General features: G+C 41.6%; 21 protein-coding genes, 4 long non-coding RNA genes and 3 other non-coding genes across 50 annotated transcripts; 14 read left to right on the top strand and 14 right to left on the bottom strand.

Annotated features, from left to right (window-relative positions):
* The first annotated feature begins 440 nt into the window (after nucleotides 1–440).
* LOC143420228 (kinesin-like protein KIF1B) lies at nucleotides 441–7,984 on the top strand. Its single transcript, XM_076887968.1, has 5 exons — nucleotides 441–512; nucleotides 606–759; nucleotides 986–1,178; nucleotides 1,336–1,454; nucleotides 5,296–7,984. Exons 2-5 carry the CDS (start codon nucleotides 749–751, stop codon nucleotides 5,498–5,500), a joined length of 528 nt encoding a protein of 175 aa, XP_076744083.1. The 5' UTR covers nucleotides 441–512; nucleotides 606–748; the 3' UTR covers nucleotides 5,501–7,984.
* On the bottom strand, nucleotides 6,461–6,532 carry trnap-ugg (transfer RNA proline (anticodon UGG)). Its single transcript has one exon. It is a non-coding gene; the product is annotated as a tRNA-Pro (tRNA).
* Nucleotides 7,985–8,567: 583 nt separating the features above from the next.
* LOC143420473 (uncharacterized) lies at nucleotides 8,568–10,618 on the top strand. Of its 2 annotated transcripts, none has more exons than XR_013100302.1 (3): nucleotides 8,568–8,775; nucleotides 9,577–9,943; nucleotides 10,116–10,618. It is a non-coding gene; the product is annotated as an uncharacterized LOC143420473 (long non-coding RNA). The 2 variants fall into 2 exon arrangements; XR_013100303.1 differs by lacking the exon at nucleotides 8,568–8,775 and having other exon boundaries at nucleotides 9,127–9,695; nucleotides 9,890–9,943.
* A 14,810-nt stretch (nucleotides 10,619–25,428) lies between these two features.
* Nucleotides 25,429–34,102, bottom strand: LOC143420472 (uncharacterized). Of its 2 annotated transcripts, none has more exons than XM_076888686.1 (4): nucleotides 33,797–34,102; nucleotides 32,370–32,474; nucleotides 26,664–27,260; nucleotides 25,429–26,312 (listed from the first exon to the last, which is right to left on the bottom strand). In XM_076888686.1, exons 2-4 carry the CDS (start codon nucleotides 32,385–32,387, stop codon nucleotides 25,632–25,634), a joined length of 1,296 nt encoding a protein of 431 aa, XP_076744801.1. In that variant the 5' UTR covers nucleotides 32,388–32,474; nucleotides 33,797–34,102; the 3' UTR covers nucleotides 25,429–25,631. The 2 variants fall into 2 exon arrangements, with proteins under 2 accessions (XP_076744801.1, XP_076744802.1); XM_076888687.1 differs by having other exon boundaries at nucleotides 25,429–26,309.
* Nucleotides 34,103–34,420: 318 nt separating this feature from the next.
* Nucleotides 34,421–44,202, top strand: LOC112433750 (transcription factor 7-like 1-B). 4 transcript variants are annotated; one of them, XM_076887967.1, is made up of 5 exons: nucleotides 34,421–34,584; nucleotides 34,747–34,804; nucleotides 35,745–35,926; nucleotides 43,687–43,843; nucleotides 43,979–44,202. In XM_076887967.1, exons 2-5 carry the CDS (start codon nucleotides 34,775–34,777, stop codon nucleotides 44,111–44,113), a joined length of 504 nt encoding a protein of 167 aa, XP_076744082.1. In that variant the 5' UTR covers nucleotides 34,421–34,584; nucleotides 34,747–34,774; the 3' UTR covers nucleotides 44,114–44,202. The 4 variants fall into 4 exon arrangements, with proteins under 4 accessions (XP_076744082.1, XP_076744080.1, XP_076744081.1 ...); XM_076887965.1 differs by having other exon boundaries at nucleotides 34,532–34,584; nucleotides 34,692–34,804; XM_076887966.1 differs by lacking the exon at nucleotides 34,421–34,584 and having other exon boundaries at nucleotides 34,608–34,804.
* LOC112433749 (serine/threonine-protein kinase pim-1-like) lies at nucleotides 38,645–42,518 on the bottom strand. The gene is made up of 9 exons (XM_024801766.2): nucleotides 42,338–42,518; nucleotides 41,692–41,934; nucleotides 41,405–41,557; nucleotides 41,189–41,283; nucleotides 41,004–41,051; nucleotides 40,682–40,900; nucleotides 39,486–39,666; nucleotides 39,229–39,399; nucleotides 38,645–39,139 (listed from the first exon to the last, which is right to left on the bottom strand). The coding sequence occupies exons 1-9, from the start codon at nucleotides 42,396–42,398 to the stop codon at nucleotides 39,048–39,050; spliced, it is 1,263 nt and encodes a 420-aa protein (XP_024657534.1). The 5' UTR covers nucleotides 42,399–42,518; the 3' UTR covers nucleotides 38,645–39,047.
* Nucleotides 44,203–44,820: 618 nt separating the features above from the next.
* Nucleotides 44,821–52,713, bottom strand: LOC112429945 (leukocyte elastase inhibitor). The gene is made up of 10 exons (XM_076888740.1): nucleotides 52,648–52,713; nucleotides 52,233–52,391; nucleotides 51,824–51,945; nucleotides 51,619–51,730; nucleotides 49,114–49,231; nucleotides 46,232–46,374; nucleotides 45,774–45,851; nucleotides 45,539–45,628; nucleotides 45,287–45,467; nucleotides 44,821–45,159 (listed from the first exon to the last, which is right to left on the bottom strand). Exons 1-10 carry the CDS (start codon nucleotides 52,711–52,713, stop codon nucleotides 44,933–44,935), a joined length of 1,296 nt encoding a protein of 431 aa, XP_076744855.1. The 3' UTR covers nucleotides 44,821–44,932.
* Nucleotides 52,572–56,692, bottom strand: LOC112435331 (leucine-rich repeat-containing protein 31-like). Its single transcript, XM_076888739.1, has 6 exons — nucleotides 56,687–56,692; nucleotides 56,216–56,377; nucleotides 54,985–55,087; nucleotides 54,495–54,659; nucleotides 54,223–54,378; nucleotides 52,572–53,949 (listed from the first exon to the last, which is right to left on the bottom strand). The coding sequence occupies exons 1-6, from the start codon at nucleotides 56,690–56,692 to the stop codon at nucleotides 53,492–53,494; spliced, it is 1,050 nt and encodes a 349-aa protein (XP_076744854.1). The 3' UTR covers nucleotides 52,572–53,491.
* A 585-nt stretch (nucleotides 56,693–57,277) lies between these two features.
* On the top strand, nucleotides 57,278–63,397 carry LOC143420548 (DIS3-like exonuclease 1). The gene is made up of 7 exons (XM_076888738.1): nucleotides 57,278–57,291; nucleotides 57,470–57,733; nucleotides 58,918–59,072; nucleotides 59,248–59,426; nucleotides 59,517–59,662; nucleotides 60,326–60,497; nucleotides 62,066–63,397. Exons 1-7 carry the CDS (start codon nucleotides 57,278–57,280, stop codon nucleotides 62,381–62,383), a joined length of 1,248 nt encoding a protein of 415 aa, XP_076744853.1. The 3' UTR covers nucleotides 62,384–63,397.
* Nucleotides 63,398–68,848: 5,451 nt separating this feature from the next.
* Nucleotides 68,849–71,840, bottom strand: LOC143420471 (uncharacterized). Its single transcript, XR_013100301.1, has 3 exons — nucleotides 71,446–71,840; nucleotides 70,150–70,297; nucleotides 68,849–69,691 (listed from the first exon to the last, which is right to left on the bottom strand). It is a non-coding gene; the product is annotated as an uncharacterized LOC143420471 (long non-coding RNA).
* A 15,993-nt stretch (nucleotides 71,841–87,833) lies between these two features.
* LOC143420547 (DIS3-like exonuclease 1) lies at nucleotides 87,834–96,018 on the bottom strand. Its single transcript, XM_076888737.1, has 7 exons — nucleotides 95,990–96,018; nucleotides 93,499–93,762; nucleotides 92,160–92,314; nucleotides 91,806–91,984; nucleotides 91,570–91,715; nucleotides 90,735–90,906; nucleotides 87,834–89,166 (listed from the first exon to the last, which is right to left on the bottom strand). The coding sequence occupies exons 1-7, from the start codon at nucleotides 96,016–96,018 to the stop codon at nucleotides 88,849–88,851; spliced, it is 1,263 nt and encodes a 420-aa protein (XP_076744852.1). The 3' UTR covers nucleotides 87,834–88,848.
* Nucleotides 96,019–96,042: 24 nt separating this feature from the next.
* Nucleotides 96,043–100,592, top strand: LOC112435319 (leucine-rich repeat-containing protein 31-like). 2 transcript variants are annotated; one of them, XM_076887964.1, is made up of 4 exons: nucleotides 96,043–96,136; nucleotides 96,462–96,626; nucleotides 96,781–96,936; nucleotides 97,210–99,472. In XM_076887964.1, exons 1-4 carry the CDS (start codon nucleotides 96,082–96,084, stop codon nucleotides 97,665–97,667), a joined length of 834 nt encoding a protein of 277 aa, XP_076744079.1. In that variant the 5' UTR covers nucleotides 96,043–96,081; the 3' UTR covers nucleotides 97,668–99,472. The 2 variants fall into 2 exon arrangements, 1 of the variants encoding a protein (XP_076744079.1); XR_013100064.1 differs by lacking the exons at nucleotides 96,043–96,136; nucleotides 96,462–96,626 and adding an exon at nucleotides 100,449–100,592 and having other exon boundaries at nucleotides 96,728–96,936; nucleotides 97,210–100,354.
* Nucleotides 100,593–104,321: 3,729 nt separating this feature from the next.
* Nucleotides 104,322–108,972, bottom strand: LOC143420470 (uncharacterized). The gene is made up of 4 exons (XM_076888685.1): nucleotides 108,875–108,972; nucleotides 107,355–107,458; nucleotides 105,780–106,376; nucleotides 104,322–105,428 (listed from the first exon to the last, which is right to left on the bottom strand). Exons 2-4 carry the CDS (start codon nucleotides 107,370–107,372, stop codon nucleotides 104,751–104,753), a joined length of 1,293 nt encoding a protein of 430 aa, XP_076744800.1. The 5' UTR covers nucleotides 107,373–107,458; nucleotides 108,875–108,972; the 3' UTR covers nucleotides 104,322–104,750.
* Nucleotides 108,973–116,105: 7,133 nt separating this feature from the next.
* trnas-cga (transfer RNA serine (anticodon CGA)) lies at nucleotides 116,106–116,187 on the bottom strand. The gene has a single exon. It is a non-coding gene; the product is annotated as a tRNA-Ser (tRNA).
* A 575-nt stretch (nucleotides 116,188–116,762) lies between these two features.
* trnag-ucc (transfer RNA glycine (anticodon UCC)) lies at nucleotides 116,763–116,834 on the bottom strand. Its single transcript has one exon. It is a non-coding gene; the product is annotated as a tRNA-Gly (tRNA).
* Nucleotides 116,835–118,929: 2,095 nt separating this feature from the next.
* Nucleotides 118,930–125,835, top strand: LOC143420227 (uncharacterized). Its single transcript, XR_013100063.1, has 2 exons — nucleotides 118,930–119,927; nucleotides 123,745–125,835. It is a non-coding gene; the product is annotated as an uncharacterized LOC143420227 (long non-coding RNA).
* Nucleotides 125,836–127,787: 1,952 nt separating this feature from the next.
* On the bottom strand, nucleotides 127,788–146,405 carry LOC101478285 (leukocyte elastase inhibitor). The gene is made up of 11 exons (XM_024803686.2): nucleotides 146,340–146,405; nucleotides 146,196–146,222; nucleotides 145,308–145,489; nucleotides 132,797–132,982; nucleotides 132,163–132,303; nucleotides 131,231–131,348; nucleotides 129,199–129,341; nucleotides 128,741–128,818; nucleotides 128,506–128,595; nucleotides 128,254–128,434; nucleotides 127,788–128,126 (listed from the first exon to the last, which is right to left on the bottom strand). Exons 3-11 carry the CDS (start codon nucleotides 145,482–145,484, stop codon nucleotides 127,900–127,902), a joined length of 1,341 nt encoding a protein of 446 aa, XP_024659454.2. The 5' UTR covers nucleotides 145,485–145,489; nucleotides 146,196–146,222; nucleotides 146,340–146,405; the 3' UTR covers nucleotides 127,788–127,899.
* Nucleotides 146,406–148,043: 1,638 nt separating this feature from the next.
* On the top strand, nucleotides 148,044–161,567 carry snx16 (sorting nexin 16). 5 transcript variants are annotated; one of them, XM_012923928.3, is made up of 9 exons: nucleotides 148,044–148,200; nucleotides 149,464–150,020; nucleotides 150,149–150,235; nucleotides 152,809–152,957; nucleotides 153,179–153,248; nucleotides 156,123–156,259; nucleotides 156,365–156,481; nucleotides 157,911–157,947; nucleotides 159,057–161,567. In XM_012923928.3, exons 2-8 carry the CDS (start codon nucleotides 149,604–149,606, stop codon nucleotides 157,924–157,926), a joined length of 993 nt encoding a protein of 330 aa, XP_012779382.1. In that variant the 5' UTR covers nucleotides 148,044–148,200; nucleotides 149,464–149,603; the 3' UTR covers nucleotides 157,927–157,947; nucleotides 159,057–161,567. The 5 variants fall into 5 exon arrangements, with proteins under 5 accessions (XP_012779382.1, XP_012779381.1, XP_012779380.1 ...); XM_012923927.2 differs by having other exon boundaries at nucleotides 157,911–157,952; XM_012923926.3 differs by having other exon boundaries at nucleotides 157,908–157,947.
* A 7,675-nt stretch (nucleotides 161,568–169,242) lies between these two features.
* LOC101467659 (uncharacterized) lies at nucleotides 169,243–173,158 on the top strand. The gene is made up of 3 exons (XM_004568474.3): nucleotides 169,243–169,477; nucleotides 172,237–172,313; nucleotides 172,561–173,158. Exons 1-3 carry the CDS (start codon nucleotides 169,339–169,341, stop codon nucleotides 172,831–172,833), a joined length of 489 nt encoding a protein of 162 aa, XP_004568531.2. The 5' UTR covers nucleotides 169,243–169,338; the 3' UTR covers nucleotides 172,834–173,158.
* A 5,525-nt stretch (nucleotides 173,159–178,683) lies between these two features.
* On the top strand, nucleotides 178,684–208,390 carry wwp1 (WW domain containing E3 ubiquitin protein ligase 1). Of its 2 annotated transcripts, XM_076887962.1 has the most exons (26): nucleotides 178,684–178,893; nucleotides 182,496–182,607; nucleotides 183,805–183,861; nucleotides 184,523–184,614; nucleotides 184,836–184,977; nucleotides 186,351–186,475; nucleotides 186,816–186,992; nucleotides 187,164–187,236; nucleotides 192,125–192,306; nucleotides 193,154–193,565; nucleotides 193,751–193,846; nucleotides 194,335–194,509; nucleotides 196,517–196,571; nucleotides 197,260–197,344; nucleotides 199,428–199,556; nucleotides 199,963–200,035; nucleotides 200,143–200,214; nucleotides 200,712–200,800; nucleotides 200,916–201,075; nucleotides 201,394–201,527; nucleotides 202,935–203,075; nucleotides 203,167–203,287; nucleotides 203,498–203,602; nucleotides 203,856–203,952; nucleotides 204,049–204,121; nucleotides 204,894–208,390. In XM_076887962.1, the coding sequence occupies exons 4-26, from the start codon at nucleotides 184,545–184,547 to the stop codon at nucleotides 204,991–204,993; spliced, it is 2,886 nt and encodes a 961-aa protein (XP_076744077.1). In that variant the 5' UTR covers nucleotides 178,684–178,893; nucleotides 182,496–182,607; nucleotides 183,805–183,861; nucleotides 184,523–184,544; the 3' UTR covers nucleotides 204,994–208,390. The 2 variants fall into 2 exon arrangements, with proteins under 2 accessions (XP_076744077.1, XP_004568532.3); XM_004568475.4 differs by lacking the exon at nucleotides 182,496–182,607.
* Nucleotides 208,391–210,520: 2,130 nt separating this feature from the next.
* Nucleotides 210,521–213,837, bottom strand: rmdn1 (regulator of microtubule dynamics 1). The gene is made up of 10 exons (XM_004568481.4): nucleotides 213,611–213,837; nucleotides 213,026–213,131; nucleotides 212,837–212,921; nucleotides 212,482–212,641; nucleotides 212,294–212,383; nucleotides 212,149–212,204; nucleotides 211,228–211,315; nucleotides 211,115–211,145; nucleotides 210,850–210,983; nucleotides 210,521–210,732 (listed from the first exon to the last, which is right to left on the bottom strand). The coding sequence occupies exons 1-10, from the start codon at nucleotides 213,743–213,745 to the stop codon at nucleotides 210,691–210,693; spliced, it is 927 nt and encodes a 308-aa protein (XP_004568538.1). The 5' UTR covers nucleotides 213,746–213,837; the 3' UTR covers nucleotides 210,521–210,690.
* Nucleotides 213,838–215,584: 1,747 nt separating this feature from the next.
* LOC101468454 (copine-3) lies at nucleotides 215,585–225,146 on the top strand. 3 transcript variants are annotated; one of them, XM_076887961.1, is made up of 16 exons: nucleotides 215,585–215,749; nucleotides 217,348–217,517; nucleotides 217,653–217,832; nucleotides 217,924–217,998; nucleotides 218,658–218,729; nucleotides 218,813–218,890; nucleotides 218,974–219,063; nucleotides 219,667–219,765; nucleotides 219,850–219,933; nucleotides 220,054–220,113; nucleotides 220,298–220,431; nucleotides 220,753–220,807; nucleotides 222,348–222,399; nucleotides 222,499–222,632; nucleotides 223,351–223,584; nucleotides 223,701–225,146. In XM_076887961.1, exons 2-16 carry the CDS (start codon nucleotides 217,359–217,361, stop codon nucleotides 223,818–223,820), a joined length of 1,626 nt encoding a protein of 541 aa, XP_076744076.1. In that variant the 5' UTR covers nucleotides 215,585–215,749; nucleotides 217,348–217,358; the 3' UTR covers nucleotides 223,821–225,146. The 3 variants fall into 3 exon arrangements, with proteins under 3 accessions (XP_076744076.1, XP_004568534.1, XP_076744075.1); XM_004568477.6 differs by lacking the exon at nucleotides 215,585–215,749 and adding an exon at nucleotides 215,763–215,915 and having other exon boundaries at nucleotides 223,701–225,145; XM_076887960.1 differs by lacking the exon at nucleotides 215,585–215,749 and adding an exon at nucleotides 215,923–215,944.
* Nucleotides 225,147–228,342: 3,196 nt separating this feature from the next.
* LOC101469615 (copine-3) lies at nucleotides 228,343–241,826 on the top strand. Of its 2 annotated transcripts, none has more exons than XM_012923922.5 (16): nucleotides 228,343–228,456; nucleotides 231,892–232,080; nucleotides 232,222–232,401; nucleotides 232,523–232,597; nucleotides 232,691–232,762; nucleotides 234,160–234,240; nucleotides 234,357–234,446; nucleotides 236,461–236,559; nucleotides 236,712–236,798; nucleotides 236,962–237,021; nucleotides 237,177–237,310; nucleotides 238,223–238,277; nucleotides 238,402–238,453; nucleotides 239,403–239,536; nucleotides 239,638–239,874; nucleotides 240,510–241,826. In XM_012923922.5, exons 2-16 carry the CDS (start codon nucleotides 231,922–231,924, stop codon nucleotides 240,651–240,653), a joined length of 1,659 nt encoding a protein of 552 aa, XP_012779376.3. In that variant the 5' UTR covers nucleotides 228,343–228,456; nucleotides 231,892–231,921; the 3' UTR covers nucleotides 240,654–241,826. The 2 variants fall into 2 exon arrangements, with proteins under 2 accessions (XP_012779376.3, XP_004568539.3); XM_004568482.6 differs by having other exon boundaries at nucleotides 239,969–240,651.
* A 2,531-nt stretch (nucleotides 241,827–244,357) lies between these two features.
* LOC101469901 (copine-3) lies at nucleotides 244,358–254,537 on the top strand. Of its 2 annotated transcripts, XM_004568484.3 has the most exons (17): nucleotides 244,358–244,494; nucleotides 245,092–245,240; nucleotides 245,597–245,776; nucleotides 246,167–246,241; nucleotides 246,328–246,399; nucleotides 246,490–246,570; nucleotides 248,413–248,502; nucleotides 249,225–249,323; nucleotides 249,454–249,540; nucleotides 249,622–249,681; nucleotides 249,774–249,907; nucleotides 250,088–250,142; nucleotides 250,311–250,362; nucleotides 250,488–250,621; nucleotides 251,514–251,750; nucleotides 252,496–252,608; nucleotides 253,151–253,290. In XM_004568484.3, the coding sequence occupies exons 2-16, from the start codon at nucleotides 245,109–245,111 to the stop codon at nucleotides 252,604–252,606; spliced, it is 1,599 nt and encodes a 532-aa protein (XP_004568541.1). In that variant the 5' UTR covers nucleotides 244,358–244,494; nucleotides 245,092–245,108; the 3' UTR covers nucleotides 252,607–252,608; nucleotides 253,151–253,290. The 2 variants fall into 2 exon arrangements, with proteins under 2 accessions (XP_004568541.1, XP_004568540.1); XM_004568483.5 differs by lacking the exon at nucleotides 252,496–252,608 and having other exon boundaries at nucleotides 253,151–254,537.
* Nucleotides 254,538–256,220: 1,683 nt separating this feature from the next.
* idi1 (isopentenyl-diphosphate delta isomerase 1) lies at nucleotides 256,221–262,097 on the bottom strand. Of its 3 annotated transcripts, none has more exons than XM_004568490.3 (7): nucleotides 262,068–262,097; nucleotides 260,263–260,417; nucleotides 259,410–259,582; nucleotides 259,234–259,326; nucleotides 258,985–259,115; nucleotides 258,776–258,880; nucleotides 256,221–256,993 (listed from the first exon to the last, which is right to left on the bottom strand). In XM_004568490.3, exons 1-7 carry the CDS (start codon nucleotides 262,080–262,082, stop codon nucleotides 256,781–256,783), a joined length of 885 nt encoding a protein of 294 aa, XP_004568547.1. In that variant the 5' UTR covers nucleotides 262,083–262,097; the 3' UTR covers nucleotides 256,221–256,780. The 3 variants fall into 3 exon arrangements, with proteins under 3 accessions (XP_004568547.1, XP_076744073.1, XP_076744074.1); XM_076887958.1 differs by having other exon boundaries at nucleotides 261,963–262,079; XM_076887959.1 differs by lacking the exon at nucleotides 262,068–262,097 and adding an exon at nucleotides 262,006–262,064.
* Nucleotides 261,796–285,346, top strand: LOC101470374 (WD repeat-containing protein 37). Of its 5 annotated transcripts, none has more exons than XM_004568485.6 (15): nucleotides 261,796–261,900; nucleotides 263,084–263,350; nucleotides 265,269–265,365; nucleotides 265,461–265,556; nucleotides 267,813–267,877; nucleotides 268,220–268,285; nucleotides 271,359–271,497; nucleotides 271,959–272,030; nucleotides 272,318–272,362; nucleotides 272,541–272,617; nucleotides 272,739–272,973; nucleotides 274,410–274,551; nucleotides 280,700–280,834; nucleotides 282,912–283,026; nucleotides 283,139–285,346. In XM_004568485.6, exons 2-15 carry the CDS (start codon nucleotides 263,198–263,200, stop codon nucleotides 283,268–283,270), a joined length of 1,569 nt encoding a protein of 522 aa, XP_004568542.1. In that variant the 5' UTR covers nucleotides 261,796–261,900; nucleotides 263,084–263,197; the 3' UTR covers nucleotides 283,271–285,346. The 5 variants fall into 5 exon arrangements, with proteins under 5 accessions (XP_004568542.1, XP_004568545.1, XP_004568544.1 ...); XM_004568487.6 differs by lacking the exon at nucleotides 261,796–261,900 and adding an exon at nucleotides 262,268–262,462; XM_004568486.6 differs by lacking the exon at nucleotides 261,796–261,900 and adding an exon at nucleotides 262,268–262,474.
* Nucleotides 285,347–287,348: 2,002 nt separating this feature from the next.
* adarb2 (adenosine deaminase RNA specific B2 (inactive)) lies at nucleotides 287,349–505,681 on the bottom strand. 2 transcript variants are annotated; one of them, XM_076887957.1, is made up of 11 exons: nucleotides 504,864–505,681; nucleotides 495,160–495,249; nucleotides 374,332–374,418; nucleotides 372,498–373,432; nucleotides 335,527–335,641; nucleotides 321,475–321,643; nucleotides 312,142–312,293; nucleotides 308,870–309,038; nucleotides 302,913–303,094; nucleotides 293,907–294,088; nucleotides 287,349–291,810 (listed from the first exon to the last, which is right to left on the bottom strand). In XM_076887957.1, exons 1-11 carry the CDS (start codon nucleotides 504,964–504,966, stop codon nucleotides 291,634–291,636), a joined length of 2,361 nt encoding a protein of 786 aa, XP_076744072.1. In that variant the 5' UTR covers nucleotides 504,967–505,681; the 3' UTR covers nucleotides 287,349–291,633. The 2 variants fall into 2 exon arrangements, with proteins under 2 accessions (XP_076744072.1, XP_004568550.2); XM_004568493.5 differs by lacking the exon at nucleotides 495,160–495,249 and having other exon boundaries at nucleotides 504,864–505,680.
* LOC143420226 (uncharacterized) lies at nucleotides 349,953–352,004 on the top strand. The gene is made up of 3 exons (XR_013100062.1): nucleotides 349,953–350,090; nucleotides 350,196–350,321; nucleotides 351,440–352,004. It is a non-coding gene; the product is annotated as an uncharacterized LOC143420226 (long non-coding RNA).
* Nucleotides 505,682–554,571: the final 48,890 nt, after the last annotated feature.

The raw sequence follows: 554,571 nt of genomic DNA, 5'->3' as shown, positions 1-554,571 counted from the left end.
CACCAAGTCCCTGAGTGAGTCTCTGTCCCCCAGCGTGAGCTCCGGCACTCTGTCCACATCCACCTCCGTCTCCTCGCAGATCTCCAGCACCACCTTTGAAAGCGTGAGAAGGAGCTGGCCACCAAGGTGAGAAAAACGTGGGCTTAGTGGGCGTTCTTGTTGCTGCCTTCTTCCTTCTCTGCTCGGAGCTGATCGGTCTTGTTCCTGTTGTGTTGTAGTGCCTGCGCCTTCTGACACACACCTTCAATACTGAATACAAGCAGCTGGTGAACAGCATCAGTGACTGCAAGGTGAGAAATAATACAAAGAAATAAAAAAATAGCCTTTCTGTGTCACATCAGGGAGTTCCTATATTGACGTCTACCTCATCCTGCTGTTGTTTCACTTCAGCTTTCTCTCATCTCACCGATCGGACGTGATCCATCCGTGACGAGCTTCAGCAGTGCCACCCTCACCCCTTCCTCTACCTCCCCCTCTCTGTCGGACTCCCGCTGTGGCTCCATGGGCCAGAAGTAAACATATTTTTAGGAACATTGACCTCGATCTGCAAACGGTTATTGACAGGTTATCTATTTGATTCTAACTTGGTGTGATTTGTGTTAAAGGACCCCTGAGAACAGATCACGTGCCTCCAGTCCCTCCTGCTCAGACTGTGAAAACTTCCCGATGGTTCCCACTCTGGAGACCTCCTACCTTGCGCGGGCTGCAAAAGAACGAGTTCCTGAACTTGGTGCCTGATATTGAAGAAATGCGACCAGGGTGAGTAATGCCATATTAACCCAAATACTGTCACTATGACATGTGTCTCACAGACCAAATGTAAGTCGACACTCATGTTCTCTAGTTCAAGCAGAAATGATGTGGATCGATTCAAATTCCTGAGCCTGGATGATTTCAGCTGGAAACAAACCAACTCTGCTTCTTCCTCAGAAAAACAAGCGCTCTCTTAAAAAATAAATAAATGAATAAAATCTCTTCTTTTCAGATCTGTTGTGTCCAAGAAGGGTTTTCTAAGCTTCGTGGAGCCTCGCTCTAACTCATGGGGGAAGCATTTTGTGGTTGTTCGCCGGCCCTACGACTTCATCTACAACAGCGACCAGGACCCCGTGGAGCGAGGCGTCCTCAACCTCTCCACAGCACAGGTGGAATACAGCGAAGACCAGCAGGCCATGCTTAAGGTTTGAGGCAGGATAGAGAAAGGCTGGATGTAACACGTTTGTCTTTTAATGAGAATTCATTCAAATTGTTTTGGTGCACGTTGATTGATGAAATGGCAAATGGACTGGGATTTATCATTTGAATGAACATGAATATAATGTGATGTTTTCTTTTCAGACGCCCAACACATTTGCAGTGTGCACAAAACATGGAGGCATCCTCCTGCAGGCCACCAACGAGAACGACATGAACGACTGGCTGTACGCTTTTAATCCTCTGCTAGCAGGAACGATAAGGTACACACACACAGACACACACGCTCCTCTCACACCACAGTCAAACGTGCAGCTTCTGCACCCTTCAAAAACATTCCCTTCTTCTCACAACGTAAAAATCTCCCTGCAGATCTAAGCTGGCGAGGCGGCGCAGCCTTCCTCCAGCAACCCCGCTGCCAGCTCAGCTTTCCTCCTCTCTATTCCCTCCCCTCAGCTTTTTGTGTTTTTGTTTCGATGACAATGTTTGGGTCTAATCTTGTTCCGCTTAGTTGTCATTCCCAAACTCTCCTAACTAAGTAGCATGTTGTAGTAGTCTACTTGTGTGTGCACGACTCTTTAGAAACTTTCCGTTTGCCCGTCATCTGTACAAAAAAAATGTCTCTATCAGTGCTATTTGTCTCCTGAAATGAGTTTCATTCTATTTTGGGGGTTTTTGCTGTTGGTTTTTTAATAAATTAACATGCTCGCATGATACCTGCAGCAGTCCTCAGGAGAAGACCAGGTTTGCTCAGTTTAAAACAAAAAAACAAAAATGAACCAAATCAGCCAGCTTACATTTGAAACCATGAAGGAAAAATCTACAGTTATCTCCAAGTGACGTGTTAGTTTATGCTCTGTGTTACGACCCGGCTCAGCGGACGTAACATAAACGAGCCCAGAGACTAGGGGGTTAGATAAAAAGAAAAACATAAGGTTTATTAACACAACTGAAAACCGTTAGTGAAACAACTCACTAGGCAATAGAGTGATTTTAAACAAACATAACAACTCCAGTAACACCAATAACACCAGTAGAACACTACTCATCTAAACATCTCACAGGAGGCAACTCAAAACAAAGGCTCAAATGGCAGCAGTGCAAAGGCAGGAGGGACCGTCTCCACAGTCTGTTCAAATCAACAAGTCCCTCCACGAATGAAGAATCCTCAGCCTTTTATCTTCTCAGGTGATTGCAGGCAGCTGTGTCATTGGTCTGTCGTACTCAAGGCTCCCTCAGCAGCCAATGGTGTGAGTGGTCTGGCACGCTCTGACCTGAATGAAGGTGGGGCGGGCATAGGTCCGGGCCAGCCAATCCCCCGTGAGTCCTGGAACACTTTGATTTCCATAGAGGAAGGCGGGGCCACCCCTCCCCTTAAAGTACCACCTATGTTGGGCAGAAGCAGACATTAAAGAGTGTGAACAAAAACAAAGAACAAACACAGCAAAACATGTTTACAAGCGGGACAGACCATCAGCTAAAACATTTTCAGACCCCTTCTTATGGTGAATACTTAAGTTGTATTCCTGCAACAACAGAGCCCAGCGCATAAGGCGCTGGTTATGATTAAACATGCGAGTAAGGAACACAAGTGGGTTGTGGTCGGTGTACACAACAAGAGGTAACATGCTGGACCCCAGGTATACGTGAAAGTGCTGAAGAGCCAACAACAAAGCCAGGGTCTCCTTTTCAATGGTGGAGTAGTTTAACTGATTTTTATTGAACTTGCGGGAAAAGTAACAAACGGGGTGGTTCAAACCCTGCAAGTCTTCTTGCAACAGCACTGCCCCAGCCCCGACAGCACTGGCATCAACCTCCAGTTTGAATGGTCGTGTCAAATCAGGTGCAGCTAACACAGGAGTGTGGCAGAGGAGGGCTTTCGCACTCTCAAAAGCATCTTGACACTCACTTGACCATATAAACTCAACTTTTGGGCTGAGTAGGTCAGTCAATGGCTTGACTACTGAGGAGAAATTTTTACAAAGGTTTCTGTAGTAGCCCACCATCCCTAGAAACCTACTCAACTCACGCCTGGTGGTAGGTGTGGGAAACTCTTTAATCACTGCCACTTTGGCATCTATGGGCCGGACCTGTCCACGTCCCACCTCCCTGCCTAAGTACATCACTATAGCTTTGGCAAACTCACACTTAGCTAAGTTGAGAGTCAGAGTAGCTTGAGCCAAACGGTGAAATACCTGCTGTAACGTTTCCAAATGATCTTGCCATGTTTCAGTATAAATTACTAGATCATCTACGTAGGCACTGCAGTTGGACAGGCCACGGAGGACTTTATTTACCAGCCTCTGGAAGGTGGCAGGAGCGTTACACATGCTGAAAGCCATGACTGCGTATTGTAGAAAATCATCAGGTGTAACAAAGGCAGAGATGTTAGAGGCACGTTCAGTTAAAGGGACCTGCCAGTAACCATTAAGAAGATCTAATTTAGTGACATACTGAGCAGTCCAATACTGTCCACACAATCCTCAACTCTTGGGAGAGGATGTGAGTCAGCCACAGTCACAGAGTTCACCTTCCGGAAGTCTGTAATAAAACGGGGCGAGCCATCTGGCTTAGATTCCACTATACAAGGCGAGCTCCAGGGGCTTTGACTGGGCTTCGCTAAGCCATGTTGCAGCAGATAGTCAGCCTCCTGTTTCATGAGCAAGCGCTTATGGGGGCTGGCTCGATAAGGATGCTGCTTAATAGGTTTAGCTCCCTGGACATCAATATCATGCTCTAGCACCGTGGTGCAAGTTGGCACATCCCCGAGTAAACAGGTGTATTCCTTAATCAAGACAGTAACACAGAGACAGAGGGGTCAGAGTCAGGAGCTGTGATAAGAGGCCTGGTGGTGCCGACCTTTTCAATAAAAGGTGATCATCATGTCTGGCGATTATACCTCAGCAGAGACTTTGTTTGGTGAATGACACAGGTCAGAAATAATAGAAACAAACTTCAGAGTGACAGACGAGCAACCACACACAGCAGCGCCATCTTGTTACCAGTCAGGTGTGAAGAGCAGTTAGACCAAAGGTTCATTCAAGACTTTTTATGTGAAGGGAAGGATTTTAAACTGGATTCTGGATTTATCAGAAAATCAGTTCAGCTCGATCTGTTTCAGGATGGCTGAGTGGTCTAAGGTGCTGTGTTTAGTGCTCACTCTCCCCTGGAGGTGTGGGTTTGAATCCCACTCTTAGCAGTTTCTGCTTCATTGTCTTTCTCGGTGTTCACATCTCCTCATTCCTGAAATGGTCTGCTCACATTCACGTCCAGTCCAAAAAGGCTAGGCAAGCGCCTGTACCGTCTCCGACAACTCAGGAAGTTAGCAGGTTTTTCCAGTGGTCCTCAGAACTTTCTATTCAGGCGCTGTGGAGAGCATCCTCACACAGAACATCACTTCCTGGTGTGGGAATAACTGTGTCCAGGATTGAGAAGCAGAGTGATCCGTGCGTCAGAACGCTGCTGCGTTACAAATGCAAATACAGTATGATCCACAAATATAACTTCCCTACAGGACATTTACACCAGGAGATGTTGGTCCAGAGCATCTCAGATATTAAAGGACTGGTCCCATCCCAGTAACAAAATGTTTCGACTTCTGCAATCAGGCAGAAGGTTCCACACCATCGGGGCCAAAACAGACACTCGAGGAGGAGCTTCTCTCCTCAGGCCGTACGAGTCCTAAACCAGAACACGCCCCCACTCCCCTCATAGCATCAATAAGTGACTGAAACAGGACCTTATATCAATCTGTTCACACTACCCTGGTCGCATTACTGTTTACACTTCTCTGGTCACTCAGTTGAATTACTCTGTTTATATTACTCTGGTCACTTGTTTACTTGCACAGCTCTGTCAATACGTTGCTGTGCTAATATGGCACAAGACACTTTAACACTCCATTTGCACAAAGTACATTTTCAGATTTTTGATTTAAAATTTCCAGACTTTTAAAATCTATTTACTTATTGTATGTAATGTCTTTTTTTGTACAGTCAAAGGAGCAGTTCAGGAGACATTTCACTGTTTGTTTTGTAATTTAATGACTATGCATGTGACAAATAAAAAATCTTCAGTCTTGAACGTTATGCTCTCTCTTTCTAGGCCCTGCCAGTACTCTCGCTCCAGCATTTTGGATCAGCTGAAGGCTTTTGAGGGAGTTTTTATGACATCTGAAAATAGCAAATTACAGTTTCCCAGGACTTGCATGAACAGTTCAACAGCAAAGCCCCAAAAACCAAACAGGCTCATCAGGGATTTGAACCCAGGACCGCTTACACCCAAAGTGAAAAGGGAAAAGCTTCCTTAGGCATTTTCCAGGTCACAGCAGAGGTGTGCTTGCAGGCGGAGGAGGAGTGAGGTGCTGAGGCTGCTCCTGCTGCCCTCCAGCGAAGCCCAGGTGGCTGCTCTCAAACCTGCCCACAGCAAAGAGGAGCAGCTTCAATTACATGTTTCTTAGATTGTCACAAATAAGCTTTCGTCTAATTTTCAGATGATCACTTTTAATTTTAAATTAAGAACCAATTTAGGTGGGTTATTTAGAGCTTCCAATGAGGTGCATGTGTTTAGATCATGGCGGACAAAAAAAGAGTACCTGAAGAAAAACCCTGCAACATGGAGCATGCACCCACCTGCAATCAACACAGTGGCATGAGCATATAGTCATACAGATGAGCATGACAGCGTCAAGCTTCATAACCAGAAACCTTACACCACAAATTAAGTCACATTTTGACCCTAAAATCTGAATTTTGCAGTTAAAATCATCACATAATTTTCATCTGTAATATTTTATTTCACTTGGTACATAAGTTACATGTGTGCATAATGCACTGAAAGAGATTCCTTCGTGGTACTGAAGTACTAATGTTTACTGATGTTTATTTTTGGCCCTTTTGTGTATCAGTAAAACTGATGTGCGTTCTTCCACATGCATATTGTTAAAGTCGTGTGAGAGAGTTACACATTTATAATATATGATACATAACTGTGTATTGTAGTAGTTCTGTGTACAAGTTTGAATTGAATTCTCTTATTTAATCTAAAATAAAACTCTGTGTTATCTTGAATAACAAATAATTACCTTAGAAAAACTTTTTGGAGAATTTAAATGGTAAACAATAAGAACAAGGCCAACAACATCCTTCATATCAGATCTGTTAGCTGTCCCTGTATGAGGGACTATGGGAACATGTGTGCAGCTGCAGAGATTCTTTCAAATGGAGCCTAAACAGCATGTGGCAGCTGAGAGGCTCTATAGACAACACGTGGGCTCGTCCAGGATTTGAACCCGGGACCTCTCACACCCAAAGTGAGAATCATACCCCTAGACCAACGAGCCACACAAACAGTCCAGCAAGTCTTTTTTCACAAAGTCACACATCAGAGCAACTAGATGAAGAAGAATGTGTGAAAGATTGTCTTGAACGCTCAGAGAATCATCTGTTTGTGTGCTTGATTCTAGATTTTATTCTAGGATTAATTCAGTAGAGATTTATTGGACATACTATAAGGACACATTCTATTTAACTTGAATTCTCAACAACAACAATGAGGGCTGGCCCTAAATAAATAAAGTTAAAATAAATCATATCACACTAACTGCTCTGTGTGTACTTTTTAAAAGAATCTTCTATCATTTGAATATAGCAGACATGCTTTATAAAAGCCTAGTATATATTATTTTCTTTCTTCCCTTAAACTGAAAGAATTACAAGTATGTAACTAGTATAGCAAGTTGAGAGTCATACTGTACCAAAAGAAAACAAACCTCTTCTGCCAAAGAGGAGGAGTGTAGAGATTAGAATATTATTTTACTGTTACTATTCATAACATTATCATTACTGTTGCATTACGTATCATTTATCATTATCATTTCATTAGAGCATTTATTGAAACTGTTGATGTTACATTAAAGTTTGTATTTCAGGTGTGAGCATAATTACATAATAATCTTTCATTGCAGGTGCAACTGTAACCATGTTATCCATATTGCATTTTGTGCTAATTAAAGAGTTGAAGCTCGGTCAAGTTAATTAATGGTCTGAAGCTTCGGTCAGCGCGACGTCTGGCCGATCAATAGGAAGTTAAGGTGACCTGGAGCCATGAAAGAATTGCATACATGCTTACAATACAATACACTACATATAACCTGTAAACAGAATAGAGGCCTGTGTGTGTTCAGCAGCCTGCTGCATTGGAGTTTGCCTAGTAACAGATGACTCGAACGGAGTCAGGAAGTATACTTCTAAGATGTCTTTGTTTGTCGAGTGAGGTCATGCACTGAGGTCAAGACACATAGTCTGCCTGAACACACATACACAGTATATAGACTTGTTTTGCTCGAAACTGCAAAGTTGTTTTACCTGCATACGTGACAGTTTAGTTCCACAAATAAGTGAAGTGCAGTAAGTGAAATAACAGGAAGCATCTGGCGGTGGCGGAGGAACAGAGGAAGGAACTGTTCTTTTTTAGAATATGTCCAAGGTCGGAATTACTGGAACTGATGCATGTTTCTTATCTGCTTTGACGCATGATGCTTGTCATCGACTATGTTATATATATGACTGCTCGTTTACTGTTCTGGGGAGATCGAGGCTGATGTTTTGCAGAGCTCATCTTTCCCACACACGTGTGTGCTTTAATAAAATCATTGTTTTGACGCACAATGGACCTCCAGTCGTTTGTCTCTTACCTCAAATACGAAATCAGGACACTTCTTAAACACTAATAAAAATATATAACATAATTCACAATCCACTTATGACACGTTTTATGAAGTGTCAAACTGAAAGAAAAGCGTGTTTTGTCATGGTATGTCATAACAATAGCTGATGGGCTTCTATTCCTATAAAGCAGACTAGACAAACAGAAACCATCTGTCACGGTCCCCGTGTCTCTCTGGTTGGCCCACGCTCGCTACAGGTTTTGTTGTTGTTAGTTTTGGTTTTTTTGTCTCTCCTCCTCCTCTCTGCCTGGGTGGAGCTCATTACGGGCTCTCACTCTTGGCCCACGCACCCCTGTGGATGGTGTCCACCTGCGGCTGATCCGGCTGATTTCCCCAGCTGCTATTTAAGGCAGTGGCACAGAGCAGCTCACCGCTGGAACGTCGAACCACCTGAGTTCGTGCTCGCGGCATATTCAAAGAAGAATCGCTTACACGTGTTTTATGTTGTGGAACTAACCTTGACCTTCTGTCTGTAGATTCTGGACCGAATTACCGGACCTGTCCAAGTGGGGCAGTGTGTGGAGTGTTGGAGCGAGTGCGGCTGAAGAGGAGTGCGTGTGTGCGGAGGAACGGTGGCGGTGACTGAGTGGAAGAGGAAGCGTGTGTGTGGATTCCGCCCCCCCCCCCCCCCCCCCCCCCTTCTCTCCCTGGAGCCCTGGACCCCCTCCCAACTCACTGTACATATATTTTGCACTAAGGTGATCCCTATTGTAAATAAATCCCCTTTTTGTTTCGTTGAAAGAACTGTCTGCGCGTGGGTCCGTTCAGTAGCCATGACACCATCCATCCATCCATTCGCTTCAGCTTATCCTGTTCAGAGTCGCGGGGGCGCTGGAGCCTATCCCAGCTATCATAGGGTGAGAGGCGGGGTACACCCTGGACAGAAACACTTTGTTGAAAACAAAAGTGAAAGGGCGACTCACATCTGACTGTGTTCCCTGTGGGTTGAGTCACTTTGTATATAAAGCATTTGCAGCATTTTTAAAAATCTATTGTTCCAAATTTCTCTGTTTTCTCAACTTTTTCTCAAGCTGAGCACTTGGTCCACTTTTACAAGCGATGGCAGCAGCAGCAGCCTTTTCCAGAGGTTTTAGTTTTAGTTTTATGTGCAATAAACATTCATTGTGTCATTTATTAATTCATCCTTTTTTTATTTTCACTTTTTAAAAATCCACTACATGTTGTGTTGTGTTTAGTTGTGTTTAGTGCCGATGTGGGACAGTTTCCAATTCCATTGTACTATTGTACCAAATATGAATGTGCAATGACAATAACGAGTTATTCTTATCTTATCTTATCTTATATCTGATCTCAGATGCACTCCCTGATGTACCCACAGTGTCTGTGCATTTAGGATACACAGACAGCTAGTATAAATCCATGCACGCACATGCATATTCTGAATATAGTCTCTGTTTCGTTTTGTTCACTGTGGAAGGTCTTTCAAGGTCACAGTAGTTCATGTAAAAGAAGCTGATATTTTCATGTAAGCAGAACGTGACTTTTTGGAATTCAAATGAAAGAGGTGCTTTGACTCAAAACATATTGCAGGCAGATTTTCATGCAACATCTCTTAAACTTAGAAAGTTCTCTTTGTACATTTCTTTACAAATCTTTATTTCCTTAAATCCTTATTGATACTTTCTCATGTGTTTCAGAAACTTTGATGGCAGCGGCACAGTTGACCATGAGTGGTGTCACAACTACCGAAGGCTTAGTTAGGATTTTGCTGTGTCTGCTCCATCTTTCAAGTTCACTGATAAACAAGGGCGAACTGGTAAACTGACTGTTAACTTTCTTTTTGTTGTTGTTGTTTTAATAAAGAATGTAACTTTTAATTAACCACCTTTACCATTAAATCATGACCGTCCGATCACTGGTTAAGCTTTTCTCCTTACTTTTAAAATGCTCATTTTGTCCCAGTTACATGTTTCGCACGCATGTTTGTTGACGTTCTTTCTGGTTTTGCAGGAGGAGCTGAAAGGAAACGTTGAAAAATTACAAAAGGAAACAGCAAGAAGGAAGGTGAGTCTGTCAATGACATGGATGTTGACAGACTCCAAACAGAAAAACATGCTTTGCTATGACAACTAAAACAAAAAACAATTTCCCATCATACAAAAGTCTGTTTGCACTCTTTACACTACATACTTTTGTATATTTTGTTACATTAATTTGGTTTATTTTTGTCCTCCAGGCTGAAAATAATTTAGACAAAGCCTATGTTCCTGCTGTCCTTGATGATGTTAAACGTCTCATGGATCCTTTGTACGAACTTTTGAAGTCAGTGAAACGTTTTACATCACTGCTTACACCAGTGCTGGATTTAATGGATGACCTACAGACTTTCGTGGGAGCCGGCAAGGAGTACATGAATAAGTACTTTGAGACAACAGCTGCAGAAATCAATCACAATGAAGAGAACCTACGCAGAGTTATGGCAACACTAACACAACTAGAAAAGAATAAAGATGAACTGTAGCATATTAGTCAGCGTCTGTCTCTGGTAAATGTTCTGTGAAACATCTCTTTCATACTGCGCTGCTTCTAAATCAAAGCTAACTGTACACTTGATTTATAAACTTTGATGAGAAAAAAATCTTTTCTTTCTTTCTTTCTTTTCTTTGTTATATCAGGTCTAATGCGAACACAAAACACAAAGCTGAGATTTTCTCTGTTTAGAAATCACATTAAATCTGACAGTTGTTAATGATTCATATGTAGAAACACTTTCATGTGAATAAAAACATTCAAACTGTTATTATTGCAAATTGTGACGTTTGTAAGAATAGAAGCGGTGGCTGATTGTTCTCTAGTGTTTGTGTGTGGATCAGTGTTGTTCAAGTTACTTGGAAAAAAGTAATTAGTTACTTATTACTGATTACTTCTCAAAAAATGTTATATCGTTACATTACTGATTACTTAATTTCAAAAGTAATTATTTACTTATTACTTAGTTACTTTTTGGTACACACCTGAATACTTAATAAAGCAATAGACCTTTCAGCCCAGTTCTATTTTTATGCATAATCCATCATATAAAAATTCAGTCAAATGGAAAAGTCTCTTTTTAAAAATTGTTTTATTATTTTTAATCTCTTAATTTTAGGGAAATCGCATCAAGCAAAAATGTAATTCTATACAACAGTTTTTAAAAAAAAACTATGTGAAAAAATCTATTTTCACCTGTTTAGCAGGAGTGGGGCCGGTGGTCATATCAGTGGGGGATCTGGTGGTTTCTCTGTGAATTTCCGTTCCCATGGTAGCGTGCTAGGTGCTTGTTCAGATTTGAAGTGTAATTTTTCGCAGAGTGTACAACGGACGCTAATGTTTTTGCCACTTTTTACAGAATAACACTTGAAGTAATATAAGTACTTCCACGCTTTTAACGCTGCATGGTCGTACTCTCTCCTGCACTCCATATTACCCATTGTTGATCTACGCACGTCTGCTGTTGCCACGTATATGAACACGCATGATCAGCACAGCGCACCAGGTAGAATCCAGTTTTCAGGCCCCTCTTCTGTGGAATCAGCTTCCAGTTTGGATTCAGGAGACAGACACTATCGCTACTGTTAGGTCTGCACTCGCAGGCTCCACTAGTTCAGAGATTTATCACCATGAACGAATCAAGACGATCAGAGCTCGATCGGTTTTAAACTTGCAAGGGAAGTGTCGGATCAGGATCTTGGAGCTACAAGCTCCTCACATGATCCCAGACAACTCCAAAAATCCAGCGTCCCCAAGCAGGCTTTTATTCAGTGACAATAGTTACACAAACACCCATGGTAAAACCCTATTGTAATAATTTGTGATAAATAAAAGTAGAGTCTGGGGAATATTTGATGAAAGCTTATTGTGATTAATGCTGGGGTGAATTTCAAAGTTGATGTGACGTCTGTTTGAAGTTGGTGTGTTATGTGTGTGAATGTGTTACGTCAGCCAAGAAACGAGATTAGATTAGGACATTTGGATAGGGGATTTTATTCCCACATTGATTAGCAGGGTTGGACTCGGGAACCAGATAATTTAACTGTGGAATCGACAGTGGTGCTTTTAAATTTATTTAAATTATTTAGGACGGGGACGGTAATCCCTAGGAGCGCGGTTGCTCAGCGTGTGGCATCGACTCCTGATCACAGATGCGTGGTCAGGCCTGGCGGCGTCCAGTTAGCCCGAGTGGCGCCCGCGGGACTTCGGGAACCCATTAAAAACCAAGTGGTCAAGGACCACTTCTTTACCGTGCTGTTTGAGTAAAGAGCGGGCCTCAGGCGTGACCATTTCAACGTGGCTGACAGGTAAGCTTTAAGTAAAGCTTAAAGTGGGATATTTAGGACTTCCGGTCAGCATGCGACCCGAATAGACGCAGGAACGAGCTGCTGTGGTGAACTTAACTCCGCTTTGACCAGTTTCACCCCTTCAACTGCCACCTTTAAGTCGCTTACACTCGTAACTACTTTTCTAGTGTTTTGAACACTTTTGACCCTTTCCAATGGCTGCTAAGAGTGCAAAAGCGAACAAAAAGGAGGACGCTAGCTTAACACTGGAGGCTATCACCACGCTGCTCCAGCAGCACCGAGAGTTGGCATCTGAATTTAAGACCTCATTTAACGCCCTCGATTCAAAACTGGACCAGGTACGACAAGCCCAAGAGGAACAGGCCGAGAGAGTTTCATCCTTGGAGCTTGCAACTGAAGACCTGAGCCAACGTGTCGCTGACCTTGAAAACACGTGTGCCGCTCTTCGCGAAGACAACAACCAGCTAAAGAACAAAGTCACTGACCTGGAGAGCCGTAGCAGGCGTCAGAACATCCGCGTCCTTGGACTGCCTGAAGACACTGAAAGTGGGCGCCCCACTCACTTCTTTTCCAACCTTCTCTGTGAGTTATTGGGCAAAGAAATACTTCAGTCTCCACCGGAGCTCGATAGAGCGCACCGCTCCCTCGCAGCGAAGCCGCCCGTGGGACGCCCACCTCGCCCGGTGATCATCCGCCTGCACCGATACCAGATCAAGGACCTCATCATCCGAGAAGCTAGGAGGAGAGGGAAATTCGACTACCGAGGCGTGCCTATCCGAATTGTGGAAGACTACAGCCCCGAGGTCCTCAATCAGCGGGCGCAGTACAAGGACATTATGTCGGAGCTCTACGGGCGAGGCCTGAGGCCGGCTCTCCTCTTCCCAGCACGGCTTCGCATAACGCAGGCCAGAGGCGCCAGAAAGTTTTTCAGCTCCGTGGACCAGGCTCAACAGTACATTGAGAGGCTCCCAAAGGCTCCGGAAGCCCCGTGAAGAATTATTACTGATAAAACAATGGCACCAAATGCAGGTACCAAACATTCCATATAGGTATGGAGGCGCAGTCGGGATCCACGTAAGACGTTGCTTTTCCTCTCCGAGTGTAGCGATGTAGTCTGAGTGCTATAGCACTGAAATGCTGATTATTACTTTAATTTAACTCGATAATCTTATTTTGTTTTCTTTGTTAAATAAGGAGACAACCTCATTGACTTCTACCCGTTGGCTAATGACGTAATACCTGTTGCACGGAGACGGGGAGTTTTGTTATCTACTCGTAGCCTTCTGTCTGTTCTTATTCAATAATTCAGTTATAACGGTAGTACTTATTGAACTACATCATCTTTTTGTGTTTGGTTGTTTGTTTACATACTTGGACTCTGCTTTGAAACACTCCAGCAATTACATTTGGACTTGGTGGCTGATACAGTTTCGAAACTTAACAGTATTATAAGGGGTTTCAGCTTACTATGCTATGGCCACCGGAGCAGTGGTTCGACTGCTTCAATACCTAGGTTATTGGTATCATAGACAGGAGGAGTAACACTCTAAATATGTTAAGTTTGAAGAGCTCGCTGCTTGTTCTTGTTCTTTTTTTTGGCAGCCATTTTCTGTTGTGGGGAGGGTTTGGGGAGGGTAAGGGTCACTGCTTTGAACCTCATACACTGTTCTTTTTTTTAACCTGTTCTGAACTAATTTCCACCCACTGTAAAGTTATTCTGTTCTTATCATCTAAGGCCAGTGTGCATAGTTTCTTTGCTCTACAAATCAGATGAGTCTGCAATTGAACTTTCTAAGCTGGAATGTTAAAGGTCTAAATCATCCAGTCAAGAGACGGAGGGTTTTGTCACATGTTAAACACCGTAACACTGACGTGGCTTTCCTGCAGGAGACCCACGTCAGGGCCTCTGATAATGTCCGTCTCTTCTCCCGTTGGAGGGGCCAGTGTTTTCACTCACTTTTCCAAGCTAGGGCACGTGGGGTCTCTATATTGGTCAGGCAGAACATTCCCTTTGAGGCCCACAATGTCATAGCAGACAAATATGGTAGATATGTCATAGTCATAGTCCTCAACATGAAGAAGAAGGCTTTCAGGAGCAAAGTGAAGGAGGAGATGAAAGCAGCACAGCGGGAGGTGAAACGCTGCCTGAGGGAAGCAAAGGACACCTACAGGAGGAAGGTGGAGCAGAAGTTGGAGAGGAACAATATGAGGGAGGTCTGGAATGGTGTGAAAACCATCACAGGCCACAACACCAAGAAAAGCACAGTGGGGGGGACTGTGGAGAAGGCAAACGAACTCAACAACTTCTTCAACAGGTTTGACCAGCCCACAACCCCCCCACCCTCACCCTCACCTTCACTACAGAGTCCTCTCCCCACTCTCCTGCCTCCCTCGCTTCCCCCCCTTCCTGACACCATGACACCCTTCCTCCAATCCCTCTCTCAGCAGCAAGACATCTCCCCCCCTCCCCTCCTCCCAAACACCTCCCAGTGTCACAGTGGATCAGGTCAGGAGGCAACTGAGGAAGCTTCGCCCCAGAAAGGCAGCAGGCCCAGACAAGGTGTGTCCTAGGATGCTTAAGGCGTGTGCTGCTGAACTTGGGGAGCCGCTACAACGAGTCTTCAACCTCAGTCTGCGACTGGGGAGAGTGCCCGCCCTATGGAAGACATCCTGCATCGTCCCGGTCCCCAAAAAGAACCGGCCCAATGAGCTGAATGACTTCCGACCGGTGGCACTGACGTCACATCTTATGAAGACTCTAGAGCGGCTCTTCCTCAACCTCCTCCGACCACAGGTACAACATGCCCAGGACCCACTACAGTTTGCATACAAGGCGGGTGTCGGAGTGGAGGATGCCATCCTGTACCTCCTACACAGAGCCCACTCACACCTGGATGGGGGAAAAGGCATGGTCAGGATCCTGTTTCTTGACTTTTCCAGTGCCTTTAATACCATCCGGCCCTGTATGCTTCAGGAAAAACTGAACAGGATGGAGGTGGACCCCTGCCTGGTGGCTTGGATCTCCGACTACCTCACCGACAGACCACAGTACGTCAGGCTGAAGGACATCACGTCTGACACTGTGGTCAGCAGCACAGGAGCACCACAGGGAACTGTGCTGTCCCCTCTTCTCTTCACCCTGTACACCTCTGACTTCTGCTACAACTCTGAATTATGCCACATTCAGAAGTTTGCAGACGACACAGCCATCATGGGGTGTATCTGGGATGATCAGGAAGAGGAGTACAGAAGTCTGGTGAGGAACTTTGTCGCATGGAGTCACACAAACCACCTGCAACTCAACACCTCAAAGACTAAGGAACTGGTTGTGGACTTCGGGAGGTCCAGAGAAGGTCCACTGCCAGTTCAGATAGAGGGGGAGGAGGTGGAGGTGGTCAACAAGTACAAGTACCTCGGGCTGTGGGTGGACAATAAACTGGACTGGTCATGCAACACAGAGCACCTGTATAAAAAAGCCCAAAGCCGACTGTACTTCCTCAGGAGGCTGAGGTCTTTTAACATCTGCAGGAAGCTCCTGAGGATGTTTTACCAGTCGGTGGTTTCTGGAGTACTTTTCTATGCTGTGGTGTGCTGGGGGAGCAGCACAACAAAGAGGGACTCATCCAGGCTGGAGAAACTGATCAGGAAGGCTAGCTCTGTGGTCGGCATGAAGCTGGACACTCTGGTGACAGTGGCAGAGAAAAGGACATTAAAGAAACTGCTGGACATTATGGACAATGCCAGGCATCCTCTGCACACGGCCATAAACAATCAGAAGAGTCTGTTCAGTGACAGGTTGCTTCTCCCCAAGACAAGAACTAACAGACTTAAAAACTCCTTTGTCCCACACGCCATCAGACTGTTTAACTCCTCTCTGGAGGGGAGAGGGAGGGGAAACAGGAGGACAAAGGAGGGGGGAACAACTAAGCTGTAGTGCCTCTTCACCTCACTGTACAATACCTTGTGCAATACTTTTTGTAAATAGTCAACAGTGCAATAGACTCAATACTTGAAATGTGCAATTCACTTGTATTTTTATTTTTTATTCCTATTTATTCTATTTATCCCCTTTGTATATTTTATTTATATTTGTCTCTGTATTTATATATGTGTGTGTGTGTGTGTGTGTGTGTGTGTGTGTGTGTGTGTGTGTGTGTGTGTGTGTGTGTGTGTGTGTGTGTGTGTATATATATATATAACAATTCTGTAACTGTAACTTCGGTCGTTGCTGTGCTTTTTTTGGAAGTCGAATTTCCCAGAGGAACCCACCCGAGGGATTAATAAAGTTCTATCTTATCTTATCTTATCTTGTCAGTGGGAAACTGTATAACAGTCTTGTTGCTCTAGTAAATGTGTATGCTCCTAATACAGATGACGAGAATTTCTTTAAACAACTATTCTCCTCTTTGCCCGACTTAAATGTCTACTCTCTTTTTCTGGGGGGTGATTTTAACTGCTGGTTAGACCCAGCCCTGGATCGCTCATCCACTAAGAGCAATGTTTTAAGCAAATCTGCATCTGTCATTCATGCCTTTCTATCAGAATATGGAATGTGTGATGTTTGGCGTACTCTAAATCCTCATAAAAGAGATTACTCCTATTTTTCACATGTGCACCATACATATTCAAGAATTGATTACTTTATCATTGACACTAATTGTCTGCAGCAGGTCCACTCCTGTGCCTACCATAGCATAGTTATTTCAGATCACGCCCCTCTTACTTTGTCTCTGTCTCTTCCACATCCTCCTGTTAAAGCTGCACAATGGCGTTTCAACTCGACCCTCCTGTCGGATGAAAATTTTGTAAAGTTTATCCAGGATGAGATACGCTTTTACTTTGCCACCAACTCTTCCCCAGAGACTTCCAGCCTTGTCGTATGGGATGCCTTTAAGGCGTATATCAGAGGCCAGATTATTGCTTATTCGGCAAGAATTAAAAAACAGTCCACCCATGAAAGGAACAAGTTAATGCAACAGATTGAGGAGACTGATGAACAGTATGCTCTCAAACAGAGTCATGAAATATTTAAAAAGCGTGTAGAACTTAAAACAAGACTTGACCTACTCACAACGTACTCGACTGAACGTTTACTCTTACATGACAAATCCAAATTTTATATGCATGGTGACAAACCTGATAAATTACTGGCGAGCCTTCTAAAAGGTTCTCGGGCAAGGCAAAGTATTCTTAAAATTCGACAACAAATTCAAATTCAAATTTTATTTGTCACACACACACAACCATACACAGTATGACATGGGGGTGAAATGCTTGTAGCTGTACAATGCCCGACCATTAAATGACAGAAGAAAAGTTTTACAATATTTACAATTTACTACAAAAATTTACAAATTAACTTAGGAATTTACAGTAAAAATGTGCAAATAGCAGAAGAGATTATAAAGATAAGGATTGTAAATTATAGGAATTATAGGATTATAGGAAATGTGTGGTGGTGCGTGTGGTGACGTGTGTGAGAGTCCAGTCTTATAGTGACGTGTTTGGGAGAGTCCAGTCCTACACCTGGTTCAGGGCCCGAATAGCCTGGGGGAAGAAGCTCCTCCTCATTCTCTCTGTTTTGGCCTTAAGGGAGCGGAAGCGCTTCCCAGACCTCAACAGTGAGAAGAGTCCATTGTTGGGATGGGAGAGGTCCATCATAATCTTCCTAGCTTTGGACTTGCACCGCTTGGTGTAGATGGACAGCAGGTCAGGGAGCTCTGATTGAATGATGCGTTCTGCCGAGCGCACCACCCTTTGCAGATCTCGTCTGTCCTGCTTGGTGCTGTTCCCAAACCAGGTGCAGATGTTTGACGTCAGGACGCTCTCGATGGTGCAGGAGTAGAAGTTCTTGAGCACAAGATGGCAACATAGTCACAGATCATGAAAAAATCAATGAAGTGTTCAGGGATTTTTACTCACAGCTTTACACCTCAGAGTCCCAAACTGACTGTAATGCAATTAATGAGTTTTTAGCTAAACTTAACATTCCTGAAATTCCAACAGAACTTAAAACAAGGCTGGATGAACCCATCTCCCAGTTAGAAGTTTCCTTGGCTATAGCTTCGATGCATTCTGGTAAGTGTCCAGGTCCGGATGGCTTTCCGTCAGAATTTTTCAAACACTTCTCTTCATTACTGTCCACGCAGCTTAGTGCAACCCTCACGGACTGCAAGGAACAAGGATCTCTTCCTCGATCATTCTATGAAGCCTGTATTACACTTATTAAAAAGAAAGGAAAAGATCCGTTGGAATGTGCCTCCTATAGACCCATTTCTCTACTGAACACAGACGCTAAAATATTAGCCAAGATACTTGCCCGTAGACTAGAAATAGTTCTTCCAAAAATTATTTCGAAAGACCAGACAGGCTTCATTAAAGGTCGTTATTCATATTTTAACATAAGGAGGCTATTTAACATAGTCTACTCCAGCTCTACAGACTCTGATGAATGTGTGGTCTCGCTTGACGCTGAAAAGGCCTTTGATCGAGTTGAGTTTGATTATCTCTTTGCAGTCCTTGATAGATTTGGCTTTGGAGCGAAATTTACTTCATGGATCAAATTACTCTATTCTCAACCATCTGCTACAATACGAACTAACCTCCAATTGTCAAAACCCTTCAAACTTCACAGAGGCACACGCCAGGGATGTCCTCTCAGCCCCCTGCTTTTTGATCTGGCCATAGAACCCCTTGCCATTGCGTTCCGCAGTTGCAAAGAGGTACACGGCATTTGGAGAAACAATACAGAACATAAGGTCTCGCTCTATGCAGATGATCTCCTGCTCTTTATTTCTAAGCCCTTAGCCTCACTACCATCTGCATTGAATCTGCTTAGTCAATTTGGTCAGATTTCAGGGTATAAACTGAACCTTAATAAAAGTGAGCTCTTCCCGCTAAGTAGCAAAGCCAGTATGTTAGACTTCACCTGCTTGCCCTTCAGAGTTGAAAGGACAAAAATTACATATTTGGGAATCACAGTGACAAAAAAACATAAAAACCTTTTCACAGAAAATGTGAGTGCATTGCTGAACCAAGTGAAGCGGTCCCTTACCCACTGGACACCACTCTCTATGTCTCTGGTAGGACGTATCAATTCAATTAAAATGACCATTCTACCCAAATTTCTATACCTTTTCCAGGCCATACCCATTTTCATTCCCAACACTTTTTTCAATAAGCTGGACTCTGTCATCTCATCTTATCTATGGCAGGGTAAACGCCCAAGGCTCAATAAGATGCATCTTCAAAAATCTAAAATTGAGGGTGGGTTTGCACTTCCCAACTTTCGTTTTTATTATTGGGCTGCTAACATACGATGTTTGGTGTTTTGGTATTTTTACCATAATCGGAGTGGTTGTCCTGACTGGGTCACTATGGAATTGCATAGTGACAACAGTATATCCTTACTAGCTGCACTTTGTTCTCCACTCCCATCCTCTTCATTCAACTTCATTCCCAACCCTGTAGTGGTGCACTCATTAAAAATATGGGGCCAGTTTAGGAAATATTTTAAACTTTGTGACTTCTCCCTCCTCAGCCCCATTGCATCTAACCATTTCTTTAAACCTTCTACCCAGGACGGTGGGTTTGCGGAGTGGCACAGAAGTGGAATAACTTGCTTTAAGGACCTATTCATAGCCAACAAACTAGCATCATTTGAACAACTTGCTAATAAATATATTCTTCCACCATCACACTTTTTCAGATACTTGCAAGTCAGGCACTTTATTTGTTCCCAGATTTCAGGCTCAAGCCCTCCACCAGAGCCTACACTACTAGAAACTATTCTACAACTCAATCCAACCAATAGAGGGCTGATTTCCTTGCTTTACAATAAAATGTTAAATTTGACACATACCTCTTCATCCAAGCTCAAGACACTGTGGGAAGAAGACTTAAACATGACAACCTCTGATGAAACATGGGCCTCTATACTCAAACATGTCAACACTACATCACTATGTGCCCGCCATTGTTTAATCCAGTTCAAAGTGGTGCATAGAGCCCATTTCTCAAAATCCAGATTATCCCGTATCTACCCTGAAATCACTCCATACTGTGACAGATGCAAAACTGCTGAAGCCTCACTGGTCCACATGTACTGGTCTTGTCCCAATCTCACTCAGTTCTGGTCAGAGGTTTTTCGTACCCTGTCCAGAATTCTCAGTGTGACGCTGGCCCCCGGCCCCCTTCTTGCTCTGTTTGGCATCAGTGGGAATGAGGTGCTTCTACCGGCCTCTAAAAAACAGGCATTATCATTCTGTTCCCTGTTGGCCAGAAGGGCAATCCTACTGAGGTGGTGGGACACTGCCCCTCCCACTCACAAACAGTGGTTATATGACCTCATGGCCTGTCTAAAACTGGAAAAGATAAGACACTCACTTCAGAACTCCACTGGGAAATTTCAAGACATGTGGGGACCCTTCCTTGATGCTTTTCAAAATCTATAAGAATTTTTCAGCGAACTCTCTTAAGTCAGGTGTGGAAATACAGTGTGCGGGTGCAGGCAGTGACCTGGGTGGGAATGAATGGGATTGTTTTGCAGGGATTATGTTACTTTGGGATATATTATACATTTGTTTATATTCTTTTTTTTTCTCTTTCTTTCCCTTTTTTCTTTTTCTTTTTTTTTCTTTTATTTCACAGCCGAAGATACATTTTTGGACTCATTTCACAGCTTAAATGTACTACTTAACCTTAATGTACAGACCACCTGGGTCTGGGTGCAGTTCCCCCCTCCAGGGGCAAGGGTACCTAGACCCGGTTCGTAGAGTACGCTTGGGGAGTGTGATCGTGTGTACAGCGTCTCTTTATGTCTGTCTCCACGTTGGTTGAGTGTGGAGTAAGTGCATATGAGAGCATGAGGGTGGGAATGGATGTTTGTGTCTATATGTCAGGTTGGGTATCAGACGCCACCTCTCTGGGGACATCTCAGGCCCTCCAAGGTTTGGAGGCCTATCTCCACCCACCACCACTTCCCCTGCCAGTGGCGGACTCCCTCAGGTGTCGGTGCGTTGGTGGTTCTTTGTGTCTGGGGGTGGGCGTCCGGGTACACACCGGCTCACTCCTTGGTGGCCGCTTATCGGGGCCTGGAGCCTGGGGCTCGCTCGGGCCACTTCGGAGGTGGGGTGCCCCCGGCCTCTCGGCCTGGGGCTCGGTCACTCAGGCACAGCTGGCTGCCGGCGGAGCTCACGGGCGCGTCACTGCAACTCCCCCTGGCTTCTGCTCCGTGGCTGCTGAGTGAGCCCTCATCTGGGACTCTCCTCAGCTCTTACTGGGACAGTGGCGCGGCTGCCCCTCTGTTGGTCTTCCTTGGTCTGTTGTGTTCTGGGGGCCTCTGGATGTCTGGAGTTTTGTTCTCCTCCATACCTGCTTCATGCCCTGGTGGACGGGGCTGTGGCCCCCCCACACCCTCTAGCAGATCATTACATGGAGAAACCTTTGGAATGCAAGCATGCTGATCCACACAGGTATGCACACAGGTGTACACACGGATATTCACAGACGCGGACTACAGCTTTCTTGGCTGCTGCCTCAAAGCACATTGTGCTGCACAATATCGTTTATTATTTAGTATCAACTGATATCTACTGCTAGCTAGTTTATTGTGATGGTGCCGTTTTTTTTATTATGTTGCTCTTTGTTGTTTGCTTTCTCTTCTGTTTTTTTTCTCCATACAGGTGACCCAGGTGTTTTTTTGTTTTTTTTGTTTGTTTTTTTTCTTTCTTCCCCCCCTTCTCACCGTCTCTTCTCCCCTTTGGTTTTCTTTCTCTCCCTCTCTTTCTTTCATTCTTTCTCCCTGTCCTATCCCCCAGTCATGTCTGTCCCGTTTGTAGCAACTGTAAATAAAATAAATTCATAATTATAATAAAGGTCAATCAAATGGACCAATATCGCAAGGCCATGATGATCCACTTGGTAAAATAAATCCGCTTGGCATCTTTCTTGGCCTTAAGACAACAATTCTGATGGCTATAGATCCAAACGGGACACAAAAAAAAAAAAAACCCTTAATGTACAGATCATCTGTAATCCTTCTCTTTTCTTTCTGTCTATATGTATAATATATATGTTGATGTTTATGTGTACAAAAGGAAACCTCTTAATAAAAAAGACATTGTTTAAAAAAAAAGTGGGATACTTAGACGCCGGTTAAGTGGAGCTTCCTGTTAAGCTGCGGGAAGCGCTTATAAATTAACATAAGACTTAGAAATCGGGCCGCTGTCCTGGACAGAGAACGGTCAATTGAACAGCAAGGTGGGCAAACCTGGGCTTAGAGGCTTTTAAATCTGTCGAAAAGGTAGGATGACCGATATCGGAGGCAGAGGAAGTGACGTTGAAAATGTTTGTTTTCTCTTTGATCTTTTAGTAGAATAAGCGGTTATAATGCACACTTTCTTACACATACTGAAAAAGTGCTCATGAAGAGATGATCTGTTGTGAAAGGTGACTTAGAGTGCAGTAAAAGGTCAATGCATGCACGCTTATGGTCACAGATATTACGTAGATTTATTTCTAGGGTAGAGGTGAAACATTTTGCTTTGTCTTTGCTTAGCAAGTAGTGATGCAGAAGGTGTTAAAGATATTCATGCCATGAATAAGTCGACAGGAAACATATGGAGAGTGAGACACCTACAGTGGGGCAAAAAAGTATTTAGTCAGCCACCGATTGTGCAAGTTCCCCCACCTAAAATGATGACAGAGGTCAGTAATTTGCACCAGAGGTACACTTCAACTGTGAGAGACAGAATGTGAAAAAAAAATCCATGAATCCACATGGTAGGATTTGTAAAGAATTTATTCGTAAATCAGGGTGGAAAATAAGTATTTGGTCAATAAGAAAAATACAACTCAATACTTTGTAACATAACCTTTGTTGGCAATAACAGAGGTCAAACGTTTACTATAGGTCTTTACCAGGTTTGCACACACAGTAGCTGGTATTTTGGCCCATTCCTCCATGCAGATCTTCTCGAGAGCAGTGATGTTTTGGGGCTGTCGCCGAGCAACACGGACTTTCAACTCCCGCCACAGATTTTCTATGGGGTTGAGGTCTGGAGACTGGCTAGGCCACTCCAGGACTTTCAAATGCTTCTTACGGAGCCACTCCTTTGTTGCCCGTGCGGTGTGTTTTGGATCATTGTCATGTTGGAAGACCCAGCCTCGTTTCATCTTCAAAGTTCTCACTGATGGAAGGAGGTTTTGGCTCAAAATCTCACGATACATGGCCCCATTCATTCTGTCCTTAACACGGATCAGTCGTCCTGTCCCCTTGGCAGAAAAACAGCCCCATAGCATGATGTTTCCACCCCCATGCTTCACAGTAGGTATGGTGTTCTTGGGATGCAACTCAGTATTCTTCTTCCTCCAAACACGACGAGTGGAGTTTATACCAAAAAGTTCTACTTTGGTTTCATCTGACCACATGACATTCTCCCAATCCTCTGCTGTATCATCCATGTGCTCTCTGGCAAACTTCAGACGGGCCTGGACATGCACTGGCTTCAGCAGCGGAACACGTCTGGCACTGCGGGATTTGATTCCCTGCCGTTGTAGTGTGTTACTGATGGTGACCTTTGTTACTTTGGTCCCAGCTCTCTGCAGGTCATTCACCAGGTCCCCCCGTGTGGTTCTGGGATCTTTGCTCACCGTTCTCATGATCATTTTGACCCCACGGGATGAGATCTTGCGTGGAGCCCCAGATCGAGGGAGATTATCAGTGGTCTTGTATGTCTTCCATTTTCTGATGATTGCTCCCACAGTTGATTTTTTCACACCAAGCTGCTTGCCTATTGTAGATTCACTCTTCCCAGTCTGGTGCAGGTCTACAATACTTTTCCTGGTGTCCTTCGAAAGCTCTTTGGTCTTGGCCATGGCGGAGTTTGGAGTCTGACTGTTTGAGGCTGTGGACAGGTGTCTTTTATACAGATGATGAGTTCAAACAGGTGCCATTCATACAGGTAACGAGTGGGGGACAGAAAAGCTTCTTACAGAAGACGTTGCAGGTCTGTGAGAGCCAGAGATTTTCCTTGTTTGAGGTGACCAAATACTTATTTTCCACCCTGATTTACGAATAAATTCTTTACAAATCCTACCATGTGGATTCATGGATTTTTTTTTTCACATTCTGTCTCTCACAGTTGAAGTGTACCTCTGGTGCAAATTACTGACCTCTGTCATCATTTTAGGTGGGGGAACTTGCACAATCGGTGGCTGACTAAATACTTTTTTGCCCCACTGTATATAGGGCAAAATGTGGTTGAGCTTGTAACTGAATGTGTGCCTGCAAAAGTAACAGTGTTGTACAAGACGTGCTCGAGATGATCAGATAAGAGAAGAAGAGAGCGAGCAACAGGAAACAGCTGGAGGGAAGACGGTGAAAGCGGCTCTTTAAGTGTGTTAAAGGTTGTCAAAAATATCGCTTACACAAATAAATAAAATTGAAGATTAAATACATAAAGGATAGAACCCAGAACATGATAAGTTGAACCAACTTTGAATAATTAAGAGAACAATTGATGAATACATTAGATTACTGAGGCGTAGCAGGGGGAGGAGTTTTTTTTTATACTTTACAGCAGCGGTCCCCAACCTTTTTTGCGCCACGGACCGGTTTATGCCCAACAATATTTTCACGGACCGGCCTTTAAGGTGTTGCGGATAAATTCAACAAAATAAAACTAGTACCGATACCGAAAAAAAGAAGATTTATTCATAACACACGTGAAAAGACCCAGGAAAACCGAGTTAACGATAAAAACACTAACAAAATAACACTGAAAACCGATAAAAACCCTGAAAACCATACATTTCACACCTGAGCCTCAACTCTCGCGGCCCGGTACCAAACGACTCACGGACCGGTACCGGTCATGTTAAAAGAATGTTGGAAATTTGATCAGAATACGGTGAAAATGAGAGAAACAGATATTTTTCTCAGATCATTGTGTTAAATTGTCATAATCGCCATGTTCTCTTTAAGACTATCAGCTCTACTCTAAACAACCCTGAAAGCCTCTGCTGACACATGTCATCAGTTCCTTTCTTTCTTTGTAAACAAGGTCGAGTCTGTCAGGTCAGCAATAGTACTTCCTACAGATGACCCATCAGTGTTTATTCCATGACTGTAAACATGTTTCCATTCGTCACTTCAGTCTTTACTCTGAAATACAGGAAATGACATCATGGCTCAAAATCTTTGTCGTTCAAACAATTCTTTATTTAACATTTTTTTAACTTTATTTAACAAAATACATTCAATAAAAACTTCAACTGAAACTGATTTTTAATCCAACCACTGAAAAAAAAGGTAACGACTGAACACAAACACTACAGAAGAACAATTTATAAAGATTAACATTGAACTATAGGAACAGTTTGATTCATAGCCTCATTTGAACTTTAACTTAAACTTAAGGAGAGCCGACCTGAGCTCTGTGGAGCCTGATCTCCAGGGTTTTAAGTTGGACTCTGAAACCAGAAGAGGATGTTTCTCTCTCTTCAGATTCGATGTCGTCCTGTGATGGGAACGGTTTTAGCCCTGCGTGATCGCGCTGATGTTTGCACAGAGCAGATAATGAAGTGAATGTTTTGGCACAGTGGTAACAGTGAAACAGTTTATTAGTAACGTGGGATCGTTTGTGTGCAGAGTATGAACTGAGATTACTGAAGCTCTTGTCACACTGCTCACAGCTGTAGTTTCCTTCCATGTGTGTACGTTCATGCTCGTTACGACTACCTGAATGTGAGAAGCTTTTGTCACAGTGTCTGCACTTGTATGGTTTCGCTCCTGTGTGGACTCGTTTGTGTGTTTTAAGGTCACCTGCAGTGGTGAAGGATGACCCACACTGATCACAGAGGTGCTTTTTGACCCCACTGTGAAAGAGTTCATGTTGTTTTAAGTCACTTGATGTGGGGAAGCTTCTCCCACATTCTTTGCAGTATTTCAGTTTGTCTCCAGTGTGTTTACGTTGATGTATTTTTAGGCTGGCTTGGTGACTGAAAGTTTTTCCACAGATGTCACAACGAAAGTCTTTCCCACCACCACAGCGATGACAGGGTTGAGAAGTGGATCCATCTGTGTCGCTCTGCTTCTAAACAAAGACACAAAGACAGTGTAAGTCAGTCCTTCAACACTTTTATCCTGAAAGTCGCCTGAAATAAAGAGCATCTCTGCAGACGTCCAATTACATTTTACTGTTTCGATTAACACACTCAGTTTACTGGGCTACAATAACTACAATACTACCACCATAATACTACAGCAATACTTATTTAATATTACAGTAACATCTGACTTACACTTAAATGAAATGAAAACCTGAGTAATGGCTCAGAGCTACTCTTCGGTGCAGCAGAAGTGCTAACATGCTAACACAATTTAATGAGCAGACTTGTTCCAAACAGTCAGACTGAACTTACAAGAATAAAATAAAAATACAAACCTCACAGTAACTGCACTTGTAGAGTCTCTTTCTGGTGTGGATCTGTTGGTGTTTTCTCAGGTACTGTGGAGTTTTAAAAGTCTTCTCACACAGGTCACATTGATAAGGTCTCTCCTCAGTGTGGGTAAACATGTGGCTTTGTAAGTGTGCGTCTGTTGTAAAGTATTTGCCACACTGATCACACCAGTACACATCTTCTCCGGTGTGAATGCGTAGGTGTATATTTCGGTACCCTAGCTGGCTGAATGTTTTTCCACAGATGTCACAGCTGTATGCCTTAATTCCAGAGTGGGTAACTAGATGTCTCTGTAAGTGGCTACTGTGAATAAAAGCTCTGCCACACTGATCACAGCTGTAAGCTTTAACTCCACTGTGGACGACTTGGTGTCTTTTCAGGGAATTCTTCCAGGAAAACGACTTTCCACACAAGTCACAGCTGAACGGTCTCTCTCCAGTGTGGATGAGCTGATGTTGTTTTAGTTTAAACTTCCAGGTAAAATCCTTCCCACACTCGTCACAGGTGTTTTTTTTCTCTCTCTTTCTTCTGTGAGGTTTGTCGGCCTCCTGAGAGCGCTGACTTCTCGGTCCACGTTGGTCCTGCAGTGACAGAGATACAAACAGAGGCAGTGAGTGAAATGCAGTCATTAAACAAACTGAAGCTTCAAACTCCCTCCATTAACATTAGTTTTAAACCTGAAGGTGGAGTGTGGCACCAAACACCTTAAAGGTCTCTTATCCCCACCTACTGGTAGTAGTAACACATTACATCCAACCTGCTGTTAAAGATAATTAATCATTGTTCAAACACTCTAAAATCATGCCCATCCCTCCTGCTTGTACACAAATATTAATGCTAACACACTCAGAATAGTAATAAATGTTTACCAGGTCTGTACTTTTTTATATTTCCTGTTTGTTTCCTATTATATATTTCTATAATTGTATAATTTATTCGATAATAATAAATCATATGTAACAGTTTATGCTCAAAAGTGTTGAATTGTATGGAATAAAAGATTGTTGATTGAGCATTTATACACCGAGTATTGTCCTTCCTTCAGCCCAAAGATCAAAAGAATTGGGAGATTTAACAATGGACATGGCATGTATGATGCAGTGAAGGCATTTCAAGTGAAGCTGTCACAAATGCACCAGTGCAACCTGTCTCACTTTCCCTGTTGCCAAGTAATGTTGAACCAAGTCGGCGCACTTTGCTGATAAACTGAGCGCACTGAGTTCGCGGCGCTTTGGTGACTGTGAAGCACAAAAAGAGAATTTCAAGCTTCTTCTTTACGTGGAAACTGCACCTGTGCAGATTCAGATGGAGCTGCAGTGTAATGGTACACTCAAGGCAAAGTACGACACTGAATGGCCTGCACAGTTTATTAGTTCCATTCCTGCAGCAATGCCCCAGCTCCGTCTACATGCAGCTCCAACCTTGTGTATGTTTTCATTTATTTTTTCTGGGGTTTTTGCAGCATGTTCATATTTCTAACTTGCATAATTTTGACAGGATATATTTTTATGAAGATCAAAACATTTAAAGTTAAAGTTGATTTTTTAAGTTTATTTATTCTGGAATAAAATTCCTGTCTGTTTTTATTCATATTTCTATTTAAAAACATGGTTTTAGTGTGTTCAATAAATGTTTATCTTGTTTGGCCCGCGACCTAAAGTGTGCCTTGAGTTTTGCTCCCTGTGCAGTTGAGTTTGACACCCCTGGTGTAGAGGATGGAAATCAGCCAGGACAACTCATGAAACATCTGCAGACATCTGGTTGAATTCAGTTGTGTACATCCACAGAGAGCAGCAGGTCAGCTGATCACAGCCTGTACATTAAGAACATCGACTGGAGCTCTCAATAGAAATGATTGTGAGCTGTGACTCTTTTCCCCACACTGAGCCACTACAGCTGATTTTAGGGTTGAATCCTGCTGAATCCCACTTTAACCTCTTCCCTGCCCATTTTCCTCTTTAGAGGCAAAGTCACCCTCTACAATGTAGGCATTGTATTATTACATGAATATTACATTACATTAATATAGCACAAGGTTCAGTTAGTTTTGCATAAAATATATATCAGTACTTCATCTTTTACCCCTTTAAGACCTACCATAGAACCAAGAGCTTATGTTTATATTTTTACTAGAGATGGCACGATACCACTTTTTTATGTCCGATACCATAAATTTGGATATCTGCCAATACCGATATGAATCTGTATTTTTTAATCAACAGAACTGTTTTTTTTTAATATCTTGCTGTTTTTGTATAAGTTCATACTCAAGTTAAAAAACAAAACACTAAAGCTATTCTGTTATACCTGTATGCAAAAAATACACAGCACCCAAATATTTCATAGTTCAGTAATAGTGATCAATCTAATACACTTAATCCTACTCCATCCTCCCTATTCTGGTATTTTAAGGAGTAAGTAACCTAAATAATAGGGCTCTAAAACTCCCAGCAAAAAAAAAAAATAGATAGGGAATCACCCACCCTCCACTTCATGATGCTTAATCAACATAATCAACTTTAATTTGATGCAGTGTGAAAAAAGATTCACAGAAATCAATTATTTTTCAAGAATAATTAAATAGATTCAACATCTTTCTTCAACAGAATTGCAGACTGCACAGATGGTACCTTCCCAAAGGAAAAAGTAGTAAAGCTTACTAGGGTATATTAGGCTTAGTTACTATATACAGTCATGGACTTCTATACATTTTACATCAGATTAAAACTTTGGGTGTAAGATTCAGATAATTATTTATTAAAATCTAGACATTTTAAATGAGAATAAGAAAGAAAAGGATGTCTTTGTGCCCCCTTTTCCCTGTTAATGCCCTATCGGCCACCCTGGCTAAACTTTGCTAGATCCGCCCCTGCACAGTTACCAGCCGTCAGCTAGAAAAGGATCCTGGTGTAGAAAGTAATATTAAATAAATTGTAACAACAGCTTATCAAGGTTAAACGTGCTGCTGTTGTTCAGCTGCTGGTTTCCTCTTTCTGGCGTGAAGTGGGCAATAAACAAACAAGAGAGACGGACTCGCGACAGAAAAGCCGATCAGCTGATCATGATTTCATGACTGAAGTAGCAGCAGGAGGGGGAGGGGGAGAGAAGAGGCAGTCGCTCCATATATGTTCCATCGTGGGAATGCTTTACAAACATTCAGAGACGAACTTACACACTTGCTTTACTTCTCTCTGGGATAACTTCCTCGGAGATGAAATGCCGGATTGGTAGCGAGGCTACAAATACACATAGCCGCTCTATCACGTGAGCACACTGCTCCGACGTGCTACGGTTATGAGCCGAGTTACGCCATGTCGCAAGTTTTGTGAGGTGCTTTTTTGAAATTTAATGGATCGGATTACATTTTTTATTTCTCTCCGATATCAGATCCAGTAATTTACGTCAGTATCGAACCGATACGATACGTGATATCGGATCGGTCCATCTCTAATTTTTACATGCCCTTAATGCAGGGCTCTAGAGTGCGACCAATTTGGTCGCAAATGCGACCAAATTTTTCAGTGGTGCGACTAAAAAATATATTTGCTTGCACCTGTGCGACCAAATGTTCGGGTAGCAAAAAAATAAAAAATAAAAAATCTGCAACCTTCCCTGTGGTCAACAACAGACACACATTATGCCCCTATCGTGGACTAAACCAATCAGAGATAGTAAGGGGCGGGACCTCTCTGATTGGCCGTGGTCCAGTTGAAAGTGCAGGTGGAAGTGGGAGGTGAGTAGCTTGAATAAAGCGATATCAATTCATTAAATCCTGAATCGACTTTTAAATATAACTGTGTTTTGCCAGAAACGCCAGATTCTCAGATTAAAGCTCACAAAACCATTTCAACAACAACCAAACAGCAAATGAGAGCAGGTACACGGACTCCACACAAAGACGTAAACACAGAGCCAACGCATCAGAATCAGCTTTGTCTTTCTCGGCTTTCTCAGCTTAGCGATCCTGATGCGTCCGGTCCACGCTGTGATTACGTCTTTTTGCGCTGATTCTGAGCTGCAGGTTTTGTCTCTCTCCAACCAAAATTCACTGAGCCAGCAGCAAAAGAAGCAGCAAACTGCGCTTCACATTTGATCAATGTCGTCATGAATTTTGCTGTTTTGCTTCCACGACTATTAAAATCACACTTCATGCACAGCTAGCTCTCTCTCTCTCTCTCTGTACTTCAAGAACAGTTTCCCGTCTCCAATCTCTGTTTTCTGTATTATTCATTCGCTTATTACCCACCAGTCTACCGCTGTTTACGGCGCTGTGGCTGCTGTCTTTTTCTATTCTTTTTTTCACTTAAATGACCTCGGACAAGAAAGCCTATTTTTTCTGTTGTTCAATACTGAAGAAATTTAAACTTTATATGCAGAACATTGTAGAATATTTTGAAGGTTATCTGCTATAAAAAGCCAGACAAGGAAAATCTCCTTCATGTTTTTCTGTGTTTTATTCTCAGTTACTTTCACACAAAGGCATCTGCTGTGATGTTCACAATTCTGAAGAAGTCAGTACTGATAAATGATCAGAATTATAATATTTCTGACTGTCTGAGGCTAAGTTGAATCGAATCGGGACTTTGAAAACCGGAATCGAATGGATTATAGAAATCAGTGATGATACCCAGCCCTAGTGAGCAGCCTAGGCACGACAGAAGTGGATGTAGCTGTAATAGGAAAAGAACTATTGCTAACTTTTCTGTTAAGTTAAGGCCTGATCCTTCTGAAATTCATAGCCAGTGCTCTGACACGGTGTCATCAATCTTTGAATGCTGAAAAAGCACAGTGTATCCAGAAAAACACATTATATTATATAAATTATTATAAAATTTGTGTGCGCCTAACTTTTGTGCTGGTACACCTAACTTTTTAAAGTTAGGCGTACCGGCAAAAAGTTAGTCTAGAGCCCTGCCTTAATGCCATTTTGGGGAGCATTTCAAGTTGCTATACATCAATATGACCATTATATCCCAAATGTTAATAATATCTATGCATTAAGTCCATAGTAACTACATAAAGTGCAAAAAAACTGCAATAAAATACAAAAAAATTTAAATTGTTTTTGTTTTGTTTTTTACACATATTTGTAGTTAGAAAATTGTATCCCTCAAAACTGTAAATTTAAAAAAGTTGCACATTGTTTCCAACCACAGGAAATTTGTTTTTGAGCATTTTTGAGGAAAAACAAAAATAAATATTATAATGCAAATTTGCAAACAAACAGCATGTGCATCAAAATAAACTATTACCAACAGTGCAGTTTGAGTTCTAAGCATCCCAGAAACAATACAGAAAAGAATAAAGTCAAACATGACTTTTAAAAACACCAGTATAGGTGTCGCTGAAGGCAGGTTTTGGCAGGTAAAGTTGGACATGTGATAGTTCGCGCTGGCATCTATTCCAACATAGGAAGTGCTATGAACAGCAAAGCGTGTTTCTGGTATATTATGTTTTTTTGCTGCAAGTGCTTTTTATGCAATTTCTGCAAATACATATGTGGAAGGAAACGTGACCTAGGGCAAGCTGATGGCATAAGATGTAAGTACAACTATTCCTAAATAAAATAATTGTGTTAGCTTAAGTGCAGTTCTACCGGGATTTTAAAATTGTTACGCAAAACGGAGCATTCCTGCTCCAATAGGCCTTAAAGGGTTAATGGAGTATTTCTTAACACTAGTATCTGTCACCTTCTTTGTCGAACTCATTGTTTTCTCTGCAGTGGCTGAGCTGAGTCCAAGTAGCGTAAATGTTCCCCTGCTGCTCCGTCAGACTCTTCTCCTCCTGCTGATCAGCTGGGACACAAAACAGAACTTTGTTAGGCTCCACACTGCACTGAAGAGTCAAAGTGTCTCATATGTTCATCTGAGAGCACAAACAACAAATTTTAGCTTCCCTGGGTGAGCAACTTGTTTAAAACATACACAAAAGGTTTGAGCACCGATACTAAATTCAGCAGTATGGCACACCAGTACCAGGAGAGCAATTCCTCTTTAAAAAAAGCCCTGGCAAAGAACAAAAACAGAACAATCGATGGACCTGCATAAACGAGTACAGTGTTTCCCAACCACTGTGCCGCGGCATATATACGTGTGCCGTGAGAACTGATCAGGTGTGCCGTGGAAGATTATCCTATCTGAGTGGGTGTAGAAATCTGAGCCATGATCTGAGTAACCCTCATCACTCAGTCACACTCCGATTCTCTACTTATATCAAGTCCATTGCACTACTTTCAAGCATTCTGCAACCTGTCCTCTAATTTATTCTTACTGTCTTACTGTTTATATTGTTTTCCATGCACGGTTGGTGTGGAGCACCCACAATTTAGTTGAATATGTACAAAGACAATAAAAGACTATTCTATTCTATTTTAAAAACTCTGCAGTACTTTTAAAACACAGATCCCCTCTTGGGGTTCGAGGCTGTATTTGTTTTAAAAATGAATCTCTGGTATCTCTGGCCTATCATTATTATTTTGCTAACAGTTAATCAGGCTCATTTACTGAATACTGATCAGAATTTATCAAATTATCTTTGAAATGATTCTAACAACAGGCCTCTCAGGGTGAGGCCAGTTTTTACAATCACATGCCCTGTGGGCTGACACAACTTTGCTGATAAGACAAAGGCAGCTGTGTTTTAGTCTGGAATACATTTATTTTTTACCTTTCTTTTAAATTGATTTCATTATAGCACTTTTACCGCCAACATATTTGGATTTTTTGGCGCTGGAAGTGACCTTATATTGATGATGGCTGGCGTTAGCTAGCTAGCTAGCTAGCTTGGATAGCACGCTGCATTCAAAAACTATGCAGGTGCCACACAGTGACAGAGATGCTAACTAGCGCTTAGTAACAGACTAATAAAATAATAGAAACTCTGATTACACTTAGCTAATTTAAAAGCTTTCTTCTAATAATAACACTGTTTTCTTCTCTGTGTTTCATTAGCATTTGTTAATATTTTCTTGTAAATTAGTTTATAGCAGCTTGACTTGATGTAGAGGCTTTTTCTTTCAACTGGTTCACAAATAACTGACAACAGAGACCGAGGAGAGCAACAGAAAACTTCACTCAGGAGCTAAATTCAAGATTGACTGAACTCAGATCAAAGTTACCTTAGTGCTTCACTTTAGATGAGGAAGAAAAATAAACTAAAACACAAACGCAATGAAGCGGGAACTTCGCGGCTTCTTCTTCTTTGGGGTTTTTCTTTGGCGGTTAGAGCTTTAAGGTGCATTACCGCCACCTGCTGGACTAGATGGTTCTTAAACTAAAACTAGACATTTAAAAGTATTTTAATAAACAATAAAAACAAAGACAAAATGTTTCAGTGTGTTATATTCATGAACATAAACATCAGATGGCTTCAGCTTACGCTTACCCCCATTTATTTAAGAGATTTTGCTCTCTGCAGGCGAGGATTTTTTGTTTAGAGGATCTTTGTAAGCCTGTATTTACTTTAAAAGAAGGGAAGCACTTCTTCATTCTACAGAAAAGGTGACACATTACAGATGATTTCATAAAAAGTGTCTCTGTCACTCTTTCAAGGCTCTGTCATATGGAAGAAATATAGTATCATCAGAATTCAAGTATTTTTAGACATTGAATTTATGACACTGAATTTTTATCCTCCAAATTTCCCTGCAAAAATATTCACCTGCAAAAATTCACCTGCAAAAATTCACCTGAAAAAAATTCACCTGCAAAAATTCACCTGAAAAAAATTCACCTGCAAAAATTCACCTGCAAAAATTCAACTGCAAAAGTGATGAACTTTAATGACCCAAGCCAGAGCAATCAGCACCAGATCGAGTCGAGTGGCTCTCAGCCAATTAAATTACGCTGTTTGATCACATGACACCGTTAGCCAGCAGTGTGTCTCCTAAAAGAGAGCTGTTTAAAGGTGAGTGATTAAGTTTTTCTCCTAAATAGAGATCATTACAGAACGCCTAGTCCTACTTAAAATCCCATTTATTATTATTATTTTTTTTATCATCTACTCGAACTAAGGAAAACGTTTGACTAACTCAAAGACAATTTCCACGCCTCCCCTGCCTGACTGCAGAGGCAGTTTTGAATTTAGGAGCGCCAAGATGGCAGCGGCAAACCCTGGCGGCTCTCCGGTGAGTATATATATATTTTTTTATCTTCAAGTTTGTCTTTTGAAACCTTAATTTTATTTAAATCCGTTGCTCACGTATAAAGTACACAGACGGGGTCTTTGCTCAACTCGTCTGAGGCGTGTCTCACTAAGCGCTACATGCTAGCATCCTGCTAACCGAGCTACCCTTTACATGCTGTGCTTTAGAAAATAGGATACTCGTTAAAAAAAATACTCCGCAGATATTGATTGATAGATAGACGAACACTGCAAATATAATGTTGGAAACGAGAACGGCCTTTGGTGAAGGGGTAAAATACACCATGAATAAAGCCATAGAGTGAATGGCTGCCATGGTTGCAGAACAGCCTGATTTAATGACAAGAATGGGGAAGAGTGAGGTGAAGTGAACCACAGCCACAAAACACGGTCAGACAAGGCGGCAAAAGGGCAGTGATCTGTCCGTCAGTATGAAGTTGGTGTGTGCTTTGGTGAACAAAAACTCCAGACTGGTAGCAGGAAGATGGGAGACTCGTGTTTCACTGGAATAGTGGTGAATTAAAACATCCTTTGTTGGGGACATTTCGGTGTAAATGCATCCATACAGGCAAGACAGAGGCAGACCAGACAGTGAAGAAAACAAGGCAAACATTAGAAATATAAAAACGGAAATATAGGATGAGTCGGGGATGAGTTCCTGCCCCAAGTGGAGGAGTTCAAGTATCTCGGGGTCTTGTTCGCGAGTGATGGGAGAAGGGAGCCGGAGATCGACAGACGGATTGGGGCTGCAGCTGCAGTAATGCGGACGCTGCACCGGTCCGTCGTGGTGAAGAGGGAGCTGAGTGTAAAAGCGAAGCTCTCAATTTACCGGTCGATCTACGTCCCTACCCTCACCTATGGCCTTTACATGACTAACGTCCCCTCTTCTCCCTACCTCACATTGGCCCCCATCTTTCTTCCAGGTGGAAAAGACCCGTCACCTTCTGGGAGTGGCGGCTCCCGTGGGAACAGCTCCCACCACCAAGTCCCTGAGTGAGTCTCTGTCCCCCAGCGTGAGCTCCAGCACTCTGTCCACGTCCACCTCCGCCTCCTCGCAGATCTCCAGCACCACCTTTGAAAGCGTGAGAAGGAGCTGGCCACCAAGGTGAGAAAAACGTGGGCTTAGTGGGCGTTCTTGTTGCTGCCTTCTTCCTTCTCTGCTCGGTCTTGTTCCTGTTGTGTTGTAGTGCCTGCGCCTTCTGACACACACCTTCAATACTGAATACAACCAGCTGGTGAACAGCATCAGTGACTGCAAGGTGAGAAATAATACAAAGAAATTAAAAAATAGCCTTTCTGTGTCACATCAGGGAGTTCCTATATTGACGTCTACCTCATCCTGCTGTTGTTTCACTTCAGCTTTCTCTCATCTCACCGATCGGACGTGATCCATCCGTGACGAGCTTCAGCAGTGCCACCCTCACCCCTTCCTCTACCTGCCCCTCTCTCTCGGACTCGCGCTGTGGCTCCATGGGCCAGAAGTAAACATATTTTTAGGAACATTGACCTCGATCTGCAAACGGTTATTGACAGGTTATCCATTTGATTCTAACTTGGTGTGATTTGTGTTAAAGGACCCCTGAGAACAGCTCACGTGCCTCCAGTCCCTCCTGCTCAGACTGTGAAAACTTCCCGATGGTTCCCACTCTGGAGACCTCCTACCTTGCGCGGGCTGCAAAGAACGAGTTCCTGAACTTGGTGCCTGATATTGAAGAAATGCGACCAGGGTGAGTAATGCCATATTAACCCAAATACTGTCACTATGACATGTGTCTCACAGACCAAATGTAAGTCGACACTCATGTTCTCTAGTTCAAGCAGAAATGATGTGGATCGATTCAAATTCCTGAGCCTGGATGATTTCAGCTGGAAACAAACCAACTCTGCTTCTTCCTCAGATAATTCAATTCAATTTTATTTATATAGCGCCAAATCACAACAAAAGTCGCCTCAAGGCGCTTCATAGATACAGAGAAAAACCCAACAATCATATGACCCCCTATGAGCAAGCACTTTGGCGACAGTGGGAAGGAAAAACTCCCTTTTAACAGGAAGAAACCTCCAGCAGAACCAGGCTCAGGGAGGGGCGGGACCATCTTCTGCGACCGGTTGGGGTGAGAGAAGGAAGATGGGATAAAGACATGCTGTGGAAGAGAGACAGAGGTTAATAACAGATATGATTCAATGCAGAGAGGTCTATTAATACATAGTGAGTGAGAAAGGAGACTGGAAAGGAAAAACTCAATGCATCATGGGAATCCCCGGCAGCCTACGTCTATTGCAGCATAACTAAGGGAGGATTCAGGGTCACCTGGTCCAGCCCTAACTATATGCTTTAGCAAAAAGGAAAGTTTTAAGCCTAATCTTAAAAGTAGAGATAGTGTCTGTCTCCTGAATCCAAACTGGAAGCTGGTTCCACAGAAGAGGGGCCTGAAAACTGAAGGCTCTCCCTCCCATTCTACTTTTAAATACTCTAGGAACAACAAGTAGGCCTGCAGAGCGAGAGCGAAGTGCTCTAATAGGGTGATATGGTACTACAAGGTCATTAAGATAAGATGGGGCCTGATTATTTAAGACCTTGTATGTGAGGAGCAGGATTTTGAATTCAATTCTGGATTTAACAGGAGAAATCTGCTCTCTCTTTCTAGTCCCTGTCAGGACTCTTGCTGCAGCATTTTGGATCAGCTGAAGGCTTTTCAGTGAGTTTTTTGGACATCCTGATAATAATGAATTACAGTCGTCCAGCCTGGAAGTAATAAATGGTAAATGCCCTGTATTTATATAGCGCTTTACTAGTCCCTAAGGACCCCAAAGCGCTTTACATATCCAGTCATCCACCCATTCACACACACATTCACACAATAAATGCATGAACTAGTTTTTCAGCGTCACTCTGAGACAGGATATTTCTAATTTTAGAGATGTTGCGCAAATGGAAGAACGCAGTCTTACATATTTGTTTAATATGTGCGTTGAAGGACATGTCCTGGTCAAAAATGACTCCAAGGTTCCTCACAGCGTTACTGGAGGCCAAGGTAATGCCATCCAGAGTAAGAATCTGGTTAGATACCATATTTCTAAACTTTTCAGGGACGAGTACAATAACCTCAGTTTGATCTGAATTAAGAAGCAGAAAGTTAGCGGCCATCCAGGTCTTTAAGTCTTTAAGACATTCCTGCAGTGTAACTCATTGGTGTGTGTTATCTGGCTTCATGGACAGATAGAGCTGGGTGTCATCTGCATAGCAGTGAAAATTTATGCTATGTCTTCTAATGATGCTGCCTAGGGGAAACATGTATAATGTAAACAGAATTGGTCCTAGCACTGAACCCTGTGGAACTCCATAATTAACCTCAGTGTGTGAAGAGGACTCTCCATTTACATGCACAAATTGGAGTCTATTAGATAGATATGTCACAAACCAAACTGTACACTGGTAAACTGTTACAATAAAAAAAGACCGTAATTTTCTTTACTCTTCTTTATTTATGTAACTTTTGTTTTCACTGGCAATTTAGTATTAGGTTAGGACAAAAAACAAATTAGGAAGGTTAAAGACAGAACATTACTAGATTGTGGTTTTAATTAAAATGTAGCCTTTGACAATGCTGAACACATGAGAAGCTACTTTAAGGCATATCACCCAATTTGTAATATTGCTAAACATTTCTTAAGGCAGACGAGTCATGCTGGCTGGGTCAGTGTCATTTTTGTTGTAATTGATGTCTGGTTTGTTCTGTTCCCTAGTGATGGGTAGGGATGGGTACCAGTATCCGGTGTTCTGACATAATCCTTGAAATAGTAATAACACAGTATCCTCAGCAAAGATGAATTAAACAAGTTTTATTTTAATGGAAGTTTACTTCAAGTCTTCAGATTTTTACTGTCTTTTATTTGATTACTTTAAAGTATATGATTACATTAGAGTAATTAAATAAAGACAGTTTTGATGGAGCTCCTGAGCCAGCCCAAGCTCTCTATGAAGACGAGGAAAAACTCCCCTGGGGGGGCCAGACTGACGGGAAGAAACCTCGGGAAAGCCCATTCAAAGAGAGATCCCCTTTCCTGGGATGGCTGGGGGGGGGTTACAGGAATTCCAAAACACTGAAATTTAAAGTGGGCCAATTTAAAAAAAATTATTTCCTGAAAAAAAGAAAGGTAATTCATACATCACACATAAATGATAACGTCTGAATTGTGTGTGTTTGTGTGTGTGTGTGATAGGCTTATCTCAGCCAAGTGTGATGCTGTAGCTCCTCCAGCGTCGGCCGCGTCTCCGGGACTTTGGTTAAACACGCGTCCAAGAAATCCCGGCAGTCTGGAAAGAAAGGAAAGAGAAAAAACATGAAGATGATAGTTCCAGTGGTCCAAGCCATCAGTCAGTCTTGAAGTGTGACGTTTTCTTACTTTTGGACAGATGTCTTTTGAATTTCAGGCGCTTTTTGAGGAAGCTCGTGGTGTTAAAGTCCCCGGCATGAAGCGCTTCGTACAGAACCACTCCCATTTGCCATACCGTGGTGGGTCCACACCTGTAGCAACTGCGCCCGTACCACTCGGGAGGGGAGTAAATTTCTGTACCTAATAAACAGACACAATTGCAATTTCTTCTAAAACAAAAGGCGAAAATTGTGACATCTGTGAAGAGCAAGAGCAGAATATGTTACCATAGAAGACGCGGTACTGCGACTGCTCCTTAACAAAGCAGCTCAGTCCAAAGTCGATGATACGAACACGCGGTACATCTGAGCCGGTCTCAATTAGAATGTTCTCACTCTTGATGTCCCGGTGAAAGATGTGTTTATCCTCCAGGTGCTTCGCAGCATCAACCAGCTGCTTCAGAATGACCTGGAAATAGAGCAGGGCGATATGACCAAAAATATTTATCACGATATACATTTGAAAAGTTGTGATAACGATATAACTGACGATATAACTGACACTAGACAAAATACTTTACAACGCCACAACTTTATTAGTGCAAAAAACCCCATAAATGTATTTTCACTTAAACAAGCAGCTGTTTTTTTATGTGCATTAAAGTTATATAAAAATGTAACAGTGCAAATGCAAATTCCTCGCTGACAGTTTAACCAAAAGGCATTTCCAGTGGAAATTGGCCGACATATCCTCAGCATAACCATGTAAAATATCCACAAAGCTTAAAAAGAGGTTATACACACACAATACGGTAATATCACGTTGAGGTGCAGTACGTATCACTCCGCGAGGCGCCTGCCTACGATAGCCGTAATGCTCCGACAATCCATCGAGCGGTGCGGCTTTGTAGCTTAGCAAAGTCGCCGTGTACATAAAATCGTTTTGAGGTCAGTAAACACAACCAGAATTCATACATAAGGCACACGGGATTATAAGGGGCACTGTCGAGTTTCAGAAAAATCAAAGGATTGATTTTAAGTGTGCCGTATTTTCCAAACAACACGGTAATAACGGCGGCCCGCTAGCATGCGCTACCAAAAATCGTGCTTTGTTGTGTATCTGACGGACGAAAGCTAAACCAGTTCCACACCACTAAAGTTGCAGCATTTTTACAAACCAGTTCTGGTTCATCCGTTTCATTCAACGATCCACTTTTGCTCTTCTCTTTCTGCGTCACCGCCATCTGCGTATGTAAACATAGGCACTGCGCATGCGCGTTTTACCTATTCTAGCGCGATATTTCATTTTCCTATCGTTGCCCAAAATTACACCGGTATTACCGTGAATGGTATGATATAGCCCAGCCCTACCTGGAAACGATGAAAAAGACAATAATCAATCAATGGGTTAATGTTTCTCTAATACTCTGTGCTTTGATTGAATGATGTACAGTCTAAGACTCTTCTAAGGCAAGTCAACTTGCCTTGGCCTTGTCCTCTGGCAAAAATCCTCCATTTTCTTCTATGTATTTATCCAGGTCCACAGCGGGGACAGGTCTCTCCATCACCAGGATCAGCTCTCTGCCAAAGTCAAACCACTCCAACAGAGACACTGGGGCTGATGTTTCCACTGATCCATCTGCTTCAGCTGCAAGCTTCAGCATGATGGCAACTTCCACTGACACATTCTTCCCGTTATCATCCTGAAATATTTCAACAAAGTGGATGATGAGGCACAGACGTTCCACAGGTGAACGCTGCATGCAATCCACTAATGTAAAAACAATTCAAGTCTTGCACATTTACCTTCACTTTGCAGTACACTTTCCCCTTTGGGATGTGTTTGATGGCCACCTAAAAGACACAGGGCATTGATGAGCATTTCCTCAGTATGACATCATTAAAGGTGTAAAACAGCATACATCTCAGCTTACGATATTATCCCTTATCTGCATTACTGCCTGTCTTACTACCACCATCTGAACACTTACTGGTAAATGATCCTTTATGCGGTAGCCAGCAAACACTGCTCCACAGCCTCCTTCTCCAAGCCGGTGCTCCTCCACGTATCTTGCTTGGAAGTCACCTAAACAGACAAACACAAATTGGGTTTTACTACAGCTGTCACACAAATTACTCTCTGCTGTACCCTAAATGTTCATTTTGCTCTTCACCTGAATATAAAAGCTAAGCTGCTTGCTACTTACGTTTCTGTTCAGCCACTGACTTTTTGGCAACGGTTTTGGTTTTGTCCTGGTCCACGTTCTTTTTCTTAGGTGGGTCCCTGGTGTCTCCCGCAGCTTTCCTTTTGCCAGCCTTTTTGTTTTTACTGCAGCTCTCTGAAATCTCTATGCTGCAGTCTGCAGATGTGGAAAACACCAAAAGCACATCAGCTTATTAGATAATAGACACAAATATCTCCCAAACACTAATATCTTCAAACTAGCAACCAGATGTACACTTAATCTACCCCTCACTCAACTAATTAGCCTACCTTTACCAGTGTCCAACCAGGAAGATGCCTGCCCCTTGTCACCGCTCACATGCTCAAGAAGTTTACGCTTTTTTGCTGTATTGGTTGTCCCCGCTTCATCTTGTTGGACCTTTCGCTTGACTCCCCCGACCACATGAGCATCTGAGCTGGTGGAAGGACCAGCCTGCTCAGTGACCCTCCTTCTTTTTATGGGGGTCGTTTTTTCAGGACTGGCCTTTCTTTTAGCCATCCTGCTCTTACAATCTATAAACAACAACAACACATTAGTGAAAAAGAGCGCTCGACATCAGGACTAGAAGGATTTTGATGTCATTGAATTTTAAATTAGTATTGCTTACAATATAATAACAAGTTTATCCTTTTGATAAAAAACACACCAACACCATACTAGGTCTACTAAGTCTAGATACTGATGACACTTGTTGCTCTGTTTTCACTGCTCAGTCCAAGAATAAACTTGTCACATTATTTTACCAAAAGACAAAGTGCCCCAGTAACCTTTCTTTGATTAGACATGTTGCACTCAGGTTAGTTTCAATCAAAACCAGGATTTAAATCCTCTAAAAATGAATCATTTTATACACAGAGCCTCAACATTGTTAGAAATGTACATTCTGTTATTTAGGGGATTTTATTTTTTACTTACTTTGATCTCCTGGATCTTTCTTATCTGCCTCAGTCGTAACTTTTCTTGTTTCCTTTTTCATCTTAATTTTTAAAATAGAAAATGTCACCTTAATGAGTGAATAGTCCTTCAAATGTCTGGATGCTTGACTTTTCTAACTAAGCTGTATAAGTCAGTTCTGTAAGTGAGCTTTAAAAGTAAACTCCGGAGTCTATGGCAACACAACATTAGAACCTTGCCTTTTAGTGACATCACTAAAAGGCAGTGTCCCAAGTAGTTTAAAGAAAAACACTCTGGCATTTCATATAATTCAGTAATTTCACATTAAACTTTCTTTCATTATCCTTTCATTATTTGTTTAAAGACTTGATGTGTGGATGCTACTATGAAGACTTCTAGTTGAGCAAACACTAATAAACACTGACTAGTTTATCTGAGATAAAATATAACACTTTTTTATTAAGTCAGTGTTAACTCTGTTTTTTTCTGTTAGGATCATTCAATAGTATCAGAAGAGAAAAGAAAAGTATGTTTTGTTTTGTTTTTTTTCTTCAAGATCTGTTCACATGTACTTTAGCAAGAGTGAGTACACAGCGTTAAAAAATGGTACTTAGTGTAGTGAGGAAGGCGAAAAGCAAAGAGAGCATATGAAGGTAATATTGAAGAAGGCGCAGTTTTGAAGTGGTGAAAGGCAAAGGCATGAGTGCAAGCGTAATAAAAGGTAATAGGAGAGATGTCGAGCAGGCGGAGGACTTGGCTGGAGCAGGAAAAGGCAAAAGGGGAAACGCGAGTGCACGTCTGAAACTTCTTCACTGTCAGTGAATCCTAATTCTTAAGACTAACTAAGAAGAATAAATCTATGTATGAATGTCGTTTTGAGCACATCTCCTCTTTCTACTGATCAATTCTTCCACCTAGTGGATAGATGATAGTATTGCAGCTTGTCTCGTCACCTGTTGTGTGTTTTGTGTGCTCCAGAACCTGCGTCCTGTTGGAGTACTGTACGTAAAACACACAAACACTGGAGTGAACACAGCTGCTGAACATCTCTATATTCATAACTTCTTCCTGTTATCTCATATCTGTCTCCCTTCATCTGTGTAGGAACGGTGTACAGATGTATGATTATGTCACTCCTGCTCCTCCACCTAACACCTCCACTCCAAACTAAGTTTGCTCGGCTGCTTTGGTTCACTGATCTGCAAGTATCTGTCATTTGTTTGCAGATGTCTGCAGGAATTATTGTAATGATCCATTAATGGTGCCTGATTTCATTCAGTTTTACAGCTTGTCTCGTGTTTTTGAACTGCTTCCCTCACAGTTGTACACAGTGCTAACATGTGCTCTTACTCTGTGTTTTATTCCTGAAGAAAAAGAAAGTGCCCAGCCCAGCAGGATGAAGATGGGCCATACGTCAAGAAGCCTCCAAATGCCTTCATGCTCTATCTCAAAGAGCAGAGGCCAAAGGTCATTGCTGAACTCAACATCCCTGGAAATGCAGCCGTAAATGCAGTGGTGGGACAGAGAGTAAGTGTGTAACTCTGCATACATTTATGCATCTGTTAATGTTGTCTGCTCATGTTTTTGCATGTGTCCCAGCTGTCCTGTAGTTATGTGTAGTAGCAGTGCTCACAGTGTGTTCTTATGATCTTCTGTCCACAGTGGAAGTCGCTTTCAAACGACCAGAAAGCCAGATATTTCAAGCAGGCTGAAACAGAAAGACAGAATCATGCCAAAGAGCATCCAGCCTGGTCGACCAAAGAAAACTATGTATGTCCAACAATAATTTCATTATAGACGATTGGACTGATTTCAATTGAATTAAACTGTTACTCCTGTTATTTCAACATCTGTCTTTGTGTAAATAAATGAAAAAACAAACAAAAGATGCTTCTGTCATAAGTTACAGCAGGATGAAACAACCTTCATGTAGTTCTTGTTTTTAACACTGCAAACCTTCTTTAGTTCTTTTGTTTCCTTTCATATTCAGCACACATCTGTCAGTGTCCACTAACTGTCAGGGAAAAGCCAGATAAAAACACTGTGGGGTCTTTTGGGACACGTGCTCGTTGGGTTTACTCATAGATATCAGAAATGATCTGTTCTGTATTCAAAGGATACACGAAGGACGTTTGTATTAAATGCAATATAGCGACTGATCATATGCTGCTTTCTTTGGGGGCTTTTCACCACCATGTTACACAAATCCAGTTTCTAACTGAAAAGAAAATCCTTCACCATTTTCTAATCAAATTCCCTGGTTTCCCATGTCAGAGATGTCATGGCTGAAAGGATCATCGCATATTGAGCTCAAAGCTAAACTCTTGTGTAGGGCCTCTTTCCATGTTGTACCATTCATTTTAAAAAGTCCTGGTAACAAGAGACAGAGGTGACTTGATGTATTACAGTTACTTCCCAATTTACAGAAATGATGTGACTTCTGACATTTTCCTAGCAGGAAATGTGCTACTGTGGGACACTGAAAGAATAAACAGCAAGGCACGTTTTGTTTTAATAACTTTTCTTTACTTCATTTGTATGAACTAGGTTTACCTTACAAAATCTTATACTGTATATAATGTTTTATGTTTAATTCATGTCAATGTCAGCTCGTGTTTACTCGGGTGAGCAGTACCGGCCCACAAAGAGAATGCTCTTGGTGGGTTTATGTCGGATGAAGAAGATGAAGTGATGGTCGGCAACAAACTCAGCGGGAATCGTTATAGAGCGGACTTCCATGTCAACCCCAGTGGCAGCAGCAGCCTCAGTTCCTTCTTCATTTACATCCACCAAAGCCTTGTGGACAACTTTGGACACTATCAGGTCATTTGCTGGAGACATTCCTAGTAGATGAAGAGCCCAGAAATCAGTTGTGTTTTATTCTTTACCAGATGATGTTTTGCAGTTTTTGTGCTCTCAATATAACTGTATAATTGATTCAGTGTGTCTCATTGGTGCAATATTTCTCACCAGAGAAGTCTCTCTTGTAGATGTCAAAAGCGTTCTCCATTCCCATGTTGGTCAGGATTTTCTCCAAGTCATACTTCTCCTCCATCTTAAATCGAGGGAGCTTGACATCAACCTCGTTGGGGCTCATCATGTCTGGGCGAGTCCAGTCCACAAAGTTCTGATAGGTCAGCTCCTTCTCCAGCTGTGTGGATACAGTGTCACTAGCTTGTCTGATTGAAACTGGACATTAAAGTACTGGTAAGTGCATCTTACCTTTTCCAAGCCTGTGGTATCATCTTCTATGTCATTAGGCAGGAATATGAGCATGCTGAGGTCATTTCCTTTATACGGCATCTCAAGAATCTGTCCAGAAACATTGTTTTTATTTATTACTCCATCAAAGATGATCTGACTTCCTAATCTAGAAATTTAGGCTGATATTTGTAAAAGACAAGTTTTAGATCATGCTGGTGAAATCCTGTAATAAGCTGAAAGTGATGGATGTTACCTTGCAGTTGGCCTCAGGAATGGTCGCAAAAGGAAATTTACTTTTCTGCTGCATCATCTTCACCGGCTTAGTGTCGTTCTGAAAAATAGGGGAGACAAGAGAAATGTTTTTTGTGTTTAGTCTCAAAATGATCTCAAAAAGTTCTGTCATGGTTTTATTCCAGCCATTGAGTGGATTTGGATGTAGAGCACACGTCACAACACAATTTGTTCTTGTTAGCCGAAGTTTGTGATGTGCTGTTGTTTGAGATTTATTTGAGAACTTATTGGATATTACATGAATAATAAACTGCATTGCATAACTGCATAAAGTTGGAAAGTGATCGTCCTAAAAGCACGATTTTATCCCCTCAGAGCTCCAGGCTTTATGTTCTCATTCAGCAAAGTCCACAGCTCGTTTGTAGTATGACAGATCAAAGTATAACTGCACCATCCTATGCTGCCTTTCTGCACTGTTACCTTGTTCAGTCGAAACTGCGCATCAGCAGTCTTCTCCTCCTTAAACTGCGTGTTCCAGCTGCCCTTGAAGTAAATGGCATTCACGAGAACCAGCTTCGTCAGGCTACCCACTGCATCCTGGCTTAGCAAGTCCTTGATTTTATCTGGTAAAAAGAATTTATGAAAACTATTAACTATTACCAAAGATGCACTAGTTACTGTACAACATCTTCAGCTATAAAATCAGAAAACAGGGCAACAGCAAGATGGTTTTTATTTTTAAAAAAGGGGGAAAAAGCTTTATGATCAGTATAACAGGGAACAAAAAACAAAAATTCAAGTGTAGGCTTGAACAAAATTCAAGCCTACGCTTGAAGCCACTGAGGCACAGCTGGCTGCCGGCAGAGCCGGCGGGCACGCCGGTGCAGCCCCCTCTAGCTTCTGCTCGGTGGCTACTGGGTGACGCCTCGTCTGGGGATCCTCAGCCCTTCCCATGAGGGTGGCACGGATGCCCCTCCGGTGGTCCTCCTTGGGCTCTCGCACTCTGGGGCCTCTGGATGTCTGGGGCCTGGATCTCCTCCATGCCTGCTTCATGGCCTGGGGGACGGGGCTATGGCTCGCTACATCCTCTTGCAGACCATTACATGTGGAAACCATTTGAATACAAGCGCGCTGATCCACACAGGTGTGCACACGGGTGTTCACTGCTCGTAGACTTAAATTACACCTTTCTTGGCTGCTACTTCAAAGCACATTGTGTGCTGTCTGTCCTGCGTGCTGCACAACAACATTGAATATTTAGTATTTACTGCTGTTTACACTTAGCTAGATTAATGCGATGGTGTTGTGTTTAGAAAGTTGCTTTGGTTTTTTTTGCTTGTTTTCTATTCTTTCTCTCTCAACAGGTGATCCAGGAGATTTTATTTATTTATTTATTTTCCCCCTTTCTCACTGTCCCTCTCCCCTTCTGTTTTTCTTTTCCTTCCTCTTTCTTTCTCCCTTTCCTGTCCCTCACTCATGTCTGTCCCGTCTGTAACAACTGAAAATGAAATAAAATAAATAATAAAAACAAAGGTCGATCAAATGGACCAATACGGCAATGCCGCGATGATCCATTTGGCAAAATAAATCCATTGGGTATCCTTGTTGGTCTTCAGACAAATATTCTGACGGCTAAAGAACCAAATGGGACAGGCAAAAAAAAAAAAGAAAGAAGCCACTGAGGTGGTTGTTAGCGGGGGTGACGCGATGCTTCTGGTATGCATGAATTAATTAAACAGTCCAATAACTCCAGCAGTACTTATCTTGTCCTTTTTGGTCTTTGTTCCAAACATTTTAAGATAAAAGCGCAGCGGTCACAAACGTTTTGCCTTCTTATGATTAACAACACACCTGACGCTGATTACGTGCGTCCACCTTAAATACCTTACATAAACCTACCATACAGGAACTTAAAAAGGTGGAATCCTCAGTGGTGCTTGGTGCCACACCCTCAGGGACTTTAATGTTATATAAAAACACTGACAGCTCAATATCTGCCTCAGTCACTCTCCCTGATCCAGCTGAGTCACCAATAGGAAAAATCTGCTTTTCACAGGAACTTGGTAACAGCAATAAGAGAATACGTAGTTTATTCCAAGAAGATATCGTCTCTCTCCCATATATAACATCTTATTGGAACCGATATGTTCCAGATATCAAGTGGAAGACAGTCTGGATGGTCCCCCATAAATATTTGATTGTAAATAAGGTGAAAGAAGTCTCATTTAAAATTCTACATAAATGTTATCCAGCCAGTCACTACATGGTCAAATGTAAAAGGGACATAAATACTAATTGTACTTTCTGTGGGGATCATCCAGAAACTGTGACGCATCTTTTTTGGTACTGTTCTTTTACACAGAGATTCTGGAAGGAATTTAGCAGGTTTGTTATTGTCCATATTTTAAGGGAGTTTTCTTTACGATGGGAAAATGTTTTATTCTGTTTGTTTAAGTTCCCCAAGAAGTATGATAAAATTTTTTTATGATGAATTTGTTCATACTTTTAGCTACATTTTTTATCCATAAATGTAAGTTTACTAACAAAACACCATATTTCTGTCATTATTTTAAGGATGTGGAAATGTACATACAATCAATATCAGACTCCACCAACACAAAGGCTCTCAAAACAATACATGTATGTGTATTCTTATAATTGTTACCTTTTTCTTTTACTCTTGGCTTTTTGTGTTCATGTTCTGTTGTTTTGTATACTTCATCTGTTCGTATGTTGTATACTCATTGTTTATTAAATAAAGTTTAAAAAAAAGAAACTTAAAAAGGTTACCTCTAGCGGCAACATGAGGTATCAACCCAAAAATGGCTCCTACAAAAATAATGGGATTAAGATTGTCTCATTTCCAGCAGGTGGCACCACAGTCCTATAACCCTCATAGAAAGTCCTTGTATCCTATTATTATAGATGGTAGATTTATAAATGGCCTGTATTTGTATCGCGCTTTTATAAAAACAATGAATGAATTTCCTGCTGCACTTAAGATAATATAAAGATATAGAATCAATAGCAGCCAATCCTAAATGGGCCTGAAAAATAAAAATATGTTAAAGACACAAGTGATCAAAGTAGAAGTACCCATCACATAATATAATAAGAATAGAAGAATTGGCCTGCTATTTACAGCAACATACTGCTGTGATGGTTTTATTAATAGCATGAAACCAAACAGTAAAACCCAGAGATAGTGCTGCTTAATACTGAATAGAAATTAGACTGGAAGAACTGGAAACAGAAAATAATGTGGACGGTGGACAATCCGGTAATAATGTCTCAACTGAACACAACACAACTGATCCCCAAGGATTTACAGTGGAGATCATTTAAAGTTACATTATGCTTACCTTGTGTCTGCTTCTCCACCCAGCTGTTGATGTGGACCCTGGCCTCCTCTGCATTTCCTTTGAAGTCCACAGACTCGAGCTCAGCGTTGTAATGCTTTTTGGTGCCTTTTAAAAATTCCTGGAATTGTGAAAATAAGTCACTCGAAACAGATTCAACAAACTACGGAGACTTCAATCAAGTTCAGTCACTGTGTTAAAACATTTTCAGTCCTTTGGATGCAGTTGAAGCTTGAACTAACCAGTCAGCCTTTGTCTAATAAAAGATTAAAGCAAATAGCTTGTTGGATGCCAATTTAAGTAGCCAGCATAGAAAAATACACAGATTGTGGGTAAGCTGGTTTGTAACGTTTCGGTTCAGATGGCAGCAGTTTTTGCTGACAAATGTAAGTTTTAGTATTTCTAAGTATTAATAAATTACTGTTTTACTTCTTTATATATTTCTTTATACTATTTGCAAATATTTTAAAAGTTTAATCTGCTGTGATGACTGGAACACAAAGGAGAGAAATGGTGCCTTGTCTCTTGTTATGAACTGTAAATAGCTAAGTGCTTAGAGCAGCTGGTCCTAGCACACTTCAAATCCTGTCTCCCCCCCACCCTGGACCCCCACCAATTTGCATACCGCCAGAACAGGAGCACAGAGGATGCAGTCTCCATCGCACTGCACTCTGTCCTCTCACACCTGGACAACAACAACACCTACGCCAGAATGCTGTTTATAGACTTCAGTTCAGCATTCAATACAATCCACCCCTCACAACTCATCAGGAAACTGACAGACCTGGGCATCAGTTCCCTCATCTGCAAATGGTTACTGGACTTCCTGACCAACCGCCCCCAACATGTCCGGCTGGATAACCGCTGCTCATCTACCATCACAATGAACACCGGTGTACCACAAGGCTGTGTGATGAGCCCTTTCCTCTACTCCCTCTTCACCCACGACTGCAGACCTGCTGATGGTTCCAACACCATCATTAAGTTTGCAGATGACACCACGGTGATTGGCCTCATCAGTGACAACGATGAGGCCGCCTACAGGGAGGAGGTGGATCGTCTGGCTGAGTGGTGCGACACAAACAACCTGCTGCTTAACACCGAGAAGACCAAGGAGCTCATCGTGGACTACAGGAGGAATGCTGACCCACATCCACCCATCCACATTAAGGGGACGGCTGTGGAGCGTGTGAGCAGCTTCAAGTTCCTGGGAGTCCACATCTCCGAGGATCTCACCTGGACGACCAACTGCTCCAAGCTGGTCAAGAAGGCTCACCAGCGCCTCTTCTTCTTGAGGACTCTGAGGAAGAACCACCTGTCCTCAGACATCCTGGTGAACTTCTATCGCTGCACCATCGAGAGCATCCTGACCAACTGTATAACAGTCTGGTACGGGAACTGCTCTGCCTCGGACCGGAAGGCGTTGCAGAGGGTCGTGAAAACTGCCCAGCGCATCGCCGGAGCACCACTTCCTGCCATAAAGGACATCTACAGGAAGCGGTGTCTGAAAAGGGCTGGGAAAATCATCAAAGACCCCAGTCACCCATCACATGGACTCTTCACCCTCCTGCCCTCTGGGAGGCGCCACAGGAGCCTCCGGACTAAGACCACCAGGTACCGGAACAGCTACTTCCCCACAGCTGTCAGACTCCTGAACTCTGCCTCCTGACATCTGACCCACGTTAAACTCATGCACTGAACATACACACCCCCACAATGGACAACTGTACCCTCAAACACACAATAATAACATGGAGTGAACCACCACTCACAACCACTAGCACTTTATATAGCCTCTGTAGAAACTATCTACACCCTCACTTATCTTAACTGCACTACTGTATAGCTCTGTGTAAATAATCATTCTGTACATTCAATAATCTTTAATCCTACAACTGTTTACAACTTGCATAGTTGCCGGGGATTCCCATGATGCATTGAGTTTTTCCTTTCCAGTCTCCTTTCTCACTCAGTATGAGTTAATAGACGTCTCTGCATTGAATCATATCTGTTATTAACCTCTGTCTCTCTTCCACAGCAGGTCTTTTATCCTGTCTTCCTTCTCTCACCCCAACCGGTCACAGAAGATGGCCCCGCCCCTCCCTGAGCCTGGTTCTGCTGGAGGTTTCTTCCTGTTAAAAGGGAGTTTTTACTTCCCACTGTCGCCAAAGTGCTTGCTCATAAGGGGTCATATGATTGTTGGGTTTTTCTCTGTATCTATGAAGCGCCTTGAGGTGACTTTTGTTGTGATTTGGCGCTATATAAATAAAATTGAATTGAATTGAATTGAATTATCTGAGGAAGAAGCAGAGTTGGTTTGTTTCCAGCTGAAATCATCCAGGCTCAGGAATTTGAATCGATCCACATCACTTCTGCTTGAACTAGAGAACATGAGTGTCGACTTACATTTGGTCTGTGAGACACATGTCATAGTGACAGTATTTGGGTTAATATGGCATTACTCACCCTGGTCGCATTTCTTCAATATCAGGCACCAAGTTCAGGAACTCGTTCTTTTGCAGCCCGCGCAAGGTAGGAGGTCTCCAGAGTGGGAACCATCGGGAAGTTTTCACAGTCTGAGCAGGAGGGACTGGAGGCACGTGAGCTGTTCTCAGGGGTCCTTTAACACAAATCACACCAAGTTAGAATCAAATAGATAACCTGTCAATAACCGTTTGCAGATCGAGGTCAATGTTCCTAAAAATATGTTTACTTCTGGCCCATGGAGCCACAGCGGGAGTCCGACAGAGAGGAGCAGGTAGAGGAAGGGGTGAGGGTGGCACTGCTGAAGCTCGTCACGGATGGATCACGTCCGATCGGTGAGATGAGAGAAAGCTGAAGTGAAACAACAGCAGGATGAGGTAGACGTCAATATAGGAACTCCCTGATGTGACACAGAAAGGCTATTTTTTTATTTCTTTGTATTATTTCTCACCTTGCAGTCACTGATGCTGTTCACCAGCTGCTTGTATTCAGTATTGAAGGTGTGTGTCAGAAGGCGCAGGCACTACAACACAACAGGAACAAGACCGATCAGCTCCGAGCAGAGAAGGAAGAAGGCAGCAACAAGAACGCCCACTAAGCCCACGTTTTTCTCACCTTGGTGGCCAGCTCCTTCTCACGCTTTCAAAGGTGGTGCTGGAGATCTGCGAGGAGACGGAGGTGGACGTGGACAGAGTGCCGGAGCTCACGCTGGGGGACAGAGACTCACTCAGGGACTTGGTGGTGGGAGCTGTTCCCACGGGAGCCGCCTCTCCCAGAAGGTGACGGGTCTTTTCCACCTGGACGAAAGATGGGGGCGAATGTGAGGTGGGGAGAAGAGGGGAGGTTAGTCATGTAAAGTCTGTACTCTAAGAAAAAACTTTTTAGAATAGCACTTTGGTCTTTGAGCTGAAAAGTCATTTTTCCCTCAATGATATTAAACAGATTTATTTCTTTATGAATCTTTTAAGGCCCCACCTCCTGCAGCTGCTCCATCTTCTCCAGCTCCCACTGGTGCTCTAGGATGAGGCTATCTCCTCTGGGCCTCCAGCCGGCCAGGTTCTCCTCTCCACGCACATAAGCCACTGATGTGTCCAGGACCTTCCTCCTCCTCCTCTGCATCCCTGACTGGACTGAAAAAGAGTGAAAAAGCAGCTAACGTCCAAAAATAAGAAAACTTTGAAAGAACTCCAAAAAAACCTGGAGAACTTTTGCTCAAAAAACAGTTTTGTTTTTTTTAAATTACAAGGCAATCTGACAAAATGTCATCAAATGAGACTCAAGACTTCTGCAGGTCTCTGCCATGACTCAATTTTTTTTTCTTAACGGCAGAAACAATTGTTCCTTTTTTACTTTGTTTCTATTTTCTCTTTTTGTTTTTATCTGTTGAACAACAAACAACATTCATGCTGATTCACATAATATCCTGTCTCTAATCTCTGGGATTTCCTCGTAGCTCTTTGATGCAAAGAACATCCATCAAATGCTCCAGCTTGTGCTCAACATCATCGTGAACGGTGAAGGTACTCTGACGAGAAAATACTCAGTCGACCTTTTGGTTGATTTGTTAAAGAACCCCAAAATAGCTGATTACCTAACAAGGTATGCAGATAATTCACAGCTCTTTTCCTGAATAGCTGCTTTAAAACTCTGCTGAAAGCCTTTGTCCATTTCCAGGTATCCCCACTTCTCGGCATGTGTGTCTCAAGTGTTAGGACTGCTGCATTGGAAAGACCCAGACCCTGCAGCCAAGGTGAGAGACGACAAATATGATAACCCACACCAGCTGTGCTTAACTCTGTAAGTTCCCAGTATTCCCTGAAACCATCACGTGTGACACAGTTTACATCAGACGTGATGCAGCTGACGTCAACACTGACCTTCTTGTGGTAACAGAGACTTAAAAAAATAATAATAAAGCAACAAAGTGGGTCGCTCTTTGACAGTAAATTCCAGTGCGGTCCGCTCCAATCTCCTCAGGCTGACTCTCTTCTAGGCTCTCCTGACTGTTCCCTTTACATGTTGATGATGTGTCTTGTAAATCTGGATCCCTTTCCAGCAGGACGCTCCTCTTTTTCAGACAGTACCTCAGCTGCTCTCTCTCCTGACAGTCAGCTGTCCACCTCTGCATGGCCAGTCGAGCCAGCGCCGGCATTTGAGGCAGAGCTCGGAGCAGAGCGGGCAGCCAGGCTGAGCACGGAGCAGAGGTTGAAGGTCGCAAACTGACATCCACGTCTTCCAGAGAGCCCAGACCTCCTGCTGCAAACAGACTGCACCAACCGTTGTCTCCCACCAAGCTGTTGTAGGACAGATCCAGTGCACGGAGTGAGGAGAGACAGCCCCGTCTGCACACGGCAGCTGCACAGAGGAAGAGGACCCATTGATAACTGATCACTTTATGCCTGTTCACTTTACTGTTTTGTTCACAATGTTTCTGATGGAGACAAAAATAACACCGAATACTTTCATTGTTTTGTTTTATACGACAGCTACAGATGCTGGCAGCATGAAATAAATGAAAGAAATATCAATTTCCTTCAGGCTTTACTTGTCTTAATATACATTTATGCAGCCTAATGATCCACTACAGACCAAAAAAGAAAAAGTATAATGTCATTGTGTGTTAGTTACCCAGATGTTGCATGTCATCAGTGGTGAGCTCGCAGCTGCAAAGACGGAGCTCGCTGACGACTGATGGCTGCAGAGCATCCAGCAGGAGCGCCAAGTGACCGCCAACCACTTTACACCAGGAAATATCCACCGTGCGCAGATAGGACACCGCCAGGGCTGATGCATAAACACAAAGTTTTCACCATTTCAGGCTAGAGGGTGGAAGAGGTATTCAGGGAGAATGACTTGAAGGAAAACTTCTATAAATAAACAAGTGTGTGTGTGTGTGTTACCCAGAGCAGTGAAGGACTCGTTGCTCATGTAGCAGCTGTTGAATGGCAGCCTCCTCATTTGTGTCGCAGGGAGGGCGGAGACCAGCAGGTGGACCACACCTCCCACTTCCTTATTGGATGACACATCAAGCTCGGTCAGTGCAGTGAGAGAGGGCAGCACCTGGACTGAAAAACAACGAGTCACATGACTGCTGCAGCGAGCATGCGATTAGTGTCCGGCGTGTGAGATTGGTAGCAACTGACTCAGAGCCTCTAGATCATCTCGCGTGAGGCAACACAGGTGGAGGTCGAGTCTCTCCAGGTGTGTGACGTGAGCCAGGTGAAAGGTGAGGCGGCTCAGTCCACCAGCTAGAAGCAGCTTTACAGTATATTAATCAGAACAGTGCTGCTCTCTAATGTATCTTGGTAAAGCGCAGAAAAATCTAATGTTTTATATGATACAGTGTGATTTCAGTAACATATCATAATGGAGGCTTCAGCAAGTACTTACGAAGGAAATCTTTCCTCTGCTCTTCAGTTAGTTCATCAAATACCTCCCAAAACATCTGTATGGTGGGGTGGCGGTCATGATATCTCCAACCATAACTTGTGTTCTGAAAACAGTGAAAATGACTGTTATAATCATAGAGTTTGTAAGGTCAGGCATACACTATGTTGCCAAAAGTATTCCCTAACACATCCAAATCATTCAATTAATGTGTTCCAATCACTTCCATGGACACAGGTGTATTAAATCAAGCACCTAGGCATGCAGACTACTTCTACAAACATGTGTGAAAGGACGAGTCGCTCTCAGGAACTGAATGAATTCCAGCATGGTAATGTGATAGGATGCACCAGTGCAACAAGTCCAGTCATGAAATTTCCTCGCTATTAAATATTCCATAGTCAGCTGTTAGTGATATTATAACAAAGTGGAAGTAATTGGAAATGACAGCGAGTCAGCTGATGCTAAGGCTCATAGTGCACTTAAGTCACCAATATCTGCAGTCTGCTGTTGTTACAGATGTCCAAACTTCATTGGTTTCCATGGCTGAGCAGCTGCATCCCAGCCTTACACTGACAAACACAATGCAAAGCGTCAGATGGAGTGATTTAAGCATCTCAACACTGGACTCTAAAGCAGTGGAGATGTGTTTACTGGAGTGACGAATCACACTTCTCTGACTGGCAATCCGATGGATGTGTCAGGGTTTGGTGGTTGCCAGAAGTACTTGTCTGACTGCACTGTGCCAAGTGTAAAGTGTGGGCATGTGTGCACATGGCTGGGCACCAGTGCACAATACAAGGTCCATAAAGACATGGATGAGTGAGTTTGGTGTAGAAGAACTGGACTAGCCTGCACAGAGTCCTGACCTCAACCTGATAGAACATCTTTGGGATGAATTAGAGCAGCAACTGTGAGCCAGGCCTTCTCCTCCAACGTCAGTGTCTGACACCATAAATGCACCTCTGGAAGAATAGTCAAAAAATTCCCATAAACACACCTAAACCTTGTGGAAAGCTTTCCCAGAAGAGTGGAAGCAGTTATAGCTGCGAAGGGTGGGCTGACTATTATATTATACTATCATACAAAAGTCTGGATTAAGACTGAGATGTGACTCAAGGTCATATTTGTGTTAAAGCAGCCGACTGAATGCTTTTGACAGTATGCAGTACACAGTTATTGTGCTACAGGACAGCTGTGAAACTACAGCCTGTGTCTGTTTGGCTGACTGTACCTGTTTGAACTTTTCCCAGTCATGCACGTCCTGGCCGACCAGCACTCCCTGCAGCTCCTCTGGTCGAAACAGCCTCACCAAATCCTGCTCACACACCAGGAAGAAGCCTCGCTTGAACTCCTGGAACAGATTCTCCACTGATGTGTTGAAGATACCATATTTCTAACATGTTCAGGACTCAGTACAATAACTGAATGAATTTAGACGCAGGAGTCTTCCAGGTCTTTATGTTTAGTTTGGTTTTTTGCTGTGTTATTTACAGAATTACAGATGGATACCATATATTTCTTTTCATCAATAACAAATTATAGTACGGTCTAATAGAGACGTTATTTTTAAAATCAGGCGTCTAAGCAGAACACGTTCCTCAGCAGAAAACATTTTATCAGAAAGTCATTTCAGTGAGAATATTGGAATAAAGAAACCAAGCACTCCACTGTGAAACCACTGACAGTTTTCACATTAGATCACAGCCATTTATCTACAGCGGCTGGTCGGCCATCTGTTAAAACCTCATATGGACAATTCCTGTTGTTCTATAAGATGCTCTCTAATAGGATGTCTTGGATTTATTTATTATTCAGTTATTGCATTCCTGTTATGGCTGTACGCACACAGAATATTGATATGAAGTAAAAATGATTCTCTCGGGTTGCTTCTGGGATAGTGGAAAAACCAATATATTTCTAAAAGTGTGTTTAATGATTGAGCTGCCACCCAAAAATCAAGTTCTTATCTTGACAAAGCTGGATTATTGACCGCTGGTGAAACATCTGTTGTCCTGAAGGATAAGGACAACAGATGTTTCATCTTGATCTATTATATAAAACGGCCAAAACTGTGTTCAAATCCAAACTTTCTGGCTTCTTTTGGTTCCTGCTGAAGTGCTTTGGGTCCCCTCAGTTCATCCTTAGTCTGAGAAAAGTTTTGTTCTCTCTTTAAGGCACATTTCCTTTGAGCTAACTTAAACTCTGATTGGCTGTCCACTATAAACAAAAAGCATGAACAGCAGATCGGTGGAGTTTCTGTGCCCATGAGCAGAGCTGTGTGCCTGTTAGGGATATGTGTTCTTACTGGTATGATAGAGAGCTGAACGTAGGAAAGACAGTAGACTGTTTTCAGGTTGAGATTCATTCACATTTGGTTCTCCGTGCAGCATTTGTTCCGGTGGAATGGTGCATGTTCAACTGAGTTAAAGTAAACTGTAGTAAAATGTGGCCCACTGATGCATTTTCATATTCTTTTTCATTGAAGTCACGTTAGAAGCATTTTCCCTTTTCAGGTGGGTGCCCAGCTGGATGAGGAGAGGAACATTACGGCCCTGGTCCCTCGTCAGCCCCTGGAGGTCCATGAGACCGTGGCAGAGTGCATGATTTACGCCAACCACTGGGTGGCCCGCAAGATCCAGGAAGCTTTCCCCAACCAGGCCCTTCTAAGGTGTCACCCACCACCACAACAGGAGCTATTCAACCAGCTGGTGGACACTGCAAAGGCCAAAGGTTTCACCATTGACACCAGGTAATGTTTTTGACTGTTCAGTATAGAAACTGAGGAAATGCATATTGTAGTCCAACGCACATCATGTTCAGACACACAAGTGTGTGAACCTGAAATGTTTGATAACACGGGGACACACTCAGGTGTCACATGAGCAGTCAGACAAGAAGAAGACATGTTCCTTCAGCTCAGGTTGAGGTTGAAGCCAAATATGCTTCCAAACCAAAGACTACAACATATGATGAAGCATATCTTGCCTTTGGCTTCAGCTTCACAACAGCTGTCGTGGCAAGGTCGGTCTCCCCGACAGAATTAGTTTCCCCTGCGTCGGGAGCACACGCTGGGCTGTCCAAATCACGGACAAACAGGATCCCACATTCTTGATTTTCAGTTCACAAACACTTCTTATAACGACTAACTACTCCTGAAACTTTGGAGGTTTTAGCTCTTTACACAGTAAAGTTACAGGATAAATATAATTATCAGGCAAAATGTCCTTCGTTTGTTAAAATAATCCCGTCTGATACCACGAGAGGACAATAAATATTTCATTTTCTGTTGTAACCCTTAAACTGAATGGTAATGTAACGACACTCAGGTTTCACTTTTTTACAAAACTAAAACATCACTACTTCCACGTCTGACTGTTTGTAATGGAGGCGGCGTAACCTGGATCCACACTCCGTGCCCAGCGAACGCTCGCCACGCAGGGGGAACACATGCTGTCGGCGATGCCGACCTCGGCACAACGCTGATCCTGCCGCAGTTTGTTCCCCGGTTCAAATCCCGGACAAACAGGATCCCACAGCTGTTTATGCTTTTAAACCCGTTTTGCACAGAGAGCAGTGTTGAATATTCTCACACGGGAACAAAACAAACAACTCAAATAATTAAAGATGGTTTGTTTTTCTGTTTTTTAAAAGAGGCAGTGATTTATTTAATTACAACCTGTAATCTATTACAGTTAACTTTTATTTGTTTAACTGTTTACAAAAGGTCTGAGGATCTGAGGCGTGGAATGAACTGCAATGGAGTTTGAAAACAAAATATGAATGTGCGGTTGGAGGATTGTGGGGGGGGGGGGGTTAAACCAACAGCAGAACCGGTCCCAGGACAAGAGACATGGTGATGCAAGTAGCTTTGTGTCACTGACTGCTGAGATGAGAGGCCTCACTCATCCCTGGTTTCTGGCTCTGTTCCTTCAGGTCCAACAAGGCTTTAGCTGCCTCACTGGACCGAGCTGTGGACCCACAGGACCCCTTGGTGAACAGGTTGTTCAGAATGATGGCCACCACTGCTATGTCACAGGCTCTGTACTTCTCCACTGGTGCTCATCCTCAAGACCAATACTACCATTATGGTACGATACCGCTGCACAGCTTTTATTGGCTGCACTAGAGTTTCAGTGTGACTGTGGGTCAGTCCATCCATCACACGTCTGCACACACTTGTCCAACGTCTGTTGTTTGTGAAGAATTATTCGACTGAGAACTAGAAAGAAGGCTAACGTGCTGATATTTGCTTCGTTGTCGTAGGTCTGGCTCTGGATCGCTACACACACTTTACCTCACCCATCCGTCGGTACGCAGACATTGTCGTGCACCGCCTTCTTACCGCAGCCCTGCACATGCAGAGGGGCGTTGTATCTGGTAAAGCACCAGCCAGTAACAAAGAAGTGGAGGAAATGGCTCACCATGTCAACAGCAAGAACAGGGTCAGGGGTGTTTTATTGTTTGTGTTTTTCAATGATTCACCTCTTACTCTATTAACAGAAGCTGTGCTGACGTCTGTGTTTCATTTGCAGGCAGCACAGGCAGCCCAAATGCGATCCACAGCACTGTTTCAGTGTCTGTTTTTCAGAGAACGAGACCCTCAGACAGACCCGTGCTGTGTGGCTGACGCTGTTGTCTACTCCATTCGAGACAACGGTGTCTTGGTGTTTATCCCAGAGTAAGAACCTTCAGTCCTGTGTTTTGTTCTGCAGTCTTCTTCTTTTCCTTTGTTTAATGGAGCTGTACAGCAGCTCACAGACGGCCAACCACTCGTGTATTTTTAATAGACGAATTCAAAGTTTATGACAATGAATGAATTTGTTGGAAGATGTAATTGCACGCTAATCAATGTATATTTAACAGTATACACGCTAGTTTTATTTTCTCTTAAAAAACCTCAAAATGAGTTTTAAATTGTATAAATTTACTAAACTAATTCCTTAAACATTTATTGTGAGCAGGGAAAATCGGCTAAAACCCCGAATCTTTTCTCTACCAGGCTTTAAATAAGTTAATTGCATTGCTGAAGTTGAGTCTGTGGGGAGGGACGGTGCTTTGGAGCCAGCCTTGTGTTTGTGGCACTTCTACGTTAGCTTAGCTAACCTCTGGAGGTTGCTGCTTGTTTATTGCAAGGAAAGTGTAATTTAATAACATCAGTGTTCTCCATGCTTGTGGTGTTACAGGGATATGCAATATTAACAGTTTATTAAAATGTAACCTGTGGTCATTTTGAGAAGGCTGTAGAATCCATGTAATGATTAAAATCACAGGGCGCAAAGCAGGTTGAGTAATATCACTGAGTAAGTAAGGCTGCCTCTGACCACAGCCATGTTGTTCACAGGTATGGTGTGAGGGGGCCTGTGTATCTGAAGAACAAAGAGGGCCTGGTGGTGGTAGCGGGACAGGACGGCAGCTGTGATTGGCAGGGTGGCACTGTGCGAAAATACCCGGACCGCATTACCACCACCTCCAGCTGTGGCACCTCCACCTTCAAACTGTTTGACCACATCACCGTAAGTCACAGAAAACGCTAATCAATCATTTTAGAAGGTTTCCAGCAATGCAGCGCCTAAAGGCGACGATTCCAAATATATATGCATGAGTGTATATGAATCACAGGTTCATACGACTACTGGATCTTTTGTGGTCCAACATTAAGAGACGTTTTATGATCTTGTTGTGATAAAGTGTTGTGTGGTTGCTGCTTTGTTAGCTAATCTCAAGGTAACAAAACGTCAGTAAGATGAATGAGACGAAAATGATTCCTGAAAATAAATCATTTAAAGTTATTCAGTTTATTGTTTTTAAATATTATATGAAAACAAAAACATAAGTGTGGGGGGGGGGAGGCTCTCCTCCAAGACAAGAAATGTAATGCTTCCAGTTTGTGGCGTTTCTACACAAACCTTTTTGTAAAGGGAGATAAAAAATGACAGTGGGCGGTAATTGTTTTCACATAAACGCCTTTAAACGCTGCACGGTCGCACTCTCTCTCTCGCACTCGATAAATGATCCATTGTTGCTCTGCACACGTTTGTTACCACAAACGTCGCATGCACTTATGTCATTGTCATGAGACACTCTTGCAAACAAACTCACGGTTTAGTAACACAGTAGAGCAGCGTGTTTACGGGACAGTAACAGTAATCTAATTACCTTTTTTGCAACAGTAATCCCTTACTTTACTCGTTACTTGAAAAAAGTAATCTAATTATGCATTGCTGCCCATCACTGGCGTCAAGTTATATTAAGTTCAGGCATGTTACACACGATGATTGTGAGGAATAAGTGCATGTGATTTAAGCAAAAAGAGCAGGAAACATTACCCTAAGGTTAGCTAACAAAAAGAAACTGAAGTAACGGTGTGTTATTCTCACATCTTTGGCTTTAAGACATGAAAAAGTGACAGAGTACTGCTGCTTCCACTGTTATCAACATCTTTTCTTTCTTTCATGGACTTATCCTGGGGTCATAAATGTCAAAGGGCAAAGGCAATGCTAACAACATAGCTTACTGATGGATGATGATGGATGACACATGTGGCCAAAACAAGATAGAAAGAAACATTAGCCCAAACACAAGTTGTCCACCACAGCATTGACTGCTGTCAAGCTATGATCATATCAAACAAAGAGATGATGATGATATTCAACAAACAAATCAACAAAACAACAACCTCACTGTGACACTTGACCGAGGTCACAGTGTTAATGAATGTTTTTCTCCCCCTCTGCTCCAGTCTCCACGTCGTGTGAATGTTAGAAAGCACAGTAAAGAAAGTTCGTGTACGGATGGATGAACGTTTGTTACATTGGATACGTGTGTGTAACATACGTATCCAATTTATCCTATTTATGAACAAAATTGTGGCACAGTCGGAAACTTCTCCACTCTACACCACTGTCTACTTAGCTGTGACGCTGCGCACAGTGCTGAGAGGACTGCTGTTATATATTACGTCACAAACCTTAAGTGGGCCTGTCTTTGCATAGCATTCCATTAGACTATTTTCAGTAGGTGCCATTACTGTGTAGTGATCGAACTGAGGAATACTGTGACTTACGTTCTCTGCTCTCTTCAGGTTCGTATTTCTGTCCACTCTTCAACTTGCCACGCTGACCGTCTAAACCTCGAGGTCATCAGCAACAAGCCTCACCACAGTGCCAAGTCCCAGCAGCCCAGCCCTCAGGGCCGCAGTCAGCTGGTCAAAGAGGTGGTGCGTCAGAATGAAGAGGCGCTGGCTCAGGAGAAGACAGCCCGGCGCCCCAAACTCTCCAAAGAGGAAAGAGAGTTTCGTCAGAGCAAAACTCCCAGTCTGTACTCTATTCTGGAAGAAATCAGAGAGTTGGCTCTGATGGATCTGGAAAGGGCTTCACGCCTCCCGGCAACAACAGCATAGAAACGCTGTAGCCCAGCTTTACCTCCAAGCAGACACTTGTGAGAACTGCACGCTGTGCGCTAACAGAACGGTGATCATTGAAGATCACTCGTGCTGAGTCATCCAGGTCATTCTTGTAGCTCCAGATTGTGTGTGGACAAACCACACGAGTGTGTGAAGTCACAGGAAAGCAAACACAATATTAAGTAAAAACATGTCCCGCCATCTTTTTAGAAACCAGAGTCAAACCGAATCAGTGGATACGTTTTGTAAAAGTTAGTTTTTAAAATCACATCAAGTTAAACTTAGTTGTAAGGAGGATAGGGAACGTGTTAATGCCAGTGAAGTGTCAGCAGTTACTTTGACAAGACCTAGTACTCACTGCAAATGTGGTTCAATCCTGCAGGAAACTAGTCAACTGCAGCAGGTTAAAGAAGTCTGGTAACAAAAGGCTTTTCTCTCAGCACCAGTGATCTCAATATCTCACTGGTGGGATCAATGTCTTGTGTAAATTAAATGTCTTGTGTTATAGAACCATTTTTGGTGAGTTCACACATATTGTACTACCTGTGACCACTTCATACAAAACCCAGCACGAGTATTGTTCTGGAGATGATAAAACGTCCACTCGTCCATTTTCTTCTGCACGTCCTGGAATCTGTCCCAGCTGTCATAGGGTGAGAGGCAGGATACGCCCTGGACAGGTCACCGGACTGATAAAACTTCATGTCACTCATTAGCAGACTTTAAAATAAACCCGTAGAGTAATGAACACACCTGAGGTTGGTTGTGTTGGAAGTGATGTATAAAACTAGGATGTATTTATCTTATAGTTTGTATATCAAGAGCCTGTATAGAAGACACCAACACCAAGGACATTTTTATTGTTTGAACTGGTAAATAATCAGAAGCGTTTTTTGGTTTGTGGATTTTAAGATTGTTTTCTAGAACTACCAACAGAAATATGAACTGTACATAACTATTTCAATATGTGTGCAGTGGCCTGTAATTAAAAATGGTGTTTTCATTAGCGCAGATGGAGCCACTTCATCGTGTTGCGTTTCATGTCCCTGCAGTAGCTTAAGAAAGAACTGTTCATAATTGAACGAGCACTTAATGCTTGGAAGAGGGTGATGGTCAGTTGACAGCTCACATACTACACACACACAGAGGCCTTTTATAGAAACATGTTTGCAACCAAAATTCTGCCAATAGTGAAACTGGAGAAAGAAGATGCATCAGAGCAGGAACTGTGGATCAGTTCAAATATTTTTCTGTAACAGATACCAACACATGGTAAATACGTTTAGGATTTGGACTTTTAAAAATAAGAAAAACATTTATTTCCATTGATTATAAATGTCTTTGCTAACCCAAAGCTGACGTCACAGTAGGAACATGTGCTCAAGATATAAACCACCAGAAATGCACAACATTACTCGAATGAGCAGGCACGAACATTGGGAAACCTTTAAATCTGCTCACTGCCAAAGCTTTTCAGCAGAAACTGCTGCACGTGAACTTTAATCCCCCTCTACACAGTCGTTGCTGAGCTGTTGCTCAGGGCTGAGGCCGGTCTCAGCCTCAGCGGGCTCAGAGTCTTTGGGGGGAAGCGGGCTGGTTTGTTGCGTGGAGGTGTTGTTGGAAGGCTCGAGGTCAGGATCTTCTACAGTTTCATCTCCATCAGTAGAACCTTTGATGACATTTGGTGAGGATGCAGCTGGAGGTTTGTCTCCTAACATGTCAGCAGTCTGAGAGGCTGAAGGGCCTGAAAGGGTTGAGAATTAGAAACAGTGATGGTTTCAGTCAACACAGACACACTCAGTCTACTACGATTTATAAAAGACAGGCAAAGCTGAGATAATGAAAAATGAAACTGTAAACTGCAGGGTTCAAACTCATTGTTCAGGGTCAAATTTAAGCACTTTAAGCACTTTCAAGGTCCATTATCAAGCTTTTCCAGCACATTACCAAAAAAACAGTTTGCATGTTCCACTTTGCATCACCTCAGTAAGACCATGTAAAAATTAAAACAAATCGTCTTAGGTTGACTTAAATGTTCTTTGTTCCTCTTTTGTTAAAACAGAGAAAAATGCACCACACAAAAATACTGAAAAAGGAAATGGTTGTCTTATATGCATATAGTGCACAAACTCAAAAAACTCATTTCTCTCAAAAATGCAGATGTGCAAATGTGAACAAATCAACTTGTTAGAGATGCTCATCTCCACTTGGAAAAAACAACCACACAAAAGAAGAAATCTGCACAAATGAACAAGTCTGCTCATCAGATATTGATGCTTCTTTCCTACGTGACACAACAACAGGAGACAGATGTTTGGTACTTTAACTAGTTAAGCACCCACACCACCAAAAATGGGGGAAAAGAGAGGAGATCACATTTAATCGGTTATAACACGAGGTCAGAAATATAAGTGCAGACATGAGTGTCCACAGAAGCCTCTGAATCTCAGCTGTAAACCATTTCTACAAACACCAAACAGTTAAAAGAGCAGTTACATCACCATGAATCTGTGGACAGGTAACATCCATATTTTGATTTATGATTTTCTGGAGTTAAATGTGACCCAAAGTATATTTTATAGCATATAAGCTATAAAATACTTTTAAAAATTAGGTGAGGGAAATAATCATTTTTTTCTATGTTTGAGTCCCAGTAACTTTGACATAGTAACATCTGCAGTAATATTTACCCCTCTGATGACAGCTCACAAGCGTTAGCTTTATTTTGATACCAAGACTGTTTACACAGAGTTTGTAATTGCAGAGAAATACTCCATTTATTTTGGCCTCTTCATTTTCGAGCAGGAAGCTCAGAAAAGCCCTGGGGGCCTAACAGGTCAAAGTTCATTCCCAATAAAACTAACTGTGAGATGTTTGACTACATTGCTCTCTGGATTATTGTTACAGTCCTAAATGATCAGCTTTAAAGTGTTTGTGCTAATAACACCATGTACAGTAAGACAGGCATGGAGAACAGCACTGACGGGAGGCTTTGAACAGATGACACACTCAGTTCAATTCAACATATAAGACTTTAAAAAGGCACAAACATCGACCTAAAATCTATTTATTCAGTCCATCACCTGTCATAGAATTATGTCAAATAATAATGTATTGTTCATCTCCCTTAAATAAACAGGCAGCCTTAAAGTATGAAACATTCATTCATTAAAACACTAAAATGTGTCTGTCGTCTCCGTGGCTGATAGAGCCCCACAGGCATCAATGTGAGCTTAAAGCCATTTATAATTTTTAAATGGTTTAATGTGTCGGTGCTCACGATAAACACATTTTGAATGAAAGCCAGGGAACTTCAGCAGCACAAGAAATGGCTTCTTTGTGCCCACATGCATCAGTCCCTCTTTTTACCAGTTTTTCTTTAAGGCTTAAGTTGGCTAGTTAAGTGTCGGACTAACGATTAAAGCTTTCACTTGAGTGAAGTCACTAATATTACTGCTACTGCTAAGTAATGTTAGCCAAGTTTAAAGCACACTGCATAAATCACCATGCCATAACTAACTGCTGTGCTAGCACTGCCGTACTCTATCACACTCAGTGCATTTCAATCATTTCTCCAGATAGTTTGATAGCTAGCAAAATAATAATCATAGTTTTAAACATTAGCCTGTGTTATGTACACATACTCGAAATTATTTACTGTCATGTGACTCAAGAGTACAAATTCCTTCAGTGTCGTTTTCCATCGAACACTCATTAAAACAGCACGAACCCTGAAACTGCTTATTAAAATAATATGTATGTAAATAATAGTATGTTGCATTATAAAAAATTAAGCTTTTGACTGCCCTCCAGAGTTCACGTTAACTTCAGATCTCTGGAAGCTACACTACCCGAATGATGTCAGCTGTTTAGTTTCTATACTGGACAGAAAAAAAAAAAGGGGGGGGGGGGGGTGGATTGGCTCCTCTTAAGGAGGACTAATGACTAAAATGTGAAAGTTTAAAGTCGATGAGTAAATCATGCTCGGGTAATACAATGGAAACGGTCTCATATCACCATCTAGTGTTATAAACTGTAAACACATTTTTATGGGTGAAGGCTCATAATAGAGACCGATCAACAGGTCATTTTCTTTTCTATGGGTCTCATTTAAATCACATTACATCATTTCTGCGGTAAATGAGGACCCTGAAGAACGATTTAATGTCACTGTTAAAGATTTGTAGACAATAGATCGCAGACAGCTGGCTCCGCTTTAACTAAAGAGGAAGTAAAAACAGTTTGGATCACAAGTGTAAGGCAAAAACAAAAATACTACGCCTAATTGAAGCTGACATCAGACAGGCAGTAAAGAAATCAATGTTTTCTACATGCTTTGCCTCTTATTACCAAACTCCACACTAATGTGAGGAATCTCTGGTGGTTTGGACGAACTGTGCAATACGGGAACTCGTCACTCGACCTTCAGGGTTTCTGGTGGATATATACACTAGATCCACTTCACTATATTGTAAGGAGTATTCACTCACCACCCATCATCCAAATCATTGAATTCAGGTGATCCAGTAACTTCCACAGCTGTATAGAATCAAGCACCTAGGCATGCAGACTGCTGCTACTAAGTGGAAGTGTTTGGGAACGACAGCAACTCAGCCATCAAGTGGTGGATCACGTAAAATCCCAGAGTGGGGGTCAGTGGATACTGAGGCGCACAGAGGTTGCTAATTTTCTGTGGAGTCCATCGCTCCAAACTTCACGTGGTCTCCAGATTAGCTAAAGAACAGTGCACAGAGAGCTTCGTGGAATCCATTTCCATGGCCGAGCAGCTGTAGTCCAAGCCTTACATCACAGAGTGCAACGCAAAGCAATGGGACACAGCGGTGTAAAGCACGCCGCCACTGGACTCTAGAACAGGAGAGATGCAGTCTATGGAGCGACGGATCACAGTTCTCAATCTGGAAAGCCGATAGACAAGTCAACTTAGCAGTTGCCAGGACAACAGAGCTCCAGGTTTGGTGGCAGGGGGATTTCGGTGCGGGGTTGTTTTTCAGAAGTTGGGCTCAGTCTCTTCGTTCCAGTGAAAGGAACTCTTAATGCTTCAGCATGCAAAGACATTTTGGCTCCCGACTTTAAGGGAACAGTTTGGGGATGGCTTCTTCCTGTTCCAGCATGACTGGGCACCAGTGCACAAAGCAAGGTCCACAAAGACATGAACTCTGGCATGGGAGTCCTGACCAGAACACCACTGGGATGAATGAGAGCAGAGACTTGGAGCCAGGCCTTCAACATCAGTGTCTGACCTTACAAATGGTCATAAACTCCCATAAACACTCCCAGAAGAGTTGAAGCTGATATAGCTGCACAGGCGGACGTCGTGAATGGGATGTCACTCGAGTTCATATGAGTGTGGGGGCAGATGAGCAAACACTTTTGGCAATATACTGTACATTCAATGTTTTGCTTTTTGTATTTTCATATAAAGTTAATACACCAATGAAGCTAGATGATCCTTATGAACCTTCGCTGGATGTTTTGTAGCAGAATCATTAATTATTTCTGTTATATTGTGTCCCAGCTGTATGATACATTTTTGCCATTCTTACCAATTTGCTGCTGGCGTGCGCGCCTCTTTTCCAGGGCCCGCTGTCTGTTCAGCTCAATACGTTTCTGCTGCTCTTCGGTCAGAGAGGGAGTAGGTGGGGGAGCGAGGGCTTCGGCAATCTGCCCTTGGGGAGCATTAATAAAACTCTCTCTGCTGAACAGATCAGGATCCCCAAATGTTTCCAGTTCACGTTGTACCTCTTCGTCACCAGCACCTGAACACAATTTCAAGCAGTCCTGATAATTAAGTCCTGTGGAATATGGCAAGTATTTCCTATGTGCACCTGCAGGTGTGAATCCACCGTAGGGCTGTTCGATACAACGATATATACAAAAACGTCTATTTCATTTTACGCTATCGTTTGTTTCGTGGTGTCGCAAAATAAACTGTTTACGGCAATATTTCTTCATGGTTCTGATGTCACTGTAGTAAAGTTCTCTCTTTCTCTTATATATAACCACACTACGGACGGACAAGCGCCTGTTTTTATGCGTTGTCGTTAGCAACAACGACGGTAAAACCATCGCGTGTCCACTTGTTTATGTTCCACTGAAGCCCATCCCAGCAGCCAGGTCGCCAGCCTGTCACAGGGCCAACACAGACAGACCCTCTGAATGGAAATGTCAGTGCCTTCAGATGTACCATGTTCAGAAGGCAGTAGCTTGTTGGGGGGGGGGGGGGGGGGGGGGGGGGTAGGGTGTTTGGTTTTCAGGGTGCCCACAACCTTTCTTTTCCTACCTGTTTGTACATAAGGCAGTATAATGAGAAATAGTCAAATTTCTCCATCTAAAAATAAAAAATAAAAAATTGCTATATATATATATATATTTATAGCAAAGTTGCAATTAATTTGAATATTTTATCAAATGAAAATCTATGTTTTTCTTTAATACAGCTTGCAAGTTTTATCCTAAGTATAATCGACGTTCTTACTTAAAAGCTTATTTAACATCCTTTGATTTAGTATAACTTAGTTCTGTCCAGGAACATTGTGAACAGAACAGTAACAGAGGAGTGCCACTGGGACACCCACTGGGAGACTACTGGGAACGAGCCTGACTTATGGTTGGCAATACTAACCAGGTTCACACTATAGGTGTACAGAGACTGGAAACATCTTTCTCACACACATCCAGGGATGTCTCCAACGCTCTGACAATTTTCAGTCTGGGAATTTTGCCCATCCAAATGATGAAAACAACAATGGTATTAGAGTCTTTCTTCTTTAAATGACTGGCAGAGTGAAGCTGCACCATCATCACACAGATGCAGTCATTTGTACCCGCCGCTAAAGCGTAAGAAGACGCTGCAGTACTCTGCGAAACGACAGGTGTCGCCACTCAGATAATATCACATCACTTTTTTTGTGCAAAGTTCTTTCCACAAACTTACGTTTTCAAACATTTGCAACAACTCTGTGTGTCAGTGTGTCTCTGAGCCTCTGTGCACGATTATTAGTGAAACGGTGATAAAAACCAGTGCAGTCACAGACTCGTGTTCAACCTGGCTGCAACACTGACAGTCTGCACACGTCAATCAATGATTTTGGCCTCCTTGTGTCCCAGCTCACACAAGATGACATCAAATTCCTATTTAAATGCGCATTTTAATGCATTTCAACCCTCTGTCGTGATATAAATGTCTTTGCTACCTGTGGGAGTCCAGCTTGGGTTGGGGTCTCTTCACGCCTCTCCTTTTAGCAGTAGGGACATCAGCCAGCTGTGATACCTCACCTTCATCTCCTGCATTGAAAACACATGACAACAGGATGTGTTTCTAACTCATTCTGTTGGCAGCGTGGCAAACTTCAAGCTTATCTTTAAATCCAGACAAATTATAGACTGGAGGTTACAGAAGAAATGTGCTGGTTTGAACAGTATCTGATAGGTTTCATTTGCTCACGCAAACAAAAACATGTGTGTTGTTATTGTTAGAAACATCCAGTCTCAGAGAGATGCTGAAAAACCAGTTCATGCATTTGTTAATTCTAGGCTGAACTAACAAATTCATTATTATCAAGCTGTTCCAAAAAGCTTTGTGGAAGGACTATGAGAGGTTGTATTTCTCCCACATTAGCCTTTTTTCCTGAATCTTATTTTTCTATGATTCTTCATTAAACCATGAATTTAAAATACAAAGTTCTGAATCATCACATCTTAAAGACCTCATAGTAATCCTGTAAGAGCACAGCAGCATCTACCATCTGCAAAAGGGTCTCCTTCCTCCTGGCCTCCCCGGCCTGGGGAGTGTGGTGGTGGGAGTGGGGGGAAAGCTTCATCCTCTATGCCGTCATAGTCAGGAATGTCCTGCGGGCTATTTTCCTGTGGGTCAACCATGGTGAGTCGGTCCTGGAGACAAAGTAAAAGACGTGTGAGCCCCAGTCGTCAACAGCATCAGCATTAAGTTACATGAATTTAACTGCAAGTTGAAAAAATGACATTTATTTCTGTAAGAGTAATTCTTTACTGTGTTACAACATCAACATGAAAACCTAAAAAAAACTGGCATTTACTTTTTTCTTTTTTTACATCAACAGGAGGAGCTGTACAGACACTCATCCCACCTGGAATTATACCCCAAATTCAGAAATGTACTATTATGATACATTAATGGTCCATTATGTTTGTTTCACAGTTATATACATAATACAATTTATAGATTTGTATATATTTACATTCTATCAGGGATGAACTGGTTGTGAACCTTTGGGCTGATAATGACATTTAAAAGTTACAATTTGGATGAATTATTACTGCGATACTTCTTTTGGACTCTGTAGTACCACAGAAATATCATTAAAGTAACAGGTTTGTTTTAAAGTCTTTCAGCTGTTCCGTAAGCATCATCGTCATCATCATTTATATAGCACTTTAAAAACACACCTGGCAGACCGAAGTGCTGCACAATACAAATGTAGTAATAAAATAGCAAAAAACAAACATAGCAATAAAGTAAACTCTTGAGCCAAAATGATGTGACACAACTAGGGCTGCCACAAACGATTATTTTGATAGTCGACTAGTCACCGATTATTTATGCGATTAGTCGACTAATCAGATCATCATCCACTGGACGTAAAACTACAGCTTATTGCACCATGCAGCATATGCTCTTATATAACTATCATTAGCTTATAGCTTTAAGCTTTTAAGGTGCTAACTAAAAATAAAGACAAGATGATAGTTTATTCAATTTTAATGAAATTTGCAGATTGTTTCGGTGAAGTTTAATAAACTCCTTGCTATCTAAAATATAACAGGACACCATCTCACACTTCTGATAATCAGCTGTCTGCTTGACGTTTATTCAGCTGTGTAAAAACTATAACTTTAATCTCAGACAAACCGATTTACTCAGGAACAAATAAAATACTAAAAAAAAAAAAAGCCAAACAACAACATTTTTAATTTATCTAAGTGACTCATATATATTTAACCTGAGTAGCGAAAGACGGCGGTGGGTTTGAAAACAATTTGCCTGGAGTCCGTGTTCTCACCGTGCTAGTGACCTAGCCCCCGGCTAGCTATCGAGCTAGTGGGTAACAGACGTCTCTGAAAACGTCGGAGCGCTTTTGAAAATATGTGGTGTCCTGATAAACTGAGCCGATATTTGAGGTTTACACAGCTACATTCTCGGCTGAAACGTTTATTTTGTGACCCAGAAAGAATAATAAGAGTAATATTAAAACTAACTAGCTGCCGCCATTGTTGGAAACTGAGCTGGGCCGCGCTATGAATTCTGGGACACAGCTGCTTCTTCTTCTTCTTCTTCTTCTTCTTCTTCGGGGTTTAACGGCAGCTGGCATCCTTGTACATGCAGTGCTGCCATCTTCTGTTTCAGTCCGTTATTACACTCTTAAATCCTGCTACTTATTCCTGCGTCTTTTGGGATCTTACAAAGCTTCAAACGACGCGTCGACTATTAAATCAGTCGTCGACGATTTTGTGAACACTGTCTCCAGGTGGAAAACAGAATGAGCGATACACCTGCTGTCAGGCCTGCAGGGTTTCTCCCTGTGATGTTCTTCTCTGTCTTGTGGTTGACATTTTTTTTTTTTTTACTGGCACAAATAATTTGTGGGGCGTCTTATTGTGACACCTGATTGTTGTAGTATTTTTAAAATGGCTGTGCAAAAAAATAAAAATAAGAACCCCAGATGCATTGCCTGCATTTTTAGATGAATAGTTGTATATAACTTTATTATTTACAAAATTTTTGTTTAATTTTAATTTAAAAAAATTACCACTTATATTTGCATTTCAAGTTATGAAAATAATTTACTAAACATGTCTGTGGTTTTTATAGTAAAGAGAAAACATAACTACTACTAGGGTTTTATGTGTTTGTGTGATTTCAGACCAGTTGTTTTAATAACTGTAAATTTGGACGTGTGAGGTTGTGCTGAAAAGAATGATACCAAGAAAGACAAGGTAAAAAAACAACAACAATCAAAAGCAGCCAAAAATGGCCAATTATATTTTGGACCTCAGAATATTGACCCAACAAATCATGAAAAATGAGGTTTCAATAATTGTTTGTGACAGTGCAGCTTTCTGGCAGTAGTAGTAGTCAGTACAATTTGATTTTTTTCTAACAAAAACAGTATGAAACTTAAGTTAGACTTGTGTTTGGAAATGAGCCCCCGCCCAGTGTTGTGTAGCTTTCTGGATTTTATACTTATTGGTTACATATTTATTTATTATACAGGCTATACAGTACACACATTTTATGTAACTGAAATGTTTAATTATGTGGGCTATAGAAAATAATTAAGTTATAGACCATATTTATATGAAACATATGCTTAATGTATATTAATCATATGTAACACCTGCATATGTCTTTAAAACAAGGCTTTGATTTTGCCACCCCATTTGATTTCCATGCCAGCCTGGAAAAATTTCTCTAGATCCGCCCCTGGACCTGTCCTGGACCAGCAACACCAAATCAGTGACTAAAAGAGCTCAGCAGCGACTGCATTTTAAGAGACGACTGAAGAAGGTGCACATCCCCAAACCCATCTTTAATACTTTCTACAGAGGTACCATGCAGAGCATCCTAACCCGCTGCATCACAGTCTGGTATGAAAACTGTCATGCGTCCAATCGCAGAGCCCTCCAGAGGATTGTGTGGACCGCACAGCGTGTTATTGGCAGCTCTCTACCCAGTCTACAGGATATTTACACCTCACTGGGAAAGCCACTAGCATCATGGCTGACCCGCATCACCCTTCCCATCAACTGTTTACCACACTTCCCTCCAGAAGACGACTGCGTCATCAGGAGCAGGTCGGCAAGATTGTGCAATAGCATTTTCCCCCAAAGCAGTTTGGCTCCTGAACACCATGGTTCCCTCCTCCGCACTGAAAACTTCTCCACACACTTCTTGGACTACATAATACTCTCCTCTAATTATTATTACTATTATGATGTGAACATTTTGTGCACTTAAATCTTACTGTGCTAATGACCCCTGCATCAGCACCTTGTTTGGAATAGCAGTGGAGAAGACATAGATTCAATGCTGCAGACGTCTGAGCAAAGAAAGCTTCTAGAAGAGTAAAGACTAGCTAGAAGAATGAAGATTCACAGAGTAAATGTGAAAATTCATCACAGGGCTCTATGCACTTGATTAACTGACCATGAGCAAGTTTGCTAGTCTGGAGCATTCAGATCCACCACAAAGACTGTTCAGTGCTCACAGAAACTGCACAATACCCAAGAGCTGCATCTGAGCCTCTACAGGCCTTAAACAGCATGTTAATGTTCAAGACAGTTTAATTAGAAAAAGACAAAACAAGTATGGTTGGTCTGGAAGGGCCGCCAGGAGAAAGCTTCTTGTCTCTAAAGAGAACACAACAACTCAGTTGAGGTTTGCAAATTTGCCCTTGAAAGCTTCTGGAGCAACATATTTTTAAAAGATGAGACTAAAGTGGAGGTTTGGTCATAATGCACAGCAGTAACTTCAGCAAAAATCAAACACAGCACAAACACCTCAAATCCACTGTCAAGTACGCTGGTTCAATTGTGGTGATTTGAGCTTGTTCTGCAGACACAAGCAATAAGCACCTTGCAGTCCACGAACTCCTCTGTATGCCAAAGTTTTCTAGAGTCAAATGTGAGGCCGTCTGTCCAACAGCTAAAGCTTCTCCTAAATTAGGCCATGCAACAGGATAATGAGCCCAAGCACAGCAGCAAATCTACTGCATGGAAGTCCAGACCTCAACCTGACAGAAATGCTGTGTATAAAGAAATGCTTGCAAATGTTGATGAATTGAAGTTATTGCTGCTAACTGCTGCTTCTGTAACCGACTCAATCATAGAATGATTATGATATTGAAAAAGACAAATGCCTGAATCCTAAATTGTGGATATCCTTTTGTTGTGATCTAAAATGTAACACTAAATGTGATTAAAACACTAAAAATCTGGACTCTTGGGCTCAACAACTGCAAGGATCACCAGCCCGAGGAAAACACAAAATACACATGACCCCGTGACAAAGACAATTCATTCTTGAATGAAGACATTGATCTGACTTTTTAAAATTTTGCCAATTGTGTTTATTATTAAATTATTGAGGAAATAGAAAGGGGGGGAGGGGTTGTAAAGAAGAAGGTAAAGGAAAGGGATAGAAAGGAGGAAAGAGATAGAGGAGAGAAAACCCCAACAATCCCCTCTGAGCAAGCACTAGGTGCGACAGTGGATAGGAAAAACTCCCTTTAAAGGAAGAAACCTATGACAGAACCAGGCTCTAGAGGGGGCAGTCAACTGTCGGGACTGGTTGGGGGGTGAGGGTGAAAAGAGAGAGGGGGGGGGGGGGGGGAGGAGATGGGACAGGTGATAGGAGTTAAAGGGAGACAGGGGAGGGAGAGGTGTCAGGAGAGAAAGGGAGAGAAAGAGAGAGGAGAGGTGAAAATTAAGATGGAACAGACGAGGTGACATTAGCAGTAGAAAAAGTAGAAAAAGTAGAAAAAGCAGGAGTGTCCCTCCTCCAGAAGAAGCGGAAGCGTTTTTTCTTCTTTTCCATGAGCTTTTCCACGAGCACTTTTTTCTCTAGGATGAGGGTTCTCAACTGATCGATTGTTTCTGCATTCTCCTGCTCAAGTCTCTTGCATGTTTTCTCCACTTCTTCTAATTTGGCTTGTTTGTCTTCGAGCCTTTCTTTCATTTCTTTAGATGTTGCCTCCTGCATTAGCTTTGCCTCGTGCAGCTCTGTATAACTCTGTTGTAATTTGTTGTGCGTGTCTTCCAACTGCTGACTTCTGCTCTCGATTTCTTGAAGTGAACACTGCAGGTCTTCGTTTGTTTTCTCTAGTTGTTGCTTTAGCACCTGCATCTCAGTGTTTTTGCACTTCACGTTGTCTGAAAGTTCCTCGACTTCTGTGTTTTTTCTCAGCATGTCATTGAGCTTACTCTGCATCTCTGAGCATTGGTTTTGCAGTTTTTCCTTTTCCTCTTCCAGTTCAGTTGTTTTGTAGTTCAGTTTGTTATAAAGTTCTTGCAGGTTTTGGTTTTTCCTCTCAAAGTCCTGGAGAATTTCTTTGTCTTCTTTCTGCTTTATTTCCTGTTGTTCTTGGTCTTGAAGCAGCTCTTGATATTTGTGCAGTGTTTCATCAAGCTTTACCTGCAGCGCTCCGTATTGTTCCTGCACACCTTGGAGTTGGCACTGCGTGTCTCTCTGGTCCAGTTTTTCTTTCTCTTCAAGGATTTCTTTATTCTTTTGCAGAGCTTCATCAAGCATTACTTGCGAGCCTTCGTTGTGTTTCTCGATGTTCTGAAGTTTGCAATCCAGATGTTTCTGTTTCATGTCTTGCTGTTCTTTCTCTTGAAGGAAATCTTTATTTCTTTGCAGTGCTTTATCAAGTTTCATTTTCAGCGCTGTGTATTTTTCCTGCACGTCTTCAAGCTTGCAGTCCGTTTGTTTCTGTTTAATTTCTTGTTGCTTTTGTTCTTGAAGCAACTCTTTATTTTTGTTCAGTGTTTTATCAAGCTTTACCTGAAGCGCTTTGTATTTTTCCTCCATGCCTTGGAGTTTGCACTGCTTCATGTCCTGTTGTTATTTTTCTTGGAGGAGTTCTTTCATTTTTTTGCAGAGCTTCATTAAGCTTGATTTGCAAGCCTTTGTTGTGTTTCTCCAGGTCCTGGAGCTTGAAATCCATTTCCTTCTGTTTTATCTCCTGTAGCCTTTTTTCTTGAAGAAACTCTTCATTTGTGTGCGGTCTTTCATCAAGCTTTACTTGCAGCTCCTGATTCTTTTTGTCCTTCAGCACTAGTTTTTCTAGTGCTTTATCAAGCTTTGCTTGGAGCTCAAAGTTTCTTCCCTGCATGTCTAGGAGTTCCATTTCTTTCAACTTTTGAATATCTTCCTTTTCTAGAAGCTGGTTGAATGATTTGTCTACTTGATCAGGAAGTTGAATTTTGTCTTCCTGATCACAAAGAGGAGAGTTGGGCTTTACTGTTTTTTTCTGTTTTCTCTGAGACATGTTTGAATCTGTAAACTGTCACTCTGTTTATATCTGAATTAACTAATTTCAAGAAACTGTTGCAATTACCTGGACTGCCTCAGCCCAGGTGATGTAACATTAGCAGACAGAGGGTTTGATGTTGCAGAATCTTTGGAGCTGTGCCATGCTGAACTGAAGAGCCCAGCTTTCACCAAAAGGAAGAACTAACTGGGCCCTAGATTGCCCAATCAAACCTCTTAATGCCACCTGCCCTCTCCTACATTAACTGTGGGCTCACCTTGTAGAACAGAGTTGAGTGTGGAAGAAATGGCAAAAATATGGAGCTGAAAAGCTGAGAGAGAAAAAGAAATGATAAATAAATCAATGTGTCAAATTAACTGACATGTTAGCTGGTGGAGTGCCCACTGCATTATATATATATCATCTCTTTTTTATAATAAATAATCAAAAACTTTATTTAAACTAAGATTTTAAAAAATATGTGCCGTGATTGATGTGCTCTCAGACATGTGCTTCAATCCACACACAAATACAAAACAATCTGACCACACGTACAACTGTTTCACAAACTCTATAAAGCATTCACACTCCAATGGATGCATCAGAAAGCAGCTTGGGATTACAATCTTGTCCAAGGATATTTCGCCTGCAGACTGGAGCAGCCAGGGATCAAACCAGAAAACTTTCTGATCAAAAGCTGACTTGTACTAAATGCTGAACGGCAGCCAACCCATTTTAGCCATTTAATGAATGTGCCATTTAATCTTGGCTGCAGCCAAGATTAAATGGCACATTCATTAATTACAGAGTTACGGATTGTTACATGGAACTCAAAAGAAATAATGAACCCATCTCGTGTCCTGTGTCTTCTATAGCTGTCTGTACTTTTACTTCCAAAGTTCATCAGCAAACAGTTTGCAGGCCTCTAATTATCAGGCTGTACTCAAGCGCTTGAATTCAACCTAAAAGCTGTGCTGTCATACAGAACCAAGTACCCTCCGCGGAAACTATAGCTAATGTCACAACTGGATCTGATGAGACAACATCAGTTTGTTTGTTTTGCTTTCATAACAAATAGTTTGAGCCATATACAAATACAGAAGTGACAAAAGGAAACATATTTACAATCCAAAGTCAGACTAACAGTTTTCAGTAGCACAGTCTTTTATTTACAGTCTGCTTCTCCTGGTGGTAAACCTCTATCACATGTTTGGATTAAAAATTAGGCCTATATAGCTGCTGGTTCCAGTTTAAGCAATATGTTAAAAATACTAAATTCTTCATTGATTTGAGCTGTGGGGTTTGCTATACACTGGCAGAAAATTGTAGAGTAAATGGTGAAAACGAACAAACCAAATAACAAGATCCTTGAATTCCATCTTTTTTATTAACAGAAACTCCAACAAATTTATGCCCAATTGATGATGTTTGGGACATGAAAAGTCCAGTCCAGCAGGTGGCGGTAATGCGCCTTAAAGCTTTAACCGCCAAAAAATACAAGAGCAGAAGAAGAAGAAGCCGAGTTCCCGCTTTATGGCGTTTTTCTCTCCGATTATTGTCAAGACTGATTTAACACTTAAAGGTAAGTATCGAGCTAATATTAATCCGAGTCTAGTTAATCTTGAGTTTAGCTCCTGAATGAGGCTTTCTGTTGCTCTCCTCGGTGTCTCTTCTCAAGTTTTTGTGAACAAGTTGGAAAAAAAAATCTGACTAAATTGACTCAAGCTGCTTTAAACTAATTCACAGAAAGATATCAGCAAAAGGTTGTGAAACACAGAGAAGAAAAGAATTTTATTAGAAGAAAGCTTTTAAATGAGCTCATTGTAATCAGAGTTTGTGTTGTTTTATTAGTCTGTTATTAAGGCTACTTAGCATCTCTGTGGCACCTGCACAGCTTATGAATGCAGCTTGCTAGCTAAGCTAGCTAGCGCCACCCTTCTTCCATATAAGGTCACTTCCGGCTCCAAAAGACCCAACATGTTGGCGGTAAAAGTGCTATAATGAAATACATTTATGAGAAATGTAAAAATAAATGTGTTCCAGGCTAAAACACAGCTGCCTTTATCAGCGCAAAGTTGTGATGAGGCTTACTCAGATGATGGCTCAGATTTCTACACCCACTCGGATATACAGATGAAATCAAGACAAGTACATCAATACAAAAATTCACACGACTGTTCAAAAAATAATAAATTGCATGAATATAGGAAATCTTCCTCTCAGTGACTGAGTTGTCTCATTGTGTCCTCATTTTTTATAAATCAAGGCCTGAGTAACCCAACCTTAAGTGTTCATTAAGGTTTTTGTCACATAGATAGAAAATAAACTCAGAGATTAAGCGGCTGTTATAAACAGAGTGATTAGTTGTTCTGGTTTACGTGCTGAAAATGGTTTTATTTGTGTATGTTCAATGTGTTAGACTTGTACATAGTTAAATATATGATCAAATAATGTTGAATCCTGGATATGGATTTGTAAGCAATGAAATTTGAAATAAGGGGGTAGGAACAAGAAAACTTCATCCTACTCCTTTTCGAGCACACACATTCTGTAGACATAGATATTTACATGAAAACTTGATGATTTTTAAGTTTTGTTATTTTTATTTTTTTCTGTTGTTATTTCAATTATATTTGCATGTTTGAAATAAATTTTATCTATCTATCTATCTATCTATCTATCTATCTATCTATCTATCTATCTATCTATATCATTTCTCACGGCACACGTATATTGTCGGGTTTTTTCTTGGCCAGGGCATATTTTAAAGAGGAATTGCTCTCCTGGTACTGGTGTGCCATACTGCTGAATTTGGTATCGGTGCTCAAACCTTTTGTGTTTGTTTCAAACAAGTTGTCCACCCAAGGAAGCTAAAATGTGTTCTGTGTGTTCTCAGATGAACATATGAGACACTTTGACTCTTCAGTGCAGTGTGGAGCTTAACAAAGTTCTGTTTTGTGTCCCAGCTGATCAGGAGGAGGAGAAGAGTCTGACGGAGCAGCAGAGGAAATTTCAGCTACTTGGACTCAGCTCAGCCACTGCAGAGAAAACAATGAGCTCAACACAGAAGGTGACAGATACTAGTGTTAAGAAATACTCCATTAAAAGCTGAAGTACTGATATGTATATTTTATGCTAAACTAAATGAACCTTGTGCAATATTAATGTAATGTAGAAATAATGTATACAATGTATACAATGCCTACATCTTAGACGGTGACGTTGCCTCTAAACATCAAAATGAGCAGGAAGATGTTAAAGTGGGATTCAGCAGGATTCAACCCTAACATCAGCTGTAGTGGCTCAGTGTGGGGAAAAGGGTCACAGCTCACAATCATTTCTATTGAGAGCTCCAGTAGATTTTTTTAATGTACAGGCTGTGATCAGCTGACCTGCTGCTCTCTGTGAATTCATCCAGATGTCTGCAGATGTTTCATGAGTTGTCCTGGCTGATTTCCTTTCTCTACACTGACAGTACACTGTCTTTATATTATACACTAAACTGTTGGTATGTGGGTGGAGCTCAGTGAATGAATGTCAGCATCATGAGCTTAAGTTTAAGTTAATCTCTGCTACACTTGATGTAATCTAACTCTGACATGAGCACCACAGTCACTGTGCACCAGTCACACACTGTTCTTTACTTAAATCCATCACATTACAGTAAACTTGCCTGCTTATCCTGCACTAACCTGCAGAGGATTTTACTTGTATCCTCCTGTGGATACAAACCAGCAAGAACTCATCAGATCTCTGTCACTTACCATTAATGAAGTTTGGCTTTTATTAATAAACAGAGAGCACGGATCCGTGCACAGGAGGATACAAGCAGTTGCTTCTGTTTGCAGTCACCGTGCACCAGTGTTGTGTTTAATTGTGTCAGTGTTCATTTTTAAACACGTTTTTTAAATCAAATGTTTATGTATACATCAAGATTAATGTTCCAAACAAATGACACTGTACAGCAAATACATACATAGACATGTGCAGCAAAAGGAATCCGAGAAGATGTTTAACTTCTAAATGTTTAAATTGTTTGTTTTATATCCAAAGTCTGTCAGTTTGTCATTCCCTGTTATTGCTGCTGACTAATCACTCAAAGTGACACAACATGACCGTGGGTCTGATTTTTCTGGTAAACTTGTTTAGCAGCCCACTGGAGACGGATACCCTGTTCTTTGAACTTTAATACTGGACAGAAAATCGTCTCCTTCCAGAAACAAAGGGTAGCATTAGAACTTGTGTGAACAGCAAAACAATGTAGAAGATTTCCTTTTGTGTCTGTGTTGTGTCTAGGGCTGCCACGATTTGTCGACTAGTCACGATTACGTCGACTATCAAAATCGTCGACGACTGATTTAAAAGTCGACGCGTCGTTTGAAGCTTTGTAAGATCCCAAAAGACGCAGGAATAAGTAGCAGGATTTAAGAGTGTAATAACGGACTGAAACAGAAGATGGCAGCACTGCATGTACAAGGATGCCAGCTGCCGTTAAACCCCGAAGAAGAAGAAGAAGAAGAAGAAGAAGAAGAAGCAGCTGTGTCCCAGAATTCATAGCGCGGCCCAGCTCAGTTTCCAACAATGGCGGCAGCTAGTTAGTTTTAATATTACTCTTATTATTCTTTCTGGGTCACAAAATAAACGTTTAACATATTTTCAGCCGAGAATGTAGCTGTGTAAACCTCAAATATCGGCTCAGTTTATCAGGACACCACATATTTTCAAAAGCGCTCCGACGTTTTCAGAGACGTCTGTTACCCACTAGCTCGATAGCTAGCCGGGGGCTAGGTCACTAGCACGGTGAGAACACCGGACTCCAGGCAAATTGTTTTCAAACCCACCGCCGTCTTTCGCTACTCAGGTTAAATATATATGAGTCACTTAGATAAATTAAAAATGTTGTTGTTTGGCTTTTTTTTTTTTTAGTATTTTATTTGTTCCTGAGTAAATCGGTTTGTCTGAGATTAAAGTTATAGTTTTTACACAGCTGAATAAACGTCAAGCAGACAGCTGATTATCAGAAGTGTGAGATGCTGGAGAATATACTCCGTTGTCCTGTTATATTTTAGATAGCAAGGAGTTTATTAAACTTCACCGAAACAATCTGCAAATTTCATTAAAATTGAATAAACTATCATCTTGTCTTTATTTTTAGTTAGCACCTTAAAAGCTTAAAGCTGTAAGCTAATGATAGTTATATAAGAGCATATGCTGCATGGTGCAATAAGCTATAGTTTTACGTCCAGTGGATGATGATCTGATTAGTCGACTAATCGCATAAATAATCGGTGACTAGTCGACTATCAAAATAATCGTTTGTGGCAGCCCTAGTTGTGTCACATCATTTTGGCTCAAGAGTTTACTTTATTGCTATGTTTGTTTTTTGCTATTTTATTACTACATTTGTATTGTGCAGCACTTCGGTCTGCCAGGTGTGTTTTTAAAGTGCTATATAAATGATGATGACGATGATGCTTACGGAACAGCTGAAAGACTTTAAAACAAACCTGTTACTTTAATGATATTTCTGTGGTACTACAGAGTCCAAAAGAAGTATCGCAGTAATAATTCATCCAAATTGTAACTTTTAAATGTCATTATCAGCCCAAAGGTTCACAACCAGTTCATCCCTGATAGAATGTAAATATATACAAATCTATAAATTGTATTATGTATATAACTGTGAAACAAACATAATGGACCATTAATGTATCATAATAGTACATTTCTGAATTTGGGGTATAATTCCAGGTGGGATGAGTGTCTGTACAGCTCCTCCTGTTGATGTAAAAAAAGAAAAAAGTAAATGCCAGTTTTTTTAGGTTTTCATGTTGATGTTGTAACACAGTAAAGAATTACTCTTACAGAAATAAATGTCATTTTTTCAACTTGCAGTTAAATTCATGTAACTTAATGCTGATGCTGTTGACGACTGGGGCTCACACGTCTTTTACTTTGTCTCCAGGACTGACTCACCATGGTTGACCCACAGGAAAATAGCCCGCAGCACATTCCTGACTATGACGGCATAGAGGATGAAGCTTTCCCCCCACTCCCACCACCACACTCCCCAGGCCGGGGAGGCCAGGAGGAAGGAGACCCTTTTGCAGATGGTAGATGCTGCTGTGCTCTTACAGGATTACTATGAGGTCTTTAAGATGTGATGATTCAGAACTTTGTATTTTAAATTCATGGTTTAATGAAGAATCATAGAAAAATAAGATTCAGGAAAAAAGGCTAATGTGGGAGAAATACAACCTCTCATAGTCCTTCCACAAAGCTTTTTGGAACAGCTTGATAATAATGAATTTGTTAGTTCAGCCTAGAATTAACAAATGCATGAACTGGTTTTTCAGCATCTCTCTGAGACTGGATGTTTCTAACAATAACAACACACATGTTTTTGTTTGTGTGAGCAAATGAAACCTATCAGATACTGTTCAAACCAGCACATTTCTTCTGTAACCTCCAGTCTATAATTTGTCTGGATTTAAAGATAAGCTTGAAGTTTGCCACGCTGCCAACAGAATGAGTTAGAAACACATCCTGTTGTCATGTGTTTTCAATGCAGGAGATGAAGGTGAGGTATCACAGCTGGCTGATGTCCCTACTGCTAAAAGGAGAGGCGTGAAGAGACCCCAACCCAAGCTGGACTCCCACAGGTAGCAAAGACATTTATATCACGACAGAGGGTTGAAATGCATTAAAATGCGCATTTAAATAGGAATTTGATGTCATCTTGTGTGAGCTGGGACACAAGGAGGCCAAAATCATTGATTGACGTGTGCAGACTGTCAGTGTTGCAGCCAGGTTGAACACGAGTCTGTGACTGCACTGGTTTTTATCACCGTTTCACTAATAATCGTGCACAGAGGCTCAGAGACACACTGACACACAGACTTGTTGCAAATGTTTGAAAACGTAAGTTTGTGGAAAGAACTTTGCACAAAAAAAGTGATGTGATATTATCTGAGTGGCGACACCTGTCGTTTCGCAGAGTACTGCAGCGTCTTCTTACGCTTTAGCGGCGGGTACAAATGACTGCATCTGTGTGATGATGGTGCAGCTTCACTCTGCCAGTCATTTAAAGAAGAAAGACTCTAATACCATTGTTGTTTTCATCATTTGGATGGGCAAAATTCCCAGACTGAAAATTGTCAGAGCGTTGGAGACATCCCTGGATGTGTGTGAGAAAGATGTTTCCAGTCTCTGTACACCTATAGTGTGAACCTGGTTAGTATTGCCAACCATAAGTCAGGCTCGTTCCCAGTAGTCTCCCAGTGGGTGTTCCAGTGGCACTCCTCTGTTACTGTTCTGTTCACAATGTTCCTGGACAGAACTAAGTTATACTAAATCAAAGGATGTTAAATAAGCTTTTAAGTAAGAACGTCGATTATACTTAGGATAAAACTTGCAAGCTGTATTAAAGAAAAACATAGATTTTCATTTGATAAAATATTCAAATTAATTGCAACTTTGCTATATATATATATATATAGCAATTTTTTATTTTTAGATGGAGAAATTTGACTATTTCTGGACTAGACTGCATCTCTCCTGTTCTAGAGTCCAGTGGCGGCGTGCTTTACACCGCTGTGTCCCATTGCTTTGCGTTGCACTCTGTGATGTAAGGCTTGGACTACAGCTGCTCGGCCATGGAAATGGATTCCACGAAGCTCTCTGTGCACTGTTCTTTAGCTAATCTGGAGACCACGTGAAGTTTGGAGCGATGGACTCCACAGAAAATTAGCAACCTCTGTGCGCCTCAGTATCCACTGACCCCCACTCTGGGATTTTACGTGATCCACCACTTGATGGCTGAGTTGCTGTCGTTCCCAAACACTTCCACTTAGTAGCAGCAGTCTGCATGCCTAGGTGCTTGATTCTATACAGCTGTGGAAGTTACTGGATCACCTGAATTCAATGATTTGGATGATGGGTGGTGAGTGAATACTCCTTACAATATAGTGAAGTGGATCTAGTGTATATATCCACCAGAAACCCTGAAGGTCGAGTGACGAGTTCCCGTATTGCACAGTTCGTCCAAACCACCAGAGATTCCTCACATTAGTGTGGAGTTTGGTAATAAGAGGCAAAGCATGTAGAAAACATTGATTTCTTTACTGCCTGTCTGATGTCAGCTTCAATTAGGCGTAGTATTTTTGTTTTTGCCTTACACTTGTGATCCAAACTGTTTTTACTTCCTCTTTAGTTAAAGCGGAGCCAGCTGTCTGCGATCTATTGTCTACAAATCTTTAACAGTGACATTAAATCGTTCTTCAGGGTCCTCATTTACCGCAGAAATGATGTAATGTGATTTAAATGAGACCCATAGAAAAGAAAATGACCTGTTGATCGGTCTCTATTATGAGCCTTCACCCATAAAAATGTGTTTACAGTTTATAACACTAGATGGTGATATGAGACCGTTTCCATTGTATTACCCGAGCATGATTTACTCATCGACTTTAAACTTTCACATTTTAGTCATTAGTCCTCCTTAAGAGGAGCCAATCCACCCCCCCCCCCTTTTTTTTTTCTGTCCAGTATAGAAACTAAACAGCTGACATCGTTCGGGTAGTGTAGCTTCCAGAGATCTGAAGTTAACGTGAACTCTGGAGGGCAGTCAAAAGCTTAATTTTTTATAATGCAACATACTATTATTTACATACATATTATTTTAATAAGCAGTTTCAGGGTTCGTGCTGTTTTAATGAGTGTTCGATGGAAAACGACACTGAAGGAATTTGTACTCTTGAGTCACATGACAGTAAATAATTTCGAGTATGTGTACATAACACAGGCTAATGTTTAAAACTATGATTATTATTTTGCTAGCTATCAAACTTGCTGGAGAAATGATTGAAATGCACTGAGTGTGATAGAGTACGGCAGTGCTAGCACAGCAGTTAGTTATGGCATGGTGATTTATGCAGTGTGCTTTAAACTTGGCTAACATTACTTAGCAGTAGCAGTAATATTAGTGACTTCACTCAAGTGAAAGCTTTAATCGTTAGTCCGACACTTAACTAGCCAACTTAAGCCTTAAAGAAAAACTGGTAAAAAGAGGGACTGATGCATGTGGGCACAAAGAAGCCATTTCTTGTGCTGCTGAAGTTCCCTGGCTTTCATTCAAAATGTGTTTATCGTGAGCACCGACACATTAAACCATTTAAAAATTATAAATGGCTTTAAGCTCACATTGATGCCTGTGGGGCTCTATCAGCCACGGAGACGACAGACACATTTTAGTGTTTTAATGAATGAATGTTTCATACTTTAAGGCTGCCTGTTTATTTAAGGGAGATGAACAATACATTATTATTTGACATAATTCTATGACAGGTGATGGACTGAATAAATAGATTTTAGGTCGATGTTTGTGCGTTTTTAAAGTCTTATATGTTGAATTGAACTGAGTGTGTCATCTGTTCAAAGCCTCCCGTCAGTGCTGTTCTCCATGCCTGTCTTACTGTACATGGTGTTATTAGCACAAACACTTTAAAGCTGATCATTTAGGACTGTAACAATAATCCAGAGAGCAATGTAGTCAAACATCTCACAGTTAGTTTTATTGGGAATGAACTTTGACCTGTTAGGCCCCCAGGGCTTTTCTGAGCTTCCTGCTCGAAAATGAAGAGGCCAAAATAAATGGAGTATTTCTCTGCAATTACAAACTCTGTGTAAACAGTCTTGGTATCAAAATAAAGCTAACGCTTGTGAGCTGTCATCAGAGGGGTAAATATTACTGCAGATGTTACTATGTCAAAGTTACTGGGACTCAAACATAGAAAAAAATGATTATTTCCCTCACCTAATTTTTAAAAGTATTTTATAGCTTATATGCTATAAAATATACTTTGGGTCACATTTAACTCCAGAAAATCATAAATCAAAATATGGATGTTACCTGTCCACAGATTCATGGTGATGTAACTGCTCTTTTAACTGTTTGGTGTTTGTAGAAATGGTTTACAGCTGAGATTCAGAGGCTTCTGTGGACACTCATGTCTGCACTTATATTTCTGACCTCGTGTTATAACCGATTAAATGTGATCTCCTCTCTTTTCCCCCATTTTTGGTGGTGTGGGTGCTTAACTAGTTAAAGTACCAAACATCTGTCTCCTGTTGTTGTGTCACGTAGGAAAGAAGCATCAATATCTGATGAGCAGACTTGTTCATTTGTGCAGATTTCTTCTTTTGTGTGGTTGTTTTTTCCAAGTGGAGATGAGCATCTCTAACAAGTTGATTTGTTCACATTTGCACATCTGCATTTTTGAGAGAAATGAGTTTTTTGAGTTTGTGCACTATATGCATATAAGACAACCATTTCCTTTTTCAGTATTTTTGTGTGGTGCATTTTTCTCTGTTTTAACAAAAGAGGAACAAAGAACATTTAAGTCAACCTAAGACGATTTGTTTTAATTTTTACATGGTCTTACTGAGGTGATGCAAAGTGGAACATGCAAACTGTTTTTTTGGTAATGTGCTGGAAAAGCTTGATAATGGACCTTGAAAGTGCTTAAAGTGCTTAAATTTGACCCTGAACAATGAGTTTGAACCCTGCAGTTTACAGTTTCATTTTTCATTATCTCAGCTTTGCCTGTCTTTTATAAATCGTAGTAGACTGAGTGTGTCTGTGTTGACTGAAACCATCACTGTTTCTAATTCTCAACCCTTTCAGGCCCTTCAGCCTCTCAGACTGCTGACATGTTAGGAGACAAACCTCCAGCTGCATCCTCACCAAATGTCATCAAAGGTTCTACTGATGGAGATGAAACTGTAGAAGATCCTGACCTCGAGCCTTCCAACAACACCTCCACGCAACAAACCAGCCCGCTTCCCCCCAAAGACTCTGAGCCCGCTGAGGCTGAGACCGGCCTCAGCCCTGAGCAACAGCTCAGCAACGACTGTGTAGAGGGGGATTAAAGTTCACGTGCAGCAGTTTCTGCTGAAAAGCTTTGGCAGTGAGCAGATTTAAAGGTTTCCCAATGTTCGTGCCTGCTCATTCGAGTAATGTTGTGCATTTCTGGTGGTTTATATCTTGAGCACATGTTCCTACTGTGACGTCAGCTTTGGGTTAGCAAAGACATTTATAATCAATGGAAATAAATGTTTTTCTTATTTTTAAAAGTCCAAATCCTAAACGTATTTACCATGTGTTGGTATCTGTTACAGAAAAATATTTGAACTGATCCACAGTTCCTGCTCTGATGCATCTTCTTTCTCCAGTTTCACTATTGGCAGAATTTTGGTTGCAAACATGTTTCTATAAAAGGCCTCTGTGTGTGTGTAGTATGTGAGCTGTCAACTGACCATCACCCTCTTCCAAGCATTAAGTGCTCGTTCAATTATGAACAGTTCTTTCTTAAGCTACTGCAGGGACATGAAACGCAACACGATGAAGTGGCTCCATCTGCGCTAATGAAAACACCATTTTTAATTACAGGCCACTGCACACATATTGAAATAGTTATGTACAGTTCATATTTCTGTTGGTAGTTCTAGAAAACAATCTTAAAATCCACAAACCAAAAAACGCTTCTGATTATTTACCAGTTCAAACAATAAAAATGTCCTTGGTGTTGGTGTCTTCTATACAGGCTCTTGATATACAAACTATAAGATAAATACATCCTAGTTTTATACATCACTTCCAACACAACCAACCTCAGGTGTATTTCATTACTCTACGGGTTTATTTTAAAGTCTGCTAATGAGTGACATGAAGTTTTATCAGTCCGGTGACCTGTCCAGGGCGTATCCTGCCTCTCACCCTATGACAGCTGGGACAGATTCCAGGACGTGCAGAAGAAAATGGACGAGTGGACGTTTTATCATCTCCAGAACAATACTCGTGCTGGGTTTTGTATGAAGTGGTCACAGGTAGTACAATATGTGTGAACTCACCAAAAATGGTTCTATAACACAAGACATTTAATTTACACAAGACATTGATCCCACCAGTGAGATATTGAGATCACTGGTGCTGAGAGAAAAGCCTTTTGTTACCAGACTTCTTTAACCTGCTGCAGTTGACTAGTTTCCTGCAGGATTGAACCACATTTGCAGTGAGTACTAGGTCTTGTCAAAGTAACTGCTGACACTTCACTGGCATTAACACGTTCCCTATCCTCCTTACAACTAAGTTTAACTTGATGTGATTTTAAAAACTAACTTTTACAAAACGTATCCACTGATTCGGTTTGACTCTGGTTTCTAAAAAGATGGCGGGACATGTTTTTACTTAATATTGTGTTTGCTTTCCTGTGACTTCACACACTCGTGTGGTTTGTCCACACACAATCTGGAGCTACAAGAATGACCTGGATGACTCAGCACGAGTGATCTTCAATGATCACCGTTCTGTTAGCGCACAGCGTGCAGTTCTCACAAGTGTCTGCTTGGAGGTAAAGCTGGGCTACAGCGTTTCTATGCTGTTGTTGCCGGGAGGCGTGAAGCCCTTTCCAGATCCATCAGAGCCAACTCTCTGATTTCTTCCAGAATAGAGTACAGACTGGGAGTTTTGCTCTGACGAAACTCTCTTTCCTCTTTGGAGAGTTTGGGGCGCCGGGCTGTCTTCTCCTGAGCCAGCGCCTCTTCATTCTGACGCACCACCTCTTTGACCAGCTGACTGCGGCCCTGAGGGCTGGGCTGCTGGGACTTGGCACTGTGGTGAGGCTTGTTGCTGATGACCTCGAGGTTTAGACGGTCAGCGTGGCAAGTTGAAGAGTGGACAGAAATACGAACCTGAAGAGAGCAGAGAACGTAAGTCACAGTATTCCTCAGTTCGATCACTACACAGTAATGGCACCTACTGAAAATAGTCTAATGGAATGCTATGCAAAGACAGGCCCACTTAAGGTTTGTGACGTAATATATAACAGCAGTCCTCTCAGCACTGTGCGCAGCGTCACAGCTAAGTAGACAGTGGTGTAGAGTGGAGAAGTTTCCGACTGTGCCACAATTTTGTTCATAAATAGGATAAATTGGATACGTATGTTACACACACGTATCCAATGTAACAAACGTTCATCCATCCGTACACGAACTTTCTTTACTGTGCTTTCTAACATTCACACGACGTGGAGACTGGAGCAGAGGGGGAGAAAAACATTCATTAACACTGTGACCTCGGTCAAGTGTCACAGTGAGGTTGTTGTTTTGTTGATTTGTTTGTTGAATATCATCATCATCTCTTTGTTTGATATGATCATAGCTTGACAGCAGTCAATGCTGTGGTGGACAACTTGTGTTTGGGCTAATGTTTCTTTCTATCTTGTTTTGGCCACATGTGTCATCCATCATCATCCATCAGTAAGCTATGTTGTTAGCATTGCCTTTGCCCTTTGACATTTATGACCCCAGGATAAGTCCATGAAAGAAAGAAAAGATGTTGATAACAGTGGAAGCAGCAGTACTCTGTCACTTTTTCATGTCTTAAAGCCAAAGATGTGAGAATAACACACCGTTACTTCAGTTTCTTTTTGTTAGCTAACCTTAGGGTAATGTTTCCTGCTCTTTTTGCTTAAATCACATGCACTTATTCCTCACAATCATCGTGTGTAACATGCCTGAACTTAATATAACTTGACGCCAGTGATGGGCAGCAATGCATAATTAGATTACTTTTTTCAAGTAACGAGTAAAGTAAGGGATTACTGTTGCAAAAAAGGTAATTAGATTACTGTTACTGTCCCGTAAACACGCTGCTCTACTGTGTTACTAAACCGTGAGTTTGTTTGCAAGAGTGTCTCATGACAATGACATAAGTGCATGCGACGTTTGTGGTAACAAACGTGTGCAGAGCAACAATGGATCATTTATCGAGTGCGAGAGAGAGAGTGCGACCGTGCAGCGTTTAAAGGCGTTTATGTGAAAACAATTACCGCCCACTGTCATTTTTTATCTCCCTTTACAAAAAGGTTTGTGTAGAAACGCCACAAACTGGAAGCATTACATTTCTTGTCTTGGAGGAGAGCCTCCCCCCCCCCACACTTATGTTTTTGTTTTCATATAATATTTAAAAACAATAAACTGAATAACTTTAAATGATTTATTTTCAGGAATCATTTTCGTCTCATTCATCTTACTGACGTTTTGTTACCTTGAGATTAGCTAACAAAGCAGCAACCACACAACACTTTATCACAACAAGATCATAAAACGTCTCTTAATGTTGGACCACAAAAGATCCAGTAGTCGTATGAACCTGTGATTCATATACACTCATGCATATATATTTGGAATCGTCGCCTTTAGGCGCTGCATTGCTGGAAACCTTCTAAAATGATTGATTAGCGTTTTCTGTGACTTACGGTGATGTGGTCAAACAGTTTGAAGGTGGAGGTGCCACAGCTGGAGGTGGTGGTAATGCGGTCCGGGTATTTTCGCACAGTGCCACCCTGCCAATCACAGCTGCCGTCCTGTCCCGCTACCACCACCAGGCCCTCTTTGTTCTTCAGATACACAGGCCCCCTCACACCATACCTGTGAACAACATGGCTGTGGTCAGAGGCAGCCTTACTTACTCAGTGATATTACTCAACCTGCTTTGCGCCCTGTGATTTTAATCATTACATGGATTCTACAGCCTTCTCAAAATGACCACAGGTTACATTTTAATAAACTGTTAATATTGCATATCCCTGTAACACCACAAGCATGGAGAACACTGATGTTATTAAATTACACTTTCCTTGCAATAAACAAGCAGCAACCTCCAGAGGTTAGCTAAGCTAACGTAGAAGTGCCACAAACACAAGGCTGGCTCCAAAGCACCGTCCCTCCCCACAGACTCAACTTCAGCAATGCAATTAACTTATTTAAAGCCTGGTAGAGAAAAGATTCGGGGTTTTAGCCGATTTTCCCTGCTCACAATAAATGTTTAAGGAATTAGTTTAGTAAATTTATACAATTTAAAACTCATTTTGAGGTTTTTTAAGAGAAAATAAAACTAGCGTGTATACTGTTAAATATACATTGATTAGCGTGCAATTACATCTTCCAACAAATTCATTCATTGTCATAAACTTTGAATTCGTCTATTAAAAATACACGAGTGGTTGGCCGTCTGTGAGCTGCTGTACAGCTCCATTAAACAAAGGAAAAGAAGAAGACTGCAGAACAAAACACAGGACTGAAGGTTCTTACTCTGGGATAAACACCAAGACACCGTTGTCTCGAATGGAGTAGACAACAGCGTCAGCCACACAGCACGGGTCTGTCTGAGGGTCTCGTTCTCTGAAAAACAGACACTGAAACAGTGCTGTGGATCGCATTTGGGCTGCCTGTGCTGCCTGCAAATGAAACACAGACGTCAGCACAGCTTCTGTTAATAGAGTAAGAGGTGAATCATTGAAAAACACAAACAATAAAACACCCCTGACCCTGTTCTTGCTGTTGACATGGTGAGCCATTTCCTCCACTTCTTTGTTACTGGCTGGTGCTTTACCAGATACAACGCCCCTCTGCATGTGCAGGGCTGCGGTAAGAAGGCGGTGCACGACAATGTCTGCGTACCGACGGATGGGTGAGGTAAAGTGTGTGTAGCGATCCAGAGCCAGACCTACGACAACGAAGCAAATATCAGCACGTTAGCCTTCTTTCTAGTTCTCAGTCGAATAATTCTTCACAAACAACAGACGTTGGACAAGTGTGTGCAGACGTGTGATGGATGGACTGACCCACAGTCACACTGAAACTCTAGTGCAGCCAATAAAAGCTGTGCAGCGGTATCGTACCATAATGGTAGTATTGGTCTTGAGGATGAGCACCAGTGGAGAAGTACAGAGCCTGTGACATAGCAGTGGTGGCCATCATTCTGAACAACCTGTTCACCAAGGGGTCCTGTGGGTCCACAGCTCGGTCCAGTGAGGCAGCTAAAGCCTTGTTGGACCTGAAGGAACAGAGCCAGAAACCAGGGATGAGTGAGGCCTCTCATCTCAGCAGTCAGTGACACAAAGCTACTTGCATCACCATGTCTCTTGTCCTGGGACCGGTTCTGCTGTTGGTTTAACCCCCCCCCCCCCACAATCCTCCAACCGCACATTCATATTTTGTTTTCAAACTCCATTGCAGTTCATTCCACGCCTCAGATCCTCAGACCTTTTGTAAACAGTTAAACAAATAAAAGTTAACTGTAATAGATTACAGGTTGTAATTAAATAAATCACTGCCTCTTTTAAAAAACAGAAAAACAAACCATCTTTAATTATTTGAGTTGTTTGTTTTGTTCCCGTGTGAGAATATTCAACACTGCTCTCTGTGCAAAACGGGTTTAAAAGCATAAACAGCTGTGGGATCCTGTTTGTCCGGGATTTGAACCGGGGAACAAACTGCGGCAGGATCAGCGTTGTGCCGAGGTCGGCATCGCCGACAGCATGTGTTTCCCCTGCGTGGCGAGCGTTCGCTGGGCACGGAGTGTGGATCCAGGTTACGCCGCCTCCATTACAAACAGTCAGACGTGGAAGTAGTGATGTTTTAGTTTTGTAAAAAAGTGAAACCTGAGTGTCGTTACATTACCATTCAGTTTAAGGGTTACAACAGAAAATGAAATATTTATTGTCCTCTCGTGGTATCAGACGGGATTATTTTAACAAACGAAGGACATTTTGCCTGATAATTATATTTATCCTGTAACTTTACTGTGTAAAGAGCTAAAACCTCCAAAGTTTCAGGAGTAGTTAGTCGTTATAAGAAGTGTTTGTGAACTGAAAATCAAGAATGTGGGATCCTGTTTGTCCGTGATTTGGACAGCCCAGCGTGTGCTCCCGACGCAGGGGAAACTAATTCTGTCGGGGAGACCGACCTTGCCACGACAGCTGTTGTGAAGCTGAAGCCAAAGGCAAGATATGCTTCATCATATGTTCTAGTCTTTGGTTTGGAAGCATATTTGGCTTCAACCTCAACCTGAGCTGAAGGAACATGTCTTCTTCTTGTCTGACTGCTCATGTGACACCTGAGTGTGTCCCCGTGTTATCAAACATTTCAGGTTCACACACTTGTGTGTCTGAACATGATGTGCGTTGGACTACAATATGCATTTCCTCAGTTTCTATACTGAACAGTCAAAAACATTACCTGGTGTCAATGGTGAAACCTTTGGCCTTTGCAGTGTCCACCAGCTGGTTGAATAGCTCCTGTTGTGGTGGTGGGTGACACCTTAGAAGGGCCTGGTTGGGGAAAGCTTCCTGGATCTTGCGGGCCACCCAGTGGTTGGCGTAAATCATGCACTCTGCCACGGTCTCATGGACCTCCAGGGGCTGACGAGGGACCAGGGCCGTAATGTTCCTCTCCTCATCCAGCTGGGCACCCACCTGAAAAGGGAAAATGCTTCTAACGTGACTTCAATGAAAAAGAATATGAAAATGCATCAGTGGGCCACATTTTACTACAGTTTACTTTAACTCAGTTGAACATGCACCATTCCACCGGAACAAATGCTGCACGGAGAACCAAATGTGAATGAATCTCAACCTGAAAACAGTCTACTGTCTTTCCTACGTTCAGCTCTCTATCATACCAGTAAGAACACATATCCCTAACAGGCACACAGCTCTGCTCATGGGCACAGAAACTCCACCGATCTGCTGTTCATGCTTTTTGTTTATAGTGGACAGCCAATCAGAGTTTAAGTTAGCTCAAAGGAAATGTGCCTTAAAGAGAGAACAAAACTTTTCTCAGACTAAGGATGAACTGAGGGGACCCAAAGCACTTCAGCAGGAACCAAAAGAAGCCAGAAAGTTTGGATTTGAACACAGTTTTGGCCGTTTTATATAATAGATCAAGATGAAACATCTGTTGTCCTTATCCTTCAGGACAACAGATGTTTCACCAGCGGTCAATAATCCAGCTTTGTCAAGATAAGAACTTGATTTTTGGGTGGCAGCTCAATCATTAAACACACTTTTAGAAATATATTGGTTTTTCCACTATCCCAGAAGCAACCCGAGAGAATCATTTTTACTTCATATCAATATTCTGTGTGCGTACAGCCATAACAGGAATGCAATAACTGAATAATAAATAAATCCAAGACATCCTATTAGAGAGCATCTTATAGAACAACAGGAATTGTCCATATGAGGTTTTAACAGATGGCCGACCAGCCGCTGTAGATAAATGGCTGTGATCTAATGTGAAAACTGTCAGTGGTTTCACAGTGGAGTGCTTGGTTTCTTTATTCCAATATTCTCACTGAAATGACTTTCTGATAAAATGTTTTCTGCTGAGGAACGTGTTCTGCTTAGACGCCTGATTTTAAAAATAACGTCTCTATTAGACCGTACTATAATTTATTATCGATGAAAAGAAATATATGGTATCCATCTGTAATTCTGTAAATAACACAGCAAAAAACCAAACTAAACATAAAGACCTGGAAGACTCCTGCGTCTAAATTCATTCAGTTATTGTACTGAGTCCTGAACATGTTAGAAATATGGTATCTTCAACACATCAGTGGAGAATCTGTTCCAGGAGTTCAAGCGAGGCTTCTTCCTGGTGTGTGAGCAGGATTTGGTGAGGCTGTTTCGACCAGAGGAGCTGCAGGGAGTGCTGGTCGGCAAGGACGTGCATGACTGGGAAAAGTTCAAACAGGTACAGTCAGCCAAACAGACACAGGCTGTAGTTTCACAGCTGTCCTGTAGCACAATAACTGTGTACTGCATACTGTCAAAAGCATTCAGTCGGCTGCTTTAACACAAATATGAACTTGTGTCACATCTCAGTCTTAATCCAGACTTTTGTATGATAGTATAATATAATAGTCAGCCCACCCTTCGCAGCTATAACTGCTTCCACTCTTCTGGAAAAGCTTCTAATTCATCCCAAAGATGTTCTATCTGGTTGAGGTCAGGACTCTGTGCAGGCTAGTCCAGTTCTTCTACACCAAACTCACTCATCCATGTCTTTATGGACCTTGTATTGTGCACTGGTGCCCAGCCATGTGCACACATGCCCACACTTTACACTTGGCACAGTGCAGTCAGACAAGTACTTCTGGCAACCACCAAACCCTGACACATCCATCGGATTGCCAGTCAGAGAAGTGTGATTCGTCACTCCAGTAAACACATCTCCACTGCTTTAGAGTCCAGTGTTGAGATGCTTAAATCACTCCATCTGACGCTTTGCATTGTGTTTGTCAGTGTAAGGCTGGGATGCAGCTGCTCAGCCATGGAAACCAATGAAGTTTGGACATCTGTAACAACAGCAGACTGCAGATATTGGTGACTTAAGTGCACTATGAGCCTTAGCATCAGCTGACTCGCTGTCATTTCCAATTACTTCCACTTTGTTATAATATCACTAACAGCTGACTATGGAATATTTAATAGCGAGGAAATTTCATGACTGGACTTGTTGCACTGGTGCATCCTATCACATTACCATGCTGGAATTCATTCAGTTCCTGAGAGCGACTCGTCCTTTCACACATGTTTGTAGAAGTAGTCTGCATGCCTAGGTGCTTGATTTAATACACCTGTGTCCATGGAAGTGATTGGAACACATTAATTGAATGATTTGGATGTGTTAGGGAATACTTTTGGCAACATAGTGTATGCCTGACCTTACAAACTCTATGATTATAACAGTCATTTTCACTGTTTTCAGAACACAAGTTATGGTTGGAGATATCATGACCGCCACCCCACCATACAGATGTTTTGGGAGGTATTTGATGAACTAACTGAAGAGCAGAGGAAAGATTTCCTTCGTAAGTACTTGCTGAAGCCTCCATTATGATATGTTACTGAAATCACACTGTATCATATAAAACATTAGATTTTTCTGCGCTTTACCAAGATACATTAGAGAGCAGCATTGTTCTGATTAATATACTGTAAAGCTGCTTCTAGCTGGTGGACTGAGCCGCCTCACCTTTCACCTGGCTCACGTCACACACCTGGAGAGACTCGACCTCCACCTGTGTTGCCTCACGCGAGATGATCTAGAGGCTCTGAGTCAGTTGCTACCAATCTCACACGCCGGACACTAATCGCATGCTCGCTGCAGCAGTCATGTGACTCGTTGTTTTTCAGTCCAGGTGCTGCCCTCTCTCACTGCACTGACCGAGCTTGATGTGTCATCCAATAAGGAAGTGGGAGGTGTGGTCCACCTGCTGGTCTCCGCCCTCCCTGCGACACAAATGAGGAGGCTGCCATTCAACAGCTGCTACATGAGCAACGAGTCCTTCACTGCTCTGGGTAACACACACACACACACACACACACACACACACACACACACACACACACACACACTTGTTTATTTATAGAAGTTTTCCTTCAAGTCATTCTCCCTGAATACCTCTTCCACCCTCTAGCCTGAAATGGTGAAAACTTTGTGTTTATGCATCAGCCCTGGCGGTGTCCTATCTGCGCACGGTGGATATTTCCTGGTGTAAAGTGGTTGGCGGTCACTTGGCGCTCCTGCTGGATGCTCTGCAGCCATCAGTCGTCAGCGAGCTCCGTCTTTGCAGCTGCGAGCTCACCACTGATGACATGCAACATCTGGGTAACTAACACACAATGACATTATACTTTTTCTTTTTTGGTCTGTAGTGGATCATCAGGCTGCATAAATGTATATTAAGACAAGTAAAGCCTGAAGGAAATTGATATTTCTTTCATTTATTTCATGCTGCCAGCATCTGTAGCTGTCGTATAAAACAAAACAATGAAACTATTCGGTGTTATTTTTGTCTCCATCAGAAACATTGTGAACAAAACAGTAAAGTGAACAGGCATAAAGTGATCAGTTATCAATGGGTCCTCTTCCTCTGTGCAGCTGCCGTGTGCAGACGGGGCTGTCTCTCCTCACTCCGTGCACTGGATCTGTCCTACAACAGCTTGGTGGGAGACAACGGTTGGTGCAGTCTGTTTGCAGCAGGAGGTCTGGGCTCTCTGGAAGACGTGGATGTCAGTTTGCGACCTTCAACCTCTGCTCCGTGCTCAGCCTGGCTGCCCGCTCTGCTCCGAGCTCTGCCTCAAATTTCGGCGCTGGCTCGACTGGCCATGCAGAGGTGGACAGCTGACTGTCAGGAGAGAGAGCAGCTCAGGTACTGTCTGAAAAAGAGGAGCGTCCTGCTGGAAAGGGATCCAGATTTACAAGACACATCATCAGCATGTAAAGGGAACAGTCAGGAGAGCCTAGAAGAGAGTCAGCCTGAGGAGATTGGAGCGGACCGCACTGGAATTTACTGTCAAAGAGCGACCCACTTTGTTGCTTTATTATTATTTTTTTAAGTCTCTGTTACCACAAGAAGGTCAGTGTTGACGTCAGCTGCATCACGTCTGATGTAAACTGTGTCACACGTGATGGTTTCAGGGAATACTGGGAACTTACAGAGTTAAGCACAGCTGGTGTGGGTTATCATATTTGTCGTCTCTCACCTTGGCTGCAGGGTCTGGGTCTTTCCAATGCAGCAGTCCTAACACTTGAGACACACATGCCGAGAAGTGGGGATACCTGGAAATGGACAAAGGCTTTCAGCAGAGTTTTAAAGCAGCTATTCAGGAAAAGAGCTGTGAATTATCTGCATACCTTGTTAGGTAATCAGCTATTTTGGGGTTCTTTAACAAATCAACCAAAAGGTCGACTGAGTATTTTCTCGTCAGAGTACCTTCACCGTTCACGATGATGTTGAGCACAAGCTGGAGCGTTTGATGGATGTTCTTTGCATCAAAGAGCTACGAGGAAATCCCAGAGATTAGAGACAGGATATTATGTGAATCAGCATGAATGTTGTTTGTTGTTCAACAGATAAAAACAAGAAGAGAAAATAGAAACAAAGTAAAAAAGGAACAATTGTTTCTGCCGTTAAGAAAAAAAAATTGAGTCATGGCAGAGACCTGCAGAAGTCTTGAGTCTCATTTGATGACATTTTGTCAGATTGCCTTGTAATTTAAAAAAAACAAAACTGTTTTTTGAGCAAAAGTTCTCCAGGTTTTTTTGGAGTTCTTTCAAAGTTTTCTTATTTTTGGACGTTAGCTGCTTTTTCACTCTTTTTCAGTCCAGTCTGTGCATCTGAACATTTACAGAAAGATTTCTTTGTTTCGTCTTTAGACACTTTGTTAAACGCAGATCCCAGCAGAGTTCGCCTACCTTCTCTCCAACCTTCTCAGGTTTTGTGGATATTATACATGGTTATGCTGAGAATATGTCGGCTACTTTCCACTGGAAATGCCTTTTGGTTAAACTGTCAGCGAGGAATTTGCACTGTTACATTTTTATATAACTTTAATGCAAAAAAAACAGCTGCTTGTTTAAGTGAAAATACACTGATGGGGTTTTTTTCTATTCATGAAACAGGAGTGTGATCAGTTTAATAAAAGAAAAAATAACCATAACCAAGATATGAGGGGAAATCTTGGACAAATACAAGCAGACTGGAGCAGCCAGCGTTCAAAACACCGACGTTCAAGGTAACAGAAGGTTCCCGAGCCACATCCACCCAGCTGGTTTCTGTGTTTCTTGTGTATTTGTGTACACTGTGACTTCATGGCTGTCTTGGGCTCCAGCTCTTGTTTTGGTGTCTCATTAATTTGATTTAATGTCCTGCTTAGTGATAACATCACTCTTGGCCTCCCTGCACTGGCTTCCAATTGAATTTAGGATTCATTTTCAAGTTCTTTTATTGGTTTTTAAATCTTTAAATGGTCTGGCACCTGCTGAAGCCCTATGTCCCCACTCGTTCGCTCCGGTCAGCTGAGCAGCTGTTGCTCTCAGTCCCCAAATCACGGCTGAAACTGAGAGGAGACCGAGCGTTCTCTATCGTGGCTCCTAAGCTTTGGAATAATCTTCCTCTTCACATTAGGCAATCGACATCAGTGCTGGTTTTTAAATCCAGATTGAAAAAGCATTTTTATTCACTGGCTTTTGACTCAGTGGTTGACTGACTTGTATTTTATTGTTTTTCGCTATGTTTATTATTGTATCGTATTTATTATTCTTATGGTATCTATTATGTTTCTATTGTTCAGCAGTTTGGTCAGCCTTGTGTGTTTTTAAAGTGCTATATAAATAAACAATGATGATGATGATGAACATAGTAACGTGTGTTGGGTTGCTCTGTCTTCAGACTCACTGTCAGACTGATTAGACAGTGAGTCTGAAGGTGAGAGTCCTCACTGCCCACGCCTGTCTTTGGGTCTGACCAACACCGTTTCCTGTGTGTCATTCCCCCCTCGCCTTCCCCCCATCCGTCCTGTCTGCACTGACCTCTCCAATAAAGACAAAAGGCCTCATTTTCTGAAACTCTTCCTATCCCATCACCTTGCGAAGAATCACTTCACCATGTTGATTAATAAGGACGGTGGGAATGGTTTGAAGTCTCGTCACAGAAAATGTGCCAAAGGCAAAGAATCTGAGCTTGAAATAAAATGAAATGAAAGATCAGCCCCACACAGGGGTTAAATTCAGATGGAAACTCTTATCACACAAAGAGAACAAGCGAATAAATATATCTGAGTGTGGCCCCTCGACTGTCACAGTGTAGCTGACATTTGATCTTATCATGTGTTAAAGCTATTTTAATTACTGAAGAGAACCAGTGTCAAACTCAGCCCAAGTATGGTTGTACGTTAATCCTTAAAGCAACAACGTTTTTAAAGTTGCAGCGTCATTTTTACACCACACCTAAAATCCCACTAATCGTCCGGGCTCTTCACCCTATGACCACACGCTGGGGTATCTAACACCACATGACCCAAATGGAAACTATGTCAGCTGAAAGAAACCCATCGAAATGTGCAACACTTAAAACTTTGCCTGATTGGAGCATGGCTTCAAATACAGCCCTGAAAACAGACAGGCGGTCGTTGGCATTTCGTTACAAAGTTTCCTTGTTCAAAACTTCTGCTTCATTATAGCAACCGAGTGACTGGGATCTACGAGCTGAGCTTGTGTAAGATGTCTGACACTGGAAGCCCAGGTGAGCGGCCATGAAACATGTTTAAAGAACGGCAGCTGTTTTATCATAATTCTGTGGAGAGCTTCATCCTAATGAGGGCTCATGTCCTGAGCAGGGATGCAGAGGAGGAGGAGGAAGGTCCTGGACACATCAGTGGCTTATGTGCGTGGAGAGGAGAACCTGGCCGGCTGGAGGCCCAGAGGAGATAGCCTCATCCTAGAGCACCAGTGGGAGCTGGAGAAGATGGAGCAGCTGCAGGAGGTGGGGCCTTAAAAGATTCATAAAGAAATAAATCTGTTTAATATCGTAGAGGGAAAAATGACTTTTCAGCTCAAAGACCAAAGTGCTATTCTAAAAAGTTTTTTCTTAGAGTACAGACTTTACATGACTAACCTCCCCTCTTCTCCCCACCTCACATTCGCCCCCATCTTTCGTCCAGGTGGAAAAGACCCGTCACCTTCTGGGAGAGGCGGCTCCCGTGGGAACAGCTCCCACCACCAAGTCCCTGAGTGAGTCTCTGTCCCCCAGCGTGAGCTCCGGCACTCTGTCCACATCCACCTCCGTCTCCTCGCAGATCTCCAGCACCACCTTTGAAAGCGTGAGAAGGAGCTGGCCACCAAGGTGAGAAAAACGTGGGCTTAGTGGGCGTTCTTGTTGCTGCCTTCTTCCTTCTCTGCTCGGAGCTGATCGGTCTTGTTCCTGTTGTGTTGTAGTGCCTGCGCCTTCTGACACACACCTTCAATACTGAATACAAGCAGCTGGTGAACAGCATCAGTGACTGCAAGGTGAGAAATAATACAAAGAAATAAAAAAATAGCCTTTCTGTGTCACATCAGGGAGTTCCTATATTGACGTCTACCTCATCCTGCTGTTGTTTCACTTCAGCTTTCTCTCATCTCACCGATCGGACGTGATCCATCCGTGACGAGCTTCAGCAGTGCCACCCTCACCCCTTCCTCTACCTGCCCCTCTCTCTCGGACTCGCGCTGTGGCTCCATGGGCCAGAAGTAAACATATTTTTAGGAACATTGACCTCGATCTGCAAACGGTTATTGACAGGTTATCTATTTGATTCTAACTTGGTGTGATTTGTGTTAAAGGACCCCTGAGAACAGATCACGTGCCTCCAGTCCCTCCTGCTCAGACTGTGAAAACTTCCCGATGGTTCCCACTCTGGAGACCTCCTACCTTGCGCGGGCTGCAAAGAACGAGTTCCTGAACTTGGTGCCTGATATTGAAGAAATGCGACCAGGGTGAGTAATGCCATATTAACCCAAATACTGTCACTATGACATGTGTCTCACAGACCAAATGTAAGTCGACACTCATGTTCTCTAGTTCAAGCAGAAGTGATGTGGATCGATTCAAATTCCTGAGCCTGGATGATTTCAGCTGGAAACAAACCAACTCTGCTTCTTCCTCAGATAATTCAATTCAATTCAATTTTATTTATATAGCGCCAAATCACAACAAAAGTCGCCTCAAGGCGCTTCATAGATACAGAGAAAAACCCAACAATCATATGACCCCCTATGAGCAAGCACTTTGGCGACAGTGGGAAGGAAAAACTCCCTTTTAACAGGAAGAAACCTCCTCAGGGAGGGGCGGGGCCATCTTCTGCGACTGGTTGGGGTGAGAGAAGGAAGACAGGATAAAAGACCTGCTGTGGAAGAGAGACAGAGGTTAATAACAGATATGATTCAATGCAGAGAGGTCTATTAACTCATACTGAGTGAGAAAGGAGACTGGAAAGGAAAAACTCAATGCATCATGGGAATCCCCGGCAGGCTACATCTATTGCAGCATAACTAAGGGAGGATTCAAGGTCACCTGGTCCAGCCCTAAATATATACTTTACCAAAGAGGAAAGTTTTAAGCCTAATCTTGAAATCTTGTCTTCTGAATCCAAACTGGAAGCTGGTTCCACAGAAGAGGGGCCTGAAAACTGAATGTGTTCACTGACCGGTGTTGCCAGCTTTGGTGGCTCGTCTCCCGCTCGAAGAGGACCAAAAAGAGAACAATACAGTGTTCAGCTGCCTGGCTGTGCTCTACACACACAGCCCTGCTCTGGTACAGTAAAAACCACATTTACATTTGTTTACATTTCCAATGTAGAGGATGAGTTTAGATCACTGTGGTCCAAGCTTGTCGTCAGTTATAGAAACTGGATGTTGCACAGGAAAGTGTGTTTCCTTACATTTATTTTGTGTTGACAGAAGTCTTTGATTCATATTGATTATTAAAGCGGGCTTTAACCTGTGGAGAAACGCGTGTGTTCTTGCTCCTTCAAACGGTTTTCTTCAGAGATTTCTCACTGTTTGTACACATGCTGAGTGGCTAGTTTTGAAAACACTTACTTTACCTTTACTACTCTGCTCAGAAATGCAACCTGTGACCTTACACAGCCCAAAAACTTATCCTAAAACATAAATTAACAAGGACAGAAGCTTTTTACAAATGCTTCAACAGTGTAATTCTAACAAGGTATGCAATACATCTAATGTCAGTTCAGAGGTATGAAGTGATGACACTTTGACATCACTGAATAAAAGCAGTCTTGTCATAATAAGCTTTGCTGTGGACAGTTGGCGCGTTCATGTTAAACTTTTTCTTACAAATAAAAAAGGTAATCAGATGTTAAGTTTGTTCAGTTTTAGTTGTTCTCATCGTGTTGCTCCTCAGATCTCCCGTTGTCCCTGAGCCTGACTAAAGCCCGGCAGCTTGTTTTCAGGGCATGGCAATGCAGATATGAGCTAAATGTGACACAGCAAAGAAAAATCAGAATCAAGAAACCCTGAGCTGACTTTCATGGCTGCAGACGTGACATTAAGAGCCTCACAGATCAAAAAAGTATGGGATTTAAACTGCTTCTAGACCTGCACACGTCTGTTTCCAGGGCAGGATATCCATTCCAGTGCAGCAGAAGGAGCGGTCAGTGTGGACCTCGGTGCTGTACAGGACCTCCTGGAGCTGCTTGTCTCCTGGCATCTGGGCTTTCACTCGTATCTGAAGGACAAAATAGGAAAATCAAGTTGCTCTCACTGTCACCTGATTTCCACAGACTGCCATCTGACCACATCCCTGCAGTTGGATCCCACCGCCGTACCTCTAGGATGGGTCTTCTTGTTGTCAACCCAAACCACCCTCTCCTTCAGCTCTGAGCTGAATATATACACATGATTGCTTCTTAAAAAACAAACAAAAACAAAAAAACGTCCCCACACGGAGTGAGACTCAGTCTTGGATGCCCAGATCAGCCAGTGTGGTGTCCAAGAAAGGGAAGGGTTGGTTTGCCAAGTTGGGCTGTACCTCGATGGGCAGTGTCACCAACATGGGGATATCCTGCTCCAGTCTGACGCGCAACATCTTGTTGTGGGACCCCGGGAGCTTCCTGTCTGCCGATCCGCCTCTCCGTCGGCCTGCTCCACAGTCGCCGCCTCCTCCAGAGAGCGTTTTGTGTCGTCTGCTGCCAGCTTGACTTGCTGATCTTTATCTCAGGAGGCAGTGGGTTTTTACCCTCTCCCCCTTTGATCCTGTGCGTTATCGTTTAAAACTCGCTATCTGCATCTTTTGGCTCCAGCACGTCTTTATTGTTAGAGTTGTTGCTTGCTGTGTTCTTCTGCAGGGTGCTGATGATTCATTGTTCTGCTTCTTCTGATGGTAAACGCCTCTGGAAAGCCTGAATATGTGAGCGCGTCTGATTCATACAGAGTTCTGCTCTGCCCCCCCGGACTGATATATGCAGCCAGTGTGAATGTGTGTTATGTATCACTCACATGTTAGGTTCATTAGACTGACACAAGAGTGATGCACAGATGTTGGTGTTTTTAGGGCCAAGTGTGAAAGTGGAAGAAAGACAATTTGCAGGTTTCTTTTGAAATGTTAAAAGAATGTTGGAAATTTGATCAGAATACAGTAAAAATGAAAGAAACAGATATTTTTCTCAGATCATTGTGTTAAATTGTCATAATCGCCGTGTTCTCTTTAAGACTATCAGCTCTACTCTAAACAACCCTGAAAGCCTCTGCTGACACATGTCATCAGTTCCTTTCTTTCTTTGTAAACAAGGTCGAGTCTGTCAGGTCAGCAATAGAACTTCCTACAGATGACCCATCAGTGTTTATTCCATGACTGTAAACATGTTTCCATTTGTCACTTCAGTCTTTACTCTGAAATACAGGAAATGACATCATGGCTCAAAATCTTTGTCGTTCAAACAATTCTTTATTTAACAATATTTTAACTTTATTTAACAAAATACATTCAATAAAAACTTAAACAACAGAAAACTGATTTTTAATCCAACCACTGAAAAAAAAAGGTAACGACTGAACACAAACAGAAGAACAATTTATAAAGATTAACATGGAACTACAGGAAGTTTGATTCACAGCCTCATTTGAACTTAAACTTAAACTTAAGGAGAGCCGACCTGAGCTCTGTGGAGCCTGATCTCCAGGGTTTTAAGTTGGACTCTGAAACCAGAGGATGTTTCTCTCTCTTCAGATTCACTCTGATCCTGTGATGGGAACGATTTTAGCCCTGCGTGATCGCGCTGATGTTTGCACAGAGCAGATGATGAAGTGAATGTTTTGGCACATTGGTAACAGTGAAACAGTTTATTAGTAACGTGGGATCGTTTGTGTGCAGAGTATGAACTGAGATTACTGAAGCTCTTGTCACACTGCTCACAGCTGTAGTTTCCTTCCATGTGTGTACGTTCATGCTCGTTACGACTACCTGAATGTGAGAAGCTTTTGTCACAGTGTCTGCACTTGTATGGTTTCGCTCCTGTGTGGACTCGTTTGTGTCTTTTAAGGTGACCTGCAGTGGTGAAGGATGACCCACACTGATCACAGAGGTGCTTTTTGACCCCACTGTGAAAGAGTTCATGTTGTTTTAACTCAGCTGATGTGGGGAAGCTTCTCCCACATTCTTTGCAGTATTTCAGTTTGTCTCCAGTGTGTTTACGTTGATGTATTTTTAGGCTGGCTTGGTGACTGAAAGTTTTTCCACAGATGTCACAACGAAAGTCTTTCCCACCACCACAGCGATGACAGGGTTGAGAAGTGGATCCATCTGTGTCGCTCTGCTTCTAAACAAAGACACAAAGACAGTGTAAGTCAGTCCTTCAACACTTTTATCCTGAAAGTCGCCTGAAATAAAGAGCATCTCTGCAGACGTCCAATTACATTTTACTGTTTCGATTAACACACTCAGTTTACTGGGCTACAATAACTACAATACTACCACCATAATACTACAGCAATACTTATTTAATATTACAGTAACATCTGACTTACACTTAAATGAAATGAAAACCTGAATAATGGCTCAGAGCTACTCTTCGGTGCAGTAGAAGTGCTAACATGCTAACACAATTTAATGAGCAGACTTGTTCCAAACAGTCAGACTGAACTTACAAGAATAAAATAAAAATACAAACCTCACAGTAACTGCACTTGTAGAGTCTCTTTCTGGTGTGGATCTGTTGGTGTTCTCTCAGGTACTGTGGAGTTTTAAAAGTCTTCTCACACAGGTCACATTGATAAGGTCTCTCCTCAGTGTGGGTAAACATGTGGTGTTGTAACTGTGCGTCTGTTGTAAAGTATTTACCACACTGATCACACCAGTACACATCTTCTCCGGAGTGAATGCGTAGGTGTATATTTCGGTACCCTAGCTGGCTGAAGGTTTTTCCACAGATGTCACAGCTGTATGCCTTAACTCCAGAGTGGGTAACTAGATGTCTCTGCAAGTGGCTACTTCGAGTAAAAGCTCTGCCACACTGATCACAGCTGTAAGCTTTAACTCCACTGTGGACGACTTGGTGTCTTTTCAGGGAATTCTTCCAGGAAAACGACTTTCCACACAAGTCACAGCTGAACGGTCTCTCTCCAGTGTGGATGAGCTGATGTTGTTTTAGTTTAAACTTCCAGGTAAAATCCTTCCCACACTCGTCACAGGTGTATTTTTTCTCTCTCTTGCTTCTGTGAGGTTTGTCGGCCTCCTGAGAGTGCTGACTTCTCGGTCCATGTTGGTCCTGCAGTGACAGAGATACAGAGTCAGTGAGTGAAATGCAGTCATTGAACAAACTGAAGCTTCAAACTCCCTCCATTAACACTAGTTTTAAACCTGAAGGTGGAGTGTGGCACCAAACACCACCAGAACCTGAACGACTGCAGGTGCTGATAAGTTGCGGTCGCGGTATTTCAACATCTAGTTAGCAATACAGAAGACGAGCGAGAATAAATGGAGTAATATTTTTTACGTGGCAGGTAATTTCAAATGCAGCGATTCTATCAGCCCAACAAACATCAGTAAACACACAAACTGTTTGTGTGCAGTTTGTCTCACAATGTGATGTAAAGACTGCAGTAAAATCCTCTGCAGGTTAGTGCAGGATAAGCAGGCAAGTTTACTGTAATGTGATGGATTTAAGTAAAGAACAGTGTGTGACTGGTGCACAGTGACTGTGGTGCTCATGTCAGAGTTAGATTACATCAAGTGTAGCAGAGATTAACTTAAACTTAAGCTCATGATGCTGACATTCATTCACTGAGCTCCACCCACATACCAACAGTATAGTGTATAATATAAAGACAGTGTACTGTCAGTGTAGAGAAAGGAAATCAGCCAGGACAACTCGTGAAACATCTGCTGACATCTGGTTGAATTCACAGAGAGCAGCAGGTCAGCTGATCACAGCCTGTACATTAAAAAAAATCTACTGGAGCTCTCAATAGAAATGATTGTGAGCTGTGACCCTTTTCCCCACACTGAGCCACTACAGCTGATTTTAGGGTTGAATCCTGCTGAATCCCACTTTAACATCTTCCTGCTCATTTTGATGTTTAGAGGCAACGTCACCGTCTAAGATGTAGGCATTGTATACATTGTATACATTATTTCTACATTACATTAATATTGCACAAGGTTCACTTAGTTTAGCATAAAATATACATACTGTATCAGTACTTCAGCTTTTAATGGAGTATTTCTTAACACTAGTATCTGTCACCTTCTGTGTTGAGCTCATTGTTTTCTCTGCAGTGGCTGAGCTGAGTCCAAGTAGCTGAAATTTCCTCTGCTGCTCCGTCAGACTCTTCTCCTCCTCCTGATCAGCTGGGACACAAAACAGAACTTTGTTAAGCTCCACACTGCACTGAAGAGTCAAAGTGTCTCATATGTTCATCTGAGAACACACAGAACACATTTTAGCTTCCTTGGGTGGACAACTTGTTTGAAACAAACACAAAAGGTTTGAACACCGATACCAAATTCAGCAGTATGGCACACCAGTACCAGGAGAGCAATTCCTCTTTAAAATATGCCCTGGCCAAGAAAAAACCCGACAATATACGTGTGCCGTGAGAAATGATAGATAGATAGATAGATAGATAGATAGATAGATAGATAGATAGATAGATAGATAGATAGATAAAATTTATTTCAAACATGCAAATATAATTGAAATAACAACAGAAAAAAATAAAAATAACAAAACTTAAAAATCATCAAGTTTTCATGTAAATATCTATGTCTACAGAATGTGTGTGCTCGAAAAGGAGTAGGATGAAGTTTTCTTGTTCCTACCCCCTTATTTCAAATTTCATTGCTTACAAATCCATATCCAGGATTCAACATTATTTGATCATATATTTAACTATGTACAAGTCTAACACATTGAACATACACAAATAAAACCATTTTCAGCACGTAAACCAGAACAACAACAAACTACATTTTTTACATAAACTAATCACTCTGTTTATAACAGCCGCTTAATCTCTGAGTTTATTTTCTATCTATGTGACAAAAACCTTAATGAACACTTAAGGTTGGGTTACTCAGGCCTTGATTTATAAAAAATGAGGACACAATGAGACAACTCAGTCACTGAGAGGAAGATTTCCTATATTCATGCAATTTATTATTTTTTGAACAATCCTGTGAATTTTTGTATTGATGTACTTGTCTTGATTTCATCTGTATATCCGAGTGGGTGTAGAAATCTGAGCCATCATCTGAGTAAGCCTCATCACAACTTTGCGCTGATAAAGGCAGCTGTGTTTTAGCCTGGAACACATTTATTTTTACATTTCTCATAAATGTATTTCATTATAGCACTTTTACCGCCAACATGTTGGGTCTTTTGGAGCCGGAAGTGACCTTATATGGAAGAAGGGTGGCGCTAGCTAGCTTAGTTAGCAAGCTGCATTCATAAGCTGTGCAGGTGCCACAGAGATGCTAAGTAGCCTTAATAACAGACTAATAAAACAACAGAAACTCTGATTACAATGAGCTCATTTAAAAGCTTTCTTCTAATAAAATTATTTTCTTCTCTGTGTTTCACAACCTTTTGCTGATATCTTTCTGTAAATTAGTTTAAAGCAGCTTGAGTCAATTTAGTCAGATTTTTTTTTTCCAACTTGTTCACAAAAACTTGAGAAGAGACACCGAGGAGAGCAACAGAAAGCCTCATTCAGGAGCTAAACTCAAGATTAACTAGACTCGGATTAATATTAGCTCGGTGCTTACCTTTAAATCAGTCTTGACAATAATCGGAGAGAAAAACACCATAAAGCGGGAACTCGGCTTCTTCTTCTTCTGCTCTTGTATGTTTTGGCGGTTAAAGCTTTAAGGCGCATTACCGCCACCTGCTGGACTGGACTTTTCATGTCCCAAACATCATCAATTGGGCACAAATTTGTTGGAGTTTCTGTTAATAAAAAAGATGGAATTCAAGGATCTTGTTATTTGGTTTGTTCGTTTTCACCATTTACTCTACAATTTTCTGCCAGTGTATAGCAAACCCCACAGCTCAAATCAATGAAGAATTTAGTATTTTTAACATATTGCTTAAGCTGGAACCAGCAGCTATATAGGCCTAATTTTTAATCCAAACATGTGATAGAGGTTTACCACCAGGAGAAGCAGACTGTAAATAAAAGACTGTGCTACTGAAAACTGTTAGTCTGACTTTGGATTGTAAATATGTTTCCATTTGTCACTTCTGTATTTGTATATGGCTCAAACTATTTGTTATGAAAGCAAAACAAACAAACTGATGTTGTATAAATTGATTCAGGATTATTTACTTCGAGTCCAGAAATCATAGCTGTCTCATCAGATCCAGTTGTGACATTAGCTATAGTTTCCGCGGAGGGTACTTGGTTCTGTATGACAGCACAGCTTTTAGGTTGAATTCAAGCGCTTGAGTACAGCCTGATAATTAGAGGCCTGCAAACATGTTTGCTGATGAACTTTGGAAGTAAAAGTACAGACAGCTATAGAAGACACAGGACACGAGATGGGTTCATTATTTCTTTTGAGTTCCATGTAACAATCCGTAACTCTGTAATTAATGAATGTGCCATTTAATCTTGGCTGCAGCCAAGATTAAATGGCACATTCATTAAATGGCTAAAATGGGTTGGCTGCCGTTCAGCATTTAGTACAAGTCAGCTTTTGATCAGAAAGTTTTCTGGTTTGATCCCTGGCTGCTCCAGTCTGCAGGCGAAATATCCTTGGACAAGATTGTAATCCCAAGCTGCTTTCTGATGCATCCATTGGAGTGTGAATGCTTTATAGAGTTTGTGAAACAGTTGTACGTGTGGTCAGATTGTTTTGTATTTGTGTGTGGATTGAAGCACATGTCTGAGAGCACATCAATCACTGCACATATTTTTTAAAATCTTAGTTTAAATAAAGTTTTTGATTATTTATTATAAAAAAGAGATGATATATATATAATGCAGTGGGCACTCTACCAGCTAACATGTCAGTTAATTTGACACATTGATTTATTTATCATTTCTTTTTCTCTCTCAGCTTTTCAGCTCCATATTTTTGCCATTTCTTCCACACTCAACTCTGTTCTACAAGGTGAGCCCACAGTTAATGTAGGAGAGGGCAGGTGGCATTAAGAGATTTGATTGGGCAATCTAGGGCCCAGTTAGTTCTTCCTTTTGGTGAAAGCTGGGCTCTTCAGTTCAGCATGGTACAGCTCCAAAGATTCTGCAACATCAAACCCTCTGTCTGCTAATGTTACATCACCTGGGCTGAGGCAGTCCAGGTAATTGCAACAGTTTCTTGAAATTAGTTAATTCAGATATAAACAGAGTGACAGTTTACAGATTCAAACATGTCTCAGAGAAAACAGAAAAAAACAGTAAAGCCCAACTCTCCTCTTTGTGATCAGGAAGACAAAATTCAACTTCCTGATCAAGTAGACAAATCATTCAACCAGCTTCTAGAAAAGGAAGATATTCAAAAGTTGAAAGAAATGGAACTCCTAGACATGCAGGGAAGAAACTTTGAGCTCCAAGCAAAGCTTGATAAAGCACTAGAAAAACTAGTGCTGAAGGACAAAAAGAATCAGGAGCTGCAAGTAAAGCTTGATGAAAGACCGCACACAAATGAAGAGTTTCTTCAAGAAAAAAGGCTACAGGAGATAAAACAGAAGGAAATGGATTTCAAGCTCCAGGACATGGAGAAACACAACAAAGGCTTGCAAATCAAGCTTAATGAAGCTCTGCAAAAAAAATTAAGAACTCCTCCAAGAAAAACAACAACAGGACATGAAGCAGTGCAAACTCCAAGGCATGGAGGAAAAATACAAAGCGCTTCAGGTAAAGCTTGATAAAACACTGAACAAAAATAAAGAGTTGCTTCAAGAACAAAAGCAACAAGAAATTAAACAGAAACAAACGGACTGCAAGCTTGAAGACGTGCAGGAAAAATACACAGCGCTGAAAATAAAACTTGATAAAGCCAGAGGTGGGACCAAGTCATTGTTTTGCAAGTCTCAAGTAAGTCTCAAGTCTTTATCCTCAAGTCTCAAGTCAAGTCTCAAGTAATGTCAGGCAAGTCAGAGTCGAGTCTCAAGTCACTGGTGTAAAAGTCCGAGTAAAGTCACAAGTCTGAAATTTTGAATTTCAAGTCCTTTCGAGTCTTTAAAAAGAAAAAAACGAAAAAATAATGTTGCAGTTATGCTAAATGTAAATATTAGACCATGTAATTTTTAAATCTGTGTTTTTCTCAACACATGACAAAATAGTGAACGTAGAAAATATACACAAATTGTGAAATTGCACCTCTTTAAAATGCAGCTCAATTAAACCTAGCTCCAAGGATAATTTTCACCGACAGTTCTGAGATAAGCTGCATGTTATTCTTGGATGCGGTTGTAGGACCGGTGTCGTGCCAAAGTAGGTATCCCCGACAGAATTTGTTTCCCCTGTGCTGGGAGCATGCAGGAAGTACTGATGTTTTCATTTTGTGAAAAATTAGTATCGTTACATTACCATTCAGTTTGAGGGTTACAACAGAAAATTATATATTTATTGCTCACGGGGTATCAGATGGGATTATTTTAATAAACCATAAACATTTTGGCTAATAACTATTTTTATTCTCCTGTAACTTTATTATATAAAGAGCTAAATCCTCCAAAGTTTCAGGAGAAATGCGTCATAATAAGAAGTGTTTGTGAACGAAAAATCAGCAATGTGGGATACTGTTTGTCCGTGATTTACACAGGGGGAACAAATTGTGGCAGGACCAGCCTGATATTATTTGTATCCCACTATAACTTCGTTGTATAAAGAGCTAAGATCTCAAAAATGTCAGGAGTAGTCAGTCATTATAAGAAGTGTTTGTAAACTAAAAATCAACAATGTGGGATACTGTTTGTCCGTGATTTGGACAGTCCAGCGTGTGCTCCCGACGCAGGGGAAACAAATTCTGTCGGGGATACCTAGTTTGGCACGATAGTAACTTCAGGTCACTGCAACAAGCCCAGGTACAGTTTACCGACGGATGGGTGCAGGACCTTGAAATGCACCGTGTAGAACGAAAGACCATCGTACGTATCATAAGTTTACCAGTCTCACAAATTGTCGTCATAAATACACATTCCTTAACCGTTTATTAATAGGACCTTTGAGCTCAACGGTAATTAATTAGCAGTGGAAATAATTTCTGGTACGCGTTACAGAAATGTAGCAGTGACAATAATACTGTATGCTGTAATCGTACTGGACAATTAGTGATACAAAAAACCTGTTTTATCCTGTGAATAAAAGTATATGTTTTTGTCAATGTACCAAAATAACAGAAGCGAAACGCAATATTGTGTCAGGACAATTCACTATTTATGCACAACAAACAAAGGAGCGACAATTTCTGTTCAGCGCCAGACTTGCTTGTAACCTATATCACCAATTATGTTATGAAAATGACGCATTAACTACAACAGCAGACTGACCTTTGTGGGAATGCTTGGAGCAGACTAACCTGTGAGCTGGAGTGTTCTGGGACGTTATATTTGGTCTTTGAATGGCTGCAATCCAGGCCACCCGTCGCCTCTTTGTTACTTCGGAAACATGGCTCGAACAATTTCTCTTCAACAACGTAATCCGATAACAACCGATCTCTTTACCCGTCGGCTTCCCGTGGCTGTCATGCGACCGGCTATTGCAGTTAATAATACAACAGCTTCTTGCCATTTTTGTGTTTCTTTTTTATCGCTGTGATTTCAATTGAAAGCCTGCGTGCGCTAGTACCTCTTGCCACGAGTTCCCAGAATCCTTTGCGGTTTTACCCCTGAATGACGTCACATTTTCAATCTCTATATAATATGTATGTTAAATTTTATATTTGGGGTGAAATATCAAGTCTTTTCAAGTAAACCGGTTCAAGTCCAATTCAAGTCCCAAGTCATTGGTGTAAAAGTCCAAGTCAAGTCACAAGTCTTAGAACATTTTTTCAAGTCAAGTCTAAAGTCATAAAATTAATGACTCGAGTCTGACTCGAGTCCAAGTCATGTGACTCGAGTCCACACCTCTGGTTGTTTATGATCAGTAAAAAATAAAACAAACAGTGGGACACAGAGTTTTCTTAAAAATAAACACATGAAAAAAGTCTTTGGTATATTATCTTAATTGCCTCTAGATGCTCCCAGGGCTAGGACTCAGCTATCTCCAGCATGGACTGCAGGATGGAAGCAACAACAATAAAGAGGATGATAGAGAGGAGGAAGGCTCTGTGGATGACCTGCAGCTCAATGAGGCCAGTTTGGACAGCAAGGATTAGCAAGGTGATCCCTTCAGTCATCCCCCTGCACAGAGAGGAAGCAACCTATTATGCTACAATATAGTCTTTGTGCCAGCGAGGCTTGTACTTGACGCGTGGCAGTCTTCTGGCAGTAGGTGAGCCAGTCTGAGTGTGGTGCAGCCTAGCAGTGTCAGCGTTCTTTTCAGTCACTGGGCGACAGCGTGCTAGATGAGTGGCATTCCAACTCTTTCCATCACTCAGCAAGAAGGCATTCAAGCCTTTGGCTTTTGTTACTGTTACAGGAGGGGTAAATCTGGGATGTCCTTTGGGAACATGGTGGGGTTTCCTTATCCTCACACTCTCTCCTGGTAGAAAAGAAGGTTTCCGTGCGTGACGCCTACCATCAGTGTAACGTTGCATTTTCAACTGATATTTCTGAACTGAGTGACGTGCAACGTATCCAGTGGAGACACAGCAGGAGGCAAAGGGAGTACATCCAGTATAGTACGCATCTTCCTGCCACACAGGAGTTCTTAGGGAGAGGGAAGTAGAGGGAAGTAGTTGCATGCGGTGTTGCACAGTAAACTTGAAGCCAATCCAGCACAGTCGCCTTCCATGGTTTCGACTGCTGGATTGATGTCTGGATACAGGTGCGGAGGGCACGATGAAACCGTTCGATTGCTCCGTTTGCAGCTGGGTAGTAGACAGATGTTCTGCTGTGGGAGATGCCTCTATTCTGGAGGAATGAGGTGAACATTACAGAGGTGAACTGTGCACCATTGTCAGTTATGATGTTCTCTGGGTTGCCATGACGACTAAAGACAGATGAGAGGAACTGAATGACATCATCAGTAGTAGCATAAGGTGAAAAGGCAAGCTCAGGCCATTTGGAGTAGTAGTCAGTCAATGTTATGACGTATCTACAAGCAGGTATTGCAGTATCAAAAGGCCCAACAATGTCAAGACCAAGTTTTTTCCACGGTCCATCAGGCAGTGGGACGGGTTGGAGAGGAGCAGGATTAGTATGTGCAGTTTTGTCATTGGACTGGCAAAGGAGGCATGAGGTTATGGCAGACTGAACTTGCGAGTCCATTTTTGGCCACCAGTAGAGATCTCTTAATCTTTGTTTTGTGCGCACAATGGTGACTTTCATGTGCCAGTGCAATCAGTTTAGGTCTCACTGAAAGTGGTGCAATGAGCCTTGAGCCTCTGAGAACATAATCACTTAGGGTTGAGAGTTCATTACGGATTTTGTAGTAAGGTGCAAGCGTGACATCAAGTGCTTTGATTGAGGCAGGCCAGCCACTTTGTATTTGTGAACGCAAAGCAACCAGTTCAGGGCAAGTTGAACAGGCAGAGTCAAAGCCCGCAACTGGAAGTGAGGACATGGCAGCAGAAACTTGGGCTACCATTTCATGATCTGAATCTGATGTGGAATGGGAAGAAACGGGCAGGGGCAGGCGAGAGAGACAGTCAGCTGTATAGTTCTGAGAACCTGGGCGGTAAATAACATCATAGTCAAAACACAGGAGGCGGGCAGACCAGCGGGCGATGCGCATGCCAACCCTATTAAACCCTTTGGTGCTCAGCAGCGTTGTCAGAGCTTGGTGGTCTGTCCGCAGAGTGAAACGTCGGCCCCACAAATACGTTCTCCATTTCTCTGCAGCCCACACACAAGCATAAGCTTCTTTTTCAACAGTTGAGTACTTTTGATCTGTTGCAGGCAGTGTGCAGGTAGCAAACGCCACAGGTTTTTCTGTGCCATCAGGTTGCACTTGAGCAAATACAGCACCAAGCCCATAGTCACTTGCATCAGTAGAGATCACAACACGCAAGGCAGGGTCAAACAGTGCCAGTGCAGGACTATTCACCAGGAGTTTTTTTACTTCTTCAAAGCTCGCTTGTGCACCTGAAGTCCATGTGAAAGTGTTCTTGTCGTTAGCACAGCCACACATAGGGGCTGCAACAGTTGCAAAGTTTGGCAAAACTTGGAGTACCATGACACCAAGTCCAAGAAGGATCTCAAACTGAGGGAACTGGGGAGGATTAAAGGGGCAGCACAGCAGCGTTTTGGAAAACAGTGTAAAGGCTTTTCAGGAAGCTTTTAGGACGCTGTGAAAATACTGAATTTGAATAGTGGAGGCTAGAAGTAGTGAATGTATCCTTCCTCTCTATCATTAGATGGAGAGAGTGTACAAAGGCCGGCATAGTGGGTCTGTGGCCACTCTTGCTTGCACTTTTGCGTGTCCGTCAGCCAGCTGTGGAGAAGAGCAAAGTTTTTACATGCAAAGAGCTGTAGTGAAAAGCAGTGCTCCAAACAATGAAATGTGTCCACTCTTTGTGCTTTTCATGCAGTAATGTTTGATGTTTGAAGCTATTTCTGCTGTTGTCCCATTCCCGGTGAAATCCGCTGTCCCTCCAATCCCGATCCTCTTGCAAAGCAATCAGCATTTGTCAGACGCATCAGTCATTGGCGGTACTCAGACAGGATCCTGGATGACTACACGTCTGGGGTGCCTAAGAGAGCAATTGAAGGATGCCATGTTTACTGAATATGTGCCTAATTTTGTCAGGACATAGCTGGGTCCATTGCTTCTGCGTGCTCTATTTTCACAAGCAAAGGCCTGGCTCTTTCTCCTGGCACCTTCTCAGGTGATCTCCATGCCGTGGCTTCTTCTCAAATCAACGTCTGGACTGCCGCAAAACAGCTGACCGTTGTCGACAGGATTCGAACCTGTGCGGGGAGACCCCAATGGATTTCGAGTCCATCGCCTTGACCGCTCGGCCACAACAACCACATTTGGTTTTGGAGCTACATACTTGAAAGACATACGTCTTCCAAGTCCTACGCCACACGTCTTTCAAGTAGGATGTGCACAACAACGGCCACGCTGGATTGTAAATGCGGTAGCTGCATGACTTTGGTGAGAAAGCTTGTGGTTTTGCAGTTCCGTGAGATCGGTGCAGCACAGCTGCGGTTGAAGCTAGCTGGCTGACATTAGCTTGCTTGTTTGCATGAACAGTAACACACACAGCTGATGATTTTGCCACCGCAAAGAGCTGATCAGTACATGGTTAGTAAAATGTTATCTTCATTCCAAACATTCAGCACAATATTTAAAGTGGGACTGGGTGTCTTTATGAAGAAGTAGCGTGTCCAATCACAGTGTCATGTAAGAAGGTATATGTATGAAGTGATGAGAACTCAAAGCCTGTGTGAACAGTGTCTTTCCACAGCAAACGGTAGCAGCGAGGCCGATGAAGAATGCACCTGGCCTGACATTGTAAGCCTTTGCAGAAAGAGCGGAGAACGTTTTTACTGTAAAACAGTACACAGCCCACATGCTTGAACAGCACTGCGAGAAGCAACTGCGATGGCCGGGAATCGAACCCGGGTCAACTGCTTGGAAGGCAGCTATGCTCGCCACTATACCACCATCGCTGTGAAAAACTGCAACATCACTGAGTCATTGTCCGGCTTATGAAGCTTTCAGGACAATTAACAAGGTGGGCATTGTGATTACTCGCTTGTCAGGTTCTAAACTGGTCAAAAGGTAGATCACTAAAAAGACTAGTGCTCTCATGCAACTGCACATTTAATCTCATCAGCTAAGCTTCTTTGCTACTCAAGTGTGGCCTCTCACGCATTTAAACTCTTGTGTGATTTTTAGCACCTTGAGAGTCGCAATGGTCACGCGAGTTCTTCAGGTCACAGCAGACAAGGTGCGAATAGGTGTGAATCTGTCTTGGGACGAATCTGGGACGAGGACGTCTTTGGCTCCTCTCTCAAGTTATTGGACTTTGGCAAAAAGGTTTCACGCTTAATTAAAAAATGAGAGCAAGTGTCTGTGTCCCGAATACAAAGTGGGAGCTGGTTCCACAGAGAGGGGCCTGAAAAGTGATGGCTCTGCCTTCCATTGTACTTTTAAATCCCCTCGGAAGCCAGCAGTCTGAGAGCAAAGCACTCTGTTGGGATGATATGGCACTGTGAGATCTTGTAGACAAAATTGGGGGTGATTATTCAAGACCTTGTGTGTGTGAGGGCAAGTATTTGGATTTTTATTTGGGATTTAATTGGGAGCCAATGAAGAGAGAAGTCCATATGGGGGAAATCTACTCTCTCCTTCCAGTCCCTGACTGTGCTCTGGATGCAGCGTTTTGGAAAATAGTGTAAAGGCTTTTCAGGAAGCTTTTAGGACACTGTGAAAATACTCAATTTGAATAGTGGAGGCTAGAAGTAGTGAATGTATCCTTCCTCTCTATCATTAGATGGAGAGAGTGTACAAAGGCCGGCATAGTGGGTGTACCAGAGCAGGGCTGTGTGTAAAGCACAGCCAGGCAGCTGAACACTGTATTGTTCTCTATTTTGTCCTCTTTGAGCGCGAGACAAGCCACCACAGCTGGCAACACCTGTCAGTGAACACATTCAGGATGAAGATGGGCCATACGTCACGAAGCTGCCAAATGCCTTCATGCTCTATCTCAAAGAGCAGAGGCCAAAGGTCATTGCTGAACTCAACATCCCTGGAAGTGCAGCCGTAAATGCAGTGGTGGGACAGAGAGTAAGTGTGTAACTCTGCATACATTTATGCATCTGTTAATGTTGTCTGCTCATGTTTTTGCATGTGTCCCAGCTGTCCTGTAGTTATGTGTAGTAGCAGTGCTCACAGTGTGTTCTTATGATCTTCTGTCCATAGTGGAAGTCGCTTTCAAACGACCAGAAAGCCAGATATTTCAAGCAGGCTGAAACAGAAAGACAGAATCATGCCAAAGAGCATCCAGCCTGGTCGACCAAAGAAAACTATGTATGTCCAAAGTGCCAACATGCAGTTCCTACTGTTATGATATTTTGATACCACGGTAAGCATTTACAGGATATTGTTTTATACAGGAAAACTGTTACTCAATAAGGCCAATCTACTAGTTGTTTTTCTCTTTCTCTGTGACCCAAGAATTAATGTGAGACTCACAAGCTGGTACCTCAAGGTCGAAAACACCACAGAGATGAGACCACTTCCTTACTCCCATCCTCCCTTTTTCTTTATCTCCTGGAAAAGGCTCGTTAAAGGCTAGGTGGTTCGTTTCAGAATTCACTAATGAAAGAACTCTGTATTCTATGTCTAGGAGTGTATTTTGCTGGGATGATCATAAATTGTAGCTGAACTGATAAACTACACAAGGGATACTTTGCTCAGAAGGCAGGAAGACGTTTCCTTATTTGGTCTGTACCGGTTTGAACTGGGAAAGCTGACACACGAACCTTTTTTCATCTATATAAACTGCTGTGTATCAAATAAACCTTTGAGTCGATTTGGGAAGACAACCTGAAGCAGTCTGTGTTTCCTTGTTCTCCCAAGCTGCTCCCGACGTCGTAACTAACCCAGCTGAATGGCATACCTGAGTGTTACTTTAAATAATTAGGAATCTTATAAGGAAAGGACAGAACTCTGCTTATCGCTCACGCCACGGAGGAAACCCGGGAAGGCAATTTCCTTCAATCTTGGTGTCAGAAGTGGGATTACTGACAGAAGGTAAATATGCGTCTTTCATATTTATATAAAGACCTATTATACCTCTCTCAGTGATCGATCCATAAAAAAAACGGGATATGCTGACGAAGTTTCACTTAGTGATCCAGAGAGATACACTGACTGACTTCCTCAGTCCCCGAATAAAGAAACGGGATATGCTGACGAAGTTTCACTTAGTGATCCAGAGAGATACACTGACTGACTTCCTCAGTCCCCGAATAAAGTAAATTAACCCTTGTGTGGTGTTGGTGGACACAGGAAGTTGCCTGTTGTCTTGAATATTTTAATTTTGTTTAAGTTGCTCACTCAGAAAGAGTGACACAGGAAGTTGCCTGTTGTCTTAAATACTTCTCGTTAAGTGAGAAGTTGCTCACCAAAGAGTGACACAGGAAGTTGCCTGTTGTCTTAAATACTTCTCGTTAAGTGAGAAGTTGCTCACCAAAGAGTGACACAGGGAGAAGTTGAACGGGTCTCACAGACCCGATTACCATACAAGGGTTAAAAGCAGTAAATTAAAAGCAGAAAGACACAGGAAGTTGCCTGTTGTTTTACGAGAAGTTGCTCGTTAAGCGAGAAGTTGCTCGCTAAGTGAGAGTTGCTCACACAAACAAAAAATTGCTAGCAATAAATTTAAAGTGACCTCAGCTGTGCCGCAGCGAAAATACTAACCTAAATCCTCCTAGCGTGTAAACCCCTCTGGAAATCACTGAACATGGGTCAGAATTATTCAAAGACCACAGACAGGTCCGATAAAAAAAATCTAAAGTACCTGTAAAACCAAAAATTAATAAAATACAAAATAAAGTCTCAAATAACGGCTCAGTATAACTCCCATTTCCGGTTACGTGTAACCTACGTCCACGAATCGGTGAAGACGTCCATGATCACGTATCCAGAACATGCGGGAGTGCTTATGTGACTGACTTTGTTTACAACTTAAGAAGTTCAATGCATTCTAATTTATTTCCGGAGCCTTATCCCGAACGATTATCGCCAGAAAACAGGTCAGTAGAAATGTTGAATATCATTTGTGATAAGAAAAGTAGTCTGCTTAAAAAGTCCTGTAGAAAATACATGACAGAATGCCGCGACGTGATACATCAAATGTTACCACTATGGACAAAAGGACCGGAACCAGGTGTAGATACTTTTACATCAAATAAAACTAGTGCAGGCTCCAGCATAGAAAATAAATCTGCTGCGGGAAAAGCTAGTCTTGCATGCTCAGCCATTCAGCCCACAGCCCCGCCGCCTTACGAAGATGAGACCGAATTAATAGTTGCTGCAGCAGCTGCACGCAAACAATGTCAGCATTCTGATCCAACCAGCTCAAAAGAAAGCGACAAAAAACCTGAATCACATGCAACGGATCTTAGCCATCTCTTTAAACAGGATCAGGAAAAACAATATATACGCCGCGAGGAAGAATTAGCAGAACATAGAAAGAGAGAAAAACGTTTGAAAGAAGAATGTGAGGAACTTATGAAAAACAATTTAGACGTCTATGAAGAAAAACTTTTGCATCAGGCAGTGTCCACAATAGACACCCACATGAAACGCCACGATATCGTAGCTAGAGGTTTAGAGGTAGCTAAAGAAATACCTGTTACCCGAACTTTAATAAAGACTTATCTAAAAGGAAAAAAGGAAAAACAAAGCCGGAATGACAAAGGTCCTCACGCCAACACTCGCGGTAGTAAACAAACAGACCCAAAGCATGATAAAGCATCCACAACTGCAGAGTTTTTGTGGGTAAATAATGACAAAATCACCAATTTCTTTAAGAATCTAAAGAAATTCCTGCTAACAATGTCCAGAGACAAAAGTGACTTAAATGCAGTAACTATGTGTAAACAGAAGCCTGATGAATCTATCCTAGTATTCATAAAACGCTTTATGCACTGTTGGACAAGCTAGAGGTGCAAATTTAGCTCAGTTTTCCAGCAGCCGCAGACACCCAAGGCAAAAATGAATTTGTGTATTTAATTTAACATAAAGGGTGAAATGTTTGCTGACACTGATAACAGCTTATGTTTTCTCTGCCCTATGTACCGACATGATGGAGAAGGAACATCCTCTGTGTCAGCTGGACCCTCAGCAGAGAATGAACTCAACATCCTTTTTGTCCGGTACTCTATGTCACACACTGTGCCAAAAAAAAAAAAACGTGTACAGACGCCACTAACAGGTAATCCCATGACTGGGAGCCACACTTTTGTTTCTCTCACACTGTTCAACAACATGATAACTGCTCACACAAGTGAAGGTCAAACAGTGATTTTGTTACATAACTCAGACATAGGTTACGAAATATGTCGACACATAGATCTAACCTACCCTATCCACTGTACTATTTCTGCAGTTACATTGCCAGCTGAATACCAGAATATGACATTGTGGTCTAAAAGTGAGAATGATATAGGATTTATTGACTGTACACTTTATCACGTACACCTATTAAAACACAACAAGCTAGTATATGTCAAGCAACATCCCCTCTCCACGGAAAAAGCCGCAGCCCTAGATGTCATGATAGGAGATTTATTGACTACAGGAGTAATAAAGCCCACACTCCTGTCAATCCTGTGCCAAAGCCTAACAAACCTGGCGTATGGCGTTTCATACAAGACTTGAGGCAAATTAATGCAGTCAACATTCCTCTGCCACCTCTCGTTTCAGATGTTCACAGCATATTGACATGCATTGCATACACATTTTACCGTGGTGGATTTATGCTCCACTCCTTTTTCTCAGTACCTGTGACACACAGCCGTTATTTGCATTCACACATAGAAATAAGCAGTACACTTGGACTCGTTTGCCCCAAGGCATGATGGACAGCTCTGCTGCTTTCTCAGTGGTGCTTCACTCCTCCAGGGCTGCACCCTGATCCACATGTGGATGACCTCCTCCTCTGTGCTGAAAGTGAAAAACTATGTCAAACTGCTACACACATGCTTCTCCAGCACCTCCAAAAGACTGGCCACAAAGCATCTGCAAAGAAAATGCAGTACTGTCAGACTTCTGTTCAATATTTGGGATTCACACTGTCTCACGGAAAACGTTCCATGACTGCAGACAGGGTCAAAGCTGTGACCTCCGTCCCTCGTCCCACTACACAGAAGGAAATGTTGTCCTTCCTAGGCATGGTGAACTATTGCAGACAGTGGATACCAGACTGTTCTTTTCATGACCACATTCTGCGTGACTGTTGTAAAAAAAGACAAGCCTCCTCGAATACTGTGGTCCACAGAAATGACTGCCTCTTTCAATGCATTACAGGGAGTGCTGACCTCCGCCACTCAAAGGTGCTGCCTGAATTGTTCAGGAATGCCGGCCTGCCTGAGGGCAGTAGCAGCTTGCTCTATCATGATAAGGGACTGCGGGAAGCTCACACTCTCACATGACACTATTCTACACACCAATCACAAGGTCACGACCATTGTAGCAAACATAACTAAACAACATATGCAAATCTCACTATAAAAGCGAGCAGCACACCTGATTCGCCAGCACATTTATTGATCCTATGCTGTGTTCTTCTGACCGACAGGATGGCTCAGACAGGCTTGACGTTCATGACTGCATGACACGTATACAGGAATCCACAGCACCACGTCCAGATTTAGAGCAAACACCTATCCCAGACTCAGCCACGGTTTATGTGGACGGGTCCTGTTCAAGGCCGAATGACAACTCATTTCTTTGTGGCTATTCAGTGGTAACAGTGCCTGACATCATACTAGAGGCTCACTCATTACCATTTCACTCAGCACAAAAAGCAGAGCTCATGGCTTTAATACGCGCCTGTGAGCTACATTTGGATAAGCATGTGACGATTTACGCAGACAGCCGCTATGCATTTGGCGTTGTGCATGACTTTGGCACATTGTGGAGACAGAGAGGATTTAGATCTGCTGATGTAAAATAAATTGCTAAATTGTGATTTTGTTCAAAGACTTTTTCAGGCTATACAGCTGCCATCGGCCGTTGCAGTTGTAAAAACGAAAGGACACAGTACAGCTGACACAGACGAAGCAACAGGTAATGCCTTAGCAGACGTGACAGCCAAGGCTGCAGCTGCATCACAGCTCCCACCTCCGCAGGAAGTATTATCTGTGCCCCTACAGCTGCCACTTGTTACACTCCCAGACTATTTAGACACAAATGTTGATTTAAAATTTATACAAGAGCGAGCCTCTGCATAGAATAATGACTGTACCTTAGATGACAGAGATGGCTTATACAAAATCTTAAGGGTTTGATTGCCCTCGCATATTCCCTGATGCCAGTCCTTGCCCGACATTTTCACTGTGTGAGTCATGTCGGACAAAGAGGGGTAATAGGGGCAATAAAATCAAGATTTGTAATTGAGAAAACATGACATGCAGTAAAAAGCATATTAGCAACCTGTCTAACATGTGCGCGAACTAATGTAGGTAGCTCAAAAGCAAAACATCAGCATTTACCACAACCAGATTTTCCATTTCATACATTACAAATTGATTTTATACATATGCCAGCGCAAGGAAGCATCAAGTACTTACTGGTAATAGTGGATCAATTTAGTAAATGAGTAGAAGCTTATCCAACCTCAAAAGAAACTGCAGAAGTAGTCTGTCAAAAGTTGAGCAATGAAATAATACCCAGATTCGGAATACCTCACCAAATTAACAGTGATAGAGGACCTTCATTCACATGAGAAGTAATTAAAAAATGTGCTAAAACTTTAATGACCTGGGTCAAATTACTTACTCAAGTCCTGTGTGAGATTAGAATGACTCAATCTGCAGTAACCAAATTATCTCCATTTGAAATAAGACTATTTCCAAGACCATGGTCAGCTTCCAGAGGGGCACCGCTAGTAGAAGGTGATGTATATTGCATTGTCCACTGATGTTCACAACCTGGTAGAAAAACTGAATAATAACTATCAGAAAGTTTGTCTCTCTCAGCTTTTCCCCTCCACAGTTCCACCAGTGGAGACAAGGAGACGCATGTTGGAGAAGCCACTAAAACCAAGGACACTCTGGGAGGCCGCGTTTTCCAGCCCCCAGGCTTTACTGGCAGTGACGAAGAACCAGCATCCTCACAGACGGACAACCTCAGTGGATTCATGCCAGCAGGGTTAAGACCAGCCCAATCGGACCATCTCAGGCGTCGGATCAAGCAGACGACATCTCCGGCGAGCCAGCGCCCGGAACTAGAGCAAATAAACACACGGGTAGATGACATCTCCGGCGAGCCAGCGCCAGGATCCAATTTACACACACACACAATCACTGATTAAGACACAACGTCTGAAAGAACAACAACAAGGTACTCAAACATCCAGCAGGAACAGAAAGCCAAAAGTACCACATGATGTCTAACCTGATAAAGCTAGACTCATTTCATCCTGATAATGGAGAAAATGAAATGCCCATTGTCATCATACGACGCTTATTCAATGTCTCTCGAACCTGGGACCAGGCCAGGAGACAACTGAAGAACTGTTTTTCTTATATACTTTCTTATATATTTAGGTTATTTATTATATCTATCGCATTAACCTTAGGATTTCTCTTTGCTATTTTGTATTGTAAACTGCAACCATGTTCACATTTCTGCAGGTCATATTTTGCTGACTATACCTCATGCTCCATTTTGCAAGACACCTACTTAATGCACTCCTCACGTTCCCTAAAATCAGTAAATAGCAACATAGACGCCACTAATAAACCATCTTATGCGCCCTCTAGAACAGGAGCTAACGCCTGGTATGAAAATGCCAGAACAGCCACTCGTGATTTAGGAAACAGTAACTGTTATGTCTGTTCAAAGGCTAATCCAGAACAGGTAATAGTAGGATACCCCATATCCGGTTTCCCCCTCACTGAGGGACTAGAGAAAATCAGCGGAAATAATGCTCTCTTTAAAAACGCTTTACAGTTGACTCTGAGCCCTCTCGACTGCCTACTTAGACACACACACACACCAACTAACCCTGAGACTCCATTAGGCGAATTATTGAAGTTATCTAATGACACCGCAGGGACCTGCGCCCCAATGAAACGCCCTAAGAATAGGTTAAAGCCCTCACTGCCCTTAGGACAGATCCCTCTCCATTTTAATACTAGTATGATATGTCTGCGCAGACTAAAGTTAACTGGCCCAGACACACACATAGATTATACAAAGGATAACTATACATTCTTCTCTGACTCCCCAGGTGCACGCTGTAATGAGACATGGCTAGCTGTCTCTGTGGCTGAAGTTGTATCATATCTGGAGGAACACACACACAGTTCAAGTTCGAGCAGAGAATCGATCATTGTTCCCCCAGAGGGTGTCTTAAATGATACTGACTGGGGGGAGTTAGTTAAATCACACATGGTCACGCGCCTAACTAGACCAATCCCACGTGCTTATTGGATGTGCAATAATACTCTTAGATTAGCTTTACCTGTTAATTGGACCGGTACCTGTGGTTTAGTAACCGTTGATGTATGCTGTACTTTCATTCCCAATAATACCGCCCCTAACGGTCCATTCACACAAGCTATGAATAGACTTGAAGCATTGAAGATAGAACTAATTGCCAATACAGGTCACGGTCAGTGGCTACATAAGTGGCTACAGGACACGTTTGGAAGATGGAAGGAACTAATTGTAGCCTTTGTAACCGTTGCAGCATGTTTTTGATGATTATTGTCTGTTGTGTGGTACCCTGTGTACGTTCAATGATAACCCGTATAGCTACTAGTACAGCTACTTCAATGTATTTGCAATTGGCACAAATTGACCCAGATTATGTGTCAGATGTCATCAATGATGTTCCTGATGTGTATATTGAACATTAGGTTGTGAACTATTACATTTTATGATTTGCTTTTTATATTATGTTATTACATTTGTGATTTTTCCTTTCTATTTGAGTTATTATTTTTAAAATAATAAAAGAGGGGAACTGTTATGATATTTTGATACCACGGTAAGCATTTACAGGATATTGTTTTATACAGGAAAACTGTTACTCAATAAGGCCAATCTACTAGTTGTTTTTCTCTTTCTCTGTGACCCAAGAATTAATGTGAGACTCACAAGCTGGTACCTCAAGGTCGAAAACACCACAGAGATGAGACCACTTCCTTACTCCCATCCTCCCTTTTTCTTTATCTCCTGGAAAAGGCTCGTTAAAGGCTAGGTGGTTCGTTTCAGAATTCACTAATGAAAGAACTCTGTATTCTATGTCTAGGAGTGTATTTTGCTGGGATGATCATAAATTGTAGCTGAACTGATAAACTACACAAGGGATACTTTGCTCAGAAGGCAGGAAGACGTTTCCTTATTTGGTCTGTACCGGTTTGAACTGGGAAAGCTGACACACGAACCTTTTTTCCTCTATATAAACTGCTGTGTATCAAATAAACCTTTGAGTCGATTTGGGAAGACAACCTGAAGCAGTCTGTGTTTCCTTGTTCTCCCAAGCTGCTCCCGACGTCGTAACTAACCCAGCTGAATGGCATACCTGAGTGTTACTTTAAATAATTAGGAATCTTATAAGGAAAGGACAGAACTCTGCTTATCGCTCACGCCACGGAGGAAACCCGGGAAGGCAATTTCCTTCACCTACATGTGTGCATCACTGCACTGAATGATGAAACAGTCACTGCACAGAGTTTGTATCAGCTAATGAAAACTCTGTGTTTGTTTTCCTCATTGGACTCCCCTGTTGCAGCCCTTCAGTTCCAGACAGAGGAAGCCTTTGTCGCAGACAGTGAGGAAGAACTGCTGTCAGTGCTGGAAGAGCTCGACCCCCTCCCCATCACTGCGCAGTCTCAGCAGCCCTCACCCACCCCTGCCTCTCCTGTAGATGCCTCTCAAACTGCATCAGTTCAACCCCGAGTTGAATTATTCCAAGACCGAGATGAGCCCATCTGTTTTGCTGAAATCCAAGAAGACATGTGGTCAGTGCTTGACTACCTCCCCGTCTCTCAGCAGTCTAATGTGCTCTCCTCTCCTCATTCACACAACTACTCGACTCCTAAACAAAATCTCATCTGTCCTGCTGATTCCCCTCCATCCAAACTGGCGTCCTCCCCTGTTGCATTCACTGAATTGCCGTCAACAACCCCCATCTTTTGCCAACTAATGAAAAACAATAATTTCATTATAGACGATTGGACCGATTTCAATTGAATTAAACTGTTACTCCTGTTATTTCAACATCTGTCTTTGTGTAAATAAATGAAAAAACAAACAAAAGATGCTTCTGTCATAAGTTACAGCAGGATGAAACAACCTTCATGTAGTTCTTGTTTTTAACACTGCAAACCTTCTTTAGTTCTTTTGTTTCCTTTCATATTCAGCACACATCTGTCAGTGTCCACTAACTGTCAGGGAAAAGCCAGATAAAAACACTGTGGGGTCTTTTGGGACACGTGCTCGTTGGGTTTACTCATAGATATCAGAAATGATCTGTTCTGTATTCAAAGGATACACGAAGGACGTTTGTATTAAATGCAATATAGCGACTGATCATATGCTGGTTTCTTTGGGGGCTTTTCACCAACATGTTACACAAATCCAGTTTCTAACTGAAAAGAAAATCCTTCACCATTTTCTAATCAAATTCCCTGGTTTCCCATGTCAGAGATGTCATGGCTGAAAGGATCATCGCATATTGAGCTCAAAGCTAAACTCTTGTGTAGGGCCTCTTTCCATGTTGTACCATTCATTTTAAAAGTCCTGGTAACAAGAGACAGAGGTGACTTGATATATTACAGTTACTTCCCAATTTACAGAAATGATGTGACTTCTGACATTTTCCTAGCAGGAAATGTGCTACTGTGGGACACTGAAAGAATAAACAGCAAGGCACGTTTTGTTTTAATAACTTTTCTTTACTTCATTTGTATGAACTAGGTTTACCTTACAAAATCTTATACTGTATATAATGTTTTATGTTTAATTCATGTCAATGTCAGCTCGTGTTTACTCGGGTGAGCAGTACCGGCCCACAAAGAGAATGCTCTTGGTGGGTTTATGTCGGATGAAGAAGATGAAGGGATGGTCGGCAACAAACTCAGCGGGAATCGTTATAGAGCGGACTTCCATGTCAACCCCAGTGGCAGCAGCAGCCTCAGTTCCTTCTTCATTTACATCCACGAAAGCCTTGTGGACAACTTTGGACACTATCAGGTCATTTGCTGGAGACATTCCTAGTAGATGAAGAGCCCAGAAATCAGTTGTGTTTTATTCTTTACCAGATGATGTTTTGCAGTTTTTGTGCTCTCAATATAACTGTATAATTGATTCAGTGTGTCTCATTGGTGCAATATTTCTCACCAGAGAAGTCTCTCTTGTAGATGTCAAAAGCGTTCTCCATTCCCATGTTGGTCAGGATTTTCTCCAAGTCATACTTCTCCTCCATCTTAAATCGAGGGAGCTTGACATCAACCTCGTTGGGGCTCATCATGTCTGGGCGAGTCCAGTCCACAAAGTTCTGATAGGTCAGCTCCTTCTCCAGCTGTGTGGATACAGTGTCACTAGCTTGTCTGATTGAAACTGGACATTAAAGTACTGGTAAGTGCATCTTACCTTTTCCAAGCCTGTGGTATCATCTTCTATGTCATTAGGCAGGAATATGAGCATGCTGAGGTCATTTCCTTTATACGGCATCTCAAGAATCTGTCCAGAAACATTGTTTTTATTTATTACTCCATCAAAGATGATCTGACTTCCTAATCTAGAAATTTAGGCTGATATTTGTAAAAGACAAGTTTTAGATCATGCTGGTGAAATCCTGTAATAAGCTGAAAGTGATGGATGTTACCTTGCAGTTGGCCTCAGGAATGGTCGCAAAAGGAAATTTACTTTTCTGCTGCATCATCTTCACCGGCTTAGTGTCGTTCTGAAAAATAGGGGAGACAAGAGAAATGTTTTTTGTGTTTAGTCTCAAAATGATCTCAAAAAGTTCTGTCATGGTTTTATTCCAGCCATTGAGTGGATTTGGATGTAGAGCACACGTCACAACACAACTTGTTCTTGTTAGTCGAAGTTTGTGATGTGCTGTTGTTTGAGATTTATTTGAGAACTTATTGGATATTACATGAATAATAAACTGCATTGCATAACTGCATAAAGTTGGAAAGTGATCGTCCTAAAAGCACGATTTTATCCCCTCAGAGCTCCAGGCTTTATGTTCTCATTCAGCAAAGTCCACAGCTCGTTTGTAGTATGACAGATCAAAGTATAACTGCACCATCCTATGCTGCCTTTCTGCACTGTTACCTTGTTCAGTCGAAAATGCACATCAGCAGTCTTCTCCTCCTTAAACTGCGTGTTCCAGCTGCCCTTGAAGTAAATGGCATTCACGAGAACCAGCTTCGTCAGGCTACCCACTGCATCCTGGCTTAGCAAGTCCTTGATTTTATCTGGTAAAAAGAATTTATGAAAACTATTAACTATTACCAAAGATGCACTAGTTACTGTACAACATCTTCAGCTATAAAATCAGAAAACAGGGCAACAGCAAGATGGTTTTTATTTTAAAAAAGGGGGGAAAAGCTTTATGATCAGTATAACAGGGAACAAAAAACAAAAATTCAAGCGTAGGCTTGAAGCCACTGAGGTGGTTGTTAGCGGGGGTGACGCGATGCTTCTGGTATGCATGAATTAATTAAACAGTCCAATAACTCCAGCAGTACTTATCTTGTCCTTTTTGGTCTTTGTTCCAAACATTTTAAGATAAAAGCGCAGCGGTCACAAACGTTTTGCCTTCTTATGATTAACAACACACCTGACGCTGATTACGTGCGTCCACCTTAAATACCTTACATAAACCTACCATACAGGAACTTAAAAAGGTGGAATCCTCAGTGGTGCTTGGTGCCACACCCTCAGGGACTTTAATGTTATATAAAAACACTGACAGCTCAATATCTGCCTCAGTCACTCTCCCCGATCCAGCTGAGTCACCAATAGGAAAAATCTGCTTTTCACAGGAACTTGGTAACAGCAATAAGAGAATACGTAGTTTATTCCAAGAAGATATCGTCTCTCTCCCATATATAACATCTTATTGGAACCGATATGTTCCAGATATCAAGTGGAAGACAGTCTGGATGGTCCCCCATAAATATTTGATTGTAAATAAGGTGAAAGAAGTCTCATTTAAAACTCTACATAAATGTTATCCAGCCAGTCACTACATGGTCAAATGTAAAAGGGACATAAATACTAATTGTACTTTCTGTGGGGATCATCCAGAAACTGTGACACATCTTTTTTGGTACTGTTCTTTTACACAGAGATTCTGGAAGGAATTTAGCAGGTTTGTTATTGTCCATATTTTAAGGGAGTTTTCTTTACGATGGGAAAATGTTTTATTCTGTTTGTTTAAGTTCCCCAAGAAGTATGAGAAATGTTTTTTATGATAAATTTGTTCATACTTTTAGCTACATTTTTTATCCATAAATGTAAGTTTACTAACAAAACACCATATTTCTGTCATTATTTTAAGGATGTGGAAATGTACATACAATCAATATCAGACTCCACCAACACAAAGGCTCTCAAAACAATACATGTATGTGTATTCTTATAATTGTTACCTTTTTCTTTTACTCTTGGCTTTTTGTGTTCATGTTCTGTTGTTTTGTATACTTCATCTGTTCGTATGTTGTATACTCATTGTTTATTAAATAAAGTTTAAAAAAAAGAAACTTAAAAAGGTTACCTCTAGCGGCAACATAAGGTATCAACCCAAAAATGGCTCCTACAAAAATAATGTCTTCTTTCAACTGGGATTAAGATGTCTCATTTCCAGCAGGTGGCACCACAGTCCTATAACCCTCATAGAAAGTCCTTGTATCCTATTATTATAGATGGTAGATTTATAAATGGCCTGTATTTGTATCGCGCTTTTATAAAAACAATGAATGAATTTCCTGCTGCACTTAAGATAATATAAAGATATAGAATCAATAGCAGCCAATCCTAAATGGGCCTGAAAAATAAAAATATGTTAAAGACACAAGTGATCAAAGTAGAAGTACCCATCACATAATATAATAAGAATAGAAGAATTGGCCTGCTATTTACAGCAACATACTGCTGTGATGGTTTTATTAATAGCATGAAACCAAACAGTAAAACCCAGAGATAGTGCTGCTTAATACTGAATAGAAATTAGACTGGAAGAACTGGAAACAGAAAATAATGTGGACGGTGGACAATCCGGTAATAATGTCTCAACTGAACACAACACAACTGATCCCCAAGGATTTACAGTGGAGATCATTTAAAGTTACATTATGCTTACCTTGTGTCTGCTTCTCCACCCAGCTGTTGATGTGGACCCTGGCCTCCTCTGCATTTCCTTTGAAGTCCACAGACTCGAGCTCAGCGTTGTAATGCTTTTTGGTGCCTTTTAAAAATTCCTGGAATTGTGGAAATAAGTCACTCGAAACAGATTCAACAAACTACGGAGACTTCAATCAAGTTCAGTCACTGTGTTAAAACATTTTCAGTCCTTTGGATGCAGTTGAAGCTTGAACTAACCAGTCAGCCTTTGTCTAATAAAAGATTAAAGCAAATAGCTTGTTGGATGCCAATTTAAGTAGCCAGCATAGAAAAATACACAGATTGTGGGTAAGCTGGTTTGTAACGTTTCGGTTCAGATGGCAGCAGTTTTTGCTGACAAATGTAAGTTTTAGTATTTCTAAGTATTAATAAATTAGTGTTTTACTTCTTTATATATTTCTTTATACTATTTGCAAATGTTTTAAAAGTTTAATCTGCTGTGATGACTGGAACACAAAGGAGAGAAATGGTGCCTTGTCTCTTGTTATGAACTGTAAATAAATAAAACTGTAAAATGATTATATTTCATTTTTGTTTTATCTGTTTAGTTCTATTTTTTCAGTTTTACTGTTTTTGTGTCATTTAGTTTTAATGCAAATGTTTCTATTTTATTGCTGTGTTTTATGAAGACTTGTCTGTTTTTTATCATAGAACATATTCTTGTGAAATGTTTCCAGTAAATACAGTGAACTTGTACTACCACTACTACTGACTAGATGTAGCCAACTTCATGGTATTAAATTAGCATTACTGTCCTAAACTTTGTGTAAGTGAAAATCCAGGGAGCAGGGAGAAACGTGCACAGCTTTGGTCTCATGACTTATAACAGGGCTCACTGCACAGGTTAGTCATTTATTGTAAGTCTAAGTAACAACAGGTTTCCTCTCACACCTCGAGAAACGTGTAGGACCGATCCCCGTAAAGTCTGTTGGCAAGACTGAGGGAGTATGGAGCATCAGCCTTGTTCAGATCAGTTAGTAGTTTGGCAAACTTGGCGTGGACATCATCCTCGTCGGTCTGGGGTTTCAGACACTGTGAACAGCCAGAGAAGACTTACGTGTTATAAAGCCACGATGAACAAAAGACAGATGAAAGACAGTTAATATGGCTAACATAACTCTGCATTGGCCTTTTTGAATGTATCAATGTTAGTTTATTTTCATTTGGTAATAGCTTTCTCATCACTAACATCCACTGAATGATTGGATTCAAAGTCTTAAGGAACTGAAGAGCTCAGTAGTAATCTGTATTTACAAGGCCTCCTGCATCTTTTGGAAAGAATACAGAAAAAGCACAAACAGACGCAACAAACGCTCAAATATGTTAAACATTTAGAACATGTATGATGTTACGCTTTTGTTGACAATGAACTTTTCACCTGCTGCATAAATCTGCTTTCTACTAATTCTGTTTTAAGGTGTTAGCTATGTGTTGGATATATGTGGTGGGAAGTTTGGTGTGAGATACTCTGGAGCTAAAACCTTGAATTTCCCTGTCAGATCACAGTTATTCGCTTTGTTACCACCTTGCGCAGGTAGCCCGGCAGTCTGGTTTGCTGCTGAATCTGCGTCTGCATCTGCGTCCGCGTCTGCATCCGTGTCTGCATCAGGGTCTGCATTGGCGTCTGTAGCGACGACGACGTTTCTGACTGTGTTTGTGTCGGTTTCTCTTCTGCCGGCTTTAGTTTTTCAACCTCAGTAAAGCCGAGGACCTGTGAGGGAGGAATCACTGTTGACATTTTCATAGTTTGTTTGTGTGTGAATATGTGAATGCATGCATGCATTACACATGTTATTTGGATATAAATATGTTTGAGCAGACATTCTGTGGTGACCTGCTTCCCTTTTGGAAATAAAAAAATAAATCCACATGACAAAAAGTCTCAAATTTAAGGTTAAAGAAATATGGAGGGTTATGGACACATTTCACCTCTCCTCTATGTTATATATGGTAATGAAAGTATTCGGCAGCCTAGAAGCCATGCATGTACATATTCTGCACCAAACCAAAAACTCTCAGGTAGAAATACATTATTATATTCATACAGTATTGTACTGGACGTTGACACATACTTAACAAGCCATGTGATCACAGACTTGGCCATTGAAGAATATCCCATTTCTTGTCTTGAGAAACTCTCTGGTTTATTTTGCAACAGTTTTTAGTTTATTTCCATTTGAACTGTGAAGCTTTGTCTAAATGGTTTAGCTGAATCACCATAATAGCTTATTATTGTAATATTGGGTTTCTGGGCTTTATTCTGTGGTAAAATATTAACGACTACTGTTATTAAAGCCACAAATTTTCCCCTTGCTTTGGCAAAGATCATCTGCTTTTATTTGCACTTTCAATATCTACTTATATTCCACATATAATACTGATAGGAGCAAAACCAGCCTTTGTACACAAATCATGATCTGTTTGCCAGATATGTAGTGAAATGACATGATTGATGTAATCATTCTGTAATCCATACTCCTGTATAACCATCAGCAGTTTTGTTTGTTTGTTTGTTTTGTTTTGTTTGTTTTTTTGGGGGGGGGCTTTGTTTCTTTTGTCGGTTGCACGGACCAATACTGTAACAGTTTACCAGTGTACAGTTTGGTTTGTATCATATCTATCTTATAGACTCCAATTTGTACATGTAAATGGAGAGTCCTCTTCACACACTGAGGTTAATTATGGAGTTCCACAGGGTTCAGTGCTAGGACCAATTCTGTTTACATTATACATGTTTCCCTCAGGCAGCATCATTAGAAGACATAGCATAAATTTTCACTGCTATGCAGATGACACCCAGCTCTATCTATCCATGAAGCCAGGTAGCACACACCAATTAGTTAAACTGCAGGAATGTCTTAAAGACATAAAGACCTGGATGGCTGCTAACTTTCTGCTTCTTAATTCAGATCAAACTGAGGTTATTGTACTCGGCCCTGAAAATCTTAGAAATATGGTATCTAACCAGATTCTTACTCTGGATGGTGTTACCTTGGCCTCCAGTAACGCTGTGAGGAACCTTGCAGTCGTATAGTACCATATCACCCTATTAGAGCACTTCGCTCTCGCTCTGCAGGCCTACTTGTTGTTCCTAGAGTATTTAAAAGTAGAATAGGAGGGAGAGCCTTCAGTTTTAATGCCCCTCTTCTGTGGAACCAGCTTCCAGTTTGGATTCGGGAGACAGAAACTATCTCTACTTTCAAAATTAGGCTTAAAACTTTCCTTTTTGCTAAAGCATATAGTTAGGGCTGGAGCAGGTGACCCTGAATCCTCCCTTAGTTATGCTGCAATAGACATAGGCTGCCGGGGATTCCCATGATGCATTGAGTTTTTCCTTTCCAGTCACCTTTCTCACTCACTATGTATTAATAGACCTCTCTGCATTGAATCATATCTGTTATTAACCTCTGTCTCTCTTCCACAGCATGTCTTTATCCTGTCTTCCTTCTCTCACCCCAACCAGTCGCAGCAGATGGCCCCGCCCCTCCCTGAGCCTGGTTCTGCCGGAGGTTTCTTCCTGTTAAAAGGGAGTTTTTCCTTCCCACTGTCGCCAAAGTGCTTGCTCATAGGGGGTCATATGATTGTTGGGTTTTTCTCTGTATCTATGAAGCACCTTGAGGCGACTTTTGTTGTGATTTGGTGCTATATAAATAAAATTGAATTGAATTGAATTACAGTTCACTTCTTCAGTAAATAGCAGCACTGTGCAGTAGAAATATATCATTATGAGTAAAACCTCTGCCTTTAAATGTTACTAAGGAGTACAAGGCTGTAAAAATATATATTGTTTCTCTATGTGGAACATTATATATTATTGTCACAGTTGGGCGGAAGCTGACTGTGTGGAGTGAGGAGGAGAATCCAAATGCAGACACGCAAAAACAAAACTTGATTCTAACAGAAAAAGCGCCATTTATTATGGCTGATTAAGCAGTACAAAAATAAAAAGGCGAAATCAATTCAAAGCTAAACAATAACCTGAACCGGGGAAAACTAGAAAGAAAACACAAAATATCCTAAACATAAAAAAATGTGACGTGGAGAAAATAAACATGAAAAACCTTTAAAAGTGGATGAGGCATGAAAGCGCACAGATTGGCTGTATCCCAATTCAGGGTCTGCAGCCTTAAAGGCCGCATTTTAAGGCCGATTACGTCACCGCGACGCGACGAAGGCTGTCCCAATTCGAAGGCTGCTCGAAATGCGGCCCTCAAATGCGTCCGTCATTTCCCTGAATTTTAAGGACGTGGCGGTGTAGACTTCGTGGCCCAACATATCCCAGAATGCATAACGCGGCGGTGGGTATGGATAATTTTGCCGAAAAAAACGGCGGATGAGGGGCGGCCGAAGAGTAGACTTTAAGTACTGAATATTATGTCACTTATTTATGTGCAGATGTTTAATAATGAAGAACATTAAAACATTACTGTTGGCCACATGTCGGCAAAGTTATGTAACATTAGTGACGTTTGTACTAACTTGGTTTTAAAGCCTTTACTTTAAAATATACGCCGTTCAATAGCTGAGCTTAATCTTACAGAGAATGATCAAAGCTCTTGTAGAAACAAACAAACAAATGAACAAAAGATTTTCTCCTTCATTTCTGTCAAACAAAGTTGTATGACACGTTTCCAGCTGTTAGTATCATGGTTGCTAGGCAACCTGGGCAGCGCAACGGCGGCTAGACCGTCCCATTTCACAAGCCTCGCACTTCCGGCCTTAGCGGTCTTTAAGTATGCGGCCCTTGAGGATCGTTGAGGCTGCGTACTTTAAGGCTGCAGACCTTGAATTGGGATACAGCCATTAAGTGCACACAGGAGGTGATCAGGGGAAGCGGAAACACACGGGGAAACAGCTGATTAGAATGAATATAATGATGCCACACGGGAAGTGAAACTAAACACAATGAACATGGGACACCCGATCTCTTCAAAATAAAACAGGAAACATAACAGGATGGAGATATGACACGAACTTGACAACACAGGACATGCAGACAAGAAACACGACAAGTTAAGACACGCAGACTCAACATGACAAACCTAGGAGGGAGACTTAAACAGAGAGGGTGATGAAACAAAGAGATCTAAGAAACACTGAACTAAAACAGCAACCTAGGCAAAATAGAATGAGCTTAATTCATTAAGATAAGTAAACTTGTCGAAATGGTTGAAACTCATTTACCTTATAATGCCGAGTTGTTTATTCAGTACAATATATTTTATTAGTTCATCAAATTTGTGCAATGCTAGGTCTAAATCTGACAAGTGGGATGGAACTACAGATAATATTAAAATATTCAAACAAGAATGTTGAGCTTAAAAATGGGACGTAGTGGGACTTCCGGTTTATGTGACTATGGCGTAGGTCGCACCGAGCGTAGCTCCTGCAGAGTCTAGTTATTATCTAGCATTTCCAGGCACATTTTGACGGGTTTTTTCTTTTTGTTCAGTTCCGAGACAAGACTGTTTTTGCTTTTTGTGTTTACAATGTCGCGTAAGGTTAATAAGAGCGCAAGCACCTCTCAGCCAAACTTGCGGCCTGCTGCTAACACTGCATCCCCGCCTCGTGGTAAAACTTCGCCACTGCCTGGGTCACCCGACACGCCGCTCGTCGATACGGAAAAATTCACGAAGGCTGAACTCCTCTCTGAACTTAGTGAAGAAATTTCAGCACTGTTTAAAAAGGAACTGACGACAGCGTTTGCGGAGAATCTCACGTCTATCAGGTCCGACATACAGCAACTAAAAACGGACCTTTCCTCAGATATAACTACCATGCGGCAGGAATTCGCTGGCCTCAGAAGCACAGTTACGGAGATGGAACAGTCTCTCTCCACATGCACGGATGATATTGTCCACCTCCAAGCCAAAGTGGATGCGATGTCAAAGGAGTTGGCCAAATTGGAGAATAAATGCGAGGATTTGGAGTCCAGGTCTCGCCGCAATAATATACGCATTGTTGGTGTGCCAGAGGAGAACGTCCTGTCCGCTACAGATGTGTCCGTGCTGTTGATGGAGGCATTTCAGCTTGGGAAGGAGCCGCTTGTAGACAGAGCCCACCGAACTTTGGCCCCCAAACCTAACACCGGTGAACGCCCCCGTGCTATGGTTGTGAAGCTGCACTATTACGCTGACTGTGCTAGGATTCTCCAGAAGGCCAGGGAGCTGCAGAGGGTGCAGATAAATAATATGACCATTTCTGTGTTCCCCGACCACACCGCTAAGACAGCGCGGGCCCGTGCGGCTTTCAATGAGGTCCGTCGCCAGCTTCGCGGCATCCAGGGAGTCCGATTTGGGATCCTCTATCCGGCAAGACTACGGATCACTTATCAAGGAATGCAGCGCGACTTCGTCTCGCCAGATGAGGCCAAGGAATATATTAAGACAATAACCACGCGATAAAAAATATAGCGGGACAATGTTTGTTTGTTTGAAATAGCGCATGATCCAAATCCAAACATCATTGTGGTAAGCTAAGTTTGTTACTCTGCCAAACACTTGTTTTGTTTTACCTGTCTAATAGTAAAGTATAATTGGGTTATTTTTATTTTATTTGTGCCTTTTAATCTATTGAGAAATGACTCTGTTGGAGCTTTGGTTTGACACGGTTCGTTTCGTAGTCGGGAGCGTTTTTGTTCAGATTGCTCCGGGTGGGAGCGTGCACTGCCGTCTCCATCGTTTGGGGATGGGGGCTTTTGCTGTGCAGGGGGGAGGCGGGAGGGTGCATTTGACGTGTTATTATTATTTTTATTCTGAAGCTGTACTTCTGTTGTTGTGGGTTTGCGTTGTGTGTTTGTGTGAGTGTGTTTTTCCCACTTGTTCTTTCTTTGGGGGTGAAGAAATAAGTATTTTCTCTTTTATCTTTCTGCAATGACCAGTACTTCAGGTCAGTCCTTAGGCAATAGTGGTATTAGATTTTTAACTTGGAATGTCAAAGGTACAATTAAAACCCAGGAGGGCATGGAGCTACCTGCCAGGGAGCAGCAGGTAAGCGCATAGTCCCTCCTGATAGCCCTTAATGTCTAAGTGTATTTAAAATTGAGAGGTGGGCAACGACGCCAGGGGTGAGGTATACACCCTGATGGTAATTTGGACTCCGTGATTGTGCCCACCCCCAAGATCCTATATGTATGTGTAATGAGAGTGTGAATAATGTGAATGTCTAAGTTGTGGGATAAAATTGAGGCAGAGGCAGCCAGAAGGGGACGGGGGGACGGGGGGGGGGGGGGGGGACGGGGGGGGTAGCCTCCTCTGCACCCTGGTGACATACCCCTACTCCAAGGCCCTGCATGTGTGGGTGGTTGTGGTGGAGCTGGAAGAGGGAGGCAGCTGGAGATGGGGAGGGAAGGAAGGGAGGGGCAGGTAACCCCTCCCTGGGGCCAGCTCCCCCGCTGACCCCAGTAGGCACTCCCATACTCCGCGACCCGCCAGGGAAAGGGGGCCCAGGCCCATCCAGACCGAGGCCCAGTGCAGCAGCGCCCCCCGGCCCCACAGAGCCCGGGACAGTCCACCCAACCCCACCACAGAGAAAACTGCACCCACCCCACCATCCACTCATCTTCCAGACTACATAAGACAGTAAACGCCCAGGCTGAGATCTTCCTCCACCTCTCCTGTATCTCCCCCTCCTGCAGAGAGAGTTCCTGAAGAGAGGAGAGCTCCTGCAAGATGTGACCATCTCCCCCACCAGTTGAAGATTGCACCTTAGAACACACATGCATCAACACTACAATGAGCGGGTGGAGGGAGGTTTGGAGTCTTCTCCCACCCCCGTTCTCTGCGGCCTGCTGGAGCGGGAGGGCTAAGAGGAGTTGGCCGTCCGACTGCGGTCTGGGGTGTGGGGCCTCCCTGCTGCTACGGAGTCGGGGTGGTCTGCCTCTCCCCACCGCAGGGAAAAGGGTAACACCACCTGGGTCTGGGTGCAGTTCCCCCCTCCAGGGGCAAGGGTACCTAGACCCGGTTTGTAGAGTATGCTTGGGGAGTGTGATCGTGTGTACAGCGTCTCTTTATGTCTGTCTCCACGTTGGTTGAGTGTGGAGTAAGTGCACATGAGAGCATGAGGGTGGGAATGGATGTTTGTGTCTGTGTGTGCCTGTATGTCTGTGTCTATATGTCAGGTTGGGTATCAGACGCCACCTCTTTGGGGACATCTCAGGCCCTCCAAGGTTTGGAGGCCTATCTCCACCCACCACCACTTCCCCTGCCGGTGGCGGACTCCCTCAGGTGTCGGTGCGTTGGTGGTTCTTTGTGTCTGGGGGTGGGCGTCCGGGTACACACCGGCTCACTCCTTGGCGGCCGCTTATTGGGGCCTGGAGCCTGGGGCTCGCTCGGGCCCCTTCGGAGGTGGGGTGCCCCCGGCCTCTCGGCCTGGGGCTCGGTCACTCAGGCACAGCTGGGGGCCGGCAGAGCTCATGGGCGCGTCACTGCAACCCCCCCTGGCTTCTGCTCCGCGGCTGCTGAGTGAACCCTCATCTGGGACTCTCCTCAGCTCTTACTGGAACAGTGGCGCGGCTGCCCCTCTGTTGGTCTTCCATGGTCTCTTGTGTTCTGGGGGCCTCTGGATGTCTGGAGTTTTGATCTCCTCCATACCCGCTTCACACCCTGGAGGACGGGGCTGTGGCCCCCCCACACTCCCTAGCAGATCGTTACATGGAGAAACCTTCGGAATACAAGCGCGCTGATCCACACAGGTATGCACACGGGTGTTCACTGCTCGTAGACCCAAATTACACCTTTCTTGGCCGCTACTTCGAAGCACATCTGTCCTGCGTGCTGCACAACAACATTGAATATTTAGTATTTACTGCTGTTTACACTTAGCTAGATTAATGCGGTGGTGTTGTGTTTAGTATGTTGCTTTGTTTTTTTTTTGCTTGTTTTCTATTTTTCTCTCAACAGGTGATCCAGGAGATTTTTATTTTTTTTTCTCCCCCCCTTTCTCACTGTCCCTCTCCCCTTCTGTTTTCCCTTTCCTTCCTCTTTCTTTCTCCCTTTCCTATCCCTCACTCATGTCTGTCCCGTCTGTAACATCTGAAAATAAAATATAATAAATAATAAAAACAAAGATCGACCAAATGGACCAATACGGCAATGCCACGATGATCCATTTGGCAAACTAAATCCATTGGGTATCCTTGTTGGTCTTCAGACAACAATTCTGATGGCTAAAGAACCAAATGGGACAGGCAAAAAAAAAAAAAAAAGAAAAAAAAGAGGAATGTCAAAGGTATGAATAGCCCAATTAAACGATCTAAAATATTCTCGCCTCTTAAACGTTTAAAGAGTGATCTAATGTTTTTGCAAGAGACCCATTTGCGAAATCGGGATCATCTTAGGCTCAGGTGCCCATGGGTGGGTCATACTTTCCATTCAATGTTTAATTCAAAAGCCAGGGGGGTGGCGATCTTAATAAACAGAAGGGTACAGTTTACAGCCTCTGAGATTAAAGCTGACAAAAACGGGGGATATTTGGTTGTTGTAGGCACCATGTACAATGTACCCGTCCTCTTAGTCAATGTGTATGCGCCAAATTTTGATAATCCAGGTTTTACAGATGATGCTATTTTTGAGTAGTCTCCCTTCCCTTGATACTCATCTTTTGATATTGGGTGGTGACTTAAACTGTGTTATTGATCCTGCCTTAGATCGCTCGAATCCTCGGACCCTGACCCAATCCTCTATGTCCAAGTCTATTTCGGAGTTTATGTTTCAGAATGGTTTTGTAGATCCCTGGAGGTTTTCTAACCCTACCACCAGAGCGTACTCTTTCTTTTCTCAGGTACATCAGTCCTTTTCGCGGATTGATTATTTTTTTGTGGACGGTTCCCTTATTCCAAAAGTACTGTCATCTACGTATCATCCTATTGTCATTTCCGATCACGCACCACTTAGCGTTGACATCAAGCTCATAGCCCAGTCCTCTTTTTCCTCACCCTGGAGATTTAACTCTTTGTTGCTTTCGGATGAGGGGTTTGTTACCATTATCAAATCTGCAATTGATGAATTTATGGTGTTTAACGACAGCGATACTGTTATGAGGTCATTGCTTTGGGAATCTCTCAAGGCATATGTGCGCGGGCAAATAATTTCTTTCTCTGCCCATTCCACTAAAAGCCACAAAGCCAAACTTCAAACTTTGACTACACGAATTTGTGACATAGATAGACAGGTTGTTGACAGTCCCACTCCTGATTTGCATAAAAGACGACTTGACTTGCAGACCGAATTTGATTTACTTTCTACAGCAGATGCTGAACGACTCTTACTTCGTGCGCGTGCGACTTATTATGAACATGGTGATAAGCCCAGAAGGCTTTTGGCCCATCAGTTAAAACGTCAGGCCTCTTCTCGATTAATTTCTCAAATTAAAGATGCGGCAGGCAACTTGGTCTCTGATTCAAAGGAAGTAAATGAGGTGTTTAAGACGTATTATTCCTCCCTATATGAATCTGAATCTGCTGCTGACGCCTCTGAGATGGATTCTTTTTTTAACGGTCTTATAATGCCCACTGTCGATCCTGTTATAGCTGAACAATTAGATGCCCCTTTTAGGTTGGATGAAATTGTGCATGCAATCAAGACCATGCACAATAGTAAGGCACCAGGACCTGACGCGTTTTCAGTTGAATTTTTAAAAACATTTATAGACAAGTTAGCCCCACTACTTCTTTCAGTGTATAATGAATCTTTTGAACGTGGTCTATTGCCCCCTACATTGTCTCAAGCACTAATTACTGTTCTCTTAAAGAAGGGTAAGGATCCTACGTCTTGCACCTCGTATAGGCCTATTTCACTGCTGAATGTTGATGTTAAAGTCTTGGCTAAAATTTTAGCAATTCGCCTTGAAAAGGTTCTTCCTACTATTATTTCAGATGAACAGAATGGCTTTATTAAAGGCCGCCAGCTGTTCTTTAATGTCCGCACGCTTTTGAATGTCATTCTTTCCCAACACTCGACCACTAATTCAGAAGTAGTTATCTCACTTGATGCTGAGAAAGCTTTCGATCGTGTGGAGTGGAGCTTTCTCTTTGCGGTCTTACAAAGATTTGGTTTCAAGGACAGATTCATTTCATGGATTCGACTGTTGTACAAGGCACCCCAAGCCAGTGTATAGACAAATGGTGTTTCCTCTGGCTACTTCTCATTGTCACGCGGCACGAGATAGGGTTGCCCCCTGTCCCACCTACTTTTTGCTATTGTAATTGAACCCCTATCTATAGCTTTGAAGGCCCTTCCTCATTTTCGTGGTATTTCCCGGTCAGGCCTTGACGTAAAATTGTCTTTGTATGCAGATGACCTGCTTCTATATGTTTCTGCTCCCTTATCTAGCATACCATCGATTGTGTCTCTATTAAACAAGTTCGGCTCTCTGTCAGGTTACAAAATAAATCTTCTTAAAAGTGAATGTTTCCCCATAAATTCTTTAAGTCTTACACTTAAACAATCTGACATTCCTTTTAGACTTAGCCCTGCCGGCTTTAAATATTTGGGAGTTAACGTGACTCGTACTTTGTCTTCTCTATACTCTTCCAATTTCTCCCCTTTAATGACTCAAATTCAATCAGATTTTCAGAGATGGAATTCACTACCTTTGTCACTAATTGGTCAGATCAATGCTGTAAAGATGAACATTTTGCCTCGATTGTTATTTCTGTTTCAGAATATTCCTATATTTTTACCTAAAGCTTTTTTCAAAAAGTTAGACCAGCTAGTTACATCGTTTTTGTGGGGAGGGAAACATCCCAGGGTGAGGAAATCATTATTGCAGAGACTGATGTTTGATGGTGGTCTTGCCTTGCCTAACTTTTTATTTTACTATTGGTCCTCTCATATTCACAAATTGACCCATTAGCTTCAATCTCAAGAACTGCTGTGGTGTAAACTGGAACGCCTGTTGTGCACTTCCTCATCCTTAGAAGCTTTATTGTTCTCTCCACTACCACTTAAGCCTTCTCATTTCACCCAAAATCCCGTGGTACAGTCTAGTCTAAGGGTCTGGTCACAACTCAGGAGTCATTTTAAGTACATCTCTGCGTCAGTACACATGCCCATCACGCAGAACCATCTGTTTACTCCTGGCCTCATTGATGGTACCTATGTACAGTGGAAGCATCATGGTATTAATACCTTTAAGGATCTCTATAAAGATGGCACTTTCTTAACTTTTTTAGACCTGTGTTCAGAAACAAATCTTCCGGCTACCAATCTATTCCGTTATTTTCAGGCACGGCATTGCACTTCTGCTCTCTTCCCCTCCTACCCTCTTCTTCCTAATGTCCAACCATGGGAGGAATTCTTATCCCTTAAACCCAATAAGAATTCAATTATATCTTTAATATATGAACAACTTATGGATTTAAATGTCCATTCAGTTGCTAAAATTAGGGGGGCTTGGGAGCGGGAGTTAGGAGTAATTTTTTCGGATCAGCAATGGGAGAAAGCAGTATCCAATGTCCGTTATAGTATGTCCTGTGCCAGGTTACAACTTATCCAGTTCAAGGTATTGTACAGGGTTTACTATTCAAAGTCTCGTCTGTCTGAGATTTACCCACAAGTGATGGATCAGTGTGAGAGATGTCATGCCACCCCATGTGACCTAGGCCATATGTTCTTTCTGTGCCCAAGACTCCATGGCTTCTGGAGTCAGTATTCAGTTATTCTTTCCAAGGCTCTTGGGACCCAAATCTGCATGGACCCTTTTCTAGCTGTTTTTGGGCTTCCAGTCAACACTGGTCTAACCGACCCTACACATTTCAAAATTTTAGCCTTTACATCACTTTTGGCTAGACGTTGCATCTTACTCCTTTGGAAATCTTCAAAGCCACCTTCAGTTTCTTTTTGGTTTAGAGATGTGATGTCATTTCTTAAATTGCAAAAGATAGGCCTTGTGGCGAAGGGCAAATACAGAGAATTTTATCATATCTGGGGCCCCTTCGTAGACTATTGCAAGTCATTAAATGCTCTACCTGCTGATTAATATCATATCTCTCCCCCCCCCCCCTTTTTTTTTTTTTTGTGTTTGTTTTGGGGTTTGTTGTTTGTGTTTGTTTTGGGTTTCTTATTAGGTTTTGTTTTGTTTGTTTATTTAAGTGTGTGTGTGTGTGTGTGTGTGTGTGTGTGTGTGTGTGTGTGTGTGTGTGTGTGTGTGTGTGTGTGTGTGTGTGTGTGTGTGTGTTATCGTATCTGTTCATGTAAGAAAAACTAAAAAAATATGTGAGGGGAACAGATTGTATTGTCATTGTAAACCACTGTACACTTGTCTCTCAATAAAAATATGAAAAAGAAAAATGGGACGTAGTGTAAAGCAGGGCAGGGTAAAGGCTGATCATTTTTGTCATTTACACAGTAAAAAACATAAAGGTTGAAAATGTATTATAGTTTAACAACTTTGGTTGAGAAGTTAACAATTATATTTTATGTTTGTCAATTTTTTTGTCCATATCAACTTGTGTTTAAGTCGCAAACACTAACAGGGGAAAAAAAAGCCTGCCTGGGCTTGTTCTTGTCTAATTCCAGTAGCTAATCGGGAACTTGTCCTGACTGAAATTCAAAGTCTCCTGTTTGATGTCATGCTTCACAGTGCAGTGGAATTCATTATTCCTTTCCTGAACCTCAGCCAACACAAGCATTCCCTACCTGTTTTGCTGACACTGGGAAACCAAGTGAGTAATGAATGCCTGCACAGACACTTTCTCCTGTCACACCCCACTCTGCCTGCTGGGTTAAAAAAAATTCCACTAGAAACCCTCCTCAGACCTTCCCATTATCCCCATTATAAAAATGTATTAAAATATATTTGTGATCTCCTATTATTATCTCCTTTCAATACAAAATAACCTGCTTTTACTCTCCTTTAAATCCTTCATACATCACTGTACTGTGCACTCAGTTACCCGAACACCTGAAACCACACCTTCCTCTTTTTATCTTGATGAGACAGATTCACACACACTTCCCATAATATTTGAAAGCAGACGCTCTGATCCCAATGGGTGCCACAACATGTATGTATTTTACAACATGTGCATATTCTACCTCTGACATCTGTGTGGCTGTGCTGCCCCTCGCCCCCAGCATCAGCATGGCGAGGGCTGCAGAGACGCTGAGACCAGAGTAGAAGATGTTTCCAGTGCTGTCCTCCTCACTCAACGTTTTGAGCATAGCCAGAGAGAAGGCAGTGCTAGCTTTGGATACAGGGACTGATGATGCCATTGTATCTAAAAATAAATAAATAAATAAATATTAAACTGATGTCATATATCAACGTGTTGATACAGGTTGCCACTTTTTTCTGCCACTATTTTTTATATAGTAATAAACAATCAAGCTTTTAATAAAGTTCAAAGACTTACAGCAAATGTATGCACAGCATTTAAAGAACAGACACTTCTTTATAAATTCTGCATTTCTTCCTGGTATCCTGAATTTTAGCTTCTGGGCAAAATCCTGCCTGATTGTGATCTGTTTAAGGAATGTCCTCAAAAACCAACAATCCAGGAGCAATTTGGTGGCAATCTGTGTGTTTTCCAGTGTGATGACGCAAAAGGCAAAGTGATAACAATGCAGCTTGGAGATAATCAAATTAATATTTTGGATCCAGGAAACTCTTTAGATCTTAGTCTGATCTATAATCTATGATCAATCCTTAAAAGTGCAGTGATGAGGCAGGGATGGGTCCTCATCAGTCAGGATATAGCCCAGACGCTTGTGCCAGGAAGAATTTCAGAAGATAAGAAGGGTCACATTTGATTTGTTTCCCAATAAAAGAAACTTATGAAATGTTTATGATTCTCCATCAGAAACATGTAGAGAATAAGCTGAATAAAAAGGGAACATGTATGAAACACAAAATTTGCACCATTCCCAAAGTTTTTGTCAATGACTTTGGACAAAACTTATTTTCCTCATGATCTCTTCACTTACCTTTAAATCTCTGTTGATCCCGATAAACTGTATCAGAAGGTATGAAAGAAGAGCTGTTAGTCGAGTAAAGTCTGACCGTTACCTTTCTCTGTTACCTTTCTTATCCTCACGCTCCAGTAACAATGATTGACATCCTCTACTTACTGACATAAAATCTTCCTCTGACTCAAGGAATGATCCAGACTGTTTCAGTTAAATGACGCAGTTTTTAAGCCTTCTCTGACACACCCAGGCTCATGTAGGTGGCTTCAGCTTGAGAAATGATTAAGAGCTCACACCCATTAGTGAAACATGCACCCACCCTGATGGGTGCACATCTAGTGCCAATGGGTGTGTCTTGGACCCGTTTCCTCAAGTTACCCTGAAAAGAAAAAACTCATACAGAAAAGGGATGAATGGATAAATGGATGCTAAGAAGAAGACAAAGTGCAAGTAATAGTTGATAGTTTATTTAATAATCTTCAGAAGCAGCTCCATACAAATTGTTCTTTGTTTACGATGTTTATATGTGAGGTGTGTTTGAGATGCTGTGCAAATGAGTCACATTTTCCACATGCAGGAGTCTGTCTGGTGGGTAGGTGCGTGATGACCAATCATACAAAGAGATCATTACTAAAGAAGACATTGAAAGGGAAGCTCTTTAAAATTTTCCTCGTTTAAATTAATCACAGAATGACTGATCCAAAAAAAAAAGAAGAAGAAAGACTGGAAGCGCTCCAGTAGGTGCCATTTGAAAGGACTCTTTTGTCCATTTACACTGAAAATATTTGGATAATGTTTGATGTATTCTAAACCATATTTGCACACATTTTTTTCTCCCTCTACTACATGATGACAAAAATGACAAAGTGCAAAATGTCTTTGCGGTTATTCACCACAGTACTCTGATTTATTTCAGAATTCAAAAACATCCTTACCCATAACCAACCACACTGATTTGCATAACATAATCTGTTATGGTGCAAGCTTTAGAAAAATAAGTTTGTGTGTGTGCATGTGTGTGTGTGTGTGTGTGTGTGTGTGTGGCGTGTGTGTGATTTTGCTACATGATAAGTCAAAGTGGACTTGGAGAGTTCATTCTCTGTGTCAACCTATGTGGCACGTTCAATGACATTGAAAAAACAGCCATGTGGTCATTCAGCTCGTTCCAGGAATCAGGTATTTCTATGGAATGATTCTTCACAGGTTTAAATTATTGACACACACACACACACACGGAGGGGGAGGGAGGGAGGGAGAGAGAATGCTTTCAGAAATATAAATGATTGTTTATTGGTCCAAAATGTATTCTGCAGCAGGACAATGACCCTAACATACAGCCAAAGCCATTAAGAACTATCCTCAGTGTAAAGAAGAAGAACAAGTACTGGTCTGGCCCCCACAGAGCCCTGATCTCAACATCATCAAGTGTGTCTGGGATTACATGAAGAGACAGAGGGATGTGAGGAAGCCTACATCTACGGAAGATCTGTGGTTAGTTCTGCAGGACGTTTGGAACAACCTACCAGCCGAGTTCCTTCAAAAGATGTGTGCAAGTGTACCTAGAAGAACTGATACTGTTTCGAAGGCAAAGGTTGGTCACACCAAATATTGAGCTGATTTAGATTTCTCGTTTGTTCATTCACTGCATTTTGTTGATTGATGAAAATAAATGATTAACACAAAGCATTCCTTGTTTACAGCATTTTCCCTACCTGCCTAAAACCTTTGTGTGTGTGTCTGTGCGTGTTTTCTGATAGTACCTGTTTCAAATCCCTTTAAGTCTTGTGTCTACTTTTTTGCTGAGGAATTACATTTTCTATATAGTATTAAGCGTGTTACTGCGCACTCTACTGGTTATGCAAAGGTACTGCCGTCATTGTGGTCAGAGTTCCAGCATGCTAACATGAAAACACAGAGGGAGGAGATACGGCGGCGGGTAAACAGCAACGGGGCAACTACACATTTGGCTCTATGTCTGTAGTAAACATATTTTCGGACAGAGAAGGATATCTGGACTCCTACGGTAAGCGAAAGACCTTTTCACTCGGGGTCGTCTTAGCTCGCTAGCTAACCTGAATGTAATGTGATACATGCCCGGTTCTTTCAGTGGGATGGGGGACGCACCAAACACGGTTTAAAACCGGGCTATTTAACTGTTGGTTTGTTTATTATTGGGAAAAATGCTACCAGGAGAATAAAAACAGATATCCGACGCAGTATTGGTAATTCTTGCTGCATTCGGCATTCAATTGTTGTTGTAAACAGCTATTATATCAGTAAAATTGTTGTTAGCGTACTTTGTATTGTAGTGAAACTAACTAGTGTTAGCTCATGTTAAAGTGTAGCTAACTTTGACGGTGAGAACGGTAACGTTTTATAAACTGTACTCTTGTGGTTTTCTGATAGTAGTTCTCTAAACTGAAAGGCGGGTTAACACTATTACACGACCATGTTTTGTTAATGAAGTTCTCAGAGCTCAGAAAGGACGTCGTGAATCGTAGTGAATGCGGTTAGCTTGCTTGCTAAAATAACATAGAGGGTAGCTATATCGTTAGCGACTTGGTCTAAAAATGGCATTTATGTTTACGAAGCAGGGCAATTACATTAGAAAGCCCGTGTTTTGTTGTAACGCTGGCTGCCGTCCCAGAGTTTTCGCCGTGTTTCACCAAAATAGCAGCAGGACCTTGTCAATTAGTGAGAGCCATAAATGACATGTCTCATTGTGTTTACTTCTTACATCTATCCTTTCATCCTCTTTCTGCTGCTGAGTTATTTTTTCCCCACTTTTGCCTGCCAGATTTTATTTATAATCGCTATATTTTTACAGCGTATATTCCCATTACGAGTACGTCAGTAGTATTCTTAAACGCTCTTCATTTGTACTCCTATGGAGTGGATTGACTGGTTTCTGAGCAGCTCTGAAGCTGAATTAACACGAACAAAATAGACAGGTAGCTGCTGATTTCTCTGGCCTCTCTCTTTCATGAAAACCAACATGCAGCTCTGTTTCATTCAAGTTGACATGTGAATCTAATCTTTACAGGCTTTTACCGTAATGAATTTTACACATAATACACAAATTCATAAATTATAAATCATATGGGGCTCGTGTCAATAATTCACGTGCCCTGGGTTTGTGAGGTACTTGACAGATTGTGCCACATTTATGTAGACTCAGGGCGAATTAAGTAGATTAGGTTTTAAATACAGATTATTTAGAGGCAGTGTAATGATCCTCCATATAATGTTACACCTAATAACTCCTGTTGTTGTTGTTTTTCTATAGAGTCTTCAATGTCAGCCCTTCAGGCTCAGAATTGCTGCTAGACTTCATCCTCACACAACACTACTGTACCAAGACAAGCTTGGTGTGAAAAGCTTTATTGACTTCTATGGTGGTGTGGCAGGAGTACACAACTCAGGAAGATGGCATCACCTTTTGTGCCTGTTCCTGTGCCCATGGACAGAGCCTTGTCCCGTGGTAGCAACAAGCTGAGACGGGCGCAGCGAGCTTCATCGCTAGGAAGTGTCTCCAGCAGCTCAGAGTCTTCGTCTTCAATCGCCAGGATGGCTGGGGAGGAACATGGGGGAGTCGGATGCGGAGAATTAGATTCCCAACATCAGTCTCGCTGTGCGGACAGGGGTGGCCGCAGCCGAACGCCCCCACCCCTTCAGAGCCCTGTGACACGGGCTAAGTTGAACGGGACTCTGGAACCATCTGTCGAATACTCGAGCTGTCCGCGGTCTATATCGGATCCTAGTGGTAGCCAGCAAGCTGAGGAGAGGCCTATCACCCCCACTGTGCTGGGGTATGAGGTCATGGAGGAGAGGGCCAAGTTCACGGTAGGAATCCAGAAAATTAGTTAGCATGGCAACCGCTGTCTGTGCTAGATTTAGTCTGTATTTATTAGTGACTAAACACTAAAGCAAACATGGTGAGCAGTTATTAACATCTGCCTTCTCTACTGCAGGTGTATAAGATCCTGGTGAGAAAGACTCTAGATGAGAGCTGGGTTGTTTTCAGAAGATACGCTGACTTCTCAAGACTCAATGACAAGGTGTGTTTGGGTGTGTTGTCTGTGCATGGGATTAAATGAGCCGTCCCAAACTGGAAAACTACATGAGGGTAAACCTTATTATAATCCTGCCACAACTGAAGCAACTGGTTTCGACTATCAATCCCTCTGCTTTCAGCAAGCTTTCTTTAGTTGTTGAATGCTCAGTGAACATGATTCGAGCTACACAAAGAAGCCTACTGTTCCCAAACAGCCAGCGGGCCTGAGCCAACTAGGAGCTCTGGTCTCTTGTGGTTTTCAGAGTATATAATCACAGTTAACAGAGGAGACATACTATTATATGAGAATACTATATGGATGGAGAAATCATGTAAAAGGTGTAAGGTTTGAAGAATTTAAGCCTATTAAAAGCAGCTCACAGTAATCATCAGTGGATGTCTCATTGAGAACATGTTTGTATCAATGAGACTGATCACAGTTTGGAAATCTGTCAGTATGAAGTGTGTTTTGATTATTCTGTTAGGATTAAATTTTTTAGCTCTACCTTGGAAAGGTTACAGGGATGAGAGTACTTGGCTGCCGTGAGTGAACGCTTCAGAGGGACCAGCAAATACAAGGCAGAAATACCTAGCATGATCTGTATAGTATGGTTTGTATAATAGAGCACTGACTCTGTACAGGGTGGTTCATCACAAACATTATTTTGAGGTTCAGACCTCAGTCAGCATAGCTTCACTGTGAAGTTTAATCGCATGGTGAAAGCAGACAGGTTTGCATACATGTTTACACACCCCAGGCCACCTCCCTCTGAGTAAATTGACACTGGGACCACATATTAACACAATGTCTCCTAAACCTCTCTACATACAGTCAAAAATATCACCAGACTTGTCCTAAATGTTGAATGCTCTTTGACTTCAATAGAGGGACTTTAGCACGATACAGTGAGGTTGTATGTTTATTCAGCAGAAACATTTGGCAACATGTTGTCATTTTTCTTGAAATCAATAGGCAGAACCTTTTATAGAAACCGTTATATACTCCAAAGAAAGTAGGCAGTCCTAGGTGACAGTGAGGATCTCAGGCTACGTCCACACTAATGCATCGTTTTCTCTCCATTTTGGCCTCCCGTCCACACTGAGGCAGCGTTTTCAAAACGCTCTCGAAAACGCATACATTTCAAAACAGTGTTTTCGCATCGCAGTGTTGACAGCAAAAACGGAGACGCATGTTAGTCATATGATGCAGTCATGTGACCAATTAAACAAAGAGTTCTAAACAAATGTCTGTCCTCCTCCAGAAAATCTTATGTACGCAAACGCACGTTGTAACTTATCTGGTTCGCGTCTTTTATTTTGACAGCGCACCTGCGGACCACTTATGTGCACCCCTGATTATACAGCAGTTGTTTTGTTTGCTCTCAATTTTGACAGCCCTATTAAAGATATATAAAGATATATCCAGATAGCTTTTTCAAATTCTTTAATTCTCACTCGCTTTTGCAACTTTGTACTTTTGTGTTACTCGCAGCAACAACTCCACTTCATTGTTAGTCCATTTAAAAAACTCGGTGCTTTTTCTCAACATTTTGGTGCAACTTTTCAAAGAGCCGGAAAGTAAATAAACAGCTGACAGAAATGAGGCAGGTCGAATCTTCTAGCCTCAGAAATACCAACCTGGCAACATGTATGGGAAACACCTTGCGTAACCACAGCAAAACCCATGTGCTTTCTATTTGTATACTAATGTTTCAGACAGTCACACTTGTATACATACCTATTGTGTCCAGGCTATATTAAACCTCACACAACAAGTTTTCATGTAAAACTCTTCCAGCCTCCTACTCACTATGCAGCTATGAACATTTTACAAACAGTCTGGTTTTGCATGTAAACACTTTGCATATATCCTATCAAAGCTTAAGCTCAGAATGAAGCTGGAATAATAGGTTTATTAATAGAGGTACGTCTCACCACCCGTGACCATGGGAACAGTTTGTGAGGAAAGCATTTCTGCTGAATGAAGCCAAGTTTACTACAAGAAAGAATTCATGTTGGATTTAACACAGTGGTAAGTAACACATTAAGAAATGTGTAGTTGCACCAAAAATGCATGAGGTCTGTAATATGACACCAGCATAGCGCAGAACACTAATCTGGACTTTCACCTGTGTGATTAAAAAAGCTCATGAGATTTAAAGCTCATTTTGAAATTTTGTTTTTTTTTTGGGGGGGGGTTAAGGGTTTTTGGATGTATGGTTGTATCTTGAATGCACGTGAAATAAAAATGTGACAATCTGATGACAGACTATTATGAAAAACATTTTTGATTATGACATTTCTGTGATTTGGTTATTTAGTAAGGTATATAGATCAGAAAGTAGCAGACCTGTGCTCTTTTGTTTGGATGCAGGTTTGATCCGAGCACAAAATCTAGACGAAGAGTGTGTTTGCTTTGTGGGCTGGAAGCGTTTTTCTTGGCCCGCCACCAACTTTATTACTTTTATCTCTGCATGATGTCTACACGGCCCTTACATGACTGTCTTTGCCCCTACAGCCTGTAGCTGAATGTAAGGGCAATCATTCACTGTGTGTGTCTGTGTGTATTTGTTTCAGCTGAAGGAGACGTTTCCAGGCTTCCGCCTCTCACTGCCTCCTAAGCGCTGGTTCAAAGACAACTATGACAGTAACTTCCTGGAAGACAGACAGTTAGGACTGCAAGCTTTTTTGCAAAACTTGGTTGCACACAAGGACATCGCCAACTGGTATGAGCCTATTATGTTTAATAATAAAAATGTTACTGGGCCATATTTTATGTCATGCTGGGTCATTATTGCAGACAAACCTTGCCGTAACTCTTAGTTTGTGTTGGCTGCATCAGAGCTATGTGGAAAATACATGCATAGCTAAAAAGATAACTGATATCAGTGTGAGCTGACCTGTTTTCTAATCTTTCTAATCTTACATCATTTATTGTTCTTGACAGCCTGCCGGTGAGAGAGTTTCTGTGTCTCGATGATCCACCTGGGCCTTTTGACAGTCTGGAGGAGAGCAGGGTGAGTGTGCATTTAGAGTATGTGTAAGTTGGATGCTGAAGCTTTTGAGCATCAGTTACTTCTACTCCTCCTCCACATCTTGTCCCAGGATAGACACAGGACATGTAGCTGTCCTCTGCCTTTTAAGTTAATCATTACCTCTGGTGTTATTCAAATTTAGAAGGACGGGATTCCTCCCAGTTGAATCAGTGCATTCTTAGTTTTAAAGCTGTTTTGCAATTTGTTTATCCCTGCCATTAAGGAATATATTAAGGAAAACTACATCTGGCAACTGAAAATCTCATATGAAAGAACCGGAAAGCAGCTAACAGACTGAGCACTGTTCTTGGACTTTGCAGCAAACAGAGCCAACATGGAAAGTTATGGAAAGGAAACCCTTAATCTCATTACAAAAGACAGTGCAGTGAGATGTCAGGTGCCTAAACCATGATGGTATATGTCGTCTAGAGATGGCACGATACCACTTTTATGTCCGATACCGATATCGTAAATTTGGATATCTGCCAATACGATATGAATCCGATATAGTGTATTTTTTTGTTTTTTTATTATCTTGCTGCATTTTTTTATAAGTTCAAACTCAAGTTTAAAAAAACCAAAACACTAAAGCTATTCTATTAAACCTGTATGTAAAAAAAAAAAAAAAAAAAAAAAAAAAATACACTGCACCTAAAATATTTGATAGTTCGGTAATACTGATCAATCTAATAAACTTAAACCTAGTCTATCCTCCCAATTCTGGTATTTTAAAGAGTACTTAGTGGAAATATTAAGCAACCTAACTAATAGGGTTGCAAACTCCCAGCAAAAAAAAAAAAAATAGGGAACCACCCCCCACCCTCCACCTCGTGATGCTTAATCGATGTAATCAACTTTAATTTAATGCACAAAAAAATGCACAGAAGTCAATTATTTTTCCACAATAATTAAATAGATTCAACATCTTTCTTCAACAGAATTGCAGACTGCACAGATGGTACCTTCCCAAAGGAAAAAGTAGTAAAGCTTACTAGAGATGGCACGATACCACTTTTTTATGTCCGATACCGATATCATAAATTTGGATATCTGCCGATACCGATATGAATCCGATATAGTGTTTTTTAATCAACAAAACTGTTTTTTTTTAAATATCTTGCTGCATTTTGTATAAGTTCATACTCAAGTTTAAAACAACAACTACACTTAAGCTATTCTGTTATACCTATATGCAAAAAAAAAAAAAATTTCATAGTTCAGCAATACTGATCAATCTAATAAACTTAAACCTACACCATCCTCCCTATTCTGGTATTTTAAAGAGTGCTTAGCATAAATATTAAGCAACCTAACTAATGGGGTTCCAACTCCCAGCAACAACAAAAATAAATAAATAAAAAATAGGGAACCACCCCTCACGCTCCACCTCATGATGCTTAATCGACGTAATCAACCTTAATTTGATGCAGTGTGAAAAAAAAAATGCACAGAAATCAATTATTTTTCAAGAAATATTAAATAGATTCAACATCTTTCTTCAACAAAATTGCAGACTGCACAGATGGTACCTTCCCAAAGTAAAAAGTACTATAACTTACTAGGGTATATATATTAGACTTAATAGTTACTATATACAGTAATTGACTTCTATTCATTTTACATCAAATTAAAACTTTGGGTGTAAGATTCGGATAATTATTTATTAAAAGCTCGACATTTTAAATGAGAATAAGAAAGAAAAGGATGTCTTTGTGCCCCCTTTTCCCTGTTAATGCCCTATCGGCCCCCCTGGCTAAACTTTGCTAGATCCGCCCCTGCACAGTTACCAGCCGTCAGCTACGTAGAAAAAGATCCTGGTGTAGAAAGTAATAATAAATAAATTCTAACAACAGATTATCAAGCTTAAACGTGCTGCTGTTGTTCAGCCGCTGGTTTCCTCTTTCTGGTGCAAAGTGGGCCAAAAACAAACCAGAGAGACGGACTCGCGACAGAAAAGCCGATCAGCTGATCATTAAGCAGTTTCATGATTGAAGTAGCAGCAAGAAGAGGCAGTCGCTCCATATATCGCTTGGCAAGCTTAACGCAGGAATGCTTTACAAACATTCAGAGATGGACTTACACACTTGCTTTACTTCTCTCGGGATAACTTTGTCGGAGATGAAATGCCGGGTTGCTAGCGAAGCTCCACATGCTATCCAGACCACCGACAGGTCCTGCATGCCACAGCCGCTCTATAACGTGATGCATACTGCTCCGACGTGCTAACGTTCTGAGGTGAGTTACGGCGTGTTGCAAGTTTTGTGAGGTGCTTTCGTGATATTTAATGGATCGGATTACATTTTTTATTTTTCTCCGATATCCGATCCAGTAATTTAGGTGAGTATCGGACCGATACCGATATGTAATATCGGTCCATCTCTAAAGCTTACTAGGGTTTATTAGACTTAATAGTTACTATATACAGTAATTGACTTCTATTCATTTTACATCAAATTAAAACTTTGGGTGTAAGATTCAGATAATTATTTATTAAAAGCTAGACATTTTAAATGAGAATAAGAAAGAAAAGGATGTCTTTGTGCCCCCTTTCCCCTGTTCATGCCCTATCGGCCCCCCTGGCTAAACTTTGCTAGATCCGCCCCTGCACAGTTACCAGCCGTCAGCTAGAAAAGGATCCTGGTGTAGAAAGTAATATTAAAAAAATTCTAACAACAGCTTATCAAGGTTAAATGTGCATCAAATGCATGCTGAAGCTTTTGGCACAGACCTCACAGCCCGCTGGGCCTTTTCAATTCACGAACTTCTGAAGAAAACCCCATTGTTGTTATCTATATGGTATTTTGACCATGTAAAGATGTAAATATTTTCTGCTCCTCATTTCCCCCCTTCTTCTAGGCGTTCTGTGAGACTCTGGAGGAGAGCAACTATCGTCTTCAGAAGGAGCTGCTAGAGAAGCAAAAGGAGATTGCCTCCCTAAAGAGGAGACTGGAGGAGAGGGAGCAAGCCATCCTACTACTGGAAAAGCATATCAAGTCAGTAGATAAACACAACCGTATGCATCCTTAGAGAGATTCACAAAAGTCTCACATGTGAGAGGAGAATGACCTTTTGGATGTGTGTGTGAATCTCTGTTGCAGCGATGAGTGTGTTAGTCCAGAGTCTCCATGTCGACTGTCAGCTCAGGGCAGTGAGAGCAGTGCAGATGTGGAGTCATCTGCTGCAGAGGCCGATCAGGACATCCCTGAAGACACCGGGTAAGAGACGCTCGCATAAACCACAAATGGCAACGATAAAACAAGGAGTAGGTTTGATCTACTACTCCTCTAATGTGCTCCTGACACCAACCAAAGTTCATGTGATTTCCACAGAATTATATCTGTTTATGCTGCCACAACATCGAAGTTAAAGCAGATTTTCCATTTATTTTAAAAGTGGATCAAAGGTCGAGGGGCAAGGTTCATTTGTGAATTTAAACCACCTTAAGGAGCATTCTCGTAAGGTTAACAGGCTTTCTTGCAAGGCATTTCAGTCCATTTGATTTTGTCCGTCTTGCACAAAACTTGCATGTTTTTTGTCTTTCGTGATAATCTGGAGTTAATAAAACCCCACATAAGACCATCAGGAAAGTTAAAGGCATCACGGCTCATAAACTGCTGGAAGCCTTGAAGCCAAATGAATAAATGATGTGTTGGATTTACAACTGCAGTTAATGTAGTAAACTGGAGATGACTGAAAATCTCAAAAGCTCATTATTAAAACCACTGTTTTACCAAGAGGTAAAGCAGTGGGAAAGTAGAATTTGTCTTATCTGAGGACGTGCAGTTTTCTGCGACTGATTAGGGTGAAAACGGTTTGCACAGCAGAGAACTTGATTTATAGGCCCTGAAGAATGTGCACCTCTCTTACTTCATCCTCTACAACCTAATTTAATTAAATGACAGTATTTACTGATCTCATAGGAGTAAGACTCACAGAGTGCAAGGTTCGGTGTATCTTTCCTCCTCATGGAAAAGGTTTTCACATTTTTAAGCAAGTAGAAAACCGTTTTAATATCAGAATTTAAAAAATGTTCTTTACTGTCAGTAGAAGAGTTAAATTTCGAACATGTAAATAGACAGAAAACAAAAAAGTAAAGACATCAAGTTGTCATAAATATCTCTAAATCTACACAATGTTTATGCTCAAAAAGGAGTGATGTTTACACTTTTAAAGAAACACGAAAAATAAAAATCAACATCACGCAGAAAGGAAGTTGTTCAGTTGTTGGGAATGAATACTGAAATCGACTCTGGTGTTTGCACGGTTTTCTCACTACAATGGGCGTTGTGGGTTTGAACTGTGGTTCTCATCACTGCCCAGATGTTGTTTTTTATTCCAGGATTGGACATTATTTACCAAATACTGGCTGTTGTTATGTTTCTGGTATTTTGAAATCAAGAAATACAAATGTCAACGTTTCAGTGATGAGTTTCAGACCCACACGAGAGTCATAAAGACGGCACACACTAGTGTGTAAATGTAGTTATGGTAATAAAAAAAAAATGGCGTATGCATGTCTGTGAAGATGTTTCTGGTTTAAGGAGAAGATAATTATCATTAATATTCTAAACCTTGTTCCACTTTCTCCTTTTCTTTTTTTAAAATATGTTTTCACTTGTTTTTCACTCTCATATTTCACAGCAGTGCTGCCCCAATGTGAAAATAAAGAGCCCCATAACATGTGAGGTACTTTCAATTGCAGCTCAGCAGGCTAACACTGTGGCATACTGTTTCCTCCCCCCACTCTGTTCTTCTTTCCAATAACATGCATCCCACTGCTAACTGCACAGTAAAGATGTCATGTTTAATGATGTTGGCATGTTTAAGGATGGGTTCGGATTGCTTTCAAGTCGGTCTAAGTGCAGCGCTCACATGGTAAATGTGCGTTTAATTCCCGTGTTCCCCGGAGCTGCACACATTACATGTAAGTGCTGTATTAAGATTTATTTGAAAAATAAACAAACCTGTCTTTAAAGTGCTCGGAGTCGGGATGTTTCTCCGGATTGGGGTGATTTCACTTTCAGTAAAACTAGTTCAGAAAAATGTCTCCTGATCAAAGTCCGGTCTTAACAAACCACATATTGATTTAAACCTGTCACAGGATTATGCTTTTTAAGGGACAACTATCTGAGTTAAAGGATGTGTTTAAAAATAGTCTAGTTTTAAAGCAAGTGACCTGAAATTGATTTTGCCCCAGCTGTGGTGTGTATTTGTTGTACTCCAACGTCCTGTCCTCTCTTCTGTCTGTGCTGCACTGCACTCCTGCATCACATATGACTAACAAATGGTGTTTGTGCCTCCTTTTCACGTGGTGATGTATGTTCATTACATGACCATTGTAGGTGTTTGGATTTGAGGGAGTGCAGGTTTTTCTTTCTTCCTATTCTCGTCTGTTGGATTGACAGCTTCTATAAAAGTACTACTGTATATAATGCTTTGTGAGTGCACGTGATGTTTGAGGATGTAGACGGGACGTAAACAGTCCTGATGCCCTTATCTGTTATCACTTGTGTTTTAACAGATGCTATATAGAGTTGGATAGCAAGCCTGTCTCGCTGTGTTCTCAGGGGACCTGTACGTGCAGTATTCTGGTGCTGCGGCATCAATAACTTGATGTCTCGGTCTCCCCACATCAATGCCTCACACTTTGAGCTATTCTAGTCTCTCGCATCTGCATTTCCTCTTTGGATCTTTGTCTGTCTGTCTTTGTGTTGCCTGATGTTCTCTCGTCCCGTTACCTTCTGTCACGTGCTCAGTGTATTTCTTCTGCTCTGACTTCCCTCTCTCCAGTGGCAGGTGTGAGGTGCAGCCTGTGCGATCCTCTGCCTGTTGGTGCGGTCCGTCGCTCAGCGTCTCTCCTCCCGTCATCCAGGTCACTCAGCTCTACCACAAGAACTCAGAACACTAACAATAAACCCGGGTCTTCCTCGCCATCTCTTTTTGTTCTCCCTGCCTTCTTTTCCTCCTCCTCACTGCAGCATTAGTCCACATGTTTGTTTGGGTTGTTTGTTTTTTAGTTTTTCTTGTGTTCTTATTTGTACTTTGCCTTTACCACGTCCTTTCACATCTCATCTTACTACCTGTCAGAGGGCAAGTGATGTTTCATTGTCCAGTCATGGAGTTGGATGATACCTCAAGATCTGGACTTAAAAGAGAATGGTTGTATACTAAAAGCAACAAACCATGGGAAATTTTATCCGGCACCTACAGAGGATGTTGAACACCTTGTTGGGACTTTGGACTAAATGGATCTGTCTGACAGTGTGTTTGGATTTCTTGGTCCTGATGATTCACTTTTGAACCCAGTGTGTATCCACAAGACCTCATGAGTTAGAGCCCAAAGCCAAAGTCTGAATTTTTGACCAAAAAGGAGAAAAGGGCAGATTTCACAATTGTGACAATCTATATGAAATCTGAATTATAATCTCAATAGTTTTCGCTGCAGTCCTTTGCCTTATGGTATCTTAGTTGTTATGAGAGGCCCTCTTTATAAACCAGGGAAACGACACCCCCGTGTGGCTGTTCAAATAAAAGTCTGACTCAGGATAAGCAGGTAACAGGTGTGTTTGACAGAGGATTGGTAACGATTGGTCTGCAGGTACTTCATCTCATTGCAGTGTACTGCCATTTACTGTTATTGTGGTAGACGGTCCTTCCGTCTTGAAAATTGCCATTGTGTCTCCACTTTCCGGTGCATCTAAAAGCTACATTCCACCCTGTTTTAGTGCCATGTGTCATAAATCATGTCCTGATGGGGGCATTTAGTCTGTACCATACTGTGTCAAAGCCAAGGAATGTAAAGGTCGACATGTATACTAATCGTGTCGTTACCAAGAAACATTCCTGCATATATGCATAAACATTTGAAGGCATTAATTTTCCAGGTGAAGGTCATTTCACAAATCTTTACACCAGACCTCTCCTGGCACTTCTTCTGGATTTCCTTTTTTTTTTTTTTTTCAAGGCCTACTGTGGCGTGATTAAAGGACAAGAATGGCATTTTTGCTCACATATGTAGGAATGAGGATTTGGTTTTAGCTGCTGTGGATTTTAAGATATCAGATCTAACAGCTACTTCTTCGTATTTTGATAATCCACGTAGGACGTTGTCGATTGTTTTGTTTTTTTTCTACTGGCATTGCAGTTACAGCAATAGTCACGTTAGTCATGTTTTGGGGCATCCTAGGAAACCTCGACAGAATTTTTATTTCAGATGTTTCAAAATCCCAGCTGATAAAACTATCGACCAGGTGAGATACTCAGGAGTATAATTATAGAATTATAACTATATAATTTGGGTGAAAGACACAAAGAGGTGAAAGCTCCTCAAGTATACAGTGGTGCTATTCTTTTTACCTGAAAAATCCTAAAGTTTAAGACCTGACGGGCTGGAAAAAGAGGGAAAACAAGGCCAACGTAGTCATCGTTTCAAAGCCTTCAAAGCTTGTTAGGATGCAAAACCATCGGGCTGGTATTTGAGGAAGAAGTGAATGCCACAGGCAACTAATAAACTCACAGTTTAGCTTTGTTGGCTCTTTATCTGCATCAAGACTGTTATTCATTAAATCATCCACTAAAGCCATATTTTTACACTTAAGAGCACTTGAGAGGCAGACGTTTCACGTGTGATCGAGTGTGCTGAGCAGCTGTTGTTTTCACTCTTTCATGATGACTACGAAGGATATAATGGCTACGGGGGATGTTGACTTGTCTCAAACTAGGCCTGGAACAGGTCATGTGATGCACTTTATGGATGAATGGCAACACGCAATGTTTGCTAGGATATTGTTTTTACTATTATAACACAGAAATATGCCTTTTAGCTCACCTGATCTGTCCTGGCTCCCAACTGTATATGAAATGTCACAGCTTGGTTAACTTGTATTTAGTTCTGTTTGTCTGTAAATTCATTTGTTGTATAATTCTAAGTGCCTTGAATATTTCCACTCGGCTCTTTTTTTTTTTTTTTATATGTTGGAATAGCTTTATAGGTTTGTGTACAACGTGTGACATATCCACTACATCCCCCTGATGGAACTAATGTTTTAAAAACACTTCTGTGTATATGTGAAAGAGATGCTTTTGTTATATTACATGAACTGATATGGAAATTTAGTTCAGATATACACTTGTAGTTGCACTATAAAAATTGACATAATCTGTAATGTCCCCAATTGAAAGGGTTTATTCACTGAGTAATCTGAAATGTATGCTGTAGATATTGTTACACATGCTATAGCAAAAATGTTTATCAGAAATATTTAATTCACATGCAATTAAACACGGAGTGATATATTGAAAGCATGTGTTTCCTGTGTCCTCACATTTAAAGCCTTCACTGTGTTTTCAGACAAGCTATAACATAACTGCAGAAGTTCATACTTCCATAAAGAAACAAATCTGTCCAAACCATCATTTTGTCTTTACTTTACTAACCCCCCACAACCTTTTTAATACGCAGCTTTATGGAGGAACTCCCTTGATCACTGTACGTATGCTGTCCAAACAGTAAGTACTTGCAGCGCCCACATGGAAGTAATTTTATTCCGGCACGGTGTAACACTCGAGGAGGCTGACTTTAAAAGGTGCTGTGGCTTTTCCACAGGCTTTCCTTACCTCAGCTGCATAATGGGTGACCGGAGACAGTTATAATCGTATCTCTATGAAACGCCGCCGCCATTGTCTCAAGGCACAGGGCAAAGTACAAGTGTAGATTTCCATTGCTGAATGCAGTGCAGTACTGTCTTTTGTCCAGAACATTAATGTTAAAATTGAAATATACATGAATTTCTTGATTAAAGACGAGTTTCATTGTAAGCAGGTGGTTTCATGTGCTGAGTTGCCTAATACACCATTAATCTCTCACATGTAGAAATGTGAAAACTAATATGCACTTGAGTACATAGTTTATATCATATAATGTTCTAGGATTGAAGCCAGAGAAGTTTGAAGGAAAAATCAGTGATCCATGTGCATCGTGCTGAAATAAGACAGTTTATTTATAGCTGGTTAATCCTGGTGGTTATAGTTAGAAAACATGTGTTTGCAGATTTCTTCTAATCTAACCCTGTTTGTCTGCAAGCCTCTTATTTGTATCTAAACATCACGTGACCACCGACTGCTGATTAATTTTCACTCTCATGTAAGGATCATTAGAAAACCTTGATCTTTTTTCATAAGGATTTTACTCCATTTATCTGCATTACTGTGAGTGTTTCACATCCCTGGGGAGGAAATTTATCTCACTTAATAAATGAAATTGTCAATTTAAAAACTGCATTTTTGTATTTACTCAGGATCTCTTTGTCTAATATTTAGTGTTTGATCTTAAATCTGTAAACGTCAGAAAAAACTAAGAAATCAGAAGGGGGGCAACTACTTTTTCACAGTATGTCTGTTTATCACTGAAACTAGTGGCTACAGCTGAACATGGGTCAAACTGGCTGTAAGACAGTGGCATAGAGAGCATACCTGAAGCGATTCTTAGTGGAGAGCGCTGAACTTACATTTTTGAAAAGGAAATTGTGTTTTTAGGAGAGACAAACGAGTACAGGTCAGCATTAATACTCCACACATGGACAAAAAAGACATTCAAAGACAGTCTGAAAATGTTTATGATATCAGTGAATATGGGTTATTGGCCAAACCAGTATGTATGTACATAAATGATCTTTGATATCCAGTTAGCCAAGAGGATGATTATCTCCAGGCGCTGTTGGGCCAGGGCTTCATGTGCTGCAGAGATCAACCGAGGTTTTTAACACAATCTGAGAAATGTGTTGTTGAATGACCAAGTTAAGTGTGTTTTTCTGTTTCCTAGATTTTAATTGCAAACATATGACAATTCCTCAAACATGTCAAGTTGTTTTCCACCCGCTAGATGGATACCAAGTGGTGCAGTGGTTCACACTGTTTCCTCACAGCAAGAAGGCTCTAAACTTGAATCTGCCGGCTGGCTGGGAGCCTTCCTCTGTGGGGTTCACGTGTTCTCCCTGTGACTGTGTGGGTTTGCTCTGACAGTCTTATTTAATACTGGTGATGGGATGTGGGTTCAGACTGAGGTATAACGTCAGGGAGAGCCAAGGCCAACATAACAAACAAAACATCCCTGATGTAGAAATAAAAGAAACTTACCTAACTCCAAAGAAACAAAATATACAACCTCTAACCATAACCTACCTAACAACACATAAACAGGAGAAAACAGGGTGTCAAAACAAAAGGCAGCTCTCCCCTACAAGCAGTCTGAACATGAAAACAACAATGCTCATACAAGATACAAAGGCATGCAAGCCTGCACAGGTATGGCAACCAAAATGGCCAGAGGGCACAGAAGCACAGCTCCACAGGCCTTAAATAGTGCTCTGCTGATTACCAATTAGCCGGACTCTGCGCAGCATCCAATCAGGACAGAGGAGGTGGAGCCTGGACAAAACAAAGGGTAAGGAGAAGAGACATCCTCCTGGGGGATGTAACAGTCTGTTATTCAACACTTGTGAGTACCTGTGTCTGTGGTTCCTATTTTTAGTTTACAACACTGCACTCCACCTTGTACTTGTTTGCAAAGGTGTCAGGAGAAAGTAAATATAAAACGAAAACATGGCAGCACAGCTCAGGTTTGCAAAGCTGTATCTGAACAAACCTCAGGGCTTCTGGAACAGCGTCCTTTGGACAGAGGATACAAAAGTGATGGCGACTGGCCATAACACAGCATCATGTTGGGTGAAATCCAAAAAAGAATAATGGCACAAACACCTCATACAAGCACAGTGGTGGAGGGGTGATGATTTGGGCTTGTTATGCAGCCACATGACCTGGACGCTCATTTTTCTGGAGTCTTGGCTGAAACTCCACACACGGGCCACCCAACAGGACAATGATTCCAAGCAAAACTGCAAAAATATGCCAGAAGGACTGAAAAAGCAAAGAATCAAGGTGTTGCAAGGGCCCGGTCAAAGTCCAGAACTCAACACCATTAAAATAATGCAAACTTTAGAGCGCTGCGTATAAACCGAGGCCAGCAAACCTCAATAAACTGAATCAATGCTGTGAAGGAAAGTGGGCCAAAATTCCTGAATGATGTGAGAAACTGATAGTCATACAGAAAACAGTTGCTTTGAGTTATTGCTGCTGAAGGTGGTTCTTCAGCTTTGACACGTTACAAGGAAGGAACTCTGCCAGGCTCTTTTTAAATGCATATATACACATAGTTTAAATAGTGTAATCTTTCATATATGGTGGGCCCTTGTTTATCGCTGGAGTTACGTTCTAATAACCCGCGATAGGTGAAATACACGAAGTAGCAACTTTGTTTTTTTACAGTTATTATAGATGTTGTGAGGCTGTAAAACACTACACACTTTATACACTTTTCTCAGACAGGCATGGACATTTTCACACTTTTCTCTCTTGTTTAAACACTCTCAAAGTTCAAACCTTCGTAGAAAAATAAGTCCAGTATTATAGAAGGAAACCAAAGATTAAACCCTGTTTTCAGGTCCAGAACATGGGAATAGAGCAGCTGCCAGAAAACTCAACATTAATGAATCGATGGTACGGACGTGGAGGAAGCAAGAAGAATGAGTTGAGTAAAGTTTGACTTATCTGACTGTTTTGTTTCGCTTAACGCGCCTTATAATCCGGAAAATACGGTAACTTCTACTTTCCTTTAGCATGTCCAGAAGTCCAACTTTCTGTGCAATTGTTAGCATCTTCCTCTGCCTTTTGGATGCTACCTCAGGTGCCTTTGATGGTGCGAAACATCGACGTTGTTGTGTTTGTTGGGGAGAAAACTTACAAACATACAGTGCAGCACTTCTGAGTCACACTGCCAGCGATCGAAAATTTATGTAAATTTGACAAGCTGAACACAGTCTGTACTGTACGGGAGACACTGCAAGGAGGAGATTTATTGACGATGGTCTACAGCCAATCAGGACGCAGAACATAATGCGGCGTTAAAAAAAAAAAGCATGCAAAATTGCACAAAAAAAAAAATCCATGAAACAGCGAGGCCGCGAAAGGTGAACCGCGTTATAGCGAGGGACGACTGTACTGTAAAGACATAATTTTGCCTCTGCTGACCTGCAGAGTGCACCTTCTAATCATTTTATTACTCCCTCTGTTCTGGTTTCAGTCCCACTACCACCCTTTTAGTAACAACACTGACTTAAGTAAAGATGCAAAGTATATTAGTTACCATCAGTGCCCGCTCTTTATGTGATGCCACTTTCGTTTGGGTTTTGACATTTCTACTCTCAGCTTTTGAGTTGTGATGTTGTATGTCTCCTTTTCCTGTGTTGACTCACAGTTTCAAGTGGAGGACACAGACACCAGCTCTCCTCCCATGTGTCTCAAGTGGGAAGTTCTTCTGAACGTTTTCAAGGAACCAGTTAAAGACCCTTCAGGGACTTTCCCCATGAACTGCTTTTTATAAGATTGGTTTTGTGGCAGGTTTCAAGCTCAATAAAGAGAATAATTTGTGTGCCCTCTGCTCCCTGAAGATGTTTGCATATTCCCGGTTAAAATAATAAAAGATGGATGACATCCATAGCGCCATGGCAGCTCACTGTCGATCTTTTCTGGCCTACTGAGCCTTTTTAAAAACAAAAACAACAACATCTGACAGTGACGGAGGCGCTGAGTCTGGTTTTCATATCCTGGCGCATATAGAATTTTTCTTTGATGCTCTTAGTTGCACAGAACCATCTGGGTCATATTTTTCTTGACAGATTGAAATAAAGTAACGGCTTTTTTTAACGGCTTCTTAGGTTTCCATTAAAAGTCGTCATTCATTAAATGCAAGTCATCTTAAATTATCTGTTTGGAAGCTGCCACTGAAAACCTTAAGGCCTTTTTTCCTCGCAATATACTGCTGTTCATTTCTACATATTTAAAAAAAAAAAGGGGGGGAAATAGGTGACGTGACTTAATAAAGGAGAATAAAAACTTTACTTCGGTTTAAATTTTAATTCCAATAAATGTATTCTGCTTGAAGCATATAAGCAGAAAATGAGCAGAGAAAAAGAAAGAAAAATATCTCTATTTTCTCTTGTCTCTATTACAAACTTTGCCTCTTAACAGAGAATGAGTGCGCTCAGGGGTGGAACCCTAAAAATCGGTTCTATTGGCTCAACGTGGGGAAAAGAATCCCAATTTCTATTGTGGGCTTCAGTAGATTTTTTCCATGTACAGGCTGTGATCAGCTGATCTGGGCTACTGCTGCTCTGAGGTTTACTCCTCTTTGAGGATTTACACAACGGCATTCAACAAATGTAAGCAGGTGTTTTATGAGTTGTCCTGTTTATGCTCTCTTTATACTGAAGGTGGAATTCAATAAATAAATCTAAGTATCATCAGCTTAACATTTAAATTCCTGTCTTTCTTATCTTTCTCCATCTCTGAGTGAAGTTAGCTCTCTTTCTTTTCTCTCCCTGTGAAAAACTAGCAACACACTGGGAGACAAACACACATTATTACTGAAAACTTCACTGCATTTGAAATTACCTTTTATTTAAAGAGCATTACCCCTCAGCCCTCTTTTGTAGCACTACCTACATGCTGAAATAAATACTCGTGGGCATCTGCTCTCGTCCCGGTGTTGCTCCAGGGAAAAAACTGGCCCCACTTTAACCCCTGACAACATGACATGGTTTTGCCTCTTTCATCTCTTTTTAAGTGACATGCTCTGGTGATTAATACACGAGTAGGACTTCCGCTCACGTGTTACCGTTTAGCCTCAATTCGGTTTTAAGTTTGAATGCTCATAGTGACGTGAAATAATAATTCCTCTCAAATAGGTTAAAGCAAAAGTATTGAGGCCGTTTTGAAAATGTAAGGAGTGGAAAGTACAGATATTTGTTTAAAGTTAGGCGTGAAAGTTAAAAGTTGTCAGAAAAAAAACAACTCAAGTAAAGATACCTGAAAATTCTACAAAGTACTATTACTTCGTTACGTCCCACCTCTGATGGTGTTGAATAGTGGAACAAAATCTACTTCTCTGCCTCTGTAATTCATCAGTTTTAACTAGATCCCAACACCACTGGCTGAAACCACAGAGCTTCCTCCATGTTTTACAAATGGTTGTAGACACTCGCCACAACTTCTGACCTCCTCTTTTCATACGACAATTTTTTGAACCAGAAATGTTTCATTGGGATTCATTACTCCATCAGACCTGTTGCCACCAATTTTCAGTCCAGTTCTTGTGTACCTTTACGTACCACAGCTAGTAACAAAATGCCTAAAGACACAATTTAAAATCATGCTTTGCTAAGTTGAGCTGTTATTTGTAGACACAGCATTGGTTCATACACTCAGTGCCTTTTTATGCTTGAACAATTCATGAGTCAGTGTTAAATGGCTTGCAAACAATAACATCAAGAACCTGTACCTGACCATTGTCAGAGGGAAATGATCAGGTACAAGGACTGAACTAAAAATGAGTGAAAGAGCAGCCAAAGAGCCAAGGAAAAAACTGAAACAGCTCCAGAAACCCTGGAGGAAAAAAGAGAATCTGGCTACCAGGAAAAACAATACAGAGAAATGAAGGGTGTCTTAAGAACTGCACAGTCCTGTCAATCATCTTGCATAAGAGTCAAGAATTATCTGCTTAAGCAACTCCAAAAGAGACAAACTGTCATGGAAACTCAAAACATTTAGGTAAGTATGTTTTTTTTTTAAGATCTGCTTGATTGATTGATTTCTTTGAACTCTTGAGCTCATAATGTGCTCAAGTTGAAATATCTTTGCTCGCTATACAACTCAGCACAAACTGCAACAGAACTGTGAGCATCGATTACCTATTAGAAGATAATCAGTTGCAGGATCTCCCCACAGACCTTTCAGAGCTCGGAGGCCACGGTTTTTAAGGGGAGGGGTTGGTGATTGAATGGATTTTAAGCAACAATAGAGTCTCTCTGATAATAAAACGCTTTATCAGACTCATTATTCACCAAGTCAAAGATTTTATTGTGGCTGTATTAACATGTGGATGCCAGATGAAGCTCTTATTATGTACATGAGACTGAAAATGTAGCTCTTGTGTCTTATAAATGTATCCATGGGTTTAACGCTTTCTTTATAACCAGCGGGCACACAGGGAGTATAAGTCACAAAGTACAGCTAAATATATATTTTGATAAAGTCCTGACCAAGAATCCCCACCAAGCAGACAAACACATATCTACTGCAGCTATATAAGAGTGCAATGTGGAGCTTAAGGCCAAGCTGCTGCCTTTCATTTCTGACTCGCTTTGTCAGCATGGAAAGGAGATATTGTTACATGTCCTTTAAATCCGCTGCCAATCATTTTAAACACGTTTCAAATTAAAAGCTTCTTTGATATTATGACTGAACTTTCTTCCTTCGTGAAGTGTTGTTGTATAATAATTGAATGTCACGTACAGTTTGCAGGTTTCCGTCGTGTGTGCTTTCTTCAACCTACAAAAGGCAAGGTTCACTGAAGAAGTTTGAACTTTTTATATCCTCGTTCATGTCTCAAGGCTTCAGGGGAAGGCAACAGGAATACAATTAGATAAATTCCACATGGACAAAGTTATCACATAAAAACATCCGTCACAGGTTGCCAGTCTGTGTTCTGTCTCACAGCTTAATCATGTTCTCTAAATTCAGCTCTTGGACTTCAGATAAAATCCAAATAAAGACACACTAGTAACTTCTTTCAGATTATTAGGAACAACATTTCATCCTGTTACATGTGCATGAATAAATCTGCTCTCTTTATGTTGTGAAGTGGCTAATAAATGTTTTTTCTATTTGCGTAAGAGCCGTTATCTTATTTATTTTTTTATATAAAGGCAGAACAAATCTATTTGTTTAAAGTGAATAAAGGGACTCCGTCGGTCACTGTGGTTTGAAGGCGCTGAGACAAAGTGGGGTGTGTACCATGCGTGTGTGAGCCTGCCTCCTTAATATATTAAAGTTGGAGAGGAGTGAGAAGCGGACACAGAGAACAGGCCAGCCAAGTAACAGGTTGGGTTTGAAGGCTTCAGCTGGCATCGCAACACAAGGAAGGCCTTTCCCGTCAGGGGTCCTGTGTGTCAAGAGGGAGATGAAGCTTAGAGTCGGGATGAAGCTGGCACTGCTGTGTCTGTGCATTGTGCAGCTGGCCTTCGGAAGTCGTCGAATCAACGACCGTGAAGCCGCTGCCCGCGGGGATGTGCCGCTGAGGAAGGCCTCTCATGGCACAGGTGAGTGTGTGGGATAACACTTTATAATTTACCACGAGGTCGCTGCTGGTTTACAAGCCAGCAGAAACAGCAGACTGTAATAATGGCTGGACCTCATTAAAGTAATAACCGATAACTTCGTTTTTGGCTATTATAAAAATAAAAAATAATAACACAAAATAAATAAAATGTATTTATTTAAAAAGAATTGCACAAGTCTGCTGTATAGGGTGAGGGACAAAAAGTATAGTAGGACTGACGTAATACCACCTTAAGTGGCCACCTTTATATCACGCTGCTGTTGTGCGCTTAAACAGTCTCAGAGTAAAGCTGGGGGTGGTTTAAATGTGATTTGTCAGGATGAATTGATAAGAAAAAAAAATGGCGTTGCTGAAATTAACCTGCAGTCTCACATAATGTGAGGATTAGTGTGAGTCCTGGGAGTGCTTAGAGGATATGGGACAGCTGCTGGGTTCATTTTGATGTCACATTTGTGACAAAAATGTGTTACAAATGGTGGTGAGACACCAAGTTTCATGAACAGAACAGAACATTTGTGTCTTTCTATCTTTTTGGCTGTGTTCATCCCTGAAGTCAAAACAGCCTTTAGTAAAGTAGAGGTGGGGAATAAATTTTCCCAGTGGCCCACGTGAGAAACCGGGGCCTTTATAAACTTATAAAGAGATAAAAAAATGAATATTGAGCAAAACTGAGTTCAGCTGATTGATGTGGCCCTCAGATACCGGAAAGTTCTACTTGAGCACAGAAGTATGTGTACTTCGTTACCTCCCACCTCTGATGGTATTGCACAGTGAAACAAATAGTACTTTCATTTGATTCCCCATTGGGAAAATGAATTGCACATGCCTGCTTTAAAGGCTGTAAAAAGCACTCACTTTATATGTGTCTTGATCTCCGAGCCATTATCCTCTGTAAACGACACCTTGGTATATGAAATGGCTCTGAATACGCTATCCTACACACAGTGCGATCAAACCTTTACCCACCACCACTTCTGTGCTGTATTTCCACACACTCCAAAGCTGACTGTAAAAATTCAATTGTCTGCACATAGTTAAAGCAGCAAAGAGCATGACAAGCATATTTAGTAGCAGTGGGGACGTGTCACTTTCTGATATATCACTTAGGTCAGATTTACAAGTGTTTAAAGTTAGAGTATTTGAGTTCGCTATCTTTTTTATTGTGACTGATTTATGTGCGTTCAGATTTACTGCTGTGTAATTTTAGCAAAGTTAGACAAGTCTTACTGTTAACTGCAGAAGTGCGCTCTGCTAGGATTACAGTCGGGGATCAAAGCACCACCAAACGTTTTCCACTTAAAGAGTTTAAAGGGTGTTTAAAACGTCAGGCATCTCCCATGATTCATCAGCACAACATGAGCCGCAGAGGAGGAGGCCCACTCCTCGTAGCGCATAACGGTACAGCTGGCATCACCTATGAAAGCGTATATCAACATGACAACACTTTATGGGAGTCTTCAATAATAATAACAATAATATTAATCTTATTTGTGCAATTTCCTGCTGATTGATCAAGTTTTAATATCAAGTGGTTAAAGCATTTTGTTTTTGGGGGGTTATACATTTTACATCCGTGTTATTATTCATGTTATTAAAACATAAATCAGGATTTCACATAAGAAGGGGAAGACACGCGGCAGTAAAAGCTCCGGGCACCTCTATCACCTGTCTAGAACTGACAGCTTGTGGGCGAATAAATCACCTTGTCAGTCTCAGAGTGTGCTGCTAAGCAGGGTGTGAGGTTGCTGCGGCTGCTTATCTATAGAGATCCACCAGTGTCTAGGCAAATCTTGTCTCATCTATTTGAGGAGTGATTTATTACTGCCATAAAATTATATGAGCTGCAAATTGAGAGTTGACCTGTCTCTATAGCAGTATACATTCATGCACTGTCATATACCCCTGGTGTGAACCGTTTTACATTTTTTCAGCAGTCTCAGATATGTGACCTCGGGCCTATGTCACTAAATGTTTTCAGTTACAGTTTTGGAGGAATTTATGGGCCTGCCTGCTCAGCTCTTGGGTATCCAGATATCTCGTGCGTGTGTGTCTAATTAAATAAATCGGAGATGATTTGCAGCTCTTTAGTGGGAAAAAGATTTAGACGTCTAACTTAGAGGATCACATTGAGGCCCTCTGGTGGCCAAAGAGGTGACAAATTACATGGATTAAAACAAATTTACAGAATATTTTTTATCTCATATGATATTAATAAAACCAGATTTATTTTCTATGTTGATATATTTTTTCCCGAGGTGCCCTAATCCTCATCTGTAGCTTTGCCGTTAATAAGTTATAGAACAGAACAGTAACTTTGCTGCGCCAGTGCTTCGTGACTTAAACAAATTATTATAAAAATGCACTTTGTGTGACATGAAACAAACTCTAGAAGTTGTACTTTCATTTATGTGCGTACATTTTGATTCTGTTGTATTATTTTACTCTTTTCTGAACAAAAAACTTGCCTTTTCCTGATTCAGAACTTTAAAAAATCAACAATTTAAAGAAACGTTTGTTGATCAGAGTTCATCATCAAGTCAGTTAAACTTTGGGGATATTGATGTGTTGAGTTAAGTAGCAGAGGGGCATTGTTCATCAGTTTTTGCTGATTTGGTGTTAAGGAAATTAACAACAGGTGCACTACAGGGGCAAAAATGAGACAACCCTCAAAACAGGAAAGTAAAGAGAAGGTTTGTTGATCTTCTTAAGTAAGAAAATAGTTTGATGTTGTTTCAACAGGGTCTACGAATGAAATCAGGGTGAGGCCTCTGTTTGCCAGGAGAGGACATTATGAACGACAGAGGATTCTTGTGCCAGTAAGTTCAAGATCTGTGCTGTTAATCTGTAAGTCTAACAAAACATATACATGTTCATGTTTTAGTCATACGTTATTTCAATCAATCCTTAAAATGGTCAAAAATGTTTAGCATTTACTGTGTGCTGTGGGTACCCACAGTCAAAGCTTTCAGTCTTTGGAGGCAGTATTACTATAAGGATCCAGAGGAGTCAGATGGCTTTTCTGATGCTCTCGCCATCTGTTTTGTTTTTCTCCCCACCTCACAGAAGCCCAGAGGCGGTCCTACTGCTCAAAATGAGATTTGTCCTCCTGCTAAAGTGAGGCCAAATCCTGTGAAGATCAAATGCTCCCAGCTCGCTCAAAGCTGTTTGCCTCAGTCCGGTTGCTGTGACTCGTGTGCAACATGCCACTGCCGCTTCTTCAATGCCATCTGCTTCTGTCGCAAGACAAAATCGCAATCTGAGAAAAACAGACAAAAGGAAACACCCCATCACATCACATCAGAGACGAAAAGTCCAACACACGCTACAGGCCATTGATCCTGCTACAGTGGTATCACACCAACCACTTCAATAGTGATAAAATGACAGGCACATGTCACAGTGCCAGCATCTTGAGTCAGTAAACAGATTTACTACAGTCTACATGACTTTGATACCTCGTATGAAAGGCAGCTGCTTCAACAAATTATTCATCCTAAACATTTATGTTAATGTGAATTTCTACAAATAACTTAGAATGCATATTATTTTGTTTGTAATATCAATTACATTGTTGTTGCATTTTACCTTTAAAAAACAGAGCCTGGTGAATGTATACATGTGTTATTGTTGGTGCCGGTTTTTTGGTAATATTAATACGAATATTACGTTCACAGAATTGCATGAGAAAGCTTTATCTGATTAAAGACTATTCATTTTTTAATCAAGTTTTCACAGTAATCGGTGAGTTATTTAACAACAAGGTTACAGCAGAAACTGAGAAAATGTTTTTACAACCATCTATTGTCCAGATGGTTGTGGAGAAAACCTAACATAGGACATGTAAGAAAGCTGTCCTTCAAAGTAAAACAGGAAGTAATCAAAGGAGACTCATACAGGTATGAATACTAACAGATTTTCAATCACAAAAAACTCTGAAAAAATAAAACAACACAAAAAATTAACTAATGCTCAAATATATTAACTAAGAATAAAAAACTAGAAAACTAAGCCTCACACAACGACACTGCTGTGATAGTTATCCTAAATTTGTGTCATATCCTGAATTTATCAATTTGCTTTCTCTACAATTTTTCATTTTTTATGTTTTTTATTTTTATTTTGCAGTCAGCCACGGCTTATACACCTAGAACAGGATTCAGTGATATGCATTCGGTTTAGGAATCCAGCAACCAGACCAGACAGACAGGCCGAAGTAGCTATTTAGCTACTATAGCTATTTATAGGCATATTAGAACAATGTTTGTAGCCCAGTTAAACAAATACTTCATCCCTGCTACAGAGGAGGGAGGAGCAGTTGGTAGCTTTCTGAAGCAGATGCACGGCCATGCAGTACTCTTCTTCCAAACCAGCCAACTGTATTGCCAACTGCCAATTAGGCAGTTTGTTTGCCATATTAGTGTCCTGCTGCTCAATGTACTCAAAGGAGAACCCGTCATTAGATCATTAACAGCAGGAAAAGCAAAAACATGAATGTTTCACACAATAAGAGCAGGAAAAACGATATTAACAGCAGCTTTCTGTAGGCATGTGGTCATTAGAATCAATAATTGCTCAGCAATTTCCCTTTCATGAAGGGAGATCACTGCATCATGGGGAGTTATGGGAGACAACTCCCCATGATGCAGTGCAACATGAGTTAGACTGTGTGGGTGAGTTGAAGGGACAGGAAGCAATTGCAGATAGGCAATATGTTTATAATATACAATTGCTATGGGTAACTATGCCTTTAGGAGCAAGGAGATAATATCTAACCCCAGAGCAGCTCAAGCTGATGGACGAGGCACAAAGTGATCAGTATTGGTTATTTACAGAATTCCTAGCTGGTCTCTTGATCAGCTGAATTTGATGAGCTGAAGTAACTTGTGGTCTTGTTCACAGACAGGCTGGAATAGCATCTGATGTAATCTCGCTGCTCTATTGGTCTGTTGTGATAAAGAAAGAGCTGAGCGTTAATGCAAAGCTGTCACATTACTAAACAATGCATTCCTACCCTCAACTATAGCCACAAACTACAGATACTACCAGAAAGAATATAATCTTGGATACAATGTACAGAAATGAACTTCCTCTGAAGGGTATCTCGTTCACGGTTAGAGAGAGGACAAAGATTTTGGTTAATTGTGAGGGGCTCAGAGCTGCTGTACCTCCACATTTCAAAGAGCCAGTTGATGTGGTTCAGATATCAGACCAGGATGTCTGGACTATCTATATACTATACACTGGAGCGATTATGTGTCTCCCTCGTGAAGAGGTGTAGATGGTGGCTAGGGGGAGGGTCTGGGTATCTGTGCTTAGATCCAGAGAAGTAACAGAGGATGAAGATGGATGGATGGATGGATGGATGGATGGATGGATGGATGGATGGATGGATGGATGGATGGATGATATCTGATATCCCTTCAAAAATCACATTCACATTATCAATAGAAACACAGATCCACTGCCATAAATGCCCATGCCATAAGTTCACCAGATGATATGAAAGTTAATGTGGTATGCTGCAGATCATGAGTTGTTTCCCTCTGTCTCTGTGCTTTGCTTCTCCTGCCATTCTGCTACAAGTTAAGCTGTTTTTCTTCTGTACAAATATTTTTTGTCCAAACTGTGCACTCATTTAGATGTTTTCTGACAAAGGTCAAACTGTCCTTCTTGAGTGTAACCAGGCGTTTGCACTTTGTGATAAATCCTATACATATCTCCAATCATGAAATTGCCTCTTGATTGTAGATCAAGTTTTCTTAGATTGCTTAGCTTACCCTGTCAAGTTCACATGGGTTCACCTTTTCTGGAACTGCATATTTTGTTGTCTGTTGAAAATAAGTGCAGTGGCGTGCATCCAGGAACATTTCCATGTTCTGAGGAATTATTTATTTCATTATTTTTGTGGGCCCAGTATAACAATTTCCCAAACTATTACACGTGTGAAGTTTTTGTGCCTTTGTGGCACCGCTGTGCTCTTTTAGTGATAATGTGTGTAATGACAGTAGACTGACTAAATGCATTAAAAAATTTACATTAATCAAATTTTAAGAGTGTAAAACCTTTTTTTAAAAGACTTCACTTTTTATTAACAGTTGTGTAAATGTATGATTCATTCAAGTTTTAAGACTGCAGTTGTTCTTGTCCATCCATCCATCCATCCATCTTCATCCGCTTTATCCGAGGCCGGGTCGCGGGGGCAGCAGCCTAAGCAGAGAGGCCCAGACCTCCCTTTCCCCAGCCACCTCCTCCAGCTTATCCGGGGGAACACCAAGGCGTTCCCAGGCCAGCCGAGAGATATAATCTCTCCAGCGTGTCCTGGGTCTGCCCCGGGGCCTCCTCCCGGTGGGACATGGCCGGAACACCTCACCCAGGAGGCGCCCAGGAGGCATCCTTGTCAGATGCCCGAACCAACTCAGCTGGCTCCTTTCGATGTTGTTGACTAAAAGTCATTTTTTAAATAGGTTAGACAGTGATTTTACTCACTGAGCCATTTGCGATATTTTTTCTATGTATTTCATTTAAACTGACGTACTCACCTGCAAATAATTCATGCAAGGTTACAGAGTTTTCTGTGGCCTGATCTCTGGCCTCTAGCTCACCAACAAATGAGGGTCACAAATGTAGTAACCCTGGAAGGTTTTGGACCTGTCATTGTAATAAGTCTCCATTATTTTTTGCAGACTGAGATGAGCTGTTCGCTTGAGAGATGGATGTGTGATGATGACAGCTCTGATGATTCTCAGTCCATCATAACATCATTTATTCAGTTTAAATGTCATCCACACCAGGAGTCCAGCATGCACCATACCAGGACCACACAATTTAATAACAGTGTCATCAATTACATCTGCACTCTTCCTGGAATTACACCCATCTGCCTGCCACAGAACCACAGTTTTTATCTCAGGATTATTTGTTAGTTAGTCAATCATTTTAAGCTCAAAAGCATCCCCTTGACTCAAATGCTATTCTAAATTAGGAAATAGATAATTAGGATTTTTACTTCCATGTGCCTACTAACAAAAAACAGTACAGACTGAGGTTTATTATAATAGTTGATCAATAATACTGGGCGACCACCAACACAATATCATCTTTAATAATAATTCTGAAAACTGATAAAAGTTGTTTGGCAAAAAAAACCACACCCCTTCAGGTTCATGTCCTCCAAATACTTCCCTAAAAAAGAAATTGTAAAAACTTAAACATTGAGACGTATTTTTTAATTCAAACTTTTATTTTTAGCCAAATGAAGAATCTTTTTTCCAAAAGTAACTTCACCACTAATTTGGGTCCTGTATCTTTATTTTAATTCATGTCTACATTTTGGAGTTCAAGGCTTTCAAAACTTCCTTTTACCATAATTTTAAAGGCAGCCTTGCTTTAATTTGCTTTAAAATGTTAATATTGACTACATTATTTGACATTATTTGCGCAAATTAACAGTTGTAATCTTTGGTATAGACAAAAGGCAACAGATCTTAGGAGAAGACCTGTTATTAAGTGTATTAAGCAGGGTGCTGAGATCTGTCGTCGTTTTAGGTTTGGAGTCAATTCTGCATCATATCAAAAGGGGAATAGTCAATTTAAATCCCAAGAAAACTTTCACAAATCTTGTAACAAATGTTCTTAAGAAGAGTCTGAAAATTTGAAATCAGAGACTCCAAGACAAGTGCACATACCAACTAGTTAAACCCACAGAATACTTTTACAGCTACTCAAATTTCTGTTGGATAACAAAGCTTTTTAAAAGCCCAGTTTACCATCTGTATCTGTGGACTGTTCAAAGTGGGTAACTTCGATACACAAACATAACTGACAAAAGCTTTTATGATTCTTGTATGTGCATTTTGTGTTATCTACCCTGTGAGCTGTTGTTCCTGTATAATGACTGTAAGCTTTTCTGAATTTTATTTCATTTTATTGTATTTTATTTTTACTTTTTTGTGCTCCAAACATTTAGTAAAAAAGAGACCTCAATCCCACGAGACGTCCCATTCAACAACCATTACCTCTATGTAAAAGATTACCAGAAACTTTTGATTTTTCCAGACAATTTAATGTAATATTCATTACTATAAGATTTTTTAAATCATCAACCACACACATGAAAAAGAGCAGCAGATCCTCTGAAAACAACACCAGCAAGGGTCTGAAATGTGTCTGTATGTTTCTCTTTAATATGTGGAAAATAAAGTGTTAAATATAAGTCACTGCAGTATTTTTGTTTTGTTTTGTTTTTTACAAAATAAAGCTGGCTCCAAAATCTGGATGTACTCTGTATTTTAAAATGATAAAAAATAAGCATCAGGACACACTGGCAGGAAGAACTAGGCACTGAGCATGTGTGGGGGAAATGTTTCTTCATTGAGGTTTTTAATTTGGAGTGCCCCTTTGCCCCTCTTAAAGCATTATTTGGGGTGGTAGACTCAAGCAGGTTATACATCATGAAGAAGCTCTATCCACAGTGTTTGCAGGAAAAATTCTGCTCCAGTCTAGGAAATCTGAGACAAACCCATTGTTTGATAAGTGGCTGAAAGAATTAGGAAATTTGCTACACCTGGGGAAAAATATGGAAAGTTAGATACAGTATATCAGACAAAATGAGTCTCTTTCAGAAAATCTAGAATCACAAGTTGAAATCAATCTCTAATGGTCTTACAGATCAACAACAAGGCAGGTAAGTAAAGTGAACACTAGTAACACATAAAATCATATATTTTTTCTTCTTTCTTCTAAATATTTGTATTTTCTAAACCTTTAAAACTACAAATATATTTTTAAAAAGTATCAGGTAATAAGAGGTTACATTACATCAACATATTCAGTTACGACAAATCGGCCTAGTTTTCTTTCCTAATGTATCGGTGCCCGCAAGATTTATCGGGGACCTGTGTAGGGACGCACACCCCCTACACTATTTCTCTGGTAAAATTGGTTAAGTAAACGGGACTTTCAGTCAACAATGCTTACAACGTTCAGTAACGTGAAACGTAAAAATAAAGAAATTTTGAGATTAAACAAAGAAAGAGTGTTTTAAAAGGAAAAACAAAAGTTTGGATTTTATTAATAAATTGGATAATGACGGACCGAATACTTTAGTTAAGGGTTTCCGTTTAGACTACATAAAAGTAATAAATGTGCAGTGTATAGCAGTAAGCCTGTTTCGTGTTCCGACTTATTACACAGCAGTATTACCCCTTTTCCACTAGTATCTACTGGGGTGGCGCGCCTGTCGCCCGTGTGTTTTGCTAGTCATAGGCTTCTGTACAGAGATGGCAAGAGAGCCTTAGCAGACTGAGGGGCCTGCTCGGCTAAGGATTTTACTGACACCGTTGCGTTAGCACACAGCCAAGACACAGAGTGTAGGAAAGTAGAGGAACAGCGAGCAAGGTAAAACACCCCTGCTAATGTCACTTAAAGCATTTAGAAAGACTTTCTCCGAGTGTTTAAATAGTATTTCTTGATAAGCCTGTATTTTATATGCAGCCGAACTGGCTAGCTTTGTGATGGCGGACAATTAGCCAAGATGCTAAGTAAGTTAGTCAGATAGCCGGCTAGCGAGCAGCTAACTTGGCTCACCTAGCTAGCGTCTGCTGTAACGTTATAACAATATGCAGATGTAGATTAAGCAAACACGCTACATTTTTAGTTATGTGCCCATTATCACCCTTTGGTTTGTCAGATGGATATTCTACACACAGTAGAAAGGATAGTCACCTAGCGTTAAGCTACTTTCACAAGACTAAAATTGTTTTGCTTTTTTATCTGTAGCTAGCTGGCTACCTTATTGATAGCTAGCTGTGTAGCTTTAGTTACAGACTAGTACTACTACACATTTAAAGGTTGTCACCGGGAGTATCTGCACATATTGTACGTATGTGTGTTGTAAATAGATTTAGGAGGTTAAGTGTCCGAAGGCCAGTAGCTGCCTATTAAGTTACACTTTGTAAGCTAATGCTAGCAGTCAGTAGATTACCCCAAAGTTAGCCGCTGTTCGGTAACTGTACCGGAGTTTGTGTGTTATGATCAGTATTTAATATGTAAATTAAGCATTGCTAGCGTATGGCCTGCGAATTGTGCCTAAGTGGAATCAATCTTCTGCTTTATTACCCATTGATCCATGTGACTGATTACTAAAGATTTTCTCATGAAAGGAAACGATGTGTTACTCTTTAACTTTTAAACGTGTTGACATTTCTAGTCTGGGTGTTTCTCGGGTCGTAGACAGTGCTTAACACAGGTGAATGTGAGCTTGAGCCACAGCTGTTTATTTCAGTGTTGCTCCAACTTGAGTTATCCTATGAATAGTGAGCATAACATGTAACACTTTCAGGGTCTCTAGCTTTAAAGACGAAATTCTGAGCAGAGACAAAGTAAGAGAGACCATATTTATGTGGGCTCCGCTAACACCTGATGAGAATCCCTGTCAGTACTGATTAGGCCTAGTTGCCTTACATTTCCCTTTTCTGGACAGGCTTGGTCTCAGAGAAATGGTCTTTCATGGCTGTGTTTGTTTGAGTGGCTGATGCAGGTTTATGTTTATACAGTATCTGCTATTGTATTTCAGGATTCTTAGTGTCTTGCTGTCTCTCTGTCATGAACAGTGGTTTAGTATTTGGGCTATCACATGCTGTGTATGCTAGTGCCACATTGGAAGGAAATTACTTAGAGAAAAGTGTCTTATTTGTCTGCTGGCTCTAAAATATGCTTGTTTTTGTGCTCTCACTCACTTGCAAAGACACTGAACTTTTGAAAAGCAGGAAAGCAGCTGTGGGTGAAATTAGGAGTTGTAGCCTGCTACCATTGTGTAAAGCTTGTGTGTTTTGCCCATGTGAGAATCTTTTTTTTTAAAGTCTGGCAAAATAAAAGAGAGGTGGACTAAAAAAAAAGCTTTTACGGTATGGGGTAGTGTAAGAATAATCACAGTCTCGTTATTTTGGATAAAGATGAGATTTACTGTATTTGTCTTAAAGTTAGGAAATTCCTGCCACATTAGTTAAAAATAAAAATAAACAGAACAAACATAAAAATAACCCAAGTAAGTAATAAATTAAAAAATAACCATGTCAGTCGGTGTCAGGTTAAAAACAATAGGTATTCAGCATCAGGACTTTTAAACATTTAAATATACTTTATAAGCATCTATGCTTCATTCCTGCTCATGGTCTGCCCGGATGTGTTCTATAGACAGCTGTAGTACAGCGGGCATGTGTGTCTATGTATAAACTGTTATGTGCGTCATTAGGTCACAGGAAGACAGACAGTGCATTAGAACAGACAGCAAAGCTTGTTTGACAGGTGGTGTGAGAAAGGATTTGTCTTGGCTTTTTACACACAAAGGTGTACATTTAGAGAAACAAGGGAAGTTGTCTGCTGTCAAGCTGATTTTTTTTGTTAGCCAGACTCTCCTTTGAAACCTTTGGATTAAGCAGGAACATGATCAGACAATCTTCACAAAATACAAAATGCACGTCCAGCAGTAAGCATGTTACTCTTGTTTTGTAGGCAAATCTAACCTTGTGCTAACCCTGCTGGCAGCTAGCATATTAAAACGGATAAGTAGTCCTCGAGCAAAACAAAGAAAACTGAATTGAACCTAAGATTAAAGTTCCTGTGTTTTCTATGGTTCTATAGGGGTTTTTTAATAACTGAATTCATCTGGTGTTACCCAAGAATCCAGATCCTACAAATAAAGTATTAATTGTCCCCTAGACTTGCTGTTAAACCTCTCCAAGCAGGTATTGAACAGGTTCAAAACGGGTATCTTTAAACACCATAAGCCAAAGTCCTTGGGTGTGTATTAATTGGGCAATTAACAATTTTCAGATTGTCAATATCTCTGAGCTCTTAAAATGTTTAAGTTGTATTTCAGAAAACAAATTTAATTGCAATATTAAATCAGCTATTGAGTTATGATCCTCTTTCAACCCTGGTGATTAGGAGTCAAACACCGCTGTATAAATACCACTCTGTTTCCATATTTCTTGCTCAGAGATGCTGTTTAGTAGTAACCCTCACAGGTCCCACTTTAATCAATACCTGACATAACCCCTGACTTGGGCTGTATCTCAGGAGGTAGGGTAGGTCATCTACTGATCAGAAGGTTGGTGGTTCGATCCCTGGCTCCTCCCCTGCATGCCAAATGTCCTTGGGCAAGATATTAACCCCAAGTTGCTCTCCGATGCATCCATTGGATGTGTGTGAATGGTAGTTAGAAAGCACACAAGCACATGTTTGTGTGAATGTGGCATGTTGTACAGAGTGCTCTGAGTACTCAGAGAGAGCTATATAAGATATATATATATATATATATATATATATATATATATATATATATATGTGTGTGAATTAAGAGAATAGAATTGGCTTGCATGACTTTTAACTCATTCACTGCCATTGACGTCTATAGACGTCAATTGAAAAACTTACGTTGACCGCCATTGACGTCTATAGACGTCAGTTACGTTTTTCAATGGGAGGGGGCAGGTGTGGGATTTGAAGGGGAAGGTGACTGGAAAGGCAGAAAAACCCCAAGGGCACCTTACAACACCGACCCTGATAGCAGGCTAGATGGTGACCTAGGCAGGCACCAACTTGAAAAACTGAAGCCCACCAGCAGTAAAAGTAGACCTGCAAGGAGGTGCAGGGTTTGCGCACGTAAGGGATTGCGCAGTGAGACAAAAATGTGGTGCAAGTCTTGTTGTGTGCCCTTGCATCCCGGAAAGTGTTATAATGATTACCACACAAAAGTGAATTATTCATTGTGAATAAATGTTTCACTATGTACATTTTATTTTTTCATATATTTGTAAATAAATTGTTTTGATAAAACATAACCTTTCTCAGTGTTATTTCTGTTTTATAGAAGTGAAAAACTATTTTATATGTTAGAGGTGTCACAAAGCAAGAAATATTAGTGTCAAAGGCACTTTTCTGCTTGAAATGTATTTTTCACAAAAAGCTCGTTTTCTCCCTTTTTTTGGTCAAAACAGGCATTTTTGGTGGAACCCACCTCTCTTCTACAGCTGATTACTAAAGAATGGAAAATGGTAGAAACAAGCTTTTTTTTTTTGGATGAAAGAAGAGAGTCTGTTCTTCATTTTGGTAGGTTCAGTGTTTATATGCTCATAACACACAGTTTTCTGTGGCTCTTCAAAAATGAGTAAAAATGCTCAAAAACCCTGGCAGTGGGGAGTTACCTGATTTGAAAATGGCTGGCAGTGAATGAGTTAAAGTAGTCATTGTAAACCACACATGATATGAAAAGCTGATGACTAGTTGATGACTTGGAAGAATGGTTGAATTTCCTCATATACTTATTTAGTATATTTTTCCCATCTGACTGAGGCTGTAATAGGTTGTGGATTTGCTCTGTGTTACTTGATGGATGCTGTCTTTTGCAAGAAGCTGTGTCTGACTAATGTGCTGACAGTGGTTTAGTGTCCAGAAGCCTTAACATCAGTTGACTCTTCACTAAGCCCCACACGAGCATTATAACTATGGATGGGAGGCTTGTCAGGCCTTTGGAAATGTTGCAGTAACTAAAGTAAATTGTTAGTGGTTGCCACAGATTTGAATTGTATTTGTGGCACACTAAAAATTTATAAGGTGCTACTTGGAAAATGTTTTAAGTACCAACTATTTTGAGACAAATAAATAACAGAGCAGTATAATCAAATGCCTCTCCAGTGAGTCTCTCATCCTACTAGACTCCAACCAACCAGTCTTAATTTTTTTGGGCTGCTCTGCAACCTCAGTGAGCTGAAGGGTTCAGCTCACAGTGGGTCTCCAAGCAGAACAAAGACTCCCGTCTCCAGCTGCAGTCCAACGTGGAGTCTTGGAGTCTGTGTTTACATGATAAGACACTCTGGAGAAACAGCTTAGTGACAGTGGTCTCTGCAGTGATGTGGTCAGTGAGATGGCTGGTAAGAAAACATGAGCTGGGATGTGTGGGGGACCTGAACTTTCAAAATATGGGCAAGGGCATATCTGCTAGTTAACTGATTGCAGATGTAGTCATTGTCTTGTAACAATAAAGAAATAAAGCCAGAATGAGTTGCCAAATATACTTGAGCAGACATAAACGTGCTTAGATGGCCCACCCAAGTTACACAAGATACTCAGCTTTAGTTCTGTTAACCTGAAGCGCTTCAGCACTTAGTGTCCTTACAGTTTGATTATTGTGGTTGAAATAAATACATATCAAGTCGTAACTATATATTTGTTATCTTAATCAGGTCAGAGGTCAGACCTTTCTACCAGCTAAATCTTATCCTAAAAACCTGTGCTCTTCTGTTTCAGTGGCACCATGGGACACGGAGTAGGCTGAACCAGATGGTCTAGCAGCACACACCAGTTGTGAGTATACGTGATTTTTGTTTTTTTATTTTTCTGGAATTTCTGTGGAGAATTACAGTTATTGGGTACTATTCATATCTGAAGAGATAGAATAATATAAGAATAAAACTGTAACTCCATGTATAAAATAAATAATTCCAAACCATCAACATTTGTGTTTATCTGAAGCACTTTACACTCCACAGAAAGTAAAAGTTCTCCCAAATCTGTCCTGGTACTTCTGTGGCATAGCAAGAGAATGCTGTCTTGTATAATTTGAAGAGAAATATTCTCTTATTAAACCCTGGCCAAGTTTGAATTTTAGATTAGAGTATTTTAAAATTCATTTCCTGTTTCAAGTGTAGCCATAGTTGCAACTGCTTTTGACTCAACATTTCCCTGACTGTGCTGGATTTAAAAAAACAAAAAACAAACAAACTGCACGGGTAACATGGTCTCGCTTTCTCACTCTGGTGAAAGAGAATATAAAAGTGAAGGCTGCTTACAGAGGATGTTGATTAACTTTGAGGCGCTGTTAGCTGGTTAGACCTCAGTTACAAACCTGTCATTCACAATATGCAGCTTTTTTGATTTCTCTGTATTCTTATTGAGAAATATTGGCGCTCACGTTTCTTTTGTGAATTGACTCGGTCATTTGTGTGTAATGTTTGCGGGTTTAAAGGTTTTCCACTGTGGTGTATGACATGGCCACGGCCTCATCTAGAGCAGAGACTAGCCATAACCACAGAGGAACGTCACAACTCTATGCCATTGGTGAGTAAAACACTGTAGGCTACGATGTGTAAAAGTGTCAGTCGCCTCAGGGTGTTGCCACTCCCACAAAAAGCTTATGTTGAAGCACTCTGTGTACATTTTCTATGTGAATACTCATGTATCACACTTTATGACCTAAATGTCAGAGTTAGTGTCACTTTTTCTGCTGTAAATATAATGTAATTGAGTTTAAATGGTGTCTTTCATTTTCTCTCCATCAGTGTCCTGTGCCAAACTCAAGAGGAAGAAGAGTTCCCTGTTTGGGACTGCCATTTATGTGGAGGTGACAGCTGAGGGGGAGACGCGGCGCACTACAAAATCTCATAGCTCCTCCAATCCTAAATGGGACGAGAGGCTCACTTTGTAAGTGTGCTGTGTACAACTGGCTGACAGCGTTCAACAGGCTGTGTGTTGAAGCATGTCATTTTATTTAATGTCAGTGGCTGTTTCTTTCATCTTTATTTATTTAACAGCTAAGTTTGTGGAGACGAGACACGCGCACACACACACACACACACACACACACACACACAAACAAGCAAAAAGGTATGACGTTTCCAGAAGCTGTTCTGCAGTATTATGTGTTGACATTAAAAGCTGTTGACAGAGAGTTTCTGTGGTGCTTTGTTTTTTGTTTGGTTCAGCAGTCTTATACAGTATTTAATCCAAGAGTGGTTGTTGAATCTTATTAGGCAATCATAAGAGCAGGAGAACCCTCAGATGGCTGATTTTATAAGTATTAAACTAAGGGAAAAGTTGTATGATAATATACAAAACTCTTTGTATCATTTAAAAGCCCGCAGTTCTTTGAGTGGTCAGACTGGACTAGAAAAGTTCTGTAAATGGTGTTTTTTAATGGAGCCATCATCCTGAACATGGCAGACGTTTGCAGCTCTCTGGCTTCCGACTGGCTCAGCCATATGTCAGAAGCATGTCGTTGGAAATGCTAATTGGCTGGATGGGGTCATTATTGCTGACAAGACAGAGCGCTGCTTGTTTGTGGTCTCGTGTTTACACAATGGATGTTTTGCAAGCTGTTATGGGTGCTACACAAAGGCTTTAATATTCAGTGTTTTTCTTTAGGCTGATATTCAGAGACCTAAATGTAGTTACTGTGCTGCATAGTGTTCATTTTGAAGATGGAAATCAAAGGGTAGTGGTATCATGTGTGCTTGGTACATTGGTTACCCAGGATAAATAACAAGTTATTGGTGCTCTGAGGGGATGAAGGTGTTGAAAAATAGAGAAACTAGAAGAATGCAAAGCTTCAAAATATTTTTTTTTCTGTTTGTTGTTATACTTTCCTGAGGTGGGGAATAACTGTTGAGAGGGGGACCTGTTGAATCATAGTTACATGTCATATCAATTCAGTGTGTTCCCTTTGCTCGCCTTACCAATAAGTTTATTCACTGATTCACACACAAATGCTTTATAAAAGTTCTAGAGTTGCTCTTAAATCTCAGTGTATTTGAAATATAAGTCTGTGTGAGTATTGCAGAGCGTTTCAACAATAAGAGCCTTTTATTCCTTAGTTGAGTCATCCTAGAGTAAAAAGAAGATTAAAATACTGCCAGTTTTGTTTTTGTTTTTTTAACTTTAAAAAACTAAAAGTACAGTTTTAACTGCTGCTCTTCCTTTTTGTGATAGCATAAATCTATTTGAATTGTTTAAAAAGATTTTGGGGGGAATTTCAAGAATTACACATATTTTGTGCGTGTTTGTTTATGATTCTCTAGGAATGTAACTCCAAACACACAGGTGGATTTCAAAGTTTGGAGCCACCACACCCTGAAAGCAGATGCTCTGCTGGGCAAAGCCACGCTGGACCTCACTCGAACCTTGGAAGACCATGGCAGAAAATGTAACTTTTTTGTTACAGAAAGTAGCAAATGATACATGTGGAAAGTGTAGGTTGTAATTTGTCTAACTGTTTAGTAAATATACGGTTAGGACAGCATCAAAACAGGGTTTTTCCCAGCTCAAAAAATGTTTGTATTCAGGAGAAACCCAACAGAAAACCACTTCATTATGGATTGTTTAAATCAGGCTCACTAGTACTATGTGTTGCATGACCCCGATAATATCCTCCAAAGATGCAGAAGCATAGTGTCATGTAATTTTAGGGTTGTTTTTTTTTTTTTAAACGTTATTTGTAATTATTATTTGCTGTTTCTAATACTGTCCTTGCTTTGAATCCACAGTAGAGAATGTGAAGGAAGTGCTGAAGCTGAGTGCGGAGCAGAAGGGGGTGACAGTGCCCATGGGGGAGCTGACCGTGTACCTTGATGGACTCACTGTCACCGACCAGGAGGAACTGGCACCACTTACCAACGGCAATGCACCAAATGGCTCCAGTGAGCTCAGTGTTTATGTCAGGGGTGGGTGATTTATTTTCTTTTTTCTTTTTCTAAGGGAGAGGAGGGGCGGAGGGGTCTTTCATCTGTATTAACAGTATGTGAATGGATTGTGCATACAGATTGAGTTGAATGAATTCCCAGCATACATAATCCCGTTATCTCTAGGCTAACATTGGTTTCTTAAATCTTCAGAGGTCCAACAGAATGGTGACGCCATCCATGAAAACGGAGATTCATCTTCCTCATCCTCAAGGGCTGCCAACAGGTAAAACTGAAAAGGCAAACTAACCCTTTTTGGGACATTTTATGTTCGCTCGCATAGTTCCCCCCCCCCCCCCGCGCAAAGCAAATTTCTATCTACTTAAGAATTACTGCTTCAAACCAGGGAGCATGCTTATTCTCAAGTTAAAGAATGCTAACAGGCTGATAAGTGTGTTAGCCTTGTTTCAATGCAATAAGTTGTGCTGGAATACACGAAGCCATATTTTTCCATTGCTGTTTATACTCATGTCCTGTTTTTTGCTAGCCCCGTGAGGTCTGTGTCTTGTCTTTCTCTGTCTTGCTACTTCTCAGTTAAGACCGTCGTCCCCTTTGTGTTTTAATTTCTCACGCTAGCTGCTTGTGCCAGTCTTATCTGTCACAAGTGCCCTTCAGTGAGCTGTACTGGCTTCTATTGAAGAGCCACAAAAAAAAATACTCTTCACAGCAGATGGGGGGTGGTTATGAGGGTTGTGGCTGCTTGGCTCCTCTCTGCATTGCAGCTACTGAGAAGACTGCAAGACACAAACAGTAGGATATTTAAAGCTGTTTCCACTTCCTGGGAGTTCCAGAAATGTGCAAGTGCACAGACAGATTGCAAACACGGCCAGCCGAAGGACAATTGTGGCGGGCAGACATAATTTTCCCCATGTCATTGTTACCTAAACATTGAAACCCTAAACACACATCTTGAATGCAAGACAGTTAAAGCAGCAAATATATGCACATGAATCCATCTCTCTAAACAATAGTCTGTGAACAAATCCCCTTTAAACCTTTTAAGAAATGTATAAACAGGAATAAGCATAAAATAATGACTCATTTTGAAATCATTTTTACATAACATTAATAAACAAAGTGAGGATGCTCTGAGATGCCACAAGAAACTGTGCCTTAGTGCTTGCTTGAACTTTAAATGCTACTACATTAAATTTTCCCTAAATTGTTGTGAACATAAAATGTTTGTGTGTTTGAATAACTAAATAGTTGGAACCTATTAAAAACCCAACTTCATTGTGGTTTTACAAAGGTAGTTAGCAGTCTCGCAAACTGTATTGAATTTTTAGTTGCAGATAAACTGAGATTCTTGCATAGACGTATATGACATGTCACCCGCTGCTTTAACATCCTAGACAGTATAAAACATGGACGGAGCTTCTGGGTGGAAAAGTAAAGGTAATGTGGCTTAATTCTGTCTCTTGGTCACCAGGGCCCTATTTCAGGAAGCCGGTTTAGAAAACTCAGAGTGAAAAACGATACTCAGGGTTGAGTAACCCCGAACTGTCCAACTCGGAATATTCGGTTTCAGAAAGGCTGATAACAAGTAGTTCAATCAACGTGGAGTTGCTTTAACCCCAAGTTAAGCGCGCGCACGAGGATACATAAAGCCCTGATTAGTGGAGCACAGATTAAGCGAGTCACCATGGAGACGGAGGGAAAGAAGGCGCGGTCAATGTATTTTACAGCGCTTGAGGCCGAAATTCTGATGGCAGTATAGGGCTTTGGAGCGTGATGTCACGGGGGTGGGCGATAACATGCAAATTTTGCGGGACAAAAGTAACACAGCCTCAGCTACAAAAGAAAGGGAGCATGCATGGCAAAACATGGCCGACAGAGTCAATGCATGAGTGTTAATTTAAACATTGATCTAGGGATTTCCACCCATTTAACACTTATTTTATTATATTTTATTTTATTTTTTATTTCATACATTTTATTTTGTGATGTGATGTGAGCGCAGGTGCAACCCAACAGGCCCCAAATGTTCCTGGCAGCAAGTAAAAATGAAATATAAAAATATAGTCCAAAAAGGTAAGGTGTAATTGTATTATGAGCCATAGTGCTTGGTCTGTTTGTCCTATATAAATCAATTGCAGTTAGAGGCTACATTAATTTTCTTTCTGTAAGCACTTATTGAAATTATCTGAGCACATTACAAGTACATATTTGCTTACTCTGTATGCTCAAATGTGACCCGTTATAGCCAACAGAAAAAAAGCGGAGGCCTGAAAAACAGGTGGGGGTCCTCCACCACCACCACTCACAGAGGCTGAGCAGTTGGCTTCCACATTTGTGATAATGTTGGCAGCATCACATATGATCTTCACAGTGCAGAGAACACAAATTAGCATCCATTACTATAATGAAATAATTTGTTAGTTTGAAATGCTACAGGGAACTATGTACCTGTACATTAATGCTGTGGAAAGACTTCCTGTTCACATAGTCTCCTTCATTTACTGAAGGAGCAATGATTGGAATGTGAGTGCCATCTATACAGCCAATCACGCCTGGGAACCGTGAGAATAAATGTAAAATTTAAGTAGTAGTTCAAGTATCACCACATCATGAATTAAGTTTCGTTCATCCTGATACCTGCAATTTTGTGGCATCCCTCTTTGATAAATCTTGTGGGTCTGTGACCGGGGAACACCACAAACGAGTGCAGGAGACGTTTCAGTGCAACTGTAACATTCCTGACTGCCCGACAAACGGTAGCCTTGGAAACGTGCTCAGCGTCACCAATATTATACAGAAAGCTCCCGTTTGCAAAAAACCGAAGTGCGATACGAATAATATGTACAGAACTGAGAGGATGTCCGCGATGTGTCACATGAGCAATATTAGGCCTGAGGATGTTATTCAAATAAATTATAGATTGTGCTGAAAAACGGTAACGTTCACACAGGAAATCATCAGGAAATGATAAAATGTCCAAACGCGCTCTAATCACTCTCTCCCGGCGGAGAGCTCTGCGGAGAATTTGGGCTTCAACATCTACTGGCTCTTCAAGGAAGGGACACGCCATGTCTGACACTTCCTACAGTCAGGTTTCCGACAAAGAGGCGGAGAAAGTTAGGGTTAGTTGAAGTAAACCTGCTAGGGGGCAGGTTAGCTTCACGGAGTGTGTTGTCATAGTAACTCGCTCAGAATTAATCTAAACTCGCTTTGTGAAACTGAAAACCCAGAGTTTTCGTTAACTCAGGGTATACTTACTCAGATTTTGCTCTAAACCGGCTTCCTGAAATAGGGCCCAGGTAGTCGGGATGGCAAACGCATTTCCAGTCCTACAGAATGTTATGAAAAATGGCTTGCTGTCGTGACCTATGTACACAATTTCCTGCTATATTAATGGACTCGGTCATTTATTTATCCATTTATATGCTGAATAATAAATCTTGATCATGCAGTATTTCAAAATGCATTCATTATCCAGGGCATCTTCATTGCCTAATGACATGTGAATGATAAGCAAGTAGATTCACAGTTAGACCCGCCCCTGCTCATCACATCTGGGTTTTTGTTTTTTTGTTTTGTTTTTTCCCTTAAACCAAGATGGCGATCATGAATACACCTTCTGAAGGCTTCAAAACAGAAATTGAGAAACCAGTGGATGATGTCACAGTTAGCTACAGCTCTCTTTTATAGTGTCCATGCAACCTACATTTTTGTGTTATTATTTTAGTGTTTTTTTGTTAACACCTGCAGTGAGTTCACTTACTTAAAACCTTCAGTGCTCAGCAAAACCTGGCTCTAAATTATTGTTGTTACTGTTAAGTGATCTGTATCGTTTCACACAGGAGGCCTTTTTCTCCCTTTGTAATGCCTGTGCCTTGATTTCTGTCTTCTGTTTATTCCTCTTTGATTTGTTGCGTTTCCTTCTTTTTGCCGCCTGTCCCGTTTGGTTCTTTTGCCATCAGAATTATTGTCTGAAGGCAAAGAGAGAAGCCAAACGGAATTACTTTACCAAGTGGACCATACCTGCCTTACCGTATTGGTCCATTTAATTGACCTTTGTTGTTATTAATATTTATTTTATTTTCAGTTGTTACAGACGGGGAAGACATGACCGGGGAGAGGGAGGGGAAACAAAGACGGAGGGGGAAGAGGAATACTGATGAAGGGCAAAGAAAGGGGGGGGGGGGGGCAAAAAATACATATCACCTGGATCACCTGTTGAGGGGGGGGGGGGGAGAGAAAACAAGCAAATTAAAAAAACAGCAATATAATAAACACAACACCATCGTGATACTCTGTGTGTGTGTGTATATAGCAGTAAATATTAAATATTATTATGCAGCACATAAGATTTACAGCGCACAGTGTGCGTTCAGGTAGGAGCCAAAAAGGGTGCAGTTTGTGTCTATGAGCACCCGTGTGTACACCTGTGAGCATGAGCGCACTTGTATTTAAAGTTTTGTTGCATTTCCTTTGTTCTTTCCCCTCAGTTTGTGTTTCCAGTTTTAAATGGTCAAGTAAAGGAACCTTTCTGTGGATCTAGCAGGTTTTATAACCTGTCAAACCACATGATAAAGCCTGTAGGCCTGTGATGCATTTTTGTCTTCAAACTGTGCATGTTTTTCTGTTTTTGTAATTGGTACCCTGTCTTTTGTCTCAGCATCACATCAACTCGCCTTAAGCAGGTCCACCTGGGTTTGACTCAGTGTTTGAAAATCTGTTGGCATCACTTCCTGTGCACAGCATCTTAACAGCTTTTGAGTCGTAATTATAGGGAGAGCTTTTATGGCTTGTAAATATGCTGACTAGTAAAAAAACTCATTAATGTGAGTTATCTGTATTTGCCATCTCTTTTGGGTTTTCCTAATCACACAGAGAACCCACCTCTCACAAAGACAAAGGTTGGCCTTGACAGCAGGTTTTGCGATGGTCTCTTTCTGTCAGCTCACAAAGGAGCCTCTTTAGTTGTACTCATTACATCACCGTACTATCCTATTATAGCCTGTTTTCCTCTACAAAACAATCAGTTCAGTGTTATAACTCAGATCCGATGGCCATGGAGGCAGTGAAGTAGCACACAGTTGCTTGTTCTCATGAGCAATTCAGATTTGAATTAAAAAATAAAAAGATGAAATCTCCTGTATTTTATCTTCAAGCACAGTGAATGGTACAGACTTGGGCCCAAGGTCAGGTTCCTGTTCAGCCTCCAGTGGTGCGGATGGTCAGGTGCCTTCAAGCTCCTGCAGCCCTGCTCTTGGTCATGTCGTCAACGGAGACTCCACAACCAACTCCACCCCTGTCCACCAACCCTCAGACAGTGATAATGAGAGTAGGATGGGTGAGTTTGCACATGCTGTAATGTCTACTTTACAGTACACATTACAAAACTCATTTATCGTTGTTTTTTGTTTTGTTTTTAGTTTTTTATTTTAGACAAAAAATAACTTGATTTGGATAAGACTGAATATTATTAGAGCACCCTGGTAACATTTATATGTTATAGTGCCTTGGATGGTCTCAAACCACCTCAGGTTTATGCTCTCCATGGTCGATGTGAACCTAGTGAAGAGTAGAGAAGAGGAGTAATTACATTAAGGGAAGCCTTTAATCTCTGCTGCTCTCAGCACCTCTATCCAATCTCCTTGGAAAGAAAAGCGAAGTGAAAGCAGAGTGCACTTAAACTCGGAGGACAGGCCACATTGAGCTGAGATTCATGACAGAATATAAATTTTTTAATAGCATTGCATATAAAGAACACACACACAGTTAGAGCAAATGGAAACTGGCTGTGTGGGGTTATCAGAATACCAAACTGGTACCTGGTAAGAGTTCCATAGGCTAACTTTGGTGCATGAAAAGTAGCTCAAGTAGACAGTTTTCACCTTCTAAAAATTTGGGTTCAATTAATAATCTTATCATTCATTTTGTTCTCATAAATTCCAACGTAATAGATGTATTTGCCTTCACAGAGATCCTTGCTGATAAGCCGGTTTCTATCACTTTATCCATGTTCTGTGGACATATGCAGACTCCTAGACTGTTACACTAAAAGTCGGTTGTTGCAGACAACAGCTTAAAAGACTGATTTATTTATTTATTTATTGAGGCATTGAGGCATTACTGACATCAATGGATTGAGTTATACAAGTAAACGGCACTCCGGTCTTATTGTGACTTGCCTGCAGTCAATGGGGAGTCCTGTGATGCTGCTGAAGGGCAGTCATCTGCGACAAGAAGTGATGTGCTGCCCTCTGGAAGTGACCACGAGGACTGCATTCAGGATGCTGCCCTGCCAGACTCTGACACAGCACCAAATAGCACATCTCAACCCCCGCCTGCTTCCACATCATCGTCAACCTCTTCTGTTGCTGCTAATTCTGCCACTGCCGTTGCTGCATCCTCTTCTTCCTCCACATTCACCTCTCCAAACCAGGGGGTCACCACGTCCTCGTCGTCATCCTCCCCGGCGCCTGCTGAAACAAATGCTTCAGGAAGTGGAGGTGGTAGTAATAGTAGCAGTGCAACAGTAACTACAGATGGGGCCAAGCCCAGGCAGCAGGTCCCCAATACTGGAGCCTCAGATCCTCTTCCACCAGGGTAAAAAAAAAACACAAAAACAACCCCTGCTGCTCATTTACTGATCAGTATTACTGTATTTATTTTGATTTATTTCTGTTTTCAAATTACCTAAACACCAGTGCGCACACAAATATGACAACAGTAGAGTGACGTTGACCAGAATTTTTCATCCTTTGTTTGTTGTTTAATTTTGCATCTTTTAGGTGGGAGCAGAGAAAAGACCCACACGGGAGAACGTACTATGTAGACCACAACACCAGGACGACTACTTGGGAAAGACCACAGCCGCTACCACCAGGGTGAGGGTCTCACCTTTGTCTTATGTTGTTGTCACACTTGGTGTGTTTAGTCTGTTTAAATCAAACATGAACACAATAAGCACTCAGGGGCAGACTGAAACAACAGTTCCAAATGAACTCCAGAGCAGTGCATTTACGTTGTGAGCATGATCCAACCTTGATCCAAACCAACTACCAGATGCACGTTGCAAGTCTGGGCCAACAAAATTCCCTTAGACACGTATGCTTTGCATTCTGGGATCCACCAAAATATTATAGTGCAGGTCTATACGGGCTAGCAACTAGCTGTGAATTGAATGTAAATACTCCATGTTCTCCTATAGTCCAGAATACAGCACCTTCTTTCTATATTTACTTTTGTTGTTTGCAGGTGTAAGTAGTTATTTCAGTCTTTTTGTTTAATCACCTACATGTCAGTTTCTGGCATTGAAATGTACTTTCATGTGTATTTCTCTATTTTTACCATCCCATCTCATTCCTTCTACCAGTTGGGAACGTCGAGTGGATGACCGGGGTAGGATCTATTATGTGGACCACAACACCCGCACCACCACATGGCAGCGTCCCACTATGGAATCGGTGCGCAATTTTGAGCAGTGGCAGAGCCAGCGCAGCCAGCTGCAGGGAGCTATGCACCAGTTTAACCAGAGATACCTCTACTCTGTAAGACACATCACCACACTCGCTCTTCTGCCTAATTACTTGTTTTCATATTTATACATATAAATAAGTAACTTACATGCTGCCCGTTTAAAAGAGAGGCTCTAATACAATCTAAAATAGTGTTATTTTGATTGCATTATTATTAGTATGTAGACCAAGCCATATCCCTTTTTCTTTTAGAAGTCAAGGTCCTCATCAAAAAGAAGCCCTGAAGCCCTAATGACTGAAAAATTTGCACTCTTTTCACTTGTTTTTATAACAAGTGCCCTGTAAATAAACTCAGAGCAAAAACCACATTTTGCTGACTGAAATGCTGCTATCTGCTAGGGCTGCACGATTAATCGTTAGAAAATCGTGATCTCGATTCATATTTATGTGCGATCTCATTTCCAAATGACAACGATTTAATAAAAAAATTAAAAAAAAAAAAAAAAAGACGACGATTGTACCGCATTTTGATCCGGGACGTACTCTGCATGAAAACAAGCGCTCACTCTTCCTGCTCAACAAATGACAAGGGCGGAGCCTTATACCACGTGATACAGAAGCTGTGCCGTGTGATGCTAAAATTAGCAGGGAAAAAACAACGGAGAGCACGTCAGGGATGACGAGAAAGTGACAGGAGAAAATCCGTTCCGGTCAACCACCCAAACATCAATAACGGGAACCTTATACAGCGCTTCCCTACACCCGTCGAACTCCCGCAGGCACAAAGAAACTACGGAGGCTATCACTTATCACCTGACCAAAGATATGGCTCCCAGCAACACCCTAGACAAATGCTACACAGTGCCGTCCCACAACTATTTTTCTATTGTTGCACTACCTGCTCTATACACGCAGCGTCGAGCAACGGTGGAGACGGAATTTCAAGCAGTTCAACATTTTGCGGCAACAACAAAACGTGAGACATTTGTTGTTTTTATGTTTATTTATTGTTTTTATGTTCAGTCTCAACTGTTACGAAGTTGATGTGCAGTTAATAAGTGCAATAAATATTTATACTGGAAATATTTATACTGGAATTTATACTGGAATTTATACTGTATACTGGAATAATTATACTGGAATAATTATACTGGAATTTATACTGTATACAATAAATATTTATACTGGAAAAGAAAATCGTGAGAGAATCGTGATCTCAATTCTAAGCCAAAAAATCGTGATTCTCATTTTATGCAAAATCGTGCAGCCCTACTATCTGCCGTCCTTTGATCTTTCACTCTATGTAATCTGTGCATTACTGACTCAGCAGACTAAGTGGATACACACAGCTTTCAGGGTTTATCAGCTTGTTACTTATCCAGCACTACAGAAAATGGCAGACATCAGTGTCTCTGACCACTTTAGATTAGCTGTAGCATGAATGTAGAAATATGTTACCAAGTTTAAGCCAACTTTCGTTTTTTCCAAAATGATTTTCATCCAGTAGAATGAATCTCATCAAATTTCATTTGTAAAAATACAGAGCTTAGAGATTAACTCAGCTGTGGTTTCAGTCATTTTCACCACCAATTTTACAATCTCCCGTAGCCGCCTCAGTAAACAGGTTGTCGTCAGTCTTATCATCATGATGAGCTCAGACATTCAAAGGACCAGCTGTTGATGGTCATTTTTCTTTCCACCCTTAATCTCGTCTCGTTGTCTCGGGACTTTTGTTTTGTAAACCCACTTACTAAATATACTGTTGGCACCCAGCCCAGCTCATTTAGCCCAAAGGTGAGAAACAGAACTTAATATATGAGAGGCGGTCTTTTATCAGTGATGTCGTCTTCACATCTTCATGATTAGTTTACAGCATAAATAAAAAGGCAAGTAGGTGTTAAGCTTCTACCAGTAGGCAGCTACAAAGACCACTTCACATCAAGTACTATTCGACAAATAGTTTTTGAACAATTTATTTTTTATTTTTTATTTATTTTGCTTTTGGGGCTTTTGTGACTAGATTTGCACCTTCCTGGTGTTTCCCCAATGAGTGTCCATCTGTGTATCCCTTGTTTGCAGGCATCCATGATGTCTGCTGAAAATGATCCTCTTGGCCCACTGCCTCCTGGTTGGGGTGAGTTGACATTCATTTTTCTCTAAAAGCTGTGCTTGCTTTTTCTGGTGTCAGTACTTTGTGTTCTATACTTAAAAAGTGGAGCTAGGAGTACATCAGCAGTTCTTAATAAGGTAAGCAATCGTGCTAGGTTTCTACACGTGCAGAGAGGGAACAACACACCTGGAAGGTAGATTGTTCCTTCTGTTCTTGCTAGAGTCCTTTAGAGGTCACACCATTGCTCACAGGTCCTTGTTTGTTTTGTTGCTGGATAGTTGGTCAGGAAAAATGGATGCATGTTTTCGGTCTTTGTTATAGTGCAGAATACGTTTGGACCAATCAGTCTCCTCCCCTTTGGTGTTTTATGCTGGATTGTATTGTGTGGCTTTATTTTGAACCTGTTAAAATAATATAACAACAATAAAGAAAAGAAAGGGGGAAAACGCATTTAGTGTTACCAAAACTTTTGCAAAGGGCTGTACATATGACCTATTTCTATGCCAGATTCTGATATACGTATAGTATATGCATATTCTGAATATATATCCCCAATATGTTTTAAAGTTAAATGTCAGCATTCTGCTCTGCTTAATGATTAAAAGGATTCATTAATTAACAGCTTTTTCTGTGTACTGATATGTAGGACCAAGTGTCTCTTATGTCTGTTGCTACGCTACAGATTTCTTGTGTTTATTTGAATAAATTTCAGAGAGGCGTGTTGACTCCAATGATCGAGTGTACTTTGTCAACCATAACACAAAGACAACACAGTGGGAAGACCCTCGAACCCAAGGGTGAGTGGCAGAAAAACACTACAGACAAACTCTGCCAGTGTGGCCTTTTGGATGTAAACCATTAACTTCACTGTGCGGTGCTACTTTGTAGAGCTGGGCGATAGAACGATAACGATATGTATCGCGATATAACTTTTACTCGATAGAGAAATTAAGCTATCGCGATAGACCTCGCCGCTCTTGTCCTCAAAAAAAAAAAAAAAAAGGTCAGCCAATCCAAATTAAGTAGCGCAGAGCCGAACCAATCACAGCCGCAGCGTCACGTCGCGTGACTTGTTACGTACAGCACAAGTGCCAAGCCGCACGTGTGTTTGTTTGGGAAGCAGCCAGCGGGTAATGGAGGAAATGAGTGTGCCGACTAGAAAAATCAACCGAGCGTGACCGAAGAGAAAACAGATGATGGTTCCAATGCCGGAGAGATTGTCGAACGGAAGAGCCATAGAAGTTCCGTAGTGTGAAGGTATTTCGGCTATTTCAAGTCTGACAAAAAACAGAGTAGCGTGCACTGTAAATTGTGCCGAAAGCAAGTCTGGAAATACAATAAACTGGTGCATGAGTCACACTGTGCGCCACGTTATTGTTTCGGTGAAATGAATTTCTACAATACTGTTACTGTTAATTCTACTCTCTGCAGTGTTTAAATGCTTACATATACACACAGTTACTGTCCCTCCACACATACGACTCGGTTCTGCTTCTATGCCCCAGCTTTGTTTACTTTTTCCCACCGAGGCTTCTAGACTTCTGATTGGCCAACATTTCTGCACGGTTAGGAATCTAGCGCCACCTGCTGCTTTGGCATGTTCATAGCAGCGTTTTCCTTCATTTCTGCCTTTATGTGTGGACGGGATTATTTTTTAAAACGAAAACGGAAAATCTCCGTTTTCAAAAATACCCGTGTACGTGTGGACGTAGCCTCAGTCTCTGACTGGAAGCGCTAATTCGTCATTCGGCTTTTGTCAGACTAAAGTAACTGTTAAAACTGTTAGAAAAGCTCAGCTATACAACAAGGAGAGATTGAGAATTTCCTTTTAGTTCTCAGTTTATTTGATATTGACAAAAGTTAGTCAGTTTTGTCTGTTCTTCTGTAACACAAGCTAAGATTTATTTTTAGAATTAATATTTTGTTTCTAAGTGGAATTGACAATTTAGTCTGTTTCGTTTGTTCTATTTTGAAACTTAAACGCTTTAGCGGCTGCCTTTTGTGTAGTTTGCAATATTTGCCTTTATTTATCTGAAAAAGTCTCATGTTCCTTAAGTACATCTACCCTGTTGAACTTATTATGGGAAATAAATATTTAAATAAAAACAAGCTGCTGATTATTTCACATTTTACTTGTGAGCAACGGCACATTTAAATCTTACAAATATAGTTATTTGGCTTATATCGTGATAGATATCGTTATCGCCTGAAATGAAAAAAACATATCGTGATATGAAAAAATCTCATATCGCCCAGCTCTACTACTTTGTGTTAACTTTACTAGTAGCCACACAGTAACTTCACCATTTTTCTTGAACAGCATGCAGGAGTGTATGGTCAGATGGGACAGATCAAACTATTGCAATCTTGACCTACTTTACTGTCAGTACCTGGAACCCTCTCGTTTCCTTATTTTTCTGTCATGAAACCTGCTAAATTTATTTTTAAAGCTGCGAGAAGCTACAACTCCCTGTGTGTCTTCATCTAATCTTAATGTACTATAACCATGGCAGGTTTTGCAGAACCAGTATGTTCTTCAGCCAATAAAGTTGAGCAAAAAAACAAGGAAACCCAAAGGAATTCAGTTAAATTAGCCATTATAATTTGATTCAGTGCAGTAAAGTAAATAGCTGAAAAGGTTTAAACACAAAACTTTCTGCTGTTCATTTGATGGTTTAGAGTTTGACTCTTTAAAAGGAATATTAACATTTTATTACATTTTATTGTTTTGCCTTTGGTTTATGCTAACTTGTTTTCTATTACTCTTTAGTAGTGAAGTAAAGTGCTGCCAGATATTTTCAATTTGGACTTTGTCCTTGTAGGTAATGTCTGTGTTCAGCAGCTACAAACCTACATAACACTTTGTCTGTGTGCCTGCAGGCTACAGAATGAGGATCCTCTGCCTGAAGGTTGGGAGATCCGGTACACAAGGGAAGGGGTTCGCTACTTCGTGGATCACAACACCCGAACCACAACTTTCAGCGACCCCCGCACTGGAAAGTCTTCTGTGTAAGAACACCTTTCAAATCAATTTATGCACCAGGTGTCTGAAGACCTGCATCTTTAGGTGCTTATGTAAAGTTTAAGGGGCCATGTTTAATGAGGCCAGCTGGAGTTATTTTGAGATTTAATTTAGCTGATATGCTGTACATATAGCATTAAGCTGGGTAAGAAGAAAAAAGGATGTGGATTCAAAAGAAGCACTTCCCACTGGTGTTCAGTTTTATGGTTTTATTTCACACCGGGCCTTTGAGGAAACCTTGTAATTTCTTTTTGAACTCCAAATGTATGCCTAGAGCACATTTTCCATGCAGGGCAAACACTGAAAAACATAAATGGATGTAACTATTTACAGTGGCTCGCAAAAGTATTCGGCCCCCTTGAACACATTTTCTAAATCTTCTTTTCTCCTCAGCACCAAAGGCCCTCAGATTGCATACGAGCGCAGCTTTCGATGGAAGCTTGCCCATTTCCGCTACTTGTGCCAGGTTTGTGTTTCCTCTCACTTAACGAATTAAAGACGGTGAGAGATTAACTTGATCTTCCAATTTCCTAATCCCACTCTAATACCTTTTTTGTTCTTGTCTCCACTTAGTCTAATGCTCTCCCAAGCCATGTGAAGATCACTGTCTCCAGGCAGACGCTGTTTGAAGACTCCTTTCAGCAAGTAAGTGCGTCCTTTTCCTTTTGTCATCTTTGTGTTTAAGATGATGTTTACAGCATAAGGTAGTACCTTAGTGCAGTGGTTCCCAAACTTTTTTTGCTAGGCCCCCCGTTGTTTTACAAGAAAATATTTGAAAATCTGCTTTGGTGCAAAGTGACAATGGGTGTAGTGGAATTAAGACAACCCCCAAACACTAAGTGGGTTTGCAGGCAGTGCCCCGTGAACCATTACTCTCTCCTTATCCCTCTGACTGACTGGGGGTCTGTTTTGGGGGTTGTCTTTCAAGTGCACCCGTTGTCACTTTGATTTGCACAAAGCAGCTAAAATGGATTCACAGTGACTGCTGCTTCCTAGCTGGGCACAATGATATCCCTGAAGTTGAACAGACTTTGTGTTATACTTTAACGACCAAGCGTTCTTTATTTATTTTTGTACAATCTGTATTCACAACTGTGCACTCATCACTTGCTGATGTTGTGTGTGTGCTAACTGTCTCTTAGATTATGGCCCTGAAGCCTTACGACTTGAGGAGGCGATTGTACGTCATCTTCAGAGGCGAGGAGGGTCTGGATTACGGTGGCCTGGCCCGGTAATAAAGACACTGAAATATAATTTTAACTTTAAAGAATTCCAAAGAATATTTGTGTATAAAGAGTAAATGAAAATGTGCAGCTCATGGCCCTCCATCTCCTTCTTCTCTTCAGAGAGTGGTTCTTCTTGTTGTCCCATGAAGTGCTGAACCCCATGTACTGTCTGTTTGAATACGCTGGAAAAAGCAACTATTGTCTGCAGATCAACCCAGCGTCAGCCATCAACCCCGACCACCTCTCCTACTTCTGCTTCATAGGCCGCTTTATTGCAATGGTACATTCACTTGATTCTCGCACACATTAAAACCATCATGACAACACAGATGGTTGTGTTACAGTAGATTACACATGATTTGTCAACCAGTGTCTCACATCCAGTCTTTTTTTTAAGACAAGTCATATTTTGGATAAAGTTATTTCAAAATCATAAGAGCTCAAGAGAAAAAGTGTTCAGTGTTGTTTTACACTTCCCAATATTTACTTATTTTGTTAATATGCAATTACACTGTGAGACTGTCTGCAATCTCTTTATCTTGATGCTTTCTGATTGACCAGCAGTTAAAGAACCTTATCTCCTCTTGATTACCCACAGGCACTTTTCCATGGCAAGTTCATTGACACAGGCTTCTCTCTGCCTTTCTACAAACGCATGCTGAACAAGAAGCTAATACTCAAAGACCTTGAGTCCATTGACCCAGAGTTCTACAACTCACTCATATGGATCAGGTAATCGATCTCTCATGTGTTAGTCCTACCATATTGTATTCATTTGAGAAGAGGGCATGGCTAGAAAATTAATTTCACTGCACTTATTACTGAGTTGACTTTTGGTTAAAGAGCCACAGAGTGTACTCTTAATTTGATTGTTTAGAAAGTTTCTCTTTGCTTGACTTTGCTTAGAATAACTTTCAAGGTCTCTTGACCGTTATTAAGGAACTTTTGTTATTGGGTGCTTTTCAAGCAAATTTGTTGATAGAACAAATTGTGCAGTTTATTTAGGCTTTATTTATAATGGAGGTCATATCAAAGTGTTGCTCTTGGAATGCTGTGTACAAATAAGGCTTATCAAATATATCTGTATCATTTCTCAAACTATTGCTGAGTCAAGACTCTGCATAATTGCATAATTGGAAAACTGCATAATTGTTTTGTTTTTGGTCCCGAGTACAATGAACACACTGTAAATGACACCTGGAGTCAAGTCGGTTCATTTATGCAGTCCACTATATGTTGCGGTAGGTTTTATAGTGCATAACATACAACACTCTGGTTTTTGTCCACTTATTTGGCTAAGAACACCCCATAAAATCAACTACTTAAAGAAGTGAGAGACCTCAAGGAAAACATGTGTCCCTTTCCCACTGCTCACAAACATGTTGTGTTTTATATTGAATCCTCAAAATAGCTTTTATGAAAGCTTTGTAAAATTTGGAAGTGTCTTGACCACCTGTGATGGTTTCCATTTAATCTCTGGCTCACTAGGCTTTTTAATAACGTGGTCATTTTGTCAGGATGTTGTTTTCATACAGGAAACGACCTGTTCCGCTAATCTTATATTAGCAAGAACTACTGAACTTAGTTTTGAACGTTTTTTTCGTACGGTTTCACCTGTATGTCTTCAAGTGTTTCTCCTCAATGACATCTTCAAGTACAAATGCAGTTTGATTAATCAGTGTGCTTTGCAGCTGGTTCATGCGGTGTGCAGCATTACAGAGCAGTGACCTAACGCAGCTGTTTAAAAGAATGAAAGAGTTAGGTGGAAAAGTTGGCAGCTTTGAAGAAACTAAAATGCAGACCATGTTTTGATTGAATTAACAATAAAGTAAAAGCTGGGAATGGCTGACAGTGAAGAAAGCCAGACAACATCTTGTAATGGGGTTATTTATAGTAGCTTTGCCCCTGCTTGCTTTTTACTCATTCTTAACTAAACTTAACCTCCTGCATTAGAAGTCAGAAAACCCTTTTACCGCAGAAGTATGGAAAGAGCAAAGGCTATCCACGTACAAAAAGGTCAACTTAAGAATATCTCAGAGATAAAAATCCAGAGCGTTTGAAGCAAACACAGTTCCCTGTGCGTCTCCGTGATGTGTTAAAAATTGGTTGTACTTTGGCAACATCTGAGTCTTTCCTCAGGGACAACAACATCGAGGAATGCGGTCTGGAGATGTTCTTCTCCGTGGACATGGAGATCTTGGGGAAGATCACCTCTCATGACCTCAAACCCAATGGTGCCAACATCCAAGTCACTGAAGAGAACAAGGAGGAGTACATCAGGTTCACAGTCTTTGTTTTATCAAAAAAAAACTCACCTCTGAATATCATTTAAAGTACATATTAAAGAAGATTTGTACTGTTTGGCTTGCAGTCTAATGGCAGAGTGGAGGTTCTCTCGTGGGGTGGAAGGTCAAACCAAAGCTTTTCTCGACGGCTTCAATGAGGTGGTTCCACTTCAGTGGCTCCAGTACTTTGATGAAAAGGAGCTTGAGGTGAGCACCATTTTTGATCTATTTTAATGACTTCCGTTGTCTGTTTAAATGTAATACTAACTTGTACCTAATAATAATTTAATAACCAACTTACTACATGCCACAGAATTATTTTTGTTTGAATTAAACCTGGAAATCAAAGCATACACAACTACAGTGGAATGATGTTGGTTTATATCCTCTGTGTTTGTGTGTATGTGTTTAAACCAGGTGATGCTGTGTGGCATGCAGGAAGTAGACTTGCAGGACTGGCAGAGAAACACTGTGTATCGTCACTACACCAGGAACAGCAAACAGATCATCTGGTTCTGGCAGGTACAGAAATGCACAGCCTCACAGTTTGTTCTGTTTGCTCAGTTTGTGCTTTCTTTCCCTCCAAGTAGCAGTAAAACAAGCTCTTAGTGCAGGATTTGATAAAATAATTGAACTTCAAGAAATAGCGTTTGTTTTTTTTCTTAATGTGTCTCATATTGCCGTAAATTCCCCGTATAACCTACGTGGATGAAGGTCCTTGACGAGTCGTAGAAAGTCAGTGATGAATGTTCTGGCGTCATTTCCTTCCCTGCAGCTGGTAAAAGAGGTCGACAATGAGGTGCGACTACGGCTCATGCAGTTTGTCACTGGAACCTGCAGGCTTCCTCTGGGCGGCTTTGCTGAGCTCATGGGTCAGTGAGAGACGAGCATGCTTACTAAACATACTATTTATATTTCCTTAATGCTTTCATTTTTTTTCTTAAGCCTCTTTCTCCTTTGCATTGCAGGAAGTAACGGACCGCAGAAGTTCTGCATTGAGAAGGTGGGGAAAGACACGTGGCTTCCTCGCAGCCACACGTGGTGAGTGCTTGACCTTTGACCTCTCTACTTGACCACTATGTCTTGTAATGTTGTGCACAGAATTTTACATCAGTATACTTTAGTACAGTTTTGGTGGAGTCCCACAGGCTGTCTGACTGCAGGATAAATGATATCAAGGACCACCAGAGTAGCAACCTGGCCAGCAAACCAGCTAGTAGCAGAAAACACAAGAAGGCTTGTTAGGAATATTCAAAATAACAGCAGAATTATTTACAAATTAAACAAATCCCCAAGTATCTCTGGGTAGCCTGCCTAAGTATCCTCTCCAGTGACAGGCCGGTGAAAAGGTTTTACATCTTGAATTGGATAGAAGAGGCCTGAGAGAGTCTCATTCAGTTTTCTAGACTGAAAAGACATTTTACCTGTCTTCCATTATGTTAACCAGTCGGTGCTTTAAAGGTGTCAAATGATGAAGCTGTGAGAGCAGCTGTATTCGAAGTATAGTCATAACCATGTTTTTGTGCTGATGTTAAAGCTAGAGGAGGTTTGGAGCTCAGTTAATGAGTCAGCAGTGACTTGGCGACCCTGCTCTGTGACTGCATGCTTGCTTCTTGCAATGGTGACATAACGCTAGAGGACCACACTGGAACTCAGTGAGGTCTTTAGAACGACCCACTCTCTCTTTCACTCAGGATCGACTGACTTTTATACTCTTGGGTAATGGGATTGATTTTTTCCCAACCTATTTCAGATCTGATAAACACAGTTTAAAAATGTCTTTGTTTGTTTGTCTCCGTTTTTGTCTTTTCAGTTTCAACCGTCTGGACTTGCCTCCTTACAAGAGTTACGAACAGCTGAAAGAGAAGCTGCTCTTTGCCATCGAGGAAACAGAAGGATTTGGCCAAGAATAGAGGGAGGAGTCCTCTTCTAGTTCCCTTCCTCTCCCATCGCTGTTTATTCAGCCAAGAAAAACAAACTTAAAAAAATTGCACAAGATAACCACCACTGTATATAAGCTATTTTGTCATTTCAAACCAAATCCTAATTTGCTGCATAATTGTTGCTGCAGCCCTCTTCCCCCAGTCCCTATATATCTAAATATATATCTATATAATACACCTTCATGAAATATGCAAGCGTTACAGCATTTTGCTCTTTGTTCAAAAACAGAAATCACTGATAGTTTTGGGTTTTTGGGTTTTTGACACTTCCTCCACCACTGCTGACTGGCTTTTAAAAAGACATTTAAATTGTTTTTGAGAGGATTTTATAAAGTGCAGTCTCCTTTTAAAGCTCTAGTTCTATAGGGCTTTTAAAAGGCTAGAGTAGAAGTATCGGGGTCTGGTGCCTGAAATTGTTGCTCCTGTCGGACTCATAGTAATTTTGCAATTTTGGTGCACTTGCATGCTGCCTCTAAAGATGAGAAGACTGCTATGCCCACCCTCCACCGCACACATAGTTTTTAGCATGGATCTCTCCGTTTCTAAATAAGCTCATTGCTACCATTAAAAAAAAAATGTAGCACTGCAATTGGACTGATTGGAAGCACAGAAACACCCAGTGTTGTTTTGTTCTAGTGTTTTTGCTTTTTTCCCTCAATGAAATTCTGGGCACCGGCCCAGAGACAGAACATGTTTGGGGAAACAAAAGAGTGATTTTTTTTTTTTTTTTTTTTTTTTTTTTTTTTAAACGCACACACGTGAGTGTGACGATGGAGGGAACTTCATGGATTAAAGTTTCAAGCTAGAGATCCCACATGAGATGTTGCAGATTGCCTATGCTGCAGTCTGCTTGCACACTGTGAAGCTACAAGAGCAAAGCTGGTTACTCTAACCTAAATAATGAGCTACAGACAGGTGTCAAACTAAAGGAGAATAAAGTGTCTTTAAAGATATTGGGCCACCAGTTCTTAGAGTTTTTCCGCAAGACGCTTGCTATTCCAGGTCCTCTGTGTTGGCCAAAATCTCCACATTTCCACCCTCAGCCCCTCCCATTGTCATTCCTCTCCAGCCAGATTTGTTTTTGTAACTGAACATTTTTAGCCCTCAGCTGTAAAAGGCTGATAAGTCAAGGTCACTGAAATTCAAACTCGAGAGGTCAGGTTTTCTGAAAACCTGTGAAAGATGTCGTCTAGGATCATCTACAATCCTCAGATGAGTTCAAATCTCAGTGACCTTGATGAGGTATTGTTGTCACCCCACCAGGTGGGAAAAGTCACACCCAACTTTGAACATGAGAGTGAGGTGACCTAGGATTTTCAAATTTATACCCTACGTGTATCTACTATAAACCTCGGACAAGTTCAAATCTTGGTGACTTTGACCTCGCGTTCGAGGTTCTTTAATGTGTCATGTTTCATTCATCATAAAAGAATCTGACACATAGACATGAAGCCACTCAGGTCTTAGTGTTAATAGCAATTAAAATAGGTAATCCATCTGATTTAAATGTAATAATATAACAGTAAAAATATACAGTCAGAGGGGAAGTCAGAGCCAGAGGCCTAAGATTTCAAATTGATACTTAATGGTATTAATTTGACTTCGAATCTCAGTGACTTCTACCTCAAAGTCAACATCAGAGGTCAAGTTTTCTGAAAATCTTATGAATGAAATAACCCAAGAAGGGATTTTCAAATTAACACCATAAGTGCAGCTGCTAGCACAGCTGGCTGTCAGTGTTTTAAATCAATTACAAACTGAGTCAGTCATGTCAGCAAATTGTCAGATCCTAACAGAACCAGACGCACTCGCTGTAGAGGGAAAGAGTTCAAGGCTTTTGTCTTGGTGTAAAGCACACATGTGCCCCCTACAGACCATCGTAGGTGCAGTCACCTCTGTAATGAGGGCTCTCCTATGATTTCCTCTCAGACTGTTGTTGGCGCTGTCTGTTTACATCCTGCATTGACATTCTCAGTCACCCCCCCACCCCACCCTTACATCACACTGATGCCATTTTTCTTGCCAGCTTCATACAAGCACAGATCCACTTAAAAAGAGCGCGTTTGCTTAGCTGGCTTTCTTCTGCCTCTTTGAGTTATCTCAAACTGGCGTGTGCTATAAAGCCGTCATGTTTCAGAGGACGGCGGGTATTATCGTTGTTCTTGAGTGACAGGCATCACACCTAACCAACATAATGCACAACAAATAAATCAGATTTGTCCATATCGTGTCACAGTGAGGTTCAAAAAAACAGTTGCACCCCAAGAAGGCAACTACATTTCATCTACACAAAATGACGACCTGACCCAAGCATTCGGGTCTTAACCACATGATACAATCTCATTTATTTACCTCCGTATTTAGACTGATGTCCTTAAATTAAAAATAATCTTTTGTGGCAACTCCTCAGCATCTTAGGCCCTAATGCAGCATCAGCCTGATGACACACTGCTTTGTTGTGTGTTTTTATCTTTACACCCCCAATTTCCCCTGGTCCTTTTTGTTTCTTTAACTGCCTCGCTGTTATGTTGAAACTCCATTGTTTGTAAATGACAACTCTGGTGCTTACTCTCAGTCAGTGGTCTAAATGCAGGAAAAAAAAAAGAAAATAACTCAGCCAGTGGCAGGCCGTTCTCCTCATCTTTGGTGTGTGGGGTTTGTTTATTTTGTTTTATTTAAAGACCACTGCAAACAGCAGCAAGCTGATTTAGACTTTGATTCCTCTGAGGAGCTCGTGATTTAGTAAAACGATCGGTGGTGTATATAACTTGTTCGGCTCTCTGAGATGAAGCGCTGAAACGAGGGACAACAACATGAAGAGATGCATTGCTCTGTAGCAAAAGGAGCCGACTTTTAAGAGACGTTAAAACTGCATAACTGTGCTTCCTTTTGAACAGAAACCTCTAATCAAAGAAAATCAACTGTATGTGAATATTCATTGTAAAAAAGAGACAGTAAATGAAGTACTTAAATATTATAATTACTTACACAGAGCCGCCGCGCCATTGATGGAAATCTGTGATGCCTTTGTTCTTATCAGAAGTAGATGGACGTTTCAGATCGCCTTCATCACAGCCAGTAACTCGCCGAAGTATCACGTGAATATCGGAAACAAAGAGTTGAGTAACGATGCTGTATATCAACTTAATGCAGCGGGGAAGTTGCTGCGGTTTAGGCGATCTGAAATGCATCCAAACTTGTAACATATCGCGTGTAGATACACACTGTAAACACAAACTACACTGTACAGAATGCCCCTTTACTGGAGAAGATGTGTATAGAAGTTTCATTTTTAATCTGCTTTCACCCATTTTCAATAGAGAGAGAATGATTTATGAGATACAAATAAATAAGTGAATAAACCCCCGCATTGATTCATGTTTTCATTCTTTTTTTGTGTGTGTCCTGTGACTTTGGGGCATTATATACAGAGGAGAAAAATAAAACAAGGTTTGGAAATGACACTGATGTGACTTAAAGAATCTGTTGGGATTATTTCTACATGACAAAAATTTAATTTTGGTCTTTAAGGGATTTGGTCCAACAGTAATTTAACAAACTAACATACATCTCAACTTAGGCGTTGTTTGAAAACTTGGATGAAAGTCCTGTGAGGCAGGTGACTGGAGTCCACAACTCATGGACATCACCGAATGCTGCGTTTCCTCCACTGAGATGCTCTGCCAGGCCTTCACTGCAGTCATCTTCAGATGCTGCTTGTTGCTTGAGATCAGGTGACTGACTTGGATGTTAAAAAATAACCCATTTCTTTGCTTTGAGAAACTGAGTTGCTTTTACAGTTTGTTTTGCGTCATTATCCATTTGAAATGTGAAGCACCAGCTGATCAGTTTTGCAGAAATTGGCTGAATCTAAGCAGAGAGTACAGCCCTGTACGCTTCACAATCCTCCCTGCTGCTTCTACCAGCAGCCTCATCATCAGTAAACGTAGTGTAAAGCACTTTGGGGTCCTTAGGGACTAAGTAAAGCGCTATACAAGTACAGACCATTTACAATCATCAGTAAACACATTAACAGCACAGTTACACTGGAAGCCATACATGCCAATAACATTCAGTCTTCATGTTTGACAGGAGACATGATATGCATTCTTTTCTTTTGGATGTAGACTGGCAGAGAGTCTAATCTGGCAATCAGTGGTTTGCACCTTATTGTAAACCCACTGTATTCACATTTATGAAGCCATTTTTTGATCGTAGACATTGACAATAGTACACCTTAACAATTCTTGACTTGGATAGATGTTTTGAGGGAAATTGTAAGGGAGTGCTTACATAATTAAAACAAGGAAGCGTAAATAGAGAAGTAGATATGGTCAAGGAAACCCAGGATTTCTGTATTAGTGGTGGGTGTAAAGATCAAGGTATCAATAGTATTAATACCAACGCGGATAATGGTATTGGATCAATTCTAACATGACGGGATTGATACTTTGTTTCTATCCTCTGAGTTCAGTATGTAACCCACTGAATTGTGTTCATTTGTTTTATGGAAATAAAAAACATACATTTAAACAACAGAAGCTGACCCAAAGTGCTTTAATGTTGTGCACAGTTACATTCCAGGTTTTAAAATAACTTTTGCTTTTTATGTATTTTGAAAAAAGCATTTTTTATTGTATTAACTCATTCTCATGGAAGAGTAAGAATAACAGTTATTTAGTTGTCATTACGAATTTACAAGTTGATGATTCCTCTCATAAATCATGAGACAGTTACCTCAAGGCGCTATATATTGTGATTTAAAGACCCTACAGTAATACACAGAAAAAAACCCCTAAATAAATGTAAAAAAAAAAATACTATTAGAAAACTTTAAATCTGCCTTTTTTTTTAGGATTCACCTCAGTGGCATTCATAATACTCGTTTTTTGTTTTGATGGGAATGAATTCATGAATCCAAAAAGAAGTACTGTTCTGAAGAATGTGTGCGAGCGTGACTCGATTAGTAAGCACTCACGGTGCCAACACTTGAATAGCTCAGCTCACCCTGTGCTGGTAAACATGGATGTCACAAAGATGTCTCTCTTGGTTCTGCAAAAACACAACTTGAACTCTCCATGGAAATCCTCTGTGGAAAGTAAAAGGTTCACGCAGAGTTCATTTGTTTTTAATCTGGAAAGAAGCAAATGGAAACACCTTGCTGATGCCAGAGGTCAGAGATGAATGGGCAAAAATGCATTGAACTAATAGGAAGGCAACAGGAACTCAAGTAACCATTCATTACGTCCAAGATATGCGGAAGAGCATCTCTGAATGCACAACTTGTCAAACCTAGAAGCAGATGACTACACGGGGTGCCACTCCTGTCAGCTAAGAACGGGAAACTGAAGCTACGGTCCAACTGGACAACAGAAAATTGGAAAATTGTTGTCAGGCCCGGGGAAGTCTCGCTTTCTGCTGCAATATTCAGATGGTGAATTTAGAACTCTGAAGTTTGGATAAAATGAGATGAAATACACGACGCAACATACAAAACTACTAACGACAGGACATTGTTTTATTATTTCTTGAAGGCATGTGTGATTTCTGTGTGCGAAGCCGGCAACTGTTCGGTTTTTATAGTTAATAATGAAGTAGAAAATCTTTAGGAAACAGTCTTGTTAGCAGCTGTTAAGGGTCCAGAGGGGCGTCATGTTTCACCGAGCTTCATCCCAGCTTCTTCAGGAGATCCACAGCTTCCTTGTGGACCTGCAGAGGAAGAGGAGCATGCACTGATTAAGTTAAACAGTTCCACTGATATACAGTTAAACTGAAATATACAAAAACAGAATAAATCATAAGTCTGGAGTCAGGGTGTGTGTGTACCTCTTTGTCTTCCAGCGTGTGAGCAGGGTATTCCTTTGTTTTGGTCAGCCACAGCAGTGCTTTCTCCTTGTCTTTCATGGCTAAATAAGTCTTCCCGAGCATCAGCAGGTTCTTGCTGTAGAAGTTTGGATCGACTGGGAAAAACGAGAGACAAATGTTTGTCGGCTGACTGCTTTTTTTTTTTTTTTTTTTTTTTTTTTTAACTCACAGACACATGTTTGTCTGTGATTATTTTTAAAGAACCGTGTTGGTGACAGTACTCTACCTTCCTCAGCTTTTAGGAAAAATGCCAAAGCCTGAAAGACACAGAAAAACAAAACTCACTGTGCAGCTAGTAAGAAAGCAAAGGATGTCAGATTCAGACTGGGCGGTGCTCACCTCCTCGTATGTAGACTCGGGTGGTGATGAGAATATTACAGCTGCCACCTTGCGCTGATACCACGGCAGCTCAGCAAAAGCGAAGCACCTGAGAGACAAAGGACAGCATATGTTAGGTGCCATCCATGTGGATGTTACTTGTTGCACACATATACACCCTTTCATGCAAACGGCGCTCCCTCATGGCTGTGGCCTCTTTCAGCAGGTTACTGCACCCTGCCTCAAAGCAAAAATGGTTCAGGGATGATTCGAGGAGCACAACAATGAGTTTGAGGTCCAAGCTTGGCCTCTAAATTCCCCAGATCTCAATTCAATCAAGTAATTGCAGGATGTGATGGACAAACAAGTCCAATCCACCTCACAATTTAGAGAACTTTAAGGATTGGTTGCTAACATCTTGGTGCAGATGCTCCAGCACACCTTCAGGCGTCTAGTGGAGTCCATGCCTCGACGAATCAGGACTGTTTTGAAAGAAAAGGGGGACCAATGCAATATTAGGAGGGTGGTCATAATGTTATGCCTGATCAGTGTATATATTCTGGGATTTGCACATAGAAAGTTGCTTCAAGGGCTTTTTAGTCATTTATCTTATTAATCATGTTGGTTGAAATCCAGACACTGATCCAGCTTTACCAAATGAACGTATGGTAAAGATTTTAATCTTAAAGTTTCATCCAACACATTTAGTCGACATCTATTTCATTTTACATTCCTTGGGCCGCAGAGAGTCACAACTGCATTGTTTATTTTTTTCTAAATTTACTCCAATTCCAGCTGCACTCCCATGAAAGTTGTGGAAGAAACACTCCCGTAGGTGTGAGAGTTCAACCACACAGAGCTAGTTTGAGAGAGGGGAGCCCTCCTTTCACTCACAGTGTTAAAAAGCAAAAAACCACCCACGAAAACAAAAAGCAGTCTCACCAGTAACCCAAAATGTGTATGGAGGTGGCGTCTTTAGGGTTGAGCTCGATGGCTCTCTAAGAGGAAAGAAAAAAAATCAGTGTTCCGATGTTAAATATGACGGTGTGATTTTGGTCACATGACTTCCATCTTAAGGTCCTCTCACCTCTAGATGATCCCTGATGATGTACGAATTTCCAATTTTAACCTTGACACCCTCATAATCCCCGACGTCGCTGAGACACACGCCGTACCACTGTGTGACGAGCGGACGAAAAAGAAAAGAAACCTGTTAAAACTCGTAATCAACATCCTGTGAGTGTCGAGTTGGCCTCGGAGAAACCACAATCGCACCTTGTGAGCTGCAGAGCACAGGTCATCTTTCTCCAGGGCCTTTTTGGCGTACTCAAAGGCCTCAAACGTGAGCTGCTTCTTCCGCCCGGCCTCGATGTTGGGTAGGAGGGACAGGTCCCGAGAAGCCCGGGCCAATCTCCACAGGAACTCTGCATCGTTGCTACACACACACAAAGAGAGTCATTATTGTCCAACTAAATTCAGACTGAATGAAAACACAAACCATAACTTTACACCCAGTGGATGGTAAAACACTTTGCTTTGGTGGCATGTGGTTGTTGTATTACAAAACACACACAAAGACAAAAAAACCAAAGATCAAATAGAATAAATAAACCCTCTGAACTCTCCTTACCTGTCTTTGTACTGCACCAGCAGCTGGTAGAGTTTCTCTGTCTCTGCACAGCTGTACAGGTAGTCAGCCTGCTCCAAAACCTCCCCTAGACAGACACAAAACCCACTAGTTCAGCCATAAAGCCCAGCTGACATTCACTAGATCAAACCTAATAAAAAGCACATGTTCGTATTTGAGTTTGCCATCTACCTCTATCTAAAGCGCAGACCACAGCTGAACTCTGCACCTTGCGATAAGCTGCATAGCCGAGGCACGACAGCGCAGGGAGCCCCAACAGGAATGCAGCCCGTCCACTCTGTGCACAAGTGAGGAAGTGACACAAAAACACACTTGTGAATGCAAGCGCTAGGCAAGAACAGACTGTCTCCCATTCAAAGTCATTCTTGGCGTCTGTGCTGACCCTGAGTAACCTGAACCCAGAGCTGGACTGTGAAGCCATGGGGTCAATGCATTCTTCAGTCCACACGGGAACGTTACAGGAAGTTCTAGGTGAAACTAACGCTGAGATCCAGTTTAATTATACAGCCAGCTGACACGCATAGCAGCATCATTCCTATACAGTACTGGTAGTTCTCTTCCTGCATGGATAAGCAGCTCTGACAGCATTTACAAACCCGTTGCCCTTCACCTATATATCAAATATGAAGCTCTGAGGAAGTGGCACCACTGACCTTCCTGAGCGCAAATCACGGAGCTCGCATAAAGATAAAGAAAGCAGTGTGATAATGAATGAAGCAGGGTTATTTTGGATGAGAAAGAAGCATCGTTATTTACAGTCAGAGCGGTGGAAGTCCTTCGTAGAGCAGTCCAGTAGTTTCGGTTTGTCCCTCTGCTTTTTACGCAGTTTGCGCCAGACCCAAACTCCACTAAAGCCCTGCTCACACACCGTGTTATAATCCTCCCAGCCATCTTATCACAGGTCCACACTATCAGTGATCACTCATCACACTGACAAACTTACAACCTCTCGGTGAGAGTCCCCGGAGCGGGGGGATGGTGCGTTCAAGAGCACAAATTAAACACGTTGCAAAATAAATAAATGAATGACTAAGTCGTGGATTTTTAGAGCAGATAAAAGTCAGTTTTGTAAATACTTTGAAGCCGGAACAAAATATCCTTACTTTAAAATAAAAATGTATTCTACCCAATGCAAATGTGCCTATTTTTCTCTTTATATGTTCAAACATTTACAGTGGAAAAAAACAAAACATGAAATACTCTTTTATTCATGCTTCACCAGGATAAATTTGTTATTAACGTCATATTTATTACAACATGCTTGTATAAAAGCATGTATAAATTATTTGCTGTATGTATTAAATCCCAAACCTTTAATTATCTTGTCTCTGAAAATCGACTGAGTGGTGTTTTGTCAGCAGAAAAGTTATAGTTTAATAAACAACAGAATTAAATAAATATTCAAGGATATCCTTCCAGTTAGTGGTGAGTGTTGTAAGGGATTACTATTGCAAAAACGGTAATTAGATTACCTTTACTTTCCCGTAGGAACGCTGCGTTACTGCGTTACTAAAACCGTGATTTTTTTGCGAGAATGTCTCATGACAGTGACGTAAGCGAGTGCCACGTTGGTGACAACAGCTGTGTGCAGATCAACAATGGATCATGGATAATATATCGAGTGCGGGAGAGAGTATGAGCGTGCAGCGTTTAAATCGTGGAAGTACTGACCTTATTTTGAGTTTGATTCCATAAAAAGTGACAAAAGCATTAGCCTCCGTAGTGCGTGGGAAGAAAACTTCTTTTTACAGCGAAGAAAAACCCCTAAACTTCTGAGCAAGCACCAAGTGCCCAAAGACGTAATGGGAAACTCACAGAGAAACTCGTGGATTCTTCCACTGACCGCTGCAGCACACCTGCACCAGGGTAAACCTCCGCCTACCCTACTCCTGCTTCACAGGTGAAAATAGAGCAAAAGGACCGCAAGTTTTACTTGTTTTACTTGCATCTATTTGAAAGAGTGAGTGTAAACACAAAACATATATTAATTTTAATGCTGGAATGTGCAGAAAATAGGTTTAAATATTAAACAAATTTCTTCCAGTCAGAGAATGTTGCATATAATTAAATTTTTGCTTGATGCATAAAGTTAAAAGATTAAAACTAATAAAACACGTTTTAAAAGGGGGCCTTTCCATTTGATTACATTTTTTATGATGGATTATGTAGAAAAAGTAGAATTGAGCTGAAAGATCTATCACTTTATTACCTATTCAGGTTGTAAATCGTGTTTTTAAAAAAGTAACTAAGTAACTAAGTAATTAATTACTTTTGAAAATAAGTAATCAGTAAAGTGACGGGATTACTTTTTTGGGGAAGTAATTAGTTTCTGATTACTTTTTTCAAGTAACTTGACCAACACTGGTGTTCAAAAGTTTAAGAAGCTAGCCTTTTACCTTAGCATTACTAGGTATTATAGAAAACGCTAAACGGAAAAGCTCTTCTCTGAATATTATTAGACAAAACGATGCAGTCGTTTGGATTGAGAACAGCTCAAAATTAGACATATCAGGTGTCTGTTTATTGGCCAACACTGGTTTGAAAACAACACAGCAGCTCTTCTATAAGCTAAATGAATATCTACTCACAGTCCGTCCAGAGAAAAGTCTCCCAGAGCTTTTAACTAGATGGTACCTGGTCGCATCACCAACAGCAGCTTAAATTGGTGTTCAGCACAGCTGCAAAACACTTTTCTTGAATGCACCCCGGACAACGCTGTACCGCTTTGTTATCGACTCGACGAGAAACAGAGAAACAACAGAAACACAAGAACGTTCCGGCATAATATGAAGCGCCTATCGTACAGTAATGTTACAACAGCGTGTTTGTTAATATAATGTTGTCCAGGTGAAGCAGACACACCAAACAGGCATTTACACAAAACTTCAACTTCAGGTAAAAGTAGTTGTAAAATTAGTGGAAGTTGTGAAGCGAGCAGAACACTGGGCAGGGCAGAGTGTGGGCTCCACCCAGTGCGACAACACAGCTGTTGCCGTCAGATTAACGTTACGCGTTCAGAACAGAGGCAGAAAAAAGTGTATATTTGTCAACAATTACACAGGTAAATGATCCAGTAAGCATTATGAAAAGGTAACGTAGTGTGAAAGGGAGAAGTGGTGTGGTTGTTAGAGCTCCACCTAACTGTCACTGCCTGCATGTGTTAGCTCGAGTAACGGTAACTTACATTATTCGGTGGTGGTACTACAAAGCTAGAAATCTAGGGGAAAGTCATCACAGCAAAATTAAATATATGTCTATTGTGTGTGTGTGTGTGTGTGTGTGTGTGTGTGTGTGTGTGTGTGTGTGTGTGTGTGTGTGTGTGTGTGTGAGAGAGAGAGATCCAGATTTTTAAACACGAACAGTTGATTTATTTACTTATTTTTAACTATGACATAAAGTCTGTCAGTAAAGATTGATTGACTGATTGATTGATTGATTGATTGACGGTGTTCTAACATTTCGCTCGAAGCTCTGAAATTACAGTCACGTGATCAGTTACAACTCACCCATACTTTCACTTCTGTCCCTTTAAACGTGACTTTTCCTGCACTTCTGATAGATCCATAAATGTGTGTGCAGTTTTGTGTGTAAATCAAGGGTTTGTGTAGCCTAAGCTCCGGCTTCCAGATGCTGTGCCAAAAAGTGATCGCCTGCCAAAAAACTGATTTGTTTCTGTGTTGTTTTTTTTATGTCTAATATCTTTACGAATGTTGGTAAATAGACTTGGGTGAACAGGGTTTACAAAGGGGTAAAATAGAATTTAAAAAAAAAATTACCAGTTTTTCAAGTATCTTTATAAGTCTCTGTTATTGTACATACATTATAACCAATCCGGTTCTTTTTTTCCACTCAAAATATGTTTACATAACTATTGTTATATTTGTTGCAATTTCTGCTTCCTCTTGGCCAGATTACTCTTAAAAGAAGACATTTTTGATGTCAACAAGATTTTTTTTAACTGGATAAATAAAGGTCACTACCATTATTATTTTTCTTTTTATGTTCTGTTTTGTTGTTGCCCTCTAATGTTTAAAGAAAAACAATAAAAAGAAAGTATAAAAAAAAGTCACTGCCAAAAACTGTTTGCGGCTTCTACCTTGTGACAAGAATGTTGTTTGTGGCTCAAGATGACTTGATATCATTCATGAGGGTACATTTGACATATCTATCATATTATAGACCAACAAGTTCTTTATAGCAGTTTAAATTGGCAGACGATCATTTGTTGGCACACTGCCTCTAGGACTGTGCTTGTTCTTAAATTGCTGTGGACATACCACCAGGTGGCGTAGTATTCAGCGATTTATGTGTGAACTTAGTGGCCTGGTTGTGGTGGCATTTGACCATCTGAGCCTGCCTTACTTTGGACAACCACCACTACCACCTGACTAAAGTCATGACTGAAGATTGAGTAATATGTAGTAACAAGTCAAGAGAGCATTTTGAGAAGATGGAAGTGCTCTGAAGACATTTCTGTGGTTTATCTTTTTCAGGAACAGCTGCAATGGCCTCAGGTGGGGCCCCACTGCCCACAGCCACCCAATGTGCCACTAAGGTGGAGCTGAGCATCTCCTGTGAAAACCTAATGGACATGGACGTCTTCTCCAAGTCTGACCCTCTGTGTGCTTTGTACATCAACACATCAGATTCTCAGTGGTATGAGGTATGTAATTGGTAGTGGTACGAGATTTTTGCATATAACAGTTAAGACTGCAAATCTATGGCTGGCATTAAATAATATGTTCTAACCTAAGTCATGTGACTTACGTTACACATCTTTTTTTACTTTGTGAATTAGTTTGGCCGCACGGAGATGATCTTGAACTGCCTGAATCCGAAGTTTGCTAAGAGGTTTGTGATCGATTACTATTTCGAGACGGTGCAGAGGCTGAAGTTCTGCGTGTATGATATCGACAACGATACCTACGACCTGAGTGACGATGATTTCCTTGGAGAGCTTGAATGCACCCTCGGGCAGGTAAGTTTCCCCTTTATCAGGTTGCTCTTTAAACACTGGTCGTTCGCCCACTGCTTTAGCGCTCCTTGTTGTTTCCATCATTTGTGTCCAGGTCGTTTCTAATAAGCAGATGACGCGGCCGTTGTTGCTGAAGAACAGGAGGCCGGCAGGCCGTGGGACCATCACAGTGAGCTGACTCTTTTGTCTGTGTGAACTTAGTTTCTCCAGTTTGTCCTTCTGTATGCATCTATGTGTGTAAAAATAAGAATATGCTTAGCTTGTAGGGTTGATTTTGCTCATATTTTGCTAGAATTAGTCATTTTAGCAAGCTACAAACAAATGCTGTGGAACCCTTGTAGTGATTGATTGGCTTCCTGTAGTTTAATATAAGTGTCAGGGCTCATGGCTGGGTTTGTAAGTGTAAAATTGCAGTTTACTTGTGCTAATTTCTAACCAAGTGATGGATATGACTGTTACTGTCCTGCTTTGTCTACTGTTTTGTGATAAATGAAACCATAGTGTACAAAATGAACACCATGCTGTAATAATTAAGAAGTAAAACTATCATTTTAGACCATAAACCTACTGGGAAAATATTACTAAGGTAATTCATGAAGGGAGAAATTGTTTGATTTTCTCATAGATTTCTGTACAATCAGACTTCTTTTTAAAACTAGAGAAAGCTGCCCCCTGCTGGCCATCAGAAAGAATGCAATTGCACTTTTAAATTGGCTTCATTTTTTTTGTATATAGCTGAGGTTATGTTAATCTTTTACATAAAAGAAAACCACTGTGAACCTCAGTATAAAACTGCACAAATCTTTATGTTTTTCTCCTTTTTGATAGATCTGTGCTGAAGAAATCACAGACACCAGGGTAGCAAACTTTGAAGTGTCTGCCCGCAGGCTGGACAAAAAGGTAATGAAAGTTGCTTCAGGGTTTTTTAATAAAGTTCATTAAATGTAAGTTCTGTGAATGACTAACTGGGAATGGTTTGTCAGTATCTGTGGTGGTCCGACCCTTTCCTGGAATTCTACAAGCAGACAGAAACTGGATGGCAGCTGGCTCACAGGACAGAGGTACACACATTTACCATCAGGTCCTTCATCGGCGTGCACTAAATTCCCGTGGACTCGTTACTCACGGTAACCTGTTTATGCAGGTTGTGTACAACAACCTGAATCCAATATGGAGGCCGTTCCGCATCTCATTGCGAACTCTTTGTGGAGGAGATGTGGAGAAGCCTATTAAGGTAATTCTATTCAGTGAACCTGCACAATAAAATGCACCCAATTAACAAAACCTGTAAGCACCTCTTAAGTAACATTCCAATGGGTGAAACAGTGGATTTCATCCCCCTCCCTCACTTTTTAAAATTTTCGAATTGGCTTTATTGACCACACTGCTGACTAATAACTAATCTTGTAATTGCAATTCTCTTATTATCTTACAAATCTCCCAAACATAAAGGGAGTGCTTGTGACCCAGTTGGATAAGCGCTACATGCATGTATGCACGATTCATGACATCACCAGGTGAGGCTTTCTTCCTCTTTGTTTACTCACTTGACTTACTGCATTAGCTTTTGCATTTATACTGATAACTGTTTGCACTCTTTCCATATGTCAGGTGTTCAGAATATGATGACACTTCGTCACTGACTGTAAATAGTGAATGATTAGTGGGGGTTTTGGCAGCAGTCTAAAAAAAAGACGTAATTTTCACACCTTGACCAAGAACTTCATCATCAACCATGGTTTACTCTTTCTCTCCTCCTGTATGATCCGAACTGTTCATGCAGTAGTTTTTACGTGGTCCCCCGTTAGAGAAAACTCTTCTTGTTTTGCGTCCTCAGGTTGACTGTTACGACCATCACAGCAGCGGCTCCCATGATCTCATTGGGAGCTTTAAAACCACACTAGCAGAGATGCAAACGGGGACGCACATCTCCCCGGTGAGGCCCTTTATGTTTTGTGTGTGTGTCTCGTGTGTGTTATAGTGTTTATGTTACACTGACATTAACACGGTCTCGTTTCAGGCTGAATTCGAATGTATTAACCCCAAAAAGTCAATGAAGAAAAGCTATAAAAACTCCGGGGTCGTTTGCATCCGGCAGTGCCAGGTAAGGAATTAAAACTGTTACTCTGCCTCGATTTTACAACATATGTCCCACCAGGTTTGTTTTGGATCTCTGTACATTGTGCATTGCTGCACGTTGTTAGCGTACTCTTTACTTTTACAGATAGTGAGGGAATACACCTTCCTGGATTATATCATGGGTGGATGCCAAATCAACTTCACTGTGAGTGTGGAAATATTTTTATTGTTAAAGTAAATAAATTGTTTGGTAAGATTTGTAACATTTCTAAATTGACTGTCACATTGCACGGCACTCTGAAACTCGCAGAATACATATGAAGTATGTCAGACGTTTACCTGGTGACTGAAAAGCTCTCTGTATGTTGACCCGTATCCTCTCGGTCCAGATCGCCATTGACTTCACGGGCTCTAACGGGGATCCGGGGTCTCCTCAGTCCCTCCACTACATCAGCCCAGAGGGCTACAATGAGTACCTGGCAGCCATCTGGTCAGTGGGCAATGTCATCCAGGACTACGACAGGTGAACCCAAGCATCCTACATCATCCCACCATCTAAAGTAATGATATCAGAGGAAGAAACAGATACTAAAAAAACAACATGTTAAGCCAGAGTTGAGCAGAATGAAAGAGTCTTATCACCAACTTACACCAACCCCTCCCCCCCCCCCCCCAGAAATTATTAACCTTTTTGCTACTTACAGTGTTAATATTAAAAATCTTTAGCGGCAGCATCCTTGATAATCACCTACTAACATTTTCCCTGGAACTAGTTTCTGTTCAAACTTGGGGCCCACTGATCTACCGCTCGATGAGCTCATGAGTTTGTTCTGTCTCTGTGTAGTAAGAAGATGTTTCCTGTGTTTGGTTTTGGAGCCCAGCTCCCTCCATCCTGGCAGGTATGAAATATTCATTAAAGAAACAGCATCATTGAGCCATATGTGTGACACAAAGTTGTTATTTCGATATCACTGAGTTATTAAGGTGCTTTATTGTGTTCATCCTCTCTCTCTTGGCTGGAATTGTGGGTATTGAAAAGCACTGGAAATTTGCAGTGTCTCAAAGGACCAGTGCTGCGGCATTTCCACTCGTTACTTGGATGTGACTGCTGAATTCAGAGCGCACTCACATGATGGTGTGGTTTTGGGGCTGTTGAGTGTCCCGTTGTGTATGAAAGGCAGTTTGCTCTGACTGGTAATGCTCAATGAACAGTAGGGTGGTGGAGCGTAGCTCAGCTGCTGAGGCACGGCAGTAGAAGGCGTGATGCTGTGAGCCTGATGAACAATTGAATGATCCCTCATTAGGGAGCTGATGCAGCAGTTTGTAACATCAGCTTCTTTATTATTGTTCTTTTTTCTCTGTGTCCTGACGTGTCTGGAAACGTTTGCAATCAGAATTATGATCTTTATGCTGGGTTGTGGCTCTTGTTCACATGTTTCATTATGAGTGTTATTTCAGTTATTACATTATATGTAAAATGGGCAGCACGGTGGCAAGCTAAGAGGCAGAAGGGGAAAAAACAACCTTTTTTTTGTCGACCTCTGCATCTGTAAGACAACACAAGTACAGTGCCTGAACAAAAATACAAAGATGCACAGATTTGCAAATCAGCAGAGTATGTGGAGAGTATGTGAGCAAGAGAGTGAGTGTCTTTGTCACAAAATGTACGTGACAATGAGGGTGGGAGGCTGGGATAACGCCCCCCATCCGCAGCCCCCAAGAGTACCAAAGACCTGAGGCCACACATCACCGCAGCATCTGCAGCAGGAGAACAAGCGAAGCTCCAGATAGGCCGCTCACGGCTATAGAGCGAGAGTCCCACCAAGAGCTTTTCATATTCAAAGTTGTGCTTTAGGAAGATATCTGCTTGGGTTAACTTTGCATTAGCTTCAGATCATTCGGGGAACCCGCCTGCTAGTTTGCTAGCACCGGCTAGGTTAAATGGCCAATTATTCAGGGCTTCCATTATAATCAAAGCCAGTCAAATATGCGTGCAGCTTACACTATATGTTTATTTCACCTGACATTTATGATCTCTTCCAATCTTACTGATCACTCAAAGCGCTTTAGACTGGAAGTTCCCATTTTTTTACCACATTGCCTGACATCCATGACCAATTTCGATTCACTGACTAACCTAACATGCATGTTGTTGGACTGTGGGAGGCAGTTGGAGTACCCAGAGAAAACCCACCCAGGTACAGGGACAGCGTGCACCCAGAAAGGCTCCAGCTAGGACTCAAACTAGGAACCATCTTGCTGTGAGGCATCAATTCCAACTGCGACATATGTATATTCTTATACAAACACACTGTGCTTGCTTCTTATCGTTCATGTACCCCCCCCCCCCCCCCCCCCCCCTCGCCCCCGTGTTGTGTCATGTCAAACACAGGTCCCTTGAACAGTCGTCTAAAGCTTTTGTTGATTTTACTCCTACAGGTGTCCCATGAGTTTCCTGTCAATTTCAATCCAGCAAATCCCTTCTGTTCAGGCAGGTTTAAACTTCTCACAAAGCTGTGTTTGGTTCTTGAAAGTTGCCCATGGATGCTGTAATGGTGAACCACTGTACCTGTGGATGTGTGTGCCGCAGGCATAGAGGGCGTGGTGGATGCCTACAGACACTGTCTGCCTCAGCTGAAGCTCTGGGGTCCCACCAACTTTTCCCCGATCATCAACCATGTGGCCCGCTTCGCCAGACAAGCTCTCCAGCAGCACATGGCTTCAGTAAGGAAGCAGGAAGTGTTTAGACACTCACTGCTTACAAACACTTCAGTCACCCTTCTGCTGTTTTGCTCCCATGACATTGTTGTGCGAGCTTCTGTTTTCTCATCTGCATAATATGCTAAACTGTATGTGTTTCCCCAACTGTGTCCAAATCTTTATTTTACAACAATTAGCTACTTTACACAACTTGGCTTTTTCTGTGATATACACCTGATGAACACCTGCTTTGTCTAACTTTCTGGGCTTTCTTCTCAAATTTTAGCATCCAACATTTTTATGGCTCATTATGACAGATTTATGCCAGCCTAAAGGTAAAAACAATTAATCTGCTTGACATTTTTATGACTTTAAGAGCAGTTTTACCTGCAAATTAAGATATAATTTGTATCACTTGGGGATTTCTACAACTTTGGACAGTTTGAACTTTTAGAGTGACTAACCATATGTTACAGCTTTTCTCAATAGGCCATAAAACTGTCAAAGTTAAATTAAATCCCAAAATAACCACCGTGCATCAACAGGTGCTCATACAAAAAAGTGCAGACTTACGATATAAATGTAGATAATACTTGACCAAAGTATATGAACCACAAATAATTTGAGTATATGGGTCAAATGCTTAACATTGGTATATAGTGTATACAAGTATATGTGTTTCAGAATATATATGTGCCATCTAATCCCCAACTCTGTAATCTACTTTTCTGTCATCGTGCAGAATTACTTTGTGCTGCTTATCATCACGGATGGAGTGATCACAGACATGGACCATACACGTGCCGCTATCGTGGAGGCCTCTCGTCTGCCCATGTCTATCATCATAGTGGGTGTTGGCGGGGCAGACTTCAGCGCCATGGAGTTTCTGGACAGCGATGACAAACTGCTGCAGGCGCCCAGCGGGGTCGTCGCCTCCAGAGACATCGTGCAGTTTGTGCCCTTCAGAAATTTCCAGGTAGGCAGCAGCTCCGAGGCTTTAGACAGCCAGCCTTCCTCTGCTCAGCACACACGCGCAAACCTGAGTGCTGCTGAACAAGCCGGCTTCTCATTCTTGTGAATTTATGTTTGCAGAGAAACAGCGTGGCCCTGGCGCAGAGCGTGCTGGCAGAGCTTCCCGATCAAGTCGCATCCTTCTTCAATGCCTACAAGCTGAAACCACCTAATCTTTTTAATGTTCCTGAGCCGTCCTAGTAAAGCAGGTTAAATGTACTCGAGTATCTCCAATGCACTTCCTGTTTGTCTCTCTTTCTACATTCAGTGCATAGAGGGGTGTCAATCCGTGTTGGGCAAACCTTTTGAGATTTACAGATTAATGATTGCTTCACACTGGAACACTGGAAAGCAGCAAATCAACTCTGAGGTGAAATCTACAATGGTAAACTGGAACAACTCAGAAAGCAGTTAATGCTATTTAAAATCACATGCCATCCGAAAAAATACATTAACCAATAAATAAATAAATAAATAATAATAATTTAATATTTGTATACAATGACGATCAGTTTCAGCTTGCATGGCTCACAAATAAAATCCAGAGCAGGACATCGTTATGGCTGCGGAAATGCTTCCTCAGGCTAAAATTTGGGATTCTTCTCCATGATGTCATCACTGTGTGGGTGGTTGAGCAACAGTCACCGTTTTGCAAAAGCTCTAAACAAGTGGTTGCATGACAGCTGCCTAAGGTGTAGCATCACAGTGGTCAGGATGAAAGGAAACAGGAAGTGGCTTTGAACAAGCGTGCAAGCCAACCTTATCCTTTTAATCGCTCAGAAATCAGTTTCTGTTACAATTAACAAAGAGCACCCAAATGGCCTTAAACAGCAAGTTTAATGTTGTGCAGTTGACTTTTTCACAACATCTATGTAAATCACTAGTATTACAGTTTCTCTAACAAGCTGAGTGACTGAGGTGTTTTCCATGTGATTTGAGACCCTCCAGCTTGTTCACTGCATGTAATTAATAAGAAATCGTAATAACAGGAAACAATAACAGTGTACTCTGTGCATCTTCACACGTGGCTTTGCTGATTAAATGCTATATTTGTTGCATAAACGAATGGCACCTTATTTGTTGTGTGATCATAACATAAAAGGAAACGGTGGATATCTGCTGAGACAAAGCTCAGAGTCTACATTGTTACACTGGATGTTCCCAGCTAGCAACCTGACTCCTGCTACCTTAATTAAAGATTATGACATGTAACCTTGTTTGCTAACAAGATTTTATACGTTGTGAACATTTATTGTTGTTTATAATGGTTGGAAATGATTTTGACTCCCGTGTGGCCCACAGTGGTTGCTTCCGACAGTCTTTTCCCAAATTAAATAAAGGAACTGCCATCTGGCGGCAAAAGTGAATTAGTAACCATGGTTATTAACTAGATTAAGTACCACAGTGTGTATACACATTTCCATGAGGATTTATATCCTCATGATTGATGCAGAAACATGTGTTCATACTTACTGTATATTATAGTAGTGTATAGGGTATATACATTTTAGACTGCAGATAATGTAAAATAAATTTCTAGTAACAAATAAATGTAATAAACTATTCTCCTCCATCATAATTTTGGGCATGTCAAACATAAGGCCTGGGGGCCAGAAGTGGCCCTCCAAAGTCTTCAATCTGGCCCATTGGGTGGCTTTGGAAAATGTGAAGGAGGGCATACATTTCAGACTTTTAACTGTATGCTGACAGATTTATTTCAGTTACTACAGCAGGGTTTCTTTATCGTGCAGCTAAACATGCTGTGTAAATTACACTTCTTTTTTTATATTTAAATGTCTTATTGTAGCTAAATGTCTGTACAATGACAGAAAAGGAAGTTTCACACAAGATCAACATACGTGGCTCACGATGTAAAATGATGCAACGAACAGAACACAGATTTAAAGCTGGTACAGTGGGCCCTCGTTTGTCACGGGAGTTACTTTCCAAAAATAACCCACGATAGGTGAAATCTGCAAAGTAGCCAACTTTATTTTTTACAGTTATTATAGATGTTTAAGGCTGTAAAACCCCTCACTACACACTTTTTACACTTTTCAGGCATGAACATTTTCACACTTTCATCTCTTGTTTAAACACTCTTAAAGTTCAAACTTTCATAGAAAAATAAGTCCAGTATTATAGAATGAAACCAAAGGCACCCGCAGGTGCAAAATGTTTCGTCGATATTGTTACAAACTTACAAACATACAGTACAGCACTTCAGAGTCACACTGCTGGCAATCAAGCTGAATGCATTCTGTACTGTACAGGAGACATGGCACAAAATTGATTGACAGTGGTCTACAGCCAATCAGGATGCAGGACACAATGGGCTGTAAAAAAAACACACACAAAAAAACCCATGCAAAATTGCACAAAAAAAATCCGCGAAACAGCAAGGGCACAAAAGGTGAACCGCGTTATACTGTACTTGAAGTTTTGGTGCTACAAGCTGCTGGATCATGGAGTGCACTTAGTTTTTGTTAAATAAATGTCATGTGTTGTTGTTATTAATGTCAGGACATAATCATTTTTTATCAGGTCCCAATATGTAAAACATATTGTGAAAGGGAGCATGCTCTCGTTTCAACACGCATGTTGGTAGGACTCGATTGGTTTGTTCTGTGAGAAAGCTGTATTGAGGACTACAGTTGTCACAGAAGTATTTAAACATTTCCTTAACTAAGAACTAACTGCACAGGAAAAAGACAAATGTGGAGAGATCTTTTGAGGCATTTGTAAATACTGTAGTTTTTTTTTTATGATTATTAAAAAGGGATTTACAAAAACAAACACTCAACTTGAGAATAGGGGATTTTCCTATAAGCTTTTGAATTTGTAGTCATTTAGTTTTCCTTTCAGTTCACATGCACTAAAATGGAAATTCAGTTAACCTGCAGTTTAATCTGACATTTTAAGGCAGCATGAATTAGCTAGGCAACTAAAGGGTTCAAACCCCTCTTGGCAACCCTGAGATGTAATACCACCTCACATAACATGTCATAACATGGTAATACTGTAGCTAAATAAAGACTGCATTCATTCTCCTTTAAACAGAGCAAGTTCCTCTCCTAACTAAGTGCTTTAGGGTGCTGAGGCTTATAAAAAAAACAATTAAAAAAAATTAGCACACCCTAAAAAAATGATAAATGAGAATATAAGTTTCAATCTCTCTAAGATCTCTAAGCTAAAAGGTAGAAGGAGTGGAGTGGGTGTAGGTGGTAGGAGGCAGAGATGGGTTTTTCTGTTTTTTTCTTGCTTTTTATTCTTTTAGATATCCTCAGCCACCTTCTCACTGTTTTGCTGTGAATCTTTCCTTCCTCTTCCTCCCATTTCTTGTAAATTTTGTTTGTTATAAATGCAAGCTCATATAAAGACAGGCTGTATTCTACATCCTACAGTCTATTATATCTTGGAAGGATCAGAAAAACAAACTCAATAAACATGACCAGTAATGTTGTGGGGATGAAGCTGGACTCCCTTAAGTTGGTTTCAGAGAGGCGGATGTTGTCCAAGATAAGGATAGTGCTGGACCTCCCACCCACTCCATGACATGCTGGCCAGTCACAGGAGGACGCTCACTGATAGAGTGAGATTACTCAAATGCACCACTGAAAGACACAGGAAGTCATTCCTGCCTGTGGATATCTCTCTGTACAAGTCCTCCATTTAATGCACAAATACAGATGCTGGTTGTTGGAAAACAGACGTCTTACAAGTCAGGCTACTTTATTAAATGACACCAAAACAGCAATACTTGTTTTTGAAGGGACCACTACACACTATAAACATTTTTGGGCTTTCCCACACATTAATGGTCCTCACTGTTTTTCATAACAAGAACTGAGGAGTTTTAGAATTTCTTTTTTTTCGGAGAGGTATTTTGAAGATTTTGTCCAGTTTCCAGCTGTGTTAGCATGATGCCTTTTATGGAAAGTTTGGGGCAGATGTTAAAATCATTTTACACTGATGACTACATATAACCCACTATGATCTTAAGTAGGCAGGGCAAGGGAAAATCTTAATAAGAGTTAAGGATGTGCAATTTCAATAACACATCTCAGTTTTCTGCATGATAAATATATAAAATTACTGAAAACGTTCTGGTAGCTCACCAGACTGTCCTATATCTAAAAATCATTACATTTTTGTTGATTCACAACTTACAATCTTTAAACTGAAATTTCTGTAGTAGACAGTTAAGAAATGGGAACTTTTCTGCCATTTAATTGTTTAACTTACATACTTAAACTACAGTTAAAAGTCCAAACATGTATACTTTCCTACATATTTTCCAAAGCTGTCAAGAAGGCCAGATTGGAGTCTTTGCCGGGCCGATTGTGGCCCCCGGGCTTTATGTTTGACATCCGTGTTAGCTGCTAAGAATGGGCTCAACGATCACGTGAACACGAAGTAGTGAGCTGGTTGGTAATTTACTTAAATTATGGTGTCACTTTAATTCTAAATAAATGTACGAATTCATGTGTTTTTATCGTTTACTATTAAATAAAATAGGTCATTGTCATTTCCGCGACACTAATAGTCCTCCATACACCACCCGCATGGCTATTATAAGCTTTTGGGCTGACTTCGTAATGGCAAAAGTTGTGTCCTTGTTTATTATTTTTACAGTATATGTGTTTGTGTGTGAGTTTTATACCTTTTGGTCTCATGTAGTTCGTACAGTTGATTTGGGAGGTCGTGTTTGCGGTCGGTACGTGAAGTGAGCGCACTGGACTCCGCCCACCACCACCGAGCTAGCTGTGCTGTTGCTGCAGCAGCTGGAAACAAACCACAGCACCGCAGCAGTGTCGCTAGCAAGCAGGCTTACGAGGTAAGCTACCACCGCGCTAGTCTTGACATTTGTTCAAGAGTTTAAGCGCTGCTGATGAATTCCCACAGAGTGTGTATATACTTTTTCTCGCGTCATGTGACTGTCGCTGATAATAAACCCATTCAACTTAACGACAGAGTTCGTAGGTGTGGCTTTTCGCGTGGTGTTTATGTGAACAGCCACAACCTTTCTGTGTTTCTTTAGAGAAGTTTTTAGGCAACTAAATCTAATATTGTAACGTTAATTAAGGTTTATTTACTATGTAATAATGTTTGTCAGTTGTCTCTGATGGATTGACTTCTTGTTCTATAATCTGGGAAATGTGTGTCAAACATATCTCGTGAATGATATCGAGACATTTTTAAGATAGAAAGGATATTTCTGTCACGAGATGGAAGCTTCAGCCTTTTTTTTGGCAAAGCAACTTTGATAAATTCTTTATTTATCAGTGTAAAAGTCTCATTGACATTTAAAACGTCTTTTTCAAGAAAGGTCAGGCCAAGAAGGCAGCAGAAGTCCCAACAAATATACGCTGACAGTTATATAAAGATGTTTTAAGTGACCAAAAAGGATTAGTTTTATTATATTGTAGAACACGGAGTATGAACAATAACACAAAGATAGTTGCAAAATACATGGAAACACGTGTTGAGGGGAGTATCGGCATAGATATTTTGATATAACGGATATGATTCATTCTCTATGCTGGTATTTCCCTGCTGGTCACCTCCTCCACTGCTTCATGGTGGTTGGTTTTTATGTAAATGATCAACCCAAATCCAAATGTAATATGTACATTAAAATACAATGTATAACATATCATGTATATAAAAGCATCTTCCACTGACTGTGCATTATTATTAGTACATCTGTAATTTCTAAATTGCTTTGAATGAGAACATTAACTAGAAAGCTAACAGATATTACACTAAAATACTAATCATGTGTTTTAATATAATGTAATAGATCAATAATATGGTGACTGATTATTTGGCTGACAAATAATCTGTGCAAAAGTCTTGAGTCATCACTGATTTCTTTATTTTTCGCTTCCAAGCAGCCACACATTTATGTAGGTTCTTGAGCAATCGTTCACCAGGCTTTCTCTTTGGACATTGACCACTCCTCAGTCCGGTCCTTGTACCTGACCATTTTCGCAGGAATGTTTTGTGTTTGTTAAGCCATTTAACACTGACCTGTGAACCATTCAAACAAAACAATAAAAAAGAAAGAAAGAAAGCATCTAAAACAGCCTTTAAAAAAAGAAAACAGCTGTGGCAAAACAGCAATACTGCGGTAGCTGGAGCGCCTGAAAAAATACCATGAAATCATGGAAATATACAATCATGACATAATGAAAACTTTCTGTAGTTAAAACAGGGAAATACAGATGTTAGAAAAAAGAGGTTTTTGACATTAAATATAGACTTTATTCTTCCTCAGTCAAACAGCAGCACTCATGCGATTGTTTTGCCCCTGAGCTCCAGGTGTTGTGCCAAAAAGAAATTACCGCCCGCGGGAGCGCCCGAAGCTGCTTAAAGCTGTAGCGCCCAGATTACTTTATTTACTTTATTTATACTTAATTTTATTATGTGACTTTAAGGTAAAAATCTGGGGCTTTTATTGCATAATTAATGTAATAATATGTTATATCACCCATTTAAAATGAGATTTGTTTTACAATGACAAATCCTGTGGCTGAACATTTAATTCTGTTAACAAGTAGACAACATCAGAAAGCTTCTAACAATTTTACATAAAAAATAAAAGTCTGCTATTCAAATAGTTTTTTATGAGCCATAAAAACAAAACAATTAAAATTAAAAAAAAAAACATCTAGCAGCTGAACCAAGGGTACCCTAAACTTACAGTCACACTGAACGTGACAGGTTCCCCCGGTACTGCAGACGCCTAAAGGTTTTTGGACACATGTAAACAGCAAAGTTATGTTTCAGTCTAGGTGCAGGTGACAGCAAGTACAGTTTATGTGCATTTAAACAATTACATTAGAAACCAGGAGGTTTAACCCCCCCCCCCAAAAAACCTAGCCTTTAATTTGCATGTGTGTGTAGCTAGTCTGGCCTTCAACTCTATGTTGCTGCAATCCGCGTTGTGTGGTGTGAATTAAGTGTTTTAATTGAGTTGGTTGTTCCTTTGCCAGCTGAAGTGGGTTTATTCCGCCAAAGCTGTTTACATAAAACAGAAATTCTGTGCAGTTACTTCACATGAAGTAACTGCACAGTTACTTCTCCATGCACATCGTCAAGAGAGAGGGAAGAGCAGCAGAGAAAACAACTGGCTGCAGATGGCTGCCCCTCCTCGAGCTAGGTTCTTCTGGAGATTTCTTCCAGTTAAAAGGAAGTTTTTCCTTCCCACTGTCACCAAAGCCCTTACTCATTGGGAGTCATATGATTGGGGTTTTCTCTCTGCTTTGTATTAGTAAAGGGTCTTTACCTTACAATAGTGCCTTGAGGCAACTGTTGTTGTGATTTGGTGCTTTATAAATAAATAAAATTTAAGTGAATTGACTTGAATGAGAAACCACCTGCACGCTCGCACAGCAACTGTCTAAATTATAAAACAATAAAAATAAAAAACCAGAGGAGGTCAGGAGAGAGGTGTGTGTTTATAGCCATGGATAAAATATTGTGGATGTATTGGAGATTTTCTCAAAATCAATGGAATTATGAATGCAGAAGAGGATTTTGATCCACCTTACCTGTAGCATCTGTAAAGCGTCTGATTGGCAGTGGCTTCATTTTTCAGCCTGAAAATAATCCCAAACACACTGCCAAATAACTAAAAACATACCCGGGTAAAAAACACACACACAAAGGAACCATATCAGTCATGGATTGGCCTCCGCCTGTTAGATTTGAACATAATAATAATAATAATAATGGATTGGATTTATATAGCGCTTTTCAAGGCACCCAAAGCGCTTTACAATGCCACTATTCAGTCACTCTCACATTCATACACTGGTGGAGGCAAGCTACAGTTGTAGCCACAGCTGCCCTGGGGCAGACTGACAGAAGCGAGGCTGCCATATCACGCCATCGGCCCCTCTGGCCATCACCAGAGGGGCCGATGGAAGCAGTTGGGATCATCTCAACAAAGAACAGAACAAAAGGAGACAAAATCGGAGAAAAGCTTTAAAAGTCCTGCCTGGAAAGCCTGGAGAATTGTTCCTGAAGATCACAGAAATTACTATAGAGCTTGCCTAAGAGAGTTCTGACTCCATTGAGGCATAAAGGCAGTAATTCCAGACACTGACTTCCAAGTTCATTTGAATTTATGTATCTTTGCATCTTTCAGTAAATTGCTGCACCTATTTTAAATGAAACGTTTAAGGGGGGCACAAGACTTTTGCACAATACTGTATTCTATGTTCTCCATGTTCATTTTCTGTTTACCCACATTTATGGTTATCAGCTCTTGTGAGTTGAGCGTTTCCGGGCTGCGATGGCGGCAGTTGGAGTCCAGCAGACGAGGGTCGCAGACTGTGTGACCAAGGTGTCGCTGAGCATCTCCTGTGACCATCTGCTCGACATGGATGCATTCTCAAAGTCCGACCCTCTATGCGTGCTTTTCATGAACTCCTCTGGAAACCACTGGTTTGAGGTAAGTAGGTTTTTGTTGTGTGGATTTGAAAGGCCTTACTCTTAAAAAAATTAGAGTTATCAATTTCCAGTTTTAGGGCAACAGCTCAACTTTAAAAGTTCCTAAAAGAAAATCCCTGACTGTGAAACGTGTTTGTGTTAGGTTGGTCGCACGGAGAAAATCGAGAACTGCCTCAGTCCCAAGTTTTCCAAGCCTATTGTCCTCGACTACTACTTTGAGATGGTGCAGAAGTTGAGGTTTGAAGTGCACGATATTGATACTGAAAACTGCAGTCTGCAAGAGGCTGACTTCCTGGGACAGCTGGAGTGTACCTTGGGACAGGTTTGCCATCTTTGATTTTCATTACAAGCCATTTGTCTATATATATACTGAAAGAGCTATAAGTGGTGGGAAGTGGTATTGGCGTTGTTTAGTGATGACTAAGATGTGTCTTTCTGTTCAGATCGTGTCCTCAAGAAAACTAACAAAACCACTTGTTAAGAAGGACAAGATGCCTGCAGGAAAGGGAACCATTACTGTGAGTTTCTTTGAGTGAGGGACGCAGTGATTTGGTGAAATCTGAGTGAACTTATTTCACATTTTTAATGCAAAACTGCTTCTTGCTCTCTAGATATGTGCAGAAGAAATGACTGACAACAGAGTGGTGGCATTTGAAGTCGCAGCAAGAAAACTGGACAAGAAGGTGTCTTAGACTAGAAGGAATTATGTTCCTGTAATCAGAAATCTTTACGCGGATGATTTGACTGAAGTTACTGACTCTTACTGGTCACAGTTTATGATTAGAAAAACATTTAACACCACTCATCAAAAGTTTGTGCCACTTTGAAAGGTTTTTTTTTTATATTTAAAGAAAAGCACTTGAACTGATTAAAATTGTTTTGGGTGAGAATCAGTGGTCGTAGGCACACATTTGCAGTGTTTCCAATGAAAAGCTTTGTTTCAGTGACACATTTTTTGGATTACACAACCAACAATTTAGTTAGTTAAGAGTTGAAATCATAGCAATTGGGAAGTTGAATTCATAGGGAAGCATGTACCAGTTTCCTCACAAACCACCATAATCTGTTGTACTGGGAAACTTTTCATGAAGCTGCAAGTGTATTGTGTTAAAAGGCCAGAAAATTAGCCAGACTGTTCTTCCTTTTAAAACAAGGATTGCCACTCCATGCAGGCATTTCTCAATGATTTCACACAGTGGTGAGAGTTTGCAGAGAACAATGCTCTTCCCAGAATAGAAGGACAGATATGGTAAATGGACTGATTCTTATATAGCACTTTTCTACTCACCCAGAGCACTCAAAGTGCTTTATACAACATGCCACATTCACCTTCAACCATCCTTTGAAGTGCTTTCTATTCATACTGTGACAGATGCATCAGAGAGCAACTTAGAATTAGTATCTTGCCCCTAGATGCATCACAGAGGGGGAGACAGGGATCGAACCACCAACCTTCCCACCAGCACATGACCTCATGAGCTACAGTCACCCTAGAATAGGAACCAGAGTACAATTTAGCAAGTGGGGGGAAAAGAGACCTTACAGATCGTTGGTCGGCCTCTGGATTCTGAGAGACAGATTGTCCGGGTTCAGATGTGTTTGATCCATTAGGTGTGCATTAGGTAACACAATGTGCACCTACAGAATGTGGATCTTTTCAAAATGATTTTTGATGAATGTCTCCGTTAACCTTTAATTGTCACTGATAGCATTTCTGATCAATTCAAAGTTCTATTAAATGCAAAAATACAAATGTCTTTCTTTCCCAAACGAAGACATTTCCACGTGAAGCCAAACTTTTTAAGTGTCAGGGATGTGACAGCTAAGATTATTGAATCTGAAAATTCTCTGAAATGTGATTGGACAACTCGAGCTGTGCCTGTTTAGTAAGTTTAGTTTAGTAATGACTCTTGGACACAGTTAGCTGGACGTAACTCCAGGTGAAAAAGGGTAAAGGCAGCTGATGAGCAGTGATCGATATCGTGTTATGGTGGTATAAAACATGTCATCACTTTATCCTCACTTTAGAATTTACAGTGTAATCTGTGTTTGCCTGCTTTTTCCTCCCTTTTATCTCCAGGATTTTTTTGGCAAATCCGACCCTTTCTTGGAATTCTACAAGCAGACAGAAACTGGATGGCAGCTGGCTCACAGGACAGAGGTAAACCTGCACTCATTGTGTTTGAGGCTTTCTGGCGCACGGGGAAAAGTGTTTTACGTTTGTACAGTTACATCTCCCAACAGAGGAAGTCTTTCTGTATCTGTGTTGTTGTGCAGGTGGTGAAAAATAACCTAAATCCTGTTTGGAGACCATTCCAAATCCCAATTCAGTCACTTTGTGCAGGCGATGTTGAGAAACCTATCAAGGTACGCACACTCATACACACATAAAGTATGCTGGTTTCTTTTTTTCCTAACTGTCTGCAGAGCTGAATGATGTGAAGCAGCCAGTAAAACTGGAAAGTTGTTATGCACTAATTGTGAAATTCTGGAGTGGTGCTGATGTTTAAAACACCACATTGGCTGATAGCCAGTGTAGCAGGGAGACAACATAGGCATCGTTAGAAAGTTGTTTTTTTTTTTTTACACATATATCCTAAAAACAAACATTATGACTACTGAAGCTTTTATCTTCACCGTTTTTCATCTCGAAAGATTTGAACCGTAAACGTCCTCTGTTGTCTCCCTCTTGCATAACTTGCATATCCTTGATCTTACTGCCACTAAAGATTTGTTGTGAGTATTCGTTTATGTTGTTTCCATCCTCTAACTCTTATTAAGGCAAACTTATCAGGAAGAGATGCTTTCCAGTCAGCAGTACACGTGAGGTAACTGTCGACAGTGTCAACATGGAATGCTGTTAATGTGAAGGATGCAGGGTCTGTGACAGGACCGGCTCAAGTCCTGGATGCATCTACATCTATCTTAAAGGAACGCACACTTTCAAGGAGTTTGGCCCATTGGTTAAATTTACCTGATCGTTTACTGACACAGTCTGGGAGCGCCTTTAATCAAATGTAATTAACAACACTTTATGTCCAAAAATGATCTCTGATTACAAAAACAGCTGACAAAAGCATCTTTTTGAACCTTCAAATATTCCTGTTAAACAGGATATGAAGCTTATTTATGAAGTTTACTGGTGATTGTATTTGGTGGCTCCACACTATATCCCATTTTGATCCTGGGAGGAGACACAAAGCCGTTGAGGGTTGTGTCAGGAAGAGCAAAAAATTTGCCAAATCAAACATACAGAGCTATCTGCTGTGGCGACCCCTGTGAATAAGGGAGAAGCTCAAAGTAGCCCACTGATTCTATTTAATTTGATATAAAGGTTTAGGTAAGCTAACCAAGGGGTCAGTTTTCCAAATGGGACAAGTTTTCCATTAAGATGGATCCATTGTTTTACTTACCCATTAGCTTTCATAGCTGTTGAAGAGTCACCAGTGTGAAATTAGTTGTAAAGAGGAATACGGTGCTGCATAACAATCCTTGCGATCGCTTTGGTTGCTAGCGGGTTGCTGCAGTTGCCACTTCACTGAATGGAAGATGCAGATGTGTCTGCAAACACAAGCTATTCTCTTAAAGGCAGTGGAATATGCAAACTGGAAACAGGGACTGTTCACCTTCAAAGTGAAAGTTGTGCCGATTGAAGAGTGTCAGTGCAGTGCTAAAGCACAACGTTAGCTTTGGGAGTGACAATCCGCGTTTCCTTTTTCAAATGTTCAATGAAGCTTTTTCAAGTTTCACTACAGATTGGAGAACAAATAGCACGTGTTTGCAGACAAATTTGCATCTTCCACACCAACTGCTTGCCACAGACGGGGAGGTTTTTGGTGTAGCTCCATCTTTGCAACTGATTTTACGTAGCGACATCCAGCAACCTTCAGTAACCACTTGCCACCCGGTCTGGGAATTTAGATTTTTCCTAGTCAACAGAGGTTACTGAGGGGTCACCGACAGACTGGTTTATAGGCCCGTGTGACTGAGGCCTAAGATGTCCATGCTGTGTATGGAGCTGTTTGTGTTTTCTGTGTTCTCTCAATGCCGAAAGTGTTACAGAATCTACTGTGTGTGACTGTGAGCAGGTCCTGCAATCGCTCTAAAGGAGGAACTCTGTCACCCCATTTGCCAGCTTAGATGGCCTCTGTGTGTGTGTGTGTGTGTGTGTGTGTGTGTGTGTGTGTGTGTGTGTGTGTGTGTGTGTGTGTGTGTGTGTTTCTGGTTGACGTTTTAGTATCATGAAGTCGCCTTACATTTGAAGCTTCACACCCACCATGCTTTTGCCTCACCTACTTTGATTTCCAAGCGCCGCTGATCATTTCGGTGCAAAATTTGGTGATTCCAAGTCTCACCTCTCCTCGCTGTCTCTGTTCGCTAGATTGACTGTTATGACCACAACAACAGTGGCGATCACGACTTCATTGGAACATTTCAGACCTCGCTCAGTCAAATCCAGCAGGCAACAGAAACATTTGCGGTGAGTTCATGTGTGTGTGTGTGTGTGTGTGTGTGTGTGTGTGTGTGTGTGTGTGTGTGTGTGTGTTTGCCAGTTTGAACATTTTGCTTAAGAGTAAGCAGAGGGGGGAAGTACATCCTGACACCTGTATGCTGTGTTTCTCTTCTTCACAGGCGGAATTTGATTGCATCAACAGCAAAAAAAAAGAGAAGAAGAAAGGATATAAAAACTCTGGCATCATCGTCATAAAAAAAAGCAAGGTACTCTGGTTTTAGATGTTTTTAATATGTGTTTGATATGTTTTCTTATGTTTTTAGATATATCATTCGTCCTGTTGTTTATCTGCTGGAGCACAAAACACAACATGTTTACCCTTCTTAATAGATAAGTACTACTGCACAGTAACTCTTGTGGTGTTTACAGATAGTGAGGCAGTACACGTTTCTGGATTACATAATGGGAGGCTGTCAGATTAACTTCACTGTGAGTTTCACATTTATTTGTTAATCCGAATCCTTCCAGTTATCATTTGGAGACACACCTGAAATATTTAACTGACGTTGACATTTTATGATTCATTCATAATTAACTGACGTTTATTAAAAAAAATGCAACACATCCCTCTGGGGGCGGCGCAGATTGCAATTGACTTCACAGGCTCCAATGGGGATCCCAAATTCCCCCAGTCACTCCACTACATCAACCCTCAGGGCTACAATGAGTACCTGGCAGCCATCTGGGCAGTTGGTAATGTCATCCAGGACTACGACAGGTAAATACATACATAAAGGATTATGCAGGTGCAGAAAGTAAGTCTGTTTTCCTTCATTCAGAAAAATTATAAGTCAGACCGATTTAAAAACAAGCTCCACCGTAACTTTTTCTTTTCTAGTCTTAAAGGTTTCTGTGCACTTCATCAGTTCATCTGCAGTAATTTCAATGCAATTTAACATGTCGTTTGTAAGTCTTAATATGCACCTCGCCTTTGGCAAACTCACAATCATTCTTACAAGCCTTGAAAGACCTAATATATCACAGTACTAGTTGCCCACATTCAACAAGTTTCAAATAATGAGGTCAGTGTGTGGGCATGTAATCCCTTGTGAGCCAAAAGCTCCAGCTTCAGACTGTTTTACTCGTGGCTGTGTGAACACTACCAACTCAGCACAGGAACCCACCTTCCTCCTGTTCAAGTTAATGAGAGAGTCAGTCAGGAGAAAGGTGGCTCAAACAGAGGGGAGGGGGCTAGCAGCAAAGGTGGCCCATGGTGAATATGCTGCTGGGAATGAATATAATAGATCTCTGCTCTCACCATGATAGTAGCAGCAAAATACTAATAATCTGACCAGTACTTATCTGTTATTTTGAGCGTTCATTCCTAATGCATGGATAACCGAATTCCCAGCAAACCACTTAATGCAGCATGTCAGCTGACAGGCATTAAGCCAGAGCACCAGCTTATCATCCTGATATTCACTAGTTTTCTTGCACTACAGGAAAATAAATGATTAACAAAGTGAAAACATAACAGCGTGAGAAGCAAGGCCAGGATGTCTTGTTTAAATAGAACCATGAAGAACATTAATGTAAAGAGTCTGACGAAAAGACTTAATTTTAAATGTTCACTGGTCTTTACAAACTGACATTAACAGTCTTTATTTTTGTATTGCTTCCTTTTGCACAGTGATAAGATGTTCCCTGCTTTTGGTTTTGGAGCACAGATTCCTCCTGCATGGCAGGTGATTGTTGCACTTTTGATGTTTGCGTACATGTGACACGCGGCAGAAAGATTGTTTGTGTTGTAGGTAAGTGTAAGCCATTGCAGATACGATCATTTGGGATCTGGGTTGTTTATGTGTGCAGGTCAACCACGAGTTTCCCATCAACTTCAACCCATCCAATCCATTCTGTGCAGGTAATAACAGACTGAATGTAATGTGAGATTTGTATAAACATTAGCAGTTATTTAGCACAGTGGAGGTCAGTCTATGTTCAGATTTGCCAGTGTGCAGAACAGCTGCAACACGGGGAAAACAATTATATGTTTTACACTAAATAAGAGATATTTTAATTTTAACATATTAGTAGATTTATTTTTGCATCTTGTTCTTCTCATAATTTAATTTCTATGTTGTGACCTATTGCTTAATAAACATGGACGTACCTTTGGGTATAAAATTCAATTCAATACAGTTTTATGTATACAGTGCCAAATCACAACAACAGTTGCCTTAAGGTGCTTTGTATTGTAAGGTAAAGACCCTGCAGTGTTAGAGAGAAAAGTCCAACAATCAGATGACCCTCTTTTGAGCAAGCACTTGGCGACAGTGGGAAGGAAAAACTCCCTTTTAACAGGAAGAAACCTCCAGCAGAACCAGGCTCAGTGAGTGGTAGTGATCTGCCCTGAGCAGCTGGGGCTGAGGGGAAGAAGACGAAGATGAATTATAACTAATAATTAAATGCAGAGTGGTGAATTAACACATGGAGAGTCTAAAGAGGTGCGTGAAGAAGAAACACAGTGCATCATGGGAAGCCCTCAGTGGCCTGTTCCAGTGTAAATAAGGGAGGATTCAGGTTCACCTGATCCAGCTGTAACTTTATTAAAAGACATCATTTTAAGGCTGATTTTAAAAGAAGAAAGGTTTTCTGTCTCCTGAATCCAAACTGGGAGCTGTTTGCACATAAAACAGACCTGAAAGCTGAAGGCTCTGCCTCCTGTTCTACTTTTAAATATCCTAGAAACCACAACTACAGTAAACCTGCAGTCTGAGCAACGTGCTTTAGTGCGGTGATACGGTACATTTCATCCACCTTCATGTAACTGTGACCCATGACTTTATGATGGTTTTTTGTGTGTGTTTCAGGTGTAGAGGGTGTGGTTGCTGCCTACCAGCAGTGTCTGCCTCAGGTGAAGCTTTACGGCCCAACAAACTTTTCCCCAATCATCAACCACGTCGCCCAATTTGGAAGACAGGCGCTGCAGCAGCAAACTGCATCTGTGAGTCACAGAAAGTTTGGAATCAATCAAAGCAGTCCTAATGTCAACTGACTGCTCCACTCTGCTGCTTTTTTTGTTCCTGTTGTCCTGATGATTCACAGCAATACTTTGTTCTCCTGATCATCACTGATGGAGTAATCACGGACATGGACGAGACGCGCAACGCCATCGTCAACGCCTCTCGTCTGCCCATGTCTATCATCATCGTCGGGGTCGGAGGGGCGGACTTCAGTGCCATGGAGTTCCTGGATGGAGACGATGGAGTTTTGCGTTCGACAACAGGAGAGAACGCCATGCGGGACATCGTGCAGTTTGTGCCATTCCGGAAGTTCCAAAATGTAAGCCTAGCTTGCCACGGCATACATAAAGCACACTCTTTGTCCAGATGCACCAACACCACCAACATTTGAATGTTTGCACATCTTATTTCAGGCGGGCAGTGCAGCCCTTGCACAAAGTGTACTGGCAGAGTTGCCTGACCAACTGGCCTCCTTCTTCAAGTTATTTGAGCTGAAGCCCCCCACTGAACCGAGTCCTACCTAAAATGTGCAGGAGTACCCCAACCAACACGCTGATCGTGCCCCTCATCCTTCCCTTCATTTGATCCGAGCTGCAATCAGGATTTATAAATATCATAGTAACCTTGCTTTTTCAAGGTTATGTCATGCCTTGATTGTTCACAGTACGTGGTGCATTAAGTCATCATATACTGTAGGTTTGTATGAGCACAAAACGGTAACTTAATGATGCACGACTCTGTCGAAGCCATGTGAAGTTTTCTAGCTTTTCTAGTTCTGGTTTTATTGGCTGTAAGAACATGTGACTAGCTTAAACTTTAAACACCTTCTCTTGGTGCTATGCTCAAATTACAGCTGCAGCTCTGCAACCTCCCTGCTTTCTTTTCTAACTGCATGTTTCTGTGTGTGTGTTTGGCACACTTTCACTGTTGCTCTGTCTCTGCCCTTTGTCTCAGTGTCCTAAAGAACTGCTTGCTCAGAGCGTCCTGGCAGAAATCCCAGATCAGGTGTCTGGCTTCTTCAACACCTTCAATTTGAAGCCGCTTGAGAGCTGCACACCTACTTCTGACCTCTCAGCATCTGCGCCACCCCTTCTGTGATTTATTCTGAAAACTATCTTTCCTTCTTAATGTCTTACCTACAAATGTCTTGTGATTCCTCACCTGGAATTTTTTAGGAAAACTTCCTGCAGCTACAGGGTAAAGCCATACTGCATTAATGTTATCAAAGATTTCCTAATATTTGCTAATATGTGGAAATTTATGTCAGTTAAGTGCCAGATATAAATGTTGCTTTTATTTTATTACCTTTATTAAAGGATTTATTGTAACTGTGTTGTATTGGGTGAGTTGTTGACTGTTAGTCACATGACAGGGCCTGGAGTATTTAACTGGGTACTCCAAGTTTGTGCTGATATCATCTCCTCTGTATTACAGCCATAACTTCTTTGTTGGTTTTCACATTTCATGTTGTAATGGAAAATATACATTTCAGTTTAATACATTTCAATTTAATATTTCCAGCAGATTTCAGGTGTGATGCAGTAAGTTTTACAAAATGAATCCATATGTACTGATCCCGATGTTCAAAATAATACATTTGTTGTTCTGTTTTTATAGACTTTTTTACAGTTATGTGATTTTGATTAAAAATACTAAATGTGCTTGCATGTCTTAACCAAAAAGAATCAAAGTGATTAAGAAAATCCTTTTTTTACACAGTGTACTTTTTTGATTTTTACTTTGTCTTAAGAGGAAGTAGCAAAAAATGTACTTCAACATTTATTAAATCCCCCGATACATTTCCCTTGGTGTATGTGTAAATTCATTGTTGATATTTGGAGCTGTTTACACTGATGACTGTGGCGTTGCCTTATGCACTATACATGTCTTTGTAATGGACGCTAACTTTGTCAGTATTTTACTTTGATATAAAACACAGTGGAAGGAAAAATACCAGGAGTTATCCTTCTGCATTCTTGTCATGGTGAAAAATACTGCAACAGCCAGTTTCGCATGTTGTTCTTTGTGTCTGTGTGTAACCCAGTTCAAGAAATATTTCTTAGCTTTACAGGTGAGACTTCAACTCACTGGTGCAACTAAAGCAAAATCTCTTCCCTGTCAGTTTTGGTATAAATCTATATTTAAAAAAAAATGAATTTTTGGTGTTTTTTTTTATTCAATGCTATTTATATTCCTTATTATTCTGTTTTATTTTCTCTTTATATATATTTTTGCAGGTAATACAATAAAAGTAACAATAATAAATATAAATATATTGAAGTGTGTCTCGTATGCTTTTATTTTCCAGTAATACCTACAAAATAAATCATTAGATACTGCGACAGAATGAAATGCCATGACTGCAAACTTGGAAGAACGCTGACCTAGAAAGAGCAATGATATATATTAAGGCAGCATCATTTTCAAAAGTCCGGAGGCAGATATGACTCAATGATGTGATAATGCGATTGGGCTTGAGTACTGTTATTTTTCATTAACATGAGATTAGAGCAAGCGTTTAACCAGTAGGAATGTCACTAATTACATTTACTACTTTAATCCACTATTACTTCATTTAGGTATTTCTATATTGTGCTCATTTGTGTTGCACCCGTGTTGTAGAGTGCTGCTTTTAAAATACTTGCTTGTTTGTCCAAAAGCCTCTTATACCCTTTAAGTTAAATTTTAATTCACTAAAATTAAATAATTGTAAATATAATCTTAGGTCTCTGAAAAACAAATGCTCACGCGATGGTCTGCAACGCAGCGGAGTGAAGCCACTGAGCAGCCCAACTTTCTCCAGGTGAAATCAGTTTCTCCTGGTGATGTTTTAACACAAAACGTTTAAGACAAATAAGTTTGTAATGAATTAAATGTCTGCTGAAGGTTATGGATGGTTTAGTACATACATTAATCACATGCAGTAGTGCGGCCACATTTAAAAATATTACCCAAAACACTTCACGGAGCAACAAAAACAAGTTTCCTCAGTGAGTGGTAGAAATGGTACAAACAGTAAGTTATTAAAAATCAGAATTATATTCAAACTCTGACTGAAATTTGACAGCCACTCAAAACCTTTCTGAACATGGCCATGATGAAACAGAAACCTCACAAAACCAGAGAAATGTCCTTAAGATCTTAGATCTAATAAGCAAACATGATGCATTAGTGAAAAGACGACTGTCACAAGGTCCCACAAACGCAAAATATATCAGCAAAAGCACTCAAAAGGAGATTCTGGGATGTTTAGCTGAAGTGGTGAGTGAGGAAATCCTCAAGAATGTTAAAGAAAGTTAACATTTTTCTATTTTGACACATGAGACAAAGGACATAAAAAACAAAAACTGAGCAGTCGTCTCTAGTTGTAAGATATTATTATGATGGTGCGACTCAGGAGAGCTTCCTTGAATACCAAAGAGCAGAACAATTGGATGCTTCCAGTTTAAGAGAGAAGATCATTTGATGTCTGGAGAAGTCAGAGATGTAATATAAAGAGAACGTGGTGCTGACTCTGTGAAAGATGTCGCAGAAGCTGCATGTTTTTTCACTGCTGGAAAGACTGTATACATTCATGTCAGGCTCACATCACAATAATCAGATTAATATTCAAAAAGAAATGTTCGGTATGCCAGCACAAGAATGACCAAAACTGAGTGACCCTAGGTGGTCCTGTTGCTTTGCTACGCATAAAACCCTTCCTGGCAGGTTGTCTGCAGTAATGAGAGCGCTGGAGGAAAATCCACAAAATGCTGTAGATGCAAGAGGATTACGCTCTCAGACTGACTCCACGGGACTCCTTATGGTCTTCAGAAAATTTCTACGTGAAACAAAGATTTTGTCTGAGAAGCTCCAGTCAATAAATATGGACCCTGCCAAAGCAGCCGACCTTAATGAAGCCTCCGACAGACGTTTGAAGACTGCCTCAAAGAGGAAAGCTTTGATGAGCTGTGGCGTATAGCCACTGAAACATGCAGTAGTTGCCATCTTTCTACCATTGCCAAATCAAAAAGACCAAAACAAACATCTAGCAGACTGTCTGATAGTCTTAGTCTTATCTACATTTGGACAGAAAACAAATGTCAACAGCAAAGATGCCTTTACAGTCTCTATATTCCTTCCCATTATAGATAGGTGAGATCATTTCTCCATATATGACTCTGAATTGCAAGACTTACAAACTGAGATGTGCCATACAATACGACTTCTTGAAAGAAACAAAGCAAATGGCAGAGAGTGCCCATCCAGTTTGTGACATTCCTGGAACCTTGGAAGGAGGTCTTCTTGGAATTATTTTGCTTGTGCAATTGTCTGTGTTTCCTTAGAAGAGGTAATGATGCAATTAATAGTTTTAAAGCATTTTTGTGGATATTTTGTTGACTCCATTTACACATAGGGGATTTACACATACATCACTGAAGATGTGCCACCCTGCCGAGATCTCTTGCCCCTCCTTTGCCACCCCAATGTAAAATTTTCTAGATCCGCCACTGCTGAAGTAAAAAGTGAGTTTTTTTCCCCATATTTTGCAAAACCATTATCCAACACTAAAGTATGTTTAAACTCTTGTGCAGCTCCACTTTTCACGTAATAGATCATTAGCAGGACAAAATACTGCATATAAGTTTGAAAACTGTACCCAGTGTTTTGTTTTTTGGCTTTACTCGAGTTTAAAGTAGTTTACACTGGTTTTATATCAGATTGATCATATATCCCCCTCTTGCCCTTAGCCCCCCACCCAGCCACCCGCACACACAGATTCCTGGTGACGCCCCTGTTCGTTTAAAGTGGTGGGCGTGGTTTCGTGCTTTCCAGATTAAGCGGACGGGAGCTACTTTTCCTTACAAGAGCACTGTGCCAAGGGAGTGTTACCAGTGTCGGTTATAGTAGCCAATATTTTCTTTCCGTGAGTCCCATAACGCGTCTCACACTTTCAAAGGTAAGCCTGAATTTAAACTAGCTATTACTAATTTTGCGGAAGTTGACGTGGTATACCAGCTAACCTAGTTAGTTGTCAGTTTATTAGCCCTGTGAGCCTACGAGCAGTCTTTTTTTTTAAGTGCTCTTTAGCTTTTCTGCTCCACACCCACTGCACGGCATTAATGGTTGTGTCACATTTTCCAAGACACTGTGCAGCAGAGAAGCATTGTACGTAAGTGAATTCATTGGCTACCTTAGTCATAACGGGATAGTGTAACGTTAGCACCCCTAATGTAGTGTAACGTTAGACCGCTAATAGTTAAACGTAATGTCGAAGCAAAAAAATCCTCCCGAAAACAAAAAACAAAACAAACCCGTCTGTGTGTTAGAACAACATCACTGCCTAGCTGCACGACTGGTTTCGTTTAGAGGGAGGCTGGGAGGGCTAACAGTAGCGTCACAATTGTATACCTACGTAAACAAACGCAAAAATGTCAGTATTTCAGGACGATCTTCACTAAACATTACCACAGCCACTTACTGTTAAATCAGGGCTCATAGTACTGTGTAGTGCAATGTCTGTTTTTTTAACATCTCTATGTTGTTGTCTTCCCAGTTTATTACCAGTCAGACATGGCTGCCCAGTGTGTAACCAAGGTGGAGCTGACTGTGTCCTGTGAGAACCTCCTGGACAAAGACGTCGGCTCAAAGTCAGACCCCCTGTGTGTCCTGTTAATGAACAGCTCTGATTCTCAGTGGTATGAGGTCAGTGTGTTTAGCAGGTCTAAATGATTTGAGTGTCAAACCCACCATCATGAGCCTGTATTCCATACCAACTTTGAAAGGAACAGATAGATTCCTAAGAGTCTCTCCCTACACTGGAAAGCTGATAAGACAGGATATTGGAAAGCCCACATGTTCTCTAGGTGCAATCGGTTATATCACTGTAGTAGGAGAAAAGCTACAGTTCAGTGTTAATTGTTAACAGTGTTAAAAGCCCCCTGAAGGGATAGTTTCCATTTCCTGTTTCCTCACTGTGTGTCTCAATATTAACTACTGCTTTGTGAAGAGTTCACAGCACTAATTTCTCTCTGACTAACTGATGCAATCTTTTCTAACAGGTGGGTCGCACAGAGAAAGTCCAGAATTGTCTCAGCCCAAAGTTTGCAAAGAAGTTTGTCGTTGACTACTACTTTGAAATAGTGCAAAAGCTGAAGTTTGGAGTTTATGACATTGACAACAAGACAATTGACCTGACTGACGATGACTTCCTGGGTGAACTAGAATGCACCCTGGGCCAAGTAAGGTTTCCTTCTCTTTTCCTCTTTCTGCAAGGCTGAAGGTTTTCAGTGTTCAACATTTCAGAATTAATTTCTGTTAAATGAAGTAAACAAGATTTTGCAGGTGCAAAACTGGTAGGACTTATACTTTGCTGTAAGAGGACACTACAGTGTTACCATGTTGCAGATGAAGCATTAACATCCCTGATAAGCAGTTGCTGGTTCGACTCTTATCAGTGTAATGTGACCTCATGTGTTCATTATGCCCGATTTGTCATTTGCTTAATGGTCTGCAGGCTGCTGTGTATTACTCATTTATTCTCTTGTCTTCATTCTGAGCCTATTCATTCAAATTATTTTGCTGTGGCTAATTGTCTTTGTCAAAGTGCATGCTTTTTTGCTTGCTTTTAGGTTGTATCTAGTAAGAAACTGACCCGACCGCTTGTGTTGAAGAACAAATCACCAGCAGGGAAAGGGACCATCACAGTGAGTGATGCAGAAAGCTGCAGATAAACAGTTGGATGGTGTTGTTTTGCTTTTGTCTCAGTCATTTATCTTTAATTGTGTTATAGATCAATGCAGAGGAAATAAAAGACAATAGGGTGGTGAATTTTGAAGTGGCAGCAAGAAAACTAGACAACAAGGTATGGCTGATACAGCGTTTTTAACTTAAATTCATTCTTTCATTTTTAGGTATTATTGACCTCATTCCCTTTATTCATTTTCGTACACAGGATTTGTTTGGAAAGTCCGACCCCTACCTGGAGTTCTACAAGCAGACAGAAACAGGCTGGCAGCTGGCTCACAGAACAGAGGTGAACACAAAGCTTTTACACTGCTCCTGCCTATCCAAAAGATACCAAATAACAGAACTAAAAGTTGTAACTAGATACACAGTGACCATCAAAACGATGAAACAATATTGCCGTAAACAGTTTATTTTGCGACACCACGAAACAAACGATAGCATAAAATGAAACGATAGACGTTTTTATATCGTCATCTGATATATATCGTCATATCGAACAGCCCTACTTCTAAAGAAAACTAATATATTTAGAAGACACATTATTTCTATTTGCACACAATAACAAAATTACTCCAGAAAAATGACCGGGGTCAATATTATTAGTACCCTGATAAACGGACCTTTTCATTGAGCTGTAGCACAGACCATTGCTGTGCAATGATGTGATTTAGCTATTTAATGTTCAGAGGTTGTAAAATGAAGAGGGGAAGACTATCTTTAAATTTACACATACTATAAAAACATCAGGAGAGGTTTGAGCTGTCACTGGAGAAAGCGTCATGCCAAAAATGAAAGCAATCAGTTTAGACTTGAGAAAAGAATTGTTGATGCTCACAGAGGAGGAGATGGATGTGCAAAGTTATCACAGCATTTCTGAGTGTCAAGAGCTACAGCGAGAAGTATCAATTCAATATTGTTATGATTGGAGAAAGAATGGAGAGGCGTACAACCCAAAGATCATCATCATCTCCACAGTGAAACATGGTGGTGGGAATATTATGCTGGCGGATGCTTCAGTGTGTCTGAAACTGGGAATCTCATCAAGGTGGATGAAATCATGAAGAAAGAACGATATGGGAAGTAAAGCAATGACCCATCAATTATGGCAGTCATGGCGAAAAACTCTCTGCAGAAGACCAAATTTTCTCCTTATCTCTAACTTTTCTCTGATGGAGGAACAGTGATTTTTCTCTTCACCCTCAATATTCAGGGTGAAAAGAGGAACTTATGATGGTGTAACTGTTAAACACAGCTTTTGCACAATTATTATTAGCTAACACTAGCTTAGTTAGCAACTGCTCAGACACACATAGCTGCTAATTATCGGTGAATTACATACATCTCTCTCTTGGCAGTGTGTACCTCACAACAGGATGTATTATTTATCTGATAATACAATTACAATGTTCCATAAGGCACTAACAGCAGAACATTCTAGTTTAGTGACTGGATTTGGTGGAGGTGAGGCGTAGCAGATGGCTTTAGGCTGTCTCTTCTCATCTACCTGTCAAAGAGGCCACACCCTAACTTTAAGTCTTAACCAAACAGGTGAGTGATTATAAAAGCTAGAGAGCCTGATACAAACAGTTTTCCGTACCAGGTTGTAAACCTGTTAATTTAAATTTTGAAGTTTGGCATTTTGAGAAGGGGGTTGACTCTGTTTTAGAGTCAGGCTCCAGACTCTATATTGTTGTTGTTCAGTGAGTCATGGCATTAACTTAAGCCTGTGCTTTGTTTCTCAAATACTGAAAACCGGTTTTGATCCAAATGTGAGGGTGTATTTATAGCTTTTCTTTCTTGGAAGGACTGGGCTCTTGTTTGAGACCAAATAAGCTCCAGAGGGGAAAAAACATTTTTTCTCCTCCATGTGGTGCTCCCCAGCACCTGATCAAGAACTCTGTATGTCTGATACTAAAATTTCCTTTGTTGGATAACAAACTGTAGCTGTAGCTTTTGCGTTGTTGTTATTAGGTGGGCCGCCTACCAGTTGGTGACACAGCATCAACAAACCACAGATGAGATAAAAGGAGCATATTTGACATTTTCTCCAGTGACATGTTGACTAAACCAGACCGACTGGACTTGTAGTATCCTGCAGTATCTGATTGTGATGAACTGTTTTTCTCAGGTGGTGAAGAACAACTTGAATCCAACATGGAGGCCGTTTCGAATCCCTCTGCAGTCTCTCTGTGGAGGAGACATGGAGAAGCCAATAAAAGTAAGTAAATGATTTCAATCCACTGGGCACCTACAATCACTCTGATTTTTCTTGTTGAGTTCAAATTCGCTGTTCTGCTTTAGAGCTGTCGGAGTAAGTGGTACTTCAAAACATACAAAGTAACTAGCATGTTACAAATTAGCTTGATGATATTTTTTTTAACCTCTGAAGCAAACATGTCAGGAAGGAAGCACTTTCCCACCATAGAGGACAAGTGAGTTATTTGTGAATCAAAGTATTTGTATTTTTACATCTCTCCATCATTTCCTGTGTGATGTGTGCGTGAAAGGATCACATTGGGAACAAGGCGGGGTCTCTGCAAGGTGCTCGCCACTTTTATCAAGTTTACCATTCGTAAAAAGCAACACATACAAGTCCAGTCATTTTACTGTCCGCCTCTCTTCAAGAACACGTGGAGTACAAAGTGTTCATTTGAGTGTTTCCTTTGCATGTTGTTTGTTTCTTCTGTTTTGTTTGTCTGCAGAGAGGAACTTCACCAAACCTTTTCTCATTTGTCTATAATGGCATCCAGCACTGCGGATATTTTTAGTTTTTATTCGTAGCCCTCCTAGTTACTGAGAATAATCCCATTTCCATAGAGAAAGTATTCTTAGCAAAGTCTGGTTATTTATTACGTCTGCTTTGGGTGAACTGACCCTTAATGGAAGATTTTCCCCTCCAGTTTAACTCGATCACGACCAAATGTTTTTGCCCGTTTTCAGGTTGAGTGTTACGACTACGACAATGACGGGTCACATGATCTTATTGGCGTCTTTGAGACGACAATGAAACGCCTCCAGGAAGCCTCACACACTTCTCCGGTATGAGAGTACTGCAATATGTGGGCAGCTCAAACATTTCTGCACTGTGTTTGAGTTGATGGCTAAAACTGCCCTTTGGTCTCTGACATTGCAACAGAATGTGGCCTTTACTGTGGTTTTATTCTTGCAGGCAGAGTTTGAATGCATCAACAGTAAAAAGAAACAGAAGAAGAAAAGCTACAAGAACTCTGGTGTTGTGAGCGTAAAGCTTTGCCAGGTGTGGTACTGATTTTTGTTGTTGTTTTGTTTTTGCTTTTTGCTATTTAAACTGACTTGATGACCAGTATACTTGTTCCAGGTGGTGAAGGAGTATACATTCTTGGATTATATTATGGGAGGCTGTCAGATTAACTTCACTGTGAGTCTCGTCTTCTCTGTTTCTTTTCCGTTTTCATTCATTCATCTTTGCAGTAAGGTTTTCTATAGCTTCACCTGTATGTTTGCCAATAGGTGGCCGTTGACTTCACAGGTTCCAACGGGGATCCTCGGTCACCCCAGTCTCTGCATTACATTAGTCCCCAGGGTGTTAATGAGTATCTCACTGCAATCTGGTCAGTGGGTAATGTCATCCAGGACTATGACAGGTAGGAATATATTTCACATACCTGGTATTATTAGTGTAAACTATGAGATATTTAAAGCTACTTAAGTAGAGTTGTATGATAGGGACTCATTTAACTTGGCTGATAACTGTATCAACTTATTGGCAATGCAATCTATGGCTCATAATTCAAATAAGCTTTTGGTTTGTCTTTCATGTTTAGTGATAAGATGTTTCCTGCATTTGGCTTTGGAGCCCAGATTCCACCCACATGGCAGGTAAAGCTTCTGTTTATATGAAATGAGACATTTCCACACCACATAAGACAGTTTTTTGTTTGTTACCATACTGTAGATTGTGCTTTGACATTGTTAGATCACACTGTGAACCTGTGATGTTTGCTCTAATTTGCTGATTTTTCTCTGTTATAATCTATTGTGTTACAGGTTTCCCATGAGTTTCCGCTCAATTTCAACCCATCAAATCCATTTTGTGCAGGTGTGTTTACAGATAAATGCACTGGAGCTGATGTTTCATTACTTACTATACACATGCACCCTAGTACACTGTAGTTCTCAGTTTGTAGTGTGTTTAATCAATGGTGTCTGTATGGGTGTGTGTAGGTGTTGAAGGTGTGGTTGAAGCCTACAGAAGCTGCCTGCCTCAAGTCAAACTGTACGGTCCCACCAATTTCTCCCCGATTATCAACCACGTGGCCTGCTTTGCAAAGCAAGCCCTCCAGCAGACCACTGCAGCTGTGAGTATTTCACCTCTTCAGCTCACTCACTGTAGGCAAGGGCTTTCAGTTTCATATTTGAAATTTAATTTAATGCTTTAACATGCGGACCATCTACAATTGACAAAATAAGAGATTGATGCATGCTTAACATACAACCCCACCCAGTGGATGAACTGAGGGACTGCACCAAGGGCTGGTATAAGGTAAATAAGGGTTGTTCAATGCTGTGAATAATGCAAACTCCAACATTATGGAGTAGAAGGATATGAGCCTAGTAGGTTATCTTTTACTCTACAACTCTGTGAGCATTTGCAATATTCCAGCCTGCACTGAAGAGTAAGAGATATTAGTAATGTCATGAGTAGTGCAGTCTACAAATTCATATGTTTAGTCATCGGTTCTAGTAAGATCATAGTGTGTCTTAGCACTCAACTTGAAAACCTTGCAAAAACATTTGCTTTTGGAGCGAGCAAACTCAAAAATGTTTTTTGTACATCCCAAATCCAAAACTAAAAAACTGCAAGTGTTTGCAATATCTCTTGGAATTTGTGAGCCATTATTGGATACTGTATTTGGGAAAATAATTAATCTTACATTATGGCCACATATGCTGTCCTGTTAATAAGGAAAAAGTGGGTTATGAATTCACTACCTCATTTATACTCTCAGTAAACATTTGGTTCAGGCAGTCCTGTCAGTGTAATGGTTGTATAATCTTCACATTGAAGCAGGTGATTTAATAATAGCTTGATCCAAAGCTACAGGATAACAGGGGATGGGGCTTTCTGATGCTCGAGGGGCACTAAGCAGTAGAACTGAGCAAATATCAGAGTTTTGATGAGGATTCAAAAGCTTCTTGCTTACATGTTGCTGTAATAGTTGTGTTTTTGTTGTTGTTGTCTTCTTGTAGCAATATTTTGTTCTGCTGATCATCACTGATGGAGTGATCACGGACATGGACGAGACGCGCAACGCTATCGTCAACGCATCTCGCCTGCCCATGTCTATCATCATCGTCGGGGTCGGAGGGGCGGACTTCAGTGCCATGGAGTTCCTGGATGGAGACGATGGTCGTTTGCGCTCTCTCACTGGCGAGGCTGCCATGAGAGACATTGTCCAGTTTGTACCATTCAGGCAGTTTCAAAATGTAAGTGACAGTAAAAACATCAAGTTTTTGTTGTTTTTGTTTTATATCTATATGTACCAGGTTTCTGGATGCTGTTAGCTTTGGGTGTCCCCCTGATTTTTCTGTCCACATTGCATGTACTTTGTTTTTTGTTTTTTTTCTAAGCTGACATTAAAATTACAAACTAAACGGAGCAGAGTGTTTCTCGAGCCAATACCAGTTAATCATATATATCCAAAGTGAGGGATTGCCTGCGCCTCAGCCTAAAAATCATCTAAGCTGTTTTCACACATGAAATGTTGCGGGAAACATGTTAGGACAACCAGAGAATGTCCCTTCTCACATTTTCCACATCCCAAGAACAATGCCCATGTGGGCCCACAGTGGGAAAGTGTGGGTGAACTGTGGGGTTGTGTAAGCGGGGCAAACCCACACTTACACCATGTAAGTCCCAAGTTGGGTGTGCTAATGCTGGGTCTCTGCTTCGTGTAGTCCACTCTATGGGCTGCCTCACTGGAGCCTTACATTTCATGCCAGTGAAATATGCTGTTTGGTGTAGGAGAGGAGGTTTCATGGGCTCTTCCCACATGAGTGCGTTGTTAAAAGAGAGCCAGGAGGCTGACGGCCGTTTAATGTCCAGTCTGACTGAGACTGACAGATGCATTACCACAACCTGTGTAATGTCTGGAAACATGCAGAGCTACAGCGCATGTGTGGAAACAGCTTTAGCTTATCTCTTTGCTTTGTTTTATCCATTTCTTTTCAGGCGCCCAGCCAGGCTCTTGCCCAAAGCGTATTGGCCGAGTTACCTCAGCAAGTGACCTCCTTCTTCAGTTCATTGAAACTGAAGCCTCCCCAAGATCCTAGTCCTTCATAGGGGTACCTCAGAAATATTAAGTCATAAACCCTGCTTTCATCTAACTTCTCCTTCACCTGCACGAAAAACTGCAGCAATGAATCACTGCATGCGATTCATCATCAGTCTGGTACAACAAAGTCTGTCGTACTGTCTGACTGAGTATCTGTGGCTCTGGTTAAAGGCACTGGTGGCACTCTGACTTATATTAAAGGAAAATTCCTCTATTTACGTAACGCTGTTAAAGCGGCACTTTGTTGTTAAAGTGATAAGCAGTTGAGCACATCTTTGATCGGTCCAGGAGTTTTGATTAATGTTAGCCTACCACCGGCCTCAAAAGTATAATCATCTCTGCTGGAGTGTGACGTAATTACAGCCTCAGAAAGTGTCAAGATAACATCTGAAATCCAATGTTTATTAAAGTGTGTGGAATTTTCCTTTAAGCTCTCTTCATTTCCATCACTCTCTCCTTGCTGTGTTCAATACTCGTGCAAGGAATCAGTTAAAAACATGTAGAATTATTTTCCTCTTCACTGTTTTTGACTTGACTCTTTTTGCTCTTCAGGCACCGAAGGAAGCGCTGGCAAAGACCGTGCTGGCTGAAGTACCAGGTCAGCTGGTGGATTTTTTTAATACCATGAAACTGAGTCCACCCAACTCCAACCCTGCAACCAACCCTGCAGGCACTGTGTAGCAGACTCATCTCATCTCCAGCAACTATAGATCACCTCATAGCTTCCTCACATTATGCAATCACCACACTGAGATAATAGAAAACACATCCTACACAATCACTCTCCTCGGTTGAATAATCTGTTATTGCTTTTAGATGCTAAAACAGGCTTGGTGCTTTTGAGATTACAGTGAATTCTAAAGCAACTGCAAAATAACCCACACTAAGATTTAAGGCTTTAGTGTTAATGTAATATTTACTGAATAACAGGATATTCAGATTTACAAGATAAAACACTGCAAAGCAGTGTGATTAATTTTTTTTTAATGCGTGTTTGTTGGCTCCAGGTAAAATGTAGACTAGGGAGTTCTGGGCTTCTCTGCTTAGGCTGCTGCCCCCACGAGCCGGCCCCAGATAAGCGGGAAAAAAATGGATGGATGGAGGTAAAATGTAAAATAATAAAGATTATCTTTTGATAGCATCATACCACATGTTTATTCTTGTTGTTTTTGGCACGTGGAGCTTCTTCTAAAAGCTGTGGCATTATTGCACATTTATAGCAAAACATTATATTATTCTGTTTAGTTAGAATGAAATGCCAAACCCAGAGTATTATTCTGAAATGATGTTGTGATAACTGGAATGTATAATGCCAGTTTCTAGTTTTGTGTCAGCTACATTTAGATACTTTATCACTTGGATGAAGATTAGCAAAGTTACCACGGGATCATTTCTTCAACTGGACCAACAACTAAGAGGAACATAAATCAGTATTAAACATGCTGGCACAGTAGAAACCAAACTCAGGACTGATCGTTAGTCATATATAGAGTCTAAATGATACCGTAGTTTTTAAGATCGATAATGATATTTGGTGAGTTTAATAATCTGATACTTTGATATATAGGCAGACTTTTGTTTTTTTTCTTCTCTTACCTTGTTTACTCTGCCCACCTTTGCTTGTTTTGTGGCTTTCCAAACATACATGCTGCCAACAGGGAAGCTGCATGTTTCAAGGGCATATCTACCGTAACTTCTTTACCTGATACTGAAGGATTGGCAAACAGCTAACATTGTTCGGGTGATAAATGGATCAGGTCCTAGTCATGTACATTTATGGGTTTTTTTTGTTTGTTTTTACCTTTTTGTTTTTATATGGTTTTACAATGAAACGAATGTATCACGTTTCATCTGCTTTGTGGTCTGAAAGAAGTGGGAACTGTGCCTTCATTGTACATTAAGCATGCAAATAAAGCCTATTTTATTCAAACAAATTAAATCAGAGCGTCATTTACCCCTTACAAAGAACTAGAAACTGTTTATTTCTCATGCACACAGTAAAGTTGAAGCCATTTCTGTTGCTACTAATGTTAGTGTTATGTTAATTCCACAGCTTAGTTTAGGATGTTGATCCACTGCTGGTCTTGAGTGTAAGGATTTGTGGATACAGTCATGTACGGTATTTAAAAGACAGACGAGGCTTTCAACTCTGCAAACTAAAGCCAGTGCGGAAGTGCCCTGAAAATGCATTCTTTCTAATGCCCACAGTATACATGTGTATACTGAAGAAATATGTTCATAAATGCAGGGTGTGTGCGTGTGCACAGGCACATATGTATGTTTATATTTGAGAATGTATTCATGTATATACATATAAATGCAAATGTGTCCATGTTTCTGTTTGTTTGCAGCTGAACATATATATCAGGATAAAGTTTATTGCTATCAATTTTCCATTGACTGCACGTCAGTACCTAGCTGTCGATGCCCCATCTATTCTGTCCTTTACAGCTTTACAGTCCTGTCTTTCTTGTTATGTCTCATGTGAATGTTCCTCTGTACAAAAAACAAAACTTAGAAAAACCATTCAAGCCAAGACATCGTGCTATTCAGCTTGAGTTTATTTTCAATATCTTTTATCATTTTTCTTCAGTTCCAGTTTAAGATTCATGCTTTTCCCCCCACCCAATTTAGAGCTTATAATGAGTGTCTGTATGGCCTTTGTGACGCTGGTGGAGAGTTGCTCAGACTCTAGGAGGCCATGCTGAAGAGAGGGCGAGGAGGAAGCTCCAGCTGCAGGATGCAGGGAACTACCTGTCACCACTTCCTGTGTGGTGAGGATTTCGGAGCTATGCGTTACCTGCTGCTTCTCTTTAAGAGTTTGAATGTAACTTCTCACCATGCGGAGGAGTTTAGGTGTTTTGTAGAATAAAGTTATAAGAATGATCTTTTAAGCCTATTTAAAGAATCACAGAAATATTGAGTGATGTTACATTAGACTGTTTTTTTGCTGCTCTTTGACTTCAGCAGGAGGAGGTGAACCTACAGCTGGGAGCGATTCCCTGGTGGGTGTGAGGATCGTATTTCTGTTATTCCTGGTCTGTACCTCAGACAAGAACTGAGTCAGCTTTTTGAAGTTTTCCTACAGAAAGAGGACTAAGACGGCAACACACTCCTAATGATTTGTCTTCTCAGTGTTGCCATAATGTTTTCAGTTGTTAAATACTAAACTAAAAGCAGATAATTCAGTGTTGAAATATTCCACAAAAGTTCCACATTAAGAAAAGTGACCCCAGACAGTCTACGAAGGTGTTTTTCTGTCCACAAAGTAAACATGATTCAAGAATCACCAATTACACGATTTCAGCTAAAAAAAAAAATTCACATATCAGCTTTCTCTAGATTTAAGTCTTAATGAATAATATGTTCATTTTGTGAGTTACATCCCCCCCGTGAGGCAAAGAAACGATAAAGCAAAGTATACTTAAGGGCAGACCTCCCATGATATTGCCAAATCACCACCATATAATCTCTCCCTTGGCCTCTCAGTTGAGGTCTGGTTTCAAAAAGCTCGACTTGATATAAGATGTACAACTTACCGAAATTATTACCACAAAAATCAAGGTATTATTCAGCTAGTAGTGAATCAATTGAATCTAAAATTCAAAAATAAATGCTCGTGCAAAGTTCACACAAATTCTTTATTGTGTAAAAGTGTACAAAGATACAGCTTGTTCACTGATGTCACTGTCAACAATGCAGAGTGATAGCAGTTGTGACTTAGAGATACTAATCCCCTCAGGCTAACGACCTATAATCAGGCACTTCACATTATTATATAAAAATAGGTTGCTGCCTTTGTGGAGCTGTTCTTATTTAGTGTCACATTTCCTGCTAACATCACCTTCTGCTCAGGCTGTGAACCCAGCTCATCCGAACTATTGCCTGAAAGATGACACGTGAGCACTACAGCAAACGTCTGATCTACAGTGAAGATGGATGCATCTCAGTGCTACAAACCTACATAAATCACCTTATAGATCACATGACTAAGACATTCTTTACTTTGCGTTACAGTGCTGAAGCTCTACACCTTCTCCAAAGTAGCTAGTGGAAACCTCACATCTTGAGTGGAGGTTTATTTTCAGTTCTCCAGCAGCTCAGCCGACTGTATTTTTATGTCAGTTCTGCATAAATCAAAGAGCTTGAAATGCTGGAAGAGGAGCCGGATCCTGGATAGAATTACATGCGGTGGATTTTGTGGTGATCCATGAACTGTTTGAGGTTCTGCAGGTTGTCCCACCACGTGAAGAGGAAGGTCTCTGCAATGAGACTGAACCAGGGCGTGATCTCCAGTTCTTTGCGCTTGGCCTTCTCCAACATCTCCTTCAGCTCCTCTTTGCTCACATAACAGTGGCTTTTGATCTCATTGGGGTCTGGATTCAAGTCCACGTCCTGTGGAGAGGCATAAGAAAGTCATGCATCAAAGACAATCCTAATAGACAAAAGGCAGACTCGCAGACAAATGAAATCCAGATATACGTTACATCAAGATAAATGAAAACAGCTGTCTGTAGAGTTAATTTGCTCAGGAGTAATCATGTTTTTTGCTCCATTCCTGCTTCCTCTAAGCCGGTACTCTCTCATATTGTCTGCACCTTGTAAACATGAGGCCTCTGTGCTCATACCCAGAGCTGTATGCCTTTGAGACCACATTAGGGACGCTCTCTATATGATACAGAGTCATGAGCCATTACTTGCACATACGCTGACCTCATTATAGGAAAAACTGGACATGTTTAATGTGGGCTGTCACAGTTTGCATGCTTAACTTTAAATCATCATGGAATTGTATCTGTAGAACACCTTAAAATTTAAGGTGATAATATTCAGTTGTATGATTGTGGTCAGTGACTCACTGAGCTAACATGCACCTAATATATGTGCATTTTAATTTTTGCATGCCAGTCACAAACACACACATTAGAGCAGTTTCACCTGAGGCAGGTCCACCTCACATCAGTGTCCTGCAGAGTGACCACAAGTTAGTTTGAAGAGCTTAATGATTACATCCTGTGTACATGAAGCATATTCCTAAATGAAGCTATTCTTTTAAATCCACAGAACTCATGTACTCAGAGGTAAACTCAGGCCAAGGGTTGTTATTTACACGGGTGAAATGAAGCTGTCACATCAAGCCTGCACACTGTGTAAGGTAGATTTAGCCTTTCAGGTTAAAACAAAAATCACTGAGTACAGTGGATATAAAAGTGTACACATCCCTGTTAAAATGCCAGGTTTTTATGATGTTAAAAAAAAAACAAGACCACAAAAAATTATTTCAACTCTTTTCCCACCATTAACATGAACTTTGACCTCTGCACAATTCATCTGAAAACCAAACAGATCTGTTGTGGGCAAAAATATGAATAATTAAAAACGTACAATAAGGGAGGCTGCCAAGATACCTACAGCAATACTGAAGGATGTGCAGGTATATTCGGCATGTACTGGTTGTGTGCTACATATGACAACATCCTGTATGTTGTCACATGTGTGGACTATGGGGCAGGGTTTCAAGACGGAAGCCTTCTCTGACAAAGAAAGACATCCAAGCCCAGGCACAATTTGCAAAAAAAATGCTAAAGTCTCTCAAAAGCATGTTACCATCCCCATGGTGAGCCATGGTGGTGGCGGTATCATGCTTTGAAGTTGATTTTTATCAGCTGGAGCTTTAGTCGAGGTGGAGGGAATTATGAACACCAGTCGCTTTTGGCTCAAAACCTTCAGTCATCTGCTTGAAAGCTGAAGATGAAGAGGAATTTCACCTCCAATGACCCCAAGCATATATCCAGATCAAGATAGGAAATATTTTCTTTTAGTGAAAGTTTTGCACAGGAGATGACCTCACAATCTGACAGCTGGAGCACTTTTACAAGGAAGAGTGGGCAAATGTATCCAAGTCAAGATGTGCCATGCTGATGGATTTTTACCCAAAAAGGGTAAATGCTGTAATTAAATAAAAAGTTGCTTCAACAAAGTTCTAGTTTAAATGTGTGCATGCTTATGCAAGCAGCCTATTGTCCATTTTTTGTCTTTTAGATTTTTCCCATAACAGATTTGAATGTTTTTCAACTGAACTATGCAGGTTGTAACACAAGGGAAAAGCTTTGAGGGTCATGCACACCATTTATATCCACTGCATACATTTGTATCTAACAGATACTACAGCACTACCTTCTGCACAAAAAGGATGTAGTCAATCTCATGTTCTCCCCAAACCCCATCGGACTGGGCCTTGTAATGGATTCTTGTTAGGTATGTCATTTCATCTGGAGTCACCTGAGGAGAAACAGGAAAGCGGAGATCACACACAAGCGAAGATTTGCCACAATCCTTAGTAATCCTCTTCCAGTGTGGGTAGAAGTCGGAACTGAAACACACACCTGCTCCATGGGAATACCCAGCTCTGCGCCGAGTCTCCTCTGAGCAGCTCTCCTCACCCCCAACGCATCCTTCTCCTCCAGCTCACTGTCTGTGTGTAGAGGATGACTACAGCATGTGTTTGTGAAGCAGCCTGCGCAAAAAACACACACAGAGACACAGAGGATTGTTAAAACCTATAAATATTGCTTAGCCTCGATAAAGCAGCCTCTGAGGGGACCGCAGGAGAATTTAAAAGTAGTGAGACTGACCTGGAAAAGTGATTTTGGCGTCAGACCTCTGCTGTAAAAGCAGCTTCTCCTCGCTGTTGAAAATAAAGACGCTGAAGGCTCTGTGCAGCAAACCTGTTCGCAAGAACAAACAACATGCATAGAAATGAGTGATGCAGAACAATACCTGTGTGGATACTAATGTGGAAGACAGGCACCTTTGTCGATGTTGGAGTTGAGGTGGCAGTTTTTCTTAGTGTCCGCTCCGATCTTGAGGTCGTTCTCGTCGATGAGGATGCACATCTCGGACAGAAGCTGCACCTGCTTCTCATCCAGGTGATCGGTGGTTACTTCGGGCATTCTGGCTGCAGACTGCAGGTGTCTGACTTCACTGCAGCGCACAGGGTAGCAAACAGTTCATGATTCACCAATTTATCAGTGTTGGCTTTTAAATGGCACTTTTCATTTGAATGACAGGCTTCACCGTTGTATTTTTTTCTGTAGTTTTACAGTAGATGAAAAAATGATTATTGTGAGGTGCTTCTGAAAGCTCTAGAAAGTGGACCTTGCGTTTTATTCCAAGTTTAGGATTCAATATTCACACTCAAGGAATATTGTATAGCAATAACACTGAAAATCCAAAATCAAGAGACTCCGTGAAATGATCAAGAAACCCTCTTTGAAACACATGAAACGTTGGTATCTTGCTAGTTCTGTATAGCTTTTATATTAAGACAAAAGTTTACTAAATACACCTGCTACAACATATAAAGCATGCCGTACTGGCGACAATATACTGAGGATTTGAGCCACGACCATAACAGTGTGTTCTTTAACCCTCATGTAAAGCTATGTCAAGTGCAAGACTTTGTTTTAGACAGAATTTGGCCTGAGTTTTGTTGGTAGCTGTGATAACCCGGAGCATACAAACAAACGCGCTGCGGCACTCAGCTACCAATAGCCCAAAAAACAGCGTTACTTCCTGTTTACGGCTAATAAGCTTAACCGTTAGCTGGCTTTTAAACTCAGTATTTTGGGCCTGTTTCAGAAACCTACGTCCTTCCATCTTACCTGGATATCGCTCTGCCGCAGGTAGTAACAGCTGCGCACGCAGGTCTGGATCGCCGCAAAGCTCCTGTGGTGGCACAAGGTGCGTTTGATTTCAGCACAGCGGCTCCCTCCCTGGATAGCATCCGGAGGACCGCCCACACAGCCCGCGCCATGGCCTGAGAGAAACAGAAAACCAATCACGGGGACCGGGGGTGTGGCTGTCGGTAAAAAAACGGCCAGGATCGCAGTGGGTCGGGATCGGAAGGTTAAATCACGCTTCTTGACAAGGTTATTCTGCCAGATTACCACCACTCTATAATTCAGATATATTTAATTTACAATGACACAAGAGAGAGAGAGAGCTCGGCTGTTCAAACACTCGATTTTTTTTAGCATTAAGGTTCCTGTTTTAGATCAAGTGCAGTTCATGTTACATCCATATAGGAAAGCCATAGAACTTAATACAGGGTGCAGGCTCGCTTATCAAGCCCACTATGTCCCTTCAACTGAATTCTACTGATCTGTTTTGACTGTAAGTTACACTAATTCATACAATTCGGTAGTGAAACTCTCAAACACCTATATTTCCGGCAAGTTAATGCAGTTCAAGCTCCATTAATCATTCACATGACTGCTTCTGCAACAATCACGGTAACCAGGAGGACACTGAGCCGATACGGTCAGATTTTGGGAAGCATCTTTCATGTCTCTTTGAAACCAGTACAAGGTGATTCACCAGGTATACAGCTAGCTTTAAAGCATGGCTCTACTCAACAATGGCAAAACAAATAAAATGAAAATGTGATGAGGCTATTGTGCTAGTGATCCACTTCACCCAGGAAAATGCCTCTCTTGTTTTGCCTCTGCAATCTAACAGAGACATTTTTGCACTTTTATAACTGTGGCTACACCTCTCCATAAGTGTACTATGCATATATGCTTATAAATATGCAGACAGCCATCTACAGTCTGGCCCTGCATTTATAATGGCACTGCATCATATTACATATATTTAATTTAGTGAGGAGGACATATTTCGATGATGCAACTTTGATAAAAAAAATACAAATAAATAAATAAATTAAATAAAAAAATATATATATATACACATATATATATATATATATATATATATATATATATATATATATATATATATATTAGGAACATTGTATAGGAGTTTACGCAAACACAAGTATGATTGCGTTATATTAATCAAGTGTAGTTATGTATTAATAAAACATTAAAGCTACTTATTTTAAATTTTCATCGTCAAAACCTTCCTTACCTATTTACCAAAGCTATCTAGAGAAGGTGAAGAAAGAAGGGCAATACCAAGTTGTACCACAAGATGGTGCAATGAATCCATCTAACATTTATTCTACCTGGTAACTCATATTTTTAATAGTGGCCACACAAAATAAAAGGAATAAGGGAGCAAACAAGAAGTGAAGTACAAATCCAAATCCAAACACTCCAAGTTAAAATGCAATTGCATAAAACAACTTTAAGGTCTAAGCTGAAAATGGTAACGACTCTCAACAGCTCCGTTCCCGTAGACTCTGCTTCATGTTTTCCTCCAAGCCCCGACTGTCAACACGCCATCGGACCACTGCACAGCACATCTGCGCCACCCAGGCTTCTGTCAACTGAACATAAGTATGCACCGGCTGTTGTATATACACGCTACGGAGAAAGCGACAAAGCATTCAATTACTCACGAAAGCTGTACTTTCTTTACGGTTTGCAAATCACGTCTTTTACCGTGTTTCAACGGTGTTTTAGGGCGCAGTCTGTCGGAACGACTAGCGCTTCCAGTTACTAACCTCACGGTTTTTCATTCGTTGTCCTCCCAGCCGCGTGACAGCTCATTGGCTAACAAAGTGCAAACACGGTCTACGTTACACGGAAGTAGAGTGCACAAATAATATACGTCATGTGTCAAAATTTTCTAATAAAAATCTGATACTTTTTGTAATAAAAGTATAATTTATCACCCATTTTCCAAACTAATGAGTCACAGCCTTGTCAAAAAATGCAAACTTGTTAGCGTACACGAGCTCGTGCGACGTTAGAGATGATATAACCCGTCGTGTCCTTTAGCTGCTGTGCGCTGTTTGGTCTAAGATGCCGCGAGGAAGCTGATATGTGGCAGTTAGCTCGTGCTAGCGTTTAGCTCTAGTAATTTCTCGGGCTGCTTGGCGTGTATAGATTCAGTCAGGTAATGACAGTGGTGAGTGTCGTCTTGTTTCGTGTACCTGTATATCAAAATGATGTCAAATTACCTTTTAATTTTTCATAGGTAGTTAATAGACGTACTGTTTTATGAATCGACGCGTTCAGGCGTTTTTACCGTTTCCAGTCTCAGTTTCACTTATATATAACGAGCGAGCTAATATTTATTACACATCATTGCCTGCCCTATAAAATTTCTGTTGGCTTATATTTATTACCCGTTGTCCTCTGGCTTACTATCATACTGCGCTATAATAACGGAAGCAGCGGACATACAGCGCTGCAGAACTTCAATAACATCCTGTAATTAATGTGGTAATATCTGCTGGCAAAGAAATGTACGATTTAGAAGATGATCGGGTCTTTCAGGCTTTACTGGCTGTCTATTGTAAATTCAGGCGACACCATTTACCTCGGGACTCTTTATTAATTGGACAAAAGGTCTAAATGCACTTTCTATATCTATTATTTCCCTGTGTAAAAGAATAACGTGAACACATAGTTAAATTGTTGGGATTTTTGAATGGATTTAGAATTTAGGTTGTTTTACCTTAAAGAATTCATGTAATGGGGCTAAACCTGCATTTTCCTTTCTTTTCACTGACAGACAGGTGGCGATAACTGAAAGCCTGAACCAGCCAACCAGAAAGTCCAGCCAGTGTTTACCTGTTTCTCAGGTAGGGTGTGAACAGGGGGCAGGGCCACCCACGAGGTAGGAGGGATGCCTGTGGAGGGCGGAAGCAGCAGCGGCTCTGCTTCAGCTGCCCGTCACCCCAAGCAGAAGCGCAAGGCTCACAGTTTGTCTATCAGGCGCACCAACAGCACAGAGGAGAGGCCGGGAGGCATCCAAAGAGGAGACATGCTGGATGGACAGGTGAGGGGGAAATACACAAAGACATGGATCCATGGGTTTTCTCATTTACACACAAGCAAATCGACAACAGCAGACAAGCAATCTATGTTAACTTGAAGTTTTGAAGACAGCGTAATAACATATGTTAGGTGTAAAACACACAGAGTTTCACTTTAAAACACAGAGCAGGCTGTTCTCGCATAAGTAGCATTTTTATTGTTAGGCTGTTTTGGTGCGAGGCTGGTTCTTTCATTCACAAGAGTACAGTATGAGCCGGTTAAGCAGCATTTCTTTTATTTTGTACTTGCAACATCAACAACGCCACGCTTTCACGTGTTTATGAGTTTCTTCCTTGTTGTGAAACAGTAGCTGCAGTTTCTCGGGCAGATATTTCTTAGTCAAAAAGTTAATGCTGTCTCTGTCCTCTGTGGGTTTAGACTTTGGTTACTCATTTCTTTGTTTTAAAACAAAGTACTCGCCTGTGTCTCTGGTATCAAGTTGGTTATTAACTTTCTCCAAACACGGTTCTCTAAATTAGTTCTACAATTGATTTATTTCTTCCAGAAAAGGGAAGAGTGGGAACCTGTTCACGAGCAGCCATTTCCTGGTGCAGACCAGTTGCTTCTTCCCTTCTGAGATAATAAAAACTGTTTCTGTTTGATCAAGAATATCTTGGTTGTTAACTTTTGGGAGTTGGCTTTACAGCGACCTTATTGAAAGTCATCTCCCAGATAAGACCAACAGATGGTTTGTGAGTGTTTCACATTGTATTGACAGGTTTCTCGTATTGGGGGAGATGATAGACAACGTGTAGGGTTAAAATGAAAAACACGTTGGATGACCTACTTATCAGTCGCTCTCAAAAATGGGATGGTTGAATTTGTCAGTTTGCCAGACCATGGAAATCCTTTGCCTTTTACTTTCTGCGCTTTGTCAGCCACTAAAACTAGAGCTCAGCTTGCACTCGCCTGTTGTCTCATCAAGTTTTAATATGGGCCGCTTGTTCAGGTCTGATTAGTCTTTTCAACAGTCCTTTTTTGTTTATTGCCAAGACTGGCTGGCGCTGTGGATGTACCTCCTCTATTCCCTGCAGCACTGGCTACACATACACAGACAGTTTTATGGACCCATATTTTACACAGAACAGATATTCTTCCTCACTTTTAACGCTGCCGGCTTTGGCCTGAGCAAGCTGCAGGTTTAAGTGCCACTACTAAAGCAGCTTTAAATTCACAAGGCCTGCCTGTTACTTCTTAAATGACCTTTATTTATTTGTTTGGGCTTTTTTTTGATAAAGTGTGTGAACGTGGTGATGACAGAATGGTCATGCAGCTAACGTCATTGTGCCAAGCGGTTGGTTTTTTTAACACGTGCCTCAGCTGAAGGGTGACAAGTGAAGTGTTTGGTATCGTTGTCTTTTGGACGGCTGAAGGACTGAGCAGCAGCGCTCAGGGAGCTGTGAGACGCAGCCTTCTGAATCTAGTGTTTTCATGGCAGCTTTTATGTGTCTTCACATGCTAGTCTGGTGGAGATTGGCGGTCAGCTGGTAACTGGGTACATCTAGGACTGCACCATGGAGGTAAGTTAGTAGAGGCTGGTTGGACACTCCTGTTGTGTAGTTATTTGTTTTTAGCTTGTAGCTCTGTAGCTCAAACTGTGGCCAAGAGTTCGCACAAGTTCATCTGCTGCCCGATTAAATCGCGTAAACACGTGTGTTCAGTTAAACGTTTTACCTTTAAGAGTCACAAACTTCACTTCCGACTGTAATAACAGAACATGTTGTTGTTATACAGTTCTGCATTTTTGGCATAGCATTATGCTACATTATGTTACGCCACACTTGAGGAGGATGTGGAGCGAATTCCTGCTCTACATTCCTGACCTTGAAGCGTGCCGTGTGTATGACCTTACTGTGTGGTTCTGTTTTCTGTCTGTCCAGGACTCCAAGCTGCCTCTCGCTTTGCGGAGCAATCTTCTTGACCTGTTTGGTCAGATTGAACGGGAGTTTGAGAATCTCTACATAGAAAACCTTGAATGTGAGTAACTGACAGTGTACGCATCAGTGCTCATTTACTGAGTGGACGTTTTCAGTGTTTAAATACTGACACGTCATGGCTGTCTTACGTTGCAGTACGTCGGGAAATTGAATCACTGAATGAGCGGCTGACTGGAGATGGACAGGCTGTTGAGGGAGGAGACCCCACCAAGGGAGCCTTGAAAACAAAAGGTCCGTAATTTCCAACACAAATCTATTTAAGTCTGTAATTTACACTGAGTACAGTTAATAGAAGTCTTTGGAAATTGAAATGGAAAATATTGATTGTGTTTAAAGTGGATATCTCATCCCATGGTGGCTGAAGTAATCTCCCTGGGAGCTGATAAACATAAAGATTTAAATTGGCATGTTACTTATGTGTCATCTTTGTGACAGACTGTCGTAAAACAGCTGTACACATATGAGCAGTTGTTTTTATTTTTACCTTTAGGAAGCCAAACTGTGTTTGTTCTTTGAGTTACTGTGGTTTAGTCACGATGCAGATAGATAAATGGTGACTTGTAGGGCGTTTGTAAATGATTAAACTGCTGATTAAAACTCGAGGAAGTTGTTGATCACAGTCCACACAGTGTTATTGCCACAGGCTGAAGACAGAGGAGTCGCCAGCATCACAAAGGCGGTGAATTTCGCCGGCTGAGTGGCACCGTAACACCCACAAAGGGGTGTGGGACTTTTCAGTAAACTGATTTCTCCTGCATTGATCTGAGAGATATTACAAACAGTGGCATTCCCACTCTGTCTCTAGCCAGCTTTTCGTGTTCTGCATCACATCCATGTCATGACATTTCTCAAAAAGTATCACAAAAAACATTTTGGACCCAAACTACCAGGAGTCCAGGAACATAAATTGAAGGGAAATGTGCCCCCAAATCACTCAAACATACGATAGCATTCGAAAAGAAGTACAAAGATACAAGCAACTAAATGTTTACAAAATTATAGATAATACCAAAATAACTTTAAAATATTCAAGATAAAATAGCGAAGGACACGGATATTTTCTACCTTTAAAAAAATGCTGTAATGAATAAGAATTAAAGTGAAGGTTAATGAAAGCAACAAAGTTTAATTTGAGATGTTTTATCGGCTCTCTCAGACAGGCAGACTCTACCTGGACAGCCTAAAAAGACAATTTATCATTTCTTTTCTTTTTTTTAAAACTTCTTTTTATGGCAGATGTTTGTACCAGCTGTGTTTGTTTATGTTGTGTCTATATGCTGACCAGGCTGCTATATGGCATGGCTACACATTTGCATGAGCCACCTGTTTTTTCTTTGTACAGGGTGAGTGAACATTTTCTAGGAGCTAATGTTTACTTGGATTTTACTATTTGGGCATCCAGCAGCCTCCATAAGGTGAAAATACTCTCCAGTAACCCTCTGCCTGGCTGTGTATCCCTGTTTTTAGTAAATGTGTTTTCAATGCCAACAGTTGCCTCGATTTTCACTGCAGCATCCATAGTTTTCATTTGACTTCAGAGCTTGAGGCACATGCCCACCTGGAGGCCAAAAACAGTATGGCGGCCCTTTGAAAGTCTATAAGTTTAACTTATCGAAAATACCAGAAGGTTCCTGTGCTATCAGATGCACTAATAAGCTTTAACTAACCCTGCCTTACAGGCCAAACGTACCAGTCCCTGTTTCTTCTCAGCAGCCCCGGCTGTCAGTGGTGTCTCAGTTAAACTGTTGGAACAATTTACCTGACATTAGATGTATGACAAATGTGACAAATTCATGTTATTGGAACTTTTCTGACCCTACACTGTAAATTTCCACAAGACATGAGATTGGAATACATATGAAAATACATGTAGCTGTAAGCTTCTAACCTGGCAGCAGTGCAAGGTGAGAAAACCCCCCAAACACTTTAGTCCTGCAGTACTACTGAGTGTCCACTATCGGCTGTCATGATGGAGTAACGTTTTGTAATCGTTTTTGGCCACCAGGTTAGCAAGTTAGCAAGTGACTGAAATCTGTGAATCACTATAAGATGCCATATAAAAATTGTACAAACAATGATGACACGTTCTGTAAACTGGTCGGTGTTCATTACTGCTTGGGGTGAGACACTCACATAGGTCAGACTTATGTAAACCCTCTGTTATGACACCTAATATCCTTAAAGCCAGCCTGGATTTCTAAAATAAGCTCAGTTTAACTGGTGATCACACTTTGTGAAGCTGAGCTCTCGACAGTATTTTCACAGCTCCGTCCTTGCTGGACACGGGGACATTTACACTGCATAAATGTTCAGTGTAGATAGTATAACTAGAAACGCTCAACAAGGCTTTGTATTGTCGAGGTGCGTGCTATTTTAAAATCTTGACACTTTACGAGGCCGTTACTGCAGCAGTGAATAAAAGCAAGCAAGAGTTCTGTCACTGGGTAATGAATTTCATTCATTGTTCTTTGTGTCTCTGTCACACAGCCAGCCACAGCACCAGTCAACTGTCACAGAAGCTGAAGACGACCTACAAAGCCTCTACCAGCAAGGTACCTGGCACAAGCCACGTTAGCCCGTTCAATAGAGCTCGTAAGACGTGTCATGTGTGTAAATATTTGAGCTTTTGGGATTCAGGCCTGTGTGAAGTAACTGACTGTGGAAAGCCCCTGTAATGCTGAGTGAGAGGAAGGAAGAATCTTCCTCTGAGGAGATCATAATCTGTTTAAAAAATGTGGGTAAACAAATAATTCACTGATATGATTGAAGATTTTAATCACAGGGGTAAAAGAAATCGTGTGTTTACTACAGCATTTACCACAAAATGTCATCTCCCATGACTTTGTCCTTTGTAATCTCTTGACTCTCTGACACAGTGCTTGTACACTTTCCAGGGCAAATTAGGTGGACCTCGCAACTTCAGTGTGGCAACATGGGAGTTGTGGGGCGGAGATTCATGGGTAACTTCCTGAATGCTCTGTTTGCCACTAAGCATCATGGGGGAGGCGGTGGTGGCTTGAATGTCTCTTTAACTGCAGTCTGAACTTGACTCCTTCTCTGCTCTGCACTCATACTCAAGTCATTTGGGCAAAGCTGCATTTGTTAGATGTACAAAGTGTTACTTTATATTTTATTTGTTTATCCTTTTTTGTATCGCCTTTCATTACTTTGGCGATTCTTTGAGTCACTTTTCATCAGCTATTTCAAACACCGTGTCAGTTGGCTACACTTACCTTCTTGCTAGATGAGAAGATCAAAAGCAGTCCCAATTTTGGGGGGAGCTGACGTTAGTAGCTGGATAGCTTAGCTAAGCACAAAGACTAGGCCTAAAGACTTCTAATGAGGAAGCAACATTGTATTGCCCGAAAGGTAACATAATACATCTATCAACAATGATTTCTGTGGAACTTTTGTGCTAGTAATTTCAAGTTTCTGCTGGTCGCCTTAAAAAAATAGTCCGGCACACGATCCCTGCCTTCATAAAGTTTTGTTGTTTTTACTGTTAAGTTTTTGCACAGTTCAAACAATTGATATAAAAGATTTTGTCTGCACATTATGCCTTGTTTTGACTGAGCCAGATAGCTGTTTTTCCTGTTTTCAGATTTTATGTTATCCACAGTTAACTGGCAACTTGACCAGTGATTAGTGTTTTGTGTTGTTGTTTTTTTTTTTGTTTGTTTTTTTTTTTTGGGGGGGGGGGTGTTGTTTATTTGTTTTTTTGTTTTTGTTTTGATCAGTGTTCCCCCGCATTGGCTTATGTTGGACAGGTCTGCTTTCAGCTTCTTTTTGTTGTCTTTCCCATACAGATGTTGTTAGTAATGATTACTATTATTCTGCCTTTGAAATTAACAGATAGTTTTACAAAAACTATTTCAGATTTTGAAAAAAAATAACATCAGGTTTTTCATTAATCTGAAAAATTGCTGCCTTTTGTCTTATAAAGCTAGATGAAGTGTTTCCTCTCTAATTGGTAGAAACCTGTATCTGTACTTGCCATCAGGTTACAGATGAAACATCAGCAGGACAGCTGATGCCCTCGAGCTAGCATCCCTGCCACTAGCAGTATAGCTTCTAGCATCTTTACATCTGGTTAAAACGTTCAGGGCTGATCTCTGTCTGATCGAAATCTGTTGTAATGAAAAAACTACCATATTCTATCTTCACTTCACCTACTTTGCTCTGCTCCTCTCCACATTCATGCACACACAGTGAGAGCAGAGGAGAGGAAACTGGTGTGAGCTAAACATTACACGAGTGCAGATAAAATTAGTAAAATAGAAAAATACCTAAAATAAATATTTATCTTTTTTCCATTTCTATATTTACAGTAATAGGAGAATCATTTTTCTCTTCTTTTGTGTTCTAAGTAAAATGCTGTTCTGCTTTTTTTAATGCAGAGAAAAACCTTGAATATAGCCACAGTGAAAAGAGCATTGAGGGAATCAAGAAAAGGCTTCTTTAATTAACCCCATGACAGAAGTAGCAGCTATGTACAATACCACTAACCTCTCAGCTGGCTAAGAAACATGACCAAAAACTAATTTTGGAAAGATGGAGGGGACTTGAAACTAATGATCCTGACTAACTATAGCTTCAGTGTTGTACGGGGTTGACATTGACTGGGCTATTCACTCATCTTGTCTGCTATTTTGCTCTAACAACAGGAGGTGTATAGTAAGGTTGCATCAGAGCGCAAGGTGAATATAAACACTCTGGACAGAATAAGAGTTTATATTAACACAGTCTGGCACTCATGAACCAAATACTTTGCTGCTGCTGCATCTAATGTCTAGCAATGTTGTTAGCTTGTTGCTGTGGTCAGCTGTCTGCAGCAGCATGTAAAGTACTGGCTGTGACAGCTCTGTGACAAGTGAAACTGCACTTTAGTTTGTTTATCTGGTAGCCTGCAGTGACGGGTCCATGTGCAATCAGACCACTAGTTATTTTTAGAGGTTGCACCGGTCGTTTACAAGGACAATCACAATCTGTCCTCTCGATAATTTGATACTCTAGTGACATGCAGTGTGGCTCAATCTGAAATCACAAATATGGCAAACATAAAAGTGTCGCAGTGTACAAACACACTTGGGGTCTGTATCACAAAGCCAGTTTAAATTATTCTGATAAGCTGACATTTAACAATGAAAACGTATAACTTTAAATAGAGGAACACAGTATAGAGATATTCAAATAACTTCCCGATAATATAACTAATGTGATTAGACAAACAGAATTACCACAAAGTGAAGTCTTTTTAATGTGTTTGGCATTTTCAACATGAGCGGTTATAAACTGATAAACATTAAAAACAGTTAAAAGTTAAGGAAGGCTCGACCTGCCAATGCAGAGGGTGACCAGCACAGGTAGTCTGTGCTGAAAAATAAAACAGGTACGCGATAAAGCTGTAATGTTGCTTTTGTAATTAACTGAATTCATAAACAGCATGCACAATTAATATTCCATTGTAATTGGTTATCGAACTTCAGTTTGTAGTAAAACCTTTTTTTATCTCTGACATAATTATCACCAAAAGTAAAAACGACTTATTATTCTTATTGCTCATCTCTTTAATGAAAACCTTTGCCGTCATTATGATCATGTGGGAGAAATGTCAGGCTGGCTTTGTTCCCATGTCCTTAAGTTAAATTGCTTTGGAGCCATTTAGCTGTACAGTTAGGATTAATGACACCTCGAAGAGACTTAACCTATTTCCTAAGAAGACGCCTTTCCAGGTGACCTTGTTTTGTGATACACACCCTTGATCTAATCTGGCAAGCAACACATTAGCTTTTACTGTGTTTGACAACGAGTAACAGTTAACTGGCAATACCTGTATGTAGCCAGGTGTTGGCTAGGAGTTATATCAGTATTTACGGAGCCTAAATGAAGCTGTGCAGTAAGACAGGAGAACTACAAGTTAAACTCTACATATTCTTATATTTTGTAATCAGTGTAATTACATTTACATTTTTTAATAATTTAACTGAGTGCTGTTAAACCGTTATACTTTTCTCTCCCTCACACTCGCTTCAGATCGTGTCCAGTTTCAAAGCCACCACCGGCTCCCGGGCTTTGTGCCAGCTGCTCAAGGAGTATGTGGGCCATCGCGATGGGATCTGGGACCTCAGTGTCACCCGAACTCAGCCAGTGGTGCTGGGCACTGCCTCTGCAGGTAGAAAAGTCCCTTCACAGACTATATAAATCAATCATGATAGCTTTGTTGTACACACAGGCAGCATGTGGCACCCTAGTTTTAAATAAGAATAAATAGCAAAGACTAAAGGTGCTGCAAGCAATATTTGCATCATTATATCTTTGTCAAATTAATTGTGATGCCTCGGTGCAATTAGCAGAAAATGAGAACATACTTAATATGATTGATTACATCTGGTGATGCAGCGCAAGTAGTGTTTTAGTATCAATATTTATCCAAACCAGTCCTTCAGAAACAACATGTTGGCCTCGTTTTATCTTTAAGGAAGCTCGTTAAACAATCCAGAAATTTCTTACCACATCCACTCAGACTATACAGCCCATTACATAAAGGCAGGATCATACAGCGTGAAACCATTAGCTGGTTACTGTAAAAATGGAAATGGCTGCATGTTGTTTATACCTGCTCTCTCTTAACAGACCACTCAGCGCTGCTGTGGAGTATAGAGACGGGCAAATGTCTGCTGAGGTATGCTGGCCATGCAGGATCAGGTAATCACAGCCAAAAGCTTTATTTGTCTACAGACATTCACAAAGTCCATACACAAAAATTATTCTAAATCGTTTATATTTTTTCTAATAGAATGTTTTAATAGCCTGTCTGAGTGCTTATAACAATATTTAGTGTGACGTACAGCCTGTCGTGCGACATCTCTTGTTAATAAACACTGGCTCATGGCAGAAGCATTTCGAAGCGTATTCTTAGATGTAACACTGTCTGTCAACATTTGCTTACACGGCTTGTTAGATGACGTCTCTTCATTGTTCCCTTTGCACAGTCAACTCCATCAAATTCCACCCCACAGAGCAGATGGCACTCACAGGTAAGCATTTGAATGCATGTTTGACTTGTCAAGTCGACTACGTTAAATATAGCATCTGTTTCAACAGGTTTGTTCTCCTTGTCGTCGTTTCAACCGTTTTCTGCTGCATCTGTTGCCTCCAGCAGTCACTCGTGTGTAGATGTGAGCTGTGCTCTTTGTTGATTTGTACTTTCCACAGCCTCTGGGGACCAGACAGCTCACATCTGGCGGTACATGGTGCAGCTTCCAGCCCCACAGCCACCACCAGATGTCAGTGTGAGTAGCTTTGAACTTGTTCTCTTCCCAGTGTTTCTACAATAGGTCACTTTACTCTCAAATGAATCAAACCAAAACAAGACAGGAGCTCGACTGAGCTTTTGTTTTGCGTCTTTCACAGGCTCCGTGCGATGAAGACCAGGATTCTTCGGACAGAGAGGAAGGCGAGGTGGATGGCGAGGGCCCTTGTGAAGTGCCCACGGTCCGGGTTGCTACTGCAACACTCAAGAGCCACCAGGGCGTCGTAATAGCAGCTGATTGGTTAGTGGGAGGCCGACAAGTGGTGACAGCTTCCTGGGATCGTGCTGCCAACCTGTACGAGGTTGAGACTTCTGAACTGGTTCACACGCTCACTGGTATGTAATGGCAGAGGAGTCGTAAACAGAAGTCAGGGTTTTTGTTATTTTTCTTCCTCATTAGTGTACTTTGTATGACACTCTACAGTTTAACCAGACTGTTATTAAAGTTCAAATATGAAACTACAGACATTTTATCTTGAGGCATGCTCACTCATCCAGATAAGGAAATCCCAAACAAATGATTCTGTTCATCTGGACGTAGCGTTTCCAGTGGGAAAAACCACTCATCCAAGTGACTTCTTCAGTCTCAGCTGGCTGCAGGTTTTCCCAACCTTATAAACAGTACATTTGCACAATGACTGAAACTAGCACCACTGATGAACTATGGGCTGTGAGGTCAGTCATTAATGTGGAAAATTTCATAACCACTGATCAACAAGCACTGATCAATGACCATGAGTACCATTCACAGAGCGTTGGGGAGTGGCTGCAATCACAGCATTGTAGGATGGTAAAAGATGTACCCTTAGGCCCCCTCCTTGATTCAGAGATGGTCTTTCCCTTTTCCTTGACTCCTCGCTCGAACCAGCGTTCCTCCCTGTCCAGGATGTGTACATCCTCATCACTGAAAGAGTGTCCACTCGCCTATAGGTGTAAATAGACTGCAGAGTCCTGGCCTGACGAGGTAGCTCTTCTGTGTTGTTCCATCTGCTTAGCCAGAGGTTGTTTGGTTTCCCCGATGTATAAATTATGGCAATCCTCCTGGCACTTAACAGCGTACACTGTGTTACTCTGTTCTGATCCTTGGGGTTGACCTGTTTTTGGTGCAGCGTGTTTTGGGGTTTGAAAGCCACAGAGACAGGGTGTTTAGAGAAAATGTGTTTCAGCTGTTCCAGTGCTGCTGACACATACGGGATCACTACAGGTTTTTGCTCAGGCAGCAGTTGTCCTTTTCTCCTGGATCGGCTGGAGTGATAGAGCAGTGACAAAATGTTCTCATGATAGTCTTTCTGGTTTAGCAAAACCGTGCACCTACCCTTGTCTGCTGGACAGGTGATAATGTTGTCATCACTAAGCAATGTGAGTGCCTTCCTCTCCTCCATGCTGATGTTTGATGTTGGGTACAGGCATTATAAAATCCATGTAGTTTGTGGAGCCAGCTTGCTTCTTTCAGTGTTTCTCAAACTCTTTTTTAAAAGCTGCCAACTTACAACTTTTAAAAAGTCATTATTAATACTAAACGATCCAGGTTGAATTTTACTAAAAAGGTCAGTGCAATAGCACCAACAAGCTTTCTTCTTTTCCATGAAATCACATTCAGCCTCATATTTTTCACCTTCTTGTCCACGCTCCACCTACACTGGTTTAATCCAAAGAAAATCTGACGTGTAAAAATCACACGCTGTTGTTTTTGTTGTTTTTTTTTTTTATGTTGAGATTACTTAAAAAGGTGTGATTTTATGCAACACAATGTGCTGTGTGTGTGTGTTCAGGCCATGACCAGGAGCTGACTCACTGCTGTACCCACCCAACCCAGCGGCTGGTGGTCACTTCATCCAGAGACACCACCTTCAGACTGTGGGACTTCAGAGACCCATCCATCCACTCTGTCAACGTCTTCCAGGGACACACTGAGTGAGTCTTTCTCTCTCACCCGCGCTCCTCCTTCCTGGTTCCCTGACAGATACTTAAATGTGGGTGCAGTCTTTAATTTGCCCACAGGGTGGTGCTGTAGCATCTCACCTCCATAAATCCCTCCAACATTTTCTTTTTCCTTTTACATTAATTTACAGACCCTGTTGCTCTAAGCCAAATCCTCCACTTGCCTCTCATTCATTACGGAGCACTTCTCCTCACTTCAACAGTTTGCTTCTCTTTCTCCTCTCTGCTCTTCGACTCTCGTTCTCCCTCCCTCTTCCCGTTCATTTATCTGTCCGTTTCTGCGTTAATCCCCCCACTCTGTGTAATTTGGCACTTCGCTCGCTGTTAACACTCAATTGCAGCCGCTCATTTCAAAACGATGACTGTCAGGCTTGTCTGTGGCTTTCAATGGCAGTGCTCTTTAAAAGGCACAAGAAGTGCAAGTGTGTGTGTGTGTGTGTGTGTGCCTACATGCGTGTGCCGGCTGGCTGGCAGCCTTTGATTGCAAGTGGGGGGATTATGGCAGAGCTCATTATGTACGACCCCAACATGTATAATTCCCGCAGATCCCACTCTAATTCTCTCCCATAGACAATTGCTGTAATGAGATTAAGCACCAGTGTTTCACAGTTAACAACAGCCCTCCTCCCCTCCTTTCCTTCCCTCAATCCTTATTTCCTTCACAAATGGCCACTTTCTTTGTGGCGCTGCATTTAAAGCAACAAGTAGACCTTCAGGCAGACATAATGATTCCCCAAACTTCTGCAGGCTCATTACAGGACTGCAAAAAGCCTAGTCTGTAATAGTATTTCTGCCACTTGACACACGCAGTGTAAATAAGAATGCAGCTGAGCTGTTTTTCAAGTTGCTGATTAATAGTTTAGTTTTGTAAATATGTATAAATGGAAGACGATGCCCATCTCAGAAGAACACAACTTTAAAGTCTTCAGATGTCATGTTTTCACTCATGTGGTGTGCATCAGTGAGTTGAAAACCCAACAATACTAATTTAGCTGAGATGTAAACAAGTAACACAATGTAGACTTCAAAGATGAATTAATTGGTTTAGTTTGTTAAATGCTTGCAAATCCATTCTCGGCCTTTTGCTCAGTAATTATTAAATATATTTAGTCCTGTTGTTTACTTTATAAAGAACACGGTGACACTGCTCCCAAGTGCCTGGAAACATAATAAGACACAGAATCTGATTAGATCTCAGTGTTGATATCTTGGTGATTTTGGTCCAACAAATATGCTAAAAAGTCCTAAATACTCGCTTTAATGGTTTGGAGGAGTAGTAAGCAGAAGAGGAGTTGAGACAGGTGTATTCTGTTTATCAACTCATGGCTTTTGCTGTATGTTTGGGCGAGTAGGAAAGCATAATGGACTGGACGCTGGAAAGAAGCTCATTGACTCTGTGTGTGTTTTTACAGTTTCCCCACTTTACTACTTGTGAGGTATCCTTGTTTTAACAGTGCCTTAGAGCACTAACAGGTTGCCATTCCTCCTACTAATTTCCCAGGATCTCCAACATGACATAATGGTGTGGCATAAATGGCATAATCTCCGCATCCCTCCTGTGGAAACATCAGAGAGAGTAGAGTGTGAATAGTTTAATAGGCAGACGAGGTTGAGAGCTAGAGGGGAGACAGCCTCTCGTTTTCACCGTCTTCACTGGCAATTACAGCTAACGCTCCCTGACAGCGAACCTTGGCAGCTAAAAGTGCCGTGCGCCCCCTCTGTCCCGCCACCCCCGCCGTAATTGCAGTGTAATGACAACTGCGCGTGAGCTAACAAAACGACCGAGAGCAAACGAGAAATGACAGCGGACTTGCTCTACAGACGGACTGCCATGTCACGTTTGTCTCTGCTGCCGTCGACGGCTTTCGGTGACATCTGATTGCAGTTTTGGAGAAATGCAACTCTGTACGTATGTGTGCTCGTGTGTGTCTGCATGCAGATGTGACATCCTGTCTCTGGAGGAATACAACAGCACTTACCGGGTTCTCAGCGACTGTCAGATCTGCAGCATGGCAAAATAACAGAGTGCTCTTAAACCTCTTAGTCGTCGCTACCTGAATATTTTCATTAACATTTTAGGCTTATGCTCTCACCCACTCAACAGTGAGCACATGTTAAGGGTCTTTGAGATTTCCATACATTTAAATGCAGTCGCTTAGACCAAAGCCTCAGTGCCAGAACAGAAATCCAGTCCACTTAACAGTTTTACGTAAGAAAAATTAACATGCAGTTTGGTATCAATGTCAATAATACAAAGGAGTCTTACAAACTGTTATAATAAGTCTAGCCAGATCATTTTACACACTGCTTTCATGTGATATTTGCATTTATAATGCACAAAAAAATTTAACCCAGCAACACAAAGGCATTCAGAGTGCTGTTAAAAATGTCTTATATTTCGGGGAAGTATTTTCATTTGAAGATTGAGCCGAAGCTTCACGTGAAGACTAGCTGTAACTGTCCAAAGGGCTTTCTTTGTAGATGTTGAAGCTACAGGTGTGTCCTGGGCTGTGATGTCGCTTAAACGTATCACATGAGGCTGTCATAAAGTTTCTGTTTTGAAAAAGCACATCCCCAAGAAAACACTCACCGAGTGGCTGTGCACCAGCAGATTGTAGCTTTCTGCCTTCTCGAGATTCACTCTTTCACACGAGTGAGTGACAGCGAGATAAAACGATGTATTGTAGGGTCTTTACCTTATAATGGAACACACCGTGAAGTGACTGTTGTTGTGATTTGTTGCTGTAGAAATCAAATTGAAATGATCTGTTTTCTTTGTGAGAACAAGTTTGAGTTTCAGATCATCACAGTTGGTCAAAAGTTGGAAGTTTTGCATTGTTCTCATTTTCTTCACATCTTATATGAGTCATGACACCTATTGTTCAGGAGAATACTGCAGCCTGTACTCGCACGCTCAGTGCTGGTGTAAATCCTGCCGAACCGTGAACGGCCATCTCTCGCTTCTTCTCCAGCACCTAAAGTCTCACAAAGAGTCTCGACCTTGGCTGTCAGAGACACTGCAAAGCATTAAGTACTACTGAACTCTCCCCTCCTTCCTCACACCCATTCTAAAAACCCTTTAACCTTAATCAACCTTTTAATCAATTATCTCGTCTGATTACACTCCCCTCACACCTCCCACCTAACACACCTCCTATCTTTCCTCTTCGCTATCTCTCCCTGCTCTCCGTTTATTCCCAGGTGGGTTGTACCCTGCAATGTCAGAAGGTGCCTGTAACGATAGAGCAGTTTCTTTGAGCCGCAACCTCCCTAATAGCACAAAGTTTAGTCCGCTAATTAGCCCTTAATGCCATGTCGATTTAAATTAAGCAGGAAGCCAGTTTTACCTAAAAAGATGGGATGTAGAACCCAAGATAGTGCTGTATGTGTGTAAAGGCAACACGAACCTTAATAAAGAACGAGGAAGCCTATTCAGGCTTTTGGTTTTACTTACCTCCATCAATCAGTAGGAACAAAAGAGAACGCAACTGATGTATCGTCATATTAAATGGATTCAAAATGCTAAAGATCTGTTAAATGTACGGATAGGCCTGACCTTAGTCCTAAAGAGGAATCATGCCTGGCTGAATATAGTGGGGGGTGGAGGAAGGGATGGGTGTATGCACTGCTGCCTCCAGTGTGCAAAACATTCCTGTCAACAGGATCAACTAAATAAAGTACTGCCTGAATTTGAGCACACATTTGTTTTTGTTAACAATATGACAAAAGAACATTTAAGTTTTCAAACACATGGAGATTTCCACTATAAAGTCAAATGTTAACGAGTTATCGCGGATCTATATTAGAGCTGGGCGATATGAGATTTTTTCATATCACGATATGTTTTTTTCATTTCAGGCGATAACGATATCTATCACGATATAAGCCAAATAACTATATTTGTAAGATTTAAATGTGCCGTTGCTCACAAGTAAAATGTGAAATAATCAGCAGCTTGTTTTTATTTAAATATTTATTTCCCATAATAAGTTCAACAGGGTAGATGTACTTAAGGAACATGAGACTTTTTCAGATAAATAAAGGCAAATATTGCAAACTACACAAAAGGCAGCCGCTAAAGCGTTTAAGTTTCAAAATAGAACAAACGAAACAGACTAAATTGTCAATTCCACTTAGAAACAAAATATTAATTCTAAAAATAAATCTTAGCTTGTGTTACAGAAGAACAGACAAAATTGACTAACTTTTGTCAATATCAAATAAACTGAGAACTAAAAGGAAATTCTCAATCTCTCCTTGTTGTATAGCTTAGCTTTTCTAACAGTTTTAACAGTTACTTTAGTCTGACAAAAGCCGAATGACGAATTAGCGCTCCCAGTCAGAGACTGAGGCTACGTCCACACGTACACGGGTATTTTTGAAAACGGAGATTTTCAGTTTTCGTTTTAAAAAATAATCCCGTCCACACATAAAGGCAGAAATGAAGGAAAACGCTGCTATGAACATGCCAAAGCAGCAGGTGGCGCTAGATTCCTAACCGTGCAGAAATGTTGGCCAATCAGAAGTCTAGAAGCCTCGGTGGGAAAAAGTAAACAAAGCTGGGGCACAGAAGCAGACCCGAGTCGTATGTGTGGACGGACAGTAACTGTGTGTATATGTAAGCATTTAAACACTGCAGAGAGTAGAATTAACAGTATTGTAGAAATTCATTTCACCGAAACAATAACGTGGCGCACAGTGTGACGCATGCACCAGTTTATTGTATTTCCAGACTTGCTTTCGGCACAATTTACAGTGCACGCTACTCTGTTTTTTGTCAGACTTGAAATAGCCGAAATACCTTCACACTACGGAACTTCTATGGCTCTTCCGTTTGACAATCTCTCCGGCATTGGAACCATCGTCTGTTTTCTCTTCGGTCACGCTCGGTTGATTTTTCTAGTCGGCACACTCATTTCCTCCATTACCCGCTGGCTGCTTCCCAAACAAACACACGTGCGGCTTGGCACTTGTGCTGTACGTAACAAGTCACGCGACGTGACGCTGCGGCTGTGATTGGTTCGGCTCTGCGCTACTTAATTTGGATTGGCTGACCTTTTTTTTTTTTTTTTTGAGGACAAGAGCGGCGAGGTCTATCGCGATAGCTTAATTTCTCTATCGAGTAAAAGTTATATCGCGATACATATCGTTATCGTTCTATTGCCCAGCTCTAATCTATATATATATACTGTATTGGTGTGGCTCCGTTGTATTGGATAAAAAAACCATAACAATAAAACACTTGTGTATAGTTTAGGGGTGCCCAAGCATACATCGAAAGTGCTGCAAGTAATGGGTACTTGAGGTTACCTCAAAAGGCTCTGAGAGGACGCGGTAAACGGACTGGTTCTTATATAGTGCTCGTGCACTCTACTTGAGTACTCAAAGAGCTTTATACATTCATACAAGCACTTTGCTCTACATTTCTAAGTGCTTCTGTCTAATGTTCATGCTCTGATGAATGCATCAGGAGCAACCGTGTATTACACTTGTATGTATTATGTTATATGTATAATGTTCCCAAACTTCGGAGCATGTGTTTCATCACATTTAATCGTAAACTGAGAGAAAGAAAATGTGACTAAATGCCAATGCATCGAGAGGAAATCATCGTTCACAGCATCCTGATGGCTCAAACACGTTTGCTGGTGTGAATGTTTTTAAGTCATTATTTATCTCTTCACTTTGTCCCGACTGCCGCATCTCTGTGACATCCTCTGTGCACGAGTGAGATCCTGCCAACTTCAAGTGGCAAAATGACACTTTGTAAGGTTTTAACAATGCAGAGTCGCATCATAAACGAAGAAGCACACAGTGTCAGCTTTACAGTGTTGTACCTGACACACCCTCTGTGGCTCCAAGTGTCTGCACATCACCGTGACGCATGTGTGCGGCTCGTGTCATCTTTTATGTATTAACAATAATAGCACTGCCCTGTGGGAGGGGGTGACTAATAACTTGTCACTCAGAAAACTTTCTTCTTTCCGTGACTGGTAGAGATGTGCAACTATGATCTCTGAAATAGAAAACCATACAGTAGCTCATTACCACCTCCGTTTGCTGCTTGCACGCTTTCGTGCGTAACAAGTGTGTAACGCTGTCGTGTGTGTTTGTCTTGCAGCACGGTGACGTCTGCGGTGTTCACAGTGGGTGACAATGTGGTTTCAGGAAGTGATGACCGTACTGTCAAGGTGTGGGATCTGAAGAACATGAGGTCGCCTATAGCAACCATCCGCACTGACTCAGCTGTGAACAGGTAGGTGACAGGAGGAGAGAAACTGTAGCACGCGGTGCTGCACGTTACAAACTATGGTGTTAAATTGATATGTTGGCTGGTTGAGCGCTCTGTCAGTGGTTGTCAACACTATAAATTAATTTAAAGTCGTAGATTGCTTTGAGGTTTATTTATTCAATATAAAGTATAAATTGAATTAAAATTTTACAAGTAATTAACTTAGGCTGATGTAGTTAAAGTCAGCATTTTGGGCATCAAATTTTCTTTGTGTATTATACTTTTCTTTATACTTTATGCTTAACAAATGTATTAGAAAACCACCCGCTGTACGGTTTATGCAACCGCTGCTCTAAATTAGAAGTGATGGTAACTACCAATACTTGTAATTACCAGCATGCGCAAGCTCTTTAGTCAAAATGATATTTTTAATGCTAAAATGTAATTACTGTTGTTATCCACGAAATTTGAAATTCACTGGGTTTCTTTTTTTAAAGCTGAAAAAAATAATATAGCGCACTGTTATTTTTGATTAAATGTCAAATTACAGTTATTCACTTGCATTCCTGAATAGAAAAATACATTTTAGTTATTGAATGTTCTTGAGTGAGGTCGCAGATGCAAGTGATGGAAATTAGTTTGATTCAAAGGGTGGCTGGGCTTTCCCTTACAGATCATTTGAGAAGGACTTATAGTAGAGGTGCTGCTCCTCCACATCGAATAGCGCCAGTTGAGGTGGTTTAAGCAGGATGGTTCCAGATGCATCCTTGGCACGTTGTTTCGGGCATGTCCTGCTGGTAGGAGACCTCTGGTCTGAGCTGGAAGAGAGGGTGAGGGAATTCTGAACTTCCCTGCTTAACCTGAACCTGGATAAGCGGCAGAATGGATAGATGGATGAATGTTGCACTTAATTAAGTTTGGACTTCTCAGAGGAGTCCAGTGTTAGGTTTATATTGTTGGATTGTCATTTATGCTTAGAAATATATACTCATATATGCTTAGAGTTATATAATTGATTGCATATTGATTGGATGTCTGATCCTTAGCAGTCTGCAAAGACTGTGTGCCTTCCAGAGGGTTCTGGCATACTTTTTTTTTTTTTTAAATACTTGTGTTTTCTATTAGTGACTGGGGATCTAAAACAGTGTTTCCCAACCTTTTGGAGCCACGGCACATATTTCACATTAGAAAAATCACACCGCACACGACCAAACAAAAATGTCACAAAAAGCATATTGATCATTTTTCCCCACGCACCAGATATAGTGGAATTGGCTCGGTTTGTCCCCAGTGTACCTTTTTGTGCTTTCTTCTACTCATGCTTTTCTCCAGGAACCAGGTCAGACTGACTACTTTTTCGTTTCAAATAACTATCTATTGCAGTGGTTCTTAACCTTGTTGGAGGTACCGAACCCCACCAGTTTCATACGCGCATTCACTGAACCCCTCTTTAGTGAAAAATAAAATAGGATTTCTTTCAAATTCAAGACATACATATGTTTTTTACTGGTGCACAAAATGAGGCGTGCATATCACGGCGGAGGCTCTGCCGAACCCCTGAGACCGACTCACCAAACCCCTGGGGTTCGATCAAACCCAGGAACCACTGATCTATTGCTATTATGCGCTGTGTCGTCTCACAGCATGACTATTTTCTAATTGTTTTTCTTCATCTTCATCTTCTTCAGCAGGTAGTTGTAGTGCCCTCTAGTGGAAGAGAATGTAATTGTTAGAGTGCTACTCAGGTGGAACCCGATAATCTTCCGTGCTGCAGGACAGTGGTGGGGAAACACTGGTCTAATAAACTTGTTAAGCATTGTATGTACTGTTAAGGCAGTTAGATGTTTGTATTAACATGGTTATTGTTCCTTATCTTCATCTTCCTTTAAAGTGCACCACACCACCATTTACCAGACAAGATTGTAAGTGTCATCATTGTGCTGCAAACAGAAAGTGAAAATGTGCTTCAGACGTGGCTAGATTTAAATTCTATTCTTTCAGTAAATCACTGACATAGAGTCGGTCCAGTCAATCAGGAGAACTCGGGTCAGCAGATAAACTCTGGCTCCAGTTTAAAGTGCGACTACATCTGATCTTTCAGGATCAGCGTCTCTGCCAACCAGAAGATCATTGCTCTGCCACACGACAATCGACAAGTACGCCTGTTTGACATGAGCGGGGTGAGGCTGGCCAGACTTCCACGCAGCAACAGAATGGTAAGAGCAGAATAACCTGGACGGGAAGGCGGTTGTTAGCATCAGTTACCATAAACTAAAACGTGTGTGTGTGTGTGTGTGTGTGTGTGTGTGTGTGTGTGTGTGTGTGCAGGGTCACAGGCGAATGGTGTGCTGCACGGCGTGGAATGAAGAAAACCAGTCGTGCAACCTGTTCACGTGCGGCTTCGACCGGCAGGCTATCGGCTGGAACATCAACATCCCCGCCCTGCTGCAGGAGAAGTGATCAGAGTCCCTCCGTGTATAGACGGCGCAGCACACGTCTGCACTGTAACCCGCGGCCTCGCACACGCGTGTTTCCTCTGTCGAGCAGTTTGGTTGTCATGTGCTTCGCAGCTTTCCAGCAGTGAGCTCCAAGTTCAGACAGTAATTGCTCCTCAGTTACTCTCACATAAAAGCCTTTTCATGTCATCTGAACACGCGTGTACGAGGCCACACAGCCGACCTTCTGCGTCTGACCCTTCACTTATTTAGCATGGATCGTGAATTGTGACAAGGCTCGTCCGATCTGTCCGCCCCCAGCCTCCTCTATATATTTCTGACCCGTGTGCCGCGGGGCTGCCGATCACGGCACTGTTGTTTAGTTACTGCTGAATCGTCGCTCTTGCATGTAGATAAACTCAGTTTGCAAATGTTACTTGTAAAGTCACAAGAGAATAGAACCGTTTGTAGAATACGATGTGTAAATAATATATTGTGGCCTGTTTAAAGTGACCTGTGTTGCAGGTTGTTGTTGTTAGCTAATGTGTCTTACAGTTTGGCAGAGACAGTTCTGTGATTCTTTTATTTTATTTTATCCTTTTGGTCAAATATTTGGAAGATTTCTTATCGAAACATATCACAAATCTCCGTCATATCACCTGTGCAGCGAGCGGGCTGCCGGGCCAGTCGGTGAGCGCTTCAAACGGCGTCTGAGGCGTTGTGGGAAACCTTTGACAGATTGAGATTCGCTCCCTTGCCTGTTACCTTTGATGCTTTCAGTTTCACAGCCAGCCTCCATATTTCCAGTATAGTTGAAACTGTAACTCTGCCTTGTTCTGCGTTTACAGTGGATTTTTATTTTTTTTAAACATGTTGCTTTTTTCTGCCTTTTCTGTGAGGATGTAAAGTGTCAAGAGCATAGCAATAATGACTCTGTGAACAGGAATGTGTTGTGCATTATCATATTCCAGTATTCCCTACGTGCTGCTGGTGTCCATAAGCTCGGTATAGACTCGTCCTCTTTAGCTTGCTGCCAGCTCCTGAGCCCTGCGTTGCTGTACTGTGTGATCCTTAAGTGAACTTGTCAGGTCATTTCTGTGCTTCAGTAGCGCTCCTGTCAACATGCTCTCGCAGTTTGTGTTGAGCCCTCAGTCTTCTATAACTTCCTGCATCTTTGTCGCTGGCGGCGCTTTTACTCTCTGCACGGAGCGCTCTTTATCCAAAAACAGAAGCAATAACCCAGCTTGACTTGATGTTTCTGGTGCTCGGAGTGAAGTCCGGGTCTTTCTTTTTTGTTTTCTTCCATTTTGAAATCAGTGACTATAACTTGAAATACACACTGAATCTCAGTTTGACTTCTGACTTGCCTAGAAATAGGCTTAACTGGATTCCAGGAAGCTTCAATTGTTACACTTGTGCAATATTTTAAACATGAAGTCATGCTGTAGTTTCTCACACGTTTAATCGACTTCAGTGCTGTAAAACCCACACAAAAGACTCTGTGTACCTGTGTGACTGCTGTAGCTGTAGCTCGGTGTATAAAGGTGACTTACTGAAAAATCTGGCTTCAGACTTCACTGCTGTTTCTACCCACAACACAAACGGGATGCATTCTGAAGTAGCATGAATCTGAAAGTGTAATAATCTTATTGAAATGCCTTACATTGCATTGAGGAGAAAAAAAACCCGGTGCATGGGCCTTATCCATCCAAGCATCAGTGCACTTTTCCAAATGCTTGTTAAAGAACTAATTGTGTTCCCGAGCACAGCAAAGATAGGATTTTTATTCCTGTTTCATTCAGGGAACTCAATTTGGCGCCCACCGGTATCAATGTCATTTTAATCTGCAGGTAGAACGGCACGGCCCGATTCGTGCCCCGCTTATGAATTTCAACCTGGAGGAAATATGATTTTGGATTGATACATTAAATTATTGCGTGCCAGGCTGTAGGGGTAAAAAAAAAATAGAGTGGATGGGCTTTGCTTCACTGTAGCGAATCATATTCACCTCAAACTTCATTATGTGATCTACTTTGCATACTTTATTGTGACGGGTACGTGCTCTCTTGACACTTTCCAATAAAACGTGTGATTTCCTTTTTCCAGTCTCACATCTCTTTTTCATCCTATTCAAACACAAGTCCCTTGTTCCCTTTTGTTCACTTCAGATGTGTTTTTGAAAGGCGCACTTTATTCATCAGGTAGCTTCGAAAAACAATGTAAAACTGGTGTTGATGAGAACAGATTTAAGAGGTGTGTGGATTTAATGAGACTTTTAATTTGCTTGTTAACTCATTCTTAAAGGAAGCCATGTGGAAGCCACAGCGATGCACAGAGCAGGCATGCAGCTACTTTATTTCTTAGTGTTCAACTTCTTCTATTTCTCTTTTTCACTAATGTCCAAGAACATAAAGTGGATCCGTCTGCTTCTTTTGCTTCCCCAGCTCAACAAGGGGCTTGGCTCAGGATGCCCAGACACCACCTCCTTAACTATATAAAGAAAGAACCAATCAGGAGGCTAATGGAAATCAGAAAATGTTATCAGTGATAACACCAAAGCAAAAAAGCTTGGGATTTGATTAAAAATTCAACAAGTTATAATGATTTAAGTTATGATTATATCTCCAACCAGTAACAATGTGGCAGCCTCTCTGAAGCACACAGTTCGTAAATAAATATGTTTTCATCTACTGAGTTAAGACAACGTTCACCTTAACAAAGTAAATAATATTGGAAACCTGGAAAAGAGCATTTTTATGCTTGTGGGTCCCTCATCTTGAAATCAGTGATTTTCTGATTTGATCCCTGAAATAAAGTCTGTGGATAACACAAACTAAAATTTTTCATATGAAGCTTTCATATTTTTGCAGAAATTAAAGGTTGAGGTCGCGAGGCTGGTTTAGTAAGTCTGGGCAATAACATGTACACTTGAAAAAATAAAAGTGGCATCATTTTGTGAAGATTGTTTTTCTGAACTAAACAGGCAAGTGCGAAAAACTGGTTTCCCACATAGCTCGCAGACATTCATATCTGCAGTACACTAAACTACTATGAGACACAGCTTAAAACTCTGCCACACCTCTGATCAGACACTTATTATGGTCTAGTGTTCAACTTGAAGAAATTAAGTTTGCACGGTTTCCACTGCTCACAAGTTCAGTTTCCTCTGTAATATTTGTTTCTTCTTAAACAACGTTTCAGTGGATGATGTTACCGTTAGCTTTCGGCCTCCGATGGAGGCGTAATGTCCCTCCAAACTAGTTCATCATGTTTTTCCCCAGATTTAACGAGTTCACATGTTCCTGCTAATCTTGAGCCACTTGTCCCTACTTAGTTTTGACATATTGTAACCATCTGTCAGAAACTGAGAACGTCTTTGTCCCAGTGCATTTTTAATATTTACCGTCTACCTGAATAGAATTAAGGATTTATTACATGTTTTATTTCTATTTTAAACAAAATCTTTTTTTTTTAAATCTGAAACTGTTGTAGACCATACCCCACTGGTGTAACCCTACATGATGACACAATATCATGTGTTCTGGTTCCTAGATTTCACTGAGAAGCAGCATGAAACTGGGAGTCAGAATATGCTTTGGACCTTCACCTCTCCGTCCTCGTCCATTAGATTAGAGCTGGCTGGCTGTGACCAGCCGCTGGAGCAAATTGTCAATTACGATGTATATTGTTGAGCACACAGCCGACTCCGTGGCCTTAGGGGAAGGGGTGGAAGCTACTGAGGAGACATGCCTTAAACTCCCTGCACCTCCCCCCTCTTCGTCCTCACTCGATCCTTCCTCCAGGCTAATTTTTGGTGGCTGGTCTGTGTGACACCTGCCACTGAGCTTAACAGAGATTAACCATTTCCCCATGGATTTCCCCTGGGAGATGCAGGAGAAGGGAGGCCTCTTTAATAATAGTCTGGATGCTCTGAGCCTCAGAATATGATGGCACAAAAAGGTGGCCATGAGAAAATGTGAACAGGCCAATATCAGTGCTCAGTATAGACCAAATATTCTCCATCTACCGGGTCAAACGTTCTCTTTCACCCTGCAATCAAACTGACAGTAAATGTGACGAGAAAAAAACTTCAAAGACCAAAATAAAATTACAAGATTTTGAGGTTTTATTCACATATACAGTACAAACATTCACTTTGTATTTGTTACTGAAGTGCAATTTACAGACCTTAGCAGCAATTCTTCATAGACTTTAATTTACATCTTAATTAGACATTTTAGAATCTCTTTCACATCTTTGTCAACTTTGTCTTTTATACTTTTTCTATTTTTTTTTTTACATATGTACACTGTTTGTAGAATATTGCCATTCAGACACAGCCTATATTTATTATATCTCTGAAAATAAATGTGTGAAAATCTGTGTGATGGCTGATGAAGCCACTATCGAACATGGTGCAGAAACGATGACAAACGTCGACAAAGCAAGTCTGAATATGTGGCTTCTCAGAAATTCTAATGTGCAGCGCGATGCGATGAAGGACCAACTCTGTTCTGACACACAGACGGCGTTTACACAAAATCCGAGATTTGAGTCTGCTGCATTTTTTTTTAGCACAGGTAAGGTCTAAAAACTGGAGTGCTCTCACTGAAACTCCCATTAGCCTAGCTTGGATTAACAATGTTGCATTAGCTACATCAAATGTGAGCGCATCGAAGAGGACCTCTTGTGCTTTTCTGTAATGGATGTGGATACTTTTCTAGTGGTTGATGGTTGTATTAAACGTGGCCAAAGTTTTAAATACCAGGGTAAATAATCCCCGTGAGCCAAAAACCCAGGCTTCACACAGAGGCTCAATATCCTGAACATCGCTTTGTATAAAACTGTTTCAAACCTTCCAAATTGAACTTAAGACGAGACATTAAATGGAGTCGAACTAGGGCTGAGCTGTACTTTAGTGTGAAACTGATTTGTACCACAAGAAGGCGTCATGAGTAAATGTAGCCTTCATTTTACACGTTCTTCTTACCCCGCAGCTGTAAAAGGCTGATGACTGAGTATTGTTGTCACCCCATTGGCCGACATGGACCCCCAACTTTGTGAAGACAAGATGTCACCTATGATTTTCACTTGCTACCCGACCGTATCTGCTGAAATTCTTGGACAAGTTCGAATCTCAGTCCGGTCTTTAAGTCTGACGTCATTAGCCGTGTCTGGGCCCAAACTCTGCTGCAGGTCCCGAAGTCAAACGATCACTGCAGCATCACTCAGAGTTGAAAAACTGTCTAAATTCTTTCATCTCTAATAAAATGATCAGCGTTCCTGCTCTACCAGGCGTAACAATTAAGTTTAACATCCAGGCATCCATGAAAACAGAATTTATGAAGTTTAATGGAGTTCAAAGTTAGCAGGAAGTTAGCTAGTTTCCACCTAAACATAATATAACATGTTCTGACAGAACATTCTGAACATTTCTGAAACAAATTAAGACGTACAGCTCTGCTATCACTTCCCACATAAATGAAGGCAGGAAAGCAAACAGAAGTGATGTTTGTAGGGTTGTGCTAGCTGGTATATAATGATATGCTACGTGATCGCTAGCGACACAGCTATGTTAGCAGAATACAAACAGGGAATCTGGAGGATGAACGCTAACGAACGGAGGACTTTTTTCCACTCGATAAAGTTAACGTGAGTGTTCACAGTGGTTAGGGACAAATGCAATCACATGACAGGATGCTGCAAACAGGATGCTGCAAACGGACCAAACGTCAGTCAGGAGAACCACCGAGATAATCCATCAATAGGAGGCTAGACATTCATATACTGCTGCTGCATGGGCTGGGCTGTAGTTGCATCATAAGGTTTTGAAAACTGCGCTTTAAAATGATTAGCAGTAATAAAAACCGAGAGAGGCACAACAGCCTTATTAAATCCAGAGTAGTTTGGGCCCGGAAGCAGGGTTCATCACGCCATCACTTAAAGACTGGATGACTTCGACCTCAACGTCAAGGTCAGAGGTCAAGTTTTCTGAAAATCTTGTTAACGTGATAACTTGAGAAGGAAGTTACCTATGATTGGAGCATTTTGAGGATATGGGTGTAGCCAGAAGGACAAGCTAAACATCAGCATGCATCTGAAACACCTCAGCACAGCCTGGGGGAAATCGCTGCCCCCTGGGGGTGAAAATTCAGCTTCAATTCTGCAGAGGGTATTTCCAAAAAGGAGCTTTAACAGGAGAGGAGGTAGAATGGCTTATTTCAGATAACAACGGGCTGCACTTAGTCCCAGTTTAAGATAAAGATAGAATGGTGTGGCTAATGCAAAGCAAGAATAAAAATACAGAAATGAGCGTAACAGGTCCATATGAAGTTGAATCTATTAAAACTGCCATTACTAAAGCTGGATTTATACACAATGACACAGTTTCCACTCATATTAAGACTTTGTCAAGAAACTTTTAAAAAACCCGGTGCATTCTTCTAGCTTACGGTAACTTTGCCTCCTCTAACATGTAAACACACATCTGGGGCCTGCAGGAAGCGCGACTGACGGTCTGCGTTTTCTCACCGTTTGGACAACAGCAAGGATGAATGGCCTCCTTCTTAAACATCTAACAAGGCGATTATGCTGCTCACAACAACGGCTGCCAGCATGAATGAAAGAATGTGAATACAGTGACTCCACAGAGGTGGTGGTCACTAAGAGTCACCTATAGACGGCAGCTCCAGTGCTATTAATCTTCATCGCAAAGTCCAATCACAACAACACCCAGTCACTCAGTGCTGCACAGGTGATCATAATGTCATTATGAATACGATCATAATAAATCCAGGTTTAGGGAGCAACATAAACCCTGAGGCCTGGTCTCTCAGGCAGGGGTGCATAATTAGGTAAAAGGGGATGTCACACAGTGTGTTTGAGTGCAAACTGCCCAGTTTTTAAGCATTTTGTTAAACACATTTTTATGTGGAGAATCACTTCTGCAGCTTTTTAAAATTTCAAATGTAAGAAGAAACTCTTCCACATGCAGTTTTTGTGTAAAGCCGCCCGTGTGTCCAGTCGTCTGATCTCCAGTAAAGGCTTAGCTCTCCAGCTGTGACACTGTAATGCTGCCAGGACAGGGGCTCACAGCAGGGGCAGGACAAAACACAAGAGCGACCACTAGATGTCACTCTCACTACTCTGAACTGGGCCGCAGCGCTACCTTGACTAGAGACAAAAACGGCAATGACAGAGCAATACGAAGACTATAAACATTTAACTGATTTAAAAGGACAAAAAAAGGAAAAAAATCACGTAAAATGCTGCGTTCATGAAATATGCAAAGACATAAAATAGTGTGAGGTGCAAATTTACAAAAAGAAACAAAACAAACTTCACTCCAAGGTGGTCATGACCACAGAATGACAGCTTGCTCGGTGGCGACAAGATTAGCGATTAAGATGCGTGGAAACGGGCATGAAACCAGGTGGAAAAAAACGAAACAAAACAAAAACTCAGGTCAGGCAGGTCAAAAGACAAAAGGAGGAGAGTAAATACACCACTCCCCCTTCTCCTCCATCACTCCACGCACTCAGGGCAAGCTGTAATGGCTGCGTTTATGTACCTCGCTTTCTCTTTTTACCCAGAGGGGTGAAGATGAGAGGAAGGGAGGGATGGGGGAAAAAAAGGGTGGTGTATTAACCTGTCCTCGTGTCATGTTAAACTCCAAGCGTGGCGGGAAGAGGTGAGGAGAGAAGGACGAGGAGGTGGAGGCAAGGGAGGAGACAGAAAAGAGGGCAAAGAAGGGAGCGACGGAGAGTCAAAGGGTGAGTTAAGAGGAGGAGGACAGAGATAGAACGAGGAAGAGAGAGAAAGGTGAGCTCTGAAGCGACGCTCCGTCCTTCTTTTTCCTCACTCGTTCTTCCCTTCCTCTTTCTCTATCACCCGTCACTCTGACAGGGCCGGTAATTGGACGAGGACCTCTCCCTCTCTTTTTTCCCTCTGCTTCTGTCTGTCTCGCTCTCTCCCCCGTGGCTCTACTCCTCAGCGGGAGCCTTGGGGCCCGGAAATAGCTGATGACAAGATAGTGGCTGCCTTTCATCCCCGCTCAAGGTTACCCCACCCTTCCCTGACAGCCACAGAAGAGCTTGGGGGTGGTGGTGGTGGGTCACATTTAGGTGGGTGTTTGCTTAAACTCGTGTGTTTGTGTGCTTAAAGAACACCAACTCCACCCTCGTGTCCCGTTTCTTTTCAGACGTCCAGTCAACCTTCCGCCTGCCGTCCTGGGTGTACGTGGAGAATGAAATGCAGACACACACACACATGCTGGGCTGACAGCCTTGAGTTTAGAGGTTAAACTGGGTTGTGAAACATAGACTCATTGGACCCTAAAAAAAAGAGATGCTTAAACAAACACACCCTCACACACACTCTCTCTCTCACTCAGTCCGACAGCAGGAACTGCTCCTGCTCTGGGGGTTTTTTGACCCAGGTGCCGAGGCCCATTTCCTGCAGAGACCTGAACCACTGCTGCTTCGCTGTCTGGTAAGGGCGCGCCGCCATCTTGGCCTCGCCGTACATGAGCTGGCGGTCCGCCGAGCTGGACGCGTGGATCCCCAACTGAAGAGGGCGGGGATGACCGGGAGAGAAAGTGATGGGTGGAGAGGGGAAACAAACACAAGAAGAGAGAAATTGAGAGTCAGATAAGAGCGGAGTCAGACGTGAAGACGGGGATGGAGAACAGAAAGAGAGAGAGAAATAAAGCCGGGGCAGAGGGGCGAAAGGTTTAGCGAGCAAAACAAAGCGAATGAGCCGGCACAAATGCATTTGGGTGGGGGCTGGGAGCAGGCGCAGGGTGGAGGGGGGCTTCAACAGCTGTGTAATCTCCCCATTTAAATTTCACAAGCAATTGAACATTCTCTGTGCTTTTTGTGCATTCCTATTGTCACGAGGAAGGGGGAGGTGGGGGGGCAATGAAGATCGGCAGGGAGACAAGTGGGGAGAGAGAGAGGGAGAGAGCAAAAGTTTGTTTTGGAGATTAGTGCGACTGCTCTTGCGTGGCCCCTTATATGCGGCGCGCAGGGAGCACTTAGGGTGGGGGCCTCCTCGAGTACTTCTCCAAATAATTATGGTTTCATAGTCATTATGCTTTAACGGCCGCCATTTGGCGATGCAGGCAGTGTCTGTTACGTAAAGTTTCAGAATGGAAATGAGAGTGCGGCGGGTAAAGATCCGAGCTGTCAGCTTTTTGATAAGCCGCACAGACAGCAGATGTTGCCAGGCAGACAAATGTATCTACGGCAGAGAGGAGATTCCACATTTCCACTGCACACAGCTCTCTGCTTCTACGCGTGTCTGTGCCTTTTGACTGCTGGCATGCATCACTGTAGTTAATGCTTGTGTGTAGCGGCTGTGCGCACGGGATTCCTAATAGCAGTGGATTCCATATTGTTTCCAGCAATAACTGAGCGATGCCTTTGGCTTTGCTGCACGAGAGCACTTGCAGGGCACAGAGCGCTGAAACTTGTAAGATGTGATTATTGTTCAGCCTTATATTAATTAAATAGGACATCGTAATATTTTTCTGGGAACTAAAAGATACAATGTGGGCAGTGTTTTGTTTATTTTTAATTCACTTTTCAATTGGTGGAACTTTATCCACAGCAGACATTTCCGCACATCATAGCAAACAAAAGAACGGTGTAATTATTAGTGTGACGGGCACCGCGTTCCGTTTAGGTGTTTTCTCTAAAACATCGAGTCTAAATGTTTGCTGTGAGAAAGTCCTGCAGAAAGAGTCAGTGATTCTGATGAATCGAATAAAACTGGAGTTAACTAAGCTCATCTGGAGGTCACTGCAGTTCCTCAAATACCCACTTGAGGCCCGAGCTGAGAGTGAACGCTCAACTTTACAAAAGGAAATAAACAGGTTTCAAACTGAAACAAGAAAAATTATTTTTGTGTTTATTGCTAATTTATGTCTTCATAGCAACCCTGAGGTAGCTTATATATATCTCACTGTATTAACTGTATCAAGGCTCAAAGAAATGCTTTATTGCACTGCAGGAGCTGTCTGCTAGGCAGATGATCTGAGTCACTGATCTGGACTGATGTGGTGTTTGTCAAGTAGTTAACGAGCCCGTCATAACTTAAAGACCTTCTAGTACCTTATTATGCTAGTAGAGCACTTCACTCTCTGACTGCAGTCTTACTTGTGGTTCCTCTGGTATTTAAATGTAGAATGGGAGGCAGAGCCTTCGTCTTTCAGGCTCCTCCTCTGTGAAACCAGCTCCCAGTTTGGATTCAGGAGACAGACAGCCTCTCTACTTTTAAGATCAGGCTTGAAACTTTCCTTTTAGATAAAGCTTATAGTTAGGGCTGGCTCAGGTGACCCTGAATCCCCCTTAGTTATGCTGCGATGGGCCCAGGCTCATGCAAGTATTTCTTCTTTGCATTCGGTTACAGCAGATGGCCCCGCCCCTCCCTGATCCTGGTCCCTCTGTGGAGGTTTCTTCCTGTTAAAAGGGAGTTTTTCCTTCCTACGATTGCTAAGTGCTTGGTCATAGGGGGTTTGTCTGATTGTTGTTGTTTTTTTTAACATTATATTGTATTTTGTAGGGCATTTACTATATAAAGGGCCTCGAGGTGACTGTTGTTGTGAATTGGTGTCATAAGGTCTCAGCCACTTGACCTTCGCCACAGGTGCCTTCCCTCACCTTGCGGTACAGTCTGTTCCAGCGGGTGAACAGGGCGTGCTTGCAGAGACGTGAGGGTGTCCCTGAGTCTCGTCTCCGTCCAGTTGCGGTGTTGACCACTTCCAACTGTGCGTCACCCAACGTCCAGTTGACGCTCACACACGACGCCTTCCCCGGCTGCTGATAATCGGCACTGCTCAAGCCTATGTGGAAGACAAGAAGATACAAATGACATCATGACATGTCACATGGTTTTGTGAGTGAAATTTTGCATCTGTATGTTTTCTGAACCTCTGCTTTGTTATTTGGTTTAACCTTCTGCCACCCTCGCCTCACTCTGAGGCTGGAAGACATACAGGTTTGCAGGGATGCACAAAAACGATACGATGGCTATGTAAGTATTATAGTTTTGATACACCTTTAGAGAGCAGGTTGGAAAAGGAATGAAGCACATAAGCAATGTCTTTTTATGCTGTAAATATCATCTCCACACTCTAAGATCGACTGCTGCCTACACTGGACTGTCACTCTGTTCTCCACTCTCTACATTTCTTTTTGAAATAATTAGCCTCGCAGCAAAGCACACAAAGTGATCAGCAGAGGAAAGTGAAAGAGAGACAGCGGTAGATGGAAAGTGGAGGTGAGCGGCGATCACACGGCCTCCGTGGAGAGAATTAGCTGCCTGCACTGAGAACACAGGCGCTGGCAGAGGTGCTGGGCCTGTGGCGGGAACAGAGCTGACAGCAGGGTGAGGAGCAAATGAGGGCTCAAGGCAAAATGTTCCTGAGAGGCCAGCGTGGGCGTTTCATAGAAGCTGCATAGGAGTTTGGATTCGCACCCGATTGTACAGCCTGAAGCAGGAGAAAATGTTGAATCTAAGCGACACTTTCTGGGGCAGAAAATGTAACAAATATGGAGTGCCAAACTCTGCGTTTCTTCAAAAGGCCACTTGAGGCTGGGTACAAAAAGCAAGTCAATCCCCAGAGACTTCCAAGTTAAAATGCCAATTTTTACTGCAGAAATAACTATATTTAAATCCTGGTACAAGAAAAATTTTGATCTCTATTGCTAATATGCCTTTCACACAGTACGGGTGTGGATTGCTTTACAACTTAACCATTAAATTATCTCATGTATTAAAGATTTGCAGAGGGTGTCAAATTCTCACCACTAGATGTCAGTAGATTGCAGATTGCGGTTAACTGAGTTCTGTTTTTGTACCCCTCCCAATTCAAGTACATAATCCTAGCTGCTATGTTTCAGTCAGCCAAAAGAGATCAAAACTATATTTAGATTATTCCACATAATAGTTGTGGCCAGTCGGCATATTTCTACCAGCCTACCGATCAAATCCAGTTCTAAGGAACACTTCCAGCCTGCTGTTTACCTCAGCTGTCAATGCAGAGTGAGAAGTGTCCACCTTTATTTACTCTGGAAGAGGCTGTAAAACTTTCTGAAAGGATCCGGTACAGGTCAATGAGCCGGAGAAGCTCTCTTTTGATCGATGACAGTCATACTGAAGTGAGTTGTTAGGTAGCAGTGTTGTTTTTGCTGCCGTTGGCTGCAGTTCGTTCATGAAACTTTCTCGGAAGTAGATGTAACAGTTTGACTGAGGCATTTAGCAAATAAATCCTCCTACAATGTGACAATATAAACAAAATGTTTATCAGAAGGAAAGAAAAGGAAAGGATACTCGGGTCTAATGTGAGCTGGCATAATGTTAGCTTATAACCAGCTGTTGTTGTAGCCTGCTCTTCCCAAGAGTTGGGAGTTCGCCTTGTAATCGGAAGGTTGCTGGTTCGAGCCCCAGCTTGGACAGTCTCGGTCGTTGTGTCCTTGGGCAAGACACTTCACCTGTTGCCTACTGGTGGTGGTCAGAGGGCCTGTAGCGGCAGTGTCCAGCAGCTTCGCCTCTGTCAGTGCGCCCCAGGGCGGCTGTGGCTACAATGTAGCTTGCCATCACCAGTGTGTGAATGGGTGGGTGACTGGATGTGTAAAGCGCTTTGGGGTCCTTAGGGACTAGTAAAGCGCTATACAAATACAGGCCATTTACCATTTTAATTAGCACTTATCCATGTCTGACCGACGCACCCACACAGTTCACAGATGTGAACTAAACTAATTTGTAGTAGCTGATAAATTTGTACTCCAAACATTCTGCCTCTAAAAACCGACATGACAAAGGCCAACATGCCAAATGCGAGACCTCACATTGTTGGTCCACAAACAAATGGGTGCCTCAGCCATCTGTCATACGCAGTCTGTGGTTAAATCACATAGGACAAATGCCTCCTAGAACTAAATTTTGATTGTATATTTGTATGTACACTAATTGAGATCATGTGTTATCCATTGATAACTGCTGTATTTTATGTAAAGCTACCTTTAAAGAACTGGAAGGCTTTTCTGGACTACTACAGAAGCATACTGGGCCCACTCCCTATGTAGATAGAAGAGATGTACTTAGAGGCGATTATATGCTAATGAAAAATAAAATCAATGCTGTATTACTTTTCTAGGAATAGAGCCCTGTAAATTCTGCACACTGGAGCATTAATAATCACAGCTATAAGAATCGCTGTCTTTGATTCCAGCTTGAGTTATTTATTACATCATGCAACATTAAAGGCTCCCCTTATAGAAAATCAACGGGCAGAGTCTCTGTGACGGCTGAATAACAGTTGCTTCTGATCTCATCACCTGACAGACAGCTTGTTATATTACAATACCAGATCTACAATACCACAATACATGCCTGCAGATCATTTCCTCCTTTTCCACACTGATTTTCCTGTCTTCACTCTTCCATTTACCAATCTCACCTCTCCTTTTCTGTTGCTCCTTGGAGCTGGAATGAATCGCCTGCCACGGTAACAATCCTCCGTGTCTCTTATGTATTACCCATCTCTTCTCTCTTGTGCAGACGCACCTCTTTGAACAAAAGACCCTCCTATCCATCCTGCTTTTTTCCACTCCTCTCGCTCCATTCATGGCTCATTTCTTCCCTTCAATGGGCTTGACTCCTCTGTTTCTGTAATAGCCAATTTGATGTTTCCTCCATTGAGGACTTGATCAATTTCTCTTCTGGGAAGTGTTTGGCAGACATGAAAAAGGCAGAATTAAAGCCTTTGGTTATGGGATTCAGAACTGTACAGTACACACAGGAGCAGCTTAATATCTGAGGCTGCTGTGCGTTCATGTGTACACAGTGCATCTATCCTGCATTATTGTAGTACTGCAAGGCTGTAAATGTGTGCCTTGTTGGGTGGAGAAGAAGTGGAGGAGAAGTGAAGCAACAGGTATGTGAAAAGAGGAACTTACTCATTTTCTGTGTCAACGACTGGATTATAAATGAACAGTTGCTGGCTCAAATCCTTTAAAACACTTTCTATAAACATAATTTAAAGACAAGATTTTAAAGAAAGGTAAGCCAAGAAAAGGGAAAATGCAGATTTTAAATTGATTTCATTCATTACGGGAAAAAAAGCTATCAAACTCTATTTGCCCTATGTGAAAAAGTAACAGTCCCCCTTGTTAACTTATGAATTCACTGTGATTAACCACAGTTTTTGGAAAGCTGAGTTCAGTTTACTAGCCACACCCAGGCCTGAGCACTCGTTAACCTGTTGGATCAGGAAATCCTTTAAATAGAAAGTCTTTGTCAAAGCGAAGTAGACTAAAATATCTCAAAAGTCAACACAACATGCCAAAATCTAAAGCAACTCAAGAACAGCAGCGTCAGTCTGGAAAGGGTTACAAAGGCATTTTAGGACTTTGGAACTCCAGCAAATCAAGGCTGGAGGAAAACTGGGGAAAACTACGAACAGCTGGAGTGGCCTAGTCAAAGTTTGGACATAAATCCAATTGAGATACTTATGCATGACCTTAAACAGGGATTCATGCTTGAAACCCCTCCAGTGTGGTTAAAGACCTGCAAAAAGACCAACCATGGTACATGCCCACCTTCATTGGCGTCTTAGTGTGGTAAAGTTTGCAAAAAATCAGCCCCAAAGCATTAGGTTTCCACCTCCCTGCTTGACTGTGGGGACGGTGCTCTTTGGGTCACACACAGCATTTCCCTTCCTCTAAAAATGAGACATCAAGTTGACGTCAAAGAGCTTGATTTTGTTTTATTTGATCCCTGCAATTTCTCCTAAGCCTTCTCATTTAGATGTTTACTGGCAAACTTAAAACGGGTATGTACATTTGCCTACTTAAGCAGGGGGACCTTGTAGGCACTGCAAAATTTCAGTCCATTATGGTGCAGTAGGTTACCAATGTGGTTCGTGGTGATTGGGGTCTCAGCTGAGGATCTGTCACCTTTCTTATGATCATCCCATGAACCATCATCTTTCAATTTCTTCCATTGCCGAATGAACACACCAGGAGTTGTCACCTTGTTACCAAACTTCTTGCTGATGGTCTTGTAGCTCAGTCGAGCCTGCGCAGATCTGCAGTCACTGATGTCTTTCGACAGCTCTTTGGTCTTGTCCATGGTGGTGGAGAAGATGGAATGGAAGAAATTGATACTGTAGACAGCTGAGCTTTATGCAAATAATGAGCTGAGATCAGGAGTATCTGTGATTGATTGATTCATTCATTCATTCATTGACTGCAATCTGTGTGCCACATGGACATATAGCCAATCTGTGGAAGCCAGAATAGTAGCTGGGTTGTCAGAAATCAAATACTTATTTGACTCAATGACATGCAGATTAATTTATAATTTTTATGTAATGTTTCTTTTTTTAAAAAAAACTGATTTTAGGTTGATATTCTGTCTCTTAATTTCTTTCCCCAAAAAATAACAAATAAAAAATAGTAACTGATCATTTTATTGTAAGTGAGCAAACTTATAAATTCAGCAGAGGATCAAATGTTTAACAGCACCACTGATGGACTGCCGATGATTACTTGATGTTAATATGTAATGAGTAACTGATTACATTTTTCAAGTAACTTTCCTCACAGTGACATCATCTTAATGCAAATATGTATCAGACCTCAGAACAGCAAAAGCTAAAATACGAATTTCAACACGTGGAGAAAAGAGGGTGTAGCTGTAAAACATGCATGTGCACCGATCTATCTGCAAAGCTCCAAAAATGGAGCACGAACATTATTAATGTTTCCTTTATCTGCTGTTGTTCCGATTCCTCTTATCCCGAAACAACAAAGCCCCGCCACAGTTTGCGTTCGCTCAACAGCAGGACGAGGAGTGAAGGACAAGTCGGTCCATCGATGCGTTTGGCCCTCAGGGTTCAGGTGGAGCCGCTTTGGCTGTGTGTGATAAGAACGGGCCCTGCGATCCCCAGGAATTTCTTCTGGGGGTGTCGCTTTTAAATAACCCTGGACTCACAATAGCCTGGGAGCTCATCAGAGGCAATGAAAGGCTGGCGGAGGAGATGAGAGGAATGGGAAGGGGCGATACACGTGCAGACATCTGAATGCGAGCGAAGCTCTGCGTTTCTTTACTCCCGCCCTGCCTTGCTGTCTCCCCTTGTTTTCCTCAGCCTGTCTGTCTCTCGGTACGAGCTCCCTCTCAGATTGAATGGCTGTCCGATAAGGGCTGTGATTACATTGATTTGGCGTAGGGCCATCTCCACTCTCTGTCCATCTCTCTCCCTGCCTTCACCCTTCAATAAACTACTCATAGTACTGCAGGTGCAAAGATCTGACAGTCTGAGACACACACACACACAGAAAACACACAATCACTGTTAGAGAGGACGACAGAGCATGTGCAGGAAACCTCAAGAAATGGCGTAAAGGACATTCGACAGCATTAGTATTTAACTGGTGGGAAAAAGAACCTATAACAGTCATTAAACACTCTTTGCAGCTATGATAAAAAACGGGATAAGGAAGAACGATGAACAAAAAGATCAAACCTGACCACAATTTTCCAAATATTAACCGCAGCTTGTAATATCTAAAAGCAAAGACTCAAATGACTCCATTTAAAAAGCCAAATCATGAGAAATGCTCGCTGAGGCTGCGGTCTGAGGGTTCAGTGATAAATTCATCCCAGCAACCATCACCAGAGGACATTTCAGCACAATTATCAATCTCGATAAGGACGGGCTTCAGAAAATCTTCGCCACCAAGGCAACCAGAGAGCCCCTGCGCCCTTCAAGAAGAGCATGCAAAGCCATGTATAGTAGATATGGAGATGTTAGCCACAGAGAGCTGTTGATATGATATAATGTGTTTCCCTGTGCGTGCCTGTCGCTCAGCGGCTCTGCCTGGCCTAGATCTGAAGTGATGGCTGATGCAGTTTCTACCAGTTGGGTGTCATTCACATCCTCTTCCAGCATTCATCCTCACTACAAACACAAGCCTCGAGTCTCAGCGGAGCCCTGGAAGCAGACGCGCCAAACAACTTCTTAGTTTTTGCTTGTCTGACTGGCAAAATGTAAGTGTAGAGAAGAAGTGGTGTACGAGTTTGCTAAGAGTGCGAGAATGTGTGTTTGTGTGTGCGTGAGAAGGGGGTGTAACATATGATCTGTTATGTTGCATCGCGCCTGTAGCTGACATTCCTTAAAAAGAATACGTGAAAACAGAGTACTGTACACGAGGACATTTATGTAGTGCAGATCTCTAAGCATGTGTGGGTAAGTCGCTATATGAAGGCAGGGTGAGAATAGAAAGCAGACTGTAAGCTGAAAAGAGGAAATACAGAAAAGGCTGAAAGTGATCCAAGCACAGAATACATGTTTAGTGGGTTTTAACAGTTTTGGTGAGTAGGCTACAGGCTGGTGCTTGTGTTTAAGGATATTTTAGGGGTATTCCCAAGAAACAACCTGTTGTTTCCGAAAGTGAGTTAATCCACATTGAAGATCTCTTTACAGGAGACTCAAACATGTACTTTTAGTATCCAAAGTAATATCAGAATAACTTGGGAGCTATGAATGTACTTTGCTAATCAAGCTAGCTAGCTTCTGCTCTTACACTTGAAAGAGGAACCTACATGTTTATCCTACCATAGACTTTAAAGTTATCAATAAAGTTAATGGACTATTATTTTGAAGCCTTGGTTTTGTCATTTTGGCCCACAAAACACTGGTTTTGAAACACGATCTGACTGTATATGGATGACAGGGTGTAGGTGGAGAGGACTACAGGCATAACCCAAGAACACTAGGCTGAACATAGCCCACCTAACAGGACAGTCAGTTTATCCAATTTAAATCCCACTCTTCAAGTCTCTATCCTGTTTCTGCTGGCGTGCCCCAGGGTTCAGTATTAGGGCCTCTTTTATTCATTATCTACATGCTCGCTCTTTGCCAAATATTTTGAAAATATAATATCAATTTTCATTGTTATGCTGATGACACCCAGCTCTACATTTCCTCCAAACCTAATTCATCCCTTCCACCTTCTCCCTCTTGAACTGTCTTATGGAGATCAGATCTTGGTTCTCCTCCAATTTTCTCAAACGTAACGGTAATAAAACAGAAGTGTTACTCGTTGGCACAGCCTCTACCTTAACCAAATCTCACAGTTTCTCCATTAATATTGAAAATCCCCCATCCTTCCTTCCCCGCAGGTAAAGAGTTTGGGTGTCATACTTGACAGTACTCTCTCATTTCAGTCTCACATTAATTACATAGCCCAGTCTGCATACTTTCACTTACGTAACATTAACCGACTTCGTCCCTTCCTTATTCCCTATTCCCCATCCTTGTCCATAGTCTTATTACTTCCCAGATCGATTATTGCAACTCCCTCCTATTTGGTCTCCCCAGTAAGTCCCTCCATAAACTTCAACTTCTTCAGAATTCTGCAGCTCGGGTCATAACTCGTAACTCCCCTAAGAGACTATATAACTCCAATTCTTCAACAGCTTCACTGGTTGCCCATAGAAGCCAGGATAAACTTTAAAATATTAGTTCTCACGTTTAAGTGTATTCATAACCTTGCCCCTCCTTATCTCTGTGATCTGCTTCATATCACTACAGTTTCCCGCTGTCTCAGATCTTCATCTGCCACTCATCTTCAGAATCAGAATCAGAATACTTTATTCATCCCGAGGGAAATTAGGGGTTACAGCAGGCAGCACGCTAATGGCGCATGCGCACTCACAAAGGAACCTTCTGACCAACTTTACACAAACATCACATTGGGCAGACATGTCAGAAGGTAGGCTGATAGGAAAAAAACAACGAAAATACACTACATGAGGTAAGAGGAGGAGAAAAAAAAACTCCACTCAGACTGAGCTCCTAGTGGGAGAACAGTTTGATAAAAGAAAAAACACCTCAGCACAAAAGCACATGACTATCAATACACCATAGAAACACGAGACAAGCAGAGTTGTTCCTTCTGCTCGTCTTATCACTATGGGTCACAGAGGAACTCACTTCCTTCAGCCTTAAGAAATATAGATCACAACTCAAAGCCAACTTGTTTAAACTGGCTTACTCTCTTTAATACAGATTTTACTTGCTGGCAAATAGTAGTTTTTTTGTGTGTGTTTTTAATTTTGTTGTTTGTGGCTGTATTTTGCTGGTTTCTGTATTTTAATTTATTTGAATCTATTTTAATCAAGTGTTTTATTGATGTCTTTTTCTCTTTGTAAGGTGACCTTGGGTTTTAGAAAGGCGCCCTCAAATAAAATGTTTTATTATTATTATCATTATTATTATTATTATAATGCTAACACTGAAATTTTAAAATGCAAAGTCCAAATCCAGTGGGCTACATTGGATTAGATCCCCCACATCAAGTATTTTTTTCCATGTAGTTTTCAATTATAATGAAAATCACAATCTTGACATTTGGGACCTGTTTAAAGCAATGCCACCCAAAGAAGCTCCAAACTTAAAGCAGACAAAAAAAAAACAAAACCCTCAGACCTTTATGTGCTACATCAGAAGCAAAAAGTAAAAGTATATTGAAAAGATTTTTTTACTGTGTCACTTTCTATTGTGTGGAGACTTCCCAAAGTGCATAGAGTGTATTTATGAGTGTATTTTACAGCTACTGCCCAGAGTTGCTGTGTGGCTGATTATGTTGTGGTCATACCGCTGAGCAGGGGCTGGTTGCGTCTGTATGTGGCAGGCAGTGGGCCCAGGCGCTCCTGACGCTGGTTCAGAACTCTGCCCAGATGGCCCGTGTGACGCAGGCTGCCAACGGTCATGCTATGCAGGTACACTGGTTCCACAAAATGGCTCAGCAATGCCCCCTGCAGGCCAAGGATGTTCCATCTAGGGGTAGGGAGGAGGTGGGAGGAAGAAAAGAGAGAAGAAGTTAAGGAGGGAAGAGAGGAGAAAGGATGGAAGGAACAGCATTCGTGAAAACGTCGGCGAAGGTGTGAGTGTAGGATGAGGTGTGTGGGTGAAAGGAGAAACGAAACACAACAGTTGGCCAAAGATACGAAATAGAAGGAGGAGATGGAGGGGTGGAGCGGTGGATAGAGAGAGGCAAAGTGGGGAAAACGAGACAACGAGGCAGGTGTGAGAGCTTTGATGACAGGTGGAGACAATTTGATCATTATCTCGATGTGGGACGTGATGAATAGCAGCAAGTGACCACACACGCTCTTCATGCATAAACGTCCTCTTCCCCCAGAAACACAAACCGTCATCACCAACAACAACACCGCCAAAGGTCAGTACATCAGCATTCATTACCTGGAACAACACATTACCACGTGTGCATTCATCAGTGCCACGGAGGTTAATACACTGCAGGGCTGCAGGAAAGCCTCAGTCGACTGCTCGCTGCACGCGGATCTCCTTGTGGTTTGTTTAGCGAGCCACAAGTGACACAAAATCACTGTGGGGCTAATCCCGCAGGCCACGTGGGCACCTCAAAGTGTAGCCAGCAGCAGATGCTAATTTATACATATAGAATGATAATTAGCGTGTTTATTATAATCCCTGCCCTTCATAAATGAGGAGGAATCCTGCTGTTTACCTGAGCTGTGCTGGAGTTACATCGGAGGCTTCTAATTTTTACATCACTGTTCTTTTTGTTAATCAATGTCTCCTTATCATGGATGCAATTACACCCCGCATCCCCCCACCACCCCTTCCCAGCTTAATAATCACTCATTACAGCTTCCTTTGCTTCCCCAAGCAGTCAATTAACATCACCGGCTTTCTGGGAATCACTTAAATGGGCTCACAAAGCAGCAGCCCGCCCGCCTCTGCTTTACCTGCAATCTGTCACCAAGATCTGTCCTTCCTTCCCAAACAGAGAGGAGGAATTTTGTTCAAAAAGCAACGCGCGCACGCCCAAACAGAAAATACTTTAGCCTGAAATATTAATTTACCCAGAAAGCGACACCGTGAATCAGAAACATCTTCTAATCTCATGCAAGAAAAGACAGCCATCTGGCTTGGGCGTGTGAATCTAGAGAGAGGAGAGGGAGAGGACCTCCTCTTTCTCTCTCTCTCCCACCCTCAGTAAACGCCGACCATTAAAGTAATGTGTTCATCTGCATAAAACTGCGGTGGAATGGAGAACATCATCGTTATATGAAAGCCATTTAGGCCCCTCAATTAAATCCAGCTGTCGGCTTCGAATCAAATATTAGTGAAGAATCTTCACCGAGGCCCCGGCCTTAAGAAAACACGACGACAATCGGCGGGCGATGCAACGGCCACTGTTATCAGCTGTGTTTATGATAAGAGCAAAGATCCTAATATCCCCTCTGGTCAAAAGCTGAACTAACGATAATAAAGTGCAGGAAGTGGGAGGAAGTGGAGGGGAATAAAAAAGTAATGGGAGGTTGCAAAATGAGCGTGACAGAGGACAAAAAGAGTATCCAGGGGATTGCTTTAAGATTGCAGTGTGTGCTGGTGTGTGTGTGTGTTCACTCTGTAGCTCTAAGCTCCTCTCACTTCCACCTTCCACTCCTGACCTTGATAAACTGGCCCTCTGTGACCCACTCAGTTTAACGATGGCCACCGATCATTTACAGCGATATAAAAAAAGAGGAAAGAGGAAGCTGTGGAGCAGTGAGAGCGCGTCTGCTGTCTGGCCGGGCGGGATGTGGTGAAGAAGGTGGTGAGCGGGTGGGCGGTGGGGGAGGAAAGCAGGGTTGTCCCTTCTCCCTCCCCCGTCACTCTATTTTTTTGTAAAGTAATTGCTTTCACCCCTGTTGGTGACCTGGGTAGATTTAATCACACCATCTCCACCCCTGGCCAACTGAATCAAATTGGTCAAATTAACAGCGGCTACACAGGAGAAGGGTTCACCTCTCCGCTCGTGCGCTCTCTCTTTCTCTCTGTGTCTGTGACACGCGCGCGCAGCAGCGGCTCAGCTGTAGTCCTGTACGGCTCAGCTGGCACAGCGTGGTGCTTACTAAGCTAAATTCACGGGTTCGGCTCCTGTTGAGGCAGAATCGTGGCAGAACAACTGAGACTATATTAAAAATTGATTTCAGATATTTCAGAGAACGTCAGGTGTAGAAGAGAAGAATTACAATTGTTGAATTTCTTTACTCGGTACAGCGGTGAATGTTTTTAGCCGTGCTAGCAAATCTGGAGTATTTCAGTGGGAAGGAATGGCTTTACTGGAGACAATCAACTGTTTGTGACATGTAAAAAGTAAAGAAATTTGTGTTTGAGCGATTATTACTTTGTTGTAACGATGCTTCTTGGCAATAAATCTTATCATGTGTGAAAGTTTATTTTTCCTTAAATGGTGCCACATTTGTAAGGGAAATGCATTTGTTGGTTGCTCCCATGAAAAACTTGCCAAATTTCTCTGCCAATGCCAAACAGCTTATTCGGCTACCAAAAGCCTCTTCGTGGCCTAGGTTCAGTAAGATGCTGGAAACATTCCTCAGAGATTTTGGTTCATGTTGACCTGACAGCATCACACAGGTGCTTGCAGATTCTTCAGCTGCACATGCATTTAGCAAATCTCCTGCTCCCCCACATCCAAAAGGCGCTCTGCTGGACTGAGATCTCAATGAACTGCCTGTCATGTTCAAGAACATTTGAGCTTTGTGACACAGCATTTTATCCTGCTGCAAGCACAAAGGAAATTTCTGGCACAACTTCACCTGCTTCCAAGGTGCACTGGGGAAGAGCAATAATCTAAAGAGGCCGAAGCTCCACCACTAGTGGTATGAAGAATGACTTTATTACCCGATCAACGTGTTTTAGCCTGTGGCCTCTGCCAGGCCATCCAGGTGGTGTATAAAGGAGGCAAATATCCCCACACTACTGCACCACCATCAGCACAGGATGGCTCCATGCTTTCATGATGTTTATGCAAAATTCTGACCCCACCATCTGAATGTTGCAGCAGAAACTGAGCACAGCCATAATAATAACAGATTTATTTACTATTAGAATCATTATAATCACTTATCACCTCTAATACCACCTCACCACTTTAAATTTGCAATGTATTTGGAAATATATTTAACATTATTACGTTTTTTGAATATGTGTAGCAGCCTCCAGTGTGACCACACTTAAGCCTCCACTCTTCACACAAGGACAGCGTGAAGCTGGAGGCAGAAGTGTAAAGCTGTCCTGATGTATCGTGGCCATCTGTCCTAAACTGGCCTGACAACATGTGGACATGGGTTCTATAGTAGTTTTGCTCTCTCATCATATATTACTGAGTCACTGAGTCTGTTTTAATCTAACACTGTTGTGCCAGGAATAAGAGAAATCAATGAATTAGAAGTGATTAAAACCAGTTTTCAACTGTAAACTGCTGCCCTCTAGTGGGCTGTGACGGCACTACAGGTCAGAGATGGGCAGTACTGGTATTGGTATCGATACTGATATTGATATCAGATCGATACTGCGAAAGTGTCAATACTTTGTTTCTATCCTTTAACTTAGGTACATAGCCCAATAAATTGTATTAAATATTTTTTTAGAAAAGAAAAAATTTACATCAAACATGTTTAATGAAACGTGTCAGTGTTGACTGACGATTGATGTCTATTTTATTTATAGGCTATAGCATGATAAACAACAAAATCTGACCAAAAGCTTATTTACATCCTAGGTCTCAAATACACATAAAAAGCCTAAAAGTGTGTTTTATTGTTTTAACTTATTATTACGGAAAGTAAAAATCATCACAGCCATTTTGTGCTCAAATTGAAAATTACACATCTCATAAATCATAACTTGGTCTTGGAATTGGGCATTTTAAAGTATCGGTACTGGTATCGGCAATAGTAGCCCTGTATTTACTTGGCATCAGATCAATGCTAAAATTTGCAGTCCAGAACCAACACTTCAGGTGGGCTAGGTGAGTAATCTAATATTTACAATGAAGACCATTTTAATTGTGCATTAATTTTCATTTATTTGACCAGTTTTTGACATGAGGTCTATTTTCTATTTCACTTAATTGTTTGGAAATTGTAACTGACAGAAGAATTCATCAGTTTTAGAGAAATGGTACTGAAAAGGTGGCAAAAGAAAAGTCTTTCATGGCTAATTATCATCAACAAGCAGCTCACAGCAACAGCAAAATTAATCTATGAAAACGAAGAGAAGTAGCAACAAAAAGCGAGCACCTATTGTTGGTTTTTACAAGTGTGAGAACAGAAGACGGGTAATTACGGGTTTGGGCAGACCACAGAGGTTTCTCTGTCCCTAAAGTGGGCTGCAGAAGCCTTGAGTTTGGAATATTAGTCATAGCAGCCTTTACCAACTATACACCACAGTGTGTAAAGGATTGTATGACTAATACGTTAGCTAAATAACAGGCAGCACTGCAGATCTAAACAAAGCCGCGATTAATACACTAATTCATTAGTATGGGATTAGCTATTCAAGTCACATATGGGAAATCAATAGTCACCCCCCCCCCCCCCCCCCCCCGGACTACAAAAGATTTCTCACTGTGCACAGCTCATGTTAACACACCATCCCACACACACACACACTGATGCATTAGGTAAATATCAGAGAACCCTCTCCTTACATCACATCTAAAAGTGCTTTATTTAAACAGAGATCTTTCCTTCTCATAAGGAAGCTAATCTCCTAATAAGGTTAACCTTTCCACCAATCACTTTAGCTTTCATTTCTTAAGTAGACCAGACATCTCCCGGGTGAAGGGGGTGAGCTGTTTTTTTTTATCTTTTCTTTTCTCTTTTAAACGAGCACAATCCATGCAGTAATAACTGCAGTGCTCACTCATATAATTCGATTATGATTTCAATAAATGAGGCATAAAAACAAATTATGAGTCAAAGCTGCGAACTGAACAAAAGTAGCAATTTTTGAAAAGTGTATCTATCACCAAAAGTCAAAACTAAAACCTGTGAGACAAACCTACTTAATCTCAACAAGAGTGGGCGAGGGCAGCGAGGGAAAGCTCTGCCAAGGAAGCTCACTCTCTGGCCAGAATGGACTTTTAAGGCAACAGTATTGTATTTTGTATATATTAATTGTTTTCTTTGTTCTTTCGAAACATACTTGAACAAGTTTGTAATGCAGGTAAAAATCAGATAAGAACAGCATGGCAGCTGTTTACAGTGATTACACAAACATTATGTATGTATAATAACTGGAAATGAATTCCTTGAGCTCATTAAATTATATAATAGTACAGAATATTTCTAACTAATTAATTATTCTCTTTTTCTTGAGAATACTTGGAGCCAAGTCGAAAGAAAAAAATGAGGTCAGAGGTCAAATGTGACCCACTTGTAAGAATCATAGTTTCAAAGTTATAAGGCTTTTTGTTGACAAATAAATCATTAAGTTGATCTTGAAGACTTTGGCGGATATAAACCAAATTTGATTGGCTTGTTAACATGACACCACTTGACATGCCTACAAGGTTTTACAGGAATTGATTCAAAACTTTTCAATCTATCGTGTTTACAGACAGAATGATGGCGCGCATGCAAACACAACCAAAACCACAACCTCCTTGGTGGATGTAAAAAAAGAATGGATGCAGGATATGTGTGTGTTATTCTGGACACACACAAGAAAATGCGACTTTAAGCGCAGGAAATGTTGGGAACACGTGAGCGCACTGACCTGGTGAGCTTGTCTGTGCAGGACATGGTGATGAGATGTTCACCCTGAAGGACACCGTCCCAGGTCTGGGCGGGTCCCCGGCAACGCACCGGCACCGTCCCCTCGCCTGACTCGATTTTAGTCCGCAGGTGACTCCGATGCTTCCTCATTAAGTGTCTGCTGCTGTGCACTGAAAGAATAATGCGCACGATCGCAGTTTTACTACTTTACAAAATCATTTCTTACTACACAACGCCAGCCAGCGTCATGCAGTCTGCCAGTACTGAAGTTGCAGATCTCATCTCTCAGCAGTCAAGAGGGTTTTCCAATATGTCTTTAAATACATTACATGCAAATATACAGCACATCTTAAGTAGGAGTTGAATTGTTTGCATGAGTTGCAAAGCTCTCAGCTGTTACAATCTGTGTGTATGAAGCTGTGTACTTTCAAAAGGTATAACAGAAAAAGCAGATAAACAAGAAAACATTACTGATATGCAAGTTTAAAGTTTGGAGTAGGGAATTAAACGTATTAGTTTGCAACTGCCTGCTTCCTTACTGCTAATGAAGCAAACACGTGACTGGACTGTTTATGAATGCGTGGGCTGTGATTTTTGGGAGGGAGGAGGTAGCCTTCTCCCTGGAGCGATGCCCTTTTGAAAGTTTCTATTTTATTTTATTCAAACTGACAGAGAAATCCTTGCTTTATTGACACTGTTAGCAAGAGCGCAAGTTCCTTGATCCATTTAAGACAATTTCACCTAGTTTAGCGTGGGCGTGCAGTCTAGCATGACCTCCACAGGTGCTGACAGTGGTAGTTAAAGTCAAATGTTTCTTACTGTTTGGATCATGCCTGAGTGCAGTTTGCATGTTCTCCCCGTACCGCTGTAGCTCTCGCTGCGTGTCATCCCTGTGACACTCTATAGCAATATATACGCCTTCGTTGCACTCTGACCAAATGTACATATGCAATCGCTGTTTTGGTTTCCTTTCTTGAACTTTAAACCCCACAGTGACACGCTCTTCCTTTTCCTCTCTCCTCCTCGGCTGATCTGACAGCAGCTAAAACTTAAGCGCCGACTTCTAACTCAGAAATGTTTAAGAACTGTCAGGAAAAGGTGCTCGGTAATTTTGTAATCTGTGAGAGCGCACAGAATTACATTTAAAAGGTTTAATGCCTAAAAAGTATAAAAGCTCTCTCTAATGACAGCCTTTCTCCTTCTTTCTTTCCGTCAGTGCTGGTTTCATGAAAATTTCACTGCGCTGTAGCATGTACTCGCAGAGCTTAAAAAAGCAGCGTCAGTCAGCGAAGGACCAGATTACATTTCTGAACTCGTAGGCCACCAGAAAACTGCTGGGCAAACCATCTAAATGAATATACAATTTATATTCAGTAGGTAAGCAATAAAATGTCATCTAGTCAGCACGGTGCAACTGAAAAGAGGCCAAAGACAGAATGTGACATGAAAAGGATGGCAGCTTCTTGTGAAATAATACAAGGAGAGCGGTGGCTTTCAGAAAGTCTGCCAGAGAAAATGATCTCTTTATAATGTAAGACACTGTCTGAGAAACTGAGAGAATGGCAGCAGTAAAATGGATTATACAGTGGGGCAAAAAAGTATTTAGTCAGCCACCGATTGTGCAAGTTCCCCCACCTAAAATGATGACAGAGGTCAGTAATTTGCACCAGAGGTACACTTCAACTGTGAGAGACAGAATGTGAAAAAAAAATCCATGAATCCACATGGTAGGATTTGTAAAGAATTTATTCGTAAATCAGGGTGGAAAATAAGTATTTGGTCAATAACAAAAATACAACTCAATACTTTGTAACATAACCTTTGTTGGCAATAACAGAGGTCAAACGTTTACTATAGGTCTTTACCAGGTTTGCACACACAGTAGCTGGTATTTTGGCCCATTCCTCCATGCAGATCTTCTCGAGAGCAGTGATGTTTTGGGGCTGTCGCCGAGCAACATGGACTTTCAACTCCCGCCACAGATTTTCTATGGGGTTGAGGTCTGGAGACTGGCTAGGCCACTCCAGGACTTTCAAATGCTTCTTACGGAGCCACTCCTTTGTTGCCCGTGCGGTGTGTTTTGGATCATTGTCATGTTGGAAGACCCAGCCTCGTTTCATCTTCAAAGTTCTCACTGATGGAAGGAGGTTTTGGCTCAAAATCTCACGATACATGGCCCCATTCATTCTGTCCTTAACACGGATCAGTCGTCCTGTCCCCTTGGCAGAAAAACAGCCCCATAGCATGATGTTTCCACCCCCATGCTTCACAGTAGGTATGGTGTTCTTGGGATGCAACTCAGTATTCGTCTTCCTCCAAACACGACGAGTTGAGTTTATACCAAAAAGTTCTACTTTGGTTTCATCTGACCACATGACATTCTCCCAATCCTCTGCTGTATCATCCATGTGCTCTCTGGCAAACTTCAGACGGGCCTGGACATGCACTGGCTTCAGCAGCGGAACACGTCTGGCACTGCGGGATTTGATTCCCTGCCGTTGTAGTGTGTTACTGATGGTGACCTTTGTTACTTTGGTCCCAGCTCTCTGCAGGTCATTCACCAGGTCCCCCCGTGTGGTTCTGGGATCTTTGCTCACCGTTCTCATGATCATTTTGACCCCACGGGATGAGATCTTGCGTGGAGCCCCAGATCGAGGGAGATTATCAGTGGTCTTGTATGTCTTCCATTTTCTGATGATTGCTCCCACAGTTGATTTTTTCACACCAAGCTGTTTGCCTATTGTAGATTCACTCTTCCCAGTCTGGTGCAGGTCTACAATACTTTTCCTGGTGTCCTTCGAAAGCTCTTTGGTCTTGGCCTTGGCGGCGTTTGGAGTCTGACTGTTTGAGGCTGTGGACAGGTGTCTTTTATACAGATGATGAGTTCAAACAGGTGCCATTCATACAGGTAACGAGTGGGGGACAGAAAAGCTTCTTACAGAAGACGTTACAGGTCTGTGAGAGCCAGAGATTTTCCATGTTTGAGGTGACCAAATACTTATTTTCCACCCTAATCTACGAATAAATTCTTTACAAATCCTACCATGTGGATTCATGGATTTTTTTTTCACATTCTGTCTCTCACAGTTGAAGTGTACCTCTGGTGCAAATTACTGACCTCCGTCATCATTTTAAGAGGGGGAACTTGCACAATCGGTGGCTGACTAAATACTTTTTTGCCCCACTGTATGTGTATTAAAATAGCTGCGTTTTATTCATTGAATGATGTCGACTTTATGGAAAACAAGGAAACAGAAAGGGAGGGTTTCTTACGGTCAGCGGTGATTTCGTATGGAGAGTTGAGCCTCCCGTCTCCACACGGCGAGGTGCTGATGTACATGTGGAAATGGATGTTGTCTCTCAACCTGTAGCCGCACTCTTTGTGGTGCACAAATATCGACTCCTCCCAGTCCTCCGGCCTTTTACTTTGGCAGCATAAAAGGGAAAAGACAACAAGGAGGAGGGAGATTGATGAGAAAGGTAGAAGCATTTATCACAGCAAAGGACACAGATCTGCACTTTTCTTTTCCAATGATGAAGTGAGTTGACATGGACAGAGATGGACACTGGCCCTCTCTCTGACCACAGACAATTCTCCTCTGTCAGACGGAGTCCTGGACATTACTCTTGCTGCCCATAATAGTCAGAGCAAACAGGGGAATGAGTTTAACCTGTTGGCAAGTACACACCTTTGAGTCACGACACTGCCATTGTGAAGGCCAAACGAAGTAAATATCATTTCATATAAAACAAATGTACAGAAAATGAAAAAAAGTACAGCATGGGTTTGAGTCCATTAACAGGAAGTTGTTAGATAGGCACTGATTATATGTACTCAGACAAAATTCATGTAACATGAAAAACACGAGTGGGCTAAAAAAGATAGACGAACTAAGGAGTGGAGCCCACAAAGCAAACTGCAAAACTGTGTTCAGCAGCAGCAGCTCAACATGGCCACAGCAGCCACTGTGGACCGCTATATTTGGGGAATTATACAACAAACATCCATTGACTGGAGCTTTCCTTATCATGTGACTTTAGCACTTCCTGTTTCAAATCACAAAATTAGTTGCTCTGTGTAATATGTGCTGACTGTCCCAGGTATCTGGTGGACTGTTTGGCTAACATTGGTAGAAGTTGTGTATAGCTAACAAGCTATGATCATAACCAATTCTGATTGTGAAAGGTTGATGTGTAGTCCATATGTTCTAGTGTCTGCACTCTATGCTTCAGTAGCTTGTAGGACCACCTTTAGCACCAATAACTTGCAGTAATGATAATCGGAGTTTAGCAGATCCTCACATTACTGTGCAGGAATTTCTGCCAGTTCTTCTTTACACTTTATTTACACTGTTGCTTCAGTTTATTGAGGTTTGTTCTCTTAAGTTTGTCATACACATATTCAAAAATGTAAGTCTTTTGTTTTTCAGCTATTCTGTTGTAGATTTGCTGGTTTGCTCGAGGTTGTTATCGTGTATGACATCGATTTCAGCCAAGCTGTAGTTGCTGGACAGACAGCCTCACATTTGTCTCATGTGAATACAACTGAATACTCTGGCATAGAGAAGAGTTTATGGCCATCTTAATCAGCGGTCCCCAACCCCCAGGCCATGGACCGGCGGCGGTCTGTGAGTCGTTTGGTACCAGGCCGCAAGAGTTGAGGCTCGGGTGTGAAATTTATGGTTTTATGGTTTCCCGGGGTCTTTTCCCGTGTTGTAGTTGTGTGTTTTACAGTCATGTGAGAAAATTAGGACACCCCATTAAATAATCGGCTCTTTATTAAGAAATGTTCACATATCAATGTCTAATCATGTTTTCATGTGTTACTGGAAAAGAAAGTGACTTAATTGCAATTAAACAACAAAAATAAAAAAAATTACACATCAAAAAAAAAAGATATGAACAAAAATGTGTATTTTAATGGAGGAAAAAGTTAGGATACCCTACCCCCTAATAACCAGTGTTGCCCCCTTTGGCTGATATAACTTCAGTGAGATACCTTTTGTAGCCTTTTACCAGTTTCTGACATCAGAAGCAAGTTTGGGCAACTCCTCAATGCAGAATTCTTTCAGCTGTGAGACGTTTGAGGGTTTTCTTGCATGTACAGTCTGTTTCAAGTCACCCCACAGCATCTCAATGGGATTAAGATCAGGGCTTTGACCATTCCAGGACTATCTACTTAGTTTTTAGCCAGTTCTTGGTGGATTTGCTGGTATACTTTGGGTCATTGTCATGTTGCAGTGTCCAGTTCCGCTTCAGCTTTAATTTTTTAACAGATGGTTTCACATGTTCTTCAAGCACCCCCCAATACACAGTTGGATTCATGATGGATTCTATGATGGTGAGCTGCAGGTGCTGCTGCAGCAAAGCATCCCCAAACTAGGATACTGCCACCTCCATGCTTCACAGTTGGTATAAGGTTCTTTGCTTGGAAGGCTGTATTTGGTTATGCCAAACATGTCTACTGTTCTGGTGCCCAAATAATTCAGTTTTAGATTCATCCGTCCAAAGAACATTATTCCAGAAGTCGTGGTCTTGCCTTAATGTTTATCTTAGAGAGCAAAGGTTTCCTCCTTGCACACCTCCCATGAAAGTCAAACTTGTGTAGTCTCTTTCTGATAGTAGAGTCATGCACTTTCACATCGACAGTAGCCAGAGCCTGCTGTAGTTCCTGTGATGACATTTTAGGATTTTTGATGGCTTCTTTGAGCATCTTGCGGTCTGCTCTGGGGGTGAATATGCTTGGACGGCCAGACCTGGGCATGGTGGCAGTTGTTTTGAATGTCTTCCACTTGTAAACAATTTTCCGGATGGTGGAATGGTTGATGTCAAATTCTTTTGAGATGTTTTTGAATCCCTTACCAGACTCATAAGCGGCCACAATCTTCTTTCTGAGGGCATCACACAGCTCTTTAGATCTCACCATGGCGCTCAATTCAACACGTCAACAGTCAGGAGCACCACTATCACCCACACATGCAGGGCTTTGGGGTAAAGGTGTGTCACCAGGGTGCAGGGGAGGCATTCCCCCCTCTGTCCCCTTCTGGCTGCCTGTGCCTCAATTTTATCTCACAACTTAGACATTCACATTACTCACACTCTCATTACACATACATATAGGATCTTGGGGGTGGGCACGCTACACAGACTCCAAATTACCATCAGGGTGTACACCTCACCCCTGGCGTTGTTGCCCACCTCTCAATTTTAAATACATGTAGACATCGAGGGCTATCGGGGGGGCTGTGCGTAGGGATGGGTACCGGTGTCCGGTGCCATGATGGCACCGGTTCTGACATAAACGGTAGTAACCAGACCGAAAAGCAGCGCACATTTCGGTGCTTTATTTCGGTGCTTTTTTTTCCTGAGCTGTGATACACTTTAGATTCTAGCCAATCATTTTACGTTTCCCAGGATAGTAGGCGGGGCCAGGTACGTACGTTCTGTTAGAGCAGAGCTACAGATTAAAAATGCCCAAGGCGAAGCGGTTAAAAGTCTGGCTGTACTTCACAGCAAAATATGCAAACTCAGCAGCCTGCAACAAGTGCTTTAAGCTGATACTGTGATACTGTCAAAGGAGGTAACACCTCGAATCTGATGAAACACCTGGCGACGCATAGCGTTTTTTTTAAAAGCCGAGAAATGCGCCGTATTTGATAGCTTGCTGCGAGACCTCACACCGAGCACGTCTACTGCGGGTGGGTTGCCTGTTATGCAACATCCCCCAAAAACACGAAGAGGAGAGTCCTGGCCCCTAGCCCTGCCAGTGTAGCAGAAATGATGAGGATGATGATGGCAGCAGCCGTTCTTCTCTGCGTGAGTAGCTAATTTACGTTGAGTAGGCTAACCACGTTATTACATTAATGCATGTAAGGTGAACTAGCAAACATCATCATAGCTACATGCTGCTGTCTTCTTGTTTGATGGCAGATACTCTCTTCACCCTGGCTAAAAAGGCTAAAATGACCAAAGAAAAAGAGGGAAACGGCTAAACATGAGAGGTTTTTGGACAAAGTTTGTGTTTTTTCCATTGTTTAAGCACTGCTTCCAGCCAAGAGTGATACCATATATGCCCCATAGCTGCAGAAAAGGCTAACATTGTTATCTTTTTACAAAAAACAGCTGAACATGAGAGGTTTTTGGACAAATTTTGTGTTCTCTATTCTTTAAGCACCGGTTTGAGCACCGTTTGAGCACCGGCACCATTTCAAAAGTACCGATTTGGCACCGGTATCGGATAAAACCTAAACGATACCCATCCCTAGCTGTGCGCTTACCTGCTGCTCTCTGGCAGGTAGCTCCATGCCCTCCTGGGTTTTAAATGCACCTTAGAACACACATGCATCAACACTACATATGAGCGGGTGGAGGGAGGTTTGGAGTCTTCTCACACCTCCGTTCTTGGCGGCCTGCTGGAGCGGGGGGGCTGGGAGGAGGAGTTGGCCGTCCGACTGCGGTCTGGAGTGTGGGGCCTCCCTGCTGCTGCGGAGTTGGGGTGGTCTGCTTCTCCCCACCGCAGGGAAAAGGGTAACACCACCTGGGTCTGGGTGCAGTTCCCCCTCCAGGGGCAAGGGTACCTAGACCCGGTTTGTAGAGTACGCTTGGGGAGTGTGATCGTGTGTACAGCGTCTCTTTATGTCTGTCTCCACATTGGGTGAGTGTTGAGTAATTGCATACTAGAGCATGAGGGTGGGAATGGATGTTTGTGTCTGTGTGTGCCTGTATGTCTGTGTCTATATGTCAGGTTGGGTGTCAGACGCCACCTCTCTGGGGACATCTCAGGCCCTCCAAGGTTTGGAGGCCTATCTCCCCCTACCACCACTTCCCCTGCCAGTGGCGGACGCCCTCAGACATCGGTGCGTTGGTGGTTCTTTGTGTCCAGGGGTGGGCGCCCAGGTACACACCGGCTCACTCCTTGGTGGCTGCTTATTGGGGCCTGGAGCCTGGGGCTCGCTTGGGCCACTTCGGAGGTGGGGTGCCCCCGGCCTCTCGGCCTGGGGCTCGGTCACTCAGGCACAGCTGGCTGCCGGCGGAGCTCACGGGCGCGTCACTGCAACTCCCCCTGGCTTCTGCTCCGCGGCTGCTGAGTGACCCCTCATCTGGGACTCTCCTCAGCTCTTACTGAGACAGTGGCGCGGCTGCCCCTCTGTTGGTCTTTCTTGGTCTCTTGTGTTCTGGGGGCCTCTGGATGTCTGGAGTTTTGATCTCCTCCATACCTGCTTCATGCCCTGGAGGACGGGGCTGTGGCCCCCCCACACCCTCTAGCAGATCATTACATGAAGGAACCTTTTAAATACAAGCGCGCTCACGCTCACAGGTGTACACATGGGTGCTCACACACACAAACTACACCCTTTTTGGCTCCTACCTTAAAGCACACTGTGCGCTGTCAATATTACGTGCTGCACAATAATGTTTAACACTTAGTATTTACTGTTATATTCCCATAGATCATCATGATGTTGTCTATCCCTTGTTAAATGCTTGTTTTCTTTTTTCTTTCTCAACAGGTGATCCAGGTGATTGATATTTGTATTTTTGTCTGCTTATTTTGTTGGTTTTTGTTTTTTGCCCTTTATCCCAGTCCCTCTTCTCCGCTGTTTTTTTTTCTTTTTTCCCCCTTTCTTTCTCCCTTTTCTTTTCCTCATTCAAGTCTGTCCCGTATCTAGCAAGTGAAAATAAAAATACAAAATAAACAATAAAAGGTGAATCAAATAGACCATTACGGCAAGGCTGGGATGGTCAATTTGGCAAAGTAAATCCGTTGGGCATCTTTCTTCGCCTTTAGACAATAATTCTGATGGCAAAAGAACCAAACGGGACAGGCAAAAAACAAAACAAAACAAAAACAACAGTCAGGAGCACACTAAACTCAATCTGAGGTTTAAATAGAGCAAGGTTCCCTTAAAATGCTGGGTAACAATGTACTGATCATGTGCACCTGACGTGATACACCTGTGTGTGATTTTAACCATTTTAAGTGCGATAACATGTGGGGGTTTCCTAATTTATTCCTCACCAGAAATCACATTCTTTTTAAATTACATTTCACATAAAGTTTTAAAAAGGCTTTTCTTATTTTTTAATTGTTTAGTTATATTATTTGGATGCCTCAGTATCGTTAAAATGTAAATTAAATATCTATATGTCCAAATGTATTTTAAAATTTACAGGCTTTCATAGGGTGTCCTAATTTTCTCACATGACTGTATTTCTAAAGAAATATTTACACGTTACCATAGCGACCAGAGAGCATTAAGGGGCAGAGAAGAGGATGTTCCTCTCAATGTTTTTGGCGCATTTCAGGAGGACGCTGCTAATAAAGTTACACAATTACACACTGAATTCACGTTTATTATTATATTTGCAAAATACCACATTTTTGTCTTGGTGGTATCATTTTATTTTGTTGTGTTTATCCGTGACACCTTAAAGGCCGTTCTGTGAAAATATTGCCCGACATTAAACTGGTTGGGCACCGCTGATCTTAATGACTGCAAGGTGCCTAAGTCCCATTGCTAAAATAAACACAAATCATTACCCCTCCACCGCCGTGCTTGACAGTTGCTGATGATGAACTAATTGAGTAGATTTGATTATCAGCATCTGGCTAGCAAGTATAAAGTAGCATCAAATAGAAATAATCTAGTATTTCTAAAATACTTGATCCATAAGAAAAGATGGCAGCATTTTCTAAATGAAAACAGATTAGTGATAAAACAGCAGGTTCCAATATTGTTTTAGGACAGTTTATGTTTATAAAACACCTTCTGTTAGTCAGGTAAATGCTTATAAACAGGAAATAATCATCTATTTTTTTTCTTGTGTGTAGGAATAAAGATGTCATCACTCACATACAGTACTATATAAAAACTATCCCTCATAATGCAAAGCACGACCGCACTCTTTATATAACCTCTCCTCTGTTTCTGATGTCCTTTCACTGAGTGTAAATATGGCAGTTCTGGCATTTTGTTTGGTCGTTTCATTATGAGTTATCTTCCCCATTAGCCATTTTGCTCAGCTGCAAAGTCTCCCTACCTGCCATCCAGCATTGTGCTAAGACAAAAAGTCAGTGCTGTGTATGCAAATATGACATTCAGCCATCTAGACTTCTATCCACTAATCTGATACATCAGCCTTGCAATCGAGCTCCTGGGGGAGCACAAAAACATAATATATGCTCATGCACTGGAGGCAGTTAGGAGTCAAAACTCGTCAGGGCTGTCTCGTGATACTGGTGAAAAGCTTGGTGAGTTTGTGTGCACCAGCGCGCGCTGTACAGGTAGCAAATGCCCACAAAGTAGATAAAACAGCACTAAAAACAAACAGGCCACTGAGACACGGAGCTGAACCGGTTGAGTGTGTGATAGTATGCTTAGTTAGCTGAAGAGAACAGCGCACATATGGCTCGTTGATTATTGAAAAGTCTCAAAGCGGTGCTGTTTCCATGGAGCTTATTGCAGAGGAGAGAGCATGCTTTGGCACTGCAGGGGGAGGTCATAACAAAAACATGTAATGCTGTTAAGCATACTGTAATGAGTAATGCAATGTAATGCATTGTTATAGCTGTTAGAGGAGCCTTGGAAACTCAAGTTTGTGAAGCCTACGCAGCATGCTGGCAAGAGTTTAAATTAGCGATTAAAGTGAAGTCACTGCGAGAATGTAAGATATTTCCTCGTGCACTTTGCAGAGACGTTGCTACTACTTTATACTCGATGAAGCATATAAATTCTTCATAAAGAATTCAGGCTTTGTTTTATTTTGGTTTGTTGTAGATGCAGTTTTAAATGGATAAAACCTGTAAATCAGTCTTTGTCTAAAATCCCACAATTACAAAGTGATTTTAGACATTCAGACCCTTTTTTGTGCCACTCAATATTATCCTCTAGATGAGTCTCGAAAGGCTTGGATACATTTTAGAAACCCTTATATATGCTGTTCCTGCATTCAGACTGCATGGCAGGAAAAATAAAAAGTCCTGAAACTTAAAAAAAAAACTCTGTAAATGCCCAGTATGAAGTTATCAAGGCATAAACTGGGGCAAAGATGTAAAAACACTTGTAAAGCTCTGGGTGTTGAGTTCCAAGGAGGTTTCAATAACTGTGAAACTAGGCGTGGAAAAGAAGTTGTGAAATAGTTACTGTGGTTCTTGACTCAAAGTTTCCCATTCGGTGAAATTGTGTAACCAGGAGTCTCAGAAGAAGGAATTTTGAACACTTGTTTGTCTTTTTTGCATTTCTACTTTTCACTCGAGTACACTCAAGAAAGTGAAATTGGACAGTTGCTACATTTACATTTATTCTGCTTTCAAAATAATTTTATGTTTCTATGGTGAATGTAATTAAATTATGTACACTCTGCATGACATTTAACATCTTAACACTAGTTAAATTTATTCTAGTGAGATCATGTGATGCAATCTAGTAGGAGTTGTTAGGTGCCTGGACTCGTGAGATCATGTGACATTTCAAACCACAGGAGAATCAAGCATACACACACCAGGTGTATGCTATTGCTCTTTATTGTGGCCTAACCTGTCAAGGACCAAAACATGAAGAAAATTCTGTATAAAACCCTGTAATCATAGCTTTCCTACTGTTTTTTACGTATGGAGTGACAGCTTGGTGGTGTGGTGGTTAGCACCACCTAGTCCTGAGTTCAAATCCACAAACTGGCCACGGCCTTCTGGGTGGAGTTTGCATGTTATCCCTGTATTCGTGTCTCTCTGGGTACATGCAGTTAGTGAGGTTAGGTTAATGATTCTAAATTGCCCATAGATGTGAGTGTTAATAGTTGTACTATATACTTTCTCCCCGCAATAGACTGGTGACCAGTCCAGGTTGTGCCCCACCTCCTGCACCCCCACGACCCTGATAAGGACAAGTGGAAAAGGGTGGATGGAGTGAGAGCTGTGTCCCAAATCCATTAAATTGGATTTATTGCATCAAATACCTTTGTTGGACTAATGTATTTTGCATGGGTTGAATCAATTAAATTAAATTAAGTTGGACTCCACTGCATTAAATACGTTTATTCATCATTAATTAATTTAGCTGATCCAACTCAGTTAAGTTGGAATATCGGAATTACATAATGCTAAAATAAAGCAATTTAATCACGTGGAAATTCTTTCCATGATTTTTTTATGTTCATCCAAATAGTTAAAGTGTACTTATTGCACCACTGTGTTAAATGCGCTGCAGCCTCCATGAACTCAGCTCTGCAGCTGCATTTAAAAGCACACTAACATCGACTTTGATTTATGATGAAACTTTGAATAATTCAAGTCTCGCTTGAACCGTTCGGTTTAATCACCTGGATCTAGAGAGATGATTTCACAGGCTGATTGTCATTTTACATTCAGCAATCAGTGGGTCAAACTCCTACAAAGGTAAAAATTCAACTTTCAAGATGAAACAGAAATTTTCTCTAAGTCGGTGTAATGATCAGCAAAAAAGCTAAAGTTAACCAACTAACTAGTGACAGCAAATGTTATCTGGCCGTGTCAGGTGCTGAAAGATTTCAAAGCTGTAGCATGTGCACATGCGGTGCTCAGGAAATGTCTGTGTGCTTTAAAGATACAGCAGAAGATAAAGCTTTTACCTCACGAAGAGTTCAAGTTGGGAGTAGAGGAAGCGTAGCAAGGCTCGTCGGGCTGTGACTTCAGCGTGACAGTCATTGACTACTTGTCCCTGATCACTCAGATACTCTCCGTTGATGCACTTGGTGCCAGTAGATAACGCCACCACCTGGGCGTGTCTCAGGTCCAGGCCTGTTGAACAAATACAGACAAATGCTCACATTATTGCGGTTGTCATACGTTCCATTGACTACATTGATTCCTCAATCAATAAGCTTAATAGTAACCCTTAATATCAACAGCATGTCCTTTCTCACCTTTCGATCCGTAGGAGGCATTTTATCATTATTAAGAAAAAAACGGTCGAACATGCACATCTCTGCTTTGATCTGACAAAGCAAAAGAGTGCCCTGCATGGTTTCCTTTAATCGCCCAATGATTATCAATTAAAAAAGCAAAAAAAGAATAGAAAAATAAATCCTATTTGCCCTGAAAGATGACAAATGACGAGACTAAATAATAGAGTTCCTCTGTGGCAATTTGCCAGCAAAGAAAACCAATCACAAAGGACACATGCACATCCACAGAGCCTACAAGGCTCCTACAGACAAAATCAAGGAAGACTAGTCACTACAGAAACTATTAACAATCTTTACATACCCACCCTTTAGAAATCTGCACTGTAAAAAGGGCATAAAGCACGGCATCTTCCCTGGTTAGCAAGCTGCAAACTGAAAAAGACATTTCAGTCTTATCATTCCTGTTTCCTACTCATTTGCATTGATGTTAAGCTATCATTGGGTCACTGCAACAACATTAGCTTGTTGTGCAAGTCATCATGTTGACAGAGAACAAAACAGAGTAGGTGTGCTTCCCGTACATGCCCTCTTATTTACTGATAAACCAGTAACAGCAATGATATGGCCAATTCAGATGTTTCGCTGCTGCATCCCTATGCTGTCTAGCATGATGATACCACTTGTAAATATGTAGCGGCTAAAAACATTAAAATCTACCTAGCTAGCAAGTACATTTTCAAAACAAGCAGCTACATCTGTCAGTGTTTTTATAGAAATGGAGTTTGCAGGTTAGCAGTCCAGACAGCAAGGAAGTCTGGTTTTAAAAGTGCTAAAAAGCGACAGCATGGTCTTATCTAAAATTAACAGTATGGTGGAAGATTCATATTCTAACTCACTCTGTTTGGGATAATATGGCACAAAAGAGAGGTCACCCAAACAGAATTCCCAATAGCCACAAGAGAGATCAAAAAGCCATCCTGTCTCATGTTGGTTTTCCTTGAACAAAAAAGGAGCCTTTTCCTAAGTAAGGATTCAGGCCAGTGCAGGGCCATGTGACTGACTGACAGATAGACAGAGGTGGTGCAGAGGAATGGGGGAGGAGGGCAAGTGGGGGTGGGGGGCGCTGGATCAGCACGTTCACGGCTTGCCATTCCTTCCTTTCTGCCACAAATCTCTCCCATCGCCTCTGAAAGTCAGGCTTCGCTGGCTTCTGGCAGACCTGCAGGCATCGCCGGACCGGCACATGAGCTTTTATCAGCCTCGGCCCAGATGGCACTGCAGCGTTAGAGTCCTGACACCTTCAGTGATGAGGAGAAGGAAGGAGGGCAGGGGAGGAAAAAAGAAAGGCTGAACGGGAGAGGAGGGTGCATGACTGTGTGTGTGTGTGTGTGTGGGGGGGGGGGGGGGGGGGGGGGGGGGGTGGGGGTGGGCGGGCAGTTATAGAAAAAATAGACCAGTAAAGACGAAAGGAAAAATCTAGGGTAAAATTAAACTTTTACTCTTGAAAGTAGAATACCTGAAAATAAGTATTTGGCTTAAAAACTGAATGCATTAAAACAATGTATTTAAATATCGTTGAATGAGCTTTTTTTATTTGTATCTACTATCCGTGGCAGTAGCCACAGTTTTCAATATATTTATAACATTTTCTTGGAAGCAAAACAAGTTCTAAAGTCATTGTTGACATATTATCACATTTTAGGTTAGCACATTTGAGGTCTTAGGTAAACAGCTGTTTATTTATGCAACTAACAGATACTTAGCAGCATTATTCACTGGGCCATGTGAATAAGTCCAATATTTACTCTGTTTATTGCTTATTTTTTGGTCTCCACCAGCTTCTACAGAATATGTGGCTCTTTGGGAGCTAAATATTTCACTAGGCTTAACACACTGGTTAGTTTAAGTAAGGACCTGTTCAACATCACAAAGAACTCTTTAAACTGAGTTCGTTATGGGAGCTTCTGTTTCCTCGACTCTTATGGTGAGTCATTTTTTATTACGATTGCATTTGGGCCAGTGATGGTCATATATACACTGAGAAGGCATAACATTACGATCACTGACAGGTGAAGTGAATAACACTGATTATCTCTTCATGATGCCACCTGTTAGTGGGTGGGATATCGGGTTGCTGACCCCGTCCCCTGCGGAACAATGCCAAGAATGGACATGTGAGAACTGGACATGAGCAACAGAGGAAGTTTTCCTGGCTTGACAAATTACCTGGGGAACACCTGGCACCAAGATGCCAGACTATGGGAAGATGGCAACTCAGCAGAGGTGTGATGCTTTGGGCAATGTTCTGCTGGAAAACCTTGGGTCCTGCCAACCATGTTGATGTTACTTTGACACGCACCACCTACCTAAGTATTGCTGCAAACCGTGCACACACTTTCATGGAAACGGTATTCTCTGATGGCTGTGGCGTCTTTCAGCAGGATAATGCACCCTGCCTCGAAGCAAAAATGGTTCAGGAATGGTTTGAGGAGCACAACGAGTCTGAAGTGTTGGCTTGGCCTACAAATTCCCCAGATCTCAAACCAGTCAAGCATCTGTGGGATGATACTTTAAGTCCACTTCCATAACTTAAAAATTAGATTCCACAATACACTTTTAGGGTTGCATTGGAGTCCATGCCTCGATGGATCAGGGCTGTTTTGGTGACAAAAGGGGGACCAGCACAAAAAGCTATGCCTGATCAGTGTATATTTCAGCTGCTCAGAGATAAAAAGACAATGACGCCTGTTCAGTTTACTGCTCACAAAAAACAAGCTCTTTTGTGTAAACTGGTCATTAACATAATTTGGTGTGTGTAGTTTCAGAAACACATAATCCTGTGCAATTTGATGTAATCATATCTCAGTTTTTCTTGAAAAAGGTAGGTTTAAAATTCTGCACTATTCCAGTACAGTATGAAGACTGTACAATCCTAAGAAAAACAGTATTGTGAGTACAGCCATTGACATTCCCTGTAAGCAATGCAGTCCAACCCTTTCTCAGTGATAAAGCAAGTTCAAAAAGGTAACAGACTCTCCCAATTTCATTCTCCTGCTTTTCCTTGCCGTTCCACTTTGCGATTGTTTAGATCAATTTTGCAGTGGATAATTTCTGCAGCGCTGCTTGCTACCCTCCCATGAAATTGGCACTGAGGTTGCCTTCAGTTTGCAGGAGAAAGAAGAGGAGGGGGAGGACGAGAAATGAATGAAAGAGAGGGAGAGAGAAAGTGGGAGAGGCAGGCAGAGAGCCCACAGGCAGTGTGCTGTTTTTAAACCAGGAATAATCAGCTGCATCTCACAAGTACAAAAAGAGATGGTCGAAAGGATCGAGGTAGAGTAGAGTCAAAGGCCTGAGGCGTCACACAAATACATCTGTTGATTACTGGGGATTCAAAGATGTCACACCTCGGGATAACAGCACTTTCAAAAAGCATGTACATCAGAGCGAGACCTGGAACTGCTCATTATAGCAGCTGCACTACACTAGTCAGTGCCTGTCAGAGCCCTTTAACTGGAAAACACCGCCTCACTATAGCAACCCAGAAGGTAAACAAACTTTTTGACGCCACATAGAGCTTAGACTCCCCCCCTCCCTTCTGCAAAGCCCTCGGTACATACAGGTATGTTTTTTTAATGGTATTGTGATTACTGCTCCTGAACCTGACTTAGCCTACATGGAGGAAAAAGTGAGGTAGGAGGAGTGGTAATAATCAAGCAAAGCAGTGCAATTTCCCTGTCAAGAATTAAAGGGAATGTGCGCAGGCCTGCCAGGTCAAAGTGCGGGAAAATTGCACTCATATTCAAGTGATTGGCACCCAGACAAATCATATTCACGATTATTACTGGCGTCATTTGAAGTCAAGTTGGGCAGTTTAACTTATTTGACTGAACACTGTGGTCAGCTGTGTGGCATATCACTGCTTCGTGTGTCACAAAATGGCTCGAGTGCTGTTAAAGTGAGTTAATTTCATTGGTCTTGATTGGTGTCAGTACCCGTGACTAAAATGTTCCTTTTCCTAATGACCTCGTGACTTCGAGTGTGCCACAAAACTGTCCTGCACATGCAAATTGTGCACCATTAACTGCTTGTTTGGGCCACTTTGGCCGGTGCCTCCTTCAACAAAGCAGAACATTAAGTTCTTCTACTGTATCTGAAGTAAAGACTAAAGAGATAGAGCTTACAGTCTCCAATGAGCAGGAGCTCTTTCGCCACAAAAGGAAATCAAAAGTGAGGCACTTTTTTATGCTGAACCAGGTTGTTTTATTCTTACATCTCAAAGTAAGTCAACACATTTATCAAAAAGCTACTGTATGCACTTCCTGAGTGTTTATGCTTAATGCTGCATTACTTTCAACCTACAATATGGTCCATTCCACTTGGGTCTGTCTCCATGTTGGAAAAATGGCCCCTCACCACCAGGCTGCATCACACTACATTACACAGCACTGCGGCAGACTGCGGGGCAGTTGTTTAGGCTCTTAGATGGCACATCTTCACTAAATTCACATTTTGCTTTACGAGGGCAGGACTGTGTTTATAAGAGACTGGAAAACAGCGTGGTTCAGTCAGGTCATCGGCGCCAACAGTGACACACACGGGGAAAAAAACAAGCTTGCAGTTTCACTCAGCGTATAGGTGCAGAGCTGCGATATAGACTTTTCCGTACACCAAAGTGTTTTCTGCCAGCTGAAAATCTAGAGTGTGTTGGAGGCAAAGCGTTTTTGTTTTTTTAGCTTTGGCACTTTTGTTGCTATGAGGCGGAATAAGTAGCATGTGCCTGACTCCAGTTGAGTCCAGCTTGATTGGCAGACCAACAATGAAGAAAATATTCCTTTAAGCATCATTTTTTTCCATCAACATTGTGATTTTGGAGATTTCATTTGGTATGGGCTCGAATACTCAGGGAGCTGCTGTACTGTAGCTAATAACACCAGGAGAAGTAAGATGTGACAGGTGGTTAGCGTAATGTTTGTTCATTGTTTTAGAGGAGTTTAAAAGTACACAGCTCTGATGGTATGATTACCCCCTGCAGTATTCTCCTAAACGATACAGACAAACGCCCACATCAGCGCTGGTTCAGGAGTAGAAGCCGTTGAAATTGGGTCAACGAAAAGTTCTTCTACCAAAGAAAATAATTAAAGATAAATAAAATAAAGACAAAAACTAAAAATTCAATCACACTCCACTTTTAAATGTGTTAACCACCTGATTTGAAAACTTTTATTTTAAAAGTACATTGAATGAGTTAAACGTTCTGACTTCCTCCTCACATCTATTACACTGGTTCTGTCATGGGCTGTTTCTTTTCTTCCAGCATTTTGAGTTTCATGCCTTTTTGAATTATGACGTTCTTGTTTGTATACTTTAGGCTTCAGTCAGTTCTGTTGATATTGAGTTCTGTTTCCCTATTTAGTTCTTGTCTGTTTAGGTTCCTCCCATGTCTGTTTTCCCCACTATGTTAGTTATAGTGTCGTGTCTTCAGTGTGCAAGTGTGTAATGTCCCCGGTGTTAGTCTCCCTCGCCCCCTTGTGTGTTTCAGTATGTCTTTGTCCTCTTTGTGTCTGTGTTTCTGTGCATGTGTCTCTTCCCAGTTTATGTCTCCATGTTTTCTGTTTTATTTTGAAAGTCTTGTGTTCCGTGTTCAGTGTGTTTAGTTTTGCTTCCCATGTGGCGTCATGTTAATTTGCATCAGCTGTGTTCCCCGTGTGTTTCCACTTCCTAATCAATGTTGTGCGTATTTATGTGGTCTGCTGTCATTCATTCTTTGTCAGGTTGTCTTTTATGCATCCAGTTTAAACATTTTTAGGCACTTAGTTTAATGAATAGTCCTTCTTTCAGTTCACAATATTCAGATCATTTTAATTCTTAATTCTTTTAAACTGGGCAAGTGTAGCAAAATCAATGTCCAATGTGCAAAACGACAATAGGAAAATGACCCTACTTCCTGTTTCATCTTTGACCTCAATAATCCTTTTAAAACTAATAATTAAGACCATTCAATCTCATTTAAAGTAGTATGATGTTAACTTTGTAAGTTAGCTTGAAACAGGTGTTAAAGCAGGACATGATTTATTGCAGCCATTCCCAGAATTTAAAATGCTATCATCTAATTTGAAATCTAAAAATCTTTTACATTGCATCAACACCTCTAATTGCGCAACAGAGAGTTTTAAAGTTTGTGCTTTCACTCTAACCGATGAACCATCGAGGCCAGATTAACCCTTATTTAAACGTTAATATGATAGTTTAATGAATTAAGAAGCTAATTTGCTGATATCCTGCAGCTAAAATAAATGGCTCTTCCAAACTGTTCTAACTAATTTATTTGTAAAAGAAATGTTCTTATTACACCTTGTCCCAATCCTAATGCAAGTTCTGGTCTGAGGCCAGTGCTTTTTGATAAACCAGTAATCAGGAGTGTTTATTGCACACTTAATAGGTAGTTTAAGGAAGTACGTACAGAAATGTGGTGATTTAAATACTGTCCCTATACTGGTTTATTCTCCCCTACAATGACTGAGCAGATTTCTTGTTGGATGAATGGATTAAAGTAAAGCCAAGTTGATTTCAGTGGAAAAATGTTCTTATCCTAGAGAGTCGACTAATCAATAATCGCTTTGTAAGAAATGCAAGTAAGCAAAAGTGACAATGAAATATAATGAAAACTTTGTCATCAACAGAAAGTATCAAAAATCAATCTGTACTTTTAGTTCAATTAAAACATTTAAAGGAAAAACTTCAGTTTCTCTGTAACAGAGGGTTTGTAAAGTGCTGTAGTGTTATTTTTGGAGTACAGGATCTGAATACTCGTCTGCTGGAGTTCCTAAATAAACCTGCTGAAACCTAAACCGACTGTCAGCGAGCTGCTGTGAATTATTCCCGGAAATATAAGACTTCAACAAAGAAAGCTATTACATGTTTGAAGTGAAAAGTGAGCACAATTGCTGAGGATACTTTACAGGCAATAACTATAAGAAACCACAGGGAGTGACATGACCGTGAACTTTGCAATGATCCATTATTATACATGCCAGCTGCAACTCAAAGACACTGGAAAGCGATTATCAGAATCCCTTTATTCTCTATGGTTATAAAACAGGGAAAATGTTTCTTAATAAGCCACCCATTATCTCTGAGCACCATAACGCAGACGTTAAAACATTTTTTTCTGAAGCAGACTAAGCTCTCAAGGTCAACTTTTAGTCAACTCATTTATATGCCATTTAGGTTGTGCTTCATGAATCCTATCTATCATGTGTTCTTTCATCACAAGATGTTGGGTGATTACGCTGAATGTCATCCAAACCGTGTCGTCTGAATCGCAGCAAATCTCTGAAAATGCTCAGCAGCAGGGGAGAGGAAAAGGAAAAAACACGCACACACACAACTTGGCAAGAGTAGAGAACGCACCCTGTTGAATCTTTATTAGCTTTAACAGGAAATCGCTCTCAACATATAAGGCTGTCTTTGTGGAATGCTGCTGGAGCTCTCAAATTCTCGCTGCCGCAACAAATCCCGCGTGCATCTCTGCTCTGTTGTCGGACGTGATTGTTAAATGTTAAAATTTGCAACATCCATAAAACCAGATTAGGAGTAGAGAAATCCTTATTTGAAAATGGATGCGGAGACTTCGAACCATAGCTTAACTTACACTTGTAATTAACTTGCTTGAAACCCTTTGTTATCGTCTCTTCTCTCGGTCCCTGGGGTAAGCCTCGGAGGACGGCTTTCTCACTCCATCCCAACAAACAAATTTGAAGAAAGAAGAAAGGAGGAAAAGGGTGTGCTTCTTTTTTAGCATCTTTCTATGAGCACTGTTTACCATCACCAGACAGCTGATGTGATTCAGATTGATTCAAATGAGATTTTCCACACTTTCTGACGATGCGTTCTGGCACTTTACTTTGGTAGTCGTCTCACAACTCTCAGCCTGGTGGTGAGGCTAATCTCACTCAGGTTGAAGCTCAAATGTCTCGGTGGGACTCCTGCAAGGGCGGGGGAGGAGGGTTCGCTCTCTGTCTATGGTTAAAAGACGGATCTTGATTAATATTCTCGAGGCAAAAGCCACGGAGACATGGAGAGTGGCAGAAAAGGAGGGCGGGGTGCAGAACAGGACTCCCCAGTGTTCCTGTCAAGTTTGGTGTCTGACTGCACAGATTCTGGCCACCACACTGCTGCCGCCGCCGCCTTACTGCGAATACTCGGCAGCCCTATGTCTGGATCTTTGAAGATAATGTGTGCTATTAATAAACAAACAGAAGCAATTACTGGGAGGGAGAGGAGAGGGTTTGGATTAGGTCAGGACGAGCGCCGGCCTCACTTTAGTCTAAACTGATGAGCTGCTGCACTCCAAAGACAGTTGAGATACCAATCCCTTCTCGCTGACCCCTGCACCCCCACAGCCTGCAGCCACAGAGCCAGATAAGACACCTGTGTGTGTCTGTGTGTGTGTGTGGTCATTTTTTATATTACAGTAGATCCCAGAGAGAGCGAAGGCCCTGTGTTTCGTACCATGACTTTTACTATATATCTTCTCACATAGCATTGCTGCATAAGTTATTTATCTCAATTTACGTGTGCCTTTCATTTCTTGGGGTGGAGGTTATTGTTTTATTTACTGATATGTGAAGAAAATATGTCAAAATTTGGCTCATTCTTTTTTTTTTTAAGTTAATAATTGATCCATTACTTTTTTTTATGATTTTTTATCTTTAAATGATAAAAAACACCCCAAAACAAAACAGAAAACAGAGTCTGTTACAGGTTAGGTTAGGTCAGAGGTCGGCAACCCTGTTGGCACGCGAAGGGTTAACTGATGGCACGACCATAGCTGGACTGGCCATCGGTCATACCGGGCATTTGCTTGATGGGCCGATGATTTTTATTTTTGTAACGGTATAAACAATGAAAGGTGGTGGATTGGCCAGATGCTGGCTGATGTGTAAAAATAACTCAGTTGTTTGGTGGTGGCTATGGCGGAGCTTCCACAGATTCAGTAAAATTAACAAGTGGTGGAGGCCAGCAGGTGGATGAGGGAGAGGGGAGGCAGGACGAGGAGAGACCCGAGGCAGCCGCCGGTCTGAGTGTCAGGTGAACTGAACTTCAGGTAAGAAGTTATGACCTGCAGTCTATCTGGGTCAGATATAAACCAAGTTTAGGTGGAGTTTATTTTCGTTGTGCTGACTTTTCACAGTCAGTTACAATAACTCGTACTGCGTGAGCTAGCATGACGGAGTTTCTATACAGCTGGGTGGGTGCTATGATGTTACTGATAGTGAACTTTTTATTCATAAGGTTAGTAGAGTTGCCAACCGTCCCGTAAAAAGACAGAATCGTCTCGTATTCAGAGAAAATATTATGCGTTTCGTGTTGAGCTGAGAAGGGACGCACGCAGTTTGTCCGTACTTCAGCTAGAATGGAAAAAGAAACAAAGGTGGATTTATTCTGTCGTTACGCTGCACAGCTGCCTCTTCTTCTCTCATTCTCTCCCCCTCCCTCTCCTGTTGCTACTTTAATCATGAAACTCATCAATGATCAGCTGATTGGCTTTTCTCTCTTGTTTGTTTATCGCCCACTTTGCGCCAGAAAGAGGAAACCGGCGGATGTCGCACTAAACAACAGCAGCACATTTAAGCTTGATCAGCTGTTGTTAGAATTTATTTAATATTAATTTCTAGTGTCAGCTGAGGTTTGCTGGAGCCACAGCTGTAATGCTGCTGGTCAGGATGTCAGTTTGTATACCTGGTGAGAGGGAAACATGAAGATGAAACCAGGAGATGTCCTTACTGAATCATCAGAGCTGAACAGGTGATGGAGAAACAGGTTTACCTTTTAGGTGACATGAATGAGTTGAAGGGAAGTTATGAACTGTTTATGAACTGTATTTGGCTCTACATATCTGTGTGAGCAGATTTTCTCTCACATGAGTCCTCAGGTAGCCCTCTGAATGCTGGACACTTGGAGACCTGTGTTTCTGAATGGGAGACCAGAGATCCCATTAACATGTGTATCTCTGTATTAACAGATATGCCATATTGGCCCAGTTTATTTTGCTTATCATTGTTGTGAGGAGACCATAAATAGCATTTGTATTTTCTGTTGTACAGTTCATTTGCTGTTCTTGTTATGGATAAAAAGTGTCTTTTTTTGTTTCAAAATAGCTGATAACTATTCACTGATAGCTGCCTACATCTGCAAACAAATATAATTCTATAAAGTGGTTCTATATATTGTGTAACTGTTCATATAGAGCGTTATTAAATCTTTTGCTAATGCAATCATATGGCACACTGACTTCTGAGGAAATTTTAAATGGCACTCGCCATCAGAAAGGTTGCCGACCCCTGGGTTAGGTTGTCTTACCCTGCTCTCAGACTGTATAATGGAAATTCAGAATTTTCCACCTTTAAATAAAAAAGGTTAACAAAGTTTAAATTGAATTGTTACACAAAGGTTGTTTAACGATCTTGTGTGTGTGTTTGGAATGATAACGGATGAAAAGGTTAGCTGTACAGACACTGTCCTGTGTGCAGAAAAAAGCTAACCAAAAGCCTTTCAGCCTTCATCTTATCTATTGTGAGGTCTTTCTAGGGTACCAATGAACAAAAGGTCTCAGTGATAAACTGGTCAGCTTCCCTGGTGTTTCAAAATCTCCTGTCTGACTGAAAAAACACCAGCTAGCTACCTAGCTAGCTAGCCAGCTAGCTACTGACATTAAATTTACATCACATCTGTGGTCAAAAGCAATGTTCCCTCTAATTTTTCATGTGTCTGAGCGAACACACAAACTCCCTGAGCGGTCCCTTGGACCACTGTGAGCAACAGCAGACGTGTGCACTGTGGTCACGCCAGCATCGAATCCATCCAAGTTACATGGTTTATTAAAATAATCAAATTACAGCATTTATGTTAGACTACTTTTAATTAACTGCTTTAGCCCACTTACAGTGAAAATTTAAATAAATCTTGTTCGTGACCTGTGTAGTATGTTAACACTACTGGAAGTAAAAATAACTCGAACTCCAATTTTGAAAACACAACTTTCTTTTTTTTTTTTCTTTTATAAAGCTCTGACCTGTATTATGAGTCTGAGTCTGTGGTCTGGGAGAGTCCTGTAACTCTCTGTCTGCAAAATACAGTATATAAAGACCAATGTTGGGCAATTAATTATATAGTTACTTCTTCAAAAAAGTTACTGAGTTTTGCAAACAACAAACAGTTTTTTGCAGCTGCTTACCTAAAAATGCAGCCGAGGCGTTTTTTAAATAAACATTTCAAACTATTTACAGAACAATCAGCTGTTCTGCATCAAATCTGATGCCACACAAATTATTTGTGCCACTCCAAAAAATAATTTCTGTCCACTATGAGATAAAGGAGAACCACAGCCTGATACCTGCAGGCCTGACAACAGGAGATGTGTCACTGCTGTAACACCTGTAACATTCAGCAGTCGCCTCATTGTTCTGACACACACAACAAAACTATTGACTACACTACACACTAACTACACAAGATTTGCGCTAAACGTCGCAAATCTCTCACATCTCAAAACACGCCGTCACTCCTATAACTTCCTCCCGTTTCTTAACAACTAAATGCCATGTTTCGATTGGTCGACATGGTACATTTTTCGACCAATGGGAAAGGGTGGGGGGTGTTTTGGTTTCATCTTTGCTCACAGGCGGAGAGTGCTTTCGAGCGTTTTTTTTTTCTTATAAAACGCTGTTTTTACCGTTTCTCCCCGCAGTAAATATAAACAACGACAGTATTGAGGAAGAAAAACAAACACTGCATATATTTTTTATCACAAATCTGGTTTTACGTGGCCTATCAACACAATTTAAGAACTGGTATGAAGTCCACACTTTTTCCGTCAATTGTTCCGTCTGTCCTGCTCACATCTCCAATGGTTGTCCACATTGTCATTAACGTGGCTTCACTCCACATCAGCCACGCCGCTTTGCTAGCTAAAACACCGGTGTTGGCACATAAGGACGCTGTCATAGCCTGTCAACGACGTGGATTAGCTGCGCATATGCGTGAATGTGAATCACGTGATTGGCTGGACTATGGGATAAAGTGGCATCGTTCTAATCCCACACTGGAGCAGCCAGTCACTTACTGACTAACACTGCAAAACAGAATTGTTAACGTATTTACTTTAATTTCAATTCTTTTTTTTGTGCGCAACGCAGATTTTTTCTGCGCAGAGACCGTGCCAGCAGTACGCACGAACGCAGCTTAGAGGGAACATTGGTCACAAGCCACAGGTGGTAGTTGTTGTGCTGCTGCTGAGTTTTGACGGGTTTTAACGACTTCTCCTCCTGTGTGGAGGATGTGGAGGTTTAGTCTGAGTGGAGACACCTACTGTTCAGGAGAATACTAACCTTGTAAGAATAATGCTAACAAGGTTAGCATAAATGAAATGGGGCCTTAACAGCAACAGCTAACAGCTAAAGCTAGCATATCCCAACAACAATTTTCAGTAACAGACAATGACACACAAGCTAACAGCAGAAATGCACACCATCAGATAACAGCTAGGAACGTTCAAGACAAAGGTCTTTGGTGCGATTAACCTTACATTTATGTAACGCAGTTATAGTTTCTCTTATAAACAGGGGTGCACACAAGTGGTCCGCAGGTGCGCATTTGCTGTTAAAATAAAAGACATGCGCCAGATATGAAGTTGCAACGTGCGTTTGCGTACATATAAAAGGCAGTGTTTTTGTCCGCTAGAGTGGGATTTTCACGGCATATTCTGCACCACATCTCTGTGCGTTCATCATTTGTTTGAAGCCAGCTCACTTCCTGCAACCACTTTTCCGAGAACACGCGCTTCTTTTGCGGTTCGGACTTCTTCTGACATTTCTTTGGAGGTGGAGGAACACCAAAGTAATTGCTTAAAGGAGCTTGCTTCTTCGACATCTTTAAGTTCTAAACAAATGTCTGTCCTCCTCCAGAGAATCTTATGTACGCAAACGCGCGTTGCAACTTCTAATGTGGTGAGCATCTTTTATTTTGACAGCGAATGCGCACCTGCGAACCACTTTTGTGCACCCCTGCTTATAAAAAACAGATTTAGAAACCTGACAGCTTACTTCGTATAAACTTAATGCGAGATCATCCTGGCGTGGATGTGTGCCATGCAACTCTATAGAATTATTATAAGTGATGTGGAATGCGTGTGGAATATGCTGAAGCAGAAATAACACACGTCTGTGTGTGGGAGGCCCCGATCGACTACAACAAACAGCACTCCTGTAAGACAAAGATGTAGTCATGTAAATGTCTAGAAATGGAACTCATTGTTTCACACTTTAGGAGAAAAGCAGATTGAAGCCTCCTCCTACTTACTGTTCCTTCACTGAGTCACTCCGTCAGGTTTCAGATTAAGGTGATCTAGTTAAAATTCCCACTGTGACATCTGGAACTCCTGTCAAAGCTCCATGAGCACTGAAAGTCCAGTATGCAGTGAGGATGACTGACACTCACTACCATGTCTCATTCTCCTCAGAGATTCTAAGCAGTCAATAATTCATCAGGAAGGTATACTCTCATGTAAGGGTGCAAGGTACAGCATGGAGTGGAAACTTTCTCCCTCTTCCCACCCTCAGTTTGTCATTTCTTTCTCAACCTACAGACAGTCCCTTCCCCATCTCTTCCTTGTTCTCCCTCCTTCACTCACTCACCCCCCACCTTACTGTCTCAATTTATATTGCACCACTTCAATAATTCAAAGTGATATATAAAAGTCAATGAAATTTGCCATACCTCGGGTCATTACGATGCCTGCCAGGGATTTGTGCCGAGCGTGCACAGGACTGCAGCCGCCCACCAGCGACCGGTACTTCTCCCTCACCAAGTGGAATATTGAATCAGCAAAGTCCTGAAAAACACAATCGCTCCCTTAATTTCTACTGGACACAATCTGTGGAGACCGACTACCCGGGTTTAAATTTGCTGCACTTGGTTAACCTGTTCAGGTAAACAGAGTGAGGTTTAGGGAGATTATCCTAAAAGCCAACTTACCTGTTTAGCTATGAGTGCATAGAGATCATCGAAATGCTCGAGGCATCGGTATAAAAAAAAGATTTCCAACAGTAGCACACAGCAACTTGATTATTATTGAAAGGTTTCAGCTGGAAAGCTCTACACACAGTATTATTAAATCAATGATACCTGATAGCCATGAGTGTTTTAGATCTTAGATGATGCATTTAATCTGTATATCCTCGTCTGGTTGTTAAAGAGACACAACATGCACATTTTGTTAAGCTCTTCCCTACTTAACCTTCCCGCTTACATGATCTGACAAAGCAGTGTTGCAATTGTGATGCAAATGTAAAGTTTTCATTGAGCAGCCATTAACTTTAACAGCAGAAGAGTTGGCTATATGCTGTCATGTACTCATTATCGTTTCTGCCAGCATATCCCAAAATAAAAGCCACTTGTCCCAGACCCCATTGTTTCCTGTCTGACTTCACTGGAGTGCACGATCGTGCTGGACACCATTTTTCAGTTCTCATTTCCTCCACCATCTGCCATTTGGAGCGCCTCTAAAAACTTGCTGTTTTTGCTTCTCGGTCTGACCGACATTACACATGCTGATTTACTGGAGATAAAATGCAAAGTATGAAATAAAACTGTGCTCTCTATGTACATTTACCCCTCCACCTCCGACTCAACACTTCTCACCAGACATCCACTAAATCCACACTGTTCACCAGATGTTTGCCGAGACATGGGCACGGTTTTCGCACCCTTTGGAATTTTTAATGCTCTTTACTCGAGTAGTAATTAAGGGCTTAGTCTCCAAGCAGTCTCCACGCCAACTGTAGAGCGCAAACGGATCACTGGAAGATGGCAACAGAGTGGCAGTGGAGTGGGCCTCTTGGACAGATTGAAGCCCGCAGTGGCTAAAAGGACATCAACAGATGCCACAGTAACAGACGTACAGAGTGAGAGAGGAGCAGAGAGATTAAGGGCAAACAGAAAAAAAGGCGAGGAGAGCAAATGAATGAGCATATTGCACATTATAGCCCTCGTCAAGGCTGTGAAATACTCTCACAGTAGGAACTGGCGGTGGAGGTGCTCACAGCTTGTGTTGCGGTGGGTGGCGTGTGGGTGTGTATGTATGGACACGGGCATATTGGTGCTTTGACACCGGTGTCAGCCCGAAGCTTTTTCGGCGAGTAGAACAGGAAGGAGCAGTGAAAAGTCATCACGGTCAATAACTTAGCACAGAGGTTCTCAGCTAACGGTTGGGTGACAGGTCAAAACTGAGGCGAGTCTCCTTATTTTTAACAACAGGCAACGAAGACAAGAAAAGACACATTTTCTCTACCACTATTTACTTGATGCTTGGCTAACACTTCACTGTTACTCGGCATTGCTGCCAGTTTTCGGTTTTACGGTCAGCGGCAATGATCAGTAAACATCCTCATTCCAGATTCACCTCTGAAATATAGTTATAAGGCATATTTTGCTTTGTCATGCCAAAAGACATTTTAAAGCCAAGAAACTCTTCACGAGACAGCTCAAAACCAAATAAACAGTTTGGGACATGGACTATGACAATAATGTTTTACATGTGTCAGAAGTGAATAAACAGGTATACAAAAATGCCTCTTTTTTCAATTCAAGACAGTTTTAAAGGTGCAAGGAGGTACTGTACCTATCCAGAGGTTGGTGCTTGGATCCCTGGCTGCTCCTGCATGTATCCTAAGTATCCTTAGGCAAGATACTAACCCCAAATTGGTCTCTGATGCATTCATTGGAGTATGAACACATGTGTATGTTAGATAGAAGACACTCGAATAAGACATGCTGTATAAAGACCTTTGAGTGCTCGAGTAGAAAAGTGCCAGTGCATTTACAATTCATCTTATATTACTCTAGACAGTCTGCACTGCCAAATATTGCACACAGTCAACCCTCATGATGATCTACTGGAACAACTGCACAACATTTTGGACTGTGCCTCCAGTCCAAAAGAAAACTGGCATCTTCTGGACTCCATCATGGCCGTTTGCCAAGAGTTTCAGCCAACACAACTGCTTGGTTTACAACACGAGCAGCAGAAGGTCAGAATTATAGAGTCGTTAAAAAAGAAGAATAACATCTCTGGCCTTTCTTTCATGTTGGACAAACACATAGCAAGGGTAGCATCCACATTCTGATAGATATCCAACCATTTTCTGTTGCTTATCTACAGGGCAGCCCTTCTTCTCCCCAGCCACCCACCCCAGCTGATGAGGGGACACCAAGCCATTCCCAAGTCAGCTGAGAGATGTAATCCCTTCAGTGTGTCCTGGGTTTGCATGTCCTCCTCCCATTAGGACATGCTGGAAACACCTCACCTAGGAGGCATCCTACCCAGATACTTGAACCACCTCAGCTGGCTCCTGATGTGGAGGAGTAGTGGCTCTAGTCTGGGATCTTAGGCTGCAATTCCGATTTTTTGATCAAATCCGATTTTTATGTCTGCTTGTTCACACTACAAATAAAATGTGACAGCAAACGCGCTCTAGTGTGAACCCGCATGCACAAAAGAAGACGTCACACACAGCGCTCTTTGTTTAGACACAGACCAAACAGTATTGTTTGACTGATGGCCGTTAATATAAAGACTTGTTTCGGACTTTACGTTTCCCAATTTTGCTTTAAGTTATAAAGTCATTTTGTTATTTACATATGGCCTAATAATGATCCTTATTGCTGTTTTAGAGGAGCGGTGCTTCAAAGGATAGTTGCAGAATCTACAGATTATACAGTACAAATAAAATGTTCACGTTGTCTTCCCAACAGTTTCACTGACATCTACACGGGATGGCCAGGAAGCGTTCACGATATCTTCTCGGGCGCTTATAATTGGCGTCTGTCTTGTGTCAGTGACGTAAAAGACGGATTTAATGCGACATATATATAAAGCAGTCGCTTTCTGAAACATCAGATATGTATTGGATTCAGTACCACATACGAAAGTGACCCAGGTCGGATTTGAAAATATCGGATTTGTGCTGTTCACACTGTCACACCATGATCGGATATATTGTTGCATAGGGTCAAAAAAGTCGGATTTGATGCGCTTTCGCCTGCAGTGTGAACGTAGCCTTATTCTTGAGGTCGCTATCCAGAGCCTGCGGCCATAAATAACAGGAATACAGACTGACCAGAACAACAGCTTTGCTCTGGTACAAGCAGCTTTGCCATACCCCAGCTTCAGTTCATCTCTCTACAACAGCGCTCCCCAACCGCGAGAGTTGAGGCTCAGGGGTGAAATTTATGGTTTTCAGGGTTTTTATCGGTTTTTATCGTTATTTTTTTTTTAATCATTTTTATCGTTAACTCGGTTTCCCTGGGTCTTTTCCCGTGTGTTATGAATAAATCTTCTTCTTTTTTGGTACCGGTACTGGTTTTATTTTGTTGTATTTATCCGTGACACCTTAAAAGCCGGTTCGTGAAAATATTGTCAGACATAAACCGGTCCGTGGTGCAAAAAAGGTTGAGGACAGCTGCTCTACATCACAGCATAAAGCTATAGAGGAGATTTCTTCACTTTCTTCATTTTATCAGTCGCTTCAGATCATTTTTCAAGGTCTTAAACAGACACATTTACTGTAAGTAGCTTTAATCCATTTTTAAACTAACAGTCTGCACCTTTAATACGCACAGCCCTACTCAGTGACCTGCAGCATGTGTGGAATAACAGTAATTAGTTTCCCTGTTAAAAAAATCCAACCTTTTGTGCTGTTGTTAATAGGAAACAGCTGATACTCACTAATGTATTTTTATGTCAGCACAGCAGATGGACTTGGACACTCAGTCTTTTTCTTTCACTTTATCGTTAATATGAATAACTATAACCATATAGTTACATAGTTACGAATATCTACAATTATAACTATATTAACTGTACAACAATATTAACAGCTGTTGCTGTAAAACCATCAAAGTTTACAAAGGAGGGACGAATGAATGACTCCATTAAAACCTGTTAGATGTTACGCGGTGACAGTGAAATTCTGTTTTTAGTTTACTCTTCCACCACTTTTGCAAAAGACATAATAATGTGTAACAACTAACAAACACATAATTTGTGTAAATTTATTAATCGCCCGTAAAGATAATCGCACCTACGAGCGTTATTTGGGAGTGCTGCTAACAAGCTATTTTGTCCTGTTTAGTAAACCTGACACTGACAGTCTAAATTTGATACCTGTAACGGGTGGAACACCTGTTGTGTAGTGAATGACCTGTAGAGGGTGTAAAATAAAAAGCATAAATCTCACATGTCAGAATAACAAGTTTCTACAGCAATAAAGAAATAAAGAACAACCTGGTAACAATGTGTTGCTTTGTTTTTTTTAATAATATGCTTGAAAAATTAACTAAACATATAATTTCATATGAACACAAAGAGCCTCAATTGTTTTTGTTACCCAGTCATTTGCTTTGCCTTCTATAAAATGTGGATGTTGTCCTTTAAAAAACACAAAGTTAGAGCAAAGTGTGGATAGTTGTTATTCATTAAATGTCGAGTAAAACCAGCAAAAATATAAATCACATAGATTTTTGCCCAAAGACAAGGAAATTTAATGATAATTTTGTAATATTTGGCAACATTTCTGTCAATTTATTCTGAGTTTATAATTAAAATTCCACAGTTAAAATAATCCCTAGTATGTAGAAGATTACCAAGAGAAAACCATCCTCGCTCTGCCACGAGTCCTGCAAAATGTTCTGATTCTACACGCAGTAACAAAACCTGTGGGGAAAAAAAACCCTGCCTTGGTTCTTGCTCCTGAAAGTGACATCCAATTAATTTGAACAGAATCCTGCTTGGCTTGGCAGCGTCAGCTGGTGTCGGGCACATTCTGAACCCAGAGTCAAGTCCTCCATCCCTCCTAAAGGCCTTTTCATTGATGACATTACAGAGGTGAGAGAACGTGGCAGCTCGGAAAGGCCCGGAGAGCAAAGGTGGAATAGACCCTGGCAAACAGCCCAGCTTTTTGTCCCTCCCTCCTGCTTCTTCCTCCTCCTCCACCTCTCCTTTAACTCTCTCTCCTCTCATCTCTGTCACTCTCTCTCTCTGTCGAGTCGTCTTTCCTCATTCTCGTCTCATCTTTTTACCTCCTTGCTTTTTCATTCCTTTCCTCTCTTCCTTTTTCCTCCTCCTGCTAACTCTGTCTCTCAGGTTGGTCTGTGATAGAGGGCAGTGATGTGCCGACTGTGATTCAGAACCTATAATTTCCACATGGAAACAGCATAATCATGAACCTAATCTGCATCACCCGACTGAAAAGAAAAAAAGGCCTCAGCTCCCTTCCTGCATTCTCTTTTCTCTGTTTATATTATCAAATATCTAAATACATACCTCTGTCTGTACGGTGTCCCCCTATCATTTCCCTCACATTGACACACACATACACACACTCATATACGCACACTCATTCCTCAGTGGGGGAGTTGAGTGCCACCTTTAGTGTGGGCCTAATGTGGCAGAAAAACGGGGCCAAGGATCTCACTCCTCGGTCAGGGAGAACATCGGCCTGCCGCACAGCGAGAAGGAGGACCGGCTGGCTTGCTTTCGGATCAACATCAAGGTTAGCGCTGCTCCTCTACAGCTACGTTTGGGAATTTGGTATTCAAACTCTGTCTCAGGTAACTGATATAAACTGCACTCTGAATGCACCTCAGGAAACTGCTGTAGTGGCTGTTGTGTTGCTCAGCCCACCTGGTGTCTTTGCCGCATTAGTTCTGACCAATTTACTTGGCAATTCCTCCGGGCATCCCGAGGGTGGAGAAAACAAGCAACGGCGGTTATTTAGTAACATCTGCAGCTGCGCACGATGAAATTTACTGCCGTAATATCACAATCAGCTCGAATCAGGGGGAGCTGAAATTAGCAAAATTAAAGCAAAATTAGAAAGAAACAGTGACCTCTGACTCTGTCTGGTCTGACTGAAATCCAAGTCGCACTCAAGCCTGTTTGTAACTACATCAGTTAGCAACATTTGGCAACCCTCTAGCAACCAGTCAAGCACTGACATGCTTAAATACATGTGATTCTACATATTTGTAGGTGGTTATATACAAAAATGTAGTTCTGCCTCTGCTGTTTAAAGCAATTATTCTGGTCAGAACTGAGAACGCGATTATTTAACATATTATTCATCAAACTTGAAACTCATCAAAAAGGGCCACGGACAGTGCAAAAGATGGACGTGGTCTGAAAAGTGCACCCAGTGCAAAAGTGCCTAAACCTACATTCTTTTAATAGCCACCAGGGGGCGATAGTTGTGGTTGGAAAGACTTAAAAAGACTGTTTAAGTCCTACCTTGGACTTGTTCTCTGTATAGACTTTCCTTATGAGTTTATAGGCTCAGACACACATTTCAGGTAAAACGTTGAGCCTCTGTTGTAACTATAACTAATAAGTTTCATGCTCATTTGCTAAAAACCACCGATTGATAAGTTGCTTTATAGCTGGCTTCAAAACATCAAGAGTGAAATGTTGAAAATGTTCATGTTGAGACATCAAAATAGATTTGATGCTGTCTATGTGGGAGATATGGGAGCATCCGTTTGGGAGTTAGGGCCCAGTTATGGGTGTTTTTGAATGGGCTAAAGAAAAAACAACAACACATGGAAAAACACAATCATTTCAACTTTATTTATCTTGTTTCCATAAAAAAAAAATCTGCTTTTAGAAATCAAATTTTAAAGCAAGAAGTAATTAACCGCCATCTCCTCTTAGCATGGATCCCTGTAAAAATACTGTAGCCAGATATACGACCAACTGTGGTGCATATTCCTCATGACTACAACATCAGCATTCAAGCAACCAATCGTCTCTTCAGTTAGAATCTAGCAGCTAAAGATAAAAGTACCCCTCTGCTAACTAGCTAGCTGCTGTTTGGTTGGAAACAAGAAGCATGCTACAGATAAAGCATAAACAGTAACATAACGGTGTAATAATTCAGTGCAATACACAGGGAGTGCAGAATTATTAGGCAAGTTGTATTTTTGAGGAATAATGTTATTATTGAACAACAACCATGTTCTCAATGAACCCAAAAAACTCATTAATATCAAAGCTGAATGTTTTTGGAAGTAGTTTTTAGTTTGTTTTTAGTTTTAGCTATTTTAGGGGGATATCTGTGTGTGCAGGTGACTATTACTGTGCATAATTATTAGGCAACTTAACAAACAACAAATATATACCCATTTCAATTATTTATTTTTACCAGTGAAACCAATATAACATCTCCACATTCACAAATATACATTTCTGACATTCAAAAACAAATCAGCGACCAATATAGCCACCTTTCTTTGCAAGGACACTCAAAAGCCTGCCATCCATGGATTCTGTCAGTGTTTTGATCTGTTCACCATCAACGTTGTGTGCAGCAGCAACCACAGCCTCCCAGACACTGTTCAGAGAGGTGTACTGTTTTCCCTCCTTGTAAATCTCACATTTGATGATGGACCACAGGTTCTCAATGGGGTTCAGATCAGGTGAACAAGGAGGCCATGTCATTAGTTTGTCTTCTTTTATACCCTTTCTTGCCAGCCACGCTGTGGAGTACTTGGACGCGTGTGATGGAGCATTGTCCTGCATGAAAATCATGTTTTTCTTGAAGGATGCAGACTTCTTCCTGTACCACTGCTTGAAGAAGGTGTCTTCCAGAAACTGGCAGTAGGACTGGGAGTTGAGCTTGACTCCATCCTCAACCCGAAAAGGCCCCACAAGCTCATCTTTGATGATACCAGCCCAAACCAGTACTCCACCTCCACCTTGCTGGCGTCTGAGTCGGACTGGAGCTCTCTGCCCTTTACCAATCCAGCCACGGGCCCATCCATCTGGCCCATCAAGACTCACTCTCATTTCATCAGTCCATAAAACCTTAGAAAAACCAGTCTTGAGATATTTCTTGGCCCAGTCTTGACGTTTCAGCTTGTGTGTCTTGTTCAGTGGTGGTCGTCTTTCAGCCTTTCTTACCTTGGCCATGTCTCTGAGTATTGCACACCTTGTGCTTTTGGGCACTCCAGTGATGTTGCAGCTCTGAAATATGGCCAAACTGGTGGCAAGTGGCATCTTGGCAGCTGCACGCTTGACTTTTCTCAGTTCATGGGCAGTTATTTTGGGCCTTGGTTTTTCCACACGCTTCTTGCGACCCTGTTGACTATTTTGAATGAAATGCTTGATTGTTCGATGATCACGCTTCAGAAGCTTTACAATTTTGAGACTGCTGCATCCCTCTGCAAGATATCTCACTATTTTTGACTTTTCTGAGCCTGTCAAGTCCTTCTTTTGACCCATTTTGCCAAAGGAAAGGACGTTGCCTAATAATTATGCACACCTGATATAGGGTGTTGATGTCATTAGACCACACCCCTTCTCATTACAGAGATGCACATCACCTAATATGCTTAATTGGTAGTAGGCTTTCGAGCCTATACAGCTTGGAGTAAGACAACATGCATGAAGAGGATGATGTGGACAAAATACTAATTTGCCTAATAATTCTGCACTCCCTGTAGTGCTACATCATTTGACGTGAATGCATTTAAACTCTTACTGTCAAAAGATTATTTATCACAGCTTTCTTAAGTCACACAACCAAAACAAAGACACTGAGACAACAGTAAGAAGCATATCTGCAGGTCTCTGGTCTGTAGGTAAGAATTTTCAATACACTGCTGTCATATTTTTTATCTGTCCATCCAACCATTCACCCCTCACCGCCCCCCGTCTGTTCGTGCACGTAAACAGTTTGGCGTCTTCCTCCAAGGTAATGTGGAAATTCACCAACAGTCCTCCTGCTGCCTTTCCTCTGAAGTCAATATTGTGCCAGAAACACAAAATGTCAACAGGAAATTTTTCTCCACTGCTGCTTGACCTAGAAGTCTGCGCGTGCTGGCAGGGGCGATGGCGTGTGTGCCTGTGTGTGCGCGACAGGAAAAAAAAAGTTCAACTGTGTCATTTATTGTTTAGCACTACGGCCCCCAAATGGAAATACTGACGGGAAACTCCAGCTTCATCAGTGATTGTGTTTAAGGCCCTCGGTAACGCTGCCCGTATGTTTCTGCACATCCTCAGTTAATCTGGTGAAACTGAAGCAGCCATGATGTGTGTGTGTGTGTGTCCATGTGTGTCACTCCTCCATGAACATCACTGCATGATTTTTACCCCACCCTCGGGGTAACACACACACACACACACACACACACACACACACACACACACACACACACACACACACACACACACACACTTCAACCCACCACCCTCACACCTTATCACCTGCCTGCAGAGCAGCCCAGGCTGCATAAAAATGGAGCCATGTCTTATATTTCTTTATAGAGGTATTTAACAATTCATTCTCCTGAGTTTTAATAGTGTCTGCCCTCTGCCTAGATATCCCCCCTGCCCACCTCCACCACCACCACCCACACACCCTGTGCCTCCACCATCAGCCCTGCCTCCCTTCTCCCCATCCCTCGCCTGCCGCCGAGCATGAGGCTTTTGAAAATGGATATCTATTCATTTGGCGGAAACGCTGCCTCTGGGGGCTTTTTAGGTTCTCAAAAAAGCCCGACTTCTCACGGTGAGACAGATTTTCCTCTTGTTTGTTCTCCATATGATGTAAAGCATCGCTCTCGCTCCTAAATCTTTCTGCTCCTTCTCTTGCTGGCCTCTCGATCTGTATCATAAGAGGAAAATCAAAACAAAACTCATATGTCACTTCTCAGATCTCCTTTCAGCGGTCGCTCTGCTGTCTTGCCTTTTGATGACAGTGAGAGATGTGGTTGTGCCACGTGACAGCGACAAAGTGCAACCTGCAGGACTTGAACTGTGTAAAATTTGGGGAACGCTGTGAAACACTTTTGCACCTCGCCTCTAACCAGATCTAACCTTTTCCTGCGCTATGGCCAGATGGCCCTGCAGCCCATGGAACAGATTTCACTTTCTGTCAAACTTTCTGCCTGAACAGCGGGCCTTGTCAGTCAGATCAGGCAGCCGGGCTGCACCATGCGGCCGTCGTCATCATAACAAGAGGCTTTTTCCCTTTCAAACCACATGCTTGATGTTAGCAAGAGAGAACAAAGGCAGATGAAGGAGCACCAGAGAGAGTGAGAGAGAATGACAGAGATGGTGCATTTGATCTGTCTTTGCCACAGCGCTCCTCTCCGTCTTTCCCCGGTGTGGGTGAGAGATAGGGGGAAGATGCAATGCTGCACCACAGGTTTCCAGCAGCAAAGCAGAGCTCAAGCAGAGATTCCTCATTAGGCTTGAAAAGGTGGGAACCACGACGACGAGCTTGGTGCATGTGGCAAGGATCAGAGTCAAGGATGAGCTACCACAAAAATGATAACCTCATCCAAAAAAACAAGGGCACCGCTTTCTAGAAATGATGCTAAACATAGAAGTGTTTCATTATGGCTTTGATGTTCTCCACTTGGGGCTGCAATCAATCCCTGTGTTACAGTGTAACGATCCATCCCTCCTGTACAGCCAAATTCACGACAAGGGCAAGCGACCACTTAGAATATATGTACAATGGGATTTTTAGCCACAGACCCGGCGTGTCTCTGAGGACGATAACGTAAGCCTGTGGATTCACTGGATGGTCCGCCACTTTGGATGCCGACAGATCACTGGATGAAACAAATGTCCATGTGGATCCAGTCTTAAAGGGACAGTTCATTCCACCAAAAAAACCCCAACAAATTTGATCTGGCCTACAGCGCTCTTCATTTACCTGGCTAGGTTGGGAGGTATTGGTTGTAGAGATCTCTGCAGAAATCATGCACACACCCTGTGAAGAGCATCAATGAGTAACTGTTTTATTTCTACTGAACTACAACAATAAACCTTATCACTGCGCAGGAATAAGTGCCTTTTAATAAAGAGACACTATTGCAGCATTTTTTATGTATTAGGAAAGTGCCATCTGGTTCCACTGTAGATAAAAGAAGGCTAGATGCTAGATCCAGATGCATTAACAGCACTGCTGCCCAGAGGAAAATGTGTACAGTTGATGTACAGTTTGATGTGAACGGTGTCTTTTTTTTGGCTTTTCGGGATTTTTTAAAGTTTCTCATGGTCCCTAGGGTTTATATCCTAGTGACTTTAGTTAACCCTGCCAAGCACCACCACACACACATATCAAACAATTATTTATATATTTTAAGAACATACTTGATGGACACAGACATTTGCAGAGGCAGGGAAGTTATCCTGCTGACTCCCTCTGATATTCAGAGTGAAGTATTCTGACAGCTACTGGATGGATTGCCATTAAATTTGGTACAAACATTCAATGTCCTGATGAATCCTAATGACCTTGAGCTCCACAAGGAGGTCATCTTCATATGTTCTTAAAATGATCTCACCATCTTCTGGTCCCCAGAGACTAAATCCCACTATGGAAATATAAAATATATTTCAGTCCAAGCAGAGACACAATCGCCCATCTCAGGCCAAGCACCAATAAGCAACTGTGCGATTTTGACACTCAGGAACTTGAATCATCTTAGAGTCACAGCTACAGCAGCTTGTCACTTGGTCATTTCTGGACAGCATTTCAAGCACTGTCATCGTTTTAAAACACTGCATGTCAGAACAAGGCTTTTCCTGCTTCTAAAAGAATATCCTCATCTACAAGGTCCTCAAGCACCTGTTGTTGTGATTTAGTGCTATATAAATAAAGCTGAATTGAGCTGAATACACATGTTCACCCTTCAAACTCCCAACAAGTTTGTCATGTTGTCATAAAATTAAATAGTGTTTTCCAACCTTTGGTAAAAGCTAAACTTCATATGTCTCCTGATTGGTTACATCTGTTCAAAGTTACTAATGCACTTAAGCCTAAATCCAAACATTAATTTGGGAAATGAAACCCCAGCATTCAAGCCAGATCGAGCTGAAGCTACTGAATCATAACCAACAAGGGCAGATGCTACGCACGACTGTCTCTGAAACTCATTATCAATCTTAATTCTCTTCATCTGATCAAACAAGCTCAGCCAGATACAACATAGATGCTATCAGGGCTCGGCCCATCTGTGGCTCTATGTTTTGTGTGGTTGTAATCTGGAAACCATGGTTGCCAGGTCCCTCAATAAGCTTTGTTTTTTTTTAAACCAGCACTTTCTAAATAGTTATTTCCTCTTCTGTGCAACCAAAGAGTGAGATGATGCTGTTACCTTTACTGCATCAGCTTATAGAAATGTCTTTATGTAAAGGATAATCACGAAATCAGACTCAAGACTTGAGAAAATTCAACATACACTTGATTATAATGCATGTGCATGTACTGAACATATTATTTATTTATTTTTTAAATAAGAAATTCCTTCTTTTTTTCATCCTATAAATCTTTGTCTTTCTGCCCCTGAAATGCCACAATTTGGTATGAATATTAACCGCTTTGTATCAGTTTATTCATTATCTTCCACTTAACCATCCAGTTAACCTGACATACATGTCCTTGGACTGTGGACAGGTAGCGGGAGAACATGCACCGTCTCATTTTGTATCCAGTTATTAGTAATTACTGATGAAGAGAAGGAAGAGGGCAGGTGAAAGTTGACAAAACAAAACTGCAGTCTGTGGTGATTTTACAGTTCAGTGATGGTCATGGAGAATTGTTTCTCTCCTGTCATTTAAATTACCCTATGTGGTGAGCAGAGAGGTACAAGCAGCAACAAATAATGAATAAACAGCAGCAGAGTGTGCCTGATAAAAAAAACGAAAGCCTAAGTCTTGCAAATGTGGGTTAGCATCTGCCACAATCTAAAACCTTTCTATATAATAATTCACATCACAGCTTAATTACATTAATTACGCTTATTCATTTGGTTAGATTACAGTAATAAACCTCAGAAGAAAACTTTACATGCAATTATGTCGCATTTTCAGAGTCTTAATGCCTCAAAAAGACCTTTGTGGTGTTTGACAGATATTTTATGGCACTTCTGTTTCACCTTACAGCTCACAGACGAGTTAACATGCTCTTCCTGAATTTGTCTTTAAAATATGCACAGGGCAGAGGAGATCACAGGGAGCAAGAGAAAAAAGAAATAAATAAAAGGTTCACGGTGACAACAGATGGAGCGCGCCTAAGTCGTCTCGGTATAAATCCCCTCTGATTAACCTCCACGCTGGAGATAAAAGCAGCGATATGCCTAAAACGACTTAATAATGTCAGGCACAGTGTAAAACACACACCAGCGGCTTTATACATTATGCACCAAAGGCCAGCAGAGGGACTCCTGTGAAAAGATAACATGACCCACCCCCGAGAGAGATGGAGAGAAGGGTGGAGAGAGAGAGGAAAAGATTCTGTATGGAGACGGAGGAGGAAATGAGAGGGTCAGCCATGAGGATTTAACAAGAGTCTATCATCTACAGTACATTGTTGACTAAGGGAGGATGGAGGAGGAGGAAGCCACTCCAGAGGCCCCCGAGGGCTGTTCACACAACTCCCATTAATTTGCCCATGATTTAACAGAGAGACGGAGAGAGAGACGGAGAGAGAGCGACCTCTTTGCTCCAAGTTTTATATGTGTGTAGTAACGAATAACGGAAGCAGCAGTGGACAGTCTACTGCCCCAGAGACACTTTGCAGTCACAATCTCAATTACCAATTGCAACTGTCACTTAAAAAAATCAATAGTTATTAATCCTGAGGGACTTCATGTGTAAGAGACTTCTGGGTTAATTGCTGCTGTGTTTCGACTGAGAGAATGAATCAGAAAGATCTGTACAACAACTAGGGCTAAATGTTGGGAGCTAAAATTGCAGGATTCCTTTCCTAGCATTGAAAAGCTTTTAACGTATTCAAATAAGACGTCATATTCCACAATACGGATACTTCCATTATTAAACCTACATGTAGTACGCGATACATTTAATTCACGTAATGTGTGAAGTTTGACACAGTCCCATTACCTCAAATCCCCAGAAAAAACGATCCAACATTAGACTTTTGCACAAACCACTGCATTATGTGACCATTTATAAACTTTTATACTAAAGATGCAAATTTTTTTTTACACATAAACACCAAACAACATCCACAATGTCAGTACTTGATGAAAACCTGGTGCTGTTAGCTAGCTTGCTAGCATCGACCTTTCCATACTCTTTTGCTAGCTGAAGCTTATTTGTGCTCTTTCCTCTTCTGATACTAGCCAAGAGGCTGACCACTGAGGGTGAAAAAATTACTCTCTTCCACGTTTAACTGTGGACTAAAATGCACAAACTATAGGAAGTATATTTACAGAACAATGCCGTTTGAGGCGCTGGTTACACACCACAGGTGACGTAATGCTATAAAGCTAAGCTAGACTATGTTGCTGTTCCTGTTGGGAAAAGTATTCAAATTTCATCTGTATCAAGTCTTCAGCTCTTACTTTGTTTTCAGAACTGAAGTGACGTCAACTCAGAGCACCAGGAGGAAAACTTTATACTCAACTTTGTTGGGGGAAGTGTCAAGTGGCGACGTGGCGACTCCAGACCTTTGAATGTCACTGAAATTCAGAGACTTCAGGTGATGATGGGAGCAATACCCACTGGCAAATTTTGCTGAAAAATTGAGTTTAGCAGTTAAAGCAACTAAGTGGTAAATACATTTGAGGGTTACCTTGGCAATCATATGCTGGAATGTCTGCTAACAATCAGACATCAGCAACAATGCAGTTCGAAAATATACATGCAGACGGCGGAGCCACGTGATGGTTTTACCGTCACTGCTGCTAAAATGCGTAAAAGTGTGGCTATTTTAAATATAAGAGAAAGAGAGAACTTTAAGAAATTAATACAGCCACTACAGTGACCATCAAAACGATGAAAAAATATTGCCGTAAACAGTTTATTTTGTAACGCGAAACGATAGCGTATAATATGAAACGATAGATGTTTTCATATCGTCATCCGATATATTGTCATATCGAACAGCCCTACCTCTTAATGCTCCCTGATGCTGTTTGTATCTACAACCTATTTTTTGTTAAATTTAAGGGACAATACAGATTTATTTCAGTCTAGCATATTTCACTGATGCACCTTTGTTTGGCTCTAAGTGCCAATCAGTGCAGAAGCTCAATGCAGCTCTTCAGCTAAGGAAAAAGCAAATCACAGCCTCAGACACATAACAAACTGGCATGGATATTTATGTCAGCTGACCTGCTGCAGGGTGATTATGTCAAATGCAACAAATACACCTGGCTGGAAACCTGGAGGGAGATCCTTGATGAAGTCAGCAAAAATGGCCGTTCTCTTCATGCCTTTGTGAATCAGCATTTAGACAAATGTGGATTAAAAACCAGGCTGAGGAGCAGTGCAGGCTTCACTCTCTGTTAATATGACCTTCGCCCACTAGGAGCATCTCTGAAGCCACATATCTGATAGAAGAAAATAATCACAGCAAAATAATATTCACCTGCTGTGGTCAGAGATGGACTCTATCGTAACAGAGGTGTGGGACACTGACTTTTTTTAATAAAAGTCATATATTGATATGACGTGTCAGCTCACGGATTTATCAGTCCAACTCTATTCTCCATCTCCCAACAGAGCTTTTCTGTCTGGAATCAGTAATATTTTATGCCAGACAGAGCGAAGCCACAGAAATAATAAATCCAGGAAAACTGTTTGCTTTTTCGACAGGTGGAGAGACTGCAGCAACGGCGTTAAAACGTTTCAGAGGGAAGGGAGACTCTAGAATTGGCTTTCATGTCTTAAAAGAGTGGAATGGCTCCTCTGAAGCACTGCGATGGCTCCCTCCAAAGGGTGGCCGATTGTGTCAGCCTCAGCCCAGACGCGGCGGCCGCGCCTCCATCTCTGCTGCTCTTGAAGATACCGCTGTGGCTTTTTTTGGTGGTCTCGACCCTGGCAATCAGCGAGACTTCAAACCTCAGCGCCACCCTTTGAACGGTGCCCGTGAACATCTGTTGCCAAGCGCCGCTTTTCCTCTTGGCTTGGAGATTAGAGGCGAAGACGAGGGGAAACACTGGTGCTTTCAGAGGCTTGTCTGTCCCCCCTGTCAAGCAATGTCTAACATAATGTTCTGTCAAGGGTACAATGTGCTGCTAATAGCAATACAAAACTTACTAATTTACATAAATACAACAACATGCTGACTCGAGTGACGAAAAACATCACGTGCTTCGGCGCAGCAACGCTGAACCATTGAATGGAGTGTAGCAGGGCACGCACTGGAAATAAATATCAGCTCCCTTTGTCTGCCTTTGTTTGTGTCTGAAGCAGAACAAGTTTGATGACTGAGAGCAAGACTGTTTAACTTATGCAGCTGTATTTTCTTTTGCATTGTGGCGAGTCCATTTGCTTCTGAAGGAGTCATTTATCCAGAGGCCTTCCCTCTGCTGGTGATGACTAAGTGTGGACCAGACTCTGCATCATGGCTGTGGGTGCTGCTGTGGCCAAAAGGGCCCTAGAGCCAGCCATACATCATCAGATATTGATACGCTTCCACCACAGCGCCACGGCTGACATTTGATTCATAGCTCTGGGTGCTCTTTCTGAATCCCTAACAGTCAACAAGGGATCATGGGTAAATGTCAGTGTTGTGTTGGTTTGGGGCGCCTCACTGACATGAGGGAAATTGGTAAAAAATAATGGAACTGGTTAGGACAGGTAACTTTGTCTTGACTTAATGGGCCTTGTGTGTGGCTAGAATTTCATGACAGCAAAAATGGAAAAATAAGTTAATAATGGTGCATGACTCTGCAAATTCTGGACTGTAATGCTTTACTTATTTTACAACTACTTGATATTTATTTTGCATTAGCCTGCAGACGCCCACATATCAGCACAACCGTTTCTAACAAGGATGACATACTCAATATCTTTCTGTAAAAATATTTAGATATTGCACAAAGCTGAGGAAAGTGGGTGAAAAAATGACGCCTACTGCATCTCCTCTATACTACAACCCTCTCAATCTGTCCATGTGTTATCTTCAAGTTCTGGCTGTTTAGTAAGGATCAACATACACTCATCTTGAGCTTCACTCTGGGTCTGTGGGGTCTTTTAGCAGCTTTGCGTCACGATGTGGTCTTTGAAAGTACTTAAAGAGATTTGATAGTGTTCTCGCAACATTTGCTGACTTTGCGCTGTACTTTAAGTTTGTAACTGGTAAATCTCCACTTCTTATAAATGGTAAACTATTTTTTTGTCTGAGGTCAAATAACAGTTTGTCCTCGTTAGTTCATCTGGTTTTTAAAATGAAGTATTTGAAAAATACTTCATTTTCTGAGTGATGGGTTACACTGTAACACTGATGGAAATACAGCATGGTTGATTATGACTGTGGCAGAAACTATGGGTTCAAGAGTTGGTGTGAATCCCTGCGTGAGGTTGAGGAAAGAACGCTTTTATAATAAACACTAACCTTTTGATCGAATTTGGTACGTCAAGGTTTCACTTTGTGCATTGGTACTGAAAGTAGCAATTACAACAAATTGTAACATACAGTGTTTCTGAAAAGAGAATACTGGGGTTTTGATGTTTTGTGTTAGTCTAGTTTGCCTCTGAGCACGAACAACTGGGAGGAGGGGGCGATCGTGGCTCAAGAGTTGGGAGTTCGCCTTGTAATCGGAAGGTTGCCGGTTCGAGCCCCGGCTTGGACAGCCTTGGTCGTTGTGTCCTTGGGCAAGACACTTCACCCGTTGCCTACTGGTGGTGGTCAGAGGGCCCGGTGGCGCCAGTGTCCGGCAGCCTCGCCTCTGTCAGTGCGCCCCAGGGTGGCTGTGGCTACAATGTAGCTTGCCATCACCAGTGTGTGAATGTGTGTGTGAATGGGTGGATGACTGGATATGTAAAGCGCTTTGGGGTCCTTAGGGACTAGTAAAAGCGCTATATAAATACAGGCCATTTACCATTTTGAGTTAGTTAAACTATTTGGATTTGTGACTGGTTTGCCAATTTTTCATGAATTAGATCAGCGGTCCCAACCCCCGGGCCTCGGACCGGTACCGGTCCGTAAGTCGTTTGGTACCGGGCCGCGAGAGTTGAGGCTCAGGTGTGAAATGTGTGGTTTTCAGGGTTTTTATCGGTTTTCAGCGTTATTTTGTTATCGTTTGTATCGTTTACTCGGTTTTCCTGGGTCTTTTCACGTGTGTTATGAATAAATTTTCTTTTTTTTGGTACCGGTACTAGTTTTATTTTGTTTTGTTGACACCTTAAAGGCCGGTCCATGAAAATATTGTCGGGCATAAACCGGTCCGTGGCGCAAAAAAGGTTGGGGACCGCTGAATTAGATTACAAATGAGGATAAAAACAAACGAACATGTCATGCAAGGCCTATTTTCTTTTTGCCGGACATGGTTTTGCTTAGATTTTATTTCCCCCATGGTAGTTTTTTTTCTTCTATTAATTACACGTTTAACACAATTTCTATTAAACAGCTTGAACCCATCATGCTGAAGTTATATAAAAGCTGTGGCTCTCTTAAAGATGGCTGTAGAAATAGGACAAGAAATTTAAAACACAGAGGTGAACTAATTTTTCTAGAAGAATGCAAGGTTTATACATAATGTGAGAAGAGGCCCAGATAAAAGCAAATGTTGGTCTAAAACATTGATCAAGATTGTGACTGACACAAAATAAATACATAAACCATTGAAAACCTTTGAGACTGTCCTTAGATCCGAGCTGGTCAGTTTCCCTCTGAATGCAGGGTTGTGCATGGCGACCCTGTGCGCTGTCTGGTGCATTGTGTGAGAGCACATCAAACAAAAATTCACTGATTGTCCGTTTCAGCAGGGACTGAACCATTCCTCTGTGGAGGACCTACTTTCAGCAGACTGAATGCATGTATGTCAAACAGAGCTGTTCAGCTGACATTTCAGAGATGTGAGGTTTTCACCCAGCAGTGATACAGTATGTTTATCCTCGAGACAGTGGCTATATGTTTACACCTGCCCTTTGGAGAAAACAGCGCTGCTCTTTTCTGCACTGATGAATGTGGGTTCTAACAAACATCCTCTGACAGAAGAGGCTTAAACAGTGCATGATCCTTCTCACCGCCAAGCGCTACGTTCGCGCACACACACATACACAGAGCTGGGGCGACACAATATAATATGCACTTCACTGCCTGCGGATGAAATGAATGCAAATAACCGCATGAGAAAGCCTTTTGAGCGTGCCAGAGAAATCAGTCTGTGGCCCCTGCTCTTTTAACATTTACTAAAAATCCATCAGGTGGCGTTTGCAGAGTAAGCAGAACACCAGATAGACTGTAACAAATGCACATGCTCTCTTTTGTCACCTTTTCTTTCCTTTCCACCAGACCTTTCAAGTGCACGCACACACACACAGACACACACGAGTCGTGTGCATACACAGCGTTCATAAGCTCCTGCAGAAGGCCAACAGAGAGAGAGGGAAAGGCATGACAATAGACTGAAAGGAGAGTCAATATCGAACTGAGGAGGAAAAAAAAACAGCAAAGAACATTGAAGTGCTATACCTATTGTGTGTGTTTTACTTTTAAGCCTATGCTTCCTTTTGAAAGTGTTAAATTACACACTACCGCTCTGAACTCTGATGCATTAGACACTCTTTCTAATGAATGCGTGTCAAGCTTCCAGATGCTGCACAGGAGAGTTAACAAGCTATTTTCTTTATTCCTCGATTTAAATGCTCTTTGTCCTCCCTGCAGCTTATGCAACTTGTGTTGTTGATGTGTAAAGGAGTCAAGGTGAAGCTTGAGCATGAAAAGAAATGGAGTCAAATGAGCGTTTCACCTTTAGACGGCGAGATCACCGTTTCTCTACCTTCACAAAACGTAAAAGCTTCAAGCTCAACCGGCGGTTATGTTAACAGTACTGAGAGAAAGCACCGAATGTCAGCTATGCTGGAGAGTCGGGCTCTTTGTGGGAAGTAGCTGCCACATCTAAACAAGCCAAAGCTGTAACTGTGTTTCTATAAAGTGGTTCAGAGGAGACGGTGCTTGACACGGGGGGTTGTTGTAAGGGAAGCAAACGAGAAAGAAGGTGGGAGAAACGAGTAAGGGGTGCAGAGGATGTATAGTGCATATATACGTGTCCCTGGATGACAGCAAAGCAATAGTGGGGGAAAATGTAAAATGTCTATTAAAAGTTAGAGGAAATATAACACAGTGGAGGGCATCACTGAAACACAAAAAAAGAGAAACATTTTAATTTTTTGAAGGTATTTTTCATTTTTTTTATGCCCATATTGGTTAAATTATCACATTAGAATATATTTAACAGTCAGAATGAGCTTTTCTCAGATAAACAAGTCATTTTGCTGTGTTGGTCTCTGTTTCAATTCTCTGACATGTATTTATTACTACAACATAACATAATGAGATGTGCCGGGTGGCTCTTGTGCTGTGTTTCTAACCAAGTGCAGTAGCTTTACTATTTCTTAGGAAAAACAGATTTCTATTTCTATGTTGTAGCATGTGACAACTTTATTAATAACGTTGCTTCTTTTTAAACTCTACAGTGAAAGGCTCTGAGCACTGCTAAAACATTAGCCTACACTATATTTTAAATAAATAAATAGTTTTCTTTTTATTTACATACAGGGGTGCACATAAGTGGTCCACAGGTGCGCATTCGCTGTCAAAATAAAAGACGCGCACCAGATAAGAAGTTGCAACGCGTGTTTGCGTACATACGATTCTCTGGAGGAGGACAGACATTTGTTTAGAGCTCTTAAAGATGTTGAAGAAGAAAGCTCCTGTAAGCAGTTACTTTGGTGTTCCTCCACCTCCAAAGAAATGTCAGAAGGAGTCCGAACCACAAAAGAAGCACGTATTCTCAGAAAAGTGGTTGCAGGAGGTGAGCTGGCTTCAAACAAATGGTGGAGAATATGCTATGAAAATCCACAGGGCCACAGTGGTACAAGCTCTGTCACCCTTAGTTCTCATCTTAGTTTGTTTCATAACAAGTAAGCCCTGCTCAGATGACCTCAGGGACCTGCTAGGGACAATGGGCTGTAGCATACCAGAGATGTAGGCTGGTGCCAGTCCATGCAAAGCTCTATAAGTCAAGACCAGGATCTTAAAATGGACTGAATTCAATAGGAAGCCAGTGTAGCTGAGATAGCAACGGTGTAACACATATTATTTTATTTGGAACAATGTGTAGGAGTGTTCAAGCACAAGCAAAATTCTATGCTAAAATCCACCCAGTCCTTCATATTATTTCCCTTTTATCCATTTTTCTCCCTTTGTGTCGGTGCTTTTACTGTTTTTAACAAGTTCGCTGTTATAGCCTGTCTGGTGTACGGCTACCAGCAAGATTCTGCCGGGCAAGCAAGGCGATCATTGCTTCTCCAGTGAAATAAATATCGACATCAATATAAACTAAAATTAAACCGATCCCTCTCTTTGTATTTCAGTGTTGTTATGTCACTGAAGCTTTTCTTAGTGCCTGTTGCGCTATTCTTCAAATTACTGCCATCTTGTGGCCACAGCTGGCTATTGTTTCTTGAAACTTGCCTCTGAATCCACTGCCGTCTGTAGCGTCTCTCAGTTTCACGGACGAGTCCATGTCCTGTTAGCAATGGCTTGAGCTGGACAAGTTAAGAGGTCGGCAGCCTTTTTTCTTTCTTTTCTTTTTTAATGCATAGGCCCATTGTTCTGAGCTCATTACAAATATATATTTGAAGCGATCTCCACAGGACAGCCACACTACAGACTTATGCTACTAAATATGATGCATTACTGTAGATCTAACAGAATTTAATATTTAAAATGATCTCAGCCTTAAATATCTGTATTAATTCTGACCCATATAACATTTTTCTGCACAATAACGCCTCTTGGCATATAATAGCTGGCAGAGACTCCATCTGCAACCCTGATAACGATAAACGGAAGAGGATGGATGGTGTAGTGGGTTTTTTTCATATTGTGGTATTACTACTTTTTCTTAAAGGGTTCTAAAAAATGTGTCCAGAACTCATCATTGATGATAAAAAGAGAAGTAATAATATTTTACAATTCTTAAAGCAGGAGGGAGTGCAGAAAAGTGATAATAAAGGTGATAAAGCAAGATGCAGGAAGCTGTCAGCATGCAAGTCTCTTTAAGCATGTGAGCTGAGGTGAATCATTCTCAAAAAGAAGGATGTCACATCATATGGCACCACTGCTTTAAGCTAAGCCATTTTTTTGTTTATCGCTTTTGTGCTAAAAGCTCTCCGAGTCAAACCATATGCGTCTGCCGGCAACCGTGGCGTTTCATTTCTCCATCAGCAGGAGTGGTGCGTGTTCATCATCCTGCAATAGAGGCCCTGAAATACAGCCAGGATGCAGAGACAAGAGACAGGGCAGCGAGAATGGATTTGTTATGTACCTGCTGACGTACTACCAGGTGCTAAAGGGTAGGAAAGTATTAAAAGTCAGATTGTGCGCTTTCTTAAAGTTTTATGCAACTTGAGGACAAGTATGCGAGTGCTATTAGTTTTTCATCCTTTTTTAGCCAATGTGATGGATAAGTGCAGCAAAGTCAAAGTTTTTCTCAGACTAAAAGCTTTAAACTTTCCCTTTCAGCTCCTGACTAAAGTATATGATAACTATTCATGCTGTGAGCCATGGATTTTGTTTCTGTATAACGCAATCTGTCAAAGCTTTATCACTCTACTGTGCAGCCAATCGAATGGCTGATCAGCCCATCTAGCCAGAAGACTTTGTTCGAAAGTTCACACCGCTGAGATATGTTGAAGCTGTACAATCCACCTCTGTGATAGTGCGAATGATTGGTACAAATGTTGTAAGGGCATGATTTGCTCTAGCCTCCAGAATGGCTCGTATTTGATCTGCTAAGTGCTTTACGGGGAGATGAATCGGGCAAAGATGTTATGACTCACGGCAACCCTGTCTGTCATCTGTATGCAGAGTTCAGCGCTTCCTGTATCGGAGGGGAGGAAGTGCCATCAAAGGTCGCCCCCGAAACATCCCTCTGTGACAATGACAATGGAAGCTGGTATTAACAGGCCGCCTCACAAATTTAGAGGTGACGTCTGTGACTCGAATCAGCAGTTCAGCATTTCTAAAAGCAATTGTTATGAAAAAAGGGAGGAAGAAAAGAGCCATTTGATGATAGCAGAGAAAGTATGAAGTTCAGTAAGAGTTCAGCCGCCTTTATTTTGCGTATTCATACTTTGCTAATCTGGCAGGGCTCAGCTATCGCAAAGGGGCAGAAAGAAATGCTGCTATATGGAGTGAATAATGCTTCACCTTTCCCCCTGCAATTTCACACGCGCACACATGCACACCTGGTTACATTTAAAATATCCACACATTCTAACACGGGGCTGTGCAACCCATCACGTAAACATTACGAGGAACATATATGACCTCTGTGTTTCCTCTTATTGCCCAGGGGGATAACATAAAAATACATGAAGATGGAGCAGGGGCTCCATCCATAACTCAGTGGACAGTGGTTCCAGGCACAGCGCAGGCCTTAACTAGCTGGCTGTTGTATACTCGTGGGCAGACAGGCTGAAATATGAGGTCTGAGGACATGAGGTCTTCCCAGAATGCTAAACTCTTTCTTTCTCCCCCCCCCCCCATCTCTCACCCACTCTCTCCCTTTCTCCCCCCACTGTGCCCTGCAACCAATCTGACGCCTAATTAATCCTGAAGGTCTTTTGTTCCGCTGAGGTTTTTCTCTCTTTCCCCCCACTGCACTCCATCCATTCTCACCTCCCACACCCCCACTGCCTCCCTCTCATCCTTTCCCCCTGCCAGCTCGGTTTTTACCCCTCCTTCACCACATACACGCATTGTCATACCTCATTCCAGCCTCTCCTATTTTGTCTTTCCCATGAGAGGCACATTACAGTCCCAAAGAGCAGGGCACAGGTAACAGATGTTTTGCTTTTGCTCCCTCCCCGCACACACTTTTATTCAAGAAAAACAAATGCATGACTCTTTCTACACTTTTTCACAGTATTCTACTAATTATGCTCTTCCCAAACTCTTTTATGGTCTTATTTATTAATTATGAAGGTGTAGCAGCAGACTAATACTAATGCAAAGTTATATGTTTACAATAGTAATCGAAATGGTTGGGGACTTCTGGAAATGATGATCAAAACATTGACCAGAACCACTCGAGCTGTTTTACCATCTTTATGCTAAGATAATCTAACTGACTCCTACCTTTGGTCTTATATGTTGCATAAAATCATAAGCAAATAGTCATAATAATGAACCATTTAGGATTAAGCGAGAGAATGACGACATGTGAACATGTAAATACAATGGACAGCATAAAAGATGGTCGCTGCCACCAGTACCTTGTTTTGTGGGAACCAAAAGTGGACAAGGTGGATTGGACAGTTATCATATGGTCAGGAAGTTGCGTCCATAAACTGCACAGGTATGGTACACAGGCATTTCACTCACTGAAACTGGATTACAGCCTTCTTGGATGGTCTGTACCGCACAGCGAGCTATAACACATGTCAGATAATTCATTTAAAAATGCTCTGAAAGGCACCAACAGCCCAAACACAGTGGAGTCTGGTTTATTAACTCAGGGTCTGACAGAAGCCAGAACACCTGTCAAACAAATCAGCCAAATACAAAGTCCAGGATAAACACTTTTTTTTAAAGGTTGTTATTAAGAGGAAAACTGTGCATAGAGGCCAAAACCACTTTGTACCTGTTGCATAGATGCTTTGTAAAGCTGTAAAGTTGGGGTTTTTAAAATGGGAGTGCATGTGGATTGACTCACCTTTGACAGCAGCCTCAAGTGGCCACTAGAGGAACTGCAATGTTTGGCACTTGTGCTTTGGCTTCATCATTGGCCCTGGAGGTTGCAGTTTGGCGAATAGTGTGTTTATTATTATTATATTGCTGTTTAATTACATTTTCATTACACTTTATCGTTGAGTCGAAGCATTCAAAATCTATTGCACAGCTGAGCATGTTAACATAACAGGAGGTGCATCCACCGTAAACTCAAGCAGACCACGGCAACAGCACGAGTAAACTATGGAACAGAGTTTGGAAAACCACTGGGGAAAACATCTACGGAGATTTAGAAGGCCCAGAGGGTCCCAGTGACCATCCAGGCGTGTGAGTAGTCGACGAGGGACAATCACTGTCAAGGGATGTCTATCATTTTCTGCAGCAACAATATTTTGGACATTTTGTTTTGGTCCCAGGGCTGATTCTATTATTTGAACAAACACACACATGTCACACTCAAGACTATTTTCTAGACAATATCTAGATTATTATGGTGCAGAAGGTAAGCTGATATGATGTTAAAAACTATGACACACATAGCTGCAAATAGATTATAGTAACGGGTTAATAGCTCTGTGAAAAAAAACAGCTCCCTGCGTTTTTCCGATTACATTTTTTTCCTCTTGTTCAATTCTCTATTTGTGTCAGACTGACAGATATTGTAGCATGTACTACAGATTATTAAAGTTTAACGGCGGTTTCTCCCACATGTGCTGGATCCTGCATCCCACAGTCTGTCTGAACTTCCCTTCCAGTTCGAGCTGCTTTTTTCTCTTCTTTATATTCAAATAATAAAAATACATTCAAATTGACATTATTCCAGGACAATTATTCCAGGATGATCCTGTACCAACGAATAATCAGTTGCTTGTTTGTCTGTAAGTAACTGTTTCCCTAGAGCTCACTATCACATGACAGTCCAAACCTCAAACTTTAAGAAGAAAAAAAAGAAAGAAAACTGACACATTTTAAATGTTTTTTTAATGATTTACACATGAAAAAATAAACGTAACGATTTTACAGCAGCAGCTACACTCTGCTCCTATACGTTTAGGTAGTTTAACATGGAATAAAGCATAATATTTTAGAAACTGTGCATTTTATTTGCAAAATCAGTAACGTTCTCACATAAATGTGGTGCAACATTTTTCCCAGCAGAAAGTAAAAATAGATCACAGACAGATTGGACTATAAGAAGTGTCAAGTCTCTTATACGAACGAGGTGTTTGTGCTCTACAACAATGATTCATTGCTTTTTCCCTCCCTCTCCTCATTCACTCCTCTAGCTTGCTCGACCATCACGGCTCTTTGAGTCATGAAGGAAGGGTCAAGTCTGAACACTGTATTTACAGCAGTTCTTCCACTGCTTAGCTTTACCCTGAGAATGAGCTGAGAGCAAGCGCCTCAGAAAAAACAACAACAGCTGTTCTCGAGTCCCCGTGTTCACAACAATGTATTTGCAGTGTTATTGTTCGCCATCTTGTTTTCGAGAAACAACTAATAAAGTAAGTGCACAAGTGGGTACTGAGTAAGACAAAGATGTCCTGGTGATTTCTGCAATACACATGTTAGAAATAGTAGTGATGTTTGTAACCAATCAGAAACATCCTCGCTACACAGTCTCTGGGTCTTAAAATAATGAGCGCACCGTCCCAGCTAAACCTGCTAATGCACAGTCACTCTGATTATGGCCGAGGCCCGAGGACGTGGAAGTTAGTATACTGTAGATTGTTAGATGTCACACATCACCATCCACGCCAGCTCAGATTGACACGAATCACTCAGTGTCGGGGAGTTTTTACACGATCCTTTGATGCTGCATCTGTTGATCTCCTCACTGTACGTTACCCCACTGGCTTCATGAGAAATTACATCTCCCAGCCACGATGCATGCTAATGTTGGCCGTTCACGTGTCGCCGTTCAACGCGTATGACAGAACGGTCCACTGCTCCAAGCTGGAAGGTCATTTAAAGGCCAGACATACAGACCCCTCACCTCCTCCCTCCTCTACCCGTCTCCCCCTGCCTGAGAACCAGAGATAAACCTACACATGCCAGCCACACAGGACCAATAGTCGTGATTTATCAGAAGCCATTTGCTACCTGAACGCCTATGAAATTGTAATGAACTTGATTATGCTTTTAATGAAGTGTGAGAGGTTCCTCAGAAATGATTATAGCTGTGCTCTGGCTCACAGCTATGGGCTGTGCAGGGAAAAGGAGGAGGGAGAATGGAGGAAAGCGAGGACTGGAGGATTGTCACAAAGAATGAAGACTTGGTAGCAGCGACTCAGGATACTGTAGGGCAAGCGGAGGTGCACACAGCAGCGCCACGCTTCTTTGGAATAGATTACAGGGGTGTTTTACTGTATGTGCGAGGTGACTTGACCCGACCAACCCCATTTCAATTCTTCCCTGCTAAGGGATTTTCCCTCAAAGCTGCATGCTGACGCGGTACATTAGATTGAACAGCCTGCAGCCTCATAGGTCATATTTTGCATACATATTAGGCAGATTGGGATGATTCTAACCTTTCCACGTACAGGGGCTCACATTCAGATGGGGGAACATTATTGTTTGGTAATTTCACACACAAATCTCCACTCTCCCTTGCTGCTTTTTCTTTAAATACCAAATGATGAGCTAAGTGGTTGGTAAAAGGGCACGCAGACAGTCTAAAAGCAGAAAGCAGCTTTTTGCACTCATATGACAAATTGTAATGAGACACCTTGTGGAGGTGCATAGGGTCAGATCTGCTTTACAGCAGTTTAAGCTCAAATTTGGTTTAAAACACAACAAGAACTACTGCTCCATGGAGTTCATGGCAATGTGCATAGTTTATGCCCTGACAGTATTATACTCAGGTTATTGCCATATGATCTACAGATGTAGAGTTTAAAAGAAATGATTTCTAATGATACATACAACAGAAATTAATGCTTTATGTGTGAGCAAAATAATAAGAGCAACAGAGACAAACAATACTTGATCCTCTGTAACCAGAACTCTTCATGAGGTGTCTTTAAAATGTGTTTTTAAAGACTTACAGTTATCTGTGAGGTTCTAGAAAACAGTAACAGTAACAGCATCTAGCAAGTTTTCTCTTCTATAAATGTTTCAGTAGAGTAGAATAGAAAAGGTTTTATTCTGTTGTCTGTGGAATTTCTGAGGTATCCCGTCCATGGTAGTCTAAGACAGTGTTTCCCAACCTTTTGGAGCCACGGCACATATTTCACATTAGAAAAATCACCAAACAAAAATGTCACAAAAACCACAATGATAATTTTTCCCTGCGCACCAGATATACAGGGAGTGCAGAATTATTAGGCAAGTTGTATTTTTGAGGAATAATTTTATTATTGAACAACAACCATGTTCTCAATGAACCCAAAAAACTCATTAATATCAAAGCTGAATGTTTTTGGAAGTAGTTTTTAGTTTGTTTTTAGTTTTAGCTATTTTAGGGGGATATCTGTGTGTGCAGGTGACTATTACTGTGCATAATTATTAGGCAACTTAACAAAAACAAATATATACCCATTTCAATTATTTATTTTTACCAGTGAAACCAATAGAACATCTCCACATTCACAAATATACATTTCTGACATTCGAAAACAAAACAAAAACAAATCAGCGACCAATATAGCCACCTTTCTTTGCAAGGACACTCAAAAGCCTGCCATCCATGGATTCTGTCAGTGTTTTGATCTGTTCACCATCAACATTGCGTGCAGCAGCAACCACAGCCTCCCAGACACTGTTCAGAGAGGTGTACTGTTTTCCCTCCTTGTAAATCTCACATTTGATGATGGACCACAGGTTCTCAATGGGGTTCAGATCAGGTGAACAAGGAGGCCATGTCATTAGTTTGTCTTCTTTTATACCCTTTCTTGCCAGCCACGCTGTGGAGTACTTGGACGCGTGTGATGGAGCATTGTCCTGCATGAAAATCATGTTTTTCTTGAAGGATGCAGACTTCTTCCTGTACCACTGCTTGAAGAAGGTGTCTTCCAGAAACTGGCAGTAGGACTGGGAGTTGAGCTTGACTCCATCCTCAACCCGAAAAGGCCCCACAAGCTCATCTTTGATGATACCAGCCCAAACCAGTACTCCACCTCCACCTTGCTGGCGTCTGAGTCGGACTGGAGCTCTCTGCCCTTTACCAATCCAGCCACGGGCCCATCCATCTGGCCCATCAAGACTCACTCTCATTTCATCAGTCCATAAAACCTTAGAAAAACCAGTCTTGAGATATTTCTTGGCCCAGTCTTGACGTTTCAGCTTGTGTGTCTTGTTCAGTGGTGGTCGTCTTTCAGCCTTTCTTACCTTGGCCATGTCTCTGAGTATTGCACACCTTGTGCTTTTGGGCACTCCAGTGATGTTGCAGCTCTGAAATATGGCCAAACTGGTGGCAAGTGGCATCTTGGCAGCTGCACGCTTGACTTTTCTCAGTTCATGGGCAGTTATTTTGCACCTTGGTTTTTCCACACGCTTCTTGCGACCCTGTTGACTATTTTGAATGAAACGCTTGATTGTTCGATGATCACGCTTCAGAAGCTTTGCAATTTTGAGACTGCTGCATCCCTCTGCAAGATATCTCACTATTTTTGACTTTTCTGAGCCTGTCAAGTCCTTCTTTTGACCCATTTTGCCAAAGGAAAGGACGTTGCCTAATAATTATGCACACCTGATGTAGGGTGTTGATGTCATTAGACCACACCCCTTCTCATTACAGAGATGCACATCACCTAATATGCTTAATTGGTAGTAGGCTTTCGAGCCTATACAGCTTGGAGTAAGACAACATGCATGAAGAGGATGATGTGGACAAAATACTCATTTGCCTAATAATTCTGCACTCCCTGTAGTGGAATAGACTCGGTTTGTCCCCAGTGTACCTTTTTTGCTTTCTTCTGACCACTACTCTTGCTAGGACCTTTACCTGGGTTAGACTCAGTACTCAGCTCAGACTGACTTCTTTTTTCTTTTCAGATATTTATCTGTAGCTATTACGTGTTGTCTCATAGCATGACTATTATGTAATTTCTTCTTCTGTTTTACTGGCAGTTGGCAACCCATTTAGTTAGAGCAGGTAGTTGTACTGCCCTCTAGTGGAAGAGAATGTAATTGTTCTGCTCGTTACTTACGCAGATCGCTGAGAGTGCTAATCAGGTCCAGATAATCTTCCACGGCACACCTGATCATTTCTCACGGCACACCTATGTGCCACGGGACAGTGGTTGGGAAACACTGGTCTACGTGACTGGACTCCTTTAAATTTAAGCTTCTTTCTATTCTGTAGTTTCTCGATGTTCAGAGATCAGTTTAAAACTTTCTTAAACTTTTATTTTGTAAAAAATGTCTCTACGTCAGTCTAATGATGGTGATTCTACGAGTACTGTGACTTTTTCGTCATATTATTTCAAATATCATCAGGATTTGCACATTTAATAAAATGGGTCTTTTGGCATCTGAATAGGCTTTTCGATTGCAGCCTCAAGACGTGCATAAAAGCAAATCCTTAGAGAAGTCTGAAGTTAACACACTCTTCATGTGCATGAAGATTGTGGTAATTTTGGCTTTTAATTATTTCTTTAAATTGTTGTTTTTCCCAGGTGGAATGATCATACAGGAAACATCTTTAACGACTTTAAAAAACAAGAATTTGGTCCACAAGTTTGAATTTATTTGGGATTTTCTTTAATCAAAGGTATACAACATACATATTATTCACATACATTTCACAACTCAGTGAAGATCTAAGAAGAGGAAGGTGTAGGGGGTGCATGTGTACTTTTAACCCTTTGTGAATTAGAGAAAATCCAAAGTAATATCAAACGTGTGCACAAAGTTGTTAAAGATGTTGTACAATCATTCCACCCTGGAAAAAGGAGATTTCAAGGAAATCAAAAAAACCCTAAACTAGCATGACATTCAAAGCCCACGATAGCTGCGTGGTATCATGCATTCAGCTCTGACAATAGAGGTAAAACCTTAAAACTGCCTTATGAGCCATCACTACATGACAAAACTGTGTGCACAGAGTCACAGTGAGCACATAGTTTAAAGCTAAATTAGGAAACTCAGATGAACGTGACAGTTTGGGTACTAGCTTCATCGTTTCTTCTATTTACTTCTCCTTTAAACCTCTATGACCTCTTTCGTTTTCTTGCTGGAGGTGGAAGAGTTAAAGATGCTAAGATTTTTTAATTTGGATCGACTTGGACGGACAGGATTAGAAATGAGTAAATCAGAGGGACAAGCTCAGGTTGAGCAGTTTGCAGACAAAGCTAGAGAGGCAACGATGAGATGGTTTGGACATGTGGAGAGGACGGAAGATAGAAGGAAGCTAGGCTGAGGCAGCTGAAGCAGTGTGACGACTCCAAAAGGGAGCAGAAGTAGCAGCAAAACAAGAGAAGCATTGGATTAGATAGAAGCAGTCCATTTGTTATTTTTACCACATTTTGAAATAGCTGCAACTAACGTGATATGGACAATAGTCCAATATATCAGCAAAATATTGGTATTGCCTTCGTCCGGCCATCGTCCTGTTGAAAACTCACTCATCTGTTTTTCTGCACTGGCTAAATATCATCATAAAGATCATATATGAGTTATTTTTATGATAAAATAATGTTTGCTTGTCTTTAAAGTACAGCAAAAATAAAATCACCAAAAACTCGAATAAACAAATGACATTAAGCTGGTATTTTTCACCCTTTGTCTGAGCCTTCATACTGCAGATTAGCTCATTTTGATAAACTTAAACGAAAACATTTGCTGGACGACGCCTGATGACGCTTGTACACTTTCTCGAATAAACACCCTGCAACTGTGAAAGACATCTAATCTGAATCAGTAGGTAGTGATAAATGCAGATGTTTTATCAGGCTGTTTGCACTGTGCCACTTGTGGCGATAATCACAGAGCGAGTACAGTCTGCTGCTGTGGCTGTCACTACGCTGTCCACATGCTGAGGCAGTAACACTATCTGCAAGGTCCCAAAGCTGTTAATCAACTCCTCTCTAATGTGTTGTTCACACCTTCTCCCTCTCCCCCCCCTCCTCTCTGCACAAATCGGTGGATTTCTATCTTAGACGGGGTGTTTGGCCGGGCGATCGCTGTCGCTAATTTGTTGTGGCAATATTAATTAATGATCAGCCTGTCACAGCTGTTTATATTGAGACAGATTAGAAGTGGGAGAGATTAGACAAAGAAAACAATCTGCGAGAGGCTCAACGGCTGACAGGGGTCACCTTCACGTGTCTGAAATCATATTCAATTTGCCGTGGGGGAGGCGGGGAAATGACTCCACTTGACCAGTCTGTATCCTTCCCTATCTGTGGTGCTCCACACTTACAGATAACTAAATCAAATCAAGCTGAAAGCAAGAAAATAAAAGACAAACTGCAGTCACATTTGATCTCGGCTAATGCGACGAGCAATTAAAATATCCTGTTACGCTATTTGCAGTCAAAAGAGAGAAGAACTTAATTTTTGAAAAGCTGCAGGCTTTTCATGCCTCAGCTCATCCATTAACCCAAATTTTCAGCCGCTCCTGCCACTAAACAGATTTCTCTATTCAAATGGAGCTTAATCCGAGGTGGCAGAGCGCAGCATCCTGACCACTGACCTCCCTACTGTCCTTCCCGTACGCGGACCTGCTGACTCCCAGCCTTCCCGCGGCTGCACACAAATCTTGAGCTCAGTTGACTTGGCAACACCGCAGTGCGTTGTGACGGCGAGTGGAGATTAAGTGGCCAATCAAGGCCTGAACAGTGGGGTAATCATTCCACTTGGTAAAATGGGTGTCAGAATTATTCTAGCACTTTCTCACTTCACTGTGCAGGCTGTAATAAGGCAAAGACATTTTCCTGTAACTCGAGCACGGCGGATAGGATTCAAGAACAACTTCCTGCTGATTGATTAATAATGAAGATGAACAATTATGTTCCTAGAAGCTGATGTAACCTTGAGTTCAGGGACTGTATAGAAAATCTATGAAGAGAGAAGAGAGTTCAGTGAAAAGACAACAAGTCTTATTTCTCTTGTTTCTTCATATTTCTCTTTTATTATTATTATTATTTATGGTTATGTTTAGGCTCCACCCTTTATAAAAACACACTCCCTAAAGATAACCAGAGCAACTGCTATTGTTACCACAGCACAACTGATTAAAAAATATTGCTATTTGAATATAAAATGATGAGAAAACACTGCAGTGCACAAGCCCTTTTGTACAGGGTTATAGAAATCATATATTTCGCGACATTTTATTAAAAATATAGAGTCGGTTTAGTTACTTTCTGTTGCTTTTCTCACATATTCGAAGGAAATGCCGTATGTTCTTCTGCAACCCTCTTGTGCAGCTCCTTAAATTGAGACAAGAAGGCTACTATGTTTAAATCCTTAAACTGTTAAGGTTACCCCCATTCCCTAAACTGCGACCGTGAATGTGCTGTTGAGCAAGGCGGCTAGCTCTCAACCCGAGCCTGCGATGGTACCGAGTCTCTGAGCGCTGAGTAAGAGGAGCGAAGCGAATATAAGGCGAGATATCTCGGCAGAATACATTCTCGTTTGATTTCCCTCGATAAATAAAGGTTAAATGAAGGAACGGAAAATGAAAGTCCTCGCTGGAAGATAAATAGCTCTTTAATGCCAAGCAGACAGTGGCCCGATGCCTCATTTCTGCTGTGATTGTTAAAGTGAGTTCCCAGACACGTGAGTGTGGGAGGGATGGAGGACGGTGCAGGCTGTTACTGCAAGAGAATCTGTTGTATGTGGTTCTGCACTCAGATTCGTGCCTTGTCAGTCTCCCTCTTATATCCCTTAGTACATTTACGTGAAGACGGAAAGGTCTGAGAGGAATACAGAACCATGTGGTTCTGGTGCGTTTAAATATTTCATTTAGACGCATTCTGGAGTCACCAGCTCAGTCCAGCTCGAAGGCCTTCTGCAAGCCCTCACTCATTTGTTCCACTCTTTTGAATTAATACAGTATCCTGAATAGGTGGCCAGCCATGGATTCCTTCGTTTCACTGTCAAAATCATTGTATTTAAGTGTTGTCACTTCTTTGTGTTCCCAAATTCATTTTTCAAAAAGAAAAAGGGGACGTCTCTTACTGTTCCTTTCACTCACTGCTAGACATTAGTTGTTGTAAGATGTCTTTCAAAACACAAAAGTCTTTGCTACCATGAAGATGACCCACTGCTTTTAAGTAGAGGCAGTACTATGACCAGTAATTGGGCACTTGGGTTAGGTTCCTGATGTAGCACAGCTTTAAAAACTTGATGCTATACCCCGTCCTCCTGAGTTATATGATGCTGACTCTTAAAAGAGCTTCTCAGGTTAGCTTCAGTCTGAAACAGGTTAGCTTTAGTTCCCGTGGGTTTCAGGTCTAGGGTCTGAAACATGACGCCAGTGGAGAAGCGCTTCATGCTGCATACTGTGCATGTTTCTATTAGAGAGCATAGAAGGGCTTTCACCCACCAGAGATGTGCTTCTATGCAGTCCTCCAGAATCCCAACTGTGTGTGGCTGGACGCCAAATGCTGACTGTTTGACAAGTGGGCAGGAACAAAGAGCAGAACAACAGAAAAGTTCACTGGGAAACAGTGAAACAAACACTAAAGATTAAAAATATAGCAGATAGCACAGATAGTTCACTTTTTGTTGTTTTTAACACTTGGTTTCACTTTGCTCTGTGTGAACTTCACTCTGACTGACCAACAATAGCACAAGCAAGAGTGGGCCACAGTGGGCTACCGTCACTAAACAACAAATTCCCCTTTAGACCTGTGCTTTTTCTATTGGCCAGCAGGAAGCATGTACTGCACTCTGGTTACAAAGAGAAGTATACAAAGAAGACAGTTTCCTAACAAGCTGCTTCTCTTAAGGCTAGTTTCAAGTCTTATTTAAAACAAACCAATGCTGATTGTGTAAATTACCATCATATTTAGATTAGAATGGATGCTAAATGGTGCAACTGACAAGTTATCATATGATATCAGTCATGTAGTCAGGCGGCAGCGGCCAAAAATACAGAACTCGACAAACTGGAGCTATGTCCATCTTTTATATACAGTCAGGCAGACTTCCACTGGCTGCACTTGTTCTCATCTATGCATGTCAAGTTTGACCTTATCTAAAAATATACACGTGCAACTGGATGCAACAACTCTGAGAAGAAGGTTACCAACAACAACCAAGTCACCACAGTCCTGTTTCGGGTTAGGGTTAGGCAGTAAACTTAGTTAAGGGTTATGAACCATGACTAGGTTTTCTGACTCTTTTCTAAAGTCTGGATGAGGGTTAATGATACACAGAAAACATCTATGCATCCAAGCTGTGTTCTGCAACAGGTAGCTAAAGGGAATTCTGAAGAAAGAGAACAGCCTGAGCTGGCACAACATAATTTGGCATACCACCATAACGTTTGCTCTACCCTCAGGCTACAGCTGGCAACCACCCCCACATTACGTGTCACATCTGCAGTGTAGTCAACCACTGCCCGTGCAATCAGTGTTTGGCAAGAAGACTGACTCAAATGTGAGTGAGAGCGTATAAGAGCCGGAGGGCTTTGCATTAAGGTTACGCAACATGTAACACATTATATATCCATGAACACACGCCTGGCCACATGTTTATTCACGCACGCATGAATATTATGTTAACGCCTTTGTCCTTCAACGCCAATGAAAATAAAACGTTTCTCGAGCCTGGCAGACGGCACAGCTGACTTTCAAGAAATTCCACAAGCGAGTGCTTTCTGGAACTAAACGGGTGCGGCAAATCCTCTTAAAATCCTTTTAGACACCGTGGCAGTGGGGAGAAAAAGAAAGTTTCTCCCAGGCAAACATGTGCAGGTTTGTTGGGTTGATGTTGGGCTCTGGGGAAGGACACTTTTGCCAGTTTATTTCTTCAAGGCTAGGGAAGAATATTAACACAACACATACCCTACAGGGCGCGTTGTGTGTCGACACAAAAGTCTTCAAGGGAAGACTTTAGGGAGACGACGCTTTGGATGTGAACAGCTTAATTTTTTCAATTCAAGACCTCGAGACGGTGGTTTTACATGTTCTTTCTGCTGGGGTGACCTGGACAGCTTGGCTGCAGAGTTCCTCGCTATGCAAACAGTAGTAAACAATGAAAATCAGTGTGACTATCTACTCAGGGCAGTTTTACTTGAGATAAAGTCCTGCAGCTGCAATGGAGTTTTAAATGGCTGTCAACAAGTGCCAGCCGATCCAGCCACCGTGTCTTTAGGCTCTCCAATTTCCTCAAGTTTCTCACAAACTAGTTTCCTCGCTCTGATTGCTATTTACATATTTGGGTAAATGAGCATGGGATTGGTCTCAGTGGTTTGTTTGTCGATTTGCTCTTTGCTTTTCTATTTCCTTTGGGCAACAGATTGAATTAATGTTTGTAGACACTGTGATGCCACACATGAGGAAACAGGAGATTTTGCAAAATTACAAAACTCACCCAATTACAGCTCTGCAAACACATAAGACTGACGAAAAAAAGGAGAAAAAAAACCTCATTTGGGTTTGTGACAAAGATTTCTCATGTGTCAGAGGCACGGGGACAATAATTAGCTTCATTTACATGCTTTTCTATTAAACAGGCCAACAAACAGATATTTGTTTACCCTAGATGAAGGCTTCGCAGAGCACACACCCATGAGCAGATGTGCAAAAAAAATGGCGCATCTTTAGCTTTTGCTGTAAGACCTATTTTGGACAACAGATAAATGTCAGCTTGCTCACACATTTCTTTATTTCTGCTTGAATCGGGCTCTCTTTAGCTCCTATCTCCTTTCCTCCTTAATTACTTGTTGGAAGGTGTTTGGATTTTCACCGCACGCCTGCTGTTTTGGTCATTACAGGCCCCTGTCGGAAGTGGAGTGTCTGCCAAAGAAGCTTAGCAAAAGACAGGCGCTGGGGATGTGTCTGCACTCACCTGGGGTAAATGAGGACAACTCTGCCTGCTGGCTTTGAGACCTGTTCTCCCCTCGGGGGCCGTCCTGATGTTGAAGAGGGCCTGAAGAGCATACTGGGCTGCCTGATTCTTGGCCAGCTTCTTGCTGCGGCCATAGCCCTCGAAAATCCGCCCGTCCACACGCACAGCCATCACAAAGCTGCGCAGTCGTCGGCCTTCGGCTCGCTCCGAAAGACAGGCGTAGCGCAAGCCCGGCCGCAGCTCATTGAGCACAGCCACGGGGCTCTTAGGGGCCTCGGACTCTTGGACAATTCCACCGAGCCTCTGCTGCGCCTGCACCATCAGGTCCAAGGTGTGGCGCAGCAACCGCCCGTGTCTGAGCAGCTCGCTGGAAAGCAACTCGCTTTCGGTTTCCGAGTTGCAGAGCGAGAGGCGGTCGGAGCACGACGAAGACTCAAACTCCTTAAAGAGCGTGTCGGGGAAGTCGGCCTGGTCTGAGGTGAAGTCGGCTGAAGGGTTTGAAATGTTTCCCATGGCTAGGTGGGCCTGAGGAGCATTGGGGAACTGGATGAAGGACTTGAGGGCCAGCTCTGCGGCCCTCATCTTGGCTTTCTTCTTCGTGGGGCCTGTGCCCTCAAAGGTCAGCCCGTTGACTTCCACAGCGATGGAGAAGACGGGAGCGTGGACAGGGCCCGTCTGAGACACCATCCGGTACTGCAGGCCGGGCCGCAGCTCATTCAGCTGTACCAGCGCGTTCTTTGGAGCCTCAGACCAGGACAGTTTCTTATAGATCAGACGGAGTTGACACAGGTGCCCGTTATTGTCTTCCTCCAGTGGCCGTTTCCTCTTCAGACCAGAACTCCCGCTTCTTGTTGACTGACACTCCCCGGGCCCTATGGAGCGATCCTCTAAGTTACCAATATTGCGGTTTTCCTTCACCTCTGCACTGCTGGTGCCTGCGATAAAAGGAAAAACAATGTCATTGCAAGTGATAAGAAAATAGTCAAAACACAAGAGTGAAAAGAGGCACGTTTATCCTGACTGAACAAGACGAATCAAGAAAAATCTCTCAAGGCAGATTGAGCCACTCGATACACAATGAAATGGTAATGAACACGTCTGCAATCGTCTCCCTGAGCCGAGCCCACTTCATACCTCGGGGCTCTATCATATTTAAGTATTTTAAAACCCCAAATACAAATCCCCTAAAATGGCGATGTTATCTGCCAAATCATCCTGTAATCTGCCTCCAAATTAGTTCTGAATCTGTGTCACAAGTGGGGAAACACTGGTCCCCGCGGCCAATGCAAAGCATCAATCCTATTTGTAATAGGGGGTGGGGATCTCGTCGAGTGGCAGGCATTCTGAGAAAAGGATGAGAGAAATGTCTGAAGCCCGCTTTATTTCACACTTCTTATCCTCTGTGAGAGCAAAGTCTGAACAGCTGTGATACGCTCTTCAAACCTAGTTACGGGGTAGTGGTGGCGTATTGCATTTCTGATGGGAAATGAACAAAAACAGGGTGTTCAGATCCTGCCAGAAGAATGTTAATGGTGGCATGGGAGCCATTCATTGGTGGGCAGATTGTAGGTCTAGATGATAGCGTATGCAGGCATGCAGTTACCTATCTAATGACTTAATTATCACGAACACTCGGATTTAATATTTAATCGCTCGCTTTTAAAGGAATATAGAATTTTAACGTGCAAGCTGACACCAGTGTGTAACCAAAGAGCTCATCTGCCAAATAATTAATTATGCGGGGCGACAGAGAGATCATTTCCATATTAGGCCTGCCACTGAGAGAGGTAGCGTGTGCACTGACAGAGAGAAGGAAAAAGACGCAGCAGCTTACTTAAACTGTCCTCGTCCTCTGTGCTGCTGGTCCCAGGGCTTATGTACTTGAAGGGAGCGATCAATGCCGACAGCATACTGACTTTCTCTGGAGGGGAGACAAGAGACACGCAGAGTCAACAACAGGGCAGCGGAGGAGATGTTTTGATAGTTTTATCGATTAAAGCCGCGGATCATCATCGGCCCCAACACGGGGCCAGAGATGAAGCATAAGCGAGCAGAACTATGCACACAAGCCTGTCACCCATGCATGGAGCGCAGTGCGCACACACGCACGTGGTCAAGTAAAAATCCACACATTCGTCCACTGTGACTCACACTACAACGTTTGCTGTTTTGTGGACTGTCCTATTTTGCTGCTTCATTCACAAAAGTCACCATGGGGCTTAAAGGAAAATATTCACGTCTGCAGAATCAGCGGCGTCGCCAGAGAAAATGCAACATTAGACGCAACAAAGCAGCTTTCTAAATCAAAGTGGTCCGTTCAGATTTTAGACAGGACAATATCACAGCTGTGGGCAGGAAAGGACTTCTTGAGCCGTTACTCTAATAATATGTGTAAGCTGTTGTGTCCAAATATGCCAAAAAAAGTCATGCAATCTAGTCTCTCATTCACACATCTAAAATCATTAGGCTTAATTATGAACGCTGTTTCAGGCCACTGTAATCAGACCCAGATCGATATATTGGTTGGCCTGTTACAGATTTGTCAGTATTAGTATATCCAACAGACCGTTTAGCAAAAAGAAAATAATGCAAGTTATAATTAAATATTTGCTCATGATATAGTTCAGCAAAGCTCTTTTGTTTCCAGTACTGTCAACATTATGCACCACATATAGCATATATAATATTTTGGGGTTTTTTAGTAATAATTTTAAGTAATAATTCAAATCCAAAGGACCCCTCCTTTTTGTCCAGTGGCCCTAATCCTCGTCCATACCCGCTTAACAAGTGGGCCAGTCAGAAGGACTATATGCACATATACAAACACGCATACAGCAATAACTAACATGTATATGCTTATGTATTATAAATCCCCATTCTTTTGATTTTCATACACATTATGCTCATTTCCCCATCCCTCTGTGAACGCCATGTTACAGTCTCCATTTATAAGCAACCAAGTTTTTGTCATCTGACTATAATCAGTGATACAACGAAGATTTTAAAACTAGCAAGACAAATTAACCACTCGTGTCTGCGCCATACAAAACCTGCCCGCAGATTTTTTTTTCCATATCAGTAGTAGTCGTAGTAGTCGCAATAATTGTGTCAGCACTGCTCAGAATCGCAGAACTGTGACAAGGCATTTGATTTTTCTTGCGCGCCCTCATGAGGGATAATAACAAGATTTTTTATCTAATATTGTCAGGTTTGCTACTGTCTGCTGGATCACACCGATAAGCAATCTTCACTTTGCTGTCAGTGCTACAATTTTCATGTAATGTGGCATGTGAGATTCAAGTCACAGTGAAAAACGGCTCAATTAATTAAACCCAAAATGCAAAATAACCAACGTCTCTTCTTTGATTCTTCTTTCATTTTCAGGCATTTTAACCATTTGAAATCTTCCACACTCATGCGCCACACCTATGATGCTAAACTCTCTTTATCTACCACAGCGCTCTCCTGTTCCTCCCTGGGGCCCGCTGCTGTCCAGGTGTGCGTGTTGTTTACTGTATGAAGCCCTATTAGAGCCATTGCTTGGTCTAGTGCACTCCATGCAGCGCTGAGCAGAATTGACAGACCAGTCTGGCTCCTTAATTAAACCTCCCCTCTCTTCTCAACACCACCTAATGATCAATAGAAGACAAATGTAAGGGAGAGGCATCAGGACGGGAGGAAAGACAGGGCTGTACAAAAAGTACAATGAGGTGATGAAGAGGGAGAAATAAAGGCAGAATGAATGGATGTCAGTGTGTGCAGGGTTAGAGGGTGAGCCAGAGGTCACGATGCATCCCAGGCCCTTTGTGTCTCCACCCCAGCATTCAGGCCCGGGGCTGCAACAGTTTAACGTTGCTAAATGCTGCCTAAATGGGACGCAGCATTACAGTGCAGTAAACACATTTTGATAAGAGTACAAGGTTGTGAATGAGCTCGGCCCCCAGTGCTCTTTCTCTTCTCGCAGCTCAACAGCACTAGCGGGGCTCAATGAGTCACTCTGACACACATGGTTACACTCTAAACACTGAGGCTGGAGCTGTGCTAGTCCTCGTGGGCCAACATCACAATACACGCATTTGCATTCTGACCTAATTACAGACCGAAGCCCAACACAGGCAGCAATTTGGGCCTAAATGACTCCCTTGGCCAGTGTCATTATACAGGCCATTTTCAAATCAGTCTATATTGTTTTTAAACCCCCTAAAGCCCCATTTACAGTAAGAAAACACACACACACAGACACACATACGACTGTCTGCTGTATTTATAAATGTGGAAAAATTAGTGTTTTTAAGGGTCTGTTGGCTGGTACAGCATATCTTAGCTCATTCTTGCATTTACACACAAATGTCTCCGGCGCCTTTGTAGCGTGAAAGACAAATGTTCACTTCAAGCATGAAATTGGAGAGCACAGCGAGGCCAGCAATTAACACTCAGGAGCCCGAGCTTTCACACTGGGGCCCCAAACGCCTGTAATCTATATTTGATAATCCTGTTCCACCAAGGGGTCTTAACAACCCACTCATCAGCTATTGCCAAGTGAAAAGCCCCACTGGGCAATGAGACACCAAGGCTTTGCATAAACAGACTGAAAATCGAGAGCCGCTCTGACATACGAAAGTGCATCCTCCTTTAGAAATACGAGGCTGACATTCGGAGCGCTCAAATCTGGAGGTTTACAATGGAGAGGAGACGGCAGCTGTTAATACTGTGCTGTGATTGTAGGATCCAGGTCTGCCAGTGATAAATGCACTAACCCAGCATTCTTTAGGAGGAAAATCTTTGGCTTGTAAAATGAAGTCTGACTAAAGAGAAAATGCTTATTATGGCTTAGTTGATCGATGACCTGCATATATGTTTTCCTAATTAGTTTATGTTTACAATTAGCAGTTTGAAATCGTCCTTAATACAGCATGATGTTCACTTTGTAAACTGTGGGTTCACTTAAATAGGCAATAAAGCAGGATATGCTTTAATCACTGTCACTGACAAGTGGCTACAATACAGGTATCAAGTTTGATTACATTTCCTAAAATGAAATCCACAGTTCAGTTGTTCTTACATGTAGATGGGGTTTTAACCCTCTCGAGGCAGGCGTTGCCAATTTGCAACAGTTACAAACTAACAACCTGATTACCCCACATACATATTTTATTAGTTGTTATTACTCAGAAGTACCACTGCAGGACTTGGTTGTGCATTAGCAACAAAAAGTTTAATTTGAGCCTGAGAGGGTTAAAGGCCATTGCAACCCAATTTTACCATCATAGTTATTATTAGTTTTATTAAGGGACAAACTTCTTTTGAGTCACATTTATAGATGGTTCAAAGGACTGATAAAGCAACTGTGACCTCACCCGCTGGGACGTGAAATCCTGTCATTAAGTCAGGAGATGAGGTGTTTGAAACCGGATGTACCAGGTGAGGGATGTGTCAGACTGTGAAACCACGTGATCTTGGCTAACAACTTGTGATGGGCAAGTTGTTAACGTTCTCATGCCAAAGTGTAACAGATTATGTCATGTGACAAATTGAAGGTATGTTACGCTTTCGGCCACCCAACACATTTCTAGGTTATGTGTTCGGAAACGTCAGGAAACATGAGAACCGTTTGGAATGAATCTACACATGTACATTTCTTTTACTTTCTCAACATGAATCGCTTTGGATAACGCCATGTAATATGATTAAGACTGTAGTCAAGGTTAGGAATAAGGTTAGGGAAACGTGTGTTACCACTGGGAGCGTCCGGCACGTATCATGGAGAAGGTAACCTTCCGCGCTCTTATGGGTTGCCTCGGAACATGACAAATCGTCCGTATTTTATGTGTCGGGAATGAGATTGGTATCCTCATTATGTTAGTTTAATTGAACTAAAATGTTAAAATGGACTTAGCGTTTTATACAGTCAGAATTGCAATGAATACCTGACTGTTTATAAAAGCCAACGCTGAGGGTTGGAGCTACAGGTATCGCCCCCTGGTGAACATTCATAATAATGCAAGTTTAAAGCACTTTCCATTGGCTTTATTTTACAGACCCGGGAGATCTTTTATACTGCCTGTGACCACCCCAATCTTCTTCTCCAGATATTTAAAACGCTAGCCAACCAACCAGTGGGTGAAATCTTTTCTTCTTTTTCTCTTGTTCTTCACCCTCTGCATGTTCTCCTTCCATACATCCATGAATCTTCTCTCTGGACTTCCTTTTCCCCTCCTGCCTGGCAGCTCACTTCCATCCCTTTCCTTATTCCCCCTAACCTGCTGCACATCCTTTCTAACTCAACCTTTTTGTCTAGCCAACCAATAACCAATAAATAGGGCATCTTTTACTTACAGTGTAAATCTTTATTTTCTTCAGCTGCAGTCATGTTGATAAAAAAGCAAGAAAATATATTTTATTTTTCCCCTCCAAACAAATCAGGGAAAAACCTGCTAGTTTATTTCCAATTAATGCTAATGTGATGCAATAGCATTATCATCCAAAGAGTAAATGAGACCTAACGGCATGTAAGTAAAATTAAAATTCTATTTATAATGACCTGATGATAGCACTCGATGAAATGTTAGGTAATCACATCTCGATTGGCTTTATCCTCTGGCCATCGCGATGTTGAAATATTTGTGTGTTGACTAAAACGCTAAAATCACACACACTGACAGATGAAATATCATCCCTATGCAGTTAATGATGTAAGGAGGAAGCAGATTCAATGCACTGTCCTCCCTGCTTCCTAATGTGCTGGACTTATCACCAGGCTTTATGAAAGCCTGCACAGACCCTTTTATTCTGCATTCAAAGGCTTTTTATTTGAACATTCACAGTCAGAATAGAGGTTTTTGTCTATAGAGCTCCTCCAGTCTGTATAATTTCACACAACCTTCCAAAACAATTCTTTTCACTTTCAGTGGAGCACTGTTCACTTCAAATGTCTCAGGAAGTAGCTATTGAGTAGAAAATATCACTGTGGTTTCAATAACTCTGATGTTGAATCAACTGTGCAGCAGTAAGCAGCACAGTTTAGAGGTCATCTCTGAAATGCCACCTCTGACTGTGTTTTCAAAGGTTCATGAAGCGCCAGCACAAGTGCACTATTCTCTGATTTATAAGTGAGCTCCGTGTAACATAAGAGGCATTTTTTTCCCTCGGTGATTTACAGCTTGTAGTGCTACTGATTTTCCCAGAAATATAGCAGATTTTCACTGCTGATAACAAATTAATTTGCGCAGTTTTAAGTTAATGCTTCAGGAAGTCCATATGGAGGCCAGATTGCCGAGACCACCTGAAAGCTTCTTTAACAGAAATCGCTCTTAAAGCAGCATAAATACTCTTCTTCTGTTAGTTAGCACTGATATGAGATTGAGGCTGACTGTGAGGCCAGCTTCATGTTTCCAAATTATACACCGATTATACCCGTCCAGTATATCGGGGCAAATAAGGTGAATGTGCAACCTTCCCTGTCAAAGCTTCACCTCAAAGCTAAGAGGAAAAATCCCGTCTGCTGCGAAGTTCATCAAACGTATCACCGATCACCTCCGCAGATGTGAACCCCGTTACCTTACATGCCCTTCACGGTATCTTTCATCCATCCCTTCTTATTCAGCAGTGGGCCTGAATGAATGAGACAATGCATGCCAATAGTCTCAGCTCACTACGTCCATCCCCCACTGCACCAGGACACAGCGAGAGGAGACGACACTCATTTGTTTCCACCGCGGAAAGGCTGGGAGGTGGAGGAGAGCCAGGTTAGATAGGGAGAGCCTTGGCAGATGGCCAGACGTTCCTGATAGTGACAACCCTGATGATGGTTTCCATTCACAATGAGCCGCCGAACAGGCCCTCTCTTTCTCTCCTCGCACTTCCTGAATCAGTTCTGAGGAGAGGGTAATGAGCCCAATCAGATTTCCCCATGGCTCAGCATAACGAATGGGTCAGATGAGCGACAGGAGACACTAGTGAAACAGGTGCTGGGGGAAATCATTGACTCTCACTCTCTGTTTGACTTTCTCTCTTTCTCTTTCTGTATTTTTCTCTCAAACTCTTCTTAATACTGAATCCACTGAGCCAATAAATGAGAGGCTGTATTGTTTCTTTACAAGCTTGTCTCTAAAGAAGTTTGGACGCAGTGTTAAACGTAAATCAAAGCAGAAACTGACGACCTGTAAATCATGCAGAATCTGTGTTTGACTGAAAACAACACAAAGAAACGCAACTGAGAAATTTGATTTGAAAACGAAAGCTTTGAATTTGATGTCACAAAGAGCTTCAAAAAAACTGGGACAGGGGCATCTTTACCACTGTGTTGCATCACCACTTCTTTTGCCACCGAATGTGTTTCAGGACTGAGGAGCCCAGTGGATGAAGTGTTGGAAGCAGAATTATTCTTATGTTTGCTTAATAAAAGCAATATAAGCTCTTTCATAGGTTTGGCCCCTCCAAATGAATTTTATCCTGCATTTACCGGTGGCTAAAAGGTCTGGAATAGAGGCAACATCTAATAAAGGATGTCACAGATCTCTCCTGATTGGAGGAGTAATTCACCAGAAAGTGTTACCGTCTATTTCATATCTGCTGATTTGGCTTCGCTTCTACTTTCCCCGCCTTTCTGCCATCATGTACAGTGTTACTCTTCATAGCAACTCAAAGCTCGGACTCAGCAAAAACGCTGAAAACACAGTTCAAGTCCAAAGGCAGTATACTGAGCAGCTGCTCAGGTAACCACTCTATTGGCACATACAGATGCATAGTATAAGTTTTATAGCCAAGGTTAATGGAACGCAGCAATATTATAATAATATAGTGTAGTACAATAATGTTGCCCCTTGTTGTCATGTCTCAGCTGCTGTTTGTTGTAACTTCCTGTTTTACTTTGAAAGCTGGTTTTCTCACATGCTTTCGTCCTTTCCTTCGTCCCGTCCTGCACTCCTTGTTTGTCTGAATGTTCCACCTGTGTCTTTCCCTTCATCTTTGTCAGGTCATCTCGTTGCCTCCCTGCTTGTTTTTATTTTTCTGACTGATTTCAGGTTGTATATCCTGGAATCTACCTACATTTTTCTTTATGTCTTCAATTAAAAATGATTTGCTCCCTGCCCGTACGCGTGATTTGAGTCCACTAACAGAAAGTTTTCATTATTTGAAACTCAGTCCTTCTTAAATTCATACTTCTTGCGGCTGAGTCTACTTTTTGTGTAATTTGGTGTACTTCAGCCTTTTTCCCTGTTTCCTTTCCATAATAATAGATTCTTGACAGCCACCCTTCCACTGACACCGTTTCCGATAAGAAATCAGTACAGCCAGACGCATTTCTCAGGTCTTTGCTGGATGTTTTCTTATTTCTGAAGGACATGGCTTTTATCTGCCGAAGACAACTTTTTTGTCCATCTTTCGTCCTCCACTTGTCCAGTTTTCTTACATTTTTAAGGCCACATCATGCTGACATGTGCCAAGTTTTCAGCTAATGCCTCTTTGGGAAACACCTTGTTGGTGCAAAGCATATAATTTTATACCTGTCAAACTTTGTCACTTGTCATAGAGTCAGCTAAAGAAATGGAAACAGGATGCTGGTGACAAAGTGCCAAAAATACAATTGAAAATGTGAAAGTTGTCTTTTATGTGTAGGCAAAACACTGATTCACGCTTTAGTTAGGTATCATTTTATGCTTGGATGAGTCAAAAGGTTAGTGTTAAGTGGCTTGACATGGAAACGAACCAAAATAACATCCCTCTGAAAATGGTCTGGCACAAGGACTGGAATGGAAATGAGAGAAAAAGCAGCCAATGTCCAAAGAAAAACTTTGAAAGAGATTCAGAAAGCCTGGGGAACTATTGCTCAATGCCACTTAAAAATAAATAAATAAATAAAATCTGGCTCAATGAAGCAAAAGAAAACCTTTGCATAGTATTGCATGAGTTTTACCAGGTCAAACTGTTGGTGTTTCCATTCAGTCACAGGCAATGTTGAAAATCTATATGCGCTGGACATAAATTATAATTTGACTGTATTTTCTGCTAATTATGGAACTTTAATCACAACCTGCAATATTAAACTTAAAAAATATTTTAAAAAATCTACAATAAAAAAACACCAGAATATTATTAAAAACGTCCTTTCTGACTGTTAGTGATGTCTCATGACACACTCACAAAATGCTGACTTTAAGTGAACTGATTCAATGTAAAATGTCCTTTTAATGTTGGCACGTTGGCATGTTGGTTTACATTCAGTTTACACCAAGCACATTTTCTTTAATGGTCAATTATTTGAATAAATAAACCTTTGATTTTCATTTCTGTTACATTTTACTCAAAACGACTGCTTCACGTTCGCCGAGGATGAAGAGTCATTTATAGCGCAATGACACAATACACGAGTGTGCCTGTGTTGTCCACACATGCGGGAAAGGCTTTGTGCTATGCGTCTGCGGGCCTCTGTACACACATCAGTCAAACATCTAAGGGGAAACATGCAGAGGCTGCTTTCATATTGTGTTTTTGCTGTTTGACAGACATAAAAAATGGGCTTTAGCAACATACAGTAACTCCAACAGCACAACCATAAATAACACCAACACTGCTGTGGTCCCCACCCACAGTAGATTTTCTGAATAATCAAACAGCTGTAATGTGGCTGGATGTGTTATTTAGCCTCTGTGCTCAGTGTCTACATTCCTCATATGATTTCTCTCGCGTTGAGCTCCGCGCTTATTTCCTGTGGAGTAAAAACACTCGGCTGTAGAAAGCTCCTCGCATCGACCACTCACAGGATATGGGCTTTTTTTCTTCACGCTCAGGTATCACCGACCTGTCAACACAAATGTGCGTGAACTTCTGTGTTAGAAAGAGGTGTTTTAATCGCTGGTGATGTTCAGTGAGTTGAGAGTGGAGGACAAAAAAGAAAAAAAGGCATGTACAGTATGCTATGAAAATGGGAGTAAAAAACAAAAAGAGTAGGGGGACGCTTTAGCACACACTGATGGATATTTAGCACCTGATTAGCAGCAATGAGGACAAAGTAGCCAGGCCATCTGCTTTACATTTGCTCCCCTGGACATGCATGCATGCCAAGGGCAGGCTTCACTGTAGACACCCTTTGCTACACGCTGCGTGTCATTTTGTTGTCTTTTTGAGCAGATGTTATGCCGTTTTACAGATTAATGTGACCTTTATCACCTATACATCTTCACGATCATCAAAGATACATGGTCACCGGTTGTTTTGCAGCTACGCTATGTTCAGTTTGAACAACTTGAACAATGCGCTGCTAGTGGGAATTATCACTTTGTGTTTTAGGCGGATGTATCACGTTCTGTTTTGTTAACTCCAATTTCTGGTTCTCATTAGTGACTGAGGTTGGCAGGTATTACTTTTCATTTAATCATGTTAAAAGCTGCGTGTGCGCGAGACAACCTTTGAGACTTAGACTGATTAAACTTGTGTGGAATTCTTCATAATCTTGCACTTTTCTCATTTGATTTGTTTGCAATTAGTGTCTAACTTCGCCTCCTATGATAATTACAACAAGTAAGAAGATAAAAAATAGAATTAATTAGGAGGGAACAAACTTGAAATATCTGCAACATGACTCCTTATAAGGATCTAGCAGATAAATCTGCATCAGTAGGCCAGCAAATGATACACCTGTTCCCAAGTCTCCTGAGTTTGCTTCTTTTTAAGGAAGGAGCCTCCACCTTTGGGCTTTAAGCTGTTCTTATTAACTCTCAGTGTCCCTGGACACCAAATTTTAGCACTTCAGAAAAGAATCGTCCCCTGGCTGACTAAGATTTCAGTGCGGACGTTAAGCTTAGGATCAAATCTTCATCCAGGCATGTAATCCAAACCACACAGCCTCATATTAAAAGGCTAACCTCCATGTTGTGGACGAGCTCATTTCAGATGTTACCTCAGGTGAGTTCTTGTCATTTTCGGCGTCTTTTTCCAGTGATGTGCTCCTGATCTCCGTCCAGTGTATTTTCACTCTTTGTTTCCATCCAAAGTATATATCACAGTTTTGTTTTTAGAACATCAGCTAGCTGGTGCATCTTATTGGTCCAGGATCAACATTGGCGCTAATCAATTATGTTGTTATGACTCTTTGGATAATTAACTCTTGTTAATGTATTTTCTTTACTAACTTGTAAAATATAATAACTATATTATCAAGTTGGGTTTGCTGTTAGCCCAATTTAGCTTATCATGTTGGTTATTAGTGAGTTTTTAAAAGCACTGGCTAACTTCTTGGCTAATGCTAACTGAATGCTCAGATAATGTCACTGGTCAGTTGCTGATCTTGGAGAATAACAATGTTATTACAATGATGTCCTAACAGCATCAACATGAGATACTTTGCCAACTAGTTACCCAACTTAACATTGAGTATTAGCTCCACTCGTCAATTTAATGAAGCTGAAAGAATCTGGGCTGATTTTAGCTTTAAATGGCGCCTCTGAGCTTGTTTGTTTCTTGGGCGCTAACAGCATTTGAACCTAGAAATGGCTAAAAACCTCATTCTTAACAAGCAAATGAGGCATTAGCAGGTTGGTCGTTTCACCACGTCTCCTGCCTTTATGCTATGTTTAGCAATTAGCTCATCTTATAGTAAGTAAGAGTATTTCAGAAAAAATCAAAACACAGTGTAACCACGGTAACTTCTGACCCCACTTCTACTAATTTCTGGTGTACCAACATGCATTTCTTTGGTTTTAGCTCTAATGACTCGGAATCAAACCCCCATAAACACTTTACAGCTTTCTGTCATACAGTCATGGTCACAGCTCTTGCTTTGCAAAGCTTGCTTGAGAGAATAATTTAGAAATCTAGACAGTGAGGAAAGCTAACAGAAGCTAAACACAATTGTCTCCAGTCTGTTTTTGTCACATTTCTTATAACACGAGGAAAAGAGCAGTACTTTCCTTTTACTGCTTGATCAGAGAGAACAGAAACTGAAATGTGCCTTTTCTGGTCTTCCATCTTCTTATGTAGCTTCTTAATGGGTGCAAATACTTAAACAGTGGGGGCCTGCTGACCAACACTTCTGAGCATGTAAGAAAAGATAAGATTCGGCTGAACCTGAAAATTCATGATCAGCGCTGGCAGGTTGAAACTAAGGTGGCGCAGAATACAACACTGTGGAGAAGAACTCCAGCGGACTGTTTAATCATATTGTGGCACATGGCAAAATCTGATGCCGTTATCTCTTTCTCTCTCACTTTTTACATTTTTTTACATTTGCTCTTCCATTTTGACAGCGAGACACAGAACACACTCCTCTGCTCCTCAGAGGCGACTCGCCACGCTCGAGTGTCATTGCAGGAGCCTGCTCAGAGTGTGTGACGGCTGTCGTAGAGACCCGGCAGACGGTGGAATGGTACGGCGTGGGGGGGAAGGCTTATGATCACGCCACCGCCTAACACTCACGCTCACAGCTCCTCAGAGCACTCACCTCTGAGAGCCGTGCTTGCTTTCAGTGCAGGGATACAGCTGGAGAGCACCCTCCTGATAAAAGCCTTTTAATGTCATTTCTCAAATGCGAACTGTGTGAAGTGTGCATTTTCGATGTAAGAAAAAATATATCAATTTTTCACTTTGGATCCCGCGCTGTGAAGACCAAGTACGCTGCTTTTGGATGCCATTCAGTTTGACTGCAAAAGCTTTTAGCGCTAAAATAGCAACATCGTAACAATAGTAACTTAGAGTGCTGGAAAGGCCTTTATGAAAACAGCCAAGTGTATAAAACACGCGAGCAACAAATCATCCTAAAAATGAACTTGGCTCCAGCTGAAATGTCAGTGTGGCCTTGAGATCGAGCAGTGGCAGCAAGAAGCTGAATGAATCCTACACGCAGTCAAGAGTCTGTTCCTGTGAATACATCTCGGCAATTAAAAGCAAACAGGCAAATCTTTTTTTTTCGCTTAAAAACTTCTACACGGATCACGATCGCCACCTGATAAGTGTCGGATTTAATGCGCACTCGCTTCCTTCCATAACTGAATATTAATGTAGGCTGTCATCCATGAGAATGACTCATTTACGAGCGAGCGGAGAGAGCCGGAGACTCAAACCTGGATGAGGTTTGTCGCCCCGCTCGTTTGATAACAAGCACTCAAGTGTATTTACAAGGCAGAGCAGGCGAGATAAGTCTGCGGCGTAATGACACTAAGCAGGTCAGGAATGTCTCTGCCTCTCAGTGTGCTGGTGCTCATCTCCCTCCTACAGTTATCCTTCTTTCTGTCAGCGAGCCGCGTGGGCTCGCTGTCATCGGCGCCGATGCAAAGCATTCTCCAGCTCGACTTGAGAAGCCTTGTCTCTCCGCTTTCATCACATTCGTTTACTCAGAGCTGAAACTCTGGCCTGTCGCCGCGCTCGGGAGAGAGAGCAAAAACGTGTTGCACTGACACGGCACTCAAGACGGTGATGTGACCCCCGCATGTGGTCTCCAATCTCAGGGTGTGTGGGTGTCAATAGGTAGGTGTGAGGTTAGATACAAATTGGCCTGCTCGTGTCAAACCCCTGCAGTCACCAGCTCAAGCCTGGACGGCAGCTGGAGCCGAAAAGCAACACTCTGAGCGGAGGGAAGCTGTGAGGGAGAAAAATAGCTGAAAGGAGTCTGACTTTTGGTTGCAACTTCATATGAAACACAATTTATCTGTATGGAGATCTAAAATAAATTTGTTTTTCCTGCTTCTATTCGCTTTCCCTTCTTCCCTCACCTGTCCCCTCCGCGTCCTGTTTAGTCACCTGCACCCTGCCCCGTCCTCTCCGGTGCTCATACAAATCTGCGAGCGCCTGTGTGATCCTCCCCCACCACTGTTTTTATGCCTCACATTATGACACATATAATCAGGCTGGCTGTTTGCACTACTTTGTTCAGCACAAATTGCTGCACCGATGGTCGCGGCAAAGCACAGATGGGACGTGGACAGTTTTTCATCGGCTGTTCCATACCACAGAGCCCAACACATCTGGTATGCAGCGAGAAGCATCTTTGCACTAATTTGTTTGTCACTATATATTGAAGGGACTATCTGTCATCCTGCCATGCTTTGGTTGCGGCATGATGTTTGAAGAACATGGCTAGTCAGAAGTTTCAGGCAGCCTGGCTGGTTGGCCACTCGGGACTCTCTCACACACACACACGCACGCACACACACACACACACACACACACACACACACACACACACACACACACACACCAACGCGCACACACACTCCCTCTGAGTGCAAGGAGGGGAAGGGGAAATAGAAAGAGTATGGAGAGTCTGCAAGTTTTTGCTTTAAAGCAGATCTCAGTACCCATAAAAAAGAGAATTTGAAGAGCTCAGAAGTGCTAACTGTGGGTGTGACTATAGGAAGACCAATCTGAGTGATAATTGACTGAGATGCTGTTGTCATGTCTGGCGAGTTTTCCTTTCTCCAATGGCACATACTCAGAAGTGCAGGTGCAAATTTTAGTGGGGACGCAGGCGCAGGGGACGTGCTGCTTCCAATATTTAGAGCATGCAGGAAGTTTTGAACAGGAAAAGAAACTTTTTAAGACATGTCTGTGTTAATAAAGTCCAGGGTTTAAAATGCGTTAAGGTATAACTTAATGGAACAGTTGCTACATGCATATTCTGGTGGTTAAAGATGCAATTTCATGTGTATAGCACTAAATCACAATAACAGTGACCTATAGACACTTTACATTGTAAGGCAAAGACCCCACAATAATACAGAGACGACCCCCTATCAGCAAGCACTTGGTAACAGTGGGAAAGAAAAAAAAAAGAAGCTTTTTTAATAAGAAGAAACCTCTGGCAGAACCAGGCTCAGGGAGGGGCAACTACAGGCCTAACATGTCTTACTAACATGGGGCTACTAAGCCATGATTGGGCAATAGCTGTTCAGTGAAGGCACTTGGCGAAAGGTCAACTTCATGTCACACAAAATTTGAGACACTGAAATCTCAGATTTCTTAAAGTTCCTTCTTTCTCTCTCCAAGTTTTCTTTCCATTTCTAAACTTCATTTTTTCAACAGAAACTCAGAAGGTCTGGACTAAATTCATATATCGATATTCTTTAGCTGGATGCCGATATAAGCTATATACCTCGATAATATTTTTAAAGCCATAAAGTAAGAACAAAAAGAGAGTTCTTAGTCAAAGCTGTGTCCCAAATCTCTCACAGGCACTTTTATTAACATACAGCTTAGATGCACATGAAGAAATTACTCAGAAATAAATTAGCAGCATTTATTAAAATCATGCTCCATACATAAAATAAAACAATGTTGTATTTCGGCATAACAAAAAGCTCACAACTGTGCAGTCAAAATGTAAACTAAAAGACGCTGAGCACAATAACAAAGACAGATTTCACAGCTGCTCTGTTCCCGAGTTCTACTGACTGAGTTTGAAATCCTCTTTGTAACCACGTCTCTTACAGGTGCCATTTGTGGTCCTCATACACACACCGTACGGTAATATTACGTTGAAGCACAGTACAATGTTTTCTTTTTACTGACCAGCTCCTCTTTGATAGCTGCCATGTACATCTTGTCGTTGCCTGCAGGTGAAGCGATGGGCGAGGGGGAGTTGTGTTCAGTGAAGGAGAGGCGAGGCAGAGTAAGGTTTGCATAGAGACACAAGTGGACGAAAGAGAGGCAAACTTGCGGCCCCACAAGCATAATTAGTACTTATAATTAACGTAACATAGACTATATCAATATAAACAATATTGTCACATATCATATCTCGTATAAAAATATATCGATATATTTAAAAACTCGATATATCGCCCAGCCCTAGTCTGGACCGATGTTTTTTACAGCTCATAATATCAACTTTCTCATTCTATGCTCTACATTCAGTTAAACAGCTGTTTGATGCTGATGTATTCAGGCTTGAAAATTAGCCTCAGTCTGGTCATTTGTTAGTTGGTCCCTGTTAACGTCAAGTGACGTCATAGTCACCTAGCACTGATCCTACTGGGAATGCTATTGGAAAGAGTGCACACAGTCCATATTTAGTTCCTGGAGAACTCGAAATATGGAAGGTAGCGTTGGCGCACAGTTTTGGTGATGTTTTTACACCAAATAGGATAAACGCAGAAATGAAGACTGGAGAAGAGGCTGGACATGTTGGAGCTTTTGAATGAAATGTAAATGGAAATCTATTTTTCAGGGAGAAGAAGAAAAAACACTGTTATCTGACGACAAGCACTTTCCTTGGCTACTTCTGAATGACATTAATGTTGCAGGGGAGGATGAAGTGGTGGCAATGCTGCCTGCAAAGAGATTTATAAAATTTTAGGGCACTCAGTATCTTAGAAATATCACTTTTATATGTACATAAATTGGAAAGGGAAAAGCTCCGTCTTCTTCCTTTAAGGCTTGGGTTAGCTCAATCTAGGTCTGGGTAACTTAAAAATATTTTCCAATTTGCCAAAATTCATGTAGAGAAGGCTGAAAATTACATGAGCAGGCAGAGTAGGGAAATGTGATTTCCTGTAATTCAAAGGACTGAAATGTAGGGGTTTTTATGAATCGGCACAACCCGAAGAGATTGTATGCTTTGTAGACGGAGGAAGCGTACGAGATTACTCACATTCGTAGTGTTGTAAAATCTAAATTGAGACATTAAGGTAAAAATCCCCCATACACTGTAGAAACGCACATTGTTCACTGTTTGGAGCATTTAGAGGCTCTGGAGAGAAAACATGCTTAATTCCAACAAATGATTTGTGTGTGGCATTCATGCAAACATCATTGTGCAGCTGGTTTAATGCACAGCTGGTTTAAAAAGAAAAGAAATGAAAGCCTTCACATGAAATGGATGTACAGTCAAGCAGAAATGAAGAGAACAAGGGGAGATATATTCAGTTCTTGAACTGAGACCAGTTCTTAGGAAGCGTGCTGAATAATGGAGTGGTGTAATGTGGCACGCAGACATGCTAAAAGGTTTTTGCTGTCTTTCTTTGATTTGGTGCCATTGAGATGTATGTACTTGTGTCGTCATGAAACATAATCCTTAGTGCTCTCTGTCCTCATGTACTGAAGCCGAGTATCTTCAGCATCGCCGGGCTTTAAAACCGTAACTCTCCCTCAGATTTACAGTGATGTCCTCCTGACGTGAAGCAAAGGTCACGAGCCACAGAGGAGAGGTTCTTTGGTTCACTTTCTGAGCTAAGCTGCGACAGGAAATACTTAACAACTTCAAAAGCTGCTTCTTTATTTACATAACAAAACAATTACTGCAACTTATATTATCAATTAATCAGCCAATAATTATGTAAATTAAACATCACAGTAAATTACCAAGAAAGCGCACTGAAACTCGAGGCAACGTCTTCTAATAGCTTCTTTTGCTGACCAACAGCTGAAACAGAGATACTCAGTTTTCTGTAGCAGAAGGTTAAAGAACAACATACTGTATATAAAAGATGGACGTGGCTCATTTGAAGCCTCTGCGTCAGATTTTTGACAGCTGGACATATTTGAATGAGGTCGGGAAGTGCTGAAGTTACCAAATATTACAAGCATGCATTAGGGATGACTCACCTAAATTGAAAGACAGATTTGTTGGATACACTGTTAGTGAAATAAACCCCACAGCACGCTAGTTTTAATATTTAAATCAACAAATATCTGCATCAGTCTCAAAAATCCTGTATCCATCGAGCTCTACAGATATACAGATTCCACTGTGCTGTTGTGCTGCAAATTTAACATCACCAACAATTACGCTTTTCTCAAGGAGACTTCGCTACAACAAACCTGGGACCAGAATGGAGGGGCTGTAGCTCAGGAGGCAGAGCAGGTGGATGGTGGTTTGAATCCTGGCTGCTACAATCTGCATGCCAAAGATCCTTGGGCAAGATACCAACCTCAAGTTCTTAATGTTGGATAGGAAGCATAAGTGCTTGAAGTGGGTGTAAATGGGAGAATGAGGGATGTTACATAAAGTGCAATTAGAGTATAAAATCAGTATATAAGAACCAGTCCATTTACCATTTACCAGTATGTTGCTAAAAATAAATAATTATTAAAATAAAAATATTCACAAGGGGTTACCACAGCAGGTAGCACCGGGCTCAAACCATGGAGCCACTCAATCCAGAAAAGGGGCAACAAATGTTTAAATCTAATCAATCATGTTGGTCTGTCTTTGAAAAGGCAAGATCCAGTTTAGCTTTGTATTTTACCAGTCATCTTTCTAAATAATAGCCACATTGGTTGTTTACTTATTATAAATAATGTACCAGCAAACATGCCTGTGCGGGCCCATGGTGGGTAGGTGTTGATGAACTGTGAGACTGTGTAGGCAGGGCAAACCCACACCTATCCTACACAGGGCCCACAGCCGTTTTGCTCTTTGCTTTTCCTATATGGGGTTTCTACAGGCAAGCCTACCATCATGACAATAACCAGCACGGGTCCAATAAGGGTTCTCTGTTGGCAAACCAACCATGAGTGCCCCACAAAAAACCCAGAAAAGCAAACCTTCTATGGACACCACATGGCCTAGCATATTTAGAGTCCACGTGAGTTTTCTTAGAGGTAGCCTAGAGTGGGCTTGCCAACAGAAACCCCATATAGGGGCAACAAAGGGCAAAACTGCTGTGGGGCCTGTGTGGTCATATCCAGTGGTAAGTGTAGGGTTGCCCTGCCCACACAACCCCACAGTTCACCAACACCTACCCACTGTGTGGCTGCATGGGTGTTTTTACTGGGTCCCCCCTCCCCTGCACTGTTCACAAAGGGATAGTTTGTGACACTTTGAGGAACCTGTGATTGTCGGCTTCACAGTCTTTAAACCACCATTAACTGATGGAAATCAGTTAAATCTGTGAGTGTTTACAGGAAAATAACATCTTCTTTTAATTTTTTTAATGCAGTGCTTCTGATTGACATCGGGAGATCAGACCAGAAGCTTTCTCATCGATATGGATTGTTTCCAGAAGAGTTCACAGATAGCTTAAACTAAATGAAAACTCACAAACCTGCTATGTGAAAATTCTCGATGATCCACCTGCTTTTGGTCTGCAAACTAACAGCTAGTCGTGCAAAGAAACAGGCTAAGACCTTGCTTTTGACTAAATTTGTCCATTTATTCATGGTTATATATGCATAGTTAGATCTTAAAAAAGAGCTTATCATCTTTGCAGGCTAAGATGAAGCATTGAGACTGAAAATCTGTGCTTGAGTAACACCAAACTGAAGTCTCGAGCCGCAATCACAGTATATTTAGGTTAAATATGAAAAGAGCTCCTTAAGGCAAACAGAGAAGAGAGGCAAACGTCAAAAGAAAATAAAAGAGATTATTAAGTTGTATTCAAATTGCTCCCAATTGCTTTTAACTCACGCGGCGCTCCCGCCCCCCATCACCTTCTGCCAGCCTTGAATCCACCAGCCAGCGCTACCTTCCCACCTCAGCCGGAGCTCAATGAATGATGAGTAATGGTGTAGGAGAGTGAGGTCATTATCGAGATGTGGAAGTTTGAATCGGCGTACCGGAGGCTTCATTTGTGCCGCATTCACGACTCCCTTTGACTTTGAAGTGTGCAGCACACCTGACTCGTGGTGGGGAGACTGGTGTTTCTGCTCATTTCCGTTTCATCTTTTTGATGCTACAGCAGGCTGATCTATTTTCAGAAGGGCCTCCACAATAGTTCCCTAAATGCTGGATGGCAGCAATGCGGGAAGCTGCAGTGAAATGTAATGTGTAATGTTTGTGTGAGTGTAGGTAGATTTCCTGCCCACAGTCTCTCGTTGCAAGAGAAAGGTCAAAAAACAAAACAAAAAACAGAATGACGGCATCATTGTCAATATTTAATTAAGCCAGAACAGATGCAAGACTCAAATGTATGTGTCTGAATTACATATTTGAAGATGATCATTGTTATTCCCCTATATACACTGAGCTTTTGGCATTTCAAGGTCTTTGCAAGGTGGGTCTTGTGGGTGGTATTGTGGGAACGTCAGAGACCAGGCTGATTTTTCCCCTTTTGGGAAGGGAGACTGATGCTGTTGGGGAGTGCCACCGCCACTGAGCATGTGCTTCGGCTGCAGAAATAGTGGTGGTGTCAAAGTAATATCGACAAGAATCTCACGACCTAATATCTCCCAGGAGCATGCTGCCTCGTGGTGTCAATGTTATTTACTTGTCAGCAGTTGTAATAGCCCACTTAGACAGAAGACATGATGCGACGATACAGTGAGTTAAACAGCGCGCCAACACCTCCGAGGGCCGAGTGAAGCCCAAAGTCAGTGTTGATGAGCGTACAGTGTGCATACACATCCTTAAAAAACCCCAAAAACACTATGAACGTAATGAAGTTCAGCTCAAGTCATGATCTGATCAGCTGGTCCTGATTATTAAACAAGAAAAGGACGAACTGGAAATTATGGGAAATTTCATGGTTTGATAAAAGAGCTGCAGCTTTATTATGACTATCATTGGGGCAGTTTGAACTCTTGTTGGCAGAGTTGGGACAACATCTTAGGAGGCACAGAAATCACCTCAGAGAGATTATTAACCTGGAGCAGCATCTAACTGTGTGTCTGAGGTAAAGTAGTACTGTTTTACTATTTCCATTTCAGTATACATTCAGTACCAGTGCACGTTTTCAGCTACAACACACTAGTGGAAAAAATAAGTTCACATTCATCCAGCGATCGTTGTGAACAGCCTTGAAAATGATTCAAATATTGGCACAAATTTTACACATCTGTTTAAAGACCTTTAGATACTAAACTATATATTTTTTGCATTGATGCTTTAAGCTTGAATGACGCTACATTTCAAAAACATTCTGCTGCCTTACGTTGGTTTATTTTATTTGCTTGTGTGGTTCAACTGACCTATACCTTCACTGAAAATATATCTTCATGTACCTGACTTTTACTTCTGCAGCTATTACTCATTATTATTGTCCACAGATGGACCTCCTTGACACCAAGCAAGGTTGCTAGGAGACCGTGACTCCAAAGCCTCTAATAAAATTAAAAAAAAGAAGGTATTTTTGTGCATGAGAAGTCATCAAACTCGCATTTCTTTCTCCCCTGAAATGTCTACTGTGAAACACCTCTGTGATTTCCACGTTCTTTAAAAAGTGGAAATCTGCTATTTCTGGGAGATGCCGCACATTTAATCATTCCAAGACTGTGCTTGTTTTGTGACTACTAGAAAGAGACTCTGGCAATAATTCTGCCTCGTGTAACCAGCTTTAAGCGGTTTTCCCAAAAGAAAAAGCCAGGGAATGTGTAAGTCCTCAACAGAGTAAATAATGGGATCAGAGATGTTATCCGCTCTCTGTGTAGGCAAAGCATTTCGCTTCTGGTCCATGACCCAAAACAGACAAGCCCATGAAATGGAACACCAGCTTAGTATTGCTGCAGTAGACTCTGATGGGTGGAAACAAATGGAGTTTTGCACTGCTACCCAACATAGCTTTGCATGATACAGTGTGCACCAAATCCTCCCTGACAGTAATACAAGCCTTTGTCTGTTTACATCCACACAGCAACAGGGATCAAAGAGAGGAGAGTGCTGTATCCTCCCAGCCTGTACTTGCATCTATGCATCGTTTTAGTCACATTTTGCCTTCATCCCTCGATATAAGCATAGCTGACCTTTTGCTACAACCTGTCCCCCATCAGTGATTATTCAATATTTAATGTCTTATAATTCTGAAGCGCTTTTATTTTTATGACTCTGTCATTTTTAAATTGACATTTTACAGTCTCACTCTAATCTTTATGTTATGTGCTTTTTTTATGCCTTGTACGTTCTGTTGCTAATGTTTTCTTATCTTTTATATAGTTATACTATTTATAACTACTCTAACTATTTAATGTTACATTCTGCAACATTGTTTTTTGTTTGCTTGTTTTCTGGTGTTCCACTAACTTGATGTGCGTTATGATGGATGCTTTTAGTGTTTGTGCAGTTCTCTAGCTAAGCAGAGAGAAGGCCTGTAGTATTTTAACAAAAACAGAGGCGTGTAGAACTCTGAAAGTTAGAGTTTTACTCAGTTTCAATCCACTGCAAACACGTTCTTTACATATCAAGACTTGCGTGCCTTCTCCCAGCACGGGGCAGATCTATGGCACGAACATGAAAAAGAGCAGAAACACTGCAGCGTGTTCCACGTCCTTCTTTTAAAAAAGGAAAAAAGCAGTTAAAAAATCTTACCCACCCCATTTGCAGCTCTGCAGGGCTCTTTATTGAATTTGAAGAATCGTAAACCTCTGCAACAGAAGCAACTAGTACATGACATTCAGGTGTTTCTGTTCATCTTTAATTCCAAGTGGGCATATGGTGGACAGCTAGTAAGTATGCTGACTTTTCCGGAGGTGTGCAGGTCTGGCCTTGGGCTGTTACTCATCAGTAACACTATAATATGTCCATCTGATAGAAAACATTTTCCAATAACTCCTGGACTTCATTTGGATCAAGTGAAACCAGCAGCCACCAGAGACTAACTGCAACATTTTAGTGTATGTCTGAAATCCAAACTCCAGTAAACCTGCCATCAGGATGGAGGAACAAATAAAAAACCTTTACATCAGCTCCCAGGAACAGCAGTAGGATGGCTGCTGTTTCCTCCTAAGTGGCCAAACTGCTGCATGAACCACGTGATGAACACCAACCCTGTGTATAATCACTGGAAATGGAGCAGAATGTGTGAAATAGCTTTAGTAGAATAATATTTGGAAGGTTTAGAAAAGCCCTGTGATTATTGTATTTCATCTCACCCATGAGGAAGAAGCCAACAGAACATCTGATGGGGATCTTAGTGGCATATTCTCCCCACAGGCTCACCTGCAAAGCATGGAGCTGCTTTACAGCCCCAATTACCAGTTACCTCGTGGGTGAATACCTTACCAGTTGAGGAACGCAACTGAGGAACTCTTACTTGTTTTTGATTTGAGCAGCTCCTGGAATTGTTTTAAAGGTTTAAAAAAACTGAACTGGTTGTAGGCTGTATTTGTGTTAGCTGTAGTTAAAGGTTATGGATGGAAAACATTTTAAAATGAGAATCAGTAACTCAGAATCAAGTCTGAGATTTGTGATCAGTATTGATGCCTTTGCTCTCCCTCTGCCTGCCTCCACCCTGTGCGCCCTGCTTCTGTAAGCTTCTCCACCTGGCTGCCTGTCGCCCTGCCTGTCAGACCGACTATCTGCCTATCAATCTGTGAGTGTGTCCACCTGCGCGTGGTGATAAGGAGCCGTGGGTGTCTGTAGCCCTGACACCAGCTGATTTATGCCGGCCTCTTTCCCTTTAGGGGGCCGATTTGTGAGAAAATCCCCAACGACTCATGCTGACTTTGTGTGCATAAATGTGTATCTGTTTGTCCGCCTGTTTGTATGTGCCGGTGTGTTCTGTGCCAGCCTCGTCTGTCAAAACAAAGATGACAGGGAGCTGTAACTCTGTTATTGCCATATTTCAACTGCAGTAAATCAGTCAAAGCTGATTTCATATGCGAGTTGCCCTTTGATGAAGAAAATGGGCCTACAGGAAACGTACTTGTTTACAGAAACACGCTGGAGTGTCTTCCACCCAATAGAAAGGCAAAATCAATAAGCAATAAAAGAAAATGAGTAGGAGCGCAGCGTATTGCTAACTCGACTTAAAAGTTGATGACTTCCATTCTGTTTGATTTGGAGTTAAAAATTCATGTGAGAAGCATCCTGAAATATCTTTCCCAGTGTGCGAGAGGGAGCATCTTTCGATTTATAAATATATATATATATATATATATATATATACATATGTTTATCAATTTAGACGAGTCTAGTCAAGCTTTATTCCTTTGCTCCAAATCAAACCTAAAAATACCATGTAGATAAAAAACATCCATTTTCTTTCACCTGTTTATTTAAGGTTGCATCACAAGGGGAACACCTGGACAAGTCACCAGTCTACCACAGGGCTAACACAGAGCCACAGACAACCATTTAAACCTACACCCAATTTTTGAGTTACCTATTAACACTGTATGCCTTTGGAAGTCGGAGAACCCATGCAGCCACACACAGAACATGTGCACAGAAAGGCCAAAGCTGGCCAGTGGATTCAAAAGCAGGATGTTGTTGCTGTGAGGCAACAGTGCTAACCCCCGCGCTATAGCACTACCCCATTTACATAAACACAAATCAAATTAAAACTTGTGAACCTGGCAACCTTGCTCATCTCGTGCACCACCATACTGAGATACAGCCGGACAAACTTGCATTATATCGGCTCAAAGCTGGACACACCTAGCTTAAAAAAGCTTCCTCCTAAGTCAATGCAAGCTAATAGCTCAGTCCTACTATTAAATGTAGGACAGCAACTTGCTTGCTGCCTGGTGATTTACACATTTTGCGACCTCTGCAGCTTGCGGTGACTAAATGGTTGCTCAGAGCTTGGAGGTTTCCCACAGTCTCTTCTGATCGCAAAGTGATAGCACAACCTTTCTGCAAACCGGCTGCCAGCTGATTGTATTCTGGTTACTTTCCTATAAAACAGGAAGGTTGCTGAGAGCAAATGTAATAGTTTCTCAGAATTTCCCTTTAATGTGAATTTTCATCTATGTAGACAGCAACAGTATATTCAACAACTGTTCAAAACTGATTGTGTTATTATCACAAACAGATTGCATCAAATTGCCAGCGTCACCTCATTCAGTTGCAGAGTGATATCAGACTGATATCAGACTGACTCCATCTATGGCAGGTTTTAGTGACAGTGTTGGTTTGCTGGACAATTTTATTTTACTGCAAAAAATAACTGAAGTGAGAAAACTGTATCTTATTGGATGAAACAGATACTAACACAGTTTAACTTTCAAGACATTGTTTGCTGTTGAAATAGGTGGCAAATAGCAATAAATGTCCTTGCAATACCTAGCATATCACAAAATGTTAAAAATCGCAGTAATATCATATGATGGGGTATCTGTTGAGTCTCACCTCTAATGTATACATACTTATTAGTTGTGCAAAACAGACTTAACACTCACAACTGCTTTTTAGAAACAAAAACAGAACAAAACACAGTGACAGTAATCAATGCAGAGTCCACAAACCAATGTGTAACATCGCTGTAGCTAGGTCCATCTTTTAAATACAGTTTATAACATGTAGTGATGTTCCACTGTTTTTAATCTGACCCGGTACCTTTAGAGTTAAAGCTTATTAAGCATCACTTTAATGGAATTTAAGATCTTATATTTACAAAATGTAAAAGTCTCATGTCAGATTGCCAAACAGCCCAAAAATCAAACATGCACACCTGGTAGCTGAAGCAATTTACCTTATCCCAGCATGATCAGTCCATTATTCTAAGATATATAAATACCTTCAAAGCCTCGGCTCTGACAGCAAAGATAGCAACGGCAGTGTTCTCCTTTCTGAATGTCAACTGACGAGCCGTGCTAGGGTCAAGGCAGGTCAGCCCTGGCTGTCACCGTGTGATCACTGGTGTGTATCCGTCTGTCATTTATCACAGGGTGACTGTCATGTAAGTGGGTTTGCTCCCATTTTTCAAAAGCTCTCAAAAAAGCTTCCCAAAAATCCCGAGCACCGACGGTTCTGGACCGACTTGGATCAACCGTGCTAACAGGGACGCTCGAATCTTCTCGAATAGACAGCCCTGCTGGGTGGCTTTCACAGTCTGCCTCTGCAATACGCTCAATACTATTATCACTGCTACATCTGTTCTTTTCTTTTTAAAGTTTCGTCTCCATGTTTGCGGCAAGCAGACGCCTGGAATGACACGGGAGGAGGCGTAGAGAGTCAGAATGAAACAACATGTCTGTATGCTGCACTGGCTCCAGTACAACTCCGCCGATAGAATGTATATTCAACACTCCCAGAGCCTGTTTGCTGAGATAATTAAATTCTCAAAAGATGCAAGGAGACGCAACACGTAAATTAATTTGAGCTGCAGCAACAGACAGGATTTATGCCGCTTTGGCGGGAGCGCTCACTTCCAGAACAAATAAATGGGGTGTTTTTGAAATTAATTACTGTTCCAGTGCGCCATTAAAGAGTATCAGTTATCAGATGACTTTGAAATACACACTTGTCTCTTTTGATGTGTTAATGATGACGAAGTAAATCATCTTCCCTGCCATGGACCGGTTGAAGAGACAGGCAGGGAGAATGAAGAGAGAGGGAAAAAAAAACGAAAAGGCATCAATGCAAAAAACCAACAACTAAAGAATAAAGAAGATTTGTAGAAAAATTAATGGCAGAAGTCCAAACTCCTAAGTTTGATATAACACAGAGTAATAACATATATCAAACCTTTTCATCTGAGGGGAGCGGCCTTTATAATTTAGGCACTAACACAATCCTGTTCCTGTTTTATTCCCCACTCACCGTCCCTGAGAAGGTTTCAAGAGGAGGTTCATTTCCTGCCTCAGGCTTCTTTAGTCTACTCTAGAAATACAAACTTCATTCTATTCAAATGCGTCAAAATGTAGGCCAGAATTACTGCAGATATGACTGATTGTGTTATAAAGTAGGGCTGGATTTAATAGCCTGGCTCTTAATCCATGTCAAGGAAGGCAGAAAAGGCCCATTTGACATGGGCTAACTTCCCTCTGTAATTAGAAAACCTCATTAAGTTCATTAAGTCATTTCTTGTGTTGGGGGATTTGTTTTACATGCGCCGCCAACAGACTCAGCAGCTAGTAGAATGTAGGCGAAAAGGGCAGAAGGACGTAAACACAGACTTTTGGATGTTACAGTAAAAGCTCAAAATCTATTTACTTAAAAACAACAACATTTAGATGGTCATAGATTCCTTTAAAGTGACCATTTTCTTCACTTCGAAAGGGCCTTGGACACATAACAATCCAACAACTAAACAGAAGGGAGATGGTGCCACCCTTTCGATGCGGAAGGATATCAGCGTGACACATTTCTGAAAGGTTCTTTGTCTTTTCTATTTATTGAAGGCCTTGAGCACACAGAGGGGAGGGGAATACCTGGTGCGGCCTCAAGGAGCGACACGGTAACAGATGACTAGACGCCGCTGCCAGAGACCCTCTGTTTTTTGTCTTTTTTTCGCCCAGTTTTGGCTCCCGGACCCAATGATTCCAATTTGGGTGTCAGTGAGAGCAGCAATTCATCATTGGCTGGATTACTTAGTGGGCTGAGAGCAGAGGGTTATTCATCTCTGTGGCTGACACCCACCCGGCCGGAGAGACGCCGTGCTGCCAGCACTACCACTCCCGCTGATGCAGTCAGAGCAAAACCAAGTCCTGGAGACTGACTCACATGCACACAAACCCATTTCCTGAAGCAGCTGCAAGTGTGCAGTGCCATAGGTTAGTGGTCATACTTGAGAAAGTGAAGTTGTAACAGCACACTGCAATGAGCAAGGTCACATTAACATCACCATTCAGGGCCAGGTTCTTTTTTTTTATTTTTTAGATTCAATTTAAAGAAATCGTTGCCTCACCTACATTGGGGCCCTACACGGGCTCCCGAGGGCTCAGCAGCCCCGAGTGCACGCACACGTGCCACATGCTGCTGGCTGAAAAACGGGCAGCACGGTGGTGCGGTAATTAGCACTGTTGCCTCACAGCAGGGAGGTCCTGAGTTTGATTCCACCATCAGCCCGGGGTGCAATTTGCATGTTCTCCCCATGTTTGTGTGGGTTCTCTCTGGGTACTCCAGCTTCCTCCCACAGTCCAAAAACATCCAGTTAGTGGGATCAGATTCCCTGGGTAGCTGGGATAAGCTCGAGCCCCCCCCTGCGACCCTCACATAGTATGAGTAGAAGAGGATAGATGGAAAGAAATAGTGGCGCATATTAGTAAATATGACTATTTACAACTGCTGGTTAGACTGAATGAACATATGTGTGAGTAGTAACAAACAGTAAAGTTTAAATAGCACAAAATATCAAAGACTGATAAAATGCTCAGGTTAAATATGGACAAAAGTACTGGACCACCTGGGCCACATCATGCTCACAGGACCTGCTCGGCAGTAGAAAGCACTGCTATGAAGCTATCAGCACACACAGCCTCTGCTGATGTTAATGTGAGAGGAGTCTGAACTCTGATTGAGGTTATGTACTTGGTGAACCCGCTCTGTACGGGGTGTGAGCCACTGTGGTTCCTAAACACTCGCACTTTACAATCACACTTACAGCTGATTGTGGAATATCTAGGACACTGCACTGGAATTCAGTGAGCTGTCTATGAAGCTTGGAAGGAAAAGCGTCTGCATGTCTTTAGACTATGATGACCTGGAAGACTGAGAACCTTCACAGACAATTCAGTGAGCTCTTTAGAACCAGCCGTTCTTTCACAACCACTTGTAAAGGCAGAGTGCACGGCGAGGAGCTGGATTTTATACACAATGGGACTGAAAACACCCAAATTTAAACATTAAGAGCTACAAACAAATACTTTTGTCCATATAGTGTATTTAGTAATAGCAACCAGATGAGATGCCAGAACGTTAATGCTACCAATCTTTAAAAAAAAATCTGATGCATGAACATTTTAGCACTTAGTTAACTTTTAAAAACTTTACCCTCAATTTTTTTTCTACACACAGACCATAGTATTAGTTGTTATTTTGACAATTTTGAATCATTATCAATTTGCTTTTTATCTGATATCATATCCCACATGAAATCAGCCACATTCAAACTGATGAATTCCCTCTGACAGATGTTTCAGCATTTTAACGAGTTGTAATGGCTGTGCCATTTTCTCAAAATGCCCTTTTAAGTGAAAAAAAAAATCCTGATACAACTGTTCTTTGTTTTATAAACTCACATTTTCCCCACATTTTTTTAAAAGAAGTCACATTTTGGATCTTTAAACGTCACAAAAACTGCCCTCAAGGTAACCGCAAACGTCCTTTCAGCAGCTAATAAGAGAGCGAGCTCTGCAGTACACATTTTAGACCAAATCACAGCTTTTGACAAAGCAGATCACACTATTTAAGTTAGCCTTGATACGTGTTGACATCAAGGATGCTACTTTTGTTCGTTTTTCTCTCCTTTACTTTTAAAATCTCTCTTAAAACAACACTATTTAGTTCCTACCCGTTTTAGCTCACATTGCCTGAGATGTAATACGAGGTTCAAAATCCTAGTTACTGTTATTTTATCAGTGATATTTATCAACTGTTAGAGACAAAAAATTCCAATCAAGGCAACAGCTCTGAATCAGAAATCTAATTATTCAGACCAACAAAACACATCAATGAGAGTTCGCTCGGTCTCTTATTAAGCTGAAGCCTGTTGCAAAAGAGAAGGGAAGGAAAACAAGTCTCTTTGGCAGCCATCTTGAATCGAATCTGAGCAGTTGCTTTGAAGCCTCTGTCTAAATGAAGAAGACAGAGGCCATTAGTAAAAGTTCAACAGTAACTGGGACATAAAAACTGAATATACTGCTTCTGCAGTCAAATGAAGTAAAAACTCTTCACAGCTTTGGGAAAAATCAGCAATTCACTTACCAAACATGTGCTGAGTTTCACAACATGACAGCTTCTGAAACAGTTGTGCATATGTCAGTGCAACAACATGACAGGTTATTGTGTTTCCAATTTTGGGTGTTAATTGGTTCTTAGGGGGAAAAGGGGGAGAAGCAGGACCACCACTATCTTTATCTTCACACATTTCTCCTCTAAATCTCCATTCAGGAGTCAGGAAGCAAAGTCTCTCACATTCCAACCTGGAAAAAGTTGTTCATGCATTTATTTCCTCAACTCCCACCTTTTATTAGCATTAGCAAAAAAGTCAACGCCTCACTAAACTTAGCCAGTTCACAACGCAGCTGCTCAGCTTCTTACTGGTTTCAGCAGAAGGTCTCACATCGCCCAAATCCCGGCTTCCCTCCACTGGCTCCCTGTATGATTTAAAATTGATTTTAAGATTCTACTGATCGCTTTAAAAGCATGTTGGGGTTTGGCCCCAAGCTACATAGCAGAAATGTTGCCCCCTAATGAGCCAGTTCAAAGGCTCAGATCCTCAGGTGGGGCTGTTCCAAAGCCGAGGCTTAAATCTAAAGGTGATCATGCTTTTGCCATCAGGGACCCTTGGCTCTGGAGCGACCTGCCTGAGGAGATAAGGCAGAATCCGTGACTTCCTTCAAATCACTTCTGAAAGCACATTTTTATATACTTATTTTTATCTGATGTGGTCTCTTATTTATTCTTTCATATATTACTGTCTATATGCTTTCATTGCGAAGTCCTTAGCAAGGTGTTTTTAAAGTGATGTATAAATAAAGCTTATTATTGTGAGAGTGGAATCCACCTTCTATTCTAAACAGCAAAGGAGCAAATATGTTAAAATGTGGAACTAACATAAATAAACCAACATGTTTTTGATGCAATGGATTTGCATTTAAAATGAATCTAAATTAAGTTAAAATAATATAATTTTTACAAAATAAAGTACAAAAAATATGCATTTGTCTGTAACTATACAGAGAACCCTTACTTCACTCGCTCACACACACAAACACGCTCATAAACACCCCCTGCCAGGCCTAAACACCACCATGCGCTGATAAGATAGAGCAACCGCTAGCTTCCCTGCAGGTGAAAAACAAGGTGGGCATCCACACACTGAGCCTCACACGGCTGCATTTACAATGCACCTCTGTGGCATCAACATAAATCTGCAGCGTGTGCTCGTCCAGGATACGCATGATTTACAGGCCGGGAACGAGTGTCAAAGCCTATATTCATTTTTAGGGGCCAACAATGGAATGAAAAGCATATGCACAGGGGGAATAAAAGGGTTAGTTCAAAATGGTAAGTGGAGCACCACGAGGTGAAATGGAACATTTCTCCATCACGTAGCGGCACACTTTCACTTTGGCCAGGAGTTAGATAACAAAGGAAAAGCACAAAAGGCAAAGGGCACTTTCTCTTTGAGCCATTCAAAAAATGAGTGTGTGTATGGGCCTCCGTACAAAAGACCTTTTTTTCTTCTACTTGCCTTGTTTTGTTTCTTTTTATTGCATTTTTCTTTCCTGTGACACCATGCACAGAGACACAAAAGCACAAAAGTGTTTCCTCCGGCTTCATTTAGATGCTTTTTTTTCCCACCGCAGGGCCAACAAAGCTGCCTATGTCACCAAACCTGCCCTGTGAGCAGCGTAGTCAATAAGCTGCATTACAGCTCGGGGAAATGGACTTCAGAGTCGTGGCCAGCCATCTGAAATGCCACAACTAAATTATCAGTTATCACTGAGGAAGGAGAGAGAGACACACACACACACGGATGGATAAAAGAGAGATTCCATCTATAGTCCGCTTATTCTTGTGAGCTGCATCAAAAGGAAAAGTAATTAAGTCGTCTGAGGATGTTATTGGAAACGAGAATTCTGTCAGTGAGGCTGCGGGCTTGTGATGCCTGCAGCTTATCCAGCATATGTGTGTGTTTGTGCGTGTGTGTGTATATGCATGCGAGTACTTCTGTGACTGACGCGCCGCCGTGCAGTGGAAGATGAGACCTCTGTTGTGCGTTTGTAACAAGCGCAGCCAGCCGCTCCTCATTAACCTTTTGGGAGATAAGCCTGTTTTAAGTCCATGTTTGAACAGCCTGTGTGAAGTATCTCCCACTGATACGTGGCTAGCCAACCACCCAAACCGTCCTTCCCTCCTCCCCCTTTCCCATTCAATATTCCTCTTCCTTCACCTCTGCCAGATTACCAGAATTAAATTTCAATTTTAATCACAGGCCTGCAAATCTCCATAAATCTAGCACCTGAGCCACCCTTAATTACGGAACAAGCATTCTGGGGCGGCGTGCTGCCGTGGCCCGCTAACAAGGTTAAAAGGTGCAAAGTGTGTGTAATGGGAAGCAGAGGAACTCACTGAGCAATTGTTAACACCGTGTTAGCTACTCTACTTCTTTGTCTCTTGCCGTGTTCCCTTTCTGTTTTCCCAGCTAGCGAAATACACAGAGCACCTTGTTAGAGGCGCTAGGCTAGAAGTAATGTAATTTAGCTAAGTGGTGAATGCGGAGGTGCCAGATGCGCGCTTTGCAGTGGATAGTGTCGGCAGTGGTGATGGAGCAGGAATACAGAGGCAAAGCTGTTACATTATCTGCTGCTCGCTCGAGTGCTGGAGACAGGATCAGATAATTGGCATAGAGGTGGAGTCTGCTTTCTTGGGGGACTTTTTTTTCTTTTCTGTCAGCATCCAAAACAGCCTAAAAGTAACTCGGAAAGAATTCCAACAAGGATGTTTGATCTACTTTCTTTTGCATAAAAAACCCCCCAAAACAACCCAAATGTCATTCCATGTAGGAGCGTGGAAAATCTAAGCTGCAGCTAGATTTTCTATCTGGAGTACAATTAAAAAGGAGTTCCTTTGATCTTCTAGTAAATTATCATCTTAAAGTTGTAATCCATGAAAGTTTAACAAAACCGAGCACAAATACATATTAAAGCCGTTCAGCATTGTTACAAGCAGGGTCCACCATTTCTGCAAATTATTAAATATTAGGAAGAAAACTTTGATCAGTTTGACGTTTGAGCAATCAAAGTCCACACAGCTCTGTTTCCTCTAGTTTCAGAATGAAGTGCTGTTACAAAATGTTCAATTCAAAAAGCACAGCACAGCTTTGTCCTCTGAAGGGACTTGCATGATTTCCAGATCTACAGTTTAGGCTTCGCCTCCTGACTTTTGATGTACGAGTCGATGGGATGAGTTTCAGCCTATCGAGGAAATAATCACCGAGTCTGCGCCGTCATAAAGCAAAACTCCCGTGCAATCGAGTCTTTGTTTTGCAATTTGTAAGCCGTGGGCGGCGAATTAAAGCGGGACAATGTAACGCATTCCATAATACAATTATGCGTGAGAGGACTGCATGTAGGAATGGTGAAAAGGGTTTTGTGACAGGATTTCATGAGTGCGAAAAGCGACTTTAATTAAGCAGTGGTGCATAATAGGAGTCTTTGAGCTTTCCACTGTGTGAAATTGTATGCCAATTAGATAATCATCTGTGAAAACATTGGACATGAAAGACAATGCCATGATAACAGTATGATTATACACACATGCAACTCTGCAGTAATTATACGTAGTATTCATTTTGTGCAAAGTCTGTGTGATTATTATATTATCATTGCACAAAAAGTGCTCCCCGTCGCCCACGCCGCGTCCCAGCACAGGGTATAAAAACGACAATTAAATCTGCTCTCTGTTTAGTGTATTGTTAATATGCCTTCCGCTGTCTGACAAATAAATAAATAAATGGAAATGGCAAGAAAGAGACTAATTTACACAAGTTTCATCTTGACAGCTGGCCAGCTAATACTGCATAGCCGCCTTGTTTTGTTTACACATTGGCTTGATTTTGATCACTGGTCTGCTTAGCTTTCCAGATGTCTCGCCCACATGTGTGTCTGCCATTTTCGCATGGAGAGTCCACGGTCATCCTCAAACACGCTTCACATTGCAGATGACTCCGAGCACCTGTCTGTCTGAAAGCTACATTTGAGCACATATGTATTATTTTTAACACACAAGCAAAGCGTGTGTAGTTTTGTGTGCGAGCTGTCAGCTTGCAGAGGGGGATGGTGGGAGCGGGCGTGGGCAGCTGTTCTCCCTCACCTCCCATGCTACTGCTTTAACATATGGCTAACCTTTTGGAGATAGCGCTGCTGTTTACTCTCCTGCTCTGCGCTGATAACGTCCCAAATCGTTACTCCAAACCGACGTCACACTCAGCTTTTAGAAAACGTGAAATCGTTACTACGCTCGGGCTTGAGGGAGAAAGCAAACAAAGGGGGAACAAAAAGAAAAGAAAAGAAACCTGATATGAATTTTTCATGCATTTTGGTTGAAAATCCACAGAGAGGCAGATTTTTGTTTTGGTCACTGAGAAATTAAGTGTCAATATCTTATCTGAGTCGAACAAATATAAACTTAATAAACGATAAGAAAATATTTATTCAAATACTTTATTTTAACAAATACCAAGAAATCTGTATTGATTTATAAAGCTCAAAAAAGTGTCATATATTGATGCCGCAATCATCTGGTAACCACGGTAACAAGTATGGCTGCATGAGTGTAGCCACACAGTAACAACTTCTTGTCACAGTAAAATTCAAGATTTACTTTCTACCTTTTTGTCACATTACTTTATGGCTGTAGTGGCACACGGCATTTACAGTACCTACAGAGGCAGAAAATCAATGAGTCATCAAGTCAATGGTGTGCTGGTGTGTATAACAGGTATTTGGATATGTAGGTGAGGAAGCAGGGACCAGCAACCAAACTTCAACCAGCAGAAGGATGCCGCATTTGGCGCAGGGAGCGATGCTAGTTGCATCACTAGTTAGCTAAAATAACTTGTTTAGTTGTGTATTATTAACATTACATGTGTTGGGACTTTTGGTGCGCATCTACTTAAAACTTTCTTCTTCAATAAAGTTGATTTTTGACTGAATTGTTAAAAAAAATCACACATTATGCAAATTTCTACCTAATATTACATGATCAAATGAAGATTGTCAAGGAGGTAGCAATACAAAGTTAACAGACAGCTGTGAACTGTTTTCCCCTTTAGTGTGGGCGAGGCTCTCTGTGAGCACTAATATAAGTTGGATAAAAATAGGTAAGTACCACAGTTACTAAGGCTAATCCTGCTAGCACACTACAGGTAACAACGGATGAGCTACCAACAATTCTGCTTCAAGCAGAGTAAATACGAGATGAGTTCTGAAAGCAGCTGTATGGATAATAAACTAAATGTCCACTATGCAACGGTTCAGGGTGAATACAGTCTGAACTATCAAATCTCCACCATCAGGCCGGGGTCTTTCTGTGAGGAGTTTGCATGTTCTCCTCATGTTTGCGTCGGTTCTCCAAGGTACTCCGGCGTCCTCCCACAGTCCAAAGAAATGCAGTTAGTGGAGTTAGGTGAACTGATAACTCAAAATTGCCCATAGGTGTGAATGTGAGTGTGAATGGTTGTCTGTGTCTCTATGTGTTAGCCCTGCGACAGACTGGCGACCTGTCCAGGGTGTACCCCACCTCCCACCCTAAGACAGCTGGGATAGGCTCCAGCCCTCCACCCCATGACCCTGAATTGGATAAGCGGAAGAGAATGGATGGATTTTCTAAATTTGGCATTTCTGTGCAATTTATTGCATTTTTGGGGGTTAGGAAAAAAAAAATCACATTGATAATGTAGAGGTCTAAAAATGCAAATATGTTACATTTGACAATCAAACCCTAACATCTCACCCCAACCGGTCGCAGCAGATGGCCCCGCCCCTCCCTGAGCCTGGTTCTGCTGGAGGTTTCTTCCTGTTAAAAGGGATTTTTTTCTTCCCACTGTCACCAAGGTGCTTGCTCATAGGGGGTCATATGATTGCTGGGTTTTTCTCTGTATGTATTATTGTAGGGTCTACCTTACAATAAAAAGTGCCATGAAGGGACTGCTGTTATGATTTGGTGCTGTATAAAAAAACTGAATTGAATTGAATGTTGTAAACCAGATCTGGCTGAATTTAAGTCTCAGTGAAAAAAGCTAATATTGATCGTTTTCATAATTGACAGAGTGAAAGAAAATTAGGATTTATCAACAGGTGATTGGATTTAAAACACACACGCTTTGCTCATTTGAGTTATTAGATCAGTGAGAAAAGCAACAAGGGGAAATTTAAAAAACAGTTACATACAGCATCTCTGTGGAAAGTTGTCTTTATTAGCATCGTTTTGTTGTTGTTGTTTTTTTCACCGTGAACGCTCGTAAAACTGAACCGTAATCCAGTAACTGTCTGCTGTGACGAAGCTTCTTTGGAGTTACATACATCGCTAATGCCGAGGGACTCTTGCCTCTCTGCCTCCTAACAATGTTAAATGAATGGTCCACTTAGAATTAATGACTTCCTCACTGTGGACAAATTTGATTGTGTTACGTTAAAGACCAATCCTCAGCGAGAGGCAGGCCAGCGCTTAAGCAGAGCTACGATCGGTTCTGCTGCTGTTTGAGACCTTTATTGACGGAGCCACGCACACACACACACACACACACACACACACACACACACACACACACACACACACACACACACACACACACACACACACACTGAAATCAACACCTTCCCTCTGCTTCACAGTCAGGCAGGGGCAGCAAATCGTACGACTCCCCAGACAATATTATCTCATACGCACAGACAAATTACCTCTTTGTTTTAAGGACATGAGTATTCCTCAAAAAGAAAAAAAACACACTCACACATTATGAAAATCCCTCCATAAATAGGAAGAAGAAAGCACTCAAAGGGAAGCCAAAGTGGCACTTATGGATACTGTTAACGCTTTGCTCAGGCAAAAGAAATTTTCCTATTAAATGGGTCTCTCTCTCTCCCTCCCTCACTCTCGCTGGCTCGCCGCAGAACAGATCAAATGAAGGTTACGCTGTCCTCTCTCATGGCCTACATCCTGATGCCAGAGCTAATTGCATAATTTGTTTCAGAATTAACGGCTAATAGCGGTCTCTTCTAGGCTCAGCCAGTCCCCTCCCTCCACATACTCACTATTTTTTGTTTCATCCCATTATATCTGCATTTGCAGAAGCTTTAGACAATATAGCAAAAAAAAGACACAAAAAACCCCACGCTGGTGTAACTTACACTCACTCCAAGAAGGCAATGTGGTAATGAATTAGAAGCTAATTCTCTTACATGCCGCTCCTTGTCTTTTGAATCTGAGCAAGCTGTTAAAATCTACAGAGGAAACCCAAAACAAGTGGTGAACTAGAGAGAGAGAAAAAAGAGTTAAGTAAGGAAAAGCACACGAATTCCCTGCGTCATGTTGATATTGTGCTCATTCCGATCAGCTGACGTTAGTAACCACAGAGGGACCTGCAGGAGACAACCCTGAGTCTTCATGCGAGTGCGCAGAGGTTGTAAGACTGGGGATGCGAGAAGTCTCAAGAGAGAGACAGACGAGCTGCTCCAAAGGTGGCCACTATTAACTCAACGCACCCCACCCCTCCCCTCGCACCAGGCAATAACCTTCTCTCCTCTTCGTGTAATAACCAGCCTGAATTTCAAACTCAAACAAACAGGAAGGGGAGCGAGCGAGGAGGAAGTGGATGCAGGAGACAGACACAAAGAGAGGGGAGGGGGGCTGCAAAATAAAGAGACTCTGGATTCAATCAATGCTGTGATCCAGCTGTCAGTCACTGGCTATATTAACCTGCAGTTGTGGAGGGTGTGAATGTTTTGCCCTGGACACAACAGCAAAACCACAGCGCCCAGTAGGCCCGCCATGCGAACATGAAAATGAGCTTGGCAGGAAGTGAGGCAAAACTCTCCGCTCGGGCTGTGGTCAAGCGATCACGGCAAAAACAAACATTTCTCTGAGAAGTTCAATCAATAAATATGTGAGGTTTTTTTCTCCTCTGTTGGCACCTTTTATACAAAAACAAACACGTCCACGTCACTGAAAGGCTACAACGCGACCTCTTCGCATTTTTCAAATTAAAGGTCACTCCAAGCTAAAAGCTCAGCGACGCTGCGGCTGGCGTCGAATTACTTCGCTCGCCTCCGTCTGTCTCCGAGAAATTTGATTGCTAAGTCAAAAGGGTGGCTGTGGTGAAAATGTTAGTGTTTTCTGCTAATCATGTGACTTGACCCGGATAGCCAGTGATCTGTATCTGGCTCTCCCCGCGTTCTCCGTGTACTACAGCTTGCAAAAAGAGCCCCAGGCAACGAAATCTTAATTAAGGTCCTTCTCAGTGCACAACCTTCAGACAACTTCGCCAAAACAAAGGCTACAAAATAATACAGAAATGCTTTTTTCCCCCTCCCCCCCTTTTTTGTCTCTGTCTTTACCATTTAGGAAATAGCAGCCACTCATTTAAAACTCTTCGCCTGCATGTGGAATTTGATTGTAACCTCAGGTTGCCTTTTCTATTATGGTGGGGAATAATGTTACAACACAGAGAACCAGTTTTTAAATTGAAATTTGACAGCTCCACAAAGCAGGCATGTGGGGAAAAAAAGGAAAAAAAATGGGGAGGGGGGAGGACACACACACTCAATATTGCATATTCACAGAACGCCTCTCGCTCCTTTTCCTTCCTCTGCTTTTCATGTGAAAAGGACTATTGTTGCACCTTTCCCGCTGTGGAATGCAGTCTTAATCTTTTTTTCCCCCTTCACCTGCTTCATCTCGTGTCACTAATATTATACCAGCTAATATATAAAATTATATACAGTATGAACAATATAAAAAGACTTGGTGAGGTGACTGGGCTCTGTGCTTATCTTATAACCATAGTTTGAGGACTTTGGGGGGGATGGAGGGAGGAGGTGGACGCATTGTACACAGTAATAAAGAAGAAATAATATAAGAACTGATATTACATTTATTACAACAGAGAAATGAGTTTTCACAGTGCTGCTTTAATCAGGACGCAGCTGTGCAGTATTTTCCTTTTAGCTGACTTCTGCATCCAGAAAAATTCAAGCATAAACATTCAGCAGCGATATTAATATTTAGGATGACTGCCGTGTCATTTTATGGTAAAAATGATGAACAGTAAGAATATCTTAAGTTCTCTAAGGTATCTATCAGTGTCTTGGTTGATGACGATTTTTAAAAAAATATAAAAACTACTTTTAGCTGCTCTCTTGTCACAAGGGGGCGCCACAGCGAGTAGCCCCCACATGCTTGATTTGGCAGTTTTTACATTGGATGACCGACCTGATGTAACCTTAAAGGCAATGTGTGTTTCCATATATTTTGTTTATATATATATATTTCTACATTCTGTCACCTGTTTAATTTACCCAGTTGTTAAGAGATGACGTATTAACCCTGCTTCCGGGTCCAAACTACTCTTCATTTATTAAAGCTGTTTGTGTTTTTAACATGTTTTAATGCTTTGTATCTTGAACAAGCCCCTAAAAACAGTCAGTGATCACTGTTGGTCTCTCTCCGTTTTTATTATCGCTATTCATCGGCAGCATTTTTTAAAGCTCAGTTTTTAAAACCTTACGATGTAACTACAGCCCAGCCCATGCAGCAGTAAATTAATGACTAACCTTGTATTGTGGATGGATTATGTCAGTTGTTCTCCTGACTGAAGTTTGGTCCATTTACAGCATTCTGCCATGCGATTGCATTGGTCGGGAACCCTCACGTTAACTTTTATCGCGTGGAAACAAGTTAGCGTTCATCCTCCAGCTTCACTGTGTTTATATTATGCTAACATAGCTGTGTAGCGAGCCACCATGTAACATCATTCGATAGCCCAACTTTAGTAACCCTACACATGTCACTGCTTTTAGTGTTCTGTCTTCATTTATGTTGGAAGTCATAACAGAGCTGTACATTTTAATGTTTTAGAAATCCCTCATGGAACATGGTGTATCATATTTAGGTGGAAACTAGCGAGCTAACTCCCTGCTAACTTCCAACCACTAAACTTAATAAATTCTGTTTTCATGGATGCCTGGATGTTAAACGTAATTGTTACGCCTGGTAGAGCAACAACGCTGATCATTTTATTACAGATGAAAGAATTTAGACTGTTTGTAAGTCTCTCTGCCACAGTGTTCGTTTGACTTTGGGACCTAAAGCAGAGTTTGGACCCGGAAACAGCTGATGACGTCAAACTTAAAGACCAGATTTAAAGTGTCCTTGAACAGAAAGATCTGAAACCATAGAACACAGCCGTCCGGCTATAACAAAGCTATTTATGATGCAAATGTCATATGACATAGTTTTAAAATGATGGCTCGGAGGTGAAGTAGTTTCTTTTTGCTAAATGTCTTTTCCCTCCTCTCTTCTACTTCTTTATCTCTGGTGTGAAGGACTAAGACGTGAGAAGAAGAGTCAAGCATGTGCAACTGGGAAAGACTGCAATGACCAAAGGGGTGAGACTGCACTGGCAAAAGACATGGCTGACGAATGAGTGACATCACAGGGGCTATGGTAACAAAAAGCTGAGCTTAACTATCAATTAATTTCAGCTGTAAAAGTATTACAGTAATTAAAACTGTTTAATATTAATATAAAGGATTTTGACTGATGTTTAATATGTGGACTAAATAAAATCATTTGTTTATTGACTGTCTTATCTGTTGGATTTTTTTCTCTAATGTCATTATGGAAAGATGAGAAGCGATGGAACAAATTCTCCCATTGGTTTTCCAACGACAACTGGGCAGGAAAGTTAGAGTGATTATATGTTTTACAATAGCAGGTTTTAAGAGGGTAATTATTGCAAAGACACTGGTCAAATCTGGTCAGGCTTAGCTCTAGTAACAAGTCTGTCAGACCACCACCCCACTTGCACTAAGCTACAGTACGTTACACGGGAATCATCCAGTTGTAACTCCTCAGCAGCGGGTGTGCCGATCAGCATCTGCTACTGGATGTGTGTGTCTGGTGTGTGCGTCACAATTCTTTCACTTGCAAGCATTGCCCCCTGTAAGCCCCCCACAGCCAGAGCAATATCAGCTCCACCAGAGACAGCATGTGACCTAGCTTTACTCATCTCAGCTAAACCCATCTCTGCCACACACACATGGAAATGTACATGCACTTGCACACCTACACAGGCATATGAATGTACTATATACTGGGGGGGGGGGAGCATAAAGGAGAGAGCGTAATAACAATCTTACCTGCTTCACCGAGTCAGCAGCAGCAAAGACAAAGAGAGAGAAGAGAAACAAAAGAAGTTGACATGAATGGCAGCATGAAAAAAACTATGCTTTATGAGACACTGTTGTGATAGATTAAAACAGGTTATAAGTCCATGAAAAGAACAGATAACATTACCAGCAGGAAATTACTTTGAATACATATAGTAGCTGTGGGCTTTATAAGCATATTCGTGTGTCATTAACCACTGGCCAATTAACATGGTTTAATTAGTGTAAACAAATCAAACCATACTGATATGTGTATATAGCCTTTATCTTGTGTCAGTGATACTGTCAGAATTGCTTTTGACAAATTAAGAGCAAAACTAGAGCCTCCTTTTAATTACATTTTAGATTTTTTTTTAGATTTTTACTTCAAAGCTAGTGTGCTGTTAGCTAAGAAGTGAGGCTGGAATTGAAAACAGCTGTCCAAACTACAAGCACATTTAAAACTCAGTACTTTAGACACAATACCTCACTAACATACACAAATTGCACTTAATTAATTAATGTAAAACACTAAAGTTTTGAGTGTATACATATTGGAAAGATTTCCTTGCTCAGAGCTGTGCTAATATTAGCTTAGAGGCTGTAATACGGCTAACCCTGGATATGCTGAAGCACCTGGAAATGGTCAAACAGTAATCTGTCATGTAAATGTTAAAACTAAATGTTCAGTTTTTGTATGTTTGTCGTATGTTTCCAAACAAGCTTTATACGATGATTCCAAAGGTATTTATTTTTATTCTGTTGGCAGAGCCAAGCTAGCAAAGCTAAAGTTAAGCTAAGTTGATGCTATAGGTTCATAGTTACTGTTCAGACATGGATGGCTTTCTTTTTCTTGTCTGACTTAGAGCAAAGCAGCACATGATATTTAACAACTAGTCCTCTGTATGCAATTATACTAATGCTTCGAATGCATGCTCTTCATACAGTACGTTCATTATTGATGATAATGATCTTGCATTAGTATGCTTATATGATGCTAATGAGCCTTCAAAGGTTTCATTATGCTTCATTACAGGATCTTTTGACATAGACAAACTAATGAAAACTGCAGAGGTTACACTCTCCTCACATCTCTATGACCATTACAGTCAACACAACACTGTTTTATGCCTGGTATACACATGCTCCAAAACAAATATCCATACCCTAAAAAGCAAGCACTAGAAAAGGGAGAATAGATCTAAGATGTTAGGAAAACATAGGCATGCTGATTGGCTTTTTAGAGCAGGCAAAAGCGGGAGATTTCAATCAAGATTTCTGACAGTCTATTAGGATTGGCATAGGTTATCATTACCTTGTGTGTCGGCATCCTAATGCATGTTTTCCTTATCAACGTTTAGCACATTGATAACGCCAGAGAACAGCAAAATGTCATTCTCTGGCTAAAAGTAGGCCTATATGTCTCTGGCAAACAATGTGGCTGTCTATGAAATAATGAGGTTTATCTCATGGAGACCCAGTGGCTGAAGGCTGCGGTCATTTCATGATTTTTCTTGCTGTAAACATCCCTGTACCTGTCAAACTTCGATACTTGGGAGAAACGCTAAAGGTAAAGTAAGGTCTGTCAGGCAACCTCTAAACAACCCTGAGCATCCCTGGATATCAAGGACAGTTGTACGATTGTAGCCAATAAAATGTGTTAATCTTTTCTTTTTAAATTGCTTCTTTGTTACTATTAACTTGTCCAACTACCACAAACTGCAACTGCCAACGGTTAAACCCCACAGGGCTCTTGTTGAGGCTTTTAAGAACTTTTAAATTATCTTTTTACATTTTGATACTTGGTCAACTGGGACTTAAATATTTAAACTTAAAAAACAAACTATTATCATTCATCATCATAATTAACATTTAGTTCACTCATCAAGCAGTAATCTTATAGAACCATGCCAGAGGCTTTATGAAGCTATAAAAGCATGCAAGTATTTGTACAGTGAATATCAAGTTCAAACTCTTAGTTATGCTAAAAGATTTTATGCTAAACAAACTAAATTACCGGAAAAATTTAAAGATCTGCTGTGCTTTCTTTTACTAAAATCAATTACAGATTTCATAGCAGGTGCGGGTTGAGCAGAAAACCATAAGAAGACATTCACAGAACGTTGGATTGATGAAATAAGCTTTGGTACATTCAAAGTCTGTTATATACCGTATGTACACGGCGATCCACGGCTAATACTGCATGAGCTTTATAAACTTAAGGTATGAACCAGTTCTTATACTAGTTGAGGTGAGGAAGAGAGTGGAAGAGAGTTATCTGAGACACGAATGGCTTTTTTAAATGTCTTCTAAAAAGTTTGTTTCTTTTGGTCCATGGCTATTTCTGCATTTGCATTGGGAGACGGTGCACAGTGGATACGGTCAATTCAGGACTTTTTTAAAACTTGAACTTGATTTTTTAGTCCTTTATGAATTAAACATAAACACACCTAAAGTAAAAAAATAATTCAGGTGATTACCATGAAAAATTGCCATTAATTTTGTGTATCAAAAGCGACATGACACTGAACTGGCTAAAAATCGACTGCCACTTAAAGCACAAAGTCTGTCATATATCTACAGACGTTCTCTTCACAATGCTAACCTAACCTGAAACTTTTAATATCCAGTTATGACATGTCTCCCAAGCCTTCCAGCCTCTGGGTGAAAAGAGCTACTTAGCATTCAACCTCACAAAGGACGGTACTCAAGGAACATAAGCCAGCAGAATAAGAGATGACAAGATACTAGACTCAGAGATGATCTAAAGATGCAGACCTAAAGATATGCAAATAAAGATAAGAGGGAAACAGGAGGGACTGACACACAGACAAATTGAGAGAAGGCAAGAACATGCCACAAGGCACTGACAGACAAAGGTTTCTTAGCTAAAAACACACGCACACACGCACAAGCAGAAGTGTGCACTGCAAAGATGAACAGCCTTCTCTAATGCTTGCCATACAGATCATACAGCCCTGGCCAGATGTGGTTTACATCTGTAGTAACATTGCAGCCTTGGACCTCACTTGTTTGGTGATAGATGTGGTACCGCAGGCCAAGAATGAGATTTTTCCCCATTCCTACACATCAATTAATTAAAACTATAACAAGGTTTCTCAAACTCTGATATAAAAATCTATGCCACCATCTGTGAAACAAACCTGACACGAGAACCAATGAATGACCAAAGTAATCAAAAGCTTTTTAGAAAATCAGGATTAAAATGAAACTATGCTATTAGTGCAGAATATGACATGTTTTGTTGGCACTGGTGGGGTTTATAATGAATGTGGAGACTTAAAATGAGGAGATGAATAAACATGTTACCTTACCAGAAGAGAAATAATATTCATTATTATACACAGTCCTCTATTTTTAGTGCCCAAAAGGGAGTTGGACAATAATAATAATAAATTTAATAAAGTAAATAAAATGCTATTCATAATACTCCGACTGCCTAAACTGTAGAAGCAAATGAGACACCAAATCTGTCTTCCTGCTTTGAGTTTTATGTTTAGCAAGCAGTCCACCAAGCTGGCATGAAGCGACTGGCTTTTTTCCACTTCCTTCAACAAGTCCTGTGTTGCTTTTGCAGAATGTTGTGGGTCACTATCTGACTGTACTGGGAAGCGCTGCTCAGTCAACTTGACTACATGTGAGCAGAAAGTATCTCTATACAGTTCTTCTAGGACATCACCAACAAATGCTACTGACCCTGTGCGACTGGAAACAATGCATACTTATCCATCACACTGCTTTACGGATGATGATATAAGCGTTTGGGTTTCAGATAGGAGCTGTTCTAAACTTACTCCAGTCTTGAGCTTAGTTTCATCTGTCCAAAGTTTTTCCTTAATCATGGAAAGGATCCCACAATCATCCACCAGTGCCGTCCTTTATGTACATAAGGGCCTTTTTAAGTTACTGACCTTAACCATGTTTCTTTTTCCCCCACTCCAAAAGTTCCTGCTAACTCACTGATAGATGACCTAAGGATGACCCATTCAACTTACACTAAAAGCTCCTTTGACCACATGTTCACACAGCAACAGCTTCCCAGTAATGCAACATTTATCTCGACCCTCTCCAATTAAAGCTGAAATTCTGTATTTGAAGCCCATATTCATCGTCCAATAGAAACTTCAATATATTTTGGTGCACACCTAAAATAACAAAAATTGTGTCACCGTCCAAAAATATATGGACCTAATTGTGTGTTGTCAAAAAGAACAGTTATGCTATTGTCCTCATTCTGCTGACATAGTTGCCAGCTTATTTCTGTGGCGAAATTGGAGCTCCTGGAATCCGTACTAAGAGTCAGATACATAGACCGCTGCCACGCAGATGTTGCAGCGTTGCAGTACATAACTCTCTCATGATTTGATTGGCAGGCCAAGCCAGATAGCGACACAGTGCTATAATTACTGATGGCGAGGCTGCACGCGCAAAACAAACACAAGTCGACACAGAAATCTACACTGAGCCGAGCTGCGCCATTCATCTCGACAGAGGCAACATCCTCAGAGTTGTGCTAACATCATTCAATCATTGAGGTAATTGATGTATTTTTTTGCAGCTACAAGCAAGCTCGGGGGAAGGAGCTTTTGTCAGTGAGCTTTCTTTCGTCTTCACGGTTGCTTTTTCCTCTCACCACCTGCCACATGTTGCTCCGGCAGACAATCGACTGCACAGACGAGCGGGAGGAAAGCGAACGGAGAAAAGTAAGAGAAATGTAGAGATGCGCTGAGAGAAACCAGCACGGGGAAACACAGATAGGGAACGACTGAAGGCAGAGGAACTCGGAGTAAGTAAGTGAGGGATGAGGAAGACAAGAGAAAGAGTAAATAATACACCTCCACTCAGAGAAAAACATGAGGGTGAATATGTGACAGAGTCATGCTGGCATCCATCCATCCACCACTGTGAGGCTGACACCATCACGCATGTTAAGCAATTAAGACCTACCTCTGGTAGAAGGGCCATAAATCATCAGCGGACATATAAAACACTCCTCTACTTCATTATGCAATATTCATGTGGATTGACAACAGAGTCTACAGGATAGTCCAAGATAGAAAAATATTACATTTAACATGAATTCATATGAATTTATAGCAGCCTAAGAAAACTCGGTTAATATCTAAGCAGAAGTTAATCTGCAGTAATAACCAACAATTTCTTTTAATCAGTTTTCTTCCACTGGAGGTAGTATCAATATCAGATACTACAATCTGGGAGTTATGTTACTGCAATGTGAAACAGCTTAACTCTGTTACTCTAAAAATAGCCCGAATACACCTGTAAGTGGTCTAATTAATCCCAGTGACCCCTGCAATTAATTTAACTTCTCTAGGGCTACAGCAGGAATCACTCACTTCTCACTATAGTGACCTACAAAGTGAATTCACCATTTTGCAGTACTACCCTAATATAAAGAATTACTCACATAGTGTGCACCAACTATTCTGCAATACTTTTCAGAAAGGAGTGCACAGCTACCCCGGAGTGCTTACCCGAGCTTAAGATAAGATTGTTCCAGAGGAAAAATGACAGACTGATGAGAGGACAAACCACAGTGCACCACAGCAAAAACTCTTACTAATTTGGGAACGTGCTCTTGGAATAATACGTGCTACTTTAAACAAGATGCAAGCTTGAAATGGGAAAATAGGTTTCAGTCAACTTTTGCATTTTTTACTACTACTGTATATTCTCTATATAGAAGTCCCTGAATAGAGAGGAAGGAGTTGTGAATGAATGAAAGATGTTGGACACTACCTGGGTATGCTTCAGCTGGATAGGAATAAAGACTGATTATAAATAAATCATAAGTTCTACAGAAATACTATAGCGCGCACAGCATACCACAGACATTTGACACAACTTCCTGCTAAATGTAGTACTCGCCAGTCCTCCTTTGAACAAGTAGTTCAACCATTTCCCAGGAGTTAGATGACAAGATGTATTTTACAAAACATGTAGCCATATCTGGGAGGCAAATAGCTTAGCTTACAATGAGGGCTATATATAAAGTCATTAGCACACTGTAGCTTGGCCAGGATAGTCTTTTTCCATTATATATACCTTACTATATCGCCAGACATGGAGACAGACAGCTGGATAATTGAAAAAAATAAAAAATAAATTTCTCATATATCTATTTTTTGACTTAGCTTAGCTTAGCATAAAGACTGGAACCTGTAGAAATACTTGAAATACTGAAAAAGAATTACTTTATTATAATTAGATTATAATATGTACATTTTACTGAGTTTACTTCATCCTAAACTGCAGTCAGTGTTGCTGTAGCTGCTTTGAGCCCCCCTCTCAGTATCTTTGGATTGTATTTGTTGGTATTATTTGGCTATGATACTCACTATACTACATCAAGAGGACTTGACACCAGCTGTCACTGTTTGTATTTCAAGTATTTATCACGCAATTTGTCATCCAACTCAAGATCTGAGGAAAACATGCTTATAGAGACCGTTTCTCCCCCGTGGCACAACCCCACTGAGCCGCTGGCTTCATGATATTATGTGACCAGCGATGAGAGCTGACCCATTTGTATGTAACCGAGCGTGCCACAGTAGGAGGAAGGGCCATTCTTCTGCCATCTGCTCCACACAGAGCCACAGTTGCCCACTGCTCCCATTGATTTCAACTGGCTAGAGGGGCAACTGCCGAGCCAGTCGAGACACAAGGAGCCACATTCAGGTTGTGCCAGCTCTGACTCTCGGCTTGCTTACACAAGCTCGCTTGTACAAATTAGAGAGCTAAAAAAGTAGGTAGATGACGGTTAAAAAACAAAACAAATGAAGGAATAATGAGGTGTTCAGAATGCACGATAATTGGCAATACATCTGTTTGTCATTTTGCTGAACTTTCTGCCATCATAAAAAAAACAAAACAAAACCCAACTGACTAATTAGAAATAGGTTAGACGGTTAAATGTAAATGTGTCATTATTTTGTGAAGCCAGCGCGTTCGCTGTTGAGGGCAAGCATTTCGGTGGTGGCGCCTAATTAAATCTGGGTTTGTCTGCACACAGCCAATGAACCTTGATGTGTTGATGCCATCTCATTAAATAACAGTGATGAAGAGATGGATGGATGAATAGATGGCTGCTCGGATGGATGGAGGCAAATAGTTTGGAAACACGCGAGTGTTCGATGTCACTGTCAAAACAACTATGACACATAGACACACTCTAGCAAACAGCTGGCTACTGACAGCATGTCAGCCTTCCCCGCATTGTATCTCTTTATTGGACACTTCATGCGCGACCGCCATGAGACTGCTAAGTTTGGAGCACCCACAGACAAACAACAGGAGGAAGAAAGTTGTGAGTCAGAGGCAGGCAGAGGGAGGCAGGACTGAGATGCTCTCCGCTGCCCCTGACAAAGACACGGCTGCAGGTGAAGAAGCACAACCGAAAGCGTACGCTCAGCCATCAGCGTGACTTTAAGTGTAAGGAAGGCCTGGACTGACTGTGGGGCACAAGCAAAAGGAATAAAACCCATTTAACTTAGCGCGTACTGGTGAGCTTCTTTATGAATTCATTTATAAGTATGACAACATAAAGTGCGGCTGCCAGTGCCTTCCAGCACTCACACAATGTTGGCACAGGCAGGCTTTTCGCGGGGTATTTTCAGACTTCTTTTTTGGTACGCGATCTGTCTTTAAGGCTAAATATGCAACTAAGAGTAGGCGCATGGCACCCATTCAGATGTGACTCAAGATGTAGCAACTAATTGGCCGTCTATGACTAAAAAACAATTTTTAATATCACTTCTTGGAGCCGTACCTCGTTCTAAATCTGGATTGTTGAGTCTCACCCAAAGATAAGCAGGCCATCCCACAGTTCTCCCCCCTACCTCCCCTCCACCATCATTGTTAGCTTTCTTCCTGGCAGGAGTCTTCCTTTCTAATATGTTTTTATAGCCTCTTGCCTGCAGCTACACAACATGTTCATGTGTCCTGTACTTCACACACATCTTTTTACTGTATCCATGCTCATGTGTGCGCACCAACCTGACAAATATACTTTTACAGCCACCCCTGTTGCTGCGGTCGCGCGTGCACACGCACATGTAGAACACTGTGTACTTGTGCTTGGCTAATAAGCGTTATTAGCTCTCCCAGGTAATCCTGCTGCTGAGACACGAACGCAGCGGTCCTAAAGCGCCAAAGGGTTCCTCGCCAGCGCCGCCACTGATAATGCAACCGGTAATACACAGAGGAGCGTGTTGTTTAATGCCTTCCCTACCATTAACTAACTCTCAGGGCGAGCGCTTGTGTGTAAAAGCACGCATACGTGTGTCTGATTGTGTTTGTGTGCGAAAGAGGGAAGCGTTTCCTCTGAGGGCCCTCTGGAAGACAGCAAACACTTCAAAGGATTCCTCCATGATACCGAGCATGATATCTGCCCGAAGACACGAGGTTTAAGCGCTGATCTGCCACTGTTTTCTTTACGATTAGCCAGGCGGCAAAGCAAAATGTCATTTAGTCTAAAACTGTTCTGGTGGATTTGCAGCACTGTTTGTCTTCTTAAATCTACAACAGAGGACTTGGCAAATGAACCCTGAGCCCCATGAATAAAACAACAGGGGAAGAGAAAGGTGGCGAGAGAAAAGCCTTGCTCGGTTTGAGCGTTTGAGGAACAGCGTGGCGCAGACGGCAATGTGATTGGAGCCGACAGCGGCAGCCGGCAGTCACCTGCGTGAGAGAAAAAGCCCCCCGTCTGGCTTTCCTCAGAAGAGCTTTTAGCGTTCCATCAGTGACGGACTGTTTTGTCAGGTGTATTAACACGAACGGCCTGTGTGGCTTTTACCCCTCCGCAGTGGTGTCGGCAAGTTGTTGCCATGTTGCATTCTGTTCTACTCTGACCGCTTTTCACTGCCGTGACCCAGAACACACGCATGATCATTAGAGTTATTCATCACGGCTCCTGACACTTCATAACCCGGACTATTTGCAAAAGCTGTTTCCAACGCGTAGCCGGGGCTCCTGGAGGACCAGCAGTGCTTCTCTCCAGCTTTAACTTCACAAATTCTTCACATCACTGAATTAAGTTGACATTCTTAAACAAATTACAGCTGTCCTCTTAGAATGTAATCCATGATGTTATTCACTAAAAATACCAGCTGCTACCTGGGAAATCGTTCAGGTCAGCCTTTATGTGGTAATTACAAGTGGGACGTGTGGGTGTCTTTCGCAGGAATCTGTAATCTCCCACTTGAAATAAACTGTCCGAAAACAGGTGGCAGATCCTCGACTGTTATTTTTGGCTCCAAGTCATGCTTATTTTCATCAGTGTGTGTTTGTTTATTTAATTTCTCTTTGACTAATTGCAGCAAATGCTCACAGTAGAAGCTGGAAGAAATGAAAGTTTAGAATTTCTCTCCAATATATCATCAGGTTACTTAAGGACGCTGTTATCAACAAGAAAGCTGTTAGCATCGACGCTACATAGTATCTTCAGAGTGTTTGTTCTCTGCACCGCTCTGCTCGGTTAACCTCTCAACCCATATACATGCAGTGAAACAGAGAGCGAAGGAGAAGAGATAAACTAGAGCTCTTCACTCACAGAGAAAAGAAACAAGTGTAAGGTTCTTCACAGGGACAGGTGTCTTCGAGAAAATGGTAGGAAAATCTTCAATTTAGCGGTCATTTGATGAGGAAAGCCAAAAATCTTCAGGGTGTTACAACTCTATGCAGACGTTAGAGTGCCATTAGTCCTGGGAGACTTTTGGCCCAGTGACATTTCAACCAGCCCAGTCAGTCATTCCTCACTAATGAATATGTTAGTGTCTGGTCTAGCCTGTGTAATTTTTCCCTCGTTTTATCACAAGGATGCAGGCGGACACAGCCGTGGCATCCGTTCAACACTCTGCAGGGACAGACAAACAAGCTCTGCCAACAAGATGGAGACTTTATGGATTTCCCACCTCTGTTAATACTCAAACGCTTGTGCCCACTGGCACTGTGTGTGAACCTGTGGGTACGCGAAGCACTGCTGTAGCACGATATCCTAACTCGTGGGTATTGATAACAAGTCAAAGAGCCCTCTTGACCCTCTGGTTCTAATCACCATCATGATCCACCCACGCACTACTGCTCACCTCCTCCATAACAGAGCGCTGGTGGCTGCGTCACCAGTGGGCTCATTAGCTGGTGGTGTCAGGGGAAGCCTATTTGATGGTGGAGGAAGGTTGGTGGACATTAATTAGTCCAACACTTGTCCATATGCATTATTCAGTTGTGTAGGAGGTATATTGGCCAAGCAAAGCCAGAAAGAAAAATGTGATTGCTTCACTCTTCGCCTCCATATGAAGTGATTTTCTGCTAATCACAAGTATTTACATATTCATATCTGAAAGCTCCTTTGTTTTGTGGTAGATGCACAGAGCTCTACTTACTATATTAACAACAGCCGTTTGGTTTCAGGATGATTGGAGTAAATAAAACTTGTTTTGCCAGTTACACGATGAGCGGCACTAAAATAAAGGCGAGAGTTGGTGAAGAAACACATCCAAGATTTAATGGCTCATTAGAGGCAAATTTTGGCTGATAAAAATGTCTTGGATGACATCTTGATGTAATAAACTGCCCCGGCGAGGTTTGAGATGAAGCTCGGAGGCCGACTGCCAGCAGCGATAGAACGCTGGCACATTCAGGCTAAACCAAAATATTTAAAATATTCAAATATTCCAGCTCAACTAATCATCGAGTTAGGATAAAGATTTGTTATCGAGCAAATATTAGTGACCAGAATCCCAACGAGAAGATGTTGCTTGTAGACCGTAGTTGTTTGAATGTCCTTGAGGCTTCTTTTCTAGCTACACACAGTTGATTTGAATCTCTTGGCAGCAGTTTTCATGTTTCTTTGTAGCTGCTTTGCATCAATGCTTCTCAAAAATGCCTGTCCACAAAGATAATGGATCAATCAAATCACAAATACCACCACTGTCAGGTTTTTTTTTAAATGTTACTCGTTTGAAGAACAGCAATGTGTCACTAAGGAAATGCAATTGTACAGAAATACTCTGCTTTGAGTAATGATTACAAGATATTACAAGAAAGTTTACATTTATTGCAAAAGTTCACTTACAGCATGGAAGAGATGCTTAAAAATAGGTTTTTTATTCATAAGATAAACAAGCAGGACTCAGAGAGCAAACCTCCGCCAAGGCAGCTCCCTCTCAGGGCAGCATTTACTTTTAAGGGAACAATATTATATATTCTTTTTGTTTTCTTTGTGTCTTTGAGAGGTTTGTAGTACACTGAAAACAAGTGTAGGCTTTATTTGCCCTGTAGAAACTTATTTTATTGTACTAGACACAATCCATTTATCCATCTTCTTCCGCTTATCTGGGGCCGGGTCATGGGGCAGCAGCCTAAGCAGAGAAGCCCAGACCTCCCTCTCCCCAACCACCTCCTCCAGCTTGTCTGGGGGAACAACAAGGCGTTCCCAGGCCACCCGAGAGATATAATCTCTCCAGCGTGTCCTAGGTCTCCCCCGGGGCCTCCTCCTGGTGGGACATGCCCAGAACACCTAAACCAGGAGGCGCCCAGGGGGCATCCTTGTCAGATGCCCGAACCACCTCAACTGGCTCCTTTCGATGTGGAGCAGCAGCGGCTCTACTCTCCTGAATGGCTGAACTTCTCACCCTATCTCTAAGGGAGATACCAGCCACCCTTCGGAGGAAGCTCATTTCTGCCGCTTCTATCCGCGATCTCGTTCTTTCGGTCACTACCCACAGCTCGTGACCATAGGTGAGGGGCCGGTAAATTGAGAGCTTTGCTTTTACGCTCAGCTCTGTCTTCACCACGACGGACCGCAGCAGCAATCTGTCTGTCTGTCGATCTCTGTCATTTTGAATACAATTATATTTTACTTATGTGGATATAGTACATGTGTAGCATTCATTTCGCTGTGCAGCAATAAATATATCGCATAAATAAACTCAAAGTGGTATTTAAATGGTTATAACCTGCTACTGTAACATATAAAACGTTTCCCTTGCCAACATGGTCTTGTCACACTTTAACCTTTAACTTGTAAATATTTATACAGTGCTTTCTATATGTTGACAACACACACCACACTTATAAGAATCATAGTCCCTATATTATAAAGCTTTTTGTTAAATTTTAACCAATAAATAAAAGTTGACCCTGAAGGTGGATATAAGCCAAATTGTAATGGATTATTAATCAGCCGTACTCAGGGTTTCGAGCTGTAGTGTTTACACACAGAATGCTAAAAAACCCAAATCCCTGTTGGTGGAGGTGATTATCATATAGAAGATCTCGCCTACGGTTAATGATGCATGTACACCACCCTTGTGGTAGCTACTTGTTTGTCCGCGCTTGGCTTCCAAAGAGACTTTCAACCTAAATGCAGCTTACAGCGTCAAACTCTGAACAAAGCCATCCAGTGAAGGTCAACATCCAAGAGTAGTAGTCTTGACTAAAGCACATCCGAAAATGTAAGGCAGCGATAAAGTTTTTCTTTTGGTAATTACAAACTCGACCAAATGAGTGCAAGTCAGGACAGAATTTTAATCTCAGTTTATCATTACCATTTAGGCCCAGTTTGAGAGTTAGCTCAAATCCTACGTTCGCCCTGTACCAGCCGTCTGCCAAACCAGAAATGTGGGGGACGTGAAAGGCAATCATCGCTACATTTTATTAACAACTCTATTTAAATGGCTTGGTGGCAGCGGCAATCTGCAGAGGGCACCTTCAGCAATCAACAGCATTTGAGCACAGCTGCCATGTGAGGTGCACTATGGGGAGCGGGGAGAGCTGAACAATACGATTAATCCCACAGGATAAGAGAAAAAGAAGAAATTCCACAGACAATCACAGTCCTGCAACCTATTTGCTATGCACAGGTCTGTTTGAATAAGTGCTTCATTTAATAATAATTGATTGAGGTGAATTCTAAGCGGTGGATGTGAGGTAGTGCACTGGTGACACACTCCCTTTTCCTGTCTTTCTCCCTTCTGCCTGCTTTTTCCTCCTCTCTCCCGAATTGTATTTTGTGCTTGAGTGAATTAGGTGATCATTTTTTATCTTACATGCCGTGCTGGCTTCTGGAGTTTCTAGCTCCAAGGAAATTGGAGGGGAAGAAGAAGTCGAACATTTATCGCATGCCGAGGTTAATCTCCTGAAATGGTGGGATTTGGTCAGAGAGGAAGTAGAAAATCCACGCTTGCACTCGCGAGCTGCATTACAGTCACATTTCCAGTGTTATTTTTTTCCCCTCACTCTCCCTGCCTCGCTCTCAGCCTCACTCCTCCCCGCCTTCCTCGAGGTGGAAGTAAAATCCTTGGAGCTGAACAGCGGTGACAAGACGAAGTAGCAACACATAAATTAAGGCAGTGACTGGACTCATCACTCACTGTCTGGCGCGCTAATAATAATGCGCACTGTGTGATCATCTCTCGTTGCTGTTGTTAATGCCTCGAATGGGAGCACGCACCTGCACTCTCGTATTTTGTCTAGCCGCACGTCAGATGTTTACTACAACATGACTGCAGACGGCTAACGATTTCAACACGAGCGCTGCCAATTGCTTAACTGCGGGCGAGAGAAGAAAAACTTAGCGACAAACGAATGAATGCAGGTGTCTTTTCCATAGCGCTGATGATGATGAGTGCTAGAAAAACTAACTGTAATCAGTGCTGAGTGGGGATTTCTCTACTTCTTAAACAATGGCATACCCAAGTCCAACTCAAGCCACTTTATAACAAAACTGAAAGACTGTCTCTTACACTGATAAAATCACACGATTAATGAAGTTCAAGACTTCTTTACCTTCAGTGAGAGTGTAGACAGGGACAACAAAGAGAGAGCCTATTTGTCCCATTTCGGCGTCTCTCCTCATTGGCTCACTGTTAAGTCCAGAACGAATTTAAAGTCCTCATCTTATCTTAAGGACCTCATAGCACATATCAAAGAGCACTTCACTCTCAGACCTCGAACATTTAAAAGTAGAATGGGAGGCAGAGCCTTCAGCTTTCAGGCCGCTCTTCTGTGGAACCAGTTCCCAGTTTGGATTAGGGTTAAACTTTCCACTTTGATAAAGCTTATAGTTAGGGCTGGATCAGGTGACCCTGAATCCTCCCTTAGTTATGATGCAATCCGGTATTGAAGTCTGACGTCATTAGCTGTGACTGGACCCAAACTTTGCTGCAGGTCCCAAAGGCAAACAAACACTGCGGCATCACTGAGAGTTACAAACTGTCTAAATTCTTTCATCTCTAATAAAATGATCCGCGTTGTTGCTCTACTTGCTCTATAGGTGTATTAATTAAGTTTAGTATCCAGGCATCCATGAAAACAGAATTTATGAAGTTTAATGGAGTTAGAAGTTAGCAGGAAGTTAGCTCGCTAGTTTCCATCTAAATATAATATAGCATGTCCTGACTGAGAGATTTCTGAAACAAATTAAAACGTACAGCTTTCTTATCACTTCCAATATAAATGAAGACAGAAAACTAAACAGCAGTGACGTTTATAGGGTTACTGAAGTTGGGCTAGCTGGTATATAATGATGTGCTATGTGATCGCTAGCGACACAGCTATGTTAGCATAATATAAACAGTGAAGCTGGAGGATGAACGCTAACTTTTTTCCACTCAATAAAAGTTAAAGTGAGGGTTCCCGATGGTTAGAGACAAATGCAATCGCATGGCAGGATGCTGTAAACAAACCAAACTTCAGTCAGGAGAACAACTGAGATAATCCATCCACAATACAAGGCTAGTCATTAATATACTGCTGCATGGGCTGGGCTGTAGTTACATCGTAAGGTTTTAAAAACGGAGCTTTAAAATGAGTAGCGGTAACAAAAGCCGAGAGAGGCCGACAGTGATCACTGACTGTTTTTAGGGGCTGTTTGAGATTAACTAGAACAAGATACAAAGCATTAAAACATGTTAAAAACACAACAGCCTTATTAAAGGCAGGGTAGTTTGGACCTGGAAGCAGGATTCATCACGTTATCACTTAAAGACCGGATAGATCTAAGCTGCTGGGGCCTTCCATGATGCACTGTTTCTTTTTCACTCACCTCTTTTCACTCTCCTTGTGTTTATGCACCATTCTGCATTTAATCATTTGTTATTATTTATCTCTTACACAGGGAATATTTTGTTCTTTCTCCCTCCCCTCACAGTACCTCTCCCTGGGCCTGGATCACCTGGAGGTCTCTTACTGTTAAGAAGGGAGTTTTTCCTTCCCGTTGTCGCCAAGTGCTTGCTCATAGGGCGTCATCTGATGGTTGGGATATTCTCTGCATTATTGTAGGTACCTTACAATATCAAGTACCTTGAGGTAACTGTTGTGATTTGGCGCTATAAAAATAAAATTGAATTGAAGTGCTCTGTCATATCATTTGGAAGTTATACATAAGAGCTTTGACATGGGAAGTGTGTCTGTATTACAGCTCTGCTCTTTGAATATAACTGTCTATCCTTACCTTCTCCTGCCTTTCTTCCTAAGAGCTGAAGATGCTCTTAGGAGCCTCCTCTGGGTGCATGAATAGTCCTTGCATTGATTGCTGGAGATCTGTCGGCATCATTTCGTGGCCTCCAAAGCTTTCGACTTATTTTCAGTATCAACAGAAAGCATTAGTCACCACAGTGTACCAGCCGCTTCCATCACTACTGTACAATACTTTTTAAAATATGAGAACTGAGAAGGCTTCTGCTGTGAACACATGACTACACAGCTGCCACCGAAGAGCCCAGAAGTCAGAGATTAAGTGGATCCGGGTAGGAGATTTATACCTGCACTTTATGGCATTTGCAAATGACTGCCTCCGTAGTGGCAGAGTAATTCCACCCTGTCATATTTGTCTTTAGAAATTGTAACAAATTACTGTGAGTTTGCAGCAGAAGAAACTCCTCTCAACCATTTTTTTCTTGCCTCCTTCTCTTCTTTTTGCCCACCTTTTTTCCCCCTCCAGGCCGCAGAGATAAGTCGCTGATTGCAAGATTGCGGGCCCATCCATTTCCAGTGTGTGGCAGGTGACAGGGAGACATGTTTCATTCTGCCTCATGCCGCGTGACGCCCCCACCCCCACCTTCTGTCTATTCTCTCGCCTCTGTTCTCCTCCCCTTTCTGAACTCCCCCAGCTTTCACTCCTCCATCACTTTTCCCCTTCTCCTGTCCTGCCTGCCCTCCCTCTCTTTTTGACTTTCTCCCCCTACTTTCTAGAGGGGTGCCTGTCAGCATAACTCAGTCCGTCAGCTCGAGGGACAAGATAGGGGTAATTGGGGTAGAAGTGTCTGTGTGCGAGCGTGTCTGTGTTTATGTGTGTGTGAGACGGTGCTTTCACGGCAGACATAACTGCTGTTCTCTTTTCCACTACCTCCTAATGAGGTGTGACTTGTGTCTTGTGGAGAGTTGGACAGACGATTGTACCCCCCTTCCACACACACACCTCTCGGTGACCCTCTTTTCCCCTCCTCTCTGCTTTTCCAGTCAATAAACGCAGGAGGTGCATCACTCACCCACACAACAACTGACGCCTGACCGGAGCTCAGTGAGCAGGATGTCAACACGCTGTACATGACTGCAACAACCATGTGCTAAGGCTTCACTGGAACATCACTGCAATTCTCACACTTATGGAAAGAGACCTACAGAGATTTAAAGAGGACCTATTTATGCTCTGTGGTGTGAATGAGACACGACGGGTCCAGGGATCATAATTTTGAGCCATTTTATTGACTTGCATCACACCACGACACCCACCCACCCCTGAGTCCCCGTGTTTTAAGGATGATTAAGGATTAAGGATGCCGTGCAGGGAGGGTGGACGCACCTGCACGGCATCCACCGCGGACCACGCCCCACCACATGCTCATATTCACCTCTGCATTTTCATTCCTGAACCAAGCTAAATGAGCAAGACTCACATCTCAAAATAAACCATATGCATCTTATGCATTAAAAGCAGATTTTTCAGGTTTCACAAGACTTTAAAGTTACAGTCGTAAAACTTTTACCACTACATGACAGTAGAGTGCAGACTGTGGTCAACTGAGTTCTGTTTTTTTACCGCTCCCAGTTCAAGTGCATGATTCTAGCTACAGTGGCTGCTATAGGACAAACATGTTTTAGTCAACCAAAAGAGATTTAAAAAATAAGTTTAGACCTACAGCACTTAATTATTTCTTTTGATAAGTTCTTCTGTTTTTGTTGTTGTTAGCTGCTGTTAGCCTCCTGTAGTTATTGTAATACAAATATGTTTATGCACATTTTAGTGTGTTAGAGTCCCAACTTTAGGTCAGGAGACGAAGCTTAAGGTGACGTTTTATTAAGATCCTGGTCTTTCCTTAACGTTTTTGTTTCTTCCCTGAACGGGACCCCGTCTCCTGTGATAAAACATAGATATGAACCTTCATATGTTGAGCGTGAGGGTGCAGGCACGAATTTAAATGTCCCTCCACAGCACGCAAGCACCTGAGAGTTCTCCTCTCTGTTTTTGGTGTGCTACGTATGTCACCGGTCTCTACCCATAGAATTTACATAAAATGCAGTTAATGAAAGGAAAACATCCTTCCTGGCCAATGTATTCAAATATGGAGGGGGAATATAGTAGGTTCCACAAACCGGCGCCTGCTCCGATCCTTTTTTAATGGATTCATTCTGAGTTTATGAGAACTCATCAAAATGTTGGAAGATGTAATTACACACTAATGTGTGTAATCAATGTATAAATTTATGAGTACAATAAACTTTAAGGATTTTCCCTTTTTTAAAATAACCTCAAAAAATTACTAACTGTACCTTTAAGACATCCAGTGGTTCATGAAAGAAAGGCCGGTTTAATTCATCTCCTTGTAAACTTTTTTCTGATTGAGACGACCATATGAGAAATGTTCCCTTTCGCTGATATCAAAATAGGCCATGAAAAGAAAAAAACAGTCTAAAACTAGGCGCTTAGTGCAGATTGAAGCCTGATATTACTTAAACTGTAGCCATTACATGCTTAACAAGAAGGAAAGGCACAACAGGCCGATTTTAAAATCTCTGTCATTTGCCACTGAATGTATTTTTGTTTTTTTATAATAAAGTATAAAATAATACACATGGCATTTAATTGATGAGTAGTTCCTCTTTATCTGCGTCTTCATTGAGCATCTTGTCTTGCGGACATACTTCACCTCCACAGTCTTGGGACTGCAGTTGGCAACGGCTGCGCTTGTTCTTCTCCGAGCTCGGTGTAGCGACGCATGAACCACTTCTTCGCCTGCTGTAGGTTCTGGTTAGAGCGGTGCTCTAGGTCACGGCAGATCTCCAGAGCAGAAATAGATGTGTTGTTGCCAGCTACTGCCTAAGACAGTCGAGTTGGAGTCTGTCCAACCGTGGGGCATGAGGCGATCTGGAGAGGTAACTGAATAATATCAAGGCACCCAGTCATCGCGCCAGGGCTAGATGGCAAGCAGAAACTTAACTTTTTTAAAGTAAGGGAGATTTGCTCTCTAAATAAAGTCAGCGTGTAAGAAACACAGAGTTTTATCTGTTTTGTAGCAGCTGAAGTGGCTGCTGGTATATAAAGAAAGTACAAGTACAGCACCACAGCACAAAGATCTGGACCCACTCATAAGGATGAGTGTGTCTATGCACTCATCCTTACCAGATCACCCCTTGAGTGCTGATGACTGTGACCACATTTATGGCTATTAACTTTTAAATTGTTGTATATTTTAAAAACCCACCCGAAATTAAATTTAAAAAAGCTACATGTCGTTTTGAGTAAACAAAATAAAATGACAGCCCATAAATTAAATCTGAACAAGAGCCCTGTAATTAATAATGATAATCTAATTCTTTTTCACTGATTGGGATGTTTTCAGTATCAGCGCTCAGACTTTCTTTTTTCTTTAGCTTCAGTTCTAACACGGAGCATCACAGCACTGCAAACCTACTGACCAAACTACTGCTGGATGTACAGATCAACAACAGAAGTGATCAATCTTAAATGATCTCTGCTCCCTTCCTTATATTATCCAGTTTTAAAACTGTTTATGAGATGAAAAGACACTAAACGTCACACAATACAGGGAGTGCAGAATTATTAGGCAAATGAGTATTTTGTCCACATCATCCTCTTCATGCATGTTGTCTTACTCCAAGCTGTATAGGCTCGAAAGCCTACTACCAATTAAGCATATTAGGTGATGTGCATCTCTGTAATGAGAAGGGGTGTGGTCTAATGACATCAACACCCTATATCAGGTGTGCATAATTATTAGGCAACGTCCTTTGCTTTGGGTCAAAAGAAGGACTTGACAGGCTCAGAAAAGTCAAAAATAGTGAGATATCTTGCAGAGGGATGCAGCAGTCTCAAAATTGCAAAGCTTCTGAAGCGTGATCATCGAACAATCAAGCGTTTCATTCAAAATAGTCAACAGGGTCGCAAGAAGCGTGTGGAAAAACCAAGGCGCAAAATAACTGCCCATGAACTGAGAAAAGTCAAGCGTGCAGCTGCCAAGATGCCACTTGCCACCAGTTTGGCCATATTTCAGAGCTGCAACATCACTGGAGTGCCCAAAAGCACAAGGTGTGCAATACTCAGAGACATGGCCAAGGTAAGAAAGGCTGAAAGACGACCACCACTGAACAAGACACACAAGCTGAAACATCAAGACTGGGCCAAGAAATATCTCAAGACTGGTTTTTCTAAGGTTTTCTGGACTGATGAAATGAGAGTGAGTCTTGATGGGCCAGATGGATGGGCCCGTGGCTGGATTGGTAAAGGGCAGAGAGCTCCAGTCCGACTCAGACGCCAGCAAGGTGGAGGTGGAGTACTGGTTTGGGCTGGTATCATCAAAGATGAGCTTGTGGGGCCTTTTCGGGTTGAGGATGGAGTCAAGCTCAACTCCCAGTCCTACTGCCAGTTTCTGGAAGCCACCTTCTTCAAGCAGTGGTACAGGAAGAAGTCTGCATCCTTCAAGAAAAACATGATTTTCATGCAGGACAATGCTCCATCACACGTGTCCAAGTACTCCACAGCGTGGCTGGCAAGAAAGGGTATAAAAGAAGAAAAACTAATGACATGGCCACCTTGTTCACCTGATCTGAACCCCATTGAGAACCTGTGGTCCATCATCAAATGTGAGATTTACAAGGAGGGAAAACAGTACACCTCTCTGAACAGTGTCTGGGAGGCTGTGGTTGCTGCTGCACGCAATGTTGATGGTGAACAGATCAAAACACTGACAGAATCCATGGATGGCAGGCTTTTGAGTGTCCTTGCAAAGAAAGGTGGCTATATTGGTCACTGATTTGTTTTTGTTTTGTTTTTGAATGTCAGAAATGTATATTTGTGAATGTGGAGATGTTCTATTGGTTTCACTGGTAAAAATAAATAATTGAAATGGGTATATATTTGTTGTTTGTTAAGTTGCCTAATAATTATGCACAGTAATAGTCACCTGCACACACAGATATCCCCCTAAAATAGCTAAAACTGAAAACAAACTAAAAACTACTTCCACAAACATTCAGCTTTGATATTAATGAGTTTTTTGGGTTCATTGAGAACATGGTTGTTGTTCAATAATAAAATTATTCCTCAAAAATACAACTTGCCTAATAATTCTGCACTCCCTGTATAATCAATCACTAGACTCTTTAGAGGGCACGCCATGTTATTTACATCATCTATGTGCATGCATGACGTACAACATGCAGGTAAAATGTTTGAGCTTTATACCCACTCCTAAAAAGTGATCTTAATTAGTACTTAAAGACAACAGTTCTAATATCTTGCAATACTGATTTCTAGTTTATCCTGGCCCTTTCATTCTTTTCTGGGTTAAGCGTGCTATGCAAAAGTTTTAGGCAGTAAACAAAAGGGAAGATACTTTGGAAATAATTCCACAAATCTTTGTTATTTAATAACGAACTGCATAAAAAGTTCAATAAAAAATAAAAAATGAATAGTTGTGTAGGCATGCTGGGTTCTCCAGAAACGCTAGGGCAAGGTAGAAATGTGAAGCACTTGACAGAGTAGTACTGTCTATTTAGGTTAGGCCTCACCACATTGGCAGGGCCTTAAAAAAAGTAATGAAGCAATGGAAGAAGGGGGCACTCTGCAACTTCCCTGTTGGCACCATATCATTGGAATGTTATCAACAACAGTTATAATCAGGGGTGCACATAAGTGGTCTGCAGGTGCACATTCGCTGTCCAAATAAAAGACGTGCACCAGATAAGAAGTTGCAATCTCTTTTGCGTACATAAAATTTTCTGGAGGAGGACAGACATTTGTTTAGTAGATGTCTTAAAGATGTCGAAGAAGCAAGCTCCTTTAAGCAATTACTTTGGTGTTCCTCCACCTCCAAAGAAATGTCAGAAGGAGTCCGAACCGCAAAAGAAGCACGTATTCTCGGAAAAGTGGTTGCAGGAGGTGAGCTGGGTTCAAACAAATGATGAACGCACAGAGATGTGGTGCAGAATATGCTGTGAAAATCCCACTCTAGTGGACAAAAACACTGCCTTTTATTGGGACGCAAACAGACGTTGCAACTTCTTATCTGGTGGGCGTCTTTTATTTTGACAGCGAATGCGCACATGCGGACCACTTATGTGCACCCCTGGTTATAATCCATGGCTATAACGATAAAACAAGATCATTTTTAAACAGCATTTCCATGTTAACTTAATAAAGTCTAATACATGTATACACATGATAAATGTTTGGTAAAAAATCAGCCAATATATCAACTTCTTAAATCACCAAATATCGATAACAGCCAACATCCTTTGGGTTAGGGCCTAGATTTAGGCTGCCTTAATGTCTTTTACCCTGATTATGATGAGATCTGAGTTCTCTTCTGGGCACAGACAAGTCACTTAAGACAGATATTTATGAATCTGACTGTTTTCAGGTCTCAGATCTTTCAACCTGCACCCGCACCACAGTCTCAGCAATGAGCATTTATCCAGCGCTCTCCCCGTAGCTCAGCCTGTCAGGCCCGTTAACAAACCACTTGCTCGCTGCGGCGGCTTGTACCTCAGCAGCAAGGCTGGCGGTCTCATTGCTCAACTACAAAAGTGCCTGTGTACAATATCTCCTCTCATTAAGTCAGCTGTAATGTTTCCCCCAGGCAGGAGTCACACGTAATGCGAAGCCTTCTCATTAGCGCCGTCACGTCACTTTCATTTAGGAGCTATCCGACAGCATTACGCGCCTCTTTAAGCGCTCGGGCCCTCCCGGCCTAGTTCAGCATGTCCAATGACTTATTCCTGCTTAGCGCTTCCCATTTCCTTAACTTTCACTCATTATGGGAGTACTATAAAAACATATTCCCTGTAGAGGCCTGCCAATTTAATCTTTTGTTAAACGTGTGAGGTAGAGTTGTAATCTAATAGACCTCATTAGTTGGAAATAAGGCTTGATGAAGACAAGGGGATTTACGAGAGCCCTGCTAACCAGCCCGCTTTGGCCCCGAAAGAAATTACTAATCAATGACCAACTCACAACTAATTGCTCAAATAGCTTGGGCCGACATTTCCGAAAAGGATTATGGGAATACAACTCAAAAACAAAGAAAGTGCCTACTGTGCACTGGAAACTAAGTGTTACAATGCACTCACAGTTTGTCTTTGCCGAGGAGGTTTACAGTAATCGAACATAGTAGTTTAAGCAAATTAGCTTGAATTGCCTTTAGAAAGCTGTAAAATGAATTAAAACAATTTAACTATTGAGCTAAAGCGATTAGAAGAGCAATATTGCACCATCAGAAGCAGAAGATACCCCCAGGCATGAATAGTAATATGAGCCTTTGCTGCAGTGCGCTTGGTTCTATTCAATCTGACGTTTAGCTGCTCATTCAGACAGATGCTGGTCTCTTTGCATACTTCAAATGAAACGCTCGGAAAAAAAACGACTTCAAGGAAGCCGCCGCCGGTTCTGACGATTTGTTGGGGAGGAAGGCAGAGAGAAACCAGAGGAACAGAGAAGAGGCCCTTAGCGGCCAGTTGGAGCCTTTCATCCAAAACAGAGACGGAAATTTCTGATGAAAATGGTCACCTGGGCGGCAACGGCGGGCCTGTTATTGATTCAGTCATTGAGACAAAGCAAGAGAGGACTTCCTGGAGGTGATCATTACAGCGGCACGCATGTCAGCGGGCCCATTAGGGAGCACAGCTGCCCCTGGACTAGGAGGAAGTAGAGGGACAATCCTCAGGGGAGGAAACAGTGCAATGCTGGAGACGTCCACAAATAAATCACCGATCACTCACGAAGCTGAGCAGCTTTATAGAGCAGGTACAATCGAGTCTAGTAGTCAGTATTAACATTTATGCACAGATATGTGATTGTGGTCTCATTGCGTGTGGGTAATTTTATAGCCCCCAACCTGGTAATAATACTGACAGGATCACTTACCTTTTCAGATCTTTGTATTTAACAGTGAAAGAACTGCTCATCCCTTTTCTGACTCTTTATATTAAAGTGTAGCAAGACACAAAGTATTTTAGTTAGTTATCATGACGTCCACATATGTTACCTATGTTTTTGGTTGCTGTTGAGAACCAGTAGAGTACAGGAAGCCATAAACCTAATGGTGGATCAAAAAGCGACTGTTATATTAGCTACAGTTACGGCTTCACCTAAGCCTGTATTTGTTTACATTTTTAAAAAGCTGACCCTATTGTTGAATCATCTATCGGCGTTCTACCTGCAGAGTATCCAAGGACACATCTGCAAGCAACGCTTTAAGAAAACTTGAAAATGCGGGGATTCTCAAACAAGTCGTGCAGAGTATTTTCCCCCTTAGATTTCTGAGATGATTTGTGGATGTTTGTACATTTCGTGTCTGTGTGCTCGGCATTGACTGAGTTCTGACTCGTGAAGGCTAAAGGTTGTGAATACTTCAGAGTAGTTTCACTTTGTTTGAACACGTGAATGCGTGCGTGCAAAATCCACACGCCATGGGACCGTTTGTAATATCTGGAGTACAAATAGCGAGAATTCTGCTGAGAATTCTTGTGAGCTCTTTTTAAACGCATTATTTGCAGGTCTCTTAACATCACTTTTGACTGACAACAAGCCAGCAGGCTGAGCGATACTGCTGACGATACTAAACCTACCGGCACGCTTGCCAAGCTGGGCACTTTTTCAGCTACCTCACTCCTTCCCCTCAATCCCTGCCATCCTATACCTCATTTAATCCCCACCATCTCTCCCTCTTCCCCTTCTGCTTCTCTCTCCAAAGCAGGAGAAACTTAAACAAGCCCCCGCCCCCCCAACACACACCATGATGGTGGAAACAAATGCTTCTGGCAGGCCTCTATTAGCCAGGCTGCTTATTTGTTAACTGACTGGATTAATGTGCTGTACTTGGTATGGGAGGCCACCTGCACAGGCACTGAAGGATATTCACAGGCTCACCGGTCCGCTCACTAATCTGCCTCTAAGGATGATTGCAGGTTTCTGTGGCATGATAAGGCAAGCTAACTCCTTCCCCCTCTCTCTCTCTCTGTCTGTCTGTCTCTCTCTCTAGGAACATTAGCGAATGGTTAATTTCATCACTCTTGGGACTCTTGACCCCAGAGGTGCTTTGACTCCTCTGGTCTGGCAGGCTGGCCAGAATACTAATGGAGCAAACTTTCCCTTACACCACACCAACTACAAAACACCGAAAAGGGAATACGGATAGGTAAGAGTGGGCTGTTTACTCTGGAGTAGTGTTTTACAATGCTTTATAGTAGAGGTTCTCATAGGTCCATTAAATAGAAGTTGTATTTAGACAAGCTCTCCATTTGGGTTTGTTCAGTCATTCATATTCTGGGTTCAGCTTAATTGTCCTTCAGTGATTTCTAACAGCCCCAACAAAGTGAACACCGAGGGAGACAACAGAATCGCTGATTAGACCATTTTTCAAACAAAGAGGTAACACAGCAAACACAACTACATCTTAATTTGGTAATTTGAAATATTAGATTTTATATTTTAGATCACCAAATATCAGAATCGGTCTAAAAAATCTTATACCAGCCAGGCTCTAGCATTTACATGTGAAATAAATCATTATTTGTACCTGCTTTTGGAAAAAACATTATTTCAGAGTTAAATGAAAACAAAGTCCTAGAATTCTCCTAATGTATTGTGACTGGCTAGTTGAGAATAAAGGGCAATAATAACTCCAATGATGACAACTAGGAGCTAGTGGTCGACGGTGACTGTTGCTAGAAATTCTCTCCTGCTGTTTGTATGATGCACGAAATGAAAATGACAAACACTGCATCATGGTGTGGTGCTGTGATGAAGCTAAAAAAAGGTATTTTATAACAATCAAAATCCAGTAAAAAGAAAAGAAAGAAAGATAATGTCAAAAACATAATGAAGAAAAAAAGAAATGTTTACCCCGTAAATGTTAGAGTTTTGTACCATAGCTCTGTAGGGCCAAATCACATCTGCACTAACTCACAACTGATAGAGTCCAGAGTGTGGGCGTTCTCAGCTAGTTTGAAATTCTTTGGTCAGTCATGTTGAACATTTATGCTTACTCACACAACACTGACTTCAGCTTTGAGTGCGAACGTCAGAATTGCCATGCTTCAATATATTTATGCTTTTACACGAACAAGTCCAGTGACAGCTGACTACAGCCTTTGAAATCCTGCACTCTTATTTAAAATAAACAAATAGAAAAGAGAAATCACAAGGATAACTGTGGAATTTATTGCTAAGAAAAATGGTCCTTCTAGCATTATTCCCGATTATTCTTAAGCTGGAATCCCCTCTAAACTCCCCTCCATTCCCATGTGTCCCTATGTTTGAACAACACTAAATTCAGGAAAGTGAACATTGTAAAAGAACTCCTACAAGACAGGGCCACAATATTAGCTAATAATTAAGCCTTTCTTAATTTGCCCATAACACATTTGAAATGAATTCATGCACCATAAGCAAATAACACAGAGTGAGTCTACATTTATTGCAATCATCTCCTGTGAATAAGATTATTTTTGCTTCAGAAAACACCAACAAGACTGGCGCTCTTTGCGAAACTCGCACGTACGGGCTTTCATGACTCACTACTGTATTCTATCAATCACAGATAACACGGCACAAAAACAGCTGTTTATTACTGTTTAGGTTCGACAACGAGGGGAAAACACTCAAAGCTTGTAATGAAACAACAGCGCACGGTTGACAGATTGACTACTTTGAAGAATGAGATTTCCAGCAGGAAGCAGCAGCACCAGAAAGCTGAAAGGTACTGAAGCAAACAGGGATGGATTTCTAGTTATTTAATAGATTGATTACTTTTAAATGAATTTGAATAAACAGCAAACAGTGTTGGGAAAGTGAACTGCCTTTCACTGGGATTTAATTGTCTGGCCGAACATAAAACAACGAGTTGTTGTTGTTCTGTACTGACGTACAATCGACATCGCTGTGGGATAATAAGATAAGGTCCTGAAGCTGATTCAGTTGATGGTGTCCAAGGCAACCGTGTGGAGATGTAGTTTGTGTTTATCTGCAGTATCATACAGCCTGTTAACAAAGAGAGGCAGTCAACTTGAATGGCGGGGGGCCCTGAGGGTTTGCAGTCTGCAGGAGGTGCTGATGGGTGGAGGTTTGGGCCCCGGTGCAACACGCAGACACACACATACACACACACAATGTCACGCACTGTCAGGCACCCCTTGGCAGTGCTGCATGTACCATGTCAGGGAAGAGAAATGATCTGTGAATCCTGGGGGAGCAGTCAACTAATGTGCACTGAGCTCTGTGTCCCTGTACAACCTGGATAAGTGACATAAAAGGTTCCCCTCCTCTCCTCACGTCTCTCTTTTTCGTCCTCGACAGTCTCATTGGCCAATGAAGTCAGACATGTCATGTTTTTCTTTTTTTCCCCTCTGATGATACCTTAAAAACAGCTCAAATGTCAAAAGGATAATAGTATTGTCTATTTATCCCAGCATGAGATTAAATCCTCGCTACAGCATGTCTAAAAGCCACACCAACAGCAGCACTATGATTGTATATCATTAGTTAGCAACGTTACACAGTGCTGCTGTAGGTTACATTAGAAAAAGTCTCCTTCAGCAACCTTTCCCATCTTTCATTATATTTAAGTAAGCTAACATGGCAACTAAAGTCACATTTCCTTCTGCCTATAAATTGTTTTTCCTGTAACATTTAATGTACCAATGTTAATATGTGGTTGTTAAGGTGGTGCTATCCACCCACTATAAGATGTCCCGTGTGACCCAAACAGGGCTCCCTCGCTCACCTGTGCTGTGTTTATGTCCCACTTCTAGCAAGAAGAGAAGGAACACATATTACAGCAGTAGGAGACGCTCTATTTCAGCAACAAGAAACAACAGAAGTGGACAAATATATGCTAAGCAGCTAAAATGGGAAGAAGCCATAAGATCAGAGAGGCTCTTTTGTACTTTTTCTCTCATTCTGAGATGACAATGGCTCCATGCAGCTTCTCTCCACACCCACATTCATTTCAGTACAGAGATGAGGTCATAAGCAGTAACACAAAGAGACTAAATTTAATGTGAAACTAATAATAGTGATTGATATTTAATAGGAAAACGAGCTGAACTTTGACACAAGATTGGCAAACTTTTGCCCATCCACCGTCTCCAAGCTCATTGCGTCTTGGGTCATTACTACACTAATCATGAGCTTTCAGCCTAGGACGTTTTGCCCTTAGCTTCAGTCTTAAGCCAGATGGATCATTAATCCAAGGTGTTACTCCAGTATATAAAAACTTTACCAAGTGAAGCGACCTCTAACATCTATGCGAGTAACTGTGCAACATCTGCACTGGTGGCATCACCTATAAGAGGAGCGGATCTATTTAGAAATCTAAAGAATCGAGCTTTCTTACATGTGTTTAACTTGTATTTACCATGATCGTTTCCCAACCTTTATAGGTTGTTTAATATCTAAGTGGTCAGAGATGAGATTTGAAACTCCAGTCACCGTGTAGCTATCGGATGTCTTCATGCCACCCCAACCCCAGCAGCTCCTAATGAAGACTATCTTTTACTTAAGGTAGCCTTCAAATTATGCTTCAGATGGAATTCTACGCTGTAACTTCCACGTAACATGACGTGAGAAATGTAACTACACGTTGGGTCGATGCACCTCTACAATGACTGATGTGGAAGGTTATGGCATACGGTTACATCTGTTACATCAAGTGTTAAGGCCCCAAAAACGTGACCAATACCTTTTTTCAGTCAACTTGTATTATTTTTGTAAGATTTATGTATTGAATGACAGTCCTTTAAGGGCCATTTTGGAAGAAGAAGAAATCTTGGTGATAACAGTTGACAGTGAAGCCTGCATCACATGTGTCAACACAGATTCATGAACTAATAATCATGGCTGTCACCATTAACAGCGAGGTTTGGCTAACAGTCGGTTATTACAGAAGAATACTATGGAGTTCAGAGACAAGAACCAAACATCTTTAACATTTGACATCCACCAAGCAACCGTGTCTTTCTTCCGCATTTTAAACGAAGCTTTTTCATACCTCCATTAATTTGAGGCCAAAAAAGAACACGGGGACCGAAAGCAAGAAGCACAAGAGAAGAGGTTCAAAGATGCAAAAGCATCACAGAGAAATGAGAAAAGAGAGACGAATATGATGAGAGACACACACGGGTGCCACCACTCTCTGTGTAGTCGGGTGACAAAGCGCCCCGCCCGAGGCTGCAGCCGTCATAAAAGCAGTAATAGAGTGAACACACATTTTCATTAGCTATTGATTCATTTCCAATTCTCCATTAATTTCGGGGGGCCATCACTGCACAGTGGCCTTTCTCCTCCCCAGGCTACGTTCCTCAGCTTCGCCTGACATAACCGTGGTAATTACTGCGCTCCCGCCCTGCAAGCTGTTCACAGTCTCATACCGCAGTAAAAATTGAATGAGTATTCTGGAGGAAAATAAAGCAGACGAAAGGAAGAGAGGAAGAAAAAAACATTGACTGAAAGTGAGAAATCAAAGACAGCAAGGCTCTCACCTAAAGGCGTGCAGTTTGACGAAACAGAATTACAATGGGTGTGAGCAATTGCCATTGTGCTATTTCAGCCTTAATTGTCAAAGTGCTCGCTCTGTTTAAAGCTCCGGGTGTGCGCGCCGCAGCTGCAGCCGCTACACTCGGCACAAACGTTTTTCTCAGAAAGTGAGGTGAGAGAAGAGGCGTGCCGGTGACTGAGACGATGGTTCAACGTCAAGTGAGACCAACCTTGAGGATGATGCTTGAGTCAGAAAGCGCATGCTAACTGAAGCATTATACACGTCTCTCGGATGGATACATGGATACTTTATGGGTTCATCACTCTAAAGAGCTGACAAATGCACGAGCATGCAGGTGTTGTGAGACAACATGAGGCAGAGGTTATGAGTCAGGTGTCTGGGCATTTCAGTGGAAGGTCAGTAACAAGCACGAGATGCGATAAAAAGCATAATAAAATGTGTAGAGCATGTACGGAATGATAAAAAAGTCTTACCTGAGCCAGGTTAACATCAGGAAAAGCATGAAAAACATTAAGAAAAGCAGGAAAACAGTTATTAGCACTCTTTTTTGACATGCTATGATACTTATTTGCTCCACTAGCAAGTATCATAACATCTTATCAGTTACATTTTTCAGATTACCCAATGCAATCCCTGCTCAGTTTTTTTTAAATGCTGTACTGTTCTTGGACTTTACTACATCAGGTTTGGACTCACAGTTCATTTTAGCTCCCTTCCACCTCCCTTTACATCAACTTTTATCTGATTTGTTGACTCCAGAGGGTTTTAAAATAACTCTGTTCACGGCCTGAGCAGCGTGCCTAAGTTGACCATCTCAGGGCTCCTTTCGATGTGGAGAAGCAGCGGCTCTACTCTGAGCCCCTCCTGGATGGCCGAACATCTCATCCTATCTCTAAGTGAGAGGCCAGCCACCCTTCGGAGGAAGCCCATTTCCGCCGTTTGTATCCGCAACCTCGTTCTTTCTGTCACTACCCACAGCTCGTGACCATATGTGAGGGTAGGGGCATAGATCGACCGGTAAATTGAGAGCATCGCTTTTATACTTAGCTGTCTCTTCATCACAACAGACCGGTACAGCACCAATCCATCTGTCGATCTCCCGCTCCCTTCTCCCGTCACTTGTGAACAAGACCCCGTACATATTAAAAATTTAACATTTGCCACTAATACCACCTCACCGTGCAGTGAGCAAAGGCAGATATACAGTCGGCTTCTCTCTAGGCAAAAATTTACACCAGGAATTGAAAAGCGAATTTACGGTACTGTAGCACTAAAGTGTTCTGCTGTGTTACTTTCTCATAAGGTAACGCTGCAGTCTAAAAGACAATAACTACAATGTAACAAGTTTCTCTTTAAGTAACTTTCCTCAGTGTTGACAATAAAAGGTGACATAAATGAATACAGTCAAACTCGTAAGACCATTTTCTATTTCCATACCTGCATCATCTTTTGGGGAAGAAAAAAGCATGCAAAGTGGAAATCCACATAGATTTATAGACATGTTATAGTAAGTGGCAAACATTACTACGCTGCCATAACCTGCACAGCAGAGCACCACTGTTCGATGCACTGGAGGCTACACGGCGGTGTGCAGGGGGGAAAAATGAACTCTCCCAGGTTCATCTATCACACTCGCTGCCTCCCATGTTCCACAAAAGATGAAAAAATGGGGAAACAAATGGCAAAGCAAATCAATTACACGAAAAGGAATCATGTCACCTGTCAAATACACTCTGTTCTGTGCCATTCTGCCCCCCTCCCACTTCCAACTGTGCACATTTTCGTGATTGATTTTTTTAAAAACCTTATACATTATTAACACCCTTCATGCTTCATCAATTTACTGAGGTGGATTCTACCCCCTCCTCCTCTTTCTCTTCCAATTTCAATGAGACAAAATCCAATAAACATTGTGTTTGTTCCTGGCATCTACGATTGTTTTAATCCAACATATTAACAGCCAGTGCCCCATATGAAATTCAACAGGGAGCCCCTTCAAGCTCACAATAAGAGGAAGAGTGAGTAAGAGGAAAATCAAGCATCGAGCACCCTGCCCATCTAAGTCACTCATAAAAGAACCCCATGGAGTGGGCTTGAGAGGTCGAACAGACAGCGCTAGTGTGGCTAACTGGGGTGCTGGGGGGGGGAAGCACAAGAGTTTTCATATCCGCTCAGATTTACGGTACTTGGAAGGGTGAAATAACGACAGTGTTGTCAAGGAAACAAGTGCCACGGCGACACCTTAATCTGGAGAAATATAATTGGAAAAGGAGTGATAAACATCTTCCTATCTGAGTGTGTGATGTAGTGAACGGTATTCGAAAAGGAAGCCGCCTGAGCACTCATTACTGGAGTTATTGTAAGAATAACACTAATGAATGCATATGGAAAGGCGTCCTCAGGGGCTAAAAGAAGGAACTCTGATGTTGAAACAGCCTTAAAGGGCTTTCTTCGAGGATAAAGTAAGGCTTAAAAGGCTTGCTGCATGATCATGCGTTGCATATAAATATGATGAGAGGCTGTGTAAATAGCACTTGTGCAGAAAATGACTTCACAAAAACAAATATCGGATCTCGCGAGTGTACAGGTGCACACCACACATGCTGTTTTACTTCCCTCTTTGGCTGCACGCACCCAGTTTGAATCCGCAACGCGAGCGAGTCACGCAGTAGGACACAGTATCATTAGCGACTCACCCTTCACAGATGAAAAAAGAAGTCATAAAGAACTCTGCGCAAAATGACATGCAAATAAGGAAGAACTCAAGGAATCTTTGCCATCTCTCACCAATTATCTTGTTAATTACAAGCCATTGTGAAGGGCTCCCACTGTCGACGGGCTCTATGATTATACAGTGCATTTGTCCCCACTTTCCACAGCCTAATCAGTAATTACTACCTGCAGCTGCAGCTCAGTACAGAACGGGTTCGGCCATCTTGGGACAACAGGGAACACTGGGCAATTTACAAGATCCTGGGCCTGCCAGTGTCAAACGTATTTACTTCGCTCAGCAGGGCTGAAGAAGTGAGGTCTTCGGCGGTCACACACATTAACAGTCAACAATTTTCACACCTCTCAGCTTCTGTGTGGAGGGTTTTAGTCACTACTGTATTTAATTTGGTCGTTAAGTTGACCGCTGTTACAAACTATTTCTAAATTGCATTTTTACGCAATGCAGTGGAATAAGCAGGAAGACGGATTGTGACTATTAAGTTTCTAACATTTGTTTTTTATATCAAACTGCTTTTGAATGGAGATCATTTCCATGTGACAGAATCTGATTAAAGAGAAGAACTCAAAAGTCAATCTTAAAGACAGATAATGCCTATCTAATCAAGTCCTATCTAATCAAGTCTTTTTACTGTGAGTGACATGGGTTTAAAAGAGCTGAAAAGATCACAAATTTACAATAAATTGCCATTCACTATTTTTAAAAAATGTTATTGTGAATTTCAGAAATGGATATTACAATAAGCAAAAACAAATTGGAGCTAATTTGATTTGTTTGTCTGCTAAAGCAGTTAGCAACCATTTAGCAGTTAGCAAGATCTGGGTATTAGATATCTTGCTAATTTTATTAAGCCAGATCATGTTTATTAGCAAACAATAAAAAGTTGTTATTGTGGACTATTTCCACTAATTTAGAGATTACATGGCTCAAAAGTAATCTAAATAATCTAAAACTAATTGAACTTTTATGCTAAATAGCTTTTTTGCTATCTGATGCTAATGCTACATACAAGGTTTTTAAAAACTGTTCATCTTGTGTAGTTCTGGAGTGGCACAGTGTTATAGTCTTAACTCATCAACTCACAGCGACTGTCAAGGCAAAAACACCAAAAACAAAACAAAGCTCCACACATAAAAAACAAAGAAAAAAAACATAATTTAGAACGGATAAGCATAGCAAAAATAGCATCCGATGTACTCAGATCTTAATTTAATGATAGTCTTTCATATTAAAAAAGCTAAAATTATACTACTTTTAAAAAATTTTATGACATTTGATTGATATGGTTTATAGATGTGAAGCAATTTACTGAAACATTTTATTGAAATTTTACTATACATTTTCTCTTAAAAGGGATGAAGATAATTGCCTTAGTCTGTCTACTGAATGAATATTCAGAATATTTGGGGGGTTGAAGGTTTTAAATACAGCATGCTTATTTCTGTGGCTTATTCTCTGCGGTGTGAGGGTTTTAAAATGCTGATATAACGCAGCCGTAGAAGACCAGTCATGCTCTCACTGTGCTTATGACAGCAACTCTGCCTTTTGCCTCCGCTGCACATAAAGTAGTGCAACTTCGGTATGATCCCTCTAGTCGTCTGCACATAGGGAGGCCCTTAGGCTGTATTAAACTGCCATCTCTGTGTCTATATCCCTTAGGGCAAACTATAATCTGCCACTGACTGCTTTGTATTTAACATGCACTGTAGATATATTGCTGACATTTACAGGGTTAGGGACCCTTTTCAAAGCGACTCTGAATAGAACTTAATCTTTACTACTGTAGCGCCAGTTTTTTGTTGTTGTTTGTTTGAGAGAAGTTCTTGTGACTGGGATGCCAACAAACTACCACATTAAAAATACTCAAAAACCAATACTGGATCGGAATTAAAGCAAATACAGTTATCTGAGCCTCCAGCTCATGTAGTAAAACACACTTCTCAGGGAGATAGCATAACCATCTTTCCCATTCTGTTCCCGGCTTGTTCCAGGTCACGACCCATCCCACTCCACCCACAAACACCTTAGACAGGAAGACTCGCTCTCTAGTGGAAGGCAATGCATATTAATGGAGCTTCTCCTTTAAAGAGGCGGTAAGGAAGAAGATCACCTTTGATATCAAAGGTATGTGGGGGGTGGGGTCTATTTGGCTGCCAACAAAGGCAGGAAGGCTTGAGGAAAGTGTTGGATATGATCACTCAGACCAGAAGGCTCCAGTCATATGAGTTATGGAAGAAGAGTCTGGCCTTCATCGTACCCATCTTCTCTAAGCAGAAAAGATGCGCCTGTCTTTGAAATACGGTACAGTTTCAGTTCCAAGTAGGCTATGTCATGCCATTTAGCTGGGACCGTATTATGACGCTGTGACATGCTAGTGAAAGTCAACGTAAAACCGAGGCTCTCAAACACTTCAAACTCTTGAGGTGCCAGTAAATAAAATAATATTGTCTGAGCAGAGCTGATGCACAGGCATTGATGCATTCAGCAGTTTATGTGTGCGCGTATCTGGTTATGAATAAGCGTGCCATGTGGCTAGTCAAACAGGAAACAACCTTGCAACCTTCAGAGGTCAGAGCTACACTGTCAGCCTATTAATCACTGCTGTGTCTTGCTCCTCAGGACAGACTGGCTGGGCTCAGTGTGTTTAGTGATCCCTGTCAGATTAGACATCTACCAAACAAGCTCACTGCCTACATATCTGCTCCATCGGAGGTGAAATCCCTAAAAAGATAATTAAGTCACCCCAAGATGAGCTGCTGGGGGTCTGTTTAAGCCAAAAACTATGGATGATCAGTGGGGAAGTCAATTTAGTTCTACCTGACATTCGTGTTCAATCATTTGATGTATCCTGGGCAAACTTGATACATATCGGAGTAAACTGGCCAAACTTTAATGCAACCAACTTAGTAGGTATCGAGTAATACAAGTTGTACAAGTTGAAGCACTCTGAAAGTGCTTGCATCTTTCACTCTGTGCCGCATTAATACATCAAAACCAATGCCATTCATCACATCAAGTCCTAAATTCTTGGGAGAATTAGCAATGAGGATTCCTGTGCCATGGTGCACTACCATAACCTCCTGAACGCTCTAAAGGCGAAGGCGGTGATATGAAACCGACTAGTTTGTATAAATCTCCGTCCCCCCTTTCATGTCTAAAGGGAGAAAAGTTGACACCTTTTCTGAAAGAAAAATCTCAGTCATGGTGGTAACAAGACTCTGTTTCAGACAGTCTCATGCAGAAGATTTTGTGATGTTGCATTCGCCTGGGCGTATGAAAAGCGACAGAAGTGTGAAGATTGCATGCAGGCAGTTGCACACTGGCCTGAGCAAAGTGAGTGTTCAGTGACTTTACTGTAAAGTCTAGCATGTGGTGAGGAGATTTTAGATGCTGTTTAATGATTTGGTGTGGTTTTTAAAAAAATATGCATACTTCACGCAATGTCTATTTAAACTGACTTTTTAAACACATAAACTAGTTTTAGGTCCAGTGAATACTCCTAAAAAGTGACCTTTTCTCTCTTTGAGTGAAACTAATCCAGAGTTTTATTATAATGAGGCTGGACTATAACAATTCTCTGCTATCTGATCCACCACAACATGCAATAAATGATCAACAGCTTAGTAGAACCAGCAGGAGGCTCGTCCTGTTTCCTGTTAGTTCAGTGGTCTTGTCCTGCTCCGGTATATATGTGTCACACGCTTACAGGGTGTGAACCTGTACAACCCTTTAAGTCCTTTGGCACAAATCTTCTAGTTGTTCCAAAGTGCAGAAAAATAACCTGTAGGGAAACAGCTTTTAGCTTTTCTGCTCTGACTGACAGAGGACATGAGAGCAGCCGCATGTGTCGAAATCTTTGAAAACAAATGTAAAACTTGCGTCTTTAGATTGGCTTTCGATTAACGATCCGCAATAGGTATGTATTTGTTTATTTTACTTTTTTCATATCGTGAATATCATGAATGTAAATACAGTTATAGTTATTGTAATTGTAGTCATGATGTCAAAACATACCTCGATTCTTCCTCTTATAGAAACAGTGGGTTCTGTCCACTGTTTAAAGCTGCTTCTATTTCCTCATGAGCTGATTTGTGCTCCTTTTCCCGGAGTATCACACTACCTGCTTTACTTATCTAGCATTTATTGACTGATCATAGTAAGTTGAATAGTATTCTTTTAAAAAAATATATATATAACAGTTTAGTTTTTTTGTTTCTTTCAGCTCAGTTGGACAACATAGCAGGCTTTTAAAGCACAGAGATACTTTCTTCATGTGCTTGTGTGCAAAGGTGGAGATCTGGGCAGGGTGGAAGATGAAGTAATGGGAGAAGGATGGATAGAGGGATGGATAGATGAAGAGGAATGACAAAGGGGGGGGAGATCATACACTATACCTGCAGCCCTTATGGGTGTGCAGGTATAGCATGCGGGGGGTGGGGGTGGGGGGAGGCACAGAAGTGTGGCGGGAAGAGGAACGCTGGATGGTGAGATGGGGGGATGACTGGATGGATAGATGGAAGTGGAGAGGAGAGGAGCGTGAATGCTTCAGTGGCTCCACTTGACAGCTGAGTGAGAGGGGAAGCGGAGTGGCTACTCTATCTAATTTGTTAGCGGGTTCATGATGCATGCAGGCATGATACCACACCATGCCTGGCGAACACAGCACAGACTAGAGAGAGAGGGAGAGCGAGACCGACAGACAGCAGAGAGGAAGGAGGGAGGAAAGGGTTTGACAGATCAGGGTACATCAAGGAAAAGATCAGGTGTGGAAAGAAGAGTGGCTAAATATGGAGAACTGCACTCAGCCTCTGTCAGCTGGGTGAGACTGACCGGCATCCCTGTCTTCTGTCTTAGGCAGGGCTTGCTTTTGCATAACGCCATCTCTATCTTTGCAATAATGTTTGAAATCATTGTCTCTGCGCTATCTCAGCAGCAGCTCCTTCTCCCGTGTTGCAAGGCAGATGCATCTCGTCTCTGCACGAGCCGCTCCGGATGCTTCGCAGACACAATTTTCCTGGGCTTATCTGTGACTCTGAATAAAATGACACAAATCTGGGCATCAGCCCGCTAATAATGACGCCACGTTGATGTGGGACCTATTTTGTGCGTGTTTGTGTGTGCGCACACATCAGAGTGTGTTTGCGGCTTGTTGACGTGGGACTGATCCAGGATGCCATGGCAGCTGTCTGCTATAATTACCTGGGAGCACGATCACACATAGACAAACGCACCCATACGCACACACACACAGGTATATCTCTGCTGATTACCTCATAAGGCGAGGTTTGTCTGATTAGCTTCCCTATTTACACCAAAGACTTGTTATTAATGAACATGTGCTCTGCGTTTCGCTCCACTATACTTTGTTACTGTGAACATTTGGAAGGCAATCTTTGACAATGTTTGAGGAGCATCACTGATTAGACTACAAAGCCCTGTTTTGATTGAGAAAAACTGTTTGCTGCATGTTTATCATTTTCAATTTGAGTATGAGGCTTTATGGCTGTTTGTCATACAGGAAAATGGGGAGTGAACGGAGGGCGCCCGGCATGCCACCGCAGACACCTCGGACGAACACTGACATTAGCAGACATTATTTCTGGGGGCATGTCTATGAGACTGAATGGCTCCATCAAGCGAACACGGTCTGCAGTCTGACACACGGACACACGAACACAAGGTGCAATCCCACCCACGGTTCCTAGCCCACACCTTTTTTCTGCCCGATATTTGCATAATGAAATGCACTGTTATTTATGTGTCATCAGAGATTGCAGGATATGAAAATGAATGCTCGTTAGCTGCGTAGATCTCTAAATAGATCATCAGGTGCCCACTATAATGGCTGGCATACTACAATGAAGCCTTTTTTCCATTCACCTGCCTTGAATTCTATCCATTTGGGAGGGAAAAAAAACACATCACATTGTGCATTTAAACTGCAGCACCATTTGTTTCATAAGAGAATGACAAAAGAGCCGGGACGACGCAGTTCCGGGATACAGATTGGAAAAATTGACATTAAAAGAAGAGACGGGAGGTGGACGAATTCAGGGAACAAAGTTCTTAAAAAGAAAAAAAGAGGGCAAAGTGCAACAGAGCAAGACGGAAAGGAGCTGAGCGGCGTAAAATGTTGCCCGGGGCGGTGGCATGGGGGGACGGTGGCTAGCAAGGCAGAGGTGATGGGGCTGCTCTGTTTTCTCCAGTCATGCCTGTCCACGTTCCCTGGAAAGCCTGTTTTCCAAATCACAGCGGGGTCAGGTGTGGAATGCAAATGGCAGGCTGCCGGTACCGGCGTGTACACCGAGACCTCGAGGGCCACCGTTTAATGAGCTCACTTTAAAGTGTTAATGTGATAGGGACACACGATGGCTGAGTGATTAGTCACAGCCCGTCTGATGGGTGCTGCTTAGCAAGAACTGCACTCAAGTTGCCAGCAATTTGTTAACAATCTGACGAGTTGATACACAGAAATAAATGCAGTGAATGCATAACGTAAGATTTAGGTTTCGCTGAGTCTGAACCTACGCCGGCCCTGTCCCAAATAAATGGACAGACTTGCTTTAAACCAATGTTAGAATCCATAAATAATCACAAGGATATCTAATCAAACATGACAATACTGCCAATTGGATTTGTCATTTCAATTCATCATCTGGTGATCATGGATTCAAAAAACAACAATGTTCTCACAGGAGCAGATGGAAAATAAGGAATATTTATTCTCTGTGTCCACTGAAGGTCTGCACAAAATTTTATCAATTCTGTTTTGATGAAAGGGTCAACTGCCCCACCTACCCAGTAACCAGAGCCATGCTGCTGGATAAAAACAACTAAGGTACAGTATATTCCACCCAGAATGAGGTGGAATGAGCAGCTCATCTCCTAGTGTTCGCTCCAACTACGCTCGGCTGATCACACAGCAGACCCGGGGTTGGAGGGCTATACGTGCAGAAAAAGAGTGTAAACACCGGGCTTTGTCTCTGTGGGTACGCCTACACAAGGAGAGGAGGATTTCTTTTCCTCTAATCCTCCCGTTTACAAGAGCAGCTACTTTCCAGGGCCATTGTGGATGGCCGTCTCCCTCCATTTACTCCCTGCATGGCACTCATTTCAGCTAGTTTAACGCTGCCTGGGTTCCAGGGGGAAGGATTAGGACGTGACGCGAGCCGGCGAGTGTGGAAACAACATTGACTCCGGACTCTTCTGTCACTCCTCTCTCCTCCCTGAAGGGCACCCTTGTGGACTTTGTGAAATTTTTCCACATGGGTTTATGCTTATTATCTGTGCAAGCGTGTATTCTTAAACCAATCAGGAGGGCTTCATCTGCAGCAAGAGGGGAGCAATGCTGCACTTTACTACATTCAGAGGACTCGCCTTATTCTGTTTACTCCTATTAGCTTCCCCCCCCCCCTTTCCATGTAGAGACCTGAATGCAAATTTGGGGAATTAATTTTCCCTTGTTTGTCTGGTAAAACCCAGACTTTTCTATGAAGGAATGAAGGAATCCAGACTGTAATTAGCTGCATTTGCTGGCAGCATGAAATGCCAGTTCCTTTGACTTCAAAAATGCAAAGACATTTAGTTCAGTCAGCCTTTTCAATGTGTGATGAGCTCAACAGGACACAACTAAAGTCATATAAATTCAATAAAGTGTGCATAGTTTCCTTAGAAGTAGGCCTTCTTGCAAATCTTGAGTAAATGGTATTTCCCAAATATTTAAGGATTTTATGCTAAGGGGAAGTAATTTCTGTTTTATCTGCACATCTTGTGATGTATTTGTGCTTTCTGTTAGAATACAGGCACACAGAATAAATGCCTTACCTACACCAGAAGAATCATGTAGTGCTAACCATAAGCTGCACTACTAAAATGGAGTAAGCACAGGACAGAGAGTAGAAGTGTGAAAGGGTCCAGAGACCGTGGAATATCAGGGAAATTCTGCAACTTATTGTGGTTATTTCATCTGACGTCTACGACGCCAGCAATTGAGATGACTAACACCAGGAAATGAGATTAGACTAGAAACATGGAGAAAAGGTAAACAGGCTACAAAAAAAGAAAAGTAGGCTAGCAATTTCTCTCTGAGTCCAATAGTTATGCTGGTGGTAGCTCTATATTTACCGTAATGCCACGAGGACATGAAGGACATGTTGGAAATTAATCTTCTCATCTATCTCTGCTCAAAGAATTATGTATATTCTCCTAAATGTCAAGTTTTAATTTTAAATCATAGATTAATTAGCTGCAAGTCCAGGATTTAATTCTCGCATAAAAGTCCAAACAAGCTAAATATCTCAGCTTCTTTTGTTTCGACCGTCTCCTGAAATGTTTACACCAATTTGCAATAAGCCAAACTTGTCCCTCTGGCGCAGCTATATATGTATAATGATGGAAGCAAATCATAATGGGCTGACTCCATGTCCAGAGATGGATAGATGAACTTGATCTTCCCCCTCCTAAACTCTCCAAGCTCTTCAACCATATGGTGGCAAGGAGTCATGTTGAGACAATGGTGATGCAGTGTTTAACGGGGAAATCCCCTCCCCCAGCGCTCGCTGATGTGCAGCAAAATGAGTCAGTGGATTAGCCGGCTTCACGGAGTTCGCAGTGGAGGGTGAGGCTAATGGCACGTCACTTATTGAAACGGAGCAGCATAGGTTAACCCCACACATTGGTCGACATCTTTTCATTTACTTTGCACAGCTAACCAAAAAGGCGATTACCACGGGGAGGAAAGCCATTAAAATGCTGACCTTTTCCCTTTGTGAAGATAGCTGTGCAAATGTGTGTGTGTGTATATATATACACGTGTGTGTGTGTGTGTGTGTGTGTGTGTGTGTGTGTGTGTGTGTGTGTGTGTGTGTGCATGTGTTAGCTAAATGCCATAAAAGCTTACATTACCTTAGTTAGCATGATTGAGTATTTGCAGTTTGATGAGGTAAAGGGCAATCTGTCATTTTAGGGAATGAGTACAAGTATGTGCAAGCACGTGTGCACAGTATCAATCATTTCACTGTTTACTGTATGATCCTGCAGAGGAAATAAACCTGTGTGACTCCATGCAACCTTTTCTTCGTCCCTCTTGTCGGTTCTGCAAAGTCTACTTTCCCATAAAGCTCAGGCTTCATTAGTCAATAATGCATTTTGGAAAACCAGAAAGACACAAACCAACAGGTTTCACTTCATCTACAGCTGGAATTCATTCTGATATATCACTGCCCAGCAGCTTGATTGCTTATTTTTCATAAATTGCCATTAGCAATTTCTGGCTGGCATTGTCCACTTCTATTCAAAACGAGCTGGTCAAAGGTACAGCCAGTGTCCTTTTGTGAATAAATCACTCAGAAATGTCCTAATTAAGTCTGCCACGCACAAGGGGAGAAAAACCCACTGAAAAAAAAAAATCCAATTGCTTCTCTAAAAAGTGGAACAATGACAGAGATGGCCGGGCCCTGACTGACAAAAGGAGAATTCACAACAGCTGAGGCGCAAAGGCATTCTTTTTGACTTCCTATTATGTTTGTACCTTGGAGATGTTGGGATCTGATTTTCCAGCACGCTGTTCTGTTCCAATCTCCCTCCATTCACTCGCACATCAGTCCATTATCGTTAAATATGCGTTTGATTTCCTCACAATACACTCGCGCCGCACAATGAACGCAGATGTGGAGAGTGAAAGGAGAGAGAGAGAAAACACATTAAATAAATGGCCTATGAGTGAATGACAACAATAAACATATTTGCTTGGAGCAATGAGCAATGTTTATAGTGATAAATGATGTGTAGAGGTGGATCGGCCTAGATGCACTGCAGGATTCCCTGACGGCTAGAAATGGAACCGGGCGGGGAGAGGGCGGAGGCAAGCGAAGGGTAAAACAGGTGACGAAAAAGACAAAAACCAGTGGGGCGATGCTTGTCAATATTAAATTATAAACATTGTGCACGGTTTTAAGCAAATATCTCAAATGTATATGATTCAGTGACTGTCTGCTACCTTTTTGTGATGATGTAATCGAAATACTGGAATGATGGTATTTTATTACCTCCACCTGCATTCATGTTTTTTATGTGTTTTTGAAGCATTTGTCTGAATACTACAGATGAAAAAGTACAAACAGCTACAGCGCCATCAATGGCAACCAAGACTAAAGAGATACACAATTAGAGGCTAGAAACAACGAGGGAATATCGATAAAATGTAACATGTAGCAATAACTGGCACAACAGCCATTTTGACTAATCCGGTCTTTAAGTTTGACGTCATCAGCCGTTTCGGGGTCCAAACTCCGCTTTAGGTCCAAAGTCAACACGAACACTGTGGCATCACCGAGAGTTACAAACTGTCTAAATTCTTTCATCTTTAATAAAAGGATCGGTGTGGCTGCTCTACCAGGTGTAACAATTGAGTTTAACATCCAGGCATTCATGAAAACAGAATTTATTAAATTTAACGGAGTTAGACTTTAGCAGGAAGTTAGCTCGCTAGTTTCCAGCTAAACATTATATACCATGTTCTGACTGAGAGATTTCTGAAAAAATTAAAACGTACAGCTCTGCTATCACTTCCAACATAAATGAAGGCAGAAAACTAAACAGCAGTGACGTTTGTAGGGTTGCTGAAATTTAGCTAGCTGTTGAATAATGATGTGCTACGTGATCGCTAGCGACACAGCTATGTTAGCATAATTAAAACAGTGAAGCTGGAGGATAAAAGCTAACTTTTTTTCACTCGATAAAAGTTAACGTGAGGGTTCCTGATAGTTAGAGACAAATGCAATCGCATGGCAGGATGCAGTAAACGGACCAAACTTCAGTCAGGAGAACAACTGAGATAATCCATCCACAATACGAGGCTAGTCATTAATATACTGCTGCCTGGGCTGGGCTGTAGTTACATTGTAAGGTTTTAAAAACTGAGTTTTAAAACGTGCTGCTGATGAATAGCGGTAATAAAAACCGAGAGAGGCCGACAGTGATCACTGACTGTTTTTAGGGGCTTGTCGAGCATTAAAACGTGTTAAACACACAACAGCCTTATTAAAGGCAGAGTAGTTTGGACCCGGAAGCAGGGTTCATCACTTCATCACTTAAAGACTGGATTGACACATGAGTAAAAAAGGTGGTTTCCCTTCAGTGATTAAATTCCATGTTTTATTTTGTTTTTGCATTAAGCGACTGATTGGGAGAAAATGCAGCGACCAACTTATCATCCAGTGGTTGAGCAACACCCTCAACCTCTGGATAACCACTTTTAAATCGCAAGGTGATTGCACAGGTTGCCTTGTGGAAGGGAATCGATCTCCAAACAACTGTGGTCAGACTCAGACTGACTGTAATCACTCTCAGACAGATTGGTGAATGTTTGCAAGTAACGCCCAACTAATTCAACCAACAACCAATTCAATCAACTGAGATCAGTCCACACCAACAAACACACCTCGTCTGTGATGCGTCTCTTTGCAGCAGGGGGACTTGACTCAACTGGATGAAACAAAGTTTTGGAGCGCCTACCTCATTTTACAGTTAATTCACTGCCTTGCAACAACTACTTCACTATTTGTAGAAGAGGTTCTGGCTGGACTGTGAATGTAGTAGTCAATCTGTATTTCTGTTTAATGTTAACTTCTGTGTTCTGTGTAACAGATTTTCAACAGGCAGCAGCAGATATGTTATTTTCACCTATTTGTCACAGGGAATTGTCCTGTTATCATAAACGGTTTGGATGTAAGAACACTGACTCCATCTTATTGCCACTTGCACCAGAATAGTTTTGAAGACTGACTGAAAGCGGTTGCAAACCTGGTCCCTGTCTTTGAAGAAAACAAGATCATTACACACACTTGCTATAATTTTGATTGCGCCGTGGCCTCCAACAAATGCTCCGTACTGTAATTGTTGCGTTAGTGAAGCGGACAGGTACGGAGTTAAATTTACCTCAGCTCTGACCTCTGAAGCAACCAGAGCCAGGAGTCTCTACTTGTGACCAACGAATAGAGAGTTTCTTAGGTGTCTACAGTCACACTTGCATCTTTACCCTATTTAGAGCCAAATGCTAACATTAGCATGGACGCCTAAAGAAAACAATAACATGCACAGTTGAGCAGTATTTACTGTGTAACCTATTATCACAACTCACACTCATCCAAAGGACTCTGTCCGATTGGGTAAAAACAGATACCTTCTCAATGAGGTAACTATTACTCTGAATTCAAACCCAAACTTTACCCAGTAATGGCACTTGTGCTTTTTAATCAATGAGCCAGACATATTTTTATTATTTGGGCTTTCAGATAAAGTGGAAGCATGAACTCGAAGCTTTATCTGTAGAGCAGAAGAGGCAGGCTTTAGAAATATCTTCCTATCTTTGCCTATCTTCCCCTCTCTTTACTGATATGTCACCTTTTCCACTTCAACCCGGCATAAAAAATATACTCTCTTTTGTACGTTTCTTCCATTTCCACTCAGGATTTTGTTTGTGTGAAAATGATGGTACTGGTGGATGAAAGCCAAAGGTGTACATTCAACAGCAACCGCTTTCCTTTCTGTTTGTCTGCAAATGTTTGGTTGAGCCCAGAAAACAGGGCACATGTCGAATACAAACACGGTAACGGAGAATGATCTCACAAAATGTTTTAGGGATCATAACACGTCAGACTTGATTGCCACATACTGATGTCAGTCCCTTGAAATCAAAGAGCAAGGGTTTCCTCCTACTCCACTGTTTAGCACTGACAAACAATGACAATGGGAACAATATATTATAGAAGAGGATGTCAAGTTTCCCGGTGACAGCAGCCTCTATAGACTTCAATTCAGCGCAGCTCGAAGACAGAAAAAAACTCGTGACATCCTTTTACGCTTTACCTCTTACTTTTGAAAAACAGACACTTGAACGAGTCCTCCGAGGCTGCTGAAAAGAACCCTGGGAAACGTAGGAAAATGCTAAATACAGAATGAGTAAACAAGGCACGTCGAAAGAAGGTTATTACAAACGAGAAAACATGTTCCTGCTCGCCCGGTTTCACTTCTGATTCCCTCCCGGTCACAAAAAGTCCCGTGTTACTCTAACCTCCGGTGAACCACGGGTCCATTAAACCCATTCAGAGACACGCACTGTGGGAGAACAGATCGACGCGTGCTGCGGCGCTGGGTCACTTACCCAGATTAGAAAGTAATGCCTGTCTGCTACTGCAAGATACTCAGGACCTCTGGGACTTGTGTGTTTGTGTGTGGAAGAGAAAGCAGATATGATATACAGGTAGAAATTCAAGAAAGAAACGTTCATATATTAAATATAGGAACCAGAGACCACACACTTCAAACACACTTCCACACACCGCCCGACATGGCTCTGGATCAAGAGGGGAGGCTCATCATCACCCCCGCACCGTGAGATAACTGTGCAGAAAAGCCAGGGCACTATGGGTAATGCTGCTGATTAATAGCATTCAGCAGACATTAAGGCGCTATGATTATCTCTCCCGCACTGCGCCTCTCTCACCCGCTATGCTAATTATTGTGGTGTCGCTCTGAGGGGTACTTCTTTTTCTTTTTCCCCCCGCCAACATCTTTCCTCGGCACGGGTCGCTCTCCCTCCCTTTCCCCCCACATCTGATATCATTTGTTATCAAATCATCAAAACTCGCTTTTATCAGCCAAATCACTGATGATTAAGTGAAGCAATGGCTGATGACTGACAAAACACTACTAGATGAAGATACTATTAGCCGGATTGGCAAATCTCTGTTTAGATATTTTCCCTCGAAACAAATCTCCCTCTGTCTCTCTCTTTCTTTGATTTTGCTACTCCATCTTTTTTCATTACATAAAAATTAATTGGACTTGCTTATACTAATGCGGTAAATGGCCAGCTGAGAGCCTGTCAAACAGGTGTCGGATCAGCTGGGAGGTACGGCAGCTTGAGCGAGTTTAAATCACAACATATTGATTCTTCCCTGACAAAGCTGGAATGGCACAAAATATTTGAGTGTACCAGCAATTAGACAGGCTGCTCTTATTGTTGCGTTGCTGAGACTGTTGTCCAGAAATGCGTCTGGCAGCGCTCAGTTGCTGTAACAAATCCCAACAAACTTATGACAAGCACGTCGTACCTGTAGCGACAGTATACGGGACATTACTTATTCTAAAATAACACTGAAACATCTGTATTTATGCACAACAAACACATTTGCAGCCTGACTTCCATCATTTTCACCTGTCAAATTAACGGGGATAAGTTATGTTTTTGCAATATTTATACTGACACTTTGAATTTGAGCAATTTCAAATCAACTCTTTACATTCGTAGTAACAAGCAGCTAGCTATATATCAGGCAGAACTGTCAACGTGGTGCACAACAGCTGCGGCTGATATTGGATCCAGTCCTACTGATCTACAAGGGAGGGGATGCCCCACACAGTCCACACCGATTGACGTACTGGTTTTTGGAGAGGTATGAAATAAGAACAGTTCAGCGTGTTTTTCTGTTCAGCCATGCTTCAGAGAGGCCACAAAAACCTAGTTAAAATACACATGGAGCTGACTGGCTATTCATCACAAGTTACTGGATCCAGGACTATTGTCTCTGGCTTAGCTTAGCAATATTTTCATTTACAACAGCGCTCTCCAACCCCCGGGCCATGGACCGGTATCGGCCCGTGAGTCGTTTGGTACCGGGCCGCGAGAGTTGAGTGTGAAATTTATGGTTTCTCAGGGTTTCTTTTTTTTATCGTTTGTATCATTAACTCGGTTTCCCTGGGTCTTTTCCCATGTGTTATGAATAAATCTTCCTTTTTTTGGTACCAGTACTGGTTTTATTTTGTTGTATTTATCCGTGACACCTTACAGGCCGGTCCGTGAAAATATTGTTGGACATAAACCGGTCCGTGGCGCAAAAAAGGTTTTGGACTGCTGATTTACAGAATCATAAGAATAAAGGCTTTTAAGGAAAGCATGAGTGATGTGTCTGGCAGAAATTTTACTTGGCAAATGTGAGAAAACATTTAAATTACTTTAAATTACCATAACTGCACATAATTTAACTTCATAATGCTACCTTGCTTTTGCAGTAATACTTGGGTTTAGATTTAAGCTTGTTAGCTCGCCATGCTGACATGTGCAGATTAGATTAGAAAGCCAAGAAAAGACCGGATTTCCTCCTGCACAAGCAACAACAATCCCATACATAGTGCTTCAGCATAATAATTACTTGGCTTATAATAAAATCCATCGAGTCTTTAGAACAGGTGAGAACATCATTCACAGAAAAGCTGTGGATCCAATAAAAGACACAGCTGAAGAGTTACTGAATTGGAGAAGTGAAAACCCTGGACACGAGGAGGTGGCTGTACATGTGTGTGTGGAAATTGGATGCCAGACATTGCAGAGCTCCATGTTGCGATAACACATACTCGCTGCACACATCACAGACACATGCTCACAAGTCGTGATAGTTCAAAATGAGAAAACACTGAACTCTAACTTAGATCAAAACAAACCTGCCAAATCAGAAAGCGATTTGGATTTAAAGCTAAAAAAGAAAGCTCGCTGCTCAAATCTGATGACTGGCAGGGCCTGTGAAAAACTCGACAGTCTTATTGACTTTCTCCCGAGTCTGCTTGTGACAACGCTGCTGTCACTGTGAGACAAGGCAACATTTTATATTTCACCAGAGGCGAGCCTGATCTGTGGCGCTAACTCAGAATGCCAAATGTCTTGAAATGAGCTCAGGCGACAAGCGAGCACACCCCCTGGTTGTTTCAATCACCGTTCCAGGCACAGTCTCGTCTCTCTCGGGGTCTCTTCTTCCTTGGTGTTTGAAAATAAAGACGATTTACGGGTAGGCTACTGGGGCTGCTCTCTGAGAGGAAAGAGGTAAATGCGCTATGGTGGTGGCTGGAGCCCTGGCAGGGATTTCTTTTCCTGGCCCGAGTACGGTAGTTCTGATCCAGCCTTGAGGGAGCTGACGCTGAAGGCGGGATGACATAGGAGAGCTGACACTTAACATGGACAGGGGCAGGAGAGGGGAGACAGGGAAGGTCACCAGGTCCCCCTGGAAGTATTTATATGTGCGTGTGTTTGTCTGCATGAAAGTCTATGATACTACAAGGATTGAAGCAAAGCTATAAATGCCACTGGCATGAAGCCCTGGGAGATAGAGCATGTTTTTTAGTGTGTTAATGTGAAGCATATATTGTATGTGCATGCTCTGAGGATAGTGTGTGTGAGAGAGTGATGTGTTTTCAAAGAGGTAATAGAAGCTGACAATAGCGAGGTGCGTCCCCTAACTCTGAGTGGACAGAGAAGGACATGTGACAGCATCCAGGCCAGCTCAACTGTCACCGCCACTCACCGAAGGGCCACAGTGATGACAGCAGACGCCAGACAAACACCGACGCTCATGGAAGCGCTGAGCACACGCTATGTTTTTATATTCACAGACTTCTATTGGAAAATGAGAATCTGTTTTTTTATGTACACAAACCGTCCATTTGCTACCTGTAATCCTAAAGTGCCTCAGACACAGCGAGATTAAACGCTTATCAGCACGCCTTGGCTCAGGGAGCAACATCCCGAGAAACACCTTCTGACAACCAGTGTTTAATAGACCCATGTCAGACACAGAAAGAACAGAGAGAACAACAAACTGGCAACAGATGACAAACTGAATGTTATCAAATTAACCGTTTAGCAGATTTAATGATTTTTGCTGGTTTTAATGTCTTAACTGTTTTGCTTTCTCAGTGCTAGATTTATAAAAGTGTTATTAAAAAAATTATTAATTCTGAATCTTTTCGTGAAAATGAAAAAATACTGTGACAATTCTGGATCCTAGTATTCAATCTAGTGCAGAACGATGGTTCTGTGTTAGCACGGTCGCGTCACAGCGAGAGCATAGTCGCTCAAATGGTTGCTGTGTAGAGTTTGCATGTTCACCCATGCCTGCAAAGGTTTTCTATTCTGTCTGTGGGTGTGAATGTGTGCGCCAACGATTGTCCGACTCTCTGTGTTAACTCTGCGACAGAATCCAGGGTGTGTCCCGCTCTTTCACTCTGTGGCAGCTGGAGAGGCTCGAGCCCCAACATGACCGTGAATTGGGTAAGCAGATGTCTGACCAATCTATTTTTCACTTTTTTTAAACCGATGTCACAATTCATGACGGTGGTTGCTAAGAAACCAAGGATCCTGTGTGCTTTAACAATAGTAACGTCACAGAGAAGACCCGCCCTAAACCAAAACCTGATTTGTTATCTTTATGCTATACTGAATAATAATAAGTTATTAAATAAGTGAGGGATATTTTCTGTCAGACTTAACTAAATCCAAATTCTTGGCATCCAAAGGTATTGCCCCCTGGTGGCCATTAGAATTAATGCACTGCACATGATTTCTTTCTACTTTTAAAAATTATAGCGTGGCTTTAATTTTTCTTAAACCCACAAAAATCTCTTCGAAGAGTCAATGAGCTGAAAATCACCATTAAACCACTTGGTTCCCCCACAGAGAGGCATTTAAATTAGAGGACAAACAATGAGAGCAGCCAAAGCTCTCTGAGAGAAGCTGTTTCATACGCAAGTCTTTTCCTTTTTACATTTTTACCTTTGATGCTGTTGGCATTCTCTTTCCCCCAAAAGGGGGGTGGGAGTGCAAGCCTCAGTATGTGTGCGTGTGTGTCTGTATGTGTGGCGAACAGGGACCAGCCGCTGGGTCCTGTTCTGTATTGTGGGGTCAATACACATCCTGACAGTCAGTAATTGTACCAGAGGGAGGTGTGGGAGGGCGCCATAATGCAGGATGACATCTCGCAAGACTTTTAGTCGCCCAAATGCTGGGAGGAAGGAGAGAGGGGAACAGAGCGCGGTACTTCAAAACCATCACTGGTAAATATGAGAAGTCATGACCTGAGAGCTGACCCTTATGTTTCTACTTCACTCATCAACTTAGGGCTAATCTGTGAGCTAGATACTGCAAGAAACTGTAGGTGTCTTAGCTAAAAAGCAATCCACTTCCACCTCAGAATCTGAAAATATTAATGTACATGCATCTGGTACATGTATGCATGTACCAGAAATCTGTTTATTTCACATCCCCCCAACCCTCCTCCTCTTGAGAAAAAAAAATCCGTTTAGCTGCCACTTTGTTATGATTGCATTTTCCAATCTGATGGGATCCTTAACAAAAGGAAAGCCAGCTTTTTTCCCCTCCCAGCGTTTCCAGGCACTCAGCAGGGAAGCCTGTTGAGAGATATCTGATGGCATGACAAACACACAGATGTGTCCACAGACACACATGTTCACGCATGCAGTCTGCATGTAGAAATGTAGGCACGTCCGTGCAAAGAAACCACTAGGAGTGGTAATCAAGGCTAGAATAACAGAGGCTTTTTCTGGGGTCTTTCAGCGATGCAGGGTTAATTTTGCCACTGCCACTTGAAAGTCAGCAGGTTGCTGTGCTAATTAATGGAGCATGACTGCTGTCCTCAGGCAAATCCTCACACACACCCACATAAACGCGTGTGCTCGCACCCACGCACGCACAGCCACTTTACACACAAATGTAGGCTAACAAATTCTGTCACAAAAACAGGCACAGACACAACTTTTAGAGTGTGTGTTTGTTTGGGTGGGTAATCAAGTGACATGCAGCTGCACACTCAATCAGACCAGCCTCAAATGAAACGCAACCACACACACACGCACACACACACACACACACACACACACACACACACACACACACACACACACACACACACACACACACACACACACACACACACACACACCCAAATGAGCAGAGATGCACTGTAGCAATTCCTATTAGCACAGATGCACATCCAGAGCTTTACATCCCTACTTCACTTTAGTTCTCATATTATCTGTTTGATTACTTCTATTTATGCTAACATGCTAGCCAGTTTTAAAGTTTTTTTTAATGGCACCATAGTCTTTAAAGCTACATTAACAGAGTAAATATAAATTATATACCTTTCCTGATCCAGATACTTCAGATCTTAAAAGGTGTTGAGTTATACCTGGTCTTTAAGTCTGACGTCATTAGCCGTGCCTGGACCCTAGTCATTCATATACTGCTGCTGCATGGGCTGGGCTGTAGATACATGATAAGGTTTTAAAAACTGAGCTTTAAAATAGAACAAGATACAAAGCATTAAAACATGTTAAATACACAACAGCCTTAATAAACGTAGAGTAATTTGCATCTGGAAGCAGGATTCGTCACATCATCACTTAAAGACCGGATAGAACTGTAGGGATACCCGTACATTTTCTGACTTCTGTAAACACCTTCCTGGTGACCCTATCATCATTATCACTGGTTTTCTTTCATACTGAATATAGTATGACGTTCATACTGTAACTGAAATCCCACAAACCCGAAGTAACTAAAGTTTATCATCTTGTCCACATCCGTCTGCAGCTCTTTACATCCTCAGCTCTGCTTTTCCGGTCTGAAACTTGTCTGATTCGGCTGCTCTGCTCTGGATTTCCCTCCTTATTTGCTCCACTTGGACTCTCGCCTCAGTTCAGTTATGTTTCCCCCCCCGTTGCTCTGCACAGCCAGTGACCTGCCCAGTTCTGAATGTGTCCGAAATCGACTCACTCTATCAACGCTGTTGTTATTATATTTATTTCAGCATTAATGTCTGAGTATCGATTTTCTTGACAACCCTAATACTGATTAAGGATAAAGAGGTTCAAGATGTTTTGACGCGCTCTCACTGGTACACAACGTTTAACTCCGTTTAACCCCTCTCTCCTTCTGCAGCCTGAGTGGATAGTGCCACATGAATAAAATGCAACATTACATTGTATCAATTCACCCCCACGTAGTCTGCCAGCCACCAGCACAAACCCTGCTACAACGGCTGCTGTACTAACATTAACCAGCTGAAATCAGATCTTCTGGTTGAAGCCCCCACAATGCCAATGATAAGAGCGTGTGCACATCTCCCCTGCAAGCTCATCTGAGGCATCACTGGGCTCCACAGACCTTGAACCAGGTCCCCTTTGGTCATCTGTGAGACTTTTGTAATAGTAAGGCCACTGCTTTAATTCCACATCCATTACTATATAATAACCCTGATAGTGTGAGTGTTTGTGTGTAGAGATGGAGGGAAGGGTGAGGGTGAGGGGCACGGGGGATGCTCAATGTCAAAGGCTGCTATCCTTGTGCCGTGATGAGCGGACAAGCTGCTGACATAACCGTGATTATACAGCACCAGCTTGACCTGGAACCACAACTGTACACACAGGCCACACAAACAATGACACACACAAACACATTGGTGCTCCACTGTGAGGGGGACTAAAATGGGACAAATAGCAGGTTGGGAATTATACCAAGGCCAGATGGGACAAGGCAGAGCATACACCTGTTCAAAATCACACAGGTTGTCAGCAGACAAAAGCCTGCGGTGCCTAACATGAATCGTACCCTTGTTTTCCATCACGAGGACCTCGCACACTGTCATCATGAATCGCAGCAAATGGGTATTAAACACAAAAGTCTTTGTCACTAATGTCAGCCCGATATCTGAGATTTAATGTGCGATGAACTCTAAGAAAAGCAGTTCACCGCTAAACGTCACTTCAGCAGTTCCAGTTTTGGGGCACACGGCGCCACGTACAAAAGTGGCCCATTCATTCTGCATGTTCTGAAACGAAGATAAATTTGTCTTTTAAAACGGTTTCAAGAAACCTCACGGGTGTGTGGCGGAGTTAAGGGGGCTTTCCCTCTAGCGAAGTGACTCTGACGCCAACCTAGTTTCCAAATGACTATAATTTCACTTTTAAGCTGAATCTTTGCCCAGAATCATAATTCATTATCAGCGACGCCGAGAGAGAATGAATCGGGGAGTCCGAAAAATTACTTATAAAAGCCATCAGTGGTCTGACAAGGGTAGTAAATCTTGGCTTGCACTCAGGTGTGACTGCATTGTGTGAATCAGGTGTTAAATTTGGAATTAGCTGCTTGCTGGCTAACAACACATACATCACACTAATGCAGTTCTGTCATTGCTGTGCTCGCCCTTAATCAGGGCGCATCTGTGTTCTGATGAGGCACCCCAGCTCTGTATGATGATAACACACACACACAAACACACACACCTACAGTGGAAGTCCCCAGAAAGCTAATGTTTGCACTGTGTTTAAAGCATGCCAGGTAGCAGATCTGTTCAACACTCATTTTCTTTGTTGCCATGCAGAATGTTGATGAGCCACATGATCAGAGTGAGATCTGTGGGTATTTAGTAACATCTGTTGTGAAGAGCGCAGAGAAAGTGTCATTTTTTGGAAGATATAGGAGATCCTGTAAAGCTGTTAAAGCTTTTGGCAGAGATTCAGAACAGTGATCTTTACCTTGTTCTTTAATTGCTTAAACTGTTTTGCAGTAAAACTGATCTTTGCAGTTTGTAGTGATCAAGATAATCTGCTATGTTGCACTCACTGTCTACTTATACAGCAAAGAGGATGATTTTTGCTACTTTATAGAGAAATAGCAACCGTCCTCACCCATTGTACCTGGTTATTCACATTAAATTAACCTTTGATTAATGAACATGCATGAACATCATGCAGCAACTATTAAAATCTTACCATAAGTTTAAACTTTTTCCCTTTTTATCATGTTTGTTTTATCCCCTGTGAATGTGATGCTATGTTCTCAGTTTGTGTCGCGTCACGTTAAACGAACGTTGCTCATGCGTGACTTAACGGTCTACAACCGAATTTTGTTTGAGTCACCAATAAATACGCAATGATGAATTTCAAAACACAATGCAGGCCTGGCAATAACAAATGCTGTTTCCTGTGTGCTACCCTTTCCATTATGAAAAAATGTAAATAACATTTAGCACCACTGTTCCAGCTATTCATATTCTCTTATTAATATGCAGAATCTGTAAGAAGGCTGTCAGCTTGTCTGATTTCTACTGACCAGTTACACATGTGCAGACTATGGTTACATGCACATGAACAGTCCGAGTAAATGCATTTGCTTTAACACCATTGCAAAACCATTAGTCATTATCTAATTTTATTAATGTCTTCTTTTTTAATTACCTGCATTTGTTAACAGCAATGCATAAATGCAACACAAGTTGTTATCCACTCGCTACAGCAGAAGCCCTAAAATATTAGCTTTTGTCCTCAGGGGCTAAGTCAGCAGACTAGCCTTTGATTTCTCAGACTGTTACTACTGTAACTCATTAATTCAGCAAGCCAAAGAAAAGCAATGTTCCTTCTAGAAACAAGAAAATAAAGCCCTCTTACAAGGGTCTAACTGTGGCCTTTAACAGCTCAGGAAAGCACTTGTATGATGCAATACGTCTTACTACCCACACTCAAAAAACCCTTACCTCATCCCCGCTCCCGACTGGATTTCACTTATTGCTACCGCACTTCTTATTCCAAATGTATTTCTATAGCTATTACTTACATGTGTTAGCCTGTCAATACAATGCGCCTTGCAGAAATGTCAATTCAATACAACTTAATTCCCCATAGATGACCCCTGTTGTGAATGTTAGAGATAAAAAAATGCATTTAAATGAAATATAGAAAGAGTTGCTTTTACAAGTGAAGATACTTGACATTTTATTACCTTATTTCGTGTGGCATTTAGTTGCACACCATCGCTTCTGTCTGCTATAATATGCCAGTCAAAATCTTCCAGAGTTATTTGAAAATTTCATTTACATGTGAGCAGAAAAATGAGCACACTAGTCATGAATATTAGCCTTCACAAAAAGTCACCTCATAGTTTGGGGCATCCCTAAGCAAGTCTTTTTCTATTTATCACAGGTGTTAGTGTTTGATGTGGTGTTGAAACAGTTTTTATCACAAGTACCTCTCCTAAATGACATTTTCTATCGATGTTTGGTGCTCGATTTTTCTCTTAAGAACAGCTTTTTGATTCATGTCTGGGGGAAAAAACATCAATGAACACAACGTTTTATTTTGCTGCTTCAGGCAGTGTGACACAGAATTTATTCTGACTAAAGCATGTTGCTTCCTTTGCTCAAGAGACATCAGGTTTGCACAGCACAAGTATGATTTGTCAGAAGTGTATCTGGTGAAGTAATTCCTGGACCCATGTTCTTTTCAAAGGTAATGAAAAGGTCAAAAAGGCGTCTACTTCCTGCTAATGGAAACATGGATCCTTCTGTTTCTTTATTCCAAAGCGCCTCCTGCTCTATAGATACAAACATGCCTCAGCATGGCACCAAATCAGATTGAGATGCAGCCACTTTTTTCATCTTTCCCCTGGTGGCAGACTGTCAGCTGTGACCTGGATATCTTTCATTTTCACTGACAGAAGGTGGTCACATTGTGCAATGCCACTGACAATTTTGCAAGCAGAAACACTGTCAAATCTGAAAGACGCTCAGCAAAGTCTGTCCCAGCTGAATGTTGGACGGTCAGGTAGTATCTCAAACAACCTCCCACTCCTCCAGCACCCTCCGCATCAGACACCAATCAACATTTTGTCAGTCAAATTGAAGAATCAGAGTCAAGTCTGGGATCTTCAACTGAAAATTGACGCATTGATTTTTAGGGATCGGGCTTAGCGTTGACCACGATCTGTAACTTATCAAACCAACAATCAAGAAGTCACACCAAGACTAGTCTCCTCATTAGATGTTCTCTTTTGTCACTATTTGACAGTTTTCGCATGTAAAGCTGAATGCAACCTGATCAACGTCTCCATTCATAGATAATCTGAAACTGTGCACAGTTATCGTCTTTTCTCTTCTTTTTAATGCTATTGTGCAGGTACACTACAAGCCAGCACTTCCCTACATTATCTTAGAAGTGATCACAATGAGCAATGATGTAGCATTTGGCATTTCAGTTTCATTAGATCCCCTGAGTTTACTACCGTCCTACGAGGAAGGTTTTTTTTTTTTACCTTCAGCACTATGGAGCATTGTTTTGAACAAGTGAGTCTCTATTCTTATGTGCTTTATACAGCTACAACGAGACTCCCAATGGAATACATAGAGGGGTGGTAATAAGTCAACAAGCTCAGTAATGCTCCATTAATAGCAGTTAAGAAGACTGAAAACAAACAGCGTGGATGGTAACAATACAGAACGTAAAGTACTTTGATCGTCACCTCTGAAAGAAAGAAATTCACTTCAAAACCTTGGCCCGAGCTTGTGCGAGTCAAGGAGACACTTAGTACAGTTAGATGAGACACTTACAAAGGGACACAAACACAAGTTTTGTCCCTTTGTAAACCCTGCGTTGCAGCGATACATGTATGCAAACTTCTCCTGTTCCAAAAGTTCCAAAACTCTCATCCTCAACTGTTCACAATGACTAGTTCCAACATAGATCCCGTCAAAGGGGAGTTTTTCCTTCCCGCCGTTCCTGAGAGCTTGCTCGAAAATGGGTCATCATCATATTATTCTAGGGTTACAGTATAAAGTGCCTTAAGGTGACTGCTGTTACAATTTGGAGGAATATAAATAAGACTGAACTGAACTGAATTAGAAAGTTATCATATGTTTAACCTGTGAACACTTCAGCACGTTGAGCAGTGGTCCACCCAACTTTATGGATTTATGGTCCTTAGTTAGCATTTCTTTGGCTATGCAGAGAAATGGAGAATTTAACCAACGCACAAGCTACAAGTATACACCTGAGGGATGCTGAATGTTTGAGTGATTAGGTTGAACAGGAAAAGACACAGAGTTTGAGTCCACTACAATTAAGTTCTTTGTGAATTACTGCCATCTTCACAAACGCGAGGAGTAACGTACATACAGTGGGGCAAAAAAGTATTTAGTCAGCCACCGATTGTGCAAGTTCCCCCACCTAAAATGATGACAGAGGTCAGTAATTTGCACCAGAGGTACACTTCAACTGTGAGAGACAGAATGTGAAAAAAAAATCCATGAATCCACATGGTAGGATTTGTAAAGAATTTATTCGTAAATCAGGGTGGAAAATAAGTATTTGGTCAATAACAAAAATACAACTCAATACTTTGTAACATAACCTTTGTTGGCAATAACAGAGGTCAAACGTTTACTATAGGTCTTTACCAGGTTTGCACACACAGTAGCTGGTATTTTGGCCCATTCCTCCATGCAGATCTTCTCGAGAGCAGTGATGTTTTGGGGCTGTCGCCGAGCAACACGGACTTTCAACTCCCGCCACAGATTTTCTATGGGGTTGAGGTCTGGAGACTGGCTAGGCCACTCCAGGACTTTCAAATGCTTCTTACGGAGCCACTCCTTTGTTGCCCGGGCGGTGTGTTTTGGATCATTGTCATGTTGGAAGACCCAGCCTCGTTTCATCTTCAAAGTTCTCACTGATGGAAGGAGGTTTTGGCTCAAAATCTCACGATACATGGCCCCATTCATTCTGTCCTTAACACGGATCAGTCGTCCTGTCCCCTTGGCAGAAAAACAGCCCCATAGCATGATGTTTCCACCCCCATGCTTCACAGTAGGTATGGTGTTCTTGGGATGCAACTCAGTATTCTTCTTCCTCCAAACACGACGAGTTGAGTTTATACCAAAAAGTTCTACTTTGGTTTCATCTGACCACATGACATTCTCCCAATCCTCTGCTGTATCATCCATGTGCTCTCTGGCAAACTTCAGACGGGCCTGGACATGCACTGGCTTCAGCAGCGGAACACGTCTGGCACTGCGGGATTTGATTCCCTGCCGTTGTAGTGTGTTACTGATGGTGACCTTTGTTACTTTGGTCCCAGCTCTCTGCAGGTCATTCACCAGGTCCCCCCGTGTGGTTCTGGGATCTTTGCTCACCGTTCTCATGATCATTTTGACCCCACGGGATGAGATCTTGCGTGGAGCCCCAGATCGAGGGAGATTATCAGTGGTCTTGTATGTCTTCCATTTTCTGATGATTGCTCCCACAGTTGATTTTTTCACACCAAGCTGCTTGCCTATTGTAGATTCACTCTTCCCAGTCTGGTGCAGGTCTACAATACTTTTCCTGGTTTCCTTCGAAAGCTCTTTGGTCTTGGCCATGGCGGAGTTTGGAGTCTGACTGTTTGAGGCTGTGGACAGGTGTCTTTTATACAGATGAGTTCAAACAGGTGCCATTCATACAGGTAACGAGTGGGGGACAGAAAAGCTTCTTACAGAAGACGTTACAGGTCTGTGAGAGCCAGAGATTTTCCTTGTTTGAGGTGACCAAATACTTATTTTCCACCCTAATTTACGAATAAATTCTTTACAAATCCTACCATGTGAATTCATGGATTTTTTTTTCACATTCTGTCTCTCACAGTTGAAGTGTACCTCTGGTGCAAATTACTGACCTCTGTCATCATTTTAAGTGGGGGAACTTGCACAATCGCTGGCTGACTAAATACTTTTTTGCCCCACTGTACATATTTTGCGGAACATCTGGTGCCACTGCGTAGCTACAAGATGAAGAAGTGGGTCAGCAAAGTGCGGTCCATCGCATACATAATATCAGGGCATTGTGAAGGATCCTTTAGCCACAGTAACGCCACCTTCTCCTCTTTGTACCCAACAAGAATCTTCAACAATTGTTGCATTTTCATGCTGCACTGTTATTTGGTGCATCGCTGCCAGCAGTCACTGTCACACCTGACTATGGGACGGCTCCATCTGTGACCAGATTGTCCCCGGTCCATCCCGGGGATTATCAGCTATCTGCGGCTGACTTTTCCGACGGGACTGGCTCTCAGCTCATCTGCTCCTGAGCATCGCTCCACTGCCCGTCATAATTGAGCCCGATACCATTCCCCCATGGCTGCCATCTTACAGTGCCCCCCCCCCCAACACACACACACACACACACACACCTTAAACTCTTTCCCTTTTTGCATCCCTGTATCTTCATCTACTAATCCCCAAAACTATTTGCTCTTTGCTCTTTTTATATTTACCTGAAGCTTCAGCTCAGAGTTTAAAACACCAAATGTCTGTGATGGCCAACATAAAAAATACCTAAATGCACAAGCAGATGCTAACAACATCGACTCACTTTTTTGAAGTTAAATAACTGCAGGGAAATAAAAGCGATCCGAATGTAAGCAGATAACAGCAGAAGGTGTGGGTAGGGATGACAGCGTGGTCTAAATTGCTCAATGTGGTTAACAATGTTATTTAATTAGTGAGGCTTTTCTGTTAAGATAGAGCAACACTCAAAATCAAAGTCATCGTCTTCTGTCAGAAGGCAAAGGAAAAGGATTTGAACGTTCAAAGGCTCACACTGCCGGTTGACAGTGTTTGATCGGCGGCAATGTCAGACAGAAAATTCGTTCTTTGAGGTGCCAGTGAAGGTAAAAGCAGTTCAAGAGCTGGAACAACATCTCTGCTCTTAACTATTAATGAAAACCTATCCCTATCCACTAATGATACATCCTCCACGTTAATGCACATGGGCAAGATCAGATGGAAAGTGCTTTGGGCTTTGGTGCCCGCTCACTGGAGTCAACAAACAGAGCTGAAGATCTGAGGAAAAATAGGTTTTCACTGAGAAAAACAGATAAGGAGAGTTAAAGTATGAGCATTCACTTTCCTTTTATTCAAAGGAGCTGATAAAACACATGAGCCCCTACCTGTAGCTTTTTTACTTTTGTGCCCTTACAGCATATTACGTCCATGCGTCAGTGCGACCTTCACATTCAGAACTGTGTGCTTTCAGGGGTAAAAAGGCAACTAGGTCATCTGTGCAGAACAGGCCTCTATTCAAATGTTAAATTCACCTTGCAAAAGGAATGAGCCATTTCTGCACGCACTGCCGAGAAGACGGTAGCAATAATACCTGGCGCTTCAAAAGAACCATCTGAATGAGACAATGTGACCCAGAATTTTCAGCCGAGATGAACCATCACAAAAGAAAAAGACACAACTGGAATCATGGCAGACTTTCTTCTTTTAAATCAAACATATTACACATTCATGTAAATTTAATAAAGTTGAGGCAGTACACGCCCAGAGAGAGTGGCTCACAACACAGACGCACTCACTGTTGCCACTGACGCTTTTTATTGACCCAATTCTTCAACATGTAATTCAATGTCATCTTCCTGGCAGGGGAATACAGCTTAGTCTGCTCGTAACAATACCCCGACTAAGTAATGATGTTCGCCCTGCAAACTAACAAAGCCATAAGGCTCAGCCAACTTCTTAGTCGAGACAACATCATTATGTACAAATCAGCCATGAGATGTGATCTAAGAGCACTCGAGACTTGAGGGAATGGAGTTCAGGGTCAGTGGTTAAGATCTCAGTGAGAAAAAGAAGAAGAGGAAAGTCTAATAGTCTTTGTATTTAGTATTTTCACAGTATTTCAAAGGGCCATTATGTTGTCATATCAGTGTTGTTTTCGGTACTACTTCCTCTGGTCGCCATTAAATTTGCTCAAAACTCAGTCGTCAAACAGTTAATGTGGATTTCTTGATAATAAAACACTGACTTTGAATGTATGTAAAGTTTATAGGTACGTACAGTCCTTTCTTTATCTAATAGGCAAAAGTGACTATCATTGATTCATACAGTTCTTTATAGAGTTTCTATAAAGAACTATCAAGCACTTAAACATAGATCACTCATCTATCAAATTCTAAATGAGCAATTATACAGCTCCCATATGTTCTGTTTCCTGCAAAGATTAGCACTGCTCTTTTTGTTTTGTGCTAGACTTTTGTGAATTGAGCTGGATTAAGTACACGATGGTGACGAGACAGAACGTCGCAGCACCCGGCCAAAACCCCTCGTAAAACCGTAACGGATCATTGCAGTTCTGCTAATGGCCACTTGAGGCTGTCTCGAAAAGTTTAGCAATCACAGCCGACTCCTTAGCTACATGAAAAGCATTTTTACAGACTAGTAGTGGGGATAGGTTAAGTGGAAACTCTAAATTGCCCATAGGTGTGAATGTGGGAGTGAATGTGAGCGTGAATGGTTGTCTATGTCTATGTGTTAGCCCTGCGACAGACTGGCGACCTGTCCAGGGTATACTCCGCCTCTCACCCTAAGACAGCTGGGATAGGCTCCTGCGCCCCCCGCGACCCTGAAAAAGGATAAGCCGAAGCGAATGGATGGATGGATGGATAGTACAAAAAAGGAATTTGTTCTCTACAGCTTATTCCCCCTCCATAAAGTTAGCGGTGCAAAATGCTAACATTGAATTTTCAAAATGTTGACTTCAGAAATCAGTGGGTTAGGTCACGGCAGATTGCAGTTTGTGCCAAGCTAAGCTAACCTCGTGCTGTTGGCCAGGAGAGATTATATATTCTCACCTAACTCTTGAGGAAGACAACCAATGAGCCCATCCGACTACTTACTCCATCGCGGGGCGATCGTGGCTCAAGAGTTGGGAGTTCGCCTTGTAATCGGAAGGTTGCCGGTTCGAGCCCTGGCTCCGACAGTCTCGGTCATTGTGTCCTTGGGCAAGACACTTCACCTGTTGCCTACTGGTGGTGGTCAGAGGGCCAGTGCCTGGCAGCCTCGCCTCTGTGGTGGTTGTGGCTTCAATGTAGCTTGCCATCACCAGTGTGTGAATGTGTGTGTGACTGGATGTGTAAAGTGCTTTGGGGTCCTTAGGGACTAGTAAAAGCACTATACAAATACAGGCCATTTACCATACTGAATTCAGTAAACCCAGAGTCTGGTTTGAGTAGAGATTTGTTTTTTCAAGATGAAGGTGAATTAATCCACAAATCCATCAACTGTACATTGTTTAAAAAAGGCCCAAGAAATAGCAGCTGCTTTTTTAAACCTGAATACCCAGGTTCCTTAGATCAGTCACAAAAAAACTTTAAAAACAAGAATGAAAATCAATGCACATTTCCTTTTCCAAATTCAGTTTTCTTTCCACAACCACAGGAGATTTGGTAACTGCTGAACTGTATCGACTGGCTGTGGAGAGTAGCAAAAAGTTCTTGCATTAGCCCAAAAGTAGAAGAGATTATCACTTTATTATGCAAAAAGAAAGCAGTAACTCACATGAACGGTAAGTGTCCGTAGCTACATCACTGAGGATTCTAACTCTGTTCATATAAAACATCATCAAAACATCAGTGCAAACATGCTTTTAGGAGAATTGGTTTCAAGAAGGTCAGGGATCACATAGTGTAACAGAGATTGCGGGGTCTCGCTGTGCCCCAAAGAGGTACAAGAAGTATCAGACGGAAGTTTTGGGTGGGAGGTAGAAGGCTGATCCTCCACCAGAATGCTTCGCCGCATCTCGGTGCCATCAGCACGGCAGTCAGTGGGTGCGGGGGAAGACAAATTACCAGAGGAATGACTGGAGAGTAAGGCGAGCTCGCCTTCCCAGCCTCCTCCAGATGGACATAATTAAACCATTAGCTGGCGAGTGGGGGCTGATGACTCCATCAGGACCCATTTTGGGCTTAAATAAACGGAGGAAAATAAAGCTGCGTTCAAAATTGCAGCCCGCTTGTTCACGCGCTGTTTACCAGCAGTGTGCTAAGAACCGAGGGCAAAAAAAGGAGGGATGGGTTGTTTTTCCCCTATTCATCTGTTGTTGTTTTGTGTTTTCTGCCTACCTTTCTTTTTTATTTTATGACAGAGGAGGCTTTTTTTTTATCTTTGAGGAACTTGAAGAGCACTTCTAGTGCTGGGCTGTAAGAAAGGATCCAACTGTAGGATCCCAAACAAGAGCAACGATTGAAACTGAAACATGCAGGGACGAGATCTCCTCTCCCTCTCAGGGTACGGTTTATCTGCCTTCACCTCAGCTGTCCCATATATACAAGCACAGAGGCTGGTGGTGTGAATCAGACCTGCCATCATTCACTCTGTCTGAGCCTCTGAGTGACTCTGACTGTGACACAAGTGCCACAGCAAGCAATCATGGCCACAATGGCACCACATTTACTCCTTCGAGCTGTTACTTTTAGTGGCCGTTGGAGTGATAAGACATCGATCAACGGCGGATGTTTTTTTTTTCCAACTGAAGACCTCGGTTCGGCCCAGACGACGAAAAGGCGAGATTTCCCCACAGAGGCTACGAGGGAAAGCCAGTTTTGCTGAGTTGTTGGACTCTTTTGCTATCCTCGCTATCTGACTTTGGGGGCATTACTCAGCCACTTCACCTTGACAGATAACTCAGTGCAAAATAAACATGAAATAGCTAACATGAAAAGGGCCTGACCCCTCAGCGACTTCAGCCACAGGAATTTATCACCCTATTTATCACCCTGTGAGGATGAAATAATGGCTGATCGTAAATTCTTACAGATCTCAGCGGGTGTTATATAACTCAAAAGGGCCATTTATTGTGAGGTGGCAAGCAAAACTGTCAAGCCGATCTTAAAGATGTCAGCACCGCTCCTATCGAGCAGCGGCTGAATCATGGGAAATGTTGTTTTCGTCTCTGGAGTTTAAATGACAGGGTGCAGCCGCCGGGTCACCCCGCAATTGAACCAGGCATCAGTTCTCCCCGTGTGAAGAGGAGGTGGCTCTGTTTACCTGCCCCCCGACTGCCAACACAAGCCTCTTTTTTTCTTGCCTCTATTCTGCACCATCAGGCAATATAAGAGCAGCTGCTCCAGGGTCTGTCTCACTTTTTTACTTTCATTTTTTTTCTGCCTCCTCCAGATCCTCCTCCTCTGTCTGCACATCACAGCGTCTCTAGTGTTTCGCTCCCCGTCTTCTCCCTGACAATGAAATACAGTGACACCAATCTCGGGGGGGTCCCTCGACGCCAAAGCACAGCTGTGTAGCTGTCCCACTTTCCTGCCATCGAACATCCCGCCTGCCAACACTTCTTCCACTTAGTTCTACCAACAGCGCCGCTTTTCCCTTTCACTCCGCGTTGTTTCCTTTCACCCCCGCACTCCCTTTATTCTCTTCTCTTCCGTCACTCGCTTTACCGGAGGATGGCAGCGTCAAAGATAAGGGCCAAACAAAAAGTCAACATTCCTTGCAAACATCTGCTCTGTATCGCCGCTCACTCGCTCCGGTGCTCCATTTTACGTTTGATTTCTCTGTCAGCGTCAGGGGAACGCCACTGCGAGCTGCTAGCGTGTGACATGCTACAAGGCTTCCAAACCGCCCTTGTTGAATTAAAAATACAGCATATGCAGCAGACAGCACTTTGTTATGTTACAAAGAGGAGACATACCCTCTCTTTAGGAAGTGGAGCACACACCTGACATGAACAGCACGGTGTTTACTGATATAACAGCTTACTTAGATAGCAGAGGAAGGGCAGAGCAGTGCTACGGCTCTACATGGGGGGGCCATGACTGCATTCTGCTTGGAAATAAAAGATGGCAGGGATTTGTTCTTGATGCCTGAAGGGGAAGCTTCAGCAGGGAGGTTAGAGGTTGGCATCAACTGCAGAACAGCATCCTCGGAGAAGTGTTTAATGATGCAACAGTCACATGACAAAATATCAGTCCAATGATGAGCCAATCCAACGTTTAGATCTTTTAGAATGAGGGGAAGAGCACTGTGTTAAACAGTGAGTCCAACTCTGACTCCCTCTGTCTCGCCATGGTAAAAAGTCACAAACTTTAATCACTAATGTAATGAACTGTCTGATGTAGTAGCCATGTGAAAAGACAAAGCCATAGTGTAAAGTCAATGTAAAGACCCGCTTGGTTAGGTATAAGGTAACTGCAAATCTAGGCTAGTCCGAAAGTTGTCAGTGAAACTGCTGTGGACTGGCTGGGGTCTTGGTTAGCTACCAAAATTATGGGGCTACTCACGAGGATTCTTGTAGTTTGCATTCATGTCAGAGTTAATACAAAATTTCTTATTACAGGTCTTAGCAATATCAGCTTAATACGTCAAGCAAAAAGAATAATGTCCTTTTCCCCCTTTTTCTTAAATGGCAGCATACACACGGTGGTTCATCTCCTTTATCAGGTGTGGAGTAAGAGAAATACCTCAGACTTTCGGTCTATTAGTGATCAACGCTTAATGGATTGATCTTTTGAAGGTGTGGCCAACTTTGGTCTTCCTCATCGTGCCCTGGATACGATCCTGTTTCACAAAGTGTGTTGGTGTTTTTATAGTTTTCTGTTTATTTCCAGATTGATGTGGATGTGTCTGCGGACGTGTCCGTGTCTTGAGTATCAATTTTGAAATCATTTAGTTATTCATGTCACACTTTAGAAGATTTAAGAAGTCTATGATTGTTTCCCACTCAAACTGTAGACACTAACTGGGTTGGCTGCCCAAGCATAAAACAATAGTTTTATAGTAATAATAGCTACCAAGTATTTTCAGTAACAAGTAAAGTATTTTTTAATTGTTTGAAAAAAACATTTACAAGTGGATAATCCATGTGCCAGTGTTTCTCTCACAGCACCATTACTTCACTTCTTGATATCCTTCAGCTGACTTTTAAATCCTGTAGCTGCAGAGCAGAACGAGGCATACCTTCACTAACTGCACTCAAAGATGCTAGACTTGGAATTCGACCACCAAATTAGACGATACAGGAGAAGACACTGCTTATTCCTCTATTCTTTTTTTTTGTTACAAAGCAGGCCAACTCATATTTGCACAGAAGCATAAGATATTACATTTATTTGATATTATTTAATAATTCTCTCATAAAAACACCTGCATATGTAGACTCCTCACTCGTGCCACAAATAGAATTCATATCTGTGGGGAAACACTGGATAATGTTCAGGAAACTAGTTCGACTCCTGTCAGTCACTATAATATGAGTTTCTGCATGTAGCGCAGATGATCCACGATGAGTCACTCGGTTATCTGTCAGTCTGTCGTAATGCTTACTGCTCTTGCTTCAACTGTAATAATTTGTGAGCGTGAACATGGACCTGGATCTTTTCTTTTTTGTGCTTCGAGTTGAACTAAGCAGAGGATTAAAGCTACGGCGTGTAAAATCTCACCACTAGATGTCAGTAGATTGCAGATTAGGGGTCAGTTGGATTCTGTTGTCTTACTCCTCTAAATTCAAGTGCATAATCACAGCTACTGATGCTGTAAGACAAAAGAGTTTTAGCCAAGAAAGATTAAAAAAAATTACATTTAAAATATACCCCATAATGGTCATCGCTAGCTGATGTGCTTCTACTACTGGTTATATTAAAAAACCGTTTTGTACACATTATTTTTTTTAACATATTTGAATTATAGAAACCCTTAGACTTACGTGTTGATAACAGAAATAAAAAACAGATATGTGTCAACTGAAAATTTCGCAGCATTTTACGTTTTTACCCCCACACTCTGGCCTGCTGTTTGTCTGTAGTGAGTCTACCCAGACACCAATCAGATCAGCCCCAGACCTTTCTTGCTAATTGGGTAAGCTGTGAGTCGACTGTTTACCTCTTACCTGAAAAGACGCGCCTATGTGCGGAGGAAGCCGGAAAACGTAGCGAATGGACTTCCATATGGGTCGCTGAGTCAGAGAAGCTAACTTCTGACCGATAACAGCAATACTGAGGTGAATTCTTGAGCATATCTTGAACCTGTTAGCTGCTTTAAGCTGCTGCTAGTCCGCATTAGTGAAACTTCACAATGTTTATCAGAGGGAAAGTGTGACTTTTAGGACACTCAAGCCTAGCATTAGCTGGTATAATTAGCTTATTACCAGTTAGCTTATTACCAGATGAAGTTTGAGGTGAGGGGGAAAGGGGTCGTGTTTTATTTCCTTCCTGTTCTCGTTTCTTTGGTGAAGCGGACCCATTCTGAGAGGATAGGTACAAATACAAATTAAAATCTGCCTCCACTGCACATTAACGCCTACAGCTCCTCTTCTAAGTACTACATATACCGCCGGTCTCTAGTCATATCCATAAAATGCTGATGTCCATCTTAACTTGACTTCAAGATGGCAGGCAACATGCCAGCTTCCACAAACTGGCACCTGCTTTTCTTTATTTTTAAAAGATTAATTCTGAGTTATGAGAATATTTTACTTTGTTGCAAGATAATTGCACACTAATCAGTATATAAGTACAATGTTGTTTTTCTATATTAAATAAAATAAAAAAACAAGGTTAGTTTGATCTTCTTAAACCCAAAACTAAAATGTCTATTATAACACCTTACAAGTTATTCAGATTAGCCACATCTAATGAGTCTTCAAAGCCCTATTCTGCTGAAACAGAGACTTGCCAACACACACAGCACACTGCAGATTTCTGAGCTATACTCTATAACAAAAAATTCCCAGAGCTGACAGTAGGCCAGAGAGCAATAAATAGCAGTGAGTTCAATGCTTTGTGCTTTCAACATGTTCAGCAGTTACAGCTGTGGCTGTGAGTGTTAATTTTGACACGCTGTCACAACAACAGCAGCCACAGCAGACTTTCAGAGGGGGACCACAGGCATTGCCAAAGACCCATAACACCCAGCCCAGCCGCCAGGCCGAGCACGTGTGGGAGAGATTGTGTCTGTCGCATTCAAGCTGAGACGCAGCAAGGAGGCACTTTAGTCTTCTCCCTCTATTGCCCTCCCAACCCTCTAATAATCACTGATGCTCGCATCTCTTTGACATCCACTCCTCCTTGCTCATCTGATGCTTAGGCGAAACCAGCAATTGGCCTCAAATCAGCCAAACATAATCTCGCCGTCCCCTTCTGGTTTCTGGCCACAGCATCGACTCATATGAGAGAGACGACAGGGAAGAACAAAGAAGGCTTCTCATCTCGATCCGGCTCAGCCACTCCACCTCCTCGTGTCGGTAAAGGGGCAGTGTTTAGCACAGTCAGCTCGCACCCATGCTGTCTTTATTGTTCTGTGTAACTGCACTCCATGGACCTCGAGAAGCACACGTGATCCTGCCGTTCTTCCTCTCATGACTGCCGTCTTCATGGATCCGGAGTGTAAAACGTGTCAAAACCAAACGATATCTTAACTGAGTTAAGAAGAAAACACAGTCACCTGCCCATCCAAACAATCAGTGCTACACAACTTGACTGTTTCCTTAGCTTCAGTTCCTCTCCTCCAGCCCCCTCATTCATCCATCAAATTGTCACTCTCTAAACTGGGAGAGCTCGTCACCCCGGTGCTTAACCCCTCTACTCTCCCTCAGCTCAATCATCCATCCTCGCCCGCCTTTCACCGTCTCTCCATTTCTTTCCCTCACACCTGCTACTTCAGCATTTACCCTCTGGTTGCTCAGGTGTGACACCTGCTGCTGACCTCCAAGTTGGGGACACCAGCCCTGGCAGCTGTCCTGCCTCATCATAGACACATAAAACGTCCACGTGCTCATTTCATTTACTCCCGCCTGTTATTTCCCACACATGAACGGAAACACACACATTTCTCTGGGAATCACCCTCATTTTCCAATCTATCATCTGGTCTCAGCTCCCCCTTTCGCCATCTCCATGTGTGACCCAGCTCTGCTCTACTTTCCTCCTGCCTCCCGGTAGACCCTCTCTGGACTCTGTCTTTTTTTTCTTTGCAGTATACTTCGACATGGAGGTAGCACACCCAGGTACCCAGTGCTGGAGTGGGATACATGCTCACAGACATGGATGGCTAAGCACTTGAAAGGCAGGTGGGATTCTCAGGACAATGGCTTTGCTTTATGGGACATTTGTGCGCTTTCTGGCTGCTGTGGTGGAAAGTAGTGAGATCCAAGCTCCAACAGCCATTCTGGCACGCGCCCTTGAACAAAACATTCCATCAGTGGCAAGTCTGGGGCTGTAGTTCTTTAGCTGATAGCGACCTCTGACCTCCCACCGGTGGTGGTGAAAGGAACGTTTTCTTGTAAGATTGTGGTCTGATTGTAACTGAAAGAAGCATGCAGTGTGCTGCTTTGGAAGGAGTTAAACCTCAATCAGTGTTTCCCATAGATTTAAATTATATTTGGTGCAGCAGCGAGGGGCAGGGACAGGCTGGGGCAGGGCTGGGCAGGATGGCTGTAACCACAGCGAGCACCGTGAAAGGAGCATTTGGGGTTTACAAGTTATGTACACTGAGATGAATAAATAGCTGAGTAATATAATCAGCGGCCTCTCGAATGAGTCCCATCCTGCTGATAAACTCCTGCTCTGCAGCTTTGGTGAGGTCGGCAGCGCCACACACGAACCATTTCTCCACCAGCTGCAGGCTCTGGTTAGAGCTTGAAGCAGTTCTCCACAGCAGAATAAAGATTACAGCAGCCAGCTGCAGACTAAGATGGTAGAGTTAGAGAATGCCTGAGATGACAAGATGTTTTTCTGGGAGAAGCAGCAATTGATATTGAGGACTGCCAGAATAACAACCTGTCCAGCAAGGCAGCGAATGGGGAAACACAAGAAGGGAACAGCTGGGGCTAGCTAGTTAGCTGTGACTAAACTGTCAAAATAAGAGCAAGTGGACTGCCCATCAGTCAATTTTCGCTGGTGAAAAAAAAATTACATTTATGTACATATATATACATAATGCATAATTAAATGCCTGTTAAGTTAATGGGAAATATTGTTAAGAAAATCATTCGGAAATAGCACGGTAACAACTGGAAGAGCGACAGGACTTAGTGTTGCTGAATCTTTAGTTTTATTTGTTTTCTGCTATGTTTTACTTGCATCTATTTGAAAGAGTGAGTGTAAACAGAAAAACTTTTAGTTTATATGCTGGAAGTGCATATAATGTAATTTTTGTTTAATGCAATGTGCGTAAAATCAAAACAATTTTTAAAAAGAGGCTTTCCATTTGATTCAGTTTGGATTGTGCATGAAAAATAGAATTTGACTGAAAGGTGTATTGCTTTATTACCTATTCAGGTTGTGCATCATGTTTTTAAAAAGTAACTAAGTAATAAGTAACTAATTACTTTTGAAAATAAGTAATGAGTAATGTAACGGGATTACTTTTGAAAATGAGTAATCACTAATAAGTAACTAACTACTTTTCCCAAGTAACTTGCACAACACTAGTCAAGAGAAACTGAAGTGTGCAACAGGTGAAAGAAGAAGGAAGGAAAAACATCAAAACCTGTTAAGAACTAATTATGCAAATTAGCTGTGCAGTGATTTAGCCTTACCCCTTGACAATGACAAAGGTTCCTCACTTTTATTTTCTCCAAAACACGATCGGTTATTTCAAAAAACAGACTTTTATTAAATTGTTTTTTTCTGACTAGCCTGAAGTGGGAAGAGCTCAGTGGGGATGCTTCCCAGCACCAGTCAGAGTTGAGCAATCTTTGGATCTAAATGTGTTGAAATATGCTGTTTTGTTGTTTTTGTTGTTTTGCTCGTGGTGTTTATTGTCAATCAAATCAAACTGCACCCACACGCTGTAAGGGAGAGTGTTAAAAAGTTTCAAAAACAAGTTGATCCTCATTTAGTCATAAATATTTAAAGTCACCTGAGATTCACAGCCAAGGCTTTACCGTTTGTTTGACACTTGTAAAAATCAATGCAGCATTCCTTGTTCACCTCATGTGAACGCTTTATGGTTTTTTCTTTTCCTACCTAAGACTGAAGAGAGAATAAACAACCCTGAACAGCGACCTTAGTGAAGATAATATCGGATCATCGCTATCATGATCACTGAGATGATGGCAATAAAGACAGCATAACGACTTGGGGGGAGGAAGGGGGGGACTGTGAGGTGGGGTTAAGGGGGTAGAGGGTGGGCTTGGAGCAAAACAACGCCGGCTCCCATTTCCTCAACTTCAATTAAATGGCTTGTGACAGCACGCATGTGAGGGCATATCTGCCGCGCGCCACTTGACTCCCGTCATTAGTGGGTGATGGTGCCAGGCTACACCAGTTTTATAAGCGTATTTTTAGTAATAATAACCAGCTGGTGAACAACGACGGCTGTGAAAACGCTAGGGGGCGCGTCAAGTCGAGACTGAGTCTCCAGGGTACGAGGAGTGACGTGTAGTCTTTGTTAGAGTGATTAGGCCTTTCAGTAAAAGAAGAGCAAATGAGGAGTGATGCTGTTCGTTCACATGTTATACACCTGATACAATATAGATAAAACCATCATTTATAGAGGAGAGCTTAATTCGTTTTAACAGAGAGGGTAGAAAAGTAAACACGTCAAAGTAACAGCCAGATGCCGCTGGGATATAAAGAGCGCTAATTATAACGTGTGCTCCGCCCATGGCTCTCAGGTATAACGCCCTGGCTGCCGGGCGTAAACAACGCTCACAGTTACACGGGAAGGAAAATCAATCGACATCTGTTAATTCATCCCAGGCAGGAGACCAAATTGAAAAATGGATTACTCCACGTGCGCTCTGCGCAGATCTACATTGTGATCAAGGAGCGATGTGTCTCAGCACCTGCTTAGTGCAAGATAATGGGTAGCGCTGCAGTTTGGCCAAGAGCACAGCCAACAAGGATCGGATTACGGGGCTGGCAGGAGAGTGGGTCAGCGACGAGCAGGTGTGTGGAGGACTTCAGGCCTCAGCCGGAGCTGTTTGAGGAGAAGCTCGCATTATTACAGCCAAATACATGACCTATAGCCAAGTGATAACAATAAATGCCACTTTTTTGTGTGTTTGTGCATACTTTTAAGGATAATAATTACATTAAAATGTAGCCACACAGAGACATTAGAACCTTTTATCAATAAATATCTCAGGATTATAATTCTCTTTCTACAGAATCCAAAAACCGGAGTACAGAGACATTATTATAAACCTGCTGTACACATTCTCAAGCTAAATGATGCAACGTTTCATATGTCATGTTAATATATTCATAAAGTTTTAGATCTGAGAATTAGAAACACCTCTAGATAATAAATGCTGGTCAGCGAAATGCATTTCTTAAAATAAACCTGTTTACCATTCATGCAGATGTTTGCAATGTGAAGAGTAACGATCTTTGCTAAATTTCCTCTACCACGCAGCGCTTTCTTTTTGGTGTGATTCAGCGAGCGGTTGTTGTTGTTTTTCTCCCCATTATAATGCAATAATTAAAAGTGTGCTCTTGTTGTTGTAATATGTGCCAATTGAACATGTTTAATATTGAGATTGCTGGTCTGGGCTCATTTAATTTTCCCCACTCTGCTGTATTCACATGATAATTCTATTTTCCTTCAGTGTCTCCATTATTACCAGCTGCAGCTGTAACACTCCCATTTCCCCACAGGGATCATTAAAGTTTCATGTTATTCCGTCTTATCTAAACAGGTGATGTCAGTGGCTGAGAAAAGAGTCTCCTGTTAAAAAGGTAAATTCTTGCTAGCAGCAAACCAGTCTTTATTACAGGAGACTAATGAGTGGAAATGAAAGACAATGGATCTATTCAGGGTTGGCTGGTTCTTTACTGTAGACACACTAATGATAATGCATTCTCTAGTTTTAACAGAGATCCAATCCATATGCCCTCTGACTCATTACATAACACCACTCCAACCCCAGCCACAAGGTCTGAGGGTGACGGTGAAAGCTAATCTGTTTTGTGTGATTATGTTTTGGAAATTTCTGCTGGAGCATATTTTCATTTACTACAGTGGAATATACCACAGTGTCGGTGCTGTTGTTATTACACATTTAAAAGGACTGCACTCTAACGGTCATTTTAAAAAGCGCTGGTTTAATTTGAGGCTCTCTGTGAATGAGCAGTGAATGAGTTTTCAATTAGCACAAAATATGTGAAATAACAACGACAAAAACACGCCAGTGACTGCATAGCTTACCTACATACCTTACAAACTGACTCAGAGAGGTGGAGATTACTAGACTGTGTTTTAGATCCAGGCAAGCTGATTTTGTCTGACCTTTCCAATTATATAATTATCTCATACAGTTAAGTTGCTAGTATTTGTAGATACCGGTGGATTGCTTTGCTTTCGTTGCTGTGAGTTACACAAATACTGATAAATGTAAAGCTACAGCCAGCAGCTCATTAGCCTAGCGTGTACTGGAGCTCTAACTCATGTCATATTCAGCGCAAAATACACTCAGGAAAACTTTTCAAATTGCCAGTAATATATAGAACTGGGAGACTGCAAACTGGGTATGCTAACTTTGCTAAATGTGTCAGCCAGCGCTTCTGAAGCTTATCACATTTTATTCATTCAATTTGTATATAACAGGGTTTTAAATATCAAAGTGAAGTTTAGGGCAATTAATTCTGTTTTTAATTTCTCTGTTTCAATTACTCACTAAGCTACCAGCTGGGAGCAGGCAACAATATATTCAGTAACAATACATTTACTGAATAAGTGAGTCCTATCAATTTTCTCACATAGGTCCCTGAAAGCGGGGAACCACGTCAACTAATAACTAAATTCCTCAAAATGTTTCAAAATTATGGTGACATGGTGACCTGTTCGGGTGCACCTGCCTCAAACCTTTCACAGCTTGGAAAATGGATGGATGGGCCTGAGTATTTCTCATGAACAAAGATAATATAAATCTAAATGCAGTTGTGAAATTTGCCAGATTTTACTAATTTTAGTACGTTTTTACTACAATGGTGTGCATCTGCAGTTGCACTTTCATATTTAGCTTGTAGACACAATAATGCTCATCCACCTCCCAGCAAAATATATAAACAAATGATTATACATATTGCAACACAGAATTTTTCTTTAAATGCAAATCCCCAGATTATTCATTAGTAAGTAATCATAAAGTAGTGAGCAAAATAAAAAATATCATTTAAAAAATAAATAAATAAATTCCCAGGTAAGTGATTGTAGCTGTGAATAGAAGCACATGTGTGTGTGTGTGTTTGCATGCACCAGAAAGGCATACTTGCCTGAAGACAAATGGTCCTTTGACCTTTGTATGAACCAGCAGCCCCTGGTGAGTGATAACTCATGACCTGGTGGACGGGTAGGGCATCCATCTCTCACCCTGCTAAGGATGAATGTGATGATGAACGCGCCCGCTTGCTGCTATTTAGATAGCCCTGAAGTCACAGCTATGACAAACTACCCACACAGAGAGCCAGGGCTGAGCCTTGTTTATACTGTCTGCCCATTCACCACCAGGCTACGACTGTATAAACTCTAACAGTGCCACAGGGAACTTGTACAAACTCAGGGTCAAATAAGAAGAGCAATCTGTCTCAGTGACTCTGCCGGCTTACAGTTTTACTGCTCACACTCGTGCATACAGCACATACAGCGCGTGCATCTCCAATACAGCAGCTGAGAGCATTAATGTAGAATAAAGCTACGATCAACCCAAAAATCATGCAAAGTCTTAATAGCATCCGACTGAAGTAAAGTGATCAGACTACAGTAGCGAGTCCAGGCCTCCAGCGCGCCCGCTCCTCTCCTCTTGGTTGACCCTGTGCTCACAAGCTGCTCTCTTCTTTTTAAGTCACATACCTACAAAGTGAGGTCACACTTCGCAGTGTTGACTAAAATTATGAACTGTGTCCAGATTGCCTCCAGCAGATAATCCTTTAGTCATCGGGGAGTCCTACGAGCTGTAATACAAATAGATGATTCAGTGAATCTCACTTCTGTCTGATGACAAGGACACTGTGGCGATTCCGTCAGTAAGCGCTGATGTGTTTGGTGGTGTTAGCTGCTGCTAGTCAGTGTTTCTAAACATGTCTTCACAGTGGGTCTAATGCTTTTGAGCTCAGACACTCTCATATGATGTGGGAATGTAATGTGGGGATGAATGTGATTTTTAGGACGCTAAAGACTAACATTAATTGCCATAGCTTTAGCTTTTAATTGACCCTTAAGCTATATGTTAATCAGATTTTGCCTTTCTTTCAGAATTCTCAGGAATCTAGAACATTCTAATAGAAGTTCTCTGGGTTCTTCAGTAATGTGCATCAGCGGTCCCCAACCTTTTTTACGCCACGGACCGGTTCAATGTCAGACAATGTTTTCACGGACCGGCCTTTAAGGTGTCATGGATAAATACAACAAAATAAAATGATAGGACCAAGACAGAAACTGTGTAACTTTATTAGCAGCGTCCTCCTGAAATGCGCCAACAACATTGAGAGTAACAATGCTCTCTGGTCGATATGGTAACGCATGAATATTACTTTCAAAATAAGACACAACTACACGGGAAAAGACCCAGAGAAATCGAGTTAATGATGAAAACCCTGAAAACCATAAATTTCACACCCGAGTCTCAACTCTTGCGGCTCGCTACCAAACGACTCATGGACTGGTACCGGTCCGTGGCCTGGGGGTTGGGGACCGCTGGTGTACATGACAACAAACCTAGAATCACACATCAGTTCTCCTATATATATACATATATATATACACATGCGAAAAAATATAAACAGCTGATTAGTCTTTAGCTGATTATTTAATGCACTCTTTTTTTTAGCTCTGCTGGGTTTTTTTTTACATCTAAAATATTGGGAAATACTGCTTTAAACACAGAACACCAATAAATATATGTATGCTTATACATGTAAAATAGTTCCCCTTGAAATCTCTCACTAAATTATTTAAAGAACTGTGCTAAAAATGTGTCGAACATGTACAGTTTCCTTTCAGCATCTATCAAAAGCAGCATAAGAAATATAATGTTTCTGCTCACTGCAGCCTTTGTCTGCCATCTTAGTGTTTCAAGCCTCAGCTGTGGCAGACATTGAGGAAGAACTCTCCCGGAACAGGTGCCAGGAAGATAATAGCACCTGCAGCCCAGCAAGGTCGCCACACTGACCCGCGGGTCCTTCTCTATTATTGCGTCTTTGTTTGACAGCGCACACTGTGTGTACATACATGCATGTGCCTGCATTCTATCGTGTGCACATATTTCTCTCCATGCTCGATTTCTCTTACACACAAGTCTGCACTCACACACGGGCGAGCGATTCTACCGTTATCTAACTGATGGTCCATTCAAATTAAAATGAACCTCCATCACACTAATAGGGTGAGCGGAGAACAAAGCGCGGGCTCTCTGCAGTCAGCAAGAATAGCAGGAGGATTATCACCGCTATCGTCAGAGCTATTATCATTAAACCAAGATGCCACTCTCCCTTTCCGCTGCAAACCAACAGGCCGCGTGAGTTTACTGCTGCACCAGTTTGAATCGGTGCAGAGCCTGTCGCTTTAGTGACAAGGACATGACTGTGATGTGAAAGCACAACAGATGACGAGTCTGATTTCAAGAATTATATCTGGACATTTAGGCAATTATGTGTATTCCTGAAAGCACAGGGCCTAATTTGAACTTAATGATACATTTAACTCACTGTTGGAGGCATGCAGTGTGTGCTGTTCAGAGTTCAAAAGCAATGCTGCAGTTCCATTGCCTCTGTTGACTCATCATCTGATCTGCTTCGTGCTGCAAATTATTTTCAACCCTGTCATCATCTGTATCCGCAGGTATTAATAGGGAGCATACTGAACTTCAATACCGCGGTGGATTTGAAGTAAACGGATATTGAAACCCGACTCATTAGCCTAACGGTGCCATTGTAAGAAATGTAGGTTAGTTTGTTCCCCTTTGGAGTGCTCATCACAAAAGAAACTGTTTGTAAGGATTGTTACCATCTGGTGGTAGCTAGGCTAATTACCAAAGATAAAATTTCTGGCTGTGGAAGAAGCTTTAACAGGCAAGGTGAAGATATGAAGGAAAGAGGTATTCTTTATAGTTACAGCAGCTAATGAGTCAAGCACTGACAAAGCCACTGCCTCATCTACAAGCTCAAAGTAAAGAAGAGGCTTCTATCGCTAGATAGCTAGCTACCTTAGCTATCTTAGCTCTCTTAGCTTAGGAGTTCTCAAACATTTTTGTCACGAGGTATGCTATTTATGAAAAAGCATCATACACAGACATTACTGCTTCAGAGCCACATCTTTTAACCCTCTGAGGCTCACTTTTTTAAATTATCTATCGATCGATAGATCGATAGATAATTTAAAAAAGTGGGCCATTTCTATGGATACACCGTAATAACGTGGGAATGGTTGGTGATATTAAAGTCCTGTTTGTGGCACATTAGTATATGTGAGGGGGCAAACTCCTCAAGATGGGTGGTGACCATGGTGGCCATTTAGAAATTGGCCATCTTGGATACAACTTTTGTTTTTTCAGTAGGAAGAGGGCCATGTGACACATCAAACTTATTGGTAATGTCACAAGAAAAACAATGGTGTGCTTGGTTTCAACGTAACTTTATTCTTTCATGAGTTTCTGACCACTTATAAAATGTGTTCAATGTGCAGCCCATTGTGTTGGATTGTCAATGCAACCCTCTTCTCCCACTCTTCACACTCTGATAGCAACACCGCAGGAGAAATGCCAGCACAGGCATCCAGCATCCGTAGTTTCAGGTGCTGCACATCTCGTATCTTCACACCATAGACAATTGCCTTCAGATGACCCCAAAGATAAAAGTCTAAGGGGGTCAGATCGGGAGACCTTGGGGGCCATTCAACTGGCCCACGACGACCAAACCACTTTCCAGGAAACTGTTCATCTAGGAATGCTCGGACCTGGCACCCATAATGTGGTGGTGCACCATCTTGCTGGAAAAACTCAGGGAACGTGCCAGCTTCAGTGCATAAAGAGGGAAACACATCATCATGTAGCAATTTCACATATCCAGTGGCCTTGAGGTTTCCATTGATGAAGAATGGACCCACTATCGTTGTACCCCATATACCACACCAAACCATCACTTTTGTTGTTCCAACAGTCTTGGAGGGATCCATCCAATGTGGGTTAGTGTTAGACCAATAGCGGTGGTTTTGTTTGTTAACTTCACCATTCACATAAAAGTTTGCCTCATCACTGAACAAAATCTTCTGCGTGAACTGAGGGTCCTGTTCCAATTTTTGTTTTGTCCATTCTGCAAATTCTGTGCGCCGATCTGGGTCATCCTCGTTGAGATGCTGCAGTAGCTGGAGTTTGTAAGGGAGCCATTTGTGAGTAGCTAATATCTGCCGAAGGGATGTTCGACTAATGCCACTCTCCAGTGACATGCGGGGAGTGCTACGCTGTGAGCTCTTGCTGAATGAAGCTAGGACAGCCACTGATGTTTCTTCATTAGTGGCAGTTTTCTTGCATCCACATTTTGGCAAATCCAACACTGAACCAGTTTCATGAAACTTAGCAAGTAGTTTGCTAACTGTAGCATGGGAGATGGGTGGTCTCGTAGGGTGTCTTGCATTGAAATCTGCTGCAATGACCCGGTTACTGCGTTCACCAGATATCAACACAATTTCGATCCGCTCCTCATGTGTTAACCTCTTTGACATGTCAATGGCTGTGAACAAAGAGAAACTTGTAAATAACTCACGAAAGAATAAAGTTACGTTGAAACCAAGCACACCATTGTTTTTCTTGTGACATTACCAATAAGTTTGATGTGTCACATGGCCCTCTTCCTATTGAAAAAACAAAAGCTGTATCCAAGATGGCCGACTTCTAAATGGCCACCATGGTCACCACCCATCTTGAGGAGTTTGCCCCCTCACATATACTAATGTGCCACAAACAGGACTTTAATATCACCAACCATTCCCATGTTATTACGGTGTATCCATATAAATGGCCCACCCTGTATATATATACACACACACACACAGTAATGATGCTGCTGACATCTTCAAATGTATATTCATTTTTTCTTTAATTCATTGGAAATTCTTTTGAGTGGCGTATTTGGAAAAAAAAAAAGAAATACTCAGAATTGATAACGTTGTCTCAAATGTCTTTAATGCTTGGAAACTAATAGCCTTTTCTGATGGCAGCAAATCAATTGATTATCTCACTCCTTGAGATACCAGCGAGTAATAGATTTTAAGTGGTTCCATATTTGTCTTTGGTAATTAGGCCTTAACTAAAGTACATTTACAAATATCTAATTATATATTGGACAATGACAACTATACTATATGTTCTTTGTTACGCACTGATAAAATAAACTGTTTTCTTGATCATATCTGAAAAATGATGCGTCAAGTGATTTAGAAACGGTGTAATCGCCACAGTCTTTTGAGCACAGTGGCTCCATACAGCAGAGCAGCTCCAAACATGCACCAATAAGACAATTAAATACGATTCTTCATTTTCAGCTGTGGATGCAGGTATTAAAGGGTGTCTGAATTTTGGTGTTAGATCTGTGATGGAGTGGGAGGGAGCTGTTTAGGGTCTACCTCGCCTCTTGCATGACGTCAGTTGGGTTTGATTCTGGCCCCACCGCAACCCTGCTCGGATAAGACGTCAAAAACATGGATGGAAAAAGATGAATAAAGAACATCAGCAGATATATAGATCAGAATTTTTTGCTCTCCTAAAATGGGTTTCAGCCCCATCGGTCTAATTTGTTTTCCCCTGAAGCATCTCTGCAACGGATTTGGCGAATCAAACATGTATTCCACAGAGAGAGACAGAGAGAGCGAGAGGAAAAGAAAACCTGAAAGAGAAACAAGAGCAACAGAGGAAGGGATGAGAGTGTAAAGATAGATGCTATCCGACGGAGATATCATAGAATCCACTGATTACACTGCAGTAAATAATAAACAGCGATCGCATCCTGATTGATGTACATCTGTTGTTGCACTGAATATTTGCCCAGCAAGCATCCGATAGAGTTGCAGACTGTGTTGTGTGACTGTTTAGCCTATATGGAATAATGATGATGACTATTTAGACTTTTAATAAAGCATTCATATTTAACTTTTACCTAATCTATGTCTCTTGATCGTGTTCTGAGAATAAATCAATAAACAGTACTATGAACAGCAGGCATGGGGCTCAGGTGAATGAGAGAATGAAGAGAACACGAGGAGTGCGACACACACACATGAGACACCAAACAAGCAACTGGCGAGATGAAGAAGAGGAGAGGATCAGGTAGGTGCAAAGTTATCACAGTTTATCCCAGCTCCAGTGTGTCACAGTTCAATAGCAGGTATGAGACCAGGTGGAACAAAGCATGGATGGCATACAATCCAGCATATGGCAGGTTCATCAACATCGAGCTTCTCACTTTTCTAGTTGTTTTACACTGGCTGTAAGTGTTTCTGGTTTGAAGATGAGGGACCCAGCCTACATAACCAGTACCTTTTGATAGATCACAGTGTTTCACTTTATATTCCTTTAACTTTAAAATGGGGCAATCTGCACAGAAACAACACAACCACACTGTATAAGTGAGTCTAAAAAGGAAGACAGCGTTTTTTTCCACTACTGTTATTTTAGTAAATATTTTTTCTGGTATAGTTTTAAAAAATCTTATTTCTAATCATATTACATAAATGATTACAGATTAAGCAATTTATTACTTTACCTCACCTAGATCAGCGGTCCCCAACCTCCGGGCCATGGACTGGTACTGGTCCGTGAGTCGTTTGGTACCAGGCTGCTAGAGTTGAGGCTCAGGTATGAAATTTATGGTTTTCAGGGTTTTTATTGCTATTTTTAAAAAATAATTTTTATTGTTATCTCGGTTTCCCTGGGTCTTTTCCTCTGTGTTATGAATAAATTGTCTTTCTTTTGGTACCAGTACTGGTTTTATTTTGTTGTATTTATCCACGACACCTTAAAAGCTGGTCCGTGAAAATATTGTTGGACATAAACCGACCCAACCAAAAAAGGTTGGGGACCGCTGATGCACGACTATTTGAACATGCCATGGTTTTAAAAAGAGACAAATAAGTACAGGACTAAAAGATTTTTAATAAATGAACTGTTTCTTTTCATCATTAATTCGAGAAAAAGACTGGAAAAGCAGCTGTACGATAAAGGCGTTTTTTACTGGTTTTACTGCTGCTTTCAGTGACTTACAGAGTATACCTTATGTCTATTATGTCTAAATATAGAATGGTGGGTATGTAGGTCCATGTGGGCCAACATTTGAGGCACTCTTAACCCGCAGATATCCTCTCTTTTTGTCCTTTACGCAAGGCAACATTTGTAGCCTGAGGTGCCACACACCCTTCACCAACAGCTCCGGCCCCAAAGCGCCACTGTCAGTGAGGTAGCGGAGGGGGTGGGGATGAAATTCTCCATCACGCCAAAGCCCATCCAAGCAGACCAATGCCAAAGCGCCGTGTGTGTACAAACAATTCAACTGAATCTGACTGGATGTATACTCAGGCCTTATCTGGGCAAAGCCAAATACTCTCTGAGCTATCAAAGGTAATGGATGAGTGATTGGAACTCTAAGTTTTTCGGGCAAATGCAAACACATCTATTACGCTCCACCACTTCAAGCTGTACAAATCAAAATCGGGGCAGCAAGAAGGAAAAATAAACTACACAGCATGTGACTGTTAGGAAACTTGGAAAAAACATCATTTTGCATATCGCACCGATCAGCCTGCAGGTCTAAAACTCTAACTCGGCCAACCCTGCGGCGATGCAACATCAGACACACTTAATGCAGGGAAAGATTTTTTTCTAAATACCTTTTAAAGGATTTGCAAGATAAGCCTGTCGGTCTCTCCTAGAAGGGGCCCCTAAAGGATCCTGGAATCGATGGATGGGAGAGGGATTTACTGTAGGGCAAAGAGGGGGAAAAATGTTATTTAATGCTTGCATGTGAGCAGAATAATGAAGTGGCGAGGATATTCGCATATGCGCTCATCATTATCAGTGCTCCTAATCTGCCATTAAGCAATTCCATCAGCTACAGGGATCTAATATTCGCTGCAAAAAGAGCGTATTTATCATTTACTATGAATCAACTGCTATCAGATGTATTTACATAGTGAGGAAGGAGTGTAAAAACACTCTTGACCCCTCATGCAGAGAGAAGTAAAAAATATCAGTGGTAGAAAATATTCTGTACACAGGCACAGTGACTGAGCTAATCATTCAGGCCTCGCTACTACAGCATTTCCCATAATGCTTACCACTTATCATATAATGCACTAATCCAATAAGGATGTATGGCATCATCCTCGGGTTATTACAAAAACAGATAACGGAACAAAAAAACCAACCATGATCGTATTAAAGGGATCACACTGTTTAAGTTTAAAAATGCTCATCCAGATTAGCAGCTTACTACATCCAAGGTCCAGGCTAAAACTGCACTTTGTCTTAAGTTATCATCTTGGACTAGTTTTAAATGAATTACAGACTGTTTGCAGTTCTGCGCTATCGGCCACATTCATCATCCAAGATGGCGTCAGCTACCTTTAAATCCTGCAGTGTATAAATAATAAAGCTCGAGCGTAACCGTGCGTTAAAGTAAAGTAGTTTGCTTCTACACAGCTATAAATTCCAACAGTCTCCTGTTTCAGCTAGCATGGCCAAAACTACTGACCACCTATTAGCTTTAGATTCAGTGTTTTAGCACAACACTGTGTACAAGGTCAGCAAGTGCGTTTTTGACATCTTTCTTACAGCCCTTCATTCTTTGCACCCATTAACATTAAAACCTGACAGTCTGTAACATTTTTTCAGCAACATCATGAAGTTAATGCTAGTTAGCTTAGCTAGCTACAGCAAAACTGATAAATACAAACTAGAATCAAGAAGCTAGCTTTGTTTATTGATATCTAAAATCAGCAGTTTCAAGTGGTAAATCATACAGTGGTCAAGAGCAGAAGAACTGGAAAATATTTCATGCTAGCTCTCTAAGAAAATTCAGACTTTGCCTTCCCAAGCTGCTAACACCCACAACAAAAACCTACAAATGATGAAAAGCAGTGATTGTAGTCACCACCTCAGCCCAAATTGGTGAAGCAAGGTTAGGACAAGTTTCTTAGAGAACAGGCCGTGCAACAACATCTCTCCGCACACTGAGAACTCTTTTGGAGGTTGTTAAAAGGTGTAGCTTTCTCTCCGACCTCCGGAGAGAGCCCTCAGGAGAGGTTCTCTTGTAAAACGCTCCATCTTATTAATGGAAATAAATGCCGTTAGTGCCCCACCCCTCTTCCCCCACCCCCCCACCACTCCAGCAGTAAGACGTGTCTATTCTTGGCTAAAGTCTCCTTCATTAACGTTATCTCAAATAGGCACCGAGTCTGATGGCTAGAGGAGGGACGGCAAGCGGCTAAGCTGCTTCATCCAATTTCATTATTCCATATGAGGCGGGGTATCAGTGTTAACTTTGCTATGTCAGCAAAGCACACGAGGCAGTTGTGCTGTTGTGTGGCTGAAGCATGACATAAGGCGAGAGGTGCCAGCAGCGCACGCTTTGCCAGCTGATCAGATGCTGACAAAGGCCATTCACGTGTTTGTGAGTTTTAATTTCCAAATGCACTCGAATGGCGAGCGAACACATTTCAAGGCTGACTTGCTGTATTTTGGACCGAGTTGGTAAAACAGCACAAAGCTTTTTTTGGAGCCCATATCCTAGCACCTTCTTCAGCTATTTTCTGCTTATGAAATATTTCCCTTTTCATAGCAGCAGCTACCGTGCTGTGAATACGCACATGAAGCTGGAGGATAACAATAACAGTGTGTGTGCTTCAGGGAAGAGGGAGAGAGAGAGGGAGACAGAAACTGAAAGGAAAAGACATGAAAGAAAGGAAGAAAGGGAGAGGAGGGATGAAGAAAGCGTGAAACTGTGGACCGTCAAATGATCTGGCCTCTCTCCAGGCATGATGACTCAGGGATGATGGCACAGTTAGAGCTAATTAGGATCATAAACTGGAGAAATGTTTTGCCACCATGATGTGTGGGGTGCTTCCACACTATTGGCAGGACTTCGCATTAGATGTGAGAGCTAGTCTTGATGGCATGATAAAATAATAATAACAGCGATGATAAGACACAAAAAATCCACTGCCATGAATTAAAAACTTGAAATTTTTAGGTGAGCGAATCTAGTTCAGAATTACCAGACTCAGTTTAGTGAAATGTAACCACACTACAGCTCTGTTTCTGTTTGACTTTGGCAGTCACAATGTAAGAACAAGCATGAAAAGTGCATTTTGGTTGACATTTGGAGTAAATCGAGTGCGTAATTTTGCTATTAGAAATGCAATTTCTTTGCATTTTACAGCTCTGTCTTCACACTAAAACCCTTCTATACAGTCCAGCTGCCACAATCCAGATAAGATGAGAGGAGGTGATAAAAACAGCTTTCCATATAACTGTGAAGGTTGTTAGAGATACCAGCTGCATGAAGAATACACCTCATCTACATGTTGTATTGGATGAAAAAGCTAATGTTAGTTACTGTTCCTCTAAAACCTTAAGTAGGAAAGATGAGATAGTATTCTTTATCTTAAATATCAATGCAACAAAAATGCTAAATATTTTTTAAAAACCAAATTATTACCATGTAAACAAGCTGAAAATTAAATATATTTATATATATGTGATTTTGGTTCATGATATAAATGAAACTGGTATCAGGATGATTTCAAAGGTAGGAAGGTCAATAAAATTTCCCCCTTTTTCATTTTTCTTTTTTTTTTGTCTTGTTCTCAGCTGCAAACTCTACAAGGTCCATCTGAAGACAGAAAAATAAGACCTGCCGTCATGTTAACAGCAAAGAAATGGAAACTGCCTGAAAGCAGAGACAGAAAACAAACGATCAAATGTTTAAAACTGTGACCCTTTTTTCATTCTGCATTATTGTACGATCTAAATGCCTTCGGTTTTTGGATTTCTGGTTAGGAAAAACAAGATGCTTAACAATATCGCGCTGTGCCTTGGGAAACCATGGCAGCGTTTTGTCTTTAGTTTGCAGCCAAAATGAATATTGACTCAACAAAAACATAAAAAAAAACATTCAAAGCACACATACACACACACAGTGGAAAAAAAAGATGTCTGAATTGTTCCTTTAAATTGTAATCCCTACTCTTACTGGATAAACAAATCACCAGCTTGTTGCTCCCAAAGCATCGCACATGTTCCCTTGTTAAAAGCTCTCTCATCGATCTAACGTGCATCTCAAAACATACACAATAGTTACACTATTGCTCGGCTGTTGCTCACATCTGGCATCAGCCCAACAGCAGCAGCAGCAACAACAACAACAAAAACTTGCTTGACAGTTGCTACGAGACATCCAAACTCTCTTTTACACAACAGGCTCTCTCATGTTGCGTTGTTTTGTGGACTGCAGACGCACACACACTGACGGGAAGCGATAATGCCGTCGAGTTGCCGTGCCACATCTGTGTTTATGAAGACTGACAGCTCCCCGCGAACGGCGACATGTACTGGGCACACAGGCGACAAGAACACACACACACGCGTGCACGCAAACAAATTAACACACACAGAGGCATCACTCTGGAGCACAATTTCCATCAGAGCGGCACACGCGCATTAGTGGCATGCAGTGTAACCAGCTCTCAAATGTCTCCACCAAAGTAGTCATTGTTGTGAAAGCTCTTGTGGACAGGCTGATGAAGCGTAACACATGACTAACTCAATTAAACTGTGTTTTTGTTGTCATAGCAACAAGTGCAACAAGGTATTTGCAATGAGTAATACCCTTATCTTTCCAACTGTGGGAGTCATCAAACAACAGGCTAATTAACTTAAGTGTCACCTTCTGCATTTTTTAAATCTGCATCTGTGCTTTTGATACTTGTTCTGATTCATTCTCTCCGCAGCCTGACTGAGGCAGCTCTTGCACTCCGCGTGTTATTGAGACATTTCGCCATGAAATTTGTTTTCTGGCCCTGAACTTTAAGTACAATTTCTCACTGCCGAGCTCCAAAAAAGCCAAGAGGGACTATTACCAGATAATTACTAATTATGCTAATGTGCTAAAGTTGTGCTATTCCTTTTCCTTGGTCATTTTATCAGCTGTCCTCAAGAGACCACAATGAGTAGTAATAACCTTTTTTTTCCCCAGCCCCCTCCTCCGCCCACCAGCTAAACGCTCAGTCAGCTAGAGGACGCCGTGTCCTAAACCGCAGACTCCTCCGCCGCTACCCTTAATCAGGAAGTGCCTGTAAATTCGCAGAGCCATGCGTGCACACACCGCAGAACACGGCGCCGCTTCCATCGGCACTGACCTTCATTAACCTCATAAATGCCAGCGGTGTTTCTGTTGCAGCTCTTAATGCAGTTATCAGCACAAACACAAACAAATGTGACAGAAGTGTTTCAGGAATAAAACTAGTGCTTTTCATCTGTGAAACAAACCTCTCTCTCTTTCACACACACACACACACACACACACGCACACACACACACACACTGTGTGACATTGGGCTATCCCAACATGGAAACCAAGCACCAATAACTGCATTCCTCAACCAGAAACCTTCCCACTCCTGATGACAATGACCCTACACCAGGAAACTGGTGCAAGGTGTGCATTGGCTCAGGTCCTCTCTGTGTTACCGCAGAGTGAGTTTATTTATCAGTGGATTCTGCATGTGAATGTAGGCCAATGCAGAGACCATACTGCAACTGTTACAATGCATGTGTGCATGACGGGGACAGTTACGCTAACATTAAACAATGATCTGAATGAATGCTGATTAAAACACTGTCATCGTCCTTAAAGGTCTCTCACACATCACTGCAGACTCGGCATGCTTGGACCACTTTCACTATTCCAACTTAAATGTAATCATTTTTTTAGCCAGATTTACTATTGAGCATTACGACTGTTTTTTCTTTTTCTTCTATTATTACTCACATTGAGCTTTTTTATTTTTTATTCTCAAAGACAGCATGAGCATCCTGGATTCTATTTAAAAGGAACCTTCGATTTATATATACTTGCTTTTTCTATAATTTATATGCTGCTTAAAAAAGAAAAAACTTGCAGTTTTGTTATGGGTGGGGGTGGAAGGGGTGGGGCTTATTTGACAGATGTTGGTAGGGAGGCAAACAGCAAATGACAGGAGAAAAATGGACATGACATTCAACACGTGTCCGTGCAGCTGGAATTAGCGGCAAGATGTAAACAACGCATAAAAAATGAAGAGTTGCAAACAGAGTCTCCAAAGTATATGAAGTTCAAAGCCAAATCTGGAAGATTTGCAAGGTGTACGAGGTTTAGCATGAACACAAGTCAACAAAAAAGCTCCAAGTGATCAGTCATAAGCAGTAAAGACCTTAAAGGACAGTGCAGCAAATAACAGCTACGAAGAATCGTGTTTCCTACAAAGCAATAAAGGCAAAACAGGTAAAGGTACTATATCTAAGACAAACAACACTGACAGACAGTGGGCTAGTGTGGTTACGTAATTCAATTAAAGCAAAGGCTGTTTTGTGTGCATTTTGTATACCGTCTATGAATCTTCAAATACTGCTAACGCTTCTATCACAACTGTGAAAACACAGCTTGTTCTCTCCGACAGGCTGCAACACATCTTCTTTAATCTCAGAGCTATTTTGGTCATTCCGAAATACATTCCAATACAAGAATGTTTGGTTTTCTTCCAGTAGCATCAGTGACTAGCACTAGCAGACAGTAATATTACTGGTCTGCACAGATACCTGGCTGATTAAACCAGTGCAGATGCAAAGTTCTTCAAATTTGTGAAATCGTAAAGGACAGTCTGCTCTGAGTCTGTGCCCCCTCTTCTTGACCTCTGCCCCTCAACTCAGCGGCGCCTCTATCACCACCGTTAGCGCTGAGAGGGAAGCGGGATGATACGGTACAGCCAGGAATTCCACTCACTCTTCCCTCCCTCTGCTTGGTGAGATGTCAGATAGTCACAGAGGATCACTGGGTGGGTGGGAGAGTGGGGGGAGAGGGTGTTTTATGTTGATTGACCCAGCCGCCGAGCTAATGTTTACTTGCGCCTCTCCAGAACGGAGATGTTCAAATGCGTGTAAACCCTCGCATCCCTCCACCTCAACTTTCACCGCCGCCACGGCAGCCCACACTCGACCCGTCTGTCGCCGTCGCCAGCTCACCAGGAAGCAGAGCGTAAGCAGTAATTGCTATATAAATTATGTTACACTCTGTGTTTTTCACATTTCCCCCCTCGGCGCTCTTGATGATACGCTGATATACTGTACTGAGAGTGCAGGGTGATAAGTGTGGCTGTAAAAAAAAATAATGTTGGCCAATAAATCTCGGCGGTGCTTATTTTTGTCTGTAAGAAAGGCACACTGTGGATAAAAGAGCAAGAATATGCTGCACATATGCCGCGGTTTAACAAGGTCACGTCGTACAGATGACTGACAGGCGGGAATCTACAGGCAGATTTGTCAAAAATCAGGGGAGTGCATCATTCACCCAGATGTGCACGACTGTATTTGTGCAACTGACGTCCCTTTAGGGACACAGAGCTCACGGCTGTGACTAATTAAGAGGCAGATCCTCTGTGTGTCCACGAGTCCATCTGAGGGGGATAACTCTGCTCACACTGTGCTTAAAGAACAGCAAAAAAAACAAAAAAAAACAGCGAGTGAGGTGTACATCTGCACAACACCGAGCTGACAGGAGTGCTGGAACCAGAACAATCTGAGGAGGCGGCGGCTGTCAAACAGCAGCTGAAAAAGCAGCTGATGGATTCAGTAAGGTGTGTCATTTTTAGGAAATCTGAGCAGGAGCAGTGAGGGCCGCCTGCTAAAAAGATGTTAGCAAATACATCCCCAGGCTGTAATCTTCACTCTTTACTTATTTATCCTGCCCATCCAAAAGAAATGAGCAAACACACCCAAAAAAGAAAAACAAAAAAAGGAGTCTGATGGAAAAAGAAATTAATCGAAGTTGCTGAATCTGCTTAGAACCTTTTGAATACACACGCAGGTTTTAGTCCATCTACAAATAATCTGCAGCCTTTTCAAGGGATTAAGCCACAAATGCAACCAAATAATCCCTCAGTGATTTATTGATTTATTGATTTATTTTCCTTAAAGTCTATACACATAATTGTGTGGAAATCTCGAGATGATGCTCGGCTGGCATTTGAGATGAAAGATGACGATGATCGGTTAAAAAAAAATGGAAGCTGGAACCCTTCAGTCTGACACTGGGCTTTTATTTTGACAGTTTTATGAAACGTTTAAATTTGAATACAAGCGTCAAGACAGGAAGAGCAGAAGAGTCAGCGGCCATCAGCGCGTCCCGAAGCCACAGTTCATTTACAGCCGGCCCCTGAACTGGCCCCTAATGTCCCGTGTTATCAGAATGAATCAGCAGAGCTGATAAATTAGCTGCTCGGAAATACACGCAGCGAGGGCCTGTCAGCTAATGTGCGCGCGCGCTTGTGTGATACTCATATGCAATGCTTAATGTTGTGGAACCAATTCTGTCGTTTTCCATTATGTAAATACATTTGCCTCAGCACTATATTTTATGTATTGTCTCCCTTGTCTCAATTACTTGGGCTATTAAAAATCAAGAGGTTATGGAAATGAGATGCAGTTGTCTGTTTTGTAGTTTGATGACAAGTGCAAAGTGTTTATGAAAGCTCGTTATGCATTCAATTGCAGTCGGATACGTCAACACGCTCCGAGCGTTCATCCATATTCCACAATGCAATGGGGTGGCACGTCAGTGTCTTCAAGCATAAACAACACAAACGGTCGTGTTATCATCTGTTATGCGTATAAATAAATAAAAATAAATATTGCTTAAATCTTCCTCCTCCTTTTTTATGGAGATGGCAGAAAAAGAGGAGGTGAACAAAAAGCAAAGAGTTTGAGGCCTGTGCCAGAGCAAACAAGTGCTCGGTGATTCAGTTCAGTATTAATTAGCCAAATAAGAATACCTGAGGAAATAACCGGCGAGGTTTTTATTTTTCTTCTTCTAAAGAATCAAAGCATTCCCTGACATATCAATAATAGCTCCTTTCTTGATCTTTCAAAATGTCACTTTGCAGCTCTTTTCCCTCTGTGAAGTGCAGCACGAAGGAAGTTGGGATAAAATTACTCAGCAATCACGGATTAATTTTAGCAGCGAGCAATGCTGTGTTTTCACTTGTGACCACTTTTCTTGTTTTTTTCTTTTTTTAAAAAAGCAGGAATGCAAAGTCTCAAAGTGAGAGGTGCTGAGGTGGAAATGTTTCATCAGCCAGAGTGCTGTGAATTGTATTATTTTTATTTATTTAATTTTTTTGCATCATATACATAATATTTCACAAAGGTAAGAGTGTCACTGGCAGAGAGGATGCAGGGCATTTAAAACACACAAGGGATTTGTTTACCATGAACCCCCGTCAGCATCCATTACAGCACGGCTGCAGGGACAGGCGCTGAGCCTTAGGAAAAAAAATCCTCACTGTTATTATGTTTCAGTCACTGGAAATCAGCATGCTTTTCTGTTTTCATTACACATATAATTGGCTGTTTTACAGTTTGTCTCCAATTGTTAATCCACTGATTTCTTCATTAGAAGCTCCATAAAAGGAGGCTGGAAGCTTAGAATTAGAAACAGGCACAAATAAAAAATATCAAGACAAAAAAAACAAAGAAATATTATTTTGAAGGGCCAGATAAAATAATTGTAGGTCCCTGCTCTTTTTGTCTCCCTGTTGCAGGCCCATAACTGAGTCCTAAACTTGAGGCTTCTCTGTGTAGCAGTACAGCAGTGCAGTTTTAGCCTCTAATGGGTGAAAATTCTGTTTAGATGAGACAACAGGGGAAAAAAAGGAAAAGGACAAAAAAAATGTGAATTATTGGGATTTTGCAGTGTTTTCCAGCGTGGAGGAGGATGCTCTTTAATTATGCTACATTTTGAATATTTAAACTTACTGACAAGAACTGATGTGGCAATCTAACTGAAATTATGGAAGAAATCAGTGAGGACAGGATTCATGTGTATGCGCTGCTAAAAAAAAAAAAGAAGAAGAAATCAGTGTTAAATATTGACAGCAGCCGTTCTGTCTACCGGAGAGCACGTTTAAAGCTCCATAAGAGCGAAATAATACTTTCATTGTCCGCTGTCCCGTCAGGTATAAGACACAACGAAGGCTCTGCGAGGACGACGCACGCAGCGGCAACTAAACTTTACACGAGAAAGGCGATTTAAAGCCGCCGTCTCCTCCTAAACAGAGATCACGTTTTTTTTTTCTTCAGTCACATTTCAAATATGCACTATTATCCAAAGCCGCCGTTATCGGAGCAGGAGCAGCAGCGAGGTGCAGGCTCCACCGGGCTGTGCGCTCCGATGCTCCGCCAAGGTGCGCACGACCTCTGGAGAGAAAGCCAAAAAAAGAAGAAAAAAGAAAAAAGGAAACAAGTGGTCTAAAGTTTCTTTTCCGTTCTTTCTGTTTGCTTTTACCTTTTCTCTTGGATCGCCTCCTCCTCCTCCTTCTCAGCTTGCATTTCACCTGGCCGCCCTGAGCCCCCGACGCGCGGCTGTTGTTTCCAAGTACGGATGCCATCAGCGCAGACCTTTGGAGCGAGGCGCAGGGATAACTTGAACTCGGCGGCTCGATTCTCCTTTGTACTTGTCTGGCGTCAGCCTCCGTTGCTCTCTGATTGCGCTGCGTCCTCGGCTTTGACGAACACTCGGACTATATTTTCGGCTCTTCTTCTTTTTTATCCCTTCAAACCAGGGAGAGGAGCTTCGCGTCTCGCTGTTCCTGTATCACCTCAGAAACTCCAGCTCGCCTCCAGCTCATAGAGAGACTGTGTTCGCAGCGCAGCGTGGCAGCTCTCAGCAGCACTGATCCCGGCTGCTTCGCTCCTCTCAGCCAGTTTTTGCCGCGCCTCTGCAGAAATTTTGGCATCAGCCACTTTGAATTCAATCATGCAGGACGCCTATCTATTTGCTGCCGAGTTTTCTAATTAGGGTCCAATCCTGGCTGTCTGGGAGGTGTGACATCACCAGCGACACCCACCAGCTCACACCCCTTCTTCACCCAGTGCTGTTTTAAAAACGTTTCGTCTCATTCCACTTTTTTACTTCACTTTTTTTTTACATGGCAGGGGAACTGTGTTCTTCTCAGGGAGGGGAAGGGGTCAAAGGTCAGGCAAGGATAGGACGTTTACCATCACCAAAGTACCAAATGTGGTCTTCTGCTTCATATACTGCCTGCTGCAAACCCAGTCACCACTAACTTGAGGCTCAAAGGAGAGACAGGGATGCAGAATGAGATGAGTGCTTCTCCTTTCTCTCCTTGTACAGTTGTGTTTGTCTTGCAGGATTTAGGATTTGCAATCTTCTTGTGGGATTAATGTTCTGAAATAAATTCCCTCTCTGTGGTCTGAAGTCATAGATGTCCATGGAGGAAGATTATTCTCAGACGCATTGCTCAGCTGTCTTTTCAAAGGCATCTTTAACGGACTTTTCTTACGAAACGTATTTTATTCTGAAAATCCTGTTTTGACTTTTGCAGGTGACCTTCATCACACATGGCAAAAACTCTTAACGGTGTGTTGTATTCGTAAAGTTTGAAGATTGTGACATTTTGGCATTATTGTGTGAAAGCGCGGTGTGAAGGCTTTCACAAAGCATTTGTGGTTTACCTAGCTGCAGGTAATTGTTTTATTCCCCCGGCCTCTGCAGCAGAAGGTCAGGTGTGCGTTGGGAGGAGGCGCTATGGTACTGCCGGACACATTCAGGAGCTCGGAATAAATGCAGGTTTGTTAAGCCCTAATCAAGAATGCATTAAGCTTGTACAGCTGTTTCTTTTTTCTTTTCTTTTTTTTTTTTTACAGTTGGTGAATAAATAAAAGAGAGTGATATTTAATACCTAACAAAACATAGCCTGCTGTTGCCTTGATTTTTCCCCCCAAAAGACCCCCTTTACCTTCACAGGGCCCCAGCCGCTTTAGTTTTTATGATAAGAAAAAGAAAAAGCAGTGCTTTTGCTGAAGAACCAGCATGACACGTTTGCTGATGTCAGATTGAAAAGTCACTTTGAGGCTTTGTTGTTGGGTGGAAACATTTCCTCCCAGCCTCAGGGGCAGGGAGAAAGAGAGAGAGAGAAAGAACGAGAGCGAGGGTGCCGGGGCCGTCCGCCAGGCTGCAGTCTGCCCTCAGGACGCCCACAAATATCCATGTAAATTGCAGTTTAAGAGAAATCAATATAAGTGACAAGTTGCCAATGCCACTATCTGGGGCAGTAATGAAGGTGTGCTGGCGGGGGGGGCTGGAAAATACACAGATAACAGCAAACTGGCTGAGTGGGGTGGAGGTACAGGTTAGAGGAAAGTGTGTGTGCACAGACACACATGCACAGCAAGGTCAGTAAGTGATGGATGCAAAGAACCACTAACTAACCTGGTTATCTTTATGTTCAACAGTACCTATGGCTGTACTACCTCAGTGCTCTACAAACACTATATAGCAACATGTTTCTTTAACTGTAGTCTACTTGATTGGTGAGAATTGAGCCCGATAGATTGTAAAAAAGATAAAATCCGTTAGATATCAGTAACAATTACTTTTTTAAAGGTTGTATCTATGACATAAATGTTAAAATACAAGCAGCAGGAGACAATATTATTAAATTTATCTGATTATTTATCTCCATTAATTGACTGTTCTGTATCTATAAAACTGTTTACACTGTTCTATTGAAACACGCGCGCGCGCACACACACACACACACACACACACACACACACACATGTTCCCAGATATTCAGGAGAAATTTTAAAGGTACAGGAAATCCTTCTTTTAAGGGTATTTAATTTCCTACTCACCTTAAGCCTCACCTCTTGAACTGAAGTCAGTCTCTAACACACAAAAACACGCAAAAACATATTTATTTATTCTTAATATTGCAAGAATTACTTCTTGTCAGTGACCTCTCCATCTCTGAATAGCTGACAGCAATCCAGCTAAAGAACCACAACAGTTGGTTATAAGCTAATATTATCTCACCTAATGTTGGGCTTGAGTGTCCTAAAAATCACACTTTCTCTCTGATAGGTTCATTAAATAGGTTAATTACATACTCATATGAGTTTATTCACCAAGTATCTGAGTTCAGCAATGTTAGAGCCACTTTACAGTTTCACAAACAATGGCTAACAGAGGCTAACACTGGCAAAAACAGCATCTAAAAGAGGCTAACGTGAACAAAAATAGCAGCTAACAGAGGCTAACATGAACAAAAACATCAGCTAAAATAGGCTAACATGAACAAAAACAGCAGCTAAAAGAGGCTAACATTAACATAAACAGTAGCTAAAAGAGGCTAACATGAACAAAAACAGCAGCTAAAAGAGGCTAAAATGAACATAAACAGCAGCTAAAAGAGGCTAACATGAACAAAAACAGCAGCTAATAGAGGCTAACATAAACAAAAACAGCAGCTAAAAGAGGCTAACATGAACATAAACAGCAGCTAAAAGAGGCTAACATGAACAAAAACAGCAGCTAACAGAGGCTAGCTCTGATAACACTGCAACTAACAGTTGCTAACAGCAGCTTAAAAAGCCTAACAGTTCCTAATTTTGGCAAGGTTATCCTTTAAAAATCACCTCAGTTTTGCTATACAACAGAAGTGTTCTTCACTGAGTTTTCAACTGGTATCAGAGTCCTTTCACAAAGATTTACAGCCTCGTTCAGAGCAAATAGGCGTGGAAACATACTTACAGCTGATGTTAACAGTGAACTGACAGCTTACACTCACTAAAGATGAATGGCGCCCAGAGTTGTTTGTTCTGCAGTAGGCACTATAACTAGGATTATGCACTTGAATTGGGAGGGGTACACAGCTCAGTTGACTGCAATCTACAATCTACTGACATCTAGTCGTGAGCAGTGTTGGTCAAGTTACTTGAAAAAAGTAATTAATTACCTAGTTACTTAGTTACTTAGTTACTTTTTAAAAACACGATTTACAACCTGAATAAGTAATAAAGCGATAGCTCTTTCTGCCCAATTCTACTTTTTCTACATAATCCATCATACAAAATGTAATCAAATGGAAAGGTCCCCTTTTAAAACTTGTTTTATTAGTTTTAATCTTTTAACTTTATGCATCAAGCAAAAATTTAATTATATGCAACATTCTCTGACTGGAAGAAATTTGTTTAATATTTAAACCTATTTTCTGCACATTCCAGCACATAAAATAAAATATGTTTTGTGTTTACACTCACTCTTTCAAACAGATGCAAGTAAAACACAGCAGAAAATAAATAACATCAAAGACTAGCGGTCCTTTTGCTCTATTTTCACCTGTAAAGCAGGAGCAGGGTAGGCGGAGGTTTACCCTGGTGCAGGTGTGCCACAGCGGTCAGTGGAAGAATCCACGAGTTTCTCTGTGAGTTTCCCATTACGTCGTAGCGCACTCGGTGCTTGCTCGGACGTTTAGGGGTTTTTCTTCGCTGTAAAAAGAAGTTTTCTTCCCACGCACAATGGACGCTAATGTTTTTGTCACTTTTTATGCAATCAAACTCAAAGTAAGGTCAGTACTTCCACGATTTAAACGCTGCACGCTCATACTCTCTCCCGCACTCGGTATATTATCCATTGTTGATCTGCACACAGCTGTTGTCACCAACGTGGCACTCGCTTGTCACTGTCATGAGACGTTCTCGCAAAAAAATCACGGTTTTAGTAACGCAGTAACGCAGCGTTCCTACGGGAAAGTAACGGTAATCTAATTACCGTTTTTACAATAGTAATCCCTTACTTTACTCGTTACTTGAAAAAAGTAATCGGATTACAGTAACGCGTTACAAGTAACGCGTTACTGCCCATCTCTGGTCGTGAGATTTTACAGACTGTACCTTTTTGCTTGAAAGTGAACTTAAAAGTAAAGCTAAATTTATAGTATTATAAAACACGGTTCTTTTTAAAGAAGCTACTAGGAAGAAATATTTGTTTCTGTCAACTAAGCCATTAATTAATTTTAAACTTAAGTGGAAATAAGCTGAGAACATGTTTAATTAATTACCTCAGATTTACTCATATCAATCTCAAGAGCTGGCCTAATAAGGTTTATAAAAACATGTAATAACTATAATTCACTCAAAGGGCACTCACAATGGTTTTGAGATTAAACTTCCTCTCTTAGACAATTTTTTAAAAGATGGGGGAAGTAGAGGAAGCTTAGATATCTTGATATTTTTTTTGGTAGACGAATTATCCAAAATACATTTCCCATAATGCATCTTAGATCACCCTCCATGCCTGGAGAACATCCAGTTTTTCTAAATGTTAATTTAATTCAATTCAGTTTTATAATTGCTATATATCCAAAATACAGGAAACTTAAGACTGACTACTGCAAAGGAAAAAAAAAACCCATTCATGACATGTAAGTCAAGGTTAAATCAGGGCACAAAAAATATCTGCTTACGTAAAAAAATCACACCAAACATATAATGGAATGTTCCAGTATTTCTGTGTTTACTTATGAGACGTATTTTGCCAAACACTTGGCATTAGTTTGATGTCATATCTATGGATTAAAGAGTTAGATTTAAATTGTGATTACAGCAAACACGTGGCAACGGCTCCTCTTTTTTCCATCATCAAATCAGGCACCTGCAATCTAAGATAAGGAGGCCAATCAGTACATTGCTCAGACACATTCATTTTCTGCACTTTTGATTTGTGTGTGTATATATATGTATATGAATATTTGCTGGAATATGACTGTCTTACAATTAAGAGACAGTTGAGTTCTTCTCATCCACCACCTGTGATTGCCTTCTCTCTCTCTTTTTTGTAGCTGTATTCATTATTAGAATAATTAATATAGCACACTCGCTCGGTGTTCAGGTAAGGTTGTCTCCATGGTAATACATGTGTTGTGCTCTAATCAAAATGCTGTAATTACCAGTTGTTTTTCTTAACTCTCAGTTGAGAAACAGTTTGTGTCAACATTGAGGAGTGTTTTAGCCTTGAGACATCTCTGCAGGAGAAATGAAAGCTGCTACGGCTCTCAGGAAGTCTTCAGCCCACGGTACAACAGCCCTGTCTGAAAAATATGTGCTGTTTTTTTCAGTGCATGCTTTTATGTGTTACCAGTTTTTCGAGCATTGTTTGGAGCGTTCACTTTGCATTGTTGCCTTCAAGTTGTGACATTTTTCGTCTCAATCTCACACCCTTCGATGGCTTTTCAAAAAGAGGAAACAAACAGGACCCAGAATATTGTGGTTTTAAATGTGTCGCATTAAACAATGATGCTGCTTGATGGAAATAGCAGGAATTTAGTGAGACCAAGTTAACCAGCTTATCAACCCTCCCAGTTGACATAGTGGAACTGGAAGCCTAGGGAGGCCTATCATCAGTCTCAGGGTGAGTATTGACTTTAAGCTTTACTGATGTTTTTTACAGGCATGGGATGGTAGTAGTGAAGGTGGGGAGGATTAGGTGGCTGTGGCCTTATCAGGTGCTCAGGCTCCTCACAAGGCGAGCGACTGGGAGACTCACACACACCTTCATCTCCCTTCCACAGCCGGTTTGCTCCTCAGACTCTAATCCAGCAGCACTTATAAGTCAGGCTGCACTCGCGTATTGTGTGTCGCATCCGCACTGTGCAAATAATGAGCATGTGAGAGCGTGTAAACAGGCTGTAATGTGTAAGATATGCATTTCTGCTTTTATGTTGCAAATGCAAAGTAGGTTTGCTGTGATAGAGAATCGCAGTACCTCTTATCTTTTCTAACTTTTAGATCTACAGATAAATTTGGCAATTTAGGGACAAACTTTATGACATCTGTATTTTACAGCATTAAGAAAATACAACTGCTTAGCTTCCATATTTATCCTGCAATGTGTTCTGTTGCAGGGAGCTTTACATACTCTTTAGTTTCATTACCCTGCATGTAGTTTTGCAGGCCTGTGGCACTTATTCACTTTGCTCATCTATGAAAACAGACATGTATGTAAATTTACCTTGTTATTCTTTTCATCTTCATTATATCACTTTATATAGTCAGCTGCCAGAAATAGCTGTTCATATACACATATGTATGTGTATATATATTACACATATATTTTTTTCTACATCTTTGCAAGCTACATATTTATTGGATAAGACAAAGGTAGCATTACGGTCACTATTAGCGTCACTGTTTGTTGAACAGTTATTAGAGATGCATGACACATATTCTAGTCACCCCCAACAGTAAGGGTACTGAATTTTTTAATAAGAGATGCTATGCAAACCATGAAACATAAACATTTTATTGCTTTTGCCATTTTGATTACAACAAGAAAAAGAAAAACAAATCAAATCCTGTATCCAGAATCATACCTTGTGAGACAGCTCCACCCGCAAACTGCAAAAGCTGCCTGAACTGCCATGTGATCACTGTGTACAGTGCAATTGCTGTGCCAAGCCTGTGTGTGCAATTGTTGTCTGTTATTTTCCTTGGAAACATGCATGGTGATTAAGCAGCGTTATCAGTGAAATCAATAACAAATACAAGTTCACACATTCTTGACAAATTATAAATCTTTGGTCATTGTAAAACATAACATGAGCTAAAAGCACGTACGTTAAACGGACGTCAAATGCGAAGATAACTGACAGATTCGCAGGAATGCACGGGTGAATTTCAGGTACTACACATAATTTAATTTGTAAGGATCCGAATGCTGGAAAAATAATTCTCAAATCTCATAGATGTTGACAATCATGGCGGCAGTTTTAGGTTTTTTTGTGTCTAGTAGGGAATAGACACACATACATATGCTACGACCATTACAGTAAGATTATTAAAGCCTTGAAACATGTTTTAAAATTCAAAGTTTCTTAAAAGATGCTCACAAATATGTGAGATCAGCCCTCCAAAACCGGAAGGTGATACCAACTCCAACAAGGTGATTCAGCACATTTAACCATGTGTTAAGTTACCCGAATTGTCCTTTCATCTACATAATAGCATTAACATCCAAGAATTGCCACAAAGAAGATATTAAAAAGCGCATATAACGGTGGGAAGGACATTTCAGGAGTAACAATGCCAATGATATTAAATTTCTAAGCTTCCAAAAAGACCAAAAACACAAGAGTGCAAACACAAGAAAAGGATAGCAACCAATTAAATGTCAAATCAACAGGGCACTCCAAGAAATCTGAATAAAAATTTGTATGAGAATGCTTAAATCTGAAAGATGGAGTAGTAGTACTGCCCCCATAGAGCCAATCAGCATTAAAAAAGGGGAAATATATTAGCCCATCTTGTTGTTGTGTTGACACATGTGCACAGTAAGTGGTTCCTAACTGTTTCAGCAGTTCACAAGTTGTTAAAGTGCGTGCCTGCATCATCTGAATCTAACAAGTAAAATCCGTTTTTGAAACATATTCTGTGGCAAAGCAACAATTCTTAAAATTCTTTGAACTGTGTTTTTAGGTTCCAGTGAACACTGACCAAAAATCCAGTGATCAAATGTTGCATCAAAATTCTGGGCAGTTAGCTTGCAGTACTGTGATCACAGTTAGGTTACATCAAGTGTAGCAAAGATTAAGTTCAGCCTTTATACCGACTTTATTGTGTCTAGTATAAAGACAGTATAATACACTGTCAGTGTAGGGGATGGAAATCAGCCAAGGTAGCGTGTGAAACATCTGCTTACATGTTGTTGAATTCAGCTGTGTAAATCCAGAAAGACGGAGCTCACATTAGAAAATATTGTTGTGATACTTTCTCTATGCTGAGCTATTACAACTGGGTCTCACTTTAACCCTTGACTATTTTCATTATTCTGTTTAGGTGTGGAGACAAAGTCACCCACTACAATGTTATTATTTTTACTGCATGTGTCCTAAATAACAGATTCAAGGTAAGAATTACAATTTAGATTGGAATGACAATTGTACTAACTTATATACAGGGTGGGCCATTTATATGGATACACCGTAATAACATGGGAACGGTTGGTGATATTAAAGTCCTGTTTGTGGCACATTAGTATATGTGAGGGGCAAACTCCTCAAGATGGGTGGTGACCATGATGGCCATTTAAAAGTCGGCCATCTTGGATACAACTTTTGTTTTTTCAATAGGAAGAGGGCCATGTGACACATCAAACTTATTGGTAATGTCACAAGAAAAACAATGGTGTGCTTGGTTTCAATGTAGCTTTGTTCTTTCGTGAGTTATTTACAAGTTTCTCTTTGTTCACAGCCATTGACATGTTGAAGAGGTTAACACGTGAGGAGCGGATCGAAATCATGTTGATATCTGGTGAACGCAGTAACCGGGTCATTGGAGCAGATTTCAATGCAAGACCCCCTACGAGACCACCCATCTCCCATGCTACAGTCAGCAACCTGCTTGCTAAGTTTCATGAAACTGGTTCAGTGTTGGATTTGCCAAAATGTGGATGCAAGAAAACTGTCACTAATGAAGAAACATCAGTGGCTGTCCTAGCTTCATTCAGCAAGACCCTTACAAACTCCAGCTACTGCAGCATCTCAACGAGGATGACCCAGATCGGCGCACAGAATTTGCAGAATGGGCAAAACAAAAATTGGAAGATTTTGTTCAGTGATGAGGCAAACTTTTATGTGAATGGTGAAGTTAACAAACAAAACCACCGCTATTGGTCTGACACTAACCCACATTGGATGGATCCCTCCAAGACTGTTGGAACAACAGAAGTGATGGTTTGGTGTGGTATATGGGGTACAACGATAGTGGGTCCATTCTTCATCAATGGAAACCTCAAGGCCACTGGATATGTGAAATTGCTACATGATGATGTGTTTCCCTCTTTATGCACTGAAGCTGGCACGTTCCCTGAGTTTTTCCAGCAAGATGGTGCACCACCACATTATGGGTGCCAGGTCCAAGCATTCCTAGATGAACAGTTTCCTGGAAAGTGGATTGGTCGTCGTGGGCCAGTTGAATGGCCCCGAGGGTCTCCCGATCTGACCCCCTTAGACTTTTATCTTTGGGGTCATCTGAAGGCAATTGTCTATGGTGTGAAGATACGAGATGTGCAGCACCTGAAACTACGGATACTGGATGCCTGTGCTGGCATTTCTCCTGCGGTGTTGCTATCAGAGTGTGAAGAGTGGGAGAAGAGGGTTGCATTGACAATCCAACACAATGGGCTGCACATTGAACACATTTTATAAGTGGTCAGAAACTTGTAAATAACTCATGAAAGAATAAAGTTACGTTGAAACCAAGCACACCATTGTTTTTCTTGTGACATTACCAATAAGTTTGATGTGTCACATGGCCCTCTTCCTACTGAAAAAACAAAAGTTGTATCCAAGATGGCCGACTTCTAACTGGCCACCATGGTCACCACCCATCTTGAGGAGTTTGCCCCCTCACATATACTAATGTGCCACAAACAGGACTTTAATATTACCATTCCCACGTTATTACGGTGTATCCATAGAAATGGCCCACCCTGTAGTAGTATTACATTATATCAGGTATCAATAGTGTTCCCTTTTTCATTTGAATGCGACAGAACACTCATCTGAAACTAAATACGAAACAATTCTTTGGCATAGGAAAGCTTGCCTATGCTGAAAAATGGCTCTGACTGATATTAACATGCACTAAGTAACACCCCGATTCATATTGAAGAATCTGCATTGAAGACCAGTCGCATCTGATGTTTTTATCTCCACAAAAGATCTGCCTAAGCACACATAAGCTTCTGCATGCAGATCCCACCAAGAAACAGATGCATGAAACAGGTGGGCATTTTGATAAGCTACATACTTCAGAAAACAAGTTTCAAGTGATGACAACAGGAGGAGAGGAACTGACATTTGTCACAAGCTGCTTTTTTTAAACAACTGACTAAGAAATCCAGCTCCAGCTGTGAATATGATCTGACTTTATGTAGAAACGAGATAAACAAATGCTTAACAGCATGTGTCAAGCAGGCCTTTGGATGTCCCACTTTACACTTTCAGTTTCCAGAGACGTTAATGGAAAAGTCAGCAGAATGAACGAGGAGCACGAGGACAGGTAGCAGTCACAGGAAACTGACTCCACAGCTTTTACAAGTCTTCCCACCGGCTTCAAGCACACCAGCAAATGCAGGTAACACATTGCACAAGAATGCATGCGACCAGGTAAATACTGTCAAACATGCCTATCGCTCGTGGCAAACTGTTAGGCCACACCTCGTTTCAAGGTTATTTTAAACAACTATATTAAACATCTGAAAGTGACATTGAACATTTCGTTTAACAGCACACGGCTACAGCCAGGGGGGCTAAATTCTCGCTGATGAACTGCCGGCACTGCACCTTTTCTTCAGCAACAATCTCTTTTGAATTACTTTCTTCCCCCCCAAACCTCACCCCACCCTTCTTAAGTGACACCCATTAATCACATTAGGTCTTTGGAAGAATTGTCTGCAGAGCGTCAAGTCTTGGCTGACCCCAGCATTTGGAGAGTGAAGATAAAGACATTGCACTGACAGCTCTGAAATGGCCCCTTTTTCGCGGGTCAGCGTTCGGGGGAATATGAATATTATTATACATAAAAAGAGGGAGAAAACAATTGAGTTTTTACTTCAGAGGAAGTAAATGACATTGGGAATTCTCAGACTTTCTGCTGCTATAGATAGATTGCCGGGGTAGGATTCAAATTAGCAAAGTTTTCAGAAAGCTCCGCGTATTGATTTAATATGTGCTCCCCAAATATATGAGCGCAAAGAGCTCATCATTAAAGGAGTCTTCTCTAATGTTACGGCTGTATTACTTAGTCTCTATTTTTGCTATCTGAAAACCAAACATATCCTGACATATAGGCTAATAAAATACTCTGGGAGTCAGTGGCGATTGTCTTTAATATTGGATTCCTTAATTTCTGAAAGCATTGAATATTATGGCGCTCTTTGTGAGTCTACATTCCAATCAAAACGTCTCTCTGAATAAGAACTAAAATCATTGCCCTTAATGTCACGAAACATTATCAGCTCTGTGGTTTGGTACAATGGAGCCATTGTGTTCAGCGGTGAGGGGAGCTTATCAGTGAAAGACAGCAAAGGAGAAAGGGACGGAGGAAATGAACAGAATAAAAGTAAATTTGATCTCTGATTTGCAATGGAGAGTTACTTACAGTGCGGGATTAGGACACCTTGTTCAACCAAAATTAAAATAATTTTCTTGCAAAGATATCTGTACATGTGTCGCTGGTTGCATTTTTTATTGTCATGCAAAGTTTAAATTCATCACATCGATTTACTTAGATTAGATCCACAAAGGACTCAGTTTATTTGTTCGCCACTGTGAAACATCCATTATTAATCTAGATGTGAGAGACTGAGCCTGCACAACTTATTCACACTTTAATTATTCATTGTTTGATGTTGCTTTTAATAAGAATATTGAATAAAATAATTAAAAAAATATATCTTCTCAGGGTAGCTACCTATCATTATTGGCTGTAAGGTAAGAAAGTTCATTTTCTACCTCTGCTTAGTGTTTCAACTGACAGTTTAACTTTGTACTCATAAGAAGCTGCTTTTCTCATCTCTTGGTTTGTAGGACTTTAGTGCTGCTGCACTGCATTTACAATATGGATGTGGTTTCTGGGTCTTAAAAGTGAAGGCAAATGAGGAAGTCCCTCATGGGAATGAATGTGCATTCTTTCTAACAGCCAGCAAACAGTCAAAAAGCTCCAAGCACATAGAAATAATCAAGAAAATGACCATCCTCTACACTTGATATATAACCACAGCAAAGGCTTTCCTTATGAGTTCAGTTTAGTCTTCTTCAATACAGTGTGATGTTATTTTTTTAATCATGCTTTTATAAATTTGCAGTGTCCACACTTTTTTAGTCAGAGCCAACCGGCACCAATAATCTTTGGTTAAAATAAATAAATAGAAAAAACAATACTGAGAGTGAAACGCTAAACCTGAGGCTTAAAAACTGGAGTTTGGAAACCACTCGTTAGATTTTAATAATAACATCATAATTAATACAAGTAATAAAATAAAACCCTGATTTTGCCTGCTTCTTTATTCACAAGGGAGGGGTCACCACAACAGATTGCATGAAGACTTTCTCCTGGTCGTGATTCAGGAATTTTGTTCTGTATGAGGGAAATGTGTTAACCACTATACTATGGAACAACAGCAATAATAATAATAGCACAGTACACGCCCACGAAGTGACAAATCCCCCAAATTTGCTACTTATAATAATAATAATAATAATAATAATGATAATAACTCACTATGTGTTAATAGACCTCTCTGCACTGAATCATACTTGTTATTCATCTCTGTCTCTCTTCCACAGCATGTCTTTCATCCTGTCTTCCTTCTCTCACCCCAACCGGTTGCAGCAGATGGCCCCGCCCCTCCCTGAGCCTGGTTCTGCTGGAGGTTTCTTCCTGTTTAAAGGGAGTTTTTCCTTCCCACTGTCGCCAGAGCGCTTGCTCATAGGAGGTCGTATGATTGTTGGGTTTTTCTCTGTATGCATTATTGTAGGGTCTACCTTACAAAATAAAGCGCCTTGAGGCGACTGTTGTTGTGATTTGTCACTATATAAATAAAAATAAATTGAATAAATGGAATAAACCATTCATATGTTTCTCAATTTTCTTACTTTTTCCGTTAGTCATTCATCCAGTTTGACTAGTTTCCTTTTTCCTGCCTCTAACTCTTTAATTTCAGACAACATCACTTAAACCTGACTACATTTCTTGTGAGCAGTATCTCTCAGTAGTGTCTCCATAAACCTGTTCCCACTTAGCTAAAGTGTATTTCCAGTGTTTAGTTGACTGTAGGCCTTTTATTAATTTTGCCTGTATTTTCCAATTTTTGCCTCAGTTAATTGCAAATGAGCTATATTTGCAATTAACACTTTGCAAATGTGTTAGCCCTTGGAAGTGTTTCCATAGATATGCTGCAGGATTTTATTGTCTGATTTCAGTCTCATTAAAATGAGTACATTGTATAGTGTTGTTTTGTTTAAAAACAATATTATTGTTCTTATTGAGACAAGAAAAACAAGTTTAAGCTCAAGCTACATATTTTCATGTTTGTTCCTGTTGTCACTGGTGTTTTCAGGCAGATGGAGAGTGATATCTGCACAGACAGATGGAGAAAGCTGCTGTAGAGTTCCTGAAGGTAAAGATGCTTGTTGTGCCAGGTCTGATCAGGCTGAATTCTGCAGCCAGAAGGGAAATGATGTACAGCTACATTTGTTTTTGTTGTTTCTTTTTCTTTCTTTTTTTTTTGCTCATTGGCGTCAGGCAGGTAAATTTCTGGAAACTCCCCTGACCTCCCTGACGGCAGATTTCAAGTACAGACCACAATCTGTGAAATAAAAAAACAGCCCTCTAAAGCTCTGTTGTGGACATGCGTAGCACAGTTTTCCTGGCACTGTGTTTGTTTAACACCTCATGCAGACATTATGAGGTGTTCTGGCTTTGACCTGACAACCAAGAGGGGGACAGGGATGTATGTTTGGGGAAAAAAAAATCAAATGTCAGCAGAGCTTAGTTCTGATCAAACATCCTGTTCAAACTGATAGCAGCCTGGATGCTGCAGCCGCTCGGGAACTGGCTGTAACTGAAAATGAGCAAAAGAAAATCAAACAAACACCGATGCTCTCATGCATGTCTGATTTTAAAAATGATTCACTAAACCTGCTTTTAACTAACTCACAATTGCACACTTGCACATGCACAGTTGGAAATCTGCCGCAGAGTTGCACAAAGCATTGACATCACCGCAAGGGAAAATTAGTAAACAGAGGCTTATCGTTTTCCAAGAGATCCTAAAGGCCTTGAAGCTCAGCTGTATTCCATTTTGAAGACAGAGATTAATTGCCTCTTTTCCACCCCGACAGTAATCCTTGAAACTGCCTCTGCTTGGTGCAACAGCGTCTCGGCCTAACTTGGTGCTTCTCACACAGACCAAGGATGCCACCAGAAAAAGTCAAACAAACCCTCCCTTAAAATTGCAAACAGATTTGCACTACATCACTAATATCCGCCTCATTAGCACTTTAAAGCTAGCATTCAGAATTACTTAAAGTCTTGCATGCGTTTGTAGTATCGCAGAGTCGCAGTTGTGAGAGTGGTAGGAGGTTTGGTAAGTGACGATCACGCTTTGCTCACATTATTCGGCAAGGAATTGAGTTTGTTAATCTCACAATGCAAGCAGAATTAGAAGCTCGGGTACAGCAAGTCTAAGCACTTGAGGATGGCCAACTCTAATACCTCCTGGAATAAAAACCGAGATCAGGCAGGGCACATTTGTTTTTTTCCTGTGATATTTGCAGGTCTTAAAAAAATCCCACCAGCAAAGCGCAGTTTTAATTAATTCCCCCCTCCCGTTTTTGTTCGCGAGACCGTGCTTGTGCACAATGGCAGCATATGGTGCGCTCTGTTTCGCAAATCCTTGAAAATCCAGATCATTGTGGGATTTATGAATGTAACAGATGAGGTTTTGATGATTATGAGGTTGCTGATGGTCATCAGCAGCGGAGAGGTTGTGACTTCGACTCGACAGCGCAGCATATGCTGGGTGTGGTTGGTGAGAGGTCATCCAGATCTTCTGCCAGCGCCGGCCATTTCATTACTCCAACAGATGGCTGCAGGGATTTTACCATTAAAATATCCTCCTGCTGAATCTTTTTCATATTGTCAAAGTTATCAGGCTCGCAGCGCTTCGTCACCGCTGACATTAAACACATTGTCACTTTCGAGTCTCTGCTTTCATGAAAATAAGACTTTAAGTAGTCAAATGAAATCAGTGAGTTTTTGACTAAATGAGCATCGATCTTGTGGCGTGCACATGAAATATTATGTGTTTTAAGATTAATGAGGATTAGGGTTATGGGACGCTTTTCACTGCATTTGCAAGAGATGAATCAAAGGCTGATTGGAAGTCACAAAAAGCTCTCAGAAACCAAATCCTCCCTCGGCAATTAACTTTGTATGCGCTGAGGACGTGGCAGATTTTGATCTTGACTTTGCGGGAAACAGCTGAGTGATTTTTTTTTTCCATTTTCAACCACAACGGCATCATGTTATCGCTGCATTGGCACTGATTACAAGGCCCCATTGACCAGGGGTGCATGCGTTTCTGTCCTCCAACGATGCCGGTGCATGAATAGGATGTAATCAATCTTTGATCCAATCAGAGGTCGGTGTCTGGGTGACTGACAGAGAGGTCTCTGTGGGACTCTGATGAGGCCAGAGTTAAAGGGCTCTCAGGGGACGGGAGGCCATGACAAAGAGATCCTCTGAGCAGCAGTGACTCACTGAAATGAATATAGTGAGTGCTGCTGAGCATCTATCTGCTCTGTCTGTCCTTTTAAATTAATTAATTCAATTTTGCAACACATTTGTTTCAAATAAAAAAATAACTTTTAGTGAATGCAAATGCACAGTAACACATAAAAAAGTCTTTCTAGTAAGAAAATACTACTAACCTCACAATTCCTGCTACAAAGATCATTTCAAGTGCTGCATTTGCTATCTTTTGTGCAAGCTTGCAGCTTTCTGCATTCTATATACAGTAAGAGAACATGGTGATTAAAAACAGCAAGCAGCCAATGAAGCCTCAACAGCACGGTTTCTGCATCTGCTGGATGCTACAAATAGCACCTTTAAATAACACACCCTCCATGCAGGATCCAAAGTGTGTCTGCCTAAACTTTTAAGAACAGAACTTTATAAGGCACTGTTGTAATGGACTAACTATTTACTTTGTCTTTAAATGATGAGAACTTTCTGAGCGGATGCTCCTGGAAACATAGCACTCCCTCACAAGAAAATAGCATCCACTCCCTGCAGACAGCTCTGTAACCGGTCCTGCTCTATCACGGCACCAAGTCACTGCAAAGCACCAAGCTGGAGTCGACTGAAAGAAAACAATTTAAATGCAGGATTCTGGTTAATGGTGCAAACATTCAAACCATACAGGGCTTGTCCTTTGAAACAATTTTGACTATAAATATTGAGTTAAAAGTAGAAAATGCTGAGGACTCCTTTTTAACTGTGTACTGTTGTGTTACTTTGTGTGTTTACAGTGAATTCATTTTGGATCTAATGTTTTTTTTCCGCTCTGAACATAATGTTGTGCCCTCAATCAAAGTTCATATTCCTGGTTGAGCCACATGGATGCGGTGGTTGAAAGTCAGCTCCTCCATGTGAACAGTAGATGGTGGTAGTAAACACTTTTCTATGTAGCTCAGATGGGGACAGCAGACACCTCTTTCACATTGTACAGCAGAATCGACTTTTTATTTAGTTCGTGTTTTATTCATTTATTTATTTACTGAAAGCATTCTTTGGTAATCTAATGAGGTTTAAATAAATGTTTCCACTTCTAACTCACCTTTATTCACATCTGCATTAACGTTTTCCACTGATCAAAGACAAGTGTCATTACTTTCCCTCAACAATCAGCCGTGAAGTCTACACCGTGTTCGACAAAACGCAGGAAGTGAGAGACAGAGCTGCTAAATCCCCCAAGTTAAGCTCCTCACCTCCTCCTTCTCTGAAGCGCTACTCTTTCATCAGCCTGGTTTTATCGCTGCGTCAGAGACGGGCAGTGTTTGAAGTTTCAAGCTTTTCGTCTTCGCTAAAACCGCACATCGAGGTGAGCGCCAGCAAAGACTAGATCCCTGTCAAAACGGACCAACGGGCTCAGGAAAAGCAGGGTGGGAATTCAGCTGGGCTGTCGTTTGACATGCCAGACATGCGTGAACATTGCTGGGGTTTGTTTTTTGTCTGTGAAGGTGGGGAAAGAGAGGAAAACTAAATGCATGTGATGAAGCACAGTGATGAAGAGAGTCCGTGTAGTTTGACAATGGAAGGGGAGGAAAGCACCGCCGATGGAAAGTGAAGCTGGCAGATCAATAACTGTGGGAACCAAAGCCCTGTCAGAGACAACAGAGTACAAGTAGCAGACGAACAGTGTGATGTGGACTTCAAACAAAAATGCCATTTTTTAATGCAGCTGTCCAATTAATGCTGTCCTGCCAATTGTTTTGGCAGTTGTTTGAATTCAGGACCACCAATATTAATTAATCATTTAATGAGAAAATCTAATCTTAAAGCTGCTGAAATCTGTATTCTGCAAATAAAAATGACTTTAATTGTAACTTTTATCCAGTCTTCCTCCAGTCACCCCCAACTGGTTGCAGCAGATGGCCGCTATTGTGATTTGGTGCTATATAAACAAAACTGAATTGAATTAAACTGAGATTAAGTTGAAACTGAATGTAAAACATGAGACTCAGAAAATAATCAGCTGACTCATAACGATTCATTATTATCGTCTTTTAGCTCTTTCATGAGAACTGCTTTATTATTGTGGTTTACGTTTATTATTGTTACATTTACTCCCAAAATCAGACGTCTTTATTTGCGCTTCACAATAAAATACAGATGCATCCGGAGACCTAGCCAACTAGGGCTACGTCTACACTAATCCGGATAAATTTGAAAACAGCGTTTTCATCTAAAAACGCTCGGCGTCCACACTATTGTTTTCAATCGTTTCCGAGCAGTTGTTCATCCACAGTGAAACGACTGAAACCGCTTACGTTCCTGTACTGTGCATGCGTGAAACGTAGGACGATTCGACCTGCGTCATTTGTGTCTGCCGTTTATTTGCTTTCCGGCTTCCATGGCCTAGCCTACTTCAGCTAAATGGCCTGTATTTGTATAGTGCTTTTCTACATCTAGAAAGGTCTGGCTTGCAACCACAAGTCAGCAGAATCTTTTGCGTTCGGCGTCCCGCCCATTGTACCACCCCCTTCAACTGTCCTGCCCCTGGTCTTCCCCACCTCAGCACTATAAATAAGTTTAAACCTTGCTCTCTAATCTACTATATCTACAATGAAAATATATAAAATCATGGGTACACAATCAGCATGTCACACAAGCACCCCTTCCAACGTTTAAATTGAATAAGGGCTTGCTGCAATGATGTTTTTCTGTGCTTTTCAGTGTGGTGGTTAACATGTTACACTCTTACATGCAAAAGAACCCCAGTTTGAAACCAGGAGGACATATAAACCCAACCTCAGTGGGTCACTATGTCCTCTTAGTGCTGGTCCCAAGCTCACATGACAAGGATAGTTGCATCAGGAAGGGTTTTGTTTGCAGGGATGTAGGGAGGTCTGAACCTGCCCCTTCATTTGGAGAGTGCTCCATCTACATGTGTTTTCCACAGCCTCCCACTTGCTTTGATTTCCTCTCAGTGCATGTTGGCTGATGCCACGAATTCCTAGTTGACTGGAAGAAAACCAGCTGGCTTTCTGCAAATGTTCACTGACGCATCTCAGCCATTGGTAATCATTTTCCTGTTCCCTTACTTTGTACTTCTGTCTTCTCTTCTCCTCTCTTTGTTGGTGGGCTAAGCTTGTACAGTCATCACTTTTTTAAGACTTCTGCCACCATATCATAACGCATTGTATGTTGCTGAAGAAACCAGAAATCCATTTAACAGACTGTTGCATACAGACATGCAGATGTTGTGGTGGAAGAAGGAGTGCTTAAAACTCTTAAAACTGTTCTGCTTTTTCTGTACTTGTTTCATGAAAAGCTAAAGTTGGCTTAACTTTAAATTCTCACGAGGGATATCATCAAAATAGTCCCAGTAAACAAGGCTAATGCCGAGGCAGGATGTTCTCTTTAATCTGTAATATATGGATACAAAAGAAGGGCCCAAACGCATCTCGATGCGTGTCTTTGAATTGACGGCGCAGAGGGATAGTGCTCTGGCTGGGGAATTCTTTTTTTTTTTTTGCCTCTTTAGTTGGAATTGATTTCTTCAAAGGCGACTGTTGTTTTTTAATTAAACACTGAACTGGCTAATTGTGAAATTGATTCAGGTTGTGTTTTTCACTGTGTAGAGCAATATACGGGTACGTATATCTATATTTATCAGGGAAAGTAAAGCAGCTTGCACTCCCTGCCTGTCTTGCTCTTTCTAATTCCCATGGCACACACAGATCCAGGAACACACAGAGGCAGTTTAGGCCGTTTAATGCTGTAATCCCGCAACTCTTCAAAATGTTTTGGAAGTTTCTCAGTAAGCTATACATATAACTGACAGTATGAGAGTCTTTTACTCACAGCAAACCCTGTAAGCTCATCCTCAAAGTATCCCGAAAGTCTGTATCAACAACAGGATTATACATCGGACCGATCCGAACTTCAGAAGTGATTTGCACTTAGTTTACGTGTTGCTCCTTGGGTGCGTGGACAATTGAGCTATAATTGTGTGTTATGCAGAAGCATCACGATAAACCGTTTTCTTTTCCCTTGCCAATAAGATTTATGTCGTGGGTGAGGTTAAATTTGCCTTACAAAATCACATAAACCTCCATATCTGCCTTTCCCAAAGGCTAACGTTACCTTCAGAGGTTCTATATTTCAGCAGGGCATTTTGCCACTGGATTAATCATCAGTCTTTAAATTATTCATTGCTTATCCAATCTTGAAAAACTGTCCTTAGTTCAATGTAATTCCATAATTTTGCCAAGAAAAATGGCCCAGTATGACACTGCCTACGGCATCCTGGCAATGGTCCACTGGCTCCCCTTGATCTCTGCACAGCACTTCTTCTCCTTTTCAGAAAGACTGCTTAATTCCCCAAAATATGCAAACCGTGCTGTCCAATAAACAAAGTTTGGTATTGATCCGGCCCCAAGTAAATACATGGCCAGTATTGGGTTTTTATGAGACCTGGAATGTAAATGTGTCTAAAGCACTTTGGATCAGCCTTTGTCATTTAAATTCACTCTGTGCTATAAATAAAATAGTTGTGACAGTCAACACAAAAAAAGTTCAAACATTTTTCACCACGAAAAACAATTCAGTGGGCTACATACTGAACTTAGAGAATAGAAACGAATACCGATAAGAGCGCTGGTATTGATCCTATCGATATAAGGGTCGATTCACTCGCCCCTATGTGCAAATGCTTCAGCTGTCCAGTGTCTCCAGCTGAGGTGGGCTTAAAGCAGAAATAATATCAGTGGATGTTTCGAGTTCAAAAGGCCCATTTCAAAGAACTAAGCAATAACTGAAGGAACTAGAGCCCAGCAGATATCAATTTTCTGAGAGTAAATAAACTCTACCAGTGGTATGAGGGCCAGTATTTTCTATATATACTGTATATACAGTATGTTGGAGAAAGTGATGTTATCTCCATAGCAGTGTATCTTACAAGCTAGTTAATAACTTAATGTGAACACACTGAGTGTCTGGACAGTGTGATGTTATTCTCTTACATGTGTTGCAGATAGTGCTGAGGGTATTGTAAACCATGGAGTCGACCTGAAGGATAAACTATTATTACACTGTTATTATCAAGCAACTTAAAAACAAACAAAAAACAAACATAAAATTATTTTTAATAGGAATAATTTTAATTTTCCCTGCTCAACTCTGTGCAAAACTCACAGCACAACACTATATATAGATGGTACGACACTAACCTAGTGTGACATTTGTATGTTAAATGTCATAAGTTTGCTGTCAGTTGACAAAAAAATGCACAAACCAGTGCGTAATGTCTTAAATCCGCGGTCCCCAATGGACCGATTTATGTCCGACAACATTTTCACGGCCTTTAAGGTGTTGCGATAAATACAACAAAATAAAATGATACGACCAAGACGAAAACGGTGGTATTTTGTAAATATAAGAATAAACGCTAATTGTGTAACTTTATTAGCAGCCTCCTCCTGAAATGCACCAACAACATTAGAGGTGTCCAAATTCATGGGCTGCATCCTCCTGAGGCTGCATTTGTAGGCCGATTACGTCACAGCGACGCGACGAAGGCTGTCCAGATTCATAGACTCCAAATGCAGCTGACAAATGCGCCCTCCTTTTCCACCCGATTTGAAGGATGGGTCGGGTGTATCCTTTGTGGCCCACCATATCCCAGAATTCATAGCGCGGCCCAGCCAATTCCAGTTTCCAACAATGGCGCAAGGAGGCCCAGCTGAGTTTATTAAACTGCACCGAGACAGCTTGTGACGTACTTCTGAAGGCTGGACCATCCAACATCCGCTCTGGTCGCTATGATAACGCGTAAATATTTCTTTCAAAATAAAACACACAACTACAACACCCAGGGAAACCGAGTTAACGATAAAAACCCCGAAAACCATAAATTTCCCACCCGAGCCTCAACTCTCAGGGCACGGTACCAAACATCTCTGGAGTTGGGGAGTGCTGTCTTAAATGATCGATTCACTTGTGCGCCAGAGTCTTGAATGCATCTCCCTCCATCCTGCTAGGCCGCACAAGGACACAAATTTTTATGTGTGACTGGATCCTCAAGAGGAAAAAGCAGTTGAAGCAGAATTCCCATCAGTAAGCTAATATCCCGTCTATTATTTTTATTATCCTTTCTCATGTCATGCAAGAATGAAGTAAGAAACCATTAGGGATTCATTTTAACCACTTTAATTTCAGCGTGAGGCAAATGAACCGGCATTCCTTCCGTCTGATGTTTTGACTGGGTCAGATCTCTCGTAGCCGCTGACCTGTTCCTTTGAGAAAGCGCAGTGAGACACCATAGGGTTTACAGTCTGGAGACAGACATGACAGCGCCGTGTTAATGCTTGCGCTGTTAAATCTGTGGAGAAATAATCCCTCGTTTGTTGGCTGCACACTTTCCTCCAATTAATCACAGCCCCTCTCAGCGCTCGGTTAAATGGTTGGAATTTAAAATAATGTTAAGGAGTCAAGCTTATTTATTCTCGACAAACATTTTAAGACTTCAATCAACTGTCCTCTCAGCTGCTCTCCCGTGGCGAGAGGCACACACGTACAAGCGGAGATGATTTAGTCCTTCCAGTGAAGCATCGTAAATCACCCTTCTGAGCCAATAAACGTCTCTGTTTGGTCATGTCTGAACTTTTCAGATTCACCGTTAGCCTTGCTGTCATGTTATTGCGGCGGAGTAATTAGCCAGATGTTCCTGCAGGGAGAAAAAAGTGCCACTGGTGCACATTGAGATCAGTGAGTGATCATTTTTGCAGTGCACAGTGCTGATTTCACATCACTTAAAAACCAAAACCCCCAAAAAACCAAAACTCTTACACATTTAGACTCTAGCTCGGCTGCTGTTAGCTCAGTATTTAACTTCAGGTGACTGGGCAGATTTTCTGGCACTTTGATATACCCAAAATTCCTGCTGCGAAGCATGTGAAGAATGATTGAGTAAACACTGAGATTTCATCCCAAACAAAGAGCGAGCAACCACAAATCTCACTGCTGAGAGGAAATCATTCTCACCTAAATCCCACCGAGACTAAAAAGGATTCAAGGATTACAGCGAGCGCCCACTTAGCTTTAATCAAAGTGCAAAGCTGTGCAGGCTACCGTTGTCCCTGTTAGACGTTAAAGAAACGAACCGAGTCCCCACGTGTGCTACTTTAGCAAAGGAAACATCTTCAGATGTATTTCGGCTCGTCCTACATTTCTCAAAACGTTCACCTTTTCTCATCTTTCCCTTGTGAGTCATTTATATGTGAAACCAGGGCAGGCAAGAATACTCTCCGCTGATCACTCTCCACCCTCAATTTTCTAAGCTTGTGTTTGCGTGTTTTTGCTTTTGGTTGTTTAAAGAGTTTCTGACGTTGTTATCCCGCAGCGTTGTGTATGCGTGTGATCTCCGCACAGAAGGATGTGCATCTAGGCTTGTTTTTTATCAAACGATGAAACACGGTGTATTTATGCACACGTCTCTTCTAGCTGCGGCATATGTTTTCACGTTGGATCTTACTCTACTACTTCTTACCCCGACATCATTACTCTCCGCTTTAATCCCTCCCTGCCTCTCTTTTTACCCACTGTTTCCTCCAGGGATGTGACTTATGCTGCACCGACTCTTTGTACATACAGCACAGGTATCTCTGAGAATAGACGGCAGTGTCTTTCTTGGTTCTTCAGGGAGCGGGGAAAGGCAAAGGGAGCCCTGAAGCTGTCTCACAGGCACAAAACCAGAAGAGGAAAAAAGGTAAATATGGATTATTGCGCGGCATGAGCGCAAATAGGCAGCAGGTAAAAGAATAACACTCATAAAACTCAAAATGAAAATTAAAGGTTCACTTTCTAATAACTTGAAATTGTAAATAAGATACAGAGAATGCAAATCTATTCTAAAACATTAAACTGAGGCCAAAACAAGAACTTTTTTGTGCGGATTTTTTCTTTAATTGACAGTGTTTTAAACTTACCACAGGCATAAATCTGGGGTTTGGTAATTGTACGCACAATTACTTTCTAAATTTATTTTCATTGTATTTGAAGGACGTTTGGCATCAGCAACCACTGATTGCAAAAGATGATCCATCATGTTCATCATGTTCTTACAGGATATATCATATCACACATCTGTGATAGAGACTAATGCCTAGTGAAGCCGTCTTTTGAAATCTCAGCAATAAAATCTGTGCTAAGTTATCAGCTAAAGCTAGCAAGAATGGTTGCAAAGTTGCCTCTGCAGACTGGACACATGCATGGCACAAACACAGATGCATGCTAATCACAGATATGTACCAGTAACAAAATGAGATCTGGAGCACAGACTTCTCGGGTGGTTTGTTTGTATATGTAAAGGGTAGGGGTGCAACGATATTCGTATCGATATTGAACCGTTCGATACAGTGCTTTCGGTTCGGTACGCATATGTATCGAACAATACAACATTTGTAATTTATTTTATCAATTTTCCTTCTGACGATGCTGTCTGTGTTGAGCGCTCAGTGAATCTGCGTTCGACTACTCCGCCTAGGCTGCACTGTCCAGCGCAGATCCACTGAGCGGTCAACACAGACAGCATAGTCAGAAGGAAGAGCGCAGGGCAAGCTAGCGAGACAGAAGTTAAGCTCTCCTTTTAACATGGACCTCCCCCACTCTCATTCAGATCTGGCGTTTGGAATTATTTTGGTTTTCATGTGACGTATGACCCTGAAGGTAAGCGAGTCATGGACTAAAGTAAAACAGTATGTTGGATGTGCCATGCAATGCTCAATTACATGGGTGGGAACTAGTGTGTTAGCGCAGTTAGCTCGTTAACGTGTTGGCCGTCTAGCCCCATGCACGGAGCGATCGGCGGTAGCTCGTTAACGGAGATTTGCCGTGTTGTGGCGTTAAGGTCATTTCAACGAGATTAACCTGAAAGCACTAGTGGGAACACAACGAATATGACTGCACATTTACGCCAACATCATCCTAGTGCAAAGACAAGTGGAAGCAGACAAAAAAAAGCAAGCATGCTACTAACTTTAGCCGAGTCATTTAGACAGCTGTTAGCACATGATTCTCCTTATGCTGCTGAGAATATAGCCCAGAAGAAGCAGATAGTATAGCTTTTATTTTGGAAAGAGCCATTTCTCTGTAATAAACTCTCTTTTCCAAAGATGACTGATTCCTCAATCAGATACAGGGCTTGCAATATCGCTAGCCCGACGTCCTGGAGCTAGCAATTTTTTTCAGTCGGGCTACCAAAATCTATCTCTTCCCTGCCCGTCGGGCTATTGTAGGAAGGAAAAATATATGTCAATGCTTTTGCATTCTTTCAGAAATGTAGCTGGGTAATTATGTCATTGGCATCTGTGAGCCACTGTCAATATGTGACATATTGAAATCGCGTTTGAATTTGCGGTTGTTTTTTTGCTTTCACTTTGCAATCGTGTGAACTGTGTATAGAGAGCGACAGCACTGATCTGTGAGTGATGATAATTTGTGCACCAATTCCTCTGACATCGTCTTATTAATCGTTAGCTTACTATGCAAACATGACAAGTGAAATCTCCCGCAGCAAGCTTAAACATGTGAGAGGTTGATCGCGCAGAGAATCGCTGAGCTTATGTGAGTCCGTGTGTAAAAGCATTTCAGTTCTGCTGAGCCAAATAAGACAGGTCAGGGTGAAGAAGTGACAGCCAAAGAAAAGCTTACCACAAAACGGAGAAGTTATGACAAATCAGACTATAAGGCAAAAAGAAAGTGCAGCTTTATGGTTTCATGGACAAAATAATTTCTGTGGCTGCAATATGATGAGCTAAATAACCAGGGCTGCACATAAGTGGTCCGCAGGTGCGCATTCGCTGTCAAAATAAAAAACACGCACAAGGGTTAGGGTTAAATTTAAAAACTGTACTTTTGAGTTAAAATATATATTTATAATTTTAATAAATGACAAATTAAAAATGCTTGAACATTTTTTGTATCGAAAAAATATCGAACCGTGAATTTTGTGTATCGTTGCACCCCTAGTAAAGGGATGTAATGTATGTAATGGGAAATCAAGCAATGCTGTTTGTCAGATAATAGCATTACGAACGCTGCAGTATAAAGAGAGTTGACAGGTACAGATCTGTGACTTGAATTAGCAGAGCCGTGCTGCCGTGGTCTCTACCTGCTAGTGTCAAAAGGTGAACTGGAGATGCTGGTTCATGTCTTCTTCTCCTCCTGCTTATACTATTGTAAGGCTTTATTTTTTGTCTGTCTAAAGCATCGAATAATCAAAATATTGCTTCAAGCCTTTCAACGCACTTTCACAAATTCACCCCAGAGTTAAAGCGTCTGCTTCCAGTTAGGCTTGGGTATCAGTTTAAATTTTCAGTTCTTACTTTCATGGGCTTATTTCTAGGGTCGATCAACTCCAAATATTCTCCAAACGGGATCCTTCCACAGATAGAGGTCTTCTACACATGCCCATCTTCAAACTAATGAGTTACTGTGCATTTAAACCTGAGTACCATATCTTTGGAATAATATCACCAACTGCTGACTCTGGAATATTTAGTAATGAGGAAATTTCACGACTGGATTTTATGGACAGCTGGCATTCTTTCACAGTACCACGCTGGTACCTGGCTCCTGATAGCGACCTGTACTTTCACAAACATTCGTAGAAGCAATCTGGCCCATGGAAGTGACCGGAACACCTGAATTCAGTGCTTTGGATGGGTGACTAATCCCTTTGGCAATATAGTGCAGGTGAGTCATTTTTGTGTTTTCAGGTGCAGCCATATTGAGCAGCAGTTCAGTGTGGCTGGAACTCAAAGCCAAGATCAGATTAATTAAAAACAACCCAGTTTGAAACAATGGGGTAATCAGGGCTACAGCCATGCAAGGTAGACTAAATGATCTCTGCAGTGTTTCATGACTTAACTTTTAAAGACAAATGTTGGCGATGCGTCTTTAAAAGTTGTGACTTAATAACTAAGAATAGCCTATAAAAGCCACCCATTTAATTCAGTGCATTTAATACATGCACTTGTGTAAAAGCTAAACAGGTTAAACGGTTAAGTTCAACTATATTAGCACCATAAATAAATAAATTCTTTAATGCAGAGTCTCCTGAGTCATTTGAAGACTTAAAAAAAAGACTCTTAAAAGTTACATGTGGGTAAATCAACTCTCAGTGTTCCCCAGCCTACCATCACCTCTTGGACTCCAGGACATCTCAATGGAGAGAACTTTCTTGCGATCTCTCTCTCATTAGCAATAACCCATGACAACGTTTCAGCCCTGAGATTAAGCCCACCTCTTCAAAGGAAGCTGCAGTGGATAGCTGTGCTGAAAGTGATCAGGCTGCAGTGGACAAGAGGATCACTTTTAATGAGCCTCCCCTCTGTTCCCACTAACCAGGCAGCTCCGCCTGAAGACTGCCTCCCAGTCCGCTGGGATGAAGCCTGATGTCCAGCCTGCTGGGATGGGTTTGTAGCAGCTGAGGTTTCCTACATATATCGCTGTTTTCTCCCAGAGTGGGTGCAGGAGTTCTCAGTGTATCTCGGAAACTTGTACAATATGTACTCATAGCTTCGTGTACACCTGCAGCTGACCCCCCACAATTTTGCAGGTCATCGCACCAACTTTCTCTGGCATAACTGTAATTATACAGTCATTTATCAGGGAACAGGTGGTTAAAGACTAAAGACTATAAGTTATTTTTATCTTATGTCACTGCTGAAATGCACCAGCACAAAAGCAGATGAGTAATTAGAGTCATTAAAAGATGATGCATTAGGAACCTGATACAGTCTTAAAAATGTAATCTTCTTTTTGTGAGTGTAACATTGAAACAAATGTGCAAATACTCAAATGAGAGATTAAAGTTTAATTTATTACATATGACTTTTTAAATTATATTATTACTTATTTATTCCCCATAGAAACTCTTTTATTACTCATTAAATTATTTGGTGTTACTTGATAACATCCTGAGGTGCTAACTACCAGTTAAAAATATAAACCTTATGCTTTACACCCAAACACTGACACTGGGGTTGGAGGTTTGCTTCATAATCCAGTCATTCGCTCTTCCCGTGGCATCACCAATGACTGATATCATGGTCAGGTGGAAGAGGAGCCGACCATTATGGAAGAATATCCACCCCCTGTCACATACAATTTGTCGCCCTTCTATTACGAATTTCTAGAATTCCAGATATTAAGTTATTAGAGTGACTCTGAGCATGAAGCGGCAACAGACACACCAGCATTCCCTCATTCACCACAAGGTAACAGTTCCTGTATTAACCGAGGCCCTCGACTGGAGTTCCTGAGAGATGCTACATAAATCTAATTAAAATCTAAGATATTATCCCTCTTTGTGAGGTTGCTACAGTTAACTAACACTAAAATACAGTGGTCCCTCATTTGTCGCAGGAGTTACGTTCCAAAAATAACGCGCGATAGGTGAAATCAGCGAAGTAGCAACTTTGTTTTTTTACAGTTATTATAGATGTTGTGAGGCTGTAAAACACTACACACTTTATACACTTTTCTCAGACAGGCATGGACATTTTCACACTTTTCTCTCTTGTTTAAACACTCTCAAAGTTCAAACCTTCGTAGAAAAATAAGTCCAGTATTATAGAAGGAAACCAAAGATTGTTTTCAGGTCCAGAACATGGGAATAGAGCAGCTGCCAGAAAACTCAACATTAATGAATCAATGGCACAGAAGCAGAGGAAGCAAGAAGAATGAGTTGAGTTAAGTTTGACTTATCTGACTGTTTTGTTTCGCTTAATGTGCCTTATAATCCGAAAAATACGGTAACTTCTACTTTCCTTTAGCATGTCCAGAAGTCCAACTTTCTGTGCGATTGTTAGCATCTTCCTCTGCCTTTTGGATGCTACCTCAGGTGCCTTTGATGGTGCGAAACGTCGACGTTGTTGTGTTTGTTGGGGAGAAAACTTACAAACATACAGTGCAGCACTTCAGAGTCACACGAGCGATCAAAGATTAATGTAAATTTGACAAGCTGAACGCAATCTGTACTGTACAGGAGACACGGCATAAGATTGATTGACAATGGTCTACAGCCAATCAGGAGACAGAACACAATGCTCTGTAACAAAAAAAAAAACAACGATGAAAAATTGCACAAAAATATCCGTGAAACAGCGAGGCCGTGAAAGGTGAACCGCATTATAGCGAGGGATCACTGTAACTAAAACTAGCTGTAACTGAAATATATAACATAGACTTACAGAGACAATAACGGTTTTGTGAACTTGGAAAATTAACAAAAATGTAAAAAAAAAACAGCTGTGCTCATCAGTTTTCTGTGTTCAAAAATAGTGCAACAACTTAGCTGTACATGTCTGTGGTATTCAGCTTTCTTTTGACTTTTGTCTCATATTCACAATTGTTCCATGAGCAGTCAGACGATGAATCGTGGGCCCTGCAAAAAGTAAAGGTCCCAAAAAAGCTAATATAATGTATGAAGTAATTTAAGGGTCCCGCAACTACATTAAAACCCTGAATTTTTAGCTACACTTCAGACGAACGCACCATTATCCCGTTATATTTGGTTGTTCACTGGAACCAGCCATTGTGGGAAGCTCACCTCGGTCCTCTTGTTCACCATAACCCTCGACAGACTTCAGCGTGACCTCTGAGGAGTCCTTTTTGGTGTTTTTGCCCTGGTTTATTCCCATTCCCACTCTCTTTGCTAAGAATCTTACTGAGAGAAAATATGGCGTCAGCTTGCTCCAAATCTTTGAGCCTTTTAGCCTCTTCTCTAATGCTTACACAGGGAAATTGAACAAGTGGACAGACTGTGCCGCTCCACGAAATTATACACTGTAGAGCAGAAATTCTATTCTCTTAAGCCTCTGCGCTGAGGCTGTTATCACCAGGAAGCAGTTTATCAGTCTGCTTTCATCAAAAGTTTTGCTGAATTGAGTTTTGGTATTTTCTGATCAACTGAAAACCAAATAGTGTATGTATACAGGGCTGTAGCAAAAAAAAAAAAGGCACATACACCATTCAAAAAAGGTCATATTGTACAATTTAGACCACTGTGAAAATCATTGCTATTGAAACTAGTTTTCATAACTCTCCATCTGGCAAATTTTATCCCTCTGGCTTTACTCACTAATTGCGCTTTCCTTTCATTTTATTCATCCAGAATTAAATTATGTGAACAGGAGCCCTGAGTGGATAATAGGGACCCAAAGTCTACCACACAGGCTGCTTTAAATGCATTCCCTATGTATACAAATGACTGGCCTGGAACAGCTACAACTCTTTGAAAGCCACATGGCTGTGAAAGCATGGGATGTGTTGTCCTTACATCATGCAAGAAGAGATCAAAGTAACCGACCAAAACGTGTGTTTTCTGGGTTTGGGGTGACTTTGTAATTAGTTTTAGGGGCAACAAAACAGCATCATCATCCACATAATGCTATAATTAGCCCATTCTGAGTCCGGGGGGCTCCTTTGGGCAGCTGATGACGGTGACGCTGAATCTGCCCTCTTGTTTCATGTTGGCTAACATCAAGCAATTTGCCACCTTATTCGTCTTTTCCTCCTTTCTCATTCTTTGATGCTGTGTCAAATGTCTTCCTCTTCAAAGTCTTCAACGATATGGACCGCTGTACCAAAATTGGTCGCATCCATACACCGCAGCCCTGTTTTTACGAGTCTGCCGAATAGTGAGGGCCGTGATGGAGTAGTAAGCCCGATGCAAGGTTGTTTGTTTTATCAGGTCTCAAAACTGCGAGCGCGTGGCCTGATTTTTAATCTGAGAAGAGAAAAACCGTCAGGTGCTCTGTGAGTACGCTTCATACTTCCTCCTTCAAACAGCATATCTCAAAGTTCTCAAAAATGGCGTCCGTTCACTTTATTTAATCTTTTTGCATTGCTGCCTCTTCTCTTCCCTGCTATTGATTTTGCCCATCATAAGCTGTACTGGAGATAATGATCGGCGTCTATTTGGCTGCATTATCAGCATGCACTTCTCAGTGCTCCTATCACCTCAGGCTGTCCAGTCAAATGTTGTTCCGGTCCACAGATAGATGGCAGACAAACAAACCTTGCTATGATGTGCCAAACTCTTTTCCTGCCTGCCTTATATGCTTTTTTCTTTTTCTTCTTTCTAAATTATTCTTTGTGCACATTTAGTTAAATACATACTTTTAAACTATGTTGGTTCCAATTTTAATACATAACTGACAAGACTGCAGTGGAGCAACAACTACTAAGTTATTTGCAAAGACACTTTTTCCAAACTATTCCACTCTTTGGCCTCTTGGCTTTTCCTTGTGTAGTACTTTGAGGCTTTAGAAATTTGTCTTGACAGCTAAAGGATGGATTATAACTTGATTGATAGGAGATTTTTGAAGCTGATACTGGTGTTGATCAAACACGAGTTACGTGATAGCCAGAATATTCTGGCAGCGCTTTCATCAAAATGTGGTGAAAAGCCACAGGATAAAATGCAAATGACTTCACATTTCCACCCATTCCATTAAGAGATGGCTCACCGAGATAAACAGCAGGTAGCATTAATCTGTTGATTTCATGTAGTCATTTGAGGAAGGTTACAGTCTCCTCATTGCTCCACAGAGGTCCGACGATTCCATCTACTATTTTTCATCACTTTTGTGGAAGCTTCTTTGACCATTTAAATCACGCTCGCGTACATTTTGCTTTTATCACTATGCAAACTTTTCCACCTCAGCCAAACATAAAAAAAGTTTGTATTTTCATTTAAATCTTAATAGTAAGATCAGAGTTTTTGTTTGTATACAGCCAAATACAATTAGATCTGTAGGCTTTTGGACTAAAATATAGGGACCCATGGACATTAAAAATACTATGATTCCTCCGTTTAAATGCTCTGCCAGGCATTTACTGCATCCACCTTCAGCTGCTAATGGTTGTTGGGACTCTCTGTCTTCAGTTTTGTCAGTCTTGTACACTTCAGACTCCATGGTGCTACTTCGATGAGCTTTCATATCATCATTAAACAGTAGGGATCTAGTTAAACCAAGAGCTCTACAGGCTAGATGTTATGAAGGGCTTTTTCTTATTCGAGGAAAGTATTCTGTGATCATCCACTTTAGTTGTCTACTGTGGTTTTGAGGTTGCTTGGAGATGGGCTAACCACCAGTGTTGGTCAAGTTACTTGAAAAAAGTAATCAGTAACTAATTGCTGATTACTTCCCCAAAAAAGTAATCCCGTTACTTTACTGATTACTTATTTTCAAAAGTAATTAATTACTTAGTTACTTAGTTACTTTTTAAAAACACGATTTACAACCTCCATCCATCCATCTTCATCCGCTTTATCCGAGGCCGGGTCGTGGGGGCAGCAGCCTAAGCAGAGAGGCCCAGACCTCCCTCTCCCCAGCCACCTCCTCCAGCTTATCCGGGGGAACACCAAGGCGTTCCCAGGCCAGCCGAGAGATATAATCTCTCCAGCGTGTCCTGGGTCTGCCCCGGGGCCTCCTCCCGGTGGGACATGCCTGGAACACCTCACCCAGGAGGCGCCCAGGGGGCATCCTTGTCAGATGCCCGAACCACCTCAGCTGGCTCCTTTCGATGTGGAGCAGCAGCTGTCCTCAATCTTTGAAGTTTTTTGTTTGTTTGTTTGCAAATAAGAACGATACAGTGATTTACAACCTGAATAGGTGATAAAGCGATAGATCTTTCAGCCCAATTCTACTTTTTCTACATAATCCATCATACAAAATGTAATCAAATGGAAAGGTCTCTTTTTAAAACTTGTTTTATTAGTTTTAATCTTTTAACTTTATGCATCAAGCAAACATTTAATTATATGCAACATTCTCTGACTGGAAGAAATTTGTTTAATATTTAAACCTATTTTCTGCACATTCCAGCACATAAAATAAATTTTTTTGTGTTTACACTCACTCTTTCAAATAGATGCAAGTAAAACACAGCAGAAAATAAATAAAGTCAAAGACTAGCGGCCCTTTTGCTCTATTTTCACCTGTAAAGCAGGAGTAGGGTAGGCGGAGGTTTACCCTGGTGCAGGTGTGCCGCAGCGGTCAGTGGAAGAATCCGCGAGTTTCTCTGTGAATTTCCCATTACCTCATAGCTAGGGATGGGTACCGGTGTCCGGTGCCATGATGGCACCGGTTCTGACATAAACGGTAGTAACCAGACCGAAAAGCAGCGCACATTTCGGTGCTTTATTTCGGTGCTTTTTTTTTTCCTGAGCTGTGATACACTTCTAGCCAATCATTTTACGTTTCCCAGGATAGTAGGCGGGGCCAGGTACGTACGTTCAGTTAGAGCAGAGCTACAGATTAAAAATGTCCAAGGCGAAGCGGTCAAAAGTCTGGTTGTACTTCACAGCAAAATATGCAAACTCAGCAGCCTGCAACAAGTGCTTTAAGCTGATACTGTGATACTGTCAAAGGAGGTAACACCTCGAAACTGATGAAACACCTGGCGACGCATAGCGTTTTTTTTTAAAAGCCGAGAAATGCGCCGTATTTGATAGCTTGCTGCGAGACCTCACACTGTGCACGTTGGGTGGGTTGCCAGTTATCGGACCCGGAGCAACATCCCCCAAAAACCCGAAGAATAGAGTCCTGGCCCCTAGCCCTGCCAGTGTAGCAGAAATGATGAGGATATTGATGGCAGCAGCCGTTCTTCTCTGCGTGAGTAGCTAAATGTTGTTCGTGTGTAATTTACGTTGAGTAGGCTAACCACGTTATTACATTAATGCATGTAAGGTGAACTAGCAAACATCATCATAGCTACATGCGGCTGTCTTCTTGTTTGATGGCAGATACTCTCTTCACCCTGGACAAAAAGGCTAAAATGACCAAAGAAAAAGTGGGAAACAGCTGAACATGAGAGGTTTTTGGACAAAGTTTGTGTTTTTTTTCCATTGTTTAAGCACTGCTTCCAGCCAAGAGTGATACCATATATGCCCCATAGCTGCAGAAAAGGCTAACATTGTTATCTTTTTACAAAAAAACCCCAAAACAGCTGAACATGGGAGGTTTTTGGACAAAGTTTGTGTTCTCCATTCTTTAAGCACCGGCACCGTTTCAAAAGTACCGATTTGGCACCGGTATCGGATAAAACCTAAACGATACCCATCCCTACTCATAGCGCACTCGGTGCTTGCTCGGAAGTTTAGGGGTTTTTCTTCGCTGTAAAAAGAAGTTTTCTTCCCACACACAGCGGACACTAATGTTTTAGTCACTTTTTATGGAATCAAACTCAAAGTAAGGTCAGTACTTCCACGCTTTAAACGCTGCACCTCATACTCTCTCCTGCACTTGATATATGATGATCCATTGTTGATCTGCACACAGCTGTTGTCACAAACGTGGCACTTGCTAACGTCATTGTCATGAGACATTCTCGCAAAAAATCACGGTTTTAGTAACGCAGTAACGCAGCGTTCCTACGGGAAAGTAATGGTAATCTAATTACCATTTTTGCAATAGTAATCCCTTACTTTACTCGTTACTTGGGAAAAGTAATTGGATTACAGTAACGCGTTACAAGTAACGCGTTACTGCCCATTTCTGCTAACCACTGCATCCAGTGTCTTTAAAAATATACCAGATTATTTGGGATTTTCAGCCTAATGGTGACCTCATTCACTTCCAACAGTATCAGGCCACGCCAGCGATTGTCAGTTATCGGTCCAATTACTTTGGAGCCTCTTAAAATGAGGGACTGTGCATAAAAATGTCAGCAATTCTTAAAAATTAATGCAACACTTTTGTTAAATTAAAGCTGAAAGTGTGCATTTCAATTACATTTGAATTATTTCTTGTAAAATTCTCTCTGGTGGTGTACAGAGGCAAAATAAGAAAAAAATATGTGACTCTGCAAAAGCCTACAGACTAAACTTTAGTGTAGAGGGGAACCAAGTTGTGATTTTTACAGTGAAATATCTCAACATCTACTGCACAGATGATCTCTGGCACGCTGCGTTGATGAATCCTAATAACTTTGGGAATGGCTCGTCTTTTCGAGAGTATCACTGGAATCCTGTGAAATCTGGCACACACATTATTCCACCACAGGATAAACAGTGCAAGGATCAGATCAGAATTCCTATTTGCTTTCTTGACTGCAGACTCTCAGTCTTCAGTCCCACATACAGTTTCAATATCTTGACTGATTGATTCGTGACTGCTTCCAGGAAGTCTGTGTCCCCTATCAGTGATAACTCTTTTATCCATGTCACTTTGCAAGATGCATTATTTCTGTTGCTACAACTTAGAATTTCTTATTTAAGTGAGAAGCTATCAGCGAAGAGGCAAGCAATTTGCTTGTCAAAATACATTGCAATGTGTGGCTTGAAATATGACTGGAGGGGTCGCTCTGGCCTGGAGCCATCTGCTAAATTAAGAATACCTTCCATCCTTTCTTTTAAGGTTACTTTGGATCCTTTCAGCAACACTCCCCGTTGCCCTGCTTGCCTTTTCAGAAACGTAAACGTAATAATCACTCTTTTCATTTGGCAGAACGACGCTTTCTTTGATGGGTACTTATGCCATTAGCGACAAATCCAGAAGTGGCTGTGATTCACGGGGAAGACTACTGCCAACGCCTAAGAAACTTTTTTTCCTTCTGCATCTGTCAAGAATTTAATGCTAATCTACCTCTTCTTGTTACATCAGCTATTCCCTCCTCGAGACTTCTCTTATTTTCGCTGAAGCGGCTTTGATCCCCCACAGACCCAGGTGATCTTCTTCTCCGCACCATTTTGGTTAAGTGCTTAGGCTGGATTAGGAGGAATGGATAAGGAAAGGAGGTAAGAAGCCCCCATCTGTGCTCTATTTACCCTTACCCCTATAGGGAAAAGGCAACATCCAGCTGTGCAGATTGACAGCTTGCACGATAGCACCCCGCCACCAAAGATTAATCTTGTCTGCTACCTGGTACAGGATCTACCCATCCCCTATTTTTCTCCCCTCTGTCATCTGCCTCTTTAGTTTGTGCTTCCTCATCTGCCACCTCAGCCTCCTGCGACCCTCACTTTAGAGGATTAAAGGCACTCTAATTTGATTCATGAGATACATCTAACCCTTCTCTGCTGGTTAGAGGAAAAAAAAACACATTCCCCAGAGAGTCGATGAGAGAGAGAAAAAATTACCTAATGGAGTTTTTGTTTCTGTGTTGCTAAATGGCTGGCCTGCTTGGTGCCTAAGTCTAAATGAGGACTGTCGTTTAGTCCCTGGTGGGGTTATCTTTTTCCTCTCTACCCACGCGCATCGCCCAGGCTCTGTTGGCTGCTACCCACTTGAGAGAGCAGGCTAGATGATCTGCTGCTGCATCGCTCGCAGCAAATCTAACACAAACCAAAGAACCTTTCAAAGTTAAACAAATCACCCTTGGGCGTTGTGTCCTTCCACATTTGGCTCCAACTGTTAGAGCACAGTAATGTTTGCAGACTGCATAAACAGCTGGACGGCACAGAAAGCTAGAGACAATAATGGACAATAAGGTGGCATTATTCATCTGAAAGTATTGCTCAGTGCTGAATACTGGCTGTAAAAAGCATTTATTGTTATTAATGGCTGCTGCCACAAACTTTGGCAAAAAAGCAACAACCTTACATTACTGACATTAAGGTTAAATTCAGTGTTTGGTTTTACAATTTGGCTCTTATATTTGGAGCTGAGATCATGTTAGAGTTGAAAACAGCCCAGTAAGAAAATCAAAGCTCACAAATGTTTGAAGTCAACATCTTCTCTAGTTTAAAGAGCCAACTTGTGCCAACTTTGACCACACACGTCTGATCCTGTGCATGAGCGTGAATGTTTGACAATGACATCAGAGGTTTTACACAAATCTTTTATTTAATCTCTGCTGGATCATCAGCTATCCTGAAAGCTCCATCTCTCCGGTCACTTACTGTCTCAGATTTGGATCTTTGTCCCTGAGAATACTTGAACTTTCTCCCTTTTTTGTGCAAGTAGTGTCCTTCTCTCATGCTTTTTATATGAAAGTTGTAACTGACTCTTTGCTCTGAGTGAAGTGTTCTTGTGTTTGAATATGTCTGTGAAGGTTCTCAGTCATCCAGGTCATCATAGTCTAAGGAGCTTGGAAAGAAAAGCGTCTGGACTTCTTTAGGTTGCTTGAAACCAGCAACCTAAAGAAGTCCAGACGCTTTTCTTTCCAAGCTCCTTAGACTTGTGTTTGAATAGTGTCATGGTCTCCTTCGCTCTGTGTGCATATATGTATCTATACCTGTATATGTATCTGTGGAGGTAGCAGTGGCCCCAGTGGTAATCGGAGCACTGGGTTCAGTAACTCCCAAGCTATGTGAGTGGCTCCAGCAGATCCCAGGAACAACATCCGAGATCTCTCTCCAGAAGCGTGCAGTCCTAGGAACAGCAAAGATACTGTGCAGGACCCTCAAGCTCCCAGGCCTCTGGTAGAGGACCCGAGCTTGAAGGGTAAAGACTACCCGCAGGGGTGAGAGGGAATTTCTTTTTTTTTTAAATTTCATCCTTGTCTCCTACACTTTGGATGACCAGTGTCATGGCCTCTATCCATTTCTGCCCTTGTTTCCTTCCCTGTTTGCACAGTATCCTTGTCTTCTTCTCTTTGTGTGTACAGTATCTTTATATCCTTCCCTCTTTGTGTCCGGCAGCCTCGCCTCTGTCAGTGCGCCCCAGGGTGGCTGTGGCTACAATGTAGCTTGCCATCACCAGTGTGTGAATGTGTGTGTGAATGGGTGGATGACTGGATATGTAAAGCGCTTTGGGGTCCTTAGGGACTAGTAAAGCGCTATATAAATACAGGTCATTTACCATTTACCATTTGAAAAACATGTCACTGTCTAGTTTCCTCTGTGTGAATGGTGTCCTTGCTTCCTTATCTTTGGAGGAAATGTGTCCTTGTCTCCTTCAGCCTCTTTGTGAAAAGTTTCCTGAAGTTCTTCCATTTGTGTAAATTGTTCTTTTGTCCTTCCTTCTGATAAAAATGTGTCCTTGTCTCTTTCTTTCTGTGTCACTAGTGTCCTAGTCACTATCCATATGCATATTTTTTCCTTGTGTCCTTCCCTCTGTGTCAGAAGTGTCCTTGTCTCCTTCCATGTTTGTGAAAAGTGCTCGTGTTTTTGTGTGAATGGTGTGATCGACATGGCAACTCTGTGCTCTGGAGTGTGCAACAAAGAAACAATGACAACATTTTTCTCAGTGCAATTTCGTGTCACTGTCAAATGTGGAAATGACATCACTCAGGCTTGGGCTCTAATATTTCTTATTTAGTACTGCCTTAAACCTACCTCTAAAATCTATGGCCTAGCACCTTCCACATAACAGTGGTGCGCACATCAACAACTGTGGTACTACTGTTTAGTTGCAGCATGCATTGCTGTAGCACCAGGATAATGCCTCTGTGAAACAAAGTATAACTGCAATGTAATTGTATCTAGCTTGCTCATTGTGCTGCACATTCTGCCAGTGTACCATTTTCTTTCATTATTAAAGCATTTTTGTGGGATTTAATGCAGTTGATCACAGTTGATCTTCTTTCTAAACTAAAGACTTTTAGCTCCCTTTACTATCCCTGTAAGTCAGCTTTCTTCTGATTGGCTGCTCTTCCCATACAATAGATTTTGAACAAGCAGGTGTGTGAGCCTGACCATCTGGAAGGGTCACATGTACACACATGCTGTTTTTATTTTTAATGGCATACTGGCAAATCTAAGCACATTTGCACTTTATGTGCAACTTTAGTTCCCAAGCATAGCACTCACTCACCTGTCCTTCCTTTGCCTTTGGACAAATGTGGTTGTAAGGGTTTCCATGGATGGGATAGAGATGTTTAACTGGGTCTTTAGCATTACATTACTTCACTGTAAATGCCGCACCTTGTTGTGTAGCCATTCAAAATTTAAAAAGTGAAAATAGTTTAAATGCCATTCTGTAAATATGGACCCTTTATGAAGTGACAGCAAAGTGAAGCTCGTCAGCAGCTGTATAAAGAGTGTGTGTCTGTGTGCTACCACATGACATCCATCCAGTTCTATCCCAGCTACCACAGAGTGAGAGGCAGTCTGTCACAATGCTAACACATAGAGACAGACAACTATTTAAACCTATGGGTAATTTAGATTCACTAATTAACCTATATCAAACTAACTGCATGTGTTTGGATTGTGGGTAGAAGCCAGAGTACCCAAAGTCTACATCCACACTAGCCCAGATAGATTTGAAAACGGTGTTTTCAGTCGTTTTCACAGAGTTGTGCATCCACATTGAAACGACCGAAAACGTTTACGTTCCAGTCCTGTGCATGCGTGAAGCGCAAGAAGACTAGGCCTGCCTCATTTCTCTCTGCCGTTTATTTTCTTCCCGGTTCCTTGAAACGTCACGGCAAAATGTCGAGGAAAAGCACCGAGTTTTTTAAATGGACTAACAATGAGGTGGAGTTGTTGCTGCGAGTAACACAAAAGTTCAAAGTTGCAAAAGCGAGTGAGAATTAAAGAATTTGAAGTACAGCTATCTGGAGCAAATCAAATCAAATCAAATCAAAATCAAATCACTTTTATTGTCACATCACATGTGCAGGCACACTGGCACAGCACATGCGAGTGAAATTCTTGTGTGCGAGCCCCACAAGCAACAGAGATGTGCAAACACAACAACACAAACGAGCAAAATACAAGAATGGCCAACCTGAAACTAATAAATATATGTACAATATATAATAGTGTATGCATTTCTGGATGTGTATACTAAATATTTTCCTACGTGTGTGTGTGTGTGTGTGTGTGTGTATATACACATTTTTACAAATTAAATAGTAAAAAAATAAATAAATAAATAATAATAATAATAATAATAATAATAAAATATATAAAATATACAGAGTTGAATATGTGCAAAACAAGTGGCATTTATATACAGTATGGAGTGCATAATGTTGAAGTTCCAGTAGTGAAGCTGAGGTGTCTATGACGTGTTCAGCAGTCTGATGGCCTGATGGAAAAAGCTGTCTCTCAGTCTGCTGGTACGGGACCGGATGCTGCAGAACCTCCTTCCTGATGGAAGCAGTCTGAACAGTTTATGGCTGGGGTGACTGGAGTCCTTGATGATCCTCCCCGCTTTCCTCAGGCAGCGCTTCCTGTAGATGTCTTGGAGCATGTACAGACTGATATTAATCTTTAATAAGGCTGTCAATATTGAGAGCAAACAAAACAACTGCTGTATAATGCCCTCCGCTATCTTAGTTTAATTGGTCACATGACTGCATCACATGACTAAAATGCGTCATTGTTTTCGAAAGTCTCCATTTTCACTGTCCACACTGTGACGCGAACGCACAGTTTTCAAATGTATTCGTTTTCGAGAGCGTTTTCAAAACGCTGTGTTTTTCCTTGGGGAAAACTGTTTAAAAACATAATTTAAAAAGCATATTTTGCATTTACTCTTAGGCTGATATAAAATTTGTTTCGCGATTTGAACCATGCATGACAAATATAAAAATAAATTGACTTTAGGAAGATCAAAGCATTGTATAATCTCTCTCTCTCTTTTTTTTTTTCCGCCTGTCCCGTTTGGTTCTTTTGCCATCAGAGTTATTGTCTAAAGACAAAGAAAGATGCAGTGATGTGCCTGTGAGCTCCGCATTGTATAATCTCACTATCTCTCATTATTTGGGAGGTCCCTTTTGAGAAAACCACTGACAGTATGAAGGGAAACCCCATTAAATATTTGATATTCACAAGTTGCTATGATTTATATTCTCTTTTTATAGAGCTATTAGATCCAATATAACATGTACAGATATATTTTATAAATATACATAATGAAGCTCAGCTCCAGGCTGCCCAGGACCAGATTAATCCATCTCCCTACCTAATATCCTAATATTGTTTGTTAACAAGACAATTATAAGATATAATTTCATCCCTCTCCTAGAAGAGGAATCCTTTCAAGATACAAGCCAAGTAAGCCGAATGATATGAAATGTAATAGCCTGTTTGGACTGCAAATCTCTGTGAGGCACATTTTTGACAGGTGATTCTGGTGATGCGAATCCCAAATAATATTATCAAATTAAATAAGTTTAAGCCACAGGCTACAAATCTTTAACATAATATCGACATATTTAGTTAATTCACAAAGGACCGAAGAGAACTGTAGTGTTTTCTACATGTGTTCGTTTATCGCTCTACGCTCTCCCCTTGAAAAACTACCATCATTTAGTGAAAAGGCTACAGTTGAGATATCATACAAACATCACGGTCATCAGCAGAGGCCATCTGCCTCTTCATTATGAATCTCCAAATGTGTCACTGGTGGGTTTTTTGCAGTTTGCCAGCAGTAGGTAGGTGGAAGTGAGTCAACTGCACCAAACCAACAAAGATACCAAAGTACTCCTTACAAATCCTTAATACAACAAATAAAAAGCTAAGAGAGAAGATGCAATGTAAAATATTATCAAACGCCTATTGTTCTATAAATTCTGTGAAATTACTATTTTTGTCTTGCTTTTGAAAGAAAGGAAGAAGATATTAAAGTTAATAGAAAGCACATTTATAGGAGCGATTGCCGCGTCTATGCACATCATAAAGGATCATTATACTCGGTACAAATACTTGTGTCTTCACAGCATCATACTCAAAGGCTCTAAGAGCTCGGCGATTACAGTTATTTCTGACGGGAACGACGCGTGGTAGAACTCACAGTGAGACTCTTAAACACTATTATCTGACAGCTATTCTTCAAGCTGGGCAGCGCCAAATGTGTCACGTCTGAAAAGGGTAGACGTATTATCTTAATCACAGTCAGACGGTATGGTACAAAAAAGTACGCGGTTGATGCACGTCATAAGATGCTTTGACTAATAGTTCATGAACCGTACACTGGATGTGTGGGTTGTGTGTTTTGTTTATGCAGCGAGATCCATGAAACTCAGCTTGGTAGTTTTTTATTTTCATGGTGACAGACGGTACTGAAAAAGTCTTGCCAGAGTGGCAGTAAAGTCTACACCGTCTATCCACGTAACAGTAAAAGAAGTCAACTCATGTCTGGATTGTTCATAATCTGCTTCTACTTTATTTGCCCTCTGGAAGCTCCAGTTTTTAACTGCAGTGTTATCACCCATCCTCTGAGGATACTATCAACCTCAGCTCCTGAAATGGATACTTATGCACTGTTACAGTAAGAGCATCACATCACAAATGTTGATACAGAAACAACATGCCAAAAAATGTTTTTCATTTTACTTAAACTATCAGCTGTTACAAAATAATACCTGTAGAAGTCTTTTGAGGTTAGGTTTATGTGCTAAAGGTATGTGGGTAACGCTTATAAAACATAGCTGCTGTTAAAGAGGTATCTCCCTGCATGAATTCACAATAGCTGCATGCAGGACTTAAAGTCAGGTTAAATGTAAATTAAATTAGCAGTAAATCTGCTGCATGTAAATCAAAGCCCTCAAATTTATTTCACTGTACAGACTCATTCAAAAGGTCATAAGTTAAGAGTGTTTCCTGCAGCATACATTTATGTTTCTAGGTCAGGAACCACTTATTTTTAAAATCTTAGTAAACTTTTAACCACATCAGTTCGTCAGTCAAAGATGTGCAAATGCTGCTGTTTCTTGTATGACTTCCTGTATGTATTCCCAAACGTCATAAATCTTTTGAGCAAACTTGCCATGAAACTAAACTATACTTAAAAAATTGGGTTCCAGTAAAATGAATTGTTACATACTTGCTTTTTTTAATAGAGTATGTTATCAGATATCTATGGGACTGTTTAACTTAAGCCTGGAGCGAGTTTCTGTTAAAATACCCTGAGGTATAAAACCGCGTTACAGTGAGCAGAACTATTTACCTTTGAAAGGAAAGGAGACCAAAGCGACTCTTTTTCATCTCGTTCTGTTTCGCCCTCTTTCTCTCAGTGTAAGAATGATTGATCTCTCCATCGGTGATAAGAAGCTCTTCTCCATCATGCGCCTGCTGCCACCTCCGTCCCACTTTCCCTGAGCTATCATAGCGGGCCTGTCTGAGAGGCCCATGATAACGACAGGCCTGGGACACAAAGGTAAATCAATCTCAGCGAGGGGAAGCAGATGGAGGACTGTGCGTGTGTGTGTGTGTGTGTACATCAGTGTACACACACACACACGCCTTTTCAACAGCTGATATGTAGATGTTACCAATCCACAAATCTGCACAAACATTTCCATGCGATAAGAAACATAAATCGCAGCGCCAGTTACATCTGAATAAATACTCTATATTGTAATGTGCTGCAGTATTAAATTTTCTTTAGAAACTAAAGAAATCATGCCTATAAGTAGAAACTGTCTCAGCATTAATGGAAAAGCCAAATAAATCCAGCGAATTTACCCAATAGGATCACTTTTAATTATAATTATGACCAACTTAGAGTTAATTATGGTGTGGCATGGTTTCTCAGCAGTTTAGTTCCAGTGAAAGGAGCTCCTAATGCTTCAGTATACCAAGACATTTTGGACAATTTCATGGTCCCAACTTTGCAGGAACAGTTTGGGGATGACCCCTTCATACTCTAGCATAACCGCGCTAACCAGTGCACAAGCATGGTCCATAAAGACATGGATGAACGAGTTTGGTGTGGAAGAACTTGACTGGCCTGCACAGAGTCCTGATCTCAACAAGATAGAACACCTCTGAGAAGCATTAGAGCAGAGACTCAGAGACTGAGCCAGGCCTTCAGATCCAACATTAGCTACATATCTCAAAAATGCCCTTCTGGAAGAATGGTCAAAAATTCCCATAAACACTCCTAAACAATGTGCAAAATCTTCCTAGAAGAGCAGCAAAGGGTCAGCGTACATTATATTAAACCCTTTGGATTAAGAGTAGGATGGCACTTTAGTACATGTGAGTGTGAAAGTAGACGAGTGAATACTTTTGGCAACATACAGTAGTGTGTATGTGTGCTTCAGTGTGTAGCCCAGGTGCTGTCAGAGTGAGTACTGCCCCTGACAGAGACAGGTCACCATGAACACTGTAATTCAGGAGCAGTGATGTGATCTGTGAGATTTCAGGGGGTGGAGGATGAATAATTAGACCCTGTCCTTGTGCTTGATTACGGTCTTGTTTCGACATAAACTACATCTACCCAGGGAGGCCATGTTAACATTCCCCCAGTGCTGCCTGGTTATGTGAGCGAAGTGCTAAAAGCGGCACTTGTTTTTATTCACCTCCCTGTGCTCTTGACAGCTAAAATATTCTAAACATATTATATGTACACTGTTATTCACACGTTAGTATAACAGGAGCTGAGAACAGCACTGAGATCTTGAGTCATACAAGAAAGTTTAAGCTTAGAAAACACTCTCTGAGGTTTAACCCCCCTTTTTTTACAGTTCATATTAAATATGTTGCAGGTTGTTCCCATGAAACACTGCATATTATGATTTAAAATGCAGAAACTGCCTCTGCAATCAGTTTCCAAGCTGTTTCATTATTAGGTAAAGATTTACAATTCCAGACGATTCCTTGTATATCATTTTCTATCCTTTGCAAACAGCAGCAATTAGTTTAGTCTTTCAAGCTACAGGCTGATTTGCAGAGTGAAAATTCAACATTTGTTTTGTTTAATCATAGTTTTTTTTAAATTTTCAACTTCTTCTGTCTAAAGGTTGGAAAACTGGAAATGTGAAAACTCCGGGTTTAACATCTAAGACGGAAGAGAAAGGTCAAAACCAAGAACCAGCAGGTTAATTAACAACCATGCAAATAAACTAGCACAGACAGTGCTTCATTAGTCTGATTTCTAAGTGCCAAAAAAACAGAAATGTCAGGTTTTCTGAAATAAAGGGGGGAAAATGCAGATATAGGCTAAAGCAAAGCCAAACACTGCCCTGTATTATTGTTAATCCCTCCCACAAGACCTTTGCCAAATACAAATTCTATTAAGCTAATGTCCTGGTTGATCAATCAGCATTTCACACATTCATCAGTACATTGATTTGTTCAGTAAACAGGACACCAAGTGCCTGCTGCTGCCTGGCAAATTATTAGTATTAATTATTATCACCTAAAATCATTTGTTCTAATACTTCCCTTTAAATCCAGCTCCCCAGCTGCTTCCCAATTGTAGAAAAATATGAGTCTCTGCTGTCCCCAAAGTCAATTTGATGTCACACACTTGAAAACGAGGTAGAAAAAAATCAATATTTGATTATAAAATGTATATTTCTTATCTATGTTGTGACTATCGGAACAGAATCTTGTTATCTTCAAAAGCTCGACCTTGACAAGGTTATATGGGATTTAGAAATGGTCGCTGCAAAAGCTGTACTGTTTGACAGGCACCAGTTTGAGGGTTCAGAATATGGTGGGGAAACTGAAAGCACAATAGATGCTACTTCTTAAACGAGAAGCCCTTTTGGATTGTTCTGGATGTGTATGTTTTTATGGGTGGAGTTAGTCTTTAAATCGATAAAGAGTTGCAAACAAAATGTGGTTCAAGTGCTAGTGAAGAAAACTATTAGCTGCGTTTTCAAAAGAGAATAATTATGAAGGCTGGTAATGGTCCCGTGAATGTTTTGCTCCTTACTACTAATACACCTTTGTTATTGTAATGACTTTGATACAGGACTATGGTTTCTGGGCATGGTGAAGCAATATGGCGGTATAATAATGTTAGTACTCTACTTAGGCTTAATGTCTTAAATGAGTAGTTGCACCATTCGGACAGTGATACAGATTATTATATGAGATGATTATTACTTTTACCAGGTATGTTACACTGAACTGATAAACAGCTACAGACGCCGACAGCTTTTAGATGTGCTTGTGGCTCTGGAAAGAGTAATCCACAATTTTGATCAAGTTAAAATGTCTCAACATAAACTTGGGAGGACTATTGAAATGGAAATCTTGTTCCATTAACAAATCAGTTACTTAATTAACCCAGTGAATCAGATAGCTGCCCATCAGCCATCTGGTATTCTAGAAAATATTAACATGCTAACTTGTTCAGGTAAGCTAGCAAACATTAAGATTGTAAGCAGCTTTATCAATGGCTAGCAGCAAAAAAAGTACAAAAGCACAGCCTAAGAGAGTAGCTAGCACAGCTGCAGTGTTACCTAAAATGACATTTTGACTGTAAGACTGCATCAAGTCTCGCTTTTCGCTTTCACAAATTACTACGATCTAATGTGTATGAAACTACCTAACCAAGCTAGGCTAGCTTAAACAAAAAGTGTATTTACATAGATAATGTGGCTGCAGTAAACATGCTAAACTACACCCCTTGTAAGATAGCCATTAAACTTCTTATTTATGCCACAATGCACAGAAATTTGTTGCAATTCAGCTGCGGCCACAAAAGGGTGGTGTTTGTAACACAGGCTTAGTACTCGGTGAATATGAGTGAATAAGCTAAGATATTCGCACATGCTTCCAGGTAAAGTGATGAGCATATGTGTGAACAGAAGTTTATGTTTTTATGTGTTTTTACCCTAAATTAAGTTTACACATTTATGAGTAGCTGGTTATGATGGCCAAAGGCTGCTGATGTAAATTCTGTACTGCTGCTTAATTCATGCCTGAAATCAGAATGTTGGATGCTGAACGGAGGGTTATGTATTTCCCTACAAGTGACACCTGCTAAATATCTAAAAGCTAATCTGTATTTTACAAAAACAAAATATTATCAATTCATTCTGAGCTATTAAAGCTATTAGAATGAATCCCACAGTGGGATTTCTTGACTATATAGAAACTTAAGGCTTCAGAGTGATAGCAAAGGCAACCTAGTTAAAAGAAAGTGATAGACACTGAAAACTGACCTGTTTCAGGTTGTCGAGCAAAAACTTTAACAAGATGTCAGACTTGTAATTCCAGGAGCATTTATTAAGGTCAGAGCTGGTAATGAAGTTGTATGTGGTTGTTTTTATCTACACACGGAAAATCAAACTTTTAGTAATAGAAAAAAGAAAACAGCAAAAAGCAGCAATTTCCCATCCCCATTGTACTTTTTCTCCCTCTGGCTACATAAAAGTGAAGACAGAGGTTCTTGATTTCAAACTTCTTTGATGATAATCCATAAAAAGAACAACAATGGGCAACATCAAAGTGGCTGCAGCGTACATAGTATAAAAGACAGATGGTCTGAAAAGTGAAGCAAAGACAGAAATGGATAAAACCTGCATTTTCCCCCCCTCATGTCCACCCAAGGGGTGACCCTTGTGCTTGCAAAAAGACTTCCGGTTGTATAGAAGTCTGTGGGGGAAATGGCCCTCATCTCCCTTGCTCTGTTAAACACATTCCTGATGACTTTATGGGCTCTTTCACTAGTTTAAGATCCTATAGGATAGTCCATTAGGTCCATTTTGTAAATTATGGTCATTAGAGGAGTCAGAAAGGGGGATTATCCAGGATACGGGTCACTGGCTAACGACTTGTCAGTCACAAGTTGTTAGTCAATGAGCATTTTGTTCCATCTGGGCGCCAATGGTAAAAACGCTCAGCTCAAGGTTTCATGATGAGACTTAACAAACCGCTTGTGACTACATCCGTCTCTCATATGGCGTCTATGGCATTCACGGGATCCAGTAATCCACAGTACTGACTGTCATTGATGTTTTAGCAGTACTTACTGTCTCATACAAAAATCACTGCTGTTGTATAGTTCGAGTCGCAGTTCTGTGCATCAAGCAGAAGCTCTTACAGTTGTATTGATTAAAAGAAGAGCACATCTACTCTGTCAGACGTGTGAGACAGATGACTGAAAAAGCCTCTTAAGAAGACACTATTAGTCTTGTGTGTTCACCTGAGTCCTGACAGGAAATGTAAGAAAGAGACAAAGCTGTTTTCACTGCTCTGGTATGCCATATCAAACTCTATGGGTAGCATACGTTAGGCTATCCGGTTGTTCAGTGATGACGCGACGAATCCTACTTCCGGGCCTAAAGTAGTCTGCGTTTAATATGGCTTTTGTGTTGTTAACATGTTTAATGTTAACAAATTTCCCACGTGTGGGACTAATAAAGGTTATCTTATCTTATCTTATCTAATGTTTTGTATTTTCTTCTATTTAATCTCAAAAAGCTCCTAAAACAGTCAGTGATCACTGTTGACCTCTCTCGGTTTTATTACCGCTAATCATTTATTTAAGCTCAGTTTTTAAAACCTTAGGATGTAACTACAGCCCAGCCCATGCAGCAGTATATGAATGACTAACCTCGTATTGTGGGTGGATTATCTCAGTTGTTCTCCTGGCTGAAGTTTGGTCCTTTTACAGCATCCTGCCATGCGATTACATTTGTTCCTGACCACCGAGAACACTCACGTTAACTTTTATCGAGTGGAAAAAAGTTAGCTTGTTTATATTATGCTAACATAGCTGTGTCGCTAGCGGTCACGTAGCACATCATTATATACCAGCTAGCCCAACTTCAGTAACCTTACAAATGTCACTGCTTTTTAGTTTTCTGTCTTCATTTATGTTGGAAGTGATAGCAGAGCTGTACGTTTTAATTTGTTTCCAAAACCCCGCAGTCAACACATGCTATATTGTATTTAGATAGAAGCTAGCGAGCTAACTTCCTGCTAACTTCTAACTCCGTTAAATGTCATAAATTCTGTTTTCATGGATGCCTGGATGTTAAACTCAATTGTTACACCTGGTAGAGCAGAACACTGATCATGTTATTAAAGATGAAAGACTTTAGACAGTTTTTCAACTCTCAGTAATGCCATAGTGATCGTTTGATATATGGACCTGCAGCGTAGTTTAGGTCCAGACACGGCTAGTGACGTCAGACTGAACAACCGGATAATGTGCCTGAAACACGCCAAATCTCATTCAGAGGAAGAATTCAATAACGTGGGCTTTCTGCAGATTATTCAATTTCCAGGCTACTCGGCCACCATAGCATTAAGTCATACGTGCAGTTTAAGGTTGACGGCCACTGCTGGACGTCGCCGCCTTTTGTTTCCAGCACAACCGCTCCCCTCCCTCCTCTCGTCACAATGTAACCCCTCTGATATCAGGTCTGCGCTGCAGTATCAGTATTCCTCACCTCCGAAAATTAAGAATACAATTACAGTGGCACAAAAGAGGAGGCGATGGCTTGTTCTCCTCTGCACAGCTTTATGATAATTAAGCGACAGGAGGTCAAAGACAGTATGTGTAAAAGTAATCATCGAGTCACACTTTATGAATTTTAAATGACCAGATAAAAGGTGAGGTTTGGGGAGTGTTAATGCTGAGGGGAGAGGAGGGGGGAGGAAAGAACCTGCTCCTCTCATTTGCACAGAGGAAATCTAGCAGAGGGATTTCAAACATTTTGCAGTTTTCGGAGGGACGTCTGTTTGCCAAAGATACCGGGAAGTTCACAACCGGGTCGGAGCATCCGCATGAGGCTGCTATTCATGTTGAAAGAGCTTCGTGATGCCATTTCCATCCATGATGAGCCACCCGCTCTCCTGATTAGCAACAGACGCCAACTCAGCCTGCCCACAATTTACACCGCTGTCTTTGTTCCTGAATAATGTCTCAAATTGGTACCCGAGAAAATAATAATGGCGAATTTTGTTTGGTGTAATGTGTCCGGCTTGATAAAGTCAACTTAAATTATTTGCTTAAACCCAACACAGGAAATAATGAGTAAATATTTGGGCCTGTGGCAGCAATGATGCAGTTCATCAATTATTAATTTCATTTTACATTTACACCATCCTGGAGGGGACACGTCTTCATTATTCAGCACAGGGAATGTCATTATCTTTGGAAGTAGACTCATTTTTATATAAAGGGAAATCTTTTTCGGTTTGCTCGTGTACTCGCGCCTGAAAGTCTCAAACACTGCACAAACTCTACAAATGTTCTGCTGTACCTGCTGTTCTGTTTATAGATGTTTTATTGACCACGTTCTTG

Source organism: Maylandia zebra, linkage group LG9 (genome assembly GCF_041146795.1).
Source record: "Maylandia zebra isolate NMK-2024a linkage group LG9, Mzebra_GT3a, whole genome shotgun sequence".
In the NCBI taxonomy this organism is placed as follows: Eukaryota; Metazoa; Chordata; class Actinopteri; order Cichliformes; family Cichlidae; genus Maylandia; species Maylandia zebra.
This window is presented reverse-complemented; position numbering and strand designations above follow the sequence as displayed.

Excerpts from the sequence above, each read along its gene's own strand:
- LOC143420228 (XM_076887968.1), top strand. Across the intron at positions 1,179-1,335 it reads ACCAGCAGGCCATGCTTAAG|ACGCCCAACACATTTGCAGT; the intron begins GTTTGAGGCAGG and ends TTTTCTTTTCAG. Across the intron at positions 1,455-5,295 it reads CTGCTAGCAGGAACGATAAG|GCCCTGCCAGTACTCTCGCT; the intron begins GTACACACACAC and ends CTCTCTTTCTAG.
- LOC143420472 (XM_076888686.1), bottom strand. Across the intron at positions 26,313-26,663 it reads ACAAGTGCAGTTACTGTGAG|AAGCAGAGCGACACAGATGG; the intron begins GTTTGTATTTTT and ends GTCTTTGTTTAG.
- LOC112433750 (XM_076887965.1), top strand. The coding sequence starts at position 34,536 with ATGACACCGTTAGCCAGCAGTGTGTCTCCTAAAAGAGAGCTGTTTAAA. Across the intron at positions 34,585-34,691 it reads TAAAAGAGAGCTGTTTAAAG|GAAAACGTTTGACTAACTCA; the intron begins GTGAGTGATTAA and ends ACTCGAACTAAG. Across the intron at positions 43,844-43,978 it reads ATGCAGTGGTGGGACAGAGA|TGGAAGTCGCTTTCAAACGA; the intron begins GTAAGTGTGTAA and ends TTCTGTCCACAG.
- LOC112433749 (XM_024801766.2), bottom strand. The coding sequence starts at position 42,398 with ATGAAAAAGGAAACAAGAAAAGTTACGACTGAGGCAGATAAGAAAGAT. Across the intron at positions 41,284-41,404 it reads GTCAGTGGCTGAACAGAAAC|GTGACTTCCAAGCAAGATAC; the intron begins GTAAGTAGCAAG and ends TTGTCTGTTTAG. Across the intron at positions 39,140-39,228 it reads CAAAAGACATCTGTCCAAAA|ACTGCCGGGATTTCTTGGAC; the intron begins GTAAGAAAACGT and ends CTTTCTTTCCAG.
- LOC112429945 (XM_076888740.1), bottom strand. The coding sequence starts at position 52,713 with ATGCAGAGGAGGAGGAGGAAGGTCCTGGACACATCAGTGGCTTATGTG. Across the intron at positions 52,392-52,647 it reads TGCGTGGAGAGGAGAACCTG|GTGGAAAAGACCCGTCACCT; the intron begins GCCGGCTGGAGG and ends TCTTTCGTCCAG. Across the intron at positions 49,232-51,618 it reads CGCGGGCTGCAAAAGAACGA|GAATTTTTAAAAGGCACCAA; the intron begins GTTCCTGAACTT and ends TCACAATTCCAG.
- LOC112435331 (XM_076888739.1), bottom strand. Across the intron at positions 54,660-54,984 it reads GCAGAGGAAAGATTTCCTTC|TCCAGGTGCTGCCCTCTCTC; the intron begins GTAAGTACTTGC and ends GTTGTTTTTCAG. Across the intron at positions 53,950-54,222 it reads TGATGACATGCAACATCTGG|CTGCCGTGTGCAGACGGGGC; the intron begins GTAACTAACACA and ends TCCTCTGTGCAG.
- LOC143420548 (XM_076888738.1), top strand. Across the intron at positions 57,734-58,917 it reads GGTTTCACCATTGACACCAG|GTCCAACAAGGCTTTAGCTG; the intron begins GTAATGTTTTTG and ends CTGTTCCTTCAG. Across the intron at positions 59,073-59,247 it reads AGACCAATACTACCATTATG|GTCTGGCTCTGGATCGCTAC; the intron begins GTACGATACCGC and ends TCGTTGTCGTAG.
- LOC143420547 (XM_076888737.1), bottom strand. The coding sequence starts at position 96,018 with ATGACTGTTATAATCATAGAGTTTGTAAG. Across the intron at positions 90,907-91,569 it reads GTCTTGGTGTTTATCCCAGA|GTATGGTGTGAGGGGGCCTG; the intron begins GTAAGAACCTTC and ends TGTTGTTCACAG. Across the intron at positions 89,167-90,734 it reads AACTGTTTGACCACATCACC|GTTCGTATTTCTGTCCACTC; the intron begins GTAAGTCACAGA and ends TGCTCTCTTCAG.
- LOC112435319 (XM_076887964.1), top strand. The coding sequence starts at position 96,082 with ATGTTTTGGGAGGTATTTGATGAACTAACTGAAGAGCAGAGGAAAGAT. Across the intron at positions 96,137-96,461 it reads GCAGAGGAAAGATTTCCTTC|TCCAGGTGCTGCCCTCTCTC; the intron begins GTAAGTACTTGC and ends GTTGTTTTTCAG. Across the intron at positions 96,937-97,209 it reads TGATGACATGCAACATCTGG|CTGCCGTGTGCAGACGGGGC; the intron begins GTAACTAACACA and ends TCCTCTGTGCAG.
- LOC143420470 (XM_076888685.1), bottom strand. Across the intron at positions 105,429-105,779 it reads ACAAGTGCAGTTACTGTGAG|AAGCAGAGCGACACAGATGG; the intron begins GTTTGTATTTTT and ends GTCTTTGTTTAG.
- LOC101478285 (XM_024803686.2), bottom strand. The coding sequence starts at position 145,484 with ATGGCATCATCAGTCCCTGTATCCAAAGCTAGCACTGCCTTCTCTCTG. Across the intron at positions 132,983-145,307 it reads CAGCCACACAGATGTCAGAG|GTCCTCGGCTTTACTGAGGT; the intron begins GTAGAATATGCA and ends CCTCCCTCACAG. Across the intron at positions 129,342-131,230 it reads GGTGGAGAAGCAGACACAAG|ATAAAATCAAGGACTTGCTA; the intron begins GTAAGCATAATG and ends TCTTTTTACCAG.
- snx16 (XM_004568470.3), top strand. The coding sequence starts at position 149,604 with ATGGCATCACCTTTTGTGCCTGTTCCTGTGCCCATGGACAGAGCCTTG. Across the intron at positions 152,958-153,178 it reads CACAAGGACATCGCCAACTG|CCTGCCGGTGAGAGAGTTTC; the intron begins GTATGAGCCTAT and ends TGTTCTTGACAG. Across the intron at positions 156,482-159,056 it reads GACATCCCTGAAGACACCGG|TGGCAGGTGTGAGGTGCAGC; the intron begins GTAAGAGACGCT and ends CCCTCTCTCCAG.
- LOC101467659 (XM_004568474.3), top strand. The coding sequence starts at position 169,339 with ATGAAGCTTAGAGTCGGGATGAAGCTGGCACTGCTGTGTCTGTGCATT. Across the intron at positions 169,478-172,236 it reads GAAGGCCTCTCATGGCACAG|GGTCTACGAATGAAATCAGG; the intron begins GTGAGTGTGTGG and ends TTGTTTCAACAG. Across the intron at positions 172,314-172,560 it reads GACAGAGGATTCTTGTGCCA|AAGCCCAGAGGCGGTCCTAC; the intron begins GTAAGTTCAAGA and ends CCCACCTCACAG.
- wwp1 (XM_004568475.4), top strand. The coding sequence starts at position 184,545 with ATGGCCACGGCCTCATCTAGAGCAGAGACTAGCCATAACCACAGAGGA. Across the intron at positions 193,566-193,750 it reads TCAGATCCTCTTCCACCAGG|GTGGGAGCAGAGAAAAGACC; the intron begins GTAAAAAAAAAA and ends TGCATCTTTTAG. Across the intron at positions 200,036-200,142 it reads ATTTCCGCTACTTGTGCCAG|TCTAATGCTCTCCCAAGCCA; the intron begins GTTTGTGTTTCC and ends GTCTCCACTTAG.
- rmdn1 (XM_004568481.4), bottom strand. The coding sequence starts at position 213,745 with ATGGCTGGGAGGATTATAACACGGTGTGTGAGCAGGGCTTTAGTGGAG. Across the intron at positions 212,922-213,025 it reads GGTCTGCGCTTTAGATAGAG|GGGAGGTTTTGGAGCAGGCT; the intron begins GTAGATGGCAAA and ends GTGTCTGTCTAG. Across the intron at positions 212,384-212,481 it reads TGTGCTCTGCAGCTCACAAG|TGGTACGGCGTGTGTCTCAG; the intron begins GTGCGATTGTGG and ends CTCGTCACACAG.
- LOC101468454 (XM_076887961.1), top strand. The coding sequence starts at position 217,359 with ATGGCCTCAGGTGGGGCCCCACTGCCCACAGCCACCCAATGTGCCACT. Across the intron at positions 218,730-218,812 it reads CCCGCAGGCTGGACAAAAAG|TATCTGTGGTGGTCCGACCC; the intron begins GTAATGAAAGTT and ends ATGGTTTGTCAG. Across the intron at positions 222,633-223,350 it reads TCCAGCAGCACATGGCTTCA|AATTACTTTGTGCTGCTTAT; the intron begins GTAAGGAAGCAG and ends GTCATCGTGCAG.
- LOC101469615 (XM_012923922.5), top strand. The coding sequence starts at position 231,922 with ATGGCGGCAGTTGGAGTCCAGCAGACGAGGGTCGCAGACTGTGTGACC. Across the intron at positions 232,598-232,690 it reads CAGGAAAGGGAACCATTACT|ATATGTGCAGAAGAAATGAC; the intron begins GTGAGTTTCTTT and ends CTTGCTCTCTAG. Across the intron at positions 234,447-236,460 it reads ATGTTGAGAAACCTATCAAG|ATTGACTGTTATGACCACAA; the intron begins GTACGCACACTC and ends TCTGTTCGCTAG.
- LOC101469901 (XM_004568483.5), top strand. The coding sequence starts at position 245,109 with ATGGCTGCCCAGTGTGTAACCAAGGTGGAGCTGACTGTGTCCTGTGAG. Across the intron at positions 246,400-246,489 it reads CAAGAAAACTAGACAACAAG|GATTTGTTTGGAAAGTCCGA; the intron begins GTATGGCTGATA and ends TTTCGTACACAG. Across the intron at positions 249,908-250,087 it reads GTCATCCAGGACTATGACAG|TGATAAGATGTTTCCTGCAT; the intron begins GTAGGAATATAT and ends TTTCATGTTTAG.
- idi1 (XM_004568490.3), bottom strand. Across the intron at positions 259,116-259,233 it reads CGCCAAAATCACTTTTCCAG|GCTGCTTCACAAACACATGC; the intron begins GTCAGTCTCACT and ends TTTTTTGCGCAG. Across the intron at positions 256,994-258,775 it reads ACATCCTTTTTGTGCAGAAG|GACGTGGACTTGAATCCAGA; the intron begins GTAGTGCTGTAG and ends GCCTCTCCACAG.
- LOC101470374 (XM_004568485.6), top strand. The coding sequence starts at position 263,198 with ATGCCTGTGGAGGGCGGAAGCAGCAGCGGCTCTGCTTCAGCTGCCCGT. Across the intron at positions 272,974-274,409 it reads ACTGGTTCACACGCTCACTG|GCCATGACCAGGAGCTGACT; the intron begins GTATGTAATGGC and ends GTGTGTGTTCAG. Across the intron at positions 274,552-280,699 it reads GTCTTCCAGGGACACACTGA|CACGGTGACGTCTGCGGTGT; the intron begins GTGAGTCTTTCT and ends TTTGTCTTGCAG.
- adarb2 (XM_076887957.1), bottom strand. The coding sequence starts at position 504,966 with ATGGCATCCGTACTTGGAAACAACAGCCGCGCGTCGGGGGCTCAGGGC. Across the intron at positions 335,642-372,497 it reads GTTGTCCTCATTTACCCCAG|GACTTTGCTGATTCAATATT; the intron begins GTGAGTGCAGAC and ends TGTGTTTTTCAG. Across the intron at positions 303,095-308,869 it reads TGCACAGACAAGCTCACCAG|ATGGAACATCCTTGGCCTGC; the intron begins GTCAGTGCGCTC and ends CCCTACCCCTAG.